Genomic DNA, 427,361 nt, shown 5'->3' with positions numbered 1-427,361 from the left:
TCATCTGCGGCCATGCGCCACTTGCTGAGAGTCACACACACACACGCAATCTTTTGCTTGCGCACACAGATTAAAAATCACATGGACGAACAGCTTCAATATCTCAGTGATAACAAATCCTTACAAGGTAACGCGGCCCCACTTCTGCCTACTGTGGAAAGTGGCTGGCAGGTAGGTTACAGTAATTTGAAATGGTGAAGGATCAAGTGGTGCACCTTCACCTCAGCCTCACTGTCAGGGTGATAGACCTTCTTTTTATGGAGATAACTGCGGGTTGATGGAGCAGCTGAGCAATACTGGGCTTATGACGACTTCAACCTGCTGCTGGGATCAGTTCAGAGCCACTCAGGCATCAGTCAACACCGCTGTCATCGCACCACCTTCTGCATTTTCTTTTCCGCTCTTTTGGTTTTTCCCTTCTCTCTCATACAAAACCAGAATGGATGTCAAGAACCACCACTTACCTCCAGCCACTCATGGGGAACAGCTTCAGTTTATGTAATACCACCCTGCCATTGCACTTATATGATGCTCTACTGCTATCTTAGTAATCATTGAGCATTCAGAAACTTTAGAGAGCAGCTACAGTGGTTAAAATTGTGGAGATACTGTGTCAATGCCGGTTCTCGAAAAGTTTGCTGCCACACTTTCAAACCTCGTGCTGCAATCTCAGAATGGGAAATGGCTAAGAAGCTGATGAGTAGTTGAGCCTTGCTTATATGATCCATTTACCTCTTCCATCATTGCATTAAGTTTGTCACATGTATCCTTGTTTATACACAAGAGTTATGACAGCTCAAGATGGCAGACGTCTCAGTTTAGACAATCCCCTTATGTGTAGTCAACCCTGCGTCTCAGCCGAGCCTCCAGTGTCCTCGCTCCTGAATCAGATTCACTGATGTGGAACGCAGTTGGCTGAGATGCTGGAGGGCATGGGGAGAAGGGATTTGCTCCTTGGCTAAGTCTTTTTTTGTGCAGATTTCTGGAGCAACAAGAGGAGATTTAAATTTATATATCTATATAGCCACACATACACATCCACACATCTGTTTTCCTGCCATCAATCTCCCACACCAACCCAGGTTGTTTTGAAAGTGATAAATTTAGCCATTTAATATCCATAATTAATAATTTATTATACGCAACGCGCCACAGATTTACACTAGGTAGTATTTTATCCAGGTAATAGTTGTATCCTTCAAGGTCATTCTGAATGTTTGTCATTATTCTTTCTAAGCTAATTTCAATGAAGCTTTTCAGTAACCTGCCTTTGATATAACTAAATGGCACTATGAGTAGAAAATAAAAGACACACTTTTTCAGTCTCTCTCCTATTTCAGCAAGAAAATAGGAGAGAGACTGGTTTAATTTTAGTAGTTTTTTTGGTGTATTTTTAAAAGAACTGGCAGCCCTCCACATGGAGCATTTAGCACAGTAAGTAATGCCTTAAAAATCCCCATAGAAAGATTCTGAGGAATCAGCATGTGCTATTGTTGGTCTCACACGTAAAGTAACAACAGTTATAATTTGGTTGAGCCGTTGCAAAGCAACTAGTCAAAAGTTGGCCGATAAAACATCAACAAAGGAAACTCTCCCTGATGTACAAAACTGGCTGTGTGGACTTTTTTTTGTTGTGAATAAATGTAAGTGAACCAAGTTATCTTGCTGTCATCCCCCTCCTCTCTCCCTCCCTACGCCTGTCTTTCTCCTCTCTGTGTGTCTCTGAAATACACACACATACTCTCTCGCACAAAGGAGGGAAAGTGTCACTATGGAAACAAGGAGGCGAGATTCTAAAAGCTACCTCTTGAGACGAGAGTTAAGACAACAAAAAGGAGTCCACTGTGTGAGTGGCAGAAAAGCAACAATATACACAGCAGCTATACCTCTCCTTCCTGTGAATGTCCTCATCAAGTTGCTTTGCCAGCCCTTTTATCTTTATCCCTCTGGTTTTTTGGGTTTTTTTACCTTTACGAGACTGTGCAGGTTCGTATACTCACACGTTCATGTATTTTCAGTATACTCTTCTACATGTCTGAGCACAGCGCTGTGCCTGCAGTAAAATGCATGTGGCTCTGAGGACAATATGTGTGTGGGGCTTGGGGTGTAATATGCACCACACATTTCTTTAATAGGGCTAATCCATTTTAATCCCACCTGCCACAGTTACCTTACAATGATGAATGTAAGCCTAAATGAGTTGAGACGCAGAGAAATGCCCGCGGGAGACAGAGGAGGAGGCTGGGAGGTAGATTTAAGTCTCTATGTGTGTGTGTGTGTTTGTTGCTGTGTACACATGCACCCTTATCTGTGTGTGTCTGCGTGTGTGAGTCCGTGCATGTGCATTTATTAAGGTTTCTGCAGTGGCTGAAAGAGGTTTTTCCTCCTTGCTCCGTTGAAGGCTATTTTCTGTGGGTCTGCAGGGTCACTGCTGTCCTTAGTGATGTCTCCTTCAGGAGTAATCAGCACCATGGACAGCAACACCGATCTCCACCATCACAGGCACCACAGCAGGCATCCATCTCAATAGACTCAAAAAGGCTTCCTGTGCTTAGCTCCTTTCCATTTTCATTTTCTGCTGATGTGAAAGAATTGGATAGGTGAAAGTGGGCTGCCAATTAAGCTTCAGCCTTGATGTACACCTTCAGCCCTCGGTCTATAACGGGAATGGAAAGCAGATGCAGGGGGTGATAGAAGAAGAGGTGAAGCTAACTGTGAAAGACCTGCAGGCAATCACATCTATTAATAAAATCTCTAATGTAAAACTCCTTGTGGATGGGTTCCTTCTGTGACGGCAGATTCACACACCTACGAGGAGCAATATGCAGCACAAGTCCAAGGTGCTGTTACTGGTATGGTCTTACTTGAGCACATGTTACTGTACAGTTTTGTGTTACTCACCTGTGGTGGCTTTGAAAAATAGCAGCAATTTTAGGAAGTAAAAAATAGATGAGAAAAGATAAAAAAGAGAAGCATGGGGAGGGAGAGATAGGAGGAGTATACTACTGTACAGAGCGAGCGGCTGAGTTAGGGTGTGTGTGTGTGTGAGAGAGAGAGAAAGAGAGGGATAGGGAGAGCCATGAAACACACATACACACACACACACGCATACACACACACACACACACACACACACACACACACACAGAGGGTGCAGATAGCGGGAGGGGAAAACCTCCTCTCTGAAAGGGATGATGTCAGTCTCTGCAGCTGAGCCCCGGTCCCCGACTCGAAAGGGTGAAGACTCTGTTCTCCAGTACAAGACTACCAGCCATAACAACATCCACAAAGAGGGAGGAAAGGGGTGAGAACTGAGAAGAAAAGCAGGGAGAGTCTGGTGGATGATCCTCATTCAGGTACGTATGCCACATTAGCATCCATCTATGAGTTCATTCATTAGTGTCTTTTGTTGCGTGCTGCCTGCCATTATGCTTTAGATTGCTGCCAGCAACTCACTTGTTCAAAGTAATTATCATGTTTTCACAACGTGTCACAGCGAACGAGTGCGTGCACTCAGTGTACACATCTCCATCCCGGTCTAATTCCGTGTGAATTTGTGTGGGTGTGTATATTTTAGCGGGGGTGTGAAAGGAGAGTGCTCGTGTAAGGGGTGCACTAGTGGAAAGTTTTTAATGAAGAGGAAACTGCTGTATCCAGTCTCCGGAGGAGAAAAGCGGCTTCAATTATTCAAATCCAAATCAGATGCAGGATCCCCAGAGCAGAGGGCATGACAGAGATTTGAGATTAGAGTGTAGGGATTTTGTGCAAGGATAACTTATCTACACGGGGCGGGGGGGGAAATGCTCTTTTGTCTGTTGCGTCATTGTTATAGAGCTCTTCCTCTGTCTGCATCAGGGATTTGCCAGGTTAAAGCAATGCCTTCTGGGATGCTGGTGGTCATACAGGTGACATAGCAGTGGTGAGTCATCCTGTAACATCTGTCACTGACACCTCTGTCTCCCACTTTAGATTACAGCTTCTCTGATCCACAAGGCGAATGTCATTGCTACCCATCACACAAATTAAGCCAGTTTATAGAGTATGTTGTTTATTATACAAGGGAATTTGATTTTTTCTGTGGCAGATATTAGTTATAAATGTCACAGGCAGCCAGACAACAATGCAGGGTCACATTCAATAGGCAACGACACAAGATGACACTGACAAAGCACAAAATGTGTCTTTGTGTTGGAGAATTCAGCACCAGAGCCTCTGCTTTAGATTTAGAGGTTGTGTGTGTTATTTCTGTTTTCTGTCTAATTAACTCACCGGCCTTTGGAAAAAAAAGAAAAAAAGAACAGGTCACAGACACATATCACCAGCAACCATCCATTTACACTCTCAGGCTGTTGGCATGTCACTCAATTAGTCACAGCGTGGATTACACTCCACGAGGCGCTTGGGGAGAGAATCACAGTGGAAATCCAATTTTGTGCCACATCAAATGTCAGAATAGATCCTTCAGATTCTCTGTGATATCCACAGAAACAGCAGGGGCAAAGCTGGGAGAGCACGCTGTGGAGGTAGAGGAGGGGGGAAGGGATGAAGGTTTTAGCACGGGAGAAAGGGAACGAGGGTGAAGAATGTCTTGGAGGTACGTGAGGAAACCCTACTGGCCGTCAGGTCCAGCCTTGTATGCAACAATGGGTCGCTCTTAATGTAAGCCAATTTTGAAATGTATATATCACGACGCAGGTATTTATTTCTTGTTGTTTAACTCTGACCCAGCACCAATTATCTGCTGGATTTTTCTCAAGTCTGTCAACAGCTTAAAGAATGAATCAGTATAAAAGAGGTATAAATAGAAATGAGAAAATTATACAAAATTCAACTAAACTCATTATGATGTCTGTCTGCATTAAACTTTCTTTAACATGAGCTGTGTGTTTGTTTGCTGAGGCCAGCTGCTCTGGAGACACCTGCTGTTGGCTGCAGCTTTCCAGTGGCTGCAGACACACATCGACAGGCTTTTGTTTGCATAGCCCCTACAGTGCAACCCCATTTATTTCTGTAAACCTGGAACATCAAACAGGTACTTTTAGCTATTGTGTGCAGCCTGTTTCCTCTCTGGCTCTGACTGCAATGACAAATGTTTGAGTTGATAAAGCCTCTGTTGGCAGTAAGCGGCCAAGACTTCATGGTGAGAGGCCATTAATTAGGAAATCTGAAGTGTGCCTGGCATCACTTTAATGTTTCATTTTCCTATATTACCTTTTACCCACTGAGATATATTTTTATCTGCTCATTTGCTCCATAATTCATGTTGATGTTGTTGCTGCCCTAGTTCATTTGACTTCTATTTCAGGTTCCAGTGTTGTGGGAGATTCCTTGCATAGATTTCTCGCTCCTGTTTAAAAAAAGAAATTGGATAGAGATTGTTTTGATGTCTGTCAGGAAAAATCTGACTGATCATTTGACTTCAAAGATTTCTCTTCCCTTTTTGTTTACATCAAGGCAAAGTGCCTGCATTGAGTTATTTGTACACCTTCTTCCTGCTGAACAAAAATGATTTCAGATACAATCCCCATGGAAATTCATCACGATCTCCCTCCTGTGTGTGCCGGGAGGGATGCTCAGTCATTCCCTCCCTTTCATGCAGCGAATTCCCGCCTATCCATTTATCTCTCCATGATGGCTGAAAGTGAAAATTCCCAACACGGGCGACCTGAGTGGCCCCTCAGCCTGTGTGTCATTACTGCTGACCAGTAGCCCATCTCTATCTGCCCCTGATCTCATGACCTCCCCGCGAGGCTGCCAACACTAACCTAAGGGAGGAGGGAGCAAAGGGTGAGGCGAGAGAGTGGGATAGAATGAGAGGGAGATAGAAAGGAAGGAAAAAACAAGGAAGAAGAGTGGGTGGAAAGGTGTGCAGGCAGCTGGGATAGATGGAAAAAAATGTGGAAGCTGCAAAGAGATGGGGTGAAATGTAAAAAACAGAGGAATGTATGAAAAATCAGGTGAATGACTAAGATAAAGGGTGAAAGGAGAAAATGGGGAGAGGCAGAGGCAAAAATGAGGAAGGGGAGAGGGGGGGTGAGACACTGAATTGGAAATTGATGATGAAGAGAGCAGAAAAGCGAGAGAAAAGGAAGAGCAGGAAAATGAGGGTGGCGGCAGAGAAAAAAATGGAGGAAAGAAAGTCGGAGATCAGATGAGGCAGGGGTGGGAGACTCAGATATGGAGTGAGAGGAGATGCTATTTCAAGACCGTACTTACTGATAATGTCACTCTACTTCAAAGTGCAAAGCGTTCCTGTCATGCTCCTGCATGACTGTGCCTCTGGAGAATTTCCTTATAGATCAGATGATAAAAGGATGCATGGCAGTAGGGTGTGTGGGGCTCATACTATGTGTGACACTTTGTGGGCTAAACTGTGACACAATCTGCTGAGGTCTCTAATTCTGTCTTAATCAACAACAACAAGACTGTGTGTGTGTGTGGGGGGGGGGGGGGGGGGGGGGGGGACCAAGCTCAGCATGACATTCAGGTAAAATCCAGATGCAGTCAAGGACAAAACATCAACCACTAATTAGCGTATAAATTACCAGTGGAGCTCAGAAGGATAATAAATCTGAAATGTAAACACTTAACCCTCTCGAGGCAGGCGTTGCCGATTTGCAACAGTTAAAAACTAACAACCTGATTACCCCACATACATATTTTATGAGTTTTTTTTACTCAGAAGTACCACTGCAGGACTTGGTTGTGCATTAGCAACAAAAATTTTAATTTGAGCCTGAGATTGTTAAATGGCAAACTTTGTAATATACGTACAAAGCAACATGTAACTGTAATTTTGCTTCTATTATAATTGCTCTGTTTGACATGTTAATCACCACACAGGCATTTCACTGACACAATTTGATGGCTTAGACGTCACTGAAGTCATCAGTGATGCAGCCTTCAGGCACCACACTCATGCCTGAGTCCCTGAGTTGCAAAGATTCCTGCAGTGCAATAAATTTACTCCCAGTCCAGATCATGCATTAATTAGATCTGTAACTAGATTTCACTTCATAACAGTTACACTGAGAACTGTGTTGTTTTTGAATACTGTTAAAATCTTCATGAACCACGCACCCTATATTTACTGTGACAATCAAGGTCTTTCAATATTTAAGCATTTTAAATGATTAATCTTTGAGGCTAAACCAAAGCACATTGTGATCCTCAGCAGCTCTTTTCTTTTTTAATTAATCTTGATACGTCTGCCAATGAGTCAGTGGCATTCTTTTACTACACACACACACACACGCATCAACAGATGGTCATCCATCCTCCCACGAAGGTTTTTCATTTATTTTTTGCTGTGGATCTACTAATGGGTGGGAATTTAATTATTGTTTAGAATAAGAAAAAAGCAGCTCTACAAAAACCACAAAATATTTTATGCTTCAGTGAGCTGCTTTAGTAATCCAACCGAGTCATTGCTATACATCATTAAATATTAAACAGCAAGTTATTCTGTGGGTTATCTGGAAGTATTTAACAAATGCTGAGCGAAAGATTGACGATTGGGTTTTAAATACATAGATAGACAGCTGAGGATAAACATCAGGGGAGACAGTCTTCACTTTTTGACACTGAAAAGGCAAACTAGAGTCTTATTAATTATTGACTGAAGGATTAAAAATGACTTTCCACTGATGCAGTGACATTTATGATGGGTTTCATTACTTCATAACCAAAACCTGCTAATACCTAGGTCCAAAAATAATTTAAATGCCAAATCCTTCATTTTACATCACTGCTAACGTTAGACCATTTCTGATTATGCAATGTGTATCTAAAATGTTTAGGAGTATTGGAAAAGCCTCACAAGCATTAGACTCTAGGGTCTATACGCAGGATGATATAACTGGGATGCTTCTGAACACTGCTTGATTTTTGTAAGAGTTTTCATTTCAGCACTCAGCCTTCATGACATCTCCTCGACTGCTTCAAGGAAACAATCTTGATTTTCTATCTTTAAAGTGCTTATTTTGGGTACGGTAACAAAGGTCAGGATATAGCACACGTGCCGGCACACGTTCATGCAGTCTGAATCGCTGCTTCTCCTTGAGAGAGGCTGACAGGGACCGAGGCCTATAATTCCCTCCCAGTTATGCCTGCTTTATTTTCAGTTGTCATCAGTGAGTCCAAAAATATGGTGTTTGCGTCTGCTGCCAAACCAGCATTCACACAAATATAATTGGAGAAGTTATTTCAACAACACGGTGGCTCTGTTTCCTCCACACTCCCTCTGAATCAACAACATGGGCCGATGGCTGCTTACAGTGTTTACAGAAAACACCAGTGTGTTCGTACCACAAGTGAGATCTTTGATTTTGAAGAAAAAGGAGCCACATATGTGGAAATCTGCTTATATCCTCAACACAGAAGCGCCTTGAGGCGACTTTTGTTGTGATTTGGCGCTATATAAATAAAATTGAATTGAATCGAATTGAACACAGACTAATAGTTTAAACCGTCCTTTACAGTGTGCTGATGATTGCTGTTAAATGTCATCTTGTAATGCAGACATCCACTTCAGTCAGCCAACTGTTATTATTGAATACTGTTTTTTAATCTTTTATTTATTTTTTTCCTCAAGAACCAAATCCTGAGCTTCAACCAAAGAAAGACTTGATTTTTCTGACTATCCTCTTTTCTTCTTGCTTTTTCCCCTCAGGTAATACGGGGAAAAATGCGAGGACCCCCCTCCTTGTATTCTCTGTGTGTATGCCACTGTGTAATATGGCTTTTTATTCCTATGTGATGATGAAAAGTGTTCATGTAGGAACAGAAGCCATTTTACACGTGGTGGTAGAGCAGCATGACGGAAGCATGAAACAAGCGGGAGCTCCTCGCTGCCTGCTTGCCAGTGCTCACGGAGACCAACAACATATGGTTGGATAAATGCAACTGTCTTCTTGCTGAATATTTCCCTGTAGTAAAGATACATTTATGCTCGTCTCTCTGATGAAAAGTGAGCTCAGCGAAGTGCTGATTTGAAGACAAAAATATGGCGTCAGAGTTTGTTGTGTGTGCACCTGTTTTTGCCTCCAGGCACACGCACCTTCCACTGCTTCCAGTGTTTGAAGCAAGCGGTGACAGCTGCAGTCCGCAGGGATGGAAGTAGGAACATTTGCAAAACATGTCATGAACAAAAGAAGAAAAGAGCAAGGAGAGACCTGTACAGATCTTTAATAACCAACTATAAAACAGGCACTTGGTGAGCCACTTTACAACTTGCAAGAGACTCTGCATTTCCCTTTCTTCTCATTCGTATTCATTTTGCACATTTTTAAAATAAAACTTTTACACCACACATTCATCTACCTACAATATAATACAATGTAAGATACATACAGTATAAACAAGATAAAGCACCTTTGTTGTCCTAGTAAATACTATTAAGAATTAAACACTTGGAGTTACAGATTGAGTTTGTAATTTGTGTGTGGTATTTTCAGTGCATGGGAAGAACTCCAAATACAGGTCTTGGGACTTTGATGTCCTTGTATGCACCTGAGTTTATACAATGGAAGCTTTTCCTAATTTTGTTTTCTGTCAGCCTACATGTGATTTACTTGGATGGTTTACACAGTATTAATAAAATACAGAGAGCCAGTAAAAACAGTCTGATGTACGTTTGTAACTGCATCTGCTACAGATCTCATGTTCCCTTCTGAGGACATTGGCATTCACATTACAATAAAAAAACACAATGTAGCACCACGTAATGTTTATACAAAGGCTAATACGATGAATGTCAATGCAGTACAGTAATGTAAAAAAAAAAATACAAAATGACTATGTAGGAAGTATTTATGAAAGGTGCACAGACAATAGTCCATGTCAGTTCTGATGTCATTTGGTCCTTTAGTAGAAAACATTAAAAAAATTATTTTATGAATGCAACATGAACATGCATTTCTAAAAACAAAATATTTTACTGTATTTTCAAGTATTCTTTTTTCTCTCCTTTAGGTAAATGAAATATATTCTCTTAAAAAAAGTTCAATGATTTCTCCAACTAGCATATTTAATTTCTGACCCAATATTCATATCTGCCATTCATCCTCACATTTATGTAATAAAAACACATGTACAAAGAAGAAATAAAGTGACTATGTAAGTATTTAAAGATTTAAAGCATTTCACAGAAAATAGCTGTGCAATCTCATTCACCATAATGAATTGTCTTAAACATTTATACCTGTGAACATTTACAGTCTATTATTCACAGATCCCCCCCCTCCCCAACCCTTAGTTAATAGATTCTGATGTGTCCTTCCTTAAAGGAATCTTAAAGCTAGTGAGTTTTTGGCCAAACAGCTGGCTGAGGAGGTGGTTCTGTGACTCTGCTGTCCGGTAGGAATGGGTCTCCATCGACCTTACCCCTATCTTTGGTCGAGATTTCAAAGAATTGTTCATGGGAACTGAAGAAACTTTCGATATCTGAGAATGCAAAGCTCTCCCCAGAGTTCCCTTTTTGGTTTTATAGTCCCCGTTCTGAGGGCTCACAAACTCAGCCTTCTTTTGCGTACAGCTATCAAGCAGACTTCGTTTCGACTGCAAGCCCAAACTTACAGTCTTGCACTTGGAAATGATTTTGTTGCTAACGACATCATCCCGTACTGAGGACAGCACAGGGTACTCATTCAGTCCATCTGACTTTCTCTGCAGAGACGGATTTGCACACTTGCTGGGGCAAAATTTCTTCTTGGGTCTAGAATCAACGCCAAAATTTTCTTGTGTGACTGGAGAGGAAACCCTTTGCAGGCTATGAGGGGATTTCGTGTCCTTTCTCTTCTTCTGTCGCCTCAGCGGTTCCTTATCCTCATTTGAAGCTGAGGCATTGGGGGAAACCTTGGAGTGAAGGCCTGGTGTTGACTCTGTGGTCTTTGGACTACTTTTGGTGTTGTCAATTGACTTCTCAAGGGCAGCCTTCTCTTTATTCTGACTGTCATATTCCTGCTCAGCACCATGAGATAAGATCTGTTGTTTGCTGCTATTACTAGAAGAGTTGGACATCTGATGCCACTGCTCCTCATCCCCCTGCTGGTCCATCACATCGACAGCTGATTCATCCTTTGCAGACTCAGGTGTCTTTAAACTGATTTGATTTTCTATTAAGCTGACTACAGAGTTGTCACTAGGAGGAGGTGAATCAGTTTTTTCTTCCGTTTCTGTAGCGTCACCTTGAACAGAACCTTCCTCAGCTTTAACAGTCTCCTCCCCCGCACCACTACTCTCTTTAGATGCTGACCAACAGGTTGTTTCTGCTCTAATGTGGATCGACTCATTCTCCTCTTTCACGTCGCATGCTTCAGGAATTGATATTTCATTACCCTCTTTATCAAGATGAGGCGAGGGAGTCGGGTCAATTTCCTCCTTCTTGGGTGTAGCAGACTCAGGAGAATCCATATGAATGCATTTTTCCAACTTTACAAGCAGTTCAGAGTAGTCCTCAGCAATGTCCTCAGTCTTCACACTTGTATTGTTTGTGTCACTGTGGTATTCATTTTTGATGGTCTGTGTGGAGTCGTCTGCCATGGACACAGGGGGTTTGGAAGACTGTGTGTCAGAGTTTTGATTTAAGTGCAGTGAGCTTACGCTAGCAATGCCACTGTCTGAGCTGTTTTCTTGCAGACTGTCAGGGAGAATTCTCCTCTTTTTACTTGTAGGCGAAACACATTCATCTTCTTTGGATGCAGACACTCTGACGGGTCTCAAGACGCCTCGGAATTTGAAAATTTTGTTTCCCCCTGACAGGTGCTTTTCCATGTGACGATCAAACTGCTCTTTCTTGGAGAAGGTGTAGTTACAGGTGCTGCAGATGAAGGATTTTTTAATCACGTGCATGACATCAGCGCAGAGCTCACAGGTGTAGAGGGTGGTGTGCTTCGAATCCAGCTCATCCACCTCCTCGTGAGCTCTCTTCAGATGATCTTTAAGCTCCTGGGCCTCCTGATAAGAGACGGGGCATTTGTGGCACAGGAAAATCCTTTCCAAATTGTGAACCACTAAATGTCTCTGGAGTTTGAATGGTTTGGGGAATTGTTTTCCGCAGTGGTGGCAGTCTCTTGAGGGGTCTTTGCAGTTGGGATGCATCTCCACGCTTTTAGGTGTCTCTGTTTTGTGGAGGACTTCAAGTGGGGTTAAGGCGTTCTTCCCACCAGCTCCGCTGGCGCTTTTACATTTGTGAAGCTTTGCCTCAGCACCCTCTACCATTGTGCTGTCTGCAGAAACAGCTTTTTCCTGTTCTTTATTAACTTTGCTGGCCTCTCTGCTCACCTTGCTGGGGCGATGTTGCATTATTGAGGAGATGAAGTTCTTCACTGCTGTCTCTTGCATGAAGCTGCCCGAAATGCCTAGCATGGATCCTTGAGTCTGACCCCTCCTGGCAAACTGTGTGGCATGCTCCCGTAAGTGTTCATTGTACATCCACACATCTGATATCTCCTTCAAACACATTCCACAGGTCCAAATACCTGTCTTGTTTTTTGCATGCTTCTCCCTCAGATGGTCTCTTAGTTGTTCCCTGGAGCTGAATTTACGCTGGACACACATGTAGCAGGTTGGAGGTGGAGAGGGGTTGTGGGAGAGTTTGTGAAAGTTCAGCTCACCCAGGGTAAGGAACCAAGTGAAACACACTTTGCACTTGTATTGTTTATCTTTGACTTTCATTCCGCCATCTTGCCGTTTCCTGCCTCGCCGCTCTGCCACTTTGTTGGACTTTTCATCATCTCTATTCTCCACATCAACAGTTGCGATTGCTGGAGGAGCTACTGAGATATCTTTATTAGAATCAAAGAACTGGATTTCTGGAAGCTGAAACGTGGTGTTCATGTTTTGGATGTCAATGCTGTGGAAGGTTTGAACGCCCTCTGGCTCCACAGTGTACGGGGTGGATGCTACTTCTGGTTTACAAGATTTGGGGTCAGAGGTCACAGATGAGCTGGTATCAAAGCTGGTGAAGGCAGCGGGACCGCTCCATTCAATTGAAGATTCATCAATTGTGCTTTCGAGAGGTTTCAAGAGGCTGCTGCGGAGCTCTTTAATGTTGTCATGAACAGCATCCCCCTGATCCCTCTGTTTAACATCTGCCAGCGGTGTGACATCTGCCTTTATTGTGCTGTTGTGGCACATATTCAACATGATGGCATCATCAAGAGAAATTGTCTCATATTCACAGTGCTTTGCGTGATTGTCATTAAAAGTCTGTTCAGCCTGGTTTTCCGCGAATTGATCTTTACTTTGCACGAATGTTTCAGGAGGAAGGAAGTCAGCAGTCACATTTGAACGGGGCGATAGCTTCTGCCTTTTGTTTCTTTTGCTGTACACCCTTTGGCACTTCTTCCTTTTTGCCTCATCATCTCTGGGGAAGAGCTGTGAGAATGTGGTGTCATCGTCAAGTAGGGCCTTCAGATCAGGACTTATACTTGGAGGGCTGAGAGCTGTGGAGTTCAAACAGGAGAGAGGATGTACTTTGTCTGCAGGGCTACTGTTTTTCTCACATTTTATTTCGCCTGCCACGTTTCTAAGAATCTCCTGGGCAAGGCTATCTTCTGAACCTTTCAGTTCACACATGTCTTCCACAGGGAGCAGAGTCCTTCTGGTTTCATCACATTCTCTGATAACCTCCTTTTCTACAGTTATAGTACTTTCCACATTATTATCCGTACACACTTCCAAATTTGCCATCTCTGTGATACTCGTACATTTTGTTTCTTCTGCATCAGCAATTTGATTGATCTCCACAGTTTCATTAAGTACATTTGTCTCTTTTGTTGGAGATCGGGCTGTGTTGTCAAAAGCAGGCTCTGAAGCAGCACAGTGAGGGAATTCCTCAGTTCTTTCACTGGTTTTCTCCTGTTCCTCAGAAGATTGGCTGCGCTCTGCACTGCTTTTGAATTCGGGAGTTATAGCTTGAAGTATATCTGTTTTTAATATATTCAGAAGCTCATCAGAGAGATGGTTAGGCTTTCTGTTTACCTCACTGTTCTTGTTCTTTCTAGCTTTGTTGTTCTTCTTTGCTTTTACTGACAGCATTGGGCTTTGATAGCCTATTTCATCTACTGCCACTGCACTTGTCTCACTTGCCATTTCCTCCAGGATGGATTCGGTGTCTGCCGCTTTAGATATGAGAGCACTACTTATCTCAGGCAGGCCATCTATTTTTGTTGGGTAACAGGTCTGTGAATCATCTTTATGTTTTTTCTCTGTAGTTTGTGATGCTTCATAAATAAGCGCACTCCCCTGATGGCTTGATGCTGCACTCTGCGGGCCAGTGTGTTTTTCAGCTTTGACCAAATGCTTCATTGCTTTATGCCTCTTTAACCCTGGCACAGTCCTGAAACACATGAAGCAAATTTCGCAGAGCACTTTGCCCTGCTGAGCGCTGCTCTGTGTCTTTTTTTGCGTCACATCTTTGTGTATTTGCGTTGTTGAACACTGGCCAGTGTCTATTGTTGGTCGCTTCTCTGAAGGGTCTGATGGAATCAGCATTTGTTCACTTTCACAGATGATGAGTGGCTTAGGAGTGGGCGGACCATCTGAAAAGGTTTTTTTGAGAAGTTTACTGTCCTCAACAGAAGCTTTGTGAGAATCTAAAGTTTCTGTTTCAGCCTTGCTCAGAAGGTCTGCATGCACATGCAAATTCTCAACAGGTTTGAGCACCTCATGGCAAACCTCCAGGTTTGTCTTTACATTACCAGCTGTAGAGTCTGTTCTCTTGCTTTGAGCTGGGAGCCCCAGTGAAAAACATGTGAATTTCATACTCTGCTGTAGCACCAGTGGTTCATCGGATGAATATAGCTTAGCTGCAGGGTTGGAATTCAGTGATGCTCCTGTGTCTGCTTCAGTTTTGCTAAAAATCAGTGCAGGGTTTATACTCAGATCACATGATTCAGAGTCATCACTGGGTCTCAGCACGGTATCTGCATTCTCTTTAGGCTGACTGGCTGGTGAGACTGGTATGTAATCGTACTGGTTTAGTTGTGGAGGTTCATCTGAGATGCTGTTATAGTTGAGTGGGCTGAGCTTGAAGTCGTACATTAAATCTCTTTTTCCAAGGCTCTCTGATACCACTGGTGGTTCTGCCATAACGGTTGCTGGAAGTGGAGAGGAGATGGTGGTTTCAGATCTGGGGATTTTACACTCTATCATTCCCAAGTGCAGGTCAGGCGGACTTATTAAAGAGTACTCCATCTCCACGGTTGTGTTTAGCTCCTCACTGTTTGAATTTTTGTTTTTGCCTTTGCTTCTTGGGGATTTTGCATTTTGAATGGAGTCTTGATCAATAAATTTATTGTCGCATGTATTGTTTGACTTACACGAATCCTCTTCTGTGTTACATTTCCGCATAGGCATTTGATTAGAGCTTGATAATAGAGGACTGACTGATGGAGCAGTCGTTAAATAGACGCAGTGACTTTCTTCCACTTCATCTCTGCACGGTGAGTTATGCTGACTTGCCATGAAATCAATGGGAAGCTGCTCTTTGATGTCCTGAACATTTAAAATCTCTTCTCGTTTCTGAGCAGACTCAAAGATGAGACCTGTCTCAGTTTTTAATGAGTCATTAAATGGAGTCATTTTGCAGGAATCACCGTTAATGATGCCATCAGACTGTGAAATGATCAACAGATTGCTTTGTCCCTCTATGGATTGGGTGTCATGGAAGGGCGAGCAGCATCTAGAGCTTTCTGTTTTGGTTTCCACCAGTAACGGACTGCAGGGCTTGTCTGTGGTGACAATCTCTACGGACATATCAGTTTCACTGTACGTCTGTGTCGACAGGCCTATTAAATGATCTTGGCTTGATGTTTCAACAGTTATTTTAACAGTTTTACTTTCTGACCGCTCCACTTTTAATTCGTCAGCATGCAATGAGCTGTTGTCGTCACGATTACCATGGCTACCAGCTGATTGTCGCTCCGCTGCTGCCTTCGTCACATCTGCCATTTTCTCACTAATATCTGAACTGGGCTCAGCCTGAGCTGGTGATAACAGATGAACACCAGAGTGACCCGTAATTCCCTTCACCGCCTCCGCTTCCTCACCCGTGGGTGAATACTCTCGGCTGACACTACTGTTTTTAAACAGCTGATCGACATTGTCCTCTGCATTACAGTTCCCGCAAGATTCCTCATCCACACGTGGCTCATGTGTCACCACACTTGAGCAGTGAGCAGTCTCGGTTAAAGTGCTACTCTTGGAGATATCCTGCTCTGATGCGACTTTACTCTGTGCCTTGTAATCCTTGTTTTCTGTGGCCTCACTTGGCTGCGATGAATTTGGCTGGCTGCCATTGACTCTGGGGTCAGCCTTGCTGGAGAGAGATGACTCTGACTCATCCAGAATGAATTCAATTTCATCCTTCCTCTCACTGATATTTGGAGGTGATAATATATTCTCCTTTTTCATAATTGCTTCCTTTTCCTCATGATCTTCTCTTTCAACTGCATCTGTTGCCTGACATTCAGTTTCTACATGTTGTTGACTTTGGGGAGAGTTGACATTTGGCGTTTTGTGTACTGATATAAGGGGTTCTTTCTTGAATATAGAGTGTGAAATCACCTCCAGACTTTTCATGAGATTTTCTGTATATCTCTTCTGCTCCAAAATCTCTTCCTTTGTTTCCGCAGGAGTGTCTTCTTCAGCACTTCTTCCCTCCGTTTTTTGACCAAGGTGGAGCTGTGGGTGTTCAATACGTGAGGATGCAGAGATTAAATTTGGTGCATGGCCCTCTTTGTCTGAAAATATTTCAAGAGCCCCTGATTCATTGTGAATTGCAGTGTGGGGACTGTGATGTTCACCCATTAGCTCAAATTGAAACGTGCCGTGCCATGAGAGTCCCTGTTCAGTGAAAGGCTCTGAAGGCATCGAAACAGGTACATCTATCGTCGGTACAGAGCATTTAGCATCCAAAGTGGGGCACTCACTCTCTGACTCATCACCCAGACGTAAAGGTGAAAATTTGCTCATTTGCAGCTGTTTGGGGACGTGCTGATCCAGTATCGGTGGCCTTTCCAACTTTGTTGTCTGCAGCTGGTTCTCGAGCTCGTTCACTATTCTCTTTATCTCCAGCTCATCCTCTGATGCACAGCTGTTGAGATTTGCACTGTAGTCAGTTATTTTTTCTGGCAGAGACAAAGGAACGTGATTATAATCTGGCTTCTTTTCATTTGATTTCTCCGAGTTGCTTTTGTACTGGGATATCTCATCTGGTAGAACGGGGCTAACAATGAGATTCCAGTCTCTTTGCTCCAGAAAAGGAGAGAAAGATGACACAAAGTCGTCCTTTTTCTCCGATGTGTTTTCTATTGAATGGAAACCCTCTTTTTGTATCGGCATCTCCGAGTAAAGGCCACCGTCAAAGCCTGTGAGGTCCCCAAACATTGATGAGGTGTCAAATGAAAGCGGAGATTTAATGAGTCCTTGCTCCTGGTCCAGGGGGTAAGGCATGAGGTGGAGTGTGTCTTTTTGTATCAGCGGGCTTTGGCTTTCAGTTGGAGACAGGCACACTTCATCCATCAAAGAGCTGCAAAGAGACCCAGGTTTGTGCGTGACTAGGTCACTGGCTAAAGTGATAGCCTCTTTCACTGCACAGACACTGTCGCTCTGTTTTTCAAACGTGGGAGTGTCTGATAACTCTGGCTGTGCAGCCAGGGAGCCCTCTCTTCTTTTGCCCTTTGTTTTTCTGTCAATATTGAAATCAGTTTCTTTGGTAGAGGGGGACTGTGAATTAAATGTCTTGTTATCTGTGCCGCCACATTGTGTTGGTTCGTCTTTAGGGTAAAGATTGTCTGCTCTCTGTAGGGAATTTCTGTCTGAAGTAACCGTTGTACTGGGTTCCTTTTTGTGAGACACGGGTTTCTCTCTTGATTTTGCATGAGACGTTTTGCTTTTTTCCAAGTGCTTTACTGTGTCTTTTGCTTTTTGTGAGGATGCCGCTAGATCAGCAGCTTCAGGATTTGAGTGACATTTCTTTGGATCCTCTGTATTGTCTTTGATATCAGAATGAATGGCTTTGTTGTTGTTATACTTCTTGACAGATTTTGTGAAAGTCAGTGCAAGTGTGCTGGACTCTTTAAATAACTTCTGAGGGGAAGACCTTTCATGGGTTTTCTGCTCTGGAGACTCTTTGTTTTTGTCTGTCTTCTTCTCACAGTCTGAGTCAGTGCGATCAGTGCTTTTGGGGCTGTTGATACTATCACTTGAAACACTCACAGATGTGCTGAGTTCACTGCTTGTGGACGATCTGCTACCCCGCCTCCTGAGCCTCTGGTGAGAGCTGTGCTTGTCGGGCGAGAGAGAAACCTCTTCGCTTTTTTTCATCTCAAAACAGTCCTTCGACTCATGCCTCCATGCTGCCTGGTCCCTCTCGCTCTTCGCTCGCCACTTGCACTCTTTAGTGTATGTATATTTACAGCGACTACTCTGATTCAGTCGGCCTTGGCTTGCTATCTTTACGGGCTCACATTCATCATCTGAGTCTGAGACATAGTCGTATTCTCCAAAGGCGGTGTTCTGCACCGTAGGAGTTAGTCTCTCCATCACCAAGGAAAACTGAAGGTTTTTAGTACCTTTGACGTGGAGTTTATGGAGCTTATTTTTCTGTTGAACTATTTTGTGAATAAGTTCTTTGCTCCAGGTGCCCCCTCCAGTGTTTTTCCTCTTGCTCTCTTTCACTGCAGTTCTTGAAGTCGGAGAGGTGGAGGCCTGTGAGGGTGCCGACCCTCGAAGTGCGGAGTTGTCCTGAAAGCTCTTAACGCCGCAGCGTTCCGAAAACTTGCTGGATAAGAGTAACCTCTGTGTCCCCGTGTTTTCGCCCTCGCTCTTGCACAGAGTTTTTGCCTCTTTCACTTTGCTGCCTTGTTCCCACGTCTTCTCCCTGGAGGCAATTCTTGAATTTTTATGAGAGACTTCTTTTTTTATGTTAATTTTCTCATCTTGTTCCAGATTCAGAGAGATTTTCTCAGGGCTCTCTACATCAGAGTCATAAAAATACTTTTCCTGTGTGAAAGACACATCATCAACTGCTTGTTTATTTTTGCTCTCAAAGACCAGGGATTCTTTCATTTTCAGAGATTGTTTGTTTGACGATGTTTTGACAGTGGTGAGGTCATCATCAGCAAATGCATCAATAAAGCTGCTGTCTATTTCAGCATTGTCTGACTGATATCCCAGTCCGTTCAAAGCTTCTGTGATTAGACTGTCTAACTTGGCATCCATTTCCAGCTCGGGGAGGTTGACTGAACTGGAGAACAGTTTCATTGAATCGTCTTTATTGTCTCCTTTCATTTCACTGTCACATATCAGGTCGCCATTTTTATTGAGGCCCAACAAAGACAAGTGAAGATCAGACGGACACCTTGAGAGTGAAACGTTTGACACGGACGACACTGCTTTTGCTGGATCTGAATGGTATTTTCTACTGTCCTCAATCTTTGCCGTTTCTTTGAGGTCATTTTGTGCAAACGTGTGATGAGCACAGTATTGCTTATGGCCTAAAAATGAGGCCAGGTTGTTGAAATTTTGATCACACTGTTTGCATGTCAGGAGCACATCCAACTGGTCAAGATTTGCTGTGGCTAATGAGCTGGCTAACAGCTGATGTGCAGAGTATGGCGGGGGAGGCTGCTGGTGCTCCACGCCAAAACTATCCACATAAGCTTTGCTTCCATCCATAGTTGTCTTTACATGACTACTGCTTTGCAGGTAGCTCATCATGTCGTCTTTGGGTCTGTCTGGTACAAAAGGAAGGTTCCGCGGAGCGTCGGAATGAAACTGGTGGGAGTGAGTGCTCAGGTGATCTGAGGGTAACTGGGTTTTGCCTTGTGGTTGGTGATAGAATGGGTGAGAGGGTGGTGGCTTAGATATCTGCGTGTCCTCTGAGCTGATGTTAACAGGGCTCGTGGATGCTGGGGAGTGGGAGGAGCAGGTACTGCTAGATGCAGGATTATGAACTGGGGATGGTAAAGGGGATTCATAAGGCGATACCATCATCAGTCCCATAGGCGGCACCTGTAATGGTGGAAAGCTGTAGTTTCTTGACGGTGCTGCTGGAAGAGAATGATTGAGTCCAAAGAATACTACCTTATTTTTCGACTCACATACTTGTGAGTGGCTTGTTTCTACTTTAAAAGTTGGGACTGTGTTACTGTTTTTTTTAATAATCTCCTGTCTTTGGTTTGAAAAGACATCACCAGTTCTGCTGTTCTGAAATGAGCCAGGAGTTTTCAACGAGCTGGGTTTATGTGATTTTATGTCATCCTGCCAGTCAGAGGGGGAAACTATGTAAGCCAATTTTTGATTGCTTATTTGTCTAGATAACTCAATTCTACTTTGGTTTGGCATGGCAGGGGTGGGTCGTATCTGCTGCCAGGGCATTCTGTTATTTTTAGATGAATTTGGCCTTTGGTCAATCGCTGGCTGGTTCTGAAACTGAAACTTGTCATTTATATCAGTGTACTGAATTGTGTTTGGATCCTCTTGTGAATATGCCTTATTAGGCCCCTCCCATGAATGTGGTATCCTACTTAGAACATTACTGTTGATGTTTTTATCAAAAGCCATTGTGCTCGAGCGAATGTTATTGACTGGAATGCTGTTATATGTTTTGGTGGGAAAGTGCATTGGTGAGCCTGGGACTTGTGAAATATTTCTTGCATGCATACTTCCTTGAATGAGTGTTCTTTGGTTGGCAGCTGTGTCTTTGGGGTGACAGTTTCTCTTACTCCCCGAGGTGATGGCTGCATCCCTACTGTCTGCCTGACCAATTGCATCTGTGCTCTCGGCCAGCCCAGTCTTTCCTTGCTCCGACTGCTGTGAGCTGGAGCCAGAGCTGTCGCTGCTGGCTGAGTCCTCACTCAGGTTTCTTGGACACTGGATGGATGATGCCACCCCTTGCATAAACTGTGACTGCGGATTGTGAGGATAAGTGCTTCGACCCTCTGGTTGCTGTTCATTATTGAACTGAGTGTTGTTCTGAGCAATATTTTGCCCTTCTGCAGGTGCGAAAGAAAACGAGTTATGGGTCACATGAACAGAACCTAAAGAGGCGTTTGTGAAGTCTTGGGATTGTGGGTCCTGTTCACAGGGAAAAGAGTCAGAGGTTGATTCTTCCATTAAATTATATCCATACTGAAATGGGCCAGGCACAAATGTGTTTGCCTTATTTGCTTCTGATAGGGCAGTGGATTTCTGCGATGAAACCCCAAAGTTAGCACCATTGAAAGTCCTTTCAGGAGATGCCCATGCATTAGAGCCACTCAGATGAAAGTCAGTCAGAATCAGTTGGCCGCCAGGCTGTGCACTGTTGCTCTCCATGGATGCTGGCTGCTGCTGCTGTGACAGGGGTGGGTGTGGGTGAGATGATGTTCCACTTGAGGAGCCCAGTGTCTGTGAGGTAAAGCTTTGGGAGGTGAGGTTAGAGGAAGCCTCTTGGAAACAGCGGCTGTAGCTAAGCTCTTCTTGTTGTAGTTCGGCCTCTCTCTCTGGTATACTGGGAACGTGGAATCTGTAGCTGCCCGAAACTGGGCCACGACTGGTTTCCAACTTCTTGGGTGGCAAAACCTTCTGCTGCGGATATGCAATACCAACAGTGCGTGGATTTGTAATGCCTGGTCTGTACAGCTGCTGTGGGTTGCCTCGCTCTGTCTTTACTGACCGCTTCCCTTTCTCTCGGCTGCGGCTCTTTCCACTTGGAGACTGGGGACTGCCTTTGCCACTCGACCAAGTCCTGTCAGTGGCGAACTTTGATCTGTTCTGCAGTGATCTGAAGTCAATCTTCCCTGCTTGCTGTGGTCGTATGACAGCCTCACGCTGCTGAGGACAGTCCCTTTTCTTCTCTATTTTTTCAGCTTTGGGCCCTCTGCTACTGGCTCTGGCCTCAGTGCCTGTGCTTGAAAAGTGCTCTGAAGATTCCTTTGAGGTTTTTTCACTCGTCTGCTCCAGCGTGGTGCCCTCATCCTGCAGTTTGGACTCAGTGTCCAGCTCTTTGACTGCATGCATTCGCTGAGTCTCTCCTGCCATGGTGCACAATGTGTGCTGTGAAGGCCTGGTCCTCAGAAGCGCTATCTGGGAGACAGGGACATCGTCTTGTGTGTAGTAATAATCACTAAATGTCCAGTGGCAGGAACTGCAGGGACCGGGCTTCTCGCTGCAAGCTCATCTCTTCACCCTCATTGTCAATTGCAGATCTGGCACCAAAGCAAATCAGACCTGGAAGGAATAAAGAGCAAAGAGGATCAGATGGCAACCTTAAACTATCTGATGAAAACAATTAAAAACTCTTAGAAATTAAATGTTTTTTGTTAGATAAAAGCAAACAATACTAATTAAACATGCAAGCGAAACATTGAACAGCATTCAGAAAAACTTGTGTATCCAAAAAATACTTTTTGGCCTAGGTGTTAGTATTGAAAATAGAAATGTCAGGAACTTCCAAATGAAACAAATAAAGTTAAAAAACAAAACAAAACCCTACAGTTTCACACAAAGCTACTTCATGTCATATACTTGTTCCCTGTTTCTGCCAGCAGAGAGCAGTATTGCAGCATCAAACAACAGTACTGTCAATATACACTGTGTGATCAATAGGGAATTCCAAAATTCTGTCTTTTCATACTAGTCCTTGAGATATTACTTAGTCTAAGTTCCTTTTTTCAACAACAGACACATTTCAAACAACCACATAGAGTTTTTTTGAGTGCTTGATTCTCGCTTGACAGCAGTAAGTTGTTGTGTCATATTCAACAGTCATACAAAGAAAGCAGTTTCGTCTTGGAATGATGAAGTTGAACGTAGTTCTGAGGATGAGAAAAATTCAGTACATGCATCCAAAGTGCATTGCCAGTAAATGAATCACAGACTCCTTGAGAGAAGGGACACAATGCCACAGTGTTCTTTTGCTACAGAAGGCTTCAGGTTTAGATCATGGAGGAATATCGAGGATTAGTCAGCCAGCCCTTAGACAGTGAGAAGTGAGGGCACACTGACGTTTGTTGCCTTTCCCCAGGCATCCCAGACAGTGCTCTCGGGTCCTGGTTTACTTTGGCCCGGCAATGCTCCTGGTTGATTGAGGTCAGACCAAATGAAACTTGCAGTTAGCACCAAAATGTAATTTCTAGGCCCGGTAACCAAACTTCCAACACATCTTCTGTCTGCCTCCACTGACTATACCGGTACTGGAGGTAGCCTGTGTTTGCCGAGACTACCTTTCTGGTTAAAGCATCTGTTTTGGCTACCATCCACTGTGCTGAAGTGTCCTTGAGCAAAGCACTTGTGGTTTACTGAGGAAAGTTTTAGCTTGTGAGGAATGAGTGAAAACTGCATACTAAAATGAAAAACTAAGTACCACTGAATCGAGCCTCTCTTTTAGCCAGTGACTATAATGGAGCCAGAAAACTGTATATAACACTGTGAGATGTGAAAGACAAACAGACAGTAAGTATGTGCACCCTCATCAGTCTCTCAGGAGATTATTTTTTTGGAACTCTCTGGGTCATTTTGTCATCAGCACCTGATTTTGTTTCCATCTTGAATCCATCCTGTGGAATCAATATTTTTACTAAAACATCCTTTAGCAGTTTGGTATGGTAATTATGATTTATGTACTCTTTTATTTATAGCCGTATTCAGTTAGAGGTATAATTCAGGCAGATTTAAAAAAAACAACCCTACTTTAGTTTTTTTTGCAAAACATCCAAATTCCTTTCGTAGAGATCGTATCTGATCACCTGAGCACCGAGCCTATGATAAGACTGTTTGACAGCACAACATTAGTGCTGACTATCTGGAAGACGATGACAGATGGCTCACAAATGAATTCTTTGTGCACCCTGGCAAAAGAACCAAACCACATTTAATCACGATGAAACATAAATACAATCCTGTTTCTGTAGGAGTATGTCTTGTGGCCTTATTAATGGTAATAAGTTAGCAAGTGCATGGTATGTTGACTGTATTGTAGTGTAAGTGAGGTCACAGCCAGATAGGTCCCTAAAGGTGGACAATTTTTTTTCACTGTATAAATTCAAGCCCTCTCAAAGCCACAGAGACGAGGAGATGAGCTGATATGAGATAAGATGTGTTGGCCTACAGCTTTGAGCCTTGAAGGCCATTATGTTTCCATCCACAAAGCAGCAGTCAATGCTTTCAGATACCACATGACACACAGTGAGATATGACCCTCAATTTTTTCTGACAAGATCACCCTGTGCTGCATGTTTCCTTGTCTCATCCTGTGGTAAACCTCCCAGAGGTATTTAACAGTTTGGAAGGGAGACCTGAAGCTGAGACCTGGCTAGGTTTTGACCTGGTTGTGAAAAATCACATCCCCTTTACAGCTCCACAGAATCTGAAAGCCAAAGTGTCTGCAGGTATCTCTGCCACCGGTTGGGGAAACTGGGGTGAACGGTCTTGCCGCGTCTCCATCAGGCAGCGCTTGATCCAGCACTGCTGAGTCAACAGTCACGATCATACATCATAGCCCCAATTGTATTTGCCTAGACTGGCTGTTGCGGTTTGTGGCTGTGAATGAACGCCTCCAACAACAAAAAGAGCAGTATGAGGATTACAGGAACCTTACAGAAGTAGCACCAAAGCCTGAGCTGTCAGTTTACAAAGAGTAAAGGGTCAATTATAGTCTAAAAATGCCTTGGACACTTCCCCTACAGCCCTGGGCTGCACAGTATTTCTTTCCCTTCTCATAAACAAGAATTATTTCATACAGAGACTGCTTGCATATTAATCTGGCAAATTGGTGGTGTTTTTGCACTGCTTACTCAGTTTTTTCATGAAATAGCATGAATTGCTGTTGGACTGTGTATAAAGACAATGTGGTGGTGACAGAATTGCAAGCTGGGCACAAGTTCATATCAAATCCTGTGTGACTGGTCTAAAATTTATTCCATAAAAGTGCATTTTAGTGCAGTTTTATAAGTCAATTAAGGCTGTGTGTATGTGTCCATGTGAGTGTGTGTTCTTCAGGCCTCCTGTCAAATCACCAAGTCTTTCAGGCAGTGGCGCCCCATATGGCTTCACCACAACACCACCCTGACTCTCAGCTTGAGACTGCTGAGTGCCTAAGAACTGGTGTGCTTGTGGTATAAGTCCACGCGTGTTTGTGTGTGTGCGTGCACATAACTGTAACAAAAGTGGCTACACTGTTTTCTCCCATTACTTTCACAAGGGTCTGTACTGGTTTCTCACAGGAACGAAGGAAGGGATGGTTAAACGGTGCTTGAATGAAAGCTCAATTTCCTGGAAGCCCCTTTCCTGTCATTTTAGAACAGGATGTATGTGGTGTTGGTTTAAGTGAATATTTGCTAGTAGCGCTGTCAAAATCTTTGTCGACTCATCACATCAGTCTCACATAGCTGCTTTTGCCATTTAGAGGCCAAAACCTCTAAGCGCCATATCTCTCAAAATCAGTTAACATAAAAGACTACAGGCTCAGCATCTCTTTTTTTATGAGCCACTCAACACCTCTGTTGATGTGCGTTCTGTAATAGGAGAGTACCCAAAGGTGGCTCACAGAAATGGTAAAAGCAGACCAGAGCTACTAAAATGGGTGATCTTAACAATGCAGCAATTCAACATTTGTTTAAGACACCACAAAAAAAAGGTGGCTCGGGAAGACAATGACTCTCCAGAGAAACAAAAAACCCTTAATGCCAAGAGAAAAGCAACAGCAGGGTGAGTAATCCACTCCTACAAAGAATGGCTTGCTTTATAATAATGGAAATCAATAACTGCCATCAGCTGCTTGTTCGCCTTTTCCAGATGCTTGTGCACTGAAACATCAACATGCAGTGGTCTAGAAGATCACTGAGGGAGAGAAGACAGATGAAGACGAGAGATGATGAGAGGTAAGAGGTGATGGAATGGAGAGGCATTTATGGGGTAACGGGGAATTCCATTAAGTAGAAGGAAAAGTGTGCAAAAGGGATGGGTTGTTCAGTGTGTTGCGTAGCCCAGTAGGCTGTGTAATGAGAGGGATGCTGGTGGGGTGTCTCACTGCTCTCCTCACACCTTTCCCAGCATGACCAGCCCAGTGAAGAGAATGCATGGTGAGAGTGGCTGGCCCCAGGCCCTTGTTGGGGCTCTCCGCCAAAACCTCTGTCAGCGTGCCTGCCTCCTCCCCTGTAATTCTGGAGACATCCATTATGCAAGCAATTTGCCTTTAAGATCTCTGCACTTATGTCTATTTAACGGCAGGCTAGGAGGAGAGATATGACAGTGATGCGCTTTCTCAATTCTGCCACCGCAGTTATTAAAACAGAAGCAATGGATGTGGGTGTGCGAACAGCAGTGGCCTGTCAGTAGTTCATAACCTTAGTTTCTCAGTGTACGATTTACAGAGGATAATTAATGAGTCATCTGTCTTCTGCCATACTGGTGACATTTTGCGAGAAGTCAGTTCAGAGTGTCTGAAAGAAGAGCACATCTGAGCACTTCAAATGAAGCAGCGAGCAAAGCACTAAAGGAGGTTTGTTAAATTTGTGCCTCCCTGCTCGCCACCACCCTAACCCCACCCTTCACCCACTGTGGTTAACTGCTCAGTGGGTAAGATAGAAGGTGTGTATGTGTATGTGAATCTGTTAGTGTGCATGAGTGTGCGCGTCTCAGAGGTTTTGGTGTGTAATTCCAGAGGCTGTCCTTACCCCCTCCCAAGTTTTTCCTCTTTCACAGACGAGTTTTTTCTTTTATTTATTTTTTTTGCTAACCACTGAATTCTGGAGTCAGTCTGTTTCCATATTGCTAACCACAGCATTCCATCAACATGATGGAATCTTTGTTTTAGAGCATCTCAAGGTTATTATTTTTTCTTCTTGACACAGTTTCCAGTATTTCTGCTTGTCTGTGGAATATTACTTGTGTGGCTGTGACAGAAAAAGGTGTGTGTGACAGACATGTAAAACATGAGTGAGTAGAAGAGGATATTAATGAAAAGGGCGATGGAGGTAAAATTTCCTGGCTCCTTCTTGTTTTTAATGGAGAAAGTCTTCCTTCTTTACCGTATCAATATTTGCTTGTCCTTTCTTCTGCCTGGGCAAAAGTATTTGGTTGCCTCTAAAAAAATCATCAGTTGACATTCTCATTTAGCCTCATTTGTAATTGTTTCAATTAGGTCCAGGGCTGTACTCGGGGGAAATTTAACCAGATGACAGTTAATACTATAAGACACACCAAGAGCTCCAGTAAAATAACTAACTATTAATTGCTGCACATATCTAGGTATTTATAAGGTAAAAGACACTTCATGCTTTCTTCACCAAGCCACATACCACAAAAGACAACCTAAACTCATTAAACACTGGCTGAAAGGTATCTGAGGAAAGTCCCGTTATAAAGTGGTCATGGTAGAACAATTACTGAATCTGGATACAGTAGATGCAAAAGGTGAAAGGTGAAACATAGAAGCTTTGGCTTTAGCTCTTTCAGTCACACGTTACAAAGAAATCATAACAATCCTGACAAATTCAGATGTGCCAGATAAAAAAAAGACCATCTGTTAATCTTTACTTTGACGTTAAAGTATGTGAAGTTTTTTTTTTAAATAATTGAAACCGGTTTTATTTAATAATTAGATACATGTCTTTTTCATCCTCTACATGAAAATAAACTTTGATCTTTACAAACCTTGAGGTAAATTATTGTACACACATACTCAAGGACTGAAACGGCATGTAGGTTTATACGGTACAGACATATTTATGTAAACTTTGTCTGCAGTTTCTCTTTCATTAAATAATTTCTGCAGCCATTAGTTATCAGATTCCCATAAATCCATGATACCGTGTTACAATAAAAGTGTCCATCTATTTATGACATACATGTTTTGCTCCATTAATATTTGCATATCCTGTGCCTTAAAGAAGCCAGAGGCAGTGAGACTCTGGCGCCAGTAGCACATAGGTGAAAGTCCAGAGATGAGACTGGGCCTGCGAAAGATGCGCAACAACCTCTTTGGCCTCTGGGGAATCAGCCCTTTGTTAGTGACCCATCACCCTACCTCCCATGAGCAAATGAACAACCTCACCTAACACAAGCGTGCAGAAACAAGCCGCGCGGTAGCCACAAAATTTTGACACAAGCTTCCTTGTCGTCATACGCCATGCCTAAATGGCAAAATACTTATTCAGCCATGCACATGCTGCTATTTCTACACGGTAACAAAAGCTCTAAAATGATTTTTACAACTGGCATAAAGTCTGTGCCTCACACTAATGTTTTAAGCAGTGAAGAAATTCTATATCCCCCTGCAAAAAGAGTAAAAGCAAACCTAACATCACTGGGTATTTAAAGCATGTTGTGTGTTGAACTAAGTATGGAAGAACAGGCAATATTAAATAATTTTGAGATTCTAGTTAGATTTGTTTCTCTTTTAGACAGCCAGATAAGCCCGCATACTACAGCCTTTTGTGGACAGATGCTTTCATTAGAAGAAGTTGGGAGTGGCAGAAATCCATTAAAGACAATGAGGCAAAAGTCTTTTAGACTCCTGTTTACCTGCAGGATATACTCATGACCTTTCACCTTCAGGTTCAACTTTTGCTTAGTAAGGTTTAGACAGGAGTTAGTGTGCACGTATCTCCAGACAAGGGGACAGTCAAGTCCCGGCATGTGACTGTGAAACTTTGGGAAAGGGGGCCATTTAAATGCAGTACATGTCAGTGCCACATAAAACAAGCACATTTTCATGAAATACAGTTTTTCTGTGAGACTTCACAGCTGGCAGATATACAAAAACTCTTTTGTGAACATTTGGTCTCACTTCATGATAGCAGTTAGGAAAATGGTTCAGGTTTTACGTGAGTGCATGAAAGTGCATTCACACATTCAGAGGAGTAAAATTGTATATGTGTGCTGTATTTATCCAGACAAGTCTGTTTATGTACAACGTGAGTATAAGTTGTATGACTGACATGCACAATGTTTGGGTTTTTATAGAGTAGTAGATGTAATATTACTTTACGGCACCAGCGGCTGAATCAAAGTCAGATTTAATTCTGACTTGATCTTGTCACAGAGATTTAAATCAAAAGGAGAGCGGGTTTGTAATGGAAAGTAATTCACTCCTTTTAGATTTGGCAGCATCTGATGTGCCATATGCTGAGAGAAAGAGCTCAGTATTCTACCGTTAGGTTGGGACAGAGACAAGAACAGAGAAAAAACAAAAAAAAACATGACCAGTAAACTTCTGTTTTCTTGCTTCAAACATCATTCCCAGATGAACCATTGTGCCTCTTCTTTCCTTCATTCTATCTTGTGCTGTCTGTCTTAACACTTTCTTTCTGTCTCCATCCCACACCCACATGAAAGAAAATCTCTTCAGTTTAGCATTAGGCTACAGGAACTGAGGGACAGGTGGGGGTTGGTCATGAGAGGAAACAAAAACATTTGTGGAAGATTTAGGACGAAGGTTACTGGAGTGGCTGCATGACTGACAGTCACAGCTTAATGCTAAAATGTCTGTGAAGAAGCTTCTCGGATGATAAGTGAAACATCTTCAAGCAACTTAAAGAAGTCCAGACGCTTTTCTTTCCAAGCTCCTTAGACTTAGCTTAGGTTGTTTGGAGTTGAGTGTATTAGGGTGACAATAAGTATTTTGTGTCTCCAGCAGAATTCTAACATTTATGTGAGGAGATGAGTGGAAAGGGTAGCAAAGAAAAAACACAGCTTAATATTTTTCCCTCCCTTTTTTATTCTTCCGTCCAATTTGCACCAATGCCAAAATCAGTAGGCCCCTGGCAAATGGCAAAGAGGGAATTCCAGGTCTAGTGTGCGTGAGTCAGTACCAGCATTTTCCAAATTCACTCTGCCTGTGTCTCTTTAAATAGCCTAAGGAAATGTCCAAATGACCTAATTATGACTTTCCTAAGTAGCCTGTGTTAATGCATGACATGGTATTCAAAAATATCCAATGACAAAACAGCAGGATCTTGATGGTGATAAAGTTTGCTTCCCTTCTGTTTGGTTTTATTAGACGTATGTTAGGACCATAAGCTGGATTGTGTTTGTGTCTATGTTTCTTTGTGTTGTGTCTCAGATGTCAAGGATTTCCTTGGTCACGGCAGTTCTTCAAAGGCTTACTGAAGTTAAACGATCTGCCAGAGACATGACTGGACCAATTCATCACCCCTTACTCTATGTCACAATAGTGCAAACTGGAAACTCTGTTTCAGTAATGCATTTTACATCACTAAAATGCAGTCAAACTACTACTGAACTGTGGCAGCCTCTCTCTCACACACACACACACACACACACACACACACACACACACACACACACACACACACACACACACACACACACACACACACACACACACACACACACACACACACACACACACACACACACACAAAAAAAAGTTCTCTTGCCCGAACAAACATCATTAAAAATTTGTTTCTATTTTGGAGACTCAACACTTTGGTCCACTTCAGCAGTTCAGCTGCACCTAAAGTAGCACTTGGAAACAATAACAACGAATCCTATTTAAACAATAGCCTCGTTCATAGCAACAGAAGCTCAGTTTCAGCTGTCATTTAGTGAAATTTTAGCAGGATTCTAACTTTATCCTTTTACTGCTTGTGCCTCAGCACTGCTTGTTTAGTGCTGAGAGACAAGGTGGTATACATCCTGCTCAAAACCACTTTATAGTAATGGTTTGGAAAAGCCAAGACAATTAAGGCAAAATGAAGGAGAACGTGACACACTTGTTGGAGTGCCCCACATTCCATTCTAATTAGCTTGTCAATGTGCCACCTTTGTGAGTGAGACCTTTTTTATATGTTGCTGATAAAACTATCTATAAACAAATGGATTGGGGTGGGGGGGAGGGATCTGGGGGGCATGTGCAGGATCTGAAATAAGAAGTAGCATAGTTCTCAAATTCACAATTGGAGCAGTTGTTCTTTCTTGGAAATCAGAAAAGTCACAAAAAGGCTGGAGAAGAGATATGTGGAGGACGAAGGGATCTCAAGTAGAGAGGACTGTAAACTGCACTCAGAATCTAATTCAGAGCCGTTAAAATAATAAAGTCCCTTATCTGCAACAAACAGTTCGACCACAATATGCTGTGGAAATGTTAAGCTGCAGTGCACCTGTAGCTTACTCTTTCTTTCCTGACTTTAGTATCAGCACTGGCTACTTTACCCTTCCTTGCCTGTCAAAAGAAGATTTCATGGATAACAGTTTGGACTGTTGTCCAGCCGTGTCAGATTTTGGCAGAGACTTCAGCAGTGCTAAACCACAGCTGGTAAACAGCTTTTCCTATCTGATCAATGACTTAAATAGCGGAAGTCTGCACTGTTTCGGCATCATTCCCAATTTTGTTCCTTGTCTCTCTGTCCTCTTTCCTAGCGTTTCCTCTTATCTTTTGCACTTTCTCTGTCCAGTGGTTCTGTGTGGCATGTGTCTTGCTGCGGGTGCAGCAGGAGGACTACCTGATGCGTCGCTGTGTAGAATAGGACCAAGGGGTCTGCTGTTGAAAAGGAGCTCTGTGCTGCATCTGCAGATCGACTTACACGACCACTTCCTGCTTCCGACCAACTCCTCACAGGGAATCCTGTGTGCCAAGGCCGAAAAAAGCTCAAACAGAGGGGTTCAGTCCACCCAGGGGCTGAGCACAGGACCCTATTCATCCTCTCCCCAAGACTCCTCCCCTCTCTCCCCAACCAACCTTAGGATAGCTTTATTTTAAAATTCACAAATATTGCCCTCTCAGAGGCATTGAGATAAACCAACTGCTCATTCCCTTTTTTCACTGGGGCTTGACAGACAAGCTGTGCCAGTGCTGCCCCGAGACTGGTGAGGTGAAACACACTGGTGTTAAGCCTTTGTATGGTGTCTGTCTCTCTGACATGTATCCACTTACGTCAGAAGGTAAAGTAAGCAGCACGGGTTCATTGACAAAATGATGTATTTGAACATAGAAAAAAGGTTATATAATGGTTTAATGGTTAATGAGCCTTATAATTGAGTCACTGCAAGGGAATCCCGGCAGTCACAGTTAAAGGTGGAGGGTAAAATAAACAAATACATAAATAAATAAATCTCTGTCTGAGGCTAGGGGGAGCAAATCAGTTTGGTTACTGGAGTCGTGCTGCTATTCCAGGAATGCGTACTTTGTCCCATCTAGACCTGGCAGCAGTGGAGAGAACAGGAACTTGGGAATAGTAGTCTTCACCTGAGTTGGAATATTTACACAACCCTATGAGGGCCAATAAGGTAAGGCTATTTAAGATTCTTGGGGAAATGGCAAAGTGGGCAAGTAACTCTTAGGACAAACAAACCCAGCATTAATGTTTTTGGTTTCCCCCCTGCATATTGCTGAGACACAGTCTGTTTTCTCTAATGTCCTTGTCGTTTTTACCTTGGGTCGTTGGACACTGCCGTGTGTTTATACTTTACACACATTAAAACAGCACCCGATACGTCCATTCCTACCAGGGGGACAGAAAAACATTTAACTTGCCGGCTTCCTGGGCTTCCCCCTCGGATGTCAGCCTCAGATGAGGGTGAGAAGAATGACGTTCTGTACAGCCACTGCAAGAAGCCATTCATACATCCACAACTCCACCACAGACAGTGTGCAGCACTGACCCATGCTGGCTGGAACAGAACCAGCACTGATCCAGTCCCTGCTGTCTCTACACCACACAACATCAGTATTGATCTTTCTGTGCTGGATGCCACAGTGATCCTAAGGCTATATGCCCACTGATTCAGCAGGATCACTGCAGGGTCTCTGCAGAGATCCTGCACAACATCACCACTGACTCGAAGATTGTGCTCAATTGCTCAACATCTTCACAGATGAGATAGTACGCTTAGAGCCTATTAAAAACATTGGTATTTCTGGCTGAGCTCTCACTGAAGCATAGGAGTGTATGATGAAGAAATAAACCAGTTTTTACACGATTAATCTCCTGCTGATCAACAAACTTAATCAACTGAAACCACACTAAATGTTTTTGTATACTCCCCAATGCATTTCCAGTGCTGAAAAGGAGGCCAAAGCACCTGGCAGCACTCACTTTGTTCCCATCAAATGTGCTCGGGCTCACTGGAGACCAGTGCAGGAGGCTGAGATAGAGAAAGCAGCTTCTGTGCATCAACCATACCCCACCTGTCTGACATACCTGTGTGGAACGCTGGCGGCCGAGCAAGCCAAAGAGCAAACCAGAGAATATTCTGTGTACCTAAGAATATTTTTCTCAGCCCATGTCTTAGCAATTAATAGAGGGCTTACATAAAATCGTTGTTATATGTTCTCAGGTTTTAATATAGGTGAGTACAGTGAGTGTGACTTATTCCAAATCTGACAGATTATGGGGCCTCAAATGGCTAAAAGTGAAAGTGAGACTTACAATACCCTTGGGTAGCATGGAGAATATACTTACTCTTGTACACAATGCCACTATCAAAATTTCTAAAAGGGGATTATTCATGATGAAAACATTTTATTTCCAGACACACAGCTTAAGGGAAGGTTCACTCTAAACAGAAGTACACAAATGTCATCCTCTGGCCAGTAGTGCTATTTTATCTGGGCTTTGGACATAATGAATAATATTGAATTAATTCATCTACAAAAATTGCTGTGGGTAATTTTTCTTCTACCAGAAGCAAGCCGCAGTAGTCGTGCCCGCTATCTCATGAATTATACTTTGCCTCTCCTTCCTATTTTTACAGCTGCTGCACAACTAGATCTGCTTGAATGCTTAACTCTTTGGTCACAAAGAACTATAAGAAACCCAGAGTATTCAAGACTAAGGTTCTCACAGTCACCCAAACACCAACAATCCCCTCTTGACCTTCAGCCATATGTGAGCATTCACATCCTGAGTTATGTGTGAACATAATGCTCCGTGCATTTCAAAAAAACATTTTTATCAGTGAACGAGTAATGATTTACAGCCTATGTTTTTCTACTTTGATTTAGCCAATTTACTTCAAAACGCAAGAGTTGAAACCACAATCCCATATCAGACTTTCACCAAATCAACACTTGGAAAACATTAAGTAAACACTGAACAATCGTGGACAAACGCCTGCGCCGGTGCTAAGAATGGTCTCCAAAATCTGAAATGAGCTCACTTAAGGAAGTAACATACCTTAAAGTGAGAGATGACGTTTGTTTTAACTCAGAACTGGTGTTTATTTCTTTTGCTGTTTATATGGTTGACTGCATACTACAACAGCATTTCACATTTCTGACATCTTATAAACTTACAATAAATAACTCAAGTGAAATGACTACTGTGAGCATTACAGCACAGTTTGCCAACTTCTTTTTGTCTTCGCTTCCAGAATGATGCACATCAGATGAATACCTTTCTGGTTGCACAAGCTGAGGTAAGGATAGCACGCTCTAATTTATGTGTCAAACTCCGTATCCATGAAAAGTGCTAGTGCTGCACCCAGGAGCTGCTCTGATGAATATAACATTTGGCCAGGGTGCTGGGATCGGAAGCCCTGTCACAGTCCATTAAAAGGCTGAGACAGGGACAAGCTACAACCTGTAACCCTGCGCTGGTGACCTCTCAGCTTAGCATTATGGTCTCATTGCAGCCCCACTAGAAAAACTGTCGGTCTGGGCTGTGGTCTGTCTTTTGCCCTTTTGACCTCACTTCAATTTGTCATGCCAACATCGCGTGCCCAACCATTTGTTTTGGCACAGTCTTCATCTCTTGGGTAGCAGGAAAGCCATTAATCTAGGGCTACTGGGTCTTTAGGGGCCATGTGAGGACCTTTCGCCACTACAACACACCCAGATTTTGGTCAAAGATTTAGTCAAAAATAGGAGCAATAATTTATCAAGTGTAAATATTAAAATATCTACAAATGCTAAATAAATAAGAGTTGTTCAAATGTAAACTGTGATTACAGAAGATGACTTTGATCCTGCTTTCTTATTATCCACTTACTGAGGATAGAGAGTTACATTAGAATTATCTGCTTAACTGTGATTCACAACCATCTCAAACATAACATAAATACAAGGAAGCCCCTTTCATGTCCTTTTTTTATCTACTGCAAAATGCGTACCTTAACTTCTTTTTTGTTTTTACAGAAAGACACTTTCAGAGTTCATGTACTGAAAACTATGTGGAGGAGTACCATTTGCAACACTTCCAGGAAAGAATAACAAATGAAGATAGTCTCATGTGATTGGTGATTTTTCATCTCTTATCCACCTTGCTATCGCGCATGCAGACCGAGGACAGGAAAATTAAAATGAAATATAGGCTCGTAAAGTTTTGAGAGGATTTGAAATGTTAAAAGCTTCTACTGACCTCAAAAAACAAATACGCAAATCACTGCTGTTATGTTTTGAAGGATAGGGAAAACTAGCAGAAGACAGAAAATGCGTCTGAGGATATGCTCTTATCTAACATTAGAATACCTTTCTTTCTATGGCAAGGTAGTCTGCTTCAAACCAGCAGAGAGAGCAAATAGCAGGTCAGGCAGTCCACACATCATCAGGTCTTAGGCTCTTGGCTGCAATCTTGGAGGAATTTATGAATGGTGTTTAGCTGGTTTGGTCAGGGGCTCAGATATTTCTGCCAGACTGCTGCAGCTCCAGCAGACTAGAATAACCTCAGTGTTGCAATCTCTCCACAGACGCCCAGCTGATGTTCCATTGTTAAAAAAGGAAAAAGTAATGGTAGCAGGGAGGTTAGTTCCCCCTGAATTAAATGGGAAAATGACATCACAGTGGTAAAAAAGGCACCACTGATAAGGTATGTAGCTTTAGTATTTTTGTGTGATCTTGTCTGAAAGTAAAGCGTCCATATGTTGTTTATCAGCTACGATGTGTAATTGTAGCATATCAGTTGTGTACTTGGCAGGCAACAGTCTGCTCTTTATGTCATCTGAGAGTATCTGAATAATATTTCTGCTAACCACAGTGTGAGTGTGATTATAAAATGAAAGGGAACTGAGGTCAGAGAAGAGATGACGAGATGCTTTTATCTGCCGCTGTTTAAGGTGGAATGTTAGAGGTGAGCAAGTTGAGAGCCAGCTCTGTAGTGCAGGTCAGAAAGAAGGAGCCTCTGAGTATAGCAGAGTCGCAATTTGAAGAATCCACCAAGTAGACTTTTCTCCACATTCTTTGAGTCTCTTTTCCACCTTTCAGAGATTGTTTTAGTTTCCGAGAGAAGCTCAGCATGTCCTTGAGACAGTGTCTTGCATTTTTAGAACTTCTGTCCCTCTTTGTTCATTTCTTCTAATACGTTGTTGGTACAAATGACCAAATCCCACTGAAAACAAATACTGTCCTGTTCCATTCATTTTCCTGGAAGTCAGGGGAAAAAGAACAGTAACAGATGGGGATGACACATCAGGCTGGGTGGCTGGCCACACTGGTATAGTAGAAAGTTGTGAGTCAGACTGAAAACTAGGGAAGCATTTGAAGAATGGGTGACTATCTGGAATGTGCGATTCAGCGCATGTGCAGTGAACCCCTTAGAGAAGTGCCATGCCATTGGGCCAAGGAAAAGTTTTTCTGTTATTTCACATTTCCAAGCATTAGGTGCTTTTACTGCTGCACCAACAGTCAAAAAAACCTTGGGGCCACATACTGTTGGTGTGTAACTGCTTTACACTCAGTCTGGCTAGCTGACTGGCGTGGTGAGAAGGAACAGTTGACAAGGTAGAAATCTGATGATCCACTTAGCAGTCTTTAAAGCTTCATGAACCTTTTCTCACTCTCTCGAGGATCCATCTGTCCTAAATCTTTCCCAGCACTCTTCCTTCTTTGCATATTTTTGCTGTTACCTTGCCTCTGCCCTCCTACTTTTGCTCCATTTTCCATTTTAACCCCTCCCTCTTTTCTCATCCCTTTTACTAGCTTCTTTTTTGTTTGGTCCTCTGTAGCACTTGACTCTTTCCCTTCGGAGACAGACACTTTAACAAGCCTGCCCCAGTGGGCAGTAGACAGAGAGGGGAGGTTATTTTTAGATTGCAAACAGATTAAAAGGGGAACGTTTTTCTTCATCCTTGTAAAGAGTCCTCTTCTCTCTCTTTCAGTCTGTAAAGGAGTTTAGCATCTCTGTGGGGGATCTCATGTTACCTCCCCCACACAAACTCTTATTTTCCCAGACCCATGTAACCCCCCCCCCCCACCCACCATCACACTCATCCTCTCCAAACACTGACATCATTCGTCAGACTGAACTCTTTCCTCTGCTCTCTGTGGGGGCTGTTCTGAACAGTCTGTACAGCATAAAATGGGTGAGTCTCAGCTCCTGACACAAACCAAGCAATGGCAGGAAAGAAAATCTGTCAAAAAACACACATCTGATACATCATTGCATCCTTAGAGCAGTTGTCCTCACATGACCTTTTTTCAGCGAGACTACCACATTAGACACACACACATCTACACCCTGTTAAAAGGGTGCTAAAAGAATAAATCACACAACTGCATTAGGAATAATTAGGCCAGTGGAGTTTGGGAGGTGACGGGCGAGCTTACTTCAGCGTTTTCCTGTCTTGGACCGAGACCAGAGTCTGACTTTTTTCTCCTGTCGCAAACACATACACACACATATCAACCGTGTGGATCACCTCATCTCTGGCCTGAGCTGGTGAAGTAAAAGGGGGAGACACGGCCTTCTGGGTTTTACTGCTCCTACACTCACTGACCCATACCGAGGTCTAAAGTCGGATACAGCTCCTGTAACTTTCCTGAAAGTGGCCTCATTCCTTTGAAAATATTCTGTTTTTAGAAGTGCAGCCTTTCCCTCACCCTTAATTTGAAGAAGTGAGTTCTTAAGGAGCGGGTGATATTGCGTGTTAGTCGGCCTGGCAGGGACCAAGCAGGAAATCTTTCATTAAAATTCACTCAAGGTCCATCATGACTTGAAGCTCTGTGTTAGATATTGAATAATAACTAACAGAGAGCAGTTCTGTTGAAGGGTTTATAATCCTCTGCATCACAGCTTGACCAATAAATCCTGGGAACTCAGTTATAAATCAACAGCCTAGATAAACAGAGATTAAAAGTTTCTAACTGAACGCTGTGTTTGGAGCTCTTTTTGTGTACGTGCTTTCTCCACCTGAAACTTTCTGAACGTTTCTGATATTCTCACAACAGAGCTTAAAAAAGAGCAAAGGGTGTTATCTACCTGATGTAAAGGAAGATTGGAAATGAGGAGGGAAAGTAATAAAGACGAACCAAAAGAGAAAATGATCACAGAGCGTTGAGCTACATCAAAGTACTTCAAATGGCTTTTTCTCAAGCATCGTGAGCTGAACTATGAGCACATTTGGGCTAATTGTCAATCACACGTAAAAATATTTATGCGGAATATCTACTCTTATCCAAACCATGCGGTTCAACTAAGCAAAGCAGCTCCCCAATGGAAATAGATGTTGGCTTTTCTTAAACACTACCACCCCCACTTCTTCTTATCCTTCTTTTCATCTCTTTCATTCTCTAGTAAAGTCACGGAAAACAAAATGTCAGCAATAAAAGTGAATTTCTTCTGTGAAATAGAATAGCTAAGGCCAAGCGTGTAATTTCATAAGCAGAAGGCACGTGAGTGCCTCTGGGAATATAAGATCCCTGTGGCAGAGCAGGCTCAGACTCAGTCTTTGCTGTAGTTAGAGGGAAACCTGATAGTAATACCTCTGCTCTGCTCGCCTATGAGTCTGTCATTCAAATTGTAGGAGGGGCTTAGACAACAGTGGCACTGTAGCATCTAACAGAGCCATGAGGATTTAGAAGAGGTGGACTGAGGTGGTTTTCCCAACAACATCTGTAACTTTCTCTGGAGGACCAGAGACTGTAGGTCTTAGTTTGTGTCTAGAACCAGGACACATAGAGTGGCAGGGGTGGAAGAAGCCAGAGAGAGATTAGTTCAAAAGTAGGAACATTGAAGAAGATAGTAGTAGTGCTGTAAGACAGTACAGGGGATACCTTAGCCCCTCTCCAAGGTGCAGATACAGACAGATCCTTAGATGTGTTTAAGCTCTGGAAATAAAAGCAACGCTCATTCTAACATCACTGAGATTTAAGCTGAGAGGCATAAGGTATGTAAGGTAAAGAAGAAAGCTGATGATCTGCTCCACATCTTACATATGATATCAACAAAGCCTCCCTGTAACTACTGACACAACAAACTCAAACCTGACATTGCAATCTCACCATTAAGTCTGTTAATACATTTTCCTCCACAGGACACTTTGTGTGTCTGTTGCATTTACTCATAATCCCACCGTGTCTTACAGGAAGCAGTTATTCCCACTCGCTAAATCTGGATAAAGATGGAAGCTTTTGAAAGTTATTCCTCAAAACCCCATGGAGCAAAATGTGACTTTGTAGTAAGAAATGATGTACATCACAGTTTTTGTTTCAGCCAAGAGGGCTTAGAGGACTTACACAGACCAAAATCATACCTATCTCTGGTATCAATGGTCATTTTAGGCCTCGCTGGATGCCTCGGAGCTGATAGCATCTCACAGACTGACAGTCTCATGTCTGACATCAGATACAGAGTAAAATAAGTTGGCAGATGTAGCCACACTTTTTGAGTTCCCTGCTGCTTTAACCTTTCAGATGTGCATCGGTAGCCACACATGGTTCACATAACAAACCCCTTTTTTTCTCCTCGGCAGTTTAAGGCTGCATGCGAACACGGAAATGAGATATACACTATGGTGCTGAGGCTGAAGAGTCAGGCATCAACTTTCTAATGCAGAGTTATAACCCACAGATAGGCATGACATACCACAAAAGGGCATTTGAACAAAAACATGTGTAGGTGTACGTATACACGGCTGCATATATACAACACAGACGGAAGAAGATAAACAAATCCAAACAAATGGATATGTACATACACACGGGCTGAGTCAATGAGCGGTGATGATGAAGATTTTGTCCCTACTTCCAAACGGGTACAGAGCAAAAGATGCTACATGAAATAAAACCGCTGTGAAAGGATGCAAAGCTGCTTTCATGGACTGGACTTTTCCCACTGGATAATTTCCTGTTTCAAAGATCAGTGAAACATTTATTTATGAAATAACACTGTCCGCAGGCGAAGAGTAATCCAATGAACTAATTTGTTCTCTTTAGATGTCCAACTTTTTCAAATGTAAAAAGGACTGTGGGAATCTGGGATAGAAACACAAGTAAATAAAAAAAAGAAGGATGAAAATGAAACTATGTTTCAACCAGTCTGACGCTCCCATCAAATGACAATGTTTAACTCTAATTTATACTGAAGTTTGTTATTACTCCACCCTGTCACCTTATCCATCAGTACCTCCCATTTGTCCCACCCAAACACCTGCTTTAGCCCTCTAAAATGTGAGTTTATCATCCTTGAAAAGTGAGCATGTGTGAACAAATTACATCTTTTCCCCACATTATCACGGTATACACTGAGATTCATTATCTGTGTTTCCTGCAATGTGCAGCACACTAGGATAGACTAATATGTGAAAGAAAATGGGACAAATGTGAGTCAAGGGCAGCAATAAAGACTGTCTCTGACTAAGATGAAGAAGACTTTTTTTCCAGCACTAACAGAATTTCCTCGCAGCCTTAGCCTTCTTTTTAATCTTTGTGTTAGTAGCAGATTAATAAGTTGAATGAGTTCACAAACGGGCACACAGATTCTTGTGTATCTATTGCACAAGAAGATATTGCATTCATTCATTTTTTTGGAAACTTTCCCTAACTCTCACCATAATCACTACTTGCCTTACTCTAACTCTAACTTGAAACTAAACCTAAGTTTAACCAAACCGTAAACCCAGTCCTTCATTCTGTTCTGATTTATGTTATGGACTCTTGCAAGTGGTGGGTAAACAGATTTATGTCCTGATAACATGAGTAATTCCACGCACCCCCACACAAACACCCCCCCCCCCCCCCCCCCCCTCCCTAAAACAGACGGTGAATGTTTGGCTGCGCCAGCTGTCTGAGCTTGACGCTGGGTGTGGGGTGTATATAATTGTCTGACAGGCTGTATGGTGTGTATACACATAGTCATAAACAGAATCTGGAGCGGAAGCACTGATCATTTAGATGCTTGACCTCATGACCCCAGGGTTGAACTGTTATCCATTCATTATGTGTAATATCTGGCCTCTGTGTTTGGAGGAAACACTGGGCGCAGCACTGGACCGCAGCCAGGCAGACTGTTTGTGTGTGTGTGAGTGTGTGTGAGCGTGTGACTTTGTGAGTGTGCTTTTGGAAAGGATGCATGAGCTGAAGAGTTTTCCTGATTTCATCTTTATTGTTTATGTTCTCATATGTAAGTAAATATAAATGATCCAAAGGTCTGTTTGCGTGTCTGTGCATGAAAGTGTGTAAACATGTCTATATCCAGGCCTTTGATGCTGACCACAGTGGCAATGCACTGTAGTGAACTTTAAGCCGAAAGGGAGCGAGACCCACAGAGAAACACATTTCGGTGTCAAAAACATCTGCATTTATATATAACTACTCTGAAAATACAACTGTTGAATTATATGTACGCTGCAAAAGTGGGAAAACTCACTTTCCGTTGCCAGCATCTTTCTCTTTAAACAATCTGGGAATAAAACACAATGCACAAATGGGCAATAATGCATTTAAAAACATTCAGCAGGCTGTGTCACCTTCTAACCTAACCTTTTAAATATTTGTGCCTGAGTGTGTGAATACAACACTTAAGCATTGTCAGGATGTGGGCATCCCAAACTGATGCAAATTCAAAGAGAGCCTGTGTGATGACAATATTATCTCACTGCTACTTTCCCTTTTTCTGGAAGTATGTGTGTGAGCATTACTAAATTGCCTAATAGCACTTCACCTCAGTCATTTCAGATTTCAACTCCTGTAAGGCCACTGTGAACTCCTTAAGCAAATACCACAGAGAAAGGAGAAAGGACAGAGAGGGATGAACATCTAGCAAAGATGCCCGTTTGAACCGGAAATATTTAGCAGGGTTAGAACTTTTGGCTCTTTGAAGCAGAAACACTAGAGAGGACCTGGCAAATATATATGTGTTTGAAGGCCAAATAGTGCTGAAGGCAGAGCTCCCATGGGGAATCTGACAGTAAAGCGGCTTTCCACTATGCTCACAGTTTAAATAAGAGACACAATAAGCTCAGTCATCGAGGAAAAGATGCCCTTATCCTAACCCCCATATAGCTGGAACACTGTGAGATATTTCATATTTAATGTGGTACAGAATACCCTATACACACACACACACACACACACACACATACACACACACACACACTGAGAGACAGACAGGATTCATTATCCCATTCTTTAATGGCATGAGGTGCCAGGTTCATTGACTGACAGAGCTAATTAGAGAGGCATGAAAGTTTAAGCAGCATGTGACTCCCCTGACCCATAAAAACCTGTCATGTTTGTTGGTTCAATTGAGGGCATCATCCTTTCATCTCATCCAACTATAGTATCAGGTTTCTCTCAGTTATACCATAAACAGCCTGAGCCTAATCTTTAAATAAGACCCTGTATTGTTTCTTTGTAGGAGTGGCAGGTTATTTTAAAGAACTGTGAAACTGAGAAAACTTCAGTAAAACTCATAGGCCATGAGGTAAAAGTTAAACTTCCTGATTTTTGTGCAAAATCCTGCCTCCTCTATAAGCCTTTTTAAAATCACATATCTGTCAACAGTTAAAATGAATGTGGTCATCTGTCCATGACACAGATTGCTGTGCCACGGATGACAGTCATCAGTAGTCCAAGAAAGAAGCTTTGAAGTGAAACCACAGCGTTCCACCCAGTTCTCATGGCTTTCCCTTTAAATAGAGCATGACATCAGACTGTGAGCAGGTCTACCGGCCCCAGCCCAAAACAAATGTGTCCAAACAATGCCACATCTGGAGCGAAACGTAGAAGTAAGCAGAGACCAGCAGGAATGTAGCGGAGAGGGGTTGAAAAGGGAAAGTGATCCTGAAGTTATCAAGCTGCAGGCCAAGGTAACTATAGCATAATTTACAAATGATGCATCTGCCCTTCACTCACAAAGGAATGATGCAGCAGGTTCAAATGTCAGGGTTAAAAAAATGGGATAAAGACATATTTCAGCACACTGAAAGTAAACATAAACCTGCCAATCCATACGTAACTCGCTGTCTGACCTCTAAGTTCTGGCAAGCGTTAGAGAAAAAACATCTTATTTGATTTGATCACCTTTGACTTTTCTGTGCAGATACAAGAGGAGCTCTGCAGAAAGTCTTCTCAGGAAGCTAGGTCTTGTTGTCAGTGTCAGAAGCAATCAGAGCTGCTGGGTCTGCCTTCACGCAGCAGAAGAGCAGAGGTGCAAGGCAAAAATTCAGGCCAATTTTCTGCCTGTTGGATAGAGTGTCTAATAAACACATGACGGCTGATCCAGAGGTTATTTGTCAGCAGACCCACAGTACACCACCTACAGTCTGACACAGAAATTTGGACTTACAGTCAAGAATGCATAAAATGCGCACCGTAACACACGGACACATGCACACTTTAGAACACATTGCATATCTATATATTAACTTGGATTTGCGTAGGAGGTTAAGGAGACCTTCAGAATGAAGGTGTGATCTGATAAATACAGACATACAATAAGATGGAAAATATGGCGGATGTGCAGTAGTTGAATAAGAGGACAGAGAAATCAAAGAATAAGAGGAGTAGAAGTAGGTAGGAGAAAGAGACAAAATGATAGAACCTGAGGGACTCGCTGCTCCCCAAAGTCATGTGTTTTACATCTGCACTGCAATTTATAAAGCATCTGCCTCCAAATCCTATTTACAGGCCTGATTCTAGGCACGGACAGACTAGTTCGCCAGTAAGAGCGCCACCAGCTGGAGAAGGCACCTGACAGTGGGTCGCATAAATGAGCTAATTACTAAATGAAGTACTTCATTATAAAGACTCTTTAAAGGAAAGCCAGTAATGCCTGACTGAAAAGTTTGAGAGTTACAGTGAAAGCAAGCAAGCTGAGGAAAGGATATGAGGTGAATGAGGTCAAGAAGTTCAATTCTAAGAGTGTCCTGATAATATTCATGTCACTTACTGCACAACTTACACAATGGAATAAATAAACTGAGAGCGGTACAAAGGATGCTGGAAAAGGAACAATAAAAGTAAAAATTACTGCACAATATTTTTGTAATATGAAGTCTGCTGTTTATAGTGCCAGTGTCTTAAATCACACTGGTCTCTATTGATGTTAGCGATCAGCCGACAAACACATAACAATTTTTAATCATGAGGCCATCTCTTCAATTATATATTCAAATTTAGCTGAAAATTATATGGGCCAAGAAATTTAAAAATACTCTCATCTAACTTTGAGGTTTTTTGAGTTTTAATGACTGAGAGCACCATGAGAAGTCTGTGATGAAAGCAATAATTTATCATGAATTCAAAGCTCTTTCCTTTAAGGTATTACCAAGCGCATCATTTCTCTTATGTTTTCGCCAACTGTAGATGGTTTCTGCTCACACTCAGGAGGCAACAGTGTCCAGTAAAAGATGGAGGGAGGGAATTCAAAATATAACAGTATGGTAATTCCAGTTATGGTTGAAAATTATTATGGGTGTAGTCAGTAATAATTAAAGAAATACTCGTTTACTAAGACTGTGTTTCTTTGATCATTCACCAGTGAGAATAAGATAAAGGTAAATGGAATATTTAAGCAAGTAGAAACTAGTCAACATCTAAAAATTAGTGCTGAGAAAAATCTGGATTTTGTCCTTGACAACAGTAAATAACGCACAGATTATGGTCACAAAATAAACTCATTATGTCCTCAAAATACATTATTTACAAAGAATTCCAATCAAATCTACACCCTTCAAGGTTGTCTCCTTGTGCAGTCATACACTGCTTCCAGTCATCCTGCTGATACTGTTCTGACCACTTTGTGTTTGTTTGGGATTCATGCTGAATCTCCACTGTGTCAAGACCTGACAAACTCGCCCCAACGCAAATTTGGTAAAAAGAAAAGATAGGAGATAAGCAAAGATTGTGGTGGTAGTTCCAAAAAACGTTGCGATTTTTACCAGCATTTTCACATGTGCTAAATGTTCCCTTACTCTGTAGGACGTTAGTGCATAAATCAAGTCTGGCAGATTGACACTGTGTTCATCTGCGGTGCACAACCCTGACAATCTCAAAATAAAAAAAGAGAGAAAGAAACACAAACAAAAAACGATAACCATGCTCTTGTTCACATTCCTCACATGATGTGCTTTCTGAAGAACTGGACTCCACGAAGTCAAGAGTGTTGTTTGGTCTTAAGGGTCATAGTGTGAGGTTCAGCTTTCATCACCAGTGATAATCCTCAACATGAGGGTCAGTTCAGTTTAACACAGACTTAGATTTTTCATGTCTGGAGAAGTTTTGGAGAACTTATTTTTTCCCCAATACCTTTGCACCATAATCCATAATCACTGACTACATTAACTTCTGTGCGGATGACACTCTGCCCCTTTTGAAGGTACAGTGTTTCTCCAACAACAAGCCCTGGATCAACCCTGAAATGAAGGCTCTCCCCCAGCCCCATCATCTCTGCTGCAAACACCCTATCTTCAACCAGTGCCAGCTTTTCTTCCCATGACTTCTTAGCCCTCAGCCATCATCCACCACCTCTGCTTCAAAAGACTCCATCCCACGCCCCCCTTCCTCCAACACCATCCTGTCCCTTTCAACACTTCAGGTGAGGAACGAGCTGCGAGAGATCAAGATGCAAAAGGCTGAAGGTCCAAGTGGAATCAGCTCCAAGCTCCTGAGGTGCCGCGCTGACCAACTGTTTGGCATCATGTTCAACATGAGCCTGAAGCTGGGGAAAGTACCACAGCTGTGAAAGACATCCTATATGGTACCAGTACCAAAGACCACGCATCCGGAGGACCTCAGCAGCCACAGGCTGGTAGCACTGATCTCACGTCTGATTAAGACCCTCAAGAGACTGGTCCTCAAACATATTTGCCTCCTCCTTCAGTCTTCATTGGATCTGGTGTAGTTTGCTTACCAGCCTAGAATCGGGGTGGATGATGCCACCATCTACGTCCTGCACCGAACTCTGACCCAGCTGGAGAAGCCTGGAAGCACTGTAAGGATCTCCAGTGCTTTGAACACCATCCAGCCTGGACTTCTGAGGTAGAAGCTGGAGCTGTCCCAGTGGTTAGTGGACTACCTCACTGATAGCTCTGGTATAGCTGGCCTCATAACAGGTGAGGATGACTCAGAATACAGACTGTGTGGACTGGTGCCAGCGTGACCATCTTCTGATCAATGTGGGAAACCAAGGAGCTGGTGTAGGATTTCCGCAGGTGCAGACCCACCACACCGACACCAGTGAACATCCAGGGAACTGACATTAAGAGAGCAGACTCTTATAAGTACACGGATGTTCACCTGAAGAATAAATGGAGTCACAACACTGATGCTCTTTACAGGAAGGGTCAGAGCAGACTGCTGAGGAGATCTTTTGGAGGGGGGCGCTTCTGAAGACCTTTTTTCACTCTGTGGTGATGTCAGCCATCTTCTATGATGTTGTCTGTTGGAACAGTAGCTTATCTACAGCTGAGAGAAAGCGTTTAGAGAAGCTCATCATGAAGGCCAGCGCTGCTTTCGGATGCCCTCTCGACCCAGTGCAGGTGGAAGGAAACAGAAGAACTTTGGCAAAAATAACACCACTGTTATTTGCACAGTTTTTCCATTTTCTGTTTTTAATAATCTTTTACATTTTTAATAACTTAATAACTGCACATTATTTTTTTTATTATGCTGTAAATTGTTTTTTTTTTTTTATCTCCATGCTCCATCTGCCTGTCACTTTGCTGCGGGAACACTTGAATTTCCCCAGTTACTGACAATACGGGATATTTCTATTCTATATTTCTATTCTAATCCCACGGAGGAAGGACAGAGCAGACATGAGCACTGAAGTCACCGTTCACCTTTCACTACCAAATTATAATGAAAGTCTTCTCAGTCCTGCCAGCACTGAGCCAGAGAAGTCAGAAAGTCATGATGACATCACTCAACATAAAAATTAATGGAATATTGGAATATTCTCCACTGTATTACGTACCTGCTGAGCTGATAATAAACCAACCTTTAAACCATTGTCATGCCCCTTAGACACGTCAGTGAGGATAAATTGAAAAAAAGTGCACTTATCACAAATAATATGTGTGTGCCACCTCTGGAGTAGTAAATCAGTATTAAGTCCTGGGGTTATTTTTTTTTTTTTTACACATTCTCCAGTGAAGGCTGCCTGCATGTGTTTTCATCAGAGGATTCTTGTGGACGATTCTTACAACAAATACTTTTTGTTATCCTCTTGCAGTTGCAAATGTTGATCTTTTATGTTTCCTTATGTCAGCAGTGATGCATGAGTGTGGCGGTAATCTCTTTGGGAGTCTAGAGTTACATTAACAGGCAGTACGAAAAGCAGGAGGTGGTGATGGTGTCAGGGGTTACGGTGACCTGACAAACACATGAACCACCCAGTGAGGAAGTCAACAAGAGATGCTTTCCACAGCAGCGCCGCGCACCCTAGCAACAGCAGTTGCTGGCAAACATGTGTCTGACAAATGTGCCATCTGAATCAATGACAGGGCCTCAATCATCACAATATGGGGCTGCTTCACAAGTATCTCACACAAACACAGTGAAGGGAGTGGGGGAGTGGAAGGGAAGAAGAGAAATAAGATGGAGAGAATGCAGGAGGCAAGGCAGATATTGATAGTGTGTGTTGGAGTGCTTTACAAGTCAAACTTGCAGAACTGTGCAGTTCTATTGTGTTCTATTGTTGTCCTTGGGGCTAAAGTGCTAGCAAACTGCCTCAACATGGGCGTCTTATGTCATTTTTTGCCACTAAAATCTCACTTTATCCAAACTATCCTTTCTGAAGCCAAACTGGAAGTTCACTCACGCTGTACTGTTTTTTCCTCTTCTGGCTCTCTTTAGAAGAATTTTTATATAATTTGATGCCCTCTGCTGATTCATCTTTATTTGCTGCTTGATCGGCATTGTGTAACACCACCAATGTTTTCAATCAGTTCTTTTCATTCTCCACACTATTATTTAATAAATCTGTTTGCCCCAGCCTTCTGTCTGTACTCCTTCTCGTGCTCTTTTTTTGTATTTTCTCTCTCTTTCTCGCCAGCTCTGGAAAGTACATTCGCACAGTTCAACAGTGACACAAGGACCGTCTCCTCATGGCAGACCATGCTTGTGTTTTTTCAATTACGCTAGGCTCCTGTACACCATTCATTTGGGAAACCATAATTCTCATGGCCTAGCAAAAACTAATGGAAAGTCACTTAGCTTTTTTTTTTTTTTTCTGGGAGAGGTATCGGAAAGACCCGTTCCCTGGAAGCTCGTCAGATGAGATGGAGAATAAAAACAGTAGGAATACTGTCTATGAAAATACAGGAGGTGTTGATAGGAGGTGAAGGCCTCGCAGAGGGGTTTCAGGGTGCAAGAACTTATGGGGTGAATGGGATCAGGAAGGAGGTGTGTGAAAGAATACAGATGGATGGATTTCCAAGGGAATGCAGATGAAAGTAAGAGAGTTGCAGGCCGGATCTGAAATGCCCAGCGGGGAGGAGGACAGATCCACTGAAATCACTTCAAAGCCTGGTGTCACTGGGCTGCAGATGAGTGCCTGCTGTCCTTTTTATTTACAGAGATGGGCCCCACTAGCCTTTTGCATTCAACAGCAATAAACAGTGCAAATAAATAAATATCCACATGTGGCCAAACACTCAGGTGCAGTAACACCACACCATTTAGCAGCTCATTTAAAATGACTTTATGGCTCTATATTACATTAACACTAGCCCAGAAGGGCAGTAAAAAGAGTGATATTAAGTTCATCTGACAAACAAAGCAATTTTTAAAAAACCAAAACATTCTTACAGAATAGTCACTTTCACCTTACTTTTCCAAAGTTTTTTTTTTTCTAATAATGCCTGCCACTTCATCCTGTTTCCTTCATGTGTGCCTCAGCCACAGTCTTTGCATGGCTACAACCCATTTGTCACCATTAACATAAACCTTTCACTGCTGACGCTGACTGCATTCATTTGTGCAAAGTCACAAACACACACATGCTGCATATTCAGAGGTGCAATCTCACATGAGCCAAAACACAGCTACCCACAACTGGTCATACTGTATGGGCAAACACGTGCACACACGTACACATGCATGATGAAAGTGGGAGTGACTTAACCTGGACAGGCCCCCTTACACCCCCACCTCCCAGCCCCCACCACAACAATCAACAGAGACTGACGGACAGTAAAGCAGAGCACATAGCAAGGCACGGTCAGGAGCAGCACATAAAGAAGGAAGTCTTACCTCAAGAGTAGCGCTGTGGAGCCGATGCAAGGAAAAGCTTCATGTTTGTAGCGGTCTCTTTCAGTCTTGGTATCTTTGTATCTCTCAGCTGTGGCAGACGGGAACTGAGACAGGCACAGGCAGCGCAGAGCGGAGCAGCGCTCAGCACACTTTAGAGGCAGAGAAGGCTGTGGAGCTGCGCAGACCCCGGGCCCGTTCGCTCCCACTCTGCCTTCTGAGGATGAAAAGAGAAGACTTCATTACCAGCTGAGACCACGCCTCTACCCCTCCAGCCTCTCTCCTCCCAAGCCCATTCTCTCCCTCCCCTCTGCCTTCACTACCTCCCTGCTTCCCTTCCACACTCCCAGCCAGTAGCACAGGCCCTGTCTCAACCAAGAGAGGGGGAGCAGGCTGCCAAAGAAAACCTCCAGTCCCACCGCCTGCTAGTGCCGTGCAGTGCACGGACAGAGAAAAAGAGCAATGAGGAAGAAGATGGAGAAACAGAGATGTCATACAGCAAATCATTTGAATACACAGAGAGTTATTTGCTTAGTTTGGACCTTATGAATGAAATATAATGTCGCAAAATCAGTTCAACTTCTGCCAGTGAAACCTCAAAATGCAATAGGGAGAAATAAAGTGTGAGAGTTTGCCAGTGACTGCGTTAAATGTCTAGGAAATTAAAATGAAGAAAGAAAAGAAGGAAGACCAAAAGTAAATTTAGACCAAGTATTGGGTGTAGGACAGAAGGGCTTCGCTTTAGAAATAGTGGAAAGAGACAGGGGAAGGACATAGACAGGCAGGCAGACGGAAAGAAAAACACAGACACAGAGAGAGACATAAAATAGGTGATCAGTTTGACAGTTTCAGGGAGTGAAGGAAAAAGACCAAACACATACTTAACCAGGGGGTGTTGGAAGTTTTAATTAAGACTTACTATAAGATCACATCAAACGACTGCTGCTCAGGAAGGACTATGACTGTGTGTGTGTGTTAAGTTCTGGGGGTGGGCACAATGACTGTCTGTGTGTTTATAACTCTTTGCAAACTGCTTCCATATTCATCACCAAGAATAAGGATGACGTTTTTTGTCCACCTTCAGAATGTCTTTTCCCCTTTTTTCATCCTCTTTGCCTTTTTTTCTCATGCCAAAGTGAACTCTCTCCCCATGAGACAGGGAAAATCAGACCTAAAAGCACTAGCTGTTTACTGTCCGTAATTATGAGGGGCTGGGTACAGTCAGCCCAGGCAAGCTCTACGCCCTGCCCCCAGTGCCACCACACACAAACCTTGCTCTGCCAAGTCTGCCAGTTTAAACTGGGCAGTGGCAGAAAAAGGGGGCTGTAAAGTGAAAGAAAAGTACACTAAAACAAATTAAGGTTAAAATTAAGGTTCAAGTCAACTGGTAATAGAGACTTCAGAAACAAAAAAACACATTATACTTTAAATCACTTCTAGTTAGGTTTCTGTGGAAGTTCAGCTGCTGCATGCCAACTTCAAGATCATAGCATGAAAGTTAAACATTGATGCTAAAAATTTTTATTTTTTTTTTAAAAAAGACATCATCACAGGACATCTCTACATCCACCACTACTGGCAAATCTGTTGGCCTCAGTTTGATTTACCTTTGCAGAAAAAGAAGGCATTAAGTTTAAATAAGAGGACAGCGCTCTAAGATACAGTGCTAGCTCCTTGAACAGGAACAGGAAGAGGGATAAGCAAAAGAGCAGCTGGGACAAATATGAATACCGCAACAACAACAACAAAAAAGACAGCCAGAGATCTTGGAGCAGAGCAGAAGGACCAAAATGTCAGCATAATGTAAGAGTAAAGGAGAACTTTTTGGCAGCACATGATGAGGTAAGCAGGCATTATACAGATCTCTGGCAATCTCCCATGCTAATATTAACACCTACACAGACCCTCTCAGTGGCATAATGGTGTCAAATTTACACAGGTCCACAAAACAGTACTTAAAGTTATGGGCTGCCTTCATTGTAGGCTGTGAAAACTCAGACACGAGACTGGGGATTGAGACAGCTGAAAATGGTTTGGTAGAGCAATGACAGAGAAAGAAGTCATTTCTGTGTACTTCATTGCTAAGAAACACTAATCCTCCAAAACCAGTGACATGGACAGCCTTTCTGTGGTGTTTTATGTCTTTAATCGGAGGCTTTGGTGATAAAGAAAAGACTAATCCAACATCTGAAAGCTGCTGTTTGTTTACTGTCTGCAATATAATCAGGTATGGTCATTACCCTAAAGATGGTAAATTGATAAAAATAGCACAAAGTGGTCATGCGATAAGGAAAATTAGATGTGTCACGACAGGCTGCCATCAGACTTTGCAGCCAACAGAAAACAAAAAAAGCAAAAACCCATACAATAAAATGAAAGATATAGAGAAATATAAATAGAAAGAAAGAGGGAGAAAGTTTAAAAAAAAGAGAGATATGATTGATCTAAAATTGGTATTTAGGAACGTGAATACACTCAACATCCTACCTAGCCACTAGGGGCTCTACAGAGCTGTGGTGTAAATACAGTACAGTGCAGTGCGGCAAAGTTTAGCAGTAACAACAACTCTCACATTCTTCTCTCTTTTTTGTTTCAAAGAGGACAAACCTCTGTGCCCTTTGTTTTCATGACTGGTACAGCAAATTGTAAATCCCATCTCACCGATTTAAATCACTTATTAATCTAGTACAGGTCAGACATGGCCTACAACTCATTAGACTAAAAATAAACAACATAATTTCTGTTGCTTTTTACCCAATTTAAGAAGAGAGGATTGTGTAAATTAAATGAATGATAATGTTCACCTGACAGTTTATCAGGTATACTTTGCTGGACTCTCTTTTGCTTTTGGAACTGTCTCATTTCTTCAGAGATTTTGGTCTATATTAACATGATAGCATCACGTAGCTGCTGCACATTTGTCAGCTGCACATCCATGATGTGAATCTTGCGTTCCACTACATCCCAAAGGTGCTCTCTTGGATTGAGTGAGTGTGGAAACTCTGTGAGTACAGTGAACTCACTGAGATGATTTGAGCTTTGTGACATGGTGCATTATCCTGCTGGAAGCAGCCATCAGAAGATGGAAACAGTAAGGACATGGTCGCCAACGATGTTAAGTTAGACTCTGGAGTTAAAATGATTCTCAATTGGTACTAAGGAGCCCAAAAAGTGCAAAGAAAATATCCACCACACTATTGAAACGGTCAAATTGCAATGCTACCAGCGAAATTTTAAAATCAAGACTCGTCAGATCAGACAATGATAAGCCTGATCTGAAGGCTATTGTTACATCAGTTTACTGTTCCCAGCTGACAGGAGTGGCACTTGGTGTTGTCTTCTGCTGCTGTAGTCCATCTATAGCATGTATTAAGAGACTTGTAATTGTATTAAGAGCTGCTCTTTTGCATACAATGATTCTAACAAGTAATTATTTGAGTTGTTGTTCCATCCTGTTGGCTCATAGAAGTCTTGGCATCATGGGCGTAACTTTGTGCTGAACATTGGGGGGGTCAAGATCTCTGTCTAAATAAATAAATATGTTGTAAATTCCCAGATGATTAAACATGCAACTATTTTGCTGGTAATAACTGAAATGAGTAAAGAAAATCAACAGCCTATTTATGCAAGATATAATTCATAATTTTATTGGGGGGGAGGGGGGTTATATTGGCTGGGTCTGATTATTGGGGGGGTCATAACCCCCCTGGAAATTACGCCCCTGCTTGGCATTGTCCACTGACATCAGTTAGGCATTTTTGGAGATGTTTGTGCAGGAAAATCCCAGTAGATCAGCAATTCCTGAAATGTTCAGATCAGCCAATCTGGTACCAACAGCCATGCCAAATTGAACGTCACTTCAATGAGAACCGCTTTGTAAGATGAATGTATATAAAAGAGTGGAGCCTGCTCAAACCTAGCCCTGTAGTCTGTGCATATCAGACCACCAGCTGCCCACACGGGGAATTCAATTTAAACTCTCCGCTAGTACACAAATCCTCTTCCTGCCAACCGTCTGGGGTCTCTAAATGGTCCTTCTTTCTGTGTGTCACTAAAAAAAACCCCAGAGAAAACAATGCTGATGCTTATTAGAGTTTTTTAACAGTGACCACAAAAGATTCTAGCTTTCCTGACTGGAGCAACACCTGGGTCAAAAAACTAATAAAACTTTTGACCGTTTAGCAGTAATTCTGCATGCACAGATTTATTGACTGACTGTAATAAAGTTACTAAAAATAGTTCCCTAAAACTAAACATAGATTGGGGGAAAATGTGTAAATTCACCTCCCCTAAATATACAGTGTAGCTTTTCTTTTCAGCCTTTTAGAGGATAGAGTGGTTTAACCATGGCAAGATTAATGTTGAATGAGATCTTGCTCCCTGGCTGTGTGTCACTGTTTTGGTGTACTCAATTAACATGTGGTAACTTGACATCGAAGTACCTTAACAGCTAAAGAAGAGATGAACCCTTGAGTGCTTTGTATACTGTAAAAGCTAAGACAGCGTCACTGGACTCCAGCATCTCAGTGAAGTAATAGCAAGAACACTGCTTTGGTTCCAAGTTTTTAAATTATTTCTGCAACCCGATTTTGCCACAGTTGCAGTAAGGTTTTAAAGTAACTGGGTTATTCCAGGTCATGTTGGTGACACACCCAGAGGCCCAATGAAAGGCCTCCCCATCACCACCACCAACAACGCTCCTGTAACTGTCAATTAAGGGCACTGAGTGTAGGCGCTGACTACATGTGGTGAGTATATTCCATGAGTCACTGACTGTTAGACACCTGAAATGTCCTATAAAATCAATTACATTAAAACTTAACAACCAGGAAAGAAAATATTTTACAAACCCAAGACTAGTTCAATGAGTGCTTTGTAAGTTTATGTCCTGAGGCAAGAATGGGCCCCAGAAATATTAGACTGTGGGTTTCAAGTTAGACACGGTGATGATGTCTGACCAAAAGGTCTAACACATCCATTCCCATCCTCTCTCTGATTCAACTACTGGACTCTGAAGCAGCCGTACTGGGGATTCCTGGGAATTTCACACCTACAATGCCGATGAACAGTGACCGGTAGAGTCCATCACACCATGGTGTGTCATTTCTGACCGAGAGAGCCCAGCAGACAAGAGCAGATGCTCTCCCCCAGGGCAAACATGGGGCACCCCAGCCAGTGTAGACTTAGCAGTTTGGCGATGTGTACTCGCCCCATCATGTCGATCAGGAGTGATGATGTTCCCAGGAAGACAACGTCATGAGGTGCACCGCAGGTAAAAGAGGGAAAGCTGAAGAAAGTGTGTTCTTGAAAGAGCAAAGGTAGACATAATCACTATATATGAACTTAATTCTAAGTCAAATACGTCCTTGAAAGAAGCAGCACAGAATAATTTCAAATCTACTTCAAAACTTAGTTACCAGAAGATTCTGAAAATTATAATCATATTTATTTTTGACTAAAACAATTTCAATATATGTACCACATGGAAAATACTCCGCTTCTTCTTCCGCTTAATACTCAGCGGAAGAAGATGGATGGATGGAAAATACTCTGTGTACAGTACTGTGCAAAAGCCTTGTGTCACCCTTCATTTCTTGATATTTTGTTTCCAAAAAGCCAGACTTTCTGGTAATTGTTTTAAAGTGCTCTTGAGAAACAGTTAATAGTTCCCATGTCTTTTGCTTAATCTATGAAAAATGCCAAAGAAAACATAGTTTTACAGGCATAAAATAGTATTTCACACCAACAAGGTAATTCCCAAAGAGCTGTTAGCAGAAAACTTGGCATATCTTGGCATGCTGTGCAATGTGACCTTAAAAATGAGGAAACTGGCCAAGCAGAAGACAAAGAAGAAGTGGTAGGCTTAAAACTATCAACAGAAGATGAATGTATCTGAAAGTCATGTCCTTAAGAAACAGGAAAAAATCCAACAAAGGATCAGGCCCTTCAACAGATCTAACAACTATTCATTGAAGCCTCGTCAGAAATGGTCTCAGTGGAAGAGTGACTGTAAAGAAGCCATTCTTCAGGAAGGGAAACAGAGACAAAAGGCTGAGTGGCTGTATGCCAAATTACACAAAAAATGAAAATCAATGGCAACAGATTTTACAAGGATAATGAATCCAAATTTTACATTTGTAGTTTATATCACTGTCAATATGCACAGAGGAGTTCAGGAGAGAGGTACAACATTAAATGTATGTATTTATGTATCTGTCTGTAAAACAGAGTGGAGGCTTTGTCATGGTTCATTTCAGCCAGTAGTATTGGAGGTTTTGTAAAAAATGAATTTATGAATGCAAAAATATCTGTTTTTCTTGATTGATCTACCATTTAGTACCATCTGGAAAACATCTAACTGGTGATGGCTTTATTTTCTATCACAACAATGATCCCAAACACACTACCAGTTCAGTAAAAACAAACCTGGATAGAAAAACAGATAATTGAACACTCTCAATCATGGATTGGCCTCCTCAGAGCCCAGACTTCAACATTATTGAAGCAGTATGGGATCATCTTGACAGAGAACTGAAAAAAGGCTGCCGACATCAAAAGAAGAAGCAATAAAACTTGCCTGAGAGTCTTCAGGCTGTGTCGAAGAATAAAGGTGGTCCTACCAAATACTGACTTTCAAGTTTGTTAGAATTGTGCAAACTCTGTTTTGCCTTATATACTGTATTTTCATGTATTTTTGCAGATGTTTCAATAAAAGCAAAATATTCAGATTTGAAATGTGACTGAAGTCTTTGCACAGCACTGTAAGAAATGGTAAGGATTACACAACCTATACAATACACTGATTTACTTTTCTGTTTTATATGGGTAATTCAAATCCAGACGATTGCTAATAATAAGAACGACTCCGTTGGAATGGAATAGTATTTATTCAGGCTCTTATAGCCTTGACTGCTGTGGCAATTTAAACCGATATGGTGGTATGCTGTGACAATTTCAGCACTTCTCACACAGCCCATGGTATGTTTACGATAAGACCACTAAAACAGTGGGCTGACCCGCCTTGATTGCATTTCATAAATCTATAAGCATAACTGTGGGACTGTGACTGCACGTGAACTACAGTCCAGTTCCGCACAAAAACATAACTGCTTTTTTTTTTAATTTGAAAAGGTCTTTTATTAATTGTAATTAAAGCAGTTTTTTTTTTAAAAATTTCAGAACAAAACCCAAACAATTTTATGATCATGTTCACAAAGACAAACTATACTTGGACTTTCTAGAAAGAATTTATTGAACTTAATTGAAGGGCAACTGATTTAAAATGATTAAGTGATTATGTTTTAGGATAAAATGAATATAAGTGTGACCTTTTTGAGTTGCAGTGTCTTTATTTTTTATTTTTTTGACTTAGGAGTTGGGATTGAAATAGGTCGGGTGGATAGAGCGTCCATTGAATTGCACCAGAGCCACAGCATAGCAAACACAGAGATGACTGACCCTCACAAATGGGCCTTTCAATCCTTCTCCTCACTTTTGTCCCATCAATACCTTACTCTTCAGGGAGACCAAAGCCACCAACTCCAACTTTCTGCCCCTTCCAAACACAGAGTGAATGGTGTCTACTGTACCTCACACCACTCCCCTCTCTGTGGGGTAGAACACATTTTGACAGGCCTGTATTTATGGCATAGTGTAGTCGTGTTGGAATGAATCATGAAAAAAACCAAATGCATCTTGCTGGATGCTCATTTATATCAAGTGTCGGTCAGCTGTGGCGGTCTGCGTGTGTGGCCTATGTAAAGAGAATGGGGCTTGTGTGAGTGTATGTGTGAGGGAATATTAAGATAAGCCTAATGAGGACCAAGCTCTGTTTATCTGTTTGTATCTGTTAATGTGCATTATAAAGGTTGTCTCAAATGATTTTTTAATTGCCACTATAAGATGTCATAATCAGTACTCTGGTCATAAAGAAAAGCTGCAAGTCTGAGTTAAAACAATACTTAAATACTGATGGTTGTTGTAATAGTTCATCCTTCATCCAAACAAAACTGTTTTGTTTGACTGAAGCGTTCAGTTAATCCAGAAAGTTTTTTTTCACTTTGTGGAATAACTTAATTAGTGGCTATTTGGACATGTGACTGTTGTTGCCAATACAGACTTAAAAAAATTACTTTTACATTTACCTAGGAACACTAGCATGGAGGAAGCTTTCAATGCAAGAAAAGTGCTTACAGTTTAGAAGGCTAGAGTTTCTTCTTTTCAGTTAAAATTCCAATAACCACAACATAACCTTAAATGACAACGGGATTTACAACAATTTCCAGATAACACTGACAGATGCATAAATAATCATTTTTACAAAACTACATTATCAGTAAAAACACATTCCAGAATGATGAGCCACTGACAGACTCGTCACAATATATACTTAATAACGATCTGTCTTTGAAACACTTTGCAAGAGAAAACACTCACATAAACATACTCAAAACACTTGCATATATGACATATATCACCATAGGAATCTTTCTGGGTGCACTGTCTCAGTGGGTGTGTGGTAACAATGGGAGCTGGGGTGAGCAAAGGCAAAGTTCTCTGGTCCTTCTCCACATAAACCTTTAATATGAGGCCTCCTCAGCACCAGTCGGCCATCTAAAGGCACTGTACCCTGTAATTGACCTTAAAAATACTTTCAGTGGAGGTCGGCAGCCATGTCATTGGCCTTCGGCCCAAGCGGTGGCTGCATCTCCCCAGCCCAGAGGAGCCTGGGAAGGCCTTACAGGGTATATTTAGTGGCCCTGTCCTTTTGAGCAGAGCAGGAGATGCAGATAATGCCAGTCTGAGTATAAAACCGCTCTGCCGCCCACGAGTGGGCCTGTCACCGGAACATTTCTCTCTCCCACGGAGTTGTGTTTCCTGAGGTCAGAGGTCACCTGTAGGCAAACCAGGTAAATATACAAACATAGGAGCTACTGATTGGAACCAATGACTTGGATGAAGAAGGGGTGTGCAAAAATCTTTGTTCTCTGTGTGGCAGGAGCAAATTTGATGAGAAAAAATAAAAATAAAGCTCTCAGATCAGCTGACAAACAGCAGCAATGGTAAATTTGAGCTATATTTTGACACATCAAACTGCAATGACATGGTGTTGATTTTTTCACTAAGATGAGTGGAGGGACCTCTCAACAAAGAGACGAATAAATTTATCAACTTCATCTGAGGACAGAACTTGTCAGATGGGTTTCATAGTCCTACTGTCCATGTTCTGGTCAGCTCACATCAAATGCGGTGCTTCAGACAGTCACAACCTAGCTTCTATACCACTCCTCCATTCATCTGTTCTATTAACTGATATGTATCATAATTGTGAAAGTCTTGTACTAAAAGGCATGAATCGATGTTTTGATCTGGTCCGTCTGAATGAACCACGTCCATAAATGGTTACTGCGTCTATGAACTGTGAAAGCTGGCTTTTTTCGCTGGAGCCTCTTCCTGTACCCCTAACATGTATTTGGATTTTGAAAACAGTTTTACCACACTAACAGCAATAATTCTCATGCGTCATGCAAGCCCTGCTTTCTGTCTGAAATCACATTTCAACTTTAGTATTTTGAAGATTGTGTCAAAAACCTGTCCAAACATTCCGTCCTCAACAGATCTACAACAACACTCCTATTTCCATATCACATCTGGAGATCATAGAAAACATAATGAATAATGAGAATCTTTACAGCTTTCAAACACTTGTAATTTGATTCTGTTTAACTCTGGCTATGCATGTAGTGTAAAACATGTTTTATGTGGGAAAATATTATCATCACCGTTGGAATCAGAGCTAATGACTCTTGATGAAGACATTAATAATAACAAATGTAATTTGCTATATTCATATTTTTTTTTAATACGAAACATAGACCTAGACCTAATAACCGACGTAATAATAACTTCAGTAATAATTAATATAAGTATTACAGTTCTATTATCCATTTCAATGATATTATTCACTTTTATAATTGATCAGCTGCATCAGTTGTTCATTAAGCTGCCCCATCATGCTCATTATGTTTGTGCAGCTGTAACCAAAACGCTAGAAGCACCTTTTTTGCATGTCACACACAGACAGCAACATTCCTGCTGGTTTCTATCAGAAACTGCTGTCTGGGGCATCTGCAAGGTAATTTATGATTTCTTTCACGAAAAATTATCGTTGGAGATAAATCACAGCATACTTCTGTCTTGTAAAAAAAATTTTAACAGTGAAAACTGGAGTTGGTGTAGGAGCAAAAACAGGTCGATTTTCCTCCTTTGCTGCCTCGTCTGTTGGACAGGTACACATGAAAGGAAAGTCTCTCTTGAGTATTCTTACACAGGTGAGAACAGTGGAGTGATGCAACAATATCTGTCATTTGAGGGCATCATTTCAGCCCCTTTTCACAATTCTAAACCATTCCACTAAAAACAGAGTGCTCTCTTACCACAGTGCAATTGTAGGAACAAGTGCTGCTTGACTGCCACTGGTCTTTGATGTGTCATACAGGTATCACTTGACCGTCACCCTTCCGAGGGTCCTCTCTATCTCCAATTTATGCTCGGTTATGGGTAAGAGCAGGCTAATGGCCTAGTACTCACTCCTAGTGTGTCAAAACGCAGCTTTATATCCCTCATAATGGCAGTGAGAGAGGCTGCTGGTCATTCCAACCTGGCATTGTTCCTTACCAGTAGAAACCACAAGCCTTGGTAAGCTTGAACAACACCATACTTTCATTGTGTCTTTAATAGTTTTAGAATAATAGATCATGTCTCAGGACCTTCATGTCCTTACTTATAGGAATTTTGGTTTCTTAAGAATACACATTCACAAAGCCACAAAGATAGCAGGAAACAGGACAAAGAAAGAGAGAGAGAAAGAGTCTAAAAACTTCTGGATTCTCCTCCAGAGATGCTGCCCCTGAGTATAAAATCCAAGCCCAACAATAACAAAGAAACACTTTTGATCCGCTGTATAAAAGGACAGCAACAGAGCTTGACAGACCAGGGGTTCATGTGCTCACTGTGGTCATGGTGACAGATCTGTCGACCACTCCTTGCCCATCTGGGCTGCCGGTGGAAATCTGCCTACTCTCTGAGGACAGCGAGTTCAGACTGGTAATTTAGTTCAGATGAGGTAAAGCAATATTTCCAGATTAATACGAGCCATATTCCTTTAGAACTGTCCTTTCTTTCTTCTTCTCCTTCCTGCATTTTTTTTTTTTTTACATCTTACATGTCCAAAAGCGTCTGGCTGAAGATGAAAGGAAGAAGTAGAAGAGCAAAAAAAAAAAAAAAAAGACAGAGTGAAGGAAGATGAACAAGTTTTATGCGTTTTGTGAGACAGACACACGGGATAGCCAGTTCTACCATGACATTTGTATGTCTTTCATTAACTTTCCTTTGATCATTTCTTGAAATGCCTAATGAACAGCTTATTTGATATGGCAGAGAGAAAAGTTTGCTTTGTGTTGTTCCTTTCATTCTCCTGTGGTTAGTTTAATTTTAGATTTACACACTTTTGCATTTACACACTCTATTTATCTTTTTTATGTCACCAAGTGATGTTAAATAACAAAGAAATCCCTCAGTAGCAATCCGATGCTACTAGGCAGGGACTCTGGAGCAGATTAAACTGGTTGGACAGTACATGTTTAACGATGCTCCATACAACTTCAAACAGCGTTTTTAACATAATACACCTAATGACTCTTGGTTTAAAAAGAACCTAATGTTATCAGCGGCACACTGCTTTGGAAGCACACTGCTCCAGATGCCATTAGTCTGGCTTGGCAACAGAGTCAGTAGTTGAGATTCAGGAAGTCACAGCTGTCACTGTCCTGCATCAACTGACTGAGCATGTGACGGGCTACATCAGCCCATCCTGATGCCAAAGAAAACCATTTATCTCTCCACAATTTATAAAGAATTCTATTTATAACTTTTGTGCAACATCTAGAAAAGATGATTAAAGTAAGCAGCAAAGAGCTAAAACATGGATTAATTGGCCACCGGGCAGCTGACTGACTTTGCTGCTGGAGCATAGCCAGCTGAATGGTGAGCAGCTTTGCATGGCTATGCTTTCATCAGCTGGCTATTTTGTTAATGTAGTTGGAATACTGGGAATTAATCAACAGTCTCCCCAAGTTACTGGAACAATACATCAGACCAACAGTCCCTGAGCAGCGTTCCCCATAGTTTTCAATTATTTTCTGAATGACATTGCCTCATTTGCTTCATATGCAGAGGATAAGGCAAGCTGCCACTTTGGCTGTGGCTTCTGTAGCCTAATAGAAGACGCATGCTGATGAAGGACAGATGAAGGACATACAGCAATGATGCTCTGTAGGACTGTGATTATGTTATGGTTTCCTTATCCTAAAGTAACTGTAGCGTGTCACTGTGTTACTGCCTAGTAAGCAAGACCTCTTGACAAGATGCCACCTTCTTACCGATTCTGCTGATCACAGCTCAGCGAATGATATAAGAAGAGTCAAACTTCTGCTTCTGCTGCTGTTTTTTAAATGTTTTTTCTGGAGCGTTCTCCCCCATCCATCTGTCACACTGCATGAGTGTGATGTCAGGACTGGGCCCTCATATTGGCTGGGCTCAGCTCGCCCGCAGCTCTTGAACAGTACAATTGAACAGTGGGTTTGAAAGGGAACGTGAAATTAGTGGTGACTCATCTCTGGCCACTATGTTATTATATCATTTCTTCACCAGTGATGATTTCAATCGATCTAAAGTTCCATGAAATCAGACCAAAAAAGCCAAAAGAATGTCTCTCTATGCGAAAGACGGAAATTATTTGTTTTTAAGAGCAGGTTTCCTTCGCTTCATATAGTTAATTTAATATAGTACAAAATCTTAAATACACACACATGTATGAGATTTTTTATAGAATAAAATTCCACTTAAAATTAGAAACCATTTTTTCCATAAACTTCATTTGAGTGACATGTGATTGTACTACTTAAATGTCATTTGAGACAAGACAAGAGATCTTTATAGTTATAGACACACTATGGGCACATTATTTGGCCCCTATTATCTTAAAGTAAAATTGATGAGGTAGAAGACAAGAGAGTGGAATAACAGAGAAGAGTTTTTTACTCCTTTTACTTTTTACTCTAGCCTTAGCTGCAAATTTGTTCCCGCGTTCAGACTTTCTGTGTACAGCTTATATGTTGTCCTAGTGTTTAACAGGTTTTCTCTGGGAAATCCCAAAACAAAAACCCATCGGTTTTCCTTGCTGGTTAAAAAGTGATTTAGAAAAAAAACAACTACCAATGATCAAAAAATAGAAACTAGTAGACAGATGTGAAGTATTTTTACCTACTATTTCCATTTTTTACCCTAGCTATTTCACCTGTAACTAAGACATCAGCCTCCAACCTCTTTCAAATTTCATACACCAACACATGTAGACTGTTATATGGCTGATGCAGAGATCTAACTGTGTCACTGAAGATGAAACTGCCACTGTAGTAGAGGACACACTGTCATAAACGAGGATGGTGGGAAGAATCAACTTTGTGAGTTCCAGCTCATTTGAAATACAAAGTAACGCCCAACTCATCCACACATTGCCCTGCTTGGGCTTGCCATTAACCCCGGTGACCTGTAACTGTGTGTTTGTGTGAGAGTGCCCTGTGTATTTGCACATCTACTATTCCTAGTGTAGTGGAAGGCCAAGGGACCACACGAGAAGAACAGAAGAACGTTTCCTTTATAAACAACTTTTAAATCAACCATTTCTTAGCCACAGTATTTTTCCTACGAATTTCTAGCCAATAGTTAGGAGCTGTAATTTATGGGTCCACTACAGCAGTAGCATATTCAAAAAGAATGTGCAACTGCTCTACTAAGTCTTACTTAATTCTCTACAAAGCTGGCAACTCGTTGAGCAGGTTTACAGCATCCCATCAATATTTTAGTTCCCAACTGGAGATAGGGTTTCCAGTATGTTTCTAAACCTTGTTCCAGACCAATTTAGTGTCTTAGTCCACCCATGGTGTTTCGGCTTAACTTTTATTACAATATAATGAATATACATCCTCGATCTATATGACGCCTGAGTTGCACACTTCTCTTGATGCAGCTAGCGAGCACAAGTTTAGCCTGGCAGAATGTAGCTTTGCATTGCTGAGTGTGGTTGAGATTTATGTTACTGCTGTGGGGCGTGCATATGGCTAACAGATGGTGGCATCCTGCTCCTTTTTCCTCCCTCAGCACATCACCGCTTAGTCGGTCCCCCAGCCCATCCCTATCTGCTTTTTCTCTTTTGGTCTGATACAAAGTTTTGAGCAGTACATCAAGAAAGCTTGTGCAGTTGTGTTTTTAGAAATATCATTTCCATTTTAGTATCTTAGAAATGAAATTTCCAATGCTAAAATGCTAAGCTATTCTATCTTATCCTCTATTAAGACAAAGAACTGGTCTCTTCAAATACCTCAACTAAATATCCATTAATCAGCTCCAGACTTCAGAACTTATTTTAGCCTCCTCTTACCATCAGCCAGTATATTTTAAAAATAACATTAGCTTTTGAATTCAATACATACAATACGTCTATCAGTCCTTTTAATTCAGATTTCCTGTGTCAAACTCTTATTTCCATCAGTGACCCCTTGTGTCCTATGGATGGACCATTGTCATCTTGTAACAGATAATTCCCATCAAGTTAGAAATATTTTAATAGAGAGACAATGGGACCCATATCACTGTGGCTCAGGAGGTGAAATAGATCATCTACTGATCTGAACATCAGTTCAATCCCTGAGCAAGGCCTGCCTGTTTCACTGTCCTTGGACAGTTAAACGTTAAATGTGCATGAGTATTACAGGTAAATGCGTTTATGATTTGAGTGCTTTGAGTGCTCATTAAAACTAGAAAAGCAAAAGCACTGCATCAGTACCAGTCCATTTAACAAATCATGCCAAAGTGCATTGTTAAAGGTAAAGTCCAAAGGATTTTACCTTTAACTTGTGCTAATTTGTCCATAAATTCATGTGACCCTTTTTCTTTCTTCTTTTTGGGAGGCAGTATTTCTTTTTCTTTTTTCTTTTTCTTTTTGTATTTTTAAGTTATTTTGTGGCCACTGTGGACCTTGTTGCTCTAAAGCTGCCTTAAGCTGTGGGAGATACTAACTCTCATTAGAATACCAGACAAAATCACATGCAACTGTGGTGTAAATCCTAAATTTACAGCATGTATTCAGAAACCGCCGACCATGTTTGACATTCACTTTAGGAGACAAATTGATACCAAGCAGTGACAGCACACATAAAAAAATCCCACTCAGCCTGTGATGACACTGCCTATTTTGCTCCCTTATCTAACCCATCACATCAACTCTTTAGCTGTCACACCGAATGCCAAACACAGAAATCAGGCACACATGCATATCTTACAGTAAAAGAGACAGAACACTATTCTAACACTGTACAGGTGTAAGCAATGCATTTTTGGCCCAGTGCAATCTTAAACAAAGAAATCACCAAAACTTTGAGAACCCCAAACGGAGGTTTTAACCACTGAGGAGTTGCAGAAGGGTTTCCAGGCAGCTAGATCTGTGGAAGGGGAGCTACATAACACTGCTGTCTTTGTGAGTGTGTTCAAATAGTATTTTGATAGTATAATAAAAGAAATAGTAGTAATAGTATAAAAAGAAATAGTATTTCTCCCACAAAACGCCACGTCCAGATGAACAGAATCAACTTTTGGAGATTCAAATCGTATTCTGTCAATCAGATCACCTTTACATACCCACATATCCATGGCAGTGCTACCATGAAGCACAGCACATGCCCCATGTACAGACTGGGAAGTAAATATCAAGTGACGTACAGTATACTGTGGATTTTCACATGTAGCACAATCAGTCATAAAGGCATGTAGTAAACAGAGCCACTTACGCTGCCTTAAAGTGCTAAACCGTGGAGGCTATCCAGAAAATATTTACACGGACTTTTAAAAGTGTAGCCAAAATGAGTCTTCCTTCCCACACACATTGAGGCAGTATGAGTTGGGAGACCCATATCCATGCGCAGACACAGATAAACACACAAAAGTAATCAGACAAGCGCACAGCCCCCGTCTACAGATTCAAGTATTCCACTCGGTTAATCTACATCCCACTCTCAGAGTCTGAGAATGTACAGCTGTGTGGTTTTCTTGACACATTCAATTCCCTGCCATTGGGAATCACCTCAAGGTGTTCTGAGTCATCTGTTGGTGTTTGTGTCTTCATCTATTCTATGACACCACAGAGCTGCAACCACAAGGAGTTAAAGACTTTTACTATTGAGCCACAAACGTGCAACCACAAATCCACACACCCACACAGTTACACATGTACTCATATAAACATGGAAGGAAATGCGAGTCATATTAATCCTCGAGGACACCAATGTCATTCCACTCTGTGCCCTTTTTCGGTCCCAGTCTTCTGCGTCATTTTTTGAAATGGAGCATAAGAGGAGAACAAAGTGTTCTTGTGGATCATCGTGTGTCTTTGATAACTCCAAAGAGAAAGTGACGTCCAGGATTTAACATTTGTTGATTTTTCCTCTCATGCTGTGTTTCTGCTTGGTAATCATACTTCAAGTGTGACCACAGTACTAAGAAGAAACCTTACACATGTAGAAGCATTTTTAAAAATGTAAATAAAAAGTGCTCAGAAAGGGAGATTTTTTTTCATGTGAATTTTGAGCCTGTCAAATGTGGTGAACAATTTTTCCCACACGGGGTCATACTCTGACGTATGGACATGTGCCTGTCAGTGTGATAACACGTAATGTTGAATCTGTTCTGCGTAAATGTGTGTGTGTGTGTGTGTGTGTATCTCTCTCTCTCTCTATATATATATATATATATATATAAATATGTGTGTGTGTGTCCTTTCCTTTCCCTCTGTATTTACACCGTTAGCATCCTTGCCAGCCCCCTTTTTATCATCTCAGCATATTTGCTTACCAGTCAGGTGAGGTGACATATACAATGTGGATCACATGGTATATCTTACTCCAGTGAACTGGGTGAGGGCTGTACTTTTTCAAACAAACAACACAACAACAAAAAAGCTATACTGCAGGAATTGTAATGATGAGGCATTAGGCAGGAATTTGGTTCATTAAGTTACGTGTCTGGAAACAGCTAAAATCAGGGCAGTTGTCAGGGGATTATTATCTCCACACCCACGCTTTTGGTTCTTTGCTAAAGTTCTGAGAAAGTCCTGGGTTGCAGGGTACAGCTGATATGTCAGTGCCTCAGGCCTAAAGGCTGAGGTGCCTGCATACCTGAAAATGTTTCCATAACAGCACACTTTAGTTAAAGACACATTTTTCTGTATTTGTTCACTTTAGGAGTATTTGTATCATTCATAATCTAAGCATCTGGAAGACAAATACACATATTTGTGATTGAAACTCAAATGGACATGGGCTGAACACATAAACCAACCCTGCAAAGCAAACGGGAGAAGTTTGCTCCCACAACTTTCTGCCAGGCAGGCAGTGTGTATTTTAGGATGCATTTTAACCCAAACCATGATCTTTTCCTAAACCTACCCAGCTACTTTTTTTTTTTTTTGCCTAAATGTAACCATCTAAACAAAGTGTGCTAAAAACTGAAAATAATATATGGAAAAAGAAAGCTTTCTCTCTTAAATCATTCCATGCAAAGTAACCAGCACATAAAATGACTAAATAAAACTGCGTATCATTATAGTTCCAGTGAAATATACTCTAAATGTAAGCAAATACAGATTAAACACCTTCAAACGAAGATTACCGGGGGAGATTTATGACAACGTGATAAAAAGCACATGAGAGAAAATAGAAAGAAAGTCATGCTGGGTAGAAAAAAAACAACATTCCTCAGTCACTTTGGTAAACTATAGCTCATTTTAGACTAAATGTTAACTGATAAAAGCTGGGGTTGCCATTAACAGCAAGTAAAAAATGAAGGTAGTAAACAGTTTATATAAATGCTTGTTGAATGGACCAATGGAAACAGCTCCAGGTATTTTGCTCTAGCTGAGCAGATGAGACACTTATCTGGAAGGAAATGCTAAGGCACTGCCTACATGAGACTTTGTGGTGTTTACTGATGATTTGGCACTATGACAGCTATGTCTGTGTGCTTTAAACCCATTTGTTTCTCTTTTCTTGGAGGTTTACTGGTCCACCAGGGCTTGTTGCAGTGCTGCCTGTCAGAGACGAATATACGAACATTCAATGGCAGCATCATGTAATGGAAGCTAAAACGCAGCAATTTATACTGTAAAACAGAAGTATTTTTATAAGCCCGCACTTATATAGGTCTATATACATAATGTTAGTTCAATTCGGAATGATTTAGTCATAAAAAATACAATATTTCTAAGATTTTGGCTGCTCGTATTTCAAAGTAGTGTATGACACTGCATCAGCTTGTCAGCGCCTTGCATGCATCACGTTAAAATACTGTGACAATACAAAACAGTGTTTTACTTGTTTTTTTTTTTGGTTGAGGTTTTATTTAATTCATCTCTAAGGGCATATTGAGATATCCTTGCCTGAATTAATAAATGCAAGGGAGCAAGTGAGGGCTTGCATGTGTTAGCTTTTCCAGCTAGTGAGAATGCACTGTGTGCCTTGCTCTGTGCATACATCTGTACATGTACATACAAATGCAAGAGGCTGGTACATGCCAAATATTTTCTTTAAATTGAGCTGCCTTTCAAATGAAAAACAAATCCGATTTAGACTGGCAGTTTGAAAAAAAGACTGCTCCAGAGACTGCTATATGTGATTTAATAACACGCTGCATTATGCGGTCATTGGATTAGCTTTGATACTAAGCCAAATTTACAAGATAAAAGAAAGTAAAAAAGAAGGCAGCGCTATATGCAGAGGTCAAAGAGACCCCAGCAAAGATCTGAAACAAGGATATAAGACTGCCCCAGAAACGTGCCCAGCTTCAGAGGTTGAAAATGGCTAATGAAAAACATAACAATGCTAGAGGACAGAGGATGGAAAGGGTATCTTAAGGGGAGGGACAAAAGGGGGAGAAGTAATCTTAGGTAAAAGGTCCGCAGCACTGATATGGTTTCTATTCTTGCAGCATTTTCTGGGTGTTTAAAGAGCTCAAGGCAGCAGGCCTGTCATACAGCTGGACCGTCACTCTTCAGTGCTGTCTCCCACCTCTGACACACCCTTCTCCTTCCATCTGCACCACTCCTTTTGCTAACTGCCTGGGGTTTTATTCCCTTGACTATCAATGACACCTTTATCTTCTTGTTTCACTCAGCCAACATTTTCAGGGCACACCAACTTCATGTCAAACATCACTCGTCCATTCTGTTGTTCTCATCAGATTATGCATGTGCATCCCCGTACACCTGGATTCCTGACCTCACTCCCGCCTACGACCTCATAAATCAACCAATCCTCTTATAAAGCTTTTAAAGGAATACCTGCTTTGTCCCTCTATATTGTGAACATGACTCTGATTGCTGATGGACACATCTGGTACCTTGTCTACTGATCACTGCATTTGTACCTTCTTTTCGAGTCACTGTTAAAGGTATATAAAATCTGTGTGGTATATAAAATCTTATGGATGCTTTGGAGTAAGGTAGCAACAAGAAATAAACAGACTTCAGAAGCATTAGAAAACACACTTGCATGCACAGAACACATAGCACATTTTATGAACTCATAATTGCAAAGTTTATAGCCTTGCTGCTGCTCAGTCTGCCTTACAGAACACACACATAGACGCACAATTTCCCTTGGAAGTGGAGCAAAGTAACCTAAGGCAATAATTGACAGCGCTGACAGCAGTGGACAGCAAATATGTAATAAGTACACATATCGCAACAAAATATTGGATCAGCATTTTTGGAGTTATGTTGTTCACTGCTGAAACAAAGCGTTCGCCGACCAGGACCCAAAGTATAACTGTCTCCTTCACTCAGACATCATGATGGCACACCTGGCAAAATACAGCATTACACTTACAGGGGGAATGCCACACCTGGCAGCAGTGAGGATGAGTTTTCCACCTTTCAAATGAGTGTGGTAGTCAGGCTGGCACAGGGAGGTAGACTGGCATGACCGAGCAGGTTCCACTTGCGGAGCAGGGGAGGATAAAGTGGGTGTGGGGATGAAAGGGAGGGGAAGTGGAGGGCTCAGTGCAAGCCAAGGAAACACAGGTTGGTTGGAGGCATGTAAGTTGGGGGCTGGGTATATTCACTGTGGAAGTAGTGAGCGAAAAAAAAAAACCCCAAACATTCCTGTGACCTCTCTCTCTCTGCTCTACCTTAACCCCACCATTAGGTTCCTCGCCACACCCTGGAAGCTCTTAGCTCTGAGCTGTCACCGGTGGGCTAAAAGCAAATCAAGATAACCACAACACAGAGATGAATCAATCGGAAGGTGAATGAGAGGCAGAAGAAAAAAGAAATACTTAAGTCTAAATGTGGAGCATGTAGAAGCAATGTGTAAACAGTATTACAGCAAACAGGTATAGGCAGGATCACCGCTGTAGCTTCTTCTCTGCTACTTTTTGGTGTTCAAAAAAGATAACGCACACTTACAAAGTCTACACAGACTCTTGTAATATTAGTCTGTTGCAGCTGTTTTCTGCTTCTCATTGCTAACATAACAGCTGATGTCCTGTAAACATACAAAACTTAAAAGAAATGCTTAATTTATTTTATTATGTGGCAGCAAAATGTTCATGCAAACCATATTGTGACCAGATGAGGTCTTGACTCTTTTACTAGCTGTCCACTGCTGAAGCAGGACAAGTTTTTTGTTTGATCTTTCATAAACCAAAGTTCAAACTGAATCAAAACAAAACAAAGGCACTCGCAGCACACGTGCACCCCGCTGCAGCGACTTTCCTCCATTGTCTTTTGACCTGCTTCACCTGGTGATTCACACACACACACCAAACTCTAATCTAAGGGAGGAAAAAGGTGCCACAGCCACTTCAAAGTCTGATGACTAACACAAGAGTGGTTTACATACTCAAATATAAATACGTGTCTTCTCTGAGGCTAAGGTGGATTCAAAGAAAATTCCACCCAGTCCACTGCATGACATGGCTTTCACAGTCCCAGTTCTACCATAATGATACCTGTGTTTACATATAGACACACGAAAACACATGCACACACATGCAGACACACACTGGGAAAGCTCAACATTAGGTAAGACATTCTCTCCTCTGCTCACCTTTCTGGGCTGCACAGTGACTCCAAACTCCAATGTATGAGGTGTGTGTCAGTCTCTCCTCTCCTTGATCTTGCTCTCCCTTTCCCTCACTTACTCCTCAACCTGCAGTCATCGCGTGGCGCTAGTCACGGTGAACTAAGGCAGAGGGAAAAAAGAGGAGGGATGGGAAGGTTAGAGGGACAAATGAGTCCTGCCCAGACTGATGAGAAAGGCTTCCAAAAAAACGCCCTCAGGAGAGAAAAGATCAGAACACTTTACTCCACCAAAATGTTTTAAACTTTCTCACCACTGCGCTGTTTCCACCGATTTCTTTTTACTGAGCTCCTTTTTGTTCTGTTCCTTTTTCCTAGCAGTTTTTAAAGGTTTTCCTAAAAACTACTTTTCCCTCTTAAAGTCCTGCCAATCAGCAAATCGCTTGCTCTTTCAAAAAATAAAAAATAAAAAATCCTGCTTCCTTTCTCTTTCTGCTTCTGCCACTCACAAGTTCTTCTTCTCCCTGCTGTTGCCTGTCACTGTTTATCTAAATTTGTCTGAATTCTTTCTCCGTCTGCCTCCTGCTCTCACACTCATGCACCACACTCACAGCGTGTGCTTTACCTCGCACTTACCCTGGTGTGCAGCTGTGTGATGAAGGAAACACACCTGCTTTTACTGAAGTGTGTGTGTACATATATGTGTGCAGTACAGAGCTTACTCTAAGCCAAAAGATGGAATCCAGTTGGAGTTTGCTTTCCATACTGTTTCAACTGTCATCTGGTTTCAGAACTGTTAAACTGATTCTATAAATCTATACTTGGCTGAAGGCATTTAATAGGAAATGTTTAAATGTTTATGGTTGGTTGGTGACTGCATGTGACAGTGAATAATATGGCTTCCATACCTGCAAGACACTCGCACAGATGCACTTTACAGCTTTAATGACCCTAACATCATCTTTCCAAAATTTGAGGGATGCATGGTGCTTTTTGAGAGGCAGGCATGCAAGTTTAATAACAGAATTACTGGGACCTACTGGGAGAAAGAAAGGAGATGTAGCTAAAATCGAAATTGACTGACACACTTCAGTAAGAATCCGTTAGTGGGCTGTCTCAAATTCACAAGAACCCTTTTGACCCGGGGCTGTGTGTTTTGTATGTGCTGCAGGGTTTCCTCTAGGTGGAGCCAAGTATGATTGGCTGTAATCCAGAGCACCTGGCTGGTGTCCAACAAGGTTATTATCTACCGGTTAACCTCTGTCTGTCTACACGTGGACCAGCGAGCCTATACGTGCTCCTCACCATGCACTCAGCACCATCTTACTCTGTATTATCGTTCAGTTTTTCATCTAAAACATGTGCCACATATATGCACGAACACTCATACCTCATTTTGCTTCTTTTCATTCATTTTAGCCTATTCTCATGATATTGTTTGTTAATTATTATAACGGTGGCAGTCCGTCTCTTCTCTTTGTTGTGGTCTGTGATGTAACCATAACAATCTTTATTACTGCATGTAACTTAGAAAGGGTCAAAAGGAGGAGCGTATATTCACTCCAGCTCTCCAGTCATCTTGTAACCTGATCAAGAGATAAGCCAGAGCAGTGCTGACAACAGCTTTCACAATATAACCCAGCCGTGCAGCAGATGAGAGATTTTCAACAACCGCATTACGATTCTGAGTCATCATCACGATCCTAAATACCAGCTTGGCTCCAGCTTCAGCTGCTCAATTGTGATACACCACAATGATCATCAGCCACATCCCCACAAACCTCCCCTGACTCCAAAGATAACTGCTTTACGATCCCATGCTTCACTCTTCCCCCCCACTCCCAGGGAGCACTACTTAAAATCAAAGTAGCGTGTGAGTCAGCTCTCCAATCATGAAAAAAAATCCTATTTACAAGCCTTGACCTATGAGTCACTATGTAATCGTTGAGAATCTGGAACAGCTTCCTTCTCTGCTGGTCATCCCTCACTCCCCCAGTTCCTGTTTGTCTGGTTTACAACATTCCCATTTCTCTTTCTGTCATTGGACGATTTCAGCAGAAGGGTCAAATTATGTCAGTGGCCCAAAATGTGTTAAGACCTAACAACTGTTCACATATTTAGGTCACTATCCCAAATGCCTGCATCTACAGTTTGTGCCTGCATTTGGCAGTCTCTGTGGTTTTGTGTGATTGTTTAACTCTGTCATCAAACTGCGCGTGGGAACTTTGTGTGCTGATTTTTACACACAGGTTTCTGTTCTGTATCTGTATACAGATGTTAAACCAGCACGTCTTGTTTTAAATGTCTTTGCCACTGATACAAATTCTGCAGAGATTTTATTCACAGGGCAATATTTTTTATTGACAAATAAATATCTTTTTTTGTTATATTTGGTTTATATGTTTACAGGTCATCAGTTCATAGGTCATCAGCTGATCAGTGTTTGCTGGCGGTATCTCAGAGGATTGTGGTTTTGAGATTGTGGCTTCCAAGCTGTGGAACAGGCTTCTAATGCACTTGAGATCCGTGGACATTATTGATACATTTTAAATGAAGCTTAACATTCACCTCTGCATGATCGCTTTTGTCTAGTTTTTACCATGTACACTACTTTAATCATTATGTCTTATTTTATATGGTAAAGATGTCTAAACAATGGTAAATTGGTATGAAGGGCCCAAAGTATGCCTATAAAATACCCCCCACATCATTACACCACCAGCAGCAACCTACAAGCCATGATGGAAACATGCTTTCATGTTGGGTTTTCACCAAATTCGGACTGTACCATCCAAAAGTTAGAGCAGAAATGGACTGTCATCCAACCAGGAAATATTTTTCTAATCTTTTTTTTTGTCCAGTTTTGGTGAGCATGTGGGAATTATAAACTCAGTTTCCTTTTCTCAGCTGACATACTGTATTGTTCATTTGGAGAATCTCTTCTGCAAACCTTTGATTCTAACAATTGGTTATTTGACTTTCTGTTGCCTCCATATCAGCTCTCAGCAGTCGGCCCATTCTCCTCTGATCTCCTGCATCAACAAGATTTTAGTTAAGTAAACTGCCGCTCACTGCATAGTTTCTCTTTTTCATACCATTCTATATAAACTAGAGATGGTTATGCGGGAAAATCAGTAAAACAAGTGTACCTAATAATAGGGCAGATGGTATGTGTCGTCAGTGATATTCCTGATTCTCTGGCCAACGTGCTCCAAATCAATCCATCCATCCATCCATCATCTTCCGCTTATCCTTGTCAGGGTCAGGGGCGGGCTGGAGTCTAGCCCAGCTATCGTAAGGCGAGAGCCAGGTTAGACCCTGGACAGCTCTCCAGGGTCTAACCTAAATGTGATAATTAAGGGATTATTTAGTATTAGTGTTTTGATCACTGTTTAGCCATGTTACTGGGATCTTAACATCTGCTAGTGTATTCAGCACAGAGGTCATCACGGTTTCTAAATGTTTAAAATAAACTACTGGTACATTGTCATCCACAATTACCATCTTCTAGGTGGTTCTTGACTAAATGTCAGGGAATTACCAGGAAGTTAGGAGAACCATTAATGTCTGTTCAAATTTGATAATAGCTGATAATGTCAATGTCATTACTAGAGCACTTGTTCAGGAAACCATAAGTATGAACATTTTACCCTTTCCAAATTTAGTGGTCTATTATCAATTTTGTAAGATATTAGAAATATTAGACCAATAGATAAACTTACATTTCTATCCAGTGAGCCAAGTAAACTTCCTGGGGTGGCTGCTGTTCAACTTGTATTCTCATGCGTCTCTTCACCAAATTTTCAAAATTTGATTGACCCTGAAAGTATCAGTATCTTGAGAAACATATGTAATATGTATGTTATAGCTATCAAAAACATTATCCTAGATTAGGATTGAGCCCTAACCTGAGATTTTGCATTATCACAATATCTTAATTATGATTTACTGCATACTGGAATCCCAGATTTAAGCAATAGTATGACAAAATCTGTTCACAAAGACAAATACTGGAAATTCACCATTACAATTCCAGTTAAGACAAGAGCTTATGGTCATCTACATGAGGCAAAAATGGAATATATACCGGATGATTGGAACACAAGGAAAACAGAGGGGTTTTATTTCACAGACTTGAGGTTTGGAAAACTTCACAATGACCAGAAATGGTTAGTCATCATCAGTGATGGTTTACCGTATAACAGCACAGGAAGGCAACAGATTCCTGTAAATGTGTAAGTGAACTGAAATCAATACAAAAAATGAGCCAGGTTTGAGAAAGAGATTTTAATTTTTTTATAACATTTCTGGATCATTTGCAGAGGAATTTTCACCAAAACCCTACATAATATCAGGCTCTTCAATTTTTCACTGTATATAGATTGTGTACTTATTTGGTAGGATCTCTCCCATTATTTTTAATAACACCTGTTTTGTTATTCTTCTAAGTCTTATTATTATCAAAAATGACAGACAGGTACTTTTATTGATAAAAGTTTCTTAAAGCTATAGCACTATCAGATAAGCATATTCCAGTAAAACTCTATAAAACCAGGTCAATGTCTAGCTCAGAGAAAGGAAAAGAAGAACTGGACAGAATGATGAATTACAACAAGTCCCTGTAGGTTGTCTATAGGTAGAGCAAACTGAAAAGTAGCTGTCTAAAAAAAAGAATGCATCTGACTACATGGGTGACTTCAGCTGATAATGACTGGAATCCAAGCCCAGCAGTCATAAATTTTTCACTGGATGATTAAACTGAAAGGCAAAGAGAAGGTGAAGAAGTGTTTGCGTAGGGGGTGCATATGTGTGAGTGAACGAAAAGAAAAAGGAGAGACTGAGCCAGAGAAATCAAAAGTTCTTCCATGTGGCTTTGTGTGCTATAACACCTGCTCCTACTTTTATTTGCCGCAGGAGACAGGTATGCGAGCTGATGCAGGTATAGGATTGAGAGAAATACATGACCCCACTATCAGCTCCATAAGGGTACACACACACACACACTAGATATATATATATATATATATATATATATATATATAGAGAGAGAGAGAGAGAGAGAGAGAGAGAGAGATAGAGAGATAGATATTGATTTCAGTCATAGTAACAATAAATGTTTAATTGTAATAATAAATATTACGAGCTCCTTCTCCAAGCAGTCACTCCCCTTAAGCTAAAATGTTGTTCTTCTGGAAAGATATACTACATATCCTCAAGCTTTTCATCAAAGGCAAAGACAGATCCAGCTTCAGTGAATCTTCAGCGCGCACTGCTAAGTAAGAGACAACCGGATGAAAGAAAATACATTAATCATGTTCACTATTTAAATTTGGGATATATACAACAATGTTTCTGATAATGAATCTTTATTATGCCTACAAAAATGATAAGGTATCTGTGGCAAGAATCCAAGTGAGCTGACATGGCTGAAATCAGCTGATGGTGTTTCCCTCTCTTCTCGGCTATCACTCTCGTTGTGATTGGTGTAAAAGCTACTTTACTTTCTACACTTGTAAGCTTTTATTGCATGTTTCCTTCAGTTACATTAATGCCGTCTCACTTTACTTGTCTTGTTAGTTTCACTGCACATGCCTCACATTTACATGTATGAGTGTGAAGAGCACATTGAGACTGACAGCAGAGAAAGAATAAATTAACCGAATGACTCTAGCACCGAGAAGGAGACTAGTGAACGTATATAAGGAGATTATCACAACTATAAGCCTCCTTCTCAAAATGAGTAACAAAGCTCATAAATTTAACACTCTGAGGTCTAACAGGTAATAACCCAAACTCCAACCCCCTTCCTAACCTTTATTTTAAAAAGGGACTGACTGACTGATTTATGTAAAACATGCTTGATAATTGTCAGTTAGAATGATTATTTTCTTTGTTCTCTGATTGCAAAGACTAAGGAGGACCATTTAATAAAAACAATAATTGCATGTTTTGATTGCATAGAACACTCGATGATTAGCAGTTATTGTCAATACCAAGTGCTCTGATATGACATACTTGGTACTGACACTTGGTATCAATGGATGCTCAAAGCTAAGCTTTCAGTATTGTTTTGGAACCGGAAAGACTGAATCAGCGCATCATTACTCTCTCCTGTGGACTCTGTATTTAATTCTTATTGTCTTTTATCAGCTGAGACACAATTAGTAAAACAATGTATAATTTATACAGTTAAGTGCATCAATATTTGGGGAGAGACAACTTTTTTTCTAAATTATCTAAATTTCTACATTACCACAACTCCGATGCAGTTGACTGAATTAAAGCTGAAAGCTCAGACTTTTAGCTTTAATTCAGTTGGTTGAACAAAAGAATTGCATCAAAATTTGAGGAAGTGAAGGATTTTTTAACACAGTCCCTTCATTTCAAGGTCTCAAAAGTGATTAAATAAATGAAAATAAGATGTTCATTTCTAATACTTGGTTGAAAACTCTTTGCTGGCAATGACAGCCTGAAGCCTTGAATTCATGGACATCACCAGATGCTGGTTTACCTCCTTTTTATCTGCCAGGCCTTTTACTGCAATGGCTTTCAGTTGCTGTTCATTTGTGAGCCTTTCTGTCCAATGTTTAGTCTTCAACAAGCAAAACACATGCTTAATCGGGAAGATCAGGTGACTCACTTGGCCATTCAAGAATATTCAAGAAAATTCTTATATATTCTAATTAGCTGGATTTGAGCAGACAGTGTGTCTCTGAACACCTCCGAATTCATTCACCTGCTTCAGTCCTTTGTCACAACGTCAATAAACACTACTGTCCCAGTGCTACTGGCAGCCATGCATGCCCATCACACTGCCTCAACTATGTTTTACAGATGATGTGGTATGCTTTAGATTATGAACTGTTCCATTCCTTCTCCATACTTTTTCATTCCATCGTTCCAGTAGAACGATGGCCAAAGAATGTTTTTTTCCTAAACTCTGCTGGCTTTTTCATTTTTAAATTTTTTTTTTTTTAGCAAAGTTCAATCTAGCCTTTCAATTCTTGAGGCTTATGAGTGGCTTGCAGTGAACCAGTTGTATTTCCTTTCAAGAAGTCGTCTCTTTATGGTAAACTTGGATATCGATACTGTCACGGCGAGTGAGAAGAGCCGTGTGGAAGAAAAGAAGGAGGATCCAAGCACAGGTAGTCGTGAAGGTGGTTTATTGACTAAACGGCAAATGAAGACAAACTAAACTATACTGGAAAACAATTAAACTACAGCGCAGAAACCAGAACATGAAGGAGGGCGAGCAGAGGCAGACGATGGTAGACAGCAGGGAACACATGGATGAAACATGGTGAATACACAGACGGACCAGCAACTACAATGACAGAGGACACAACTTAAATACACACAGAGAAACACAGGGGAATTACACACAGGTGGTGGACACAGCTGGGAATAATCAACAAGACGAGACAGAGGTAAAACTAAACACACACTCTCACATGAGACGCAGACCTTCACAATAAAACAGGAAACAAGAACACTACACAAAGACGCAGACCTGACACTGAGAGACAGACAGACAGAGAATGACACATGGAACCTGAACTGAACTAAACTAGACGTGAGATACAACCGAGAACAAATCCTTAAACATGAATAAACAGAAACATAGAATTCTAATAATAATCATCATTATAATAATAATACCCATAGCGCCCAAAACCACAACAATCATTCAAAAATAAACTAACCATCAAAACTCAAAATACTGGTTCGAAACTGACCCAGAACCGTGACAGATACGCCTGCCTCCTGGAGAGTTTTGTTAACATGGTTGGCTGTTGTGAAGGGGTTTCTCTTCCCCATGGAAATGATTCTGCGATCATCCACCACTGTTGTCTTTTGTGGACATCCACGAAAGTTTATAATCACCACTAAAGTTACAACATTGTAGACACTGATACTGATGTAGTAAGTTTATTCACACAGCCTGTATTTTGAAAACCTGCCATTAAATGAATCTTCAGGACATCCATAAATCTGTAATGTCAAACAGTCACTACCACATTGTGGAAACTAAGACAAATTTCATACCAAAACTAGGTTTCTGAGTTTATATGTCTCCTGTAGTGCTATCCTGAGCTATACTTTTTTTTTTAGTATTTCCTCACGGTATGCTTGTGAAAAATAAATATAAATACAATAAACATAAACTATTACACTTAAAGGTTTTGTTGCTAGCCAACAGCTCTTTAAGGGTTACTCCTATACTATAATCTGGGGTCATTTTTTCCCCTTGTTTTTGCTGGCGTATTCATGGCAACAACATAAAAGGAACACTACTCTTCCGGCAAAGCACACTGGCAGCAGCAGCTAATTTTATTTAAAGGTACAGAAAATGAAACAGCCCATTTGGAAAAGGGCTAAAACCAGGGATATACAGGCATGCTAGAATGAACAATTTGTGCTATATTTTGAAGTGAAACTTGACAGACTTTCTGGGGACATGTGAGACCTACATTAACTCTTTAAGAAGGGGTGTAATTAATGGTAATTTTAAGCAAATATGAGAAGAGGCCGTACGTTGCACTCAAGTTGCACCATCTAAAAGAAGAAAGGCCAAGCACAACCTGCAAAAATAAAATACCACTAGTACAAGTAAAGCATGGTTTGAAATATTTTTGGTTACATAAATTCCCTAAAAACGTTTATGCAGCCAAACAACTTGATGTTCACAAAAAAAACAACAACAAAAAAACCCATTCAAAATAAAAATTCTGAACACTCCTGTGATGTCAGCACAAATCTTGTAATAACCCAGGAGAGTTTCCTAATGTACCTACAGTTTCGTCTTTGGATGACTTGCTGTCTCTTATCTGCCCCCTGCTGCACTCTGGGGGTGTGCAAGACAGGATGGGGATGAGACAGGACAGGATGAAGAGGACATGCAACCTAAATATGGCTCTTGCAGCCTAGGCCACATGGAGACAGAGAAGGGGACCACAGACCTCGGCAGCGTACAATTATCCAAAACAAGAGAGTCAAGCCAACCTCCTCTAACTGAGACGCACGACAAGAGCATAACAGAGTAAAGTCAAAACCATATTTTACTGTCCTTTACCCCCTGGATCACACACTCCAAAGAAATTTTCACACATATATATAGTGAAATGGCGATATGTGAGATAAGTCACTGCATATTTTTAAAATCTGTGCTACAGTGCTCTCACCATATAAACATCTTCTTCCTTATATCACTTGACAGATACTTTGTGCAACCATCTATCAACACAGCTAAATACATCTTACACATGTCATCGTCATTAAGATATGCTTTAGGCAAATATCCAAACCCTGATAATAGTAGTCTTAGATGTCTGAGCATGCACTTTCCACAGTTTAGCATATGGCACAGATATCTGCCTTTGTAGTGAAATACATCAGTTAAAATCTTAAAAGCTGTCTGGAGCTGGCAGTCATTGGCATTCCTTAGGACTGGGGGCCTACAGAGGTAGATAGTACTGGACCTGCAGTGCACCAGTGCTCATGGATGCGTTCAGCTGAACAACAGAGGGCCATACGAGTGCCATAGCTTACCTGAAGTAACATATTGACATACAGATGCAGTAACATAATGAGGGCCACTCTTCATCACACCTGGAGGATATCCAACTAGATATATCCAGGCAGCATGAGCTTAAGAAGGGTCCTCCTTTAGAAGAGGCCCAGAAGGGGAGGCAGATCAAAGGCCCATCGGCATGCACTGTGAACATATTACAGATGAGCAGAGGTTCCGCAGAACCATGTAGGATTATATAATAAGAGCTCTGGTGAAGGCACAATTCAGTGAACATATGACGATACAGAAATGATTGAAATTTGGGTTTATTTGTGTGAAGCAGCTCTTTTTTTATACGGGTCATTTTAATCATTCATATAAATATAAGGACTAAGTGGCTTGGAAAGAAAGCAACTGGACTTTTTGAAGTTTGATGAAGACGAAACATCCAAGAAGAAACATCTTCACGAAACTTCAAAGAGTCCAGTTGCTTTTTTTCCAAGCCACTTAAGATGACCACGACCTGGATGACTGAAAAACCTACACAGACAGATTACTGATAAGGTGTCAGAAAATATGTTTAACCTACTGCCATCACAGTGTTTTAGTCCCATAATGATAGGACATGAAAAGTACTTTTTTTTTAGCGAATAATCTTATTTGCAGTAAGTGTTGCTATATAACATTTTTTGATGCATCATAAAACCAAAAGGACGTTTTTCTTCAGTTGGACTTAGATTACTGGTTTAAGATTAAGAAAAAATTCCTTAAGTCGCCTTAGATTGAAGCAACAGAAATTCTCATAAACACCACATTGTAGTGTTGTTCAGTCATTTTAGTTTATCATGGGTTTTTTTCCCCATTTGTATAGCCTTTTAATAGAAAAAAACATCATTTTTTTCAAGTGTTTATACTGTACCTAAACCAGCCACTTAAGCACACCTGTTTAATTGCTTGCCAACACAAATATATAATTAGCCAATCACAAATTTAATGTCTTTAGGCACGATGACCTGGTGAAGTTTAAACCACCTAAAAACGAGAAAATATCTCTAAATAACTATGCCTTGCTGAAGTCTAAAGTAAATGATTAGACTACTTCCAGCTGAAATAATAACTCAAATAATCACTCGCTACAATTAAGGTATACAGAAGAGCATCTCTGAACAGACAATACAACAAAACTTGAAGCAGATGGGCTACAGCAGGTGTTCCTGCTGTCAGAGAACCAGAATCTGATACTACAAGTTACACAGGCTCACAAAACTGAACAGTTTGTCCACATTCACAGGAGGAACATGATATCTGATTATTTGTTTAGACCCTGATGAGTCCTTTATTAAAATTTAAACTCTGCTATATTAAAATTCTACTGTGTCGATAGTACAATTGACCTCTCTTACTGAGAATGTATAAATGGGTTATGAGCTCACTTCTCTAAGGAATATGGAGTGACAAAGTGTAGTTTAGGGAAGACCTCAACAAGTCCTAGCTTGACACTGATAGTATTGCTGATATCTTGTCATACAAGAAGATGGATGACAGAAAAAAAAACCCCAGATGAAAACTGACACTGCAAGTGGTATATATGGAGTTTACATAGGAAACGAGAAATGTAGTCATAATGCATTGGTTACGAAAAAAACTGATATTTTTAAGATGACAAAATCTCAAAACCTTACTGACTCACAAGTAAAGTGTCACTTGGTTGACTCTCAAAGACAAAACATAAATTAATTCTTAAACTTGAAGCCAGTAAAAGTCTTCTAGGCTTGAGGGCTAAATAATAATAATAATAATAATAATAAAGGTTAAGCGCTTCGTGTAAGACTATGCATGAGTTAACTTGAGAAATGCAGTGGAAACATTTCAAACACTTTGGTTTGGAGAGGCATAAAAATTCTTCAGCAGCTGGGTTTAAACACAATTACAAGAACTGATTTATTAGTTTTGTTTTTTGAGATTTTAAAATATTTACATTCAGAGAGTTTATTTCTGATGCTTTTTTAAAAGGTTTTTGCTTTGTCCTTTGTTTTTTTTCACCCAGAAAACCTCAGTAATGAGCTTGCATGTTTGCATTTAGGCTGCATCTTAGCAAAAGTAGAAGTAACATTTTTTGTCTCTTATCCACCTAAGCAGGGCTTAAAGAAGATCAGCTGGGATGAATAACATACTTGTGCTCTGTTGAAACCTGCATTTGTCAGCGGATTGTCAAATCTTAAAAATGCAAAGTAATATATTTGTGGAGTGGAACATGTGTGTCAGGTTTATAATATTTAGATAGCAGACACCTTTAAGAAAGACCTACATTCATCCACCATTTCCAAGACCTTAAACCACTACATTCAGAGTTAGCAAAGTGAAGTCAGTACTTAGTTAGGTCTTTGTGATCGGTCTGTGTTGAATTTCAAGGGTTTAAAGCAGAAATCTTCTTTTAAACTAAACTAAACAAAACAAAGAAATAAGTCTTTAAAAACGCCTAAGATTAAGGGTTTTATTAAGTATTCATATTATTCATATCGGTGCCATGGTTGAGGGAAAACCCATTGATTACTGATGAATTCTTATGTTCTCCAGACTCAAAAACCTCACCCTTTCTACATTAACAAACCGCTTGTCTGTCACCAGCGAACACTAGATTGGAGAATCAGCACACATGCCTGCACATGAGACTGGGTTTTATGCCTCAGGTCTGTACGCCAGGCGACCCCACAAATCCCTCTCATCTGCCAATCATCAAACATGGTTTAAAGAAGGGGAGGGTTAGAGATTAAAGAGACCAGATATCAAAACCTGCTTACATCAATCCCTGCAAGGTGTTCTCCAATCACGAAAAGCCTCCCTCTGCATGGCACTACTGCAGATGAAACAGTTGATTGACAGGTTCTCATGCTAAAAGTTTAGGTACATATGTCAGAAATAAGAAGAGCTGAGGATTAGTTTGCAAGCAAATTGTGGCACAAAGGCATAATAATTGAGAGAAGCAAATGATTTTCGTCGTGGTAGATCTCAGTGATCCAAACGCATGAATCTGAATGGATTGCTGCTTAATTAAGAGCTACTTTTAACACAAGACTGACAAAATATTTACACTGAGTGCAATCGAAAAACGTCCAAATTAAATGAGCCAGCAATGGTCCCTGTTAACACCTTTAACACTATAACATATATCCTTGTCAACTAATCACATTATTTTTAGCCATAATAGCTGTAAAACTGTCAGGAAGGAAATGTCTCTCCACTGGGCTGCTACCAACAAACAGCTACTAAATGAGCTGTCATGTACTTTCTTTGACCAAACACCCACATAAGAAAAGACATCAACTTCAGCTCTACTTTGTATTTAGTGCCAATTGACAAATGCTGGAACGCTAACAGGCTCATTTAGGACCTGGAAAACATCAGCCTGTTTCCACTGCCATTGTGAGAGCAATAGCATATGTAAAGGTTGAATTACACTTGCAAATTACGACCTCACTGGGTTAACACTTTTTATTGTTGTAATTAGGCACTGATTTAGCTTACAGAAGTTTACTATGCTCAAATTTCGACCAACGCTTTGTTTAAAATCTACTTGAGATATTAGAGAGGAAGTGAATCTCTGCTTCCACGCTAAAACTGATTTCTATTCCACCATCCTTCATTACTCAAAATACATGCACTGACACAAATTATAACATCAGTAATTTACCTTAATGTAAATATATTTCTAATCACAAGTGGTTGTGTTATCTTCTGATTACATGGCGGAACAAAGTGTTGATGTAGTATTTGCACATTGTTTTCTGTTAAGTCTATTGTTTCTCTTTGAGTTTTGGAATAAAGTCAGTTTATTCACTTCAGAATAAATGGAACTGAGTGCTATTTATGATTTCTTAATTTTACTGTACTTTCAAAAGCACTTTACTATACAATGTGCATTACAGGAAGAAGCCAAAGTGCCCAGGAGAAAACCTAAATAAGCACAGGGAAAACATGCAAACTGCACAGCGACAGGCCCGGAGAGCATTATTATCTGAAAGTGTTAACCATTGCACCATGATGCCATGTATCTCTGTGTTTTTGTTTGTTATAGATCATCCATAAAATAACTAGAGGACGAAGACAAACTGAAGATATTTTTAAATGCCAACATCAACAAGTAAGAAATTGTACTGTACTTCCAGCATAGCTGAAAGAACTAATTTAGAAATGCACTTTTGCAATATGACTTCAGAGTCCCTAATTTAAGCTCAAATCACAAGTCCAATGAACTTTGACAACGAGACACCATAATCAGCTGACATGTCGTTTAAGGCCTATGGGAGTGCTGCCCAAGGGGAGGGGTGGTTTCACAGTGGGTTCACCCGAAACCTTGGCCACTGTCGTTCGTCTGCTGTCCTGCAGGTGGTTCCTGCTTCTCACTGGTCCTCTTGAAGCCTTCTCTCATGGTCATGGTCTGCATCTGCACCTCAGTCAATCCTTCCATATCTCTCATGTCACGGTCTCTGCAATTTTAAAATGAAAACTTCCCTGGAAAACCCTCTTTTGCCCTCAGTCAGCTTATCACAATTGGACATGCACAATAAAGTTGTGCATAGTCTCTTAAAAATTCCCAGGGCTTCTCCCCTGGAGTAGTTTCACTCCGGGCCCTGTTGCAAGAAAAAACATTAGCCAGTGGTGTGTCCTGCTGTAAATCATGTGATTAACCACGATTAACCCTCTGCTGTGGAAAAAGTGATGTAGATGTTAGCGCAGCGCATCTGTATGCACACTTTCTCACAGTGACCTCTGCACTGTAAACCATACAAGGTCATGAATAACACACCGCTGGTAAATTCACAAAGACACAGAAAGTGGTAATTAAAAGGTTAAGTCAGCACGGCCCAAAAGCTCATGCAACCTGTTGCTGTCACCTTTCTGCTCCTGTAAGTAAGTAAGTAAGTAAGTAAGTAAAATTTATTTATATAGCGCTTTTCACAGATAAAAATCACAAAGTGCTTTACAACACAGAAAATGGGAATATACAGTGGGGCAAAAAAGTATTTAGTCAGCTACCGATTGTGCAAGTTCCCCCACCTAAAATGATGACAGAGGTCAGTAATTTGCACCAGAGGTACACTTCAACTGTGAGAGACAGAATGTGAAAAAAGAATCCATGAATCCACATGGTAGGATTTGTAAAGAATTTATTCGTAAATCAGGGTGGAAAATAAGTATTTGGTCAATAACAAAAATACAACTCAATACTTTGTAACATAACCTTTGTTGGCAATAACAGAGGTCAAACGTTTACTATAGGTCTTTACCAGGTTTGCACACACAGTAGCTGGTATTTTGGCCCATTCCTCCATGCAGATCTTCTCGAGAGCAGTGATGTTTTGGGGCTGTCGCCGAGCAACACGGACTTTCAACTCCCGCCACAGATTTTCTATGGGGTTGAGGTCTGGAGACTGGCTAGGCCACTCCAGGACTTTCAAATGCTTCTTACGGAGCCACTCCTTTGTTGCCCGGGCGGTGTGTTTTGGATCATTGTTATGTTGGAAGACCCAGCCTCGTTTCATCTTCAAAGTTCTCACTGATGGAAGGAGGTTTTGGCTCAAAATCTCACGATACATGGCCCCATTCATTCTGTCCTTAACACGGCTCAGTCGTCCTGTCCCCTTGGCAGAAAAACAGCCCCATAGCATGATGTTTCCACCCCCATGCTTCACAGTAGGTATGGTGTTCTTGGGATGCAACTCAGTATTCTTCTTCCTCCAAACACGACGAGTTGAGTTTATACCAAAAAGTTCTACTTTGGTTTCATCTGACCACATGACATTCTCCCAATCCTCTGCTGTATCATCCATGTGCTCTCTGGCAAACTTCAGACGGGCCTGGACATGCACTGGCTTCAGCAGCGGAGCACGTCTGGCACTGCGGGATTTGATTCCCTGCCGTTGTAGCGTGTTACTGGTCCCAGCTCTCTGCAGGTCATTCACCAGGTCCCCCCGTGTGGTTCTGGGATCTTTGCTCACCGTTCTCATGATCATTTTGACCCCACGGGATGAGATCTTGCGTGGAGCCCCAGATCGAGGGAGATTATCAGTGGTCTTGTATGTCTTCCATTTTCTGATGATTGCTCCCACAGTTGATTTTTTCACACCAAGCTGCTTGCCTATTGTAGATTCACTCTTCCCAGTCTGGTGCAGGTCTACAATACTTTTCCTGGTGTCCTTCGAAAGCTCTTTGGTCTTGGCCATGGCGGAGTTTGGAGTCTGACTGTTTGAGGCTGTGGACAGGTGTCTTTTATACAGATGATGAGTTCAAACAGGTGCCATTCATACAGGTAACGAGTGGGGGACAGAAAAGCTTCTTACAGAAGACGTTACAGGTCTGTGAGAGCCAGAGATTTTCCTTGTTTGAGGTGACCAAATACTTATTTTCCACCCTAATTTATGAATAAATTCTTTACAAATCCTACCATGTGAATTCATGGATTTTTTCTTCACATTCTGTCTCTCACAGTTGAAGTGTACCTCTGGTGCAAATTACTGACCTCTGTCATCATTTTAAGTGGGGGAACTTGCACAATCGGTGGCTGACTAAATACTTTTTTGCCCCACTGTAAAAACAATATATCAGTAAAAAGAAACATACATACATCCACCCTTTTGTCACTGTCTAGGTGGAGGTGCAATCTTGCATACTGGTGTCCAGTCAGTCAACAGTCAGTCCCCTTTTTTTATTTGCTGACAGTAGAACCTCTCGTGACGCAATACGTTTCTACTGCCAGCAATGACGTCATTTCAAAAAAAAGAAAAAAGAATTTAGACGGGATTACCTCGCTGAATCCTTTTTGACAGGGACTTGTTTTCTGATTGTCCCAAATAAGTGGCTTTCTCCCGAGCCCATTTTAATTTTGGAGAAGCTCACTTGCGATTGTTCAACATGTTGTGTAGCGCTTTCGATTCCGATCTTGCAGGCCTGCTTGAAAAAGAGAAAATTGCCAAACAAAAAATCTCAGTGCACTGTTAAAATCAAAAAATATGAAGGCCTCTTTTTAGAAGTTGTCTAAGCATACTCTTTTAGAATAATAGATCTGGTTCAAAGTGGTACCAAAGGAAAATGCATCAGTAAATCTCCAAAACTTTCATCCACCAGTCACACCTTGCACAACAGCAATATTCTATTAGATAATGAGTGTTTGGTTTCCCCCATGTACCCAGATGTGTGTCATGATAAGACCTCCCTCACACATCAGAAACAAGAAACTCAATCTATTTGGTCTCCACTCATCTGACCCCCCTGCAGCATTCTGTTCACCCCTGCAATGATTCAATCATCCCTCCCCAAAAATAATACTAGTTCACTAGTCTATGTATCACTTCTTAACCCACTAAGTGAACCGGACAAGATGATGGTAACAGAAATGCTTAAAATGCTATTTGGTCTTCATGAGCTTCATTGCATGTGTGTTTGTAAATGGTAAATGGCCTGCATTTGTATAGCGCTTTTCTAGTCCATAGGACCCCAAAGCGCTTTACACTACATTCAGTCATTCACCCATTCACACACACATTCACACACTGGCGATAGCAAGCTACATTGTAGCCACAGCTGCCCTGGGGCACACTGACAGAGGCGAGGCTGCCGGACACTACTGTGTTAGTAGGATTAATGCATTTTTCTGTTTGTGTAATTTTTGTGTACCTCTCCTCTTTGCGGTGCTCCAGACACTTTTCAATTCTCCATGCAAGGCAGTCGTTTTTACTCCCAGTTTCCTAAACCCAAATTTCATTCCCACACAGCCTTCCTCCATGTTCTCCCCTGCTCCTTCCACTGTGGTCTCATCTCATCTCCCCCCTTGCAGCAGTCTAGTGAGAGTCAGTTGCCTTTCAGCTTTGTCCTGTGTCTTTAACACTCTCATCTTGCCATTTTTGCGCTGAAAGTGGCAAATGTCCAACTCAGGCAGTCTTTTCAAAGGTCCATTCACACACAGTGAAGGTGCAGCTCGTTGGAAATGCACATCCATCCACCCAGTCATGATGATGCCATTTTTCTCCTTGCTGTCGCCGTCTTGCACAGCTGCTGCTGCTGAACCTTTTCTTCACTGCTCAGGATACTGCTGTGAGCTCTTGAGATCCATCTCGTTGGTCTGGAACTGCATTTCTTGTCTTCAGGGAGAGATTCTTGGAGCTTGTGTTCTCAGGGTGACAAACACATGGAAGTTAAGCTGTAAAATAATTCAGCCAAACTTGGCTTGAGTGTTTCTAATCATGTTAACCTATAATTTTCTTCCGACTGCTGCACGTGGAAAATTGATCCGGGTCTGCTCTTCACCTGCAAGTGACACACTGAGACATTTTGATCATTCTTCTCACTGCTTGAAACAACACATCTCCCCTCTCTGGTTCTGAACTCCCCTTTCTTAAAATCCCAGAGAGATTTTAGTTGTTCTACGTTGAAAAACACCAAACCCTCTTCCTATTTTTATTGCCTATTTTTATCAACAATTCTGCTAAAAAGAAATTTTTCGTGTGTCCACCCTAGAGGAGCTGGTGGCCTGCAGTACCACCTTCTCCCTCTAGTTGGAAACAACTTTTACACACATTTCTACACTCCTCTCTCTTTTTTTTTTTTTTTGTTCCCCATTTTCAACATTTTGTAACCCCATTTCTCACTGTTTTTACACACACATCAACTTTTCCCACACAACCATTCTCTGCAATCTTACACACCACACATTTACTCAATTCTTACCATACAGTCACGCATTGAGTTTTGTCTCTGGCCGCCCGGTGGAGCGCTGCTACTGGATCTAGATCCCATATTTACATTCAGAGCGTCCCCTGCAATGGCCTTCTTCCCTTCTCGGCAGAAAAGTGCTAAAATACCGTCACTCCACACACTGTATTGTGCAGACGTGATTATCAACGGTGGACTCGAACCACCGTTCCCTGTGATGGACCGGTGTTTTTGCAATTACTCTGGCAGACGACTGCTTTTCTTTTGCACAACACCGGAACCGAACACAAGCCTGGGGACTCGAACCCCAGGATTTTCCTTCCGGAGACTCGAACTCCGGAGCAGCAAGCACTTCACTGCTCGGCCAGACAAAAAAACTCCTCATAACTGTATACAAAGTTAGCTACAACTCACCCATCTGCAGGGGTCCCCTCAAAATGGTCTCGGTGGTGACTGAAACACACGGCTCCGTGACTCCTCCATTTCCTTTGCTTCAACAGCCGGTAGGACAAAGGTACCTTTTCCCTCAGGGGTGATCAGCCCGTCCACGGAACCGTTGTTCAGCAACCACACGGACCGTCCCATCTGGGTCGCCATTTTGTTGTGGAAGTTTTCTATTTAAATAAAGCCTGCAGACGAGTGGTGAGCGGTAGCTAACATTCTTTAATCCAAACACACAAAGACAACAGACAACCAAGCTTGATGGAGCGCCTACATGACCACGGGGCAGGGTCAGCAGAGTCTCACTGAGCCTAGCATGGCTCTCAGTTAAATACCTTCTCCAGGAACAAAAGGCAGTACACAGCTGTTTCACACCGTAAGGTTCACACTCCCTTGCTACTTCCCAGAGTCCTCGAAGAGACAAAAGACTCTGGTCTGCTTCCCCCAACTTCCTTACTACACCCCCACCATTTGTCTTCAGTATGGGTGTCAGACATGTTAAAATCCAGTGGCACCAAGGCATTATACAAAAATAATGCGATTAATACATAAATGAAAGAAATTCCTATACATGACCCACACCCATTTTCACACCTTGGCTCGTATGATTAGGTAGGGCTTAAAATCTGGGACTCTTCACCAGTTGGTCTTAGAACTGAAGAAGCTTCTCGGATGAGAGGTGAAACATCTTCAAGAAAATTAAAGAAGTCCGGACGCTTTTCTTTCCAAGCTCCTAAGACTATACTGAAATATAATTTTTCATTCCTATTGAATGGCTGCTTCCAGCCTTCCACCCTTTTCTCCAGCTCCTCTAAACTAAACACATTTTCCTTTGGCAGCCCACACTCACTGCCTGAATTACTCAGCCTCAAAATCAGATACCGTCAAGAGTATATACTTTAGGGAGTATTCAAAAGCTCACACTTATCCTATTTCAAGAAGTTGATTCTGACAAACTCTTCCCAGTGAGCCTCTTCATTATCCACATGTCCATCTACACCCACTTTTCTCCACTGATGCATCTCCCATGTCAGTTTCTGTGTTCTTGAGGGTGATCTAGCATCTCTCTGAAGTGACTGCTATTGCTCTGCAATGATGCAATGGTGTAAACACCTATAACTGCACTGTGCATTTTTAGTGTTAGATTAATGTGTATCTAGTACTTTTCATATAAACAAGCCAAAGCACAATAGACTCATACCAGACTGATACTGTTTTTTCAGGTAATATGAAAAAATAAATAAATTATGTTTTAATTTACAACTCCTAGCACGCTGTAATGCTATTCAGCATAGGGTTAAAGGTTTAATTATGTTTATTTTTACTGCATTACACAGACATGACCAAACACAAAAAATATATGTCTTGGTAAAGGGAGTTGCGAAATGGAAAGAAGCAGATAAAAAAGAGACTTAAGAAACAACTCAATTCATAATGAGCGATATCATATGTGAGTAACGAGGCTTTGATAAACATATAGACCTCTACGTGCAAACAGTATTTGCAGAGAAGCTGTCAAAGTTTGAGGAGCTCAGCGGATGAGTCATTTGCTGTATGGAAATGAAATGGAGCAAAAATGGGTCCCTGCTCTACCTTCTAAAACCTCCTACAATAAAAATTAGCATCTGAAAAAAGCAAACACTGTAACTTGGCTGTCCATGAAGAGCTTTAAAACTAACATTTGAGTTTTACTAGAGGGACATAATAGCCTGGGTGGAATATTAAATCTGATGCATTTGGTGACTGGTGAGAAGGATCTCACATTACGAGCAGAGCATGGCTATAGGGAGCGTTTGGAAGCCAGGCTGTCCTCACTGCCTCTGACGTTCTTTAACCTCTTTTTGTGGCTTTGAAACCTCATGTCTTTGGCCTGCAGTCACTCTCTATTTATGCAAGAAAATAAAGAAGAGAACGCTGCCCCTCCTAAATCTGTAAACTGCAATTAAGCTAAATTCCAAGTTTATTTCCAAAATGCCGTCCTTGCTCCAGACCATGTGAGAGACTAGAGTCTAAAATTATCACACTTTTGGTCAGAAGGCCAAGATGAAGCCAAAGCTAGGACTGTCTTCTCACAGGCCACAGGATCACAAAGACGATTTGTGGCTGAAACTACTGTAATAAAAATTTGTATGGATATGATTCAGAAATATATATCTATCACATAAAACTAACGTTGCATGGATGAAAATGTGCAGACTGAAGTGTTCCTGCTTTTACCAAGGGGACAAATGAAAAGAAAATTTGATGGCATCTGGCTAAAATGAATGAGCTATGCCTATTGTTTAATAATCCACTCAAGTTCTGAGAAACCAGTCTCGTGCAGTGAGACAGCTTAAGTAAAGGCATCCAGCTCTTCTAACCATCTACATTCAAACAAAAAGCAGTCCACGTGCAGCAGCACATCTCTTTTCTGTCTCCCTGTGTCCCTCTCTCTGTCTCTTTCGCTCTGTGTCTCTCCATCATGTGTTTACACATTGGTAGAGTAAGTGCCAGGGCTGTAATCGGAAGTCTACAACCGTGTCATTTGGAAGACTGTTGTCTTTTCCTGGGATCGTGGTGGTCAGCAGAGAAAAACAAGATTTACATCTCACAGGGAGGGGCAAAGCATCAACCATGCATTATCCCCTATTGGCTGTGGTCAAAGATGGGCGTTAACATGTGGGAGAGGTAGACGAAAAGACGAAAAGTCAAAATTTACCCATGGGAGAAATTTTTATATCAAACGCTGCAGAATCTCGTGAAAAAAAACGGGGTTTGTGTCACACTACTACTACTGAGCATATCCAGAGCACACATTTTCTTCTTGAGTCATCAAACAAGGTATGTGGTAGCACTTACTGGCATCATATGCTGTCAGGCTTCAAGAGACACCACTACCTATAAACAAAAGAGAGAGTCGAGTGTAAATACAGTTCATAAAATGCCAATCTGTGGTCTTGGAAAAGAATGAGGGTATTTCTATTTTTATTCATTTTTTTGTTTTCCATTGTGATTGCCTTTGATATCAGAGCAGCTTTCCACTTTCATTTGGAAATAAAAAAAAATAACAACCAGTGCTTAATTAAAGCTTCCTCTACAGCACTTTTATTACAGTTTTGTTTACTTCTTCACAGTGTTTACTGTTTATTTCTTCTAAAATCATGAAAGATTTACCAAGAAAGGCCTTCTTTCACCTTCTGGAAAGAATTAAACAAAGATGCTTAGAGGGAGCTATATTTTTCAGCATGATTGTCTAAACCTGGCAACATGGTTAAAGACAGGAAGATTATAAGATATAGAAGCCTGAATGAAACCGATATACCTTTTTCATCCATATCCAGCATACTAAATATTTTAACAATAATGCTTAATTCATAGGGAATAATCTACTCAACTCCACAGTTGAATTTTCTTTACCAGTTATCACATATTTACACAAAAATGTTCATGATGTGGAAATGTTACTGAAAAGCTGATAATACTGTGTTCATTACATTAATATATGGAAAAACTGTGTTCTGACTGAAAAGCAGCAAAAGTCAGATGCCCCAGCAGTGCTATGCCCTGCTTTCAGATGACTCCAGCCAGACAGACACGCTTAATCCTACACAGGTTCAAAGCTACGCCACATGTGGCATCAACCTGACAAGAATAAAAGAAAAAGACTCAAAGAACAAAGAGACAACTGTGAGTAATGTACTCACGTCTGTTTTTCCCAGCTATGTGTGCGCGTATGTGTCTATTTATACAGATAATATAATTCACATTTCATTGGTGGGTGTGGGTTCTCTCAGCAACCCCACAGAGAATAATATGTTCTTTTTCTTGTCTGTGATTGCTGACTAAGTTTGGGAAACCATGCTTTTTTTTGTAAACATGACTCACAAAGCTGTATCCCCCACCCCATGAAACACAGAGTTGATCATCCAACAATGCAGGGTGCTTACTAAGACCAAACATTCAAAGAGCAGGCGCTCACATATTGAGAAAAAGCAGACATGAATATGATGACACATAAACATTCCTTCCCTTAGATAAATAAAAAGTATTGGTTGTTTAAAGCATTTTGTTCAGTGTGCGTGGAGCTCAACACGTTTACTCGTTCGGCTCCTTCATTTAAAGGACCTCTTAGTTTCTTTTACCATTTCAGCCAAAGATGAGATGAGTAACTATTTTTCAAAACTAGTTTCAAAGAGCACAGACAATCCTAAGGTGTTATTTAACACCATTCACCTGCCGTGCCATTTTTTATTTTCAAAAGAAGATTCAGAAAATGTTGCAAATTTCCTGTGTAGAAAAAAGTGTCCTTCAGTTAGCCTGTTATTTTAAAAGGTAATTATTATTCTTTTTTTTTTTAAACCTGTTTCTTTACATGAACTGATCAAATTAGTTGACTCAATGAAAGTATCCACATGCCTTCTTGACATGTTACCTGCATCTTTATTGAAAAATGTCTTTCAGTCTGTCTGCAATTTCTGTTTCTGGTACATTTGCTCCATGTTCAGCACATTTTGAGACAGTTTAAAGACATTTGTTATCACTGCTATGCAGATGACATTAAATTGTATATCTTTTTTAAGCCTCAAGATGTTTCTAAGTTACTAAGTCCTCGTATAGGTATGTAGATTCTATTAACCTTGAAGTAATTTTTTACTCAACTCCCTCTTTGCTCTTCTGCAACTGCGCTCTGCTTCGCTCTTGCTTTTATCACTTTATTGCAAGTTGAGTTCCACACTGTTAAATGGAAATTATTATTCATGCCTTTATTTCATAACACCTGGATAAATTTAAATCATTATTTACTCATCTTACCAAAGATTATGCTGGACCTCTACAGGTTGTTCAGAATGCTGCTGTAAGGCTCCTGATTAAGTCTTCTAAGTAGTCACATACAGTCCAAATCAAAAGTTTAAGACCACTTGTAAAATGGCCAGAAAATCTTATTTTTCATGCATTATTCAACCATTTTTCAACCATTTTTCATGGTTGGATCTTAAGAAGGTTCCAAGTAGAGCTTCAAGATGCAACAAAAAGAAATGGGAGTGAGACAAAACATTTTTTTAGCATGCAATTTACTGAAAACAACGCTTAAACTGAAACAGGCTGTTTTACAGCTGATCAAAAGTTTAGGACCACATGTCTTTAAAAGGCCAAATCTTTTAATTGCACCTTAGAACACATATGCATCAACACTACAATGAGCGGGTGGAGGGAGGTTTGGAGTCTTCTCCCACCCCCATTCTCTGCGGCCTGCTGGAGCGGGAGGGCTAGTAGGAGGAGTTGGCCGTCCGACTGCGGTCTGGGGTGTGGGGCCTCCCTGCTGCTGCGGAGTCGGGGTGGTCTGCCTCTCCCCACCGCAGGGAAAAGGGAAACACCACCTGGGTCTGGGTGCAATTCCCCCCTCCAGGGGCAAGGGTACCTAGACCCGGTTTGTAGAGTACGCTTGGGGAGTGTGATTGTGTGTACAGCGTCTCTTTATGTCTGTCTCCACGTTGGTTGAGTGTGGAGTGAGTGCATATGAGAGCATGAGGGTGGGAATGGATGTTTGTGTCTGTGTGTGCCTGTATGTCTGTGTCTATATGTCAGGTTGGGTATCAGACGCCACCTCTCTGGGGACACCTCAGGCCCTCCAAGGTTTGGAGGCCTATCTCCACCCACCACCACTTCCCCTGCCGGTGGCGGACTCCCTCAGGTGTCGGTGTGTTGGTGGTTCTTTGTGTCTGGGGGTGGGCGTCCGGGTACACACCGGCTCACTCCTTGGCGGCCGCTTGTCGGGGCCTGGGGCTCGCTCGGGCCCCTTTGGAGGTGGGGTGCCCCCGGCCTCTCGGCCTGGGGCTCGGTCACTCAGGCACAGCTGGGGGCCGGCGGAGCTCACGGGCGCGTCACTGCAACTCCCCCTGACTTCTGCTCCGCGGCTGCTGGGCGAGCCCTCATCTGGGACTCTCCTCAGCTCTTACTGGAACAGTGGCGCGGCTGCCCCTCTGTTGGTCTTCCATGGTCTCTTGTGTTCTGGGGGCCTCTGGATGTCTGGAGTTTTGATCTCCTCCATACCCGCTTCACACCCTGGAGGACGGGGCTGTGGCCCCCCCACACTCCCTAGCAGATCATTACATGGAGAAACCTTTGGAATGCAAGCATGCTGATCCACACAGGTATGCACACATGGGTATTCACAGACGCGGACTAAAGCTTTCTTGGCTGCTGCCTCAAAGCACACTGTGCGCTGTCTATCTTGCGTGCTGCACAATATCGTTTATTATTTAGTAAATATTGATATCTATGACTAGCTAGTTTATTGTGATGGTGCTTTGTTTTCTCTATTATTATGTTGCTCTTTGTTGTTTGCTGTCTCCTCTGTTTGTTTTTTTTGTTTGTTTGTTTTTTTTCTCCATACAGGTGACCCAGGAGTTCTTTTTTTTTTTCTCTCTCTTCCCCCCCCTTCTCACCGTCTCTTCTCCCCTTTGGTTTTCTTTCTTTCTCTCCCCCTCTTTCTCTCATTCATTCCCCCTGTCCTATTTATTTAAAAAAAAAAAAAAAAAAAAAAAAAAAATGACAAAGGATGAACTGAAGCTCTGCCATCACGTAATGTCGCATACTGCTGTTTCTGATGTCATTTAGAAAAAAAAAAAAAAAAAAAAAAAAAAAAGGCCAAATCTGTACAAAAATGTGAATTCATTATCATTTTCTGTCAGGTAGCCAGACTGTCATGATGTTCTGATGGCAAAGGCAAAAAAACTTTCCGTTTTTGAACGTGGTCGGGTTATTGCATAAGCGGGGACTCTCGCAGTGCTGTCGCTGCTGAGGTGGGACGCAGTAAGACAGTCATTTGGAATTTCTTAAATGATCTTCAGGGTCACGGAACAAAACAGTCAAGTGGAAGATCCCCAAAAAATTCACCAGCACTGAGCCAGATGATCCAATTGGCTGTCTGTCAAGACACTGGGCGATCCTCAACCCAAATTAAGGTCGTAACTGGTGCCACCTGCATAACCATCAGACAGCATCTGAGCCTAAAGGGCTTTAAAAACAAAAAACGTCTTCAAAGGCCTCATCTGACACAGAACTGACTGTTTGGATTTTGCAAGAGAGCACCAAACAGAGGAATTTGAAAGGTAGAAGAAAGTTTTATTCTCTGATGAAAAAAATATTGTAACCTTGATTGTCCTGATGGTTTCCAATGTTACTGGGATGACAAGAATATCCCACCTGAGATGTTTTCAATAATGCTCTACAGTGGAAGGGGGCGCCATAATGGTCTGGGGGGCTTTTTCCTTCAGTGGAACAATGGAGCTCCAGGAGGTGCAGGTGCATCAAACGGTCGCTAGCTATGTCCAGGTGTTGCAGAGAGCATCCATCATGACTGAGGGCACCGTCTGTGTGGTAATGACTAGGTTTTTCAACAGGACAATACAATACACAATACACAAGGACAAGGGACTTCTTCCAGGAGAATAGCATCACTCTCTTGGACCATCCTGCATGTTCCCCTGATCTAAATCCAATTGAGAACCTTTGGGGATGGATAACAAGGGAAGTTGCCCTTCGTGTGGCCCTGTTCACCATTTGGAGAAACATTTCCCTTTACCTCGTGGAAACGCTTGCATCAAGCATGCCACATCTGGGGCTCTTCTCAGCTCTTCCCAGGAGGGTGGCACGGATGCCCCTTCGATGGTCCTCCTTGGGCTCTCGCACTCTGGGGCCTCTGGATGTCTGGGGCCTGGATCTCCTCCATGCCTGCTTCATGCCCTGGGGGACAGGGCTATGGCTCTCTACATCCTCTAGCAGACCATTACATGGGGAAACCTTTTGAATACAAGCGCGCTGATCCACACAGGTGTGCACACGGGTGTTCACTGTTCATAGACATACACTACACCTCTATTGGCTGCTATTTCCAAGCACATTGTGCGCTGTCGGTCCTGCTTGCTACACAACAACATTCAATATTTAGTATTTACTGCTGTTTACACTTAGCTACATTAACGTGATGGTGTTGTGCTTTGTATGTTGCTCAGTTTTTTTTGCTTGTTTTCTCTTCTTTTTCTCTCAACAGGTGATCCAGGAGATTTTTTTTTCTTCTTTCTCTTTTTAAGTGCCCTTTCTCACTGTCCCTCTTCCCTTCTGTTTTTCTTTTCCTTCCTCTTTCTTTCTCCCTTTCCTATCCCTCAGTCATGTCTGTCCCGTCTGTAACAACTGAAAATAAAATAAAATAAATAATAACAACAAAGGTCGATCAAATGGACCAATACGGCAAGGCCGTGATGATCCATTTGGCAAAGTAAATCCATTGGGTATCCTTGACAACAATTCTGACGGCTAAAGAACCAAATGGGACAGGCAAAAAAAAAAAAAAAAAAAAGCATGCCACAACGAATTTTTGAAGTGATGAACAATAACAGTGGAGCTACTCATTACTGAGTTCATGGAACAGGTTTTTTTGGAGGTGTGGTCCTAAACTTTTGATAAGCTGTAAAGCAGCCTGGGGCCCGTTCTTCGTACGTGGCTTATTACATCCAACATCAAATGACACATCCAAGACCAAATCATCGCGCTAACCGTGAGCTCGCTAATCCGGTTCTCCGAACACACCTGCTGTTGACGATTAGTACAGCTGGATGAAGTAATGTGAGATCACTGGGTGTCGTAAAAGGGGCTACGCATCGATAGTGGAAACATTGATCGGCAACCCTCTGATTGGTCGGCGAAAATGTCGAAGGAGCGCGCTCGGTATTTTTCGGCAGCAGAGCAAGAACTCCTGAGTGAGGGATTTCAGGAGTTTCAGAGTTTAATCAGAACGCAAGGGAACACTGCAAAGGCTGCAAAAGCAAGGAGAGAGGGCTGGCAGAAAGTTGCTGACAAATTAAACTCGTAAGTAATTTAATAATAACAATAATAATGGAGTGGATTTATATAGCGCTTTTCAAGGCACCCAAAGCGCATGACAATGCCACTATTCAGTCACTCTCACATTCACACACTGGTGGAGGCAGCTACGGTTGTAGCCACAGCTGCCCTGGGGCAGACTGACAGAAGCCAGGCTGCCATATTGCGCCATCGGCCCCTCTGGCCAACACCAGTAGGCGGTAGGGTAGATTTATCATATCACACTATATTATCCAATATTATATTACATTATATTATATTATAATATGTTATATTACATCCCCTTTAACATTAGAGCCACAACAGGACCCACTAGAACATGGGAACAAGTAAAAGTGAAATATAAGAATATTCTACAGAATGGTAATATTTATCACTTATATTGCTTTTCGTCTCTTGGAAAGAGACCCTGGAATAATCTGTTTGTTTGTTTATAACAGCAACCAAGAAAAGGGCAGAGCAAACAAAGACAGGTGGTGGTCCTGCACCCCCTCGTCAACAAGTTGGTTAAGTAGGCCTAAATAATACCCTCACGGGAAAATCGATATCTCTCTATGAGCACACTGTCGCGCTGAGCTAAAGGATCCTGTCTGCCCCGCAATATACGCTGAATTCTGAAAACTCTCCTTATCAATCTTGCACCTTCCGCAATGGGCTGCTCGCGTATACGGACAGGACATGGCTGCGACAGGCTTCCCAAATCCACCTTCGCTTTTATAGCCGTGGTCTCTCATCTTGATTACACGAAGTAATTTACAATTACTACTCTGAAATATGACTTACATCTGTAATAATCACATACATGTAATAGAATGTTAATAGTACATTTCCCTTTTTTAGGAAATGACCTGTATGTATCTGTGTGAAATCAATAAAAGGATCAAGTGCTGCATTATCTTCAGTTACATTGATATTATTTATTTATGGTGAAACAGTGGTGGAATATCGCTGTTGCTTTCGTATAAATGAAGCGGACATACCTGCGTGCCCGCGATCTAATCCTGTTTACATAAAGTAAACCTGCTCCCGAGCAGGTTTACGCTTACGGCTCTGTTGCTATGACAGCAAGTCCCGGATGAGCTTCGGGGAACCGAACGATCCAGGATCACGCGAAATCGTCAACAATCTAATCCAGCTAACTTACTTAGCGAGGTACGAAGAACGGGCCCCTGTTGCAGTTTAAGCATTGTTTTCCATAAATTGCATGCTCAAAAAAATGTTTTGTCTCACTCCCATTTTTTCTTGTTGCACGTTAAAGCTGGGTTTTTTTTTTTTGCCATTTTTCAAGTGGTCTTAAACTTTTAATCGCGACTGCAACACTGTTGCTAATTCAGTTGCATATTACCTTGTCAAGGGTCCTTAGCATACAAGAAAAGAACGAAAGGAGACTAAAGGTTTTGCAACAGTGGCTAGCATATTTTATAAATAAAATTTTACTTACTTAATTACCTTTACTTTATGTTGAAAATTAAACAGGTCAACCAGCTCTCGCTGGTCATTCAATAAATGCAAGATGAGCTTAAAGTACATATGAAATGATCCTCATAATCAATTGCCTATTAAAACGTGTCAAAAATGCATGCTTAGCAAGATCACAATGTGGAATATTTGAGGCTAGAGTTTCTCTTCTGCTGTAATAACATTCAGAAGTTTATTAATGCTGTTTTTTGAATTAGATAAATACCACATATAGACTAAGGATCATAGACTAATTGAAGGTGTGACCCAGTTAACTGTCTTTGGGTAAGAGGACCCAAGCAGGCCCTAAAAAGGCTTGTAGTGAGTGATCAAACTTGTAAGTGTAACCCATGGTTATTTTATTGCCAATTGTATTCTGTTTTTATTCTAATTTGAAGTGTTACTGTTTTGTTAAATGCTGAGTTTTCCCCATGTACCGTGAATGCACCATAGCGCGTGCGTGGTGACTTTCTTTCACTGCATCCGCCTGCACGGAGCTAGATGCGCAAAAGCTGTGTGGATATTCAGTCCTGTAACGTGTTGCGCTACGGAATTAATGTTTTCTATGAAGAATATCCTGGCTGTTTTTTTTATGTAGTAGAAATCTGCTGCAAGGACCGAGCGGTGCCATCTAAGGACTGGATGCCACTGGAGGTGCCTAGAAAGGACGTTCTCAATCTGAAGGCCACCTGTTTCCTTGGAGGGTGGTAGGATACAACGATTTGCAATTTTTTTTGGATTAACGTTTTTTTCTGAGATCTCAGGACACTTTATGTTGTTACTTTTTTCTTTTTTTTGGGTCAGATCTGATTCCACTTAACATCAAAAAGCAAACCAGTGACTAAAGACAATTAACACTTACTAAGAACACTGAATACTAAGTGCACTGAACTGAAAAGGACAGCCTACCTAATATATTTATGGACACTTTAAGTGATATGTTGTACATTGTTGACATTTACATGTTTGAAATGGTCTAAATGTTTTGTTCATGTCTATGTTTTGGAGCATTTAAATGTTGAATACACTCAAATCACTTTTCTCCCTTTAAGTTGTTGTCAGTGTCTCATTCTGAGTGGAGGGATATTCCTTCTTTAAGTTGAGTTACCACTGCCAGTCTCCTTACGATCCTAACTGAACCCAACAAGAGTAGATTCCCAAATATAGTTTTTTTTCTTGACTTTGTATGACAGATTACTGTGGATTTGACTGATTTTGGACTACTCAGTTAAAAAGGGTGACAACTAGTGGCGAGCCAGCCAGGAGATTGGCATAGTGGTTTTACCTCCAACTCATATGACACACTGAGTGATACTTTTATTTTCGAAAATGGCACTTGACCTTTGTGAACGCTTTAGAGTTGATAGCCAGAAAACCCTGCTTATTACAGGTATTGAAAGACATCGTAGTGAACATGATATAACTAATGTTTTTGAAGTCAATGGTAAGATCTCTAACATTGTCAGGGTCCCTGATGAGCCACATCAGCCCGAAGGCAGAACACTTATAGTGTATGAGTCTGAACAGGCTATCTTAAAGATAGACCCTTCCACCTTAGGGGAAGTTGTCAGCCCTGTAGACCCTACAGTGAAATGGGTTTCCAAAACCATCAGAGATATCACCCAAGAAGAAATGGGCAAGGAAGTGGCCCGTAGATACCTGAAGGAACTTGAGTTTATGGGGGGCAGTGGGAGGGCAGGCTTCCTCAGTATTTTCCAAGGCGAGTTGCAGGCCAGCCCTACCCCCCAGACTGAGACACAGTCACCCGTTGACCATAACATTAATACGACAGCTGACATCATTCCCAATACTGATTTAAGTGAACCCGTAGAACCCACAAGTGCTTTCAGCCCACATACTGACACTTTTGCTGGTCCAGTACATGTAGACGAGAGCATCTACAACCCTTCGCATATTCAGAAAGTAGTGGTTGAACATGTTATTCGTAATGAGCCAAGTCACGCACCCCTTGCTCATGCTAAGATACGTACCTTCTCAGGCCGACTTCCACGGCCCAACGGTGAAGTCGACTATGAGACATGGCGTACCCAAGTCGATCTTCTACTCAGTGACCCTTTTCTGACTGATGCCCTCAAAGTGAGGAAGATACTTGAGAGCTTACTTAGCCCTGCATCTGAAATTGTAAAGCCTCTGGGGGTCACTGCGACACCAAGCACTTATGTCACTCAGCTTGATTCAGCCTTTGGAGTTGTTGAGGACGGTGAAGAGCTTTACACTGCCTTTCTTGGCTCGAATCAAAACAGCGGAGAAAACCCATCTGCCTTCTTGAACCGTCTTCACAGCCTTCTCACACGAGTCATTTCTAGAGGGGGAGCCCCTCCTACAAATGTAAATGAACTGCTTCTTAAGCAATTCATTAGAGGTTGCTGGGACCAAAGCTTGATAGTAAGTCTCCAGCTTGAAGCAAAAAAGAGCTTTCCACCCTCATTTTCGGAGCTTCTCCTCATGTTAAGGACTGAGGAAGAGCGTCGTTTCGCCAAGTTGGACCGCATGAAGAAACATTTGGGTGCAACAAAAGCTGCTGCACATGCACACTCAGTTTTTAGTATGCCCACCTTTGGCCAAGCGCCACTTGCGACTCCTACTCCAACCGACAGTGAAGCTGTGAAACTCGAACAAAAAGTCAATGAGCTCGCAAAGCAAGTTGAACAGTTAACTTTAACTCAAAGGCCAAGGAGCACCACCCCAAGTACTGAACCTCTTGTAAGCACTAAATCCAAATCTGTGAACCCAAAACTGAATGAAACTGCCAAGCTTGAAAGTCAAATAGCCGAGTTGACCAAACAAGTCCAAATGCTTGTCCAAAGCCAAAGACATTTAACCAAACCTGAGAAATATGAGCCCAAAAATTCTCTAGCTGTCAACACCAGAAACTCACAGGCATTTGCTAAAGTTCCTGGCACACCTAGGGCATGGTTTTGCTTTAAGTGTGGGGAAGACAATCATATTGCAGTAAGCTGCACAAATGACGCTAATCCCACACTTGTCCGAGAAAAGCATGCAGAGTTGAGAAAGAAACAGGCTGATTTTGCTGCACGACAGGCCACAGCCCCGTTTGCTTTAAACTAGTGGCAGCTCCTGTCGTGGGACACCCAGGAGCTGAAACCCTTGATTTCCCCAGTCCCGAGACATTAGCTTGTGGTCCTGAAGTGCAAATCACAGAACCCATTCATCCCATAGGCAGCCTAGATCCTAACTTCCTCTTCCCTCAAGGCCTCATAGGCCCACGCTGTGCAGCCTCAGTACTTGTTGACGGGGTACCCTGTGAATCCATAATGGACTCAGGCTCACAGGTTACGACCATTTCTGAGTCTTTTCACAAGATGCACCTTTCCCACCTTCCCATCCAGCCAATACATGCTCTTCTTGAAATTGAAGGAGCAGGAGGGCAAAACGTGCCATACTTGGGATATGTTCAGACTTGCATTACATTTCCCGAAAATATTGCAGGCAAAGAACAACAATTAGCTGTTTTGGCCCTTGTTGTTCCTGAGTGTCACTTTAACAGTAGAATTCCGCTGTTGATAGGGACAAATGTGCTTTTACGGGTTTATGGACAGTTAGTACATCAAGATGGTCCCAAGTTCATTCGTAAGCTACACTCTAAGCAGTTTGCAACGATCCTTCAACATGTTGCCCAAGTACAAAGAAATGATACTCATTCCTGCCCTGTCATGTTGCATAGCAAAGGGGCAGTGACAATCCCTGCAAGACACAAACAATGCCTAATGGGAAATGTGAGGTTAAGAAAGAACAACCGGAACACAAGTTTTGTCCTTGAGCCGCATGAGCAATACAAGTTACCAGGTGGATTGCTTCTTGAATCGGCTTTAGTAGACATTCCTTTTAATTCCAGCAGTAAAGTGCCTGTCATTGTACACAATGTTAGTGAACATGCTGTTACGTTGCAGTCAAATAGCATTGTCGCTCAAGCTTGTGCAGCTCAACACGTTTCCCCACTAGCATCGAGTCAAACTCGGAATCCTCCAAGTCAAAATGAACCAGACAGTGACAACCTCACATTCAACCTTGATGATTCTCCCATCCCAGAGCAATGGAAAGAGCGAATTCTGGGAAAACTGAGATCCATCCCTGAAGTTTTTGCTCTCGATGACATGTCCCATGGCCACACCACAGCTGTGAAGCACCAAATCAAATTGAACAATGAAACGCCTTTCAAAGAGCGGCCAAGGCCCATACACCCAAGTGACAGAGAAGCTGTCAAACAACATCTAAGAGAATTACTGGATGCGGGCATCATTCGAGAGTCACAAAGTCCTTTCGCCTCACCAATTGTATTGGTAAGGAAAAAGAATGGCTCGATAAGGCTATGCATAGATTACCGTAGACTAAATCTAAGAACTATTCGAGATGCATATGCCCTGCCAAATATTGAGGAGACATTCACAGCTCTGAGTGGAGCTAAATGGTTTTCGGTCATGGACCTTAAGTCCGGTTACTATCAGGTGGAGGTAGCCGAGGAGGACAAGCCTAAGACAGCTTTTGTGTGTCCTCTTGGCTTCTATGAATTTAATAGGATGCCACAGGGTGTTACAAATGCCCCAAGCACCTTCCAACGCCTGATGGAGAAGTGTGTGGGTGATCTCCACCTCACCGAAGTGCTTGTCTTTTTAGACGACCTGATTGTGTTCTCAGACACATTGGAAGAGCACGAATCCAGGCTAATGAAAGTTCTTAGTCGCTTGAGAGACTACGGTCTTAAATTATCCCCAGAAAAATGCCACTTCTTCAAAACATCTGTGAAGTATTTAGGGCATGTTGTGGATGCTCACGGAGTCCACACCGATCCTGAAAAGATCTCTGCTCTGAAATGTTGGCCGCGCCCATCCAATTTCAAAGAGCTTAAATGTTTTTTAGGCTTCGCTGGATACTATAGACGTTTCGTTGAAGGGTACTCCAAGATAGCCAAACCGTTGAATCGTCTCACTGCCGGCTACCGGCCACCGAAGAAGAGAGGCAAGATTTACAAGAGAGAACCACCCAGACTTTCTTACAGTCCCACTCAGCCTCTCGGGGAACAATGGACTCATGAGTGTGAAACCTCCTTCCGAACAATAATCGAAAAGCTGACTTCTGCACCAATTCTTGCTTTTGCCAACCCTCAACTCCCCTATGTATTGCACACGGATGCTTGTCGGGATGGGTTGGGAGCTGCGCTCTATCAGGAGCAAGAGGGGAGGCTGAGAGCAGTTGCTTACGCTAGCAGGGGGCTTTCTAAGAGTGAACAGAACTATCCCACACACAAACTTGAATTCTTAGCCCTCAAGTGGGCTGTGTGTGAAAAGTTCAATGACTACCTTTACGGTTCTAGCTTCACAGTCCTGACCGACAATAACCCGCTAACTTATGTTTTGACAACTGCAAAATTAGATGCGGCAGGACACAGGTGGCTGGCTGCCTTGTCTACTTACAATTTCAATATTAAGTACAGGGCAGGTCAAGCAAACAAAGATGCTGATGGGTTGTCACGGCGGCCCCAAGAGCCTCCTCATGAAGATGAGGCATTTGTCAAAGAAAAAGCTCGCATTGATGATATGAAAGAACGTCTCATTAACATGCAAAACAATCTTGACCATGAAACGTTTTCTGCCTTGTGTCAGCGTCACTCAGTGTCATGCCATTCAGAAACCCTCTCAGTTGTCGAGAGTCTTGCTATTGACCCCAGCTCAGTCACTGAGGCTTATGGAGAAGACATCTTACCCTCAATGACAGATGCTGATTGGTGCGCTGCACAAAAGGATGATCCTTCTCTCGCTCGTGTTATAGCCCTGTTGAGAAGAGGCTTGAAACCCAGCCCCAAAGAAGCAAATCTTGAATCGTCAGATGTTAAACTCCTTCTGAAACAACGGAACAAACTCGAGCTCAGTAATGGCGTGCTTTACAGGAAATTCAATGACAGAGATTCCCTTGTGTACCAGTTAGTACTGCCCCAAAAGTACCGCGACAGAGCCCTGAAAGGTGTACATGACGAGGTTGGTCACCTCGGGGTTGAGCGTGCCTTACATCTCGCTCGGGCAAGGTTCTACTGGCCACGAATGGCTCAGTCTATTGAAGAGAAGTGTAAGAAATGCTCACGTTGTCTCATGAGGAAGGCCCTTCCCCAAAAGGCTGCTCTACTACAGAATATCCAGGCAACTTACCCTCTTGAGCTAGTGTGCATTGATTACTTGTGTATTGAGCCCGATAGTCGAGACACCAGAAATGTGTTAGTATTGACGGACCATTTCACAAAATTTGCAGTTGCGGTCCCGACAAAAGATCAAAAGGCTAAGACAATAGCCAGGGCTCTTTGGGATCACCTTATCATCCCCTATGGCATCCCTAGCCGTCTGCTTAGTGACCAAGGCAGAGATTTTGAATCTAAGCTTGTGAAAGAGCTCTGCACATTGATTGGGACAAGCAAAATTCGCACAACGCCCTATCATCCACGAGGAAACCCAGTGGAAAGGTACAATAGGACTCTCTTAGACATGTTAGGCACACTGGAGGACAAAGACAAGTATCATTGGAGAGACTTTGTTAGGCCATTAACACATGCCTACAACTGTACACGAAATGACACAACAGGGTACTGTCCATACGAACTTATGTTCGGCAGACAGCCGAGGTTGCCTATTGATCTTGTCCTTGGTACTCACCCGGGCAAAACCAGTCCAAAGTCTTACTCTGACTATGTTAAAGGTCTTCGCCAAAACCTCCAAGAGAGTTACACCCTTGCCAGCGAACACTCACAAAAGATGGGTGAGAAGAATAAAATGAGGTTTGATAAAAAGATCAAAGCTGCAGAACTGTTTCCAGGTGACAGAGTTTTAGTAAGGAACGTGAATGTTAGAGGGAAGCACAAACTTGCTAACCGTTGGGAACAAAATATTCACATTGTTGTCAAACGGGTCAAAGACAGCCCAGTGTATGTTGTCAAACCGGAAAACGGAGACGGCCCCCAGCGTACATTGCACAGGGATTTGCTTCTCCCTTGCGGGTTCTTACCTGTTGAAGATCAGGTTGGATCGGACTCTCAAAATGGGAATCAAAGGAAAATGAGGACCAGGAGTAAACCAAACTGCACAAAAGGCAACGACAAGGATAATGGAGGAGAGTACAGTGATGAGATGAGTGATGAAGAGGAATTATGTTTTGGCATATGGAATCCACAAATCATCACAAAAGCCCCTTACATTCAAATTGAGTCAGCTCATCCTAAAGCCCAACAGCAATTGGACAGTCATCCCCCTGTATCATCCCCTGACACTGCTGTACCGGAAACGTCCTTACCTGATATTGGAAAACCTACCTTGACACAACCTGAAGTCTCTAACACAAGTCATGTGGACTATGTTCCTTCCGATGCGAGGTCTTCAGACCATGTTGTGATTGACATTCCCGAACCCAACTTGACACCTACCATGACTGATGCAGATCTCACTCCACCAGAGCCTGCAGTCATTAATGATGATGCTGTTAGTACTGATGCTGGTGCTACAGAACCAGTGAGGTTGAGGCGCTCTGACAGAGAAAGACGCCCACCTCAGAAATTCACTTATGATGAGTTAGGAGAGCCACTGACCTTGGCTATTAGCTCCTTTTTCCAAACCTTAGGCGTTGCATTCTCCAAAACTGTCATGTCACCTTTACCAGGCCCCAGTTGGTCTATGATGCATGAAGGGACTCATGCCGTTTAGAGGGGGAGAGTGTAACCCATGGTTATTTTATTGCCAATTGTATTCTGTTTTTATTCTAATTTGAAGTGTTACTGTTTTGTTAAATGCTGAGTTTTCCCCATGTACCGTGAATGCACCATAGCGCGTGCGTGGTGACTTTCTTTCACTGCATCCGCCTGCACGGAGCTAGATGCGCAAAAGCTGTGTGGATATTCAGTCCTGTAACGTGTTGCGCTACGGAATTAATGTTTTCTATGAAGAATATCCTGGCTGTTTTTTTTATGTAGTAGAAATCTGCTGCAAGGACCGAGCGGTGCCATCTAAGGACTGGATGCCACTGGAGGTGCCTAGAAAGGACGTTCTCAATCTGAAGGCCACCTGTTTCCTTGGAGGGTGGTAGGATACAACGATTTGCAATTTTTTTTGGATTAACGTTTTTTTCTGAGATCTCAGGACACTTTATGTTGTTACTTTTTTCTTTTTTTTGGGTCAGATCTGATTCCACTTAACATCAAAAAGCAAACCAGTGACTAAAGACAATTAACACTTACTAAGAACACTGAATACTAAGTGCACTGAACTGAAAAGGACAGCCTACCTAATATATTTATGGACACTTTAAGTGATATGTTGTACATTGTTGACATTTACATGTTTGAAATGGTCTAAATGTTTTGTTCATGTCTATGTTTTGGAGCATTTAAATGTTGAATACACTCAAATCACTTTTCTCCCTTTAAGTTGTTGTCAGTGTCTCATTCTGAGTGGAGGGATATTCCTTCTTTAAGTTGAGTTACCACTGCCAGTCTCCTTACGATCCTAACTGAACCCAACAAGAGTAGATTCCCAAATATAGTTTTTTTTCTTGACTTTGTATGACAGATTACTGTGGATTTGACTGATTTTGGACTACTCAGTTAAAAAGGGTGACATAAGGTACCCCTTTTTCCAAGTGCTTGACTATATCATATAAAAAAGAGAGCAGTTTGTAAAAATAAATAAATTTACAAGTACAATAAAAGAGTGAATAAAAAAAAAAGATTTATTCTGAGAATTAGGCTCAGGCACATTCTCAGAAATACTATCCAAACATTCATAGACAGTGAGCCATAATAAATGGATTTGAACACGTCTAGTGGGAGTTCATGAACATCTGTGCCACATACTGCATCACAAAACAGCAGTTCTATTTGAATTATGACCATCTTCACTGTAGAAGGTAACACAGCACTCAGCTATTTTAAATATAATTTTGGATTTCTGCCACATTAATATTGTCATTATTGTTTTCTGCACATTACCAGTGCTGGACATATGAATGTGCTACCACATCCCTGCACTTCTGTGTTTTTGTGTTTACATCTGAATATACACACAGCTGGGCGCTTGCAATTTATGCCCATTAACCTTGTGCTCTGGGACCACCCCAGCATGTTGGAGTGTGAAGGTAAACATTTACCAGTGAATTCAGGAGGGGGAAGCTCTACTGGAGTGTTGCTGTATTATGAAGGCCAAATACTGCTATATTCAATCCAAACAGTCAATGTGAGAGCCAGGGGACTTAGAGGCCATGGTTTAAAAAAAGAGATGTTAAAAAACAAATCTGTATTTTTAACAACTGCACATATTTCATTTTGACCTAGTTTATATCACACAAAGATAATTTGCATATATCCACGCGTCTAGTGTGATTGTTAGATAAAAAGCACTTTGCTGTAGAACGTGCTTGTGTGAATGAGACATGCTGTATAAAGCACTTTAAGTTCTCAAGTAGAGTTGAAACACACTATTTGCCTTTTACTCTGTGAGGAAACACAATCACATCATAAAAGAGCATGATATATGAAACTCAAACATAATGTTTTAGAGAGACACTATGCAAACATGTTTTTCCGCCACAACAGGATTATGTGACTTAATGCATGAGACATTCTGGCATGTCACAGCAAGAAAAGCACAGGTGTAGAAAATATATAAATAATGGCCACACTTGATTTAGGAGTGTCAGGATTCTGAATCTCTGTAAGCCAGCAAACTATCATAAATAACTGAGACACCAGAATGGATCCATTATGTTATTTGTCCACCCATGTTTTTCTCCTCTGTGATAACTCAAAATTATCTGCACATACCATAATTTGTCACGTAGGCTATATCCCAAATATATATCCCAGTCACATTCTGGCTTGTTCCCATTTCCTTGTTGGTATTTGTTAAGAATGACAATAATGCTCACAAACCAAGCACCGACTGGTTGACTGATTTTCTAGCCGGGGTCAAATCAAGTAATGTGAATTTTCTGAAAATATGTGGTATGTGGGCAGAAAATCTGAGGTTTGGAACCAAGCTTTGATTACAGTAGGTAAAGCAACTGTAATAAGAGGGCCAGGGTAAATGTAAAATTATACTAAATTTCATGTTCATGTTAGTTAGGCACAGATGTCCATGTGCAGCCAACGATTTATGACTGCACAAGTGCACTGCGGAGGCACACAATGTAGCATAAACAGAACCGCATGTGTGTCCACATCCATGACTGTTTCTGAGTGTATCAGGGTCTTTAAAAACTGGAGTGCTAACCTTACTGGTTTATGACCTCCTTATGAACTTGTGACACCATACTGCATGTCTGTGATTGATGTTTGCTTTAATCCTTCATTCCCCAGGTTTTCTTTTTCTATTTCTTTAGGACTTCTAACATCCAGAGTAAGAACAACTGTTTAAGGTAACTAAAAATAAAATTAAGGAATCCATATATATAATCCACATATTTCTTACATTTCGTTTGTCATTTTTTTCAAGTAGGAAAGTCTGCACCAGAACCAAAGACACAGACAGCACATCCTAGTCGTATCCAGGCAGCACAGACACCCAACAAGAGGAGGCCACAGCACTGCACAAGCCAAGAAACAGATCCAAAGCACAGGAAGGACACTAGGCGGCATAACCAGGGTGCTGGGGCACACGCTCAGTGGCACAAGATCACCCAGACCTGTATGGCGTTATTTTTGTGCCACTATTCTGAGCGCACTTAAAAATAATTTGCAGGTACAAGTGTTGCATTTTGAGAAGAAATTTATTTTGAGCGAAGAAAAGCTAAATTTGAGTGAACAAAATTCATTGCTGCGTGCAAAAAATGTATTTCAGTGTTTGCTATCATCCATACACACACACAATAGCAGCCCCTCTCGCTCAGTTTTTGCATTTGCGCTTGCTCGAAATATGTTGCTTGCGCTCTCAACTTTTCTGCCCGTGCGCGTTTAACTCTTTCTGTACACCGTTATATTTGTGCCACAAAACCAGCCAATCACAGACTTGGATGCAAACAAAATCTGATTGGCTGTTTTGGTCTCCAATCAACTCAAAATGACGAAATGCAATATCCCAGAATGCATTTCGTCCAAAACTCAAACGAGGCTGATTGGAGACCAAAACAGCCAATCAGAGTTTTTTTCCATCCAAGTCTGTGATTGGCTGGTTTTGTAGCACAGTTGAACGCACTTGGGCAGAAATGTTGAGAGCGGAAGCAACACATTGCGAGCAAGCGCAAATGCAAAAACTGAGCAAGAGGGGCTGCTATACGGCTTTGGAGCGTGATGTCACGGGGGTGGGCGTGGAAAGGATTTTGGCCTGATGCGCCATTTTCTGGGTCCAAACAAAGCGCAACCCACAAAGGAGCGAAAGCACACACAACAGCCATGGTTCGTACTTGCTGTGTGGTCGGCTGCAATGTTCGACCGCACAGCCGACACAGGAACAAGCTTAAAAAGGGTTTGTCTTTTTATTCTTTCCCAACCTGGAAGCAACATGAGGGAGCTCATATGGCAGACCTTACCAAACAAAGGCGTCTAGCCTGAATAGCAGCCGTGAGACGAGTTGATATCCAGTTCACTTCCATCTCTAGATATCACTTAACTTACCGGACATTTTCATTCCGGTAAGTTCTATATTATCGTTGGTGGTCTCGGAGGTTATAGAAATTGTGAACAAACATCGAATGGAGTGACTTTGCAGACATACGTGCTATGTAACGATTTGCTAATTCTTTCGCACAACTGTAGGGAAGCCTGCCTATGAAATGTATCTTGCCCGATTATCAATGTGGTAATTTGCATCAACTTTACAATTATGGGCACATAATATGACAACGAGATTTTAGCAGTTCATTGATAAATGTATAACATCAACTGTAGTAGGGTGTGAACCATGGCTATTACACTCGATGCACTCCAGCTGACTTACCTTGGTTTGAATGACAACGTACTCACAGTGAAAATAGCCAAATCTTGCACCCAGCCGTTTGTAAATTGGATGTAAATAAATAAATTTCTTCTCAAAATGCAACACTTGCACCTGCAATGTTTTTTTACGTGCGCTCAGAATAGTGGCACAAAAATAACACCGTAGACCTGTCCCCTCACCATCCCAGGACAGAGCAAAAGGTTACCCCAAGCGAAAGAGAAGGAAAGGAGAAAGAGAGAGGCCGTAACAGATTTTCTCCCAACACCAAACAATGCCACCCAAGTCAGGGAAGCATAGGTGCGGCCCTCAGATGAAGGAAAGAAATACCTTTTCATATGACTACAACTGCAGTTCAGGCAGCCCAAAGGCCCATAAAGCCAAGCTGACGGGAACCATATTTCTTGCATTACTGTTAAACAAAAACTGAGAACATTTCAGAGGTAGATCCTACAATAATACATACAGAGAAAAACCCAACAATCATACAATCCCTCATGAGCAAGCACTTTGGTGACAGAGGGAAGGAAAAACTCCTTTTTAACAGGAAGAAAACTACCGCAGAATCAGGCTCAGGGAGGGGTGCCATCTGCCGTGACCAACAGGACATCTGCCAGGTGTGGGGTATCATTTCTAGGCACAATTTAGGCTGCTTTGTAGCAACTGAGCTTTTTTAAAATGCCATAGCCTGCTTGAATATTCTTGCTTACTATGTCCAAACCTTGTTTGCAAAAGCGCATTTGTTGCATGTCACAAAGCTTAAATCATCTCAAACAGATTTCTTGAATATGAAGTAATTTCTCAGTACTCAAATGGCCTCCACAGACACCAGATCTCAATCAAATTGAGCTCCTTAGGGATTTAGCTTGCATGATGGATGTGCAAATGTGCAAAAGTATATCCAACACTTTGTTGAATCTATGAAATGAAGAACTCGTCTGTTTTGTCCTGAAAACAAAACAGGGTCCAACCAAGTACTAGCACGGTGTACTCATGAGTATCAGTGTGCTAATATAACTTATAAAGAAAGGTGATGTGTATTTTCCAGTAGATTTGAACTCAAACATATAATGGTACCCACAGTAATGACTGCCTGTGGAAAATCTTCACTCACTTTCTGTTATGATTTGGTAATGAATCAGAGTCATAAAGGATGCAGACAGACACACCACCCACTGTGAACACTACACTTTCAAACACCTTCACCTCAGTATTGTACAGTCAACCTGCTGCTGATTCAGACATTACATGGCTTTCATCTAATTAAAAGATATCAGGCGTTTGACTCATCTCTGATGAGAACTGATTCATTAAACCTTATGATATTTTTATTAATAGCGTGATACAGCTGTTGTAATCTCTCGACAGACTGTCTGACTCTGCACTGTTTCCATATAGTATGTGTTCAGCATTCAAGTTCCATCTGGCAATAAAATGGCAAATGAGAGTGGAAAAAATAAAAAGCTAATAGTGGTTCAAAGAAGCAGGGATGGTATAAAAGTATTGATTGAACAAAATAAACTAGTAAAGTCAACAGAGGAAAGGATAAAGTAGTTTGTCACTTCCTTGCAATGTAAATAAACAACCACAACAGATGTCCCTGCTTCATATTTACCATGCCAGCTTGGTTCTCTTATTGTGAGCAGAAAGCAAACCCAGTGTAGTCAGTGCCTTTCCCAGTCAAATCAGCATAAAAAACAAATGTCCACTTGTCATCACCGTGAGCAATGCTGAATCACAAAAAATGCCACAAAGGGACGTATCAAAAGGAAGAAAGTACCACAAACTGTGCAGACCTTCCAAACAACTCTATCACATTAACAAAATCTCACTCGAAGCCAAATTTGTTTGAGTCACAAGGACTGGTTACTGTTAAGCTTCAACTCTATCACCAGTGACTCACCACTGTCTGGAGAACTGTAGACTTTTAATTGCCTTCAGGTTTCCCATCACAACGGCCTAATGATGACCTGTAGGTTGCATTAGCACCCACTATAGACCACTAGAATCATTTGCATGGGCTATTGGTGCCATTCTCAATTTCTTTCATTACTCTCTCTGGAAAGCTTCGTCTCACAGACAATTTAATGCAGTTGCCTTTTACGCATTTTTACGCCACTGCATGTCTGTTTCTGTTTGCTGGTGTGCAGAACAAAAACAGATGGGGGTCTAAGAAGTTCCAGGAGGGTGCTTGACTAAGGTTTGCAGTGTTTTCATGTTCACCCAACACCTTTTAACTGTCCCTGACACTTCCCCATGTCATATACATAAGGCAAACAGGCCTCGCGGCACACACATCTCTCAGCCCCCCGAGGGTTACATCTCATGAGCTTTTGGGTTGTCAGTCCAGATAACACAAACCATCATAACACTTTACTCCACAAACCCAGACTCTATCCCTCTGGCTATACTTTGGTTAACCTCTCTATCACGCTCAAGCCTCTGGGTCCTGCTGTTATCCAGACACAAACACACAACCCACACAGCCAAAATCATAAACAGAGAGTAAAAGCCAGACTGCACAGCAACTCCAGCCAGGCACAGACCAGAACAGAAATACTAATCTTGTCTTTTCTTCACTGGTCAGTCCCTCGATGTTATTAACCATCTATCTCTGTACTAACCATTCCCCAAGACAAAAGCAGACATCCATGTATCTAAACAGATGTGTGTGACTGCTTCAGACTCCAATACAGCTGAACTATCCTAAGCTGAGAATCAGGCAGAGATCTTCTGTCTGTCAGACAACTAACAAAACAGATGGATCTCAAAGGGCACTTGAGAATGAAAACCTCTTTCCTGAGCAAAAAATATACACACCAAAAACATTATCGCCCTCCAGTGCCAAAGAAAATGTCTGCCCATAAATAGAAGTTTAAAAAATGCTAACCAACAAGTGGGTCACAAAAGGGCCTTTTCTATGAATGAGCATTTGGCTGGACTGCATAACTGCAAAACACAGACAGGGCTGGACTGGGACAAAAAATCGGCCTGGGCATTTTGACTAGAGACCGGCCCACCAAAAATGTGACGTCATTCAGGGGTAAGACCGCAAAGGATTCTGGGAACTTGTGGCAAGAGGTACTAGCACATGCAGGCTTTCAATTGAACTCAGTTACACAGCGATAAAAAGAAACACAAAAAATGGCAAGAAGCTGTTGTATTATTAACTGCAATAGCCGGTGTTGTGCCAAAAAGTGATTGTCTGCCAAAAAGTGATTTCCGGTATTTGCCAAAAACTGATTGCTCGTATTAAAATAGCTATAAGTAACTTGTTGGGCTATAATATGTGAAACATTTGTCAAATGCATCCCTCATGGATGACATAAAGTCATCTCTCCATCTCCATCTCTCTCTGCTGCTCTTCTGTCTCCTCTGTCAGAGACTTCTCCACTTTTGATGATAAATCAGCCTGGTGCAACATGTAAGGATTGGCACAATTTGTTAAGATTTTGAGGAGTTTGAGAAACTAACCTTAAGCATAAAATAAAATTTACTATCAGTAACTTCATAGCACCCGCCCAGCAGTATATAAGAGAGACACGTATGTGAGAATGCTGTTTGTAGATTACAGCTCAACATTCAATACCATCGTTCCCTCGAAGCTGGACAGGAAACTGCAGGATCTAGGACTGAGCAGCTCCCTCTGCAGCTGAATCCTTAACTTCCTGTCTGACAGACGCCAAGTGGTCAGACTGGGCAGCATCACCTCATCCCCCATCACACTGAACACTGGTGCTCCACAGGGGTGTGTACTGAGCCCTCTCCTATACTCACTCTACACCTACGACTGCACAGCCACTAACAACTCCAACATCATTGTGAAGTTTGCGGACGACACTACAGTGGTGGGTCTTATCACCAATGGTGATGAGATGGCTTACAGGGAGGAGGTCAGCGCCCTGACCCACTGGTGTCAAGACAACCATCTCACCCTCAACGTCGCAAAGACAAAGGAGTTGATAGTGGACTTCCGGAGGTGCAGAGAAGTACACACCCCCATCACCATCAACGGCGCTGCTGTGGAGAGAGTGAGCAGCTTCCGGTTCCTTGGTGTACATCTGGCTGAGGATCTTACGTGGTCAGTACACACAAACAAAACAGTGAAGAAGGCGCAGCAGCGCCTCTTCTTTCTCAGGAGACTGAAAAGATTCGGCATGAGCCCCCGCATCCTCAGGACCTTCTATCACTGTGCCATTGAGAGCATCCTCACTCGATGCATCACCACCTGGTACGGCAACAGCACTGCTTACAACCGCAAAGCTCTCCAGCGAGTAGTGCGGTGCTCTGAACGGATAATTGGAGGTGAGCTTCCCTCCCTCCAAGACATCTACAGGAAGCGGTGCCTGAGGAAAGCGGGGAGGATCATCAAGGACTCCAGTCACCCCAGCCATAAACTGTTCAGACTGCTTCCATCAGGAAGGAGGTTCTGCAGCATCCGGTCCCGTACCAGCAGACTGAGAGACAGCTTTTTCCATCAGGCCATCAGACTGCTGAACACGTCATAGACACCTCAGCTTCACTACTGGAACTTTAACATTATGCACTCCATACTGTACAGTAATGCCACTGTTTTGCACATGTCTCAACTCTGTATATTTTTATATATTTTATTTATTGTTTACTCTATTTAATTTGTAAAATATGTGTACACACACACACACACACACACACACACACACACGTAGAAAAATATTTAGTATACACATCCAGAAATGCATATACTGTTATATATTGTACATATATTTATTAGTTTCAGATGTAGCCATTCTTGTATTTTGCTTGTTTACATTATTGTATTTTGCACAACTCTGTTGCTTGTGAAGCTCGCACACAAGAATTTCACTCACATGTGCTGTACCAATGTACCTGCACATGTGATGTGACAATAAAAGTGATTTGATTTGATTTGATTTGATATAAACTCTGTCATGCTAGCTAGTACGCAGTACCAGTTATTCTAAGCGACTGTAAAAAGTCAGCACAACGAAAACAAACTGCAACTAAACTTGGTTTATATCTGGCACAGATAGACAGCAGGTCATAACTTCTTACCTGAAGTTCAGTTGCTCTGCCACTATGAGCGGTGTTGTGCCAAAAAGTGATTTCCGGTATTTGCCAAAAACTTTATATAACCTTTATTTATGCAGTTAAAAAATCTCATTAACATTAAAAATGTCTTTTGTAAGAGTAAGTTGGCCAAGAGGACAGCAGAAATGGCAGCAAATAGGACAATAGTTCTGTAAAAATATTTTAAGTGAGGATAAAGGACCGGATTGGTTATAATGTAAGTACAATAACACAGAGCTGTAAAGATACTTGAAAAAACAGATAATTTTTTAATTCTATATATAATCCCTTTGTAAACGCTGTTCACCGAAGTCTATTTACCAACATACATAAAGATATTACACATAAAAAAAATACACGGAAACATTGGAAATCACTTTTTGGCAGGCAATCACTTTTTGGCACAACACTGGCGGCCGCCTCTGTCTCTCCTCCTCTTGCCTCCCCTTTCCCTTATACACCTGCTGGCCTCCACCACTTGCTGATGTTGCTAAATCTGTGGAAGCTATGCCATAGCTTCCACAGATTTATGGCCATAGCCATAAACTGTTCAGACTACTTCCATCAGGAAGGAGGTTCTGCAGCATCCGGTCCCGTACCAGCAGACTGAGAGACAGCTTTTTCCATCAGGCCATCAGACTGCTGAACACTTCATAGACACCTCAGCTTCACTACTAGAACTTTAACATTATGCACTCCATACTGTACAGTAACGCCACTGTTTTGCACGTCTCACTCTGTATATTTTATTTTATATATTTTATTTATTGTTTACTCTATTTAATTTGTAAAATGTGTGTACACACACACACACACACGTAGAAAAATATTTAGTATACACATCCAGAAATGCATATACTATTATATATTGTACATATATTTATTAGTTTCAGATGTAGCCATTCTTGTATTTTGCTTGTTTACATTATTGTATTTTGCACAACTCTGTTGCTTGTGAAGCTCGCACACAAGAATTTCACTCACATGTGCTGTACCAATGTACCTGCACATGTGATGTGACAATAAAAGTGATTTGATTTGATTTGATTTAGCTACCGCCAAACAATTCAGTTATTTTTACACATTTGGCAGCGTCTGCCTGAAGGGCTTGTTTCTTTTTGGCCCTAAGTTTTTCTGCACCTCCTTTCCTTTTTTTGTTCTCCATTTTCTTTAGTTCGTCTATAAGATTGCTAAACAAGGGGGAGGGTGCATCCGACCTCCTCGGCTGTAATTGGTCCAGCCCAGAGTCGATCATGACCAACTGGCCAATCCAACACCTTTAATTATTTATACCCTTCCAAGTGACAGCTCCCAGAAAACAAAGGACTTTTCAGAACAAGAGGGAGGAGAGTCTCTATTGAGTGGCAGTTGGCCTATGGGGCATAATCATTTTGCTATCTTCTGAGAGGGCCAGAGCCCTTTAATTAAGTTGGAAAATATTTTTGCTGGTTGTTTAAAAGTCACATCCTGTTGGCCAGCCATCCTGCTGGTCTCACCTCTAACATCAAACCCAAACCACACAAACCCCTATTTGAATATCTACACGAAAGTTGATGATCATTTCAAGAACGATCCTACATCTCTCTCTTTCAGTAATTTTCTTTTTGTCTCTTTTAAATATGCCTTGTGATCTTTACCCTCACTGCTCTCTCTTACTCGCACTGCTTCATCAGCTGCGTTGATTAGCTGTTCCACAACAGGGCTGTTAGAGAGTCTAGACGATTGTAGACTAAGGTGGGAGTACATACACACCCCGCAACCACACTCGCACTAATGTGTAATCTCTGAGCGCACTGTGCCCCGAGCCGTTATGCCGGGCGAGTTTTGTCAAGGTGGCTGTGGTATTTCCATCACTCTGTGTCATTACAGCAGAGCTAATACCACTTTGCACGCCCTCGGTGTCCCACCAAAAGAATTTATATATACACAGATGCAATCACATCTCAAACCGCAAGCATTCATTTTCATTTAAGCTCATCTGTCTTGTTACGATGCACAGAACATGAAAGATTTGAACTTTCTGATCCCATTTTACCATTTAGCGCACACAACACACATTTCTATACTTTTGAGGACACTCTTCACACTCTGTAGCTCTAAATCCTAACCTGAAACTATACACCTGGCATTTACCATTGGCCTTAAATTAATACTACCTTTATTCTAACCTAGTCTCACCGTCACATTCACAAAGACCTCAGACCACACCTCAAATGATTCAAGCTAATATGACCCCAGAGACCGCGGACCACTATTAGTAAAGCACTGTGATGTTATCTGAAATCCATAAAAGTGTTCCTTGTTAGCACTCAATCAAGTCCTCATAGGACCCAGGGAAAAGGGGAAAAAAACACCCCTCTGGGCCTTGAGCAGACAAGCAGTGAATGCAGACCTTTAGACAGCTTAATTCATTACCCCGGGGGTTAAGGGAAGGGCTAAGCAGAGGGCACGATGTGACTTTGAAAAGAAGGAGAAGCCAAACTGAACCACAGCTGCATGCTAAAATATGGGCTTTGTTTCAAGAAATAGTGGCATTATCAAAGAGAAAGACAGTATGTGAACACACACACACGCACACACACACAATACACATGTAATCATAACCACAAGAAACAGTCCCGTGTTTATCCGTCTTTGGCAGCAGTGACTTCCTGAGGATACGGACGATTTTTGTTTGACTTCAAACAGTGCCTCCCTCTTTCTTGCCCTGTCCTGTTTCCTCCTGTCTATCCCCCTGTCTCACTCTCTGTTTTTAGTATATTCTTCTTTTTTTTTTTGCTCTACTTCCTCCTCATTTCCCCTTTTCCTCCACAGAAAATCAGAAGACAAACTAAAACATGGAGACAGAAAGAAAGACAAGTGGAGGAAATGGCAAAGCTTATCGGCATTACAGTCAGAGAGAGGGACAAAGCTACTGTTCCCTGCTGCTGACTCCGCCTAGTCAAACCAGCACCAGCCATAACTTATATCCTTACCCCAATACTAACCGCAGACTCAACCCAAAATTACCATCTGCCAAGCATGACAATCTTGCAAGCCCACCCACAATTCCAGTGAAGCTGCTACCTCAAAGCAGGACAAAGACCAACAACTACTATCTCTGCCACATTCAGCGCACTGTAATCAACCAGGTCTCTGGGAATTATTGAGTGTGTGTGTGTGTGTGTGTTCAGATAAGGCTGAGAGTGCATACGCAGGTGCGTCTGTTCATTTATCAAACCAAGGGTGTTAAAATAAATCATGAGCAGGTGTGAGTGTAAAAGAGATACCGGACATGCTGCATGAACGCGCACCACATATCATGTCAACCTCTGCCAAAGCATAGAGTCTTTTTAACCGCAGCACCTGATAGCATCACTGCCTCTGGTTACACTATCAAGCTCCCTTAGAAGCTGTGGCAGAAGCTACACGATCATATCTGTGTTGTTAGGGTCTGCCAAATTTGTTATGAAGCACTGATATAAGTATGTGTGGTAAGAAATCAAGAAAGGAAACAGATCGAGAAAATACTCAACGATCATTGAATCAGCTCATCAATCAGTGTGTTTAAGCAAATAAGGGCAGACTTTATGCTGTTTATGGTGTACTGCTACTGTGCATCATGCCAAGTCATAATTAAGATGATTTATAGGTTGTTAAATACATTCATTCTCACTGAGCACCGTGCCAGCATGTGACAAGATAAGCCAGTCTTTTTGATAGTGAATCTGGTGAGATTAATTTCCCGTGGTATCTTAACTGTTGTTATAAGCGATTGGACCATTGTCATCAATGTACAATGTACATCAAACTTAAGAAAACAGCTTGACAGTTGATTGGCTGTAATGTGGAAACTAACTAACAATGATAGACTGTCAAATTTCCTCCTGCAACTGAAAGTAAACAGAGTTACAGCTTTACTTACTTTGTCTGACTGTTTCAGTAAAGCACCTGCTTCTTTTTATTCAATAGATTGAGGTTTTACATTTCACCACTGATTAAAAAAAAACAAAAAAACAAAAACAAAGTGCAACATTAATGTAACATAATCTGCAATTCAAGTTGCTAGCTGTCACACCTTTAGACATTTTTATGATAGTACTAGATGAGACGTGCCCTATCAATTTGATTTCTGCAGCTGCAAAATACTTTGTGCAAGATGTAATTTTCTGCTGCAAAAACACCAGAAGTAGGATAGAAGTAGGTTGTAATGGTTGCTGTATCAAGGTCATTTTGACATTTATCTACTTCAGGGCTTCAAGTCCTATTACTGTGCATGATGATTCACTATAACACTATAACACATGGTTTCATGTGCTAACATCCCACTGTTGACGCTGAGTGCATGGTAATGTTGCCATTACCTCCTCATCAGTGGCAAGATGTGCCATAGATCACGTCTATACAACAGTGGTGTGGGACAGCTGCCCACATTCTGCCTTGTGTAGGATTTTCATGTGACACGTGCACACAGAAACAAGGCTTACTGGCTTTTCTTTTGGCCTGTCAAGCAAGCGAATGGATTTTAATGCCAAACAATCACAAATAGGCTATAACACTTTCATGGCTTAAACCTTCACATAGGAAAAAGTGAATGGTAACTACTAATAACATTTTTGCTTTTTAATCAACAGCAAGTCAGTATGTTGGTGTGATAATGGTTACATACACATAAAACCCTATAAAACAAACAAAAAAAAAATTAAAATTTTTATTTAGATGCAGTGGTAACACTGTATCACACTTTCTTCACATTTTGAATGTTACTTGTCAGCTGTAGTCTCCCTGTGTGAAATTTCCTGGGCACTATGCCTTCAAAGACATACATATTGCAAATATTGGTTGTCATTAATTGGCCGTAGCTATGAAGCTCAGCGTGGATGGTTGTCTGTCTCTCTGTGCAAGCTCTTTGATAAACTGGCAACCCATCTAAGATGTAACTTGCCTCTCGCCCTGTTGTTGGGTGATGGGTGGAAGATTTACATTTCTTTATCTCCAAATCATATGACACTCAGCAGTTAAACAGCTGACTGACTTGCAAGACGCATGACTTTGTTGCTCTGTAATGACATACAGTTTCCTAAACTATGAAAAAGTGCATCTCTGCACACAGTTAAAAGATTTTCTTCATTCGAGCATTGCCTAAAGAATCAATTGCAACTGTACTCAAACGGAGAAAAACACCAGCTTCTCCTGCAGAGAGGTTGTGATGCTTTGTACTTTATCATTATGTTAATGATTTTAGATTGCTTCCACTTTTGTCTATTTGTCTGACTTTGATTTTTTTTTTTTTTTTGGGGGGGGGGGGGGGGGGTTGTTTTTGTTTTTTTTACAAGAGCTCTTTGTTTAATAGTGCATCTGCACACAATTATACCTGCACCACAACCTCATGCAGAGAGATAAATAATTGTAATTTTCTGAATAAGCAAACCATCCCCTCATTTTAAACTTGTGCAGCTTGTGAGGCCTTCCTTGCAAAGCCTCAGAGAGCTTCAGCTCAGGAAAAGTTGAGCTGACAACTGCACTCTTGGTGTTTAGGATTGTAAACGTAGAAATACCTATCTGTTCTCTACAAAAGACACCAGTCTCAGTCCCACTGTGGCCACTGCTCTCAAAAATAACAAGCACGACCTCTTCCATTGTGACACGGAGTTTCACCACCTACGCATGGCCCTCTGGCAAGTTTGCATTAGTAGGAGGGCCTTGATGATGTGTTGGTTGTATGTGATATTTTACCTCTGTTTACAAGAAATCAAGATAAAAAAAAAAAAACTGCAAACAATACTTTCATCTTAGAGGCGTGGACTATTTAAAAAAAAAAGTTTGTTCAAAATTGCATCCAAACAGAATGGAAATGAATTTGGTTATTTTTCATAGTTTTCCAGGAGTGCAAGAACTCTGGTGGTGCACTCAGCTCTGGGTGGATTTCTTATTCAGTTAGTCACATGGGCTCATGTGTGTGTCTTGGCTCTACCTGCAGTGAAATCGAGATGAAAAATGAGCAGAGACAGCAGGCTACCTGTTATCACTTCAAATATTTTCTTTCCACATACCCAGAGTTTAACTTCAACAAATAACTGCAAATTAGATTAAATGCAGCTAATGCCATTTAAATCTCTCTCTATTCAGATATGATGATCTACATGTCACTGCTCAGCTGAGCAGTAAAAGCGCTATAGCTCACTGACGAATTTAAACATCTGACAGTAATTAATACAAAAATATATCATGTGATTGATATTTCATAATTAATTCCATGTTTCCATTTAACAAGGTCTGCCAGTGTTCAACAGATGTTACCATACTTATTAACACAAGTTAATGAAAACGTAGCTGAAGTCGCAGCAGAGAATCATTTAAACATTGCTTCCAGTCTAATAATTATCTTTGCCTCAATTGTCTTGACCATGGGCCACGATACACTTACAAACTGTCCAGGGTGCACCAGCGTGCACCAGTGTGCCCCATGCGTCTCACTCAGTAACAACCCCCCAGAACCCAGAGTTGGATGAGAAGTTAAGAAAATAAATGGTTGGATGTGTCAACAATGGTGAAATGGAGAAAAAGCAAAGACATAGTGGCAACTTGAACACAACCATCTGCTAATATCCCATTGTTGAGCCTGAGTATGTGGTAATGTTGTCATTACCTCCTCATCAGTGGCAAGATGTGCCATAGATCACGTCTATACAACAGTGGTGTGGGACAGCTGCCCACATTCTGCCTTGTTTAGGATTTTCATGTGTCATATGCACCCAGAAACAAGGCTTACTGGCTTTTTTTGCCTGTCAAGCGAGTGAATGGATTTTAATGCCAAACAATCAGAAACAGGCCGCATCCTGCACAGAGGAATTAACCTGCCAAAATCTCTGCCAAAACAAACAACTGCAACACACCATGAAGTGATGCCACAACTGATGCACTGCAATGCTTTGCATAGAAAATGGATAACAGCATGCAGTAGATCACCTCAGACTCTCACAACCCTGATAATCAGAAGCTATCTTGCTGCCATGTGATTAACAGAAGCATGGGGCCCTATTCATAAGAGTGTTAAACCACAGGCAATGGTGATGACAAGACGCCAGCCAATCAGAACAGAGGCTCAAACAGGGTTATGCAGTATGTTTTATAAGAGATGGTTTCTAGCACTGTTAGTGATTCCTGCTAATAAAAAGCCACCAGGGGCCTTCCTGTTTTGTCTTCACTGTGCTGTAAGAGCTGACAATCATTCAGGACTAAAACATTCTTCAGTGTGTTTTCTTTACCTAGGCAATAACTCCTGTAACCTGACCTCTGCACACAACTTAGAATATACCTCTCCAAGGGCTCCAATAAGGAGTTAAAATTCAAGCCATAAATTGGAAGTTTTTGCTCAGTGAGTGTGGAAGACCAGGAGTGACAGATGACCTTTAGCGTCCAAAGAGCTGAAAAATAGATTATAGCGAGCATGCAAGTAAAAGCTTTATGAAGGCTGGAGATGATATGTAGATGTAAAACATCTGAAAGCAATTTTAAGAACCTTTAAAGCTCGACACCTTGCAGGAAAGCCAAAATGAACCATCTAAAATTTAATAGTACTATATTTTCAAGCGAAAAATAAATCTATAACGGCAGCATAATGTATCTGTTATATTAACAACAACAACAAAAGAAAAAAGAAATATAATGTCATGGCTGAAAGAATCTGTAATTAAGCAAGCTCAACTAATTTTGCAGCGACAATCTTATTTTATTAACCTTGCTTTGAAATAATTGTAAGTGGGAAGTGTCATGGATACCAAAAATATTTTCCCCCATTGTTTTTCCCCACATGGAATTGTACTTTTTATTACAGCCACAATACTATTGAGCCCTAAATCTCCTGAAAAAATGCACAGCGCTACAGGGTTATGCCTGTAAACGTTTTAGCGTCTTTTTTGGGAAAATATGTTTTTCTGTCCATTCAATATGCCAAAACAGCACATTTACAAGTTAAATTGCCCCCGAGCCTCAAAAGAGTTTCTGGACCCCAGGGTTCCAATCAAGAACTCTGTGTGGCGCATAAAGGAAAATAGCAATTTTTAGAAACACTAGACCCTTTTTCAAGTACGTAATATTGAAAACAAGTGATAGGTTTCAATTAAAAACAGACTTTTGAAAGTCCTGTTTTAGAGATGCACTTGGAAGTAGACAAAGCAACAAATAAGTGTGGGTGCTTTAGTTTAACTGTTTATTTCAGCTTTGCAGTACCAAAAAAAGCCATTTCAAAGTTTCTGTCTGTTAATGAATTCCTTGCATTAGTGTGAATGATACCATCACAATAATCACTGTGAAAACAATTCCTTTATTTACTTAAACATTACGTGGGAGAGCATCAAAACATTTAGAAATATGTAAAATGGCCTTTACGATTAAAATCTAGAGAAAAAAATGTTTATCTGAACAATTTACTGTTATTTACAATATTTACTGTATGCATAAAATAGATGTTTACACAATTTGCAATTGGTACTGTCACATTGTTTGACGGAATAGAATCAGACAGCATGTAACAGCATTAAAAATCCAGGTGGAAATGCATTCAAGCATTGATGCACAGATGGTTATTGCTTGAACAATTGGAAGAATTGCCACAAAGTCCCAGAGGCTGAAATTAAGCTATTTCCATTTAGAATTTAAAGTAACTGAGGAGACAAACGTATAACAGATGGCATGTGGATCTTTTTCAGCTGTAAGCAGCATCAATGACAGCAGTCAGAACTCAACATGGACTTAAAGTAATAGTTGAGACTGATAAATATTATAGCAAAGTCATATCTGGTTAGCTCAGCACAAAGGGTTAGGGTTAAAAATAAATACCTATTTTATACAGATGCTGATTTGAAGCACGAAGGTGCCAAAAATCTGGCACTGTCTAGATTTTTAATGCCCAACATTGCCACCACTGGCAACACTGTCTGTTGGCTGTTGCAAGAAATATCATGCAATCTTATGATACAGTTTTTAACTGGCATCCAAGAGATTTACACAAGACATTTTACTGTTAGTATTTTTAAACTATAGCTGCTCTTGTAGTGGATTGTAAGAATAAACGGTCTAGTTTTAAACAGCATTAAGACGGGAGCTTGATTTGGATGACATCTGAGTACACAGTGAATCCATCGTCATGTTCAAAGAAAGAATGAGCCTTGCAAAGTGACAAATTATCATACCTGAAGCAGCCATCAAAAGATGGGTAGACTGTGGATATGAAGAGATGGACATAGTCAGGCAGACTTTGGTGTTTAAATGATGCTTAAATATGGGAAGAAAATATCCCCCAACACCCTTACACCACCACCACCAGCAGCAGCCTGTGAAAATTGCAGCCTTGGTTTTCTGTTCTTAGCTGACAGGAGTGGCAGCTGGTGAGAGCTTCTCGCTTCTCCTGGTGTAGCTCACCAGCTTCAAGGATCAATGTGTTGAGCATTTAGAGATGCTCTTCTGCATATCTTGGTGGCAACAACAGTTATTTGAGTTATCGATACCTTCCTATCATCTCAACAGTCCGACTGCTCACAATAACGAGGCATCTTCACTGAGAGAACAACTGAACTACTGCTCCTCTGAGGATATTTTACTTGCTTCAAGCCATTCTCTATAAACTCAAGAGATGTTTGTGCAGCATCGTGTTGGCACCCACAACCATACCATGTTTAAAGTCACTTAAATCCCCTTTCTTCCCTATTCTGCTATTTGATCTTCTGCAGGTCATCTTGACCATGCCTACATGCCTAAATTCTTTGACTTGTCATGTAATTGGCCTGAGAGTAACTTGTTCCTAAGTGAGGAAAAAGTTCTGCTGCTTTGAACAATGCTTGTCAGCAAAATCTGCTACTGTAGTGACTCACCTACAAAATTTGAGAACATAATGACATTAGAATATAAAATTAGGAGACATGTATATTTCACTGTTGACAAGTTGACAGCCACAAAGTGGACATTTAAAATGGTCACAAAAGCTTACCAAGTTGGATAGCTACGCATAAAGAACAACAAAGGCTTTCTAGAAATATCAACAGAAACATATTACTGTCTGACAGGTTTAACTCTGAAAACACACTATGAGAAACACACCACATCAATAAATACTTCAACCCAAACCACAGGAGAGATAAATAGGGAGCAACAACAAAGCTCACACATAAAAATAACCCAACTCAGGATGAGTACAGAGCCAAAATAAGTACTGTTACTTAACAGAAAAAGGCTAGTGTTAAAATATGCTACATGTAGCTTTACCCATTTAAATATACATAAAACTGATTTTCTGCAAGATAAACAAAAGTGTAAAGTGTGCATTTGTGTCCCGATTAAACTGGAGGACAGTTAACAGGGTGTTAAACAGTTTCTGGAATATTTATGCAGAATAGAAAGAGAAACAAGGTAAATCATACTCATATCATTGTGGTGGTTTTAGGTCAGACCATCTCTCATTTCTCCACTACTGTTTTCAGAACTGTGACTCTAACTGTGCCAAGGTCATGGGTGAGGGCCCAGCATCTGATTTGGTTGTGCTGACATTCACTTACTTTCCCTCACCAGTGCCTTTGTTTCTCTTGCTCACCAGCTCTGTCTTTTCCTAACCCATTTCCAGTCGCCCGTTGAATTACTGCCTCTCATCACTCTTCGCATTAGCCACCGCTGTTTTGAAGTTAATGGCACTGGAAGAGTAGTTAATGTACAAAACAAGTTAAAGGCAGCATAGCGGTATTATTTAAATATTGTTCACAATCAGAGAATTAATACAAACAGCCGTTCACAAATGATTAGGCACATTCTACAATACTACACCGCTGCCCTGCATCTCATGCTGACATCTTAATACTTTACAGAAATAAATAAACAAGCAATGTGCCTTAGAAAGGTTTATTTACTGATTTCATTCAATTCCAGTGTGACCCAACAAGTCTCTCTGAAAAGCCCCGTAGGTATTGGTTTGTGAAAGAGTTCAGAGATAATCCCAGAGTATTAGTTTATATTTACTAATTAGGGATGTGGGATGTTTATGTGTTATTCTACTGGCGATGGCGTTTTTGTGTTTCAGGCAGGCTAATCCTTAAAATAACAAACAATTTGTCCACAGCAAATGATATTCCAAGAAAAGCGTGCTCAGATAATATTCCCTGTGTGGCTGCATATGTCTTATGCATACGTCAACAGTGTGTTTGATTTTCAAAGATTTATTACAGTGGTTTCTTTCATATGACAGAACTGGTGTTACCGAGAGGATTAGATGTTTCTGACAAGATTTGTTCTGACTAAGCAATCCACCGATTTTACAACACTATAATTCTGCCTGTCACTCATACACAGACACACACGCACATATATATACAGAGAAGCTGACAACACTACACTAACTACTAAGAATTCTGCATCTCTTAATCACTTAACAAAGATTTTTGTGAAACTAAATACAAAGGCTGAGAGAAAACACATGATCAGGTAGTGATTGAAGAGAAAAAATAAAAAGGAAAACACCGTTATTGTAAGTTGTGTCACTGGATACTTTTTAACCATAATATCAGTCATACAAATAAACCTTTGGTCGCAGATTACAAGAAAGCAACTGGACTACATATAAAAACATGTCATCTCATTACAAATGCACAACATATAATGCTAAACAAAATATGAAATATGCCAACATAATTCATACAGTTAATTAAATCTGGATATCCTCCTTTCAGCATTTGAGGTAGGCAAAGTAGGTTTGCTTGCTAGTCGGGTAACAGATTTTATTTATGTAATATTTTACATCACATTTAAAAACAAAACTGCTGGTAAGGACAAATACCATCAACTGTTTGAGACTGAAGAGGAGACTGAGGATATAATACTGTTTAGAATTGTATTAGTAAAGAAACAGAGGACAATGAATTATTATAAACAATTCTGAGAATACTGTTTGTGTCATGGTCCTGGGTCATTTTGACCCAGTGTTCTTAGTTTTTCTGTAGTTTTGTATTTTGTTTCTTATGTCCATTGGATTGTTTGGTTTGGTATTTGGATTCCCTCTGTGTCCATGTTTTTATTGTGGTGTTTGCTCTGGTACCGTGTTCCCATCCTATGTGTTCTGTGTTCTCCTCATCCCCTCGTATTCATCCTTCTTCTCTGCCTCTCTCTCTGCCTCTCTCTCTCCGTGCTCATCTCTGTGTACTGTGTTGTGTTTAAGGTCCACATCTTGGTGTCAGTATCGTCAGTTTCGTGTCCTCCCTGCTCGGCCATGAGTAATTGTCTTCAGCTGTGTTCCCCGTGTGTTCCCACTCCCCTCGTTACCTTCTGTGTATTTATGTCAGAGTGTCCCTTTGTTCTGTGTTGCGTCGCCCCTCTAGGTTGTGTGCATTTTCCGTGTCTTCCCAGCGCCTCAGCTTTTAGTTGCTCCTAGTATAGTTTTATATGACTTCTTATGTTCCTGTTAATAAAGACCGGCCTTTGAGTTCATCCCCGTGTGTCTAGAGCCGTGCATTTGGGTCCTCTCTTGCCTTCACACAGCCGCCGCATGACAGAACGACGCAACCACGAAATGGACCCAGCAGGCTCCGCCCGTGAGGGAGATATTCTCCGTGTACAGAGTCTGGTGCAACGAATAACCCACGCCTCGGACTCACGGACAATTTCCGTCGGACTTAACGCCATAAAGGCAATAATCGAGGGAAACCCTTTCCTTCAGCAGCTCACCTGCTATGAAGGCTTTATCGACGAATTGAGCCGAGCTAAGGAGGCATTACAAGCCCGTGAGCTGGCAGACAATGTCCGTTCCCGGGATTCCACGCCACAGCGACTGCAGACGGAGATCTCCGCCCATCAGCCGCCGCAGCAGCAGCAAACTAAGCTCGCCGCGACGGTACCGCAGCAGCAGACGGGGCTCTCGGTGTCGCAACAGCAGCTGCTAAAACGAGAGGGTTTTTTGGCGCCGCTGCCGCAGAGCCCTTCTCCATCCCCTCTCAGCTCTGACCGTCGCTCTCCCGCTGCTCTCCTAGCAGCGATGTGGTCGGATGATGAAGAGGAGACCGTCACCCCCGCATCATCACCGGTTTTCCCCGTCACCTCCGTTCCCTCATTAAGGAGGAGACGCCGTCGCCGGTCCTCTCCTCAGTCGGATTCCGGGACTACTGGGCAGCCGGCTGGGGTGAGTGACAAAGACACTTTCTCTGTTCACTCTGAGGCTAGTTCTCACTACTCTGAATGCAGGAATGCAAACTCTGTGACTCTTGCCGTAGACGCTAAAGGCTCACGGTCTGTAAACGTTGAATCTGAACCCGAACTTCTTATGAACCATTGTACTGCCCGGAGGGTCAACTCAGAGACAGTTTCTCCTACGTTTGGACTCATATTCGAGAAAGATCATCCTTCGCTAGTGTTTCCTAGGTCTAAAAACTCGAAGTCAGCATTTCCTGAGTTAGAGACACCTGTCTCTGTGCCCTTTACCTGTGTGTCTGCTGAGGATGATTGTTTTGCAGTTAAGCTCACCCCTGGGGCTTTACTACCTGCCCCCTTAGATGGTAAAACAGTAAAATCCAAGACTGTAAATGTTCCTGTGATAGCTCGACCCCAGCTCGTTGCTTCTGAGCCATCACCCCCGGGGATTGTCCATTCTGACGTATGTACTGATTCAAATGTTCTTGAGTCAGGGGGCTCTACACCCACCACTGTTTACCCTAGGTTTACTGCTTCCGGCGATCCGGTGGTAAAAGACTTTGTTTCATCTGCCTCTCCGGTGCACAGACCTATGTTTACATCGGCTATTAACCCCTCCTCTGTCAGTATAAGTACGGTTAGCTCCGAAGAAAGAAGCTCTAAGACTGTTGGTGCATCAGCTGATCACATTTCTCTAGAGTCTGTACACACTGAAGGTGATGCATTAGTGCCTGTAAGCTACAGCTTTAGTACACTTAACGCTACGAAGTCAGAGCGCTGTTCCTCATCCGCTCACTCAGGGCAGGGAATCGATCTCTTGCAGACTGTTCTTTCTAGGCCCGCCTCCCAGGCCCCTTGTGTTCTAGGGATAACTGCGGCCCAGCACTCACCTGCACCTGTCTCAATTCCCCAGGTGAGGGGGGCTGGCGCCCAGCTGGTCCCTGTTCCGGTTTCCGGGTCAACTGAGGCTCTGCTGGTCCCTGCACCCGTATCGGCTCCTCGGGTGGGGACAGCAGCCGCCCAGTCCCTGCCGAAATCTGTGCCAACCGCTGAGGTGGGGCCCGCCAGGACCCAGCCAGTCTCTGCACCTGTACCTACTCCTCAGGTGGGAGCGACTGGTGTCCAGCAGGTGCCTGCACCTTTCAACTGCGTTGTAGGCCCAGGGGAACTGACACTGCCACCTGTCCTACATCCGCCCCCACACCCATCATTGCACTCAGCTGCACAGGATGCCCCTCAGTCAGTCATTCGACCCATAACCCTGCCATTAATACACTCTGTAGCTGAGCCGTTAGCCGCCCGACCCGCAGCCACTTCAGCCACTCCTCCACCCGTCACACCTCCACTACAACCATCACTGCAGTCTCTAGCGCAGTCTCCTGCAGCTCTGCTTTCCCCAGTGCAGTCTCCAGTGTCCCCAGTGCAGCCTCCTTTAGCACAGTCATCCACTCAATCACCAGCTCCACTTTCCCCTCAACTATCACTACCACCTCTAGCTCAGTCTCCTGTGCACTCACCTCTGGTTCATTCTCCTGTGAAGTCATCAACTCCACTGCCTACTCCACTCTCACCACCTCCGTTACAACAGACATCAGTTCAGTCCCCTGTGCCAGTGCAGACGCCCTCAGTTCAGTCTCCCGTGCAGTTATCTACTTCACCACCATCAGTAGCTCAGCTCCCACTCTCATCCGCATCTCCAGTAGCTCAGCTCGCACCTGAACCATTGGCCCAGTCCCCGATAGCAATACGGTCTTCTGTTCGGCTTAACATTCAGCCAGGGGTCCCAAACCTCTCTGGCTCTACATCAGCTCCTGCTGGAAGCTCGGATGAGCTCATCCAGGACTCCGCGGCTCCCACGCCGCCATCTACCTCGTCCGCTGGGGGTTCCAGTGAGCCCGGCCAGCACCTCCTCGTCTCCGCTGAAGGGTCCGAGGGGCCCGTTCAGCCTCCTGTCTCCGCTGGAGGGTCCGAGGGGCCCGTTCAGCCTCCTGTCTCCGCTGGAGGGTCCGAGGGGCCCGTTCAGCCACCTGTCTCCGCTGGAGGGCCCGAGGAGCCCGTTCAGCCACCTGTCTCCGCTGGAGGGCCCGAGGAGCCCGTTCAGCCACCTGTCTCCGCTGGAGGGTCCGAGGGGCCCGTTCAGCCACCTGTCTCCGCTGGAGGGCCCGAGGAGCCCGTTCAGCCACCTGTCTCCGCTGGAGGGCCCGAGGAGCCCGTTCAGCCTTCTGCCACGTCAGCTGGAGGGCCCGAGGAGCCCGTTCAGCCTTCTGCCACGTCAGCTGGAGGGCCCGAGGAGCCTGTCCAGCCGCCACCTGCGACCGCCTCGTCAACGCCTGGTCCAGCTGCATCCGCCTGTGCTTCTGCTACGCCTGGTCCAGCTGCATCCGCCTGTGCTTCTGTTACGCCTGGGCCAGCCTCTGCCTGTGCTTCTGCTACGCCTGGTCCGATCTCAGCCTGTGCTTCTGCTACGCCTGGTCCGATCTCAGCCTCTGCAGCTCCGCCTGGTCCGGCCTCAGCCTCTGCAGCTCCGCCTGGTCCGGCCTCAGCCTCTGCAGCTCCGCCTGGTCCGGCCTCCGAGTCTTCGTCCTCGTCTGGTCCGGCCTCCGAGTCTTCGTCCTCGTCTGGTCCGGCCTCCGAGTCTTCGTCCTCGTCTGGTCCGGCCTCCGAGTCTTCGTCCTCGTCTGGTCCGGCCTCCGAGTCTTCGTCCTCGTCTGGTCCAGCCTCAGCCTGTGCTTCGCCTGGTCCGGCCCCCGCATCGCCACCGTCTGGTCCTGCCTCGTCTGGTCCTGTGCCCACCAGGCCATGGCCAGCACGCCTGAGACTGGAGGGCCGCCGCTGCCTTCCGCGCGGTCGGCCCCCTGGACTGCTCCGTCGTCTCCTTCGCCGCCGCCGCTGCCTTCCGCGCGGTCGGCCCCCTGAACTGCTCCGTCGTCTCCTTCGCCGCCGCCGCTGCCTTCCGCGCGGTCGGCCTCCTGAACTGCTCCGTTGTCTCCTTCGCCGCCGCCGTTGCCTTGCGCACGGCCGGCCTCCTGAACTGTTTCCACGTCGCGCCGTTGCCTTGCGCACGGCCGGCCTCCTGAACTGTTTCCGCATCGCCGCCGTTGCCTTCCGCATGGTCGGCCCCCTGAACTGGTTCCATGTCTCCGCCGTTGCCTTCCGCATGGTCGGCCCCCTGAACTTTCTTTGACCTTTGGTCTTGTGCTCCTGTGTTTTCTGTTGTTCGTTTTTGTTTTTTGTTCCGAGCCCTCCGTCCTAGGCCCCCGCCGCCCGCCCTGGGTCGTTTTCTGTTTGGGTTTTGTTTTCCTGTGTTTGGGCTGTCTGGAGCCAGCCCTTGAGGGGGGGGGGGGGGGGGGTACTGTCATGGTCCTGGGTCATTTTGACCCAGTGTTCTTAGTTTTTCTGTAGTTTTGTATTTTGTTTCTTATGTCCATTGGATTGTTTGGTTTGGTATTTGGATTCCCTCTGTGTCCATGTTTTTATTGTGGTGTTTGCTCTGGTACCGTGTTCCCACCCTATGTGTTCTGTGTTCTCCTCATCCCCTCGTATTCATCCTTCTTCTCTGCCTCTCTCTCTGCCTCTCTCTCTCCGTGCTCATCTCTGTGTACTGTGTTGTGTTTAAGGTCCACATCTTGGTGTCAGTATCGTCAGTTTCGTGTCCTCCCTGCTCGGCCATGAGTAATTGTCTTCAGCTGTGTTCCCCGTGTGTTCCCACTCCCCTCGTTACCTTCTGTGTATTTATGTCAGAGTGTCCCTTTGTTCTGTGTTGCGTCGCCCCTCTAGGTTGTGTGCATTTTCCGTGTCTTCCCAGCGCCTCAGCTTTTAGTTGCTCCCAGTATAGTTTTATATGACTTCTTATGTTCCTGTTAATAAAGACCGGCCTTTGAGTTCATCCCCGTGTGTCTAGAGCCGTGCATTTGGGTCCTCTCTTGCCTTCACACAGCCGCCGCATGACAGATTGACGTTCAGTGAAAGCTTTAATAAGTGAGGTGTAGCAGGGTTGAGAGAGTTGGAATGGTTGGTGTTAAATTAGGTTGAACATGTTAAGCATTCCCTGTCACCCTACGTTTCACACCCTCTTACAGAGCTGTCTCTACGCTGAGATAATACTCTAAACACGAGGTCTTTTTTACACTGTTAATGAGCCATGGCCTGTCTCTCTAACATCTACTTAGACACAGCTCAAAACTGATGGGCTGTGAGCATTAAATCTCCATTGCATCACAGTTGTTTGGGCTCAGGAACAAAATAAAATGCAAATTGCCACAAAGCATTAACTGTTCCAAAACACAGTCTACAGATTGAAAGCAAGCACGGAGCAAAAGCCAGACAAACAACAGCACTGCCTTCAAATCTCCACGCGAGGACCAAGGTCGGCAAACCACCAAAACACAATGAATTGGACCACAGAGTGACCTCGTGGCCATTTGGATAGTAATAGGTCCAGAATCTCACCACAGGTTAAATAAGAATGTGACCAGACTCCAACAGACAGATCCCAAAACTCAGAGCCAAAGTCCCCAAGACACGATCTTGCCTTGGCTCTAAAGATGGTGTCAAGGCCATGGAAAAGACTACAGCAAAATGTTTTTGAGAAAACCACAAAAGAAGGGGAGATGAATTATATTACAATTACATTGTCTTTTCTACTCACACTCACGGGGCTTCCTTTGGTCATCCTTATTAAAATCTCTATTGTGCAGAAGCAGGTTTAGGTTTAGTAAAATTTTATATATATAAATTTATATATATATAGCTCCTGAAGCTCAGTGAATTATTATTATTACTTTGAATTCTATGGAAATGTTACTTTAACATCATCAAATGGCAAAGACAGGATCATTACTGGACTGCGTTTAAGCCAAAACATCCACAGAGTGTGACTATAGCTGGGAGGCTCAGTGCCAAAAGGACGTCCGGCTGGTGGCAGGGGGGTGCGCTGTGGCTGGATAATGGCGGACCAGAGGCTTGGAGCTTATCCAGGATATAGTATGAGGTTCTGGATTAAATCCAAGACAGCTGTAGAGCAGCAGAGTCAAGTCCTACAGTAACCTGGATCTGTGCAACCAGACCGCACTGCTGACAGATTTATCAACCTGGACCTGACTTGCCAGGCTGCATAAACTGAAACATATCTACAACTACATCTAACTCGCACATGACACCCTCATCTTGGCCTTCTCTCTGCATTAACTGCTTTGGTTTAGTGTTTTTTAAACTTATTTCTCCCAGACGTTTTACCTTTTTGAAGCAAAGTATACTGTGCTCATTTCCTTCCCTTTGTGACTGTTCTATTTCAATGCAAAAAAAGTTCACTACATATTAACATGTGCAAAATTGAGAACGGTTATGCACTCAGCACCAGTCCATTAATTTCCATGACAGTATGAGTCAATGCTACACCTCATGCTCAATTGATACCTCATGCTGGAGCATATTTTCCAATAACACTGACTTTTATTTTGTAATCCACCAATATTAAAGTACACTTAATATTGCTAGCCATGACTGCAGGCACTCTAAACTGCAGAAATAAGGCTGCATGAGGGGAATGATGGCTGGGAAAGAAGGCAAGAAGTCAAGAAGCAGCTGTGCTGCTGTGGTGAGGCGAACGCTGGGCAGTACACCTGCATGCCTGATTAAGCCATAAACAATAAGGGCTCTGTTTCCACCTGTCCACCTGTCTACAAAGTGGAGCACCTCAGCTCTGTCCAGCAGTCCTGAATTCCTCTCTGCCCCTCCCAAGCTTCTGTCCACTCTGTTCCACTCGATACTAATGCCTCCACATTCTTACACATGCACAAACCTTAGCGGAGAAAATATGTTTGCAAGACTGAAATGATCTTTCATGAAACCTCCCAGGACAGCCAATGATGTCCTTCAGACATGGCGGTTTCAGTCATGTCATGGCCAGTGGGTCACACAATCCTTTTCTCTAAGCTAAACTAGCCTATCTGAATTCCTTATTCACCAAGTCATTCACTCACTAATCACTGAGGGTCACTGAGCTCTGGTGTGCGTCATTAATCCTTTGTTTGTTTGTTTTAGGCATATACACTCATTTATTTTCTAGCTAAATCGCTTCCAGCCCACCCTCACATGAATCACAGGCTCTCGTTGGCCATACTCAACAAGAGAAGCAGCTTCCAAGTCACATAAATGTGCAAATCAACTAGTCTGCATTGGTAATGTAAAGGATTCTCATCCATCCAAAGAAAGGTTCATCTGTAAATGAATCTGAAGAGGACTTTTGTTACTTGCACTCTGCTCTTTCTGAGACACTGCGCATGTACAGAACGTGTTCTCCAAGCAGACTCCAAACGGATAATAAGCACAACTGTGTGTTTGTGGTGCTGCAGCTGTCCGTGCGTGCGTCATTATAATTGAGGTTTTAGCCATTTTTTTTCTACAACTCCTGCTGAATGTCTACATTAAGTGTCTCATTATGTGGATATTGACTTTAATTAACATTTTCTTCTTTGTTTTCTCTCTTTCACTCTCTCTTTTTTCCATGAAGTTTTAGGCCCTGTTTTTCCTGCCTTATCGTATAAAGTCTTGTTCCTTTTTTCTCCAAACACTCCTTTCCCAGTTATCCCAGTCCTAGTACACAAAATTCCTTTCTTTAAGATATCATAATAATAATAAATAAAATGTGGGGGGTTCTTTCTGAGGTATCTACAAGCCAAAACAAAGTTATAGTTTGCTACTGTGATGCAAAATCATTATCTTTTGTCTGTTCCCAACCCATCACTGAACCCACTGAGCCCCCCACATGTCTGGATCCCAGCCTGTGTTACATGAAGAATGTACACAGCACCACAGACATAAATGATGAATGATGTGAATGTGACATTAATGGTTCAAAGTCTTCCTGAGTATGATACAAAGGAGTTTCCCCATATTTCCCCATAAAAGTGCAGCTTGTATGCATTTCTGTCCTATGCAGTTTTATATTTAATGTTTTTCTCATCAAAGATTAAACAGCAGCTATCTCCTTTGTAGTTTTCCTTATCAGTTTTTGTTTGTTAAACATCTGTTTATTATTAAGAAAAAAAGAACAATGGCAGAAGTTCACAAACAGAAGAAATGACATTATTAAATACATTACAAATGCTCAGAATAGATGTTGTTGATTTGTTAGACAGTTAGAGGTTCTCGTCAATGTTTCAATCAGACTGGGATTGTTAATCAAATATCCTGCAAGGTGAATCTAATTTCAAATTTCTTTTCGCATACACTCAGTAGACAGTTTATTAGGTACACCTTGCAAATACTGGATTGAACCTAGTTTTTTTCTTCAGCCTCAGTTTCAGCCTGCTGCTGCTGTAGCCCATCTATTGACATGTGCAACCTTGGTTGCAATAAGTGGTTATTTGAGTTACTGATACCTTCCTGTCAGCTTGAAGCAGTCTGGACTGGTAGTAGATGGTAAATGGCCTGATCCTTATATAGCACACTATACAACATGAGTCATTCACCCATTCGCTTTTCAATGATTGATTGCTTCACGTATCCACACTCTGATGAATGCATCAGAGAGATAAAGCCACAATTTCTGAAATACCCAGACCAGCCATGTTCAAAGTAACTTGAATTACCTTTCTTCCCCATTCTGATTCTCAGTTTGAACTTCTGCAGATCATCTTAACTATGTCTAAATGCACTGGGTTGCTGTCACGTGAGTGCAGAGTTAACAGGCAGTTGAACGGGTGTACCTAATGAAGTGGATGGTGAGTGTAGAGAACACACTAGATCAGACCTTTCAGACTTTAAGGAGTCTTGAAGTGTATGATTATTCCTGTGTAAGTCTTTTTTACTCCTCACTGGGATATTCCTTACTGCATGGATAGATGTGTGCCTATAGGAAATGTGCTTAATCTGTAGCCACACAGGCTTTTCCTCCATGTTAGTACCAAGGAAGCAGCCATGCCAGAAGAGGAAAACATTTAAATGAATCATCAGAAGGTAAAGTTTAAACTGGGAAAAATCTACCCTCCCTGCTATACCTACTTAAATTCTTCTTTGTTTTTACAGCTGTCCATGTTACTGCAGTTTTAACAGCGAATAGGTAACGAAGTAGAACGTGTTACAGTTTTTGAAATCCGGGGTTCCAGACACAACCCTTTTACTTTCACCATTTTTGCGCCTACACCCAAGCAAGGCTTGTCCACACCATTATTTGAGTTAACGAGCAGCAACAACGCTCGTTGTTGCTGCTCGTTAACTTGCATCATAAACTTGAGTTTTGCAATAGTGTCTTGAAATGACTTTGAAAGTCAGACAAAAAAGATTAATCAAAGTTTTTCATCAGTTTTAATCAATTTCCTCATTCTTTTGGTCAGATTTGGTCACATATAAGGATTTCATTGCAGTCTTATCTGCACTGAATGTCTCAAAACTCTTTAGTGCATAAAGATACCCAAAATGGAGCTTGTAATCTACAGCAATAAGTTCATTCATTCAGCATGCTTAGAATGAAATTTCTCTCACAGAAATTAATAGCAGTGTCATCCGCTGAGGTGGTCTTATCTCTGCCTGAGAAGCCCACATCCTCAACATTAATAGTAAAATATACAATGTGGCCATTAGCAAGGCCAATTTACCCTTGTAAACTCAGTCCCCTGCTGTGTGAGATTGAGACACTTTGCCATTATTTTTACACTCCAGGAGAAAAGTACTCTAATGTAAATGTGCTGTATGTTTATTGGTTGCTCATCAAGCAGGAACCATTGTGTTTATTTTACTTAAACTACTTGCAGATGCAGGATTTAAATCTCTAAGATGACACTGGTAATTTTTGCTAAATTTAGCAACACAAAGAAAAGCAACGGTGGTATAGTAACAAAGACCTGCAATGTTCCTCGATTTTCCCTTTCCAGTTTCCAAAACCATGAAATATATTTTAAAGAAAAACAGATAGTAGCCCATCTATGACTGTAATAATGTGATAGTTTCCAATGCACTTAACATAATCGCTGACATTCTTCCCCAGCAAATTTGCTGAAAACGATTTGCCACATTTTTCCAAAGCAGACTAATGAAAACCTTTCTGGAGAGTGTCTAAGGCTGTATTGTTAAACGCACGCTTTTAAAGCCCTCCTGGCTGTGTACTGTCCCCCTGCCAACCGTATCCACTAGAGGAAAAAAAAGCTTCTAGGGTTCCAACTTGTATTGTTTTATGTGAATCTAATACCCAATGTTAAGCTTATATGGTCCCCAGCTTCCAAGTTCACCGTGAACAAAGCATCAAAAACTTGTGTGGTTGGAAACTTTATTATGGCCCAGACTGAAAGAAAGACAGATGAAAGTGGCTGTTTATTCCAATCAGTGATAATCCACTTTCCCACCATTCTCCTTGTTGTTTAAGTCTTTGAGACACACTTTAGACAGACAGACACTTTGTGTGGTCATGGCCCTGTGAGGAGTTAAAGTTGAAGACAGAGTTAGCAGATGTAGTTCAAAAGCAATAAAATTGAAACACAGTTTATAAACCAACTACTTATTTATACTTTATTTGTAGGTTTGCAAAAGCCAGCTACGTAAAGTGCAAAATTCTCATTACCATGTGTGCTTGCCTGCCCTAAAAATACTGCTTAGGTGAGCATTTTTAAAATAAGTACTTAATCCAAAGCTGGAACAAGGAAGATCATTTAGATTGGAGACTGAAGAAGTCACTTGGATGAGCGACGAAACGTTTTCCCACTGAAAACGCTACGTTCAGATGAACAGGATCAACCTTTTCGGATTTATTTACCTGGATGATTGAGCATGCATCAAAACAAGGAAGATCAGTTCGGCACAAAAAATAGTCCGAGGCATCTATAGTGACCTATTCCAGTATTAAGTTACATATACTGCTTCAACTGTCTGCAAAAAAAGACATCCAAGATAGAGGGGATTAAGTACACAATGAGTTCTTGTAGCTGCTGTACGACTTAATATCACATGACATTAACTGCAATGTAATTTTTAGAACTGAAAAGACAACATGCAACACAGATGTTGGAAAAAATGTAAATATACTCTGCGTTCAGAATAAAATGTACCGAGGCAAAAAGTTCATTCTGCTCTTTGATATCAACAGCACCCCACATCACATGTTCTCCATGAACAAAAAGTGCTTTGGACTCAGAGATCCCCAGTGAAACTTGGAAGGAAAAGCCTCGACTGTTTCTTTATTTGACTTTTTCCAGTCTCTTATAGAGGAAAAAAAAGAGGGAGACAGCAGAGAGAGCCACTACCTGCTCCATGCACTACACTTCATAGCAGATCTGTCCAGCAGAGAGCAGACTCACTGCGAGCCACATCACGGGCAGCACCACAGACCATCACTAACTATTTCAGCATTGTGTGTCTGTGTGTGCGGTACAAGCATTTCTCATATTGTGGGGACCTAAATCTCTTCACGGTGATATGGTGAAGAATTTTTGTTTGATGAGGGTGAGGTAAGGTCTGGTTTAGTTTAAATAGTACAGGTCAAGGCTGTGCAACTGGTAGCAGTTAGGCTTGGAGCAATAAAACGAATGTAAGTTGTGCAGAGTGTGTACACATACTGACAGGTGTTTACTTGTCACATAATTGGATTATTGATTAGTGCAGAATGTACGGCATGCTTGTGATCTCAGAGGGTAACTTTGATCGACTCAGTTTCATTAATAGCCCCACTAATACCTGTGATTAAAATCCAATCTTTCCTCCCACACACATTTCAGGTTTCTGGGATAATTATTTGGTTTATTTATCTGTATGTGGAAAAAAACAAACACACAGTCAATATATAACAGTATATGTCTCTACTTTTAAACCTTTTAGTCTAAAAAAAAGGATGTGGAGGAGGAAGAAAAGAGTTGTTGTTCAAAAAAACCCCAAAACAATAATATGTCCCCTGCAAATGTCTCTACCTCTCTCTCTCTTGCTCTTATTCTTTCCTTAATCTGCATTCAGATTAAGGAATGTATCACTCTGTATGCTTTGGCAGCTGATCAGGACTGCCTGGCTAAGCAATGTGAGCGTGGCTGCAGATGACTATCAGCCTTATCTGGTGCTTATTAATCTCCAAAAGGAAGTTCAAGGCTCTTATAGCTAGACTAAACTCAGTGCCTAACCATCTATCCATCACTCAGCACATTAACCACTCCCCCAGCAACCCAGACTACCCAGTTTTCTCTTACGAAGACTGGTATTTTTCATTAAGATCAAAGCTGATTAGCGGGCTCTCTAATGCTCATCTTGTCAAGAGGGGCCTCAGAAGTTTTAATTTTCAGTCTGCAGTTTACAGTAAAAAGGCAACAATCAAAACTCTGTAAACCACATATAGTACACTGTATAGTCTGTGGTCTTTCTGAGTGCAGTCAAAATTACAAAGACAAAAATAGAGAATGGTCGATCATATAGTCTACAGTCATTTTACTGTTATAGTTTCAGAGAGCGTTTAATATGCTTGGCATTAGTTCAGAAGATTGATGGAGCTCAGAAATCACATGTCAGCATCCACAAGTTTTAACTATATGATATATGTTATGTATATTCATTAGCCTGTTTTATTATAAGGAAACAATGATGCTCTTCAAGTAAATTCACATGTTTATTGTCTGAAAACATGGAGATGTCTTCACAGACATTTTCAGAGATGGGTGTTATGGGTCTCACATTAGGGCATAATGTGAAGGAGCTTCCATGTCGTGTGTTTCATGCAAGTTGTCTGACTGATTTAACTGTTGCCAGTGTAGAGTTAAATGGATTTTCAAAAAATAGTGCTGCAGAGATAAACTGGCATAAAACTGTGCCCATGTGCAGCTTATAAATGTGTTCATTCCATAATCCACACATAACCAAAAATATTTAAAGGACTTGTTAAGTTATAACATGTACGAAACCTCCCTAGACTAATTTTTGGCTGTGTGCAAAAACTCAAACTCTTACTAGTTAAGGAAGAGTTCAAATTGTCATTTCTTAATTGCGCAGTGATTTTGAACAAATTTATGTAATTGCTAGTTTAAGAGTTTTTTATATTTTGCATATGTGTTGTTTTAAGGGAACAGATGAGAGTTACTTGTTAGAAAAGGAACATCTGCTCTCCAAATAATGCAATGATTATCTGGAATCAACTGACCATTGCCTTCTGACCATACTATGCACTGTGATTTAGACCAGATTTACACACAGTTTTATCCAGACATCGCCTTATCTGCAATTCCGCACAAGATGGGCTTAAAAACACTTTTGTCCTTTTAGCCCATATCACATAATGGGAAACCACTGGATGAAGAGTCAGCTGAGGTACGACCAGTGAAAATATTCATACTGCCGCAATGTCTCTCCAATCCAAGCCCAACATCTGTTCCAGACAGAAAGCAAGCCACTGCCAGAAGCATGTTCAAAAATGAAATAGCTTAAAACCAATGGAGTAAAAGAGAAATACAAGAAAAGCGAGCCACGAAAAGGGAAAACAAGACAGTCTGTATTTCCATTTGATATCCAGTGCTTTCTTTCTTTTCTTTTCTTTTTTGGCATGGTTATTTTCCAATTGGTTGGGCTCCTATATGGTTCTGAATTCTGAGCCCTGGATATTTTCTACTAGGTAATAAAATCACATTGACATTATAAGGTGCTAATTGCCAGAAGTTGAAGTGAAATTAATGGAAAGAGAAAGCATAAATAACATGTAAATTTACGGGAATGAACATGAATATTTACACAGCAGAAAGTGTGCGTGCATGCGTGCATGTAAAGAGAGAGTATAGCACACTACATAGTACATGCAAAGTATCAAAAAGAAGAATCTGAAGGTTCTTGAACAGGGATCAGTTGGAAAAATAAATATATCTTACATATCTAAAGGTTGCTTTGTGCAAATCTGCTTTTTTGTGTGGGAGGAAACGAGGCTCCTACACCTTATCTGGGCCCTGTGACGAGAGGCTTTGGCCAATCACAGGTCAGATTCATAGAGCATTTTTAAACAGAGAAAAGGCTTGGCGTTAAAGAGAGGACGTTTACCTCGGAGTGCAAGGCAAAAAGTCAGGAACCATTTAGCAGAAATGAAGCACGCTTTGTGAGCTGGTGGCATGGGCAGTTTTCCCATCTTAGAGAAAGATGGCTTTCAGATTCTGGTACCTTTAATCTTATTATTATTATTATAATCATTTTTCCAGCCTATTTACACTTTTATTTAAAATTTCTTAACTCTCGTTTCAGGAACACTTGGAATTTTGTTTTCAAACACTAATTAGATATGGAAATCGCTTCAAATGATTACAATGATTCTGAAAAAAGTAAGGCAAAAGCATTCGGTGAAAAGCATATTTATTTTAATATTCATTCCACCTCAAGGTTTATTTTTGCTGGGGGGGGGGGGGGGGGGGGGGGGGGGTTTCAATACTTTGCGTTTGCAGAATTTTATAGCTTCATTGTTTCCCCTCTAAAAGGAACTGGACCTTTTAAATAGTTCAGCCACAGGCAAAACATCCAGAAAACTCTAAAGCACGAGTCGCAGTTTGACAGACGAAGCTATAAGTTTCCAACTTACAGAGTCTTTTCTCACACTTGGCAGCAAAAGTTAAAGCCAATTAAAATAGATAAACAAACAATTTCTTAAGGCAGGCATGTAAAGGAGGCTGTTAAAAGTCAGGGCTGGTGTCAACCTTCTAATCTGTTACATCTGTACATAACGACTGCCAGAGACTGGGGAAAGACAACACTCAAACCTATTATTTTCATCCATTAATTGTGGTGCTTTCTGATTTTAAGAAATTGCATAAGATTAGAACTAAAGTCTTCCTTTTTTGTGGACCCCAGTATCAAAAAAACCTTCAATTGAGAGATCCGTGCATCAACTAGATTGTAAGACTGAAACATTTTCACAAAGATAACATTCTTTTTGTCCTACTACTGCTGTAAGGCAACTACACAATAATAAGCAAAATAACAAAAAGATCATCTTAGGAGTAAAACCTCCCTGATAATAAAAGAGAAATATTAAAAGTTGATATAAATCCATTATGGATTTGTTGCACCAGTGTAAACAAGGCAAAATGGTTGCACTGCAAATGTATTTTAATACAAGTGGTCCTCTTGAGCACCCTTAGCATTTTTATTGCCATTGGCCAATAGCCAGCTTGTTAACGACTTCTGATGAATCTAGAATAATGACTCATAGAGTGTGCATATACAGTTTGAGTGCAATTGGACAACCACAGAGTGCACTTAAGGACACATGGCTACTGTTAAGACGCTGGCTGTGATCGCATGGATGGGTGCTTGGAGGTTTGGAGACAGGCAACTGAACCAACTCTGGATAGTGGAACAATTACATGCAGATGGGGTTGGATGCATTGCCAGACTCCTGGCTACTAAAATTCTGAATTTCTTTGCAATCAGGTGTTTTGCAGGACTTATATTTAAAGAAAATAAAGAACAGAAAGCTTAACAAAGGGCGAAGAGAAATGACAACTGGAGTTTGGACTGAAATAATAACCTACCACACCCACTCTTTGGCTACCTGCACCTTCCAGAAATTTATCAAGACAGTGATTCAATTCTTTGTCCCCGGGGTGTCACATTAAGAGCAGAAAAAGCAAAAGTTTTTCTTCTGCTTCAAAGGACAGTCCAGGTGAATTTGAGTGTGATGAAACCATGGCTTGAGGCTTGAGGTAACAGGGATGATATGTGTGTTTATTTGTCGGGGTTATGGTGAGTGCATGCTTGAGAAATTATGAGTGCTACACACACACATAGCTTCATACAGCAAGTCATAGCAGGAAAGAAAAGCTCAGATGAACAGAATGTCTGCAAGTGGAAGCAAAGTTCGAACATACCAAGACAAAAAAAATCCCTTAAATATGCTGTATAATAGAAGGAAAATGGAATTTAAATTAAATATGAGCATATATACTGTTCTCCATTACCACCACTGCATATAGTGCTTCTCGTGGGATTTGTCACCCACTGCCAACAGCTTACATAGCTGGGTCATGCCCCATCTCTTCAAAGGCCTTCTGATCTGTAGCGCTTATTATTAGTCTTTGCTTCCCACAGGAGGGCCTGCTGTCATCTGCCCAGTAGCCTCTGTTGACCACCATCCATCTACACACCCTCTCACCAGCAGACCTTTCAGCACAGTCATAAAGGTTCAGGATCTACAGCACCAACACCACGAAAGACAAAGGTCTCCACATCCAATCAAACGTGACCCTCTCTGACCTTTTTTTTCTTAAATTTAACTAAATATTCAGAAACATGTTGATAAATTCTCAAATCATTAGTTGTTTTGACTTTGCTTACAATAGCTGTGCACACTGCAAAGTCTGCATCAGAGCCCACATGACAGAGAGAGAAATAGAAAGTACTTTTAGGGTAAATGTGACTGTTTAATAAAGCATATGTCTCCTAAGAATCTTGTGAGGTATGACATTGGACTTTCATATCCATCTACATTTTTCTCAAAGTACAGAAAAGTATCAAGTGTGAAACTATTATAATTTCCATATATGAACTGTGATGCATGCTTATAAAAAAACATGTGTTGTACACTAAGGTAAACCTAGAGTCTAAAGGGGTTGGGTATATGTGTTTAAGGCCTTTTAAAGGTCTCAGTAATATCTGAGGCGCAAAAGCTCCGCTCAAAGTTTGAAAGCCTCTCTTCTTAGAAAAGAAAACTGACCTATAGTAACTCTGTAGCCTAATGGAAACACGTGATATTTCGCCAAATAGCAAAGAAGTCATAAAGAGGAAAAACTAAGATGAAAATACTGCTTTGGAAAATTTGTTCCTGTGCTGTAACCTGAGAGCCCGAGGTGGATAGTCATCTGGAAGCTCCGTTTACCTTTTTCTCTCTGTTCTACGTGCACGTTCCTGCAAGTGTGTGCATGTTGCCTTTGAGTGTGACCCAATGCTTTCCATGTGTGCACAGGAAAGGCAACTGTCATTTTGTTTTGATGGGACCAGATAGATCACCCATATGTTAGGACCAGAGAGCAGCACCACTGCCTGGTGATGACGCCATCCCTTCCCACAAAGCCCAACATCAACAAAGCAGGGACAGTAACCAAAAGAAGTTGTGTTTTTGACATTTGATTTTCCACTATCTTTCCTTTTTTTCAGGAAAATGCTTGCAAAGTATATTCCCCTTCTGTCTACGATTAATCTTCTAAATACTGGAGGCTGGACAAACTCCAAAAACTGTTGCTTTGATCTTGGAAATTGAGCCTAACTGAAGGAAGGAAAATTTTGAGGCAGCAGATAAGCAAATAAATTACTTAAAATCAAAGACCTAATCTTTAAAATCAGTACACTATGTTTCCAGATCAGTATTACAACATCATATGTAAAGATCCCCCATATGTATGCTATGGAATTGCTTGTTGATTGCTTAGTTTAAAACCTAGTTTTCTGAAAAGGAAATTTTGGCTTAAAGTCTAGAGGTACATAATGGAAAATGAAAAGTTGTCTGTCTATTATAAGCTGTAAAAGATAAACACAGCTGACTTACTAACGACTTCTTTATAAAATTAATGTGGCTCCTGCAAAGAAAAGAGTATAAAGTCTTTATAGTGATAGATTCGTTGCTTGGTTAAGACTAAACAAATAGCGTCAAACTTGTCAATTTTAACATTGTGGTTTCCATGTTATTTTAAATATATTCATAATTTTCTGATCATCAGTTGATCTTGAAAGCCGTTCTCCTGCGTGTCATACACACCCTTAAAAAACACACACACACATGCCCTTCACCTTCCCCAAAATAATCCACACGCGGAAACAGTAGTGAGGCCGATGCTATGGCTAAGGGATCCTGGGGCTGTGTGATGTGGAAGCTAAACGTCTACTGTTTCAGAAAATAAACATAACAGGATTGTCCCAGAGTAACACACGTTCGCCAGCAGACAGACTCATAATATTTCCCCCATCTGATGACAGCAGGGAGAGTTTTCCATAGTGATAACAGGAATGTTTTCACACCCTTTAGACACATACAGTCTTCCTCATTGTGGTCAATCTCAAACAGAGAACCTATTTTGGGGCCAACGCACATACAGTTAAACGTAAATGAAGCACGGTCACCCACTGCAGACAGTGACAGAGGATACGCCTGCTGGCCTGGCTGTGATTTTCTCTCAGTCTCCTGGAGGGACTTATCTTGAATTCTTCTTTGCTCTGTTTTAGATCAGCTTGTAATCCCTCTTCTCCATCACTGGAGTCATTCCTGACTTTTTATTTCTCTTTGTGAGCCTAAAAGATCTTTGGGCAAGTGCAAACACCCACATACTGCAACACATAAGCATATGAAATATGGTGATGTACTGTTTTAGAGCAAAGTGCCAGAAACTACAGTTCCCTGAATGGATTGACTCCACAGACTCCCTTGTTAAACTGTCCAAGTTTACAGCAGACATAAACATGTGTTCAAAAAACAGTTTTGGTCTCTACGGCTAATTTCCCCCCTTCAAAGCAACTGCACCTCTTTTGTCAATGTTCATACAAAAGAGTCAAATGTTTGTCCACTAAGCCTGTTTTAGCTGTTGTAGCCGAAAATAACATCAGACTTAATATCACAGTGAACTGCAGGTGCACCTTGGTAACAAACTTATCTGCCCATCTCTGGTGTTGGCTGATAACTTCCAAGCTTTACTCTCACATCTAAATATGTTCAGTATCTTCTTAGCTATACTGTGTGGTGCTTTAGGGCACTGCTGACCAGAAACCAATTAAGTTCAATAAATAACAAGCATGCACCTTTAAAAAAAATCCACACAAACTGGCAATGGTCGCAATGCACCGCTGAAGGTTTTAACACATAGTCCACAAAGCAATGAGTGACACTGCGGTGGCTACATCCATCTCAAACATTTTGAGGCTGTATGTTTCTTACAGCTGTGATGAATAGCACAGACTGGCACAGCGGCAGCCATTGATAATTCTTGGAATAACACAGACCAGCCTTCCTCTACATCCCCTGTCAAGCCCAGGCTCTAGTATCACACATACACAGATGTATGCTGTGTAATACACAGACACCGTTCAAAACCACAGTTTCACAATACCACTATGTACATTCAACAGTGAAGCGAGAAGCTGCTACCTGCCAATTTCTTTTTTTCTTGGACTCCGTCTAAGAATATTAAGCTTCCTTTTCTTCACTCTTCCAGCATTAGCATTTGATTAAGTACAGTGACTTGCCCAGAAATGCAAATACAACATCGTGCTAATCCAAGAGCTCAGTAACTGAAACCGTTTGAGATGAGGCCAACAGTGATCAAACAGAGCACTGTGCTCACCTGAGCATCCAGGAAGATCTAAATATGCAATGAAGACCCCTGGGGTTCACCTGGCTTTCTGTGCGTTCCACCAGCCCATGTCCCAACAGGTTTAGAGCAGGTGGGAGGGTGATGTTATTCACACATGACTGGCCTTTTTTTACTCTTATCCTGATACACTGCAAAAACTCAGAATCCTAGCAAGTATATTTGTCTTGTTTCTAGTCAAAATAATCTTATCACACTTAAAACAAGACAAAATGAACTAAAGAGTAACATCGCAGTAAGATATGTTAACTTGTTTTTAGACCGTGGATCTTGAAACAAAAAAATTTTCACTCGTTCCATTGGCAGATTTTTCCTCTTATTTCAAGCAAAATATCTTGTACTAAGCGAAAAAAAATCAAGTGAAAAAATCAAGATCCACTGTAGGTGAACAAAGCATTGCCACATATTAAGACACCTGAGCGAGCATGCAAATGTGCATGCATGCTAACATTTTATGAATGCACACAATTAAAACCTCACTGTAAACACAATTTTGAAATATCGTGTTTAACAGCAGGTAACCAACATCTAAAGATTAAAAAGGTTTTGTTATCGTGTGATAATAATTGTTTCTATCACATAAAATTACAAGATAAAAGGAGACAAACAGGTTATTATTAACCTTTTTACATGAGAAAAAACTGCCTGCTGAAAAAAAAAATTGGATGGGAAAGTGTTAGTTGCCATGTGAGAACAAAGTTTATACATATGAATGGTAGAAAAAATGCTGGAAAGAATTGTATTAGATAAAAAGCTAAAAGGTAGCACATGATTGGCTGATTAATTATATGCAAGAAAAAGTTAGAGCAGAGAAATACTGGAGGTTACTGACCAGTGAAGGTTTGGTTTCCAGGTTGTCCTCAGGACATACTATGCCAGCTCTTATTCTGACGTATAACAAATAAGGATTTAATTTACACGTGGCAGTACTGACAATGACTAGAACCAACAAGCTGATAGAATAACAAGACAGCAGTGTGCCCTTGTGTTTCTCTCCAAGAAACACTGAGAAACACATGTCTCTGTTATAGCTTTGCAGGGTTTTCAAACTAAGTTAAAAATATCAGTGCTCAATACAGATGCTATTACTAAAATCAAAAGAAACAATATTTGGCTTACGTAATTTGGTCACAACATTAAAATCATTAAGAGTAAATAACACTGACCATTTCATTGGAGTGCACTGTTCTGTAGAGAAACCTTACTGATGTGAGGCTGTTACTTTAACATTTACCACCTGCCTAAACAATGCTGCAGACCAAGTACTTGTCTATGGCCTCGAACAAGCAATGCACATTAGCACACTACAGATCATGCTCAGAAATGACTCAGTAAACATAATAAATAAGGCACAAAGTCATCTAAGCTTCCCAAATCCAAATCTGCTCCATTGGGGTGGCTGTAGCTCAGGTGGCAGAGCAGGTCAGCCACTAATCAGAATCCGGTTCGATCCCAGGCTGCCTCCTGGCTGCATGCCAAATATCCTTGGGCAAGATACTAACCCCATGTTTGCCTGGTGGTGGTGCCAGTGTCCGGCAGCCTCGCCTCTGTCAGTGCGCCCCAGGGCAGCTGTGGCTACAATGTAGCTTGCCATCACCAGTGTGTGAATGTGTGTGTGAATGACTAAGTGTAAAGCACTTTGGGGTCCTTAGGGACTAAGTAAAGTGCAGGCCATTTACCATTTATCCACAGGATGCCCTAGAGCAAGCCCTATCCATCGAGTCTCGATAACAGAAACAATTGGACAGATGTGCATGCTGCTAATTCCATAGGCACTTACCCCATACCATCAGAGATTCAGGCTTCTGAACAAAGAGCTGATAGCAAGCCAAAGGTTCCCGCTCCTCTTCAGTGTGGGGGATCCAATGTCCATGTTTTTCAAAACACCATGAACTGTGCCAAATCATGTTATCTAATTAGCTGCTAAATGTTCCTCCAGTTGTTTCTTCAACGCACATATTAAACAAATATGTAAGACTGCTTTCTTCCATTTGCGCAACATCTCTAAAATTAGAAATATCCTGTCTCAGAGTGATGCTGAAAAACTAGTTCATGCATTCATTACTTCCAGGCTGGACTACTGTAATTCATTATTATCAGGATGTCCTAAAAACTTGCTGAAAAGTCTTCAGCTAACCCAAAATGCTGCAGCAAGAGTACTGACAGGGACTAGAAAGAGAGAGCAGATTTCTCCTGTTTTGGCTTCCTGTTAAATCCAGAATTGAATTCAAAATCCTGCTCCTCACATACAAGGTCTTAAATAATCAGGCCCCATCTTATCTTAATGACCTTGTAGTACCATATCACCCTATTAGAGCACTTCGCTCTCGGTCTGCAGGCCTACTTGTTGTTCCTAGAGTATTTAAAAGTAGAATGGGAGGCAGAGCCTTCAGTTTTCAGGCCCCTCTTCTGTGGAACCAGCTTCCAGTTTGGATTTGGGAGACAGACACTATCTCTACTTTTAAGATTAGGCTTAAAACTTTCCTTTTTGCTAAAGCATATAGTTAGGGCTGGACCAGGTGACCCTGAATCCTCCCTTAGTTACGCTGCAATAGACATGGGAATCCCCGGCAGCCTACGATGCATTGAGTTTTTCCTTTCCAGTCACCTTTCTCACTCACTATGTGTTAATAGACGTCTCAGCATTGAATCGTATCTGTTATTAATCTCTGTCTCTCTTCCACAGCATGTCTTTTATCCTGTCTTCCTTCTCTCACCCCAACCGGTCGCAGCAGATGGCCCCGCCCCTCCCTGAGCCTGGTTCTGCCAGAGGTTTCTTCCTGTTAAAAGGGAGTTTTTCCTCCCCACTGTCGCCAAAGTGCTTGCTCATAGGGGGTCATATGATTGTTGGGTTTTCTCTGTATCTATTATTGTGCGATCTACTGTAGAATATAAAGCGCCTTGAGGCGACGTTTTTTGTGATTTGGCGCTATATAATTAAAATTGAATTTAAAAATCATTTTTAATACCACTTACTTTTCCAGGCTTTTGTTGCCTCATCCCATTTTTTTTTAATTTTCCTCAAATTCAAAATGAGCTACTATTTTTCATGAAATACACAAATGTCTAATTTTACGCACTTGATATGTTTTCTGTTGTGAATAAAATAAGGGCTTATGAGATTATGAGCAAATTATTGCACTTTGTTTTACCCACATTTTATACACATCCCAACATTTTTTGGAATTGGGGTTGTAGTTATTTTAATGGAAAAATAATGAAATGCAGCTTGTTTACCAAATGTGAAGATTTACTTACATTTTTTTGTATAAAGAAAGCCAATGCTAGTAAAGTTAAACAACACATTTACACTGCGCTGATGCGCACACACACTCTTCATGACGGTTTACATTGTAGGGAAGGGATCAAAACTATAAATGAACACATATGGAATTGTGTAGTAAACAAAAACGTGTGAAATAACACACAAAACATGTTTTATATTTTAGATTCTTGCTTTGATTACTCCTTTGCACACTCTCAATGAGCTTCATGAGGTAGTGAAATGGTTCCCACAGATGCTGAGCACTTGTTGGCCCTTTTGCCTTCAATCTGCGTGTTACGGTCCTGGGTCATTTTGACCCAGCATTTTCAGTTCTTACATATTATGGTAATGGTATTCTGATCCTTTTGTTATGCTTTGTTTATTAGTATTATTCTATGTTCTTTGTGAGGGGTTAGTTCCTGGTTTGTGTCTCGTGTTTAGTATAGGTTCACTTCAGTGTCAAGTGTCTGTTTCTTGTTTCCTGTTTTATTGTGAAAGGTTGTGCCTCATGTCAATGTGTCTAGCTTTGCTCCCCGTGTCTCGTTAGCCCAAACCCTCTCAGCTGTGTCTCCCTCCTGTTTCTCATTCCTTGATGACTCACTCAGTGTATTTACGTCCAGTGTGTCCTTGTGTCAGTGTCGTGTCGTTAATGTCTACTCACCCTCAGCCTATACTCTGTGTTTTGGTCCCTGATTATCTGTCTGCCAGTTTATATTTTCCCAGTATAGTTTGTCCCCTGTTCAATCTGCAACCTGCAAATAAAGCTGTTTACTTTGAGTTCAACTTCGCCTCACTGAATCCTGCATTTTTGGTCCTTCCTCCCTGCTGGGTTTACGTCAGGTGACTGTGGCAGCCAGGCTATCTGGCTCAGCATTCCATCACTCTCCTTCTTGGCCCTTGCACACCCTAGAGGTGTATTTGATGGGATGGCGTGTCACTGCAGGATGCTGTGGTAGCCATGCTGTTTCAGTGTGCCTTCAATTTTGAATGAATCTCCAATGGTGTCACCAGCAAATCACCCCCACACCTCCTCCTCCATGCTTAACGGCGGGAACCATGCATGTAGAGACCATCTGTTCACCTTTTCTGTGTCGCACAAAGATCTCAAATTTGGACCCATCAGACCAAAGCACAGATTTCCACTGGTCTAATGTCCATTCCTTGGTTTTCCAAGGAATGGACATTAACTTCATTAAGAAGGCAAGACATTCCACAAATGAGCCCTGACAAGGCACACCTGTGAAGTGAAAACTATTTTAGGTGACTACATCATGAAAATCATTGAGATAAGGCCAAGGGTTTGCAGCACTCTCAACAAAGCAAAGAGCAGCTAAAATATTAAACATATTTAGAGTTATTTATCATTTTTTCTTTCTACATAATTCCATATAACTTGCTTCATATATTTGATGTCTTCAGTATGTATCTGCAATGTAGAAAGTAGTAAAATAAAGAAAAAAAACATCAAATGAGAAGGTGTGTCCAAGAGATACAGTTTCACTGCAGACAAACTTTAAAAAGTTTTAAAAAGTTTCTTTCAAAAAAATATTTTAAAAACTCCCAATGACTCATTTAATAGTAAAATTACTACATACCTATTCCATCACTATCTGGAAGCACTGTGGTATTCAGTGCAAACAGATCTAACACAAAGCTGACAGCTCCAAAATGTTCTGCATGTACATCATTCATGAGCACACACTCCTAATGTCACTACAATGAGCTGACTTACAGCAGATCACCCAGTGTCTGTTCAGTCACAATGATGGCAGCTAAGTGCACTGACACGGTTGAGCAAAGGCCTCATTGTGGAATAAAATGCATGGTCTAAGCTGTAAGAGAAGAGCTTGCCACATTTCATTAACCTCACATTGAACTGAGCAGATCTGATGAAGTCATAAAGTCCAAACCTCATTTTGCTTTCATTGAAAAGACTTTCACTACAGCGCACAAGTCATCAATCATGTCTGCACTCAGGCTGCCCAGGGGCCAGTATGCGGATACAGCTACACACACAAGCATCCACTGAGACATATGTATATACTCAAGGGCACAAATACTCATTTAGAAGCACTGTAGATTCAGCCATTCTCTATATCACCCTTACCCACCTTTTTTTCTCATACACGCACAGACACACACACGCACACAAACCCATGCACACATCTGTGAGGCAACATACTTTAATCAGTCAAGCCAAATGGGTTTAAACAAAAACAGTGATAAAGCTTTTCCTTTGTGCTGCAGGCTCTAGAGTGCCATGCACAGTCATCTGCTGAGAAATAAGGAGCCTTAGAGACAAAAATAACCAGTGATGCCTGACGCTGTCTAATCACTTTCTACCAAGGCCTGAAGAAGAAGAGGTTTGAGGACAGACAGACAGGCAGCAATACATACTTAGCAAAAAAAAGAAAATGGAGGAAATGGAGGAGGACAAAGTAAAAGACAGCTTAGTGTTTATTGTTAAGGTCATATATTATTTATCCATCTATATGAACACAAGAAGAAAACTGCAGAGCTCTGTTGACTATTTTTGGCATAGTTTAAGTAACAGTTTTGCTGAATTTGATAATAATCTCTATTTCCAGCCTTTTTGTAAAAGTGCTGAAAGAGAAAACAGGAAAGAACTAGAGGGGATTTCAAAATATTAATGTGGGAATAAACCCCTGCTTCTTAATGAGGACTGTACAGCTGTGGTTTCAACTTGCAGCCAACTGAGCCTGTTGAGTACATGGAAAAAAGCAAGATAACTGCAGGATTTAACAATCTTAAGATACAGCAGAGTGGAGAAGCTTGTTGGGCCTTTTAAAACCCCCACATCACTCATGCTAACCAGTCTGTCCGTTTCAAGGAAATACCTCCTTACAGCAATTCATTTTGATACATCCACTGGACTTGTCCACTTATTAAAGTGTACAATCTGCGGCCAGCTCTGGACGACTTTCATCATAATTTCCTTCCTTCAACGTCCCAAAAGAACTAGTAACCGGAGTTCCTCACTTTTAATAATAACTCTGACTATGAGGCCAAGAGCAAAGATAAATATTGTCCATTACTTCGGTTCTCTGGTAAAAGAGAACAAATGTTGCAGCTGAAGTAGCGAGCCACCCTCTATTATACTTTACAGCCTCCACCACAGTGCCCTCTTTAGTGCTACAGCTTCTCAGCATGAGCTGGATGACCTCCCAGAAACTTAGGAGAAGCTTTACATTCATAACCGCAACAAAATATATTGTAAGACAAGCTGGTTTATCATAGATACATTAGTCAAAGGAGCTTGCAAAGAAAAGCGTCTGGACTTCTTTAAGTTGCTTGAAGACGTTTCACCTCTCATCCAAGAAGCTTCTTCAGTTCTAAGATCAAATGGTGGGGAGTCCCAGATTTAAACCTAGTGGGAGTATCCCCCCACAGAGGGACAAAAGGACCCCCTGATGATCCTCTAATCGCCTGAGCCAAGGTGTGAAACTGGGTGTGGGTCTCAATCTGCCAGGGTTTTGGGTGAGCTCATTGTGAAACCTGGCCCCACCTTATCTATCTTATCTATCACCTTATCACCTTATCTAAGGTGGGGCCAGGTTTCACAAATAGAACTGAAGAAGCTTCTCGGATGAGAGGTGAAACATCTTCAAGCAACTTAAAGAAGTCCAGACGCTTTTCTTTGCAAGCTCCTTTGACTACGATGACCTGGATGACTGAGAACCTTCACAGACATAGATATATTACTTCAGGGTTGGCTAGATTTATGGTAGCTCTCCCGATTAAACTTGAAATTCTCCTCTTCAAACAAGCACTCTGTATTACATCAAGTCTTGGCAAACATTTATGTTTATAATACATTGACTGATTTCATCACTATTCTCTTTACACTACTCATCGCCACGATTGTTTTTAATATAAGTGAACTATGACTAAAGAGACGCAAACGCGTAGGCTGGGAGAGCGCGGTCGCTGGCAGTATGGTGCTCTCGAGCCAAAATCCATTATTCTGTTCTTCAACCGAGACCCATAAACATTTTCCTGTGTTTTCATTTCCGACAGGAAAAGCAGTTTTTAGCAGACATTTGGCATCTCTGACAGACATGGTCAAAGGGTTACTAAAATATTCCACTATTTATACGTTTACATATATAACCAGTACAAGGTTACAAGGTTTATATTGGTCAAGGGTAATCCTCTAGTATGCATAAAATGATATTTTTAATATTAACATATAATATTTATTGATTGACAGTGCATGAATCAGAAGCAGAAAAAATAATAAAGCACATTAGTATTATTTGATTAAGATGCCAGCAGTTGTTTACTTGCATTCCTGAATAAAAAACTTGTTTTACTGGTTGAATGCTATGTTTAATTCATTTCTGACTTCTCAGAGAAATCCACTTTGTAAAAACAGGAATTTAGTTTGTTTTTGCCACAAGTTTTTGCCAGATTTCTAAAATATTTCTGTTTTCTTGTCACGTGGTCTATAAAAATGTGTTAGGCACTAAATATTCTTGCAAAAATATAAATCCACCTGGCAAGTTATTGATTACTGCAGCACTACATTGCATACAATTACGACATATCCAGACATAATAAAAATAATCTGGTCCTTGCAGGTATAGTTCATGTCAGGCTCTATGGACCTCATTTTAAGGCCTGCTGAGGACCAGGTTACTTTTATTACTTGCTGATACAGAAAACCTTAATTTAAATAGGTTGTACTTTCTTTTTACCACAACAGTATAAGAAATTATTCCATGTGCTTGTGTATGATGAAAGTTTATTTGAAAAAAGGCAATAAAAGCCCTTCCTTCTTTCATAAAAAGATCTTTGGAAGTGCTGAGAGGAAAAAGAGCAGGTCCAAGTGCTTTTACCAAACTAAGTGGGTGCTAACAACGTTCCTTGATTGTTATTGTAGTAAACTTTCTCATAAATGCAACACAGCAGAATGGTATATATCTGCATACACAAGTACAACACCTCAAAGTGGCAAGCAGAAACCCTCAGTGGGCAAGTCCTGAATTTTCTTTCTATATGAAACAGTCGCGTTTATTACAGCTCTTGATGTGCAACTGTAGGAGGCTGGGGACAAAACACATCGAGAGGCCATGTGTGTTAGAACAGAATAAAATATGAACGCAAATACAGATGTAGGCCAGCCACTTGCGGCCATGTTTAGACTTCCACGTGGCTGTTTGAGTTGTGTGAAACTGTCGAGTGAGGGTTGTACTGTTGTCACAGAGTTTACATATACCAAAAGTAGTTTTCGTGAGAGTAAAAAAAGCCAGACAAGTATAAGCATAAAGGGGATTAAAAAAAGGGCTGAACCTGGTTTGGTTTACTGCACACTTTTAAAATTAGTTCCATTGAGAAGCTGGAACCCAGTACCAAAATTGAACAGGTTCTAATTTCTGGTTTAAATTGCAGGAGACAAAAGTATGATGTTGGTGCTCTTATAAAACACAGACGGACACAGTTGAGAAACTTGGAAGACGAGTCAAAGTTATTGCTGAAAGTCGATATCAAGCAGTTCATATTATACAAGGAGATGAGACAAGCAAGAGTCAAAAGACAGCCTTGGGGGAAGAGGAGGGATTTGGGGATAGAAAAAAGAAAACAACTGATTTGGCTCATTCGCATACGTAACAAAAGAGCCTCTATAAATCTTTCCAAAAGAATATTAGCTGCATTCCTTAACTGTCAACTACTGGCTTTGTGGACAGTTGAAAACACAATTGCAGATCAATAAAAACTACTGAAGTCTTTTCCTTGTGGAGACATGGATTAAGACCCAAGAAAGGATGTAAGATGAATATGGGATGCTAAAGGATAGAGCTCAGTGAGTCTTGATGCCACAGGGAAGGAATCCAACCTGGCCAACAGGCTCTAGAGGATATAGTTCTTTCCCTCTTACTAACCATCATCAGGGAGAGTGCAATCAGCTGTGGTCCTGGAGGAAAATTAAGATGAAGGGGAAAAAACCCAGCACCCCACACCAGGCGCCCCTATGTTTTCCCCTTCTAATTCCCCCGAATCAGTGGTGCCAACTGTTCATTTGGAGAGATGAATAAAACTAACATGGTTGTTCCGGGCAAAGGGACAAAGACAGACATGCCAGTGGTCGAGGCAACTGGCAAGGCACGAGACACCACAGCATCCATCTGAAACCTTTCCTTCTGTTTCTTCTTCTAAACCCAGAGAAGAGATCTGATTACTTTCTACTGCTGCCAGTGGACATAAACACTGCTATACCTCGAGCTATATATGCCATAAATGCCCACGGTGAGAAATAGAACTGCTTTTACAGCAATTTATGTTTAAATGTCATCACAAATTTGCCTACTATGCTGCCCCAAAACCTATGATAACGAGGTTTTAAGTTAGAGTGTTGAAAACCTTTAGAAGTGAGAAAAGTGTGGCTTATGGGCACTTTGAATCAAATCTGCCAGCATTTAGATCAAAGATCACACTGCTGTTAAAAAACACTCTTACGCCCACAAACAGACACAATCCCAACCACTAACACAGTCTGCGACACATCCTTGGCAAGAGAGCACATGCTAAATTATACCCCGTCCCCGCGTACACAGTTAATGCAGATCCATTAATGATTATCTTTACAGACAAGGATCTGTGTCCTCTGGCATTTCTGCATCTTTACTAGTGCAGTATATTTTCTGTACCCTGTTTGAGCAGCACAGTTTCCACTTTGGAGCAACTTTCAGAAAGATTGAAAATAAACATCGAGTGCTACCGAACCTCTGTAATGGTGCTTTCCTCTAAGAGTGTGTGGATGACGGAGCTCTGCTATTTGTCTCTTTTTTATAACCACTAGAAAAGCACCCGCAGATTCAGCTAGATGTTTTCGAAACCATTGAGTTATGGTTTTACCACACTGATGTCACTGTTTAATAGCAATGGTTGTGCTGAATTCTGGACTTTCCTTAAGTGCTTGAATCATCTCATCAAAACCAAAAATGAGGACAGATCGTACTTGCTGTTCCTCGCTGGCCTTCTGCTTTCTACACAATCAACAGGCCATTTATCGAAATTAACTTGTGGGCCAGAACTTCGACTGTGGGTAATGAGTAAATACAAACCAGAGATGTATGGTTGGTCTATGGTTTTTCTGTCACAGTGTTTGTGTTGAGAAACACTAACCTCAACCAGACACATGCACACTCAGCCATTTTTATTCATGAAAATGAACTAAAATAAATTACAGCCTCAGACCTAAAACTATGAACTATGAGTACATAAAAAGCAGAACTATATGGCCTGCCTGTCTGACAGGGTTTGTGTTGACTAAGAAACCCCTGATCTCTCCCTCAGTCTCACTCCATCCATTTCTTCTTCATGTTCTTTCTCTTCAGCTCTGACTCATTCTCCATTACAAGTCCCAGGTCTGGCGTCAGACGAAACACCAAGTCAAAGTTCCTTAATCAAATAAGTAATTTAAAGTCCTGCCTCTTAGTCTCCGTGGTCTCCTATTCTGTTGGACTTTTACCATGGTTGCCTCCACTGGAAAGTTAACCACTGGAATACAAGTCTTTAACAATGTGGGTTGTGCACAGTATTGTTATGTTTATGCATACATGGTTTTAATCTTACAGGGGGGGGGGGGGGGGGGGGGGGGGGGGGGAGAAGCATTATCTCATATTTAGTTTTGTATAAATAAGAAAAGAGCATGTGTGTTAAATTCATTGTTTATGAAAAACCAAATGAAGACGCATAGAGTCAATTAGAGTGCACAAACACACAATCAGGAGATATATCCATAATGACATCATGGACTGAACCATGACATCGTATTACCCATCCAAAGCCTTTCCCTCTTCCTTTGAGTGATGCCAGAGATCCAACCACTATTCATAAATGGGGACTGTGTAGAAAGGGTGGCAAGCTTCCGCTTCCTGGGAGTCAATATAGAGGAGAACCTTTCCTGGAGTGTGAACACCTCCGAGCTGCTGAAAAAGGCCCAACAGAGACTGTACTTCCTGAGAATTCTCAGGAGGAATAACATCACACAGAGACTGCTGGTGTCCTTCTACAGAGCCACCATTGAGAGTGTTCTAACTTACTGCATATGCATCTGGTACACTAGCTGCACAGGGGCTCAGAGGAAAGCACTCCAAGGGATCATTAACACCGCCCAAAAGATCACTGGCTGCCCTCTCCCCACACTGGAAGTTCTACACAACGCCCACTGTTTTAAAAAGGCCCAAAACATCATAAAAGACACCTCACATCCTGGCCACTCCCTGTTCGAACTGTTGCCCTCAGGCAGACGGTACAGGGCAATCAGAGCAAGGACTAATAGACTCAAACACAGCTGTTATCCAACTGCAATAACACATCTGAATACTACAAAAAAATGTCCATCACGCCACTCTTGTGTTAATCTATGCACGGTCTGAAGCATGTGTGTGGGAATGTATGTGAATGTTTTACTGTTATATCTTATTAGTATTTTAAGTATTCTATCTATTTTATTTATTGAATTTTATTGTTTTATTTATATTTTGATATTGCTAGGGATGATGCAATGATCGGGGACCATTCTTAATTTCGTTGTTCTCATGACAATGACAATAAAGTTTCTGATTCTGAGAGAAAAACACAAATTATAAATATTGCATTGGAAGCAGACACTCCTAATCTGTTATCAACAATCGTCTTCGGGCCGGCTGTAAAAACAATACTGGCAGAATTCTTACTTTCCCAATACTCGACAAAGATATATATTAATATTAAGGATATAAACAAAAACTAACAGCTTGCTTAACCTTTCCATGACACGGGGAAGGCAGTTTACATAATCCGTCTTCTCCCATTTGGACTCAGCCCCGAGGCCATCTGTCCATATTCTAACCTTCTTCCTCCTGCTGCTGCTCTCTCTGACCACTTCAACTGCCACAGCTACTTCAGTATGCAGCAGATCTAACGTGAAACTACCTTTACATTACCATACTTTCTAATTGCTGACATTTTTCAATCTGACAGTTGCGGAGATGAGAGGGGGAGTGTAGATTGTTCTGGTTTAGCTCGCTGCTTTCAAGGCTCACTGGGTTGTCTATTATTTCCCTGATGGCCTTTTAAAAAAGGCTCATCCATCACTCCCTGACAGCATCTGTCTCTCTCTAACCTCTCTGGCCTGATATGAAATAATATTTTTAAAAAGTCAAGTCTGTCACAGTAATGGACAGCTCCTCCCACTGGGTGGCAGGAAGTCAGAGCTGTGAAGCGTGTCACTCAAGTAATTCGTCTGTGTGGGTGGTGGGTGTTTGTGTGTGTGTGTGTGTGTGTGTATAATAGAAGAAAATGTCCAGGGCATCACAGCAAGAATGACAAGGAGAGACATGAGAAAAGACCCACAGAAAAACTGAGACGTCTTTAACTGAGACTACTTTATACTTTATTTTTATTGGTTAGTGGCTTAACCAAGCTGATGATTACCTCTTTAGATTGAATGATGGGGAGTGATGAAAGCTCTGAAGAGGAAAGCCTCGATAATGAGGACATGCAGCCGTGTGGTACTCAATGCCATGTGTGGTGCCTACTGTAGGGCCCACACAGACCCTGCTTTCAGTCTAATTAATGCCTTTAGGGGCCATATTGCAGCTCCTTTACTGCCTAATGAAAGAAAGATGGCTTTTTGCAGTATTAAGTCTGCGGCTAATAATCCCTCTGTACGTTATTCATCTCTGTCACAATACCCCACTATTATATTCAAATGGTCCATGGAGTTCATATGTACGCATGTGTGTGTATGTCCATGTGCACTGTAGTATTTGTTTGCTCTTGAAGACTTTTACTTGCTATGACAGCACAAGCACATGCACATGTTCTGGCCTGCGCTGTTGTGTAGTTCAACCCACGTGCATCCTGTTCATGCAGATTTATCTTTGTGTTTGTCCATGTGCACATTGCATGTTTGTGTCAGTATAGGCACGCACACATGTACTGTACAGTTGCCGGCAGGGCCTCTACTGTCTCACTAGGTTCCTGTTAAAAACAGACAAGCAGGGCTCACAGTATGCCAAGCTGGCATGCTCCCTGGGATAATGAGAGACTATGGTTTGGTTTGGATTGTTGATTAAGGATTATTCAGCAACACAAACAAGCTACTGTTCAGCCATGTGTGCACACGTGAAGCACACTGGCCAGATTCTTAGAGTACAAAGAAATGTGAAGGGAAAATGTCCTGTGAACATAGAGAAAAAAAGGTAACACTGTAAATATGTAATGCTTATGTCTATATAAGCAGTGGATCAGAGGATTTCCAACATTTAAAAACTCTTTATTTCTTTCTATTTGCTGGCATAAGTAATGCCAAACGATTATGCTGTAAAGCCATTGAAAGCAATAGGCTGTTTGGCTAAATGTTACTGTACAATGTAGATATACAAGGCTTACAAAGAGTAGTTTGGGCAAATTTTATCAGAATATTCGATAAAGCTAACAAAACAAAAACGGTAACATTTTACATCAACTTTAAAGAGATACACAGACACCAACTGAAAAAGAAAAAGCAGTTTCTTCACAGCAAAGACCTGAAAATGAACATTTTAGAAACTTGACGCATGCTCGAATCACGTCAAGAGTCCCCAGAAGAGCGAAGAGGCAGCGGTCCAAATTCAATTCAAAGTTTGTGCTATTCATTAGATGCATTGCTATGATGTGGTAGTAGTGTATAAACGTCCTAAACAGTGTTTCAGCTGAAGCTGTGTAAAAACAACACAAATCACTGCATGAAGGCACCACCCAGAGGAAAAAAAATAAACCGTGACCGATCATTAATTGTGAGTGGAGAAAGAGTTACAGTTAGTTATGTTTGCTACTGACAAATAGTGTATGAAGAGTGAGAATGATTGTGTAGTTACATTAAATGCAGACTAAATTTTGCCAAGGAGCAGTGTCTCAGAAACTGTTTGAGTAAGGAGCCTACAGTTTGTCCAGTTGCAGAATCAGATTTAATTAACAGGAAAAATAAAACATTCCAAGAAAGCTGCTGAAGGCTAAATATACTGTGCAGTTTGTAATTTTTTTGTAATTTTTAAGTTGTAAGTTTGTAATTTTTCTAAATCTGTTCACACAGGATTCACACTTTGAGTTACAGTATTAGTGAAAGCTACTTTCAGCTACTCCCTTTTCATAAGGAGTTGTCACAGCACGTAACTGTGCATGTTCGATTTGCTTGAGTATTACACTGGATGCTCTTGCTCATCGAACCCCGAAGGGGATTTGCGTTTTCGGCTAGAATCAAACCAGTAACCTGTCTCTTAGTTAAAGGACTCACAGCTGGGATAGCTTCTTGCTCCCCCAGAATCCTCAACTGGATGAACTGAAAACAAAAAAGCAGCATGGTATGAAGTGGATTTTGGCATAAGGACTTTATGAATCTATAATAATGACTCTATTTAAGCCACAGCAGAATCTTGGATGTGTCAAAATGTTTATTTAGATATTTAGACTCAGCTGTGTTAAATACCTGAAAGCAACTGCAGGCTTGGGAGGATTCTCAGCTCAAAGTTTTGCTACCACACTGTTGCCTTGTGCATTCCATCTTGCTGTCTGTTTTGGCTGTGCAGAAGGTTACTCAGCTAATGATGTCAAAATTACTCCAGCAGCATATTTGCTGTAGTAAAACACACCTGGCACAGAAGTTGCAACCATGGGCAAATGCACTTCCAGTTCCAGCTTTTTAGTTGGTCAGTGTTTACTTTCCAGTTTTGAAAAATGCTGGTTTGAAAGAGCTTTTTGACAAAATCTGACTTTTGTTAATGTTATAAAAATCAGATTTTCATTTCTATGAAAATAAAATGGTATTTTTTACCCTCCAAGCATCTGTCCAACACTCCAGAGCGTTCTGTCAGCATCAGTGAGACAATATTTGGTTGAGATATGCAAGACAAAGATCCAGAAAGACAGCATGGGTCTGTACTGACAGAAGCTGTCGCAAGGTCACTGAGAAAGCACTGTCAGAATAACAGCATTTAAAGGTCTGAATGTTACAAATATAGCTAATTTAAGTGAAAATGTACTCTATTCTCATCATCTTCAATGCACACAAGGAAAGAAAACATATTAACAAAGTACTACTAACAAATACTTTTGGCTTCCTATGCTAGATGACAGTCACCAGACCTTCTTCATTTAGACATCCCAGTTTAAATCTGCAGTAGATCCCAATAAATACTAAGTCTATGAAGCCTGTCAAAGCTTAACTTTTAAAGAGAGCATGTGTGCCAATCAAGTGATTATACTGGGAATTTCAAACCAAGAGGGACGACAGTGACCTCTGAAAGTTCATTAAACAGCTCTGTGTATAAATGAAAGCGAAAAGCTTTCACATGTTTAAAACTCAACTCAAAAAAGTTATTTTAAAAAAAAGAAAAACATAAACAAAAATCATTTATTGCTCAATTTAATCCATATCTAACTGCCAAATAAAAGTTATGAGAGCATGTGACAACGAGTATAAGTGTTTAATAGAAGAAGAATTTGCATATTAGTATCGCTGCTCCGTGTTTATTTTGAGGTTTTTCTGACAGGAAACATTTTTTCATCTCATCGCAGAAAAAGCACAAGTGAGAATAATATTTGTACTGGCAGTCTGTCTATTCAGCTGTGCCAGTTTCAGGGCTGTATTATTGTGCTTTGTTATTTGGCATAGCTTACCGGTACTAGATGGAGGAATCATTAATGTGTTTGGTTTCACTGTTGTGATTACTCAGAAAGTTTGCTGCGTTGTATCCACAGATACAGCAAAGCCAGCGAGTGCTAACACTGCGATACTGTACTTTGGTGCAATAGTGCTTTGACATAAACGTTAACTTTAGCAAACTAATATGCTGAAGATGAAAATTTTGCATTGCATTGCAAAGATTTCCTAATCTAATCTGCCAGCCAGACCTCAAAGAAATGCTAAAAATTAAAAGTAAAATTTTATTTATATAGCACCTTTCAAGATAAAATCACAAAGTGTTTCACAGAAGCTAAAAACATAAAAACAAAAATCAACCGAAAGCAAGTTTAAAAAGATGAGTTATGCTATTACTTTCGATCACCAATGAGATTAGAGTTCACCTAGAGTTCACCGAAGGACATGGGAGAAGTCTGGCTGCATGGCTTTATGCCAGACAAACCATGATATTTTCCTAAATCTGTTGCCTAACCCTCACCAAACGAGTACAAACAAAAACTGGAAAAAAAAATATAAAAGGAACCTTCCTGGCAGAGGATCCTGAAAGCAAGCATCAATCACTGACATGACTATTTTAAATTTCATTCATCTTCTTAATAATTCTCATGCCACTTAAATCAAATCTGTAGTGACTATGGCACACATGCAACAGTTGTTAAGATTACTGAGTACTGGAGTACTTGTGATAAAAGAACTCAGACACAGAAAATGCTGACCCGGAGCCTTGCCAAGAACGTGGCGCCTAAGTTTTTTTTAAATTATAATCAAAATCTGTGTTGCAGTTTTACATCATTACACTGCTAATATTGTTTTGTCCTCCAGTCAAGAACTGTGTCTTTAAAGTTCTCGGTTTGATGAACTACAGTAAACAAATTGATTACCCAATTATATTTCCTCTGTGAAGAGGAATACCATGAAGGAAAACTAATCACTCCACACCATGTAGGGTTACTAGACAGTTGTAACTATATATTCACACATTTTATCCAACATTTCTGGTGGAAGCAGCAGAGGGAACCTGTCAGACACAGCAACCTTGTAGAAGTGTAAGGATATAGATGTCTCAGGGACGGGGACAGCAGCATCATTATATGAGCCCCAAGGAAAAATAACCCAGTGCTATTATGCAACATGGCAGAGCCTGGCCAGTTTTTGCCAAAGTTTGTCAAATGGGCTTCAGATAGCAAATCCCACTACGTCCAGCATCTCCACAAGTATACAGGAAATCCAGATAAATACATAAATAAATACGAGTGTTGTATTTGGCAGTCCCATGGTGTTTGAGAATACTACTGTGTATTTGGATTGCTACTTGAAGCTCCCTGCACTGCTGGCCTTTGAGTGTCTATATGGCTCTTTCACAGCATAGAGCAAGACTGAATGTGGGGTTTGATGATCAGGAATGCGATTTAAATGTACCACGCTTGAGGTGTTGAATGTTGAGCTTGTGAAAATATAGCTTTAATATGTTCTCAACATCATTATGCATCATTAATGTTAATGGTGGCAATGCTACAAAGGTCCTCTATTAACACGTGCTTTCATTTACAGGAACACACAACATATATATACCTGGGCATGCAGGAAACCACCACAGATTAAAAGCATGTGAAAATAAGAGTGTCACCTTACTTGTGTCATGCCTACAGTATAGTTTTAGCCATGGGTGAACTGGCCAATAAAAGGCCAGTTCACCCAGTCTCTGGCCATATACACTAAAGCTAGCAAGTGTTTTTTTTAATCTGCGACAATCATACACGTTGTAAAAGACTATTTTTGATTAGACTTGTCAATTATTAACATAGCTTTACCTTTAATGGATAATATAGGCCTCTAGGTGTACAGAGGCCTACTTTCACTAATCTTCATGCCTGTGTGTCCCGGGGAACACCTAATGCAGGTTTACCATGTCGAAAGTCAAATTAAAAGACGAACGAATAATGTTGATCTTTGTCCGCCGTTTAGAACATCTGCGATCGATCACGTTAAATTAGACAAAAACAAATGTGGTTTTGTTTCAGAAAGAAGAGAAGTGAAATGAGAGTTGCTGTTTAAGTTTTCAAAGTCATTTTTTTAAAAGTCTGAGAACCACAAATGAAATTCAAATTCAGTGGTGCTTGGGGGCAGCTGAAATCTCAGAGATAAATGCCTCAAAAACCCAATTGGTTTAACCAAAAACATCAGCATGAATACATAATAGCTGAGCTGAGTTTCAATGCAGCATTTGTGTATTTGCAATTTGCAAAAGCCAACCCTTTATAAGATACCAGATTTATGTAATAAAGTAATCACATTCCCCTCTTTGCTTTTTCATTGTCTGTCACCCCCTGAATCTTATATTCTCTGCACTTATTCATTATGCTGTTCAATCTTTAACCGTCGTGGGGGAAAAACAATGCTGATGCTTCAGACTAATAAAGTCTGTATGTTGGGAACGTGCAGCCTGCCAGTTCCCCTCTCCTTTGTTGTGTTATTCTTTGTCCCTGCCAAAGCTCTGGAGAAGAGAAGGGGTGTTGGGTGGGGGGTAGGGGGGCAAGAAATCCTATTGCGAGCGACAGCTGAGACCTGGGACATGTTTTAAATTTGGACACTAATGTTGGCTCTTTTTATGACCCTTCTGTAGTATGTTTTATGTGCCTCCCAAACACTGGAAGGGAGTTTGCATCTCTCTCCCCCTCTCTATCCATCTCATACATCACAATGGAAGCTGGATGTCAGCGCGCCCTGGGTCCCCTGCAACTTTCTCCTGCTCGCAGCAAGTCACAGAGCTCAAAGAGGCAGCAAAGAAGCAGAAACAGAAATCCTCAGATTTATTCCTTGTTAGCAACAATAGGAGCAAAGGGCAACAATAACGTCATCAGCTTCAAAACGGGCCCAACATGCCAAAGCTTTTGCTGACCCTAGCAACAAATTGCTTGGCCTTTAATTAAAAACAGTGCATATTTGTGGACATGAAATTGGATATCTAATCTGCAGCTGTGGCTGGAAAGAAGAGTAAAGACTCAACCACTTCTATTTACCAGTAATACATTTAAGATTATTTCAACTGAAAACTGTTCTTCATCTTGGTTTGTCCTCAGAGGCCTCCAATACATCTACAATCACGACAATAAATATTCTATATTAAATAATAGTCTCAAATGATGTGTTGCTCACCAGAAAAAAAGCGTGATAAAAATCAGATGATGCGTTTCCAGCTAATTGGTTACACAAATAAGGACCAGTTGCTCCTTAGTCTTATCATTCTCTCCTGGTGAAAACAGGCTCTCACCACAGCTAGATTAATTGTAAACATATGTTAGGAAGAGGTCACCATCTTCCAGTGGCTGCAATTTGGGATTAGTGGAAAGAGTCAAATGGAAAGAGCTTAGCTCCCAATCCGCCTTTCACTTAACCACCTCCTTTCCCCAAGCCCTCCCCTTATTTTAAACCCCCTCATTCATTCCCTCAAATCACCAGCTGAATTGTAGACCTTGCACTCGTTCCTACAAGGTCATCGTGGTTTCTCTCTGAGGAGGAACATAAACAAGACAGACAGACACATGAGGGAGAGGGAGGAAAGATGAGTCTCTAGATGCTGGAGACCAAAGCACCGTGGCAAGGAAATGCACTGGCAGTCAAACACTTGGCTCCAACATTAACAATGAAAGGTTGTATTGCACACATAAATGAATACCCATAAGTTTTCTATCCTCTAGGCAAGTACTATTGCAGAGGCATTAATGCAAACAGCTAGAGGGACACCCATGTGCACATGATAATCTCTCACAATCCAGGCTACTGTCATGGTGGTATGAAATCCTGCCAAGGACATGTGAGAACCAACACCAAACCAGAATAAATAAACCACACCGTAAGATTTTCCCTCACTGCAGGAACTCGGAGAAAAAGGGAGGAAAAAAGAAAAATGGAGTGAGTGAAGAGAGACGCTACAGAGGTTTAAAGGGGGGCAAAGCCCACAGCACGCGGCCCAGAGTGTGCCTCGCATGCAACTGCCTCCCACCCACTGAGCAAGTCTCCAACACGCTGTGCTGGCTGGCTCAGACAGAGAAAGTTGGAGCGTACACTGAATGACTAGCACAACTAGAAAGGTGATAAATAAAAAGAAATGATGATAACAGAGACCCACTCTGCAGCGCATAACACAGGTGGACAGCAGAGATCGGGGCTGCTGATTTAAGAACAAAGGAAGGTGAAGAAGACAGGAAAATGCCAGGGAAAAGTTTCTATTAAGAGGAAATAAAGATAAATGACAAAAACAACAGAGCGCCAAGTATTTCCCTCAGACACTGATGGAAAAAGAAAAAAGAAACAAAAAATCAAGTGAATATTAAGCCTAGTGTGATTACATCAGTTATTTCTAACTGAGAAAACAATCACTGATTCCCTTTACCCAACTGATATTCAGAACAATAGCGATGATTACTGTTAATCAGCACAAATGACTCTTCTTCTCTACTTAAAGAAACTTGTCATCCTGGAAAGTGCATTGTGCAGCCTCAGAGAAAAGCATAACGCCATTAGTTGTGTAACCACATGATAACATCAAAGCTTCTTTTGCAAATTTTGACTATCCAATCATTGGCTATTCTTTCTGATCAGTGTTTAGGCATACTTAAAGGTACAACGATGATTTATAGTACATTATCACATCATCTCTACATCTGTCTTCCAGTCTTACTGCATTTAGAAAATTTAAATTGCTTTCTGCATCGGTATGTTTACATATGTGTATGTGTATATAGCAGTCATTAGGTTATGGTTAAGAGTCTTTTTAGGACAAGGGGACAGAGGACAGTACGTATGGCCAAAAGTTGAGGCAAACCGAGAAAGCAAAGAAAAAAGTATATTAAAAAGCATTTTATGGTGATGGGAGGAAGGACAAATGAGGGGCTCTGACTGTATGTGTGCTTTGTGGACAGCGGGGAAGGAGGCCCATGCCTGACCTCAGCTGCCGCTATGGAAATTATCCCACCAATTATCCAGGACGTATTCCCCTACAGCTCCAAACACTCAGCGGCCAGCCTTTATGACCTTAGGAAACTTTCTGTGTTGTTTTACTGTGGTGACCTCACTACAGTTAGCGTGTACTACGGCTCTGCTGGGAAGAGGGACTGCTACTTCTCACAACCTAAAAGCATGACCTCAGGGGAAAGAGACTTTAAAGACCTTTCCAACCTCTATACAGTAGTCAGCAAGCCCTGCAATAAGAACGTCTGCAGGAGGTAAACGATGAGCAGAAAATGTGTTAAAAGTGAAACACTTGTGAGCATTGAAAGGAAAACAGGTAGTCTGTACGGGTGAGTGATTAAGCCTTCGATTATGTATTAACATACAATCAATTTGCAGAAACCAAACTGTTTCTTCCTACTGTTTTTAATCACGTGTTTGTCCTGTGAAACTATTAAAGAGAAGCACAAAAAAAACGGTCAAGTTATCTAAACACACAATGTTGGGAGAAAAATGTGGGAGGTCAACCCCACAATAAGGTTGGACGTAAAGAGCTGTTGAGGAGAAATGAGGTAACAAGACATCACTGATGTGGCTTTACTTTGGCTTATTACAAACTTCTTTGGTCACGAAATAGATGAGATGAGACTTAAATCCTGAAACTGATTTGCCAATTGTTCCCAAAAGTGCCAAAAGCCAATGCTTTTAGTCAGGAAGCAGAAGCAGTAACAAAATTCACATGTGAAGGAAAGGGGTGAGGTTGATGGCATGCCTTTAAACTAATACAGTCACACAGAACATGCACAGGGCCATGACAACCAAGCAGTGGAACGGTTAATGGCTCTTAGGAAGCTTTAAGTCATGCTTCTCAGACTGTGGACCAATCACAGTAAAGCAAATGGGTCATCTAAGCCAATGAAATACCATAGCGCCAGAACCAAGGATCTATAACAGAATTCCAGTTTTGTTCACAGAAATGCTGAGAGGCATACTGGAATCAGGCACAGATGATGTTAGTTGCGATTAAAATGGTGACCACACTTACTTTAAATAGTTAATTCATCTGTTAATTTGGCTGTTTGCAAGTAAAACAAGTGCAATTCAAGCTTTGCTTTGCTAGGACTGTGAAGAAATTCTGTTAGTATTTCTCCACAAAAACATCCAGAATATCACCTGTTGACACTGTCATTCAAACAAAGTGTTTAAGACATTTTGCCCAACAGACCCTGTTGTAACACAATAGTTTCACATTCATTTTTCACAGGCAACAGAGCACGATTAATAGTCATCATCCATCCCAGTGAAACCATATGGGCTTATAGGACAGGATCCAGCAATTAAATTACTAACATCAGTCCTTCCATACCTACAGTAGAGGAAACGCTGTAGAAGGCCACTGGGTGGATTTGCTGTGGCAGAGAAATCGAAAAAACTGAAATGTGCCAATGGGATCCAGACAAAATGTGACATAAACATCTAGACGTCTGTTTTTGACAATGCGCATGCAAAAGAATAACTGGCCAACAAAGCATGGAAGTGGAAACTTAAAAACAGCTCAAGTTAACAAAGACTTCAGGTCCCACGCAAGAGCCCAAACAAGATAATACAATCAAAGATATACCACTTCCAATGTTCCCTCTAAGCTGCGCGCGTGCACAATTGCGCACTGCTGGCACGGTCTCTGCGCACAGAAAAACTGTGTTGCGCACAAAAAAAATCCAACCTGAATTAAAATTAAAATTAAAACTTTAATTCTGTTAAGCTCTGATTCTGTTTTGCAGTGTTAGTCAGTAAGTAACTGGCTGCTCCCGTATGGGATTAGAACGATGCCACTTTATCCCATAGTCCAGCCAATCACGCGATTCATATTCGTATATACGCAGCTAATCAACGTTGACAGGCTATGACAGCGTCCTTATGTGTCGACACCGGTGTTTTAGCTAGCAAAGTGGCATGGTTGATGTGGAGTGAAGCCACGTTAATGACAACGTGTACAACCATTGGAGATGTGAGCAGGACAGACGGAACAATTGACGGGAAAAGTGTGGACTTTATACCAGTTTTTAAATTGTGTTGATCGGCCACGTAAAACCAGAGTTATGATAAAATGATATGCAATGTTTGGTTTTCTTCCTGAATACTATCATTTATATTTACTGCGAGAAGAAATGGTAAAAACTTCATTTTATAAGGAAAATGCTCTAAAGCACTCTCCGTCCGTGGAACCAAAAAACCCACCCTTTCCTATTCGTCGAAAAAAGTACCATGTCGACCAATCAAAAAATGATATGGCAACATGGCATTTAGTTGTTTAGGAAGGGGGAAGTTTTAGGGGTGACGGCGGTGTTTTGAGATGTGAGAGATTTGCGACGTTTAGCGCAAATCTTGTGTAGTTAGTGTGTAGTGTAGTCAATAGTTTTGTTGTGTGTGTCAGAACAATGAGGCGACTGCTGAATGTTACAGGTGTTACAGCAGTGATACATCTCCTGTTGTCAGGCCTGCAGGTATCAGGCTGTTGTTCTCCTTAGTGGACAGAAATTCTTTTTTGGAGTAGCACAAATAATTGGTGTGGCATCAGATTTGATGCAGAACACCTGATTGTTCTGTAAATAGTTTGAAATGTTTATTTAAAAAAACGCCTTGGCTGCATTTTTAGGTAAACAGCTGCAAAGAACTTTGCTGCTTGCATAATTCAGTTACTTTTTTGAAGAAGTAACTATATAATTAATTGCCCAACATTGGTCATTATTTACTGTATTTTGCAGACAGAGAGTTACAGGACTCTCTCCCAGACCACAGACTCATAATACAAGTCAGAGCTTTATTTAAAAAAAAGAAGAAAAAAAAGAAAAGAAAGTTGTGTTTTCAAAATTGGAGTTCAAGTTATTTTTGCTTCCAATAGTGTTAACATACTACACAGGCCATGAACAAGATTTTTTTAAATTTTCATTGTAAGTGGGCTAAAGCAGTTAATTAAAAGTAGTCTATCATAAATGTAAATGCTGTAATTTGATTATTTTAATAAACCATGTAACTTGGATGGATTCGATGCTGGCGTGACCACAGTGCACACGTCTGCTGTTGCTCACAGTGGTCCAAGGGACCGCTCAGGGAGTTTGTGTGTTCGCTCAGACACATCAAAAATTAGAGGGAACCTTGACCACTTCTTATCAGCTCAATAGTTGGACTTTCCCCAAACAGTACTGCAATGAAACAGGGCAGTGATGCACTATTTACAAAGTGTTACATCCACCTTAGTATTCCAAGAAGACAGATCCCTTGTGACCACTGAGTAATGACGTCATTACATTAAGAACAACATCAGACATAATGTCATAATCCTTATTGCTCTAACCTTGGCAAACACGGTAGTAGCCACAATTTCTAGTAGCTTGATACAATTAAATATCATGTAAAAAAAACTTGCACCTCATTCATTAGGTCTGTGAATCCAAACATTAGTGAGAACAAAAACAAAGCGCTACACAACTTCCAGTGGTGGCACCCAGAAAAGTATTATGTAATATTTACAGCTAAAGCATAAAGCACAAATCATGTGATGTGATATCAAACACGTGGCGACAAACATCCCTAATATTGACTGAATGATATTCTGAGGAAGTTCATTCATTTCATCATTCATATGGGTTATCGCCATAGCAACACTAACCAACTGCTAACCAATTTCACTAGTTAGGATCACAGCAGTTTTCATGCAATCTGATTGGCTAGTAACTGCCCTGGAACAGTTGTGTAAATTCCATTTGATTGGCTGGGGCTTGTGTTTACATCTCGAAGCAAAAAGCATAATCTACAGTGATCCACAAGTGGAGCAGTGCTGCAGGTCACCCAGTTTCAAGTAAAGCATAAGCATCTGAGACTAGCTAAAATGTCAGGAATGGTTAAATGTGATTGCACTTGTTGCAGAAATTATTCTTTCTTTTGTTTTGTTTTTTTCAACTTTCTGTAATTCTGAGTATAAAAATATGGTAAAAATGGTAAATGGCCTGCATTTGTATAGCGCTTTTCTAGTCCCACCATCATTGATATGATGTTAGTTAGCTGTGGCAACAATTCAAGCCCTGTTTGTTTAAACTTCTATTTGTCTGAAATAATTCCAAATTAGAAATGTACCCATGGAAATGTAAGCAAACACCAGTGGACCGTGTTTCTTTTTCTATTATTTCTAATCAAATTTAGAAAGGTTTTTGTAAGGAACATCAGAGATAATTATATTGGGAAGTCCAAGCTACAAATCCTAAAACCATGTGCATTCAGTTATGACACAGATGAGTATGGGTGCAAACAGTTATATGTGTCCAGTATGGCCTGCATTTGTATAGCGCTTTTCTAGTCCCTAAGGACCCCAAAGCGCTTCACACTACATTCAGCCATTCACACACACACTGGCGATGGCAAGCTACATTGTAGCCACAGCTGCCCTGGGGCGCACTGACAGAGGCGAGGCTGCCGGACACTGGCACCACCAGGCCCTCTGACCACCACCAGTAGGCAAACATGGGGTTAGTATCTTGCCCAAGGATATTTGGCATGCAGCCAGGAGGCAGCCTGGGATCGAACCACCGACCTTCTGATTAGTGGCTGACCTGCTCTGCCACCTGAGCTACAGCCAGTATGGGGTTATAAAGAAATTACTGTCACTTTAAAAATAAATAAAATGAAATGAAATAAATAAAGGCATTATGCACTGAAGCAGTCAGTGTAGTGACACTTGGAGCAAAAATGTAACACTTTAATCCCCAAAGACAGAATCCCACCCGCACCAGCACTGTTTGTTTTCCATTGCTATTCAATTTCAGTCAACATGGCAGAAGAGATGAGTAAAAAGTGAAAGGAAGGTAGAAAATAGCTTCAAAATAAATCTCTTTTGGCGTATTATTATATTGGCATGACAGTTCAAGTGATATCAATGTCATAAGCAAGATCTAGTGCAGGAAATGGATAGGGATAAAACTGGCAGTGATTTATTGTTTTTTACTCCTGTCCTCATCACTTACAATACTCAAATATTGTAAATCACTAATAACTTTTTTTACTCTATACACCCTTTTCTTTTTGCCAATGCACTGTTTACACACAGCACCAACTGATGCTGCTAAACCTATGGAGCTGATGGAGCTGATGGAGCTGATGGAGCTGATGGAGCTGCAGAGCTGGAGCGAGGGAAAGAGCTAAAAGGAGGAAATATAAACTGTCCATTCCTGCTACCAGGATGTAGAACACAAGATTTTAGAACATTATGATGTACAGGCTTAGAGCACTGAGTTCAAGTTCAAGTTCGAGTTAAAATTTTATTCACCACATGCAGTGGTAGGTTGCCCTGCAGTGGAATGAACCCGCCCCCCGACCTTACACACACAACACAGACATCACATGGGGATACAAGTCAGAGAACGGTTGCATTACAGAAAAACCACTGAAATTTACACTACAATGGGAAAGTACGTTGTAGAATTCTGCTCTGTTATTGTTGTTACGGTTTGCATTCGACCATCAGCTGATGCAGAGGGACTGCGTGACATCACGCAGTCCACTGTAGCATGCCTGCTAATCCAACATTTTAGTGGTTTTAAGGTTATGACTGGTGATTTTACAGAACATTACCACCTTTTGAACAGTATTCTAATTGTCTTGGCCTGCTGTATGGAAATTGTGCTAGACACAGACTGTCTGTGTCTATGCCTGTGTCACATACCATACCATACCACCTTTATTTATAAAGCACTTTAACATAAAACCAGAGTTCACAAAGTGCTGTACATGCTAAAAGCATAAGTAAAGAAAATTAAAATGAGATAAGATAAAATAAATAACTAAAAAACTAAAATAAATTGAAACATGTCAAAACAAATTGAGTCAACCCCTCTAATCAATGCCAAAGGCTTCAGCGAATAAATATGTTTTAAGAAGACTTTTAAATTCAGAGAGAGAAGAGGCCTGCCTAACATGCAAGGGTAGATCATTCCACAACTTTGGAGCAACTACAGCAAAAGCACGACCACCTTTAGATTTATACTTAGTTTTTGGTACCTTAAGGAGCTGCTGATTGGCGGACCTAAGGGAACGGGGAGGTGTATATGGTTGTAGTAGCTCCGAGAGGTAGGGGGGGGGGGGGGGGGGGGGCATTAAGAGATTTAAAAGCAAATAAGAGAATTTTAAAAACAATCCTAAAATGTACAGGTAGCCAGTGGAGTGAAATTAAAATTGGGGTAATGTGCTCAAACTTTTTTGTTCCAGTTAAAAGACGTGCTGCAGCATTTTGCACAACCTGCAGCCGCCTAATGGACGCATCACTAACCCCAAAATAAAGTGCGTTACAATAATCCAGCCTAGAAGTAACAAAGGCGTGGATTACTGTCTCAAAATGCTGTTTCGATAAGATGGGCTTTATTTTGGCTAATTCCCTCAAATGAAAAAAGCTAGATCTTACAACAGCTCTGACCTGGCTTTCAAGTTTAAGATTTGCCTTCTACAACTTGGCGTTGAGGAGATATCGGCATTGAGGAAAACATCCTGTCGGTTTCCTGTATCAAAGAAGTTGACACCATCAGAGCTTAACAGCTAATGACTAGTTGCCTTCATATTACTTATGATAAGGTTGCTAAAGAACTGAATCTTGGCCCACCAGAGGCCGTAGGTTAAAAAAAAAATATCTTGAACTCCTGGAATCCACATATCAACAAAAAAATGGGAGCAGGTGATATAATCATCTACATGCTGCAGACAGCATGTAGATGATTATATCTGTCTACTCCCATGTAGACAGTAGGCTGCATGGTGATGTGCACCTCTTTGATTTCTTTAGTGTGTTTAAGGTAATTCAGCCACTGCTGTTGAAGGAGAAATGTTGGGAAAAACAAACTGGACCGGTCAGCTAATACAGGTGTACTTTATAGGAAGGGACAGAGCAGGATGTACTTCACAAGAAGACTGAGTTCATTTAAATCTGCAATAAATGCCTGCCGATGTTCTACCAGTCAGTAGCTGCCAGTGTTCTCTTCTACACAGTGGTTTGCTGGTGAGGCAGCATTAAGAATAGGGATGGACTGACTGGTTAAGAGAGCATGCTCTGGTGTTGGCATGGAGCTGGAGCCCCTTACATCAGTGGCAGAGAAAAGAACCCTCAATAAAATGCTTTCAATCATGGATAACAACAGGAACCCTCTGCACAAAGTATTCCTGAGGCCGAAGAGCATGTTTACCAACAGACTACTGTCATTGTCCTGGACCACTGACTGAGGAACTCTATTGTACCCTAGGCTATAAGGCCCTTCAATGCATCACAGAAAGCAGGAGAGACACTGAGTTTTAAGCATAACTCTCTGCAAACCACAATCAAGACTCTTGATACAGCCTTTATTAGCTCAATGCACATGCACATCTACATTTACTTTCTTCTCCTTAACCTAGTTTTTATTAACAGCTTATTTCAGTTTAGTCAATAGTAGTAACAACTCTTGCACTGTGAATGGATCTTGTTTTGTTTGCCCCTTTTTCTTTTGATTGCCTACTGTTTATTGTGTTTTATATTCTGTTTTTATCTGTCTGTCTGTCTGTCTGTCCAGAGTATGTGAGATTTGCTATGACTCTGTCTTATTGGATGATTTGTGCAGTGGTCTGGGAAAAATCATCTGCTTCTGTATATGAATAAGAGCAGTGAGATGGTTGATATCCACTGAGGATAGCTGCATGGACTAAGTCTTTCTTGGGACAGGGTATGTTGATATGATGGAGGAATGCAAGTACCTGGGCATCCCCATCAACAATAGGCTGAATTGGAACACATGGAGTTGAGCAGGCTGTGTTTTGTGTTTTGGAGATCTGTTTTATCACTCTGTTGTGCAAGTGCAGTGACCTTTGTTGTGGTCTCCTGGGAGAGCAGCATAGCTGATGACACCAACAGAATGAATACATTTATCAGGAACTCTGGGTCTCTGATTGGCTGCAAAGTGGACACATCTGAAGCCGTGGTGGAGAGGTCATTGAACAAACTGTTATCCATCTCGAGCTGTCGTGAGCCGAGAAGCAGGGTACACACTGGACAGGTTGCTAATTTGTCGTAGACAGACATCCATTCGGGGAAAACTGGAGTACCTGGAAAGAACATGCAAACTCTAGAGGTGGCCAGATAGGGAATTCGAACCTCTGGTCTTCTGTAATACTACTACTACTACTACTACTACTACTACTACTACTAATAATAATAATAATAATAATATAGCTGTGGCAAAGCTGTTTCCCAAATTTATGAATCAAAGATTCATCACTATAGATTTATAAATGGCTTGTGCCTGAGTTCTGCTCAGCTGTCAAAGGCTTTTGGGTGGTGTAGCTGTTTTATGTAAGCTGTGTAAAACCAAATAATATAATGGTAATTTTTACTATAGTACATGGGTCTTTTTATTGCTCAAGTAGGGCTGAACGATATATCGCATTTGCGATAATATCGCGACATGATCAAGTGCAATTTTCTAACCGCAAAGGCTGCGATTATACTGCGATTATAAGGCTGTCCAAATTACTACCATATCCCAGAATTCATAGCGCGGCCCAGCCAAACTCCAGTTTCCAGCAATGGCGGCCGCTACTAAGTTTTAAAATTACTCATACTAATCTTTCTGGGTCACAAAATAAACTTTTAACATATTTTCAGGCGAGAAAGTAGTTGTGTAAACATCAAATATCTGCTCGGTTTATCAAGATATCCCATATTTGCAAAAGTGCTTCGACGTTTTCAGAGGCGTCTGCTACCCACCAGCTCGACAGCTAGCCGGGAGCTCGAGGATTACTGATGCGGCCGAGAACGGCACAACTCCCGGCACATCATTTTCAGATCACCGCGGAGTTTCGCTGCTCGGGTTAAACGTAATATATAAGTCACTTAGACAACCTAAAAATGTTATTGTTGGGCTTTTTTCAGTGTTTTGTTTGTTCGTGAGTAAATCGGTTTGGCTGAGATTAAAGTTATTAGATTAGATAAAATAAAACTTTATTAATCCCCCGGGTGGGTTCCTCCTTGGTTTTCACACAGCTGACTAAACGTCAAACAGAAAACTTATTAAACAGAAGTATGAGACAGTCGAGAATTTACACCAGTGTCTGGTTATATTTTAGATAGCAAGAAGCAGACGGCCGAGTTTATTAAACTCCACCGAGACAGCGGTGACGCAGATCAGAACTAGACCGTCCAATTTCACGCCTTTAAACTTTAAAGGCGTGTTTGTGTGTGTGTTTATACAATTGCTATTATGTTTGCACTTTATGTGTAATGTTACTGACTGCAGAGATCAGTAAGATGTGTGTATTTTTTATTTATTAGTTTTATTTATTTAATATTATTTTTTAATTGAATGACTGTCTAGTAGTTCACAGATGTCGAAAAACTGAGTGTGGTAAAGCCACTGATTTTTTTTTATGTATATTTCTGCAATCTGCACATTGTACTGACTTTCATTTTAATGTTTACACCAGGGTTCCTTGTCAGCACTTTATGCTCAGATGTTTGTAAGCTAAAAATAAACTATTGTGTATGTTCAAATATACTGTTGTGATTGAAGAAGTTAAATAAAAATGTCAGTCATCAATTCATGCATCACCTCATGTCATCATAACAGAGGTCTGTCTTCCAGGAAAGAACAGTTTAAAATTAATGTAATATAGTATTGGCCATACTATATGATGTATTGCTTGTCTTTGTTTAATAATACAGAAGACAAAGACCTTAAAAAATAATCGCATATCGCATCGCAATCGCAATATTGGGGCAAAAAAATCGCAATTAGATTATTTTCCATAATCGTTCAGCCCTATGCTCAAGGTGTATGATTTACATGTTAAATGTTTTACTGCATGTCCATTTTTGCTGTCTAAAAGTATAATCTACATCCAAATATCAATCAGACATGTTGCAGTTTGATCAAACTAAATTGAAAACACCCTAGGAAAATAAAGTAATAAAACACATAGGCATTTATGAGCTGCTTTAATAATGTATGCATAAAGAGTTCGTTCACAGCATTGGACTGTTGTCCATATAACATTTTCTTTTTCCACAGTTCTATTGACAATAACCCACGGTAATGAGAAACTAAGTGATTCATTGCTTTACTGTTAGAGGTGCACTCTGTCTCTGTATTTCTTTTTAATGGCCTGTTTGATAGATGGCCCAATGCTGTATGAGTATTTCCCACAAAGAGGCAGAGGGTGGAGAAGAGGGTGATGAAGCAATGGGTAGTAAGAAGAGGAAGCAGATATGAAAATCATGAAAGTTATGGAAAGCTGGTGAAGAGATGTCCATTTATAAAGCCGTCCAGTAAGTTCCAGCATGGGGCCACATAGTGGCTGACCAGTGAAAGTGCCCCAATGAAGGGGGGTACAGTTCAGAGTCAGAAGGGTCAGTCCAGGAGGGGTAAATGGACGTGTACAAGTTCCCTCCAGAACTCTGATTCTTAGAAAAACACGAATAGACCTTTCATTTTTCTTCTTCTCCCAATGCTTCAGCCTTCACTCACTTAGCCAAGGAAATGATCAGTGACTGCTGTTTAAGTGAAAGCAGAGGCAATCCCCATCTTGTACACATATTCATTTGACTACACAGCACAGGGCTGGTCAGTTAATCAAATTTTATTTTCCAACAAAAAGTTTGGCTCTAGTCAATACTGGAAACTCAACATGAAACGATCATTGTGCCACAATTCATGTCACAGAGATAATGTAGCAAAAAAAGCAGCAAGAGCAAAGCCTCATGGGGCTCTTCATATTAAAGTATAAGGTGTTAATTTTATAGTCTGATGTTGTCTTAGTACTTAACTTTTGTTCATGTGTGATTTGATTTCCAGTTTAGCTAGCAGCAGGCCATCATGACTGAGGCTATGGTTGCGTTTCAGGAACTCTGGCTACAGTTTTATATCTTAATGCTAAAGAAAGCTGCAGCAGCTGTGCAGGTTAAGGAACACAAGAACTACAAGCAAGAACTGAGAAATCCATTGGTGTACCTGGATCCTACTTTGAGAACCACTGAACTAGAGGAAGTGAATGCCATAACAAGGTTTCTTTTCGTGAACTTTCAATGGAAAGCATTCAGCATGCCCTAAAACTGCTGAGGATATTAAGGTTAATGTGAACTCATTATAGAACATTCATATTTGATAAGTTAGATAATTTTCCAGGTCTAAATCCTCATATTCCCCAAGTAAGCTTCCCTTCCACATTTTTCCACATTAGAATCAGTGTAAAAGAACATGAATGAAAGCTTGACAGGGAAATTCCATATCATTGTGTTTTCCATGCTGATTGCTGCTGCTGAAGCATTCCAGATGAATGCATGCTTGCCTAATTCCACATTAGTCTCTATTACCGAGGCAACAGATTATTTCTCCAAATTAAGCTACCACTTTTTCCCTCTTTCACACTCTTATAGTTGGATATGTGTGCTCTAAAACAAACAAACTTAAATAAATAAGCACATGCATCGGTTCATGCTTGGTTCTCTCTTTGAGAATCACTCCTTAAGCCATTCAAAGCATGGGGACTTTGAATAGCCAATAATGTACAGCTTTCAATGTATGACCTATAATGAAAGTCTCATATGACATGCATTTCACTGGGTGATTTAATGGTTTACAGTTCCTGTTAAAAGCATCCAGCATAACAGAAGGAATAAAATCTAAACATAAATCAGGTCATGGGGTTACCCTGTAAGGTAAGACCCCGCTTGGGGAATTGGGACTATGCACACTCATGCAAACACACACATACTTCAACTTAGACTAAGGATGGATATGCTGCAGAAAAGACACGTCTTGCCAGATATACTGCGGCCTTTACTGCTGTTGGGTTGTGTTCCACTTAACGCCCTTCACTTTTACACACACAATATATCACTCAGCTGCCTCTCACAATGCTAAGCTAGTGGGCCACTTAGCCAATCGATCACTGCGGAAGTCCCGAATGCCACCGGAGGAGGTGTAAGCAGTCAGATCAAACAGACTTTTGGATGACAATAGGGAAAAATCACACGTAACTTGTTCACTTTTAAAATCATGTGCTTACATTGTGTGTGCTGCATATTTAAACAGAAACACCTGTGCCTTATGCATACAGTGCACAACTAATAAGTTCATAAAACTATGGATTAGTATTCTTTGACATTTCTCAGAATATTTGGAATTAACAGTGAGTCTTTGAAGAGATTTGAAGAAATTATTTATTCTCATTAAGTCTGGTTAACAAATCATGTATCTGTCAGCCATTTGATTTGTTGAACTACTTTTGTAACGTATCAGCATCAGCTGTTTATTTTAATATTTGACTTTGATTGAATGTTGAATGCAGATCCAACAGAATACTCTCAAACTTTTTATATAAATCTAGAGCACAGACTCAAACTATACAAGGAAAACATCGGACAAATGCCAGCTTTCAGTAGTGTTACAGAAACATTTGGCTCAACACCAATACGTACCCTGCCCAACATAAAACCCTACAAGTCAGAATACTAGTCTATAAATATGCACATACGTATCAACACCACATTAACACTAAGCTATATCATGTGCTGTGCAGCACATTAGGTCTCTCTGCTGCCATACATAAAACAGATGAAAAAACAGATGAAAGTGATCTATGTATGACGTAACCCGTTTAATTCACACAAACCTCAACAGTGATTCACATATGTGGACTGAGCAGACGCCACAACAGTAGTGAAAGTTTGAAAGCTTGGTTGCACATCCAGAGGGGCAGCAGCTGACTGAACCCCAGCAGACCTCTGAGTCATCCGGCTGAGCAAACAGATGAGGCAGGAGTTTCAATAACGCTGGGCTCTCAGCAAACACGTGGACTTTTGCAGTCCAAAATGCACACTCCTGACAAAGGATTGTGGGTACCACAATAACACTGAAGTCAGAATTCATCAACACTGAATAGCGATGAAGTTTTCTACACAGCATCTAGAGGGAAAACTAAATCAAATTCTTTTAGACCATGTTGAGGAGACAAATGTGTTCCCGTGACCTCTCCAGTGCAGAGCGTTTGTAATTGTTTGTGCATTTAGACGTGATGGTATTCAAGAAAATTGCTTTGTTTTCCAAAGATTATGCCATTGTGCAAACCAGTTTCTCTTAGGAATAAATTCTAATTCTCCACAAATGCAAAAATGTCTGTCTCCTTATTAATGAAAGCTTACCCAGGCTGCAGAAAACAAACCTTAACACCACAGGGTTAGTCACACTTTAGGCACACATCAGGAAAAACACACAACTGGATAACTGTGGTCTTATTCAGACTAGTTTGCCTTTTCTGGCATAGGATTCTGTTAGACAGACATCTTCAGTTAGACCTTCTTTTTGTAGCTCCAAGGCATGGTGGATTAGTCATAATTTAAAACATCGCACCTTCCAGCTAAAATGTAACACATGGCTGAGCACATAACACACAAAATATGCTCACACACTGTGCAAGATCTGTGACATGGGCCTTATGTAACACTATGTGGTTATGAAAGTTCTGTCAATACAATGGCTCCTCTGAGCTTATGACCATTTCTGCTGTGCTCCAGAGGATCAACATGGCAGCTTAGAGACCAAGAGTGCTGTCAGTGATGGATTGTGCGTGTGTGTATGTTTGTAGGTGTACCACTAATATTAGAGTGGTGATTGGTTCTAGCCCATGGAACTATCTCAACTAAGAAGAATATTTTCCTTGTTTAATGAAAAATAAATCCTCAAGGCTGAATAGGAAACTAAATGACTTATTGAAGCAATCACCATCAGTCCTGGAAAATCTGTTTGGAGAATGTTTTAGTGTTTAATCGGTTGGAGGTTTGAATCGGCCGAAAGGGCCTTTATGCATCAACCATCTTAGAGGTGAAGGTGATAAAGGGTAAAAACATTTCACAAAAGGTGGAGTTGTTGGACAGAATAAGATATTAAAAGAATATAACAAAATAAAGTATTGCCAGACTAGTATTAAAAATAAGTATTGCCAGACTAACAGCTCAAACCCCTTAGTCTCAGAACTTCCACAGCTCTTGCCTGACAGAAGAAATGTGAGAAAAGACGTGCTCCCCTAAGATATCTCAGAATCTCCTTGGTAGCAAATAAGCCATAAAATGTAGCAGCAAAAATCTCCGGCATCTGCTTTTCAAAAGGGCCATAAGGGAGTCTTGACTTTCTCTTAGTTACATAAACAATGGAGCTCTAAAGTCTAAATGCCTTTAACAGCAAAGCTACTGCCTGGCCACTGCTTCCTCCTTCCCTCATTGCACAAACCTGTGCAAAAGGTCATACTGACCAAGTAAAACAGAGTCCTACAATCACAGAGAGCGAACATCCCAAACAGATGCATGCACTTCCCAGGGATACACATTGGTGCCATTATTTCAAGAAAGAAAAAAAAACAAGAAAGATGTGAGTTTTCTATATCACCTCATCAACCGCAAACAAGGTTGAAAGCCTAGAGGGAAGGAAAACTGTCATGGTCTACGGTGGGTGGCTGGAGTTTCCATTAGGCTCCTGAACTGACCTGGGATCCGCCCCTGGGCAGGGCCAACTCCAGCTCCTGCACACCTGGAGCCTATTGCAGGCTATCAAGCCAGAGGGATTTAAACCACACATCGATGTTCACTCACTGCCAGTTCGTCATCAACCCATGTTGGTAACAGGTCTTGTGTTTCAAATTCTCGCTGTGATTTATCTTACTAACAAAGACTCTTTTGTACTACAGTTGCTGTACCCACCCTGGCTCACTCCACCTCCGGACTCGGGATACCTAGTGATCATTTTGGAAATCCCTCTGTGCCTCACCTGCCTGCCCTCCTGCCATCACACTCCATCTGGAGCCCCGGATCTCAGGTCAGCCTTTCCACGCCACTCAGCCTCCCCTGGATCTTCATCATCCCCCTCTCAAACACTCCAGGTCCCTAACTGCAAGTAAGAATTGCTGCTCTTATACTGGCCACTTCTGAGCTGCCTTCACTACCTGCCTAACTCCTATATCCTCTCCCCTCAGTGTGACTGTTCCCCACTCAGCTCCGTTCCACTTCTCAGGCCTCGTTCCCTCGCCCTAGCCACGTTCCCCTGGGCACGCCACACCAAGGCTCCACGTCTCGTCATTTTCTGTCTTTGCCACGTTTCCCTTTTTTTCCCCCTTGCACTTAACCGTAATAAACTGTTAAATCATCTACTGTCTCCGCTCTGGGTTTCTGCACCTGAGTCCTATTCAGTACCGGCCATCCGTCGCCGTGACAAAAACAGCCCAGAAAACAAATTAACGTTTGCAGGAAACACTAAATAACATTAAATATCGAAGAAAGAGAGAAAAAGAGAGAGGGGAAGGACAATGTCACGCTCCCTTGAACATTCCCAGCTTGAGAACAGACACCACTAGCTCTTGTTAAATTTGTTTGCATCTTTCAAGCAACTCATTGTTTTTAACAAGGCCAAACACTTTCTCAAAAGCAAAAGAATCTGCTTTGTTTTTCATTGAAAGAAAATGGGATTATGAGCGTTTCCCTCTATGGGAGCCAGCAAGCATTTTATTAGAACTGACAGGACATGTCTCTGACTGTGTCTGGGTGGGAGAGTTTGCGTGTGTGTGTCTGTCTGTGTGTATGTTTGTGTGTGTGTGTGTGTGTGTTTACACAGCTGGAAGTAGATAGCAGAACCGCTTCACCTGGCGGTGGTTCCTGGAGTGTCTGCTGTGATCCCATTAAAAAGCAGACAGGCTCTGGAACCATCTCTTCAAAACAAGAGGACTTCACTTACCAAAATATCCCTGCATTAGAGCCCAAAAAGCAAGCCAAATCCCTACAAACCCCTAGTGAATTTACTTAGGGGGGTAAATGGTTCCCTCTCTAAACTTCTGATAGCTGATTGCTCTGGCAGGGTTCAGGTGGATCTGCTGAGTGGCCTCCAGCCCAGTTTCCCCTCCATTCAAGTTTCCACTCAGACCCAGACTTGTCTCCACACCTCTTTCTCATCTCTCTTGCTCCCCTCCCTCCTGACATCCTTCTCCTCAGGCTCAGTCCAAATGCCAAAAACTTTCATGCCAGATTTAGTGCAACTTCCATATCAGTAGGTGCTTAAGCCTCTGTCTGTTCTGTTGTCTCTTCCTCTTTTCTCCGTTTCTCCTTCTCTACTTCCCATCATTACATTAAACCATGGCTGCGCCTGATATTCTCTGCTAGATGTAACTTGTCTTTGAGAAGATATCACACTGCACACAGTTAAAGTGGAGACCAAACCAAAAACAACTTCTCATTTTGATTAATCCTATTCTGCAGAATCTGACTCATTACAAGACAGAGAGGTCCAGAAGTACCAGCTGCCTGCACCTCACCTCACCTGGCCTGCCTGCACACATGCCCGTTTTCTAGGAAGGCAGAAAGGCCTTATGAACTGCTCTAATACAAAGACATGGGAACTGACAAGCCTCCAGGGCTCACTTAAGTGGAACACAACCCTTTCACTATACACGCTCGCTTAGGCAAGCATGCCTGCCCTGAGTCACACTGTGTATGCATGCTTACAAACAGCCACATATCAAAACACACAAGCCATGAGTAGTAGATTAAACATCAATAATATTCTGGTTAATGTCTTGCTCTGTCTTGCAGAAAACAGGAATAAAGTTTATAGAGCATAACCATAATTAGCTTTGAGGGTGAAGTGGATAGGTGCGGTCAGTGAAGACGTCTGAGACACTGAGGCAAGCTGAAGTCCAGCAGGGCCTGCAATGTGGATCAAAGTGGCAGAAAGTGGGACAGTCTCTGTTTTATTAGCCTGCTGCAGCACGCCCTGCTCTGTTTACAGGCCTGATTCAGCTGCACTAAAACCAGACCACTGACTGCTCACTTATCATTTGTGCACCACACAGACAAGAAAAGCTTATATCCATGCATAAATATACAGTGCTAGCTCTTGAAAGCAAAACATGTGTCATAGCTAACAAAGTGAAGCCCCCTTGCATGTATGTAAGTAAATAATAAGAGCTTGAAATCACAGGTTTGAATGAAAACACTGTGTTAGTGGACAGGAGGAGATTGAAGAAATGATAACGACAGAGGTTGAATATAGAAGTATAAGCCTATATCTGCTTTATTTCATTTACCTGTGTGGTCTTGAGTCTTCAGCAAAGATCAAAACTGCAACCTGGGGAACACAAAAAGAAAATATGTTATGCAGATGTAGACATCGACTACCAATAAAATACAGTAGGTCAACCTCGGGCCATTCACAGAACTCTGCAGTGAGTTCAGCAGCTATAAAGTGCGATTAACCTCATCCATTACTGATACACATGCACAATGAGCTGAGATTTACTGTGAAGAATACTGTGAATACTGGTCTACACACAAGATGGTGGTATCATTTTTTTCCTTTTAATAAGAGTGATAAAGCTTCAGTCCTCCTGGGCTCATTTTCCTGCCCAGATCAAACTATGTCATATCTCTTATCTCAAAAAGAGTTTCATGTGCATGCGGACAAAAGGTGCAAAGTGCATAGAAAGTACTTTGCAACAAAGATTCATATGTTTTTTTCCAAGTGCAATATCAATGTGTAAATTAGGGCTGCCACAAACGATTATTTTGATAGTCGACTAGTCACCGATTATTTATGCGATTAGTCGACTAATCAGATCATCATCCACTGGACGTAAAACTACAGCTTATTGCACCAGCAGCATCTGCTCTTATATAACTATCATTAGCTTACAGCTTTAAGCTTTTAAGGTGCTAACTAAAAATAAAGACAAGATGATAGTTTATTCAATTTTAATGAAATTTGCAGATTGTTTCGGTAAAGTTTAATAAACTCCTTGCTATCTAAAATATAACAGGACACCGGAGTATATTCTCCAGCATCTCACACTTCTGATAATCAGCTGTCTGCTTGACGTTTATTCAGCTGTGTAAAAACTATAACTTTAATCTCAGCCAAACCGATTTACTCAGGAACAAATAAAATACAAAAAAAAAAAAAAGCCAAACAACAACATTTTTAATTTATCTAAGTGACTCATATATATTTAACCTGAGTCGCGAAAGATGGCGGTGGGTTTGAAAACAATTTGCCGGGAGTCCGGTGTTCTCACGGCGCTAGTGACCTAGCCCCCGGCTAGCTATCGAGCTAGTGGGTAACAGACGTCTCCGAAAACGTCGGAGCGCTTTTGAAAATATGTGGTGTCCTGATAAACTGAGCCGATATTTGAGGTTTACACAGCTACATTCTCGCCTGAAAATATGTTAAACGTTTATTTTGTGACCCAGAAAGAATAATAAGAGTAATATTAAAACTAACTTGCTACCGCCATTGTTGGAAACTAAGCTGGGCCGCGCTATGAATTCTGGGACACAGCTGCTTCTTCTTCTTCGGGGTTTAACGGCAGCTGGCATCCTTGTACATGCTGTGCTGCCATCTTCTGTTTCAGTCCGTTATTACACTCTTAAATCCTGCTATTATTCCTGCGTCTTTTGCGATCTTACAAAGCTTCAAACGACACGTCGACTATTAAATCAGTCGTCGACGATTTTGATAGTCGACGTAATCGTGACTAGTCGACAAATCGTGGCAGCCCTAGTGTAAATTATAGAGATTCAGAAGATGTCTGGCAATAAAAGCATCAGCGGGGTAAATCTCTTTTGCCCCTTTGAGCCAATCTACTTTACAGTCAGTAGCCGTAGACACGATGTAAACAAACAAGTAAATCAGCAGCATCGACAATTTCAGACACCTCAGAGCAAGTTTTGACTCCTCCAGTGCAAGAGATTTATGGCCCGTTAGTAAAGTGATGCAGTCAAAAACAATTTTAGCTCTGATTTAGCGATTAATGGCTAACAAAATGTAGTGAACAGAAAAAAAAAACAATGCAAAATTAAAGTAATATTTGATGCGACTGCTTTGCATCATCACTAGTTTCCCTAAGTGCACTTGCACAGTATCGTTAGCAAGTAGGTCATTCCAACCATCCTGGAGAACTTGCTACAGTTCTCCTGTGAATTCAGGCTGTCTCAGTTACTGTTTACTCTTTAATGAATGATTGTGTAATATCGATGTCGGAGATGTCCCTCTGCTCCAGGACTCTTATCTTGGATGATCCTGGGTGTGTGCTACAGACCTAAATGGACTTGAGCGGATTTTTACTATTTGGAAAACAAATGTCAGAAGTGTTATAACCTCACAGTTGTGTTTGACATTACCATGATTCTTAGTTATTAAATCGCCTGAATATATTTCCACCACTGCAATTTGGTTAATCCACTGCAATAGTAAATCTGTCTACAGGCAGACATCTGTATCCAAACACATTGCTGTTTGGTGCAGGCATGCCATGACAATCAAATTGGCTTTCCAGATCACAACGGTACATGTGTTTACCTGCACTTACATATACCCTTAAGAAAAATAAAGTAAATTAGAGCCACAAAACCTGTGAAACCCTTTTATTCCAGATTTACTATGATTCTGAACTTTAAAGCAAGCTGTTAATGAACTTCTGTGCTTGATTTTTGCTTATTCCAGACAAACTTTATACTTTTTACAATTGCATTGGGATATGTGCCACAAACACCTGCACACATTCCACTGATTTACGGCGTTGGGAAATCTGTAGTTAATAGTCAGAGCAGTCAGATGTAGAGAGGCCAAAGAACGGGCACATGCTTAACTGTATGTTTTGAGAAACACACTTTCAATACACTGATCACACGTACATTGTACAGATGCAGCAGAACATGGATGCACACACGTGCCGGACAAACCCTTTGCAATCCTGTTTTTACAGGCAACAGGACTGAGTATTGGAGATGAGGATGTGTGTGAAAGACTGGGCTTGCTCGCTGTGGATGAAGCTTTGGAACGCACACATGGAACACGTAATTGAATGAGAAATGGTCTCTCGTTGGATCGAGACAGTTTTCTGGCACAGTAATAAAAGCATGAGGTCGGTACAGCCTTTTTGCTGCCTTCATTCTGTTTGCAGCACTTTTATTTGGTTAGCCCCCTTAAGTTCTCCGTCTCTTTCCTCCCGGTGCCAAAGCATGCACAATATCATGAACCTGTGTTGTTCAATACGTTGCAAAAAGTATAAATCAAATCTAATAAAGAATGGAAAAGACTTGTTTCCAGGAGTGAGTGAGACATCGTGATTGGCAGAATGGTTGGCTGTTGCGCTGCTGTTGCTACTCTCCCTCTCCAGTGTCACATTTCTCCTGCCAAAATGGACAAGTGTTGTGCTCCTGGTTTCAGAATTTTATCACAACCATACAGCCACACACAAGCCAGTCTTCTCTGCTTGGCTTCCCAACCCACACCCTGACACCAGTGCTGCCATTCTCACTAACATAAACCACAGGTTGCTAAGAGGAATGAGTCAGTGTCACACTGATGAGAATCCCCATGATATGTGCAGCAGTTGGATGCAAACAAAAATAAATGATAATGAGCATACCACACAAGCATGACACGGGCAAATTGATTTACAATCCATCGCCACAGAGAAATAAACCATATGTGTCAACAAGCTTTTAGCTCTACATGCAACTGGCTGCCACCATCAACAGCACATTTCTCATTTCACTGGCACTCTGGGAAGGTTTTAAAGATCTCTGAAAGGAACCAAAATAATGGCCTATATTATGGTAAAAATAAAGGACACCCTCTGTTAATTCTCATGTCTTCAGGATGTGATTAAAAAATACTGGGGGCAACCAGTGCTACCCCTCAGCCTCCTAGTAGATGCACCTATCATATAAATGTGAAAATCCTATGTAACTTCCTTCTTGAATTCTTCTCAGTCATAAAATTTTCATAAAACTTGACCTCTGACCTTTACCTTGAGGTTAAGGTCACTGAAATTCAAACTCTGAGTTTTTTAATTGATATAGTTATGGTATTAGTTTGAAAATCATAGGCGATATCTTTCTTGACTTATCAAGTTCACAAACTTGGGTATCCACGCCATCTGCCCACTCACCCCCACAGTGGGGTGACCAAAATGTCAAAATCAGCCTTTTATGGCTGAGGGGTAAGAATGATCTAGTCTTAAAATTATGTCAATTAAACCAAAGAGGATCGTTGACAAATACATGACATATTACTGAGCACCATTATATCTTTAACAAAAAGTAGTCCTATTAAAAACTAAGCACACCTCGGTCCCATTAGCTCACAGAATCACCTTTAGATTCTTTTCTTTCAGCAATTCAGTTGCAGATTTGCTGCTGTGATCATTATCCTGTTTCATGACCCAGTTTCAGCCAAGCTTTAGCTGTCAGACAGATGGCCTTACATTGGACTCTAAAATATTTTGGAGTTCATGGTTGCTTGAATATATTCCACTTGTGAATAATCTTTCTCTCTGCATGATGATGGATATCAAATTGTTTGGAAATGACCTTAAAACCTTTCCCAAACAGATGAGGAGAAGACAACTGCTTTTTTATGTTCACTGACGATGTCTTTCCTCCTCAGCATTGAGTTAACAGGCACCTGAATTGCAAAAACATGTGCTTTTAGAGGTGGTCAAATGTGCTGATGATCAGTTAATCAAGTACGCTTGATTATCAGTTTATGTTCTTGATTCCTATGGAAACAGTAAGGATTGACTTTTTCACAGACTGCTTTTGCACTGTGGCTTATTTTTTGTGAAACAAATAATAATTTTCCAATACAATCATCATTTGTGTGGGACTGACATAACATGAAGGAGAAAACTTCCCTCTAACTTACATGGCATGTAAAGTATGATCATGAAATTCCCTAGACAGTTTCAGAGGCGTCATAATGTGAGAAGATTTAAAACACACACCATGTACTAACATTTCGTTTCCGATAAACAGAAACAGCCTCGAAGGGATGAAAATGAGTGGTGAATCATGTGGCCACTACCAGAAAGTGCATCATCCACATGCTTCTGGTTCCAATTCACACCCCACAGACTCCCATTAAAACTGCCGTGGGATTTTCTGACCAGCCAAGTCATCTGTGCTTCAGTTTTGGTGAGAGAAATTCTAGTATTTTATACTAATAACATAGTTCTACATAGTTAGCAAATGTATAGTATATGTTAACCAAAGTTGCCTTTCATGGCTGATAACTTGGCTGACAACTGTTGCCTTCCAACTGGTTTGGGCAGCTCTGCCTGGTAGTGGAGCCTTCCCAGGACCATGATGAGCCACAACTCTATGCCAGACTGTCTTCACTGAGTGTGGTAATCAGCTCAGTGTGTTTAACTATTTATGCTAATAAATATGCATAATACTTCTTCTTTTCTATCTTTGAAGCTTCTTCTAAACTGGAATCCTATCTGCCTCCAATGAAAGTCTTCCCCAGGATTCCAAGCTGTTCTACACTCTCTGTGAAGGAATATGAGGAAGTTTTTGTCTGCTGTAAAACCCTCCACCAGTCCGATCTCTCCGGGGAAGCCTGCTCAGTCAATTCCCCTCCTGCCATGCAACCTCACAATAGCTCTGGTTTCTACTGACCTCTACGCTCCCAACAAAATAGCTTCTTGAACTGAGCCCAGAAAAATTCTAGTTATTTCCCCAGCCATTGGTGCTTACTTTGAGACTACTGTGGATAGGTTGAAAGGTACACTGTCAGCTGTTGGATTGTGCTTTAGAGTCCAAAACCTTACTCACCAACTTTGGCTCACAACACTCCTACTTGCTTTTATACCTCCCATCTAAATATGGTCACCTCTGGCTCCAAAGACACCAACACTGTGGTGGCCAAAACACTAATGCTGAGGCCTCAAAACAGTCCAAGGTGCTTGTTTGTTTTTGATTCACTGAAGTTTTTGCCACTAAATGCTGAGCTGGTTTCCCTTCACTCTGCTCTACTTTTAAAACCTCAGCACAATCAGTATGTTTACATGAACGTAATGCAGTCTGGTCTTCAGTGATTCATAAGAAAAAGTGATTCCGCTTCTTAGTGGAAATAGAGTTGGCACAATGTCAGACTGAAGATGAAAATTGTGGGTGCATATGAGTCAATATCAGGGTAATCACATCACGCAGAAACATTGACTAAGAAGCGCAAAGACAAGTAATATTAATGTTATGTGTACATGGACTATAATATCGTAACTGAAATACACACATGGCATCTTTTTACATCTTGTCATTCAGTTCTCTGTCAAAAGTATGTAATATGCCAACAAAAGCTGCATTAATGTTATTTCAGTCAACATAGATTCACTATCTTGGTTAATGCTAATCTTTACCAGAACGATAATGGCAGAAAATGTTTCAAGTGGGGACTGGGGTTAACAAAAAACAAGAATCAAGGTTACATAAGGTTACATTTTCTGTGATGTCATTTTCCATTACAAACACTGAGAACCACAAACACCAAGGCGCATTTCTTCGATTTGGTTGTTGGTGTAGACCAATTTTGCAGTGCTGACATGAGACCCGAACTCACGAGTGTTGAGAAGGTAATAGTAGTTCTTGGTTTCTTGGCTGCGTGCTTCTTTGTAAATTCTAATTCTGGTATTTTCAGACCCTTTTGCAATCTTTATACTCAATCACTGCCTTTCTTCTCTCATTTGTCTGTAGTTATTGCCAGGCTTTTTATAGATCAAATACTGCCTTGGATGGTCAATTGAATGTTTTCACACATCTAGTGGAGCCATGTGCTGTTTATATGGAAGGAGGTTTCCAGTCTATCTCAAATTCCAACTCTTCTGGCGTTGAATGAGTATACCACATTTCTGCATGTGGTGAAAATCTCAGTATCAAGAATCTTTTCAGATGTCTGTGCTCTCTATACGACTACAGAGCAGAAACACAAGAGTTGGTTGATAACTTTTCTAAACAATGAGAGAATTTCTGTCTCTAAGCTGCAGAATGGAGACAAATGCATTTTCACAAAAATTCATATCAACAAGTTAGCAGATCTCACATCATGTTCATTTTCTTATCAACTGTCTTTGCAGCCGCGAGTCACGTGACACGAGCCTTCTGCTACTTAGACATAGCTGCAAACAAAAGATTATTGATGTGTTTCCCAACCTTAGACCACACATGTAGAGAATTAATATTTACAGGGAAGGAAATGATGGCGGTGTTTACCAGCTTTTATGGAGAGAAGCAAATGGTTCTTGCTTAGGATGCAAAGGTAATGAGTGGTAGCTGTCTGTACTTCCAGGGCACAACTGTGACAGTTGGTTTTACTCACAGGTTTATATCAAGACAGTAAGGTGACAGATAGTGGATTTAAACTGAAAATGAAAAGCAGACCATAGTTCACTGAGAAAGTTTTTTAATTAACTCCACATTTTTTTCTGGCACACCCAGATGCTCTTTGCTTTTAATGCTATCCATCTATTCTCTCATGTACACACAAAAGCACACAAACACTGAGTCTTTACACTCAAAGCCCAGAACAAGTGTCATCCTAGCAACAGTTTTAGGACTTTGTGTTACAAAAGTAACAACAAAAGCAGGAGTAATGCCATCAATGTTAACTCAATAAGCTAAGGTTTTACTTAAGGTATTACTGTGTGCGCATAGCCTGAAATATTACCAAGACTTCATAGCTCAGGGCATAAATATTGTCCCTTTTAGATCATTGTCACAAATACCTGTGATGCGTATCAGCCTGAAGGGGAAAAAAGCCAAGGTAACAACCACATGCTCTTTAAGTTAGCTCTAAGTCGGAAAAAAAAAATCCAACTGGATAATTCCAGTTCTGCAACTTGCTGCAATAATGACTAAACCAGTATGAATTATTGTTATTCCTGTTTCTAATTAGGTTAGACTCCAGCTTTTTATTGTTATTATTCATCAGATTCTGCAGTTCCACCTGCATTAAAAATACCATTCCAAGACCTAGTGGTGACCCGCAAATGTTTAACACTGCTTCAAGTTCAAGTATTTCTTTAAAGCATAGAAATATAATTGCAAACACATTGAAAAAAAGTTTCTGGTAGATAAGAAAACCTTTATAAAAACTACGTGTTTTGTAGAAAGACCACATTTTAGTTGTTTCACCAAGTAATTCATGTTAATCACGATAAAGAGCTTATTATTCACTCTCAGGCTAAAAGAAGTTTTTTTACAAATGTTATTTTGCCTTTGACATAGCTCATTAAACAATCTCTCTACAGACTACAATCTTGACAGAAGGTTTATGGGAAAATGAGATCAGCATCTGTCTCTGGATGATGATCATAACTGTGGATTTACGCCATGAAGTTCACATAAGGATACTAGCAACAAGTAAGTTTCTGACATGTTTTTAACTGTGTTTTTCCAACAGCATTCTTCTAGATTCAATTATTCGAGCTTCCATCATTCAACTGCAATCCAGATGATAAGTCAAAGACGTGAGTCAGAACAAATTACTAATCTAATCTACAGTTAATAAATAGCAGCTTCACTCATAGCTGGACTGGCCATCGGGCATACCGGGCATTTGCCCGGAGGGCCACTGGCGATTTTTGGTTTTTATGGGCCGATCGATTTTTTTTTTTTTTTGGAAGGGTATAAATAATGAAAGGTGTTGGATTGGCCAATTGGTCATGATCGACTCTGGGCTGGACCAATTACAGCCGAGGAGGTCGGATGCACCCTCCCCCCTTGTTTAGCAATCTTATAGACGAACTAAAGAAAATGGAGAAGAAAAAAAAAAACAAGCGCGTCCATGCTCACAGGTGTACACACGGGTGATCACACCCACAAACTACACCCTTTTTGGCTCCTACTTCAAAGCACACTGTGTTCTGTTGATCTTATGTGCTGCACAATAATGTTTAATATTTAGCTTGTCTGACATTAAGACTTGGATGACTCTTAACTTCTTACACCTTAATGAAAGCAAAACTGAAGTCATTGTGTTTGGGCTTCCTAAAGATCCCAACTTCTCTCTTGACTTTTTGGGACCCCTAACCTCCGATTGCACTTCTTCCATTAAGAGTCTTGGAGTTATTTTTGACAATGCTTTTAAACTTGATAAACAAATCAGCTCTGTAGTTAAGGGATCTTTTTATCATTTACGGATTTTAGCCAAAGTCAAGTCTTACCTTTGCAGGAACGATCTAGAAAGAGTGGTCCATGCTTTTATTACTTCCCTCTATGCCGGCCTAGATCGTTCCTGTCTACATCGCCTTCAACTGGTGCAGAACGCTGCCGCTCGCCTGTTGACCGGTTCAAAAAAAAGAGACCACATCACTCCGGTTCTCTGCTCTCTCCACTGGCTCCCAGTTGCTTTTAGGATTGATTTTAAAATCTTACTGCTGGCTTTTAAGGTTTTAAATGGCACTGCACCTTCTTACCTGTCAGAACTCCTTAGTACTTATTGCCCCAGGAGATCTTTGAGGTCAGCCGATCTGATGCTTTTAGATGTTCCCAGGTATAAATTAAAGACAAAGGGAGAGAGGGCGTTTGCTGTGGCTGCACCCAGACTGTGGAACAGTTTACCTCCTCACGTCAGACTCTCCAAAAGCCTAGAAACTTTTAAAACTGCTCTTAAAACTCACCTCTTTTCATTGGCTTTTAGAAAGGTTTAATTTATTTGTTTATTTATTTTTTATTTGATCAGCGAGGTGTTTTACGAAATTGTGTTCTATTGTATTTTTATCTGTATTTACTGTACAGCACTTTGGTCAGCCTTGGTTGTTTTTAAATGTGCTCTATAAATAAACTTGACTTGACTTGTATTTACTGTCATATTCCCATATATCATTGTGATGTTGTTTATTCTATTACTCTTGGTCTCTTCTGCTTGTTTTCTTTTTTCTTTCTCAGCAGGTGACCCAGGTGATTGATATATGCATTTTTTTTTCTTCTTTTTTTTTTCTGCTCATTCTGTTGGTTTTTGTCTTTTGCCCTTCTCCCCCGTCCCTCTTCTCAGCTGTTTCTCTTTCCCTCTTTCTTTCTCCCCTTCTTTCCCCCAGTCAAGTCTGTCCCGTATTCAGTAAGTGAAAATAAAATGAACAATAAAAGGTGAATCAAATAGACCATTACGGCAAGGCTGGGATGGTCAGTTTGGTAAAGTAAATCCGTTGGGCATCTTTCTTTGCCTTTAGACAACAATTCTGATGGCAAAAGAGCCAAACGGGACAGGCAAAAAAAAAAGAAAAAGAAAATGGAGAACAAAAAAAGGAAAGGAGGTGCAGAAAAAATTAGGGCCAAAAAGAAACAAGCGCTTCAGGCAGACGCTGCCAAATGTGTAAAAATAACTGAATTGTTTGGCGGTAGCTATGGCATAGCTTCCACAGATTTAGCAACATCAGCAAGTGGTGGAGGCCAGCAGGGGGATAAGGGAAAGGGGAGGCAAGAGGAGGAGAGACCGAGGCGGCCGCCGGTGTTGTGCCAAAAAGTGATTGCCTGCCGAAAACTGATTTCCAATGTTTCCGTGTATTTTTTTTATGTGTAATATCTTTATGTATGTTGGTAAATAGACTTCGGTGAACAGCGTTTACAAAGGGATTATATATAGAATTAAAAAATTATCTGTTTTTTCAAGTATCTTTACAGCTCTGTGTTATTGTACTTACATTATAACCAATCCGGTCCTTTATCCTCACTTAAAATATTTTTACAGAACTATTGTCATATTTGCTGCCATTTCTGCTGTCCTCTTGGCCAACTTACTCTTACAAAAGACATTTTTAATGTTAATGAGATTTTTTTAACTGCATAAATAAAGGTTATATAAAGTTTTTGGCAAATACCGGAAATCACTTTTTGGCACAACACCGCTCATAGTGGCAGAGCAACTGAACTTCAGGTAAGAAGTTATGACCTGCTGTCTATCTGTGTCAGATATAAACCAAGTTTAGTTGTAGTTTGTTTTCATTATGCTGACTTTTTACAGTCGCTTAGAATAACTGGTACTGCGTACTAGCTAGCATGACAGAGTTTATATACTGCTGGGCGGGTGCTATGAAGTTACTGATAGTAAATTTTATTTTATGCTTAAGGTTAGTTTCTCAAACTCCTCAAAATCTTAACAAATTGTGCCAATCCTTTCATGTTGCACCAGGCTGATTTATCATCAAAAGTGGAGAAGTCTGTGACAGAGGAGACAGAAGAGCAGCAGAGAGAGATGGAGATGGAGAGATGACTTTATGTCATCCATGAGGGATGCATTTGACAAATGTTTCACATATTATAGCCCAACAAGTTACTTATAGCAATTTTAATACGAGCAATCAGTTTTTGGCAAATACCGGAAATCACTTTTTGGCAGACAATCACTTTTTGGCACAACACCGGCTATTGCAGTTAATAATACAACAGCTTCATGCCATTTTTTGTGTTCCTTTTTATCGCTGTGTAACTGAGTTCAATTGAAAGCCTGCATGTGCTAGTACCTCTTGCCACAAGTTCCCAGAATCCTTTGCGGTTTTACCCCTGAATGACGTCACATTTTTGGTGGGCCGGTATCTAGTCAAAATGCCCGGGCCGATTTTTTGTCCCAGTCCAGCCCTGGCTTCACTCCTACAGGGTGCAAGGGCTCTGAAATCCAGTTTGATGTTGTACTGTTTATGTTTACAGTGAACGTGCAGGATACGTAAATGTCTTAAATCAAAACCATACTGTAATCCAAACCGACATGCCACTTGAAACCACTAGCCTTGACAGCCTGAGGTCAAGTCACACTTATGCAGGAACAAAAACATCACAGCAGTCAGCTTGGAAACACAAACACCATCAACAGCGACACCACAACCCATCCTATCATATATCCCTCCACTAGCAGAACTAGCACGTCCAGGAACCTACACTAAACCACAGGTCCCATAGGAGCTGGGGGCAGAATAAATGAAAAACCAGACACGTCCAACACTACTGTTTGCCTACATAAGACTGAAGCACACATATGTAAAATCAGTACTACTGGATGTGTTTTGACTAAGTTGTAGACATAAAAGTGTATGAGATCATTCTAATATTTATTCATTATTAAAATAATTAATATTTGATCTCACAAAATGAGTCCTTTTGCAGTCCAAACTGCTAGAGCAAAGCAGCATCATATTCATGTTTGTCAACAGCACTTTCTATCATCACTGATCACTACTTAAACCCAAAGGTGCAAGCACCCATCATCTACCTCTAACACTTTCCAGCCTTCCCTTGGCTACTGGACATAATGACTAACCCCCACCAAGTCAGGACTGTTTGTCAGGTACTAAAAAATGAAAAACAAGCACACTAAAAGTGGAGGTTCATTTTTAGATGCAATTGGTTCTGCCAAGAAGTTAAATTTATTAGAAGGTTTGTCCACAATAACACATTAAAACCCTATGAGAGGGTGCATGTTTTTATTCTGCCTACAGTAGGAGTTTTCAATGGAAAGTGGAGGAGGGGAATAGCTCTGGTAAGAGTCAAAGTACACTGCAAAAGTACTCAAGTGGTTATTTACTGTAGCAAGAGTGTGTGCTGGAATTGGACAGAGTCGTGTTCTGTATCTCCGAGGGAGTTTAAGGCATTCGGTGTAGTGGTCAGGCTGGATCACGAGCCAATCTTAAGAGTGTGCCTCGTGTCTCAAACAATGCTTTTGAGTTACAGCACAGTGTTTGAGGTTAGGACATGTGGTTGAGGATTGGTCCAGAGCACATACTGAACTGAACTGTCTGTAGAGGAAAAAAAAACACATAGTTGCTTTGAAGACAAGCATTGAATGGGCTTTACCTTGTGTCTTCTGGTGATGATGTGCACTTGTGTGTTTTTACCATGTCTATCATGATTTCCTCTCATGCACACACCAAAGATGTAGACATGCATGTAAAGGTTAACTTCAGAACCTCACCAATCAACTCAAGTTAACTAGCATACGCTTCAGAGAATCCTGACCACCGGAAAAGGATATGTAGGTATAAAATATAGATATGATTGCATGAAATAGTATGGAAAATATAAAAATCAACTAGCGCTGATGTAGCATTTGTTTTACTGTATTTTCCTGGATGATTGTCAGCCTTTTAGGCCATTTGGTGAAAGTTACTAGGGATGTGTAAATTCTCAGCCATATAGATCTCAGTCGTCTTAATCACTTCCGCTGAAGACAAATGGGTTTCTTTAGCAAGTACGATTTTTTTTTCAAGATTATTTGTTTTAACCTCTCTGAGCTGCCTTCAAGTATTTAAGACTTATGAATGTGCTGTTATCATAGAAGAGTGTCAGATAAGAAAAATCACAGCTTTTTAAATGTACTTAAGCGTGAAATATACAACAAGATTGAGCGTTTCAGTTTACTCTTTGGTGCAAACGCCAAAGAAATGTGTTGCAATGTACGAGAGAGTGCTGGACAATAGATAAAGTTAGCACGCATACACTATAGGCTGAAAATGAGAGCAGCGTTGCTGACTAGAGAAATTAACTATTCTAACTATATCTACTACATACTATATAACTATATCAGAGCATAGTATCTGCTGACTGGCTGACTGGTTCATTGCAAGAACCAACATCACTGAGGAACACTGGCAAAAGTTACGGCAGGACTGGAAATGTTGTTGAGTTATACTTGTTATACGACTCCAACAGGATTGGTTACAGGCCACCTACTGAAGAAATTGTGCTTTTTCTTAGTGTCTCATAAATCTAGGAGAAACTGAAACATAAAATATCAATTTTCAGCTTCAGTGGGCAATTTCAGTGATAGATAGGAACTTATTTAGGCCCCACCTGCTATTTGGAAAGGGGGATACTGCAATAGGTTAGCAGAATAACATTCTCCAGCTCTGCTAATTGGCATACTTTCACATGGGCTGGAATGCTATGATAACATCCACCTCTATTCCCTGAGGGAGCCTTGATCCTGTAGGCGTTTACTGGCTCAAGGGAACATTAACATGTGGATAAAAGCAAGACAGAAGGACTCCTTTATGAATATACAGAGTGGGGGCTGGTCTCTCACTCTTGGACACACATGTGGTATTTGGGTATATCGGCATGCTGATGTTTCTAGCACTGCTGTTTTGATGCACTGGGGTATAGAAGGGGGCTGTGAATGCAATTTCTGTCATTTAGGGGCCTCTACTGTCAGGTAGCTGTCACGCCCCATGCACAGTAGGAGGGGCTATGGGGCAGGGAGACTAGAGGGGAAATGGGGTGGATTTTGGGACAAAGTGTGGCCCTGTCTCTGCGGGGATGGTCACATAGGCACAGGATTGATGGGGTGGTGATGAAAGATGAAGATGTCAGGGAACAGACATGCATTGAGAGTGGGACCAATAAGAGAGGCCTACTGAGTAACTTGGGGGCCCATCATCACCTCCACTCTTTGGCCTGTGCTAAGTAGAAGAAAGTGGGGGAGGCAAGAACGGAGAAAAAGGGTAACTGTCCAGTAGGGTCCACACGCACACGCACATCAAACCACTGTAGGTTTATTATTCTAGAGTGTGACCTGAGCCAGCTGCCCCAGAATCTACAGGTCCCACAGTATGCGTGCAAGCAAGATGCTGTGAATCAATTACTTCTCTATGCTACCAAAGAAAAAAACAACTTCACAGTCTGCTTACGTGTTTCATGCTGGTGGACTGTGGAAAAGAAACAGCAAACATCGCTTCTTTTCCCGTTTGAAGGCCATGACATTTCGCGCCAGAGCTCCATTGCTTGGCTTCATAGATATTTCTGCTACACAGAAACGTGAGACTGATAAGAATCAGTCCACCAAGGTCACACCGTGTACACAGAAACAGAACTTTTTTTCCCCACCTCAGTTCCAGTACCTCAACTCGGGATATTAACCAATACTTATTAGCAATCCAGTACCACTGTTTTTGGTTTATGCATGCAACTTACTGGAAGTCAGTATATTTTATAAAGTATTTGTCATGAATCTGGTCTAAACGACCTTTTTTCTTGCAGTTTAGACAACTATGATTCTCCAAAATTATTCTCACTTAGGGGAGAGTTGAGGTGTTTTTCATTCCTGGCAGCATGGTCTGGCTGTATTCACGGACAGACAGTGAGATGGATGAATTGACTATTGTTTAGGGAGCATGTGGCATTTATGTCAAGGGACAGAGTAACCAGAGACAGACCCTCTCCACATCCCCACCAGGAAGCCGAGCCAGAGAAACTCTAGTCACGTTAAAATAAATTCTTTCCTGTCCAAATTGACACCCTTCTGCTGCCACGGTGTGGCTCTGGTTTAGTTTACAGTAATTTGGAGTCTGGGTGGCACAGGAATGTGGTGAGGGACGGAGACTTGTGGGGCATTTAAGATTACTAACATGCTCAAATTATGGGCTGGGATTCAAACACTTATCGCATTACACATACTCAAGGAGGAACCTGCATCTAAGATTAATTCTTTTAAAACTGGTGAAATCATCAGCAAAACATTATCCTTTTTCCGTGTGTTTTTTTTGCTCTGACATCTTTTAGATACTGTTGGACTAAAGGAGCATAAAATTAACCATTTTAAGGTAGGGTTAAATGAAGGTGCAAACCTCATGTGAAACATACTGGGCTGTGTCCAAAATGCTTCCTTCTGAAGCTCCCCTTTAAGCTCAGTCAAACCAAATCTCAGCCAATGCATCTGCTCTTAATAAAAAACAATAATCAACCCCACCAAACCAAAAACATCAAGCAGTGCATGTATAGTTTGCAGCAGGTATAGGCTTCTATAGACTGGCCCACCGCAGGAGAGACATTTCACATGCTTGTGAGCAGTTATAGCGGTGGAGTCTGTTCAGGTCAATTTCAAGCCAAGCTAGGTCTACGTGTTATGTAGTCTTCATTTTCTACAGGCAAGATCTAATAAAAGTTTTCCATGTACACAGGGAAGACAGACACATGGTGTTCATAAGGGACATAATGCTCTCCCTGCTAAAATGTAATGAAATCCTCTCAGCGGTGAAAAATTAAAAACACACCAAAGGATAAATGCACACATACACATATAGAGAGCATCTCTCTCACACTCACCGTCTCCGTTTCCTTGTCTGTTCCACTTTTCACCTTTCATCTTGTCCTAATCTAAATTGTCAGCACTCTTTTGGAATTCCATCCATAATCTGAAAACCTGTATTCAAATTAAAGAAGTCTGGAATATAGTTTTTACTTAGCACACTGTCCATCTCTCCTTCTGTGGTTAAGACAAAACAAGCAGGGACAATCAGCAACCCTACAAATCTTATAAATCACTTATACACCAGTGTGAACCCTTTACATAGTGGGGAGAAAGGGTGTAGGTCAGAGAATAAGTCTTAAAACCAAGTTGTATGTAAAAAACAAACAAAAAACAAAACAAACAAAAATGAGAAAACACAAACAGTTGTCACTGAACATTAGCTGGAGTTTAGCAGAATTGTGTAGCGTTAACACCGAACCCAGACAGAAACAAACACAAAGACAGTTGTGCAGTACAATACAGCCAAGCAGTATAAAGCTGATGTTGAGCTATGTAGGTACATATTAATATGAAGGAGTAACAGGCTAACCAAGGTTTATATATAGCAGAAGAACAAACAGAGGGCAGCCAGGCTTCAGGCTGCCACTAAGAACAAACTGTTTCCAATTGTTGAAGTAGACTCTCAATGGAACCCCCCCCCCCAAAAAAGTCTACATCTCAAAAACCATCCTCCTTCTCCAACTGTGGGGTGCTGATGATGTCTGCAACATGGGCCACTGGGGTTCCTATTCATTTTGATGGGAGACCATGCCAAATGTCAGTGTTTATAAAGGAGGCCTATTATCATTATTACCATTGCGCACTTCCATATGTAGCTGCCCCGGCCATGACCGCATACAATCTGATTATTACAATAAATCTCTCCAGAAAAAAGGACACAGAGCAGTTCGTTTCTTTATGGCCACAAATCCTCTTTCCAAGGCTGATCAACACATAGAAACTAAAGATCAAATGTGCAGCAAGCGCAAGGACGGGACAGTTAATCTCTCTATTTGAAAGACAGAAACACATCTCAAGTCCATGAAATAGTAAAGGACTGAAGTGTAAGAGTTCACAGACTGCAAGTGGAACAATCTGCACTAACAGTGTGTGACAACAAGGCCAGGTTAGGCCCACAACAGTCATAATGTTGATGCTGGAGCATGAAGTAACCCTGGATGACTCTTAATATATACATGCAGAAATAAAAATACAGAGTGCTTACTGGCTGCTGGGACATGAGTGAGGAGTACTGGAGTTAAAACACTGTTGTTTTTGTGACGACAGTCTTGAAGAAAAAGAGAGCTAAGATCCAAACACATGTGGAAACTTGCTGTTTTACTTCATTCTTCTGCAGCGTCCTTTTTTACTTAAACGGGCAGCTTAATGCAAGCTGCATACAGTTCCAGGTGGAGACACCCAACACAGAAATTCCAAGATAGCGGCATTAAATCACCTGTCAAAATGTACGTATGCACAGGGTATTCAGAGTTCATGTGAGAGAATCCTTCTCTTTTATGATAGCCCAGAGTTTAAAAAATCCAAATAACAAATCCCTTCCTTACTTAAGCCTTATAATTTTTTTTTATAAACTTTAGTAAGTTTATGAAAATAAACTTTGAATGAAATATAAGCTCTATTCTTCAATTTGTGTCTATTTCTCCTGTTTTAAGTACTGAAAATGACTTTTTTTGGACTTGGGTAGACTAGAAAATGCACCTGCTACCGTATGGGGGGTAGCAAAGGTATTTTAATGGAACACAAAAGAACACTAGACGCAGCCTTGGAAAAGATTTATGAAGTCTCTGCTCTCCATCACAGAAGTAAAGGACCAACACCAACATGTCACAAGTCCAAGAGTGTGTGCAATCAGTTTTGAACACATCTGCATTTTTGCACACGGTTCGAGTTAATGACAATGTGTGTATCATTTGTATCTTGAGGCATTGCTCGAGTCTTTTGTGATAGTGGGTGGAAGCCAAGGCCTGGCTCTATTGCTCCATGTTGGATCTGGCTCTGTTTACCTAGTGCTGATGGAGTCCAGATGGGCTTCCTATTACTCGCCTCTCCTTCACAGTCTTGCTCATTCTGGACCAGCAATTCCAGCAGGACAGCTGGACAGCTGGTTCTTAATTGGGAGGCAAGAGATGGCTGATGTTTTATCATGGCAAAGCTGGAAATTGATTTAACTGCTATGTCCTTCAAGGGATGGAAAGGTGGTGTGAACAGGAAGTGACAGACACCAACTGACTTCACCCTTAGGAATGAAATTACTTTAGTGGTAATAATACAACGGACTCCCTTCTGATACACGGCATTTGTAAAATAATTCTACACCACATCTTGTCATAGATCCTATAGTGCCATTTTCTTTTAAGAGAATTTCTTGGGGGCAGGTTTCACACTGATTATGATAAGTCTCGAAAGGAAACTAAGCCTTCCCCTCTGCTACGGAGAAGACGGGGGGCTTCGGGGAAAAATGAGCCCTGGGCATAATGCGTAGATGGTCTCCATCCCCCCCGCTTTTCTCTATGGAAAAGCACTCCTAAGCCCTCAGGGTAATAGCTTCCATGTGCTGAGCCCCTATACTCCAAACAAAACTGTAATAACAACACGGAAAAAAAATCTACGTTACTGCACTGCTTGTCATAGTCTTCAAAGAATGACACTTCAGCTTGACTGAAAGATGTACCTCTGATGACAGCTGAGGCCATAATGTAAGGCCTGGTTAGATATGTCACCGAAAGCCCATCATCACTCTCGTGTGCAGACACCTGACTACATACATATAAGCACTAGGGGTGCAACGATACACAAAATTCACGGTTCGGTTCGATACTTTGGTGTCACGGTTCGATATTTTTTCGATACAAAAAAAATGTTCATGCATTTTTTATTTGTCATTTATTAAAATTATAAATATATATTTTAACTCAAAAGTACAGTTTTTAAATTTAACCCTAACCCTTGTGCGTGTTTTTTATTTTGACAGCGAATGCGCACCTGCGGACCACTTATGTGCAGCCCTGGTTATTTAGCTCATCATATTGCAGCCACAGAAATTCTTTTGTCCATGAAACCATAAAGCTGCACTTTCTTTTTGCCTCATAGTCTGATTTGTCATAACTTCTCCGTTTTGTGGTAAGCTTTTCTTTGGCTGTCACTTCTTCACCCTGACCTGTCTTATTTGGCTCAGCAGAACTGAAATGCTTTTACACAGGCACTCACATAAGCTCAGCGATTCTCTACACGATCAACCTCTCACATGTTTAAGCTTGCTGCGGGAGATTTCACTTGTCATGTTTGCATAGTAAGCTAACGATTAATAAGACGATGTCAGAGGAATTGGTGCACAAATTATCATCACTCACAGATCAGTGCTGTCACTCTCTATACACAGTTCGCACGATTGCAAAGTGAAAGCAAAAAAACAAGCGCAAATTCAAACGCGACTTCAATATGTCACATATTGACAGTGGCTCACCGATGCCAATGACATAATTACCCAGCTCCATTTCTGAAAGAATGCAAAAGCATTGACATATATTTTTCCTACAATAGCCCGACGGGCAGGGAAGAGATAGATTTTGGTAGCCCGACTGAAAAAATCGCTAGCTCCGGGACATCGGGCTAGCGATATTGCGAGCCCTGTATCTGATTGAGGAATCACTCATCTTTGGAAAAGAGAGTTTATTACAGAGAAATGGCTCTTTCCAAAATAAAAGCTATACTATCCGCTTCTTCTGGGCTATATTCTCAGCAGCATAAGGAGAATCATGTGCTAACAGCTGTCTAAATGACTCGGCTAAAGTTAGTAGCATGCTTGTTGTATTTGTCTTTGCACTAGGATGATGTCGGCGTAAATGTGCAGTCATATTCGTTGTGTTCCCACTAGTGCTTTCAGGTTAATCTCGTTGAAATGACCTTAACGCCACAACACGGCAAATCTCCGTTAACGAGCTACCGCCGATAGCTCCGTGCATGGGGCTAGACGGCCAACACGTTAACGAGCTAACTGCGCTAACACACTAGTTCACACCAATGTAATTGAGCATTGCATGGCACATCCAACATACTGTTTTACTTTAGTCCATGACTCGCTTACCTTCAGGGTCATACGTCACATGAAAACCAAAATAATTCCAAACGCCAGATCTGAATGAGGTTCAATTTGCCTGTTACAAGGAGAGCTTAACTTCTGTCTGCTAGCTTGCCCTGCGCTCTTCCTTCTGACTATGCTGTCTGTGTTGAGCGCTCAGTGAATCTGCATTCGACTACTCCGCCTAGGCTGCACTGTCGAGCCTAGGCGGAGTAGTCGAATGCAGATTCACTGAGCGCTCAACACAGACAGCATCGTCAGAAGGAAAATTGATAAAATAAATTACAAATGTTGTATTGTTCGATACATATGCGTACCAAACCGAAAGCACTGTATCGAACGGTTCAATATCGATACGAATATCGTTGCACCCCTAATAAGCACATATGTCTCACACACTTATAAGTAATACACTCCAAAGAGGATGTATAGTATATATGAAGCTATGAAAACATTTTACCAGCATGTATGATAAAGTGTATCCAATAGACATACACTGCATTTGATCCGGAGGATTAGAGACAGGTTACAGAAACAGTTTCAGTGAGGAGGAGACAAAAGGAGGAGACAAAAGGAGGAGACACTTCAAACCTTTCTGAGAGTGTTGTTTATGGCATTAACAGGCTACTGTTCTGTCCAACTATAATGTGTCTTTTTGCAGATTTGCAGAATCAAATAACTTCAGTAAAAATAAAACACTATGCAAACGTCTCGAGCCGCTCATTTCTTTATATTTTTCTTCCTAGGAGCCAGACTTTCTTGTAATTTTTTAAACTGCTCTTGTTGACTAGGTCTCCAACTTTTCTAAAGATTTTTCAACTTTTTTCTTTGGGCATATTTTTCCACCCGTTTCTGATCCAGTTCTTGTATCTGACCATTTTCAGGAGAACGTTTTTTTCACTTGCATTTAACAAACAGAATCAATAATAAATTGTATCTTTATGTCTGCCATATAGACACAAAATTTAATCCCAGTTATTGAGATCAATACACAAAAAGCCAAAGAGACATTGCTTTACTTGCATTAAAAGGTCTGAATCAACAAGATGATTCCCAGAGTCATTAGCTGGAAACATATCTTGGCATGATGTGCAGTGGACAAAAGAAGTGTCAGGCCAAAGAACTCTTTACAGCAGATAAACAGTATAGGAAAGTTGTGTCCTTAAGAAATAGAGGGGGGGAAAGTCTAGCAAAGACCTGATACAGGACCTGAGAGACGCATTTGGCCCTTGATCCTTTAAATTCAGTTGAAGCCTCAGCCGAAATGGTCTCAGTGGAAGGTCAAGGAGCCACTTTTAAGACAAAGGGAAATGGAGAGAAAAGGCTGATATACACTAGATTACTCAAGAAGTGGACATATGTTTATTTGTTTATTTGTTTATTTATAAGGAACCCCATTAGCTTCCACAACAGTGGTTGCTAGTCTTCCTGGGGCCCAAACCCTCAAATACCATCGAATAAAATGTTACACAATGAAGTGGATGCAAAATATCCACATAATTTGCCTCTTACATCCACAAAAAGGTTTTACAATTCTGAAAATATAAGCATGTAAATAGAAAAAAATATATATAAAAAACACTCAAACAAAATACACAATTTCCATTACAAGTGACATTACCCTCTTACAATATTTACAAATAAATTAAAAACTGCCTAAATAGGCTTTTAGGTGATTTTTAAAAATATGAATAGAAGCCAATTCTCTAATTGCATAAGGCAACGTATTCCACTGAAAAGATGCTCTAAATATAACAGAGTTTTTCAAAAAGTTACTTTTAACTCGAGGAGTTACTAAATTGTGGTTAGTTGAGAATCGTGTAGCATGATTATGTATTTCACCTGGATACTGCAACTGAGCATAAAAAAAGTGTGGTGTGTTTACCAGTATTGCTTTCTTTAAAAATACAAGTAAGCCATAGTATAATTTAGCTTGTACAGAAAGACAAGAAAGTTTATCGTGCATTTTATCAATATTTGTATAATATGAACACCTTAACACTAATCTGGCCGCCCTATTTTGAACTAACTGAAGTCTGTTCAGATCTGTCTTATTAGCTGCTGACCAAATGATTGAGCAGTAGTCTAGATGAGCTAATACTGGTGCATTAATGACATCTTTCATAATTGAAGAAGTAATATAAAAGGAGCATTTCCTAGCTATAGCTATGCCCTGTCCCATTTCCTTAATAACAGAGTTGATGTGCTGAGACCATGAAAGGTGGTGGTTTATGGTAACACCAAGTAATTTAATCTGGGTGACCTGTTCTAATACCGATCCAGCTATGGAAAGATTTAGTTGTGGGCTGTTGACTAAGCGTCCTATACTTCCTAATAACATGGATTTGGATTTAGACACGTTTAAAATCATGTTGTTTTTACTTATCCAGTCAAACACATTCAGCAAATCTAGTTGTAATATGTTTGTCAATTCAGAGTAGCTACTGGCTGAATAAAACATGGTGGAATCATCAGCATACATTACAAGATGAGATTTATCCGGGACGTACGGCAAATCATTCGTGAAGACTGAATAGAGAAGTGGACCGAGGCAGCTGCCTTGGGGTAGACCACAGTTCATTTCACTGCCCTCCGAGAAATAACCATTATAATAAACCTTTTGCCTTCTTCCAGACAAATAACTTTCCGTCCAGCACAAAGCAGCTGGTGAAAATCCATAACATTTTAGTTTATCTATCAAAAAATCATGATTTATCAAATCAAATGCAACACTAAAATCCCAAAATACCACCCCGGCCAAATTCCCATTATCTAGATATTTATACCAGTTATCTGTCATGTGAATGAGAGTTGAACTGGTGGAAAAACCAGGTTTGTAAGCATGTTGAAACTGAGTGAGTAACTGATTTTCTGTTAGGTAAATTTGAATTTGTTCATAGACAATCCTCTCCATAATTCAAGGTTCAAGGTTCTTTATTCACATGCATAGCCTGACACGCTCCTCGATATGTGCAAAAATGAGGGGGGGGGGGGGGGGGGGGGGGGTAGAGGAAGTATATATATATATATATATATCTATATATATATCTATATATATATATAGATATATATATAGATATATATATAGATATAGATATATAGTATATACATTGGGTGAATGTGCAGTAGTAGCAGCAAGCAGGTGAATTCTGTACATTAATATGAATAGACATCTGACTATTTTACAGGATAGACAATATAAACATATTTAAAATTAAAGGAATTTGGAATGTACATTGTGCCTTGGTTTAGAGTGTCTGAAAGAGAGTTTAATTTTACTTAGAATGGGGAGTAGACTAATAGGGCTGCTATTGACACCATTAAAAACGTCATTCTTGTTTTTAGGAATGGGAATTATTTTCGATTCTTTCCACTGCAATGGAAATAAGCTGCATGCCAAAGATCTATTAAATATGCGACATATAGGAAGGGACACAAACTTGGCTGCAACTTTGAGCAGTTTACTGTCTATGTTATCAGAGCCAGAGGATGTATCGTCAGGAAGTGATATCAATAAGCGCTCTACCATCTCCGCATTCACTGCCTCAAACTTAAATTGGCATTGCTTATTATTCATGATAACATCCTGTATAAGACGACGTGATAAGGTGGGATCGCCTCTGCTCATATTAGATTTTAAATTTGTTATTTTATTGCTGTAGTAATTCACAAAATAATTGTCCTTAGCTTTACTTATAAACGTACCACCCGTGTAGATGTGAGCCACCACCGGAGCAAGCTCTCTACCCATTATATTATTTAAAACTTTCCACACCTTCTTGCTGTCCTTATTGGCCTCCTTGAGCTTGGGTTGATAATATTCTTTCTTCTTGCGCCTATTCAATTTAGTTACTTGATTTCTTAACTCGCGATATCTTGCCCACTCTTGTGGACTGACAGACTTATGTGCTTTTGCTATATCCCTTTCTGACATTGCAGCCCTAAGTTCATTATCTAGCCAAGGTGCGTATTTCTTTTTAACAGTAAATCTTTTTAAGGGGGCATGTTTGTCAGCCAGGTAGCAAAAGTTTTCAATAAACATAGATAATGCCATATCAGGGTCACGCTCGAGGCAGATGTCAATCCAATGAATTTCTTTTACATCATTAATATACTTATCTGCATTAAAATTTTTGTATGATCTATGAAAAATAATCTTTTGTGAAGTTTTCAGTGGTTTCATTTTCTTGGTCAAACCTACAAGATTATGGTCACTATAACCAACTGGAATAGAAACAATATTAGAGCAATGCTCAGGAACATTTGTATATATGTGATCAATACATGATGATGACCTATGACCTCCTGCGTTGACTGTGACCTGGGTGGGAATGGTGATCATCTGAGACAGGCAACAAGCCGACGCTGATGAACTTATCTTTTTCCTTAAAGGACAAGAAGGAGCCGACCAATTGATATTAAAGTCTCCTAATAAGAACATGTCTTTGTTTTCCTCAGTTACTCTTTCCAGCATTTCACAGATTCGTTCTACATACAACATATTACTACTTGGGGGTCTATAGCAGCAACCTACTAATGCAGGCCTGCCATAGAGCGGGTGTAACTGAACCCACACAATTTCCAGATCGTCAAGCGTTAAGTCCATACGTAGTTTGCTTGCCATATTATCATTAATGTATAGGGCTACGCCCCCCTCCAAATCTGTTTCTGTCCTTCCTATACAATTTATAACCTTTTATTTCAAATTCATTATTCTTAAAGGCATCGTCTAAATGAGTCTTGGAAATAGCCAGCACACTTATCGTATTTGTTGACAACAGTGACTGAATTTCCTGAATCTTATATTTAAGGCTACAAATATTGACATGAGCTACTGAAAAATCTTTACCGGAGAATCCGGGAATAAGTATAGGGTCAGACATCTGCAGACCGATCGATCTCAACAGCTACAGATGACAACATTGCTGAAGTCTAAATATTAATTCCGGAGTTCTGTGACCTTGGTTTAACCAATAATTTGTCATATTTCAGGACGGCAATATCACCTCTGTCTCTGGCCGCTCTCAGCTGTGGTAACAGTTCTTTCCTCCTCTTCCTGATGGACTCTGAAAAATCCTCATTGATGCAAAGATTGATACCTTTCAGTTTTTTGGCAGATGAGAAAATTAATTGTTTATCTTTAAATCGTTGTAGTCTGACCACAATCTGCCTGGCTCGTCCATTTTCCTTGTATGGACCGACTCTGTGAGCGCGTTCAATTTGAATGCTGTCACTATCCAGGCCCAGCTTGTTCTTCAGCATATGTCGGACTTTCTTCTCTGATCCTTCCCACGTTTCTGCTTTTTCATCTATTAATCCATCCACCACAATGTTGTTCCTTCTCGATTGATTTCCTAAATAATCCATCTTGGTTGCTAATTCTCTGTGTTCCTCACGAAGGTGCTGACCACCGATTCAAACTCTTTTAGTTTGCTTTTAATGCACCTCTCTTCAGTTTGCAGCTCGGTGACAACCCCATCCGTGAATTGCAGGCTGGATTTAACATCATGTACATCCCTCAGAATGCTGTCCAACCTTTTGTTAGTTCCATCCATGATTAATTGGACAAATGTCTTAAAGTTATCTTGCTGTTGGTGAATTAGATCTTTGTAAAACTCCCGTTGCTGTTCCAGCATAGCGTTCAGCGTGCTAACACTGACATAGCGTCATCCTCTGCCGGTAGCACCTTAACGGCCTTCAGGGGCGTATCGACCAGATCGTTTTGCCCCCCCACCCATGAAGATCGCTTCGTGTACAATGGAGTTCACAAAAACGTATATGTGAATCAAATTATACGTGATACGGTGCGATAGGGCTGAACGATTATGGAAAATAATCTAATTGCGATTTTTTGCCCCAATATTGCGATTGCGATGCGATATGCGATTATTTTTTAAGGTCTTTGTCTTCTGTATTATTAAACAAAGACAAGCAATACATCATATAGTATGGCCAATACTATATTACATTAATTTTAAACTGTTCTTTCCTGGAAGACAGACCTCTGTTATGATGACATGAGGTGATGCATGAATTGATGACTGACATTTTTATTTAACTTCTTCAATCACAACAGTATATTTGAACATACACAATAGTTTATTTTTAGCTTACAAACATCTGAGCATAAAGTGCTGACAAGGAACCCTGGTGTAAACATTAAAATGAAAGTCAGTACAATGTGCAGATTGCAGAAATATACATAAACAAAATCAGTGGCTTTACCACACTCAGTTTTTCGACATCTGTGAACTACTAGACAGTCATTCAATTAAAAAATAATATTAAATAAATAAAACTAATAAATAAAAAAATACACACATCTTACTGATCTTTGCAGTCAGTAACATTACACATAAAGTGCAAACATAATAGCAATTGTATAAACACACACACAAACACGCCTTTAAAATTTAAAGGCGTGAAATTGGACGGTCTAGCCTTCTGATTAGCGTCACCGCTGTCTCGGTGGAGTTTAATAAACTCGGCCGTCTGCTTCTTGCTATCTAAAATATAACCAGACACTGGTGTAAATTCTCGACTGTCTCATACTTCTGTTTAATAAGTTTTCTGTTTGACGTTTAGTCAGCTGTGTGAAAACCAAGGAGGAACCCACCCGGGGGATTAATAGTTTTATTTTATCTAATCTAATAACTTTAATCTCAGCCAAACCGATTTACTCACGAACAAACAAAACACTGAAAAAAGCCCAACAATAACATTTTTAGGTTGTCTAAGTGACTTATATATTACGTTTAACCCGAGCAGCGAAACTCCGCGGTGATCTGAAAATGATGTGCCGGGAGTTGTGCCGTTCTCGGCCGCATCAGTAACCCTCGAGCTCCCGGCTAGCTGTCGAGCTGGTGGGTAGCAGACGCCTCTGAAAACGTCGAAGCACTTTTGCAAATATGGGATATCTTGATAAACCGAGCAGATATTTGATGTTTACACAACTACTTTCTCGCCTGAAAATATGTTAAAAGTTTATTTTGTGACCCAGAAAGATTAGTATGAGTAATTTTAAAACTTAGTAGCGGCCGCCATTGCTGGAAACTGGAGTTTGGCTGGGCCGCGCTATGAATTCTGGGATATGGTAGTAATTTGGACAGCCTTCGGCACGTCGCTGTGACGTAATCGGTCTACAAATGCGGCCTCAGGAGGATGCAGCCCATGAATTTGGACATGTCCAGAGTATAATCGCAGCCTTTGCGGTTAGAAAATTGCACTTGATCATGTCGCGATATTATCGCAAATGCGATATATCGTTCAGCCCTACGGTGCGACGTTCTTTCCACACTCGCTGCAGTGAACTCGACGTGTCATGCAAACTATGTCTTATGGAGTGAAATGATTTTCAGTTCAAGTTATCATTAATATGTTAGGAGATCAGAGGAGCAGCACAACACTGCAAGTCTACAGCCATCTGTAAAACATGGCAGAGGCTCTGTCATGGTTTGGGGCACATTTCACCCAATGGTGTTAGGGGAGGGGGTCTTATCAAAATGGATGATTTATGAACACAGAAAAAGATATCAATCCACTATCAGGAAAGCATCTGACTGACAACGGCTTCATTTTTGGTGCAACAATGATCCCAAGCCCACAACCAATGCCGTTTAAGCCTGCCTGGAAACAAAAACACACAAGTGGAGCACTATCAGTCATGGATTGGCCTCCCCAAAGCTCGGATGTCAGCATTATGAAGACTACTTAAAGGAATTACAAGAAAACTGCCCAAGAGAGTTCAGGCTGCGTTGAAGAATAAAGGTAGTCATACTAAATGTGGAATATCAAGCGTGTTAGAACTGTTTGAGCTCTGGGGTTTTGGGGGAGTTTTGTTTTGCCTTATATACTGTATATCCATTGCACATGTTTCAATAAATCACTACACCTATTCCCTATTTACCTAGCAAAATATAAAGAAATGAGGCCAATTCAAGATTTTGCACAGTTCTGCAAAATAACTAATTAATTAATCTCTTTTTTCTATTGTATCCAATTTTACTGTTACCTCTTACCACATTACTAATATCATCCCTATTTGAATTTTGGACTGATTTTCTTCCCTCTGTGTCAAAACACTACCTCTTAATAAAAGCTGGAATGGATGCAGCAGCTCTCTAACAGATACGTGTTTAATTTGTGACAGATGGAATTGAAAAGCATCCAAAATAAATGAAAACACACCATTACTTTGATACTACAAGTCCTTATTTTCCACTCAACCAGTGATTTTGCCACAGGCTGTTAGTGCAGTAGATGTCAGCTTAACCAACTATGGATACCAGAGATAAAACAGACTTTCATGAACATATGGATACGGTAATTGTATCCATGGGGTAGCAGCTGTGCAAATATAGAGAGAAAAAGATTCACCAATGAGAAATTAGATGAAATTGAACTAGCTCGGGCTTGCAACTTTGGATCACTGGTCACAATCACTTCAAGAGGGCAAGAAAACAACTATAAATATGTACTTGTATGTGTGCTTTAACAAAAATCACTGCTTTCTCAGTGAATGGGCCCTAAGAACACCCCTCTGTTCAGTATGATTTATTCACACTTGAAATAGCCAAGAAGCCTGAATTTCACCAGACCACAATGACAAAGCCTATGCTGACAGTAATCCAGATCACATTGGCTCAGTCACATATATATAAAGGTTTCTCAGTGGAGTTCTTGAGTTGTGTTCACTACATCCTCTTACAGGTGGACATTACATATTACCCCACTAATGTACACATATGTTAAACCTCCTCATCCATGTACAAAAGAAGGGGGTGGGGGAATAATGACATTACTGACACAACACTGTGATCAATAGAGAGTAAGTCAAAATTATTGATGGTCTGTGTATCTGATTCAATTATAATAAAAAGACATTCTGTGGTTGTTGTCATTGATTTTCCTGAACAGATGATGTCAGAGTGTAAGACTAGATTTTACTGTTCAGCCAAACCCACATCTGTGACAGAATAAGGGACCCACTTCCATTTTAGACATTTCCCTCATCACTCCTCTCCTCTGTTTTCCCCAAAACACACTTTCCTTACCAACCCTGTCGCTCTGCAGTCAAACTGACAGTCAGTCTGAGCACAAGTCGTGCCCCAGACTAAAGGAAAGGACAAAACGGATAAATCAAAGTGAAATGGCATTTCAGTTTAATTGCATACACGGACATTTATATGCATCAGCATTTACGCCAGCTGGACAATGAAGGCAAGCAATGCTGAGTTAAATTACATTTTCCATTGCTTCATTACTTAACACCCGTGCGCGGAGATTTTTACCCCGAACTCACTCAACGGGACTGCAGCAGAGACAGGAGAAGCTGCCCAAGTCTTTAGACTCCACTCCTTTAAACTCCACTCCTAATTCTAAACGGTTACACACGAAAACACGTGAATGTCCTCCATCTGTTTTGGTCCCCATCCCCTTCTTTCCACTCTCCTAACTCTGCTCAATGTAAAAAGGCCCTTTTGGCATGAAAGTGCTCCACATATTTGCTCCAGTGAAGTCGATTATTATTCCAAATTCTGACAGATGACAAACATACTGCACTCACTCGCCCAACCAGCCTCAGCATTATGGCATGAATATTTTCACACTGGTAGATATTGATCCCTTGTGGCTAACTCTACCTCTTACGTAACTCACTGTCATATTGGTCCAGGAATATTTGAAAAAGGCAGTCGGCCACTGAACTACTGCAGCTAGGGACTCACTCACTTTTGTCCAGGTGCACTCAGTCCCCCTTGTGTCTTCAAGGACAACTAAATCACCAACCTTCTTCTAGATAACAATGGAATGACTGGATCTTCCTGAGCCACCAGCCTGACTCCAAATTCCATCTGTAGGAGAATAGAGAAATGATTGTTCCTTTACCACTCCAAAACAAACACAGTAGGTAACTTGCATTCTCTGCAAGATTATGTCTGCAGATGGTCAGTGATCACCAATGGTCACTCTATTTAATTATTCTCAACAAAGCAGGTTTACTTTTTCCCTACTCTTATTTTTTTCTTTCGTCTGCCCTGTCAGCCTCTTTCTGTCTTCTTTTAAACACCACTCCCTCATATCTCTGCTTGCCTTTGGCTCTCAAACAACATCAGAGTTTTACACACCCGGTCAAGGTCAACCAACACCCACCATTCACTGATAACCTTCGCAGCTGTTGCTGCAAATGTGCTGACTGTTTAACCTCAGCTATCGCTGAAAAACAAATACATATACACATTGTTTATATATATACGCTTATGCATAGAAATCGACATGTCACATAATTTGTGTTTATCTGGGACAGACAGAGAAACAAAAGATAGTGATGGACAAATGAGGGCGTCACAGCCTCAATCTCTAAAAATATACATCTCACGACTCCTGGTTTTTAACAGGTCGTAGGAGGTCCAATGAAGAACATGAAAAATGATTGTTTTTTTACCTAACTGAGATGTCGTTATAAAAGCAGCTTATAATGGGGACCATGAATGTAAAACCTGACTGAATTAGAAATGGCACACGTCCAGGGCTTCTGACGTGTGAATCAGTGGAGCTTGAATCTGAAAATGGAGTTCAGCAAGTTCAAACACAGATGAAGATGGATTGGGCCTATTACACTGGTATGTATCTTTCAACAGCTACAACATTTTCCTTGAGAATATGAAATCACCAAATCTAGGGGTCTGGTGCCAAAAAGTCCACAGTCTGTATTTAAAAGTGAGCACTTGATTCATTTGAAACCTAAACCCTAATGATGTCATGAGGAACAGGTCAAAGAAGATCACCTCTTCTTTGAGTGACACTGGTTGGCAGGGGAGAAATTAATAGGATATATAAATGTTTGATTGCACTGATCAGAGCTGAACCTGAATATTCAATTATTTTGATATTGTTCTTTTCAAATGCTTAAATGCTTAACTCAGACTCTCAACATCTTTCCTGCTCAGAGTAGTAATCTGATTCCCATGTCCAATCTCCCATACATATGCGTGTATTTATTTGGTGTCCACAGCAATCTTCTCTATTCATCATTCAGAAAAAGTAATGTTCTGAAAAAAAAAGGAAAGGTGGAGTGTGGGAAAGAATGAAAAATTTAAATGCCCTTTGCTAAATGTTGCGAAAAACCCAAGAGACACAAGTAAGGGATCAGGATCTGGATAACTTCCCTTCCAGATGAACACAGGGGCCAAATTTATAACTAGTCTGCCACATACTAACAAATACGGTTACAAAATTGGCAGTCTGGTGGTTTACGTGAATAGTGTGGCCTGAGATGGAGTCAAAATCCCAGCCTTAAGTATTTTTATAGGCCATTCCTCTTTCACTTCACCTCATTGTTATTAACTTAGCAACACTGTCACTAAATTTAGCAACAGCTGACACCCGGTTAACGGCATTCCAGCAGGAAAAAAGGGCTCCTGACTACAAATATGGTGACTTTTCAGTATATTTTGTCACCAATCAGAACTACCAAATACCTTTAACTAAATGGTGTTTGACACAATGCTGCCTTGAGCAAAGCAGATGATATGTGACATTAAATATAACACGTGAAGGTGTGTGAACCACAGTTTGTTTTGCTAATTTCTTGGAAAATGCACCACCATGCTAATGTGAAAACAGCGAGTCAGACAAGATAATCCAAGATTTTCTAACATCTGTTCTCAGCTTTTGCAACAGTTTATAAAAGGGACCCATTAAATCTTTTCTGCTTTTGTGTGCATGCATCTGTGTGCACATGTTTCCATTAAGTGGGATATTAAACACAAACTGATTAGAAAATGCATCCTGAGAGTATACAAGCATAAAACTTATTGCAAAATTACATAAATATCTCCCGCTATTAAAGCTCATTCATCAGCTTAGGATGTTTACTTCACATTATTTATCAGTATCACCAAATCACTCCACAGTTTGTGCTCATATAATGCGGTAACCAGCCGAAGCAGAACACAATTTATGGGTTTAAATGAACAAAAGAGATGTTAAAGTTCTTGATGATGGCCATGATGGCTGATGCATGCACAGACAAAAGTAATTAGATCAAGAAAAAAAAAAGTCACAACTCTTGATGTATGACATTGTGAAATTCCAGCATAATCCTAACTGCACTTTCTTCTGTTGATTGTGGCGCTGCAAGCTTGACCTTTTTTCACTGGAATTGAATTTTCCAATGTTATTCTGGCACATTTGTCACTCTCTTTTCTTTTTCCAAATATATGAATCACAGCCTGTCTGTCTATAACATAACAGCTTAGAAGTGAAGCTACTGAGGAAATAAAAAAAAACAACTTGGCGGTGATGAGGTAATAACGAGGTCTTCACAGTTAACTGCTGGATCCTCATGAGTTTTAAGTCTTTTCTTTCACACTGTGTTAAGATGAAGTGCAGTTTAAGAATGAAAATGGGTACATTTTGTGTGTGAATCTTGCTTTTCTGTCAGAGCTGAGGCGGGAATGAAAGCAGAACACAACAAGAGCCAGCTAAAATACCCTCAGATAAGATTTTGTGTGTCCCCGGTCACTTGGTTAAAATTGATCCAAGCAAGTCTATGGCACGGAAGAAAACACCATGTGTGCCGAATGTCTACCCCCTTGTGGACGCAAGACATATTACTCAGTCTTTTTTTTTCATGCAGGACAATCTAACATAAGAATAAATATATTAAAACCCCACACAAATAAAAACTGGCAGACTGGGTGCAGTTGGATTAGCACAGCTGTTATTGTGGAGGTATGTGAATCCTCAAGTGCTCACTGTCCTTGTGAATACAACTGTCAGGTTAATCTCCATTAACTGGAGACAAACATGTGGTTTTACTATTTATGCCAAGCAACGTCGAAAACCTGTAGAGGCTGCCAACTCTGAGCCCTACAGGCTTTTAATGAACGCAAAGCAGTGTGCAATTAACCTGCAAGCTGATGAAAAATCACACTATTGTCTCATCTGTTCCAGCTTTACACTAATAAACCAAAATATAGCAATGGCCCACATCCTCTTTACACACACTGCATTGCTCATTCAGCTCTCACTTCCTCTTCCCATCTGTCTAGTGAGAGTGAGGTTGGCACTCAAAGCACCCGGGAAAAGGATACAGGAAAGGAGATTTTTCTGAAACTGATCCTGAACTCTGATAGGTCTTTCCGCACAGACGGTGAATGACTCGGTTTCTTGGAGGCACGACTGCAGAGAGACATAGGCAGTTTACATCCCAGCAGTTGCAGAACTGTTTTGGGTGCCTTCTGGCAGCATGGCTAATCTCTGGCACTGATCTCAGAACTATTGCTCAGACAGTCATTCGATATGGCACAGTCTTGGCTTTGTGCTGTCGATTAATCAAAGAATTTTCTTGGCATATAACAACAGCTGGGACAAAGAGCAGTTTGAGTATTCAACAGAAGTAGCTGTGCATAAAGATAATTCAAAATAGACACCACATTGCAAACAGCCATCTTGTGCTTCAGCATCTTGCTTTAATCAGACACAGACAGATTCCATTCACTGGCAATTAAAACCCTCTCTCAAGACGGATACAAATAGTGCCATTCATCACAAACTGGGCAAACTCTTTTTGTATTTCACTTCCTAAGTCTGTCTAAAGCAATTTTTTGTCAATGATTATCTTCCCCGTATGCAACAAGCCAATGTACAACAGTCAAAAAATGCACAAGCACACAGAAAATATGATCTTGCGTGGGATAAAAGATCATTTTAACGATAATTAATATCAACTTGAGCCACATAAAAACGAGATTCCAAGTACAATACAACTGTATTCACAAACTACAGGTTTGTTCAGAACCTTTGAGGGAAATTAACACTGATAGTGAAATCAGCATTTGTGTGAGTAATTCAGGCTGTGTAATAAAGTGGATATATGTCATCCAGCGCCAGTGTTGTGAAGGGGTTTTAATACACTCGAGGGAAACTGGCCCCAATCTGAGGTTACAGCAACTCCAAATCCACTGATAACAACAAGAATAATTACCATCACTATCCACAGTTTACAGCACAGAGAGAGTGGCAGGGCATTTGCCATCTGCCTTGAAACCAACGTGACTCCCCAGCTGTATTATGGATATTATTGTTGGCTGTGGGAAAGGTACTTCTTCTCAGCAGGGATAAATGGCATCCACATGACATTTATGAGGAGCATTTGTGTTGATCATTTCATAACAGCTCGTGCAGGTGGAGCCCTTTTCTCCTCAAAGGCTTTATGTCACCCACCAAATGATGAAGCCACTGCTTCAGATCATGCACAGCATTCTCCCATCAAATACACACAAAGAAAGCCACTAGCTGTCAATCATTTTAACTGACCCAGTCTCTCATATCCCACAAAAAGAATCATCAGTGATTGCCAGGCAGCAGGTCTATAAAGCCTAGTGTTTAAACCGTCTAGACAGACTGGGGGACTGGCAGCCCTGGGCATCTGAGCAGTACGCTGCACCCTTGTTTAACCACAACGATTGCTCCACTGTCATTTAACACCATAAATCAACTTCTTGCATATAAACAGCCTATAAGTGTTTTATACTTTTAAAAGCTCAGTGAAGGAATTTCCTTTTGATTAAACACATTAGCAGACTTGATTATGACACTAAACACGGCAGTATAATAAATCACAGTAAAACTACCATATAGATTCTTAGGTTCCAAAACAATGTGCACCGCACGTGTCTGGGTTGATTTTGCAGCTCGGTGGGGAAAAGTGAGACAAAGCACAATTGTCTTTGAGACTGAACTGAAACACTGTTTGAAATGCATGCACAGTAAGCAACACCGCACTGAGGTGTGCAAGTCTAACATTTCACACAGTTATCAGGGCAAATAAGAATAGCTGGGACCCTGGGCAAAGTTTTCTTCTTGCCAAAAAACAAATATTATTTCCCCTCTTTAACTGGCCAAAGACTGACAGAGACATACTGTACTAGGCCTCTCCTCAGTGTTTCCAGCTGAAACCTCACATAGCCCTCAATTTAACATGGCTTGCAGTGATGGCTGGAAAAAATTAAACCGCTGCTCACATTATCATATTAATTACCACAGCGTATTTTCGCTCACCGGGAGGTGACAGAATGACAGAATGAAGAATCACAAAAATGAAAGTGCTGTCTAACCAGAGGAATTTGTTTACACGGAAGTCAAGGGGCAAAAAAAGAAAAGTAGAGAAACATTCGTAAACAGTAAGAGAAGACTTGCAGAAGAAGCTAATTGCAACATCAGGCTGACAGATCTCACACTGAGGCAATTAGCACACTGAGCTATGTTGGTGCTTTTCAAGATCCCCAGACTTCCTCGAACTAAATACAAGTCTGTGACTGTATATTTAGGAATCTGCAAATGTAGATTAAAAAAACACTGAGAGTGGGAATAACTTATGCACAGCTTTGACAAGACCACCAAACAGTCGGGCTGCTGCGATGTGAACTGATAGTGTCTAGCCCTTGTACGAGCCCCGCAATATCATTGGAAGGAAGTGGACCTGTTATTGTTATGACCTCAAAGGCTTTGGGTGGTCCACACACGCACAAAGAGACAACCAGAGAAAGACAACAGACAGCAGGCACACGCAAACACAGCTATGGGGAAATATTTTGATACAAGCTCTCCAAACACCTGCCATTTCTGTGCACCGTTCCACTGACCTACAAGGGCATGCAGCGCATTCACCACAGATGGTATTTAATCTCTGGAAGGATATTTTTCTGTATAACTAATGCAAACTGTTTCCAATAACACATCTGCACAGACAAGCTCATCCAGTGATGAATCATAATATTCCAAACAGTATTTAAACTTAACAATATATCTATAAACAAATGCACACACGCGCACATGGAAAGAGATATGCATCAGTCACAGCGTAATATAGTTTCCACAGTCTGTCAGTGAATGAGAGCCGATACTGGCAGAGGTTCATCGTGGCTAAAGTACAACGCAGACCTGTCCAAACAACATGTTCAGCCTCGCCCAAAATAAGCAGGAGAGAGCTAATCTCCACACAAAAGACACGATGCTGAACGCATTAGCACGACAAATCCGAGAAAATACCAAGGTGTTATGCCAAGCAGGGCTTTACTCATCCATTGGTTAGTTATTTTCTTTTCGCACAGTGGATCTAAAATTAGGTCCACTAACAGCCTAACGTAAGGTAACGTGTGCGCGGTGTGCTTTTCTTCTGATGAACACTTGAACCTGTTTGGATTTAGAGGTCACATCAATCTGTTTAAATACATTTCATCAGCACCCAGCAGAGTGAAACATTACTGTATCCTCTTACAGGAAAGAAGCCTGAGCCCTGGCAGGGCGCAGGTCAGATAGCCACCTTCAGACAGACTCAAAAAGATATGCTCATGCTGGCTTTAACAAACCTTTGCAACAGCTCTGTCATGCTCACCTAACACACAAAAATTACACGTACACTCAGAAAAATAGAGACAATCAGTAAGTGGATGTCAAGTGTTCCATTTGTAATATGGTGTTTAAATCATGATTTTGATCCACTGAAAAAGAGGTGAAACTCACCTCCAAAGTCCCTTCAGCCTTTAAAAGGTCCATCTCCTGGCTGATAATGCTGTCACAAACATGCTTAGCAATGTGCACAGCTTTAACCAAACCTCATCACACAGAATCAAAGTAAAAATTTACTGGACAAAAGTTGTAACATCAGAGGCTTTGTGAGCGGTTGTGAACAGGTGAGGTAGAGTAAATGGGTCAGGGTGTGCATTAGCAAAAAGCAAAGACACAAGTCAAAAAAGTGAAACGTTACTTTCTTATTGTTTCACATGAGTAGTGTTTTAGTGCCATATTGTGGGGTTTTCTGAATGCAGCTGAACTACATCCTGCACCCAACCTGCAGCTTTTTATGATTCACTATGTTTTATAGAGTAATGCCCTAAATTAGATGCAATTCTGTTGGCTCGGGGCTACAACGGTACTGCAAAAAGCTTGGAACACACACACGTGATGAACACAGCAAAATAAATTACATTTAAAAAAATTGTGTATTTATTAAAACACCTTCAGACTGCTCCTATTTATCACCATTCCCTTTAATTTTTAAGAGAGGAATAAAGTCTTCTTTTTTTATTGAAGGTATGGTTGAGTTATTCAAATAAGCATCTGTGGGGGTTTTCTTGTCTTAAAAAGCTGCCCTGTTGACTGGTAGGGAAAGTACAATACATAATGGAAGGTATTTTCTGTGTTTTTGCATGACTGTTAAAAAGATTTCTGCACTGAATTACAGACATTAAGCAATTCCTTAATTCGCTTCAGGGAAGAACAGTTCATGCTTTTGCACACACATCTTTTTTTCTAAATCTTGATAACTTGTGAGGAAAATATTTTCTCAAGATGCTTTATACTGAGCTGGGGGCTGTTGTTAATAATGTGTTCTATAAACTGTGTTGAGGCCCAGAGGTGGTTAATGACAAAGCACATCTCACACCAAATGTTCCTCTTTGTTGGATTTCTTCCATTTTAATTAGATCGGTTATGCATTCAGTGGTACATCCTCTGGATTACCCAACTGCTCCTTGCTAGAAATTTACAGTATAGAAGCAGATTGCTTGGGGTGATTAGACTGATTGGGGTAATCATATTCAACGGTAAGTTCAACAAAAGATCAGTCACCCATGCCCACATTTCAGATACTTACTAAAATAAGCAATATACCATCAGTATGTCATGATATTTGAGAGCTAAGAACCTAGAAATTTACTAAGACAATATATATATATAAACAACTTCAGCAATCATCACTATTATATCACTGCCTCCTAGTGGCTGGAGCTGGATTCACAGGCCATTGCATGACCAGGAATGCTCTGCTCCAGTGGTTCCACATTTTACCACTCTCTGCTCCACAGAGTGCTCTGGAGAGCTGGAGAACAGTTGCACCGACACTGTGTGAAGCTTCCTGCTGACAAAACCGAATAATTTTCCAGTGACACTGGAAAAGTAGACTTGCATTCAAGACAAGAGCGCAACCAAAAAATGCAGAACACAGTATTTTTCAGCATGTACTTACTCTTCTAATACCCCTCAACTCAAAGAACTTATATATAGCACAACTGTAGCTTAAATCTGGACTTTTAACTACTGAACCTTAAGATATACAATGTTTGAACTCACTGACACTTCAGGGAAAGTGCTGATAATAGTCTTAACACCTTCCCATTGTAGATTTATGTTGCATTTTGAAGCAGCTGGAACGTTCTGGGTCGTGTTATGCAAAACGAAGCTTTAAAAATAAGCCTATTCCATGCAGTTGTCAACACTGTGTTGCTAGCACTGACAGTTCTTACAGTACATCCAGCAGTTTTGATCAGGCATTTTTAGCCTGACAATGAAGGAATCCAGTGGGGTTACTGTTAATACAAGTCAAAGACCGCCACAATCTTCCACAAAGTAGAAAAAACATTTGCAAAATTTGTCACCCTTTAATATTATGCTATGTGAATGCTTTTTTCCTGCATTTATAAAATAAATCTACTACACTGAAAATTGTGACCTTGTATTTCTGGTAAAAGGCCTAAAAGTTTTGCAATTAAATGTTTACCTTTACAGAAGGATGTTAATGTGTTTGTTTGTTTGTTTGTTTTTTACCACGGATGGTCATGAAAGACAGACAAATTGAATACATTATACAATACTTACATTAATTGAATCTGTATGTTATACTGTGTAACATTAGAAGGTCACATACATGGCATTTGGCACTAAAGATACATACAATCACATACAGTTGGTATACATGCATTACAAAACAATAATTGGCTATTAATTCATCCATCCATTCACTTCCGCTTATCCTTTTCAGGGTTGCTGGAGCCTATCCCAGCTGCCATAGGGCGAGAGGCGGGGTACACCCTGGACAGGTCGCCAGTCTGCCGCAGGGCTAACACACAGAGACAGACAACATTCATGCTCACATTCACACCTATGGCCAATTTAGACTGATCAATTAACCTGTCCTCACTAACTGCATGTCTTTGGACTGTGGGAGGAAGCTGGAGTACCCGGGTAGAATCCACGCAAACACGGGGAGAACATGCAAACTCCACACAGAAAGGCCCCAGCCTGATGGGGAATTAAACTCATTTTTGCTGTGTAGTAACAGCGCTAACCACCGTTCCACCGTGCAGCAGCAAAAGTAATTTCTCACTTAACTGTTTGAGTTCCTGTTGGAGATGTACCTCTTTGAGCTCTCTGTTGCTTGGTCCCACCCTCCTGTGAGAGACCAGAGGAACAGTGTGTTACATACACAGAGTTATGTAAAATAAGATTCAGATCAGAACCAAAAAAGTCTGATATATCACAAAGAACATGCAGAAGAGCTAAGGCACACATCGATCTTGATGAAAGACAAATACGCACAACAGGATGTTGCCAACAAAATCAGGTAAAATAATAGCTTTTGATGAGCCAAACATTTACAGAACATATGCTGAAGAGGAATTAGTGCGTTTTCAACAATGTGTCTCACTTTTTCCACATTCAATCAGTCGACTGACATTACAAAGAAATACAGCAGTCATAAATCAAAGAAATGTGTTGGCATAGCCTGTTGGCATAGCCACCTTCCTTGAGTTTGCTAAGACGGGCCATGGTTAATGTCTTAGTCAGTAACACTGCTATAAAACCGACAATGATGACAAACCTCTGGCAAAGTTGAAGTTACCAATCTGAACAACCATTCTCATGTTGTGATCCATTCTTAATTTGCAACACAATGCCTTTCAATTCAAAATACAAGAAAAGATTTCAAAGCTATCCAGCAGCCCTAATTGGACACTTGGCAGGCCAGCTTTTGTCCGCGGGCCATATTTTTGACCTGCCAGCCTCATGCTTACTGGAGCCAAATAAAAGTGACTCTTCAGAGTCACAGCATTGTTTTCCAACTCTTTCAGAAAGCCAACAATGAAACAGTAGGATTGCTTCAGCTGTTGAAAAGGAAAAAAAAACAGCCCTGGCAAACTAAACAGTGCAAACAATACTAATCAATCAGAAGAATGACAACAGAACGACCCAACCCAAACACTGCAGTGGTAAAAACGGAATGTCAAACACTGGGATCACATATTTTTTGGTAAGACACAAAAGAGGTTCATGTGTGCTGCATGCACAGCAACAGCTAATGGAATATGATTTCTCCAGGTTCAACAGCAACATAAAAGCAAAAAAGATAGGAATGATTTTGGAATGGCGCATAAAGCAATGGTAACAATGATACTCAGTGAAAACACAGCGGCTTTACTGTTTATCCAGAGTCTGTGCCCACAGGAACATGTGTTTTTATAAACGTCTCCAATGACTGTTTTCATTTATTCACAAATTTACTTCAGGACAATAACATACCCAGCAGAGCAATAAAAATATGTATGACAATGGATGCCAGCATTTTACAGCTTGCTTTAAATAAAATAAATAAATATTCGGCAAAACTTAACTAAATAAAACACGAGTCTGAGATATAGAGGCCTGCCAGAACAGCACAGACAGTTGCTTGTGAGAACATGCTAGGTCCTTTAAAATCAGCTTAGGGTTGAGGAACATTGAAAGTATGTTTTCCTGGTAGCCTCCAGCACAAAGTGGAAATGCTGACAATGAGTCATTTTAGAGAACAGCTTGGCACGCGGTCCTATTTCCAGCTGAACTCAGCCCAGCTGGATAGTGACAATCTGTAATTTATATCTGGTGGTGTTTGAAAAAAGATGCAAAACAAGAACGAGAAAAAAAACACCCCAAAAACTTTTACTTTCAAAACTTGATTTTCAAAGCTTGTTGCCAGACTGGAACTATGATTACTGTACCCCACTTTCGAGAGGGACTTAAATTATATTAAGCACTGTTTTGTTAAAGTGCAACACGAGCATGACCTGCACTTTTTTTCAGAAATAAATACGACAAATTTTATGGTTGAAAAGTCAAGGATAAAGTTAGAAGTCTATATAATTTCCTCCTAAGCAATATCACGTGCTAGTTATGGAGATTGATCCTCTCTGTGGACTAGACACTAAGTAAAAACAACACTACCCAGTCGTGATTCTCTTTTTCATGACAGAAGTCATGGGTATATCCGTTACCCATCTCTCAAACACCATCATAAAGTTCGCGGATGACACCACAGTGGTTGGACTCATCTCAAGGGGGGATGAGTCGGACTACAGAGATGAGGTCAACAGACTGACTGAGTGGTGTTCAGTTAACAACCTCCAACTGAACACCACGAAAACTAAAGAACTTATCTTGGACTTCAGGAAGGGCAGAGCAGACCCGGCCCCACTTTACATTCACGGGAGCTGTGTGGAGAGGGTACACTCCATGAGGTTTCTGGGCGTGCAGATATCTGATGACCTCTCCTGGACTGCAAATACTACAGCGGTGGTTAAAAAGGCCCAGCAGCGTCTCCACTTTCTGAGAGTGCTCAGGAGGAACAACCTGGAGGAGAGGCTGCTGGTGACATTTTACAGAGCCACCATAGAGAGCATCCTAACGTACGGCATAACAACATGGTATGCAGGGTGCTCAGCTGCAGACAGGAAAGTACTGCAGAGGGTCATCAACACAGCCCAGAAGATCACTGGCTGCTCTCTGCCCAGCCTGGAGGTCACTGCAAACTCTCGGTACCTCAGCAGAGCTGGCAATATCATCAAGGACTACTCTCACCCCAGCAACCAACTGTTTGAACTATTACCGTCAGGCCGACGGTACAGGTCACATAAAACCAGGACAAACAGATTCAGGGATAGCTTCTTTCCCAGAGCTATCACCGTAGTAAATAAGCACAAAAACAATTGAACCTATTCCATACCGTCACTGTCATTATATTATGCTGCTATTCATACTGTCATTATATTATGCTGCTATTCATACTGTCATTATATTAATGCTGCTATCCTGTATATATTGTACATACTATTGTTTGAGTACTTACGATTGTTTTTTTTGTACTTTTTATATTTTACATTTATATTTATTATTGAAACTTGCACCAAGGGAGTGGCACTCCAATTTCGTTGTACTCTGTACAATGACAATAAAGGCTATTCTATTCTAAAGGCTATTCTATTCTCAACCCTGTGGCGAAAGTTAGACTTGTAGAGCACAGCCGCATGTGGAAGTCATTGAGAGCAATTAGAGTACAGTAGTTGAGACACTTATACAAACTGTGCAATATGTACACAGAAAAAAGCCACAGTGTGCATCTAGGTCTAATGTACAAGAGGTTTGTATGCAGGCTAGCAAACATGGGTTAGAGCACCATATGGTTCTCTGGGCTAATAGCCAGGGCTGATTAGCCTCAGAGACACGTGAGATACATAAAGCAGATCACTAACAGGTGATGAAGAGGAAACAACAAAGGCATGCTAAACAGAGTGTTTGTTGTTTTAGCAGTTTACTGACCTTACAAACAATACCAAAGAACAATGGCTGCTAATAGAATTTACTGGGAATAGTGTGTGACAGACAGAAATGACAAGACAACTGTACTGCCACAGTATAGTTTTGATATTACACTGAGGGAGGGGGGGGAAGGATTATCCTGTTTTATGCACAAGAATTGAATCAAGGTGGGCTGACTGTGCTTAGTGTGTAATACTGGAAAGCTGTTAACTATAAGCCCACTTTTTTCTTCAAGGACCACGAAGTACACAGTGTACCTTTTCTAGGCCAAACACTGAGATGTATCAGTAACAGACAGAAATGACTGGCACAAACACTGGCTGCACATGAGGATGTAATCTGTTCTTATCAAATAATTGCAAACATGTCTCTCAGGTTACAATGAATCATAGAGGCAGAAAGACAGCGCTCTAGCGTGTTTGTTTCACGCTCTAGAAATCAGATATTGGCTTCATACTTTGGTGATAGCGTTCACATGCTCATTTTAGCTGGCTAGATGGTTGCTAAGCATTGTTATCTGGGAATGGAGTCATTCTCTCAGCAGCTCCTTCAAGATCCCAGTCAAAAACGTAGGAGTTTCCCAGGATTAACTGTTTAACCTGCCAAAATACTAACTTTTTTTGTTGTTTACTATCACTCAGAGAAGAAATGACTACGAAAAGATAAAGTCAAATGCCCAGTTGGCTTAGGCAGGCTGAGGTCTCATCTTCCTTTTTCTCTCTAAAGTTACGGATTTCCTTCACCGCTGATGCCTCTGGCTTCCCACCATCATCACGAGAGCTAGCCAGAAAGATGAGCTAAATAAACTGTATCACACTGCAACCCCTTTTTCAGTGGAAAATTGTGTTTTCTTGTGTGTTCGAGAACACCCACAGCTGTTTTTGCCACTTCTTCTGTGCTTTTCCTGACATAGATCATTTAGGCAGATGTACACTCCACCTGGGAGTTTGGTTGGGAACAGCCAAACCTCTCGTGTTTATTATGGATATGAAGCACGTCCTGTCTTAAAGAATTATCAATGAATCGCTATTCTGAATTGACCCTGAGCTTCTTGCCATTAAATAGATCCTAACCAATGAATGATCCATTCTTCCCAGAAGCTAAACACAAATGCAGAAGAAAGTAGAGACCTGCAATGCCTTCGGAGAACACAGAAAATGCGTGCATAGAGATGTATGTACTTTGGCTGGAAGCGCCATAGAAAGCCTAACATCAAACATGTTATTCTAACAGTCATTTTACATTTGAAATATTTCCAAACAACATTTATGAAAATGTAGTGCAATCAACCAAAATTCTTAAGTTGAAAACACTTCAGATAACCGTTCGTAAATTATCCAAGGTAACTAAGGCCACTGTGTATGCGTAGGTGTTAGTTCTCAAGGATTGGAAGTACTCATTCCAACTCTGAGAACTGCCAAGTGCACCAGTCTTGCCAAGATGTTGATGAAATGATCCAAGAAATTAAAGAAACAATTTGGTGTAAAGAATGTAAGCTGACATGGCCCTGCACCATGGTGCTTGGAGTAATTAGGAACAAATCACATTTTAGTGAGGGAACTAAATGTATTTGCTCACTTATACACATGGCAAGTGTAAAATTCACCTAATTTATGTCAGAAACGATGGTCAGCCATTGCACTGCACTAATTTTATAAAGTTATATTTTGCATTTGTGTGTTAAAATATGGATCCACTGTCCTTACATGTGGTAATGATGGTCAGTTATGCACCCTGGGATCACCAGATCCAAACTCACCCGTATGAGAACATGAGCAGATCTGAGTACCAAATTGGACAAACTTAATGTTGCTAACCTAAGTTGACACAAAACATCCCTTATTTTAAAAAATCCTCTGCAGCTGGTTGGTTTTTTCCATGTATGTTTTTTTTTTCTTTGTTCCGTTTCAGTTTTTACAGTAGATCTATACATACATGGTCCAAATTTCTGTCAGCAGTACTGAACAAGCCCATGGATGTGTCTTCGAAAATCTCCTAAATCTGCCCAGCATGTTCCTCTATTCCCCCTTCACAGTCTCAACACCCTCATCATCTTCCTCATCATCTTCATCTGATTCCAGGGAACTCTAAGGCCATTTAAGCTCCTCGAGACTTATGAGCCCCTAACACAACAGCAGATGCTATAGCCCTGTGTGGGCCTAAAATGTGAAAGCATGCATAGCAGAAAGAGCAGAATTGATATATTGAACTAATACACACGCACGCACACACACACACACACACACACACACGCGCGCGCAGCAACAGTTCTGTCAGAACTGAAACAATAATGACCGAGATCTGTCTAATCAAAATGCAATCACTCAGCACAAGCAGTGACTTCTGATTTTAAGCCCCGGAGTGGAGGTCCTAGTCAATAATGACCTAGATCAGATGTCTTATCATAAGATATAAATGTGAATACCTCTGTTGTACGGTAATATTAAATATAATCCAGAACTACTGTTTACACAGTAATTCAGTTCTACAATGATGTAATGTGGCTAAATTTATAAACAAAACATAGATCAATGAATAAGACGAACAAAGATAAAATGCTGCTTTTTAGAATCTAATAAACCATTACGATCACATGGACTGCTCTGAGTCTATATGAAGAATCCAGCAGACCCATTTTTTGATTTCGTTTTAGAATGACACCATTGTTTGCACTATAATCTGTTTGATATTACTGTCGGTTACTGCATTTTCCGCAAAACTGCAAAATGTCTAATAAAATACATAATGCATGTGCTTCCAAACCAACCAAACCTGCCAACTTCAAATAATAAACAATAAAATAGAAACAATCATCAGAAATTCTTAAGCCCACAGTTTTAGAAGCAAGTATGCAAAACAGCATATTGAATTTGGGTGCAGGACACAGTGAAAGAGTTTAGAAAAACAGTCACTGAGTCTCCGTTCAATTTACTTCGTTTATATTACATAATTACAGTTAGGTCCATAATTTGCTGAGCAATGACACAAAGTTTTCAAATTTTCCTCTGTACAAAAAAACAGATGTGTTTTGGGTGTTTCAATAATCAATAATAAAGAAGTGGTGGATGTGCAGATTTTCACCTTTGATTCAAGGGGTGTAGCAAATGTTTTCATTACAGAAATTATTTTACATAGTATCAAATTTTCAAGAGGCTCAAAATTAACTGGACAATGAACTGTCAGTTTCAAGGCATTTCAGGAGAAATTCATCAGGGAAAAGATTTGGATTTGATTCAGGCACTTAACTTGTATCCGGTAGCTGTTCTCTGGAAATCTCAATATGTGGTCCATAGAGATATTGAAAATGAAGGACTGCACTGGCCAGCTCAGCAACACCAAAATGCCTGGGACTCCACAGAAGCCACTGAATTCTTTCCTTGGTTAAGAAAATTAACATCACAATCTAACTAAGCCAAGAAGACATTTAAGAAGGTAGGCATATCACTGTCAAATTGTACAACTAAGAGAAGCATTCATGAATACAAACACAGAGGATTTACAAAAATGTGCAAAACAAATCAAATGTATTTGGACTGAAAATTAACTTGTATGTAGAATGTACAGAGAAGGAAAGAAAGAGCTCATGATCCAACGCGTATCACATTTTCTGTCAAACATGGTGGGCGCAGGGATACCAGTGGGGATTGGGCAGTAATGTCCTTTGATGATGTGACTGCTAATAGAAGCATCAAGATCAGGCTATACTCTTTAGTCAGATTTAAACAAATGCTGTTAAAAGAATACAAATGAATAATGACCTAAAGCTTACTAGCTTCTCAAGTCAAAGAAACTAGATGTTCTTCAATACCCAAGTCAGTCACCTCATCTCAGAAGAACAGAGCTTTTCAGGTACTGAAGACAGAACTGAAGACAAAGAGATCCACAAATGAGCAGCAACTGAAGTTGAATGCAGTAAAGCGCAAGAAAAGCATAATCCTCAAATGCAGGTGGTTTTTTAGGCTTCAGGTTTATTTATTTAAAGTTATATTATATTATATTATTACTTTTGAGCCTCTAACATCGGGAGGTTGTGCAGAAAAATGACTGTAATTCCAAAATATTTATTACAACAGTTTCGTTAAAGCTGAAAGCCTGCACTGACAATTGTCTCATTGTTGTCCCTGAAGTGTACCTGTGCTATTTAACTGCCCAGATCAATATCCCACACTTGACTAACAGAAAGCCAAAAGACATAGCTCACAAATAATGCCATTATTTTATATTAAAATATAAAGATAATGTAAAAAGACACAGGAGAGTAATATAAACTGGCACCCCTGTCAGGCACTCATACACAGACAGTACAGCTAGCACACATTCTCAGGAATCCACTGTCATGTTTCTGTCAATATTTCTTCAGGTAGCACTCGCTGCATTGTCGCTAGGAATGTTTCAAAGGCAAAGAGAGAGCCAGTTCACTAACGCTCACTTCTCGTTCATTCCTCTAATTCACATCTGCTATCTCTGACGGCAAATTGATCTCAACACAACATCAATAACCGCTTTGTGACCTAATTGTAATGAATGACTCCAGCAATTACATCCTGAAAGTGTAATTAATCCCCTCCTGATTTCACTGCAGGGTGTATCTATCATAACTTTAACAGCAAGCTATTAATCACTGAGGTTTTTGTGCATTTGTACAAAGCATTATTGGGAAGTAGAGATGAAGAAGGCAGGATAAGGATCGACAAATACACTAGGCTCTATGTGGTGCATTCAATTTGGTTAATTTAATACTGGTTTAGCATATGAAGATTAGCTTAGAGGACCTACATATCGATGACTGATTATCTTAGATGAACCCTTACTGGAAGTTAGAAAGGTCAGGGGGGAAAAAAACACATAACCTGTGAGAATGTGCAATTGTGTTTTTCTCATGAGAGTCTAGCTAGTCCCAATAATCATTAAATTATGGTAGACAAACTTGGAGTAAAGTTAGGTTTAGGTTTTAAGTCAGGCAACTAGTCATTTGGGCTGTGGATAGGGGAAGATGCCAGGAAATGAATATAAGTCAATGTAATGTCCCACAACATGAATAAAACAGATGTGTCGGTGCGTGTGCTTGCACCAAACTATTTTACCCACAGATCACATGATCATGAAGAGCTGAACCAGATGCTGGAGAATCACTTTCATAACAAATGACCATCCAACACACAAACCAACAACTTCAGTGCTAATTGTATCATACACTGCAAAATGTCACTGTTACTACATTGATCTTTGATAATCATAACATTATCAGTGACGATCAAACATTATTATGCATGTCATTGTGCAATGACCTCGTGCCACCTTTTTTCCTTGCAAGAAATGACTGATGTCATGTGAAGTGTTCTTTAAAGCAAGATCAGAAGTTTTTGGTTTTCATTTTTTCTTTTATTCCTCCTTGTTAACATTTGATTCATCCCTCGGTCTTCTGGGGTCCACTACCGTCCATACTCACTTCATCACGTTGCTCAGCAGTGACAGCACAGCCTTTGGGTGTTTCCTGATCTTGTCTCTTACTTTGTAATTGCACTAAACTATTGCTGATCCAAGGCACAGCTGGGTGCAACAGCATTCACCTAATTCTCTTCGGCTGTGCTGAGCTATTCAGGCAGGGCGCATCCCTAAAATGAAAAGGTTCTTGTTCAGCACTGATTGCATACATAACTGTCAGAGTTGGAAAGTTACCCCCCTCCGCCCTGCCCCTCCACTTCCACCATAATCATCAAGAATGCACAAAACCCCCGATTGGACCTGAACACCAACACTTGAGCCAATAAACAGTCTGAGCAAAGAAGTTCACATCACATCCGCTTTCCTCTGTTCCTAAATAAAACCAAGCATGTGATATACTTGACTGTGAGTGATTTAATGAGGATCTGTTTCTAGTTCTTTTCAATTTTGCCACACACCTTCTGGAGGTTGTTAGGGAAAATTAATAGAGCAACGTGATGTGACAGGAAGCAGATCAGAGGATGATTATAGATGAACAGTGTGTACTAATCATGACCAATAAGTGAAGAAAACCAGATTTTGGGAATGACTTAGAGTTAAAAAATGTTCCCAATAAACAATGTTATACAAATAAATTTTGAGAAAAAATAAATAAAAGCTGAAAAAACATCAAATTTAGTCGGTCTTTCTGAGGAACAGTCACTTGGTGTGAAAAGGTTCCCAACTGTAGACCAACCAAAGCCATGAACACTGAGGGTGTTTTCACACCTGAGTTGTTTAGTACGTTTAAATTAAACTCTGCTTCAATTTCCCACTTGATGCAGTTCATTTATAGAGATGTAAAACACTGTAAAAACACCCTTTGGAACCCTTTGGAGAAGGCAGTCTCAATCCAGTTCCAATCAAAAGAGGTTTGCAAGTTTGCAAGCCAGGTATGCTTTGGCGTGCAGGAGAGTAAGACAGACACATAGAGTACACAAACTGTAGCAATTAGACATAAAAAGAACAAAATTGCCTAGATAAATACGAATATTGGAAGTAGGGCTGCCACGATTAGTCGACTAGTCACGATTACGTCGACTATCAAAATCGTCGACGACTGATTTAATAGTCGACGTGTCGTTTGAAGCTTTGTAAGATCCTGAAAGACGCAGGAATAAGTAGCAGGATTTAAGAGTGTAATAACAGACTGAAACAGAAGATGGCAGCACTGCATGTACAAGGATGCCAACTGCCGTTAAACCCCGAAGAAGAAGAAGCTGTGTCCCAGAATTCATAGCGCGGCCCAGCTCAGTTTCCAACAATGGTGGCAGCTAGTTGGTTTTACTCTTATTATTCTTTCTGGGTCACAAAATAAATGTTTAACATATTTTTAGGCGAGAATGTAGCTGTGTAAACCTCAAATATCTGCTCAGTTTATCAAGACACCACATATTTTCAAAAGTGCTCCGACGTTTTCAGAGACGTCTGTTACCCACTAGCTCGATAGCTAGCCGGAGGCTAGGCTAGGCTAACTAGAGCCGGGAGAACACCGGACTCCCGGCAAATCGTTTTCAAACCGACCGCCGTCTTTCGCTACTCAGGTTAAATATATATATAAGTCACTTAGATAACTTCAAAATGTTATTGTTTGGCTTTTTTTTAGTATTTTATTTGTTCCTGAGTAAATCGGTTTGGCTGAGATTAAAGTTTTTACACAGCTGAATAAACGTCAAGCAGACAGCTGATTATCAGAAGTGTGAGATGCTCAAGAATTTACTCCGGTGTCCTGTTATATTTTAGATAGCAAGGAGTTTATTAAACCACAACAATCTGCAGATTTCATTAAAATTTAATAAACTATCATCTTGTCTTTATTTTTAGTTAGCACATACCTTAAACACTTAAAGCTGTAAGCTAATGATAGTTATATAAGAGCAGATGCTGCTGGTGCAATAAGCTGTATGTCCAATGGATGATGATCTGATTAGTCGACTAATCGCAAAAATAATCGGTGACTAGTCGACTATCAAAATAATCGTTTGTGGCAGCCCTAATTGGAAGTAAATTCTCCAGTGTTGTCCACTAATCCAGAGCATAAAACTTTGCCTTCACCCAAGACAACTTTGGCCAATAGGCAAACTGAACATTCTCACATGATTTCTAGGGATGCGTTTTAGATCTTTGGTGGTAAACAAATCATACTTTGTGAAAAGCTACAAGTTTACAAACTTATCAAGGGATATGGACCAAAGTAATGTGAGAAAACATTCTGCGATGCATGACTATGCCTGTGTTATGACTGATGTTGTAGGGTTATTGTTCAGTATGCAAATTTCAGTGTGCGGGTGCCTCTCCGTGAGAAACGTTTAGCGCCTCTTTGAACTGGAAGTTGATGCCAGTTCATTTGGTGCAGGAGCTGTTCTCTTGCAAGAAAATAAACAAGGTATAGATCACAAGGCTCTTGCCTTGTTATTTGCTTCACAGAACTTTGAAGTTTACGTTGGATTGAGTGTGCTGCCTGTACGAGCATTAGTGTTCCTTTTCCAAATGCGCAACTCAAACCAAAGACTTAGGTGCTAGTCTTTATTGCTGTGTGATTTTAATACTGGTTTAGCATATGAAGATTAGCTTAGAGGACCTACATATTGATGACTGATTATCTTAGATGAACCCTTACTGGAAGTTAGAAAGGTCGGGGGGGGGGAACACATAACCTGTGAGAATGTGCAATTGTGTTTTTCTCATGAGAGTCTAGCTAGTCCCAATAATCATTAAATTATGGTAGACAAACTTGGAGTAAAGTTAGGTTTAGGTTTTAAGTCAGGCAACTAGTCATTTGGGCTGTGGATAGGGGAAGACTTGCAGATCAACTGGGCAAAAGACCTGCAACTGACAAATAAAGGCTATCTCATCTCATCTCAACTACAAAAATAGTAAGAATAATGTGTTGGCTGATGCCTTGTCTAGATCTTTGGAACTTGCTTTTTGAATTAAACATTTAGAGGAATGTTAATTCTTGTGAAAGGAGGTGCTACGACTGATGTCATAGGGTTGTTGTTCAGCATGTAAATCTCAGTGTGCAGGTGCCTCTCCGTGATTGGTGGATCCAGAAGATGGATTGGTTATCTAGCTGGAGATGACATATGTTGAAGCTGCCATGGACTGCCATTCATTCATCCTCAGCTTGTCACGGTCTGGCTGGCAGACCGTGGGGAGATGGGGAAATAGGACCCAAACGCCAGACTCTTCAGTGCAACAGTGTTTATTTACAAGGTGGTGAAGTAAACAACAATAAATCCCCAGTTTCCCAGACTCCCGTGTAGTGTCTTCTTCCCAAAAGTCCCCGTGTAGTGCTCTCTGCCCCAGTGTCCCTGCACTCCCCGTGCTCACTGCTCCTTCTCGTCCCACACTCCTCCTGAGGGGAAAACAATAGAGGCAGCCGTTAACACTTATCCCAGCAGGCATACACTCACACTTGACTTGTTTGAAGACTGACGTGTAGTCAAACGCAATAATCCAGCGTCGGTGGAAGCTCCATCGCTCATCTAAATAGCTCCCCCGACGAGCCCAGATGAGGAGCAGGTGTGCGGCCAGGACTTCGGGTGTGGCCAGCCCTCAAGTTAGACCACGCCCCCAGGGCTGAAGGTGCCTGTAACTTGGCCACAGCAGAAAGGCAAAACACACACACACACATACCTGCCTACATACAGATGTGCATAGGGGCAGTGCAGACAACACACCAAATAATAATAATAATAATAACAACAATAACAGTCACAGTCCCCACTGCCCACGGACCCCGAGTCCCCAGAGCCGGGTCCGTGACAGTACCCCCCCTCTAAGGGTCGGCTCCCGACGACCCAAAACACAACAGAAACCACAACCCAACCACCCCAGGGCGGGCGGCGGGGGGGAAACAGGACGGAGGGCCGGAAAACCCCAGTTCAAAAGTCCAACCACTGCCATGGTGGCAGCAACAGTTCTTGCGGCCGACCCAGTGGACCGCAAGCAGGCAAAACCCGCTATGGGTCAGGCAGTGGTGGGAAAACCGTTCGGGCGGCCTACCTCCAACCCCGTAGTGGGAGCAGAACGCTTCAGGCGGCCTGCCACGGATCCGGTGGCGACGGCGTTGCAGTTCCGGCGGGCGGCCACGGGTCCGGTGGCGGCGGCATTGTAGCTCCCGCCTCAGCACAACCCATGATTCTCGATGTACCGGCCGCGCTGCAGGACGTGGCGGCCGGGCTGCAGGACGTGGCGGCCGGGCTGCAGGACGTGGCGGCCGGGCTGCAGGACGTGGCGGCCGGGCTGCAGGACGTGGCGGCCGGGCTGCAGGACGTGGCGGCCCCTCCAGCACGCCGACCTCCAGCTCTGGCTCAGCGGATCCCTCCGGACCTCCGAGCTCCTCCGGTGGCAGCGCGGGCTCACCAGGCTCGCTGAGCTCCTCTGCTGGCAACGCCGGTCCCTCCGGCTCGTTGAGGTCCGCCAGCAGCGGTGCGGGCTTCTCAGTGGGTGGCTCGCTGAGCTGCTCCAGCTCACAGTGCTCCTCCGGCATTAGCTCGCTGGGCTCCCCCGGCTCACTGTGCTCCTTCGGCATGCCGAGCTCCTCCAGCATTAGCTCGCTGAGCACCTCCGGCTCGCTGAGCACCTCCGGCTCGCTGAGCACCTCCGGCTCGCTGAGCTCCACAGCTGGCGATGCGAGCTCCACAGCTGGCGATGCGAGCTCCACAGCTGGCGATGCGAGCTCCACCTGCAGCTCCCGCTCGCTGAGCTCCTGCTCGGGCAGCGCGAGCTCCACCTGCGGCTCCCGCTCGCTGAGCTCCTGCTCGGGCAGCGCGAGCTCCACCTGCGGCTCCCGCTCGCTGAGCTCCTGCTCGGGCAGCGCGAGCTCCACCTGCGGCTCCCGCTCGCTGAGCTCCTGCTCGGGCAGCGCGAGCTCCTCCTGCGACTCCCGCTCGCTGAGCTCCTGCTCGGGCAGCGCGAGCTCCTCCTGCGACTCCCGCTCGCTGAGCTCCTCCGGCTGCGGCGCGGGATCCCCATGCACGCTGAGCCGGTCACCTAGCGGTGACGATGGCGACATGGCAGCAGCAGGCGGTGGATGTGGTGGCAGAGCAGTGGATGTGGAAGGTGGAACAGATGATGACTGACCGACTAGCTGGGCAGCCAATTGAAGTGAGGGTGATATGTCCAACATGAAGGGTGGAGAGGAAAACAATGTTACCGCTGGCTCAGCAATTTCCAGGGGGCCAGAGGCAACTGAGGCCTCCAGTTCAGCCTCTGGGGAAGCCCTGGGGAGAATCTCAGCCTCCCGATTGTCTGTAGTGGCAGGCTCATGTTCTAGCACTGGGTCCGCGGCTCCTCGTACGGTCAGTCCAGAGTCAGCTGGTTCTTCCCAAACCACAGGAGTGAGGTGAGCTTCGGTTTGACGAGGATGACGCCGGTGCCGTCTCTTTCGTGTTGGCGGGGCAAAGGAACCTGTCCCCTGTTCATCTGTGACTGGATTAGTTAAAATGACAGGGTCCGGTTTACTCACTGTGGTGACCAGCACTGTCGGTCTTTGGTCTGCTGACACAGAGGTCATTGAAGAAGTGAGAGGAGATGGAGTAGGGCGCCGTCCTCCTTGCAGTGGAGGGTCCAATAGGTGAGCAGCAAGCGGCGGTGGGAAAACCTTCCGCCTATTAAGAAAAAAAACCAGGCAGCGAGGGCTGCCAGGGAGGCAGCCGCATCCTCCTTGCCTGGACAGCCTAAACCAAACAGTTCAAAGCTAGAGCTAGCCCTCAACACAGTTACAATTTGAATTAGTTTTGCAATGTCCAGAAAGCTCATGGAACAGGTGGTTGAAGACAGGAATACGACCTGCATGTGTCTCTGATGTGGATCCGCCGCCTGGATAATGCTCCGACAGTATTTCCAGAGGTGGGCGAGCAATTCCTCCTGTGAGACGGTCCTTGAGTCCGCTGGGCCCATAATGGCTGGATTATTCTGTCACGGTCTGGCTGGCAGACCGTGGGGAGATGGGGAAATAGGACCCAAACGCCGGACTCTTCAGTGCAACAGTGTTTATTTACAAGGTGGTGAAGTAAACAACAATAAATCCCCAGTTTCCCAGACTCCCGTGTAGTGTCTTCTTCCCAAAAGTCCCCGTGTAGTGCTCTCTGCCCCAGTGTCCCTGCACTCCCCGTGCTCACTGCTCCTTCTCATCCCACACTCCTCCTGAGGGGAAAACAATAGAGGCAGCCGTTAACACTTATCCCAGCAGGCATACACTCACACTTGACTTGTTTGAAGACTGACGTGTAGTCAAACGCAATAATCCAGCGTCGGTGGAAGCTCCATCGCTCATCTAAATAGCTCCCCCGACGAGCCCAGATGAGGAGCAGGTGTGCGGCCAGGACTTCGGGTGTGGCCAGCCCTCAAGTTAGACCACGCCCCCAGGGCTGAAGGTGCCTGTAACTTGGCCACAGCAGAAAGGCAAAACACACACACACACATACCTGCCTACATACAGATGTGCATAGGGGCAGTGCAGACAACACACCAAATAATAATAATAATAACAACAATAACAATAATAGTCACAGTCCCCACTGCCCACGGACCCCGAGTCCCCAGAGCCGGGTCCGTGACACAGCTCATCCCAACAAAGAGTTCGTAGGGGTGGACTGCCTTTTATTTTCATTATAGCTTTCTTTTGTTTGTGTATTTTGATTAGGTAAGTTAGGTAAATCCTTAATATAGACTCACTTTGTTTGTTGTTTTGGCACCCTGAAGTTATAACCAGCTAATGAAATAACATATTGTAAATAAATCATTGTAGAGTCGTACCAATTGTGTGATGTGGCAGCTTGAGGTCTGACGAGGATGGATCATGTTGTGGTCTGGCCACCCTTAGACGGGCCATAACAGATAGAGTACAGAAACATCCTTGCCATGAATGGATAAGGATCTTCAAAGTCCCACTGGGAAACAAACCCATGCAGAAGTGACCAAGAGCAGCAGAGCTAAGAGCCTGTCGACAAAAACAGCTGTTGGCTAGCCATCTAAATATAGTGGTGGTTGACAAGAAGCAGAATATATGACAATTGTACCTCATAGTACCATCAAAAAGAAGCAGCATAAGACGACTGACAAGTACAAGAGGATGAAAGAACAACTGGAAAATATGTGAAAAGTGAAGTCTAGACTGTTCCCAGTGATAATAAGAGTTGAGAGAATGGCTCCAGCAGATTCCAGAAATAACATCTGAGGTCTATGTCAAAGAGTGCAGTCCTAGGAATAGTTAAGATACCGCAGAACTCTCTGTCAGTGAATACACAACATTTGGCTACTTTATAATAGTAGGATAGCTAATATAATTCTCATGGAAATTAACCAAACTTCAAAGGTTTTCTTGCCAAGACAGAATATTTTGAATATTGAATATTTTTGAATATTGTCCACAGCTGTAATGGTATATTAACTAGATATTGTCAAAAAAAAATTAATTTTTCATTAAACTTAGTGTCTTGTTAATAATAACATGCATTCCACCTAAGTGAAGTAATTCAAGGGCCCTGGTATTGTGCCTGTTGGGTCACTTACATAATGGACACATGATGCAGTAACAGCCCATGATGCAACAGCCTTTTAAACAAACACGGTCACTTGTAAAATGAGGGCCAAGCCTCTCTCCGTTAATAAATATCTCACTCCTTAGAACACTCTCAAATAATCTCCTAAATAAATCCAGTTGTCCTCTCTTCAAGCTCTAGACAAACGTGACCTGGATGGTCTCGAGAACCCACACAGACACTCTATTTCCACCCTAAAACACAGACACATTTTTACGGTGAGCCCAATCTGAAAAATATAATTACGTCTAAGTTAAAACTCTTACTCCCCCTTTCTCCCCCTATTAAGTAGCTGACCATAACTTCTTGTAAGAACTTCGTAAATTGTAATGCTCATTAGTTATTACAAGATGATTTCTATACTAAACATCTGCCATTACTTGTAAACATGTAGGCTTTGTTATGGTAAGATGTCTTATTGTACTATTTTTCTTATATAGAAAACATGCTGCAGTGTAGCTGTTCTCTTCCTTTTCCCTGTCTCTTTCCCAAAACTCATATCTGTCTTAATCTTTTATCCCAAGATCCTCTCTGTCTCGTCTCCCCTCTACACTTAAGTAACACATGCAGATTCTGTTGATCGCTCCATTTCTGCATTATCTTTGAATGTGAAATCTCTATGCTCATTCTAGCCTGGAATATGTTCAAATACTGAACAAGGCTTTCCTTTATCTCAACTTTTAGTGACTCTGGTGGCAAGCTGTTTTGTGCAAACTGGGATCAAGTAAGCTAACAAATGACTCGGCCTTGGGCTCGAAGCTTGTAGCACATCCGCAGAATACCAAAAGGAACGTTTCTGGTCGACATTAATGCTCGGATAGGAGGCAAGTAGCTCAATTTATTAAGCCTCATAAACACTCTTGCCCCTGGATACACACTAACACACTGTAAATTCATGCGAGCCAGCCACATACACTCACACATACAGAGTGACATTATAGGACTCATGGTGGGTTGATGGGTGATTTTAACCAGAGATGGTGGGATGAAGGATCAGAGATGGGTGTTCAACTGTCCCCGAAACCTCTGAGTCCCTGTTTTCCTGGCCTGACCTTTTGAATCAGTCGAACCCAAGAAAATCATGCTCTGAGACATCAGCCAATTGTGGCTCCAGACAAATCCATGTACTGCATGCCATCTTTGGCATAATCATATTTGTAACCATAACAAAGATAAGAGAAGGGAAATCAAACGGGTCATCTCAGAGTACTTACATTTGTGTTCAATGAAAAGGGTACATTCAGTTTTCCCTTTCATCACATGAGAGGGCTTTCTGGTGTTAACAAACAAGCAGTCGTTCTCCCATGGGATTAGAGTTGGGCTTTTTCCAAACTAGACAACCTCTCTCAGTCCCTAATGTCTGTGGAAACAGATGATTATTCTGGCATGTTAAAACTCACAAAGTGTAAATTTTCTTATCCTGATCCACAAGAGTGCCAGAGTCACAGCATTAGATTCAACGTTCCAGATTTTTCACTGTACTGGATGCAAATATAATAGAACAGCCTAGGCTATTCATATTAATCCATAAAAATAGTTTGCTGAATGAAAGTCTTTCCATAAATCCTGTTACGTGGAATGAGGCAATGTTGATCTTATTAAGTTCCCTGCAGCTTAAGTTAAACAGTAGGCCCTCCATAACTAACATAATGAAATTTTACTATGATGCCATTCAGTGCTAATAAAAATGTTAAAGTAACTTGCTCAAACGAACCGCAGACCTTACAGAATAAATTAATCCGGCTGAGACGTTTAATATATGCAAGAAAGGTTTGATGGTTATGGCACTGTAGCTCATAAAACAGGCAAAGCTTCTGAGTCAACTCTGATGATTTCTTGCAACCAGCTCACCCATACTAACAGCACAAAAACACACATAAAACAATGCTAATATCACATTAAATGTGATCTCTTTTATGCGAGTATTTTAAAAAAACAAAAACAAAAAAACTTACAAAAACAACAACAACTTGTCAGTTGTGTATATGTAGTTGATTACTGACAGTACAACGAAACTGCCTCCACTTTAACGCGTTTAAATCACTGCTGTTAAAGCTCATTACAGCTTTGTTTGTCTATTTTTAGGTGACATGGCGCACCTGCTGCGCACTCCTAGACGTTAACAGTCTGTATCTGATGACTGCACACTGTGCCAAAGTGCTATGACGCGCCACAACATTTGCGCTCGTTTTTGGAATTACTGCTTTTGAATGAATGTAGGCGGTCAAGTAGAAGCAACTACCATAAAGAGAACAGCAGAAAAGCAGCTCAGACATCATACACCCTGGGTCTGTCAAAAGCAGTTACCCCCTCACGTCATCACGTCCTCGGTTCACCTTCAGGGCAACGACGTAATGCGCATTTCAGTAATCAGTATACAAACGGCCGTGGAATTATCTAACTTACCTCTGAAGCTGATATCAGATGCGTGCGTTCAGCCGAAGGTCTGAGCTGCCAACTTATGCAGTTTGTTTAGAGAAACTAGGAAGTATTTTGTAGCTGTTGTCTGGTTGCCTCTGTACCCCTCCTCTCTCACACATCTGGTCCCCAAACTAAAGGAGGACCTCCCATTCAGGCAGCTTCGGCTGGACTCTGCGGCACCCACTTCTCCTCAAAGGTTTGACTATTTTTCACGATTCAGGGAGTTCCCTATGCTGTCTCAATAAAATACCATCCAGTCTTTGAAACTGAACAATCTTTACATGGTTCTTAATCCTTGCGGGCTTTTTTCTTTTCTTTTCTCTCTCTCTCTCTCTCTCTCTCTCTGTGATTTACCAACGGCACCTGAACTTCTCGTGGCCATTTTAACCCTTACAAACTGTTCTGGTCAGATTTGACTCTTTTTGGCTTTTGACGACATCAAAAATGTCAGTCTGGTGCCTGAAATTTGATTGATTGTTCTTGAGTGACCCATTAACCCTCTGATGCATAGTGGTCACTGGAGTGGACAGCTACTAAAACGTACATATCTCTTTAATGCATTGGTTTCTATGGTGGAACTGCATATTAGCCTCTAGAGTGCTCTCTGCTGCCATGCTCCATTGAGGTCAATTCAGTGTTCAGTTAGTGCAACTGCAAGTAAATTTCCTCTGAATCAAAGATGGCAGACAAACTGTCACCCCTGCCGACCACTGCTGGCATATCCTGTCAATCCTTCTATGCTAAAAGAGCCCAACAGGTAAAAAAAATATGATGATATGCAGTAACATCTAGGGAAGGATATTATCTGTTTGGAATAAGAAATTGTTATGTCTAATATGTAGAAAACTACGATTAACCATGTGTCCACTGTAGTGGACATCATGCATTACCCACTATATTTTTTTAACATAAGTCATAAATTGTCTCACTGTTTTTTGGGACTGTTTTGGTTATAAGTAAGCATATAATTGTTACATTTATAAGCTACTCATTTAAAATGTATATTTCTGTGCTGATCAGCTGTAGTTTGAGTTACTATAATAATTATTTTATCATATTTTGTAGACTTCAAATGCAGCAAAGAATAAGGCAGCGTACAGAATAGTCCAGGAAATTCCATCCAGCTCCAGTGATGATGATTTCATTGATGAGTGCAGTGATGATGAGTTCAGTGATAAGTCCAGTGATGATGAGAGTGGCTGCCAGAGCAGAACAGAGACATAGGAACTACGGACAGCCTAGGTGTGATGAACACAGAAGTGTTTGGAGATGCAGAGACTAAGATGTCAGTTTGTGTTTTCTTCCAGCATGCTACTAAGGGCTTGGTAATACTGTCCTGCATCGTTATAGAACTGTGTAGACTCAAAAATGTTGCTCTTGTTGGAGATAGTTTGCCATATTCAGGTGTAGGATTCACAGCTAGGACTGTTGATTGGTTTTGTTATTTACGTCTAAACATTGGGGCCTTATGAGTTGAAAGTTCCAAAAAAATTGCTGAGATGTTTTTCAAAGGATACAAGCAAACAAGTGTTTGTATATTTACAATAGAACACAAGGTAATTAATTTTTATAGTAAATTCACAGTATTTCATGCTAAGTGCTCAGGCGCATGTAGTCCACTGGAGTGGACAAGTTTATAACTTTATAAAAAAACATATTTTTGGGGAAAAAAGAGTTGAACATTTTTTTTCATGTCCTGAGAAGAATAAAAGCACTTAAGAAAAAAATCTTGACCAAGGCTTTCATAATTCATGCATCAGAGGGTTAACATTAATTCTAGACGCACATGTGTGGGTTACTTGAATCAAGGAAAATTGTGGTTTTGTGCAGTCTTGAAAGTATGAAACTGTACGTGCTGACAGAAGTCAGACTTTTGGAAGTTCTGGTGTCTAAAACTCTACATACTGGTCTTTGAATGATCAGGGGGTCTCGAGAGAGTGAAATAGTAAAATAGCATGTAGGACTGATCATATATGATACACATGAGGAACAGACACAATATAGAAGTCAGAGGGTGCCTTAAAGAGATATAGGGTGACTATATAGTTGGTTAGCATTGCTGTCACTTCACAAGGTTTATTTAGTTGTTATTCTGTGTTTGCTCAGATTTCGCAATCAGCATTCCAAAATTGGAGGTATTTGTCTTTGATGTATGGATGTAAAATTATGGAATTGTAAAAACTATACACAACTGTATTTTGTATTTCACATAGTGTCTAAATTCTTTGCACTAATAAATATTTATGTTGTTGTTTTTGAGGTTTATATCAATAAGAAAGCTGGATAAATAATAACTTATAAGTTTGCACTTCTTCCCACTTTGTATGTGTAAACTAAAGCAGCAAATGTGAAGCTATATTGTTGTGTATTTTTGCTTTATTTTTGTGTATTTCTTTCTAAATTACTTTCTGTATACTGTTTACATATTCTAAACGAATGCAACAGAACAATGCATTTGTGCTCGTAGACATGAGCGAGATGATCTGCTTAAGTTCAAGCTAAGCAACAGAGTGGAAATTTTAAAAAAATGAAAAAAGTGATGTTGACCATCTCATGGTGTTTGGTGTCAGATGGTCTGGTTGGAGCATTCCAGAAATTGCTGACTACTGAAAATTTCCCACACAAACATATCTAGGATTTAAAGAAGATGTTACAAAAACATTGATGTCAGAGGATAGGAAGGTAACTTAAATAGTTACAATCAAAATATGCACAAGTGCATCTCTGAACGCACAACATCTTGGACCTTGAAGCAGATGGGCTCTGGCAGAAGATCATCCTGGATGGCACACCTGTCAGCTAAGAACAGGAAACTGATGCTCCAATTTGGATTAAACAACAGATAATTTAAAAACTATAGCCTGGTCTGATGAGTCTTAATTTCTGCTGTAACATTCAGATGTGGTATTTAGAAGTTGGTGCAAAAACATGAAAGTGTGGATCTATCCTCAGTGGCTCAGGCTGCTGCTGGTGGTGTAATAGTGTAGTGGTTATTTTCTTAGCAGGCTTTGGATGTTTTAGTACCATCTGAGCACTGTTTAAGCACCACGATGTACCTAAATATTATTGCTGATCATGTTCATCCATTTATGACCATTTGTTCACCACCTTGTTAAATATGCGCAACAAAGAATTAAACCCAGCACTAGAAACCTGCAACTTATAAAACGGCAGTGAGTGTATGTGGATCCCTTTCTTTTATATTACGATATATTGCGGATAATACCTACTGCAAGCCTGTCAAACAGCTCTTATTAGCAACTTCTCTTTTTATATAGTCTGTTTAAATAATGAATAAAGCTTCAATTTTTAGACCTTCAACCAATAAAAATGGACATTTAGAAGCTCGTGCTGTTTTATGATGCATATAACAGCAGCCATGCTCCTGACTCTGGTCCAACACAGTGATACATCCATCCAGAATCCCCACAATTTCATCTATAAAAATATTTTTTCTCTGTTCATGCGTAACAGAAACCAATTCAAAGGACTGAGATGTTTCTAAAAGCCTTACCTGTGACCTTTTGGAGTAGAGTGAATGTGAGACAGATTTACATCTGCATTTGTCATTAACACACATGGTTTAGAAATTTTTGATCCAAATATGATCTTCACTCATTGCTGAACATCCTAAGGGACGCCTGCCTGTGGATGATGTAGACAAAGAGCAGATGCCAGCAGACCCACTGTCTCTGCAGGTGAACACAGAGCTGCTGAGAAAAAAGGGAAAGATACACGCCTGCTCTCTGCCTGTCACTCCTCTCCTCCTCTCTAAACACACATTCCCTTTCCAGACAATCGCATCTCTCCATCTATCATTTGCTTCAGTTGTCAGCAGGTTATCTTAGAGGCAGCCCATGAGAGAGCCCATAGTTATGGTACCAATTCCAGCTCCTGAATAGAGTCCATAGTTGTAAAAGTGAAGAGCAAGGTCTATCCCGTTCCAAGTCCAAGATTTAATGGAGGGCTCACTGTGAGCAGGGGGTTGTGCCAGCATTTCAACTCAGCTATGGCAAGGGATGCACTCACCTGACTATCCCATGAAATTTTAGCCCAGCTTAGTGCATAACTTCAATGCAACTTCCAAAAGGAAAAGAAAACACAAGTTGAGTGGGAGAAGAGCAAGACGTGGGAGAAGCAGTGAGGGGAATGTACAAGATGAAGAGGCTGTGTGAAAGGACTCAAACACAGCAACAGACTGAAAGGAAACAAAAGGAAGCAGCCAAGACTATGAATGTTGTTTTATCGAGTTCATTTTGTCGCCTAACTCTTTTCCCCACTCCAAAATACACTATTACATCATGCTGACCATGGGAAACATATCCCAACACAGTTGAGTGTCTCGCTCATCTTTTTTTTTCTTAGTCATTTCTTGAGGATCATTCTAAATAATAAGAGTCCTTTGTCTTTACTTAAAGAAAGGCATAGACACGCAGTGGGCACAAAAAATGCAGTCACAGTTTAAAAATTATAATGAGGACTAAACATAAATTTATAGTCTCCTGACAAAAACCCTGTCGAGTGTATGGAAAAGCTTATTATTAGTAGCCTAATCCTACACTTATTGATGTTGACATGATACAGATTTACTTCAAAAATAGCTAATAAATTAGCTCAACATGAAACAAGACCTCAAACCCCAACTATCATTTCAGACTCATTTCGATTGTCTGTTTGTAGTAGATCAAAGCGAAGTCATGTCTTGGAGCTATTTTGATGACCATGTCTCATGAAAAAAAGAGAGAGAGAGAGAAACTAGAGGGGGAAAGCTAAACAAAAGCACACTTTAATGGCAACCACAAACATGTTTTATTCACATGAATGGATGTCACAGAGACAAAACTGGGGGATATAAACAACTTCAGGGTTTCCCTGGCTGTCTATAAGCAACTTGTACTGTCTACCATTGACCCGGTCTCTTCCATTTCATGGCCTTCTACCTCTGGAATTAAATCTCCCCCAATATTTCAACATGTTACAATTAGATAAACCAAAAACAAACAAAGCTGTGTGGCTGAAGCAACATTAAAACAAGTTGAACAAAATAAAGTGTCTCACAGCCAGGAGAGATAATATGGACCAGATCCAGGTGAGTGTTGGGAAATCAAATCAATTAGGACAAAGAGCAGCTGTCCACAGCAAATTCTACTTTCTCCTTCAGATCATTGTGACAAGAAGGGACGAAAAAAGGAGTGCAGTGCTGGTTGTTTTGAGGAATTTTCAGGGATTTTTGCAAACCCTCTGCGGCATCTCAGGGTTAGTCAAACAGCTGAAGTCCAAATAACCCACTATTTTCCAAAGCTGATGTAAACAAGTACTGGTGCTGATGAAGTGGCAGGGTGATGGTGTCCAGGAGCAGCACCCTCCTTGAAGAGACAATAATCCCGCTGTGTATTCTTCGGCCTGTCAGGTCATTATAGTGATGAAACCACCAGAAGGGGCCACAGTTGATTTTGAAGCATCTTGGTCTTTTCACAATCTCTGAGCATTTCCACATTGCGACATCTGGCTAACAATGAATTAAGCAGTTTGCAAGGGGAAAACAGAAAAAAGGCTCCTCTTTGTTTTATCCATGACCTTCAATATTTGTTAAAAGACTATCTAACTTGAGTGCTTGTCAGACTGTATGCATTTGTTGACCCCCAATCTTCCATAGACTCTTCAGGTCCTGCTGTAGGGAAAGATTCTAATCTTTGTCAAACCAGATGGACTCTCAAGTGGCCACAGATGTCACAATCTGGACGATCTCGCCATTGTCTCCATGGATAGCACCCTGGATGGCCTCTTTCACTTCCATGTCTGCCTGCAGGGCTGGTGCCAGCTCAGCAGCCTGAGATAAAGAAAAGAGAAGAGATGAAATAGGTGACAAGAAAGGTGAAAATACAATAAACGTTCAGTACTTTTACTGAATGTTCACCAGGTAAGGGGGACTGAGGACCAGTCTTAAACCAGTCTTAAGTTCTCTGAAGAGCGGAGTATATCAAAGGGTTATTTCAGATGATTTGGGAGGCTCCAGAGAGTATTCTAACTGTTTATTTTTTCCTGTCAGACAGTCTATTCTCTTGTGTAACTGTAGCTGTTGTGTTGCTCTCATAAAAACCACCAAAATCCGTTCACAAAAACAATTTTACGTGACAGAACGTTGCAGCTGATCATCAGCTGCTGTGACTTTAGTGTTTAAACACAAACATTTGGATCATAACTAACATGTTAAAAGATCAAAAGACATGCAATAACACAAACTAACCAACTGAAACATAGTTGACTAAAAAGTACCCTGATCTCAAAGGAATATGTTTCCCCTCAGTTGAGGCTGGGACTTTCTTTGTCAAAAGTTTACGCCTTACTGTGGGAGTGGATCAAGTCTCCACTCATTGCTGCATCACATCCACCCTCTGTCTCACCACTTCCCTGCCTTTCTTAATCCATTCCTACCAAATGAAGGTACAAGAAGCCAAAAGTTAAATCTTTTTTTGGTTTCTTATATAATGAATCTTGCCCTCAATTTAGCTTCTTTGTTGGAATTAGCCCTTGAAATCGGATCACTTTGCCAGTAGGGGTACAAGCAGTTAGAAGCTGGGATTATAGGCACTTTTAGGTTAACACAAAGTAGTTATCCATTTTTGACATGGCAAGTGGAAAAAGTGCTGGCTTGTAAAGCTGCCAGGAGGTCCAGTTGTAGGGAAGCTAGACAAAATGATGTTGGTAAGCAGCTATACGCTTTAAACCTCATATATAAACATCCCAAAATGTGACGAACATTCATTTTCACGATATGGGAGCATTTTCTCTGCGTACTAGTCAAATATAGTCACACAATATCATTGCCTCGCTACAAAAGTCAAGTGAGATTGACACAAAAAGCTGTCTGCATTTCATAAAGCCCATCCTAAAATCCCAAATGTGTAAATGGAAGTGGTCAGAACCCAACTTCCAGGGAGTGATCTTAAATTAGCAGGACCACAAAGGCACACAAGGAGACAACTCTGGAAAAAAAAATAGGGTGAATTTACATCTTTTAATGGCTGGAGTCCCAAAACTTTGCGGTCACACCTTGTAAAAGCCTAATGACACCTATCACAAATGATGAAGACTTTCCTGTGGACTAATCAATGTGACTAAGCTATATCCTGATTCCATTTTATTGTGTAAGACAACCACAGTGAATAACAACACACAGATGGAGCAGAGGAATGACAAGATAGATTACAGAAGAAATAGTGGAGAAAAACAAGAGGCTAGCCATTTGGATTTAAATGCTTCCCTGACTGTCTCTATAGTCGATGTCAGATGTATCGAGTTATTGTGTGTCTAAAAGCCCTGCAAAAGATGAGGTTCATGACTCAGTTCTGGACGATGACCATGAGGAGTGACTCATTTGTTCCTCAAACACACATCCAAGGTTCCCTCAAACACACCTGCAGCGTTTAATTCTCTCTCCAGCCCAACGTGCTGTCACAAGACAACAGCATTGACTGTAGCACAGCTGTACCATAGCAGCACACACAACACAAACATGAGACACAGCGGCAGTAAAAATGGCAAGTTCAACACCTTTGATTCCAAGTTTGTTTGTTTTGTTTTTTAAATGAGAACTGAAAGACTCTTAAGCTATCATAGCACAGACCTAGCTCTACCCTTGCAAATAACAAATGGAAGAACGAAAATATGTAACATGTGTACTAAAACCAGGCTGCCGGTGCTTTGCAGTCTCAGCTTTAAACTGTGTCACAGTTTAGCCAGAAGTTAGAAATGCTATGCATTCTTTAGATAAAAAATATATCGCCTTGCATTGCGCACCACTTCATATGTCTAATGGAAACTATTAAATAAGAAAAAGAAGAAAATGCAGAGAAAACTAAATGCAAAATCTGGAGTAATTTTCCAGCATGTTGCATGAATGCTTCCACATGTGTGTAAACAGATGAGAGCCAGTGTCTTGACTTAGCAGACTGCAGAAAAGCAGGAAAAGAAATAACCTTTCTATGAACTCTGAAGAGAAAGTTAACAACGTTTAAACTAGGATATCAAAACAATACAGCCTACATGTCCTTTGTTTTATTAGGTCCTTTCGGGTAAAGTTTTTCATTTAAACCTGGAAAAATATCAATGTTAGCATACAGATGTGTTTTAAAACATCTTAGAATGGGAGCTTAAAGTCTACTCGGTTAATAAACACACCGCTGTTGTTGAGCATGTCCACATGCTCTTGGTGAACCCCAGCTCTACTCAACATCAACATCACACTTGTGACTGATCAGACTTCCCTCAACTTTGTTGATATCTGTCAAGATCTGTGTACAATCCAACATTAGGAAAAAAAATGAGCTCATTTTAGATGTAAAGGTTCATTCAAACAAATCACTTGTGTAAACAAACAGCTTGAATTCTCACTGCGCACAGAAATATAAAGTACAGATTCTGAAATACAGTACATTGAGTGGCAAAAACTTTGTGGGCTCAGTACACAAATAAATTGTATAACAAGGCCATCAGTATGTGTATAATCCACACCCAAAAAAATGTAATCAGTATAAAATGCTCTAACTACTTTCGTGTTCAAATCGGCAAGGAACAGATTATTGAGACAACTATGGACAGCAATTCCTTACTCAAAAGGCAAAATCTTTTTTTTTTCCCTTTCAAATCCACTGCTGTATGGCTGGTCAGCACATTTGCTCTGCATTTCTTACAGGGAGATGAATAAGCCTGTCCTGATTCATATCAGGACAGGACTGGAACCAGAAGTAGGCTGAAATTCCGCCTATTTACATTATCACACCACAAAAACCTGACTCGTAGCACACGCGTCAAGGAAAAAAGTAGGAAAAAAAGGACTAAATATTCATCATATCTGGGGAAAAGAAAAGATGACAGAACAAAGGAGACGTGCATTTTTTGAAGGGTTAAAGTGACCACTTCAAAGACTGTCTGCACAACATCCTGATTCCACATGTGGCTGTTGCTCAGCAAGCTCACTCATTGAAGGATTTTAGAAATATCTACTAATTACTACTTTCTCCCCTCTTGTAACATTCCACCTCAACTTGATTATGTTTAATTACTGTTTGTCCAAACACCTGTCATAATGACAGAAAGCAGAATGTATGCCATTTAAGCGATGGTATAAGAAAAGGAGAAAAGCAGATTTGGTGTACCTACAAGTACTTTAGCTAAATTTTTGAAGCAATATTTGAACAGCATAATGAAAATATACAGTACATTTACTGCCTCTTCATGAATGGTAAAGCAGTTCAATAAATACATTTAAAGGTAGAAGACTGTACATTTCCTTTTCGAGCAATAACTGCAAGCTCCAAGATGCATCCTAGCTCAAGAAAATGAAACCAGCCCCATTTGGATTTATATACATTCTTGATTCTTGAGGTAATTTGGCATCTTAATGTTTGTTTGTTTTGTTTACGGAGTCTGACTGGCATCGTTTTAACAGAAAACAGATTATATTTACAGTTTATTTACAAACTAGACAAAAGTGATCAACATCAAAACAGACATGACATGTTTTCTTACAGTATTCTGAAATGCAATATTTATTGTGGAATAACTAAAAGCAAGCAATAAAATTGCAAGATTACTACTGGGGGATCTGTTCCATGAGGCTACTCAGTTACACTCAATGTGCTCTTTGCGGAGTTTGCCTTTTTTTGGAGGGTGTGTGTGTTTGTGTTTTACCTGTACAGCAGCCGTGTGATCTGCAACAGGAGCTAGTTGGACATACTGCACTTGGATGTCAGGTGGGAGTGGGGAGCCCTCCACTGCTGTGGCTCCTCCATCAGCTGAAGCGACAGCTATCAACTGAGCTCCACGAAGCACCTAGAGCAGAAAAAGAGTGGCGATGAAAGCGGAAAGGTCAAACACAACTGGGATTTTTAGTCCTTTCTCTGATTTTTCATGAATCAGTTAGAAAAACTGAGCTGAATAAAACATATTCAATACGTTTCCCCACTGCCAAGTGTAAAAATCCATCATAAGAAAACTCATTATTTTACAGCAAACGCAATAAGAAACAACCACAGGAATATTTTATTGATGTCCTATCTGATGTTTTTTATGTCTTTAATGATTACAGTCATCACTGAGTACAAGCATGATGACACACAAATGCAGCAAGAAACTTGGCAACTAGGAACGAGTCATGTGGTGGCATAAATAAACATTTCATCCCCACTGTTCTCACTTCTCCGCATCCCACTCTTGGGTTATACATCACATCTAAGAGAAACTTTATGATCCAGTCATTTCAATTAAGTTCTGTTTTCCTGGGTTCTATAATGTGTTATGCTCACCAGCAATGTTTTTTATTTGGGTTCAAATTTAGAAAAAGAAAGGAAACTGTTGGAGAATGGTTAGTGAGACATCGCAAGGGGATCCTAATCTCCCACAGCGCTGAAAGTCAGCCAGACAACATTAGAGATCTGCGGTTTTGATGCTCTAATTACAGAGCAGTGCAGTGCAGCTGGAGTGTTGTTGAGTAGAGCTTTAGTTCGTTGACGTGGTTCCTATAGATAGACTGCAACCACCAACAGAGAGGATTGCATTGCATGTATACACTTGCAGAGCACTGCTGTTAATTTGGACAACAAATCTTTCATGTGACAACAGACATACAAATTAACATACAATCATCCTGTCAACACAAGCATACAAAAAGAGAGATGGAGGGAAATATTCACTAAGCTTTGTGCTTGTGCATGGTTTGAAGAAATGCATTTCAACATGACCTGACAGCAGGATCTTATTGATATTTTTTTTCCTTATTTCAGTGATGCCTGGAAAGCTTTTAGTTATGAGAGCTCTATACTTCGGTCCTATTCAAGGTGCCCTTAGTGCTGAGATAATCTTGCATATGCTTAACACACACACACACACACACACACACACACACACACACACACACACAAATAGGGCCAAAAATGCAAGCTGGCAAAAAAAAAAAAAAAAAAGGAAGGAAAAAAAAACTCATTACAGATGATGTTTGCTGCCCTGTAACATCCCACACTGCTTCCCAACCCCCCAGCCCAGCCATTACTTTAAAGTTCTGAGCTTGTGATGTGCCCCAAAGGTTCAGTTAACCACCCCAGTACCCTCCGGCAAGAAGTTCTGCCAATCTGACCACAAAATGTGCTGCTTCACCACCACAGTATGTTAGGCCAAGCCAGCCCGATGGAAGCTATTAGTGTAAGAAATCAGTCTGACTCACTCAATGAGATAATTAGGACGCTTCAAGGACAGGAGTGGATCGAGGCTAAGTGGGCTGACCTAGTATATTTCCTAATGTTGTAAACCTCAACATCTGGCAATAAACCCATTCTGATTCTGATTCTGATTCTGATAATCTAGTCATCTGTTAGATCTGGGTCAAAGGAATCACACTGAGTGAGAACCTATAAAACACTGAAATATTTAGAGCCTTAGCCTGGAGTTTTGGTGTAAAGACGACTCATACGTTTAAAAAAAAAATGGATTTCATGTTCATACTCAACATGTTAAGATATTACACTTTTATATCTTTACTATAAATCTGAAACTGAGGCCAGCAGCCAGCCAACTTAGCATTAAGACTAAAAAATCCTGATAGAGCTAGTCGTCTTCTTCCAATCTTCAAACTCAGTTTAAATTAAAGCTCCCTGCCTTCTGTCTCCAGTTATATGTTTATTTAGCATACAGAAACGGTGTATAATGCTAACAATTCTGGGAAACATTTGCATTTCCTTCTGTGTCAAACGACGTTTACATTCTTGAAACAGCCATCATATTTTAGAAACTATATGCTAAAAGTGTTCAGACAGACAGCTCGGTGAGAAACTAAGAGGAAAGATCCACCTGCTTAATGGTTTCATTATGGCAGACATCCATTGCATCTCTACAGTCTCTACTCTTCTATTAGGGATCAAAACTGGCTTCTTTCAAGTGCTTGTCTGTCTGAAATCGTACATTGAGTATGTGTGCCTGTGTGCATAAACTCAAGCATGATCATACGTCAGTACTTACTGTATCTAAGTGTACAATTACCGGGGTTTAAGGGATGCTATGGTTGACACATGAGATTGTAAACACTTGTCTCACTCAATTAACGTCTGAACCTCCATTTGAGAGCAGTTTGCATTCTCAGCTGTGAGGAGCAGCCCACAGACTCACAAAAGCATTTACAAAGTTGGAACAGTGTGTGAGATCTCTGCAGCGATTACACACGAACTTCTCGGGTCCATATCCTGTCCCACGACTTTCTTTGTCAGAACAACTCGTCTCCAGTATTTGAGGATAATACTGTCATGCTTGGCTCTAAAGTATAAAGTCAGTCTAAAACAGCAAGACAAAATGCTCTCGCTCATAACAACTAAATCTAATCAGGGGATAAATTGTGGTTTTCTTTATCTTTCTCCCCCATTAGCATAAATTATAGTTTTGTTGTCTATAATTACCTCAAGGTTGGAAGTTTATATAAAGCACTATAAAGCAATTCTTTGAGTACTGATGATAATTACCGCTCATTCAGCTAATAGAACATAATCATCATTAGGCTGGTTGGCAATGATGCAAAAACAAAGATCACTTTAATATATCAAGAAAAGTTTTCACGAGGTAAAAAGTTATGATTTTTGTAAATTAGGCTGAATCAACAAATAGACTGTAAGTAGAAACAAATTACACATTATACAAGGTGAGAAGTGTTTGTACTTGGAACACACGAGTCTCCTGACACTGAAAAAATTTACTTGGCCTGATTGCATAATAACATCGGTTTTCAACTACGATTTGGAAGAAGTCACTTAAAACGTTGCCCAACATATTAGATTTGATCTAGGGGGCTTAATTTGTCAGACATAGGGGCCACCAGTGGATCTTAAGAGAATAAGTTACTGTTGACCTCAAGGTTTTGGGGATTTGAAGTCTTAAATAATCAGTTTGAATGGCCGGCCACCTTCATGACCAAGTGCCAAAGAGAAGAGCAGCCAGGGAGCATTAAAAGCTATGGTACTGCCCCACAGTACTGGAGAGAAGAGCAATTCTCTGTAGGCTTTGTTAGCTATCACGGTCTTGAGAGAAAAAGGGAAGAAAAGAATAAATCTTTTGCTGATGCTGTAATGCTTTCAGTAATGGATCCAGGACGCTAAAGAAATACAGCAATGGGAGAGGAAAGACAAGTGAACAACAACAGCAGCCTGATGCAGAAAACATTCGCAACTCCAACAGCGAAGGAAAATAACGAAAAGGATAAACAAAGTTCTTTACCAAGTCTTCATTTACTTGCTTTAATTCAATTTAAATTTTTTCTGCATTCACTTCATATGAAAGTAGTTACACTTGATTTACACAAAGGTAATGGGTGTTAAGAAAAAAGACAACACCTCTGAATACCCATCCTCATCCTCAGTCACCATCCAAGAGTAATGCAACAGTGAGACAACCAGCATTCACAAGGCATGAGCCAGATGCAAGCTGGCATTAATTCCCAGTCTTTCAGGAGGTCTCACTTAAACTCAGCTGTGGATCGGGTGATGCTATGAGTCACCCTGTTAGCGTGCGTGTGTGTCTAAGTTTCTAAATATTGTGCTTCCCTTGCTAAAATTACACTGGGAATCAAATATAGCGGCATAGAAACATACCCTCTATTTATCAGGAAACAAAATTCATACCGACTATATTGTAGCAAAAGAGACCAATAAAAATCTGGTTCCTATCACTCCCGTAGGAATACCGCCTCTTCTTTCAGATCTGGAGAAAAAAAAACTAAACCAAAACAGGGAAATGAAAAAAGAAACATTTGGACTTTGGAGTGCCTGGAACTTCCTCTCTGCTTAATAGCCGTCAACAACATCTGCAACAGCCATTCCTGAACAGATGTCCAAGCAGAAACACTAGCTCCGGGTGGGTAGGTGCGGTCAAAGTGGAGGAGTGGGGGGCAGGGGGAGGGAGTAAGGCCTGGGTTCAACTTGGCCATAAAGATGGCCATAGACACAGAAGTGCTCTAAGTGATTGTTTTGTGTGAACTGGGGAAATGATCACACCGACTGTAAAATGTCTCACTGCAGTCATTACCGCTTTGTTACATATGCCTTTTATTTTACTGCTGAGTCTTACGCTGGCTATTCTGATTTCAGCTGGACCTCAGATTGTAATGTGACTCAATGAAGTCAAAACACTGAAATTAAAAACTATAGTATTGATTTTTCCCCTCTATGTTTTGAGAATTACTCCACTCATTTGTTGATGCATCTTTACCATATATTTCTGACAGATATATCTCCTAGCTAAATATACTTCTTTGAAACTTGTTATGTATGCTATACATGAACTTGTGACCTGAACCAAAGCTTCCCATTTCCACCCACACCATCAAAGTGTTTCTACACTAGAGCTCAACACCTGCAAAGAATCAAGCCCTCCCTTGCATCCTTTGCTTCACAACTCCCACCAGCAGACTGGGAGTCGGATTCAGGCAGGGCTCAGAAAAGTTTTATGATAAAACCAACTTCACTTGAGTTCTGATCCAGAGCAGAAAATCAAAAGGGAACTGATGACAAAAATAACAGCTGTAATTAAGAATAAGGCCCCTTAAACATGAAAGAGAAGTAAATTTCATTGACGGTTTTCACTGTTCTCTAGCATAAATCCAAACTTGGCTTGCCTAATTGACCACGCCATTTTTATAGCGTCAGTAAATTTCATGATTTAAAAGGATGCCTTTATCATGTTTCCAATTATTCTGTTTAATTCAATGGAGCCAGGGAAGATGATAAATACAGGTTGTAAAATTCAATGAAGAAAATACAGCACTGCCCAAACTACCCATCGCAACAAGATCCTTTATCTAGTTAGATTTGCAAACACGCATTATTGAGGCCAAGACGCTTCTTCAATCAAATGTAATTTTCCTCAGTTGTCTAAAGCAATGCATCTTATGTTTGTTTTCAATTGTGCCACTGTCCTTTTAATACATAAATACAAAAAAAAGAAAATTGCAGTGAAAATTAGATCTCACGTACTGACATGTCCAAATTACCTCTGGCTGACCCTTTAGGCTTCCAAAGCACTTCCATAACTGAAAACCTTAAATGCACTCGGCGCCTTTGACACACACCAGCCAAGAATCCAACAAATTCAAATCTCAGATTTGTTGCGAAAGACATCTGTCATCTTTCATCAGCGTGTAGCTTATTGGGAGTCTTTAACTCACTGATGCATCACATCAACTATGAATCTATCAGAATTACTTTTACTGCTTCCTGTAGATTTTCCAGTTTCAGTGAAATAAAGCTTGGGTACTTCTACCTCATCCTTTCTCTGGAGTTTTTATTTATCCAACACACACAGATTAACAGAAAGCATTTACACTGGTAACCCCATTTTGGAGGTTAATTTTAAATCAGGGAAGTTGTTTTGCTAAAATTGCCATTCTTTACTGTAGTAACAGTAAAATCAGGGTCTGCTGTAAATATGTCAAGAATAATTCGAAAGACTGTTGAACGTTAGTCTCAAAATTATGACTCATGTGTGATAAATTCACTAATTAAGAAATTTACATGACAACGGTGCTTCATGGACTTGGTTACAGAGGTTGCAGCATTGAATGATGATGATGGAGCCATCTATGCCTGACACTGGTAAGGCAGATATGCACCAGGCCTGTGCTGAGGGTGACTCATACTGAAATGCATCTAAGACATCTGGTCTCTCTTACTCACACAGCCAGCGACCCAGACTTTGCCCACACAGACGAAAGAAAACACCACTGGGGGTATCCTCCTCTGAACAACTCTGAAAAGCTCACTTACAAATACCCCCTCCCTCACACACACACACACACACACACACACACACACACACACACACACACACACACAAAGAACTAGGATTCCCCGATCTGTGTCCCTTTATCTCTGCCCCATGATGCCACAAGACATGAAGCAGACCACTTCTTTGAAACGTGATCCACCACTAGTCTTCCAAATCCTTGAAGGCTTACGTACAATCCACTTATACTAAACCCTGGTCATAAAACATTTTGTTTGTATCTTTTAATTGTTATCCTGGCCCAACATTGTCAATCACAGGAATTTCAACATCCCCTTAAATACCAGAAACCACATTTCGGAAAACAACTTGGGCCATGAGCCAGCAGTCTGATTCCATCACACCTTGATTCTGTGAGGTTAAGCCTACTTATTGTTCAAACATTTGCCTTTTGTGTAGAAAGGAACAAAAACACATTGTCCTCACACAGCAGACCTGCAACAACCCTAACCAACAACAGGCAACAAAAGTGCTTACAATATCATAAGTTCACAAAGCTCGAGTCAAACATAGTAATCCCCATTTCCTCTTAAACTCTACTTTCACTGTCTTCCTGTACTCTTCCTTTCCTTTCCTTTCCTTTCCGTTATCCCTATCTTGTCCAGTAACACTGTGTGCTTCCCTCACCATCACCCTAAAACTATTTGTATCTGCTCTATGTTTGAATGTCCTGGCAGAAAAGACTGGAGGGACCAGTGCAGAGCTGGACTCAGTTCTATGACCCAGTTCTCATACCGGCCATGAACATTGTTATTTGGGATGTTTCAACAGATGCACCAAAACATGCGATGACAGAAAAGGATGGCAAACTTTCAACTGAGGGAAAATGAGGTGGGGTGAGAGAACAACATGTTTAAAACCCCAGATGGGAGGTAATCAGGTCCATCATCGATAAATGATGCAGGCAGATGATGGGATCAGTAAATTTCGTAAAGCTTTATAGTAGTCTCTTGAGATGTGCTGCATTTACAGACTGACATAGCTTAGGTTTAAAGCCATCTGACTGGAAGAGTCCTCTAATAACCCGAACTGCATGTTTTAATATGAGATTCTTTGTGTTTGCGATTCACGTTCAGTGGAATCAGGCAATGTTTGGAGCTGATTCGCTTCATGTTCTATTTATTGACATTATTGCAAACATACGAAAATTAAAAATAAAAACAATGAAATCTCTTCTATAAAGTATCCACTTGACTGAAGTCCAAATGTGTCAAAGAGTATCAGTTGGACATACACAGAATCCACAATGGATTTAAAGACAAAAACAAAACAACCCCCACCCACACAAAGCAATGCATACAGTCTTACTAGGAGTAAAGTAGGTTGTTAACTGTGAAGTTTGTACCGTTGGCTAAACTGCCAAAACAAAATAACTGAGCAGGAAGAGCCTTGGTCATGAAGACCCACCTGCCGCTCTAGCAGAACCTCAAGAATTCTAATTTAAAGATGGCAGCTCTCCATCATTCAGGCCTTTATGGCGAGATGGCAAGAGTCAATCTTGCCCGCAGACCGCTTCGACTTTGCTCAACATAAATGAAAGACTGCAGAGCTTTCAGAAAAAGATTTGCAAGCAAGATGTGACGAGCATTCGTCTGCTTCCAAAAACCAGTTTAGCTGAAGTTTACTGACTTGTCTATTCAGAGATATAGATTACATGCAGTGAAGATTCGAGCACATCAAATAACATTAGATCAAATAAAAGTTTAATAAAGTAAAATAAAAGTATTTTTGGCCAGTATTGCTAAGAATGTTTTGCATTTGAATATCAGCTCAAAAGCACAAAAGATGCAGTTATTACAGTTTTGCAGCGGGTATCCAAGAAAAAAATAACACCTGCACGTAGAACTGTCAGCAGCCATTGTGAGCATACTGTATTTGCCTGAGCCAGGCAATAGTCCAGCAGAGGGCACAATCTCCTCCTGTGTTTTTAACCAGTTATACCTGGTACATTGCATTTGTATTACAGAGTGTGCTTTTGTTCACCAGCTCAGCTGGTGTCTGTTTTTAAATCATCAGCATTACAAAACATGTCTTTCAGGCATTTTTTAAATGCCTTTCCCTCCCCATATTTTCTCTTTTCTCCTGTTCTCATCAGTCACTCCTTTCATCTTCTAATCCTCCATTTGGTCTGCATCAGTGCAGGATAAGATCACAGCAGAGATACAGAAGGGCATAAGATAAGAGGCTATGGCAGACAGGCAGTGCAGTAAAAGGCTAGTTATTTTATAGCTTCATGGTCTGCCTTCTCTTCCGTCCGCATGAGAGGGTTTTATGAGCAATTTGGGAACTTTGGATCGCTCTAAACCAGTTTTGCTCAGACTTTCAGCTGGCACAGTGGCACCAAGTTCATGGCTGAGTTGGCACAGACTCCCATGGTAGAAGTAACAAAAACATCTGCATCCATAATGCACAAATGTATACTATAGTGTAGATGCAAAAAAAACAAAAAAAACAACCCTCTACAGTCATCTGTACTACACAATGGCTCAATCACACTAGCATGCAAAAAATGGGACTTGCCTCACTGTGACTAAATTGGTGGTTGTCCAGTGATAGCATTGAATTTTTTCATATTCAGTGCCCAACTTGAAGTAGCTGCAGTGACCAAGTGATTGCTCAAGGGGCTGATCGTGCAGCACTCAACTTGTGGCTGCATGTGATCCAAATGGTCTGACTTATACTGACAGCAGTCACTCTCGGACGACCTAGCAAAGGTTTCCAAATAACTCCCCTTACTGTATTTGGGTTATATTCCTATATAGAAGTTAAAATCCATATGTTCGCAGTTAAATTGCTGTCCTGCAATAACCATGAAAGAGGAATTTCTGTTTCAAATCTATGAAGTACATGCTGGGCTCTGAATATAAGTAGTTAGTGTGAATTTCCGAGTATGCATATGGCAGCAGATTTATCAAAGTTAATCACTCAGTCGATCAGGTTGTAACTGCCAACTTCACCCCATTCAGTTTCAAACTGAAAGCAGACCGTCTCTGTGTTATAGATATTTTATTGCTGTCTTAACGCACTAAAGTCCCTTTGGCAACTGACTGCAATTGGTTGCACACCTGGTTAGAAGCATTTCAAGCACCATTTCAAAGGTAACAAGATCAGAAAATCATTGCACACAGTAACAATCATTTTGGTCATGCAGTTGTCTCCTGGACTGTTTTCCCTAATGTGGCTGTAGCATTAGACAAACGTGCAAAACTAAGATGTGTGCCGCACATTTCTCTTCTCACTGCATGGACATAGTCTCTAGTAGCAATACAAAAGATGATAGATGGATAGACGGTAGACTGCCAGCAAAGCATGTTCTGTATAGGTATATACTGCAAATGTATTAATAATCCAACAAAACTTAGCCTTACTTAAAGGAGAAAGGACACTCTTTTGAGGATGCCACATTTTAGATAGAGAAGACAGATGTTTTTAGAGACTAGTAAAGGAGGCCATCTATATCCACTGTGAATTACCATTTTTAAACATAGGTGGTGGCTTATGGCACCAGCTATCAGCCGTGTTGGGGCAATGTTTCATAGAAGTTTCACCTCTCAGCCCCAGCGACAGGAGTAACCCACAACTTGACTCGTGTGATGACTCAGATCTATAGGTGTTTAGCAACTCTAAGGAACACCTTGATTGAGACAGCCCCAGTAGGGGTTTAGTACCCGGGACTCTCCACCATTGTTCTAAAACCAAAGAATCCAAAACTAGAATATCAATATGTTTCTGTGAACAGGCAGTATTGTCTGTTTAGAACATAAAGGTAGATTTGAACTCACAAAACATGCTATTTAGTAAAAACGTGTTAATATGAGAGTTTAAAAAAAGATCGATTTGGCAAAAACTCCAAAATTAACCTGTCCACTATCTTTAACAGTCCCTGGTAAAGAGACAAGGATATAAATCAACAGAAGAAGTTATTTAACATCTTTCATGATAAAGCTTGTAAAGCCAGATTCAGACTCATCATCCCAATGAAAGATGACATCGTAATTTGAAACTTTAGGAGTGATTATTCAGACTATACAGACTGTGACCAGATATGACTCATATAAAGTCTACTCGCATAACAGACTGATGAGACAGAATAATGCAAGCCAGACCACCTTACAAAAAGGAAATAAACATGGATTAGAAGTCCCCAAAAGAGCTATACAGTTATTTAGAAAAAAAATATAAAAATCAGTGCTGAGCTGAAAATTTGACTTTATTTTGATGTGGGTATCAGGTCCAAATATAGCTCAAATAGTACCACAGAGTGTAAATATCTAACAGAAAATGGATGTGGCAGGTAGCTTTTAAAAGACAACCATAGCCACAACTACACTACATAAGTGTAGTGAAAGTTAAATAAAGAAGAAGTGGTCCCAGAGTGAGATAAAAAGATGGCTTTTCTGTGATGAATTGCGTAGGCTAGGTTACACCAACATAGCCTCAGCACTAGTCTGCCAGATTACAAAAACACTGACATCATTCATAGTCCATTTGATGTAAGGCTCTCTGTAAACAGACAAATTACACATTTAAGAAAATACACATCAGGATCAAGTGTGATCTTTACTGTGTGTCTGAGGTTCTTAACAAATGACGTTCCAAGACACACTGCAGCAATCATAATATAGCTATAATCTGTCATTTTCCTGAGTAAGTGCTATTACTACTAACATACTTGTGGAAGCACCGTTTCTTTTAAATGGCTCAGTGATTTAACTGCATGTTATCAAGATTTAAGAGTTCACCCAAGATTTGCTCTCCCTCCAGTGCATGAGAATATGAGAATTTGTAATTGAAGAGATACTGCCATTGTCGCATGTAACTGGATGTGTGTGAACAACTCGACCTACAACATGAGGTCTAGCAGAGTAAGTCACTTGGTGTTTGTTTTGGAACAATTCTGATATCTTTTTACAAACCCAACAAAAATATGAGCTTTAAAAAAGGGAGTGATAAGAAAAAAAATAAAGGAGCTTTTCATTGGAATAGACTCTCAGATACCCCCTGAGGAATACAGAGCTTTTAGTTCCTCTATCTTGGGATGCAACACACGTGAAAATCCCCCACAAAAAATACAGTTTCAAAAGTTACATTTTTTTTAATCTATGCCATGCAAATCATGGTGTATACCACAAAGAAGAGCTAACCCCAATGGCAATCTGCAAGAGTAGTTCATGCACTCTTTAAACTCATATGAATAACTGCTGGAAATGTGTGTAATGGGACAAAATCTAAACCACACTCTAGCCAAAACTCCTTCTAAGATCTTAGAGAGAGACGGAGAGGAATGCTGCTGTCAGGCTCACCAAACAGGTCATCTGAGGACATGAACACGCATGTGTGAAGAGAAGGAGCATATGGATGTGTGCTGACTACCTTAATCAATTGACAACACGCACCAAGCTTAACAGTCAATAAAGGAATACAAACAACAGTAACAACAACAAAAATCTGATATAAAGCAGATGCATTCATGCAACCCAAATGTATGCACATCCAGAGTAAATGGCATCTTGAACCTATGAGGGAACTGAGTGATGGGATCATAATCAGACTATAAAATGAAGAACTGACCAGCTGGAAACAAGTGGTTTCAGCTGCTGGCTGTGGTGTAACTCCTTCTTTGCTCCAGATTTTGAGATATTATATGTTGATGAGTGTATCTGTTTAAAAGTAAAGTGTTGGGGTGCCTAAAAACATAGTACTATTGTAATTGCTTACTGCTTACCATATTGGAAAAAGCAATTACCATACTGACTGCATAGATGGGTTGTTACATTACATTCTTTACCCTGGTTACTGGCATAATGTGTACAGAGAAAGCCTTGTTTTATTGTTTCCTCAGTTTATGATAAAAACAAAATTATGACCAGACTTTATAAGACAACAAAATTTACGACCACGAAAGCCTGAATTTTAGGCTACAGATTATTTTTGACTTTTTTCATAACAAACCCTGGAAGAAACCAGTAAATCGACAGTGCTTTCAAACACAATAGCTTTTGTTTATGTGCAGAATGAACTGCTGAGACACCGAAATAAAATCCAAAAAGGCTGGCCTGAGTCACCATTTTATAGCTCTACCAAAAATTACCATGCTTTCATTTTATGCTAGTAGAAAAGTATGCTTGCACATATTTGACTACCCCATAGTGTGCCGTACCTACGGGTGACATCAGATTGTTTGGTAAAAACGTTTTGCAGATGACAGCATGCTTTTTTTGTGCTAGGTTGGCAACCAAAGTGTACAAACCCAGCAGCCATGTGATGCACCATAAGATAAGTTAAAGATGGGTCTGTGACGCACCCATCTCTTAATTGCCTTTAAAAAAAAAAGGTAAGTAAACAATCTCCTTTTGATGATCCCAGGAGGGAGTTTGTGTAGCCTCCATTCAGGAAGAAAAGGCCCTCTGAGGCTGTTACATAATCACACCTGTGGTAACAAAATAGTATAACCACCAGATGGAGCGTGAGAAGGCACTTCCTTCCCTAAAGCCTAGCTTCTAGACAAACATGATGAAATAATGAATGTGAAATGGTGGTTGTCTTCAGGCATCCATATGTGGCATGTATCGGTGATACACAGCCAACGCTGCTTTGATCGAGACTCACTTGGATCTCAGAGGAAAGAATAAAGGAACAGGAAGGGCTCTCAGTCCAGTGACAGAGAAGGAAAGAAGGGAGTGGTATGAACAAAGACACGGACACCAAGAGCACAAAAGACATCTTGCTCTGTGTGTGTGTGTGTGTGTGTGTGTGTGTGTGTGTGTGTCTAATTAGTCTATCCTGAAACATACTGTGTTGAAACATAAATGGGACACAAGCTTTTGTTATTTGACACCTTACCTGGTTCATTGATCACATTTACATTATATATGAATGCCAACAGAAAATATCTCCTCAAAGTCATAATGACCTGCTCCATCCTTTAACCTCTAATCAGACAGTGTAATTGCAAACATAATCCACGAAGTATGAAAATATGAGATATATATATTTTAAAATCTACAGCAAAGATCAGTTAGTGTTTTATAACATCTTTTGAGTTGCTGTCAGTCTGAGAACCCAACCCAAAAGCCTCTGGATTTAGCCTTGCCTGGCAACTGTCAATTTTTCAGGACTTTAATCAATTATCAGTTGCTGGCTTTTCAGATATCCTAGATATACTTAGGACTTCCTATTCCATCTGCATTTTCCCCCCCACATATGTCAAGACTGCATTGCAGTGCCTCAAAAACCAGAAAGCTTCCAATACCAAAAATCGTGTCCCTTGCTTACACATTCTGCATATTCATACAGAAATCTTGCTTAAACGTGTTCTTACCTGTCCATCCTGGCCAACATGCACCTGGTGGATTTGGAGATTTCCCTGAAATTGAGAAATGTCATGTCAGTCAGCAGCCCTATGTTTTAATATAAAGACTTTGGTTTAACTACTTTAAGAAGCTGAAATCACATTAAGTTAAACAAGTCATTAAACTATCTAAGCCAATCAGATATGCAGTGTGAAAAGGTCAGCATGATAAGTTCCTGCCAGTGTTTGTACTTGAGAGGAGGTGAATGGAACATCCATGTATTTTCATTTCTGGATAGAGTTCGACTCCCTGTTAACATAAAAAGAAATCTGTTTGCTCTGACATAAGTGCATGATTGTCTCAGATCGAGATATAGTGGCTATTAGAAAATCTCTAAACACCCACAGTGATATCAACAGGACCATTTTGCAAAAGGATATTATACAAGACACATTTAGCTATCCTCAGGTCTCAGCTGTTTCTGCTCTAGCTAATTTTATCTCATGTATATATGCAATACTGTCTGAGCTGCCATATGGCCAGAGAGCAGTGTAATCTCTCAAACAGCTCATTTCCTTTTTAAGCACACTAAAACCAATCCCTTTGATGAAAGGGGCCCGTTCCTAATGAAAACATATTCTGTGAGTGGCAGTTGGGAGAAGTGGGATTTTGTTGCTAAGCTTTGAACTCCAAAAAACAAACAATAGCATGGAATACGAAAGAGAAAAGACAGGGGAAAAAAATCTGGGCTCAGCCACAAAGTGCAGGAAAGGCTTTAGTGTTTTCTGCCTCCAATTTACTCAGTCTCTCTCCTTCAATTGTGCATTTCTTCCTCTAAGTGTCCTCTAGGAGTAGAACCGAATAGGAAATTAGAAAAACACTTGCTTAAGGTGTCAATTGCTTTTGCAAAAATGCCGAGCTGTCAAGCATGTGTGGCCTGAATCATATACAGTATGTGATTACATGTATATATGTGTACACAGACTGGCGCCTTGAAATAAATCTCTCTCCCACATCCTTTAAAATCATTAGCAAAGATGTTGATGCGGAAATTCCTCTTTAAAAGTCGGGGTGGTTTGGAGTTAGAGTTTGATTTCAACTGACAGGCTGTGTGCGCGCATGCAAGGATGTGTGGTGGGGAAAATAAGCCACCTGGGCATTACATGAAAACAAAATTCAAAACCTTGTGCATAATCTGGCAGATAGCATATATAAACAATAAGACGTTCACTGAAAAAACTTTACTTTGGCTAAAATTCACTAATGTCTAAAACGTCTTGCGCAACACCAGACAAGCAGCTAGCTGCCAGCTAATTGTGTGAGCAAAACAAACATACAGGTTCTTGATAAACTTGTTTAAATTGCTTTGTAGAAGTAGACTAGTTTAGAGACTACAATAAGCTGCTTGTGAGATTACAAAATTAAACAGCCATTGTAAAATCAATGTAATCAGGACAATTATTCCACACTTATGCTTTCTTATAAGACATTGTATATTATGCTAATCAGCAGTTCTCTTGCCGTAAGAAGTTGGCACTGAATAGATGTAATGTCGTGCAAAAAATTCATTTTTCAAGTATTCCTTTGTTTATAGTTAAACAAATGCAGTGGAAATCATACCAGTCCTACCATTGACTAGCTAAAATGAATAGAAGTGGTTGTTTTTGGTTGTTAATCAAAACAGGAGATTCTTCCAGCTCTAACAAATATTGTGGATAATTTCAGATAGCTGTTTAAACAATTCAAATCACAAACATTAACTAAATTCAAACAATACAAATTAACATTGTGAACTTCCCCCACAATAACATACACAGAATTGATTTTCTACCCCCGAAACTTAACTCTGCTTAAATTTGACTTAACTATAAACAATAAAGAAAGGTAGGTATCAGCAGACGGCTGACTACAACCACTGGTGCCATCGTTCTACATAACAGTCATATTCTTTTTAGATACATGTTTAGTGAAGTGAATTTAATAAATCTAGAGAAGTGACTCAGGGTGATTGTTTATTTTTCTTTTCTATTTTACAACCCCTCTTTCACGGGCGCACTTGCACACTAACCTCACTGTCCTGTGTGATCTGCACCTCCTCTCCTTGTGGTACCTGGGCTATGTGCAACTGCCCCTGTGGAATCTGAGACACACAGATGAAGATGAGGTATAGCTGAAGCTAGAACAATTTCATGAATATGATTAAAAAAAAAAAAAAAAAGTTAAAAGGTATGTTTATATAATCTTCATAACCCACAATAACAAAATTGCACACAGTGGTTAGAAAGTCTTTTTAAGTTAATTCATCCTCTTTGGGTTTTCCCAGTCATCATTACTGTAGAGCAGGGATGTTGGACTCCAGGCCTCGAGGACCGGTGTCCTGCAGGTTTTAGATCTCACCTTGGGTCAACACACCTGACTCACATGATCGTTACCAGTCCTCTGGAGAACTTCAAGACATGTTGAGGAGGTAATTTAGCCATTTAAATCAGCTGTGATGGATCAAGGACACATCTAAAACCTGCAGGACACCAGCCCTCGAGGCCTGGAGTGCAACACCTGTGCTGTAGAGTGATAACAAAAAATGTAAAAAAGAAAAAGAAAGAAAAAAAAAAGGAAAAAAAACCCAGTTGTGACTAAAGCTTTCAAACCTAATGTTAAAGCTAAAGAAAAATAAGGAATTGACCTTCGATCCAAGATCAAGATCTACTGGAGATCACAGCCCGGGTTTGATTAGTAGTACGAAGGTTGAACAAGCGACGACTTTTAAGTATTTCTGTGTTCATGATGGGTGTGTGCATGATTTAGCGCTTGCATTTTTTAAGAAGGCTTAGGGTCCATGGAGTGAATAATAGCCTTATGTTACTATTTTATAGGACAATTGTTGAATCTATTATCTGTTACAGCATCTCTACATGGTTTGGCAACCTTTCCATCAAACTCTGACCCAAAATTCAAAATGTGAAAAAAAGGGATGGAAAAAAGGTACGGGGTACCAAACTGTAAGTTAAATAGCTTTAAATTTTCTCTACTGCCATTATTGATCAAATTACTGAATGCTAATAGATGGAATTGTAAATGAGAGTTTGTATGCATCTGCTAGCTTACATGACGTGTTTCCCTGGCTTGTCCAAGGTAAATTTCTCCCAAGGGAGACACAATAAAGGCTAATCTAATGTAATCTAATCAAATTATTTGCTAAACAACTAAGCTGCTCTATTTTGGGAAATATAATTTGATGATGATAAATTACATTGAGTTACTATGGAATGATGGTTGCAATGCTCAATCACTCTTTGCAAGTATTAATTTCTCCTACTGCATTAGGAGTACTAATAAATTTTAGGCTCAACTGTAGTCTTTAATACTCAGATGTAAGGTTGGATGGTCTTCCCTACAGGACTAAGTTATCATATTGAGAAGGTGTTGCAATCCCTCTCTCACTCAACAATGTGAATCCTTGAGACCATTACTTGCACAATCCTACTCAGGCAGGCAAGTAGGGAGGAGAACTGACAATCTTTCTCACCCACCTTTCCCTGAAAGCACCTCCTGCCTGTCTACCCTGTATTTTTTATCATCTATCTGTTCCCTTCCCAGGGAAGTGGTCTGTCACGAGTACTGCCAAAACTATGCATCATGTATAGTATGATGTAAACCAGAAACAGCAGAAATACTCATCACATTGTATCCACATAGGCTTATCAAACCTGTACAAATGAAGTTTTAACACTAGAAAAAGAAAATATAAATTAGTACCTTCTTGAATAACCCATCAGGACTCTGAATATATTGACATTGTGACTCTTGGTATCTAACTCTGATCATCTATTCTGGGTGATTTCAGAGCTGAGGGAACTAAAAGATCCAGTCACTTCCTCTATCCGCCTACCTATAACACTGTACTGGGCCTGAACGCAACCTCTGACCATAGCATCTGTTCATGTACATCCCATGAGTCACTGGTTCACTGACATAATTTGCACTATTCCTCCAGAATGCTGTAAGGGTAATTGTAGTGGGTGGTGTGACCCATTCTAGTACACTATGAACTCAGCTCTGAGGGCCTCTTAGATAAAGTACACACATGACAAAGAAAAGAACAGAGATATGAGCAGAAAGATTTTCTTCTGTTGTGTTTGCCAATCAATAAAAATGTTTTCTTATAAATTTAAAGAGAGTTGGAAATAAAAAAAATCTGACACTCACCACCTGAACTTGTCCATCTTCACCAATACGGTGAAACTGGACCTGCTGATTGGCCAATGTATAGTGCAAGGTTTGTTGAGTGGCAGTCTCAATGTGAGCCGTTTCTTCTGTGATTCCTTCCTCTAGATAAGAAAAGCAATAAGATTAGTGATGCACTCATGTACACAGTAAAAACAGGTGAGAAATAGCTTTCAATGGATTCCAGGATACATAACCAAATTCTAATAAGAAATTCTGGATCATCCTAGGCCATCCACAGAATATTACGGTTTTTAAAATGTATCAGACACTTAAATATACATTAAAGACTCCAGAGAATCATCAAACAGATTCATGGTGTAGCAGCCAAACTCAGGGTCTGGGGTTTGTTATCAGAACAGCAGTCTGAAAGCCTGACCAGACCTGGTCATCATCCCACGGAAATGCACAACAGCATCTACAGAGATGTCAAATAGATATCAGTACCCTCATCCAAAGTGGAGCCTGGCCGCAAAATAAAATATCACTTTCTCGTTTTCAATGTTTAAATATAAAGTAATAAAAGACCTATTTACAAGAAGTGACATTAATGAGAAAAGTAGTCGGATTGCTTTTTTAAGCATGAAAACAAAGAAATTTGCAACATGAGGAAGAACTCTTGCTTGGTAAATTTTGGACTCTATATGATAATTGATTATTAAATATTCCAGTTCTGATTTATGCAAAATGACTAATTTGTGTTTGTGATTTATGTTATTGGATGCATTTGCAACTAATATTTTGCATTGTACATTCTGGGGTGTTTGTGGCTCATAAAGGCGGGGCCTGACAACCCACACCTAATTTGTGCTCATGGGTTATTTGGGTTTCCCCTGCAGTCTTACATTTCTCTGGTCAGAGGTGAGAGGTTTTGACTCACAGGGAGGGAAGGACTGCAGGCATTGTGTGCAGATTACAACCATCTGCAGAAACTGCTTTTGGGTTCCGGTCTTGAAATAGCTTTCATGTAGCTGAAAATAACTAGCTAATAAATAGCTAAAATAAGATGAAGCAAAGTACTCTGTGTCTCTGTGGTTGTTGACTGTTTTCACTCCTGCCAAAAAGCAGTTTTAAAAAAAAAACGTGGAAATTGATTTAATTCACCCTTTGCTGCAAATAAGGCTATCTATCCCAAACCATTATAATAGTAGTGTTTTTTTCAATTCTCAATTTTGGATTCCCAAATTTGCCTACTAATATTTGCTCCTGCAAAACACTGAAGTGGGATTCATGGTCCTATATAGTCATCCGTTTGCATTGCCCTTAACCAGTGCACTCGCTGGTTGATGGCATTGGCTGTTGTGATGGCAACCCCCAAACCACACGGTGGACATGATTTGGAGCAGTCAAGCTGAAGGGGCTATATGAGGCTTCATTAGTCTTTTGGACTCCAACCACTGCCGACAGGTACCGACAGGCCAAGGAGAGTGTGGCTCTGGCAGCAGCTGAAGCAAAAACTTCAGTAAGAGGGGAGTTTGATGAGGCCATGGAAGAAGTCTTTCAGTCGGCCTTGAATTGATTCTGGCAAACCATGAGGTGAGTCAAAAGGAGAAAACACTGCTCTGTCGTTCCCTAGGAAAGTCTATGCCAGCGTACTAGAAAGGAGAGTCCATCAGTTAGTCAAACCTTGGATTCAGGAAGAACAAACCAGTTTTCCTCCTGGTCAAAGAACTCTTTATCCTTTGGAGGATATTGGAGGGTGTAAAGGATGCAAAGGAGTCTATAAGTCTATACGAGTTCTGGGTAGTGAACAAAATAACAAGATCACAGATAAAAGTGACAAAAATAAAAGTTCCCCTAAAGAGTGGCTGGCCCCTTAGCCAGTCACTCAGGTTGAGAAGTTCAGTCACTTTGGACAGACTCAGAGTAAAGTACTCTACACACTGAAAGGATAGATCGAAACTCCAGTAGAGGTGGTTTAGGCATGTGATAAGTATGTCTACTCGCTGGAACAATGGGGTGATTACACCTCTTGGCTGGCCTAGGAAAGCCTTGAATGAACTGGAGGAGATGGCTGGGGAGAAGGAGACTGGGCTTCTCTGCTTAGACTGCTACCCCTGGTTGGATGGATGGATATAGAGATGCACTTTGTGCAGTCCTACAAAAAGTCAACATTGCCTGAATGCAATAACGCTAAGAGTAGGTAAAATGGTGATTAGTTAAAAAGCTGGATTGAACAGAAAAGAGAACGGAAGATTCACTTCCAAGAGAAAGACACACAAGAAAATCACAGATTAGAAAAAACAAAACAGAGACGATGTCCCCATTAGGAGTTTGGACACCGTTACAAAATGTAGCCAAGGACCTGCAAAATGTCTAGCATCTACATATTGCCATTCCAGGAACTTGGTGAAAATCCTGAATATTAGCAGGTGCAATTAATTTCAAACATTTTGAAAATAAGGTAGGTGTGCCCAAATGAACTATTTGATGTGATCTAAATAATAGCAACCATATAAAACGTGCCAAGCATCATCCAGAATCTGCATGGAGAATGTGCGTGGCACAAGACACAGAGGGTGGGTTTATTACTCACCAAATAAAAATGCATGCATATTTACAGAGAACAACTGGTTTAGTCCATCTGTTGACCCATCCTCAAACCAAACGTGACCTCATACTTTTGCTCAGACATACTGTGGCCATCACCAGTATTTACAAATCGAGATTGTGTGACTGCAGAGCTCTTTTAAAGATGAATCCAGTGGTTTCACTTTCTGCTCCACTGACACTGACAAACAGAAAACTAGTTTTCTAACTGGCCTATAAATAAAAACAAAGAGTGTGCAACAGATGTCTCCTTCTGCTGCAGTTTACTTTTACAATTTTGCCTCTACTTTGATCAGAGAATAATTACAGAAAACTAGCTAAATTTATCTCCACATTAAGACAAATGAACGTGTACCAGTGATGTTAGAAACATTTATACTTATGTAACAAGCCTCTGGTAAAAAAAACAAAAAACAACCTGTACTTTACCTGTGACTGTGTTGCGAGGTGTTCGTTTAGAGAAGCTCTTGACAGCCAGACTCTGACCACGTTGCTTGCGTCTCCAAGCAGTGCGACACTTTGAGTCAATGCTCTGCTTGATCCGGTACCAGTCTGATTCGGTGATGCCAAATTTGTGGAATAAGTGGCCTGTGGGAGCATGAAGAGGTCAATGTTACCTAAGGTTTAAATCAACAACCTAAAATTAGTGAAATATTCCTTACTTCATTTGTCTCGTTCAGTCTCTTTCAGTACTGATGGGAATAAAATATTTTGCTTTTAGCTTTGGTGACTTTCTATACACTTAAATATTAACACATTCAACTGGTGGCAAGAGCATGAGCAGATTGCTCATTACTTAAGGCTTAATTCTTAACATTTTTAGAAGAATACAGTCATATAGCTTATACTTTTAAAAAAACACATTAGGAATTTTTCAGATCCACATGCAGAAAGGGGGGGGGGGTAATAAATACCTAAATAAATAAAATTGCACTTGATCCAAAACATGTAATACTGCAGATTCATCCTGCTGAAATTGTGTGCTCGATGTGAACGGCACACCATATTCGTACACATTTTACACATCAGGTGTGTAAAAGCCCCTGATTTGCAATTGGTAGTTACTCTGTAGGTAAGGTAAATTGTCCTTTCTTTTTTGTTGTTCTCCTCTGAATGGGAACCATACATAGAACAAATAATGGCTCATACTTCAGTGACATCACTCTTCCTCATTAGCAAATGAACACACCCTGGAAATCCTCCCTATTTTAGATAACACTTTATATAGCTCAAAATGACTGAGCAAGTCTATAAACTTCTCAGAGAAGTGTTAACAGCGATCAGGGCAGAGGGTCATTTCCCCAAAGACTTTCGTAGAACGGGAGCCACATATATCGCCCCCTGGCAGCCTAAAGATAGAATGCAGGTTTAAGACACTGGGTTTGGTTTGACTTTTTCATTTTCCCAGAAGCAACATTTACCTTTTACACTCTCTTTGGCCTGAACAAATCTACATGTAACTACACACCCATGCTGTTGAGAGGAAATAGAGTCTGACCGGCCAAACTACAAGGCAGCAAAAAGGCATGATGGTGTGTGCTGTGGGGATACTTCTTTCTTACCTCAGCACAGCTGGCCAGTCATGGTGTGACTAGGTTGTGATTGTTGGATCTTTTTTGTTTTGCCTTGTCCAGACACTTACAGCAAAAGGTTACCAAGACATCCCTTAGCCAAGTGGACAAGGTGTGGGAGGAGGGGATTTCTGACTATTTGACCATCTTACATGCAGTTCACAAAGAATATTAATTCTGTTTATGTCTACTTGCACCAATGGGGGATACAGTGGGTACATCAGAACTCTGGAGCATAGGTTACAGATAACTGAGACCCTTTTAACACTGTAAGAAGGGCCTATAGTTATATAAATAAATACACTACCAGTGTAACCCTGACTCCACTTAATCAAGAATCAGAGTTTTTTGCACTGAGAGTGACTCCATTAAGATCTTTCTACCAGACATGTGCTTGTCGTTTAGAGTCTGGTATGTTCTGAAATGTGTTGCACATTAATGCATGTGTGCAATGATGAATGGATGTTGTTGTAACCCGTCTTGGGAATACAGAGTGCAGTCTATTTTCTGTGTTTTACTCAGTGCCGCTTTGTACGAAATGCGGGATGAAACGTGGAAAGGTCTCAGAGAGTTCATTTATTACTTAAAATCGTGGCGATCGTGGCTCAAGAGTTGGGCGTTCGCCTTGTAATCGGAAGGTTGCCGGTTCGAGCCCCGGCTTGGACAGTCTTGGTCGTTGTGTCCTTGGGCAAGACACTTCACCCGTTGCCTACTGGTGGTGGTCAGAGGGCCCGGTGGCGCCAGTGTCCGGCAGCCTCGCCTCTGTCAGTGCGCCCCAGGGTGGCTGTGGCTACAATGTAGCTTGCCATCACCAGTGTGTGAATGTGTGTGTGAATGGGTGGATGACTGGATATGTAAAGCGCTTTGGGGTCCTTAGGGACTAGTAAAGCGCTATATAAATACAGGCCATTTACCATTTACCATTTAAACTGAAAAAGTCAAACCCTGACAGAGTGAAATTATTAGTATATAAGAAACCATGAGGTAAATAGTAGTTACCAGATGCTCTCTGTGCACTTGACAGGGGCTAACTTTACAAACACTCCCAAAGAACATATTCCAAAGCCCATGGTAGCATGAAGCCCTAAACTCCTAATACTTTCTGAAAATGTATCAGTACCAGCAGCCTACAAATAAAATGTTACGGTATCTCTACATGGTTTGGCAACCTTTCCATCAAACTCTGCATGACAAATAGCATGTCAATCAGCTTGTCATGGAAGTATGTTCACTACCAGACCTACCACTGCTCTGTCAAAAACAAATAGTCCCCCAAAAATTACCAGTATTAGATGGTTATGTTATCAAGACTCACAGCGGATGCCGTAGATCATAAGTGGGTCCAGCTGCTTCTTTCCATGTTTGCCCTGCCCAGAGAGATTTGACATGGCCTGGACCTCACGGTGGAATAGGTAGTCCAGCAGCGTCAGCGCCATTTTCTCTGCTGTGCGACAGTTTGTGCTGATATGAAGCATATCAGCTGCAGATATTGGACAGCGAACTCGCATCTCTGGGTTGTTCTCATCTCCTAACCAGGTGCCGGCTGGATAATCATCTAAAGAACAGAGGAGGAACGGCTCTTCAAAGAGTTGCACAGATTGAGAAATATTTTACAGCAACAGCCACTGAGATAATTGATATAATATGACAGCACCCCCATGTGGCAGTAAAAAGGAAGTGAGTGAATTTGTGTAAAACTTAGTATAACTGTTATAAAAAAACAGAATATGTGGTTTGGTCACAGTGTATGCTAGCTATTAAGTAAACCACATGACCAATGCATTAGGCATATGGTAACATCTAACTTGCTGACTAACAGAAATTTTTATAATGGTAACCCAAAGTTGCAAATGAATGAATAATAGTTTGCCTTTGAAGGTAACCAAGAAATTCAGATCCAATAAAAATTATCCAACCAGCAAGCACAACAATGGGACAATGTGGACTTCGTTTAAGTTTGCATAGTTAACTATTTTCTCTTGGTTTCAGACAGAAAAACAGAGTAATGCAACTCAAGGCATGAATAATGCCTAACAGCATCTGAGGCAGAAAAACAGGGAAATTAACACATCAGCACAGTTTGCCATCTATTTAATATGGAGATTAGCTGAAAGAGTCACGTTAGACACATTAAACAACTAAAAACTGAACAAAACATTCAAAATCAATTACTGAGAGGTCTAAAAATGTCAGGGGGTAATTTACTGCAAGTGACTTTTCCTTAGAGTTGATGCAGATGAACATGTTGAGCACTGTGTACTTTTAGTGCATAAGTGTTTTTGCTATTAGTGGGATTGCAGATGGGACATTGTTGAGGCTTGTTGCTGTGAAGTCGCCAAAGATCAGGAAGTCATTTTGAAAGAAAAAAAAAAAAGGCTGAAAAACCCCTAGCTTTTTCCCCCCCTGCCACAATCAGTAATGGTAGTGCTCACCATATGTGACTGTCACTTTCTACTGTAGAAAAATTGTGATACAGAAATTTTGAACACATGGCAGAACTAAGTTTGAAAATGAGTAACATGGGCATTAAAAACAACCTATGGCTCTATGTAAGTAATATACTTGTCCTTTTCTAATTTTAAGAAGAAACTAAAGATATGTGCCTTGCTGTGCCTCTTCACCAGCGTGGTCATACCTTCTGCATTGAGTGTGATGAGAGTGACATTTTGGCCTTTCTGTGCATTGCTTGATTGACCACCGTTGGAAACACAATCACTGGCCTCTGAGCCACTCTCCTGTTCCTCTTGACTCTCTTCTGGGCCAGGGACCTTTACTAGGATGGTGTTGTGTCGCCTCCTGGTCACTGTGCTGCAAAGAAACACAATGCATTGACAGATCTTGTTTGGCCAGAAAAACAAAATAGGTACACTCAGACTATTAGCTCAACTGAAAAATTGTTATAAGGCAGTAACTTGACATAACTTGTGTGGTGGTGTGTTTGGACAGATATAACATACAGTATAATAAGTGTGCCACTCACTTGCTAAGCAGGTTCTCCAGAGGAGTGTCTTCTGGACTTGAGGGCTTCGGCGGTTCACTGCTCACAATAACATTTGTTTGTGGGACAACACTGAGAGCAAAACAAATAGTTTTCATTTTCATTGAACTTTTAACCTGCCTGACTGACTGGTGGCCAATATGGCACCAACATTTAGAGCTTACCATCGCACTTTGTTCCAAGTCTGAGTGGCCCCTTGAGGGGATCCTGCAACCATAGGAACCTGAATGGGACTTCTGGCACATGGTGCCATGCTATCCAGTTTGCGTGCAAGGTTTTTGCATGCAGCATCCAGAGACTGTAGCTTTGACTCAATTCCCTCCAGCCGCTGGCTGATTGACCCAGTGAATGATACCAACAAGTTCTGAAAAAAATTCAAAAGCAAAATTAAGCTCTACCAACTACATATAAATGTATGACCAGTAAACAGTATATGGTTTATAAAGAGCTGCTACCTTAATAAGAGCGATATCTTGATTGCTATTGTTATTCTCCTGGCCGTTGCTTAATTTCCTTCTTTTCTTCTGAGACCTTTCTTCATCATCTTCATGATTGTCCATCATGTCTGCCATGAATCAAAGGAAAAGACACCCTCAAAACAACACACCAAACCATCCTGTTAGATTTTACTTCAAGAGTGAAGGTGTGCTTCTACACAGGAGAAAAGTACTAACTGTCTGCTTAATCCTAACCTTATATTATAAAAAGAGTCTAATGACCTTTTTTTTTGCAAAGGAATCTTACCAGTACGATTTTCCTGGTTAAAGTCCTCCACTGTTATTTGCACAATTTCATTCAGCTCTTGTTCAGACATTGTTCACCGCTGAAATGCAGGAAGAACATGTTCAACTTAAAAAGACATTAAAATATTCATTTACTGATATGTTTATATAAATTAAAATATCTTTTTGCTGTCTGTTTCTATTTACACATTAGCAGTGGGCAATATGATTGTAGGGAATTTCTGTTTTCTTTGTATTATTGTATAGAATAGAATACAATAGAATAGAATAGAATAGTCCTTAATTGTCATTGTACATGTACATCGAAAATATGGGTGCTCCATGCCAACTGCGCAGGAATAAAATATAAATAATAAGACAACAGGAATAAATAGTAAAAAGGAGAGATAAACCAATTAGAGGAATATATACAAATATAAGAGAAAGGCACACATTGGAGAACAGAGTGCTTGGAAGTAGTTTAAAGGAATTGGTCTGAGTATAGAGTCCTTATGTGAGTGGCCTGAGTGATGAGAGTTACTCGGACAATGGTTCAGATTGGTGAGGTGCGGGGGGATAGTTTTTGTTAACAGTCTGAATAGCCCAGGAGAAGAAGCTGTTTGTGAATCCGGAGGTGTGGGACCTGATTCAACTGAGGCACGGACCAGAGGGCAGCAGGTCAAACAGGTTTCTCAGTAGTGGCCCCCTGCGTACCAAACATCCAGGCAGTAGGAGGGCACGCTCTCCACTGAAGAGTGGTAGAAGGCCAGCAGCAGGTTCTGGTTCAGGTTATTCTGCCTCAGGACACAGAGAAAGTGCAGCCACTCTTGGGCCTTCTTTACCAGGGCATTTGTGTTGTGGTCCAGGTGAGATCAGTGGACATAAAGTGCTGTGAGGCAACTGTTGTTGTGATATGGTACCATTTTAAATAACGCTCAATTGAATTGGATTGAAACTCTTTTGTGCCATGTAATAGTGCCGTGCAGAGATAAACCAACATGAGGTATATTAAAAAAAATCATGCACAGACACCTGTGGCTGCAGGAAGAATGCTACTGTGTGTGTATTTCCCTTCACTGTAAGCAGCAGTGAAGCTGCCTTTGACATTCTACTCACATTTTAGGCATAACAACAGCCCTGGGCACCTTCTTCAGTTTGAAGTCTATTTTCTTCTGTTTTGCATGCAAGAGAAGTATCGTGTATTGGACTCTTAAAGTAGCCAAAATGTAGGTAACCACAAAACAGTGGGTGAAGACAATGACCGAGGCCTGCAGCTGCAGCTGCATGCACACTGCTTCCACTAAATACACTAAATAACATGTGTAGCAGAGTGTGAGAAACAATTTAACTAAAGAGGCAGTGTTCTTCTCAAGACTGTTAAAACAGTACTGGAATAAACAACCCACTTTCTAAAGGTTTACGAACTGATGATTAGGTAATAATGCTACATAAATAACAACCATATTCCTTTAGTCTCAAAAGCTGACTTTGTGTTGGCTGCTAAAGAACTACTACCCCTGGCAGAGAAGAAATGCAAAACCAAAAAAAATGATTTGAGCATACAGTGTGCCTCAGCTTTTCAGATCAATCCATCATTTGAAACATTCAGTTACAATTTACTGGCAGGAGGGGAGGGATAGCTCAGTAGGTAGAGTGGTGGCCCCATGATCGGAAGGTCGGGGGTTTGATTCCCCTGAACAGCTACCCTGAGGTACCCCTGAGCAAGGTACCGTCCCTACACACTGCTCCCCGGGCGCCCAATGGCTGCCCACTGCTTCACTGAGTGAATGGGTTAAATGCAGAGAGCGATTTTCCCCACGGGGACCAATAAAGTACACTTTCTTCTTCTTTCTTCAGTGGTCAACATCCTCAAGTCAAGTATTCATGACAGGATTTCCGAAAAAGGCATTCGTGCCATTTATCTTTTACATGAAGTCTCAAGTTTTCATGACACATACTGTGCTTGTATCTGATGTTCTACAATTTATGCTCAAATACTTGGTTGGGTACGTTTGTGTGTGTGCAGTTAATCATTATTTTTGAAAAAATTAATATAATGTTATTAAAGTATTCGAATACCTTAGCAGTATTCGTGTTGTGTGCACCCCAAGGTTTACTTATGTAATCTCAAAGGTCCTCTTCCATTAAGTGTAGCTTTATATAATAACCACTATGTTATCAATAGTACAACAATAAAGGTTCTCTCCTTCAGTACAAATGTTTGACATGTTTAGTTAAGTTTTATCTTTTCTTGTCCTCACACAGGAACTCCATATTCTTAAACCAAGTACAACTCTGGGCTCTATAACAAAAGATAGATCTCTACAAAAATGCCTGTGTCCTGAGTAACACTTCAAAGTGGCAGTTACTACGACGGAATATTAGGAGCAGATTAAAAGAAAAGCAATACTGTTGATCGTTTTAATAATAAAGTAGTGGAAACGTGGAGATCATCATTGTTGTGTCAAGACAAACTGCCATATTTTCTATACCTGTACAAAAATCCTTTGTTTAGATGAATTAGTGAAACAAATTAATTAGCCTTTCTGTGATACAACATACATCCTCTTCATTGGACAAGAGTGGAACCATCAACAACCTTGCATCTGTCCATTACCAGCCATTTAATTTTGTACAAACCCACTCTTCTTAATTTGTGTTTTTGTCTATCTGACCAGATGCATCTTTCTGCAGCATATTTTTGACTTATCACTTTATACTTATCAAGAGATGAGAAATCATATGCTTCCTTGTTACTAAAACCGATTCTGAAGTACGGTTTCCCTAACCCAGAGACTATGGCAACTGTGGCAGTTTGTTTTGTGTAATCGCCACATATAATTTTTCTCCCCCTTATAATAGTATTTTGACTTTAATCTCAAAATGATCGATAATATTTTTTTCTTAATGTGGTCCTAATACTCATACATACTCATACAGTTAGGGTTACACTTTTAATAAGCTACCTTTACACAACAAATATATGACAATGTAACTCCCACAAAACTGTCAAATTCAGTAACCCAAGAAAGATCTAGCACTTACACACTCCAAACTAATTTATTTTTGCAAGTTGCAGTAGAGTATTTGCAACTTCTGATCCGTGTATCAGTTCACTTGAATACATGTTATAAGTTGTCCTGTTTTGAGCCTTTATGTATTGCCAAATATTGAAAAAAAAAAATCCTGTATAATTCATCGAATTTTAGCTGCTGCTTTTCATTTGTTGCATTGCTTTGTTTGCCTACTTTCAAGGTTTCCTTGGTCTTTGTGTCATAACTGCACAATTGCTTTAGTGATTTGCCTACATTTTGGAAACAAAATGTTGGAGCTGTAATGCAAATGCTAACACCAACACATTTTTAGCGCAGTTGTGGAACAAATTATTAAAAACAAAAGTATTACTCCAGAAATGCACAGCACCTCAATTAAAATGTGTGAGAGAAGGATCCATCTATTGTAAATACAAGGCTTATATCCTCATAACAGCCACGAATAAACTAACAATCATGTTGTGTGTATGAGAAATGATATCCAGAGTCATGATCTCGCAGCTTTGTCTTCCTGAGTCATTTCCTCGTTTCCCAAACATGGCAAAAAAGCATAGATGCATAAGGGAAAATTACAATAATCAAAGTATGACATTTTTATGTGGGCCCGTCTCTACGTAACTAACAAAAGCATGGATTGCAGCTTAAGAGTAATAGTTTGCGCCATTACTTTACATTTAAAAAAAGAATAATAAATGTGTTTTGTCCTTAAACTTACACAAAGGAAACTTTGTTACTGAAGACACACACCATTTATGTAAGAGGGTTTATTTGAATGCTATGCCCAACATAAAATGAGCGAAAATCAGTTTTAGAGTAGCTCAACTAAATTAAGCCCTATGTAAAACGGTCTGAAATTGCAAAAAGCTCCTGGCGCTTTTTTTAAAGCAGGCTACCGTTACCTGTGATAGTGGCTAGCTATAAGGAAACGCGGTCGTACACAGCTGTTTCAGGCTATTTTCTTTAGACTTTAGCTGCTTAGCCTAGATTACTACAGTTTAGCTTACAAATATAAAGAAATGGCACGGAGCTGGTACACGTCTACTAGCCAAACTAACGAGCTTTAGATTGGTTAGTTAACTGGGCGGGGGTCTGACGATGCTAAACACAGGCGAATAAACGGAGGAAAACTAACTTGGAGCATCTATTTGTTATGTATCTATGTAATGCGACTAGACATACGGTTCAAAACTACTGTACTTCAGATATTTTATTTATTTTTCATTAGTTAATTAGCGTCAGCAGAATCATAACTAGCACCTAATGTTAGCTGCCGCTACAAAATCGGATTTGAAAGCTTGCATGCTAACTTAAAGGAGACGCTATTTAAGCTAGCGTGGTAGTTAGCATGCTAGTTGGGCCTAAAGGCCTTTGGAGCGTAATGCAAAATTCGTTTAATGCTGAAGCAATCGCTAAATTAAATGTGATTTTGATGCAGCTTCTCTCCTCATTCTCGCACACAACACATGTACCGTGTAAGATTGGGTTATATTACCGTGTGAATGGTGAATTCTCGTGTTGTTTGTAGAGCTTCCGATAATGGCGTCGTTCCTCGCGAGAGATGAGACCTTGCCTTCGTGTGCTTCACACGGAGGTTTCCTCAACGCTCATTCAAGGGAGCTCAGTCTGCAGGAGACCGCTTGTCACCGCTGTAGACGCCACTCACAGACTGCACGATTGCTTCTTTTCAAGCTGTTTTATCTGAATCTGAAAAAAGCCGAGTTCCATTAAATTGTACAGTTTATTCGACTACTCATCATGATACCCCATGAAAATAAAGCACAGTATCTTAATACAACCTCTGTGGCAAGCACTGAGATTGGATAAAGGGATAACATGTTTGTTTAACCCTGTAATTTTTAAACGTCCACAAAACGTTTCTTACATCCATGGTAATCCAACTCCTCAGGATTGTTTGTTATCTTGATTTAATCCTAGTCTTTGTTTGCATCAGTAGGTACCTTATAGAGTATATATTACTGTATTTTACTATTTTGGTTTCCCAGTGATTGGAGTAAATGGGTTTATTTTCCTCTACATTGTTTGCCCTTTTATGTAGATGATTTGGCACAAGAAATTAAGCAGGCCACTAACTATTGTTCACAATGTAGATGACTCTGATGTTTATTTCTGAGACAGATAATCAGCAAAAATGATAAAAAACAACAACAAAAACAAAGCAAATTCAGTTGAAACATTACAAAATTCAAGGTCAGCTGAAGCGCAAGTGTATTTTTATCAAGCGTTTTACATTTACTTGTTTGGTCTTCAGTGTACATATAAAGGTGTTTATTATATTCAAATAAACACGTTAACTATAGAGCAAGAATAATACGTGCAAAATGTTGCAGGATAGAGAAGAATAACTTATACAAACAATATATTTTATTTTATATATTACTATCATAGAATATGCCAATATCTAGTATAGAGCATATTGCTTTGCACTAAAATGTAACTCTCTCAACAACTGTGGTGAAGAGGTGGTGAGTGCTACAAGTAAAAGCAGCAAATGACCAGCAGATGGAGCGACTGGCAGGCTCAGTCCATCTTTCAGCTAGGCAGGGATTTGACACACTGTTTTTAGACATTTTTCTGTTCCTCTGGGTGATACAAGAATAAGAAAATGCAGCAGATATTAGGTTATTACAATCACTATATTAAGTGTCTATTAACTCTCCACATAGCAGTGGTTGCACTTTTCATCATTAAGAGCTGTATAGGTAGAGCTAGATAGCATTGTTTAAAAGGACTCAGATCTGCAGATGAGGCTCAAGGTTCAGTTCATAGTGCGAATGGTGATGCAGAAGGGCTGTTCCTGGTTGGAATACATGTCTGTAAATAAAAATATTTTTAAAATAACATATTCTTATATGCACACCAGTGTGCTACCATGGGAGAATTTTCTGCCATACATCTCAGAATCAGAATCAGAAAGGGTTTTATTGCCAAATGTTGAGCAGGTTTACAACATTAGGAAATTGCTGCGGTAATTAGTGCAAACATACTGTCATATAACGCTTAAATAGACATAAAAATAAGAATTAAAAGTGCTAAGTAGATAGATATATACATGAGTGCAGGTGGTGATCAGTGCCAAACATGGAATGATGCAGTGAACACAGTGTAGGGTCATGTGTTAGTGGTGGGAACAGTCATACGGTTATTGTTCATGAGTCCAACAGCAGAGGGGAAGAAACTGTTCTTATGGCGAGAGGTTCTGGTGCGACTGGACCCTCCTGCCTGAGGGGAGCAGGTCAAACAGACTGTGTCCAGGGTGAGAAGGGTCAGCTGTGATCCGAGCTGCACGCCCCAGTGTCCTGGAGGTGTACAGGTCCTGCAGAGATGGAAGTCTGCAGCCAATCACCTTCTCAGCAGAGCGCACAACACGCTGCAGTCTCTGTTTGTCCCTGATAGTGGCTCCAGCGTACCACACGGTGATGGAGGAGGTGAGGATGGACTCAATGATTGCAGTGTAGAATTGCATCATTGTCCGTGTTGGCAGGTTGAATTTCTTCAGCTGCCTCAGGAAGTACATCCTTCCTCCCACTCCCACTTCAGGTCCTGGGTGATGGTGGTACCCAGGAAGCGGAATGAGTCCACAGTGGTGATGAGGGTGTCAGTCAGGATGATGGGGGGGAGTGGGGCTGTGTGCTTCCTGAAGTTCACAATAATCTCCACTGTCTTCTGGGCATTCAGCACCAGGTTGTTGTGGCTGCACCAGGACAACAGACGTTCAACCTCCCTCCTGTAGGCAGACTCATCCCCGTCTGAGATGAGTCCAATAATGGTGGTGTCATCTGCAAACTTGATTAGCTTGACAGACTGATGGGTGGAGGTGCAGCAGTTAGTGTACAGGGAGAAGAGCAGAGGAGAAAGAACACAGCCCTGTGGGGAGCCGGTGCTGATGGTCCGGGAGTCCGAGACATTCTTTCCCAGCCTCACATGCTGCTTCCTGTCCGTCAGGAAGTCAGTGATCCACCGGCAGATGGGATCAGGCACATTCATCTGGGAAAGCTTGCCTTGGGGAAAATCTCCTCTGATATGTCTAAAAAATACTTTCCTCATTCAACCTGGTAAGTTTAGATTCATATGCCTAGAAAAAGGTGTCAGTTTCCAGTGGTCACGATGAAAAATGTTAGATCTTTCATACTGCATACATGGCTCGCTCATTTCCTTTCCCTTTTCTTATTTTATTTTTAAATGTCTACTGTTTGTTTGTTTGTTATTTAATTTCTGGGTTATTTTATGAATATAATCCTTTGTTTGATTCATTGTTCGGGCCTCCTCGATTTTCCTCATCATGTCCTAGTCCATTTAGAGAATGACAACATTTCAGATTGTCATCCAGGGTTAGAAAGAGAACAGGAAACAGATTTAGTGTATGAGCAAGTACTCCTTTGTGTTGCAGTTGTCTCCAGTGATTACTATTATGAGTGTTGCTGCCAGAATGTTTATTGTTTAGCCTTCATTAAATGTGGAGACACTCACCCGTCTTTCTTAGAAAAAACAAGTGTCTTCTCAGCTGTGTCATTTTTTCCCTTTTTTCTTTTTTGGCCTTTCTTGTTTTCGGAGTAATCCTTGGTGGCGATATCTGTTGGGTGTAGGTATTTCAGAGCTCCGGCTGTTGAGGTTTAACCTTTCAAAATGCCTCTAATCCAGCAAGCGCTAGAAGATGGGAATATAAAGCTCAGTTTAGGCAGGATCAGGGGAAGTTTGTAGATTGTGGCCAAAAGGATTCAAATTATACTCGCCTGCATACATCAAGTGGCTAAGTGGCAGATGTCTAGTTAATGGTGTTTTGAATATGGCAGCATCTGAAGGAAGTGTTTGCTGGTATTAGATGAGTCTATATTAGATACAAACTGCAGGAATGATGACTTATGCTGCATTATTCCTAGAAACAAGTGATCAGAAACATCTCAGTCCTTTCTTCTGATTAACCTCGTATTGTGGTTTATCCTTTAGTTTAGCTTTTACTAAATAAATACAGGACTTTTTTTGAAACATGTGCTTTCATTCATAGTTTGACCTCACTGACATCCCTGAAAGTGAATGGCAGAGAATGGCACCAAAAAGGGCACTAGAGATATTATTTTATTAGTGGATATTATCACATGCTGTTCACCATTGTCTTGTTCATGTATATATGAAGACAGCATGACCACCAGTGTTAAACATTTTCTACAAGGGCGGCAATGCAGTTGGTTGCTCCCAAGATAGTGTGAGATGAATATCTGCTTTTAAGGTTATTATGAGAATGAGAACCTCTTGAATTCTTGAATTTCTGATCTTAAGCATACTACAGGACATGAATAGAATAGTAATGATCTTTAATAATAGGTATATAATAATAATAATAATAATAATAATAATAATATGTTAATCTGCCTGTAGCAGACTGGTTCCTGCTATATATTAATGTGAAAAAAGGACAACTATGGAAAACATCCTGACTAAACATTCCCCTTCCACTCAAAAGTGGAAACTGCTTAAGGTGCAAGAAGATTAAAATTTCAGTTTTTGGAATTCAGGGTGGCATTTGATTGGTAAATAATAGAAATTTCTTTTTCCCTCACACAAATGGACGGCTAAATCAAAACTGACACCCCGTGTGAAGATGAAAAGTGCCAGTGAGTGAAAGGAAGGGCAGTCCTTAAATAATGTTTTGACAGAAAAATGAGTAAAGGACAAAAAAAACTCAAAAGGCAGTCATTGGCGGGGATATGAAGTGAGCTGGGGAAAAGTGAGAAAAGAAATAAAAATAGAAATCTTAGTGATTCGAATCTAACTGGACAGAAATAGTTAATTTTGTCTCTTTTTCACTTAGGAGTGTGAACAACACATTGTACATAACTGCTTTACATAAACTAACTCACAGAAAATATTGTGTTTTACAAAACTATAGTAGAATAACAAGCAATCAATGTTAAATTAGCATTAGAAATAGGTCTTGGTTTAGCAATGCCTGTCTTATAAAGATTGCTGTTTGATCCCTAGTTGAGTGCATGTTGCACAGAGAACAAAAACACCTCCCACCTCGACAAATATACAACCTAAAACATAAATGTTAAAATGCAATTATTGGCTATCAGTTTGGATATTATTCTGCACGGATTCATGCTTATTTTGAATGAAAGCATTTAATAAAGACTAATGTTACTATTTTAAATAACAGTAAACTGATCTTTTAGAGGGTGACTTTCTAAGCTTTTCTCCTAACTTAAAAAGGAACCATGTCGCTGCAAACTCTGCAGCTGTGTGACACGAGCTGATCCGTGACCTTTAAACCCTGTGTTAGTAAGCGGTTACAAAGAGCATTGTCTTTCAGGCATAGGCTACCCTTATAAACGTGCGTAACTGCAGGAGATACTGCACACTACCGTCGCTTTATGTTCAAAAGCAACAAACTACGCACTGTACGGGAACATTGTGACGTCAGATGAAATGCCTTTGCCCATGCTCGCGAGGACGAGGAAGGATCAGGCACACTGCAGCTGATGGATGTGTTGTAGTGATGTAATGTTGCCTGTTTGGTAACTACGGATGGCTGTTTGCGCCAGGCTCTGCGGAGTTGGTCAGTCTCGGAGGTGCCGAAGGCGACAGAGGCATAACCAGCAGGATCAAGGCAGCGATTCCGACATGGACGAGGAGGAAGAGGAGCGGATCGTGGGCAAAGGGAGATTCGACGCAGGTGCTTGCGGAGGCCCAGAGCGCGGCGTAGCAGCCACTGCAGGGCCGAGTGACGCTTGCGAATATGGCAGCGGTCGTGTCAACACAGGGGGCTTTCTGGATCGCACGAGCACGGGACCTCCACACCCCCAGTCCTTAGCGGAATTACCACCGGAGCTTTTAGTGGAAATATTCTCCTTGCTCCCAGGAACAACTCTATCAAATGTTGCCCTCGTTTGTAAGAAATTCAGACAACTCCTCAAGACGGAAACCATCTGGAGAAGGCGATGCATTGAAGGTAAATGTAGCAGCCCTGGACGTTTATTGCAATTTAAACATAGAGCGATAACGTAAGACCGAAATATAAAGCTCGGGTCTCTGATCAGAGTGTCCGAGCTTCTTTCTTGTCGTAAGAATTTATGTATCAGCTGATTTCGCGGAAACGAGTTCCCTTAAAAGCATTTCAATTGATCTCTGCGGGAAATATGAAGGAAATTACCCCACCATATCCCAGCTGCTGGCTCTGTAAACACAGCTGCTTAAGAATAGACCAAGGCCTGTGACTCTCATTAGGGCCATGTCAGCCATTCTGTCTGGCGGTTTAGACTTTTGATGCAGGCCCTGACCAAGCCCTCTGCGATTATCTTAGGTGACTGCAGATGACAGGGTTCAACAAAGGCGGTTCAGTCACAGTCCATGTAATCATGACGAGCATAAATTGGTAGAGCTGAAGATTCACTTCCGGGTTTCCCAGCTCATTTTCAGTGTTTTGAAACATGCAACGTGCAAAGTTTAAAAATTAATGGACAATAAAAGGCAATTGCAAATGATTAGAAAATTGCAAATTATAAAATAACCCTTTAAATCAGTTGGCTGATTAGGTAAAAAAAATGAGCCACTTAAACATATTTGTGCAATAAGCATTTATTATTTTCTGTCTTTTTTGGGGGTGTGTGTGTTACCAATCTATTAACTAGGAAAATGCAATATAGTAGTGCATCAGTAATAGCCTAATTAAGTCTTAGATGAAACATGAGTGTTGGAATTTCAAAACATCAGCGCGTGAGATAACCTTCTAGTCCTGACTTGACACACATTCAGAATACCAGCTGTTTAAACTAGGAGACATCTTCTTAAATGTCTGGCAGAGAATAACAAAGAGAATAAACATGTCTGTACAGCATCAAAGACAGTAACATGATGACTTTTGGAAAGCGCTTTATAAGCAAGTCATCATTTCAGTGGCCCTGAGAGACATTACTTGCTGCTCAATAAGAGCAATTAATATCAGCAACAGATGCCACCACTAGTACTTTTACTACACACATACACACATTCTCTTTTAAGGTCTTACTCTATTTATATCTCTCTTTAGTACAAACAGAATTTAGACATCAGAGCAATCTCCAAAAGCATTTCCACTGTCTTATTTTTGGATTTCTGTTGAAACTGTTGCTCATGCTTTTGGCTCTGTGTACCTGAGAATTTGTGCAATTCAGATCTGGTCAGGTCTGTGTCTGATGACTGGGGTTTAACTTTGCCCTATAAAGTCTTTATTTCGCTGATCTCAATTTAAAGGGGAAAAGACACCAGGAATATCGGAATTGTTCTCACCTCACTGCTTTTTCTCAATTAGATAAATACCAAGGTTATTTATCACATTAATTATAAGTGTGATTATCTTTATAATCAAAGTCATAATCAAACTAAGTTTTGTTTTGTCTTGTTCTTTTTTTCCTTGCAGAGTTTGGCATGAGGGAGGATCTGAGGAAGGTGGAAGCACGAGGAGTGACTAGCCAGGATCTCTATGTTAAACGTTAGTTTCTCAGCTCTCATGTCACATATTCATCCTTCTTTGTCTAAATATAACACAATATAAGACATATAAGAGAAGTAAATACTTTGATAACATAATAAATTCGAACTAAGATAATCTATTTATCGATTTAGTGAAGCAGGTTCATTCCTGCTCATTTAGGTTATTCTGTAAACGGACACTCATATTTTGATGGATTTAATATTTACTGGTTCAAAAAGGAAAAAAAATCTGACAGTCTTTTATATATATATATATATATATATATATATATATATATATATATATATATATATATATATATATATACATATGTGTGTATATATATATATATGTGTGTGTGTGTGTGTGTGTGTGTGTGTGTATATGTATGTGTATGTATATATATATATATATATATATATATATATATATATATATATAGCAGCTGGATAGCGTAGTGGTTAGACTACACGCCTTGTGTATATATATATATATATATATATATATATATATATATTAGGGGTGCAACGATATTCGTATCGATATTGAACCGTTCGATAGAGTGCTTTCGGTTCGGTACGCATATGTGTCGAACAATACAAAATTTGTAATTTATTTTATCAACTTTCCTTCTGACGATGCTGTCTGTGTTGAGCGCTCAGTGAATCTGCGTTCGACTGCTCCGCCTAGGGTCGACAGTGCAGCCTAGGCGGAGTAGTCGAACGCAGATTCACTGAGCGCTCAACACAGACAGCATCGTCAGAAGGAAGAGCGCAGGGCAAGCTAGCGAGACAGAAGTTAAGCTCCCCTTACAACATGGACCTCCCCCATGGACCACCCTCATTCAGATCTGGCCTTTGGAATTATTTTGGTTTTCATGTGACGTATGACCCTGAAGGTAAGCGAGTCATGGACTAAAGTAAAACAGTATGTTGGATGTGCCATGCAATGCTCAATTACATGGGTGGGAACTAGTGTGTTAGCGCAGTTAGCTCGTTAACGTGTTGGCCGTCTAGCCCCATGCACGGGGCAATCGGCGGTAGCTCGTTAACGGAGATTTGCCGTGCTGTGGCGTTAAGGTCATTTCAACGAGATTAACCTGAAAGCACTAGTGGGAACACAACGAATATGACTGCACATTTACGCCGACATCATCCTAGTGCAAAGACAAGTGGAAGCAGAAAAAAAACAAGCAAGCATGCTACTAACTTTAGCCGAGTCATTTAGACAGCTGTTTAATATGCTGCTGAGAATATAGCCCAGAAGAAGCGGATAGTATAGCTTTTATTTTGGAAAGAGACATTTCTCTGTAATAAACTCTCTTTTCCAAAGATGAGTGATTCCTCAATCAGATACAGGGCTTGCAATATCGCTAGCCCGACATCCCGGAGCTAGCGATTTTTTTCAGTCGGGGTACCAAAATCTATCTCTGCCCTGCCCGTCGGGCTTTTGTAGGAAGGAAAAATATATGTCAATGCTTTTGCATTCTTTCGGAAATGTAGCTGGGTAATTATGTCATTGGCATCGGTGAGCCACTGTCAATATGTGACATATTGAAATTGCGTTTGAATTTGCGCTTGTTTTTTTGCTTTCACTTTGTATAGAGAGCGACAGCACTGATCTGTGAGTGATGATAATTTGTGCACCAATTCCTCTGACATCGTCTTATTAATTGTTAGCTTACTATGCAAACATGACAAGTGAAATCTCCCGCAGCAAGCTTAAACATGTGAGAGGTTGATCGCGCAGAGAATCGCTGAGCTTATGTGAGTGCGTGTGTAAAAGCAGCAGGATATATATTTGACTACGATGACCTGGATGACTGAGAACCTTCACAGACAGATATATATTTTAGTTCTGCTGAGCCAAATAAGACAGGTCAGGGTGAAGAAGTGACAGCCAAAGAAAAGCTTACCACAAAACGGAGAAGTTATGACAAATCAGACTATAAGGCAAAAAGAAAGTGCAGCTTTATGGTTTCATGGACAAAAGAATTTCTGTGGCTGCAATATGACGAGCTAAATAACCAGGGCTGCACATAAGTGGTCCGCAGGTGCGTATTCGCTGTCAAAATAAAAAACACGCACAAGGGTTAGGGTTAGAGCTGGGCGATAGAACGATAACGATATCTATCGCGATATAACTTTTACTCGATAGAGAAATTAAGCTATCGCGATAGACCTCGCCGCTCTTGTCCTCTTAAAAAAAAAAAAAAAAAAAAAAGGTCGGCCGATCCAAATTAAGTAGCGCAGAGCCGAACCAATCACAGCCGCAGCTTCACGTCGCGTGACTTGTTACGTACAGCACAAGTGCCAAGCCGCACGTGTGTTTGTTTGGGAAGCAGCCAGCGGGTAATGGAGGAAATGAGTGTACCGACTAGAAAAATCAACCGAGCGTGACCGAAGAGAAAACAGATGATGGTTCCAATGCCGGAGAGATTGTCGAACGGAAGAGCCATAGAAGTTCCGTAGTGTGAAGGTATTTCGGCTATTTCAAGTCTGACAAAAACAGAGTAGCGTGCACTGTAAATTGTGCCGAAAGCAAGTCTGGAAATACAATGAACTGGTGCATGCGTCACACTGTGCGCCACGTTATTGTTTCAGTGAAATGAATTTCTACAATACTGTTAATTCTACTCTCTGCAGTGTTTAAATGCTTACATATACACACAGTTACTGTCGGTCCACACATACGACTCGGTTCTGCTTCTATGCCCCAGCTTTGTTTACTTTTTCCCACCGAGGCTTCTAGACTTCTGATTGGCCAATATTTCTGCACGGTTAGGAATCTAGCGCCACCTGCTGCTTTGGCATGTTCATAGCACCGTTTTCCTTCATTTCTGCCTTTACGTGTGAACGGGATTATTTTTTTTTAAAACGAAAACGGAAAATCTCCGTTTTCAAAAATACCCGTGTACGTGTGGACATAGCCTCAGTCTCTGACTGGAAGCGCTAATTCGTCATTCGGCTTTTGTCAGACTAAAGTAACTGTTAAAACTGTTTGAAAAGCTAAGCTATACAACAAGGAGAGATTGAGAATTTCCTTTTAGTTCTCAGTTTATTTGATATTGACAAAAGTTAGTCAGTTTTGTCTGTTCTTCTGTAAAACAAACTAAGATTTATTTTTAGAATTAATACTTTGTTTCTAAGTGGAATTGACAATTTAGTCTGTTTCGTTTGTTCTATTTTGAAACTTAAACGCTTTAGCGGCTGTCTTTTGTGTAGTTTGCAATATTTGCCTTTATTTATCTGAAAAAGTCTCATGTTCCTTAAGTACATCTACCCTGTTGAACTTATTATGGGAAATAAATATTTAAATAAAAACAAGCTGCTGATTATTTCACATTTTACTTGTGAGCAACAGCACATTTAAATCTTACAAATATAGTTATTTGGCTTATATCGTGATAGATATCGTTATCGCCTGAAATGAAAAAAACATATCGTGATATGAAAAAATCTCATATCGCCCAGCTCTAGTTAGGGTTAAATTTAAAAACTGTACTTTTGAGTTAAAATATATATTTATAATTTTAATAAATGACAAATTAAAAAGGCATGAACATTTGTTTTGTATCGAAAAAATATCGAACCGTGACACCAAAGTATCGAACCGAACCGAACCGTGAATTTTGTGTATCGTTGCACCCCTAGTATATATGTGTGTGTATGTGTGTGTGTGTGTGTGTGTGTGTGTGTGTATGTGTATATATATATATATATATATATATATATATATATATATATATATATATATATACGACTATAAAGACGTGTACACACACTGTATGTACATGGGCCTCTACGTGGAGGCTGCAGCATGATGGGTTACGTGTGGGGTGACTTTTATTGACTTAATCTGCAAGCCACAGTCATAGCAGTGCAATGTAGTCTGCGTTATGGTTATGGTTATTAAAAAATATCCCCTGAGCTTCTTGTGTGAGTATTGAAAATGAAATGGAAAGACAGGTGTGCTGTGTGTGTTGTTCAGAAACTTGGTTGGCAGGAACACCATCAGTTTACACATTTCTTCCCTTTGGCTCATAAACCAAAAGTTGAGTGTTTTTTAACATCAACTGGTGTTTGTTTGTTTTTGTCAACCAGACAGTGAGCTAATGTTAAACCTCAAGTGAAGCAGTGCATATAATGATTTGTATGGTGTGTTATTATGCTCTTGTTTTACAGTACTTTACCCATACAGGCATATTTTGGGCCTATGGCAGCCTGACATTGGCCCTTATGGTGGATTGCTCAATGTTGTGGTAGGTAGTTTTCCTCTTTTGCACAAAACTGCTACATATAGTAAATATTGGTATAAAGGAACATATAATTTAGGTAGTGCAGGTAAATTCTTCAAAATATGTTTCATTCAGGTGGACGGGTTGTTCATCATTGGCTGGATGTATTTGCCACCTCACGACCCCCGCGTGGAGGACCCCATGAGAAGGCGCCCACTCTTCCAGATCCACATGATGGAGAGCAACAAGGCAACTGTGGAGTGCATGTATGGACACAAAGGTCCTCACAAAGGAGACATACAGGTAAGGGTTTACACATTTGAAAAAGCGGAGTGATACTGTCTTTTTTGACACAAATAAATGATGTTAGTTTGAGTTTAATATCTTATCAAAGTATATAATTCTCTTATATGTCTTATATTCTGTTATATATAGACAGTAAAGAAGGATGAATTTTCAACAAAGTGTAACCAGACTGACCATCACCGCATGCCAGGAGGCAGACAGGAGGTGGGTCAAATACCTTTACTACCTTTACAGTGTATGCTATCTTTTAAAGCCCATGCATGCTGATGATGGTGAAATTCAGGGACTGTTATCAACTTTTTACGATGTGTGTGTCTGTGCAGGAGTTCAGGACATGGTTGGAGGAAGAATGGGGGAGGACACTGGAAGAAATATTTCATGAGCACATGCAGGAGCTTATCCTAATGAAGTTCATTTATACTAGTCAATATGAGTATGCATTTTTTGTATTTATTTTTTGCTTACGTGCATTTTCTCTGTTGTACTTCCATGTTAAAATGATAATGATTGTAATATGCCTAAATAAACCTGTATGCTTTCATCTATTTTCCTATGACAGTAACTGCTTGACATACCGAAGGATCTACCTGCCACCTGCAAAGCCCTCTGATCTGCTGCAGCCAGGCCTTTTCAAAGGCACCTATGGTAGTCATGGCTTGGAGATTGTCATGCTTAGTTTCCATGGAATGTCTGCAAGAGCAACCAAACTCACTGTAAGTAATAATCATTATTAGTGGTTGTACTCATTTTAAATGAAAGTGATTCTTAAATGTGGGCCCTGCAGCTTAAAATCCCTCAATCTGTTCATGCATTCTTAGAGGAGCAACAAGATATAACATGTTACATTGTGTCTTTTATCTCTTTAATTAAAACTAAGCCAAAATTCTGGAAGTGTGTGAAAAATTAAGTGCACACTTAATGCTTTTGTAGCAACTAAGACGGTAAGTAGTAACCACGTGCTGCTAATTAAAAGCACTTGATTAACTGATCACCAGTGAGTGTGAGCAGCAATCTGCAAAGTAAAATAAGCCATTTCCAAACAATTTCAAGTCCATCATTCTACAATAAGAGAGATCATTCAGAAGTTGAAGACAACAAATCTTTGCAGGAGTCGACATCCTAGCAAATTTACCCTAAGATCAGACCCTGCAGTACTTGCAAGTAAAAATTGCAAGAAACCCAAGAGCTACATCTCAGACTCTGCATGCTTTAGTTAGCATGTTAAATGTTAAAATTCATTACAGCACAACTAGAAAATGACTTAACAAGTATGGCTCTGATTCTAATTCTGATTCTGATGGCATATTTGCAAGGGGTGACAGGAGAATGCCTCTTCTCTCTAAAAAGAACATGTCAGCACAGCTTAGGTCTCCAAAGTATAATTTGAACAAACCACAAGACTTCTGCAACAGTGGGCCTCACTTACTTATATTTGTGTGGAAATGTTTTTGCCATACGCAAAAAATACTTTCACTCTCAAAAGTTCTCACCCTCACCCTCACCTAGGGTCATGAATGTTGGTTAGTGACTGAAAGGATATGAACAGCGGAAATGAGTTTCCTCCGAACAGTGGCTGTGCTTTTCCTTAGTGATAGTATTTTTTCTTTACATCCCTTTTTTGTAATTCTGAGCACTTTGTGTCCAACCAAAAGCCAATATTAATAATAACTATAAGTGTTATTGTTATTATTAGTATCACTAGTAGTAGTGTGCATTTTAAAGACCTTTGTTTAAATTCCTTAGGTGCAGTGCATGGTCAGAGGGACTTCTAAATTTATTCCTAAAGTACCAACAAATTCAGGCACAAAAATTTTCTAAAATCACAGATTTGTGCCTGAAACATTCGTGTGCACAATTTATGCACAGATTTGTGCATGCACACTGTAGTAAATGAGGCCCAATACCCTGTTTGGCCATAATGCACAGCACCAGTTTCAGCAAACATATTCAGCATATCCAGGGTATGAGTTGTCATACATAAGTCATACAGAAACAGTTACTTGAAGTTAATGCTGCTAACATTGGTTTCTGTTGAATCTAGTGTACACTTATTTTTTCACACGCCACTTCTGTATTTTTGTTAAATAAATAAGATGCTGTGTAATGGTATCATGTGGTATTGTTAATCTGAGATAGTCTTTAAATAACATTCAGACCTGGTTAAGACTTGGTGTTTTTTTTTTGTTTATATATCTATATTATGGCTAAAGCACTTCTGGATGGATGCAAACTGCATTTCATTGCCTTGTACCTCTGACATGTGCAATGACAATAAAGTTGAATTCTATTCTATTCTATTGTTTCCCAATTATGTTGTGATACATAAAACCTTAGAACTGAAAATGGGTTTTTCTTTTTCAAGACTGTGGATTTAAATTGCATGTAAATCTACTCATGGTGCATACTCTGATTTTATGGTTTCCTGCAGGGAGATCCCAATGTTCCTGCAGGGCAGCTCACACTGGATGTTAACCTGTGTCGGCCTGTGGTCCTCCCAGACTTGGAGCAACAGTGTAACATTGAGGAGCTGTCACGGCTAGTAATGGGAGTGCATGAGGAAGTACAGAGGGAGCAGGAACAAAAGGAAAATGGCACTTCTGCCACAGGTAGATGTGCAGCTGAAGGGGCCTGTGGTGGTTCCAGCGCAGCAGAGGAGATGGAGTCAGATCACGGTGCTTGTTCAGACAGCTGTGACTCTAGTCACAGTAGCAGATCCAATCCTGAAACACAGCCTTTTGTCTTGCCTATGGGGGTCATGGCTCGCAACGAGGAGTACCCTCGCACCTGCAGAAAATGGTGAGGATTTGGCTAACAGGCTTTTGTTACAGAATTCAAAATATTTTGAAAGGCATTTACCATAAAGGGCAATGATATTAAGGTAATGGTCACAATTAATTCATCAATGAAGGAAAATACTGGTCTTCACTATTGTCTCCAAAAAGTTCATTCTGTTCATCTGGACATAGCATTTTGTGGGAGAAACGTTTCGTCACTCATCCAAGTGACTTCTTCAGTCGAGACTGAACGCTACGTCCACAAAACGCTACGTCCAGATGAACAGAATCAACTTTTTGGAGATTTACTTTCCTGGATGATTGAGAATGCATCAAGACGTCTTCACTATTGCTTTTAATATCCTGTGCATAGTGTACGTTTATGAACCAGTCAATATATGTAACAAAATGTATTAATCGATGAGGACACGTATCTCTCTTTCAGCTTCTATGGGACAGGCCTGATTGCTGGGCATGGCTTTACAAGTCCGGAGCGCACCCCGGGGCTCTTTGTGCTGTTTGATAAGGACCGGTTTGGTTTCATCTGGCTGGAGTTGAAGTCTTTCAGTCTGTACAGTCGCCTGACGGACAACTTACCTCACGCTCATGCCCCCGACTTGGAGCGATTTGAGGCCATGCTGCGCAACATGCAGTCCTGGACATCCTGATGCACCAAGCTTTAAGTCTCCTCCCACAGTAATAGCCATCATAACAACCATTCTACACAATTACACCTCTGTCTTCTGCTGGCAACGATACTATCATGATTAACTTAAGAGTTTGAAAGGCATTAGGTGTTACCATCTAACTTTAGCTTGTTCCAATCCAAACTCTTTGAAAGGCTGCCCGTGTCACTGTTTGTCTTCACCTAACGTATGACTTTAATCCTCCAGTGCAGCATGATAACAGGTCACAAATTGATTTATTCACTGTAGGACAAAAAAAACAAAAAAAACAAAGGAATGACACCATTTATTATAGATCAAACTGTATGTGCCTCTGATTCTAAATCCATGTCTGTACTTGGCAGTGCTTGAAGAAGACAAAGGTGTCCAATGTATTCTACTATATAATATAGTATTATACTGAGTTCAGTGCCCAACATATTAAACTGCATGCTGCATTTATTTACACTCATAACCACTATCTGAACCAGTTTTGTTTTCAATAAAGCAGCATGCCTTTTTCCCCCTCAGTTTTTTCCTTTAGAGACATCCAGACTTTAGAAAAGACAGCATCTCAGGTGTTTCTCTTTGCCCGACATTAGTGATACAAGGACAGACGAGTATTAAGTACAACAAACGTGTTTTAAGTTTCATTCATTGTATGGTGTCAAATAGAATTGCTGAATATGTTTTACAAGCGGGCAATTTTCTAACTGTTCACCCGCCGTCTTATCAAACACGGTACTTACATCAACCAGCGTTGGTCAGACGTTTATGTCCTTCAGCAACATCAGACATGCTTACTATCACCACACCTGAATTATTATGTAAGATGGAAAAAGGAATTGTAATGTGACAACGATAACAGATACATAATCTGGATTTATTCAAAGTATCAGCGTTAGACAGTTTGTGCTTCTGTAACTATGGTATGAAACTGAAGCTTCACTTACCTTTGAAATGTATTGAGTTTGTTCGTTTAATGGCTGACACAGTGTTTGCCTGGCTTTATACCTGCAAAGTTATTCCCTACAGGTTTCCCAGTTGTTTTAAATTCTAGACCTAGTAGCTGAACATTATACGATCTAACAGCGCAGTACCAAGTAAGTGTCTGTATGTCTCATTATGGCCTGATGGTGATGCCCAGTAGCTTTCCTACTCCAAGTGCACTTTTCTGGGCAATATATTGAATCATTTGAAAACCACTGGCCAGCACTTTTATATCAGACTGCAGCTTTACTAATATTTGCAAAAAATAGATATCTGCTAAAGCGTTGTTGTGTTTCCTTTTTGTCCCTCCATTAAATTCCATCTCAACTTTAGTGAATTTGTTTGATAAGTTATTTTCTCTGTAACCCAGCTGTTTGAATAATTTGCCTTTTAAAAGTGTTGCTTTGTACTATTTTAAATGCCATATGCCTGAATTTGTGGAAAACTAAGTTTGACCTATTGAACTGCTCACATCAGACTTCAGGGAGCTTTTCAGCTTAAGCGCTCTTCTCAGTAATGAATAAACAAAAGAGGGGAAAAAAAAAAAAAAAAAAGAGAAAAGAACCAGGTTGTCACATCTGTTTATTTCACACCGTTTTGCATGTGTATTGTCATCTACTCTCACCCCCAGCCGATCCAGCAAATAGTCACCCCTGCCTGAGCCATTGTTCTGCCAGAAGTTTCTTCCTGTTACAAGGGATTTTCCTTTCCACTGTCACCAAAGTGCTTGCTCATAAGGTGATCATCTGGCTATCTGATTATTCTGAGGCATTTACTTTGCATTATAAAGCACCTTGAGAAAACTGTTGTTCTGATTTGGTGCTATGAAAATGAAATTAATTAAAACACTTTAAACCCCGATTACAAGCAGCAGAACTGAATCGCACATCTATTAACCATAGTTTACTGGCTAGTATGAGTTGTGTGAATGTAGAATGGAAAGGCAGGCAATTAAGTCATAAGTGATTAATTTATGCATTTTATTATTTGGTAATTATATCAAAAACTGACGTAACAGAAGAGATGCGAGTTTTCTACAGCTCGCTGCGTTTTGCATTTTCCTCATGCCGTTTGAGCTTCTCTGGCACGGTCTGAGTCAGGAAGACAAAGCGCTCCTTCTTCAGGTGCTGAGCAGTTACCTGCGTTGTTAAACCAATCGCCAGGTACTTTTCATCTGCTTCATACTTTGGCCAGTGGACAAGGTCGTGCCCATTAGGAGACCTACACGCAGACAGATATACACGATATAACAATGTGGTATTATCTCCCAGTATACTAAAATATGTAAGCTTACCCTGTGCGAGCAAAGTTGCCCCAGTAGCTCATCATGGTTCTGCTCAACTGTTCCTCCTCCACAAAGCATGGATCTAAAGTGATAATCTTGTAAAAAATCCTGCACTCCAACCCCAGAAAACCCCAAAAACTAACAAACCAAATATCTCATGCTCAGATTAAACTTTTTAGGTTTCACTCACGAGGCAGTTTAACGTGGGTAGTTGTGAAGCAAAATCCCATCACTGTAAAAATTTCATCTGTATGATCACTCCCAACAAAGCTCGGTCTTCTTTTCTGCACCATTTTCAAGGAATGCTGGTACTCATACAGGTATACAGGAGCACCCGCTTCTAGAATTAGACAAAACAAGTGTCACACTTAGTAAGAGCGGTAAATATGAAATAATTGTTTCTAGATAAATGTGCATTAATCTATAAAAGTTACCTCTGTGCGCATTAGCAGTTTTAATGACTGGAATATTGAATATAATATCTGCAGTAACCTCAGAGAACCCATCTCGGTTTTTCACACGGTTGGCACCGTTTCCAATATATTCATCAATTATCAAATTTTTGATGAATGCATCTTTAGGCTTAAGGAAATAAAGAACACATCAGTGAAAGATGCTTGAGCAGGTTGGGTTCATTTTGTGATATCAGGCAGTGTGTGCTTTACATTGGGATAGAAGAAGGCCATTGCATTGATGACTTGTGCCCGATCCATTCCTTCTGCCCAATTTTGTGGAACACTAATGAATAACTAAAAGAAAGAATAAAAACCTTGCTGCACTTAACATTGCCGGTTTAAACAAAAATAAGATATCAAATTTTGATGGGCACTTACATTTTTTAGCATCCATCCCGCTTCATCATTATTCACACCCATCATGAATGGTACAGTGAGGAGTTCATGTTTACGAAACAGCTCATCCACAGGTTTTGTCAGGAAATGCCCATCAACATTTACAGGACATCTTAACCGTCGGTCCTTGTGAATAAAATGCACAAAAGTAAAAATTCCAATAGCGTAAAACAGTAAAAGATAAGTAAATAAGTAAAAATAGTTCCCTTGAGTTATTTAAGAGACCTCATGAGACTGTTCAGCCAATCAGAAATCCACATCAGGTTTCCACCCAGTAATTTACCTTGGTAAAATCCACTATGGTATCAATATCAAGGCTTCTTATGCAATCAGCAAACGTCTTTGTGCTTTTAAGGCTGCAGCCAGATGCATTTGAAACCTCCTGGTGAAAAGATATCAATTTAGAAAAGCAAACCTGTTGCATTATTCTTACTGTTTTACAATGAAAAATGATTAACATCCCCCAGAATAACATAATAAACCTGTGCCTTTAGTAGAGGATAATTTTCCACAAGTAAATCCATAGCAGCTGTGCCGCTCTCAGCAATTGCATGATGAAACAGCCCATCAGACAGTGGTGACAGGAGCTGGTGATTCAAGTAACACATCACATATTAAAGGTTGGTTTCCACAGCAAAAGTTTATATAAAGTTCCTCTAACTGTAGATTCTTACCAGAAGAGACACGCTCACTCCACCAGCAGACTCTCCAAATATAGTAACTAATCCTGGGTCTCCTCCAAAGCTGTGAATGTGCTGCTGGATCCACCTGAGAGCTTCAATCTGATCGAGCAGGCCAAAGTTCCCCGAAATGTGCTCATCTCCGGTGCTGATAAAACAAAGAGTTGAATGGCATACTAAGCTAAATTTAGAGTTGGTGAAGGTGAGCAGTCTTTGAAAATGGAAAAGAACAGGACAACAGTATGTTCTAATTTGGTAACTTAAGTTTATTTACCTGAGAAAACCCAGAAGTCCTAAGCGATACTGGATCAGAACCACAACCACGTCCTGGTAAGCAGCCAGGGCAGATCCATCATATGTTGAAGCTGATCCTACTGTGAGGCCTCCACCATGGATCCAGACCATGACCTGGAAAAAAAAAAAAAAAAATCAAAGATATTTTTGATTCTTCATTCTTATTTTTCCTTCAAAGCAATTTTTGTGCCTGCTAAGCACACTGCATGAGTCTCAATTAATAAGTATTAAATTAATGTTTAAGATAAACAAAAAATATTTGGGTATAAAGGCAAACCCATTGCAACTGGCTCTAAAAGGGGGTGTTTTTTTGTCATATGAAAATCCTTAAAAGGAAACCAACTGTCACTGAAAATTTCTTCAGCAATGACCAGCAAGGCTCAAAACCTACAGCAAAAGGTTCTTACTGGGAGCTGGGCATCATCAGCTCTTTTAGCAGGAGTGTAAATGTTGAGGTAAAGGCAATCTTCAGAGATGTCTGGGATATCAGCCAACAAGAAACCGAGTTTATCAAGCAGTGCCAAAGCAAATCGCTCAGGTTGTATGCACCTGAAAAATAAAAACATTTAATAAATGCTGGATGTTTTTCAAACTGTGTTTTACAACAACTGAAGCACATGTTTCTTACATTGGTGGCTGTTTAGTGGCATATCTTACTCCTTCCCATCTTTCTGCAGGCTGAGGTGGAGCCAGTCTCAAGGAAGGGCCGAGGGGTGGTTTAGCAAATGGGACACCCAGGTAGGCATGGACGCCAGTCTCCTTCCCTTTCACACTCACATACTCACCTTTCAGGCTCCCGAGCTTTGTGTGGACTACAGGCGCTGTCAGGATATTAGAAATCAGTGAGAATCATAACATAAAGCTTCATGATTTATGAAATCTAATATTTCAGATTTCAAAAATACTTATAGTTGTAAAAAGCAGGGGGAAAAAGAACTACTTATTTATTTGTAGCTTCCATCAAATTACAGTCACCCAGCTATGTGAAGATCAGTAATGAAATACTAGAGCCAGTTAATATAAACCATGTGTGTCCTTGATCCAGTTATGGACATACAGCTGGAGGTGCACGGTCCAGAGATAAACACAAGGGCACAGATGTCATTGTTCATAGAAGCGTTTCACTTTAACTTACCTCTCAGCTGTGTAGCAACACAGAGAAATAAAACGGACATTGAAAACCAGAAATTCAGCTTTGCATTGGACTTCATTGTGGTCTTGATACACATTACAACAATCGGCGACTTTGCAAAAACTAAGTGCCAGGAGAGGCAGTCCCTCCTCATGCAGATTCCTCCGCGTAACTTAAGACTTAATATAGCGTGCAGGGTGTCACGTGATTCCACCAATTTTAATCAACAGAAAAACAATCTCACTTCTTCCATTTAGGATGAGTTAAACGCGGAAATTGTTTTTACTACCTGGATAAATCTATGTTTTTTTTTTTTGCGAGGGTGATCACTTTTCATAAAGGTATTTATGAGCAAAAAAAAGGTCGACAGGGGTGGGCAATCTCAGTCCACGAGGGCCGGAGTCCCTGCAGGTTTTAGATCTCACCTTGGGTCAACACACCTGAATCACATGATCGTTACCAGGCCTCTGGAGAACTTCGGGACACGTTGAGGAGCTAATTTAGCCATTTAAATCAGCTGTGTTGGTTCGAGGACGCATCTAAAACCTGCAGGGACACCATGCCCACCCCTGGTATAGATGCAGTGGCGGTCCTAGCCTGCTTACCTGCATCTTTTGCTCGTTTCTCCTCCTCTTCTTTTCTCTTTTTTCTAAACTGGGGACTTGATGGCTTTGAACTTTTCTTGTCCATCTTCCATTGCTTTTAATTTTGAACTCCAGTATGAACACAAATCCCCCAACCCGACGATCACCACAACATAACCTAACAGACCTACACCTTAGTTCACAGATTCACTTTGTCTAAGGTGTATTTCTAGGATTTCGCACAACCCAGGATTCAAATCATGAATACATGATGGGCTTGGATTTACATCATTATGAATGAAATGTGCTCTATAGATCAACAAACGCAAAAGCACGAATGTCAATGTTCAAAGAAGTGTTTCCTCTTACTCACCGTCCAGGTCTGCAGCAACACAGAGAAATAAAACTGGCATTAGAGAGCAAAAAGTCTGCCTGGCATGGCACGTCATGGTGGTGTTGGGGCAGATTACGACACACGATTGTGCAAAAAGTGAGAGAAAAGCCAAGAGAAGTAGGGCTTCCTCATATGAAGCAGTCTCCTTGTAAGCGCATGTACTGTATCCTGCGGGGTGTAACTGGATTGCACTGATTTTAAGGCACAGCAAAAAGCGATCAAAGTACAGCAAACTGTCTGTCCCACTGCTGTCAAGTCAGTCAGTGTCGTTGCCTGTAGGTTACGCAGACGGCTGCGTGTTGAGGGAAGCAGTATCCAAAAGCAGACGCGTGGAGGCAGATTGAGCTGTATCAATACCAATACTTTTAACCAATAAAGTGAGGTTATGTAGACGAGAGCAGCGAATCATTATCCGTTTGCCAAATTTTGAAACCAGTTTAATGACCATTAAATCACTGTGATTTTTACTTTTCGCAGCAAAACACATCTTTCAGTTTTTCACGTAAATACATTGTAATGTAAATGTGCCGGTCTTTAAAACACTTTGGGTCAACCTCTGCTGTTTAAATGTGCTATAAAATATATAAAATATGTACAGAAAAGACATGACAGCCAACACAAAAATATTCAGACATTTTTCATAGTGCACGTTTGAGGTATATATTTTTAAATTAGTACCAATACCAACCCAAAAGATTAACATATTTTAAGAGATGGAATGCTAAGTTATCAGGTAACACTAGAAATACGCATAAAATCCCCATAGCTAAACAACTGCTCAGATTTCTTAAATGGACTACTGAAATATATTTCATTCCAGACAATTTTATCAAAAATACACATAAAATACAAACACTGTTAGTAGAGGTAATGCCTAACAGGCGACCTGCCAGCATCACCATTCACCAATCATAGTGCTTAATGTTAATCACTAGCACAATCACTGTGCTGTGTAAAAGAAACATCCACTCCTATATGAGTAGGATAGGTGTAAAGATGAAAAGCAGTTTTGCATCAGCCATGAAAACATGTAAGCTAATCACAACACCTAAAGTTTTATCAAGGCATGAAGTTAAGATGAGTACTGCAGTAGAATAATATACCTAAACTATAGGGCATATAATCCAGATTTCATCAAGGGGCACAAAATTTATAGAGTGCATGTTGGCCTACAATTACAATGCAGCTTTACTAATAGGAGGCTCTTTTTGGCTGGTGTCACAAAGGGTCATCACAGCAGTTAACTTAAACACCTCTTATGAGAAAAAAATAAAAACTGAAAAGAACCAGGATGTCACATCTGTTTATTTTAACAAGGTTTTTTTTATGTTATGACAGCTGCTCTCAACTAGCAACCTTTTATCTACTATTTTCTTTCACTTCCACAATTACACTTTGATTATAGTGAAGTAAAAACAGTTGCATTCGTTTATCGATGATCAATGTCTTAAACTATACAAAAACTGCTCTTGTCATTAACGAGGATTATTTGACATACCCTATGTTTACAGTGCTGGTTATAAACGGGAGACGTGGGTTTTGTGGAAAGGTGAGAATAGCGCTTTTAAAGAACACAATCATGGATTCTAAAAAAATATATGTTAGAATGGAAATGATCAAGGTAACACCAAATGTTTTACCAAAAAGTGTTGTTCACTGTAACTAATATTTCATGTGTAAAGAATGGTCGCTAAATGAATTATGATTTATTCTAATTATTTTAAAAAATTGATGGAGCAGAGACCAGATGTGAGTTTTCTACAGCTCGCTGCGTTCTGCATTTTCCTCATGCTGTTTGATCTTCTCTGGGACGGTCTGAGTCAGGAAGACAAAGCGCTCCTCCTTCAGGTGCTGAGCAGTTACCTGCTTTTTTAAACCAATCGCCAGGTGCTTTTCTTCTGCTCCATACTTTGGCCAGTGGACAAGGTTGTGCCCATCAGGAGATCTAAACACATATACATTTGTTATTCAGTTCGCCTCTGTCAGTACGCCCCAGGGTGGCTGTGGCTACAATGTAGCTTGCCATCACCAGTGTGTGAATGTGTGTCTGAATGGGTGGATGACTGGATGTGTAAAGCGCTTTGGGGTCCTTGGGGACTAGTAAAGCGCTATACAAATACAGGACATTTACCATTTACCATTCAGTTATTAAAAGTGTGAAGTGTGAAATTTACAACAGTTGGAAATTCCTACCCTGTGCGAGCAAAGTTCCCCCAGTAGCTCATCATGATCTTGCTCAACTGTTCCTCATCCTCAGGGCACGGATCTAAAACGATCATGTTGCAAAACATATTTTTCAGACTTGGAAAACAAAACAGATCTAGCACTAAGGCAGATTTCTATGTTATCTTACCGGGTAACCTAACATGGGAAGTTGTGAAGCAAAATCCCAAAACTGTAAAAATTTCATCTCCGTGGTCAGTCCCGACAAAGCTCGGCCTTTTCTGCTGCAGGAATTTGGGAGGATGTTGGTACTCATACAGGTATACAGGAGCGCCTGCATCTGGAATTAGACGAATGTGTGTGATATTTGTTAATGAAAGTGTGTCACAGTAAACATCAAGTGTTGGGTTTTAAACAGATTTGTATAATCTTTCATTAAACAAATTAAATTACCTCTGTGAGCATTAGCAGCTTTGATCGCTGGAATGGTGAAAAACAAATCTCCAAGCATCTCAGTGTACCCATCTCTGTTTTTCACACGGTCGTCACCATTTCCGATATATTCATCAGCTATCACATCTCTGATAAATGCTGCTTTAGGCTTAAAGAAATAAGCAACACATCAGTCAAAGAAGCTCGAGCAGGTCGGGGACAGTAATATTGTAACATCAAGTGGTGTCTGCCTTACGTCGGGGTAGAAGAAGGAAACCATGTTCAAAAGAAATTCTCGATCTAGTCCTTCTGTCCAGTTTTGGGGAGCAAAAAACTAAGGAAATACCAAGCCACATTACTTTTTTTTCAACATTACAAAACAACAACAAACTACATTGAGATCATGGAGCTTTTTATTTACATGTTCCTGTGACACTTACTGATGCAAGCATCCATCCACCTTCATCATTATTGACACCAGTCATGAATGGAACAGCATGGAGTTCATGTTTACGAAACAGCTCATCCACAGGTTTAGTCAGGAAATGTCCATCAACATTTACTTTAATTCTCAAATTTGGATCCTTGAGAGAATTAAATATACAAAAGTAAAAGATGTGATAGCATGAACAGAGCTGAGGGAGAAATCAAAGGCTTCAAAGAAATATTGTAGAAGACATAATAATCATTCTCTATCATGTTTGCACCCATTACCTCACCTGTGTAAAACCCACTATAGTATCAATATCAAGGTTTCTCATGCAGTCACTGATCTTCTTTGTGCTTTCGAGACTGCAGCCAGATGCATTTGCAATTGCCTGAGGTGAAATGGCAAATATTCTTCAAAAACAAATCCATTTTAATATTCTCATTATTCTGCAACAAAAATGTTTAACCCTCCAAAAAAGGAAGAATATGGATAATTAACCTGCGCCATTGGTAGAGGATCATTTGCCACAAATACATTCATTGCAGCTGTGCCACTCTCAGCAATAGCACGGTGAAACAGCCCATCAGACAGTGGTGACAGGAGCTGATGATTCAAGTAACACATCAAATATTAATTTTTGTTCTAGAGTGAAAAGGTTTATTTAAAGTTCATTTAAGCTGTAGATTACCAGAAGAGACACGCTCACTCCACCAGCAGACTCTCCAAATATAGTAACTAATCCTGGGTCTCCTCCAAAGTTGTGAATGTGCTGCTGGATCCACTTGAGAGCTTCAACCTGGTCCAGCAGGCCAAAGTTCCCTGAAATGTGCTAATCTCCAGTGCTGATAGAACAAAATGTTATTTTTATAATGTATTTTTCCTTATTGAAACATCTTTTTACAAGACACTTCTATTCATGTGTTATTGACAGGGCTAATAGAGCCAGGATTCTGAAAACCACTCTTGCATTCTATTTGTCCAGTTGGACAGTAGCTGCATATGCCACTTCCACACATTTGCTGAAGCTGAGTGATATGGTAAGGTAGTAAAAAATTTACCAAGCTATGTTTATACCTATAAACATAGCTTTAGGCCAACATGCACTCTATACCGGCTTCCTCCCACCGGCCAAAGACATGCAGTTTGTGGGGATAGGTTAATTGGATAATCCAAATTGCCACTAGGTGTGAATGTGCAAGTGAATGTGAGCATGAATGGTTGTCTGTCCCTGTGTGTTAGCCCTGCAATAGACTGGTGACCTGTCCAGGGGGTACCCCGCCTCTCGCCCTATGACAGCTGGGATAGGCTCCAGCACCCCCCGCGACCCTGAAAAGGATAAGCGGAAGCGAATGGATGGATGGATGTTTGTACCTCGTGATAAATAAAGCCAACTTTCAATTTTTTATCTTATAAAATCAGATAAAAAAGAAGAAAAACAAAACCATAGTATGTTCTACTTTGATAACTTGAGTTCATTTACATTTCCATGGGTCCAACATCGAGGGAACAATTTACCAGACCTGGGAAGACTGGGGCCCTACTGCCTGAACAAGGGACATGGGAGGCACCGTAGGGGTTGGTTACAGTGTGTGCCAAGGATGGAGACCCTGGGAGACTGATGCCCACTACTGAAGCTGGTGATAGAGACATGGAATGTCACCTTTCTGGTGGGGAAGAAGTTTCAGCTAGTGTGGGAGGTTGAGAGGTACTGGCTAGATATAGTCAGGCTCACCTGAAGGCGTGTCTTTGGCTCTAGAACCAGTCTCCTGGAGAGGGGCTGGAGTCTTTCCCAGTCTGGACATGCCCTTGGTGAGAAGCTTCGGGCTGGGGTGGGTATCCTGGTATCCCCTTGGCTTGCTGCCTGCACATTGAGGATTTCCCGGTGGATGAAATGGTTTGTTCCCTGCACATTTGGGTTGGGGAATGGGTACTGTCTATCATCTGCCCCCATGCGCTGAACAACATTTCAGAGTACCTGGCATTATTGGAGTCCCTGGGTGGGGTGCTTGAGAGTGCTCCAACTGGGGGACTCTGTCATACTACTGGGAGACCTCAACACGTGTGTCTACTAACACCTGGAGGGACGTGAGTGGGAGAAACAGCCTGCCTAACACAAAACCAAGTGGTGTTCTGTTACTGGACCACAGTTTCTCCATAATGAACACCATCTTCAAATATAAGAGTGTATGTAATTACAGGTTGCACCAGGAAAGCCTAGGCTGCAGGTCAATGATCGAATTTGTAATCATATCATCAGATATGCGGGCGAATGTTCTCGGCACTTTGGTAAAGGGAGGTGCTTAACTGTCAAATGATCACTATCTCGTGGTGAGTTGGATCACATGGGGATGACGGTGGACAGACCTGAACCACCCAAATGTATAGTGAGGGTGCGCTGGGAACACCTGACAAGGCCCCGGTCCCGTACCAGCAGACTGAGAGACAGCTTTTTCCACCAGGCCATCAGACTGCTGAACACGTCATAGACACCTCAGCTTCACTACTGGAACTTTAACATTATGCACTCCATACTGTACAGTAATGCCACTGTTTTGCACATGTCTCAACTCTGTATATTTTTATATATTTTATTTATTGTTTACTCTATTTAATTTGTAAAATATGTGTACACACACACACACACACGTAGAAAAATATTTAGTATACACATCCAGAAATGCATATACTATTATATATTGTACATATATTTATTAGTTTCAGATGTAGCCATTCTTGTATTTTGCTTGTTTACATTATTGTATTTTGCACAACTCTGTTGCTTGTGAAGCTCGCACACAAGAATTTCACTCACATGTACTGTACCAATGTACCTGCACATGTGATGTGACAATAAAAGTGATTTGATTTGATTTGATTTGATTTGATTTGAAGGGGCTTGGTGCCTGTCATGGTGCTAACCCCAGAACTAGACAGTGTTTACCAGAGTTGAAGGGAGTCATCGCGCTGAAGAAGTCCTATTAGGTTTTGTTAGCCTCTGGAACACTATCAGGCAGCTCAGGAGGGGAAAGGGGTGCGTTACCGACACTGTGTAAATTGCAGGTGGAGTGCTGCTGACTTCAACTGACGATATTGTCGGGGGTGAAAGGAATACTGACAAGTCGTCCATAGCAGAAGTAAAGTCTGGGGACAAGTGGGGCACTGAGGCAGTTAGCAACACAGGGGCACCTCAGGGGACTGTCCTCTCCCCCTTCCTCTTCACCCTCTACACCACAGACTTCAGCCACTGCACAGAGACATGCCATCTTCAGAAGTTTTCTGATGACTCTGCGGTGGTTGGATGCATCAGCAGGGATGATGAGACAGAGTACCGGGCTGTGGTCGACTCCTTTGTCACGTGGTGTGAACAGAATCATCTGCAGCTCAACGTGGCAAAGACCAAGGAACTGATCGTGGACTTCAGGAAGACCAGGAAACACTTGACCCCTGTTTCAATCCAGGGGGTCAGTGTTGACATTGTGGAGGACTATAAATACCTTGGAGTACACATTGACAATAAACTGGACTGGGCTAAAAACACCACAGCACTTTACAGGAAGGGCCAGAGTCGTCTCTATTTTTTGAGGCGACTGAGGTCCTTCAACATCTGCCAGAAAATGCTGAGGATTTTCTATGAGTCTGTGGTGGCCAGTGCGATCCTCTATGCTGTTGCATGCTGGGGGAGCAGGCTGAGGGTCGCAGATGCCAACAGACTTAATAAACTGATCCGTAAGGCCAGCAATGTTGTGGGGATGGAGCTGGACTCCCTCAAGGTGGTGTCGGAGAGGCGGATGCTGTCCAAGATAAAGACAATGTTGGATAACACCTCCCACCCACTCCATGACATGTTGGTCAGTCACAGGAGCTCGTTCAGTGAGAGACTGAGATTACCGAAAAGCACCACTGAACGACACAGGAAATCATTCCTGCCTGTGGCCATCTCCCTGTACAACGCATCCACTTAACACACTGTTTGCTGCTACAGCTACACATGTTTCTTTTCCAAATATTTATTTATAAGTGACTTATGTATGTATGTATGTATATATATGTATATATTGTACTATTCTTAGTTAGCGTATTGTCTGTCTTGTCTTAATGTTGGTTTAAAATGGAGCACTGTAACAAAAAATAATTTCCCCCAGGGATCAATAAAGTATTCTGATTCTGATTCTGATTCTGATTAAACATGTCCTTGGTGGCAGGACTCCTGGAATGGATGAGGGTCGTCCTGAGTTCCTTACGGCTATGGATATTGTAGGACTGTCTTAGTTGAGACGCCTCTACAATGCTGCGTGGAGATCAGGGGCTGTACCTCTGGATTGGCAGACTGGAATTGTGCTTCCCATCTTCCATAAGGGGGACTGGAGTGTGCTCCAGCTACTGTATATAGGGATCAAACTACTCGGCCTTCAGAGGAAATTCAATGCCAGGGTACTGGAATAGAGAGTTTGTCAGCTAGTTGAACTGCTAGAACTGTAGGAACAATGTGGTTTTTCTACTGGGTGCGGAACACAGCTCTCTATCGTCTCGAGGATATTTGAGGGTCTATCGCAGTTCGCCCAACCAGCCTACATTGGTTGTGTTGACTTGGAGAAGGCCTTCAGTTAAGTCCTTCAGAGTATTCTTCTGTGAGATGCTTCAGTAGTATGGGGGCGTGAGGCCCATTGTCATGGTTCATTCTGTCCTTATAGAACTGTTGCAAGAGCTTGGTTTGCATTGCTGACAATAAATCGTAATTGTTCCTCGGGGGTGCTGGACTCCACCAGGGTTGCCCTTTATCACAGATTCTGTTCATAATTTTTATGGACAGATTGGTGCTGTGACAATGAGCTTTCTCCCAAGGGTGGCTGCCCTCTCTCTTAGAGATGGGGTGAGGAGTTTGGCCATTCAGGATGGACTAGGAGCACTCTTCTTCCAGATCAAAAGGAGCCAGTTAAGGTGGTTTAGGCATTTGACTAGATGCCTCCTGGACAACTCCTTGGTGAGGAGTTCTGGGCTCCCAGTGTTCCACTGGAAGAAGGCAGCTGGGGGCAACCCGTTGGAGAGATTATGAATGGATGGAGTTTATTTACCTGAGAAAACCCAGAATTCCCAAGCGATACTGGATCAGAACCACAACCACTTCCTGGTAAGCAGCCAAGGCAGAGCCATCATATGTTGAAGCTGATCCCAGCGTAAAGCCCCCACCATGGATTGAGACCATGACCTAGAAAGAATAATAAAAGAGCTTTCCATCAAAGATAAGAGGATCTTTTGGAGTCTCAGTCAAGCTACAATAACTAATCTTTAAGAATTTAAACTTTAAACGGACAAGAACATTTAAGTTTACATTTTAGATGATAAAATGTACAATTGAGTTCTAAAGATGGGTGTCTTTACTGAGATTGTGTTTAGGCATCCCTCAAAACCTACAGCAAAAGATTCTTACTGGGAGCTTGGCATTTTTAGCTCTGTTTGCAGGAGTGTAAATGTTGAGGTAAAGACAGTCTTCAGAGATGTCTGGTATTTCTGCCAGCAGTCCACCGAGTTTATCAACCAGATCCAAAACAGCTTCTTTAGACTGAATGCACCTTAAAGAGAGACAATGCTAATTTTACAAATAAAGCCAATAATTCCTCCAAGTATGTTGAAGTTCACATTTCTTACATTGGTGGCTGTTTAGTGGCATATCTTACTCCTTCCCATCTTTCTGCAGGCTGAGGTGGAGCCAGTCTCAAGGAAGGGCCAAGGGGTGGCTTGGCAAATGGGACACCCAGGTATGCATGGACGCCAGTCTCCTTCCCTTTCACACTCACATACTCACCTTTCAGGCTCCCGAGCTTTGTGTGGACTGCAGGTGCTGTCAGGATATTAGAAATGACTGAAAATCTTCACATAAAACTTTATATTTAAATAAAATTTCCCGTGAAAAGTACTTTTCTCAAAACATGCAATATCTGATTGCTGTCTACAGCTTGTTGTCAAAAACAAACAATAAAAAGTCACATTTTGCTGTGGACTATGTAATTCCTGTCATTATTGATTATTTAAATTCTGATTTTTACATTTTTGATGCACACCATTTGGTGGATTATGTTAATCGAGCTCAAGCTACAGAGACATGCCTGTTACTTTGATAGTCTGTTGTCTGGTGTTCAGTGTTTTCATTTTGCTTGCCCTTTGTCTCATTATGTTTGATTAGTTCAAGCTGGGTGTCCCTCCTGTTGTCAGTTCCCTTATTACTCCCTTGTGTATTTTAGCCCTGTTTTTTCCTCTGTCCGTTTTTGCGTCGTACACACTCTTTGCTGTGTGTTACACCAATGCTCCTAGGAAATTCCTAGTTCTCTGTTTGCTGCTTTAAGCCATTAGTTTCCTTGTTCCTTAGTTTTTTGGTTTTATTTTCTTATTTCTGATTCCTTGTTTTCAGTTTGGTTTTCTGTAAAAGCATAGAATTATATCCAGCAATAAAGCTGCCGTTTTCAGTTAACATCTCGTGCTTGAGTGCTGTGTTTAGGTCCTACATCCTGACACACAGCTGTACATTGGCATTTAAACTACATGACCATTTTTATTACTATTATTTTTTGTTTGTTTAAGTGGTTTAAATGATCTGACCAAGTGTGATACTTCATCATTTATTTTTTTTTTTAAAAAAGCTACTTGCTCACACGGCTCTGGTTTTTTGTTTTGCCATAGACTTCCTTTGATGTGTGTTGCGTCTACAGTGACCCTGGTAAAGAAGCAGAGTTGAAATCTGCAGAAATCTGTTTCTGTTTATTCACAATCACAGCAATACTCCATTTACTCCTTATCGGCATAAAGTTAGCAAAAAATATTGTTTGTTTGTTTTTAAACAGCTTTTTTTGCCAAAGAAAAATAATAAAAATAAAAATAATTAAAAATTGTACGGTCCAATTTAAACAAAACAAAGTCTGATTAATTGCAACCTGTCCTTCTAAAACATTTGACCTACAATCGTCTCACATGCTTGGTTCTTTGCTATCATTCACCTTTGAACAGAGTGAATAGCCTTTGCAGGTAAGAAGTCACCTGGACTTAGAACACAAAAGTTGATGTTTAATTATCAGCTTTTAAAATGACTATTACTGCCATAATACCGTTGATTACTGATTGATTAATATTGTCAGATTTAAACACCGGTTTTACAAAAAGCAACTTGTGCAAAAAAAGGAAAAGAAAAACATGTACTACATGTAAGTTTAAGGAACACACGCATTACACAGAAATTAGGTGATGTCACAAAGACCGTTTTGCTAAGAACTGTTTTATCCTACTTACCCTGAAGATCTGCAACAACATAGATGAATAAAAATGATATTAAGAAGAAGAAAGACTGCTTTGCATGCAGCTTCATGGTTGGCTCTGTGGATTGCGAAACTCTGCAGATTTCCCAATAATTGAGCGCAGAGCCAAGAAGAGGAAGTATGTCCGCTTATGAAGTTTTCTCCTTTTCTCTTTCACAAAGAGGAAAGGGTAGTTTCTGCAGCAGATATGACGTTATTCAGCCAAACCATCACAGGACTAAAGTCCATTCTAGAGTCTAAACTTTAGGTTCACTCCAGGTCTCACTCCAGAACACTTTCTGCTTCGGATGTCCTGCGTACTTTGCCACTATCGTAATTCACAAATTCACAACTTTTTCTTGCAATCCTTTTTTTTCGTCGGCCTGTCTGAAAAGCTCAAAATGTGAATTTGGTTACAAGTTTACTGATTTGAGCACATGTTGTGCACAGGCTCTTGAACTATGATACAGTAATTAATACAAGTGCAGTTGTTTTTGTTTGCATTGCATTTCTCATGACCCACACAGATACAGAGGTGTTGACACAGTTGCTTAAGAGGACTTCGGAAGGTTGAATGTACACAACATGAAATGTTAGAATTAAAACATGAAAAAAAGGCATGTTGCATCTGAAAGTATATTCTAGGGAATGGAGTGCTAAGTTTGCAGTTAATACTAGCACAGGTCACAGACAAACAAAATGCTGCAAAATTGGTTAATCAAATCTTTTTATTTTATAAATGTTTTACAAAACCTATGTTTACAGCGCTTGATTTAAAATATCCTGATACCCTGGATTCAACTAAAAGAAACAAAAGAAAAAAACAAAATATTAATTTAATATTAGAATATGGATAATCTTCACAAGACCTTTAGATAAGGGAATTATGGTTTAGTGTAATTACTTTAAAATTGATGGAGCAGAGACCAGATGTGAGTTTTCTACAGCTCGCTGCGTTCTGCATTTTCCTCATGCTGTTTGATCTTCTCTGGGACGGTCTGAGTCAGGAAGACAAAGCGCTCCTTCTTCAGGTGCTGAGCAGTTACCTGCTTTTTTAAACCAATCGCCAGGTACTTTTCTTCTGCTCCATACTTTGGCCAGTGGACAAGGTTGTGCCCATCAGGAGATCTAAACACATATACATTTGTTATTAAGTTCGCCTCTGTCAGTACGCCCCAGGGTGGCTGTGGCTACAATGTAGCTTGCCATCACCAGTGTGTGAATGTGTGTCTGAATGGGTGGATGACTGGATGTGTAAAGCGCTTTGGGGTCCTTGGGGACTAGTAAAGCGCTATACAAATACAGGACATTTACCATTTACCATTCAGTTATTAAAAGTGTGAAGTGTGAAATTTACAACAGTTGGAAATTCCTACCCTGTGCGAGCAAAGTTCCCCCAGTAGCTCATCATGATCTTGCTCAACTGTTCCTCATCCTCAGGGCACGGATCTAAAACGATCATGTTGCAAAACATATTTTTCACACTTGGAAAACAAAACAGATCTAGCACTAAGGCAGATTTCTATGTTATCTTACCGGGTAACCTAACATGGGAAGTTGTGAAGCAAAATCCCAAAACTGTAAAAATTTCATCTCCGTGGTCAGTCCTGACAAAGCTCGGCCTTTTCTGCTGCAGGAATTTGGGAGGATGTTGGTACTCATACAGGTATACAGGAGCGCCTGCATCTGGAATTTGATGAATGTGTGTGATATTTGTTAATGAAAGTGTGTCACAGTAAACATCAAGTATTGGGTTTTAAACAGATTTGTATAATCTATCATTAAACAAATTAAATTACCTCTGTGAGCATTAGCAGCTTTGATCGCTGGAATGGTGAAAAACAAATCTCCAAGCATCTCAGTGTACCCATCTCTGTTTTTCACACGGTCGTCACCATTTCCGATATATTCATCAGCTATCACATCGCTGATAAATGCTGCTTTAGGCTTAAAGAAATAAGCAACACATCAATCAAAGAAGCTCGAGCAGGTCAGGGGACAGTAATATTGTAACATCAAGTAGTGTCTGCCTTACGTCGGGGTAGAAGAAGGAAACCATGTTCAAAACAAATTCCCGATCTAGTCCTTCTGTCCAGTTTTGGGGAGCAAAAAACTAAGGAAATACCAAGCCAAATTACTTTTTATCTTTGCTGTTGTTTTGCAATTTTAAAATTATATTGAGATCTTTATTCAGAAGTTTCTGCAACACTTACTGATACAAGCATCCATCCACCTTCATCATTATTGACACCAGTCATGAATGGAACAGCATGGAGTTCATGTTTACGAAACAGCTCATCCACAGGTTTAGTCAGGAAATGTCCATCAACATTTACTTGAAATCTCAAATTTGGATCCTTGAGAGAATTAAATATACAAAAGTGAAAGATGTGATAGCATGAACAGAGCTGAGGGAGAAATCAAAGGCTTCAAAGAAATATTGTAGAAGACATAATAATCATTCTCTATCATGTTTGCACCCATTACCTCACCTGTGTAAAACCCACTATAGTATCAATATCAAGGTTTCTCATGCAGTCACTGATCTTCTTTGTGCTTTCGAGACTGCAGCCAGATGCGTTTGCAATTGCCTGAGGTGAAATGGCAAATATTTGTCAAAACAATTCCATTTTAATATTCTCATTATTCTGCAACAAAAATGTTTTTAACCCTCCAAAAAGGAAGAATATGGATAATTAACCTGCGCCATTGGTAGAGGATCATTTGCCACAAGTACATTCATTGCAGCTGTGCCACTCTCAGCAATAGCACGGTGAAACAGCCCATCAGACAGTGGTGACAGGAGCTGGTGATTCAAGTAACACATCACATATTAATTTTTGTTCTAGAGTGAAAAGGTTTTTTTAAAGTTCCTTTGACTGTAGATTACCAGAAGAGACACGCTCACTCCACCAGCAGACTCTCCAAATATGGTAACTAATCCTGGGTCTCCTCCAAAGTTGTGAATGTGCTGCTGGATCCACTTGAGAGCTTCAACCTGGTCCAGGAGGCCAAAGTTCCCTGAAATGTGCTCATCTCCAGTGCTGATAGAACAAAATGTTATTTTTATAATGTATTTTTCCTTATTGAAACATCTTTTTACAAGACACTTCTATTCATGTGTTATTGACAGCAGCTAGTAGAGGATTCTGAAAACCACTTTTGCATTCTGTTTGTCCAGTTGGGCAGTAGCTGCATATGCCACTTCCACATATTTGCTGAAGCTGAGTGACACGGTAAGGCAGTAAAAAATTTACCAAGCTATGTTTATACCTTGTGATAAATAAAGCAAACTTTCAATTTTTTGTCTTATAAAATCAGATAAAAACACAGAAAAACAAAACCATAGTATGTTCTACTTTCATAACTTGAGTTCATTTACATTCCTATGATTAAAACATCGAGTGACCTTTTACCCTGCTTGGGATAGGGTTCCAGGGGTCCCACCCTGGAGCCAGGCCTGGGGAGGGTTCATGAGTAAGGGGAGAGGGAAGTGGGAGATCGACAGACAGATTGGTGTTGCAACACCTGCCTTCTCCCAAGGGTGGATGGCCTCTCCCTAAAAGATATGGTAAGGGGTTCGGCCATTCGGGAGGGGCTCAGAATAGAGCCACTACTCGTCCACATCAAAAGGAGCAAGTTAAGGTGGTTTAGGCATCTGACTAGAATGCCTCCTGGACGCCTCCTGGGTAAGGTGTCCTGGGCTCCCAGTGTCCCACTGAGAGAAGGCCCTGAGGCAGAGCCAGGACATGCTGGAGAGATTATGGGTGGATGAAGTTTATTTACCTGAGAAAACCCAGAAGTCCCAAGCGATACTGGATCAGAACCACAACTACATCCTGGTAAGCAGCCAGGGGAGAGCCATCATATGTTGAAGCTGATCCCAGCGTAAAACCCCCACCATGAATCCAGACCATGACCTGGACAGAACAATAAAATACCATTTCTTCAAAGCTTAGAGGACCATTTGGAGTGTCAGTTACAATAACTAATCTAATAACTAATAACAAAAAGTAATTTAAATGTTAAACAAACAAAAACACTCAAGTTTACATTTTAGATGATACAATTAACAACTGAGTTCTAAAGAATGGTGTCTTTATTGAGACTGTGATTAGGCAACAGTCAAAACCTACAGCAAAAGATTCTTACTGGGAGCTTGGCATTATTAGCTCTTTTAGCAGGAGTGTATATGTTGAGGTAAAGACAGTCTTCAGAGATGTCTGGTACTTCTGCCAGCAGTGCACCGAGTTTATTAAGCATATCCAAAACAGCTTCTTTAGACTGAATGCACCTTAAAGAGAGACAATGCTAATTTTACAAATAAAGCCAATAATTCCTCCAAGTATGTTGAAGTTCACATTTCTTACATTGGTGGCTGTTTAGTGGCATCTCTTACTCCTTCCCATCTTTCTGCAGGCTGAGGTGGAGCCAGTCTCAAGGAAGGGCCGAGGGGTGGTTTGGCAAATGGGACACCCAGGTAGGCATGGACGCCAGTCTCCTTCCCTTTCACACTCACATACTCACCTTTCAGGCTCCCGAGCTTTGTGTGGACTACAGGTGCTGTCAGGATATTAGAAATGACTGAAAATCTTAACATAAAACTTCACATCGTCCCCCTTTAATTGTGGGACAATTAAAGGATTATTCTATTCTATTCTATTCTATATTTTAAAAATAAAATAAATCTTCCAGTGAAAAGTATTTTGCTCAAAACATGCAATAATTGACTGCTCTCTATAGCTCAGTTTTATGCAGACTATGTTCATCAGACAAGTTTAAAATTGCTCCTTATAGAACTTTTCATGTGACACAGTCATATAAAGCCATGTTAAAAAACAGTGTTACAATACTGTTTGTATAACTAAGTCAAATACATGAGCAGCCTGAATGGAATTTTATGAATTGGTTAATTATGAAAATGAATTCAATATCAAGAAAACTCTGGTTCGCCACTATATTAATCCTCAGGATTTGAGATAACCACATTCAGGAAACGAATACAATTTCATATTTTGCTGTGGACAATTTAATTCCTATCCTAATATTGATTAAATTCTAATTTAATTAATTTATTGATGCAGACCATTTGGTGGATTAAGTTGCTTAAGCTACAGCACCATTACACTAAATAAGCTTTTTTATTATTTTGGTTTAAAATGGTTTAAAAAATCTGAGCAAGTGTGATAGTTCATCATTTATTTGAAAAAAGCCACTTGCTCAAATGGCTTTTTGTTTTGTTGTTTGTTTACCATAAACTTCCTTTGTTGTGTGTTGTGTCTACAGTGATCCTGGTGAAGAAGCAGAGTTGACCATGAGATCTGTTTCTGTTTATTAACAGTCACTGAAGTTAGCAAAAAAAAAAAAGCTATCTATCTATCTATATCTCTATCTCTATCTATATATATATATATATATATATATATATATATATATATATATATATATATATATATATATATATATATATATATACACATATACATATGCTGACATACTACCATCTCCCATGGGTACACCATACTTGGTTCTTTGCTATCGTTCACCTTTGAACACAGTTTGTAGGTAAAAAGTCACCTGGACTTAGAACACAAAAGTTGATGTTTAATTATCAGCATTTATTATGACTATTATAGCCATCATACCACTGAAGATGATACTACAGCCAGATTTAAAAAGAAGCTTTTCAAAAAGCGACTGTGCAAAAAAAAAGGAAAAGAAGAAAAACATGCACTACACGTAGGTTTAAGGAACACACACACACTTAGGTTTAAAGAACACACACATTACACAGAAATTAGGTGATGTTACAAAGGTCATTTTGCTAAGAACAGTTTTATCCTACTTACCCTGAAGTTCTGCAGCAGCACAGAGGAATAAACCGGATACAAAGAAGAAGAAATTGTGCTTTGCATGCAACTCCATGGTCAGCTCTGTGGATTGCTAAATTCTGCAGATTTTTCAAGAACCGAGCGCAGAACAAAGAGATATAGGAAGTGCGTCCTCATATGAAGGCTTCTTCTTTTCTCTTTCACAAAGAGGAAAATATAGTGTCTCTAGCAAGATATGCTGTCATTCAGTTTGACGCCAAACCATCACGGGACTAAAGTCCAATCTAAAGTCTAAGCTTTAGGATCGATTCAGGACTCAATCCAGAAAAGTTTCGCCGCTATCGTAATGACCAACTTTTTCTTGCAATCCTTTTTTTTTTCGTCTGCCTGTCTGAAAAGCTCAAAATGTGAATTTGGTTACAAGTTTATTCATATGAGCACATGCTGTGTCACAGGCTCTTGAACTATGATACAGTAATTAATACAAGTGCAGTTGTTTTTGCTTGCATTGCATTTCTCATGACCCACACAGACACAGAGGTGTTGCCACAGTTGCTCGGGAGGACTTCTGAAGGTTGAATGCACACAAGAGAAAATGTAAGAAAAAACTGAACTGAATTTTCCGGGAAGAACCCACTTTAGGGATTAGTAAAGTTTTATCTAATTAATCTGATAGGATGTTTGAGGGAATGGAGTGCTAAGTTTTCAGGTAAAAGAAGCACAGGTCACAAACAAACAAAATGCTGCAAAATTGGTTTGTCAAAACTTTTTATTTTATAAATGTTTTACAAAACTTATGTTTACAGTACTAGATTTAAAATACCCTGATACTCTGGATTCAATTAATTGAAAAAAAAAATCACATTAGAATATGGATGGTCCTCACAAGACCTTTTGATAAGGGAATTATGGTTTAGTCCAGGGGTAGCCAACTCCAGGCCTCAAGGGCTGGTGTCCTGCAGGTTTTAGAAGTCCCCCTGGGTCAACACACCTAAATCAAATCATTAGTTCATTACCAGGCCTCTGAAGAACTTCAAGACATGTTGAGGGGGTCATTTGACCATTTGCATCAGCTGTGTTGGATCAAGGACACATCTAAAACCTGCAGGACACCAGCACTTGAGGCCTAAATTTGCCTACCCCTGGTTTAGTGTAATTACTTTAAAATTGATGGAGCAGAGACCAGATGTGAGTTTTCTACAGCTCGCTGCGTTCTGCATTTTCCTCATGCTGTTTGATCTTCTCTGGGACGGTCTGAGTCAGGAAGACAAAGCGCTCCTTCTTCAGGTGCTGAGCAGTTACCTGCTTTTTTAAACCAATCGCCAGGTACTTTTCTTCTGCTCCATACTTTGGCCAGTGGACAAGGTTGTGCCCATTAGGAGATCTAAACACATATACATTTGTTATTCAGTTATTAAATGTGTGAAATTTACAACATTTGGAAATTCCTACCCTGTGCGAGCAAAGTTCCCCCAGTAGCTCATCATGATCTTGCTCAACTGTTCTTCATCCTCAGGGCACGGATCTAAAACGATCATGTTGCAAAACACTTTTCAATCAACAAAACAAAACAGATCAAGCACTAAGGCAGAGTTTTTATAAAGTCTTACTGGGTAACCTAATATGGGTAGTTGTGAAGCAAAATCCCAAAACTGTAAACATTTCATCTGCATGGTCAGTCCCGACAAAGCTCGGCCTTTTCTGCTGCAGGAATTTGGGAGGATGTTGGTACTCATACAGGTATACAGGAGCGCCTGCATCTGGAATTAGACGAATGTGTGTGATATTTGTTAATGAAAGTGTGTCACAGTAAACATCAAGTGTTGGGTTTTAAACAGATTTGTATAATCTTTCATTAAACAAATTAAATTACCTCTGTGAGCATTAGCAGCTTTGATCGCTGGAATGGTGAAAAACAAATCTCCAAGCATCTCAGTGTACCCATCTCTGTTTTTCACACGGTCGTCACCATTTCCGATATATTCATCAGCTATCACATCTCTGATAAATGCTGCTTTAGGCTTAAAGAAATAAGCAACACATCAATCAAAGAAGCTCGAGCAGGTCAGGGGACAGTAATATTGTAACATTAAGTAGTGTCTGCCTTACGTCGGGGTAGAAGAAGGAAACCATGTTCAAAACAGATTCTCGATCTAGTCCTTCTGTCCAGTTTTGGGGAGCAAAAAACTAAGGAAATACCAAGCCAAATTACTTTTTTTTCAACATTACAAAACAACAACAAACTACATTGAGATCATGGAGCTTTTTATTTACATGTTCCTGTGACACTTACTGATGCAAACATCCATCCACCTTCATCATTATTGACACCAGTCATGAATGGAACAGCATGGAGTTCATGTTTACGAAACAGCTCATCCACAGGTTTAGTCAGGAAATGTCCATCAACATTTACTTGAAATCTTAATGTTGGATCCTTGAGAAAATAAAATGTACTAAAGTGAAAGATGTGATAGCATGAACAGAGCTGAGGGAGAAATCAAAGGCTTCAAAGAAATATTGTAGAAGACATAATAATCATTCTCTATCATGTTTGCACCCATTACCTCACCTGTGTAAAACCCACTATAGTATCAATATCAAGGTTTCTCATGCAGTCACTGATCTTCTTTGTGCTTTCAAGACTGCAGCCAGATGCATTTGCAACTGCCTGAGGTGAAATGTATAATATGAATGTCAAATATTTGTCAAAACAAATCCATTTTAATATTCTCATTATTCTGTGATACAAAAATGTTTTTAACCCTCCAAAAAAGATGAATATGGATAATTAACCTGCGCCATTGGTAGAGGATCATTTGCCATAAGTACATTCATTGCAGCTGTGCCACTCTCAGCAATAGCACGGTGAAACAGCCCATCAGACAGTGGTGACAGGAGCTGGTGATTCAAGTAACACATCACATATTAATTTTTGTTCTAGAGTGAAAAGGTTTATATAAAGTTCCTCTAACTGTAGATTCTTACCAGAAGAGACACGCTCACTCCACCAGCAGACTCTCCAAATATAGTAACTAATCCTGGGTCTCCTCCAAAGTTGTGAATGTGCTGCTGGATCCACTTGAGAGCTTCAACCTGGTCCAGCAGGCCAAAGTTCCCTGAAATGTGCTCATCTCCAGTGCTGATAGATCAAAATGCCATTTTTATAATGTATTTTTCCTAAATGAAATATCTTTTCACAAGACAATTCTATTGTAGGTTTTTTATTGTAGGTTATTGGCAGCAGCTGGCACTACCAGCTCCTGCCAGTAAGTCACTACTGAAACTCGCTACTGGATCTCATTTGTCCATTTGGGGAATAGTAGCATATCCCACTTCCACATATTTGTTGAACCTGACTGACAGGGTAAGGGAGTAAAAAAAATTATTAAGCTATGTTTATACACTGTGAGCCAACAGTTTACCCTGCCTGGGAGTGGGTTACTGGGGCCCCACCCTGGAGCCAGGTTTGGGGATGGCACCTGATGGTGGGAACCTGGGGGCTGGGCCTCAGCACATGGGGTCAGCTTGGGGCGGCCTGAACAAGGGAGATTGGAGGCACTGTAGGGGTCGGGTGCAATGTGTGCCAGTGGTGGCCAAGGGTGGAGACACTGGCAGACCGATGCCTGTCTACTGAGGCTGGCGATGGAGACATGAAACGTCGCCTGTATTGGGGAAGGAGCCTGAGATATTGTGTGAGATTGAGAGGTACCAGACAGATAAAGTCAGGCTCACCTCAATCCATATCTTGGGCTCTGGAACCAGTATCCTGGACAGGAGCTTTACCAACACTGTGTATAGTGTGGGTGGAGTGTTGCTGACTTCGACTGAAGATACTCATGCATAACCAGGAGCGAGGTTACTGAAGCAGTTAAACAACTCCTTGGTGGTAGGGCCCCTGGGGTGGATGAGGTTCACCCTGAGTTCCTTAATGATGTGGATGTTGTAGGGCTATCTTGGTTGAGATGCCTCTACAGTGTTGCGTTGAGATCTGGGGCTGTACCTCTGAATTGGCAGACCTGGGTTGTGCTTCCCATCTTCAAGAAGGGGGATAAGAGGGTGTGCTCAATTATATGGGAATCGCACTCCTCAGCCTCCACAGAAAATCCTATGCCAGGCTGCTGGAAAGAGGAGTCTGTGAGTTAGTCAAACCTCTAGTACAGGAGAAACAATGTGGTTTTCCTCCTGGGTGCGCAACACAGCTCTTTATCATCTCAAGGATATGGTGGGGTGTATGGGAGTTCACCCAACCAGCCTACATTTGTTGTGTGGACTTGGAGAAGGCATTTGATTGTGTCTGTAAGAGTAGATCTTGTGTGAGATGCTTCAGGAGTATGGGGTCAGTCCCATTGTTTTTATTCATTCTGTCCTTATACAACTGTTGCAAGCGCTTGGTTTGCAATGCCGGCAATAAATCGGAATTGTTCCTCATGTGTACTGGACTCCACCAGGGCTGCATTTATCACAGATTCTGTTCATAATTTTTATAGACAGATTGGTGCTGTGGCAATGAGCTTTCTCCCAAGGGTGACTGGCCTCTCTCTTAGAGATGGGGTGAGGAGTTTGGCCATTCGGTAGGGGCTCAGAGTAGAGCCGCTCCACATCTAAAGGAGTTTGAGTTAAGGGGGTTCAGACATCTGATTAGGATGCCTCCTGGACACCTCCTGGTTGAGGCGATATGTACTCACAGTCTTCCACTAGGAGGAGGCCACGGGGCAGACCTGTTGGAGAGATTATGGATGGATGGAGTTTATTTACCTGAGAAAACCCAGAAGTCCTAAGCGATACTGGATCAGAACCACAACCACGTCCTGGTAAGCAGCCAAGGCAGAGCCATCATATATTGAAGCAGATCCCAGCGCAAAGCCCCCACCATGAATCCAGACCATGACCTGGGCAGAACAATAAAAGAGCATTCTGTCAAAGATTAGAGGATCTTTTGGAGTCTCAGTCAAGCTACAAAAACTAATCTTTAAGAATTTAAACTTTAAACAGAGAAAACTGTAATGTAAACTTAAGTTTACATTTTAGATGATAAAATGTACAATTGAGTTCTGAAGATGGGTGTCTTTACTGAGACTGTGATTAGGCATCCCTCATAATCTACAGCAAAAGGTTCTTACTGGGAGCTTGGCATTTTTAGCTCTGTTTGCAGGAGCGTAAATGTTGAGGTAAAGACAGTCTTCAGAGATGTCTGGTATTTCCACCAGTGCTTTACCGAGTTTATCAACCAGATCCAAAACAGTTTCTTTAGACTGAATGCACCTTAAAGAGAGACAATGTTAATGATACAAATAAAGCCAATCATTTCTCAAAGTGTGTTGAACCACATGTTTCTTACATTGGTGGCTGTTTAGTGGCATCTCTTACTCCTTCCCATCCTCCTACAGGCTGAGGTGGAGCCAGTCTCAAGGAAGGGCCGAGGGGTGGTTTGGCAAATGGGACACCCAGGTAGGCATGGACGCCAGTCTCCTTCCCTTTCACACTCACATACTCACCTTTCAGGCTCCCGAGCTTTGTGCGGACTACAGGTGCTGTCAGGATATTAGAAATCAGTGAGAATCATAACATAAAACTTTATAATTAAAAAAATTAAATCTTCCATTCAAACGTGCTTTGAAATTATAACAGACATACCAAATTTCTCAAAATATGCAATATCTGGTTCTGGTAACGTCATCAAAAGAAAAACTAGTCAACAATTTGATGAATGGTTTAAAAATACTTAGAGAAAAAGCACTTAAAAATTATAACTAAATTCCTCAAAATATTCAATATTTGAATCCTGGCAGTACCTTATTTTTATGAAGACTATATGTGATACAGTCATATGAAGCCATGTGAAAGAACTAAAACTCAGAGTTCACTATATCATGTAGGTGATCAAAAGAGAAAAAAGTCAGAAAGTTTATTAACTGGTCACTTGTGTAAGTAAAGTCAATACTTTTAGAAATCAAGGGAAAAGTTTAGCTTTTGCTGTGGACAATTAATCCCCATCTTTATAGTGAGGGCGCTAACTAAAGCACTAAATGATAATGTTTTGGTTTAAACCAGACATTTAAATAATCTAACCAGCTGTGATATGTCATCATTAATTTGAAAAAGGCTACTTGCTAATTCATTTATTTATTTTTACCATAAGCATTCTTTGTTGGGTGGTGTCTACAATTATCCTGGTAAAAAAGCAGAGTTGAGCATGAGATCTGTTTCTGTTTATTCACAGTCACTGCAATACTCCATTTATTCTTTAACAGCATGAAGTCAGCAAAAAAGAAATTTGCTTAATAACACTTGCACCCTGTCCTACTGAAAAGTTATCTTCAATCCTCTCCTATCAGCACACCTAGCCTGGTTATCTCCAATCTTTCACCTTTGAACGAAGTGCAGGTGCAACGTAAAGTTAACCTTATGTTCATTTTATTTTAAATCATGTCTAATATACAGCTACAGTGTAATGAAATTAACAGTGTGGTCCGAACTGCTTCTGTTTTTATTATAATTATTACTGCCATAATACCACTCAGGGATGATTGATTGCAGCTGCCAGATTTATGCAGATATTTTTCAAAGAGAGACTCGTGTAATAAAAACATGCACTGCCTGTACGATACACAAACACAAAAGCATAAATTACACATAACTTAAGTGTTGTGACAAAGGTCATTTTGCAAAGAACTGTTTTCACCTACTCACCCTGAAGGTCTGCAACAACACAGAGGAATAAAACGGACATCAAGAAGCAGAAAGTCTGCTGCACACGGAACTTCATGGTCGACTCTGGATTACAAAACCAGGCAGATTCTCAGAGATGTGAGCCAAAAAGCCAACAGACAGAGAGAGTGCTTCCTCTTGTTAAGCTTTTTCCTTTTCTCTTTCACATAGGGAAACAGCTAGTTTCTCTTACAGGATGTGACGTGATTCATTCAGTTTGACACAGGACTAAAGTCCAACCATACAGTGAAGTGTGTCCAGAACACCTTCTCCTTCTTTGTTTTAGACCTGCTTGACTACAGTGCTTTTTTTAATGAAGGGGGATTTATTTTAATTATGGATTTTTATAAAGCCTTTGTGTTGATCAACTTTTCATAATAAAAACTTGCCTCGCTTTGGTTGCAGACATATGTTCCTCAAGTTAATCAGAATGTAATAGATGGCTTAGTACATTTAGGTCAAGGTTTGAAATCAAAAGGGGAGATAAGACAAAGATATGCTATTTCACCTTTAATGTTTGTAATGGTAGCAGAAGATTTACCCCAAAACACTGACATGGAATGGTATTAATATCATACGAAATCAATTAACAGTAAGTCAGTTGGCAGAGATTTCCTCCCGTTTGTGACAGCTCCACATTGAAACATTGAATTTTGTGAAGGAGAAAAGGAGTAAACTCTCTAACAAACTTTAGAGAACATTCTTACTGATTTTTTTAGCCATTATTTTCATCTTTCAAACTTTAACCAAAATAAGAAAAACAAATTTTCACACCTAATACTTCCTAAAGCGAAAGAATTCATTTTTAAAAATTGAAATTAAATGTATCCAACTAATGATAATCTGTATTTAAAGTATTCCAGTTGTACAGCTTAAGCACTTTAGTTATTTCATGCCACGAGATGTTTTAATAGCTTACACAATATTTGCCTTGCTTTATACCTGCAATCTTATTCCTTGTAGATTTTCTATTTTGTGGAGATACAGAAATTCTTTTATTGCTGCCATATAATCTGCATCATTATAATTGCATTAATAACATTCTTTACAGCATTATTTCATCTAATAATATTTCTCACAGTATTGATACTGCATTACAGTTGTTTATTGAAGATGTCCATTTGAGGATCCTTCCATTATGTTAACTTTTATTACAAGTACGGTTAGAAGTATTTTATACACATTGCATATCTGTGCTTATTTTGAGTTGATGTTCGGTTCATTAAGGGTCTTAAGCTTCACTGGCGTGACTGTCCAGGTGATACATGCTGAGGGAAACTAGAACATAGAAGGATAACTGCAATGGATGCTTACAGTACATATAATACATATAATCTAGGAATGTGTCCGGCCTGAGGCCTTAACTTATTTGGTGTATTACTACACTCAACAAAAATATAAATGCAACACCTTTGTTACTGCTCCCATTCCCCATGGGATGGACGTAGAGACCTAAAATTCATTCCAGATACACAATATAACCATCCCTCCCAAACAGTGGTCACAAATCAGTCCAAATGTGTGGTAGTGGGCACATCTGCTATATTGAGATAATCCATCCCACCTCACAGGTGTGCCACATCAGGATGCTGATCTGACATCATGAGTAGTGCACAGGTGTACCTTAGACTGCCCACAACAAAAGGCCACCCTGGAATGTGCAGTTTTGTCTCACAGCAAAATGCCACAGATGCCACAAGCAATGAGGGAGCGTGCAATTGGCATGCTGACAGCAGGAATGTCAACCAGATCTGTCGCCCGTGCATTGAATGTTCATTTCTCAACCATAAGCCGTCTCCACAGGCGTTTCAGAGAATATGGCGGCACATCCAACCGGCCTCACAACCGCAGACCTCGTGTAACCACGCCAGCCCAGGACCTCCACATCCAGCAGGTTCACCTCCAAGATCGTCTGAGACCAGCCACCCAGACAGCTGCTGGAACAATTGGTTTGCACAACCAAACAATTTCTGCACAAACTGTCAGAAACCGTCTCTGGGACGCTCAACTGCATGCCCGTCGTCCTCATCGGGGTCTTGACCTGACTCCAGCTCGTCGCCGTAACAGACTTGTGTGGGCAAATGCTCACATTCGATGGCGTCTGGCACGTTGGAGAGGTGTGCGCTTCACGGATGAATCATGGTTCACATTGTTCAGGGCAGATGGCAGCTGAGAATGTCCCAGTTCTTGCATGGCCAGCATACTCACCGGACATGTCACCCATTGAGCATGTTCGGGATGTGCTTGACCGGCGTATACGACAGCGTGTACCAGTTCCCACGAATATCCAACAACCTCGCACAGCCATTGAAGTGGAGTGGACCAACATTCCACAGGCCACAATTGACAATCTGATAGACTCCATGCGACGATGTGTTGCACTGCATGAGGCAAATGGTGGTCACACCAGATACTGACCGGTTCTGGGTCCCCAGACCCCCAATAGCGCAAAAAAACTGCACATTCCAGGGTGGCCTTTTGTTGTGGGCAGTCTGAGGTACACCTGTGCACTACTCATGATGTCAGATCAGCATCCTGATGTGGCACACCAGTGAGGTGGGATGGATTATCTCAATATAGCAGATGTGCCCACTACCACACATTTGGACTGATTTGTGACCAGTGTTTGGGAGGGATGGTTATATTGTGTATCTGGAATGAATTTTAGGTCTCTACGTCCATCCCATGGGGAATGGGAGCAAAAACAAAAGTGTTGCGTTTATATTTTTGTTGAGTGTAGCTGAGGGAGAAATCAAAGGCTTCAAAGAAATATTGTAGAAGACATAATAATCATTCTCTATCATGTTTGCACCCATTACCTCACCTGTGTAAAACCCACCATAGTATCAATATCATGGTTTCTCATGCAGTCACTGATCTTCTTTGTGCTTTCAAGGCTGCAGCCAGATGCATTTGCAACTGCCCGAGGTCAGATATAAAATAGAAATGTCAAATATTTGTCAAAACAAATCCATTGCCAGAGTTACCTTATTCTGCAACAAAAATGTTTTTAACACACTCTAAAAAGGAAGAATATTGATAATTAACCTGCGCCATTGGTAGAGGATTATCTGCCACAACTGTATCCACAGCAGCTGTGCCACTCTCAGCAATGGCACGATGAAACAGCCCATCAGACAGTGGTGACAGGAGCTGGTGATTCAAGTAACACATCAAATATTAATTTTTGTTCTAGAGTGAAAAGGTTTATATAAAGTTCCTCTAACTGTAGATTCTTACCAGAAGAGACACGCTCACTCCACCAGCAGACTCTCCAAATATAGTAACTAATCCTGGGTCTCCTCCAAAGTTGTGAATGTGCTGCTGGATCCACTTGAGAGCTTCAACCTGGTCCAGCAGGCCAAAGTTCCCTGAAATGTGCTCATCTCCAGTGCTGATAGATCAAAATGCATTTTTTTGACTGAAACATCTTTTTATAAGACACTTTTATTTATGTCTTTAAAGCAGATGACCTTTTATACCAGACCCCACCCTAACACATGATCACAATCATGCCTCAGTTTGATCGGAGCCTTTTCCTCACAACATGAGGAAAAGCGAGCGGTTGCTGTAATTCCTCCAATATTAAAGACTTATGACAAGATGATATGATATACAGACCGTAGAAAAAGTCTAACATTGAAGTGTGTGCATTCTTAGAGCATCAGTGGCCTTATAGCAGTCACAGAAGGAGTCATGAGTCATATCTTGTTAATAATTTTACCTCCTCACTACGTACGACTCTGGATACTGTAGCTCCTGTGAAAACTAAGGCCTCAAATCAGAAGTACTTGACTCTGTGGTATAATTCTCAAACACGTAGCCTAAAGCAGATGACTCGTAAACTGGAGAGGAAATGGCGTGTCACAAATTTAGAAGATCATCATTTATCCTGGAGAAATAGTTTGTTGCTTTATAAGAAAGCCCTCCACAAAGCCAGAACATCTTACTATTCATCACTGATTGAAGAAAATAAGAACAACCCCAGGTTTCTCTTCAGCACTGTAGCCAGGCTGACAAAAAGTCAGAGCTCTATTGAGCCAACCATCCCTTTATCATTAACTAGTAATGACTTCATGAACTTCTTCACAATTAAAATTTTAATCATTAGAGGAAAAATTAACAATAATCATCTCACAGATGTAATATTATCTACAGCTACTTTTAGTAAAATTGATATCCATTTAGACACTGACGCTAAAAAACTAGTTCATGCATTTATTACTTCCAGGCTGGACTACTGTAATTCGTTATTATCAGGATGTCCCAAAAACTCCCTGAAAAGCCTTCAGCTAATCCAAAATGCTGCAGCAAGAGTCCTGACAGGGACTAGAAAGAGAGAGCATATTTCTCCTGTATTGGCTTCCCTTCATTGGCTTCCTGTTAAATCCAGAATTCAAAATCCTGCTCCTCACATACAAGGTCTTAAATAATCAGGCCCCATCTTATCTTAATAACCTTGTAGTACCATATCACCCTATTAGAGCACTTTGCTCTCGCACTGCAGGCCTACTTGTTGTTCCTAGAGTATTCAAAAGTAGAATGGGAGGGAAAGCTTTCAGGCCCCTCTTCTGTGGAACCAGCTTCCAGTTTGGATTCAGGAGACAGACACTATCTCTACTTTTAAGATTAGGCTTAAAACTTTCCTTTTTGCTAAAGCATATAGTTAGGGCTGGACCAGGTGACCTTGAGTGTGGCTTTTGAGAAGAAACTATTCTTGAGTCTGTCAGTCTTTGTGCTGATGCACCTTCATTTTTGCGGTGCAGAAATATTTGAGCAAGGTACTGAAATAACTGGACAAAAAAGTAACGTTTTATCTAATTAATCTGATAGGATGTTTGAGGGAATGGAGTGCTAAGTTTTCAGGTAAAAGAAGCACAGGTCACAAACAAACAAAATGCTACAAAATTGGTTTGTCAAAACTTTTTATTTTATAAATGTTTTACAAAACGTATGTTCACAGTACTAGATTTAAAATACCCTGATACCCTGGATTCAATTAATTGAAAAAAAAGAAATCATATTACAATATGGATGGTCCTCACAAGACCTTTTGATAAGGGAATTATGGTTTAGTCCAGCGGTAGCCAACTCCAGGCCTCAAGGGCTGGTGTCCTGCAGGTTTTAGAAGTCCCCCTGGGTCAACACACCTAAATCAAACCATTAGTTCATTACCAGGCCTCCTAAGAACTTTAAGACATGTTGAGGGGGTCATTTGACCATTTGCATCAGCTGTGTTGGATCAAGGACACATCTAAAACCTGCAGGACACCAGCACTTGAGGCCTAAATTTGCCTACCCCTGGTTTAGTGTAATTACTTTAAAATTGATGGAGCAGAGACCAGATGTGAGTTTTCTACAGCTCGCTGCGTTCTGCATTTTCATCATGCTGTTTGATCTTCTCTGGGACGGTCTGAGTCAGGAAGACAAAGCGCTCCTTCTTCAGGTGCTGAGCAGTTACCTGCTTTTTTAAACCAATCGCCAGGTACTTTTCTTCTGCTCCATACTTTGGCCAGTGGACAAGGTTGTGCCCATTAGGAGATCTAAACACACATACATTTGTTATTCAGTTATTAAAAGTGTGAAATGTGAAATTTACAACATTTGGAAATTCCTACCCTGTGCGAGCAAAGTTCCCCCAGTAGCTCATCATGATCTTGCTCAACTGTTCTTCATCCTCAGGGCACGGATCTAAAACGATCATGTTGCAAAACATTTTTCAATCAACAAAACAAAACAGATCGAGCACTAAGGTAGAGTTTTTGTAAAGCCTTACCAGATAACCTAACATGGGTAGTTGTGAAGCAAAATCCCAAAACTGTAAAAATTTCATCCGCATGGTCAGTCCCGACAAAGCTCGGCCTTTTCTGCTGCAGGAATTTGGGAGGATGTTGGTACTCATACAGGTATACAGGAGCGCCTGCATCTGGAATTAGACGAATGTGTGTGATATTTGTTAATGAAAGTGTGTCACAGTAAACATCAAGTATTGGGTTTTAAACAGATTTGTATAATCTTTTATTAAACAAATTAAATTACCTCTGTGAGCATTAGCAGCTTTGATCGCTGGAATGGTGAAAAACAAATCTCCAAGCATCTCAGTGTACCCATCTCTGTTTTTCACACGGTCGTCACCATTTCCGATATATTCATCAGCTATCACATCTCTGATAAATGCTGCTTTAGGCTTAAAGAAATAAGCAACACATCAATCAAAGAAGCTCGAGCAGGTCGGGGACAGTAATATTGTAACATCAAGTGGTGTCTGCCTTACGTCGGGGTAGAAGAAGGAAACCATGTTCAAAAGAAATTCTCGATCTAGTCCTTCTGTCCAGTTTTGGGGAGCAAAAAACTAAGGAAATACCAAGCCAAATTACTTTTTTTTCAACATTACAAAACAACAACAAACTACATTGAGATCATGGAGCTTTTTATTTACATGTTCCTGTGACACTTACTGATGCAAGCATCCATCCACCTTCATCATTATTGACACCAGTCATGAATGGAACAGCATGGAGTTCATGTTTACGAAACAGCTCATCCACAGGTTTAGTCAGGAAATGTCCATCAACATTTACTTGAATTCTCAAATTTGGATCCTTGAGAAAATAAAATGTACAAAAGTGAAAGATGTGATAGCATGAACAGAGCTGAGGGAGAAATCAAAGGCTTCAAAGAAATATTGTAGAAGTCATAATAATCATTCTCTATCATGTTTGCACCCATTACCTCACCTGTGTAAAACCCACTATAGTATCAATATCAAGGTTTCTCATGCAGTCACTGATCTTCTTTGTGCTTTCAAGACTGCAGCCAGATGCATTTGCAACTGCCTGAGGTGAAATGTATAATATGAATGTCAAATATTTGTCAAAACAAATCCATTTTAATATTCTCATTATTCTGTGATACAAAAATGTTTTTAACACCCTCCAAAAAAGATGAATATGGATAATTAACCTGCGCCATTGGTAGAGGATCATTTGCCATAAGTACATTCATTGCAGCTGTGCCACTCTCAGCAATAGCACGGTGAAACAGCCCATCAGACAGTGGTGACAGGAGCTGGTGATTCAAGTAACACATCAAATATTAATTTTTGTTCTAGAGTGAAAAGGTTTATATAAAGTTCCTCTAACTGTAGATTCTTACCAGAAGAGACACGCTCACTCCACCAGCAGACTCTCCAAATATAGTAACTAATCCTGGGTCTCCTCCAAAGTTGTGAATGTGCTGCTGGATCCACTTGAGAGCTTCAACCTGGTCCAGCAGGCCAAAGTTCCCTGAAATGTGCTCATCTCCAGTGCTGATAGATCAAAATGCCATTTTTATAATGTATTTTTCCTAAATGAAATATCTTTTCACAAGACAATTCTATTGTAGGTTTTTTATTGTAGGTTATTGGCAGCAGCTGGCACTACCAGCTCCTGCCAGTAAGTCACTACTGAAACTCGCTACTGGATCTCATTTGTCCATTTGGGGAATAGTAGCATATCCCACTTCCACATATTTGTTGAACCTGACTGACAGGGTAAGGGAGTAAAAAAAATTATTAAGCTATGTTTATACACTGTGAGCCAACAGTTTACCCTGCCTGGGAGTGGGTTACTGGGGCCCCACCCTGGAGCCAGGTTTGGGGATGGCACCTGATGGTGGGAACCTGGGGGCTGGGCCTCAGCACATGGGGTCAGCTTGGGGCGGCCTGAACAAGGGAGATTGGAGGCACTGTAGGGGTCGGGTGCAATGTGTGCCAGTGGTGGCCAAGGGTGGAGACACTGGCAGACCAATGCCTGTCTACTGAGGCTGGCGATGGAGACATGAAACGTCGCCTGTATTGGGGAAGGAGCCTGAGATATTGTGTGAGATTGAGAGGTACCAGACAGATAAAGTCAGGCTCACCTCAATGCATATCTTGGGCTCTGGAACCAGTATCCTGGACAGGAGCTTTACCAACACTGTGTATAGTGTGGGTGGAGTGTTGCTGACTTCGACTGAAGATACTCATGCAGTGGAGGGCCCACTCCTGAAGAAATTCTATGACTCTGTTGTGGCTTCTGCTATCTTTTATGGCGTGGTCTGCTGGGGCGGCAGCATCTCTGCTGGGGACAGGAAGAGACTGAACAGGGTGATCCGAAGGGCCAGCTCTGTTCTAGGATGCCCTCTGGACCCAGTGGAGGTGGTGAGTGACAGGAGAACGGCGGCTAAGCTGTCATCCCTGATGGACAACATCTCCCACCCCATGCAGCAGACTGTGACAGCACTGAGCAGCTCCTTCAGTGGGAGACTGCGGCACCCACGGTGTGGGACGGAGAGATTTCGCAGGTCTTTCCTCCCCACTGCTGTCAGACTCCATAATAAAGACTTTAACTGATCAAGCACACACATCCATACATATGCAGTAATACTAAGTGCAATAATCCTTTCTGTCATCGTTGTATTTTTACTCAGTTGTATATAGTATTTGTATTTGTATTCTATTTTTATCTTATTGTATATTTATTTTATTTTATTCTACTGTATATAGTATTTTATTTTATTCTATTCTGTACAGTTGTGTACTGTATTTATTCTTATTGTATTCTAATTTTTGCCTCATAACTTTTGCACTGTCCACTTCCTGCTGTGACAAAACAAATTTCCCACGTGTGGGACTAATAAAGGTTATCTTATCTTATCTTATCTTATAACCAGGAGCGAGGTTACTGAAGCAGTTAAACAACTCCTTGGTGGTAGGGCCCCTGGGGTGGATGAGGTTCACCCTGAGTTCCGATGTTGTAGGGCTATCTTGGTTGAGATGCCTCTACAGTGTTGCGTTGAGATCTGGGGCTGTACCTCTGAATTGGCAGACCTGGGTTGTGCTTCCCATCTTCAAGAAGGGGGATAAGAGGGTGTGCTCAATTATATGGGAATCGCACTCCTCAGCCTCCACAGAAAATCCTATGCCAGGCTGCTGGAAAGAGGAGTCTGTGAGTTAGTCAAACCTCTAGTACAGGAGAAACAATGTGGTTTTCCTCCTGGGTGCGCAACACAGCTCTTTATCATCTCAAGGATATGGTGGGGTGTATGGGAGTTCACCCAACCAGCCTACATTTGTTGTGTGGACTTGGAGAAGGCATTTGATTGTGTCTGTAAGAGTAGATCTTGTGTGAGATGCTTCAGGAGTATGGGGTATCAGTCCCGTTGTTTTTATTCATTCTGTCCTTCTACAACTGTTGCAAGCGCTTGGTTTGCAATGCCGGCAATAAATCGGAATTGTTCCTCATGTGTACTGGACTCCACCAGGGCTGCATTTATTACAGATTCTGTTCATAATTTTTATGGACAGATTGGTGCTGTGGCAATGAGCTTTCTCCCAAGGGTGACTGGACTCTCTCTTAGAGATGGGGTGAGGAGTTTGGCCATTCGGGAGGGGCTCAGAGTAGAGCCGCTCCACATCTAAAGGAGTTTGAGTTAAGGGGGTTCAGACATCTGATTAGGATGCCTCCTGGACACCTGGGTGAGGCGATATGTACTCACAGTCTCCCACTAGGAGGAGGCCACAGGGCAGACCTGTTGGAGAGATTATGGATGGATGGAGTTTATTTACCTGAGAAAACCCAGAAGTCCCAAGCGATACTGGATCAGAACCACAACCACGTCCTGGTAAGCAGCCAAGGCAGAGCCATCATATGTTGAAGCTGATCCCAGCGTAAAACCCCCACCATGAATCCAGACCATGACCTGGACAGAACAATAAAATACCATTTCTTCAAAGCTTAGAGGACCATTTGGAGTGTCAGTTACAATAACTAATCTAATAACTAATAACAAAAAGTAATTTAAATGTTAAACAAACAAAAACACTCAAGTTTACATTTTAGATGATACAATTAACAACTGAGTTCTAAAGAATGGTGTCTTTATTGAGACTGTGATTAGGCAACAGTCAAAACCTACAGCAAAAGATTCTTACTGGGAGCTTGGCATTATTAGCTCTTTTAGCAGGAGTGTATATGTTGAGGTAAAGACAGTCTTCAGAGATGTCTGGTACTTCTGCCAGCAGTGCACCGAGTTTATTAAGCATATCCAAAACAGCTTCTTTAGACTGAATGCACCTTAAAGAGAGACAATGTTAATGATACAAATAAAGCCAATCATTTCTCAAAGTGTGTTGAACCACATGTTTCTTACATTGGTGGCTGTTTAGTGGCATCTCTTACTCCTTCCCATCCTCCTACAGGCTGAGGTGGAGCCAGTCTCAAGGAAGGGCCGAGGGGTGGTTTGGCAAATGGGACACCCAGGTAGGCATGGACGCCAGTCTCCTTCCCTTTCACACTCACATACTCACCTTTCAGGCTCCCGAGCTTTGTGCGGACTACAGGTGCTGTCAGGATATTAGAAATCAGTGAGAATCATAACATAAAACTTTATAATTAAAAAAATTAAATCTTCCATTCAAACGTGCTTTGAAATTATAACAGACATACCAAATTTCTCAAAATATGCAATATCTGGTTCTGGTAACGTCATCAAAAGAAAAACTAGTCAACAATTTGATGAATGGTTTAAAAATACTTAGAGAAAAAGCACTTAAAAATTATAACTAAATTCCTCAAAATATTCAATATTTGAATCCTGGCAGTACCTTATTTTTATGAAGACTATATGTGATACAGTCATATGAAGCCATGTGAAAGAACTAAAACTCAGAGTTCACTATATCATGTAGGTGATCAAAAGAGAAAAAAGTCAGAAAGTTTATTAACTGGTCACTTGTGTAAGTAAAGTCAATACTTTTAGAAATCAAGGGAAAAGTTTAGCTTTTGCTGTGGACAATTAATCCCCATCTTTATAGTGAGGGCGCTAACTAAAGCACTAAATGATAATGTTTTGGTTTAAACCAGACATTTAAATAATCTAACCAGCTGTGATATGTCATCATTAATTTGAAAAAGGCTACTTGCTAATTCATTTATTTATTTTTACCATAAGCATTCTTTGTTGGGTGGTGTCTACAATTATCCTGGTAAAAAAGCAGAGTTGAGCATGAGATCTGTTTCTGTTTATTCACAGTCACTGCAATACTCCATTTATTCTTTAACAGCATGAAGTCAGCAAAAAAGAAATTTGCTTAATAACACTTGCACCCTGTCCTACTGAAAAGTTATCTTCAATCCTCTCCTATCAGCACACCTAGCCTGGTTATCTCCAATCTTTCACCTTTGAACGAAGTGCAGGTGCAACGTAAAGTTAACCTTATGTTCATTTTATTTTAAATCATGTCTAATATACAGCTACAGTGTAATGAAATTAACAGTGTGGTCCGAACTGCTTCTGTTTTTATTATAATTATTACTGCCATAATACCACTCAGGGATGATTGATTGCAGCTGCCAGATTTATGCAGATATTTTTCAAAGAGAGACTCGTGTAATAAAAACATGCACTGCCTGTACGATACACAAACACAAAAGCATAAATTACACATAACTTAAGTGTTGTGACAAAGGTCATTTTGCAAAGAACTGTTTTCACCTACTCACCCTGAAGGTCTGCAACAACACAGAGGAATAAAACGGACATCAAGAAGCAGAAAGTCTGCTGCACACGGAACTTCATGGTCGACTCTGGATTACAAAACCAGGCAGATTCTCAGAGATGTGAGCCAAAAAGCCAACAGACAGAGAGAGTGCTTCCTCTTGTTAAGCTTTTTCCTTTTCTCTTTCACATAGGGAAACAGCTAGTTTCTCTTACAGGATGTGACGTGATTCATTCAGTTTGACACAGGACTAAAGTCCAACCATACAGTGAAGTGTGTCCAGAACACCTTCTCCTTCTTTGTTTTAGACCTGCTTGACTACAGTGCTTTTTTTAATGAAGGGGGATTTATTTTAATTATGGATTTTTATAAAGCCTTTGTGTTGATCAACTTTTCATAATAAAAACTTGCCTCGCTTTGGTTGCAGACATATGTTCCTCAAGTTAATCAGAATGTAATAGATGGCTTAGTACATTTAGGTCAAGGTTTGAAATCAAAAGGGGAGATAAGACAAAGATATGCTATTTCACCTTTAATGTTTGTAATGGTAGCAGAAGATTTACCCCAAAACACTGACATGGAATGGTATTAATATCATACGAAATCAATTAACAGTAAGTCAGTTGGCAGAGATTTCCTCCCGTTTGTGACAGCTCCACATTGAAACATTGAATTTTGTGAAGGAGAAAAGGAGTAAACTCTCTAACAAACTTTAGAGAACATTCTTACTGATTTTTTTAGCCATTATTTTCATCTTTCAAACTTTAACCAAAATAAGAAAAACAAATTTTCACACCTAATACTTCCTAAAGCGAAAGAATTCATTTTTAAAAATTGAAATTAAATGTATCCAACTAATGATAATCTGTATTTAAAGTATTCCAGTTGTACAGCTTAAGCACTTTAGTTATTTCATGCCACGAGATGTTTTAATAGCTTACACAATATTTGCCTTGCTTTATACCTGCAATCTTATTCCTTGTAGATTTTCTATTTTGTGGAGATACAGAAATTCTTTTATTGCTGCCATATAATCTGCATCATTATAATTGCATTAATAACATTCTTTACAGCATTATTTCATCTAATAATATTTCTCACAGTATTGATACTGCATTACAGTTGTTTATTGAAGATGTCCATTTGAGGATCCTTCCATTATGTTAACTTTTATTACAAGTACGGTTAGAAGTATTTTATACACATTGCATATCTGTGCTTATTTTGAGTTGATGTTCGGTTCATTAAGGGTCTTAAGCTTCACTGGCGTGACTGTCCAGGTGATACATGCTGAGGGAAACTAGAACATAGAAGGATAACTGCAATGGATGCTTACAGTACATATAATACATATAATCTAGGAATGTGTCCGGCCTGAGGCCTTAACTTATTTGGTGTATTACTACACTCAACAAAAATATAAATGCAACACCTTTGTTACTGCTCCCATTCCCCATGGGATGGACGTAGAGACCTAAAATTCATTCCAGATACACAATATAACCATCCCTCCCAAACAGTGGTCACAAATCAGTCCAAATGTGTGGTAGTGGGCACATCTGCTATATTGAGATAATCCATCCCACCTCACAGGTGTGCCACATCAGGATGCTGATCTGACATCATGAGTAGTGCACAGGTGTACCTTAGACTGCCCACAACAAAAGGCCACCCTGGAATGTGCAGTTTTGTCTCACAGCAAAATGCCACAGATGCCACAAGCAATGAGGGAGCGTGCAATTGGCATGCTGACAGCAGGAATGTCAACCAGATCTGTCGCCCGTGCATTGAATGTTCATTTCTCAACCATAAGCCGTCTCCACAGGCGTTTCAGAGAATATGGCGGCACATCCAACCGGCCTCACAACCGCAGACCTCGTGTAACCACGCCAGCCCAGGACCTCCACATCCAGCAGGTTCACCTCCAAGATCGTCTGAGACCAGCCACCCAGACAGCTGCTGGAACAATTGGTTTGCACAACCAAACAATTTCTGCACAAACTGTCAGAAACCGTCTCTGGGACGCTCAACTGCATGCCCGTCGTCCTCATCGGGGTCTTGACCTGACTCCAGCTCGTCGCCGTAACAGACTTGTGTGGGCAAATGCTCACATTCGATGGCGTCTGGCACGTTGGAGAGGTGTGCGCTTCACGGATGAATCATGGTTCACATTGTTCAGGGCAGATGGCAGCTGAGAATGTCCCAGTTCTTGCATGGCCAGCATACTCACCGGACATGTCACCCATTGAGCATGTTCGGGATGTGCTTGACCGGCGTATACGACAGCGTGTACCAGTTCCCACGAATATCCAACAACCTCGCACAGCCATTGAAGTGGAGTGGACCAACATTCCACAGGCCACAATTGACAATCTGATAGACTCCATGCGACGATGTGTTGCACTGCATGAGGCAAATGGTGGTCACACCAGATACTGACCGGTTCTGGGTCCCCAGACCCCCAATAGCGCAAAAAAACTGCACATTCCAGGGTGGCCTTTTGTTGTGGGCAGTCTGAGGTACACCTGTGCACTACTCATGATGTCAGATCAGCATCCTGATGTGGCACACCAGTGAGGTGGGATGGATTATCTCAATATAGCAGATGTGCCCACTACCACACATTTGGACTGATTTGTGACCAGTGTTTGGGAGGGATGGTTATATTGTGTATCTGGAATGAATTTTAGGTCTCTACGTCCATCCCATGGGGAATGGGAGCAAAAACAAAAGTGTTGCGTTTATATTTTTGTTGAGTGTAGCTGAGGGAGAAATCAAAGGCTTCAAAGAAATATTGTAGAAGACATAATAATCATTCTCTATCATGTTTGCACCCATTACCTCACCTGTGTAAAACCCACCATAGTATCAATATCATGGTTTCTCATGCAGTCACTGATCTTCTTTGTGCTTTCAAGGCTGCAGCCAGATGCATTTGCAACTGCCCGAGGTCAGATATAAAATAGAAATGTCAAATATTTGTCAAAACAAATCCATTGCCAGAGTTACCTTATTCTGCAACAAAAATGTTTTTAACACACTCTAAAAAGGAAGAATATTGATAATTAACCTGCGCCATTGGTAGAGGATTATCTGCCACAACTGTATCCACAGCAGCTGTGCCACTCTCAGCAATGGCACGATGAAACAGCCCATCAGACAGTGGTGACAGGAGCTGGTGATTCAAGTAACACATCAAATATTAATTTTTGTTCTAGAGTGAAAAGGTTTATATAAAGTTCCTCTAACTGTAGATTCTTACCAGAAGAGACACGCTCACTCCACCAGCAGACTCTCCAAATATAGTAACTAATCCTGGGTCTCCTCCAAAGTTGTGAATGTGCTGCTGGATCCACTTGAGAGCTTCAACCTGGTCCAGCAGGCCAAAGTTCCCTGAAATGTGCTCATCTCCAGTGCTGATAGATCAAAATGCATTTTTTTGACTGAAACATCTTTTTATAAGACACTTTTATTTATGTCTTTAAAGCAGATGACCTTTTATACCAGACCCCACCCTAACACATGATCACAATCATGCCTCAGTTTGATCGGAGCCTTTTCCTCACAACATGAGGAAAAGCGAGCGGTTGCTGTAATTCCTCCAATATTAAAGACTTATGACAAGATGATATGATATACAGACCGTAGAAAAAGTCTAACATTGAAGTGTGTGCATTCTTAGAGCATCAGTGGCCTTATAGCAGTCACAGAAGGAGTCATGAGTCATATCTTGTTAATAATTTTACCTCCTCACTACGTACGACTCTGGATACTGTAGCTCCTGTGAAAACTAAGGCCTCAAATCAGAAGTACTTGACTCTGTGGTATAATTCTCAAACACGTAGCCTAAAGCAGATGACTCGTAAACTGGAGAGGAAATGGCGTGTCACAAATTTAGAAGATCATCATTTATCCTGGAGAAATAGTTTGTTGCTTTATAAGAAAGCCCTCCACAAAGCCAGAACATCTTACTATTCATCACTGATTGAAGAAAATAAGAACAACCCCAGGTTTCTCTTCAGCACTGTAGCCAGGCTGACAAAAAGTCAGAGCTCTATTGAGCCAACCATCCCTTTATCATTAACTAGTAATGACTTCATGAACTTCTTCACAATTAAAATTTTAATCATTAGAGGAAAAATTAACAATAATCATCTCACAGATGTAATATTATCTACAGCTACTTTTAGTAAAATTGATATCCATTTAGACACTGACGCTAAAAAACTAGTTCATGCATTTATTACTTCCAGGCTGGACTACTGTAATTCGTTATTATCAGGATGTCCCAAAAACTCCCTGAAAAGCCTTCAGCTAATCCAAAATGCTGCAGCAAGAGTCCTGACAGGGACTAGAAAGAGAGAGCATATTTCTCCTGTATTGGCTTCCCTTCATTGGCTTCCTGTTAAATCCAGAATTCAAAATCCTGCTCCTCACATACAAGGTCTTAAATAATCAGGCCCCATCTTATCTTAATAACCTTGTAGTACCATATCACCCTATTAGAGCACTTTGCTCTCGCACTGCAGGCCTACTTGTTGTTCCTAGAGTATTCAAAAGTAGAATGGGAGGGAAAGCTTTCAGGCCCCTCTTCTGTGGAACCAGCTTCCAGTTTGGATTCAGGAGACAGACACTATCTCTACTTTTAAGATTAGGCTTAAAACTTTCCTTTTTGCTAAAGCATATAGTTAGGGCTGGACCAGGTGACCTTGAGTGTGGCTTTTGAGAAGAAACTATTCTTGAGTCTGTCAGTCTTTGTGCTGATGCACCTTCATTTTTGCGGTGCAGAAATATTTGAGCAAGGTACTGAAATAACTGGACAAAAAAGTAACGTTTTATCTAATTAATCTGATAGGATGTTTGAGGGAATGGAGTGCTAAGTTTTCAGGTAAAAGAAGCACAGGTCACAAACAAACAAAATGCTACAAAATTGGTTTGTCAAAACTTTTTATTTTATAAATGTTTTACAAAACGTATGTTCACAGTACTAGATTTAAAATACCCTGATACCCTGGATTCAATTAATTGAAAAAAAAGAAATCATATTAGAATATGGATGGTCCTCACAAGACCTTTTGATAAGGGAATTATGGTTTAGTCCAGCGGTAGCCAACTCCAGGCCTCAAGGGCTGGTGTCCTGCAGGTTTTAGAAGTCCCCCTGGGTCAACACACCTAAATCAAACCATTAGTTCATTACCAGGCCTCCTAAGAACTTTAAGACATGTTGAGGGGGTCATTTGACCATTTGCATCAGCTGTGTTGGATCAAGGACACATCTAAAACCTGCAGGACACCAGCACTTGAGGCCTAAATTTGCCTACCCCTGGTTTAGTGTAATTACTTTAAAATTGATGGAGCAGAGACCAGATGTGAGTTTTCTACAGCTCGCTGCGTTCTGCATTTTCATCATGCTGTTTGATCTTCTCTGGGACGGTCTGAGTCAGGAAGACAAAGCGCTCCTTCTTCAGGTGCTGAGCAGTTACCTGCTTTTTTAAACCAATCGCCAGGTACTTTTCTTCTGCTCCATACTTTGGCCAGTGGACAAGGTTGTGCCCATTAGGAGATCTAAACACACATACATTTGTTATTCAGTTATTAAAAGTGTGAAATGTGAAATTTACAACATTTGGAAATTCCTACCCTGTGCGAGCAAAGTTCCCCCAGTAGCTCATCATGATCTTGCTCAACTGTTCTTCATCCTCAGGGCACGGATCTAAAACGATCATGTTGCAAAACATTTTTCAATCAACAAAACAAAACAGATCGAGCACTAAGGTAGAGTTTTTGTAAAGCCTTACCAGATAACCTAACATGGGTAGTTGTGAAGCAAAATCCCAAAACTGTAAAAATTTCATCCGCATGGTCAGTCCCGACAAAGCTCGGCCTTTTCTGCTGCAGGAATTTGGGAGGATGTTGGTACTCATACAGGTATACAGGAGCGCCTGCATCTGGAATTAGACGAATGTGTGTGATATTTGTTAATGAAAGTGTGTCACAGTAAACATCAAGTATTGGGTTTTAAACAGATTTGTATAATCTTTTATTAAACAAATTAAATTACCTCTGTGAGCATTAGCAGCTTTGATCGCTGGAATGGTGAAAAACAAATCTCCAAGCATCTCAGTGTACCCATCTCTGTTTTTCACACGGTCGTCACCATTTCCGATATATTCATCAGCTATCACATCTCTGATAAATGCTGCTTTAGGCTTAAAGAAATAAGCAACACATCAATCAAAGAAGCTCGAGCAGGTCGGGGACAGTAATATTGTAACATCAAGTGGTGTCTGCCTTACGTCGGGGTAGAAGAAGGAAACCATGTTCAAAAGAAATTCTCGATCTAGTCCTTCTGTCCAGTTTTGGGGAGCAAAAAACTAAGGAAATACCAAGCCAAATTACTTTTTTTTCAACATTACAAAACAACAACAAACTACATTGAGATCATGGAGCTTTTTATTTACATGTTCCTGTGACACTTACTGATGCAAGCATCCATCCACCTTCATCATTATTGACACCAGTCATGAATGGAACAGCATGGAGTTCATGTTTACGAAACAGCTCATCCACAGGTTTAGTCAGGAAATGTCCATCAACATTTACTTGAATTCTCAAATTTGGATCCTTGAGAAAATAAAATGTACAAAAGTGAAAGATGTGATAGCATGAACAGAGCTGAGGGAGAAATCAAAGGCTTCAAAGAAATATTGTAGAAGTCATAATAATCATTCTCTATCATGTTTGCACCCATTACCTCACCTGTGTAAAACCCACTATAGTATCAATATCAAGGTTTCTCATGCAGTCACTGATCTTCTTTGTGCTTTCAAGACTGCAGCCAGATGCATTTGCAACTGCCTGAGGTGAAATGTATAATATGAATGTCAAATATTTGTCAAAACAAATCCATTTTAATATTCTCATTATTCTGTGATACAAAAATGTTTTTAACACCCTCCAAAAAAGATGAATATGGATAATTAACCTGCGCCATTGGTAGAGGATCATTTGCCATAAGTACATTCATTGCAGCTGTGCCACTCTCAGCAATGGCACGATGAAACAGCCCATCAGACAGTGGTGACAGGAGCTGGTGATTCAAGTAACACATCAAATATTAATTTTTGTTCTAGAGTGAAAAGGTTTATATAAAGTTCCTCTAACTGTAGATTCTTACCAGAAGAGACACGCTCACTCCACCAGCAGACTCTCCAAATATAGTAACTAATCCTGGGTCTCCTCCAAAGTTGTGAATGTGCTGCTGGATCCACTTGAGAGCTTCAACCTGGTCCAGCAGGCCAAAGTTCCCTGAAATGTGCTCATCTCCAGTGCTGATAGATCAAAATGCCATTTTTATAATGTATTTTTCCTAAATGAAATATCTTTTCACAAGACAATTCTATTGTAGGTTTTTTATTGTAGGTTATTGGCAGCAGCTGGCACTACCAGCTCCTGCCAGTAAGTCACTACTGAAACTCGCTACTGGATCTCATTTGTCCATTTGGGGAATAGTAGCATATCCCACTTCCACATATTTGTTGAACCTGACTGACAGGGTAAGGGAGTAAAAAAAATTATTAAGCTATGTTTATACACTGTGAGCCAACAGTTTACCCTGCCTGGGAGTGGGTTACTGGGGCCCCACCCTGGAGCCAGGTTTGGGGATGGCACCTGATGGTGGGAACCTGGGGGCTGGGCCTCAGCACATGGGGTCAGCTTGGGGCGGCCTGAACAAGGGAGATTGGAGGCACTGTAGGGGTCGGGTGCAATGTGTGCCAGTGGTGGCCAAGGGTGGAGACACTGGCAGACCAATGCCTGTCTACTGAGGCTGGCGATGGAGACATGAAACGTCGCCTGTATTGGGGAAGGAGCCTGAGATATTGTGTGAGATTGAGAGGTACCAGACAGATAAAGTCAGGCTCACCTCAATGCATATCTTGGGCTCTGGAACCAGTATCCTGGACAGGAGCTTTACCAACACTGTGTATAGTGTGGGTGGAGTGTTGCTGACTTCGACTGAAGATACTCATGCAGTGGAGGGCCCACTCCTGAAGAAATTCTATGACTCTGTTGTGGCTTCTGCTATCTTTTATGGCGTGGTCTGCTGGGGCGGCAGCATCTCTGCTGGGGACAGGAAGAGACTGAACAGGGTGATCCGAAGGGCCAGCTCTGTTCTAGGATGCCCTCTGGACCCAGTGGAGGTGGTGAGTGACAGGAGAACGGCGGCTAAGCTGTCATCCCTGATGGACAACATCTCCCACCCCATGCAGCAGACTGTGACAGCACTGAGCAGCTCCTTCAGTGGGAGACTGCGGCACCCACGGTGTGGGACGGAGAGATTTCGCAGGTCTTTCCTCCCCACTGCTGTCAGACTCCATAATAAAGACTTTAACTGATCAAGCACACACATCCATACATATGCAGTAATACTAAGTGCAATAATCCTTTCTGTCATCGTTGTATTTTTACTCAGTTGTATATAGTATTTGTATTTGTATTCTATTTTTATCTTATTGTATATTTATTTTATTTTATTCTACTGTATATAGTATTTTATTTTATTCTATTCTGTACAGTTGTGTACTGTATTTATTCTTATTGTATTCTAATTTTTGCCTCATAACTTTTGCACTGTCCACTTCCTGCTGTGACAAAACAAATTTCCCACGTGTGGGACTAATAAAGGTTATCTTATCTTATCTTATCTTATAACCAGGAGCGAGGTTACTGAAGCAGTTAAACAACTCCTTGGTGGTAGGGCCCCTGGGGTGGATGAGGTTCACCCTGAGTTCCGATGTTGTAGGGCTATCTTGGTTGAGATGCCTCTACAGTGTTGCGTTGAGATCTGGGGCTGTACCTCTGAATTGGCAGACCTGGGTTGTGCTTCCCATCTTCAAGAAGGGGGATAAGAGGGTGTGCTCAATTATATGGGAATCGCACTCCTCAGCCTCCACAGAAAATCCTATGCCAGGCTGCTGGAAAGAGGAGTCTGTGAGTTAGTCAAACCTCTAGTACAGGAGAAACAATGTGGTTTTCCTCCTGGGTGCGCAACACAGCTCTTTATCATCTCAAGGATATGGTGGGGTGTATGGGAGTTCACCCAACCAGCCTACATTTGTTGTGTGGACTTGGAGAAGGCATTTGATTGTGTCTGTAAGAGTAGATCTTGTGTGAGATGCTTCAGGAGTATGGGGTATCAGTCCCGTTGTTTTTATTCATTCTGTCCTTCTACAACTGTTGCAAGCGCTTGGTTTGCAATGCCGGCAATAAATCGGAATTGTTCCTCATGTGTACTGGACTCCACCAGGGCTGCATTTATTACAGATTCTGTTCATAATTTTTATGGACAGATTGGTGCTGTGGCAATGAGCTTTCTCCCAAGGGTGACTGGACTCTCTCTTAGAGATGGGGTGAGGAGTTTGGCCATTCGGGAGGGGCTCAGAGTAGAGCCGCTCCACATCTAAAGGAGTTTGAGTTAAGGGGGTTCAGACATCTGATTAGGATGCCTCCTGGACACCTGGGTGAGGCGATATGTACTCACAGTCTCCCACTAGGAGGAGGCCACAGGGCAGACCTGTTGGAGAGATTATGGATGGATGGAGTTTATTTACCTGAGAAAACCCAGAAGTCCCAAGCGATACTGGATCAGAACCACAACCACGTCCTGGTAAGCAGCCAAGGCAGAGCCATCATATGTTGAAGCTGATCCCAGCGTAAAACCCCCACCATGAATCCAGACCATGACCTGGACAGAACAATAAAATACCATTTCTTCAAAGCTTAGAGGACCATTTGGAGTGTCAGTTACAATAACTAATCTAATAACTAATAACAAAAAGTAATTTAAATGTTAAACAAACAAAAACACTCAAGTTTACATTTTAGATGATACAATTAACAACTGAGTTCTAAAGAATGGTGTCTTTATTGAGACTGTGATTAGGCAACAGTCAAAACCTACAGCAAAAGATTCTTACTGGGAGCTTGGCATTATTAGCTCTTTTAGCAGGAGTGTATATGTTGAGGTAAAGACAGTCTTCAGAGATGTCTGGTACTTCTGCCAGCAGTGCACCGAGTTTATTAAGCATATCCAAAACAGCTTCTTTAGACTGAATGCACCTTAAAGAGAGACAATGTTAATGATACAAATAAAGCCAATCATTTCTCAAAGTGTGTTGAACCACATGTTTCTTACATTGGTGGCTGTTTAGTGGCATCTCTTACTCCTTCCCATCCTCCTACAGGCTGAGGTGGAGCCAGTCTCAAGGAAGGGCCGAGGGGTGGTTTGGCAAATGGGACACCCAGGTAGGCATGGACGCCAGTCTCCTTCCCTTTCACACTCACATACTCACCTTTCAGGCTCCCGAGCTTTGTGTGGACTACAGGTGCTGTCAGGATATCAGAAATCATTGAGAATCATAACATAAAACTTTATAATTAAAAAAATTAAATCTTCCATTCAAACGTGCTTTGAAATTATAACAGACATACCAAATTTCTCAAAATATGCAATATCTGGTTCTGGTAACGTCATCAAAAGAAAAACTAGTCAACAATTTGATGAATGGTTTAAAAATACTTAGAGAAAAAGCACTTAAAAATTATAACTAAATTCCTCAAAATATTCAATATTTGAATCCTGGCAGTACCTTATTTTTATGAAGACTATATGTGATACAGTCATATGAAACCATGTGAAAGAACTAAAACTCAGAGTTCACTATATCATGTAGGTGATCAAAAGAGAAAAAAGTCAGAAAGTTTATTAACTGGTCACTTGTGTAAGTAAATTCAATACTTTTAGAAATCAAGGGAAAAGTTTAGCTTTTGCTGTGGACAATTAATCCCCATCTTTATAGTGAGGGCGCTAACTAAAGCACTAAATGATAATGTTTTGGTTTAAACCAGACATTTAAATAATCTAACCAGCTGTGATATGTCATCATTAATTTGAAAAAGGCTACTTGCTAATTCATTTATTTATTTTTACCATAAACATTCTTTGTTGGGTGGTGTCTACAATTATCCTGGTAAAAAAGCAGAGTTGAGCATGAGATCTGTTTCTGTTTATTCACAGTCACTGCAATACTCCATTTATTCTTTAACAGCATGAAGTCAGCAAAAAAGAAATTTGCTTAATAACACTTGCACCCTGTCCTACTGAAAAGTTATCTTCAATCCTCTCCTATCAGCACACCTAGCCTGGTTATCTCCAATCTTTCACCTTTGAACGAAGTGCAGGTGCAACGTAAAGTTAACCTTATGTTCATTTTATTTTAAATCATGTCTAATATACAGCTACAGTGTAATGAAATTAACAGTGTGGTCCGAACTGCTTCTGTTTTTATTATAATTATTACTGCCATAATACCACTCAGGGATGATTGATTGCAGCTGCCAGATTTATGCAGATATTTTTCAAAGAGAGACTCGTGTAATAAAAACATGCACTGCCTGTACGATACACAAACACAAAAGCATAAATTACACATAACTTAAGTGTTGTGACAAAGGTCATTTTGCAAAGAACTGTTTTCACCTACTCACCCTGAAGGTCTGCAACAACACAGAGGAATAAAACGGACATCAAGAAGCAGAAAGTCTGCTGCACACGGAACTTCATGGTCGACTCTGGATTACAAAACCAGGCAGATTCTCAGAGATGTGAGCCAAAAAGCCAACAGACAGAGAGAGTGCTTCCTCTTGTTAAGCTTTTTCCTTTTCTCTTTCACATAGGGAAACAGCTAGTTTCTCTTACAGGATGTGACGTGATTCATTCAGTTTGACACAGGACTAAAGTCCAACCATACAGTGAAGTGTGTCCAGAACACCTTCTCCTTCTTTGTTTTAGACCTGCTTGACTACAGTGCTTTTTTTAATGAAGGGGGATTTATTTTAATTATGGATTTTTATAAAGCCTTTGTGTTGATCAACTTTTCATAATAAAAACTTGCCTCGCTTTGGTTGCAGACATATGTTCCTCAAGTTAATCAGAATGTAATAGATGGCTTAGTACATTTAGGTCAAGGTTTGAAATCAAAAGGGGAGATAAGACAAAGATATGCTATTTCACCTTTAATGTTTGTAATGGTAGCAGAAGATTTACCCCAAAACACTGACATGGAATGGTATTAATATCATACGAAATCAATTAACAGTAAGTCAGTTGGCAGAGATTTCCTCCCGTTTGTGACAGCTCCACATTGAAACATTGAATTTTGTGAAGGAGAAAAGGAGTAAACTCTCTAACAAACTTTAGAGAACATTCTTACTGATTTTTTTAGCCATTATTTTCATCTTTCAAACTTTAACCAAAATAAGAAAAACAAATTTTCACACCTAATACTTCCTAAAGCGAAAGAATTCATTTTTAAAAATTGAAATTAAATGTATCCAACTAATGATAATCTGTATTTAAAGTATCCCAGTTGTACAGCTTAAGCACTTTAGTTATTTCATGCCACGAGATGTTTTAATAGCTTACACAATATTTGCCTTGCTTTATACCTGCAATCTTATTCCTTGTAGATTTTCTATTTATATTGACCATGAGAGATATAGCTACATGTTATGAAGACTCTGCTCAGTGTAGCACAAAGTATGACATAAATCTTGTTGTGCTTGGTAGAGATATGCTTGTGATATGTAGTGATAAGGTTTATTTTACTACAAGTGTACCATTATATGGACAATATAATGAATTATACATAAAACAGCTGTCTACCAATTTTGTGTACGACTGCTTATATAAATATTTCATATCATTATAGGGTGTTGAAACATTGATTAATTTTGCTTTTTTTGTTTAGCTTTGTGTCTTTCTTTAGTAATTAAAGAAAAGCTCAAAAAGACCACATGTTTATATATATCTATTAGGGGTGCAACGATACACAAAATTCACGGTTCAGTTCAGTTCGATACTTTGGTGTCACGGTTCGATATTTTTTCGATACAAAAAAAATGTTCATGCCTTTTTAATTTGTCATTTATTAAAATTATAAATATATATTTTAACTCAAAAGTACAGTTTTTAAATTTAATGTTGCTGAAACAAAAGTAATTAAAAAAATAAATATATCTCAGGGCTCTCAAAATTTCAAAATCCCTGGTAGCCCTTCGGGCAGGGACTCTTCAGTTTTTGGTAGCCCAAAATAAATGTAAGTAAAAAAGAGAGCAATTTTTTGATTGATGTTTTGTTTCCTGTTTTGTTTCCTTTACAATATTATACATTAAAGTATAATATTGTAAAGGAAACAAAACATTAATCCAAAAATTGTTGAAAAACAAATTACAACATTGTATAAAAATTACAATCATCAACTCAAATACTTGGTTCTAATTGAACAGAAATTTCTATGAACTTGTAAGAACTGTGTAGGACATGAATCAGTCTGTGTCAGATCCTGAATTTGAAATTTCCGCTGAAGTCACGGGTAAGAAACAAGTGGAACCAAGATCTAGGCCATTTGCTTTTTGAAGTTTGCAAAGACTGCTAAATTTTGCCAGTGGTAGTTCACTCTTTGCAACATAGTACGCTGTTCTAAACAGATTTTTCAGGTTTGTTTTTAGTATGTTATTTGCAATTGGTGTTTGTTCTGGGAAAGATATTGCAGACTGAGCAATAATGCATTTCTTGCATTTCTCATGGCTTCTAATGGGGGCCTTTCTTAAAATGACTGGTCCCAGTAACAAAGGCGCTTGTCGATTCAGAAATCGAGAGAAAACCAACAACACACCCGGCAGAACATTATGTTATTTACACGGGTGCACATAAGTGGTCCGCATGTGCGCATTCGCTGTCAAAATAAAAGACGCGCGCACCAGATAAGAAGTTGCAACGCCCGTTTGCGTCCATATAAAAAGCACTGTTTTTGTCCGCTAGAGTGGGATTTTCACGGCACATTCTGCACCACATCTCTGTCTGTTCATCATTTGTTTGAAGCCAGCTCACCTCCTGCAACCACTTTTCCGAGAATACGCGCTTCTTTTGTGGTTCGGACTCCTTCTGACATTTCTTTGGAGGTAGAGAACACCAAAGTAATTGCTTAAAGGAGCTTCTTCGACATCTTTAAGAGTTTTAAACAAATGTCTGTCCTCCTCCAGAAAATCTTATGTATGCAAACACGCGTTGCAACTTCATATCTTGTGCGCGTTTTTTTTTTTTTTTTTTTTTTTGACAGCGAATGCGCACCTGCGGACCACTTATGTGCAGCCCCGGTTATATAGCTCGTCATATTGCAGCCACAGAAATTCTTTTGTCCATGAAACCATAAAGCTGCACTTTTTTGCCTTATAGTCTGATTTGTCATAACTTTTCCGTTTTGTGGTAAGCTTTTCTTTGGCTGTCACTTCTTCACCCTGACCTCTCTTATTTGGCTCAGCAGAACTAAAATATATATCCTGCTGCTTTTACACACACACACACACATAACGGTCAGCGATTCTCTGCGCGATCAACCTCTCACATGTTTAAGCTTGCTGCGGGAGATTTCACTTGTCATGTTTGCATAGTAAGCTAACGATTGATAAGATGATGTCAGAGGAATTGGTGCGCAAATTATCATCACTCACCAATCAGTGCTGTCGCTCTCTATACACAGTTCGCACGATTGCAAAGTGAAAGCAAAAAACAAGCGCAAATTCAAACGCGATTTCAATATGTCACATATTGACAGTGGCTCACCGATGCCAATGACATAATTACCCAGCTACATTTCCGAAAGAATGCAAAAGCATTGACATATATTTTTCCTTCCTACAATAGCCCGACGGGCAGGGCAGAGATAGATTTTGGTAGTACGACTGGAAAAATCGCTAGCCCCGGGACGTCAGGCTAGCGATTTTGTAAGCCCTGCGTTACAGGCATGGCCCTTTAAGGATGAAGCCTGATGGGAAATGTATTCGGGATGTGTGTAGCGGGACTGCCTGGTGTGTGTGTGAAGAGAGAGAGCGGAGAAGGGGAAAAAGTAACGGTTAGCTACAGAAGAGACAAAAAGAAAATGAATAAAAGGAATATAATAACTCCCTCGACAGCCAGAGTTGTGTCGGCGATGCTCGCTGTGAGTAAACTGTTTCAGCCCACTGTACGCGGTGTTCGTGCCTTAGAGAAGAAATAAAGTTCGGTGAAGCAGTTTCCTACGCCTCCTTCGATCTTTTTGCTAGCGGAGTTGACCTGTATAGTAAGCTGTTGCCGGCTACGAGTCAGTTACGGAACCTTCAAGTAACTACCAGAGGTTTCCTTACTACGGTTCGGGGCCGCGGATCTGGCGTGGTAACACCTGTATCTGATTCAGGAATCACTCATCTTTGGAAAAGAGAGTTTATTACAGAGAAATGGCTCTTTCCAAAATAAAAGCTATACTATACGCTTCTTTTGGGCTATATTCTTAGCAGCATATTGTAGCGGGTCAGGGCTGTTCGGGGTTCTGTTTGTACAGTTATGTTTTGTTTATGTTGCCATAGTGACGGGTGACGCCCTCTCGCTGCGACGGTGTGTCCTTCCGGGGTCAGAGGGCGCTCTGTGTGGTGGTGGTGGTGTTGTTGTTGTTGTTGCTGTGCTGTTGCCGCGCTGAGCAGTGTTCTTCTGCAGATGTCAATAAACGGCTGTGCTCCCTGGCTAGCTCACGGGAAGCAAGACCAAACGATACCTCCGTCTCCTCCTTGTCTGAGCTCGCCACAATATTAAACATATCAGGTCCCCATAAGGAGAATCATGTGCTAATGGCGGTCTAAATGACTCGGGTAAAGTTTGTAGCATGCATGCTTGTTGTTTTTGTCTGCTTCCGCTTGTCTTTGCACTAGGATGATGTCGGCGTAAACGTGCAGTCATATTCGTTGTGTTCCCACTAGTGCTGTCAGCGTTAATCTCGTTGAAATGATGTTAACGCCACAACATGGCAAATCTCCGTTAACGAGCTACCCCTGCGTGGGGCTAGACGGCCAACACGTTAACGAGCTAACTGTGCTAACACACTAATTCCCACCCATGTAATTGAGCATTGCGTGGCACATCCAACATACTGTTTTACTTTAGTCCACGAGGTGCTTACCTTCAGGGTCATACGTCACATGAAAACCAAAATAATTCCAAACGCCAGATCTGAATGAGGGTGGGGGAGGTTCAATTTGCCATGTTGCAAGGAGAGCTTAACTTCTGTCTCGCTAGCTTGCCCTGCGCTCTTCCTTCTGACGATGCTGTCTGTGTTGAACGCTCAGTGGATCTGTGCTCGACAGTGCAGCCTAGGCGGAGTAGTCGAACGCAGATTCACTGAGCGCTCAACACAGACAGCATCGTCAGAAGGAAAGTTGATAAAATAAATTACAAATGTTGTATTGTTCGATACATATGCGTACCGAACCGAAACCACTGTATCAAACGGTTCAATATCGATACGAGTATCGTTGCACCCCTAATATCTATATAATTTACATTTTGATTCTAACCTAATAAATTTCTGTTTACGCAACATTCTGTATTACACAATACAGTGAAATAAATTAACTTTCTTTGTCACAGTCAGTATAAACCATTGTTTCTTTGGGGCGGGCCCAACTGGTGGGATGGGGATAATTTGAAAAGTATTGAGTAAAACTAAACTGAATGAAATAGATTCTTTGCTGATGCTGATACTATTGCACCTCTGGATACCAAAACCAAACACAAATTTCCTTACTTTTTTGTAAGTAAGGATCTCAACATGTTTTGGCCACTTACTAAATTCATTTCATCTTAAGCAGGCCTTTTGCTTTCTATCAGTGTAATACAAGACAGCTGGACTCAACTATCAGCCACAAGGAGGATTTCTCCTTTCACTCCTATTTTATTTCAGTTCCACAGTTACATGTAAAAAATGCATTGGTGTACCCATCATCAAACTACTGTTGTCATTGCAAAGGATTATTTTACATATCTGTGTTTAGGATTGTATATCCAGTAAGACTGACATTTAAAAAAAACACACACAATATAAGCATGACTTAATATTAATTTTATTTTAGTATAAGGATTAGTAAAGAGACACTGTTGGTCCATACTAACTAATATTTTGCAGTATCTAAAAACTGAATCATGGCTTGGTCTGATGCTGCAACGCCTCGGGAATGAGAACGGGCTGGATTATTTTTTAAAACTATAAAAAAGACAAAAGAGCTGTGACAACAAATCGCTGCGTTCTGCATTTTCCTCATGCTGTTTGATCTTCTCTGGGACGGTCTGAGTCAGGAAGACAAAGCGCTCCTTCTTCAGGTGCTGAGCAGTTACCTGCTTTTTTAAACCAATCGCCAGGTATTTTCTTCTGCTTCATACTTTGGCCAGTGGACTAGGTTTTTCCCATCAGGAGATCTGAACAGATATACATTTGTTATTCAGTTATTAAATGTGTGAAATGTACAATAGTTGGACATTCCTACCCTGTGCAAGCAAAGTTCCCAATTAGCTCATCATGATTTTGCTCAACTGTTCCGCATTCTCAGGGCACGGATCTAAAACGATCATGTTGCAAAACATATTTTTCAAACACGGGGAAAACAAAACAAATGCAGTACTGTGTTGAGACAGAGATTTTTACAGAGAATTCTTACTGGCTAATTTTACATGGGTAGTTGTGAAGCAAAGTCCAAAAACCGTAAACATTTCATCTGCATGGTCAGTCCCAACAAAGCTCGGCCTTTTCTGCTGCAGGAATTTGGGAGGATGTTGGTACTCATACAGGTATACAGGAGCACCTGCATCTATACTTAGACGAATGTGTGTGATATTTGTTAATGAATGTATGTAACAGTAAATATCAAGTGTTGGGTTTTAAACAGATTTGTATAATCTTTTATTAAACAAATTAAATTACCTCTGTGAGCATTAGCAGCTTTGATCGCTGGAATGGTGAAAAACAAATCTCCAAGCATCTCAGTGTACCCATCTCTGTTTTTCACACGGTCGTCACCATTTCCAATATATTCATCAGCTATCACATCGCTGATAAATGCTGCTTTAGGCTTAAAGAAATAAGCAACACATCAATCAAAGAAGCTCGAGCAGGTCGGGGACAGTAATATTGTAACATCAAGTGGTGTCTGCCTTACGTCGGGGTAGAAGAAGGAAACCATGTTCAAAAGAAATTCTCGATCTAGTCCTTCTGTCCAGTTTTGGGGAGCAAAAAACTAAAAAAAATACAAAGCCACTATTAAAGTTTCACAATTGCTGGCATAAGTTCTGTTTGTGACCACTGGGCTCTTTATTCACAGGCTTCTACAACACTTACTGATGCAAGCATCCATCCACCTTCATCATTATTGACACCAGTCATGAATGGAACAGCATGGAGTTCATGTTTACGAAACAGCTCATCCACAGGTTTAGTCAGGAAATGTCCATCAACATTTACTTGAAATCTCAAATTTGGATCCCTAAGAGAGTAAAATGTACAAAAGTGAAAGATGTGATAGCATGAACAGAGCTGAGGGAGAAATGGAAATCTTCAAATAAACATTGTAGAAGACATAATAATCATTCTCTATCATGTTTGCACCCATTACCTCACCTGTGTAAAACCCACCATAGTATCAATATCATGGTTTCTCATGCAGTCACTGATCTTCTTTGTGCTTTCAAGGCTGCAGCCAGATGCATTTGCAACTGCCCGAGGTCAGATATAAAATAGAAATGTCAAATATTTGTCAAAACAAATCCATTGCCAGAGTTACCTTATTCTGCAACAAAAATGTTTTTAACACACTCTAAAAAGGAAGAATATTGATAATTAACCTGCGCCATTGGTAGAGGATTATCTGCCACAACTGTATCCACAGCAGCTGTGCCACTCTCAGCAATGGCACGGTGAAACAGCCCATCAGACAGTGGTGACAGGAGCTGGTGATTCAAGTAACATATCAAATATTAATTTTTGTTCTAGAGTGAAAAGGTTTATATAAAGTTCCTCTAACTGTAGATTCTTACCAGAAGAGACACGCTCACTCCACCAGCAGACTCTCCAAATATAGTAACTAATCCTGGGTCTCCTCCAAAGTTGTGAATGTGCTGCTGGATCCACTTGAGAGCTTCAACCTGGTCCAGCAGGCCAAAGTTCCCTGAAATGTGCTCATCTCCAGCGCTGATAGATCAAAATGCATTTTTTTGACTGAAACATCTTTTTATAAGACACTTTTATTTATGTCTTTAAAGCAGATGACCTTTTATACCAGACCCCACCCTAATACATGATCACCATCATGCCTCAGTTTGATCGGAGCCTTTTCCTCACAACATGAGGAAAAGCGAGCTGTTGCTGTAATGCCTCCAATATTAAAGACTTATGACAAGATGATATGATATACAGACCGTAGAAAAAGTCTAACATTGAAGTGTGAACATTCTTAGAGTATCTGTGGCCTTATAGCAGTCACAGAAGGAGTCATGAGTCATATCTTGTTAATAATTTTACCTCCTCACTACGTACGACTCTGGATACTGTAGCTCCTGTGAAAACTAAGGCCTCAAATCAGAAGTACTTGACTCTGTGGTATAATTCTCAAACACGTAGCCTAAAGCAGATGACTCGTAAACTGGAGAGGAAATGGCGTGTCACAAATTTAGAAGATCATCATTTATCCTGGAGAAATAGTTTGTTGCTTTATAAGAAAGCCCTCCACAAAGCCAGAACATCTTACTATTCATCACTGATTGAAGAAAATAAGAACAACCCCAGGTTTCTCTTCAGCACTGTAGCCAGGCTGACAAAAAGTCAGAGCTCTATTGAGCCAACCATCCCTTTATCATTAACTAGTAATGACTTCATGAACTTCTTCACAATTAAAATTTTAATCATTAGAGAAAAAATTAACAATAATCATCTCACAGATGTAATATTATCTACAGCTACTTTTAGTAAAATTGATATCCATTTAGACACTGACGCTAAAAAACTAGTTCATGCATTTATTACTTCCAGGCTGGACTACTGTAATTCATTATTATCAGGATGTCCCAAAAACTCCCTGAAAAGCCTTCAGCTAATCCAAAATGCTGCAGCAAGAGTCCTGACAGGGACTAGAAAGAGAGAGCATATTTTTCCTGTATTGGCTTCCCTTCATTGGCTTCCTGTTAAATCCAGAATTCAAAATCCTGCTCCTCACATACAAGGTCTTAAATAATCAGGCCCCATCTTATCTTAATGACCTTGTAGTACCATATCACCCTATTAGAGCACTTTGCTCTTGCACTGCAGGCCTACTTGTTGTTCCTAGAGTATTCAAAGGTAGAATGGGAGGGAAAGCTTTCAGGCCCCTCTTCTGTGGAACCAGCTTCCAGTTTGGATTCAGGAGACAGACACTATCTCTACTTTTAAGATTAGGCTTAAAACTTTCCTTTTTGCTAAAGCATATAGTTAGGGCTGGACCAGGTGACCTTGAGTGTGGCTTTTAAGAAGAAACTATTCTTGAGTCTGTCAGTCTTTGTGCTGATGCACCTTCATTTTTGCGGTGCGGAAATATTTGAGCAAGGTACTGAAATAACTGGACAAAAAATTTAACCCAAATTTGAAATCTGCATGAAAAGAACTACAAATCCCAAATAAAAATACCTGTGATGATTATGACATGTTGACCTGTGTTATTTAAATAAATTCAGTATTAAGGGAAAGTCTCAAACCGCTGCTTTAAAGCTTTATTCATGTTCAGAATGGCATGCAATAGGAAACGTGCTCTTTCACCCGTCAGGGTGCTGTGCTGCTCAGATTACAGACACACACTCTGATTAGAATTTCAGCACCCTTTTTTTTTGGCTTAAATTGGTTTAAAAAATCTAATCTGAAGTGTCATACTTAATACATAATTTATTACTGGGGAAAAATTCCACTTCTCTGCCTTTTTTTTTTTTTTTACAGTAAATGTCCCTTGTTGTATATAATCTCTGCAACACTTGTACCGTGTCCTACTAAAAGAGTTTATCTTCCATCCTCTCCCATGGGTACACCCTGCTTGATTCTTTGCTATCTTTTATCTAAACAATAAATAGGCTATAATGGGAAAGATATCACCTAAACCCCTCAAAATGAGAATAGGTACAAAAAACTCACAACTTTTTGTTCATTCCTCTTTGAGCTACATATCTAAACAGAAAATATAGCTACAATCTGATTAACATTAAGTACATGTGATATTTAATGGTCAGTTTATTATGACTGTCATTGTCATAAAACCACTGAGTGATGATTGTTTGATATCTTTTGATTTAAATAAATAATGCTGTTAGGATCTTTTTCAAAGAGAGACATTGTTCTCATTCTTATTTGCGGTATTATGCATATTATTGTCATAATACCACTGAGTGATGATTTATTACTAGTGCTAGATTTAAACAGATCTTTTTTAAACAAACAAACAAACAATGAAAAACATGCACTATATGTAGGATAAACAAATACAAAGGCGTAAATTTGACATCATTTAAGTGTTGTCACAGCGGTCATTTTCCTAAAAAAAGGTTTTCTCCTACTTACCCTGAAGATCTGCAATAACACAGAGGAATAAAACTGATATCAGAAAAGAGAAAGTCTGCTTTGCATAGAACTTCATGGTCCACTCGACACAACACCACACAGATTCTCAGAAATGTGAGCAAAGAGCCAAGAGACAGAAAGAGTGCTTCATCATATGAGGCTTTCTCCTTTTATCTGTCACATAGAGACAGATAGTGTTTCTTGCAGGATGTGACCCAGTTTTTTATTTATTCATTATATATCAAGACTGCTACAGAGAACCTACCTTATTAGAGTAGCCAAAAGTGACACAATTAATAATTCGGCATTAATACAATAAAAACAACTGTGTTACCTTTAAAAAAAAAAAAAACCAAACATATTTGTTTAAACTCTAAAGGTGGACATTTTAACATCGGGCTCCTCGCGCCTCAGAAAATGATACAGGTTGAAAATATGGTGTTCAATACAAAATAATAATCTATACATATTATCCGGTTTTAAAGTATCCCAATTATATAGTTTTTACGCAAAATACCTTTGTGGACAATACATGGTCTTATAATTTTCATACATGTATAATTATACATGGTTTTAGATGTTTGAATCAATGGCATTCGCTACTTCAATGCAGCCACTAAACTAGCAACACATTTAGCAAACAGGGGAGCAAAAGTTTAATTTCACAAAACCGAAAAAGATTTCACGAGCCAGCCAGGAGTCGAACCTAGAATCTTCTGATCCGTAGTCAGACGCGTTATCCATTGCGCCACTGGCCCGATCTGGTATGAATCATTATCGCGTCACTATTTCAAGAAACACTAAGAAACAGGCCGCGTTGGTTATTCCTGACTTGAAGTTAAAAGATCCTAGCGAGATTTATTTCCAGAAACCAAACATTACGTGTAAGACATTAACCAAAACAACGACACATGATATTTAACTGGAATGCATAAACAGTAAGCGTATGTCCAAATATTTACCGACAAGTAACCCATTTATAAACCTCGTGGTTGCAAACGTGGTTGCCACGGCTGAAGTGATGACTGTTTTCCGCCAAATGTAAGTTTGATCAAACTACTCCTTCCGTTCAGATATGAAACTATATGGAAATTGTGTTATGCTAGCATATTATTCCAAGTTACTGGAAAACTATTTTTTTTTTACATTATACGCATTTTGCCGTACAGGGGAATGTGACCTGGATTATAACGTGATTGAGGGAGTCTGAGTTGAACATGGCAACCACAAAGCAAAACAGGAAGTGTCGTCTGGCGGGAAGTTCGCTTGAAACTTTTTAGAAACACAACAGCGATAAAGTTATAATATTACGGAGTAATTTACCTTCAACTAATTTAAACAGGATGCCCAGGATTAAATGCAACTAGATAATCGATAAGTAGAAGTAAAATAAAAATAATAACGTTCATAAACTTACTGAGATTTACGAGATAGATTTCTAGCTTATTCTACAGTTGCTAGCCACTTGTGTCAATCTGTGGGTGGACAATGAAAGCAGAAATGGATAAAATTGTCTCACTGTCAGATGAAGAAAATATCCCCGAACTACAGAAATACCTTTCAACCCTGACCGATGACCAGGTAAGTTATTTTACAAACTAAGGGCGACACATTTGGAATTCCAAAGTCATGTCTGTTTTACCTATAAAATACTCTTACTATCTATCACACAATGTTTAGCTCACCAACACGATTACCAATAGTGCACTGAAGGGCAAGAAGGTTGGGACCATAATAAAAGGCATATTTAAAGGTTTGTACACATTCATTCTTGTAAGTGAAACATCGCAAGATAGCTAAGGTAATATAATTCACTCATACACCATGTCAGAATCATTTAACATATATGCATAACTTCTGCTTGATGATAAGGTATGTAATAAATGTATAGTTTGTGCTTGTTGTTTAGGTTCTCCACCCAGCTCCACTGCTGGGGCAAATCGTAGACTTCTCCTGTATCAGCACTGCATCCCTCTGTGTGAGTCTGGGGATCTTCAGACTGAGGTGGCAGCAGATATCATTGGGTTGCTTATGCTGGAGGTATTTATGTTATACAGAAGTTATTATAGATTTGATGTACGCTATATCCAAATATGTTGATTTCATGTAACTGGTTGATTAAATCAAATAAGTGTGTTTTGGAACTACGCTTTTGGGTCTACTTGATTTTTGTGCTTGTAACAGGTTTTTTTTGTCCTGATCTGACTTGCAATCCTATCATTTATAACTACTTGAATTAGATAAGTAGAAATATATTGTGACACTTTCTTTTTTTCATATGAATGAGAATGATTGTTTTAATCTAATACACAGACTCATACACTATCCGGGCCATCTCTTGCAACACTGGGGTCTCTTTTTGTTGATGCCATCAAAGTGGGGAAAATGAGCAGTGGGAAATCTCTGGAACTGTTTCCTACAGTTCTTACTGCACTTGCAGCATGTGAAGCCTTGTCTTATGGCAAAGGTACTTTGTGATCAACATTGTTGTCTAACCTAATATCACATATGTCACAATCTATAAGGTCTAAAACACAATTTTTTATTATAACTTTAGGGGAACTCAGTGGTGAGGAGTATAAGAAGCAGCTGATTAACAGCCTCTGCTCGAGCAGGTGAAGACATGTCGCATTTGATATATATAGTGATATGCTAATATATATTGTAGTATTTTGGCAGTATTTTATTATTTAGATGCCTTCATGCCTAATTTATTAGAAATTACATGGTCATGTAATGAAAGGGATTATGATGAAGTACCTCAGTGCCAACGTCTTATGTTCTGTTTTAGTCCAATTACCAGTTTGTGATGTAGAGATGAAATGATTTGCAGATGACTGAAAAATATTTTTATTTACATTACATGGTCTTTTTCATGCAGATGGGATCCACAGTGTGTCATCCACTTGACAACCATGTTTAGGTAGGACTTTGTTATTTTAAGTTCATTGCATGCTTTAACATATTTCTGTTTCCATCATAATAGAATTTATTTCAATATTGGTGTATTTTACATTTTTTTAGTTCCTTTTAAAATGTTTTACTGTGTCTGCCTCATTTTAGGGATGTGCCTTTGTCATCAGAGGAGTTGCAGTTTGTGGTGGAGAAAGTATTGAGGATGTTCAACAAACTAGATCTGCAGGAGATCCCGCCGCTGGTTTACCAGCTGCTGCTTTTGTCTGCAAAGGTGTGTGACAGTGTGTCTTCAACAACACATTATATTTCTGTTTGTGTTAGTCATCTAAATGCCGGTCTTGTTCTTTGTCTGTTAGGGTTGTAAGAAACAAGTCCTGGACGGAATCGTAGGTTATTTTAAGGAGCAGGACGCTCGCCAAGAAGAGGAGCAGAAACATGGAGAGTGAGTGTTTCATATACTGCAAGTGGGATTTACTATAGTCACAATACATCTTTCTGTAAACTTTCCATTTACTGACTGTCTGTTTTTTTGTTTGTTTGTTTTTTTTAACTTGTACATCCGCTTCTCAGCAGCCTGGATCTAGAGGTTCAGTCTATTCCACAGGACCAGCTAAGGCATGTAGAGGGCACTGCTATCCTCCACATAGTCTTTGCTATAAGACTAGACCATGAGCTTGCAAGGGAATTTCTTAAAGGCTTTAAGGTTATGTATAATATCGCTCATCTGTTTGTTGCTTTAATAGTTTGAGAATTGTTTGTTATATTTGTACGGATAGTCTGTGTCATAGATATTGATTTTCATTTTGGCAGACATCGTATGCAGACTTGTGTCCTTTCAGTGTTGCCCTGTTGCTCTCAGTGGCACGTATCCAGCGTTATGAAGAGCAGGTTAGAAATCTACACTACACACTACTTCCCGTACTCAGTAGAGTCTTAATTCATGTTATCTTTCCTATTCATTTGTGTTAATCATTTCATTTTTGATGATGATGATTTTTTTGGAAGGTATTTGAACTTTTGAAAGGGGCCATCATCAAGAGCTTCAAGGACGAGCAGCTACAACAGGGGTCAAAGTTACTACAGGACCTCCTACCCGGGCACTGCAGTGTGGCTCAGATGATACTGGATACAGTCCAGAACAGGTAAGAAGAGCAAAATGTTGATTTATGTATTCTATTTGATACCTTCAACAGAAAAACTTGATGTGTTTCTTTCTCCATGATTTCTTTCAAAATAAGGTAATGCCCCTCTGTGGCAGCTCGTGGTCTGTGGTGCCGATGCAGGGGAGGGGGACGCACCTGAGCGGCATCTGCAATCACCTCTCTCCAGCATAAAGAGTTTGTTCTGGGTGCTGTCAGTTGTTGTTGGTATGTGTCAGGCTGTGAGCTGCAGAGCTCACAGCCTGCCAAAACCCAGGAGGGGGGCCACGGCAGACCCAGGACCAGAGCTGACAGCCACACAGCGAGAGCAGGCGGCAGTGTCACGCCGCCAACAGGAAGAACTCCAGGACCGGATCGAGCGTGGGGTGCAGGTGATTGAGAATCTTGGATCTGGTCCTGGCTGACACCGCCGCGACCCCCACCAGCATTCCCCGACGGCATGGGAGTGGAGGAGGGCCGGGCTGTTCAGGCTCCCCGGATAAAGGCACTGTAGCAAGCACACGGTGACATGTACATGCTGTTCAGCATACTTTATTCACCACTTTTCTCGCGGTTGCTGTACACACACACACACACACACAGTCAGCTGCAGCTCCGCAGCTCACAGCCCAACACATACCAACAACAACAACTGACAGGACCCAGTACAGACTCTTTATGCCGACGAGGTGTGATTGCGGATGCCCCTCAAGTTTATCCGCCTCCCCTGCAGCGGCACCGCAGACCACACCGCGCTACACCCTCAACAAAAATAAATGACATGGTACAACACAAACAGTATTTGTATTTTAACCTCTCACATGAGGTCTACGTTTCCATCCGTATAGTGTGTTCGGATGGGATCATGTTACCCAAGGGCTAGTGCAGCTGGGCTTCTTCCTGATGGATGCATTTGGACCCAAACCTGGACCATTTGGCAAGACCACAGAAGGCTCTCTAGCTGTAGCCCGAACACCAACTCAACAAGCGTGTAAGCTAGGAGGACAGGTGCTACTCCAGGGCTTTAAGGTAACATTTTTTGTTAAAATTTTATGCTATGAAGTATTGTAAATAAAGGATTTTCAATGTCATGCAAATATTGTGTATTTTATGTCTTTAACAGATGCATGAGCCTATCAGGGGAGAGATATTGGAGCAGGTCTTAAATCGACTAGTCACAAAGACAGCCTCACCTGTCAGTCATTTCTTAGGTAACACAACCTCTAGACAGCAGGGTTAAGTTATAGATGCACAGCAGCATTTTTTGACTTTATAGACTATGTTTTGACAGTTTTTTTTTGTTTGTTTTTTTTTTATTCTTGTGTTTTAATGTTTTTTTTTCTTCTTCAGACCTTTTCTCTGATATTGTGGTCTCTGCCCCAATGATCCTTCTGGAGTCATCCTCTAAGGTGACAGAGACGTTTGACCACTTGTCATACCTGCCTTTGGCCACCGTTCAAGGTCTACTCAAAGCTGTCCAGGTACCTAAACAGGCCAACAGATACACATAAATGCTCTAGAGGTTTCTATTGTGTAATCGTTGGTTTCTGTTTAATCTTCAGCCCCTGCTCAAGGTCAGCATGTCCTTAAAAGATGCTTTAATTTTAGTTCTTCGCAAGGCCATGTTTTCCAGGTTTGTGTTACTTTATTCTTAACACAGCTTTAAAGTGCAATTAAAGAAGGGTGGCTTATACTAACCAACCCCCTTACTTGACTCTACTAGCCAACTGGATGGTCGGAAGTCTGCAGTTACAGGCTTCTTGTTGCTTCTGAAGAACTTCAAAGTGTTGGGCAGCTTGGCCTCGAGTCAGTGTAGCCAGGCAATCTCCTCCAGTCAGGTACAGTTGCAGTAAAACTCTGTATACTTTACATACTTGATTCTAGAAAGTGTGCTAGAAACACTCTGCAGGTGTGGAACCGTCTAATTTTTTGGTTTGTCTTTCTGTTACAATTCATAGATCCAAGTGGATGTTCACTCGCGATACAACTCAGCTGCCAATGAAGCATTCTGCTTGGAGATCCTCAGCAGTCTGCGTCGCTGCCTCAGCCAGCAGGCTGATGTGCGCCTCATGCTCTATGAGGTCAGAAGCATTTTTTTAATGTCATGTCTTATTATGTTTATCAGTGTGAAGAAAGGGCTAGAGACGTGAACCTGGGATAGTTAGTGGATACATTTTACAAAGGGTGTTGAATATGAAGCTGGCAGGCATAAGAAAAGAGAAATACTACAGAGAAGGTTCATAGATGTAGTGAAGGAGGACATGAAGGGGGACGGTGTGAAAGAGGTGGATGCTAAGATGGAGACAGATGATCTGCTGTGGTGATCCCTAAAGGGAAAAACGAATCTGAGTTAACCTCTACTCTTTCGTTATTTATGTGTATAGATATGGTTTAGCTGTAAAAATGTTACTTTCATACTGAAAAAGAAAATTCTTGTGGTTTTTAAGGGTTTTTTTGATGTTCTTCGTCGTAACTCGCAACTTGCAAGCTCCATCATGCAGACCCTTTTGTCACAGGTATGTATATGTATGAGTTAACTGCATGCTGTCTTAGTTATAATGGACTTGATGATGTATCAGAAGCTTGCTTGTCCTTAGCTGAAGCGGTACTACGAGCCTGAACAAGACCTCCTGCCCCCAGTGAAACTGGAACCATGCATCACTGCTCACGGAGACCAAGTCTACCTCCAGGAGCCTCTGGTACTCTTGTGTGCACTGTACCATATTTGCAAGTTGTTTTATTTCGACTGATATGCGAGCTATAAATAGTGTTATGTTTCAGGCCCATCTGCTGAGCTGTACTGTACATTGCTTGATGTGGCTGCAAAACACACGCCAGTCAGCCAACCCCAATGGCGATGACAGTGATGGTGATGAGGAAGAGGAGGAAGGATACCGGTCGGACCTACATGCTATTCTAGAGAGTATGACAAGACGCATGATCAAGTGCGAACTAGAAGACTTTGAACTGGTATGTCTTGAGATCAAGAGCAAGCAGCTTCTTTGTCCTTAGCAGATTTCAGATTATTCTGCTCTTCCTTGCTTTTACGTTGGCTCTGAACCTTGGTCTGTTCCAATATTGCTAAGTCTTATAATGTGTGTATACTGATCAGGACAAGTCGGCTGAGTTTTCAATGGGATCCAGTGTTGGAGTGAAGAATAATATCTATGCTGTGCTGGTGATGGGAGTGTATGAGGTCCTCATGGAGTACAACTTTATCAAAGCCAACTACAGGTAACAAGCACCTGTTTTTGAATTGTGCATTTTGAGAAAGTGTTGTTGTGTTACACAGTTGAATTTATAAACCCACAGCAACTGTTCAGGTCACTACGTTTACTGACTGATACACAGAGCCAGCACTCCCCCTATAGCTGATTTCATTGAAGTAACACAAAAATACTTGGATCTTTACCAAAATAAAAGTTTAACAAAGTTAATCATCCTAATTTAATTATGCATCATACAAAACATATGCCATATTATGCAGCGAGGATTTCTTTTTATAATTTACCATTGTATCTTCCCCCGTTTCTTGCAGTAAAAGGTGCTTTGAGGAGATCATCGAGCTGTTCAGCCGTTACCACAAGCTGTCTGAGATCCTGAAGGAGAAGTCTGGAAAGGGTCGGGTGCCCTCACACAAGACCCCCCGCAGTTTATTCTCAATGGGCATCATATCAACATCAATCACTGTGCTCTTCAGGTAAATGGTTTCTTTAGCGTTGCTTACATGGACTACTACTAGATCTGTGGAATTTAATAAAATCAGTTATTTATAGTTTGCAGCTAATTGTAGGCACTCTGATTGTTTAAATCTATTCATTAAAATGCTAATTAGAAATACTATGCAAACTTGGAAAGTCAAATTCCATGGATAAGAATTAGAAATGGTAAATCAGATCAAATCTTCTTTTGCAGGGATAACACTCAGAGCAGAGAGGAGGCTCTCTCAGTACTTCGTTCAAATGGAGAGTTTGTGCGTTATATACTGAGCGTGGTTGTGCAGAAGATCCAGCAGCTGGATGAAACGGGACACACAGACGGCCCAGATGGACAGAACGCAGACAAGACTTTCCGCTTCCTCTGTGACATGACCAGGTAGAAATCTCTTGGGCTAAATGACAGCACACGATTTGTTTATTATAATACTTATAGGACCAAAAATGAGAATAAACGATCTCTGTCTATGTCTCTTTATAGTGTCCTGATGTGGCGTTACACGAACATCCCCAGCGTGGTTGAGGAGGGGGGAAAGAAGGAGAAGCGCTCCAGTTTGTCTCAGCTGTGTCTGGAGGGTTTGCTCAGGATCTTCACAACCTGCCAACAACGCTACCCAAACAAGATGGCCCAGCTGCTCTCTACCATGGGTTGGACAAGCAGTGAAAAAGCAGTACATTTTGTAGCAACAAAAAATATACAGGAATTAATCATTATGTGTTTCTTTGAAATGATGCAGAAAATGGCACAGAGCAAGATGACGAAGGCGATGTTGTAGAGATGAACTACTTTTACATCCGACAGTTTCAGGTGCTTCTGATTTAACACTAAATAATACAAGAAAACTGTGTTTATTAAGTATGACATGTTTGCTAAAATCCAGTTTTCTTTGCCCGTCAACAGAGGGCGCTGTTCACACAGTTAAGTGGCGGTGAGGAAGACTTTAACAGCAAAGAGGCTCAGCTTCTGATCAGCATCCTAAGCGTACTCTCGCGCCAGCTAAAGCCCTCCTCCCAGCAGGTAAATTTATTTTTAAATGCACTCCACCGAACAAATTAACATACTCCTGTTCTAATTCACTATTATCTAATTAACAGTTTGTTCAGATGATCACGTGGACTGTGAAAATCTGCAAAGAGACCAGTTTTGGTAAGTTATAGTTTACTTAACCTCTGTGTCTATATTAGGTGCATATTAGGTGCCATTTCCTGATGTGTGTGTATGTGTGTGGGGGTTTTCTCTCCCTTTAGAGGATTCTGCCTTCTGTAAGGGGCTGCTCTCTCTCCTCTTCAACCTTCATGTTCTTTATAAGAGTCCTGTAGGCCTACTGCTGGAGCTCTGCCAAGACATCCACAGCGTACTGGGAGATATTGATCAGGTACGAACAATTTTTCTTTGCAGTGTTCAGAGCACAATTTGGCATTAAACTATACTGATACTGTTATTACTGCAACTCATTTAATTATATAAAACTGCACACACAGCTAGAGTTGATCGACAGACTATATTGCCAAAAGTATTCATTCACTCATCCAGATCATTGAATTCAGGTGTTCCAATCACTTCCACGCCCACAGCTGTATGAAATCCAGCACCTAGACATGCAGACTGCTTCTACAAACATTTGTGAGAGAAAGGGTTGCTCTCAGGAGCCACCCGTGCAACAAGTCCAGCTGTGAAATCTCCTTGCCAGCATATATTCAATTGTGAACTGTTACTGGTGTTTTATCAAAAAATGACTGGGATTGGGAAGTAGTTGGCCACGTAAAATCATAGAGCAGCGTCAGCGGATAATGAGGCACATAGTGCGCAGAGGTCGGCAACTTTCTCAACATTGATCACTACGGACCTCCAAACTTCAGATAAGCTCTGGAAGATTTGTAGAGAGCTTCATGGAATGGGTTTCAGTGACCAAACAGCTGCATCCAAGCCTTACATCACCAAGTGCAATGCAAAGCATCATATGTAGTGGTGTAAAGCACGTCACCACTGGAATCTAGAGCAGTGGTGACGTGTTCACTGGAGTGACAAATCAGGCTTCTCCGTCTGGCAATCCATCAGACAAGTCTGGGTTTGGCGGTGGTATGGTGCATGCCAAGACATTTTAGACAGTTTCATCCTCCGAACTTTTTGGGAAAAGTTTGGGGCTGGCCCCTTTCTGTTCCAGCATGACTCCATACCTGTCCATAAAGGCATGGATGAGCCAGTTTGGTGAGAATCTGACTGGCCTTCAGAGTCCTGACCTAAACCCAAGAGAACATCTTTTGAATGAATTGGAGCAGAGATGGCGAGCAGGCCTTCTTGTTCAACATCAGTGTCTGACCTCACAAATCCACTTCTGGAAGAATGCTCAAAATTCTTATAAACATACTCCCAAACCTTCTGAAAGCCTTCTCAGATGAGGTGAAGCTGTTATAGCTGCAAAGCTGGGCCAACATCATTTCAGACATTATGGATTAAGAATGAAATGTCACTCAAGTTCATATGAAAGAATTTAATGATCAAACAAGTTAAACAAGACTATTTTAAATCCAAGTTTCTTTCCCACAGTACACTGATGACTGTAACCTTCATACACCCACATTAAAGTGCATTTGTGAACTGATTTCTTTTGTTTTCCTGTCTCAGGATGTGGAGGTGGAAAAGCAGTCCAATTTTGCCATTGTCAACATGAAAACTGCTTCAACAGCAGCAGTAAGTGTTGGTTTTCTGACTGACTGGCTGTGAGAGTTATGCCTTTGCTTATCCTGCTCACCTTCTTCTTCATGTTAATGTCTTGTCCCAGCTGCTGGTCCTGTCTCAGGTTGACAGAGTGCTTGATGAAGTGGACTGGCTTATTGCCAGGAAGAAAAGTCAGACAGCTTCTGACAAATTGGGCTGTGGTAAGAAGCCTTTCACACTGATGCTCACTTTGATTAATGCTGAGGAGGAAGAGATGCATTTGTCAGCAAGTGGGGCTAAAATGCAAGTGATGCTGTGTTTCATAAATGTGTAGGTGAAGCCACACAGACTGCAGGTCGGCAGGACCCAGTTGAGAAAGCAGTGACGCTGCAGCTTGGGACTCTCTTAACAGCGCTAAGTGAGCTGGTCCAGACGGCCTTGCTGCTGGGCACCTGCACCGTTACACTGTTAAGAGAACTGACCCGCACGTATACCATCCTCACCACGCTGGTCAAATATGTGTGTATTTGTCAACTTGATGTTCTGAGTGAAAATGTCAGGGCAGCTTGCAGAGTGTAACATTACATTATCTTCATTTTACTTTAGTATATCCAGGTGTGTGCCAGCCAGCACGGGTCGCTGCCAGCTCGCTTTGAGAAGCTGGTGAGTCCAAGCTACTGTCACCTAGCTCAAATTTTCCTGTATAGATCTAACGTCATACTAACTCTTTCATATTTGCAGGTCAAACTATCTGGCTCCCACCTAACACCACAGTGCTATTCTTTTATCACATATGCTCAGGTATTAGCATGGTTCAGTTTGTCCAGCTCCGTTGCATTAATGTTTTGTTGTTACAGAAATGACACAAGATGCTTTTTATTCCTCTTAGAGTGGAGACATCAGTGGTGGAGGTGCAGATGACAAAAAGAAAAAGAGAAGGAATGACGTGAACACCGGTGCTTCTGTAAGGCCTCTTGTAAATTTAATGAATGAGGACTGAACAATACAAATTTTTTTTTAGAATAATGAAATATATGCATACAAAGAAATATAAACAAGTCTGTTATGTTTTTCCTCTTGGAAGGCAAAACTTTTGCGTGAGACTAAAGCTATCCCCAACCTGATCTTCAGCATTGAGCAGTATGAGAAGTATCTCATCACACTCTCAAAGAAATCAAAGGTTTGTGTAAATATTGAAAAAATATATACATTTTTTTAAAACTCTGCAGGCCTCTGGACACTGTAAAATCTAGCTGCATGTTTTTCCAGGTAAACTTGATGCAGTATATGAAGCTGAGCACTTCGAGAGATTTCCGCATCAATGCCGCTACTCTGGATGCAGCCCTGCAGGAACAGGATGACAGTCAGGTGGTAAGCGCTAGCTCAGCTCCACAGGAGCTTCAATACTGTTCAACATACACAACAGCCTCTTCTCTCCACTTTTACTTTATTATACGAGTCCATAAAACTGACTCCATATCCACACTGTTCCCACGGTTGAAATGTGCATGTAGCTTGATGCTTTGAATGCTCTGAGCTAAAAGTAGATCATTTTTCCCTTCAACACGATCTCTTTGTTTGTTTGTCTTTGTTCTTCCATTGCTCTCAGACCACAGAGTCACAGGACACCACCGAGACACAAGAACCCAAACAGAAGAAGAGGAAACAGTGAGGTCATACTGGGCACCACTGCTACACACACGCACACACGTCCAGACTGCAGCAGCGGGTGAATGGAGTCCTGGCAGTTGTATGTTTGGAATAAAAGCTGTCTGGTCCACAAAGAGCTATCTCCCTTTGTTTAGAGAGCCTTTAGTGATGTCGATGATTTGGTAGATGTCCAAGGCCTCACCTGTGAAAAGTTTGCACACATTATTTAGTATTCTGATTGTGTTCCTCAAGTTCACTTTATCAAAAAGCCTTCTTGCATTTCCAACCACAGTTTATATCTGTCTTTGTCTTGATTACATTAAAATAGTCATTTCTAATTTGGCTTATTTAGAAATTTGAAACTTATTTGATTTACTTCCTTTCAGGAATTCTCGTGATAAACAAGCTGTGCTGTTGATTTTCTTAAAATTCTTGAAGACTAACTGAATACTGTGTGGTCATGCTAAGAGGTGGATTTAATTACTTTCCATATACATTATTGTATTTTAAAGAGATGTTTAGTCCAACTTTTGTAAGGTGTTGTTTTAAAACAAATTGGTCTGTACACGAGCATTTTTGTAGCTTTAAGTGCTAGAGCTAAATTGCATGTTCTTGCGTCTGAATTTGTTACATTTAGATTTTGTAATGAGACAAGCTGTCCTGTCTTTCCTGTGCACTTTGTATAAGAAACATTTGTATAATAAATATACTACTCTTAATGTTGGAAGAAGGCTGGTGATGGTGTGCAGAACTCACCAGGCGGTAGACCATACTTTCGTTCCACACCTGTGGGGTTAGAGGGAGTCACACAGTCCATGTTGACCTCCTTCCTCAAACACTGATCAATGTCAACTGCACTGAAGAAGGCTACAGACTGGGGAAGGTCCTGCATGCCTAAAGCATGAGCAAACATACTCCTGCAGGAAGAGAAACACAGTAACCATCCATTATAGAGCACACAGTTTGTCAGTGAGAATATACGGTCAGCTAAGAGCACACCTTGTAAGGAGGTTTGTGATTTGAAGTGCCAGAGCTGCTCGGTAACAGTCTTCACTGCGGACCAGGTACCGCACCTCATCATGGATGCTGATGCAGAAGCGGCCATCAATGTTATACTCCTCAATGAGCCACTTCATGACCACCAACATCAGATGGAGGTAGTCCACTGCAGAGCTCTGAACCACCCAGTTCACTCTGCTGGTGATAAACTGAAAGGAGACATTAATGAAGAGTTTATTTTGCCATTTAGAGCACTCTGACTGACCTCTTGAGTAATGCATTGGTCGTTTGTTGTATTGGCAAAACATGCATATCCCTTTAAATACTCAGATTAAATCATATATATATATATTATACTCCTGTTGCCAGCTTTAGTCAATCACCTCATCTTTAACCGCATTGGGCTCCAGTGCTCTGCTGATCCTGCAGCCTAGAACAGGAGTGGCCGGGTTCTTTGAATGGGCTATACTCTCCAGCTTATTGAACATGTCCGACTCAGTACCTCCAGCCCACAGACGCTTCCCAACAATATCCCATCTTTTCCGTCGAGAACTGAGATGGTGTCAGGAGCACAAAAAAAGCAAAATTAAAGAGGAGAGCACCTGAGAGGAGGATATTCAGGGACAGTAAATGGGTTATTGCAAGCCAGGCACTTGTGAATGTTTGTATTTTGCGTTCTCACGATTGTGAAGCCACTCTAGTGATCCTCCGCAATTCTTGGAGGGAGACGCTTCCATCTTCCTCCCGCTCCACATCTATACCCAGTTCATTCACCAGCCACTCGCCGTCCTCTGACAAATGATATCTGACAAATACAAACACCTGTCTTTTTATAGCAGATTACCACCTTAAACATTGTGCAGTAGAACAAAAACAGAAGAAAACCATTAATCAACATATAAACATTACCTGATGCTGCTGAAGTGAAGCAGAGCAAAGTTACGCAGGTTTAATTAGAGACACAGTTAAGTGTTTTGCAACTTTGCAAAATTTTTAAAAGTTTAAATGTCTTCAATATTGAACAGCAGAAATGAGGCTTTCTTGTCGGAAGTCAAATTTAAATTAAAAAAAACAAAAAACAGCGGCCGACAGCGCTGTACATAACGGTAGACTTGTGCGTAATAAGCAAGCGAATAATGCAGAAAACAGATTTTTAGATAAGAAACTGTTCTTGAAGTGCACTGAGAGAGAGAGAGCTGTGCACGAAGTGTCATTTTACCGTGGCGGAAGCAAAACAGCAAAAGTAAGAGGGAATACATGACGATGTTTATGTGAAGCGAAATGTGAAGCGTAGTTTGGATCTTCTTTTGCTGCTGGTTCAGTCAAATTTGGTTGGAGAGAGACAAAGCCTACAGCTCCAGAATCTACCGCAAAAAAAACCCACGTAAACACAATGCACGGACCCACCGACGCATCAGAATCTGTGAGCTGTCGGCATGACGGCGTGTACGTACAGTCGGGTGAGAAAGCCAAAATCTCACTGATTCTTATCCGTCGGCGGTTCCGCACTTTGTGTTTAGGTCTTCATGCTGAATCCGTGTACCTGCTCTCATTTGCGTTTTTAGCTGTTTGGTGGTTGTCAAAATTTTGTGAGGTTTAACCTGAGATTCTGGCGTTTCGGACAAAATAAATTTATATTTAAGAATCAATTCAGGATTTTAATGAATCGTTATCGCGTTATTCAAGCTAGAATCGAGTTTAATCGGAAAACTGATGATCAAAACCCACCCCTACGTTGAACTTACCTGCGTATACCTTTTGTTAGGGCATACATCTGTCTGGCCTTACTGGCAGCTTCTGTCTGACTGAGGCGGTGGTTGAACTGCATGAGCAACCTCTCAGCAAAGGGCTGCCCTGCGCCATATATGCGTCCATAGTTAAACACCTTTGCGTGCTCTCGGCTGATGCCCACAGTATCAGCGGTACGGCTGTGCAGGTCAGTGCCTTCACTCTTTTTTCCCTGGAGGGTCATCCAGCCAAATGCTGTACAACCTAAACCACAGAGAGACATATGCAGCATTATCATTAAAGGAAGACACATAACAAAGTCTCCTTCTGTAGATTTCTTTAGAACCAAACCTGTCATACCGTGCATGCCTGCAAAGTGAGCCTCTCCAAGCACTGCGGCAATCCACAACTCTTGTGAATCTACATCTGCTCCTATCAGGTGATATCCAGGTGGTACCTGCACCATGGCCTTTAGCTCACTGCCTACCCGATCCCGCTGTTGACACAGAATAAAGCCCATACAGAATTGCTCTAGTGTCTGGTCAGTATTTTCAGACTTATCCAGATTAGCGTGTCGGCTCTGCTTCTTACCCGTGCATTACTGGCAGTCAACCACGTCGGCTCCACAGCTCTACGTGTTACCGTTCCAGCAGTAACGACCTGAGGTAATATGGCACCATACTGGCCCTCCTCATCAAAATCTTTGTGTCTTTGGGGAAATGTTACATTCATTACCCTCATTACTTTATCTCTAATCAATCAATCTTTTCTTTTTTTAAAAATATTAGACAAACCTGCTGACAGAACGGGGAAGCTCTACTTTTCTGAGCCACAGCACCATCTGAGAACTACGAGAAGACCTTTTAGCATTACTAAAGTTTATTTGTTATTGAATTACTTTGATTAACTCTGATGGGAGTACCTTATACGTTTATGGGCATTCCTCCAGAAAGACATCATTTTGTTGATTTCCAGAGCTCGTGTTGCATTGGTGCCACCTCTTCCTGCTCTCAGAGTGCCATCCTCCATCTTGGACAGGAAGTCCTTGGAGAACGGACTGCCGACATTGTTGTGATTGCCATCCTTTAAACACAAATAATTGGTCACAAGGTAAAAATAGCTTGGTGGAACAACACTGTGCCTATGATATATATTAATAATATAAATTCACCTTATGAGGTAATTTGAAAAACCAGCAACCTGGTATATCGACATCATTGTAGGGGCCGTTTCCATGGTGATAATGGCAATGACTCCCCTCTTTCATATAATGTGGATCTGTAGACTATTGTTGGTAAAGAATACAAAGTATGTTATAAACAAATCATAGTGAAACACTAAACCTGACACGATAGGTGTAATTTAAACTTACAAGCCTGTGCACTCACCCTGTTTTTGTTCTTCTCTGCACTTTTTCTCATTCTGAGGGCGTTTTCCTCCATCTGGCTTTCCAGGGAACTTAATTCCTCCACCTATACATGACAATAAGAAAAAAACATTATTAAGGTAGATGTGTTATCCGTTCAGAGCACGTAGCCCCGATGAATCAACTCCAACCGCAATCACATGTATTACTGTTGATACTGAAGAAAAGGTCTAAATTTGATGAAAGATTTTTGCAAATTCTAACAGTCTGTAGTGCATGTGGTATCTGTTTGAAGCATGTTGCAATATTCTATGCAAAATTCTCCAAACATGATGGTATATTATGTACCTTTGTCCACACCGTGCTGTCTGTTAACATGAGGTCATCTGAAGGGATTGAGTCCAGATAGTCCGGTCGCTCCTTGCTATGCTGCTCACAGTACTCTTTGTACACACTTTCAATAGCTCTGTGAAAAACAACAAAACTTTAATACACTGTTAAAAATCTCCAGCCATCAATGATCGTCCTGCTAAGATCAGGTCATGATGTGAAAGCACCCTGCCATGTTTTTACTTTGAGAGCAGTATGTGATTCACCTGTGGGGACACACGGGCCCGGCGTTTTCCTCCTGGGAATCAAGGTTATCCCTGCGTCCAGGTACCAGATACCCCCACCCGTGTTTCTCTGTGTAATGCAAGGGGAAACCATCCCAAGTCAAACCCATCAGTTTAGGTGTCAGTCGCATTTGCAGGCTGATCAGACTGGCTCCAGGTGACCAGCTGTCGTCAGACATCTTCTCACACAGCTTACGATACCACCTAAAGAAGAAAACGAGGAAAAAGAACTGACTTACACCATCAGTGGGAAACAGAACTGGAAATGGCTCCGTGGTGTGTGTGAGAGCGATCTTACCCTGGATGTGCAGGTAGATGCTGCCTTCTCTTTGGAAGTCGATTCACTGTTTCTTTTAGGTTCTCAACAGCTAGCCGGCTGGGGCGAGGGCCTTCCATCTCTTCTTCAGATGGTGGACCTGGGTCTAATATAACACAACTGAATTATCTCTGTTACTTTATTAATAGTCTGTGTGCACTGTAGATATTAGGGGTGCAACGATACTCGTATCGATATTGAACCGTTCGATACAGTGCTTTCGGTTCGGTATGCATATATATGAACAATACAAAATTTGTAATTTATTTTATCAACTTTCCTTCTGACGATGCTGTCTGTGTTGAGCGCTCAGTGAATCTGCGTTCGACTACTCCGCCTAGGCTGCACTGTCGAGTGCAGATCCACTGAGCGTTCAACACAGACAGCATTGTCAGAAGGAAGAGCGCAGGGCAAGCGTTTGGAATTATTTTGGTTTTCATGTGACGTATGACCCTGAAGGTAAGCGCGTCATGGACTAAAGTAAAACAGTATGTTGGATGTGCCACGCAATGCTCAATTACATGGGTGGGAACTAGTGTGTTAGCGCAGTTAGCTCGTTAACGTGTTGGCCGTCTAGCCCCACGCAGGGGTAGCTCATTAACGGAGATTTGCCGTGTTGTGGCGTTAACGTCATTTCAACGAGATTAACGCTGACAGCACTAGTGGGAACACAACGAATATGACTGCACATTTACGCCGACATCATCCTAGTGCAAAGACAAGTGGAAGCACAAAAAACAACAAGCATGCATGCTACAAACTTTACCGAGTCATTTAGACCGCCGTTAGCACATGATTCTCCTTATGGGGACCTGATATGTTTAATATTGTGGCGAGCTCAGACAAGGAGGAGACGGAGGTATCGTTTGGTCTTGCTTCCCGTGAGCTAGCCAGGGAGCACAGCGTTTATTGACATCTGCAGAAGAACACTGCCGCTAGCTAACTGCTCAGCGCAGCAACCGCACAGCAACAACAACAACAACACACAGGGCGCCCTCTGACCCCGGAAGGACACACCGTCGCAGCGAGAGCGCGTCACCCGTCACTATGGCAACATAAACAAAACATAACTGTACAAACAGAACCCCGAACAGCCCTGACCCGCTACACAGCCCCCACCTAAGGGGTCAGTCGTCCCCGACGACCCCATTGCCCCACACAAAGTCCTGCAAATGTCCAGGTGCCTTCTTTTGGCGCACCGGCCGGTCACGACCGGCGGGGGGAAAGTCACTCGGGTCAGAACATGGGGTGCCACCATCATCCCACTTCTGACACCAATGTGGCGAGCTCAGACAACGAGGAGACGGATGTGTCGTTTGGTCTTGCTTCCCGTGAGCTAGCCAGGGAGCACAGCCGTTTATTGACATCTGCAGAAGAACACTGCCGCTAGCTAACTGCTCAGCGCGGCAACCGCACAACAACAACAACAACACACAGGGCGCCCTCTGACCCCGGAAGGACACACCGTCGCAGCGAGAGCGCGTCACCCGTCACTATGGCAACATAAACAAAACATAACTGTACAAACAGAACCCCGAACAGCCCTGACCCGCTACAATATGCTGCTGAGAATATAGCCCAGAAGAAGCGTATAGTATAGCTTTTATTTTGGAAAGAGCCATTTCTCTGTAATAAACTCTCTTTTCCAAAGATGAGTGATTCCTCAATCAGATACAGGTGTTACCGCGCCAGATCCGCGGCCCCGAACCGTAATAAGGAAACCTCTGGCAGTTACTTGAAGGTTCCGTAACTGACTCGTAGCCGGCAACAGCTTACTATACAGGTCAACTCCGCTAGCAAAAAGATCGAAGGAGGCGTAGGAAACTGCTTCACCGAACTTTATTTCTTCTCTAAGGCACGAACACCGCGTACAGTGGGCTGAAACAGTTTACTCACAGCGAGCATCGCCGACACAACTCTGGCTGTCGAGGGAGTTATTATATTCCTTTTATTTATTTTCTTTTCGTCTCTTCTGTAGCTAACCGTTACTTTTCCCCTTCTCCGCTCTCTCTCTTTACACACACACCAGGCAGTCCCGCTACACACATCCCGAATACATTTCCCATCAGGCTTCATCCTTAAAGGGCCATGCCTGTAACACAGGGCTTGCAAAATCGCTAGCCCGACGTCCCGGGGCTAGCGATTTTTCCAGTCGTACTACCAAAATCTATCTCTGCCCTGCCCGTCGGGCTATTGTAGGAAGGAAAATTATATGTCAATGCTTTTGCATTCTTTCGGAAATGTAGCTGGGTAATTATGTCATTGGCATCGGTGAGCCACTGTCAATATGTGACATATTGAAATCGCGTTTGAATTTGCGCTTGTTTTTTGCTTTCACTTTACAAATGTCCAGGTGCCTTCTTTTGGCGCACCGGCCGGTCACGACCGGCGGGGGAAAAGTCACTCGGGTCAGAACATGGGGTGCCACCATCATCCCACTTCTGACACCAATGTGGCGAGCTCAGACAACGAGGAGACGGATGTGTCGTTTGGTCTTGCTTCCCGTGAGCTAGCCAGGGAGCACAGCCGTTTATTGACATCTGCAGAAGAACACTGCCGCTAGCTAACTGCTCAGCGCAGCAACCGCACAGCAACAACAACAACACACAGGGCGCCCTCTGACCCCGGAAGGACACACCGTCGCAGCGAGAGCGCGTCACCCGTCACTATGGCAACATAAACAAAACATAACTGTACAAACAGAACCCCGAACAGCCCTGACCCGCTACACAGCCCCCACCTAAGGGGTCAGTCGTCCCCGACGACCCCATTGCCCCACACAAAGTCCTGCAAATGTCCAGGTGCCTTCTTTTGGCGCACCGGCCGGTCACGACCGGCGGGGGGAAAGTCACTCGGGTCAGAACATGGGGTGCCACCATCATCCCACTTCTGACACCAATGTGGCGAGCTCAGACAACGAGGAGACGGATGTGTCGTTTGGTCTTGCTTCCCGTGAGCTAGCCAGGGAGCACAGCCGTTTATTGACATCTGCAGAAGAACACTGCCGCTAGCTAACTGCTCAGCGCGGCAACCGCACAACAACAACAACAACACACAGGGCGCCCTCTGACCCCGGAAGGACACACCGTCGCAGCGAGAGCGCGTCACCCGTCACTATGGCAACATAAACAAAACATAACTGTACAAACAGAACCCCGAACAGCCCTGACCCGCTACAATATGCTGCTGAGAATATAGCCCAGAAGAAGCGTATAGTATAGCTTTTATTTTGGAAAGAGCCATTTCTCTGTAATAAACTCTCTTTTCCAAAGATGAGTGATTCCTCAATCAGATACAGGGCTTGCAAAATCGCTAGCCCGATGTCCCGGGGCTAGCGATTTTTTTCAGTCGGGCTACCAAAATCTATCTCTGCCCTGCCCGTCGGGCTATTGTAGGAAGGAAAAATATATGTCAATGCTTTTGCATTCTTTCGGAAATGTAGCTGGGTAATTATGTCATTGGCATCGGTGAGCCACTGTCAATATATGACATATTGAAATCGCGTTTGAATTTGCGCTTGTTTTTTGCTTTCACTTTGCAATCGCGCGAACTGTGTATAGAGAGCGACAGCACTGATTGGTGAGTGATGATAATTTGCGCACCAATTCCTCTGACATCGTCTTATCAATCGTTAGCTTACTATGCAAACATGACAAGTGAAATCTCCCGCAGCAAGCTTAAACATATGAGAGGTTGATCGCGCAGAGAATCGCTGACCGTTATGCGTGTGTGTGTAAAAGCAGCAGGATATATATTTTAGTTCTGCTGAGCCAAATAAGAGAGGTCAGGGTGAAGAAGTGACAGCCAAAGAAAAGTTTACCACAAAACGGAAAAGTTATGACAAATCAGACTATAAGGCAAAAAGAAAGTGCAGCTTTATGGTTTCATGGACAAAAGAATTTCTGTGGCTGCAATATGACGAGCTATATAACCGGGGCTGCACATAAGTGGTCCGCAGGTGCGCATTCGCTGTCAAAAAAACCCCCAAAAACGCGCACAAGATATGAAGTTGCAACGCGTGTTTGCATACATAAGATTTTCTGGAGGAGGACAGACATTTGTTTAAAACTCTTAAAGATGTCGAAGAAGCTCCTTTAAGCAATTACTTTGGTGTTCTCTACCTCCAAAGAAATGTCAGAAGGAGTCCGAACCACAAAAGAAGCGCGTATTCTCGGAAAAGTGGTTGCAGGAGGTGAGCTGGCTTCAAACAAATGATGAACGCACAGAGATGTGGTGCAGAATGTGCCGTGAAAATCCCACTCTAGCGGACAAAAACAGTGCTTTTTATATGGACGCAAACGCGTCTTGCAACTTCTTATCTGGTGCGCGCGTCTTTTATTTTGACAGCGAATGCGCACATGCGGACCACTTATGTGCACCCGTGTAAATAACATAATGTTCTGCCGGGTGTGTTGTTGGTTTTCTCTCGATTTCTGAGTCGACAAGCGCCTTTGTTACTGGGACCAGTCATTTTAAGAAAGGCCCCCATTAGAAGCCATGAGAAATGCAAGAAATGCATTATTGCTCAGTCTGCAATATCTTTCCCAGAACAAACACCAATTGCAAATAACATACTAAAAACAAACCTGAAAAATCTGTTTAGAACAGCGTACTATGTTGCAAAGAGTGAACTACCACTGGCAAAATTTAGCAGTCTTTGCAAACTTCAAAAAGCAAATGGCCTAGATCTTGGTTCCACTTGTTTCTTACCCGTGACTTCAGCGGAAATTTCAAATTCAGGATCTGACACAGACTGATTCATGTCCTACACAGTTCTTACAAGTTCATAGAAATTTCTGTTCAATTAGAACCAAGTATTTGAGTTGATGATTGTAATTTTTATACATGTTGTAATTTGTTTTTCAACAATTTTTTGATTGATGTTTTGTTTCCTTTACAATATTATACATTAAAGTATAATATTGTAAAGGAAACAAAACATAAATCAAAAAATTGCTCTCTTTTTTATTCGGGCTACTTACATTTATTTTGGGCTACCAAAAACTGAAGAGTCCCTGCCCGAAGGGCTACCAGGGATTTTGAAATTTTGAGAGCCCTGAGATATATTTATTTTTTTAATTACTTTTGTTTCAGCAACATTAAATTTAAAAACTGTACTTTTGAGTTAAAATATATATTTATAATTTTAATAAATGACAAATTAAAAAGGCATGAACATTTTTTTTGTATCGAAAAAATATCGAACCGTGACACCAAAGTATCGAACCGAACCGAACTGTGAATTTTGTGTATCGTTGCACCCCTAGTAGATATATCATACCAATTACACAAATATTCTGAATTAGTGTCTGAGCTCAGACCTTCCTCCCAGTCTGGAAGAGGAGTGGCGATTTGTTTGTCATCTGCTTTTTTGGAGCCTTTCTTCTTGCTGGCTGTAACTTTCTTCTGCTTGAACTCCTGCACGTCCCAATCAAGATCCCAAAGCCAGGGGTCTTCTTTGTATCTTAGTATAAACACACAAACCTTATGCAGTGTAAATGCTTTTAAAAGAACCTTCAAAGCTTGACATAAATCAGTGCTGGTCTCACCTGTCATTCTCCAGAAGCTGACATGCATCATCCGCTAGAATCATTAGAGACTTCTTCATCTCTCTCTGAAGCTCTTCATAAACATCTTGAGAATCTTCCAGGTATCGCCCCCAGTTTTGATTGACAGGAAGGTAGCTCACACCCATCTCCAGCATCCCTGCAAGCGTCACTGGATGAGGGCACCTTATAAAAACACAGCAGAGACAACACAATTATACAATGCTGTGTTGTGTACATTTGTACACAGAAGATAAAGATGACTATAAAATAGCTTTGGGTTGGGATTTGCTGACCTCTCCATGAAGAGGGGCAGCTGCTCTGTGAAGACCTCATGTGTGGCCTTAACGTCAAGGGCGCAGTATTGCATTAACTCCTGTAGGTGTCAGCAAAATCACATTTATTTTGCCTAAGTGTCCATTCAGGCCAAATGCAAGATCTAACAAATGGTTCACATTAATCAGACACACATTTTGCCACATATCTGACCTGGAAATTGTTTCTGACATCCGTCATGCTCCCCTTCACAAAGGTCTCTCTGGCTTCTTTCTGCAGTGGCGGCCCTCCCACATACAGAGCATGGACATCAGCCAGGTTGTTAATGCTGCTAATATTCACCCAGTCCCAGGAGCCGATCTGTGCACACAACATCATGTCACACTTATGCCAAGAGCCTTCCAAATACCAAATGATAGCCTCAAAATATTACGTAGGTGAACTGTAGTAGAAAAGGACAAACCATTGGGCCCTCGTGTTTCTTCCCAGCTTTCTTAATGTGTTCCTTGACCTCCTGAAGACCCCTCTTTTTACCCAACTTACTGGCCATCCACAGTGTGCGCTGGAAGCCGGTTAGCCCTGAAATGGCCATGTGAAGGCTCATGGTGTCCATGAAGCGCACCTTTGAACCCTTATGGAAGCGAATACAAACATACAAAAGCTACTGGGCATTATAGTGATTCATACAAAAAGAAGTGACCAAAGGATTTTATAAAGTGAGGAGTAAAAACGACATGTGAGGAATAGGATGTAAACCTTTAATAGGTACTGCTCCTTAATGTGAGCCCGGTCAAAGCTGACATTGTGGCCCACAATCAGTCTCTCCTTCCATTTACCCCCTGGAGGGCGAGCAGAGTTGAAAGGTGTCTCTAGCGGAATGAGATCAGCAAGGGTCAGGTGGTTTGACCAGGAGTATCGCTCTTCAATCAGACGCTTACTGCACCATGAGTACCTAGAAAAATAGGACACAGAGATCACTGAGGCACGTACCAGTTATCTTTAAAACTTTTTATTGTTAGCAATTGTTGAATGGAAGACACAATGTTTTAAGTATGAAACAACTACAACAACATAAGAATAAAGCAAATGAATGGATTGTTCTATACAACCCTGTCCCATTTTTGCTCATTTCTTACCAGTTGGTTGGAGAAACAGCAACAGCCAGAGTGGGACACTGTCCCTCTGTTGTGCACACCTCCACATCAAACACGAGAGCTGACTCATCTGGAAAATCTACTTTCTGACTCTCCCCAGTGGGCCCATAGCGTGTCCAGCCGACCTCCCAGCTCCATTCCTGAGGCATGGGTGGTAGATCTGCCAGTTTCAGCTTGGTGGCAGCCTCAAGGTAGGGAAGGCTCTGTGTCTGGGCCAAGTGACAGAAGTGCTCGTCAATGTCATTGCCATACATTTTGGGGAGTTTCAGGTCGACATCGGGCAACAGTGAGGTGTCCTTTCCCCACAGCTGGTGTTTCTGTAAGTGCCTTATGCTGCGCTGTACAGCCTCCTCTCTGTATTCTGGCTCCAGCCCTCGAAAGATCTGTTCGTGAAGACCTTTTGACAGCATCTGGATGTTAAGGGGGTTCAGGCGGGTTTGTGTGGAGTCCTCGCCCTGAAGTATGTGAGGCTTGGTGGAGCAGAAGCCACGTAGACTCATCCATTGTAAAGAGATACGAGTCCTCTTCAGAGGACAGCGTAACACATGCAGCATCACCTTATGTGGACTTCTCACTCGAGCTGGAAGACATTGATTCAAAACTTAATTGACATGACACTGATCAATCGTGATAAGACAGCGTGACGGAGGCAAACTGAGACGTAATGCAGCTTTATCTAGGCACCACAGAGCCTCTATACACGATTAAATGTGTACTTTCCTACTGCTGAGTGTCTTACAGCCTTCTCTGTGGTTTTGTGAGCCTCTATTATCACTTGCTTGCACTTTGATATTTCACTCAGGTGTTACTAAAATGTGTATAAATTAACTAAACTTTTGCAATAATGCTGCTAGACACAGATGAAACGTGAACTACGTAGCTAATTCTATCATTTTACCCACCGAATGATAAACGTAGAATGCTGGTTGCCTCACCTTTTCATATTATTGTAGCTGTTGCACTACCGACCCTTCAACGCATGTTTACTTGGCGAACACATGACGCTACGCTAACGTTTCAGTAATTTAGCAAAAGGCAGTTTTTAATCTAACTATGTTTTATTACAAAAGCAACCCAGCTGATCTGTTTTATCGTGTTATGTATCCGAAAACATATTTTTGAAATCATTACAGAATGAATTATAGCTACCTTAGCATTCCTTCTCGTGGGGTTGTATGCCTAAAGCCAAACAAATCGTTAGCGCCACCGTGCGGGCTGGATGACTTATTTTTCTAGCAGTGGTATGTCAGAAAGAACTGATTGAATGAGCACAGCGGACAGCGATTCGATTACGTAGCATGGATAGCGCTAGAATATTCATTTTAAAAAGTGCTATACACGAATATCACAGGGACTATGAAGAAAATGTTAAAAATGCAAAATACTGATAATGAGATCGCAATATGGGCCGCGTGGCCTAATGGATAAGGCGTCTGACTTCGGATCAGAAGATTGCAGGTTCGAGTCCTGCCGCGGTCGTATATTTTTGTTTGTTTTGTTCATTCGGAATTGCTATTTTAATTGAAGTGTAGCGTAGTTGTCAAAATGTATCGGAAAAACACAAAATATGTAAGGTATGTGAAGAATCAAAGATATTTTAAGCCCAGTTTCCTGATGTGGATTTAAAAAAGTAGCCAGTGTCGCTGTCGGTCTTATTTCACTGCAACACCTGGCTCGTTTCAGTGTTCAAATACAGCCATGCAAAACTGGTATTTGCTTGGTAGATTTTGATTTGTACATATCTCAGATCACGGTGCCAGTGGAGATCTTTTTTGATTATTGTCCTTGTCGAGATTGTATTACAAACCCTCGGGTGATTTAAACAGTTTTTAGCAGACGATGGCGGATGCAACTGAGGATGTCGAGCTGGACTTTGCAGCTGACGAGCAGGAGAGGGCGCGGAGAAGCGCAGTCATAAGGTGCACTGCAGGAAATATCAACACAACAGCTGTTTTATCTTCCATAGTGTCTTTTCAGCTTTGCATTATTAGGTTTTTTGTTTTTTTGAAAACTTGTTGAGCAAAAAAAAAAAAAAAAAAGCTGGTGCAAATCCCTGGACAGATGGAAAGATCACTGGTACATCTCAGGGCCAACATAGAGACAGGAAACAGTTGACACTCTTACATGATCTAATACTTATTTGTCTTTCCTGAACAGGTTTACTCTTAAAGTTAACTCCATTCTGGGAGAGTGAATGTTGAGTAGCTTCTCCTCAGCTCTGTTGAGAATCATTAAAGCGATGGTTAGGACTTCCAGCCAATCAATCAATCAATCAATCAATTGAAATAGACTATTATGGATTTTAAAATAATATGGTTTTCATCAGTACCCATTTTCAGTTGTATCAACTCTAAAATCAGGAGATTAACTAGGCTAACTAATTATTTTCTTCTTCTATTGTCTCTTTTTTTTTGCCATAATTTTCAGGTAACCTATTTGAAAACAGCGTAGTAAAACTGGAAATTCTTTTTTGGTGTGCCACCCCAATATTTTTATTATGGCCACCCCATGAAGCAATTCTGGAGGTGCCCCTGGTCTTCTCATTTGGCAAACTCTAATTTCAGGATTTCAGAGGGTAGAAACATAGTCGACACCTGTTTTTAATCCCGTCCAGCATGTAACGAAAACAGATATTTTCTGTATGCAGTTGTACTTTGGGGGCTGTGTAGCTGATAGAGCTTTAGTTTAAATATAAATCACTAGCTGTTAGAGTACCAGGCATAAAAGTATCAGTTCAGACTATAACAGAACTCATGCCTGGACTCTTCAACACTCAGCTCATTGAGCACATTACAAGTGGACATGAATATGGCAGAAAAATGTGGATAAGCATGCGGAGTGCGCTTTTTACGATGCCATAAAACTAATGTGGAACAGTCTAAAATTTTAGATCAGCAGTAAGTGGTAGAAGAAGGCCTAAATGACCAGAGGAACACCTTCCCACCCGATAAAGGTGATCATGTAACTGGATTCATGAGCTGTCTAAGTACCTAAAATGATGCTTCCAAAGCATACATCCATTTCATCCTGAGGGATCATCAGTGGATACCTCAGTTATGGATCTGAATCTCTTTGCTTGATTTAAGGAAAACAGCTCTGAAGTCATAGAAATCACTAGTAGTGGAAGTTTTTTGTGAAGGTTGAAAAGGCTAAATCTACACAAACAAGTGGTGTCAGAAAAACTACTGGAAACATTAACTGGAGATCACAAAGGTCAAAGCAAATAAATACTAAATTGAAACTGGAGGTGGGATAATGTTTACAGACCTTCTATTCACAGAATAAAACCTATCCTGCAGGTTAACTCATTTTGCATGCACACTATCATTTTATGTTTCCATACATGCTCACCTGTATCTGTTTGAAAGCTATCTGCTGACACATCAGGCTTCTCATTTCCAATCCCTACAATTTTAGACACCCCATGGCCTCCTTTTTCCATTTGTTCTTCCGAGTGGTTGCCATCGTTGTCTATCTGCTGTGTGAGTGGATCAGCAAGAGCTTTGCGTCCTGTTTTCTCCTGATCATAGCTCTGCTCTCGTTTGACTTTTGGTCTGTGAAGGTAAGACATCAAACAGTTTGTGTGATCTAGTTACTTTTCTGTGGCTTTCTTTAACTTTGCAGGATTTAATTGCTCACGCTTGTTTTCAGAATGTGACCGGCCGTCTGCTGGTGGGGCTGCGCTGGTGGAATCAGATTGACGAGGATGGAAAGAGCCTCTGGGTATTTGAGGCCAAAAAAGTAAGAGGGTGTTTTGTGCATTTTGAGCAATAAAAATTAGCGATTTTGATGTGTTAACCCTATAGTGTTTGCTTTCTTATCTGTGTGTATAAGTCCCGGAATAGTAACACTGGAACTGAAGCAGAGGAAAGGATATTCTGGCTGGGCCTTATCATCTGTCCTCTCATCTGGACTTTCTTCTTCTTCACCTCCCTCTTCTCTCTGAAGATTAAATGGCTGGTGAGACTCCCTTTGCTTGCTTTTCTGCATATGTGCTAGATTGCATATTGTCTCTCTCAGACTCATCTGTCTGCCTTCCTCAGTCTGTGGTGGTAGCTAGCATTTCCCTCCAAGCTGCTAACCTTTATGGCTACCTACGCTGCAAGGCAGGCGGGCAGGATGGCCATCCTCCAGACAACCGCTCTTTCACGGGACAGCAGCTCCCCCAGCGTGTGAGTGACTGGCTGCATCATGTAGCATCTGCTGTTGTTCTGTTAACATGCCATTTCACATTAATTTTATGAAGTGCATCTATTTTTTTTCTGTCTTTCAGCCAGATATCATCTTTGGAATATTATAATGCCCCCCCCAACAACACACACACACACTTGTAAGCTGCCTCTTCCCCAAGATTTCCACTTTCCACAGACCGCATGTTCCCAAATGGCTTTGTGTGCTATGTTGAGCTCCGTTTAATGCTGTGAACTGTTTATTGCACATCCTGTCTGTGGATTGGTGTTGCTATGCTTAATAAAAGATTAATCCATATTACAGTTATTGCTCATGATTTAACACCACACCTCAAAGACTGTCACAAGGTAGGCCAAGGCGCATCAGGGTGAACCAAATCAAACTTTTTTATTAATGTTTTTCACACATAACCTATTGGATTTTTGCATTACTAATAAATATTTAATGCATATATACATAATTTACACTGGCCATTATCAGCCAGTTTTAATAGACTGTCTTTTTTTTTAGGCTCAGTGTGCTTGGTCTTTGCATAGGTCAACAAAGTATTTTGAAAAATAAATGACCGTAAAATTTGGAAGGAAACTGAAATGCAGAGGGAGTTAGAGTGAAATCAATTATTGAGAGAGGTTGAGTTAACATTATTTGCTGTAAACACAACTAAAGCACATTCAATTTGTGTATTATTTATGGTGTAGTTTAGTTTTAAAGAAGTAAACAAAAAAAGATTTTTAACCGTGTTAGGGAACTGTTCGTTCTGCTTTTGGCCATGGCCCCTGATGCTCATTTCCCACACTTCCCACACAAACCATCAAAGATCCTTTATTGGACCAAGAAAGCTAACCCCTTATTCCAGCCCTCCAAAGACACTCTGCAAAAGGCGCGATTTTTGGTCTGCATCTACGAAAAGCTTCATTTCTGAAGTGGAAAAATTCAAAGCAAACAATGTGGCTGCATGCGGTCACCATAGTTGCTTTATGACTTTGCAAGCTGCAAAGTGTGACTTGTTTAAAATGATTTTTAACCATATATATAACGTTAATGTTAGGGCCATAACTCTGAAAATGAAAATGTGTTCATATATACGTATATACATTGATTTGCGGAGAGCACGGTACTCTAATATAACAGCATATTTAAGAGATATAATACTGACGTGATCTTGGTTTAAGAATAAAGAAATATTTTTAAAAGGATTGCAAGACATGCTCTTTTTATTTTATTTTTTCTTGTTTCCAAGTCTTCCCATTGCAGAGGAACAGGGACAGAAATTGGCCAACACCAAATTTTTGGAAACAGCGTGAATAAGAAGTCCTTTGCTCCTTAAGCTGGTGTGATATTGTGGAAAGCTCTTAGGAAAACAAATACTAAACGGATCTGGAAGTGAGATAATTTTATCCATCTGTGCCTTTTAGTGTAGTTTTACTACTACGACTGCTGCAGGTGGTAGTAGAGAAGAAAATATGGGGGGGTGTAAATGGAGTTATGAAAGAGCCAGGAGTGAGACGTCTTCCTGATATCGGACCCTCTTTGGTGCCAACGGCCGCCGTGATTGGTCAGGAAGCCTCCCTGGTCCTGGCATGACGTCACTGCGGGAGCGAGTAATCAGACGGTAGAGGAAGCGCGCAGGCTGGAGGAGAGGCAGAAGCTGGAGCACCGAGGATGAAAGCGGACTCATCCGTGAGCGGCGGCGCTGATTCTCACCGAGGGCCCGACGTGAATGCAGAAAAATGAGTCTGGAAAATTCAGCGAGCTAAAGTTGGGGACATTTGCCTCCAGAGTTCGCTTTGCTTGTGAAGCAGGTAAGAAATTGAGGTGGAAACAGGGAAGATTTGCACGCAGAGCATCACATCTTTTTTTTTTTTTTTCAGGCTCTGAATCTCTCCAAATGTCATGTCCATGTGGCTTACGCAGAGGATTTAGGGACACTGGCAATCTCTGCTTAGTATACCTGCTGGTTAATATCCACGGGGAAGAAATATGTAATTTAACCACCAGAAACGCCCTCCTGTTTCATTCTATTTCTGCGAAAGCAGGTGCAGGCTATGATCTTTAAACAGAAAAGAAAAATCTTATTCTCTAAATTACCAGAATAATATAGACTGCTACACCCCTCTGCCTGTTGTTATGATAAGGAACAAATTGGTTTCATGCGTTAGTTTATGCGGATAATCCTTGTGATGTGTCTAGTTTTAGAAGAAGTAGGCCAATCGCAACTCTCATTAAAAGTAGGCTGCCCTTGCCCCCAGGAGCCCTAACGAGCCGAGAGCAAATTAAAACATCTTACCCACCCCCTCCAACCAAACCCCAGCTCAATTTAGATTGAGAAGGTTTTTATTTATTTATTTCATTTTACGAGAGTCAGCTTTTGATCTTGAACTAGCATCATTTTAGTCCTCTGCATAAGCGCGGTGTCAGGATCACGGTCATGCTTTAAGGACGATATATATATATATATATATATATATATATATATATATATATATATATATATATATATATATATATATATATATATATATATATATTCAGTCCTAATCTTATTACAACGACATGCCAAGTTTTGACCATGGATAATTATAATAATAATTATCCTTGGCAGTCGTTTGTTACAAGTCATATAGTGATACTTTTTATCTCGCCTTAAATTGTTTTTGTTATTATTGTTAAGATGTTGTGTTGTGCAGAATACAGGTCTGTCCTACAAAATGAACTAAATAACTGTAGGTTATTATCGAAGTATCTTTCAGCACTGTTGATTTTTTTTTTTTTTAATCTAACTAAATGCTTAAAGTAATATTTCAAACAGCTCCTGCACGGGTTTACACTAGAAATTTTGAAGTTAAAAAGTATGAGAATTTGTATGCTAAATATTGTGATTTGTGTAGCTGCAATACAGGGGTGTTACCTGCAAGATATGCTAATGTAAGCGTTATAGCCTGTTGTGTGTACAAAACGCCTGATTTGATTTTTCTAATGAGTTAATATTTATTTATTTGTTATTATTATTTTACATTTTAGATGCATGACAATTGCACACATGTAGAGTACAATTAGGTCAGGCTGATCTCTGTATTCAGCAGGCCTTCAAACAGACACCTTATCACGGCAGGACAAGAAATGTGTGTCGGCTTCTCAAACCACCAACATATGTCAGCATAAAGACAGTGCATATCTTCGTATCGTGAACATGCGGCGTTTCATGCATCTTTTACTCCATGTAGAGACGATAGCTTTTGCTCCTTTTTTATTTTAATATAAAGATGCAGAAATGATCTGGGAGTGTATTTTTGAATATTACGGGCCTACTAATGCAGCTTCACCTCCTTCTAGATATCACGCCAGCATCATGTCGGGCTACAGCATCAGAGAGTGTGAGCGAGGGGGTCTGTTTTTGTCTTTGGTTATCTAGCTGTATGAGTGTTAAATACCTGTCATAAAGCTAGATAACCGAAAGTAGAAATGACTTCCGTAGCCGTGTGTGCGTACCCGAAAGAAAAGGGCGCTCCGGCTGTAGAGTCACCAAGTTGGATTTTGAAGTTCACCTCCAACAGGTAAGAAAACGTTCTGCTTTGAGGCTGGTGTTAATATTCGTGAATTAGATAGGCAACAAAATGTTTTACTAGAAGTGTGTAAAGTAAGATTTTAGTGCTGAATTTATATTTATAAAGAGTTTCTCTCACCGATAACCAGTGCATTTGTGGGCCTTCCATTGTAGCATATGTCAGCTTCGTACAACCTTTATTTTATGGTAGAAGAGTAGAAAAACAAATTTCTAACAATACTACTTTTAATTTATATTTTAATTTTTTAACCTACTATATAAAAACAGCCACAAGTGCAAATAAAATGATCTAACATCTCAATCAGTACTCTACCCCCAGGCATCTTTTACCTTTAAACTTATGCCCCTCAGTGTAACCTAAGGGTTCATATGAGCTTTAGGAATTGAGCCTGTTTCAGGGTTGTCTATTCACGTTCTTTGCAACATGGTGTTGAATGTAAAGCAGGTCACCCAGTGGCTGGATGGGAAGCAGTAGAGACTCAAAGACCCAAAATTTCACCATTCGCAGGCATTGGTCCACTGATGTCAGTAAAGCATCATGTGAGAAAAACTTTATTGCCAAAAATTAATTAACAGTATATTAAAAATCCAGTCTAATAAGAAGGGAAGTCGTAGCAGGAAAGGTGAACAGGCGAACAGGTCACACTTATTATTATTATTTTCATTCTTGAGGACCTCCAATATTCCTCTTAAAGTACCTGCTTCAGGATACACTGGCATGTTCCCCTGGAAGCCTATAGCGAGTGGGTTGTGATCTTTTACAATTTACCCTCTACTTTGTCATTCGTTTACTTTTTTCCTTCGCTGAAGAGTATTTGCCATTTATTTTAAACACAACATGCAGTTCCGATTCTAACTTCATTCAGGAGAAAGAAAGGGGAAGCTAATGCTTTGTTCCAGCAGGACTGCTAATAATGCCGTTGAGTGGTGTAGCACCCTGCTAATAAAAACACTTGGTGTCTGTATTTAAAGCTGTAGCAAATCTCAGAGCCTTTGGGATACATTGTGTCTCGCCTCAATGAGAAGGCCAGGGCCATCCTGTAGACAGGAGCTGAACTTTTCAACTTGGTACTTCAGCGCTGTTCGGTGCATACGCTCAACCCTGAGAATGCCTCTAAAGCCTAAAGAGCACCAAAGTGAGATGAGTTTTCATTCATTCTGTTAACTACCTATTGCTGTAGAGCTTGCGGTCAAATGCGGCTAATTGCTTCGTTTCACAACGAGATATTGGATATGTGAAAAGGCCGTGGTCCAAGTCTTTTCCAGAGCTTTCCCTGTTATAGGTAGCGTGTGAACATGACGTGCCTTCTTAGTGAAAGGGAATAAAAACACTTGAGGCTTTATATATGGGACGGTCCAAGGAATTCTTGATTTAACCTTTGAACTTTGTATAATATGAAGGATTCTCTTGGTGGTTTTATGGCAAAAACATACAAAAACACACAAGCATGACAAGAGATGGGACTGGGCTATGAAGAAGCAAAGCTGGTGAGAGCTTTTAAAGTTTCCATAGCTGACTGATTTATGCTTGTTTACAGTATGTACAGTAGGCCGTGTTTAGCTATAGTGATACCTTAAGATGTGTAAAGCACTTTTCATATTTTACTCCTCTCTTTTCTATTTTTCTGCTCGTATTGCAGGCTTCTGAATAACACTGAAAGCTGTGGGATTCCTGAAAGGATCCACCATTAGAAGAAAATAAAAAGAAAGGACCTCCCCTCTCCCACCTTCACCCCTTTTTTGCCCGAGAGCCCCTGATGCCATCTGCACTGCCAATGTGGGCGCTTGGCCTGTGCCAGGAGGGGGACAAAGACCCTGCCGGATACCCTGCGGAGTAAGGGCTTGCACAGAGGAGCCATCTTGAGAGATGTTTGCCGTGACACCTAAAATGGCTGGGCTGGCACACGAGGTGAGCTGCATCATAGCTTTCTGTTGGGTACCAGTGGTAATGGTGGTGGTGATGGTGGCCAGGAGGTGGGAAGTGTGACTGTGTCTGTGTGTGTGAGAGAGATGGGGGAAGGGAACAGGACGAAGGATGAGGGATGAGGGGAAAGAAGAGTTTCCCATTTCCTCCCCAGTCACACATGGCCTCTCCCTTTTCTGCTTTCTTCAGCTCCTGCTAATTAGCAGTTAAGGGGTGATGTGAGGGTGGTGGGTGAAGAAGGGTGGTGGTAGTTGATGGTGGAAGGGAGGGGTGGGGGGGGTTGCTGGGTAGCAAACAAAATTAATGAGCTGGCACTGGTTGAAGGAAACCTGCCATCCTCTCCTGTCATGGTGCTTCTTTACTCCCTGATGCACACCAGGCAGTGGTGTACGGCGTGTTTCCACCTGACAAACCTCGGAGATTAATTCATGCAAAACGGCTTTTGTTAGGAAATTTGCATCGTGATATTTACCACAGTATCTTTAAGCGTCTTAGTGTGGCGAAAATCTGAGGAGGAGACAAGCAGGGATCCTGATATTTCTCCTGTGGGTGATCACACGACTGTCTTTAAAAGTAAAAGCATTAGAGTTTAACAATTAAATTTACAGTCTGAAAATGTTCGGGTTCACGAAGCAGTTCCTTGTGTGTAATACTGATATTTTATCATTCATGTTGCAGTGCAGACACTGCGCTTGCATGTAAGTTTTGAGAAATAAGAAATGGGGCAGTGAACATACCTTATTATAACTGTTAACGCTGATTGAAGAGCTCATATATAAATTTAAGCATTAGCGCTCAGCGTTTAATACTGATTACAGCTCTTTCTGGTGTAATTGTACTGCTTCGGTGCTTGCATGTGATTAGAAACTTTAGTTAACAGGAAGGCTAAAAACGCCTTCCAAAATCTGGCAAGGGCAAAATGACACTGCTAAATATCAGTGTAAGTGCAGAGCAATCCAAATCGTCAGCAGCTCCAAGCCTGTAACCCTACACGCGCACGCCCGGAAAAGCGTCCTCATCGTGGCGTAGAGCTGCCCTGTACCCCCGGTGACTCCGGCAGCGACCTGGAGCAGAAAAAGAGACACGTGAGCGTGTGTGTGCAGGGCCAACATGTGCAGCTGCAGTGCTCGTGTGTTAATGAACAGCACCGTGCGTTTTCACATTATCATTCAACCCCGTTCTTTCTCACCCCACCCCACCTCAATAGCTGCTGCCACCCCCCCCACTCCCTACCCATTCCCCCTCGAAAAGCCTGCTTTCCCACTATTGTGGGAACTGGTGGTGCGGTGGACCTGGGCTGGGGGGCAGGGTGGGAAAGACCCTCCAGACTAGACATGAGCAGATGCCTGAGACATTAGACTGTCGTGCAGATCACCGGGGTCGGACGAGCCACTGAGTTTTAATGTGTGTGCAAGTGTATGTGGGTTTGATATGTGTGTGATGGGGGGTGGGGGTGTAGTTCAGGCCCTGGAGTGCCACCTGACTGTTCATTAGTCTATTCAGCCTCCTCTCCATGTCTGAAAGACATGGAGATGCTGTATTTTGTGCTAAATGAGAGGGGTTTCCCAAGCATGAGGCCTATACGCTGTCACATGTAAAACCATAGCCTGTCTTTAGATCCTATTGGAGGCAACAATTAATTTTCATATTTATTAATTTTTTTACATTAAAAATTTGATTTGATTAAAGATTTAAACCCTCACAGTGTGTCACTTCCTCTGCCTTGCACTCCTTTATCTTATCTCAATTTTCCTATCTGGATGAGAGTTAATGCAAACACCGTCTCCAAACTCATGCTGCTCTCAGATTGTAAAAAAAGAAAAAAGAAATCATACAAGACAATTGGTGGCACAACATATCACGGCGAATGACTCAGCTAAGGCGATGGGTGTGCTCTCGAAAGCTGAATGATGTAACCCGCGGATAATGATTATTAATGAGCCTCATACTGTACGTGTGCCTCCACAAGATGTGTAAGGCATGTGCAGCCCACATGTCAAAAGATTATTCCCTCTCTTTATTCATATAAAAGACTCAGAGCTGTCTTTACAATTGCATTTGTGCTGCTCATCTGTGATATACAGCATATTGCTTCAGGCAGGTTTGACAGAAGAGAGGAAGCACTGTGAAAAAAAAATCGTTTTGGAGACATTATAGCTTGCTTAATGCTATGTCTCCGTTGCACATCTCCATGACACATTAGGGGAAACAGAGGAGCAAGGAGGGGAATGATGATGAAATTGGGTTTTTTTTAAAAAAATAAAAAAAACAAAGGTAAAGATTGGGTTATCAAGAGAAGGTTAAAGACACTGGAGCTAAATGTATATGCGTGCATGAAAAGGAGGCAGCAGGTGTAGCACATGGGCAGCCATGTTTGAGCCCACCATCTGCATTTACTGAGGAAGTTAGCTTGTGCTAGCCTGTGCAGTGCCACATTAAAGCCATCTGCAGCTGCGAGGAGCTGGGCATCGAAGACGGAAGAGTGTGCGTGTGTGTGCTTGAAAAGAGTAAGGAGGGCTATCAATTTGTATGTGATAGCCGCAGCAGTCGGCACAGACAGCGTGGTCAAATAGAGGGGGTGACTGAAGCAAATAAGTCAGGAAAATGTATTTGCGCTTAATACCAAAAGTGCTGTAGATGTAAAGAGCTTTTACTAGTACTTGAAGGGTGTTAAAAATGAGCAGCATGTACAAATGCACACAGAATATTTCTTTGTCTAATGGTTAATAAGAGCTGTATTTCTTACTAAACGCAATGTGGTGTGGAGGGGGGATAGCATGAGTTGATTGCAAATGAGCAAAAAATAAGTGATGGGAAAAAAAATGCAAATGTTGATTTAGATAGTGAAACCGCTTAAGACTCGCGTGGTTTTAATCGTCTCGGAAACAAAGAGTTTTCAATCAAGATGGTCTAAAATGAGAGCAGCTGAAGAGTGAGGTCAGCAGCTCTGACACGGTGTCGGGAGGATTTAGGATATAAAGGTCCTCGAATCTTCCTCGGCACACTGTAGATACTTAAATATTCATTTTTCATTCTTTCATTCCTTCTACTTGTACATAACTTTAAATTTGACAGAAAAATGTATTTCCCCTCAAGAAAATGGCAGAATAGAGATGATTACCTTTCCTTCCTTTCCTCCTTCTGTTATTCATTATTAACTATGTATTGCTTTTCCTATGTGGGATTTTCAGTGCAGGGAAATTATAATGTATGACATGATGAAGTGACAGTAGCCCGGTGCTCACTTCCTATTCTGTGTGAGTTCAGCGCCGTAGCCATAGTAGCGATAAAATGTTAATACCGTATAGCTCCTGGGTTACCTCTTCACTATGTGTGGACAGTATTAATGTTTTAACGCCTCTGCTGTGGTGTATAAAGCACAGCTCATGGGCCGCCCATAGTCTTGGATGAGGTCCAATGTGGGTCAAGCGAGGCTCATTGGGACTCTTTAATGCAACTTTGGCAGAGACTAATCTTGCACAAAGCCCAATGCTAAGTATCTTAGAGCAAGATGGAGAGAAGTTTCTACATCCAAGGCTTTGCAGATTACGTCTGTTAGCCATGGCATCCCTGAGTAGGGGTCCTGTATGCTCCAATGAAAGCAGGGGAGAATTAGGTGACTGAGCCTTTAATACAGTGGCCCTTTGTAATCATATCAGTAGATGAGGTTCTGGGTTGAGGAGAATTACATTGAATCCTTGGAGTGACCTCTTTTTATTTTGTGAATGTAATTTTATTCAGTAGTACCATGTGCGAGTTTGATACAGGCAAAAGCAAAAAGAGACAAAGAAAGTGCAGAGTACAGCGTCTGATGCAAAATGGCTGTACGACCCCAACTCTGTGTCAGAAATCAATTCAAGTTCAAGTTCATGGTTGCGACCGCTCTGTCTGCAGCCGGTCAGGGAGTTAAGAGTGTCTGTGACCACCCCGGAGTACAAGAGGAGGAGGAGGAGGTGGTGGTGGTGGGTGCGGGGTACATAGCCTTTGACCTCTGTTAGTGTTGCTATGGGAAAGAGGCTGGTCGGCTCAGTAATGTAAGGCTGAAAAGGCCGAACTGTCAGAGCTGTCCAGCAGACGTCAACCCCCCCCCCCCTCCCCCAATGATACACACACATGCACACAAGCTCTAACTCATTCACACACACTCACAGATGGCACGGGCCAGCTTGGGAATGTTCGTTGTGAGAGAATGCTTTATGTTCATCAGACGCTGTTATAATTCATCCAATCTTTTGAGTCTCCACCTCTTCCTCTGCACATTCTGTTAGACTTCTTCTGTCTCATTGTGTGTGTGTGTGTGTGTGTGTGTGTGTGTGTGTGTGTGTGTGTGTGTTTGTGTGTGTGTGTGTGTGTGTGTGTGTGTGTGTGTGTGTGTGTGTGTTAGCGTGCGCATGTGTGCATGTCACCTAATATACAAATACTGTGATAAAGCACTTGTGAGAAAGGAAACCAATCCTACGTTGCAAACAGAGCTCTTCAGATAAAACGTGCTCCCTGCAGTCAGAAGAAGTCCGCAGAGAAAACATTTCACTAAAAAACAAAAAATATCCAGCGTATTGTCAAATAGTGAAATTACACAGCAAACAAAGCATCGCTTGTGAGCAGAAAACTCACTATACACATGCACATAGTGCATGATTCCGTTTCGCTTAAGCCTCACTATTGTTGTTCTTACAAGGCAATATCTGTGCAATGCAATCTCCAACTTTGCATGTAGGACTGTGATGTAATTAATAACGGTGAAAATCATCTTCTGTGGCCCCAACCTCAACCCATGAGTTATTGATCTCTTTGGATAAACCTGTGGATAAAATAATCTGTTGCGATGTATATTTCTGTGTCTGCTCATTTGAAATGGTCAGTGTTTGATGTTTGAGTGACTGCGTGTCAGAGTGGGCATGCAAATCCACTGATTGTACTATGTGCATGTTCCGTGCCCCCTCTGTGAGCGTGCGCAAGTGTGGCCTCATTTAAGGTTGCATTCATTCAGGGGAGGGGTCTCACGAATAAAAGAGCTCCTATTTGCATACGCTGCATGCTGTCTGCAGAGAGGGAGCAGTCAAAAAAAAGATATCAGAGGTGGACAAAGAGAACGAGGACAAATCCTTCATTGTGGGGTTGGTGGGAGAAAGGGCTCATCTGAATTGGGGAGTGGGTGGAAATTGACAGAGAAAGAGTTCGGGCTGGTTCCCTGTAGGGATAAAAGCCTTAAGATCCCTTCATGCATACAGCCTGCAAATGGAAGAGAAGAACAACATGCAGAGCACAGGGGTCTTTTTCTTTTTTTTAACAGTGCATGAAAAGGAAGTTTGTTTTTCTGAAACACTGCTTACAATCTTTAATGTATAAATTAAAAAAGAAAGAAAAAAGAAATCATGCACAACAAATTCACTATTGGCAAAACAGACTCATCAACCTTTGGAATAACCAAAGAGCTGCTTCGGTTTGCAGAATCGTTTTCAGATTTTATTCTTAAACGTTTCCCCACAGACTCGTTTTTATATGGGGATGTTATTTACCCTTTTTATGTGTTGTTTTACCCGGTGGCCCTTTGTTCTTTGGGTTAATTTGTTTCATTGTAAATGTTTGCTGTTTTTAATGACTGCTCAGCATTTTGTAAGCTCAAGAAAATGCTCTACAAATAAAGCTTTTAATTATGAATGCTTAACGTACTAGCTCATGACAAAACTAGCACATTTTCATATTATGTTGTCAGTGGAATGTGTTCCTAAATCGAGACTGTTTGCAAGAATACCTTCACTTTGCTTTTTGCACCCAAAATGTGAAACGTTACTCTCATTCAGGGCAGAAGAGTTTATGGAGCCAAGTTCGATTCTCATGCTAATGATTCCCTCCATGCTTTCTTCCTCAGGATGGGACAGGACCTGCATCTCTGCACTCTGTAGGACTCTGAAGGCCTGGAAGAAAACTCATCAGACTGTTGTCCTAACAGAATATAAAATTTAACGAAACTGAAACCTGAGTGTATCATCGAAATAAAGTAGAAACAGCAGGTTTACTATGAAACACATTATTCAAGATCAAGGCCTCGGTTAAGCAAAAACAACAAAACCCTATTTTAAGACATTGTGAATGTAATGCCATATATGATCTGATATGTTTATACTGATGTCTTTTGTTTAAATTGTTTAAAAACTGTTAATAAATCACTTTTTTCCCCACTAAATTATGTTTGTATATTTTCACAGTAAATGCCTGCTTTTTTTAAATTAATTAAATATTTTATTTTAATATGTCTAAAGTGTATTTTTTAATAAATATAGATTATTTTATTATTAATATCTTGTCAGTAACAGCTACTTAAATAATATAATAAAATAATATGAAAACTTTACCCCTGTGTTTGATTCTTGTTTTCGAGCAACACCGTGCTTTATTTTGGTGATCCGATAGGCGAGGAAGGACCATATTGTGAGGCTGGATTATTACAGAGCTGGGAAAATAAAACACGAAACACACACATATTTATAATGTCCCTCTCTCTCTTTCTCTCGCTCGCTCGCTCTCTCTCGTGAGAAGGTGTTTGAGTGACCCCGCATTAAGTTTTAATTAGGAGGAGCAGACAAAGCACCGTGTGTGGGAATGAAAAGTTCATCAGCCGAAAACCTCAGTTGCCAAAACGACCCTGTCCGCTATTAAACACAATGTAATAATAATAATAATAATAATAGCCTTCATATTTTATTTATCAAGTGGATTTTATTTGAAACATTTCACCCACACGTTTGCCTTGTGTTCTAAGAATAGTTAAAGGTCTAAATCAGTGCAATAAAAATGTAAGTATAAATTTAAGCGAGTCTGAGTTTTAAGTGTGAGTGAAGGCCACAGCCACGTTTGGACAATTAATCAGTTTTTTGGGTGGGTGGGTGGGTGGATGGGTGTGGGGATTACAAGCCGTCCGGGTGTCAGTCGGACCTCAATCACTGTCCGACTGATCTCTGTCCGGAGTCAAACAACAGATGGACACGCGCGGGGTCAGCAGGGGATTATTTCCACGCTTTGTGTAACAAACAAAACGCTTAGAAGTGACAGAAAAAAAGAAAAAATACAGACATGCTCATTAGTTTCAACAACTGAGTTGTGAATAACTTCTTTTTGCAATTTAATGTACTTGACTAATAACTAAATAAACATGAATAACATCATTGCTCCATTCGCCTTTCATTTTAATCTTCTGACTGTATTACATTGCATTATTTTCTAATACAAATTTTAAAACGATATAATATGTATATAATCTTTTGAAATTACCAGACTATTATTGTTTTAAAGTGGATGAATGAATGACACTTTTTTCAATTTAAAAAGCAGTGATGAAACAATTAAAATTCATAAAAGACTGAAAAAAGAAAAAGAAAAAAAAGCTTGATTTTAATTGTATGTTTTAAAGAAGTTATTGATCCTATATGCAGGTGTCACAGCAGCAGAAATATAAACAGCAATACAGAGCTAAGCTGCTAAGCCAGAATACCTGCTTCTAACCCATATAATAAATCATCTATTTATATTGTATATATTAAACATGACACTTAGAAAATAAAAATAGAGGTAGTCTAATCAATAATGTATGGACTAGTGTGAGAAAACAAATAGACTAAAGTGCGGATACAAACATCTTGCAGTAAACTCTGTAATTACACAGTTACTTGCTTGTGAATAGCTTGTGACAGCGCTGTTTTCTTACCCATCTCCTCAAATCTAACATCACATGGCAGTGCAGTTCTCACTCATGGAGCCCCACGCAGGAGTCAGCATGTTTTCAATCAATCTAAACACTACAGCGGCTGATTTTGGTGATTAGTTCCCCCTCTCTGGATGAATGGAACCCAATTAGCAAAATCAGCCTCTGTAGAGCCTGGATGGAAGGAAAGCACAAATGTTCAAATGATGTTGTAAAAACTGTTACACTGCCATGATTTTCATCATTAAAAATGTTTCATATTCTGCTGGGTTTACCCTACATGCCCTGCAAATGTGTGCTTTATGTTTCCTCCCTGCAAACAAACATTAGAGAGCTCAGAGAATAATTATGGCACATTCAGTATCCACATCATCCTTCTGCAGAGGTAACGTCTTGCTTTAATCTGTTGCTCGGTGTAAATATTGCTTTTTGATGAATGTCCTGTGAGGTGGCACAGCCGGTCAGGGACCTGTTGGTGAAGTCCCATGTCAGCAGGGGTCAGGGGTCACGATCTGGGCAGTCCCCCAGAGGACAATAAACAGGCCGGAGAGATGCTGAGGTCAAAAAAAGCTTTGGCCAGAACCAAAGGTCAAGGGCCGCTAATTAAGTGGCTATTTCCTGCTATTCCCAAGTGACCAGTGGAGTTGAGACAGAAAATGAAATGCATGAAGAAGTTAATAAATCATGTTAACACAAAAAAGGAATTTGAGCACTATACAATAAAAATAACAGCCTGTCCCCCTCATGTTAGAAGAGAAAATAAAATATAAAGATTAAAGATATAAATTCTATATTTTTTCAGCAGATTTCCATAAAAATAACAACATATTTAACCTTTATTTCATAGCAACATTCTCACATGCTGCTCTCTTAAGGGAGAGAAGCCGTGATGCAGGACTTCACTGCTCACGATGAGGAATCCAAACATTTTGGAGGGAAAGTTAGAGTTGGTAGGAGCTGTTTATGCCTTTCCAGCCTGTGAATGAGCCCTATGTGTATGATCCTTTAGCATAAGAAAGGAGATGGGGCCTGTGAACTTCTCTGACACTGACCTTTCTCCCAGGATGTGAATAGTATCACTCAAGGGGCTACCCGGCAGCCTTTCAGCCAGACCCGAGCCTCGCCCTTGCCTAAACTTCTAATCAGGCTGATTTAATGTATCCTAAAAGTCTTTCCTCGCCACCCACCCCACCGCTGCTTCAGAGGAGTCACTGTGCAGCCATTTACTGCAAGCACACACAGCCCTGTCTCTGGGCCCCTACACTCTGGGAAGTTAAAGGAGCTGGTTTGAAACAACAGAGGGCCCTTTCTCCTTCCAAAGTGTCTGAGTCGCTTTGTAATCAATTGGTTCCTCCTCCAAGGAGCTGATGCTTCAACCAAACTGATTTGGATTTCTCAGATAGTCGAGAATATGGAGGTACTATTTTATTTAAGCAAAACTTCTTCACACTTCAACAGTATACTTTATTTATTATATTTTTTTCTACCACATATTTAGCTACAATAAACTTGTAAATAACATTGAAAAACATCGAAATATTACTCATTACTGTACATCCGTGTCATTATATACAGCATAACATGAGCAGAGTAATAACATGTGCGTGGCATCAATGTCAAGTGGGCTGATTTATGCAGCACGTGATTTATACTTAACTACCAGTCGCCGTAAATGTGCTTTTAGTCGTTAAGATCAACTTATTTAGCTCTTGGTTGGCAGCCCATCTGAAGCATTGTGTATTGTTTTGTATGAAATGCGTGTGTCTAAATAATTTCTCACCAAAGTTAAGTGAGACTCTGAGGTTCAGTTAACACAATTAAAAAAATTTTTTAAATAAAATTTAAACGCAATGAAAAATAATCCTCTGAATCTGGATCATGCAGTAAGCCTGTGGGGTTGTATCAAATATCGACGCAATAAATGACGCTCAGCAGTGCAGAGGAGCGCACTGACCAGGCGCACTGCTCCCGGAAGTAAAAATGTTTTCAAGCCATAATATCAAAATAAACATACATAATACATCGCTCATAAATCCTTATGTAAAAAAACGAAGGCCTTCACTCAAATGGTTTGTGTTTGTTTGTATTTATTTATTTCCGTTAAACTTATTGTTACATTTATTGGGGGGTTTGCTGCATCAGGCTGCTGCAAGAATCTCTCAACAGTCCTGCTATTATTATGGTAATAGTTTAAAAAATTATTAGCTAATTATTAGCTGATTGTAATCTTTCATTTATAAACTGTACACCTAAAAACCTAAAAACAAAAACAAAAAACGAAATCTTAGGTTTATTTCTTATTTTTTCTTTTTTTTAAGGATTTAATGTGCTCATATTGTATTTGAGCACATTAAATTGTTGTTGTTAGTTAGTAACTGACGTCAGGTTCGACTTGGCATTAGTGTTTGCAGCTGCAGTGCTGCTCTTGATTGGTGCGTAAGACCATCATGTCCCGCCTCCTGTTGCAGCTCATTCCCGTGCTGTAATACAGTTAATAGACGAACTGTGTAATGTAGTGTGGGTCCTCTGAGAGCCAGCCTCTACCTGCTCTGTAATCTATCAGTCTTTTGTTACACTCTGCGTGCTGCGTAAATGCTCGTCAGGTGGGAGTTGAAGTGGAAGGCAATAACATGAATTTAAAACAAAAGAGTTGGAGCTAAATGCAATATTATGATCATTATTATTATGTATTTTAAAGGCTTCCTGTGCTTAGATCGCTTGGATGGTTAATTGCTAAAACTCTAGTGCAAAAATAATTTCACCCCCACCCCCATTTTCACATTACAACAACACAATAACTCTCTTCTCATACAGGCCTCTGTGTATTTTCCTCTACAAATAATCCACAATAAATAATTAAGCTTTTAAAATCTTTGGCAACATTTTTAAAAATAAAATTGATTTCAGAGTAACGAATATTTGGTTCTTTTATCGAAAATGAAATAAAACCAAAGCCTCGCAAGAATGTAGAAATCAATACTAAGACAAAGTTATTTAACAAATTGATTTCCAAATGTGATGTAGACTAATTTTTGTTATGAATTATTATTTTTTTTACCCTATCGCTGAGTTGTTTGAGCCCCTGCTGCCTCTGATTCAGTCACCGTGTTTTATAATTATCCAAAGGACGTTCGTCTTTACTTCACAGTTGCATGATTTTAAACAGATTCAGGCAAAATTTATGTAGAAGCTTTGGTCTTAAAAACAGAAATAAAAGGAAGGGGCATCAGTTATTAAGATGGCTGCTGTCTGCCCTCCCTGAGTGTATGAGTGACGAAGTTTTCTATATGTGTGTGGGTGAAAGAGAGATACATTCTTTATGTTCCTTTTGCCTTTTTGCTTATTTTGCATGTGTACATTTCACTGTCCATGTCTACTGTGTCCCTGCGACCAGTAATCAATGAGAGATAAACCTTCTGCTGCCACTGCTGGCTTTGTTCCCTCTTGTGGGGCTGATTAAGTGCTCTTAATCTTCAGCATGTCTGCTGAAGAAATCAGGTGATTTACGCATTTAGGCTGCAGAGAGACAATGAAGATCAGAATATGTGTGTTGATTTATAACAGAAATTAATTCCAAAAGCTTCAAGAGTCTGAAGGAAGAAAAGAGTGGGTGGTGTGTGTGTGTGTGTGGGGGGGGGGATGATGAACCCATATTGAGTCAGTGCGCATGCTCACAGTGAGGCGTGGAAAGGCTCATTAGAGGTGCACGCAGTGTGGGTTGGCATCTTTCAAAAAGCCACGTGAGGCTTCAGCCATTCCCCGCTCTTCGTGGCATGCTGGCAGCTTGGTTGTGATTGGCTGAGGACTGTGTGAGTCAGCAGTCGAAGGTGAAAGGTAAGCTGTACCACGGCTGCTTGCAAATGCTACTCACGGCAGATGCGTCGATGTGGATTTTTGAATCAGTGTGTAAATGTTGACAAAAAATCTGTTTGAACTTCAAATTGATGCTTTAATTAAGTCAATTTTTTTCTGTGGGGCGCACAGAACGAAGCATTTTGTTTTTTATGGACTTCATATGTTGCCACAATAATTCTCCCTCATGTCTCAGGATCCATCTCTGAAGGAATTCAGGGCCACATTCCAACAGGCGGGGTTTAGGGTGATTTGCCATTCAGCATTTATGCACGCACAGGGGACTCAAACCGTGTCTGATGTGTGGCTGCTGTGTTAGCCTTTGACCCCAGACTGTCTGGAGGGCCACAGTCACAGAGAGTCAAGGTCAAGGAGAAGAGGGGGGTGGGCGTGGACAGCATCTGATGGGTGGAAAGGGCCCCTGTCTGGGAGTGCAGGACCCAGACAGTCCCAGACGTCTATCTAAGCACACTCAGTGTAGTGAGAGAACCCCTTTAGATCCCCACATCCATGCCCTGTTTGTTCCCACTCACCTCTGTGAGACCTCTGATGCCTAGACACCAGCAGGGTGATGTTTCACCCACTGGAGGAGTGTTTGGGAGGGACACAGATCTTTATATTGCTAATCCTTGAGAATCAGATAGACACACACTAACATCTTTAAGTCTCATTTTTTTGCTTAAACTAGAAAAAGCTTGATGTGCAGTGTTTCTTGCATTACTCTTCTCCCTTTTCACTGTGTCATTCGAAAGTGTTTTTCTTCTGTTGCATTTTCATAACATTGTACATTATACCAGTGTTTTGCGTTTTTTTTTTAATCAATGCATCTGATTTTTGTAATTTTTTAATTTAAAAAGCCACGACTTAAAGTTTCTTACCAAGAAAGATCCACCAAATATATTTTTTAATGTTAAAAGCACAAAAATGTAAAATTATGCCATTTCACAAAAGAGACAATGATACAAATTTGGGTAGCAGAAATTTGTTTCTAATAACATCTTGATCTGAGAACACACGGGTCCGTGTACTTAACCGTACTCAGCAGTAAAAAGATCCTTATGCACACATTCATGCATATTATAAAATCTCAGATAACAGCAATCAATTTTTTTTGCATCATTGCAATTAACGTCTGTGTTTTTATGCAATGACACACTCCAGCCATATGTTCAGTGATCTACCTAAAATTGCATCTATTCTTGATCCTTCCTTTAAAAAATTAGAAATTCTGTGAACATGCAAATATTGATTGTGGTTTCAGGTTTGCAACAGCTGTTTAACTGTACAGTGATCAGCTTTCACAGCTGTATTGTGAAGCTATAAAACAGAGCAATTAATTACATTTAATTTTCTAAAAGAAAGTGTACTTGAAGTCAGAAACATCTATTAAGCAGGCAGATTTTGGACATGGGTTGGGGCTTCCAGCAACACTTACAAAACTTTTTTTTATTTGTTGTACTTCTTTTACTTCAACAACATGCCACATGCATTTTACAGGCTTTATTGGATTATTATAGGGTGAATGAACATGCAGGCGCAGAAGCAGCTCCCTCTTCAGGTATGCAACGGTGACACTTTTATAGCTTCTCATGTGTTCTCCCTGCCAGTGTAATCATAGACACACACTTCTGCAGACACACAACCATGCATTCACGGTCACAGCTATAAGGCCCCTTCCAGACCTCCCGGGTGATCTGCAGTGGAGCGTGTAGCCACCTGTCAATCACCAGATCTCAGCCGCCTTAAGAGAGACATTTCGTCTGGGACAACGGCAGCCTGTCCCTCCCCATACATTCAGCCTCCCCTGGCAACCCTCGCCGGATGACTGAGAGGCTTTGTCCCCTCACAACGGGAGTCCACCATTGAACCCAGGAGCCCATAGCAACCAGAATTAGAGGGTGCCAGAAAGAGGTCTTTGCTGTGAGACAGGGGTGAAAGCTCTGTTCTTGTCCCCACGTCTGGGATTCATATCACGGGCCTGAATGGTGTCCCCTCCTCCTTTTAAATGCTGGTGTAACGGAGCGTATGAAGGGGCTAGCGGTGAGCGGATAGGATCATGGTTAATCTGCTGTTCCTCTCCACTGTGGTCCGATAGGGACACTTAAGCAGCCTCTGTGGCGTGGGGAGGCCTGGAGAAACCTACAGTGGACAAAACTGGGAGGTTCAAGAGCAGGCTGCAAACACTAATGGGCATAGGTCCAAAGACAATTATTTAGCATAATTTAAATAAACAACATTATAAGAAAACTCAATAACAAGTACATTTAAAGTCCAGTGTTCTTGCCTGTGTAAAAAAAAAAGTTTTTAAAAAGTATTATCAGGAAAATGTTTCCTCCCCAAGGAGCTGGTGAAAAAGTAGGAACTGGTCATATTTCCAAGATACCCTGTAATACATACATTGTTATAAAACAACAATAGTTTGTTTGTACTGATACATTTGTATGTAACTAATATGAAGTACTTTATATCGCCCTGCCAAATACAATTGTGGCCAAATCTGGCCAAAATCTGTTCTCATAAGGGCCACATTTACCCTTGAGTAAAGACGTGAACTTGATGAGAGCCTGGCAGCATCACTTCAGTCACAGGTCCACCTTACCTGGGCTTGCACAACATGTGCCACTAATATAACCAAGTGATAATATCCAAAATCAGGAAGTGACTGAACTTTTTTTTTTTTTTTTGCAAGAAAAAATTACAAACTCATTCTGGAACATGCCACTCTCTCTCAAATGTAATGGAATAAAAAAATAGCTGAAAATGCCTCAAAGGAAAACATTGGACAGGAGTGATGGTGGGAAATATAGGACTCAATTAGTCCCAGGATTAGACATCACAAAGACAGTCCAGATCCTAATGGTCAGGAAAGTTTTGAAATGCCTGCTGTGAGATCACCTTTAGGGGACACTGAAACTGCAAACAGAATGTGAGCAGATTAGGCACAGAGAGAAAAGACTAAGGGCTTGAATAGTTTATGAACAGTTTTATGGACTCGTGGTTGCTTTCAAAAGGGCTTTTACAGCTCTCTCTATAAGAGAGTGAACATAGATTCCTGAATACTACTCTAACCACTGTAGGTGCTTGTAACTGTAAAGGGAATTCATTGCGGTTTTACTGCAGTGTGGATGGCGTGTATCTATATCTATAAAACAATCCCATGAACACACAGAAATAAAAAAAAATACCATATTGTGCTGTTTAGTTTGAGGAGTGGCAAAAACAAATACAATCCCAATTTCAAAAAAGATGTTATTCTGTGTAAATAGTAAATGAAAACTAAATGCAATTATTTGCAAACCTCATATAACCATATTTTATTCATATTCATTAATATGGCCCGAGCTTCAGAAAAAAAAACCCTGTTTCCACAAATTGTAAAACAATTTCTGAATAATTTTCCTCAGCGTAAAATTGTGGAGACTTTTAACATCTCATCATCTACTGTGCATAATATCAAAAGACTCAGAGAATCTGGGGAAATCTCTGTCCGCAAGGGGTCAAGGCCAAAAATCGGTATTAGATGCCTGTGAATTTCGGGCCCTCCGGCAGCATTGCATTAAAAACATACACGATTCTGTCATGGAAATCACTGTGTGGAGTCAGTCAGCAACATTTCCAGAAAGTTTTGTACGTGAACACAGCTCATTGTGCCATCCACAGATGCAAATTAAAGCCCCATCATGCAAAGAAGCCATACAGCATCTATTACAACAGCATAGCTCTGTAACAGAAGGTGCTGAACTAGCCTGCCTGCAGTTCAGACCTTTCACCAACTGAAAACATTTGGAATGTTTCATCAAGAAATGAAAAATACAACAAAAAGGGTTTAGGGTTGCAGAACTAAAAGCTAAATGTCCACAATCAGGTGCACCAACACGACCTCCCACGTTGTGTTGTAGTAATGTAGTGTTCTGTACATTTTAGGAGATTACAAACTAATCTCAACCAACAAACAACATTGCTGGCATGCAGAGAAAACATGCTTTGCCTGGTATGTTCTTTATCATTAATGAGCATCTCCACAGCCCCCTATATGGGAGTACGTTTTGTGCAGCTCTCATTCTAAGCTCCTTCTGTTCCCACCCTCTCCTTCCTTCGACCTGTCAATCAGAGATCATGATTGAGCCTGGATGGCAGGCAGTGGGTCATCAGCAATGAAAGTGAGGCCTCATTCTCTGTCCATGCCTCCCTCTTTCATGCCCCCCACAGGTTTTCCCCAACTCACCTTCTCACTTTGCTCTCAGGAATGAACGTGTGGCCAGCGTCCATCCGAAGGACCTTCTTTAAATGCTGAATTTGGGAAGCCCCTAAGGTCCGGCTGCCTTAACCTCAGAGGGGACGGCATGGCATCATTTAAAAGTAAGCCTGATTTAGTTTTAACAGGCCTCTGCATTTGCCCTTTAAGTGGCTGATGAATAAACATGAGGAGAGTTGGGGCGGGAACTGCATGGGGGTAGCATGAAAAGAGCTGAGGTTTGTGTGTGGGTGTGTGCACATATGTGCGTGTATGTATTATAGGGGGGTATCGGGGGCAATGGGGGAGCCTTTCTTCCCAGCAGGGCTGCATCTCGTTTAATTGGAGCACTTGTGGCACCATTACCTCCTTTACTCAAACACGTTACTGATGACAAAAGAAAACAGCGCTAAGCCTGCTTTTGTCAGCAAAGAGACTGGATGAGGAGATGGATTCCTTGCTGCTACTCATGTGTGGGAATCATCCACACTCCCGCCATGAGCTGGTGCTGCTGCTGCTGCTGCTGCTTCCGCCTTCAACCAGTGAAATGCCACAGACGTGTGGGCAGAAGACAGAGCATGTGTGAATCCAGCCTTCATCAGAAAATGAAGGATAGACGATGCACAAATCAATGCTATATTTAGCAATTATAGACAGACTAGGCATCATCTAACATTTATTGCATGAACAACCCACACTTGTGCATTTTTTTTACCCATCCATGTGGAAAAAATAATATCAATATGGAATATGTATGACTTCACAGAAATTCTCCTAATGAATTCAAAATAATTAACTCCAGCATGTGTGTTCAACCCTGTCAGGGATATTGCCCTTTTGTGACATGAGGTCAAGATCTTATGGCTGATCTCTAGTTTGTTTTGGTCACCAGAGTGTCCCGGGAGAGCAATAAGAGTGCGACCTTTACCCTGAGTTGCATCGCCACTAAAGAGGAGCCGTTGAAGGAGGTACAGTCCCTCTCACATTTAAATTTGTATTTCAAGTGCACCGCTTCAAACAAAAATTTACGTGAAAGTGGCTACATTTATTTAATTGCTAAATATATCCAAACTTAATTATTCACATACAGACAAAGCAGGCATAGGACATTGTACACTTTCTTAATAACTTTTAATTTCCAAAATTACATTACGATCAATACAATCAGTGTAGAACGTTTAAGAATACAAATATCAACTTCTGACAAAACCAATTTTCAGATCAGTAATATCAATAAACATATCTGGTAACACATTCCTTCTATAGCCTATTTTACCATTAGCAAATTGTGACTAGCTGGAATCATCCAACAATCAAAAAGGTGTTGACTAATGTCTTTGTTGCTAACTCTAAAAGTACTCATAAGAAGAGGCCGCTGCACGAAGGGAAAAAGAACAGCATATTAACTTTATAAAATTCCTCATGTGTGATTGCATATTTACATTTCCATCATTCTTTGTAATGCTTGATAAGAGGGTGGTGATAACACGTTACCAAATGTATTCATTTATTTACTTTAATGTCACAGGATAACTTAGGTCTAAATCAATCAGTATCAAGATTAATACCCGTCTCATTGTAAAAATTCTCCATGAAGATACACACCAAAAGAAAAAAAAACCCTACTCAAATGCATCTAATGGAAATATCATTTTCAGATGTAACTAATGAGACAATGAAGGAAGCTGACAGAAAGGTTTGTCTAAAAGTTGTGTACTCTTAGATTTTACCTGCAGTTCATTACATCACACAGACCAAAATCATTTAGATTTGGATCAGGAGAAATGTTGAATAGGAGATTCTACAAATGCATCGCAACGTGGTTCAAAGCATAAGACAAAACTTTTCTCTTGAGTAGTTTAGGTCAGCTTTAGAGGTATTATTACAAGCGACACGAGAATTTACATAAGTCAATTTGCCGGTCTCTTTACTTTGAAATGAGGCAAATCAAGGTAATTCCCCCCACTGAATGTTTGACCTACTGTCAGCTGATTTAAATGGAATAATGTGTTCAGCTAGCAGAAGATACATTACTCCTCCAGTAGTTTTTAACTCAAACAAAAAACGAGATTTTGAAATACAATTCAGTCATAACATACTGACAAACATATCACTGTATGAAAAACAGCTGGTGCTGACAAGTGGTCATTAATTGCACGAAATGAACATTTTTGTCCAGTGGGAGAATGATAGGAAACAAGGCAGATGTCCATTAAGATCGAGCCCTGGACTCCGACTCCATGGTGAAATTTGACTCGGCGCTAGAAAACCAAATTTCACAAATTACAAGATCTGGCCTGAAGACATTCATGTGGTCATTACATATTAACTCTACTAAGCAGATTCCAAAAAATAATTACTAGTTGCATTTTTGTTTCTACTATAAACATGACTGTTGTTGCATAACTTCAAGGTCACATTGAAGAGTTAACCATGTGAAGCAGTTCTGTGGAAAACCCCGTTTCAACAGAGAGCACAGGTTAACTTAGCAGCATAGAGCACAGCATCTGCGTTAGCATCTTATGATTAAACCCACACCTAGGGGTGGTAGGAGACGTCTATGTCTCTGAGGTGTCGTGTTATCCGCCACCTCACCTCCTGATTACACTGTATTCAACACCCTGAAAATATATCCCTCACACAATGGCAGGAGTTACATCAAGATGTGTGAATAATCCCAAAACTGTGCTGTGCTGCCATCGAGAGGAGACTGAATGCAGTACAGTCTTGAACAACAAAAGGCAATGACTGCATCATTAGTTTGGTATGAAAACAGCACAAATCCTCGACAGATAAAAGTAGGAGACACTTACATATCTTTGTTTTGCACGTGGTTGTTGTACTGCAGGATTGTTGGGATGCTCTCCTCCTCCTCTGGGACCTGTTGATATTAGAAGGCAAACATTGTGATCTCAGGAAGATAACAAGCATATGAACAACTATCGTCAGAATATCTGATTTCACGGTTTCTTATTAAATTTGGGGAAAAGTTAAAGAGTAAATTGGATTTTTGTACCAGAAGAAGAGTGAATGACGGCAGACTATTTGCAAATGTTAACGCTGGGTTGGAGAAACAGCCTCATAATGAGCAAAACACAACAACAAATGTTTCTACAAGTAGCATTAAACCAAGACTGTAATTTAAAATCTCTTTGTCAATTTATATACACATTGGAGCAAACGTGTGCTTCAAAAATAGGTATGACCATTTAATAAAATTCATCAGGATTTGTTTAATATCTTAAAGATGCCACTCAGGGATACCAATAAAGCTTTTTTCTTTTTGTGCATCCTAAAACTTTCTGTGTGCTGAAATAGCGACTGAATTCTGATTTTACATTGCAAATCCTTACATCCTCATAAATGTAAGGATGTTAAGATTTATCTCTCACCTCCCAGTAGGTCTCATCATCAAAGCAGTTGTCATCTGCAGGATCTCCCCAGATAGGTAGCCTTAAGATAGCGCCTAATAGGAAGAGAAAAACTAAGTCATTATCATCACTGTCTGAAAAGCAGTTTTTAACAAGTGTATATATTCTGTCAAACTGATTTCCTTACCAACAATGATGCCTCCACCTATGCCGAAGCACAACGCCACACAGAGGCCCGCTGCCTGGTGACCGCCCTGCGTTGTGGGTACCATGTCTTTGAATTTATCCTTAAAGTCAAAGGTGTTGACCAGCCTTTTTTTTAAAAAGGGGAGGGGAGCTCAATGAAAAGAATACAGGTATTGCAACTGTTTTTTCCTCTTTAAGCCATTTATTTGAAACGGGAAACACAGCCATAATGTCTGGCTGAATGTTTCCTTTTTGTAGGCAAGGAAAACTCACCCTTCATGGCCATAAACTTCAATAGATGCAGATGCAGCTGTAATGGCTCCCACAATGCCACCTACAACTCCTGGCATAGCGTGGAGGTTGTGGATTCCACACGTGTCCTGGATCTTCAGGTGCTTCTCCATGAATGGCTGAAAGATTTGTCTGATTTTACTACACAAGCATAGTTATAGTAATATCACTTTCTCACTTTAGTAGAGTAAGAGCACTCCTGTCACCAGTTTGCATGCTTGTGGGATGTTATCACAGGGAGACACTAAACAGTTTAGTTTAGTTTATTTATTTATATAGCACTTTTAATTACAACAGTGGTGTTGACCAAAGTGCTGTACAAACATATAAATTACATAATAAAATAACACGCAATAAAATAGCAAAATCAGTCAACATCAATGCCAAATAGCTAATAACAAATAAATAAGTAAATAACTCTCGTGCAGTATTAAAAGCAGGTAAGTAGAAATGTGTTTTTAAGATTTAAAAAGATTGAGGGTAGGAGCCTGTCTAATGTGAAGAGGCAAATCATTCGACAATTTAGACACCACGACTGCAAACGCACGATCACCTCTAAGAACCAGTCTCGACCTTGGTGTGGCCAAGAGCAAAAGATCACCCGATCTAAGAGCTCTAAGGGGCATATAAGACTGCAGTAGGTCTGACAGATACCGTGGGGCCTGTCCATTCAGTGCTTTATAACCAATAAGATATTATAATTGATTCTAAAACGTACAGGGAGCCAGTGAAGCGTGGTAAGCACAGGGGAGATATGTTCATTCCTCTTCGTCTGTGTCAAAAGACGAGCAGCGGCATTCTGGACCAGCTGGAGCCTTGCAAGACAGGCCGACTAATGCCTACATATAAAGAATTACAACAGTCCAGTTGGGATAGGATGAAAGCAGGAATTGCCCGTTCTAGGTTTTTAAAAGACAAAAAAGATCTCACCTTGGATAAAAGCCTCAGTTTAAAGAAAGACCGCTGTACAACTAAACTAATCTGTTTCGCAAAAGTGAACTTATTGTCAAATATAACCCCAAAATTTTTAGCATGCAATTTGATAAAAAGTTCTAAACTGTGCAAATTAAAATGTGAGGTTCTAGAATTGCAACTTTACAACCAAAAATGATCACGAGACACTGAAATAAAGGTTCTAGTGAAGCAGAACTGTTTCCCTTCAGCTGAAGATTGATCTGAGTGTCGTCAGCATATGAGTGAAAACTAACATTATAGTTCCTGAAAATAAGATCCCGAGGCAACATATATAGAGAGATATAGATACTGAGAGTCCTCCTGCTTAAATGGTAAATGGCCTGTATTTATATAGCGCTTTACTAGTCCCTAAGGACCCCAAAGCGCTTTACATATCCAGTCATCCACCCATTCACACACACATTCACACACTTCTAGAGGGATGTAAATGTTTAGGTAGGGGCCCTGTTGTAAAGTTGAAGACATTCAGATGTCCTGCTCTTAGGGAGGTGACGGCTAAGCAGAAAACAAGATCATAATTCTCTCTGTGAGTGAGGAGATATAGCCCCCCCGTGAGATGGGCCAACATGTGAGAGTTGTGGATGTTCTTTGTTTTTGGGAAGGTATAAAAGAGTTCAGGGCGGCGTCTTCTGTATCTTGTGTCGAGTTTGACTTCCCCTGTCTTGCTTTGACTGTTTTCAGCTGTTTCTTTCTACCAAGGTATTTAAGCCCCCTGATTAACCTTTCACATGTGTGACACCCAAGCCCCCAAGTATTAAAATAGTTTTTACAGCTAGACATGTAAAGGCAGTGTTGTTGTTTTTTTTTGTTTTTTTTTGTTTTGTTTTTTGTTTTGTTTTTGTTTCTATATTAGCAGAATGTTTGTGTTAAGCCATACACCAATAGCCAGTGCAAGAGAGTATGTTTTAGATATGCTGTCTGCAGAACTGATACCCCTGGCAGTCCACGAGTATACATTTGTCATCACTGACTTGTGGGACTTTGAGTGAGGCACAGACTTACTAGAGCAAAACTAAAAGCCTTAAAATGGAGATCCTGGTAAATTTCCTTACGTGGATGGTCGAGCATGCATCATGACTTAAAATGGAGATCAGTTCAGAGTGAGTTTGATATTGATGAAGTTCATTGTTGCTCTACCACCGATCTACACTGACTTGCTCACTATTGTTCAGGTTACCTGTTGAAAAATCTCACATAAAATGACTATTTGTCTGTAAAAAGATAAAAAGAACTTTTGAACTTTTAAAATCATATCAGTAATTTTAAAAGTTCAGAAGTTCTTTTTAAAATTACAGTTCAAAATACAGTAATGGAATGTGGAATCTGTTTTCTGTTATTTTTGTGCATTTAGCAAAAGCTACATTACTAAAGCACCACAACTTCCTTAGTTTTATTGCTCATATGTAGAATAATTTGCAAAACGTGTCACTTTCTCAAATTCATGCTTTAAATACAAGGGGCATTGGGTGCTGTTTATATATAGAAATACTGATGTCTCTGTACATTGGGGTACATCTGGGGTCACAAAGTGTCAGATCTTTGATAATTAATTAATTTTTGTTATAATTAATTGCAAACAACTATTTTGAGCCAGCATCCTAGGCTTTGCTTTAGTGATGAAAGGGTTGTTGAACAACATTATATTGATCAGAAATTCATGCAAGGGTCAAAAGTGTGAAATACAACCCCGGTCTACCCTCCTTATTTGTTGCACACATGGGAAATTTTGGGGTCATGGCAGAAAGAGCAAAACTTAAGAAAAACAAAATATAATAGGATAAGATAAAATAGAATAACATACTATACAAAATAGAATAAAATGCTTTGTTATAGTAGGAATAAATGCACTTGTCAGGGATAAAGTTACAATTGTGTGTGTGTGTGTGTGTGTGTGTGTGTGTGTGTGTGTGTGTGTGTGTGTGTGTGTGTGTGTGTGTGTGTGTGTGTGTGTGGTCATCAGCAGAGACCATGGTGTAAAGTCTGACAGCAGTTGGAAGGAAAGCATTAAAAGAAAAAAAATATCATACCGTGAGAAAGATATATCCAAGTGTGGAGATGATGCCACAGCAGAAACCTACAATAAGACAGCCATAGGGCATCAGCATGAACTCAGCTGCTGTTCCAGCTGCAACGCCTCCAGCAAGTGTGGAGTTCTGGATGTGAACCTGAGAAACAGGTGCAGAAAAATGTGTATCCTGGGTAAATAATCATCTGAAGGGTGCACTTGTTGAAAAATTTGTTTGCAGGATTGTTAAACTCTTTATAGATTTCTTGTTTTGGTTTGTATTCATCTCTTATTGTCATAATCATGTCCATGTGCATAATAGGTTATATCTAATAAGTGTTTGTAACTTGTTACCATGTCTAGTTTCCCATGCTTCTGGAAGAGGCTCGAGATGGCCACAGTGGTGAGAACAGTTGAGGCCAAACAAAGGTAAGTGTTGATGGCGGCTCTGTGCTGGCCATCCCCGTGATCACAGATAGCTGAGTTGAAGCTGGGCCAGAACATCCACAGGAACAGGGTGCCTGTGCCATAGTGATATAAGTCACGAGGAACAGGGAGTTTTGTGAGATTAAATAGATAAAAAAAACTCTTATAAATCAAAAGCAATACTAAACATGACCATGTGCAGTTGTGGGTAGTAAACAGAGCTTACCAATCATTGCAAAGACATCTGAGTGGTAGACAGAGCCCTGCAGACGACTGCTCTGGTGCAAGTTAGGACGATAGAGCATCCATGACACGGAAAGACCATAATAGCCTCCAAATGTGTGAATCACCATGGAGCCTCCAGCATCTCTGGCCTTCAGGAATAAAAGAATAGCATTAGGCCAAAACTATATTTCCTACTCTGCAGTCTGCTATGAGAAGCAGATTCTGAGCAGGTGTGGTCGTGGACTTGAGATGCATGTGTGTGTGTGTGTGTGTGTGTGTGTGTGTGTGTGTGTGTGTGTGTGTTTTAGTTCAATAAAATGACAGTGAAAAAGTCACTGGATCGTTCACAGACATGAACTAAATGAGCTCCTGTTTTTACAACTGGAAATTATATGTATTGTCTGATTAGATAGCATTTTTATTATATATTTTTGGTGAAGTATAATCTGATTGTTAAAACTTACGTGTATAACACTTAGGATGATAAATTCCTCGACAGCAAACAGTGTAATCCCAAACAAAGTCAGAACCATTAGCTGGACTGGACTGACTTTTCCCAGCAATGCTCCATAGGCAATTAAGCAGCCAGCCACGCAGAAATCAGCATTGATCAGGCTGAAGAAGGCAAAACAGCCAAAATGTAAAGGACAAGCAAGGAAATAAAAGAGCATTACTTCTCTGCACTGGCCTTGTGCAAGATCATCATATTTATTTGGCTAAGAGTGCACTTATTCGGAAATGAATGAACTAACAATGCTGCATTTTGTACACTTAACATAGATTCACATGGGTGGCAAATGAAAAGAAAACACATCTTAATGTGTTTCAGTAGAAACTATGCTGCCAGGACAGGGTCACGGTTTTGAATTACCCCATGTGGATCACTTTCTCTATCTCTATTTTACACACAAACACAGCTATCATATCTTTGGCAGCACTTCAGAAGTAGCATAATTTCCCATTACCCCCAATTTCAGTCTAACTTCCAACCACAAACACAAACTCTTGGGTGGCTGAAAAACATCTTTGTGGCAATTTTTCAGACTGGTTTCTCCACCTACACTTTTTTTCTTCTGGATACAGGTGGAAACATATTCCCATAGGAGAGACCGTATTTATCAGTATTTGAATCAAAGACAAGACCTCATAGCATGAATCACATTATTTCATAACATGACCTGTTATATAATATCTATAAGTCATACATTTAAGATTTTTTTGTGTGTGAAGTGATTCCTTTCAATCATGAGCAATAAAACTGAACTATTACTTTTCAATTCCAATTCTGATCTTCCCATCAGTGTCCAGCCAGTGGAACCAGCCCTGCATCAGCAGTGCCCACTGAAGACCAAAGGCAGCGATGAGGAAGTTGAAACCTACTCCTCCGAAGCTGTATCGCTTAAGAAATGTCATGAGGAAACCAAATCCAACAAATATCATCACATGGACATCTTGGAAACCTAACAGAAAAATGTGATTAGAAGAGCAGTACAGAATAGAAGTAGAAAAAAGGAAAGGAATGGTAGTAGGGACAGCTTGGTGGCATAGTGGTTATAACGTTTTTACTTTCAAACTCATGTTGTGGATAGTCACTTACAGTCTGCCAACACACAACTAGAGTAAACAAAGTAAGTGTCTGAAGGGTTGATGCAAAAATTGTGGAAAGAGTGGAAAATCTAAAAGAGGGCTCATGTAGACAAAACTAGAAAAAAAAAGAATAAAAAAGAAAACCTGGCTTTAAACAATTTAGGGATGATTTGCACAGCAAATTAGCATTTTTAATATAAAAGTGAAATATATAAATCAAAGGTTTATTTATTATAATAATTAATCATTGTGTAAAATGTGCTTGATATTTCTACATGTATCCAAATGCAGTAAATTTCATTTGACCAGATTCCATTAAATGTAACATTTACATTGTGCTTATGTAACAAAATTACATGGAAACTTTACATGTAATCCATTTACTTCAAGTCAGCCTTCCATGCACCATGACTATATTTTATGTCTTAGTAAGCATGTGTTATGGATCTATTCATTTTCTTCGGCTCGTTCATTCAGTTGGGATAGAATGGTAAATGGACTGATTCTTATATAGTGCTTTTCTATTCTCCCGGAGTACTCAAAGCGCTCTATACAACATGCCTCATTCACCCCCACTCATACAAGCACTTCTAAACTCAAGTGCAACTAATTCACACTCTGATGAATGCATCAGAGGGTAATTTGGAGTTAGTATTTTGCCCAAGGATATTTGTATGCTGAGGAACCTTCTGATCAGTAGCTGATCTGCTCTACAACCTGAGCCACCCCACTCCCTGTCACAGCTGTGACAGAGACACACACACTGTGAAACACAGGGAGACAGAAAACCATTCACATTCGCACATAAGAATAATTTAGAATCACCGTTAAACTAACACGCATGTCTTTGAACTGTGGGAAGCCAAAATACCAAGAGGGAACGCATGCAGACACAGGAAGCATATGCAAACTGGGGGCATGCAGGCTGGTGGATTCAAACCCACAACCTTCTTGCAATGGGGTGATTCTGCCCCAAGTATGTACTATTTAAAGTACACGTTCTCTCAGAATAACTGAGCTTTAAATGTGACTATATAAAATCGTATGCAGAGATATTTTTGATTTCAAAAATGCTAATCACACCCATCGTTGTCCTTTTTTCTTTCTTAATCTGATACTAATTAACCTGTGATCTTTTATAGGTTACATTGTGTACTCTTGAATTTAGAGGAAAAACTGTCACCTTCAGAGCTCTGTCTACCATGGAGTTTACTTTTACAATATGTCATCAGGAGTCATGAGGGCTTATTAAATAACAGGGGGTAAAATGTGAAGATGACTCGAGGACTCTGTGTGTATTTACTGTTGCAGATTAGATGATGACATGTTTTGATGATGCAGAGTTACATCTAGTTACTTATGCAGGTGCTAACCCTTAGGGTTTGCAGGAAATGTCTTTAAAAGTAACACGGGCAGACCAGGAAAACGATGACAGTGATGATTTGGCAGTTTCCATGAATCTGGAGGGTCTGTAGTGCAAGTATGGACAACACCTGCTCAAAATCATTGTAATTATTTAAAGTAGATCTAGCAACACGTTTTTGGGTTTTTTTTTTTAAATTAGGTTATTTATATATCTATCTAACTAAAGTTAGTTATATTTAATAAATTGTCAGGAATTGCATAACTCCATTAAATTAAGCCAAAAAAAATCTGTCAGGTCTTAGAAGTTCAGATCAATCAAGATTAAAAGTATAAAAATCTAGAGATTATATTTACAGCTACACACTTGAAGAAGTGTTCTTTAATCATGAGACAGGCAGTACCTGACATGACTAGCAAATAGGATACATAGATACCAGCATGCACAGCAGCATTATTTACAACATAACACTGCAACTGTCTCACACGTTGTGAGGCGCAATAGGTGCCACTGCACTGTGAAACAATAAGCTGCAAATGTTTTAGCACAAGTTCTTTTTTTCTGTCTTCGAACTAACATAGCCAGCAAAGCCTGAGATGTTGCAAACTGCCTGCAGTTAAACTGATCAATTTAAAACCGGGTATTTTCAGTCTCCAATTTTAACGTGTATCAGGAAAAGAACTTCTCATCTGACATCCAACACCACATCTCAGATGGCTTAGCCTTATCGACAGCCTGACATTGACACTGTGGGCTGTGTTGTAGAGTTTCCACAACCATACATCCAATATATCCCCCCATGTTACATGATCTTTAAAATCTCATAATCTAAACAAAACATATTATCAAAATTAGACACACTTTATTGCTTAGTATGGACATTAAGCTTCTTCTTTTTCTTTTTTTTTTTTTTAACAGGACGAGGCCTTAGAGGAGTCAAATCCTTGGGGAAAATTCACCTAGGAGTCAGATCTTTGTCAGCAATGTGAAGGTAATTTGTAAGGTTAGCATAATATGAGGTCTGAAACTGGTAAGTCAACCAGAAGCTTTTTACTGGACTGGAAAAAACTATTTGCTAGCAGAGATAAAATTATAGAACAAATATCTAATTGTACATAGAAATGGATACATTACAGAATTTACTGGTGAAGAAAGATAGAAATAAAGAAATTACTTACTTGGATATCTGAAGTAGAAGTCATTCTCAATGTCTGTTAAATTTGAATGTTTTCTGTGCTCTACCCAGTGCGCATCTGACTCGTGATCATAACGCATAAAAACCCCAAACAAGATGATCATGGCAGTCTGCCACACAATGCAAACGGCTGGAAGACTCAGATGAACATTGGTGTTCTTTTCACGATCACACATTTCCCTAAAGCTCTGACAAGCTCCCATTGCTTTTGATTACTTAAAATAGATTTTCTAAAAAATAAAAATAATAATAAAAAACAACAACATATATGTATATAGTTTTTTTAGTTTTTTTTTTTTTATCTCAATGCCTTATTATCTGAATTCTGAATTATTCTGCTGAGCTGCTCTCTGCAAAAGTGACAGACGCTTTAAAGGTCTGAGCATTTTTCAAGATGGGACTCTGAGGACACACCCACAGACTCTCCCTACAAATTGCAAGTCACATGCGACTCTTTTCAGTGATATCTAGATTTTGAATTTTGATTTTAGCATATTTTCAGTTTTTACTAAAATTTTGATCAAACCAAATCAAACTTTATTCACATCCTAAATAATCTGCAAAAACGTTGTTCCTTAAATTTCGTTGGTTAGGCTTTATGTTTGCTTAGCATGTAATATAACAGCGAGATTAACTTATTCCTTAGGACAAAAAGCCAATTTTTGGAAAACAAATGAAGCTTTTCAATAATAATAGAGGCTTGTACAGAACTTGCAGTTAATGTTTTCTTATTTCTAGATGGCTACAGGGGACATTCTTCTCTCCTTGCTCAGGGCTGTTTCGATGAACTGTAAATAATGTCTAAGATACATGACAGGTTTGATTGAAACAGCCATCATTGGGTTTAAGGTTGAAACAAATGTCCAGTTTTTTGTGCATTTTTCTGGTTCATACAAGCAAATTATAGAGAACAATTTCACTTTCACTTTCACATTAAAACATTTTATTGCACTTAGTGCTCAGAAACAATGAAAGCGGAGTAAAATAAAGAATCAATAAATTGGAACAAATAATTTGGATTAAATATCCAAAACTTCAGGTCTTTTCAAAATAAAATTAAAATGCCTTTATTTTTTTCAGCAAGGTTATGAGCACTATATCCTTTTTAGTTGTCTTCCACATATGGAATTCCTATAGTGTTGCTATAACCTAACAATAGCTTAATATTGGAATGCATGTTATTTAAAGCTTGTAGTTCTGTCTCTGATCGAGACCAAATCAAACAAATATCTTTAATTAATCCCCCAGCAAATAATCTGTGTGAAAAACATGTTTTCCTGATTAAACACAAAGTTCCCATTTATCCAGGTATAGACCAGCAAAAGAAGGACTATAGTAACTCCCGTTAATCTGTTTAAATACTTTGCCCTGTCTGCTAAATAAATATAATAAATATTAAAACTGTCAAACCATTTTGAACCATTATAGGAGAAAAAGAGCAAGTTGGCAGCCAAGCATACAGATTAATGTGCTACTGAGTGATCCCCAGTGAGGAGCCTCATTACAACAGGTGAGCAGACAGCTCCTCTCGCTACTGCTGCTACCTTGGTGATGTCGTTCTAGCAAATGATTTGCTCTTCAGAGATTATGTCTAGCATTGATGTTTATCTGAGAACCACTGTCAGGCTTTCTGAAGTGAGTTTTTGAAACTCATAATGCCCGATGTAGTGTTGTTATTTGACAATAGCTGTGAACTAACTTTGGGCTTGTTGTGCAGTTTTATTTATGGTGGAGCCAGGATAACTGTCAGGTGACAGTTATTTAGGTAATGTTACCAATAACATTAAATAACATAGGAACGCGTTGGGTGACTGAAAGCGTAACATGCTGACGATTTGTCACATTGAGAACGTGTTGGGATAACAGCTGTGGAAAATACCCAGTATCCAAAACACAAGGACAAAATGCATCCTTCAAGCTGCTGGCTTTTACATAAGGCACGATCATCTTTTCACTACAAATAGACAAGAATATAGTATGTCAAGAATATTATGTCCAAATCTCAAAATGCCCCTATGCCTGATTTCCACAGAACTTACAGCCCTTAATTCTCAGTAATGTGCTCCTTTCTATTGAACCAATGCAAAACCTTTTGTACCCAATGACACTTATTGTTATTATATACTTTGCTTGGAAAAATGTATCCTATCACCATGCTCCTTTTACACCAAACATAAAATGCTCACATGTAACAAATAGCATTCACAATCGCTCTGTGCCACCACACCCGAGCTTCTCCTGACCCGATTAAACTTGGCTAAGAACAGCAATTCATTAAACAGACAGACACAAAACTCCATTCTCTAGTCACATTTTATTTGATATCAGTTTTGCTAAAACACATTCATTAACCAATTAAAGCACATTTTATCTTGTAAATATCATAAATCTCAACATGTGTAATCTCTTTCATTGTACAGGGAAGATTCTGACACACATTCAGTACAGTATTGCAGTTTTTACAATTTAATTCAAAATCCAGAGGCCAGATTCATCCATTTATGCCATCAAAAGTCTAAGACCCTTCCAGCCCAGCTGTAAGTTGATGAAAATGACCGCACATTATGAACACAATAAATGTTCAGTAAGCTGCTGTTCCAGCTGATGAAACTCATCTTCAGGCAAAAGATAGCTCTGGATTACATCAACGACATCTTTCTCTGTCATGCGCTCAAAGTCCTTTTTGCTCTTAAAGGGTAAATGTCCAGCCAGTTCACATAGAGCAACATTAAAGGCAGACTCCTCTTTGGCACCGAAGCAGGATATTCTGGGCCACACAGCAACGCGAACACCTTTTCTTGAACAGAAATCCTTTTCACCTTGCGTTTGAACACACGGCGGGCTTCCTCTAGTCAAAAAGAGGTTATGAGCAATATTATCATTCACAAGAAAATCTGTGACTTCACAGATAGTTTGGGCCACTTTCTCCACCTCCTCTGATTCTGCATAAAACAAAAAGCCTGCCGGGAAATCCAAAATTCGATAAAATCCCTTTTCAGGACATAAAGGTTTAACTGGCTTAGACTCTATCTTGAGGGGATGGTCTAGGTAATATCCATGGAGGTGTAAATGATTGACAGATGCAAATGCTCCCAGACTGTTGAACCCCACACGGAAACCGGGATCAGAGCTCAGAAGCACAGCTTCAATGCCGACATGGATTGCAAACTTTGTCAGGATCTGTGGGCGACAGTGAGCAGGATCTGGGACAAAGAGACAATGTCCAAACTCTAGAGGGCTAACATTGACCAACACAACCATCTTCTGGGGTTGAGGACACTCTGCATTGTTAGTCAAAGGTGAACCTCCTTTTTTGTCCTTTATCATCTCAAATATGATTTCATCGTGTTTAATTTTGTTAAAGTTAAACTGCTTGGCATTAAACTCCTGCTTAATGCTCATGATCTCCTGTGGCTTTCTTCTCTCTATTCCTCTTTGGATATTCAGCTGAGCCACGTAGCCATGAGAACCCAGCAGGACCCGCGTTTTTAAATCCCCCAGATGGTAGCGAAATATGCCCCGTGCCATCCTGTCTGCCCAGCCGCCTTGGATGGCGGTGTCAAACTTTGTTGATGCAGACTTTTTAGCGGAATTGTTTCCACTGATCCGATACACATCAGTGACGAAGTGCTGATGGCTATACACAAACTGGATGGACATGTTGGAATCTGTTGATGAGTGAAACAAGAGGAATTACATTTGATAACAGTCACTGAGGTCGGTCATTTAGGTCAGGCAGACACGTGTATGCATGTTTAGTTTACGTCATATCAATAATTTGGCAAATAACGTTTGTTTCACCGGCAATGCCAACAAAAAACCTATAGAAATACCTATAGTTACACAAGAAAACTAGAAAAAACATTAACATCTGGACGCTAAAACAAGTGATTGTATAACTTTCAAAAAGTTCAGTTCTCAGAGGCTTAATTAAGTAATTTTCATGCGGAAAGTTTGAACAAAGTTCCAGCTTTATTATCAGACAGTGCACTGGTATCAAACTAGTGTCTGAGGCAGTATAGCCTGCTATTCACCTCACAGAGCAATTTTACTTCATTCAATGGACGGCTTTTAATGATTCATGCATGATTGAATTGAATTTTACAGTGACCTTACCTCTTCACATTTGACACCGTGTCAAATCACAAACCGACAGCAGCTACAACGCCTGTTAACAACACGGTTAAATATTTTTCCCATTCAATCGAAAGGTTTATACATGTTTACATCTTCAATCAGATGTCTACAACCGGTTAGCTTGGCAAGCTAGCTTCGTGCTCTTCTTCGCTGGTGTGTATTAGTGCATTTCCGGCTCCTTGTTTCAGAATAAAAGATTCTGTGAAGCTAATCATAGACCTAAAGCGCTCATTTCAAATTAGTTTAGTTAGTTTAGTATATTAATATAGCATTAAAATAATAGTATTAACATTTGTATTTTTATGCTAGTACCACTGTAATGTATTTTTAGACTATTGACAAAGTGATTTTTGCATTACTGAAAAGAAATCTGTGGATTTTATGCCCAAATGGAAAACATACTAAAAAATGCATGCAAGTTTAACGTAAAACAAGCCCTTTTCTCAAGGTGTCTCTTGTTCATTTAAAGGAACAGTGAATATAGGCTATTCAATTTTTTGTTTTTATAAAGAACAACAAAAATAGATTTCTTCAGCTATCAACGGTGCATTTTTTTATATTCTCCATTCTCTGTTACCAATTGTATCCCAGCTACCATAGGGCGAGAGCCACGGTACTAACACATAGAGACAGACAACCATCCACACTCACATTCAGATCAGAGGGCAATCTAGAATTATCAACTAACCTTACCCCATTAACTGCATGTCTTTGGACTGGCAGATCACTGTGGAATGGTCTGCCCCGAGTTTACAACTGTTTATAAAACATATTTATTTGCTAAAGCCTTTGGCACTCCTTTAAGGGGTTGACTCAATTTGACTTTTTTTTAAAAACACATTTGATGTTATTTTTTTGTTTATGCTATTTGTATATGGCCCGCCCTCTTGGTCAAGATGGACATCACAATTCTGCCTAATCAAATTTTATGTATGTGGTTAGAGACCAGCCACATATAAGGTTAACCCATTCATCTGCCTCCTCCTCCACCACTCCTATGCCTCCTTCCACATTTCCACCTCAACCAGTTCCTTCTCATCTCCAGCTTCATCTCCGAAACTGAAGTCATCCCTCTAATACATGAAAACATGCTTGTTTAGTCCTAATATTGTCCCAATTTCTTATTGTCACCAGATCATACGTACGACTGTCCCATCTCTGGACAGCTAACAACGAGCCAGCTAAACAACCAGCTGGTTATGATGACCCAACATTATGCCAGATAATTTTAGGTTCAGGTGTCCAAAAAATAATTCTTTCCCTCTATTAAACAGTTTGATTACATTTTCACATCATACTAGAGTTTATTTGCTGTGTGTTTGAGTCCAACAATGTTAGATCCACTTCAAAGAAAGTTTCAATAACGCCAGTTGACGGCAGCTATCAACAGCAAAAAACTGCAGCACTTACCGACAGGAAGTTCAGGATATCCTAAGCAACTCACCTCAGCAATGCTGTCATCAGGCAGAAGTGAGCTTCACTGACTCATCAGCTCACATCAGCTTTCAGTTTTACAGCCTCCTCCAGAGTAAATAGATATGGACCTATATTTACAGCTAAGGTAAACAGTGGACTGACAGCCTACACTCA

At 40.8% G+C, this 427,361-nt stretch overlaps 10 protein-coding genes, 1 long non-coding RNA gene, 2 other non-coding genes and 2 pseudogenes across 20 annotated transcripts; 5 read left to right on the top strand and 10 right to left on the bottom strand.

The window, feature by feature from the left end:
• Positions 1 to 10,251: 10,251 nt before the first annotated feature.
• znf469 (zinc finger protein 469) lies at positions 10,252 to 243,890 on the bottom strand. 2 transcript variants are annotated; one of them, XM_085359086.1, is made up of 5 exons: positions 243,702 to 243,890; positions 225,025 to 225,084; positions 186,007 to 186,047; positions 49,361 to 49,574; positions 10,252 to 22,218 (listed from the first exon to the last, which is right to left on the bottom strand). In XM_085359086.1, the coding sequence occupies exon 5, from the start codon at positions 22,027 to 22,029 to the stop codon at positions 10,252 to 10,254; it is 11,778 nt and encodes a 3,925-aa protein (XP_085215212.1). In that variant the 5' UTR covers positions 22,030 to 22,218; positions 49,361 to 49,574; positions 186,007 to 186,047; positions 225,025 to 225,084; positions 243,702 to 243,890. The 2 variants fall into 2 exon arrangements, 1 of the variants encoding a protein (XP_085215212.1); XR_014906362.1 differs by lacking the exons at positions 10,252 to 22,218; positions 49,361 to 49,574 and adding an exon at positions 91,275 to 92,082.
• On the top strand, positions 183,374 to 184,054 carry LOC146627697 (uncharacterized). The gene is made up of 3 exons (XR_014906363.1): positions 183,374 to 183,548; positions 183,622 to 183,827; positions 183,907 to 184,054. It is a non-coding gene; the product is annotated as an uncharacterized LOC146627697 (long non-coding RNA).
• Positions 243,891 to 248,514: 4,624 nt separating the features above from the next.
• Positions 248,515 to 283,501, bottom strand: banp (BTG3 associated nuclear protein). Its single transcript, XM_085357309.1, has 13 exons — positions 283,435 to 283,501; positions 278,912 to 278,990; positions 278,623 to 278,732; positions 278,332 to 278,531; positions 278,150 to 278,239; positions 277,805 to 277,977; positions 276,485 to 276,724; positions 274,028 to 274,186; positions 271,031 to 271,152; positions 268,893 to 268,964; positions 266,854 to 266,898; positions 253,410 to 253,550; positions 248,515 to 249,546 (listed from the first exon to the last, which is right to left on the bottom strand). The coding sequence occupies exons 2-13, from the start codon at positions 278,979 to 278,981 to the stop codon at positions 249,430 to 249,432; spliced, it is 1,539 nt and encodes a 512-aa protein (XP_085213435.1). The 5' UTR covers positions 278,982 to 278,990; positions 283,435 to 283,501; the 3' UTR covers positions 248,515 to 249,429.
• Positions 283,502 to 288,405: 4,904 nt separating this feature from the next.
• fbxo31 (F-box protein 31) lies at positions 288,406 to 299,910 on the top strand. Its single transcript, XM_085359085.1, has 9 exons — positions 288,406 to 288,909; positions 290,356 to 290,427; positions 294,594 to 294,670; positions 294,782 to 294,949; positions 295,082 to 295,156; positions 295,276 to 295,385; positions 295,512 to 295,665; positions 297,381 to 297,748; positions 298,172 to 299,910. Exons 1-9 carry the CDS (start codon positions 288,486 to 288,488, stop codon positions 298,392 to 298,394), a joined length of 1,671 nt encoding a protein of 556 aa, XP_085215211.1. The 5' UTR covers positions 288,406 to 288,485; the 3' UTR covers positions 298,395 to 299,910.
• Positions 299,911 to 300,233: 323 nt separating this feature from the next.
• On the bottom strand, positions 300,234 to 315,335 carry LOC146627693 (uncharacterized; annotated as a pseudogene). Its single transcript, XR_014906361.1, has 25 exons — positions 314,905 to 315,335; positions 313,273 to 313,465; positions 313,055 to 313,196; positions 312,699 to 312,832; positions 308,315 to 308,468; positions 308,125 to 308,229; positions 307,916 to 308,014; positions 307,637 to 307,780; positions 307,453 to 307,530; positions 307,218 to 307,365; positions 306,955 to 307,104; positions 306,795 to 306,867; positions 306,374 to 306,546; positions 303,120 to 303,303; positions 302,899 to 303,040; positions 302,472 to 302,605; positions 302,192 to 302,345; positions 302,006 to 302,104; positions 301,801 to 301,899; positions 301,500 to 301,643; positions 301,332 to 301,415; positions 301,101 to 301,248; positions 300,857 to 301,006; positions 300,676 to 300,748; positions 300,234 to 300,602 (listed from the first exon to the last, which is right to left on the bottom strand). The product of XR_014906361.1 is annotated as an uncharacterized LOC146627693 (transcript).
• Positions 315,336 to 315,625: 290 nt separating this feature from the next.
• LOC146627692 (cocaine esterase-like) lies at positions 315,626 to 327,651 on the bottom strand. 2 transcript variants are annotated; one of them, XM_085359082.1, is made up of 26 exons: positions 327,434 to 327,651; positions 326,082 to 326,274; positions 325,864 to 326,005; positions 325,499 to 325,632; positions 323,729 to 323,882; positions 323,537 to 323,641; positions 323,313 to 323,411; positions 323,034 to 323,177; positions 322,850 to 322,927; positions 322,614 to 322,761; positions 322,351 to 322,500; positions 322,193 to 322,265; positions 321,952 to 322,124; positions 319,280 to 319,463; positions 319,062 to 319,203; positions 318,696 to 318,829; positions 317,800 to 317,953; positions 317,611 to 317,715; positions 317,402 to 317,500; positions 317,123 to 317,266; positions 316,945 to 317,022; positions 316,709 to 316,856; positions 316,446 to 316,595; positions 316,286 to 316,358; positions 315,814 to 316,037; positions 315,626 to 315,710 (listed from the first exon to the last, which is right to left on the bottom strand). In XM_085359082.1, the coding sequence occupies exons 1-25, from the start codon at positions 327,507 to 327,509 to the stop codon at positions 315,851 to 315,853; spliced, it is 3,267 nt and encodes a 1,088-aa protein (XP_085215208.1). In that variant the 5' UTR covers positions 327,510 to 327,651; the 3' UTR covers positions 315,626 to 315,710; positions 315,814 to 315,850. The 2 variants fall into 2 exon arrangements, with proteins under 2 accessions (XP_085215208.1, XP_085215207.1); XM_085359081.1 differs by lacking the exons at positions 321,952 to 322,124; positions 322,193 to 322,265; positions 322,351 to 322,500; ... (8 more) ...; positions 326,082 to 326,274; positions 327,434 to 327,651 and adding an exon at positions 320,759 to 321,012 and having other exon boundaries at positions 319,280 to 319,472.
• A 4,846-nt stretch (positions 327,652 to 332,497) lies between these two features.
• Positions 332,498 to 350,724, bottom strand: LOC146627691 (fatty acyl-CoA hydrolase precursor, medium chain-like). Of its 2 annotated transcripts, XM_085359084.1 has the most exons (25): positions 350,520 to 350,724; positions 349,168 to 349,360; positions 348,950 to 349,091; positions 348,584 to 348,717; positions 346,150 to 346,303; positions 345,958 to 346,062; positions 345,732 to 345,830; positions 345,453 to 345,596; positions 345,269 to 345,346; positions 345,034 to 345,181; positions 344,771 to 344,920; positions 344,613 to 344,685; positions 344,365 to 344,537; positions 337,625 to 337,808; positions 337,407 to 337,548; positions 337,041 to 337,174; positions 334,607 to 334,760; positions 334,415 to 334,519; positions 334,189 to 334,287; positions 333,910 to 334,053; positions 333,726 to 333,803; positions 333,491 to 333,638; positions 333,228 to 333,377; positions 333,070 to 333,142; positions 332,498 to 332,994 (listed from the first exon to the last, which is right to left on the bottom strand). In XM_085359084.1, exons 1-25 carry the CDS (start codon positions 350,593 to 350,595, stop codon positions 332,808 to 332,810), a joined length of 3,267 nt encoding a protein of 1,088 aa, XP_085215210.1. In that variant the 5' UTR covers positions 350,596 to 350,724; the 3' UTR covers positions 332,498 to 332,807. The 2 variants fall into 2 exon arrangements, with proteins under 2 accessions (XP_085215210.1, XP_085215209.1); XM_085359083.1 differs by lacking the exons at positions 344,365 to 344,537; positions 344,613 to 344,685; positions 344,771 to 344,920; ... (8 more) ...; positions 349,168 to 349,360; positions 350,520 to 350,724 and adding an exon at positions 338,977 to 339,194 and having other exon boundaries at positions 337,625 to 337,817.
• A 5,364-nt stretch (positions 350,725 to 356,088) lies between these two features.
• On the bottom strand, positions 356,089 to 361,207 carry LOC146627690 (fatty acyl-CoA hydrolase precursor, medium chain-like; annotated as a pseudogene). Its single transcript, XR_014906357.1, has 11 exons — positions 361,170 to 361,207; positions 360,464 to 360,472; positions 357,925 to 358,078; positions 357,734 to 357,837; positions 357,504 to 357,608; positions 357,230 to 357,374; positions 357,051 to 357,128; positions 356,816 to 356,963; positions 356,553 to 356,702; positions 356,382 to 356,453; positions 356,089 to 356,313 (listed from the first exon to the last, which is right to left on the bottom strand). The product of XR_014906357.1 is annotated as a fatty acyl-CoA hydrolase precursor, medium chain-like (transcript).
• Positions 361,149 to 361,221, bottom strand: trnar-acg (transfer RNA arginine (anticodon ACG)). Its single transcript has one exon. It is a non-coding gene; the product is annotated as a tRNA-Arg (tRNA).
• Positions 361,222 to 361,951: 730 nt separating this feature from the next.
• On the top strand, positions 361,952 to 372,589 carry fanci (FA complementation group I). Of its 3 annotated transcripts, none has more exons than XM_085357307.1 (37): positions 361,952 to 362,044; positions 362,144 to 362,216; positions 362,373 to 362,503; positions 362,777 to 362,930; positions 363,021 to 363,078; positions 363,345 to 363,386; positions 363,527 to 363,650; positions 363,736 to 363,821; positions 363,950 to 364,082; positions 364,190 to 364,267; positions 364,385 to 364,521; positions 365,367 to 365,547; positions 365,642 to 365,729; positions 365,869 to 365,999; positions 366,081 to 366,151; positions 366,242 to 366,356; positions 366,477 to 366,599; positions 366,966 to 367,034; positions 367,116 to 367,217; positions 367,300 to 367,488; positions 367,631 to 367,752; positions 368,057 to 368,218; positions 368,434 to 368,613; positions 368,716 to 368,882; positions 368,984 to 369,042; positions 369,136 to 369,252; positions 369,330 to 369,381; positions 369,483 to 369,610; positions 370,861 to 370,926; positions 371,018 to 371,114; positions 371,228 to 371,412; positions 371,500 to 371,556; positions 371,635 to 371,694; positions 371,783 to 371,857; positions 371,978 to 372,073; positions 372,163 to 372,264; positions 372,503 to 372,589. In XM_085357307.1, exons 1-37 carry the CDS (start codon positions 361,952 to 361,954, stop codon positions 372,563 to 372,565), a joined length of 3,966 nt encoding a protein of 1,321 aa, XP_085213433.1. In that variant the 3' UTR covers positions 372,566 to 372,589. The 3 variants fall into 3 exon arrangements, with proteins under 3 accessions (XP_085213433.1, XP_085213434.1, XP_085213432.1); XM_085357308.1 differs by having other exon boundaries at positions 368,972 to 369,042; positions 372,163 to 372,261; XM_085357306.1 differs by having other exon boundaries at positions 368,972 to 369,042.
• A 6-nt stretch (positions 372,590 to 372,595) lies between these two features.
• On the bottom strand, positions 372,596 to 385,724 carry polg (polymerase (DNA directed), gamma). Its single transcript, XM_085357305.1, has 23 exons — positions 385,692 to 385,724; positions 384,525 to 385,122; positions 384,145 to 384,340; positions 383,852 to 384,019; positions 383,602 to 383,748; positions 383,409 to 383,488; positions 383,116 to 383,298; positions 382,888 to 383,030; positions 377,549 to 377,672; positions 377,233 to 377,454; positions 376,985 to 377,102; positions 376,659 to 376,742; positions 376,442 to 376,555; positions 376,193 to 376,353; positions 376,065 to 376,118; positions 375,862 to 375,979; positions 375,631 to 375,766; positions 375,288 to 375,534; positions 374,225 to 374,347; positions 373,926 to 374,094; positions 373,543 to 373,751; positions 373,300 to 373,460; positions 372,596 to 372,745 (listed from the first exon to the last, which is right to left on the bottom strand). Exons 2-23 carry the CDS (start codon positions 385,094 to 385,096, stop codon positions 372,681 to 372,683), a joined length of 3,594 nt encoding a protein of 1,197 aa, XP_085213431.1. The 5' UTR covers positions 385,097 to 385,122; positions 385,692 to 385,724; the 3' UTR covers positions 372,596 to 372,680.
• Positions 385,725 to 385,948: 224 nt separating this feature from the next.
• On the top strand, positions 385,949 to 386,021 carry trnar-ucg (transfer RNA arginine (anticodon UCG)). Its single transcript has one exon. It is a non-coding gene; the product is annotated as a tRNA-Arg (tRNA).
• A 360-nt stretch (positions 386,022 to 386,381) lies between these two features.
• LOC146627685 (Golgi apparatus membrane protein TVP23 homolog A-like) lies at positions 386,382 to 388,842 on the top strand. Its single transcript, XM_085357303.1, has 6 exons — positions 386,382 to 386,461; positions 387,960 to 388,104; positions 388,194 to 388,283; positions 388,377 to 388,502; positions 388,586 to 388,714; positions 388,816 to 388,842. The coding sequence occupies exons 1-6, from the start codon at positions 386,382 to 386,384 to the stop codon at positions 388,840 to 388,842; spliced, it is 597 nt and encodes a 198-aa protein (XP_085213429.1).
• A 23,380-nt stretch (positions 388,843 to 412,222) lies between these two features.
• On the bottom strand, positions 412,223 to 421,837 carry rhcgb (Rh family, C glycoprotein b). Its single transcript, XM_085357302.1, has 11 exons — positions 421,618 to 421,837; positions 418,760 to 418,949; positions 417,954 to 418,104; positions 417,491 to 417,638; positions 417,193 to 417,359; positions 416,861 to 416,998; positions 413,841 to 413,977; positions 413,569 to 413,693; positions 413,403 to 413,476; positions 412,824 to 412,891; positions 412,223 to 412,271 (listed from the first exon to the last, which is right to left on the bottom strand). The coding sequence occupies exons 1-11, from the start codon at positions 421,835 to 421,837 to the stop codon at positions 412,223 to 412,225; spliced, it is 1,467 nt and encodes a 488-aa protein (XP_085213428.1).
• A 2,359-nt stretch (positions 421,838 to 424,196) lies between these two features.
• gdpgp1 (GDP-D-glucose phosphorylase 1) lies at positions 424,197 to 425,294 on the bottom strand. The gene has a single exon (XM_085357301.1). It carries the CDS (start codon positions 425,292 to 425,294, stop codon positions 424,197 to 424,199), a length of 1,098 nt encoding a protein of 365 aa, XP_085213427.1.
• Positions 425,295 to 427,361: the final 2,067 nt, after the last annotated feature.

The sequence above is a fragment of the Diplotaxodon limnothrissa genome, linkage group LG7 (genome assembly GCF_057381915.1).
Source record: "Diplotaxodon limnothrissa isolate DT_005_m linkage group LG7, D_limnothrissa_male_GT1.1, whole genome shotgun sequence".
Classification (NCBI taxonomy): Eukaryota; Metazoa; Chordata; class Actinopteri; order Cichliformes; family Cichlidae; genus Diplotaxodon; species Diplotaxodon limnothrissa.
Note: the sequence above shows the minus strand (reverse complement) of the source record. Positions and strands in the feature narration are given on the sequence as shown.

Coding starts and splice junctions, on each gene's coding strand:
- banp (XM_085357309.1), bottom strand. CDS start 278,981: ATGTCTGAACAAGAGCTGAATGAAATTGTGCAAATAACAGTGGAGGAC. Junction 276,725..277,804: donor CATCACACTCAATGCAGAAG/GTATGACCACGC, acceptor TCTGTTCTTTAG/ATGATTATCCAGCCGGCACC. Junction 274,187..276,484: donor TATGATCTACGGCATCCGCT/GTGAGTCTTGAT, acceptor ATGCTCCCACAG/GCCACTTATTCCACAAATTT.
- gdpgp1 (XM_085357301.1), bottom strand. CDS start 425,294: ATGTCCATCCAGTTTGTGTATAGCCATCAGCACTTCGTCACTGATGTG.
- fbxo31 (XM_085359085.1), top strand. CDS start 288,486: ATGGCTGTTTGCGCCAGGCTCTGCGGAGTTGGTCAGTCTCGGAGGTGC. Junction 294,671..294,781: donor GTGGATTGCTCAATGTTGTG/GTAGGTAGTTTT, acceptor TGTTTCATTCAG/GTGGACGGGTTGTTCATCAT. Junction 294,950..295,081: donor CTCACAAAGGAGACATACAG/GTAAGGGTTTAC, acceptor TGTTATATATAG/ACAGTAAAGAAGGATGAATT.
- LOC146627691 (XM_085359084.1), bottom strand. CDS start 350,595: ATGAAGTTCCGTGTGCAGCAGACTTTCTGCTTCTTGATGTCCGTTTTA. Junction 346,304..348,583: donor GGACTTCTGGGTTTTCTCAG/GTAAATAAACTC, acceptor TTGATCTATCAG/CACTGGAGATGAGCACATTT. Junction 334,054..334,188: donor CTATAGTGGGTTTTACACAG/GTGAGGTAATGG, acceptor TATTTTCTCAAG/GATCCAAATTTGAGAATTCA.
- LOC146627685 (XM_085357303.1), top strand. CDS start 386,382: ATGGCGGATGCAACTGAGGATGTCGAGCTGGACTTTGCAGCTGACGAG. Junction 388,105..388,193: donor TTGACTTTTGGTCTGTGAAG/GTAAGACATCAA, acceptor GCTTGTTTTCAG/AATGTGACCGGCCGTCTGCT. Junction 388,503..388,585: donor CTCTGAAGATTAAATGGCTG/GTGAGACTCCCT, acceptor TGCCTTCCTCAG/TCTGTGGTGGTAGCTAGCAT.
- polg (XM_085357305.1), bottom strand. CDS start 385,096: ATGCTGCATGTGTTACGCTGTCCTCTGAAGAGGACTCGTATCTCTTTA. Junction 376,354..376,441: donor TTTTCAAATTACCTCATAAG/GTGAATTTATAT, acceptor TTGTGTTTAAAG/GATGGCAATCACAACAATGT. Junction 374,348..375,287: donor CTAACAAAAGGTATACGCAG/GTAAGTTCAACG, acceptor TGTATTTGTCAG/ATATCATTTGTCAGAGGACG.
- LOC146627692 (XM_085359082.1), bottom strand. CDS start 327,509: ATGAAGTTCCGTGTGCAGCAGACTTTCTGCTTCTTGATGTCCGTTTTA. Junction 316,857..316,944: donor TTTCCTTCTTCTACCCCGAC/GTAAGGCAGACA, acceptor TATTTCTTTAAG/CCTAAAGCAGCATTTATCAG. Junction 316,359..316,445: donor TTCCCATGTTAGGTTACCCG/GTAAGATAACAT, acceptor TGATCGTTTTAG/ATCCGTGCCCTGAGGATGAG.
- rhcgb (XM_085357302.1), bottom strand. CDS start 421,837: ATGGGAGCTTGTCAGAGCTTTAGGGAAATGTGTGATCGTGAAAAGAAC. Junction 417,360..417,490: donor AGATGTCTTTGCAATGATTG/GTAAGCTCTGTT, acceptor ACTATGGCACAG/GCACCCTGTTCCTGTGGATG. Junction 413,694..413,840: donor GAAGTTTATGGCCATGAAGG/GTGAGTTTTCCT, acceptor TTTAAAAAAAAG/GCTGGTCAACACCTTTGACT.
- fanci (XM_085357306.1), top strand. CDS start 361,952: ATGAAAGCAGAAATGGATAAAATTGTCTCACTGTCAGATGAAGAAAAT. Junction 366,000..366,080: donor GTCTACTCAAAGCTGTCCAG/GTACCTAAACAG, acceptor TTTAATCTTCAG/CCCCTGCTCAAGGTCAGCAT. Junction 366,152..366,241: donor CGCAAGGCCATGTTTTCCAG/GTTTGTGTTACT, acceptor TGACTCTACTAG/CCAACTGGATGGTCGGAAGT.
- znf469 (XM_085359086.1), bottom strand. CDS start 22,029: ATGGCAGGAGAGACTCAGCGAATGCATGCAGTCAAAGAGCTGGACACT.